Source organism: Mugil cephalus, chromosome 1 (genome assembly GCF_022458985.1).
Source record: "Mugil cephalus isolate CIBA_MC_2020 chromosome 1, CIBA_Mcephalus_1.1, whole genome shotgun sequence".
NCBI lineage: Eukaryota > Metazoa > Chordata > Actinopteri > Mugiliformes > Mugilidae > Mugil > Mugil cephalus.
In genome coordinates, this window is record NC_061770.1 from 40,047,652 (window position 1) to 40,475,933 (window position 428,282).

At 43.8% G+C, this 428,282-nt stretch overlaps 9 protein-coding genes and 8 non-coding genes across 26 annotated transcripts; 9 read left to right on the plus strand and 8 right to left on the minus strand.

Annotated features, from left to right (window-relative positions):
• Window positions 1–3,821: 3,821 nt before the first annotated feature.
• On the plus strand, window positions 3,822–27,566 carry ppp1r14bb (protein phosphatase 1, regulatory (inhibitor) subunit 14Bb). The gene is made up of 5 exons (XM_047601351.1): window positions 3,822–4,310; window positions 4,421–4,785; window positions 24,240–24,323; window positions 24,414–24,446; window positions 24,549–27,566. The coding sequence occupies exons 2-5, from the start codon at window positions 4,585–4,587 to the stop codon at window positions 24,615–24,617; spliced, it is 387 nt and encodes a 128-aa protein (XP_047457307.1). The 5' UTR covers window positions 3,822–4,310; window positions 4,421–4,584; the 3' UTR covers window positions 24,618–27,566.
• An 885-nt stretch (window positions 27,567–28,451) lies between these two features.
• brms1 (BRMS1 transcriptional repressor and anoikis regulator) lies at window positions 28,452–33,330 on the plus strand. Of its 2 annotated transcripts, none has more exons than XM_047572773.1 (10): window positions 28,452–28,603; window positions 29,746–30,038; window positions 30,175–30,265; window positions 30,359–30,486; window positions 31,582–31,661; window positions 31,961–32,057; window positions 32,635–32,724; window positions 32,807–32,871; window positions 32,960–32,999; window positions 33,069–33,330. In XM_047572773.1, exons 2-10 carry the CDS (start codon window positions 29,801–29,803, stop codon window positions 33,074–33,076), a joined length of 837 nt encoding a protein of 278 aa, XP_047428729.1. In that variant the 5' UTR covers window positions 28,452–28,603; window positions 29,746–29,800; the 3' UTR covers window positions 33,077–33,330. The 2 variants fall into 2 exon arrangements, with proteins under 2 accessions (XP_047428729.1, XP_047428814.1); XM_047572858.1 differs by having other exon boundaries at window positions 28,487–28,603; window positions 29,767–30,038.
• A 3,357-nt stretch (window positions 33,331–36,687) lies between these two features.
• On the minus strand, window positions 36,688–41,245 carry tmem179ba (transmembrane protein 179Ba). Of its 2 annotated transcripts, XR_007114503.1 has the most exons (6): window positions 41,085–41,245; window positions 40,116–40,312; window positions 38,772–38,909; window positions 38,112–38,190; window positions 37,583–37,824; window positions 36,688–37,510 (listed from the first exon to the last, which is right to left on the minus strand). XR_007114503.1 is itself a non-coding variant. In XM_047609902.1 (5 exons), the coding sequence occupies exons 1-5, from the start codon at window positions 41,181–41,183 to the stop codon at window positions 37,642–37,644; spliced, it is 696 nt and encodes a 231-aa protein (XP_047465858.1). In that variant the 5' UTR covers window positions 41,184–41,244; the 3' UTR covers window positions 36,688–37,641. The 2 variants fall into 2 exon arrangements, 1 of the variants encoding a protein (XP_047465858.1); XM_047609902.1 differs by having other exon boundaries at window positions 36,688–37,824; window positions 41,085–41,244.
• On the plus strand, window positions 37,392–37,473 carry trnas-gcu. Its single transcript has one exon. It is a non-coding gene; the product is annotated as a tRNA-Ser (tRNA).
• A 1,959-nt stretch (window positions 41,246–43,204) lies between the features above and the next one.
• prox3 (prospero homeobox 3) lies at window positions 43,205–58,163 on the minus strand. 2 transcript variants are annotated; one of them, XM_047612067.1, is made up of 7 exons: window positions 54,477–58,163; window positions 52,207–52,272; window positions 49,066–50,909; window positions 48,870–48,977; window positions 45,509–45,621; window positions 44,972–45,077; window positions 43,205–44,645 (listed from the first exon to the last, which is right to left on the minus strand). In XM_047612067.1, the coding sequence occupies exons 3-7, from the start codon at window positions 50,905–50,907 to the stop codon at window positions 44,472–44,474; spliced, it is 2,343 nt and encodes a 780-aa protein (XP_047468023.1). In that variant the 5' UTR covers window positions 50,908–50,909; window positions 52,207–52,272; window positions 54,477–58,163; the 3' UTR covers window positions 43,205–44,471. The 2 variants fall into 2 exon arrangements, with proteins under 2 accessions (XP_047468023.1, XP_047468022.1); XM_047612066.1 differs by having other exon boundaries at window positions 48,870–48,983.
• Window positions 45,872–45,945, plus strand: trnai-aau. The gene has a single exon. It is a non-coding gene; the product is annotated as a tRNA-Ile (tRNA).
• On the plus strand, window positions 47,201–47,274 carry trnai-aau. Its single transcript has one exon. It is a non-coding gene; the product is annotated as a tRNA-Ile (tRNA).
• trnai-aau lies at window positions 47,714–47,787 on the plus strand. Its single transcript has one exon. It is a non-coding gene; the product is annotated as a tRNA-Ile (tRNA).
• A 263-nt stretch (window positions 58,164–58,426) lies between the features above and the next one.
• On the minus strand, window positions 58,427–70,986 carry snx15 (sorting nexin 15). Of its 3 annotated transcripts, none has more exons than XM_047609344.1 (8): window positions 70,751–70,986; window positions 69,865–70,021; window positions 69,340–69,455; window positions 68,981–69,257; window positions 68,722–68,895; window positions 67,868–68,065; window positions 64,655–64,788; window positions 58,427–59,721 (listed from the first exon to the last, which is right to left on the minus strand). In XM_047609344.1, exons 1-7 carry the CDS (start codon window positions 70,847–70,849, stop codon window positions 64,655–64,657), a joined length of 1,155 nt encoding a protein of 384 aa, XP_047465300.1. In that variant the 5' UTR covers window positions 70,850–70,986; the 3' UTR covers window positions 58,427–59,721. The 3 variants fall into 3 exon arrangements, with proteins under 3 accessions (XP_047465300.1, XP_047465213.1, XP_047465131.1); XM_047609257.1 differs by having other exon boundaries at window positions 58,428–59,703; XM_047609175.1 differs by lacking the exon at window positions 58,427–59,721 and having other exon boundaries at window positions 64,201–64,788.
• On the minus strand, window positions 65,721–65,802 carry trnal-aag. The gene has a single exon. It is a non-coding gene; the product is annotated as a tRNA-Leu (tRNA).
• On the minus strand, window positions 66,354–66,435 carry trnal-uag. The gene has a single exon. It is a non-coding gene; the product is annotated as a tRNA-Leu (tRNA).
• Window positions 67,346–67,427, minus strand: trnal-aag. Its single transcript has one exon. It is a non-coding gene; the product is annotated as a tRNA-Leu (tRNA).
• On the minus strand, window positions 68,383–68,464 carry trnal-aag. Its single transcript has one exon. It is a non-coding gene; the product is annotated as a tRNA-Leu (tRNA).
• A 4,820-nt stretch (window positions 70,987–75,806) lies between the features above and the next one.
• Window positions 75,807–81,027, plus strand: slc3a2a (solute carrier family 3 member 2a). The gene is made up of 11 exons (XM_047608836.1): window positions 75,807–75,967; window positions 77,017–77,218; window positions 77,333–77,517; window positions 78,225–78,401; window positions 78,552–78,643; window positions 78,768–78,904; window positions 79,315–79,424; window positions 79,527–79,729; window positions 79,809–79,883; window positions 79,987–80,206; window positions 80,312–81,027. Exons 2-11 carry the CDS (start codon window positions 77,025–77,027, stop codon window positions 80,449–80,451), a joined length of 1,533 nt encoding a protein of 510 aa, XP_047464792.1. The 5' UTR covers window positions 75,807–75,967; window positions 77,017–77,024; the 3' UTR covers window positions 80,452–81,027.
• Window positions 81,028–87,672: 6,645 nt separating this feature from the next.
• LOC125019861 lies at window positions 87,673–107,327 on the plus strand. Of its 3 annotated transcripts, none has more exons than XM_047605090.1 (11): window positions 87,673–87,764; window positions 98,404–99,851; window positions 100,390–100,637; window positions 101,740–101,936; window positions 102,064–102,224; window positions 102,421–102,524; window positions 102,793–102,853; window positions 103,833–103,921; window positions 104,265–104,387; window positions 105,446–105,546; window positions 105,648–107,327. In XM_047605090.1, the coding sequence occupies exons 2-11, from the start codon at window positions 98,432–98,434 to the stop codon at window positions 106,177–106,179; spliced, it is 3,036 nt and encodes a 1,011-aa protein (XP_047461046.1). In that variant the 5' UTR covers window positions 87,673–87,764; window positions 98,404–98,431; the 3' UTR covers window positions 106,180–107,327. The 3 variants fall into 3 exon arrangements, with proteins under 3 accessions (XP_047461046.1, XP_047460947.1, XP_047460858.1); XM_047604991.1 differs by lacking the exon at window positions 87,673–87,764 and adding an exon at window positions 94,596–96,527; XM_047604902.1 differs by lacking the exon at window positions 87,673–87,764 and adding an exon at window positions 94,596–96,157.
• A 4,956-nt stretch (window positions 107,328–112,283) lies between these two features.
• Window positions 112,284–389,424, plus strand: LOC125005809 (pyruvate carboxylase, mitochondrial-like). Of its 3 annotated transcripts, none has more exons than XM_047581417.1 (27): window positions 112,284–112,819; window positions 127,744–127,880; window positions 130,990–131,083; window positions 132,252–132,342; window positions 134,742–134,907; window positions 136,897–137,042; window positions 141,503–141,620; window positions 143,502–143,569; window positions 146,142–146,225; window positions 178,687–178,805; window positions 206,250–206,412; window positions 249,295–249,477; window positions 328,981–329,125; window positions 329,618–329,707; window positions 335,225–335,446; window positions 343,452–343,608; window positions 347,503–347,743; window positions 349,363–349,530; window positions 350,009–350,090; window positions 356,737–356,894; window positions 357,563–357,649; window positions 366,961–367,140; window positions 372,276–372,450; window positions 373,251–373,324; window positions 384,633–384,773; window positions 385,083–385,184; window positions 386,363–389,424. In XM_047581417.1, coding segments are annotated over exons 1-27 (3,543 nt in total). In that variant the 5' UTR covers window positions 112,284–112,817; the 3' UTR covers window positions 386,513–389,424. The 3 variants fall into 3 exon arrangements, with proteins under 3 accessions (XP_047437373.1, XP_047437381.1, XP_047437362.1); XM_047581425.1 differs by lacking the exon at window positions 112,284–112,819 and adding an exon at window positions 125,677–125,813; XM_047581406.1 differs by lacking the exon at window positions 112,284–112,819 and adding an exon at window positions 126,040–126,098.
• Window positions 275,317–313,766, minus strand: LOC125005821 (leucine-rich repeat and fibronectin type-III domain-containing protein 4). The gene is made up of 8 exons (XM_047581439.1): window positions 312,116–313,766; window positions 310,328–311,153; window positions 293,846–294,457; window positions 293,588–293,750; window positions 291,710–291,880; window positions 290,663–290,824; window positions 289,223–289,954; window positions 275,317–278,761 (listed from the first exon to the last, which is right to left on the minus strand). Exons 3-8 carry the CDS (start codon window positions 294,429–294,431, stop codon window positions 277,426–277,428), a joined length of 3,150 nt encoding a protein of 1,049 aa, XP_047437395.1. The 5' UTR covers window positions 294,432–294,457; window positions 310,328–311,153; window positions 312,116–313,766; the 3' UTR covers window positions 275,317–277,425.
• Window positions 389,425–428,282: the final 38,858 nt, after the last annotated feature.

Sequence of the window (428,282 nt, forward strand, 5' to 3'; positions counted from 1 at the left end):
CCCGCCAGCCGTGCCTTCACACTGCGGTCCTACGGTAACATCTAGCGGCTGCGCGGCGGCACTGCTCCGCGCGTCGCTCGATTGTGCAACGGCGAGGAATGCAGACGAGCCAGTTTCAGCTCCGCTTCAGCTCTGCTGTGCAGGGTGTAGCCTAAAGTGTGTGCGGGCACACCTATCAATCACGAGTGTGTTTGCACAAGTGAATCACGGCTGAACTGACTGTGTTGACTTTTACAAACCTGCCACCGAAAAAGCATTTTAAGCACAACTGATGAGGCAGAGAGTTGAAATCCCTGGAATCCCAGCTCATTATATTGAATGTTTCCTCAGTTCAGTACATCACCCCTAACTGTTGAATCTCCAGAGTGACACATATGATACAAATATACTGAAACAAGCTGATATTCGTCTCCCCTTCCCCTGTGAACTACTGCTGAAAAGATGGGAGTTGAAAGTACAAAGAGGGAACTGGTCAACGGCGCCCCCGTGTGGATGGAAATCTACTTGTAGCCAACGAAGCAGAGAGATTCCAGTTGTGCAAATAAAGCCCCATCTGTTCTTGGATGTAAGCAACTAAATTCAGAAATAAACCGGCTAAGACAACATTTATTATGTCAGGTCGGGGTCTGCAGTGGTAACATGTGCTCGCGGTGCAGGGTGAAGTGCAGGTGTGCATGAGAAAAACTAATGATTAAGGAAAACGTTTATCTGCTAAATGTGTGACTCAAATAAATATGTGCAGCACCACTGAATGGTTTTCACGTCAGTCAATGTGTACGAATGAACGAGTGAAGTTATACGAGGGAACTTCCATTTACAGTATTTATACCTGGATGTGTGTGTCTTCCAGAGAGAGACACCAGGTGGAGCTTAAGTTCAACTGACTGACGGCGTCACACAAACGTCCATTAATCTGTTTACATCCTCGATATTTCTTCAACTTGACTGAAATCCATAATTATTTACAATTATTTGATGAGAGCTTTTTTTTCTTTACGTATGCAAAGGGACTGGGCCCTATGTGGAGCATGGGATGTACCAGAGATGCAACAAAAGGAGAAGAAGATCAGCAACAAGTCACTTCACTGCTTTATTGACGGCAAGTCACTGAGATGAATCAGCATTTTAAACGTTTCTTTGAATAAGTTGTGGTTTCGCTACCGCAATGATTCGGTCAGCTGACAGAAACCGATGCTTATCCCATGTGAAGAGGAACAGTCGGATCGAGCGTTTACATGATTATACACTAGATTATCCCACAGAGAAAGAAACAGAGATCGGTATTTTGCTGCTTTAAGCTACAGTCTACCAAACAACCAGAGCCTGTGTTGTTGTTGTTGTTGTTGTTTTCATGATCTTACAAACCCAGAGTTGTGCGATCCACTGGTTTGATTATTCAACAATGTGCCAAGCGTGTCGGTAAATTTTGGTGACATGTATAGAGTCATAGGCTTCAATAGTGTCTAAATTGTGAAATTGGTTAAAAAAAAAAAATAAATAAATAAATAAAAAAATTGCGATTGACTGTAGCAACAGATTTGAAAAGCAGTCACCGATACCTTTTTACAGATATCACCGACTCCCAATGAAAATAGAAGTGAATGGATCACTGCATCATGAAGAAACAACTGGAATCCAGGCACAGAAACCTGGTGTTGTGGTTCACATTTAGTGTCAGGTAATATTAATTTAGGCTGTATTTTTTGATGAAGTCATACCTTTAGCTACTTCTGAAGTTATTTTTGTGTAGTTACGGCCGGCGGTAACTATTTCAGTCCCAACAATTAATAACAATAACACAATAAACGGAATATTTGTGATCAATCCTCGTCATCCTTTTAACATCCGGTCAGACGCTACAGTATTATATGGCTAACGTTACTTCTCAGTAAAGATCTTAGCATTAGCATCCTTTATTTAGCTACATTTATCATAAATGAAATGACTGAAAACTAACTTAAACTAACTGAAACTGAGGCTAATTCACTTTTCCAAATCCATACTGTTACATTTTTCCCGGTCTCTCTGTATTTACTGCTACATTTCAGCATGATTTTGACATCCGACAGGGGGAGGGCGTCAGTGAACATGCATTACTGCTAGATATCAAACACAACAAACTCAGAACAGGGATGAAACTGATTTCTGCAAAAAAAAATCCAAGGAAAAGTGTATCTTTAAACTTAAAATCAGACGTGATATTATCAAAGGAAAACCCATGAATTGGAAAAGTCTACTGTACACAACACCGGTAAATAACAGGAGGCAGGTCCCCTACATGTCACGATGTCCGCTCCCTGTAGAATAATCCCAGTTTACGACGATTCGTAAGACTGAGATTCTTCGTGAGATTATTTTGAGCTTTCCCACGCACTAAACTGCACACACTGACCTTTTCACTCTGACACCAAGGGCAACAAAGTTTTAACATTACATGCTAACATCATACTAGCCGTCCAGATGTGTTTCCTTTACCACCATATGAAGCTAAAAAGCCCCAAATATGTAGGTCTGACCTGGTGACACACCAGGTCAGACACAGTAGGTTTATATCCAGTGTTGTTTTTGTATTAACCGCTGCATGATGAAGTGTGCTTTTATACACACGCAGACATGAATGTTTAAGTTACCTTGTGTATGTGTGTGTATTTGTGTGTTGGCCTGTCTGTGCTTACTCGAGTGTAAGTTTCAGACGCACCCACTGAATAATTCATATTTTTATGTCTTGTTGCCATGGTTGTCTGTGAAATGGCTGCTTGTGGGCCTGGATGTGAGCATGTTGGCAGATGTGAACACCCCCGTCCTCACACCAAAAAAGGAGGGAGCAATAGATAGACATTATATTCTTCTTCGGCCTCCGCCTTCGCTTCACGCGCCTATTATTATTAAAACGCTTGTTATTAAGCCGCCTGGCCGGGGTGCGGGGGGTTCCCTGCTGTTACGGCAACAATGGGCAGACTGTGAAGAAATGTGACTGGTTTCCCATTAAACACCTAATAACTGCTACCGCCTGGAGATAAAAAATATATATATATATATATAAAAAGAAGTTGTATTTCGCAAGCAGAACTTGAAAATCCAGCTGCCTTCCACCTGTGGCACATGTTGTAATCTCAGTAGAGACTTCTCACAAACATGGGACACGTAACTCATGTTTTATTGTGAAAGACAAGGTTTATATTTCATAACGTGTGAGATCTAGGTGCGAAACTTTGCCAGTATACGTTTCACACATTTCCGAGGAGACATGTTGACTGTTGTGGAAATACTCACACTGCACACCCACTCGCCAGTTCATTAGGTACACCCGGTGAAAATCAGTGCACTCTCATTTGAAATTGCTGGATTAGGGACTCGTTTAAAAGCTGATGCTCCTGAGTGAGTTTTGATTTTGGAGGATGTGTGTTGCGGTGCTACTGAAATGAAGTTCTGTTTTTATTTTTATAAACCCAGTTTAACAGCACCTACGAAAAAAAAATACATCCTGCAAAATGATGGAACAGTTGACCGGTCACCTTTCTCACCAGAAACTGAACATTATAACAGCTGTGAAGGAGGAGTGTTAGAATATTGTTTTCACTGGTGTACCTAATGTTTTTGCAAACACATTTGAATCAGTTAGGCCACAGGGGAAATTCGCAGTTTGTGTCAATATAGGAAAGAACTGTTTAGTATAATGTGTTGCCTCTGGCACCGTGACACATAATAGGCTATTTAGAAAGTCGCTTTGTCAAAGGTTAGACCTTTGAATGGGTCTTAATGGGTCTTTGTTAATAGCGATGCTTGACGGTGGGTGGAAAAATTAAAAAATCTTTTATGTTCGCGAGCCGGGCAAAGTGCGTGGAACCGTGTTAATGGGGTAAAACAGGGTCTATAGTAGGGGTCAAGTCTTACAATCAAGAGAATGTGGGTGGGGACGTAGGATGTGGAATCAACGGAGGTCACAGTCGGGGTTTGAACGCGGGGAAAAACCAACATTAGCGTCTTTTCTCTTTTTTTTTTTTTTTTTTCCTGTCGCGTTACGTCGGATGCGCTCGAGTCCAGTCGGAGAGCGCGCACGCACGCACGAGAGAAAGAGAGAGAGAGAGCTAGAGAGCGAGCTAGAGAGACGTGTGATTTCTCTTTGTACTGAAAGAAGAGTTGAGGCCGGCTCTGCTCTCGCCGCCGTCTCTTTTTTTATATAAGCAGAGTTTGCATGCTGTAAATAGCCCATTAAGCCGGTTACACTTCAACGTTTCGTTCTACTCGTCGGTCACCCCCCCTTTTTTTTGTGTCAGTGTGGATACGAGCCAGCCACCGCCAATGTCCCCGTGAGTCGTTTTTTTTTTTTTTCTTCCCCGGACAACAAAAGCATCAGGTCCGGCGTCGTTTCTTCCAATTCACGCCTTCATCAGCGGGTGTTCTTTTTATTTCCACTCAGATAAAAAAAAGCCAACGAGCCTCTTTTCGCCTTCTTCCTCTGCCGTCAACCCCTTTCACACTTCCACACCTCCGGGAGGGAGCTTTATTCTCTCCCCCTTCCTCCTCCTCGTCCTCCTCCTCCTCCTCCTCCACCACCACCTTCTCCTCCAAACCGAAGCGACAATGGCAGCTGTAACGAGCCCGGAGACGAGCCCTCAACCCCGGGTATATTTCCAGACGCCGGCCGGCACCACGGAGGAGCCGGAGACACCCGTGAGGAAGCAGGGGCGCGTTACCGTCAAATACGACCGCAAGGAGCTGAGGAAGAGACTGAACCTGGAGGAGTGGATTATCGACCAGCTAACGGACCTCTACGACTGTGAGGTAAAGAGCCCAAACAATGACCGGCCTCGAAGCCGATCGAACCTATCGATTATGCAGCTAAGTAATAGGGCTCCGCTGTACGGCCTGATAAGTGAGTGTGCGAGCTCCGGAGATTGTCTGTGCGTCCAAACCTATAGCAAACTGTTGATATAGAGACATTTACGAGTCATTTGTCGGTGCTTTTGGCCTAGCTTCTTCTTCTTCTTCTTCTTTAGCCTTTAGTGTGAGGACCACGTGCAGCCAGGTAATGAAGACGATAAATTTACAAAACATTTTTTTTTTTTTTTTTAAATCCGTTGTGGTTAAAACTCTCGCTGCTGGACTCGGTGCGCGTTTTTCCAAACACACGGCTCCCCGTTCTTTGTTCTGATTGGCTGAACGGAGTTTAAAGCACACCTGGGAATTAATTTAATTAGTTATTAATGGCTGCCCGGAAGTTCCTGCTTTTTTTTTTTTTTCCATAGCTGTTGTTTGAGCACTAAAGGGGGAAAAACAAACCCAAACCACCAGTTTTTAATAGATAAATGAAGAAATTAAGTTAGTCCACCTTATCTAATTGAAAAATTTCAACTAAAGCGAGGTGAGGAAGATCCTTTCATCAGGGAGGGGAGTGGCGTTGGCCAACATGAGGAACCTGATGACACTGACGGGCCCGGATGACGGTGCATAACCATCACCCGTGGCTAACTTTAGAGCCCTGGGAGCGCACCTCGGACCCTCGGTCACGGTGACACACAAAGGAGTTACAAAGCGCCTGACAATGTTAACCTGGCGGCAGCTGCTGGTGTAGCTGCTGGCGTCAGTAGGTGGTAAGCTCATGTCCGCTGAGCTGGCATTGACCCACATTCTATTCCTAGCCAGAGGAATACGGCGACTTAACAGGTTTGGAGAATTCCTAGTAGGCTAACGCGGAGCTAATGACGGGGCGCAGCGGGCTGGCGGCTGGAAGCTCGAGCGTAGCATGATTGTGCCAAGTTAGCAGCAACTTCTCCAGACTTTTTAACTACCATCCCCCAACCTCAAACGCTGAATAAACATCCTCCCGTATGATGATAAGCTGAGAGTTGCTGTCAAAGTTCGAGACCATTAACACTAGAGGCTATTTTTGGGAGTTTGTTTATTTTTGGGAGATGCAATCCACAGAAAAAAAGTTCTGCAACCAGAAATTATACAAAGCCACGGTTAACCGTGAGTGTATATTCAGTGAGGACACGCCGTACGTGGGTAATGTGAAGACAGACGTGCAGACTGCAGCCCTGTCACGCGTGATTGCGCTCGTCCCGTCGGCAGAGATTCTCTGCTGATGGACGACGTGACGGGGGAAATCCTGCGAAACGACACCGCGGGGCAGCGCCGGCCAGCGGAGGTGATTAAAGGACCCGGAGGGGATTTTAAAATCAATGCGCTTTGATCGTACGCCAATAATGGATTAATATGCTACGTGTGGACGCTGCAGAGTGCGGAAAGTCTGAGCAAATGAGCTCAGGAGAAGCACTTGGCAGCGCTGTGGGCTGTGTGTAATCAGAAAAAAGGGAGTTTTGCTAAAGCGCAGATTGTGTTTGGGATAAGGCTGATCTCATTTTTTTTTTTTAATCCGTTGTGTGGCCCTATGATCACAGCTATTGATATCAGATCAGCTGCTCGGTCGCAGGCAAAGATATTCCTCTTTTATACTTTAAATTCATCCCGTTGTTCATTTTTCTTCCACTGATCTTCTCATTCTTTCACGCATGCTTTAATTCGCTAATGATTTTATTTAGTCTTTGTTACATCTGCGCAAATGAGGTCACAAAGAGCACAAAAGCCCCACAAATGGACGAACAATGAGAATATCTGTTGTTTCTAGGTGAGGGGGACCTGAATTTTGAAAAGATTGATTACGCTCACATCAGCTTATGGTAATTAAAATGAGATATTACTGATTTATTTCCCATTTTTGGACGCGCATACCTCGTTCTCCCCTAATGACGGTGCCCGTTTTTGGCTTTCGTCCGCGGTAGTCCCCTCTTTTCATTGTCCCGGTCCAGTCCCGGCCTCGTCTGTTAGACAACAAAGAGATTAATTTACAGTCGGTTCACTGATGGAGACACATTGGGCTCATTTAGACGGGGAGATGTGGAGCACGTGCTGCTAAACAGTGTAACTGGAGAGGCAGCCTGAGCCGGCCAGAGAGCGGAGCAGAGCGGGTACCGGGAGAATCCAGTTCACTGACAAAGACCGCATGCACAGGATTTACCACCACGTTTTTTTCTTTTTTCTTTTACTCCTATGCTTCACCTTTTCCAGCTTTTTCTGTTCTTATTAATCCACATTTTCCTTCCTCCCTCCTCATCATTTCCCGTGCATCAACCTTCCGTCTTCCTTTTTGACGGTGCACGTTTCAACTATTAATAAAACCCACGTGGAGTTTGTTCAGCGGGGAATTCATTATGAGCTGTTTGCCCATTCATATAATCCCTTTAAACATGCTACGAGCAGTCAGCCAGTCGTTTCTCGCCAGCCAGCCTGTCAGATATTCACCCAGCCACTTAGTCGGCCGATCAGTCTGAGTTGCTATGGGTAATGGTGAAGAGCCGAGCCGTAGTAAGATTCCATGGCAACAGGGCCCGTTAAATGTTTATGTTGGCTTAGCCGTGCGCTTGAAGAAAAGGTTGCATCCCTTTCGGTGAAATCTTTTTCATCGTTGTTTATTATTGGCACCGTTCGGTTATAACATTAGCAGCTTGGGTGAACGCAGTTGATGTTAATGTGGCATTTGCTTTGTTAAAGAAACAATCCCTGCTTTTGTTAGCCAGCGCGGAGCCGCTGTGGCCCGACCAGGGTTACTTCTGCATTCGCCTGAGGACACTTGTGGAAAGACTGTGGAGTCTAGACTATGTTGTTTTTATAGAAATTACGATTTAAGTACACCAGCTGACTCAGTGCATGAAAAAAATCTTAAGAATTCCGCTACATTAAAGCAGAAATGTTTGAAAAACGATTAAGTCGGTTAAAATTAACATATTTTCATGAAGTGGTGAAAAAAAAAACGGCTGCAACATCCTCCAGATGCCACAATCCCCGTCTCACAGTTTATATTTTAAAACCCTCTGTGGTAGGTTAAAAACACAAACCCTACACTGGAAGTAAATGTTAGGATTTAAACGTGTACATTAGGGACCGTTTCTTCAAATTGAGGTGCTGTTTAAACACTGGCTACTCTTTTTTCTTTTTTCTTTTTCTATACACTCTTGTATATAGGGGGCTAAGTGAGTTTGAGGTCTCTCTGGGGAAAAGAAGGCACGGCTCCAGTTTTACTAAAATAATCAGATTTCACTCCAGTCATGGTATCATTTCCATGGTAACTGGCCTGTTATTTATTTATTTATTGTATTTGTCTGCAAAGACTAATTTTCCCTCGGTTTTCGGGGTTTTTTTTTCCTCATGTGTGCTGACCAGTAGCTACACAGTTAACAGAGGAGCGAGGGGGCGGACCAATCCCTAAACTCCACGGTCCTACGTGGCCACACACACACACACACACACACACACACACTATCACACACACAAAAACAGATGGGAATACGAGTGAGAACAGAGGCAGGATTGGTGACCAGGAATGCAATAAACGGGGGAAGAGAGAGGAGGAAGGGGAAAAAAAAAAAAAGGATGGCACGAGGAGAAGGAAAAAGTAGGAGAGGGAGAAAGTGTTATTGTAATGCTCTCTGCTATCACGTGCTATATAAACTAACAAAAGCCAATTGTTGTTACCAGAGGCTTTCTGGTATTTGTAGTTTTAGGAGTTTATCGGGCACTGGAGACTGTTCGGAGACTCCTGACAGCTCGATAAATAAAAATGTTCCATCTGTTTAAAACAGGCAGGTACCTCTTCTCGTCTAAACAAAAGAGGAAACGGTGCTAGCTGAGGAGTATTCACATCACACCTGGCAAAATAAAATGGTTTTGACGCTTCCCCTTAACATGCATAACGTTCCCTTTACAGGGAAATGGTGCAAAATCAAGAGTAACAAAAACAAAAAAGAAAAATAACCTCATCACACGTGCCCTTCAAAATAAAAGTGTGTAAAACCTAAACAGGACATCTGGTCATCTGGTTGTGTTTTGTGCTCATGAGGAAGTTTGTAAGAGGATTATTCCTTAATTATGTCACTTCATTTTCACTTTGAGCCCACAAACGTCTGACAATTAGAGAAGTGATGCACAGGGGCCGGGTCACTACAACACACAACACATCCTGGTGTTGTGTTTCTGTGCAAGAGGGAAAAAAAAATATGTTACAGGAAGCCTAGCTGTGGGAACAGCTGTAATTTCATAGCTCCCTCAGTCTTGGATTAAGTCGGCCTCCTTTTACTGACTTCACACCGTAATGGAACACACACATATGCACCAAAACACACAGCGAGCGAGCGAGTCCTTAAAGTGCACTCTTTAAAGTCTGAATACCAATCAGTGTTACCCTGTTTCTGTGTGTGTGTGTGTGTGTGTAAGAGTGACTACAAAGAGTGGTTGTTACTCAGCATGAGTGAAAGACTCCACTGTGTCTTTGTAAACACCCCACACATCGGTGCGCACACACACACACACACACATTTGAACAAAGATGGACACACACACACATGTTGTTAATAGGTTACATGTGTTCCTACATGTCGAACACACAATCCTCTTCCCGGTTTATTGAGGGTGAGTCAGCAAAGCACCGTGGCTTGACCCACTCACTGCCTCTAGGTTTTTATGTCCCCACGTCGGAGAGGAGGAGGAAGACTGGATAGATTATCCAGAGGCGTGTGTTTTGGTTCGTGTGTGTCTGTGTGAGTAAGATCGGAAGGAAGTTAAGAACGCCAGGCGAAGGGGAGGCATGGATGGAGAAAGAGAGGGACGAAGAGTGAGAACAAGGGATGTGAGTCACGGAGGGGAATGCTTATGTATGTTGTCACAGGAAGTTCGTCGAGAGAAGACTCGAGACAAACGCAAAAAAAATGAACAATATCAACACACCACTTTCACTCAGCGGCACACTGCGGGACGCCCACTGAGTCACGCACAAAAAGTAGCTCCGAGTGAATTAGTGGATGCTTCTGTGTTCGATGGAGATTGTTGATCAGTTGCTTTTATTGCGGTGTGTCCAGTATTGCTTATATTCATGCAAGACATAAATCCCTGATAATTTATTCTAAAATGGAAGAAAGTAATGACCAGATAATCAGCCAGGTACATGGTAATAATATCTTTGGGTTCATATTACTTAAAGAGCTGTTTTGTTAGTATCTCGTGCATGGGGACATGTGTACGTACATGATTTCACATGACTTTCTGGGGGTGTTTTCATGCTACTCTGCTCTTAATGGTGCATTGCTACATTTCTTGTTATCACCACAAACAAGAAACATAGCGATGCTCTTGCGAAAGATATGAGAGCAGACCACTAGTAAATTCCTTCGCGCTTCCAAAAAATAGCAAAACGATTGGTTTTTTTACGACTGTAATGCATTTACACTTGTTTTTCTATTATTTTAGCAGCTTCGTTGAACATTGTTTCCCATTAACCCCTAAACATGTACAGGTTGAACGTCGCCGCTCCGCTGAGCTTCATGAGCCAAGTCGAGTGGTTGATTATAACTGGGAAGGCGAGTGTTTGGTAATTCAGACACGTCTGTAACGAGAGGAGGACAGAAGGCACTAGAATCTGAGACACGGGAGATTATAACTAGGAAGTTGTAAATGACTTCAGAAGAGGGCATTGTTGAGTTTTATGGATGGGAACCAAACAAAGTAAGAATGACGTATTGACTGCATTCCCGTGCTCCTCAGAGAGCGTCACTTCCGGACGTCAGCTTTGTGACTTTGGCGAGTTCATGTGATTTTAAGGCTGAATGTGGAAACGGCATAAACACTACAAACAAGATGAGTGGAATAGAGATCTGGGGTGCATCCACTGCTACAGCCCTGTGCTGTAGGAGACGCTGTGGACCCGTGCAGCCCATACATTGCCCCTCCCCACTAACAGAGTACGTGCTGCTTGTGTTCCAGCTCATTTTACCTATTTATTTTGTAGCATAAGAGCGTTAAATATTATTCGAGTTCAGTAAATGTTTATGTTTTTGGTGGAATTGAGAGTCATTTTTATTTTGTATCATCCTCTAAATGGAGGGAGAAAAAGCAGCGTCGACTCCAAATATACGCTCAGAAAAATTGGCAGCAGGTATCGGCCATCGGCCAAGGCTGGCATTGGCCCTGAAAAATCCATATTGGTCAATCTCTGTTGTGGAAGACAAACAATTTAACGTCTTGTACCGTCAAACAAACATTTACTTTTGTTTGACATTTTTCTGAGCACATCACATCACATTTTCCTGACGTCACCTGATCTCAGAATCTGTTCCTGTTCTTTCTCACACTTGTAGCTTTTATCTGAGACCTGTAGCTTTTTTCTTTTTTTTTCTAGGCTCATAAATCGTCATGTGTCACCCGGGGCCCCTCGTACATACAGGCTGCCTAACAACATTGCACCGCGTAAGCTCTCAAGAGTTATGTTTCAGCGCCGGCTAAGCTCGATAGGTCATTGTCATTCCACACTCCGTCGCACAGTTAAGGTCGTCGGTCGGTGAGCGAGTGTTGAGGAACGCGTCTGTCAGGGGACGGTTTAAAGAATAAAAGGTTTTAGCGAAACCATTTTAACTGAAAAGCTCAAAAGTCTGATTGCGCGTATAAACCCCAGGACGAATAGCGGGCGGCTGGTTGTTCATTGTTATGAGAGAGTCTGTTATTCGTTCATATCTTCCTGCTAAACAATCGCTCGCATTGTGTGCATTTTATCGCCATCCAGTAAATAAACTAACTGTTAATGTTTTTGATCCCTAAACATAATTAACGTTGACATCCCTACTCCTTATTCTGAATGCGCTACAATGTATAGTGTCACACATTTACAACAAGTTCTCCTGTCGGTCCTCACCTAATTGTTATTTGTAATAATTGAGGTGGGTTTAAAACTACACTCTTGAGCAGTGAGCATGGGTATAGCAGCGGTGGAGCAGTTTGCTACACAGCGTTGTTATTACTACATATATCTCCAGGGCGTTTTTATAATATGGCTGTGAAGTGAGAGATTATTGGCCTCCGCGTCGACAACATATTAAAACGACGAAACAACCAGGCCTCTGTCCTAACGTTTAACCGTTGGGACGCGAGCCGGCGTCAGGTGGCGCGGAGTCATTATCATCATAAACTAAAGCCAACCGTCTACAGGTGGAACGAGGTGACACGGATCCACTCAGGAGGATATTTTAGTCTCAGGAGGTGCATTAGAGGAGACGCCGGTTGAGCCGTTGGTTGGCAGCGGGGAGGAATCCGTCTGTTTATGGCTTTGTTTGCGGTCCCCGGTCGCGTTGTGTTTATTGTGCACGGGCGCACATCCCCATATATGAATGTGACACATCACGCAGTTGCAGAAACGCATCTGTCGCCGCCGGTGGTTTTTCCTGAGCTGATGTCAGTCTCAGACACACACACACAGTCAGCTGCCGGTTTAGAGGTCGGAGCACCGGTGCCATTTTGGCTCCTCTGTGATGTCACTGCTGTACCACTAAGCTGAAGCTTTCATGGAGTCACAACACAGAAATCGCTAGATGAAAGGTGTGTGTGGACAAACAGACCTTTAATAGAGTCAAGTTACCATAACGACAGAGGAATCGGTTTCCTCACCTGTTGCGTTTGTCAAGCAAGTGCGGTTAACGGAATAATAACGGTTTTAAACTGTTTTTTTGTTTTTTTTTTTTACCGTAAACAATGACTGATGCACTGAACAGAGGTCCTGGCTGTTTTTTTTTTCTTTCACATATCTCTTACCTGCTCAGCCAAAACCAAAACATTGGCCGCTGCCAACACAGAGTTTTCACAGGAAAGCTGATGCGTTCCCACTTACTGAATAATCAATACAGGCAGCGACTCGATCAAAATGAAAGTTTAGTTGGTTTCTCTACGTTTGCTACGAAAGAAATCCGCCAAGAGAACTGTAAACCTCCTGCTGTGTGACTACTGATTAATAAAATGAGCTGATAGAGCGTGAAAACACCAGCAGATGAGGAAAAAGTTTCACATCAGGCCTCCTGTTTCAGACAAAGCCCTCTCTGTCCGCCTTTGATTCTCCCGTGATAATGTCCGGCAATCTCTCGCTAAGAGCTTTTGTTTTGTTTTTTTGGTTTTGTTTTTTTTTGCTGTATCTGATCGACTGAATATGGAAATAAACCAAAGCATTAACTGATTAGAAAAGTGATGGCGGCGGCTGAGAGGCCAGAGGAGTGTTGATGCTGGATTTGCGGAAAAGGAATTACAATAACGTTCTCTAATTCCATTTGAAATCCATATGGATTACATCTCGACAACGCGGGATGAATTAAAAGGCCGCGCAAACACGCACGTGGACGTTCTTTTGTGAAAGTGAACAGAAACCGGTGGATGAAGAGGTTTAATTGGTCTGTCACAACCTGCCAGAATAAAGGAGTAAACCGGTCAGTGAATGAGTGAAGGAGTAAATGTTAAGCCCTCTCGTCGTGTTAGTAGTAGGTGCCAAGAGTGACATAATCATAATCTGGTGTAATCCCTGTTTGTATGCATTCTTATTTTAATCTGCACGTAATCTCTTCTTTCACTCCAATTGTAGTGTTAATGACTCTACTGGCGTGTGTGTGTGTTGTCTTTATTTTGCTTCGTGCACAAGCGAATGTTGTGAACCAACATAGTTAGCGAGAGAAAACATTTAACACCTGCAAATAAACAGAACGTACACAACGTCTAGATATATATGTGTGTTTGTGGAGCACCGTGCTCTGTCTCTGCTGCAGATGTGATGTACTCAGGAGGAGATGCGAGGCGAAAGTGGGCCCTTGAGAGACAGTTCTTATGAAACTAGAGTTGGCTGAAAAGAGAGAAATGCATAATCGTCGCGTGTCGTGACAAAGAGGAAGACGAGGTTAAAAGTTAACGGCCGGAGGTTATTCGTGCACTTTCTGTTGTCCTCAGACCGGCCGCTGTGGCCTTCTTATGTAATCTTATATTTACTTTATTTACCTTCATGCAGCCGAAAGAAAATCTAATTGCATGCAGCCTTTCTTTCTTTTGGGGTCATGGACATTTCGTTGGATGCAAAAATGAATGTGCGCCTCCGAGTCCAGGGTGAGTCATTCAAAACACTTTAATATGTATGTTCTTCCTGAAAATGTCAAACTCTTAATACATACCGAGGGAATAATTAACATATAGAGCAAGACATCACATTTTTGTCTAACGTTTTCTAATATCAAATTAGATTTTATGTGGTACCATTGGATTAAAATGCTTGGGTTTATTATCAGAATAACATTAGCTTTAGCTATGTGTTGTGTTCAGTGCCGGTACTATTGCTATGCTCGTACAATTTAGCCTAAATCTTCATTGTATTTAAGTGTAGCATTAGCACAGTCCCAGTCTTGTTACAGCATTTAAAAAGAAAAATCTCCACTTTTCTTTCATCAGTTCTGTTCCCGCCATTCGTTATCGGTGCTATTGCTGCACTTCACTTCACCTCAGATAACGTGCTATCAGACCGTGGCCCCTCGTTGTCTTTACGAGTTTATTTTGGCAAAGCCTTTCTGCGTGTGACCGAATACAAACTCTAAGCATTGTTTCATTACGTTTTTGATGTTTTCTTTTGAGGGTCGGTATAAATATCCCAGTTCCCCTGCTGGTAGTGCTTAGAAAAGCCGCGGAGCTCCAGCCTTGGCATCGCCTCACAGTTGCCAGCGCAAGTCTACCCGGGGCCGGTACCGAACCCGGAGGGAACCGGCGGGATTGAGTGTTTCCCCCCCCGGGAGGCTGGAGCACAGACATGTCCAGTCAACACAAGAGAAACCACCGAACCGTTGAGTCAGGCCAAACAAGCCGATGTGTGAGTCATTCAACCGAACAGCGGGCGGTCGTGACTGTGGGCAGATTTTTGGGGAGGTCAAGGTTGGGTGACACTCTACATTTTAACTCTGCAAATATATTTGAGAGTGACTGTGTGTTTGTGTGTGTGTCACCACAGTAGTTTTGACAGACAACTACATTAGTCACGGACTATGCCTTGAATTGCGATAACTGCTTATGTGTGAACAGATGTTTGAAAGGCTACACCACAGTGACAATCAGTCATTTCCTTACTTAAGATATCACTTTACTCCGTATTATAGCGTCAGTCCGTCTTTCTACCGCTGCCATATCTACTCTATTGTCGCTTAATTGCAGTGCAAGTACACTCAAAAGTACTGTGCCTGCGTCCTAATTATAGCGCCGGTTTCCTGGCTTCGTACGAAGATCTGTTCAGTGTACTTGGAACCCGTTCGGTTCGTCTTTCTCCAGCCCACACAGCGCTGGGACCCGCATTAGCATGCCCACATCACAATCACCAGGCTCCGGAGGCTCTTCTGTTTTTTTTTTTTTTTTTACTTTGCATGATGGGGCCGTTTGCATTTTATCTGTAGCGATGGCAGGAAGGCCGACAAGGCTGCGGAGTCAAAACAGATGGAGGCACCAGTAGGATCTGCTAAATGAGGGGTGTATGTTGTTTTAAGAGCGTTTTTTCTCCCTTTGAGGAGCTAAATATGTCCTTGAAGAATTTAAAAGTTAGCTTTTATTAAGACATTTGCATCGTTTGTTTAGGAGCAGGAGGAACGAAGCAGCGAAGTCATGTTTTGTGGTCTCAGTCCAGGCCACACGGAAGCTGCTTCGGCTCTTCTGTTTTTTCGCCTGCAGCTCTTTCTGTCTGTGCTTCATATGATTCAAAACAGGACATCATTCTCTTCCTGGGAGGAAGTACATCCAACTGATTAGACGCGCAATAGAGATGAAAATCAACCGCGCGCGCGCAAACAAAAGGTGCACGGTAACACACACGCGCGCGCACGTGCAAGATGTTTGAGTGGATTGAAGTACGCTGCATTGATTCCGGCTCTCTGCGGTTTACGCTCCTCGGTCGTGATATTTATTACGGCCGCCACTTAGATTAATTGCGCGGCACTAGTACCGTTAAAGCCGCTCGGTCAACTCTGCCCTTCTTGGAGCGTCTCCGTTCGCTGGTGGCGCACACACACGGTCACACTTCCCACAGATATCTTGTGATGTGTCCCCCTCCCCCCGTTATCTACAGAGGTCACGTGTCCAGGCAGGAAGTAGCCGGCTGCTCTGGTCTCTTAACCCCTTCAAGCTGTTAAAAGCTCTTCAGAGTTTGTGCGTCCAAAAGCTGGAATAAGAGAAGTGATCCTGGAGGGGAAGTTGACAATAACAGCGCGCTTGTTATTGTCAGACCTGCAGATTTCTGATAAGCACGTTTGTGTGAGTGTGTGTGTGTGTGTGCAAGGCAGGAGGAAGCGACGGACACGGTGCATCCCTAATCCCCACACCCACCGTGACCTCTCTGTGACTTTCCCTTCATGCCCACAGCAAGGTGGCTCGAATGCCCTATTATGAAAGGGGACCAGGCTCTAGTCTAGTGATGCCAACTAGAGACGAAGGGCATCAAAGAGCTGAAGATGAAGGGAGACGGGGAGAGAGGCAGGAAGCAGGTTCAAGCCCAGTGTTTTTCCACTACGGCGTTTCCGCGCCGGCCTCGTCCACGTCCTCCTGTTTGCCTCTGTTTGTCTGCGCTAATCAGATGACCGCAGACCGAATTACCAGATCAGTCACAAGGGTGTCATGAATTACCACCTCCGCATTGGCTTCCAGGCCACTTTCTCCTAGCTCCCAGGTTGTTTTAGCGGAGCAGAATGGGCCTTTTGTGAGGTTACGTGTTCCAAACACATATTTCCGCCCCTATCTGCCAGCCTGCAGTGACTCCTTCCAGTTTGTGTAACGTGGAATTTACGGATCCACTGCCGGGAAACGGTGCTTTTGTCTTTCGGCCTTCGTTCCGTCCTGTCTTCTCTTGCTCAATCAGTAATTTTCATATTATTGATACGCAGGCTTGCACATGCATGAGATGTTTGAGTTATTGGCTTATCACACGGGGCTGTGGCAGCTTGTCTAATCTCTCCTCTAGATACTGAATCAAACAACTTTGCGTCAACATATTTTAGATTTAATATGCCGAACATAAACAGCATGTACCGGTTGATCGTAACTAGCTGAACGTGCTCTGGAGCTGTTAAACTTGGCGCGCGGACACTGTTCTCTCGGCTGTGAGAACCAAAACACACATGGTAACAGTCAAACTATTTCAACAATGCCTGAGCTCACGCTGCCTGCAGAGTGTTTGTACTTGTGTCTGTCACTTGTCATTGTCAGCGTTCACATGTATATTCTGTACCTGGCTGATCATCAAACTGGCTTTTGTGATGCTTTTAATGGAGTCCACTCTCTGCTGCACACACACACACATACAGTATAAACACTCTCCTGCTTGGACTGACCTCAATACAGAGGATGTAATTGAAAAGGAAAGGCACCCAGTGGTGTAACATGCAGATCACATGTCGACCTCTTTTTTTCATCTCTTCATCTCTTTTCATGTCCGTGCAATTAAAGTAACCACGAGTGTAAAGAAGAGGCTGCGGAGGAGTCTTGTTTTAAAGGAATGCATGAAGTATAAATGCTCCAGACAGACGCACACAAGGAAATTGGAGCCGGTGTTATTGTTTAGTGCCACGCGGCCCACTTTTCCTACTTCTTCCTCTTCCTTCTTCCCCCCATCCAGTCAGTCCCAGCCATCGCTTCACTGTTTCCAACTTCTCTCTCCTTCGTCGCAAACCGTCCCCGGCCATTGTGTTCACCCTTCATAGTGGAACAGGTTATTTTTATCCTAGTTTGTTACTGAGGCGGCAGAAAAGACGGAGTGGCTCTTCATCATTCACTGCGTTTACATTCGACTTTATGAATGCGGTCCTTGTCCCAGTTTACATGCAACAGAGAAAATCGAATAACTGACAGCAACATGTCCTCCTCCTCCACACTAGGTGGCGATATGTATCTTTTCAGCCCCCTTTCCGGTTGACCTGTTGTGTCTTATAATAAACAAGAATCAGAATAGATTATTGCCAAGTATGTTTGTATATACAAGAAATTTGCCTTGTTGTTTTGTTGCATGGAAGACTAGACTAGGAAATAAAATAAAATAAAATCGTCCAGTTAAAGTCGGACTAAGGCAGTAATTCATTTTTTTCCCACGTGCATGTAAACGTACTGACTGATCATCCAACTTTTTGTAAACCTTTCCTCTCTACATTTTGAATACTGCACCATCTCTCCTTCGCCTTTTTTCTCACACTCACATTCTTGCACACAGTTTCCACTGTGTGTGCATCAAAGGAGTCGGTGTGTTATCACATGGTAGGGATGCTGTGTAATCCTTGTAGGTGGCCACTTATACAATTACTCTCGTACACGAAGCTTCCCGCATCGAAATGTGTCGATTTGTCTTTAGCTACGTGTCCCCAAAATTTCACAGTCACAGGTTCAACATTTACAATAAGATGCGCCTCCACTGACCACGTCAGTTTACACCTTTGTGTTGTTTCTCTGTGGTTGGGATAATAGCCTTTAATGCCTGTTTTTCATAAGTGGGGTAAACATCATATGAGGGTCAATAAAGATAGAAAACAACCTTCTTTAGTTATATTTCCTGGCACATTCAGCGCTTGAAAAACCGTTTTACACATGCCAGAAGAGTTACATCCCGGTTAATATTTTGTGGCAAGTGAAGGCATGTATCTTTTAATCCGATCTGAGGTCGGTTAGAGCAGCGTGAAATCTGGACAGACAAAAATAAAGGGCGACTTTGCTCCTCTATCGAGTCGCTACTTCCCTTTTCTGAGATATTTACAGTAGGCTTTTTTTTTTTGTTGAAATACAAGGTCACTGACCCACGTCTGTGTGTGTGTGTGACTTATGTTTTTTTCTGCGAGGGAGCTGTATCTGGCATTTGATCTGTCCCAGCCTGCAGCCGCTGCACAGCCCCCCCGTGAGAGAAATAGTACTACGACCTACACGCACGCACGCACATATTCATGCGCTGCGCTCTCATACTGTCACATCTCATTCTGCTCTGCTCTGCACGAAGCCCCCAGACGAACCCCGTGTCCGTCTCTCGCTTTCTCTCTCTTAGCGTGGAGACGGCTTTTGTCAGAAAGGTTGTAATTAAATTCAAAGAGCGCTTTCATGCATTAGAGCTGTATGTCAGTGTGCAGGTGATTAACAGCAGCAGTTGTTGTGTAACAGCAATGAGTGGTTACCTTCTGCAGAAAGAGAGGGAATTGTTGTCCCGTGTGTGGCTGTGAAATTAAATTATTAACATCCATTTTAATATGAGCAAATGTATGCTTCCTGAAGAACGGCTGCTGTAATCTGTAGAAGACGAGGTTAGACATGCACATCGTTTATGACATTCATGGGTACGACCCTCACAGTCACCACGTCTCAGCCCTGGTACCACACAGCAGCACATTTCAGACACAGACCAAGCTTGTGTCCTAAAGCGGTACTGCTCCTTTGTTAGTACACTTCCATGTAGTTCAATGCTCGTTGTGTGATCAGGTATTAGTATAACATCATTAGAATAACGTAACGTAGTAACATTAGTTATAACTGCAACAGCTGCAGTTTGCTCAGTTTGAAAATTTGAAAATCGATTGCTGGTCTTGCAGTGAAAAGTGTCCATGGTATTAAATTATTGACTATTTTGAGGACATTACAGTGTCTTTCATGATTTTATACAATCTCATCGTACAGAGTAACTTTGTTGTAGAGCTGCACAATTAATGGAGTTTTAATCATGATCAGGATTTTGGCTGCCACGATCAAATTAATCTGATCGTCAGCGAAGTTTACACATAACCTCCTGAGACCTGAGCTTTTGTTTGATACGCATTTTTAATTTCTCCATGGTATTTTGGATCTAAGAGGTATAAAACTAAGGTATAAAAACTAATCTTCATTTTCCAACAGGAAGTAGTAGTTTTTGAAAAAACAAAACAAAAACAACGTGTGACAGAATATAAAACTGTTTGTTTTAATACCTGATCATGGCTGAGCAAAAGCAGAAGTCCCAACGTCCTCAAACGAGTTTGAACGAGGTTGTAGCTCGTTGCTATTTCTAAAATCTGTTAAATTTGCGCATCATATCAAACTAGAAATGTTAATAAGCATAAATAAATAAGTTCTAACTGTAGAATCTGATGGTGTTTTGTTCCTCATCCACTTTTGTCCTGTGATCGTCTGTAAAATGATGATCTGATGAAATGACAGTTTTTTACCGACTAGTGTATTGACCCTTTCCTACCACTAGATGGCAGACTAAAGTGTCCACTAATGAGGACAATGGGTTTTAAATGAAGCAGAATAAGCTGCAATGAAACCTAAAACTTCATGTCCCCATATGAGGACGCGGGGTCTCAGGAGGTTGAAATACGGGCTCTGCCACATATCTAATCAAGTAGTTTCTCAACCAGTAGTCAGCCGACCACCAGGGGGCGAACACACGGGTCAGGCTTCATTAAGCTGCCTAAATAACAAGTGAGTGCACGTTGGAGTGGCGACCTCAAGTTCCACGGTGTCATCATGGACTTGTTTTGGATTTAGGGCGAGTGATGTGTCTGCCCCACAGGGTAACACAACGGATCTGTTCAGTCATCAAAAAAATACAAACAAACATCACAAACCAAAGTACGAGGAATGCACGTAGGCCAAAGCCAACGCTGCTTCACTAATTCCATGTGCATCGATGCACACGGTGCATGTGTAAATTTTCATTTTCCTTACTAAACATTTGTTCTAGTTTAAAGTTTGTTTTCTGTATCAAACACGCGGACGCTGGTCTGAATGCTACTTGGACTCCGGCGTAAAGCCGATCATCTCCCGTCCTTTACCTCTCGACCTCTTTCATTCGTTCCACAACACATTGCTTTGTTTACAAGTCTGCGGCGCTTGCCAGTATCTTGTAGCCACCTTTTATTCCAGACCACATCTGCAAGCCAACAGCAAAGCCCCTCCAGCACGACTCCAGCAAGTCAGTCTGCTGGATTGTTTTGGAAATCCTCCCTCGTGATTCCCTGCTTTCTTTGTGTCTCCTCTCTGAAGCCTGTCTTCCGGCCTTTTTCTTTTTTCAAAATCCCCCCCGTCAAAACTCTCCCTCCCTCCCTCCCTCCCTCCCTCCCTCCTCATCGTCTCTCGTTCTGCTCCCTCTTCTCGATATGCTCCTTAACCTCTTACCTTCCTTCCTCTGGGCGGTGATCCTCCTCCTCCTCCCTTCATACTCCCTCACACATTTAACAGTGTCTGTTAAATCATTTTCAAACGAGCCACATTAAACGAGAACAGTTTGCGCTTCCCAGAGGTTCACGCGTTTAACTTTTGATTACGAGGTTTAAAAGACGCAGATCCAGATGAAAAAGCTGCGGTTTGCTTCGCCAAGTTACAGTAGATTATTTTTTAAATTTAGATCCATTTGGTTCCTCTTTCTTTCTTTCTTTCTTTCTTTCTTGGGTGTAGTAGCACATGGAGCCCACATGTTGTGTTCGCCTGTCTTTGTGTCAGACTTCACAGCCTGCGCGCGTGTTCATAAATCTCAGACAGCTTCTTCAATGTGTGTGTTGTTTTTAGTGTGTGTGTGTGTGTGTGTGTGTGTGTGTGTGTATTCTTCTGTCAGACCTTTAATTTTCAAATTGCAGGTTTGTAGTCAGAGCTTCATGCTCTCGCATCTATTGTCTCCTTGCACATTTTTGTCTGCGCCGCTGCTGACAGCATGTCTGCGTGTGCGATTGTGCGCCCGTGTGCGCGTCTTGCTGACAGCGAGTCCGTCTGCCACTTCCAGCCTCTATCTCGCACACACAGGCCGTCCTGCTCCGAATTAAATCCTCACAACCCCGCCCTTTTTCACTCATACGCACACACACACTCACACTTCTTCCCGCTCAGACTTATTAATGCCAGAGTTATAATTCTTTAATCCGCGTGTGTGTGTGTGTGAGGTGAGCGTGAGTTTTCGCCGAACCTGGTGAACGTGACACACAAATGTGCACACGCAGCATGCTGCGCCTGTCTGTCTCCGCGTTTGAGTCTATGTTAGTTGTGTGTGTGTGGTGTGTGTGTGTGTGTGTGTGTGTGTGTGTGTGTGTGTGTGTGTGTGTGTGTGTGTGTGTGTGTGTTGGACAGGGGGCAGTTGGGCAGGTGCAGAGACAGCTGGTGTGGGCAACTCCAGCCGAGGGGGAGGACAAGAGCGAAGGAGGGAAGGATTCCTAGAGAACCATGTGAATATAGGGTAGCAACCGAGCCGCAGAAGAAGAGGGAGGAAATGGGCGTCGAGCGCGAGTGTGTCGCCAGTGGCGGGGCTCTTTGATGGGAGACATTAAGCCTCCGTGTGAGACTGTTTTATACGTTCGCTTTTCTAGAGCTACGATTAGTCTGACTCCATCGGATGAGGAGAGGATGAAGATTAACTCAGTAAACTCCCTTTTTTTTATTTTTTATAGCCAGTTTTCCTTGATGCAACGATGTCACTGCCAATCAATAATAAAGAAGTGAGTTAGTTTGATGTCACTGCCGCCTGTGGCCACGCCCCCATGAGTGGCCACGCCCCCCTGAGTGGCTAAAACACAGTGAAATGCAGCAGTAAATGCAGAGAGACCGGGAAAAATGTGGATTATCAGATCAAATTTATGACAGATGGACTCGACATTGATCCATACGAACTGGGATGGATTTGGAAAAGTGGATTAGCCTCAGTTTCAGTTAGTTTAAGTTAGTTTTAGGTCATTTCATTATGAAAAATGTAGCTTAATATACTGTAGCATCCGACCGGACGTAACAAGTAGGACGAGGAGTGATCACAAATATTCCGTGTATTGTTATTTATTGTTACTGTCGGCTGTAACTACGCCAAAATAACTTACTTAACTTAAGGTATGACTTCATTAAAAAAATACAGCAAACACAGCAAATTAATATTACTTAATGAATGACACTTAATGAGAACCACAACAAAAGGTTTCTGTGCCTGGATTCCAGTTGTTCTAGTTTGCTTCTCTTTTCTTTGGCAGATATCTGTCGATCGCACAACAGTTCTCCCCCATTTTTAAATAAATTTTACAGTTTAGACGCTATTAAAGCCAATGATACAAACCAATGCTGCTAATCTCCATGATCCACTGTCACTTTTTACTCGCTGCATGTGATGTCATGTTCATACCCTCCATAGGCTCATCTTGAAAACATACTTTTAGACGTAGTGTTTCTCTGCTCCGTGTGGCTTTGCAGATATAATCTTGCAAAGCAGCTGGATTCTCATGAGATTTGTTGGGGCTCATTAGATCACATGTCAGTCCGTCTTGTCACCTCTGATCCACGGAGATGTGAACCCATCCCTCTTGTTAAGGACCAGGAACCAGTGTAGACGTCTAACAGTGACTTATCGGTGCTGACTTAGCTTAGAGACACGGTGAGGATCGTCCACCAGCTACACTGAGCACATACAAGCTTCCACTGCTGCTGCTTGTTGTGTTTCCTTTCCTCCACTTTCCTACCACGTCACGCGGTTCATTGATCTGGTCGGACGAAGTTAACTCGTGATAGGCGGATGGTTTGTGCAATCGCATGCCAAGGTTTTTGTTCGTTTGTGTGTTTGTTTTTTTTCATAAAAGTGTCTGTCCTTTCCAAATGCTTCGCAAGGACGACTTCCCACGCAGCTTAAAGTTACCAGCCACCTGGTGTCGGGTGAAGCCGCAGATATCACCTGGTGTTGAAACGACGTTTCCTCATGAGCACAGACATTCCCATTCTTGTAGAGGGGTAGATCAGATGATTGATAACCAGCGGCGAGACATTGCCAAGACATTGTGTGCTTAGCGTAGCATGGATACGGGAAAGCTGGCTACTTTGAATCAGTGTGAAGACAGTGTGTGTGTTTTATGATGTAGATGAGAGATTGTAGGTTATGTCTCAGTGATTAAGTCAATAAATGTAGATACATGCTCTGCTCTTCTATCTCTTTGGTTTTCGTCTTAGTAATATCTTGTGATGTATCTTGAATGGTGGTGGGTGAAAAGATGAAGATTTGCATATCAGACACTAACTGTGCACAAACAGATGAAGCTTCCAAACAGGAGTTTTCTTTGTCAGCTTTCAATCTTTAAAATGTAAACGTCCTTGCTTCAAAATATCTTCACAAAAACGTGTCTCCACGCCAGATTCTCTTTGTCTCTTTTTTTTCTTTGCCATGTACAACATGTGGCACGGTGGATGTGCGGCTCCCTCTAGTGCCCAGAGCCGGGAACTGCCACAGGACCACGTCACAGCAGAGAGGGGAAACTCGCCGGTCTATTTGCAGACGACCGCACAATATAAACACAGGCTCTAAGAATAAAACGGCTGAGGACTTTTTTTCCATGACATTTCCAAGTTACGCTGGACGTTTTTTGTCTCCGACCGACTGTTTTCTCCTCGTCTTGCGACAGGAGGAGGCCATCCCAGAGCTGGAGATAGACGTGGACGAGCTGCTGGACATGCCCAGCGACGTCGAGCGGGCAGCCAGGGTCAAGGTAGGACACGTGTGCACTTGTGTGAAGATCTGAGACACGCACGGAAAACCAAGCTGATTTAATTCTGTGTATAATTTCTTTTTTTTTCAGGACTTACTGGTTGACTGTTTTAAACCTACTGAGGTAAAGCAACTTTCTCCCTCATTTCATCCCCTGGTTCTACCATTGTCTCCGCTCTTAAAGTCCACATTCATAGAAATGTTTGTCCCTCTTCTCCCTCCGTAGGACTTCATCTCAGAACTGCTCGACAAGATCCGAGGGATGCAGAAGCTCTCCACGCCTCAGAAGAAATGATGGGGTCCCTGCTTCTCCTCCTCCTCCACCTCCTCCTCCTCTTCCCGCTACATCTTCCCTCCACCTCAGCCCTCACCGCTCGTCTTCCTACCGCACCCCGCTCTTTTTTTAATTTTAATGTCCGTCGAACATGATTAAATGTTTTAACGCAACGGTGTTTCTGCTTCTGTGTTCTCCTCCCGGCTGCCTGGACCCAGCCCCGTGTGTCGCTTTCCCTTTTTCTTTTCTTTTTCATCAACGACGACAAAAAATTTAAAAAAAAAAAAAAAAAAAAAGGAAAAGTGGCAAATGAATAATTCGAGAAGCGATTCGTCCGCCTTAATCCAGGCACTGCCCTCCTTCCCTCCTCCTCTCCTTTCTGTTTCTGCCCTCTCTTTTTGGCCATTGTTCGGCTCTGCGCCTCTTCGTCGTCCAGCTCCTCTTCCTCCTCCCGCCCCCCCCCACCCCCCTCCCTCCATCTGTCTGAGGAGGAAGAGGAGAGGAGACGAGTCCCGTAATTACTGGGCGCAGGGCGGCCGAGAGTGGGAAGAAGAAGAAGAAGAAGAACGAGCCAAAAGAGAGAGGGGGGAAAAAAAATAAAGAGTGGAAGGGTGAACGATGAGGGAGGAAGCAGCCAATCGGTTCGAAGCAGAGCCTGATCATCACAGTGACGGCCCTTATAATGTTATTTTTAAACCCATCATAATTCAGTTCCTGCTTCAGTTTGAGGGCATGGGGACATTCACCTCACTTTTTATTTTATTTTTTTAGTTTTTTGGGTTAATTAACTTTTCGAGGAGGAGGGAGGGAGGAGGGAGGGGTCAGTACAGTCTTTGCTAATTACCCCTCCTCTTAATCAGAGGCATTGCTGCAGTGGTGCTTTTAAAGACTGTCCTTTTTTTGTGTGTGCGCGTGCGTGCGTGTGTGTGTGTGTGCGTGTCGAAAAAAAAAAAACTGTACCATGTCATTTTGGGAAGAAAAGCCGAACCTCTTACTGCACGATGTGTCTCCTTAGTACGTCAGTGAAGAGCCTGGAAATAGTGGTTGAACCTTTAAAAAAAAAAAAAAGAAGAAGAAGTCACTGGTTGGCTGTAGTGGTCGTGTGGCCGGAGCGACTTTAGACTAAAAGGCCGACCTCCTCTTGAAGCTAGAGCAGACGTAGGTTCTCTTAGAACGGAAGTTTTTCTTTCCACAAATGCGTAGTACGGCGATGAGAGGCTCGTCCGGAGCCACTGCTGTCCAGACTGCACACACGTCTGTACGTCTGTGTCGCTAAATGCTACGTGTGTGTATGTTGCTACATAATGTACAGCAACATGTGTTATAGGAGTGTGTTTTTTTTTTTTGGGCCTGTATATTCTGCTGTTCTGTGCGACAGGTTAGGTTTTTGGTAGAGGACTGGTTCCTTTTTTTAGTTTTTTGTTTTTTTTCTGGTTGCATTTTGTCACACTCACACTGACAGTCCGACGGGGAGGGGCGGGGTGGACCCTAAACAAAGATGCCTTTTTTTTTTTTTAATCACAGTCCCTCCATCCTCTCCCTGCTTTTTCTTTTTCTTTTTCCTAGGAAACGATTTAGACCGCCGCATTCTTTTCTTTACAGCAGACGCCAGCTCAGAGCTGCGCCTGTCACGCCCGCCTCAACGGGAGGGGAGGCCATTGTTGCAAATTGAAGCTCTTTAATTGCATTCATCCATCTCTTTTTTTTATTCTGCCACTCGCACACACACACACACACGCGGGCCCACCCTCAGGGCGGCGGCGGAGGAAACGGAAACGCGCCGGGCAAACACAGCTGCCTCTCGCACAGATGTGCACGTGCGAGCGCCGACAACTGCGCGATGCGAGGCACACGGGGGGAAGCTGCCAATCACCTCTGAGAATAAGCCATCTGTTTCTGATCCTGGGCCAATCAGATCTGAGACCGGAGCCCATTGGCCGCCGGGAGCAGCAGCAGCAGCAGCAGCAGCAACGCTCGCTGCGATTCCTGCCTGTGACTGACTGCTTAACACCTGCGGTGACGGCAGACCTTCACTGTCTGCCTCACACACACACACACACACACACACACACACTAATCTCCCATTTCCATCTCACTGCTCGGTCATCCTCCCCTTCTCTCCTCCTCTTCCTCCCATTCATCCTTCTGCCCATCCTCTCCTCTCTATCCTCCCTTTCATTTTTTTTTTTTCTTTCTTAAAAACAGATGTTGCCTTAGGTATTATTTATGTCACACAAACCAAATAAACGGGAGACATTCATTTTTAAAACTGCTTAAAAAAAAAAAAACCTGTGTTACTGAGCAGAGCTGCGGCACGTGGAGAATCTTCTTTCTGTCGCTCCTTGTTTTTTTTTTTTTTTTTTTTTTTTAAAAAAGAAACAACAAAATCTGTTTTTTGTTTGTTTTTTAGAAGTGAGTGTTTAATACTTAGGCCTTGATACAGTGATTTTGTTTAGATGAATAATGTTCTTTACATCTACCATTTGAATACTCGGTCTGTTTTTATTGTGTGATCATGACACTTCTTGAGGCCAGGCCTTGGATTAACACGTAGTTGAACTAAAATCCACTCAGATGCTTTCTGGTGCGATTGCTTTTGCCTTCTGCCCGCCTGCTGGTGGTGTTTTACCAGGCAAGTTCAATCAGTAGCTGAATTTGAGTGGATTTTTTTTCTTTTCTGAATCCAGGTGTGGATTATACCTTCTTAGACTGTTATTGAGAAGTCATTTTTTTTACTGTTGGGGAAAATTGCAAAAAAGAAAAGAAAAAAAAAGAAGTATATATATACTGATTATTACCACTGAGGCTAAACACAAGAGCTAAACCGTGCAGACTGGAGGAGTGGTGGTGTGTTTTCTTTGGACATCGATTTGGATCAACAAACAAATGTAGCAATATCAACAACAGGTCTTGTTTTTGCCCAATTTTGTTACACTTTTATGCAACTTTAATAAAAACATGTAAAATTGACATTTTCTGTGTGTGTTTTGTCATTTCTCTGCTTTATCCTCAGGCTTATTTTGGTTAAATAACATTATTATTATCAGATTCCTTTTGAAGTGTATTATTACTATCTAATTTGTTTCTTTTTATAGGCCATTCTTACAATAAGACATATTTTTTCCATGTCAGCAGGTGGTAACTAACGCCCAGCACTTTCTTTTCTACAATGTCAAAATGTCTGCTGTGAAAAAGCTCCATTGTCCAAATATACTAGTATAATTTTCTTCCTTGTCATTTGCATGGTTTTGCAGGCATCCTGCATTACTTTGCTGCCATCTTGCGTTTGTTTACAGGATGGCAGCTTCATTTCACACCCCCAGTGAGAAGTGAATTCTGTTGTACGCTATTGGCACGGACTGTTATAGGACAGGACAGTCAGTCAAGGTTAGTTAAAGTTTATCACAACACTGTCTACATAGCATCACGCTGATAACAAGGTCTCATTAAGGAGATAAAGGGAAACTTTTACCCTTCAACTGACTGACACTGTGATAATAAAGCACCATATACTACCATATAAATACCAAATACTACATCAACATATCTTTTAGCTTTTTGGATGGACCTGGATGAATTAGAACCGTCACAGACAGTATACATAATGAAAATATATAATAAAAATATATAATAATAAATAATAAAATAAATAATAAAAATAAAACCAGTATGTGTCAATATGTAAACAATAATAGTAATAAAAAAAAGTAATAAGTAAAGGTAATAAAAATACTATATATTATATTACGTTTGTTACAGTGATCTGGCTTCTGATTGGCTCATTGAAGCTGACTTAGCGTCCTGATTGGACAGACGACTTCCGGGATGGGCGCTCCAATAGGACGTCCCAGGAGCAGGTCTGCGCGCTGATTGGCTGAATTTACGGCTTGTGGAGTCCGGCAAAGTGTCTAACTGAAGAAGACTGTGGCGAAGAGGAAGTACTTCTTTAAAACATGGAAATCTAAGACGTTACACTCCAACTTTGTGCAGCGGAACCGAGGGACACGGTGAGAGGTGTTTTCGGCTTAATGACGGCTTGTTTGTTCACTCGGCCGCCTCCGTTTGGACCCGAGGACGTAGTTAATCCGGGAGCAGTGGAGCTGTGTGGTCAGTGTGTGGAAGCTACTACAGGCGATGCTCCAGTTGTGTTTGACGACATTTAAACTCGGACTCCGTCCGCTCGATGATTCGCCTCAAGCGTTTAGATGAAGTAACTTGAGTTGTGTGGTCTGACGAGGTGATGAGCAGAGAGTCATTCCCTCCCTCTCCTTGTCTTCTTCAGTGTGTGTCTCTGTGTGTGTGTGCGTGCGCGCTCTCAATTGTTAGCTAGTGTTGCACTTGACTTGGGTCTGTTTGCCGCTATTTTTTTTAATAGAAAAGGGCAACAGCAACAGTCAACTGGCTTTTGGAGGGTTTATGAGTGAGTGGACGTGCGATTTAACGCGCTTCGGCCGAAGTTGGGCTCCGTATTTGTGCCTAAATGCCGCCGTCATTCCCACAAGGTTTGTAGTTTTACCGTGTGACGTCACGGAGCCCACCAAGGTGAGACGTCAAAATAAAAGCTCCGGTAGTGCACGTCTCTATGTTTAGGAGATTATTAAAATTAATATTTATATTAATAGTTGTTTTATTATAGGTATGGCGATTACAAGGTGTATGATTTTATTTTGTAGTTTTGCCTTTTATTTTATTTTTTTATTTGTTTTCTGTGAAGCTAAATGTGGAGATTTCCGGCCAGGAGTTGTGTTTTTTTGTCGCGCACTTGACACGCGATTGAAGCCATAAGATTTCTAATTCTTGCTCTATGTGCATAATAATATAGTTAGTATTATTGTATTTATTTACACATAAATAATTCACCGCTTTGCACTTGAATATAGTATCAAGAAACGATTGTTTTTTATTTTATTTAAAATGAAAAAGTTTACAACCTCGCCTGAAACATTTATTTTAAATTTAGTTAAACTTGTTAAAGAATGATTTATAGATAAAATAAACACAGAAAAATAAATGAATGTATTTAATCTACCTTTTCACATTGATTCTAAGCATTGTTTATTTGCCTGACCTCATAGGCCTGACGTTTCCATACCTGACAGGTGAAGTTATTATTTATTTATTTACTTATTCGTGTATCTACCTCTAACAGACCCAGGTCTCAGCAGGGCAGCACGGAGTCTCGTGACCTTTGACCTCAGCCTGCCATGCCCACCCAACCCCCTGTGAGGGAGCCGGAGGAGGAGATGGAGGCAGAAGGAGAGTCGCAACTCCCCGAGGCCAACGGAGAGGTGGAGGAGCCGAGGGAGAGCGAAGGAAAAGCGGGCGGGGGAGGCGGGGGAGGCGAGGAGACCATGGAGGAAAGCACGGAGGAGAGGGAGAGTGACTTGGAAGAGAGTGAAGAGGAAGAAGAGGAGGAGGAGGAAGAGGAGGAGGAGAGTTCAGGTACAAAACCCAACTGCTAGTTTGTACAAACTGTTAACTTGTTTGCTAATCGTGTAAAAGAAAGAGAGGAGAGATGAACCCTTATCTTTATCAGCTGTCTTATCATGTTTGTTGTTTTCCCTCCCTACGTGTGAAGAGATGGACGATGAGGACTGTGAGCGGAGGAGAGGAGAATGTCTGGATGAGATGCTGGATCTGGAGAAACAGTTCCAAGAGCTAAAGGAGAAGTAACTGACACCAGTTTCCCCGTCTCTCTCTTCCTGTGTCTTGAAGTCACCTCAGTCACATCAGCGTTTAACTTCACCTCCTTGTGGTTGCAGGTTGTTTCGGGAGCGGCTGAACCAAGTGAAAGTGAAGCTGGACGAGGTGCTGACGGGGAAGGCCGGAGAGTACAGGGAACCGCTGGCAGCGCTGCAGAACAGCATGCAGATACGAACACAAGTGGCCGGTAAAGCATGCGCACACTTTGGTGATCAGAGAGGAGGGCAGCTGCTGCTTTTGTTTGAATTTTAATGTTTCACGTTAAATGAAAATTGTGAGGTAGATGGAAGCCTCAAAGCAACGTAATATACGGTGCGTCTTTGCATCTTTGGCGCACAAGTCCTGACGGTAAACAAAGAGATCAAGCAAGTGAAACGGAAATATTATGCTTTTGTTGATTCATGTGACTCTCATCACACTGATTGGAATCACGTCTGACTAGATAATCCAACTTGTAATCTTATAGGTGCTAGATTAATCGCGATTAATTAATTTTAATCGCCGGCTTTTTTTAATCTTTTTTCTTCTTTTTATTCTAAACAAATACTTCAGTTTCATTTGTTCACTTGGGTTCTTGTTTATGCAGAAATGTCAAATACTCTGAAGGGCGCAAATACCTTGAAGCTTCACTCTATATACTGTCTATCTATATATCCCGGGTCACTGCAGGAACGTGAGGAGAACCTGCTGACTTTATCATAATATTTAAACACCAAATACAGTATTTGCTGTTCTTTAAAACAGGGCCTATTGATTCATTCCCCAGACGTTTACATACATTTCCAGAATCTTTTGCTCAGTTTCCTCAAACTCTGAACCCCACACATGCCAACTGAAACCACGCTCTCTAATGTGCTCAGAGATTTGCACATTTGCGGTTTGCAATGATATTGTGTGTGAGAGACGTAACTGAATGACGCTTAGAGCTGATACATGAGCTTCAGATTTGTGTGCACAGCTCCAGTTTTTTTGTGTGTATAAAATGGAGGGGGAAACCGTAATAACTGTGACACGCTCGAGGAAATGACACGTGAAATTGAACTTAATTACATTACAGCTATAAAAACAGTAAGAACATTAAGTGCACCTTTTATCTAGTATTGGAACCGGGTTTACAGATTAGTTTTGGTGCTGCAAAGAAGAAGAAGTCCATGCAAGAAAACCTTAAAAAAAAAAAAAACTTGCAGCTGCAGAAGTTTTTAGTATGTGTTTTTAAACTCGTAGTAGTAGTAGTAGTACTATGAGACCATTAGTCTGTCTGAAACCTGTCTTGTCTTTGCAGGAGTGTACAAGGAGTTGTGTCTGCAGGTGATCAAACACAAGCACGAATGTGAAATACAAGGTGCAAGGCAGCACCTGGAGGTAATAAACACACACACGCTGTTGATCCTTTTACCAACCAGACTGATTATAGAACAAATAATAACTACATTAAAAATAACAAACCTATAACTTCTGCTATGAATGTAGAAGATCTTCCATAATGTCCATACATATTAGACATTAATAGACGTTTTCCAAAACTAAAACACTTAGGGAGGATAGAAGTTATGACAGAGGGGTGAAGATAGTCTGACAGATTGTGTATTCTACTGTTTTATTAAAAGTCCCTACTTATGATGCTGTCCCAGTGTCTTCATTCATCCACATGTGTCTTTCAGAGTGAGCGGACGTTGCTGTTCGATGCCATGAAGACAGAGCTGCTGGAAAAGATAAGGAGACTGGAGGAGGACAGGCAGAACATAGACCTCACCTCAGGTAGAAGACAGTCAAAGATGTTACCGGCATCGTCGTTAACATCATTCGCTTCGTTGTTTTAGGGAGTAAAATTCAATTAACTCGTCTTTCCTCTGAGAAATCATCTATTTATTTATAGTGAAAAGGAAAAGTGGGCAACTTTATTTGTCCTCCCTACTGTTGTTTTTGTTATTTGACTGTGCATGCGAATCTAAATTTAATGTTTCCTTTGGGTAATTATGACTTGGTGGCAATGCAATACCATGAGTCTGCATGACAACGTCCAAAACCTTAATAAGATACTTAGCAGAGGTAAAAAAAAATATGTAGCGAGAAGGACGTGGCATTGTGTTCAGATGTTTGACTGATATAAGCTAGTTCTTCCCTAGCCCCAACCCAATGTCACAATCTTGTATTAAACTACACACAAGGATCATTGCATTTTTTCACACTCAACTCGAATGTACTTGTTTTGTCGGTGGCTCAAAGTGCACGACATGGAATCATCTGAATGCTTTTAATGGAGGCTGCCAAGGTTGCCTGGTACCAGTATGGATCAGAGGAGATTAGAAGTTAACGCTTTGCTTTCTCTTTCCAGAGTGGAGCGATGAGTTGAAGGGCAAGAAGTGTAAAAGAAAGAACCTTCTGGGACGGTCGGAGAGAAAAAAGAAAGTAGCTCTGGTCTCAGGTAAAGCTATATGTGATGTATTTTAACTCGCTGATAAATCGATACGTTGAAATGATCTGTAAAGGCTGCTTCTGCGTCGCAGGGCCTTTCATCGTCTACATGCTGAGGGACATCGACATCCTTGAAGACTGGACTGCCATCAAGAAGGTAAAATTTGTGAATGCCACAATGCTCCTTATTGTTTAGTTTCTCGTCATCTGCTGCCAGATATGAATGTTTTCTGTTTGTTTTTCAGGCGAAAGCAGCACTGTCGCCTCTAAAAAAGAAAGTTGAAAGTAAGTCTACCTCTAGCAGACAGCCACGCTATTTATTTCCCTTCTAACTTGTCTGTCTTTGTCTTTCAGAGCGGTGATAGTAGGACCTATGACACCAGGGTCACTCACATTCCCTCACAGCTTTACGCCACTAACAGTCCGGTTCTGTCTCCTGGACTGAAACCCAGCATACCGTTGTTGTTGTTTTCCTGCACCCTGTACCTCTTTCAAGACCACCCCACTGCTTGTTTGTACCTATTGCTATTTAAAACATGTTCTTAATGATATGACAACCATGTATTTATAGAATGATTTATGATGCTGATTAAATTTTTAAAGTTTTATGACTCAAGCTCCAGGTTTTCATTTAATGCCTCTTGCTCTATGCATCCTCTTTAGATTCATTTCCTGGAAAGGTGCCTGGATTATTTAAAATTAATTTACAACAAAACGACTTTAAGCGTTATTTTGGACTTAACTACCCATCAAAGCCCAGTGAGTCATTTATAACAAACTAAACAGGAATTAACCTGTTCAAGAAAGACCAAAACAAGACAAAAAGAGCAGACAAGGACTACTAAAGGAAGCAAAGACCTTTCAGGACAAACGAAAATACAAAAGAAATAAATATCGACTTATTTTTATGCCCAATATTTGGAAAATATGGACAGGAGACGTCTTGTGTGTTCTCTAAACCTAAAACTGCCAAAGTGCACTGACTCATTTCTTCAGACGAAATGGTTGAAAGATCAGTGGAGGTCAGAATATCCAACAAGTGACTGTGTTTACCAAATAACACACATCGCACATCTGAGTTTGTGACGAGTAACACCGGGGTTCCCCAAGGAACTGTCCTGGTACCATTCTTCTTCACTCGTCCAAGTACCTTGGGGTCCACATCAACAATAAACACATCAACAATAAACTGGACTGGACTCGTAATACAGACGCCCTCCACAGGAGATATGATATGATAAACAATCAGACATTCATATGTGTTTAGTTTCAAAACTCTCTGCGTTTCCACTTTCCACCGGGGCCAAATCCTCCTGAGTGGCAAAAACATGGTGTAGTGTTATCAGTAAATACAGGGAGGCTGTGAAAAACGTGGATTATCAGATCATTTAAGGACAAATGGACTTGACGATGATCCATACGAACAAATGGTCCACAAACATTGACATGAAATCAGTTATCCTGGTATTTATATATATATTATTGTATTTTTATATATTCTCAACATTTGCACATTTTTGTTTAGTTTTGTTTGCGGCACCGTGGACCTTTGAGGAAGGTAATTTCAGTCCTGTATTGTGTTGCACATTGACTTGACTTATAGGCCTGATTTCAATACCTGCAAATACTATATACTAATGAATGACGTTTTGGTACTTTATACAACACAGCTCCAAAGGCTTTGTACTACAGTAAGTTACCCCCTTATTTAGAAAAGTGGATTAGCTTCAGTTTCAGTTAGTTTAAATTAGTTTTAGGTCATTTCCGTTATGCTAAATGTAGCTAAATAAAAGATGCTAACGCTAAGAGCTTTACCGAGAAGTAACGTTAGCCACACAATACATAACTTAAGGTATGACTTAATAAAAACAAATACAGCATAAATGAATATTACCTGACACAGAATGTGAACCACAACACCGGCTTTCTGCGGATGGATTCCAGTTGTTTCTTCTAATGCAGCGACCCATTTACTTGTCTTTTCTTTGGCAGTCGGAGATATCTGTAAAGATAAATCTTTTCTTTTTTTTTCGTACAACAGCTCTTCACCTTTATTATTATTATTTTTTTTTATTTAGTTTTACAATTTAGACGCCATTAAAGCCGATGATTTACTCTAACGCTGCTAATCTCCACGATCAACTGTCACTTTTTGCCACTCAGTGGCCGTAACCATGGAGACGTCGGCCTGCTGTGACGTCACGTCCATGCGCCCTATAGTAGAAAAGCAACAGAACAGAGACAAAGGTCTGTTTGGAAAGTGTTTATTCGACATGAAGTAAGAGGAAAGGTTTGAATATTTACATGTGATTTATTTATTTTTTCACATAGCAGCAGGGATCAATTAATAAAGTGCTTTTTTTTTCTCTTCCTAGTTTTTCTTTCCTCTCAACTCCTGGATTTCTTTTCTTAGGCCACTCAATTACTTTGATCATAAACAATATTTATGCTGGACTTTAAATGACTCAAATAACATTTCATCCTTCTGTTTTGCTCCGTGCAATCTAGTCTCCTCATCATCCCCTTCTCCTCTCTTCTTTTGTTCGCCAATCGGTTTTGAGCTCGAGGCCACGTCGCCGTCATTCCTCTCCCTCACAGGTGCTTGCTGAGCTTGCGCGCCTGCCTCTCCCTGGCCTCGAAGGCCGCCTTGGTGTCCAGGAGCTCGTCCAGCTGCCGGCGGATGCGGGCCATGTCGAGCTGGGTGGCCTCGCACTGCTCGCGCAGGGCCGCCGACTCCTCCCGGAGCTGCGTGGCGGCGGCGGAGAGCTGCTCGCTGCGCTCCCTGCACTGCAGCTGCATCCTCCTGGCGTCGCTCAGGAGCGACTCCACGCTCAGCACCACCGACTCACACTGGTCTTTGGACACGTCCTGGACACAGACGGGAGGTCAGGGGTCAAAACCAGACTCTACGACAGACTCTGCTTTGTCCTTTTTTTTTTTTTTTTTTTTTACATATTTGGCAGACAACTCGAACTCTCCGGCCAAAACCAAAGCAGATAGAGTGAATCAGTGGCTGCAGATGAACAGGTTTAAAACAGAACATTTGATCTGTGGAGAGTGAAGTGGCTTAAAGAGGCTTATCGGGGCTCAGCTCAGCCCGTGGTGTCCGCTGCTCTTCTCTATGTGTTTTATCTGATCCTACCACCGCTACGCTCCGTCTCTGATGCTCTGTGCGAGCACACGCAAAAAGCAGCAGTCAAACAGCAAGAAAAAACGTCTCACCATGGACTCCAGGGTCAGGTTAATCTCGAGCCTTCGCGTGGTCTTCTTCTGAGATTCGAGTTTGGAGATGTGAGCGCTGTTCTCCAGAGCTCCGTCTCAGGAAATGAAAGGAGACAGTAAATCGAAGGATGACACCACCTGTAGAGGATGGAAGTTTTTGTGTTTTGTTTTTTTCAATGTAAACCTCCCAGCTATGTGTCCTGTCCTGTCCTGTCCTGTGTTTCCTCTTCTTCTTTCTCTACCTTCTTCCAGGGCTCCGGTGAAGTCATGTAATCCACAGAGATTAGATTAGTTAACTAAAGGGAAAAGGAGTCGTGCTGTAACAGCGGCAGTAAGCTCCTTCGATCTATTTTGATCTGTCAGGTAACTCATTCGGAAACAAACACCAATTTTAAATCAAGCTCGGAAATCATTAACAAAGGGAGAGATTTTAGATAATAAATCTTCATTTTTGCAGCAATGTCTAAAAGATGAGTTCATGGGGAGTGATGAAACAGTGCGAAACCCACACATTATTCCTGTTGTATCTGTTTAGGATCAAAATCACTACGATTTACTACTCGAATTAGACAACGCTCAGTTTAAACGATGGAGAATAAAGACAGACACAACGGTTATTTGTAATGAAAAACGTAAAAAATAATCCAGTGGATCTCAGCTTTTATTTAACTTCATCGCTGCAGCATTACGGAGCATCGCACTGAGCAAAAACACTCATGAAGCTGAACACATAAATAATCACTAAAATGTCTGTGGTACAACAGAAGTGTCTTTATTTGTTGTCTGCCAGCAGAGGGAGACATAGTTCAGCCCCGACCACCCCACAAACACATGAGGCTGGAACATGTGTGATCATCTTCCCTCCCCTACTGGTTCCCACAGTGGAACACAAACAGTGTCTTATGCCATCGGTACGAACTAAATATTTGAAATCTTCACTTTTTTTTTTTTAATAGGCACAATATCCCAGAATCAAATATATGTTTAAGACTCAATTAAATTAGCTTCAACGTCAAATTAAATAATTAATCATCATCATCATCACAAAGACGTCTCAATTAATTCATCTGAATGACACAAAAGGTTTAATATAAGATGAAAAAAAAAAGGGACTTTGAACTATTGGACAATCAAACTGTTTTACAGTGAATGTGTTAATATAAAATACCTTTTCATGTAAGAAACATCTGCCAGTCGTATAAAAAGTACAACACGCGAGGGAAATACAAAACGAATGCCTCCGATAAACACTCTTAATATTTGCTGTCTGTGTAAATAAAGTTAATGAACGAACAAACGCACATTCCTGTTCCTACAGACATACACCTGAAATAGCTTTGGTAAGAGGGTGGATGCGGCGGGAGGGTAAATATGAACAGCGCTCCAGCCTCAGGGTTGTGTTTCATGTCGCGGAGGCTCTGCGGGGTTTTGGATTTCCGTGGCGACTCCGCACCAGACGAGGTGGCCGAGTGGTTAAGGCGATGGACTGCTAATCCATTGTGCTCTGCACGCGTGGGTTCGAATCCCATCCTCGTCGGGGTGGCCGTTCAACTTTTCTACACGCATTTTAAGCCCTTAACAAAAACAGACTGAGTTAATACATAACCTGAAAACGTGCTGGCATTCGGCTGAACGCGCGTATTTACCCTCCGCCACATCCACTCTCGTGTTATCGTTTTTCTGCGTAACTCGCGACGGCCGTTCCTCACTGCGGCCTCGCGGGGTTGTTGAAGAACGGCTCGGTCTCTTCCGGCGTCACCCCCGAGTCGCCCCCGAAAAGCCCCGCGCCCGGTCCTCCTCCCGCGATCACCTTGGAGCTCTGACGCCTCTGGACGAACACCAGGACCCCGATGATGATCCAGAAGAAGAAGTTGACCCACACGGCCGTCTGAGACACAGGGACAGGGGAGGTTCTTTCAAATCCTGGTTAAGTGAAGCTGGCGCTATCGGAGAAATCTCTGTAAAATGCTTTTTATTTAATTTTATATGGATAAAAAACTACAAGGAGAGTTGTGGGTTTCTCCTTGATCTTTTTTTTAGTCTCTAATAGGAGTAAATTTCATCAAATAACTTGTTACAAATTCAATCAAATGAAATCAGGCAGAAATGTACATAGCTGCAACGTGTTGAATGTGATTCTAGACATCAAATAAATTTCATGATTTCACTTCTGACCTCTGCTTTTTGTAGGCCGCTGAAGAACGGTCCTCCGCTGCGCGGAATGGCCCATTTTAAAGTCTGAGCTTGTTCACAGCTTGAGAGACAGAAACGTGACACGAGACGTTAGACACGAGACAGACAACAGATGCGACGGGTTCCTCAAAAACTCACCGTGAAACATTACATATGTGAGGTGGCAGATGTTGCACTGGTGATGGGTTAATGATTTAACATTCATTTAAAAGCAGCCCTCCGGTTTTATACAGACTGAGCATCCATTACATTATGAACACCTTCCTAATACTGTTGTTTCCCAGTTTGAGAGCTAGTGAATTTGGATGTTTTTTTTGTTTTTTTTTGCTGTGTGTTGGGGTTGTCTGGTCTGGTCTGGTCTAGGTGGGTGAATGAATTGTCACAAGATGGTCAAAGTTATTGACTTCTCCCATCAGTGGTCATAATGTTACGGCTGACCGTGCAGTCATTTTAATATATTTTTCTGCTAACCCAGCGTAATGAATGTCACAGCTGTCATGAGATCAGTGTTGCATGACTAGAGTCAGAAAACGACGCAAACAGAAAGTAGATTGCGTCGCTTCTGTGCGGGCGCGTTCGTGCGATCGCATTGCCAAAAGAGTGTGTGTGTGTGTGTGTGTGTGTGTGTGTGCGCGCCCACACCTGGTGATGTTGGTAACGGTTTTGGTGATGGAGGAGCAGAGCGAGTCCCGGCCGATCTTCAGCATGCAGCCCGTGATGAGCAGGAAGAACAGGAAGACGCCGCACAGGACCACGACCACGTTCATCGACATGCGCTCCCTGCGAAGGAAAGGAAAAGCACACGACAATGTTATCACACACGTGACTCTGTCCGAAAGAGGCCGTGTCCTCGTTGCACGTTGAACTTTTTTATTATTTCGGGTGGGGTGTCTGGCATTTTGCCATGTATCACACAATTGTGCCCTGACTGTGGAATGCACCGAATTGTTCCAGTGCATCCCACAGGGCATAGGTCTTCAACAGGAGGTACTGCAGGGGGGGTCGCAAAATCTTTGGTTGATTAGCATTTTTTTTTAAATTTTCCCCCATAAAATTAAATTTCTTTAAATACTCATTAACATGAATCCTTCATATTTTAGTAAAGGGATCAATTCAGGCAGAAGACGTTAGCTTTCATTCAGCCATACAGGAGTTATCTCAACATCGCACTGTTTCACACCAGCCCAGGAAGTGTCAATCTAAGCTTCCTGTGCACAGTAGGCCCCGCCCCTGTCGGTGCCGAACCAATCACGAGGCCGCATATTACACGCCGACTCAGTTCGGGTTCCCACGCAACTGTCCGAGAGCCTATTCAGTCCCCAGGTGAAATCCCAGAAGAGCGTAGCAAAATCAGTAGATGAGAAGCTAACAGCGCAGCTCACTCCCATCAGCCAACTATTGAAACTGCTTTGTTTTCTTTAAATTTGTCTTTGAAATCTTTTAATATGTATGTCTATGACAGGTATGTTAATGTTTACAGCAGCTGCACGTTTGAAATAAAGAAATTATTATTTTTACCTATGTGTCATTTGAATAGCTTAATATTGAATGCAAAATGATGATAATGTATATTTCTAAACAGCACTTAGGCCGAGTTTAAATAGATATATAGCTACATATTACAGGTAGGGGGTCCCTTTTTAATCTCTTATCAGTTTTGGGGTCCTTGGCCTAAAAATTGTTGAAGACCCTTAACACAGAGGCTTTATTCAGTTTGGGATTTTGTGAATTTCTTGCTATTCTTCTCGTTTTTTGGTGGCTTCCATCAAGGAGTGTCATTGTTAAAGGGTGGGGGGAGACTAGTCTGGTCTAGGTGGATGCTACATGTCTAAATAACATCCAGGTGAATGAATGCCAGGTCCAGACATTTCGCAGCAGAACGCTAAATCTTCACATGGTCAATGTTAATTACTTTTCCTGTGAGTGGTTTTAATGTTGTGGCTGATTGGTGTATACAACACACACACACACACAACAGTTGTGTACCTTCTTTGGTCCGTGTCGAAGCAGAGGGTGTATCCCCAGTACAGGGACAGGGAGAAGCACATCACTGCCACCAGGATGGATATGGCGGAGGCAAAGTAGCACAGAGAAGGGGAGCTGGAGCTCTGGACTCCGATGAGTTTAGCTGTGGCATTGTAGTTGACTATTCCGTACAGCATACACCGACCCCCAAAGTCACCCTGAAAGAAGAAGACAAATGCGTGAATTGTGTTCCACTCGGAGGTTGTGTTTAACTGAGAGGAAGAAGAAGAAGAAGAGGAGCAGCCTATGGACACTTAAACCGAGGCGCCTGACTCCTATCAAGAAGCAGCACGCACGAGAAACGGGCACGAGGAGCCTCCGCGTCACATGATGAGACGCTTTTATTAAGTCGCGCGCCTTCAAATGTCCTCTTTTTTTGTCACACACACACACACACACACACACACACACACACAATCACGCACGCGCGCTTTCTGATTGGTTACGAAGGGGAAAGAGTCACAATATACATGGAGTGTTTATGGCGTCAACAGAAAACAGCCTGAAGTGAAAGTGGCTTGTTTGTAACTGGAAAAGTACCATTTACTTTTAAAAAAGTTTTAAAAAAAGAAAGACTTATTTGCTATTTCACGCTTAGCAGGAAACCAGAAGTGAAAGCGCGTGTCCCTTTTCTGCAAAATCTTCCGACTGTACAAATTCAATCATATTTGATCCAGAAAAGAAGGCGGCCATTTCTAAAGCAAATGTTGCGAAACATTAGGCAAATAATCAAATTAAATAAACACAAAAAAAGTAGTTTCGTAGCAACTAAATAAACTCCACGCATAAAAAAAACAACAACTCTCGTTTTCGCTTCACTTTACACAACTTTGTGGTCAAGACGCACGCACTTGGAAAGTCTACCCGGAAGAGGACTGATTAACATTATCAGGACCGATAACGGCGGAGTAATTAACAGGTTAAAGTCACCTGGACGATGGTGATGGACGCGGCGGTGACTATCCCGCAGACGAAGCAGCTGACGTACAGAACCAGCTCCAGCAGCAGCAGCACCGGCGGCGCCATCATCCAGCGGCCCGGTTCCCGTCTGGAAGCAGAGAGCGGCGGCGTGAAGGCAGCCGCAACAACACCGACCACTTCCCGTCACATGTTTCAAAAAATAAAACGGCAGCTGGTGCGATATCAGCTGATGATGTAAAAAAATAAAAAACAAAATAAAATAAAAATAACGTTTGCTGTATAGTTTCATTTATGATTATGCTAAATATTAATTTAAAGCGTCAATGCGTTATGCGTAAAGACTTTCTTTTACCATTAGAAATATCTCGAATAAGCTGTTGGAGGGGAAAGTAGGAGACAAGCAATGTACAATCATTTTTTAAATAAAATAAAGTAATTAAAAACAATTTAAGACACGCCTTGCCTTATTTTAAATAAACACACTGTCTAAATTTCTTCTCAACTTACCTGATTGTTCTTTGCCGATTTCACAGAGAGGCTTATATTTTGAAGGTTAATTTTATTTCCGGTGATAGTTTTAAAAAAAAAAATTGCAGTTTTTTTGCAGTTTTTTATTTTTATAAATTAATATTATTATCAGTCACTGTCAAACTGAAATGTCCGAAACTACAACCCTGCATCCAAATAAGCTGCAATCTTCTTCAGAGGTTCACCACTTTTACGCGTCCACCTGTTAAATGCGTTTTAAATCGTTTTTTTTTTTTTGGTCACACTGCGGGATTTGACACACTTTCACGCTGCTTGTCGTAATTGACGATTTTCTTCGCATTAACAGCTGGAGGTTTCGGCTGGGAGACGAACTAAAAAGGGCCGTGGGAAGCAAAGTGGAAGAAGAGAGGGTGGAAATGTGATGAATCAGGTTTACAATTATGTAATTCTTCCAAATTTAACTGGAATCTGCGCACTCATTGGACGCTGCAGTGTGAGGTGGTGGTCAAAAGTTGAGCTACTGAGGCATGTCGTCCTGGAACTGGACTTAGCTACTGTGTGTGTGTGTGTGTGTGTGTGTGTGTGTGTGTGTGTGTGTGTGTGTGTGTGTGCGTGCGTGGGGTGGTGGGTGCTACTTCTTTCCCAGAATGCTTAATCAAACCTTGTGACTTGTATCATATGACCATTTATATACAGTTGCTAAATTCACCTCTACACTAGTAAATGCTCTTACTCATAGCTGACCCGTGTCCACTCTGTGGGTTTCACCACTCTAGAAAAACACCAGCAAAACACCATTTGACTGGACTGCACTAAATAAAACAGGAGTTTTAATTTTCTTTACCTGCAATGTGGTAAATACTATTTCCTAAGGGATGTGGCTCAGTTTAGCAGTTTCCTCTATTCAACAGCAAGTGTGATTTACACAGTTTAGTTGTCGGGCTTTGAGCTGCAATTAACATTTTCCTTTAGATAAATCTGGCAGAAGGAGATAATAAATGGATTAATGGCTTTAGTGAACTAAATGTAGCTTTAATTAGCATCTGGACGGACACAAGCTAAGAACCGAATACTGTCCTCATCTAACTGTGCTGTTTTCGAGCGCCCTGAATGCAATGAATAATATATCCATATATCACCAATATAGACAAAGGCCTGGTTATTTTAAAGAAATGTGTATTACCTTAGCCTGGATGGAGATTAACTCAGGACTATATGTGCATTCAGTTGTGCCCGTGTGCAACTTCCACTTCTTATTTCCTCAAAATGCCAAACCGAAGCTGCTACGTGGAGCATGTATCCTCACTTAACCAGGTTCCATGTGACCAGACGCGTTGTCCAAAACATGGACATCGTGGTGTCACCAGAGAGAAATGGTGTGAGAGTGTGTGTTTTCATGTGTGTGTGCCGTCTCAGGTGGTTAGACTTAGTCCCGGGCAGAGCCTCTTACGAAGCCATCATCCACGTATTAGTGTCACTGAGAATGCGCGCTTATGTGCCTGTGCGTTACTGTGCTGGTGTTGTTAGATTAAAAGATTAAAATATGATGGCATTAGTGTTGCTGGCTACACCACCAAGCTCGTGTGTGTGTGTGTGTGTGTGTGTGTGTGAGTCTGAGCTGGCATTCAGATGTCATGACACAAGCTTGGAATCACTTTAATGCGATAAGTTTAAACACCAAAATTCACCAAAGTTGGAATGAGGCACAGACCTACAGTAAAGAAAGATGCGGTGTTATGTACAATATAAAAGAGAGAAACGTAACAGAATACGATACAAAATGCAAATATAGGAAACATGCACTTGAACACACCACCAACATGAACTGAAACTTCCTTCCAGATAAAAGAGTCATGATATACAATGAAGTTCCCTCAATATATATTTGCCAATTTGTGCGAGTGCCCTATTTAGTTAAGTGTAACACTGAAAGAAATCATAAGTAAATATTTCAACAATAAGAGCACATCAAGGAAGCAACAAAACATTAATTTTTACTACTTTAAATTCAATATATTGTCCCTCTGGACAGAGCTGTAAATTACACTTTGATTGTGCCGTCATGTACAAAAGCTCCATAATAAGTTAACATTGAATGTTGGTGGATATACAAGCAGCTGACTGGAAACACTGACCCGATTGTGCCATGAAACCGAGGGTGACCTCACATTTAAAGTCTTATATTTAAAACGACGTGTGACAAAAGTTTTCCTCAAACGTTTTCTAGCAAAGAGCGACGTCAGATGAAAACGATCATATTTACTGATTAATGACCGACATCCCTAATTGTGGTGAAATGCTCGGCTGTGATTGTGTGTCGTTACACTGCAGATTTTTTTGTTTATCGGGAAAGGGGAATTTTCTTTATGTGAAAGTATTCGCAGCACTACTGGAATCACTCGTTTAAAAGTGATTCCCAGGGAACGCAAATAAGATCTTAATCTGAATAAAGTTTGAGTGGCTCAGAGCCACATCTGACCATCCCACGGCGACAAACAGCTGTCCACGTTTCCACGGCAGCATTGTTTAAAAACAGCTAAAAATAAACTGCTCCGTGTCTCTAATTTTCGCTGCGTTTTTCACAGGTCAGCTGACCGGCTGAAGAATGCTCGGACAGGGAATTCCTGCCCTGTCCACTTTAATTCAATGGTGAGGTCGCGTTCCTCGATAAGTGCAGTCACAAGATTGCATCGCTGAGTGCGTCGGCCTATTGAGCCTGGCTGAATGACACTATATGTGTAGATAAATACTTGAATTGTCGTGAATAATCTTTTTTTTGTTGTTGTTGTTTGTTTTTTTACTTCCTCAAAGTGAGTGAGCTGAATGTAGGAACTCAACGACCTCATACCAGCTTCATAAACGTCCTCTCTTTTTAGGGAAACTGTCTGACAGATGAAGAAGCCGCCTTCAGCCGACGGGACAGCCCGGCAGCCTGAACGCATCCGGCAGAGGACTGTCGAGTTTACAGATGATTTTATATATTCCCTTCTTCCAGCAGGGGTCGCTGTCTCTCCCCGTCCAGATGGCGGAGTAAAACTCTCTCAGAGCCACCTCGGCCACCTCGATGAACCTCTCTGGAACCTGCAGAGTGAGAAAGACGACAGGTTTGTAGGTGTACAGGACTCCAGATGCTGCAGGGGTTCACTAAGCGCAACTCAGGTAAGAGATCAGGGCTCCGGCGCTAAAGCAGCAGACACATCTGGTGATTTATTTAGAATTCAAAACAGCACTCTGCATTGTGCCATTAGTGAAAACTTGGAGCGAATCAGATTCCAGGTCCTCAGCCAACCCATTAGAATTATTTGCATTATGATTTCACCGTATTAAACCACTCACCCCGGGGGGACCGCGTACAGGTTTTCTACAATTAGCAGACGGAGAGATAGAGTGAACGCGCTCAACCTCACCTGGTAGATGTTGCTTTTGTTGTAGTGCATGTTCAGGATGCGGTACAGCTCGGTGTCGCGACCCACTCGCAGCTGACTCTCGCGGCCCAGACGAGGCGCGCCGTCCCTGGGTTAAACAGACCGACAAATACACACATTTAAATGCAGTTGTGCTTATTAATGATCGTTATAATCACGGAATCAAACCACTACCTGCTAAATCTTATATATTAGTAGAGGAAGTAATGATGAGATGTAAACAGGGCAGTGATTGCCAGAAAATATTATTTACACAAATTACAATAAAATTTCTAAAACTACAAACACTGTTTAAATTATTACATGTAGTTTAAATATAGCAAAACTGGGTGGAGAAAAAAAATCATGCTGCTTTATCCTTTTCCAAATGTGCAGAGTTATCTGATGCATAAATCAATGTGAGGGTAAAGACTGCCTGCCAACGTGCTGCTGCCCCATAAAACTATATAAAACAATTAAAGTCTGATGAAATAAAAACTGAATATATGAAACGTGAACCGGTGCCAGCCCAAAACCAACCGTGTGAGAGCCTCGCGGACAGCCTGCCGTGCAAAGCGCTCCATCTGGATGTAGAAGAACTCCCTGAAGTTACTGAACCATTTAATCATCTGGGAGGTCACGCAGCGGTTAAACTAGACAGTGGACAGCAGGTGAGGACAACGAGAGGGAAGGAGAGAGAGAGAGAGTGGTGATTATTATTACATGATTTCATTTAGCATGTACAGTGATAAAGAGATTGTTTCTGAAAACCAAAGTTTATCACTGGCTAATTAGACTCACTGCAAGTAATTCAACTGCACCACATTTTAGAAGGATACATGTCATATAAACTGTGTAGAGTGCAATTTCCGGTTCACACGTGCTTTTGAGAAGTGGTCACATGGCCGGTTAGCTCAGTTGGTTAGAGCGTGGTGCTAATAACGCCAAGGTCGCGGGTTCGATCCCCGTACGGGCCATGAAAATTTTTCATTTTTAAAAATTTTTTTTTTTTACTAATCTTTTCAAAGTGTACCAGTGTTGAGAACAAAGATCAACGTAGGCAATCATTTCCATTTCTAACTATCGTGCATGTTTGATGTCTAGTTCACTATATTAAAAAATCCGTAATAATGAACTGATACGATAAGGGCGGCCTTAACTTTTTAGAGTTTTACACTTTGAATAATACACTGAAAATAAATTGGCTAAAACAATTAATCAACAACCCATATTCAATTTGGAACTTCATACCGAACATTATTTTCTCTAAACTAGGACGCCTAAACTTCCATTTATCTTGTAATTAAAATGTTGGAAAAAGTCCCTTCAAAACTATCCAACTATTTAATAAACAGATGCTTTTTTCTTAATTAATAGTCAGTAATCTATAAGCATAATTTTTCTCTGCACAAATATTATATATTGAATAATAAAGACATCGTATACATTGAAACAAATCCTTATTTTACTCTTACTGGTTCATTCACAACATGCTTTTTTATGACATATTTATCCTAAAATATAGTATCATAATTCCTATTAATGAATTTGATACTGTCATAAATGTAACCCCTGCTGGAGTAATCATGTTATTTGTGTATGTACACCAGGACAGAATCCAACATTATTACCCACTGATCCAACCAAACTTGAAATTTGCCAAATTTATTTCTCCTCAAGCCACAATCGTAACCATCATATGTGCTCATTATTTCAGAAAGAAGTCGTCTATACGTGGTAGAATAATGGAACAACCTTATTAATAACCTTTAATAACCTTGAGTGTAAAAAGATTTGAAACTTGCCCACTAGATATATGATAAATAATAAGGTAAAACAAGTATCTTGATTAGTTTTGGCAATGAATCACATTTTTCCTTTTGCTTTTAACATATTTAATTTGGCTTCATTAACTATTCATCTGCAAAAAATAAACAATTCTATATTATGAATCATATTACAAATTTAGCCAAATGTCATATCCATAAATGTCAGTACACTAAACAAAAAAAGCACTCCTCTCCATCTTTGAAAATTAGGTCAAGCAATATATAGGTGTAATTCTGAAATATTGTCTCCGAAATGTTTGTAGCCCCCTGGCGATTCTGATTGCACTGGTTTGTATTGTAATTCTTCATAAAAATGATCGGTACATAATTGTAATGACGGCCATCTTTTAAATACATAATTGACACAGTTTCCTGAATGGCCACGCCCACTTCCAATATTCGTGGCCGGTTAGCTCAGTTGGTTAGAGCGTGGTGCTAATAACGCCAAGGTCGCGGGTTCGATCCCCGTACGGGCCATCTACTTTTTACACATAAAAAAAGTTTTTTATGACACTAAAAAGTTTCTACAACGCGTTTTCGCAGAGCCTACATAATAACCTGCTGCGCCAGTCTTATCATTAATGCTAGTGAGCTTGTTTAGTCTGCAACGCTCTGTAGTTAGGGTTTTATTGCCATTTAGTGCGGCCTTCGGTGCACCTGACACAAGGATTCACTTGTCTCCGCTTGATACCATGGTGAGTAGGATGCATATTGTACATATATAATCAGATGTGTGACTGGAGATATGCTTAGATAGTTTCTTAACCTCCGAATTTTAGACAAAAAATTCCAAATACTGAGGTAGCAACAACAGCTCTCAAGTTGTAGCTAGATCAAGCAATCGTACAAAAGCAGCACATATGGGTATTTTCGGTATTTCCTCGCTCGATGTTCACGTGCACGCGGTGCGTGACGTGGCCGGTTAGCTCAGTTGGTTAGAGCGTGGTGCTAATAACGCCAAGGTCGCGGGTTCGATCCCCGTACGGGCCATGAAGTTTTGTTGTTGTTTTTTTTTTTTGGTCGACACACTGTTTATTGCTAGGGAACACACGCATCCAACCCTTCCCCAAAAAGCAGAAACAGGATGTAGGCATTAACTTTTTTTTTATTATTATTATTGTTGGCTTTTTTCAGCCATTTCAGAGCCAGTTTGCTTGTTTCTATTATTTATTTCATTCTTTTTATCTCAAGACATTTTGATTTGTCTTATTTCTTCTAAGTCAAATAGCCCTTATCAAGCATGGAGGAGTGTTGCGCGGACACTATCATGTCGCCCGTCGCTTTGAATGTTGAACAAATCTCCAGTGTGACTAGAAAAGCATGGCACGGCTTGCTACACATCGCGCGTATCACATATGCAAATATCATCTCGTCAGGGCGTATTGGCCCCATTCCGGTTCTCAGCCCTGTCTCGCGTCCAGATCAAACAAGGTCTGATTCACACAGTGACGGTTTGAACTCTGTGAAACATTAATGTGGACTCCAATCTGAGGTGCCGTTATCTGGTCATTTTGCGAGGTTAATGATCTCTTGGTCTTTCTTTTTCCCAGGGACTTCAAACTGTAGCCAAAGAGGCTAATCCCGGACATGTCCCAGTCTCTACTCATTTTGGTCCTCTATATTTGATTTTTACTCAAACGCATTTAATAGACAATGGGAACCCTGTCCCCTGGTGGCCACTATGGGGTCTGCTGGGGACACCCCAATAGCTCAGCACCCCAATAGCGTAAAATTGCCCGTAAATCTGTGTGATAATTTGGCAAAAAGACGTATCTTACGACATTAGACATTAGTCTGATACTGTACCTACATTTGAGTGAGACAATGGAGAAACTTAGATACAAAAATACAGGCAGAATAAAGGATTTTGTTAGAATATGGGAGCCGACGTCATGAGTTTTGTTCCCGAGAGTCGAAAAAAAACTACAAATCTCTAAACGCAAATGTAGATTTTGAGTGCGACTATATTTTCATTTCCATAAAGAAAAATTCATTCCTGTTTCGTTTTAACGTGTGCACAACTCAAACCCCCCTTTTTAAAACGGCCGCCAACTGCGATGCAGTCCACACACCTTGACGTCAGGGAAGTAGGTCTTGAGCGTGTTGGAGCTGGGGTAGCGGGTGTAGAAGAACATGAGCTTGGCTTTCTTCAGGTGGCAAGGAGACAGGCCCTCCTGGGTGTACACATGAGGACAGTTAAGGAGACAAACACACGCGTCCGGCCGAACACACACACATTGACACACTCCTTCACCAACAAAAGGATATTCCTCCAGCTGTCAGGTAGAGGTCTCCTCCGTCCATCCCTCCCCCTCCTCTCATGCCGCCGTCCCCCCTCATCCCTCTCTCCCTCTCCCTGCCTCCGTGCGGGTGGCGCCCCAGCGACGGGTCCAGGTGGCCGAGCAGGGGGAGCGGGGGGAAGGAGGGGTGGTGGTGGGACGCTGGGTGATGGGACGAGAACTCCAGGAACGGGTCGGAGTTCAAATAGTCCTTGCGGGACGGGGGCAGGTGGGGGAGCTGGGGGTGGTGGAGCGAGCGGGAGAAGAGCTGCTGCATGGAGTAGTGGAGCAACGGGAGGGGGAGAGGCGGCGGGGGAGGGGGCGGCGGAGGGGGAGGGGGAGGGTGGGGTGCGGGGAAGGAGGACGAGGAGGAAGAAGAGGAGGAGGACGACGGATGGAAAGAGGAAGAGGAGGGATCTTTGGGTTGTGAAGTTGGGGGCAGGATGGGAGGGTGTGAAAGAGGAGGGGGGCGGGGTAAGGAGGGGTGATGGAGGGAGAGGTTCGGGTGAGTGGAGAGAGGAGGCGGGCCGAGGAGCGGGTAGGCCTTCCGCGTGTCAGGTGACCTCCGGGCGGCCAGCGGCACGGCGAGATCCGCCGGCGGCCCGGGAGGCAGCGCCTTCTGCTTCTCCCTGTCTCCGTCCTGCCCCCCCGCCTTCTCCTCCCTCCCCCTCGCCGCGTCCCGCCTCCCGCTCGTCAAGAGCCCCATCCACACCCCCCGCTCCTTCCCGCCGTCGGCCCCCCCCGTCTCGGACGGGAGGAAGGAGATGGCGGCGGGCGGGGAGGACGGCGCGAAGTCCGTCATCTCGGTGTAGAGGCGGAGGACTCGGTCGATGACCCGGGCCACGGCGCTGCCCAGCTCCAGCTTCAGCGCCTGGGCGAACTTCTGCCCGCCCTCCTCCCCCTCGTCCTCCATCCCCCCGTCCCAGTCTCCCCTCACCAGTCCCCCGCAGTCCAACCACAACCCGGCTCCCTCCATCACGCCCTCCAGGTGCAGCCCCCTCGCCTTCTCCGCCCGCCCATCTCTGCCCTTTTCCTCTTTGCGCTTGTGAAAACTGTTAAAAGGAGACGCGGAGAGGAGGGAGAACGACTCCTTCTCCATCACCCCACCGTCAATGTCCTCTTCGTCGTACATCCCCTCGGCAATGTCCTCCTCTTCCTCCATTATGCCCTCATCTACGTCTCCTCCTCCGCCGGCCCCGCCGCCGTTTCCACACCTTCTTTTCTTCTCCTCGTCCACCAGGTGCTTTTCCCCAAAAGCCCTCCAAACTTTCTCCTGCAGCGCCTGCAGCCTCTCCCTCGCCTCTTCCAGCTGCTCCTTCAGCTCCTCCCTCTCTCTCCTCCGTCCCTCCTTCCCTCCCTCGCGCCTCTTCCCCCCGTCCTCCGCCTCCCCGTCTCTGTGACGGCCCTCCAGCTTCATCCGCTTCACCTTCAGTATGTCCTGGCTCCACTCGGCCATGAGGGCGGCGTCGTTGTGCCTCTTCTTCACCCCCAGCAAGCTCTCCTCTCCGTCCATCACCCCCTCCTCGCCGGCCTCCACCTCCAGCTCGCTCCGCCCGTCTCTCTCTGCTTCTTCTTCCAGGTTTCGGTCTTCCAGGTGCCTGCTCAGGCTTGTGTTGAGCAGCCCCCCGATCCTCCTGGATCCTCCTCCGCCCGGCTGGAGGAGGTGGTGGATGAGGGGGAAGCCAGGAGGTCTGAATGCGGCAGCAGCAGCAGCGGGGCGACCGGCGCCGCCCTGAGGGTGAACTCCAGAGAGGTCCGTCGAGTTGAGTGTGGGAGTAAAGTTATGTATCTGAGGAGCAGAATCGTCAAAGACATCTGGGGGTGAATCCATCACTGCAGAGAGACAGAAGCAGACGATAGCAGAGAGATTTAACGGTCCCTTTGGTGCGATTCTCAAATCATCAAACAGTGTGTGCATTTCTCAAAACAGTTCGCACACACAGAGAAACACTGTGGGTTACCTGCAAAAGCCTTAGTACATCTCTCAAAAGGTAATACTTGCCACTTTATTAGGTACACCTGTTCAATTGCTTGTTAACACAAATATCTAACCAGACAATCACATGGCTGCAATTCAGTGCATTTATTCATGTAGAGGTGATCAAGACAACTTGCTGAAGTTCAAACCGAGCATCAGAATGAGGAAGAAAGGGGATTTAAGTGACTTTGAACGTGGTTTGGTTGTTGGGGTCAGACGGGCTGATGGTCTGAGTATTTCACAAACTGATGATCTACTGGGATTTTCACTCAAAACCATCTCTAGTGTTTACAGAGAATGGTCTGAAGAAGAGAAAATATCCAGCGAGCTGCATCATAGATGTTCAGCCGACAAATCTGCAGCAACTGTGTGATGCTGTCACGTCAATATGGACCCAAACCTCTGAGGAATGTTTCCAACACCTTGTTGAAAGTATGACATGAAGAATTAAGGCAGTTCTGAAGGAAAAAGAGAGTCCAACCTCTTACTAGTAAGGTGCACCTAATAAAATGGCCAGTGAGTGTACCAGGGGTAAGGGCAGTCAAATTGCTTAGTCATGTTGTCAGTATAACCGTGTACTCTGGAGGGATGTTGTGATGCGAACTTAAGTTTTGATGACAGTTATTGCAAGATTCACATTTACGCTTTTACTGTTTGTGCCATAATTTGTTGATGGACCATGTCAACACATGTCAGCACAAAGAAAATAAAAACAAAAGTATCTAGAGTTCGCATCTATTTTGTGTCGTAAACTACGGGTATGTTCACACAAATTACAAAACAACCATAATAGAGATGAATGTGTTTTATTGGTGTAGTATTTAAGGCTATGAACATTTTACTGGAACCACCCGACGGTGAAGGAGCAGGTCTGGTTAAGTGTTTTGTGTGTATTACTCAGACGTCGCTTTCAAATATTATTTTTTCCCAATGTCGTTTTAAATTGAATCTCCCTCACTGCGCTGAGTTACAATAAAGGCATAACTCGTCTCACTATGCGCTATCACTTCTAAAATACAGCACGTCTCTCTGTGTAATCTGAGGGAAATGACCGCTCGTGCTGCTCATACTGTTTCTTTACGGCCTCTGTGATTGTACTGGGTTGACAATTAACAGACGCGCGCACCACAACGGAACACGACTTCTGCTTACCTGCACAGCGAAACACGTCAAAGCTCTGTCACTTCCACTTTGATGAGAAAGAGTCCGCGCATCAGGCTGCAAAACAGTTCAAGGGATTAAGTTTAGCAAAAGCGCAGAAAATATGAACTCTCAAAACGATCCTTGAGTTGATTCTCTCTGCTGACCTAACCGCAGCCCGATGGAGGACAGGGACAGAAAAGGGGTCAGCACATGAGCTGCTGGTGCACTGGGGTTAACATCTGGCTCACGATCTTGGTCACATGTTGCCCCCGCTCCCTTCGCTTTGCCTTTCCTGTTGCTGTCGAACGTGCGCCTCTACGAGGTTAGCGAACACGTCACAGAGACAGCCGACAAAATGGAGGATGACGGTCGCGTTTGGGGCCGTGGAGCCGGGCCAAGAGCGCAATAACAAAAGTGGGAAAAACTTTCGGCGCTTTGAACGCGTCGTCGTGTAACTCGACGCGGCCTCCCTGGAAAACTTCAAAAGTAAAACGCGTAGTTCTGGGCTGATTTGATCGAGATGAAATCCCCTTTTGTTTTTTTATACGTAACCTCTCTCCCTCCCGACACCCCTTTTTCCTTCCTCTCTATTTCCTCTCTCATCCTCTCTTCCTCCTCTCCCTCTGTTATCAGTTCAGGCAGCTTGTTAAGCAGTGTTTGATCAGAGTGTTTACCATCAAACACACACACGCACACACACATGCGCACACACAAAAGCGAAAGAGGCTTGAGAGAGGGCTAACAATGGTCAATGGTCCTTGTGGAGTGCAATAGAGTGAGAGCAGCATGTAAGCTCTGTGTGTGTGTGTGTGTGTGTGTGTGTGTGTGTGTGTGTGTGTGCATATGCGAGAGTGTGTGTGAACAGTAGTCCTACTTAGCTTTGATAACACCCCTAATCCACTTCAGATGGATACACTACAGCCCACTGAACGGAAAGATAGACAGATGATAAACGGACAGATGTAAGGACAGACCGATGGACATGAATACAAATGGTACATGTCAGACCAACCGAGCCACTAGATAGATAGATGGATAGATAGATAGATAGATAGATAGATAGATAGATAGATAGATAGATAGATAGATAGATAGATAGATAGATAGATAGATAGATCTCGTTAGTCGGCGATCCCCTGGTGAGACATGAAGAGAATAATCCTCCTATAAATAGCTAAATATCAATTATTCAAATGCCCTCTCCTCTCTCCTATAATACAGCCCAGATGGCGAGCCAGCCAATGCGCTTATATCAGGGACAGATTAGCTTTTCAAAGCCAGCGGAAAGCTGCACAAAATATGAGCACCGAGCAATGAAAATGAAAAGCTATTAACCACTAGATTAGGCTTAGGAACGGTGGCTCGCCAGGACTGCCAGGGCGGACTGACCCACGCCCAAATAAAGCACCCGCAACTCTTTGGTATCATGTCATTAAGTTATATTTGGAAATTTACATCCGAAGATCAAGGTGGAAAAAAAAAAACAGACATCACATGGGCCAACGGTAGTTAAATATTTGGCAGGCCTAATAGCATGCGGGCAGTAGATTTTTATTTTTTTTATTTTTTCAAACAAAACTATTTTCGTGACCAAACTGTATTACATAAGCGTGGATAAATATAAACTCTTAGTGCAGATTTACAGCTACTGTCAGCAATGAGTGTGTTTCAGGTGTGTCTAAAACAGGAAGTATTGATGAATTAAAATAACTGCACTAGCTTCACAAAGCAAGGATCATAAAATAATGCCATTGAAGGTAATTATTTGTCTGGGATCATTATTCAAATAGACTATATAATAATTTAAGTATGTAAAAGCAAACGTTAACTTTTATCTATCTATCTATCTATCTATCTATCTATCTATCTATCTATCTATCTATCTATCTATCTATCTATCTATCCGTGGTGTAAATAGTCTTTGAATAATTTATATAACGTTTGAAGCTTTTTTTGTTTGAAGTCTCCGCGTGGCAACATCTGCCGGTTCTGCCACGCGAGAGGAATCCGCTTTGGCCGATCTGACGCGCTAGGCGAGCTGTCAGTTTTTTAGTGTCCGCGTGCGTGCCCTGTGTTTGCGTGCGTGCGTGCGTGCCCGCGCGCGGCCGCCTCGCGTCCTGTGACTAATTGGCAGCGGTGGACTAATGTCGCAGTACGAAAGGAGAGATGAACGCAGAGCGAGACGAGCGCTGACCTTATTAGAAGAGTGCGCTTGAAGTTTTTTTTTTTTTTTTTTTTAAATATATATATATGTATATATATAAAAAAAGCGAACTCACTCTCAGTCACACAGAAGAGCTCCAGCGGTTCCACCGGAAAGAAGCGGCTTTCCACTCCAGCGGCCGTTCGTGTGCGCTCCGTCTCGGTCTTGCCTTGGCACCGGACGGGCCTCGGACATCGGTGCGGGCAGAGAGGAACCAGTAAGCAGAGGGATTCCGGCTTTTTCCAGTTGCTCTCCTCTCCTCTCCTCTCCTCTATATTTCTCCCCCCCGCGCGTTCCGTAACTCTCGCAGTTTTCACTCTCACACTCGTCGAACGCCTCCTCTTTTCCTGTAGTTGTGTCACTGTGCAGGTTTCCATCCATCCATCTCTGGCTGGCATCAACCTCACCCGCTGCTCCCGGTGTGGAGTGGCGCGCGGTGGGCGGGCAGGCGGGCTCGAGAGCTGTCCACTTGACGGTCCGGTCCCTCCCATGTTGGCATGACCCCCAGTATGTGCGCACACATGCGAACGCACACACACACACACACAACCTCTGCCGCAATGAATAGTCACCCATAATGCAGCCTGTGACTTTTAATTCATTCCAAATGATTTTTATTTATTTATTTATTTATTTTTTTTTTTTTTTTTGATAGCCCATTTTACGAGAGCAACAGTTTAAGACACATTTGGCCGCCATTAATATTTAAATTAGATTGGATACAACTTTATTGCCGCGTGCAGGTACAGAGCGGCGAAATGCAGTTTAGCGCCTAACCAGAAAGTGTGCACAATGATTGACTGAGGTACTATGAACATATTATACAAATGGACTTGTGTGTTCAGTGTAAGTAGACTATAAAGAGGAACTACAGCATCATTTACACAAGAGGAAGTGGGCACATGAAAAATTAGGCGATACAAAACAGAAAAAGCAATTAAACAATGCCTAAATAATAACTACCTAATGCTTCTAATCTGGTGCAATATTTGGTGCATGGTACTGGGCAAACATTATTTAAAGTGTGCATGTGTAAATATGAAGCCTACATTTTTTATTTTTTTTTGGTCTGTGACTGCATCTGCTTGCACTACTGCAAGTAGCAGAGTCACAGACGTTTAGCGGGATGTTCTTATCCCACTGTAAATGATACATTCATCGCTGAAAGTCACCCGGTCATTCATTAACAGCTTTATCACACCGCAGGAATCCGGCGCTGAAACTGGTCGCAAAGACAAACAAAGAACTGACAGTTACGCGCGAATCTTCAACTGGGCCGTTGAAAAAAGACTCCAGTGTGCAAAACAAGGCTCGCCCGCCACTTCATTAGGCACACCGGTGGGCGCGAAAGCATCCTGACTGTGACAGTCCTTTCCCACGAGCCTCGTGGAGGTTGTGTGGTATTCAGCATCACGGTCAAGCGACGGACGTGTTATTCAGGTGTGTTTTTATTTTGGAAGCCGAAGCAGTGCTGATGAATCGAACTGTTTTGAGCCAGCGGAAGCATAAAAATGTTGCAACAGAGCCAACGCTGTTTAAGTTGCGCGGGCGTTCGTTCGTTTGACCGGAGTTGTTAGCATGAGCCAAACTTTTTCATAAACTGTATCCGATTACCATTGTTTCTATTATTTTTGACAACCACATTGTAGTGTAGTTTGGGTCACATGCGACCTCCAAAATGGTGATTTTTTTTTTTTCAGCATTAACTAAACATTACAACAGTCATGAAGAGGGGGGTTTAGTGCACGATTGTTATACTTTAAAATGCATTTGTTTTCACCAGTTAATGTTTTGGCGAGTGAGTGTACGGTATCAATTCACACGCACTGGATGTCAAATTTTGAGCTTTGACGTGTTAGCGAGACTCAATACTTTTATAAATGTATCCACATTTCTAGGAACAGAAGCTAACCGATGGGGAAATGATTGTAAAATGGATTATGGAGCCAGTTGCGTGTCGCATTTGCTTCCACTTTGTCGCTAGCAGATGCTGGAACTTGAGCAGCACTTCGTTACCTGTTGCTTCCCGTCTAAACTTGATCCGATCCCGACGGTTCATCCCGCTGCTTCCATCTCTCGCCTCTTTTTCCTTTCTGAGTGGGAGCTGCTTTGTTGTCAGTGCTGTGTCATCACCTGAGCAACATTCCCAATTCACTCCCCGTCCCCCTTTTTTTCTCTGTCTCATCTCATCTCCGTCTTTCTCTACTTCTGATTAAAACTGGTTATGCGCCGAGCGAAAGGTCACAGTTGTTATGGAAACAAGGCTGTTAACAGAAAAGCTGGACACATGGGTGCAGAGGGAGAGAAACGGTGGCGGGGTGGAGGGGGGGGGGAGAGATGTGTCTGAATAAACATAAAAATGCGGAGAGGAGGAGGAGGAGGAGGAGGACAAGGCAGGAAAGAGAGAAAGAGGGCTGAATAAATAAAAACACACGCGGGGAGAAAAGGAGGAGGACGAGAGAGGGACGGCGAGGTCATGAAATGACGGCTCCATCCGCGATAATAAATAACAAAAGATAATGGCGTGTTTTCGCCGTTCTGGGAAGGCGGTCAAGGAACAAAGGTGTGTGTTTTTGGACGGAGCGAAAGAGTGAGAGGATGCAATTGGTGGATAATACGCGGATCTGCCGCACGAGCCGGAGAATACTAAAAAGCCCACCAAAAAGCCTAAAATTGTGTGTCTGTGTGAGTGGCTGGACATCATCTCTCGGAGGGCTCATATTATGTTAACCACTTAGGCTAACATCAAACACTCTCTCTCTCTCACACACACACACACACACACACTTCAGTAGAAGCTCCAAGGTGTCAGCCATATAAATAGGATATCCCCGAGCGAGAGATATAAAGAGAAAGGGACTGAGAGACAGAAAGAGGGAGAAAAAGGGAGGGAAGGGAGGGGAGAGGGGGGGATTATAAATTCAGAGGAGAAATAGGATGAGAGAGAGAGTATGAAAGTGAGAGAGGAAGAACAGGAGGGGAGAGGACACACAGATATGAAAGGATCAATAAATGGCATAAAGTGTATGTCCATTGATTTACTTACAGTGGGGGAGTAATGGGGGGAGCGGACAGAAAAAGCAGGGAGCAAAGCGGTGCAGTGAGAGGGAGTGGCAGGGGAGAACAGTTATAAAAACCTAATTAAAGTTGCTCAAATCAATGTTTTTTATTTTAAGAGTGGGTCAAAAAAGTGGGTACTTTTTCAGAGGTCAGTCAGAGTGTCAGCTGCTGTGTTTCCATCACCCCTAGAAATGCGCAAAACCCAAATATTGCAATAAAAAACTGGTAATGGACTGGTAATATCTAGCTAAAACACTTTTACACTCTTTTTCAGACGTATTGATGTAACAGTTTATCGCAGCGCAACGGAAACATTTTTTTTACGCAGTTCCCCGTCACCAGTGTGTGCACCACATCTGCTCGGGGAGCATCCGACGCTTCCAGATGACGTCACGTTCTTGTTATGTAGCAGTAAATACGGAGAGACCGGCAAATATGTGGATTGTCAGATCAAATTAAGGACAACTGGACTCGACGATGACCCATACGAGCTGGTATGGATTTGGAAAAGTGGACGAGCCTCAGTTTCAGTTAGTTTAAGTAGCTACTGTCGGCCGTAGCTACGCCAATAACATCCACAAACGTATCGGACAGTCCTCCAGAACGCAAGTTAAGAAGTAACTACAGGTATGACTTCATTAAAAAATACAGCATAAATTAATATTACCTGATGCTAAATGTGAACCACGACACCAGGTTTCTGTGTCTGGATTCCAGTTGTTTCTTCATAATGCAGTGATCCATTTATTAATCTGTTCTTTGGCTGATATCTGTAAAAATATATCTCTGACTGTCTTTCAGATCTGTTGGTTCAGTCAATCGCACAACAGCTTTTCACATTTTTTTTTTAATTCATTTTACAATTTAGACGGTATTAAAGCCTATGATTCAAACTAATGCTGCTAATCTCCAGGCTCAACTGTCACTGTTTGCCACTCAGTGGCCGTAACCATGGAGACTTCACCAGCTGTGATGTCACATTCATTCCCTCTATTGGTTGGACAACAGGAAGAAGAGGAAGCAGTTAGCAGTTTTAGCGGTTAGCGGTTGTTGTGGAAACAGAGCAACTTAGCGGTTTTGTCCATATTTAGTTTTTGGATAAATTGATAAAAGCTGCATTATCATTTAATCTTTTCCTTTTTTTCGCACCTGCTATACGTATTAATAGTATAAACTCGAATTATTTTGTCATTTTATTACTTTATGTTTGTGGAAAATTTAAAATTATACATAAAAACATTTATTGAGCTACTTCTTCCAAACATATTGTGAAAAATAAATCAAACTGGTGTTGTCTAATCACAAACCTATCTCACAGTCGGACCCAAATGGAGCCAAACATACAGGATGAACCTATAGTTGACATCATTGAAGCGCCGGATACTCCCCAAACAGATCTAGTAGCCTGAGTAGACAGCGTCACCGAAGATGACACAGGGGGTCATGTGACTTTATCAAAATTTTGCTTTTAAAATCTAATGCAAAAAGTGTAATGTGTAAACGTTTTGGTATACGAACATGCTAACAAAAATAATCAAAAATATTTTCTCATAAAAGCTCAGGAATTTCCTGTGAATCATCTGTAATAAACTCATGTTTAACTTCTTGGACAAGCACCAAATGCCTGAAAGACAAAGTTACCAGCTAGCTTGTGAACGCACAGAAGGTTTTAGCTATTTATTTTCCTTCGTATGTGGTGGAGACCAAATGCGAGCTAAAAAAAAAATATTGGATCTGCATTTATAACATGGTCAGATTTAGAAGTGCTAACGTATCCGAATGATGTTTTCTGACTACAAAGTGTTGGTTTAGTCGCCATAAATCCTTTGTAATAACTTAAACAAACGTCATATTATATATTATGGTACCTTTTGTAGACAATATTTTTCTCTTTGGACACATCCATACCCAGTCAAATAATACTGGACACACTGGAATTATTATTAATTACTTTACACATGTATGAAACCACGCTGTCAGCACAAAACATGTTAAATGATATAATCTTAAAAGAAGCCATCTACTGCTTTCATAACAGCTTTGCTCACTCGTTACCTGAAATAGTTTTTTAAGGAGCTCTCACATATACTGAGCACTTGTTGGCTGCTTTTGCTCCACTCTGTAGTCCCACTCCTCGCAAACAGGTCCGCATGAGTTTTAGGTCCGGTGAATCTGAGTCCAGGTCATCTGATGCAGCACCCCCATCCCTCTTCGTCTTGGTCGAATATTCCGTCTGTACAGCTCTGTTTAAGGACATTTTCCTGTTTAGAGACAAACGATGGTGCTAATAAACCCAAACCAGGTGCTAGTTAATCTTGACTTTAGGTGTCAGCCCCAAGTTGCAACTTTTGTGAAGTGAAAAATGCCAATAATTATAGTTCTGTCCACTTGAGGCTGGCTGCAAAAACGAGCCAATCCCCACAGACCATCAGCTTCCCAGCAGAGATATGGATATTCACAGCCTTCTAACTCACTCATCATTGCATAAAGTGAAAAAGCATAATTAGGGGCGTGAGACACAGATGAATGACATCTGCCTCGGTCTGGTGATTTTTGAATCATATGGAAGTAAGGTGGAGTTAGAAACTGGTAAGATGGTGCAGCACGACCATGCTAAGCTTCAAACTCTGTTGGTGATGTAATAATTGGTCCAAACTATCTTGATATAGAGCTCACGGTTTGCTCCCATTGACTATATACTATGGACAAACCCATCGTGTCGTCACCCACTGGATTCTGAACCTCGGAAATGAAGCCCGAAGGTCGCCATGTTGAATGAGCCTACTCCGCCCACACTCATATATGGACATCCAGATATGGACATGGGGGTTGTGTCAGACGTTGAGACCCGCCCACCCAACTCTCCGCTACCTGTTAGCTCAGAATTTCAAATAAAATAAACAAATGAGTTGGGAAAAAAAACCCTGTTGTCATGAAATAAACCATTGAGGCCAAAACCGTTTCTTTTTTTATACCAGGCTGTAAACATGTTTAATAATGCTGTAAAGTTGGGCTTTTTAACATGGGGGTCTACGTGGATTTTGCAGCCAGCCTCAAGTGGCCACTGGATAAACTGCAGTTTTTCTTTGCACTTCACACGAGCTTCATCGCTTAGATCTGAAGGTTGCCGCTTTCTTGCTTCTAATCTGGGCTGGTAGTAGTTGGCGGTTTCTGAGGCTGCTAGCTCAGGGCGTTTATCAATACTAAGTGTGCAACTGGTTAGTTTAGACTTGCTAAGCATGACTGTGAAGTATGAACTCTGGAGGACCCAATAGGGTCATTCTGTAAATTGGAAAAGCACAGCACCTGTCCCAAGTCCTCACAAGTCAAGAACACACACATGGTGATGGTTGTGATTGGGTGACAGTGACGGCAGCAGATATGAGTTTATAATGACATGACATGGCTTCTGTGCATTGTACCAGTTTTGACCCGTTCTCCCAAATGACAAGCGGACCCAAGGAAACTCTGCGTCCTACATTTCCCACAATGCACCTCATTGCCCTTTCCAGCACCACATTTCCAGCGTGCATGCTGTTTTAAAAAACGCTCTCGTCACGACAGGACAACTCAATTCGCGGAATCGGTGGAGTGGCCCTTTAATTTTTCACCGGGCCGAGCTCGGAGGGACGGAGACAATACTGAGAGACGGCGGACATATGTAGAAACAGAAAAAGGGGGAGAGAGAGAGAGACGGGCTGAGAAGAGGCAGACAGACAGAAAGAGAACGAGAGTGTTTGTGCGTTTGAGGGAGATAGTGGGGAGGGAGGCAGAAGTGTACTCAAATAGCTGAGGGCAAGGTGACAGAGAGAAACGAACGGACAGAGAGAGCTAACAAGCTCATAGAGACGAGGGGGAGGGGTGTGTGTGTGGGTGTGTGTGTGTGTGGGGTGTGTGTGTGTGTGTGTGTGTGTGTGGGGGGGGGGGGTAGTGTGTTTGAGTGTGTTTGGGAGCGAGAGAAAAAGGGAAGACAGAGGGCGGAAGGGAAGAGGAATAGAGGAAGTTGAGAGAGTGAAAACAAAAACAGTGAGAGCAGCCAGAGTGTGTGTGTGTGTGTGTGTGTGTGTGTGTGTTTGTGTGTGTGTTTAGACAGCCAAAGGTGTCACAGTGTGCGGTTTGGTTTAATGATGACCCACTGGGCATGTAGGTCATAACGGTTTGTGTCTCCGAGCCACGACTGTACGCCCGCGTGCATCCATTAGCGCGAGCCAACACGTGTGCGGACGGACCGGGCGTTCGCGCGCGCACACACGCATGTAAAGTGGGTCTCTCGGAGTGCGTCGAAAGAGCGCCGTTCGGTCAGAGGTTGGAGAAGCAGTTTTCGTAGCCGGCAGGACTCGCGGAGACACTTCACGGCGCGCGCAAAACACACTCTTCGTGTGCAACCCACACATGCTGCAAAAAAAAAACAAAAAACCCTGTTTTGGCACACGCACACCAACAGCTGCCCTTCATGTCATACATGCGCACGTAATGCACCATGTATGGCACTAAATTATGCGCAAACACACACACACACACACATCTCTTTCTTTTGATCTCTCACGATAACACACACACACACACACACACACACACAGGGGGAAGCTATTATGCTCTCAGGCTGGAGTGTTTTGATGGTATAATTGCAGTGACCAGTGAGGAGAAAGAGACAGAGGGAGGGAAAGGAAAGAGGGATGGGGATGGAGGGAGAGAAAAAAGAGAGGAGTGCTGACACTCTCAGCATGCTAATGTTGCCCCCCCTCCCTCCTCCCCTCCTCTCTGGTTTCAAACCTCCCTCCATCTCTTTGTCTCTCCATCTCACATCCTCTGCATTACACAGGTGGAGAGACGGATGAAAAAGGTAGAGATGAGAGAGGGAGAGAGAGAGAGGGATGCATAACAGGATGGAGCAATGTTATCGCTTTCTTTCTCCGCCATCCCTCCATCCACTTCAAGCTCCCCACAATGGTCAAAACAAAGCGTGCAAAAAAAGAAAAAGAGGTATTGTGGTGGGGGTGAAAATAGAGGAAGAGGGAGGGTCCCTTTTTCCAACCCTCTAACAATGGAGGGATGATCTCTGCTTATCCTCTAATCTCATCCCTTCTTTTTTTCCCCTCAGTTTTTTTTCTCCTCGTCTGAAGAGAGAAAGCTCGCCCTTTTTTTTTTTTTTTTTTTCCTCTGGCCGGCCTCCCCTTTTTTTTTGTCGCCTCTCCGTCTGTTTATCCTTCCATCCCTCGCTCCTCTCCAGAGAAGGGATTCTGCTGGATGCTGGCGACTCTCCCTTTCTCCCCGTCGCTTCTTTTATCTCGGCCCCGCCAACCCGTCCGCAAAAAAAAAAAACAACTCAAACTTCATCACTTAAACAGATGCATTAACTGCGGGCTTATACGGAGCGTGTGCACCGATCGGCCGTAACATTATGACCGGCCGCTGGTTATCTGGTTTGTCGCGGCACCTGCCAGCGAGTAAACAGTCTCTCCTCAAAGCCGAGGTTAGTAGGAGGATAAATGGGCGGCTGGAAGCATTTCAGACACTTTGAAAAAGGGGAAAATCTGGTCCAAATATCACGTTAAGGGGAAAAATGAAAGCTGGTTCTGATAAAAACATCAACGTGATTTTTTATGGACGCAGACAGACACTCTGACTCCTGTCCACAATGGTCCACAATGGTCCACAATGGCCATGTGTGCATCAAAACTGGACAATGGGGCAAGGGAAAAAGGTGCCCTGGTTACCCAGTTACGTTTTCTTATCATATTGTCAGCCTAAAAGCGTAAGTGCCTAAGTCGGTAGCTTCTCAACCTGTGGGGGGCGGCGCTCCAAATCATTTCATGTGATGTTTGGGTTCTGGTTACGTTCGGCAACGTTGTTTGTCGAACACCAACCAACGTTTTAATTCTGTTTCTTTGATGTTGTTGCTTAAATTGAAGTTTCATGTGGTTAGACCCGAGCAGCATTTACATCATCTTTGCATCAGGTTTGTGTTTATTTGCAAACCTGTATCGATTTAATGGGCTTCTTCTTCTGATATTTGGATTTTGTCAGATTGTTACGTATGAGAATGCATTTCTCTCAAAGTGGGACCTGAGTTGGAAAAGGTTGGGAACTACTGGCCTAAGTCATATTTGAACGATTTTGGAAAATAAGAAAAACACAATTTTTATTGCTATTGTAATAGCACGGCAGTTATGCTATTAGGCTAACGATATGGAGGTTGCTTATCTGGGGGGACACATGGCGCAGGAATATAAATCAACACAAATAAAAGCAAGGAACATTACACAGTAGTAAGAAAATCAGTGTTGATGGTTTTAATGTTGCGGCTGATTGGTGTAAATCTATCTAGTCACTTTTTTTTTATTTCTTATGACTATTCTTTAAGCCTGTCAAGTCAAATAAAAGTAATGACAGGCAGCAGAAGCTAATGAGCCTTAAAATGAACCAGTTTATTGGTACATGCTACAAAATTGTTCAGTTCAGGAAAACATAAATTAAGTTTCCTGGTTTTAACACCAAAAATGAGGAGTTTCTGTAGTAGAGGATGTTTAATAGCTATTATCTAATAGCCAACAGCGCCTCTCAGAGGAGCTGTTTGGTTACTGCAAACCTAAATAACCCCTCTATGTCCATGAGCAGCCATCGTGGACTTCTATACAGTAATGATCATTCACCTCCAGCTGGAAACTTCACTGCATTTTTTTTCTCGCTGAAGCTATAGATGTTGCTCGTATCTTGAAATTTAACCAATAAAACCGATATCCAGTTAAATTAAAATCATATTTATTAACAAAACATTGTGCAAAATGCAAATCACTGATATACATACGCATAACTGTGTTCAAGGGAACACTTTGAAATAAGATTAACTACACATGAGTCAGTTTATGTATATTCTGATTTCGTACGTCACATTTCTTTTCAAACAAACGGGGCTAAAGGAGCAGTCTGCACTGTAGTGTGTACCTCAGGAGTGTGTGTCTATATATGTGTGTGTGTGTGTGTGTGTGTGTCTGTACTGTGGGTCTTATCCACCTGAATGAGCTTTCATTTGGGAATGTGCTCGAGTGTGTTGTCATAATTAATTGTGCATCTCTGTGTGCGCGCGCATGTATGTTAATGCGACAACCCTGAGCTTCTGTCTCTTCAGCCTTTGTGAGTTTGTGCGTGTGTGTGTGTGTGTGTGTGTGTGTGTGTGTGTGTGTGTGTGTGTACCTACGGGTCCTGTGCGTGTGTAGGTGTGTGAGTGTGAGAGGGTGAGGAGTGCCTTTCAACCAACATCTCGGCGTGCTTCAGGTACTGGGCCGTTCTCCTCATCACCGACTCCCTGCGTACGGGATCCGGGTCTCCTGGATAGACACACAAAGACAAAAAATGTTTCATTTAATCTGTACGTGTGTGGCTGTTACAGAAAAAAACTAAATAATGAGATTAAATTGGAGTGTGTTTGTGAAAGGTTTGTTTTTAACATCACAACAAAATTCAATATATTCGATTCGATATGACAGGACATAAACTTTGACATTACAATAAATTTAAGGATACTATTAATTTATCTCATTCAGCTATAACACAGGTTTCAAACGTACGGCCCGTGAGCGAAAAGCGGCCCAGAGGGTCAAATCTGGTGAAAATGACACATCTAATCTCATCTCATCTTCCATACTGCTTAAACCTCTTGTGGGGGTTGCTGGAGACTATCCCAGCTGTCATCGGGCGAGATACAGGGTAAACCCTGGACAGGTCTCCAGCCTATCGCAGGGACAAACAACCATTCACACTCACACTCACACCCAGGGTCAATTTAGAGTCGCCAATTAGCCTAACGAGCATGTCTTTGGAGATGGGAGCACCCGGAGAAAGAAAACCCCACGCAGACACAGGGAGAACATGCAAACTCCACCCAGAAAGGCCTCAGCTGGACTCGAACCCGGACGAAAGCGACACAGAAGATGGCAATTTTTTTTATGAAAATAACTGCTATACATAATTTATCCACTATTTTAGAAAAAGAAGTTGGCAGAACACAAATGGCGCTTATTTTTCTGAAGAATTTTTCATTTTTTTTTTAAAGTATAGTTTATTAAAGGCAACAATTCTCCTAATATTTTTGTTCTTCTTAAGACTAAAACAAAAAGTCTGTAGTTGCCGTTACCTACAGCACTTATTCTACTGTTACGTTCATTTTAAATTGATCTGAACTAAAATGAGTTTGACACTTCTGATATATGACACAGTAATATTTATAATAAACTTTGCATTTGAGGTGGAAAATTTTCCTTGGCAGCGGTGGGATTCGAACCCACGCCCCCGAAGAGACTGGAGCCTTAATCCAGCGCCTTAGACCGCTCGGCCACGCTACCACATGAAAACAAACAACTCCCTGTTTGCCAGGTCATAGGAGACGTTAGTCCACCTCTACCGGTCTATTTATAGAAAAGCACAACCATGGATAACACATTAGAGGGCTGTGACATGTTTGAACAGTGGCAGATGTGTTTGCACTTGTGTTGGCTGGTGATGCTCCGTCTTTATTTGTGTCTGGCTGACTGTTTTGTTTCATTCATGCACCTTAAATGGTGTTACGTTATGATAATATTCGTTTACTCTAAAGCAGCATGGTGTATCTGTTCTACTCTAAAATAACAGCTCCAAAATCCTGTAGATGGTTCATCAATGTCAACCCTCCTGCTCCAGCACCGTGTAACTTGAGCAGACTGGACATGTGAGAGTTGTGTAAACACTTTATAGCATTACTGTACATCACAAAGAACAACCCGTTGGTCCTCAGCTAGCTAAAAGGAAGGTACCGGGGTATTGTGTGTGCAAATGTCATTGTAGAGTCAAAAGGGACTATGAGAAGGAGTTTCAGGTGAGAAAAACATATTAAAAATTATTTTCAGAAAAAAATAATTGGCAGCGGTGGGATTTGAACCCACGCCTCCAGAGAGACTGGAGCCTAAATCCAGCGCCTTAGACCACTCGGCCACGCTACCCAGTGACAAAACTGCCACCGACTGTAGCAGGATAAGATTTGATTAAGACTGTAGATTATGGTGACTCATAACCGGCCTTGCATCTAGTTTGACAGCTTCTGAGATTAGATTTACAGCTTCTGACAACACAGGAATAGAGTGGATTTTTCATTACCCCTTGTTAAAGGACAATGAAACTGCATGTGGCTTTACAGGAACAGAAACATGTGTTTTGCGAGGCCCAAGTGACCTTAAGAATGACTACATCCTTAAATGAAAGTGTACACTTATAAAAAACTTTAAAAAAGGGATTTCTGAGGAGTTACTATTTTAACTAATTAAATGTCACTAACGTAGAGGACACACTGGCAGACTATTCCACAAAGGATTAACTACTGAGCCAATAAAAAAAACTAACCCCCAGAACAAAAAGTATTTAACATTATAGCGTATGATTCATTCATTCATTCATTTTCTGTAAGGTCTCTTGTGTATTGCAGGGACATTCTCAGTCTATTAGTGTCCTGAAAGACATGAAGAGCTTTAGCAAATCTGGCTGAATATCCTGAGATCGCTATAAAACCACTGAATATTATGCTTCTGTCTTCAACTTGCTCAGTGTAGTTTATTTGTAATATCAGGGGAAGAATGACTGTGGTCTAAATCTTAAGTCAAACTAAACCTGTGAGGATGGACAGGGGCATATTTGACATTAGCTGAGATTCTGTTATTATCCAATCTGTTACAAAATCATCTGGTTTCATCGTCAAATTCAGATTTTTCCAGAGAAATGCAAATGTATGGATTCGTAGCTAATTTGAAATCCATGTCAACCACATGGAGACAAGAGTACATCAGCAGAAATAGCTTCCCTGCTTGAAATCAGATGCTTTTTCCTAAAACGCCACTGAACAGAAAGTGAAATCATTGTTGGCAGCAGTGGGATTCGAACCCACGCCCCCGAAGAGACTGGAGCCTTAATCCAGCGCCTTGGACCGCTCGGCCATGCTACCGCATACTAAGGTCAAGACGAGGAGACAGAAATCCGAGACGCCTGGTGTGTACATACAGTTATATCAGCTGCTTTCGTCTGATTTCTTTTTTTTTTTTTACACATGCTGAAACATGATGCAATCTGCAGTTATTGCAGTTGAATAAGTGAGTGCATTGTCTGTTGCTATGGCAACAACCCTGGTCCACATTTCATGCAGAAATTAACATGACATGCATCATTGTGTTTGTAAAACTCACACTGCACAGATTGTATGGTAATATTATGACCCTGAATTAGACGCATAAAGTGCACAGACAGCAGTGCACCTTCACTGTGTTGTGTCCCTCATTTTTGTTAAAAAAAAAAGGGCAACTAGATGCCCTGGATGACAGAGGACCTTCACAGAAATGAGTGTGTTTTGTTATTTCTGAGACTTAATTGCTGAATTAAATATTTCACCTTGTACTCCGGTGATCAGCAGATCCACCGCCGTTCTGTATCCGCGAATAGCAGAACTAAATTCTCCTTCCTTCTCTCTGTCCATGGCGGCGGTGAGCTCCTTGGCTGCTTGGTTCAAGTATCCCGCATCCCCCTCATTGAGACCAGCCGTGGGCAGGGAGAACAGTTCTGAATGGTCAGTTGAGGAATTTGATCTTTCTGAAATAGAAAGGAATAGTCAAGAAATTAGGACATTTCCAGCAAGTTGTTCAAGAGGTCAATTGTGTGATTGGATTATATTTGATTATCAGTGTAAAACAGTAGAACAACCACAGCTTTAATAAAAATATTATGGCCTTTTCTCAGCCCATCACCTCACAATCATGAAGCTGCAATGCAGGAAAACAAGGCCACTTAATGTAGGGAGTTGCATTTATTTTTAGGTTCTAATAATCAACCACAACACACCACTTTTTAGGAAACACACAATTCTCCTGTTTAGAGATTTCACTGTACACAACATATTGAAAAATCTTTGGCAGCGGTGGGATTCGAACCCACGCCCCCGAAGAGACTGGAGCCTTAATCCAGCGCCTTAGACCGCTCGGCCACGCTACCACATAAAAGACACTTCGGACAAAAACTTTTTGCGACACTGTACGAACGTTTGCCACATTATTTCATTGAAGCAAGTCTCTTATTTAAACTCTAGACTGATCAAAACAAGTAAACGGACTCCACTCGGGAATCCTCTACATATATATATGTGTATATATATATATATATATAAATATAGGACTATAGGATATTACATTTTACAGAGGTTTTGTCTGAAGCAGTTTGTATAATTACATTTGCATACATCTTCACATCACCTTGTTTGTAGCAGGGGTCAAAGACAGCCAGGTCGTTGTCAGTCAGCGGAGGAGGACCTTCCTCCTTTGGAGATGGAACTTGTTCTTCTGCCACAGAGTCAAACAGTGAATCAAATTCTTCCTGGTTCTCGCTTGACTGGTGGTTTCTGGCAGGAGACGGGTCGGGAGATGGAACTGAATGGAGACATGGACAAAAAGGTCATTTTAAGAGTTAAAACGTAAGTGAAGATTAATTAGTTAATACTGGTGGTGTTTATACTTCGGTCGTCCAGGTCTATGTCGCTGAGGTCCTCTCGTTCTTCTTCTCTCGGAGACCCTCCCACCTCGGTGTAGGCCTCGGCCGCCACCTCCGGTTCTCCCACTTCTAAGCTCAGGTTGGTGCCCAGATCCTGGGGCAGGGTAGGAGCCTCCCGTCCCTCCTCCTCCTCAGCAGGCTCGCAGTCCGAAGCTCTCCGCTTGGGGAGGGGGATGAGAGGGGGAGGCAGGGGCCCCGCGGAGGACAGAGAGGGATCCAGAGGTCTTATGACCTCGCCACCCTGAGGGAGGGAAGGAAGGGTGAGAAGAGACCGACTGATGTTTTTTTGTTTTTTTTCCTGTGTGTGGATGTTTGTGTCTTACTCTGAAGAAGTCCTTGAGCTGTGGGCTGTTGTACAGTGCAGGTATGGTTGTAGTAAAAAGAAACATGGCTTCCGCTGCTTTCCTCCTCTCCTCAATCACAGCTTCATCAAACCTTCCTGAAACAGATGCACACAAATAACAACACATTTTTATTTATGTTTAAAAATATATATATAGATGTCAGACAGGTAAATACTCTTTTTGTGCCAGATGTTAAGAAAAATCATCTAATCACCAGTGAAGAGTTTGAGATGCTGATCTGATTATGCTACCGTCAACTAAAAACATGACCGTTGTTTGCCTTTGCAGTTGTGTATTGGTAAAGGCAGGAAAAATTCAGCCGTAGGCTGAAGGGATATGTCACAAGAATTATGAGGAAACACTACAAACGGACAAGCTGGAGGAACTAGAAGTGACTGAAAGACTCTTGACTAGCTAACATGAAATCCAAGTTCTTTCTGTTATTTAACTAGCAGCAAACCAAACGACCCGGTCAGTTTGTAATCCGTCTTTAGCGCATTATACCAAAAACTTGTGCGCGGGGAAAAGGCGGAAACTCCTCCTGTCTCCTGAACAGATTCCTGTGCGTGTAGGCCAACTCTCCGTGGAGCTTCTTCAGCTCTGAAAACCTCCTCCACACGACCACCTCCTTCACATCTTCCGGATGACGCTTGGACACAAACTGCACACCAGAAAAGAGAGGAGAAAAATAAAACAGAACATTAAACCTCACCCCACATTTTTAATTTCCAGTACGTCAGACACACATTCAGATTGTGAATGCATGCTTGTCTAACCCGCGGGGCATTAGCGCGGTCATGGGGGTGCTGGAGCTCTCGAACTGAATCACAAGTTCTCTCTGTTCCGCCTCAGCACTCGCTGTGCACCAGTGCCTCAAATAAAAGGCCTATTGTGTAGTTATGTATCTATCCACCTGAGACAGCGGCAGGGCCTTTGAGAACGGACCGTGTCACAAATGAGTAACAATAGAATAGAAGTAGAATAGAAAAATACTTTATTCGTAACCTGGGGGGAAATTCGAGCCCCCAGTAGCTTGTACACAAACATACACTGACATCAACAAAAGTGCAAAGGGAGAAGGAAGACTGGTCATATTTATAAGACTGTATTAACATGTATTAACATGTAAAACTATTTCAACATTGGCGTGTCTGATGGCTGTGGGGACACAGGACCTCCCGAATCCTGTGTATACAAAGTGTATACAATACAAAGTTACTTTTTAATTGAATTTTTTAACCAATGAGTGAAATTGTAAACACTTAAACTACAAATTAATTTTGCAAGTCACTGGTAAATGATCTTACTAGACAGTAATCATAATTATAAGATGAACTAGCTTTATATTAATGGAAGTGTAGCTAATGAGAGATGAAGAGTGAAAACTAACCCTCGCTGTCACTTTGTACTCGGTGTGTCCCTTCTCATGTGTTCGCGGCTCGGTAACGGTGAAGAACCGATGATATTCTTCTTTGGCTTTTCGCGACATGTCCCCTCTCGACAATGAGAGAAGAAAAACAACAGCGTGTTTCAGCTTCTCCAAACTAACAAGCTAAAGCCGCGCTGAGTGTCTCTCTTCTGTTGTGATTCTTCGGTCCGTCCCCTCAATGGACGCACTCACTTCCTGGTTGGTGACGTATGCGACTGCGTGATTACGTACAGAAGAGGCGACGTCGAAGTATTCACCGGAAGTGTATTTACTTCGTTTTTTAAGCATAATATCTCCTCATTATTATTGATTAAACTTGAAGTATTTTGTGTTTATACTGTTTATTAGTTTTTAAAAATATTTTTTAATATTGGCAATACGATATTCTTTACTTTTAATTACATTATTATCCATTTTATTTGTATTTTAAAATATAAAAAAATCTAGCTCAATATCATACATTTAATAATGCCACCAACTTGTAACATAGCACAAAAGTATGGTTATAAGATAAACACAAACAGATGGTTTAGACATGTAGAGTCTGTACAGTCTAAATACTCCAGGGGGTGCTATAGGGTCATGTATAATAATGTGCAAATGACACTCATTCATTTATTTAGTGTCTGTCCTCTGTAGGGTCACAGGGACAAATAAAAATTTTATATTTTTGTGGCCTGATCCTTTTAATAAATTATCGTACTAGATAGCTATTGTGCATAATTATAACATGAAATGTGCATTTTTAAAGCACATAAAAGCCTTGAATAAACACTGTTTACACTGATAACTGCAATTGTGAGGATTATTCCTTTCCAAGCTCATATCTAGTCTCCAGTTCACCTTCATGACATGATGAATTCAAACCCATGGCATCAACTGGATCTGACTAACTCAATCACATAATGGCACAGAGACTATCAAACTAAATCCTCATATCAGTGTTTTAATCAATGCTGTCTCAAGGCCTTGTCGAGGACTGTGAGTTTATGTACAACAGGCTGCAGCTCAAAGGTCAGTGTTCATCGCCCTTGCTGATGCTTTCACCCTCTAGTAATTGCCTGTTAAATGAGAGGGAAAACATGCAGCAGACACAAATAAGGTAAATATTTAATTTAGGGCCTGGTAGTCTGGTTTGCATTTCTGACGAAAAACTAACACGATGAGCGTGGGAAGGGGGGCAGGTTGCGTTCAAGCTACTGTATTTAGGTCATTTCGGAGGTCTTCCTGTAGTTAAATACGGAGAGGTGCATATTAGATGCAGCGTGAACTATGCATGAGTGAGAGAAGATGTCAAAAATAGCAGAGGATGGTTTCGATCCATCGACCTCTGGGTTATGGGCCCAGCACGCTTCCGCTGCGCCACTCTGCTCCGGCTTAAGGCGACAGGCAAAGCAGCTGTGCTCGCTCGCAGAACTGCTTTACAGTCTCCTCACGAGAGACAGCGTTCTTACATAAGGTACGGTCATTGTTTCTCGCTGAAAGAGGCGGCTACAGAGAGAAAGAGGCTCCCGGGGAGGAAGGAAAGGGAGGGTTAGAGCGTGGAAGGGAGAGAAAAAAATGCTTTAACAGTAAAGAGCGAGGCCAAATACAGTAACTTAAAGGCGAGTTATAAAAGAAATGCTCGGGACGTGCTAAGTTTACATTCACATGACCAGTGTTGTGCAAATGTGGCATGTTTTGAAGGAGGGGTGTCCTGATGGCACGGACTAATTAGCATCCATTTTAGCTCCATTCATGCCAAACGGTTTCCACACTGAACAAGCTTGTCTTTGTGAGAGAGAACTAGGCCAGGCATTGACAGGGAAACGAGTGAATAAAGAATGGGAAAGGGAACAGGGAGATGTAGTTCACAGACAAAGAGACAAAGGGAAGGGAAAGGAAGAAATGTAATATCATGTCATAGGTTCATTTACAACAGTGAGTGTTAGAGCACATGATAAATCATTGAAAATACACGAGTCCAAGTCCATGTACAGTTAATATCATCGGCTGCATTGTATGACGTTATGAAATGTTCCTTTTAATAATTTATCTGTTAATCTAATGTAAAAGCGCAACACGTGTGAACTTTATGTTCCCACACTATATCCAGGTCTAGTTGACTGGACGTCTGAAGCACAAGCACAAAGTTCTGAAGCTGAATCTTTGCGTCTCTGCCTTTTTTTTTTTTTTTTTTTAGATCAAACGAAAGCAGCGTTTCCTCAAACTTCACCCGTTCACGCCGAGCCGTACATGAGAGAGCGGATCGCAGGGACCCTGAAACAATGAGATGAAAGCGCGAGGCTTCAGCCAGACTGGTCTGAACCGGTCCAGGTCTGCTGCTGCTGTTTTTTTTTTTTTTCCCTTCAGACTCACGCTGTCGGGGCAAAAACAAACTCTCTCTCAGGGATCAGAGGAGACCGCGTGGGTCCGCATTCATGTGAGAGGCGCCCCAGCTGACTCGCTGATACCAATGTATGCTTTTAAAACGGTTATGTCACCTCAGGTTTGTCTCATTTATCTTGGCCCAACTTATGATCGCACGACGACAACGGCTGTCATCGCTCCTCCGTTAAAATATTGTGCTTGACTCTGAAATGCAGTGTAATATACAGTAATCCCTGCTCGTTCCCGTTCTGGCTTAGAGAAAACAAACCACATAATGCGTGAACTTTGCCCTCATTTCCTCTCGCTGCTTTTTTCAGTCTCAGTGCTGACTGCGCTTTGGCTTATTGTCTCCACCTCGACTGCAAAAGGCAAAAAACAAGCGTTTCTGGAGCTTAATTTACGCCCAATCTTGCTTTACACATTTCCAGAAATGTGGTGGACGCACATGAACCAAATTGAGGACAGGTCAACCGAGGAGGCCCCTCGTACATTTGTACAACTCATCATGGCCTCCAGCTTTATTCAGCAGTTATTAGCTCCAACTCCTCAGGTGCTGAATAGGGCGACCGCGGCGTAATTTTATATCACAGAGCACGCAGCGTAGTCGTGGCCCATTTTCACGGGTTTAATTAAAGCTTCACCAGCGCGGACTCACTATCTGTGTCACAAAGTTTCAAGTGTTGGCTCTTGGACGCTGGTCAGCTCGACCTTGTGGGCTCGGCAGGGCCCGAGACGACGTGCAGGAGACACCAGGCGTGACTCGGCGCTCTCCTTTAACGCACACGGCCGTGTTCAACATTTGCTTCACCCTCAGCGCATAAACATGTTTGCCTGTCCCCAGCCCCCTCCTCAGCCGGCGGTCTGCTCTATCTCCTCGTTCCTCTGGCTCCTCCTTCGTCCTCACTCACGTTCCTCGTGAGCCAGCCGCCCCTCTCCCTTCCTCTGTTTTTCACCTTACAATAACACCTCTCGAAATAAGAAGACTTAGAAAGTCTTTCCCCCTGTCCTGTCTTCCATCCTCAAATTGGCAGCGTCGTGCATTCGCATCCAGCAGCAGCTCCTGCCGGACTCACGTGTGATCAACAAGCCGAGATAAAAAAAGAAAGAAAGAAAGACGAAAAACAGATGGTGTGCGTTTGTCCCGAGGAAACTGACGGAGAGCAGGAGCCTGAATGTTTCTGTTTGCGCAGAGAGATGATGGGCCATGCGCTCGGCCCGTGTTTTTAATACCCATGATTTATTCTCGGAAATATATGAATGATGATCAGGTGACAGTTTACAGGTTTCAGAGGCGCTGCCAGTGCATCGCGTTCCAAAGCCTGGCACGGCGACTGAAGTCAAATAAAACAGCTGTTCTACAAAGAGGTCGCAATGAAACACATCTGAAAAATAGGCCACCTCTAAATAAGGTGCAGCCACAAATACAGAAACACATTGTTACAAATGCGAAAAACAAAGGTGTGAATACTGTGACACAAACAGGGGGATTAATTTTCCTCTGGTTACATAGCAAAGCGCACCGAGGAACTTCATGACCCCGTGCGCCGAAGCTCAACCAAAACATACATGACACATGCACAGAACAAGCGCTCACATGCAGAGGCAGAGGGAAAGCAGAGGAGCGAGTTTCCTGTCGTTACTTTACACCGTGTAAACATGTTTACCGTGAGGAAAGAAAACAGGCAAAGAGGAAGTGGGAGGAAAAAAGGAACGCTATCATCCACATCACTCTGCCGTTACTCAGTCATGATAAGCTTTTGTCTTTTTTTCATGACTCAATCAGACAGCAAATCTAATTAGTCCTTTCTATATAGATGTATATTAGCACATAACAACAGACTCACAAGAATGTGATCAGCGTAGGCAATAATTATTTAGATGTACAGATGTAGGCATTTAGTTGCAGCAGCTTCACTCTACACCTAAATATACTTTAAATAAGTTACGCAAATAGGGCCATAAATATACTACAGTACATAGTGTATTTTATGTGTATGTATGTGAGTACTTTTCCTGGAAGTGTGCCGCAACTATAGTTCTATGAAGTCCAAAAACAGCTGGAGAAGGCTCGGAGCCAAAACAGGGAGTTTAGATTAGCTGCTCACTAACATTCTCTTCAATTCAATACAGGCGAGAACAATACGATTTAAGGTAATCTATCATCAGCGCAAACGTGTTCGACAACGTGACGCTTAAAAAAGAGAAAAGAATCAACAAGCTAATTTACATTGTCCTTTGGTTTAAAACGTGTGCCTGTCTTTACTGTATATTATGGTAGTGGTTCAGCTTCTCAGCTGTTCATAGGAAACTAAAAACAATTACAAGTTCAATGACTTTATCTTTGCTTATAGCGTCACGTGACACAATTTAGTCAGCCTTTGTTGGAGAAAATGTGCTCTGTGTGGAAAAAACAAGAGAATGGGGGGAAGATGGGACTTTAGATCAGCAAATCACAATTGATCAAATGATGTAGGTCTTCAAAGGGAGCTTCAGTGTAACAATGAAACTGATTGTATTATCTAGTCTAAAAAGTGAATAAAACAGAACATGCATGGTTAGAGTTTATCCAAACGTGCTTGTTTGGAGTATGTGTTGCTGCCTGATGTTTGTTAGTTTGTTTGTTCTGGGAAAAGACGGAGCCTGCGCGGCAGTCGTCACTTGTAGGCGGAGAAACAGGGCGGCCGCAAATATATTCTGAGCCTCTTTGTCAGATTAAGGACACGAGGATAAGCGATTGAGGGTGATTTTTACAAGCCCCGGACGGACTACACCGGGATTTTTGTTTTTTCTTTTTTATCGTTTCCACAGGTAATCATGAATTTATTTAAAATTACTTTTCAGCCGCGTGTTAAGTTGTCTGCAACAGTTTGTTAGTTAGTGAATTAAAGTAGAGTACACGACCACGAGAGCGAAGCACGCCGCGGTCTCGTGCCGGAGCTCATTTTATGGTTTTTGGAAAAGACAAATCTTACTATATAAAACGGGGTTTCTTTTGGAATGTTTTTCCTTTTACGCCGATTTCAAACTGGGCCCACTTCGATGAAAGTTGTGCAGTACTTACAGTTGTTTTGGATGTTAATTCTTTTTTTTGGTTACAATTTATAACAAACTAGAGTAAACCGGTCAGTTTATGTACTTCCGGCATAGTAAATAACAAATGGTTATAATATTACTAAAACGTCAGAAAGAGAGTGGATATAAAGCGAATCGTTTTGGGAATAGTAATAATATATAATAGTAACAGTGGATAGTAATATATATTTATTTGATGTAACGCCCTCTTATTGTCTCCACCCACACAGCTGATCACACGCCGGCAAGTTATTTCATCAGACAACTGTTGAACTCCACCCTTTTCCATAGTTGCTGGTCCATATTTAATGTTTAATTTCGCCACACGTGTCATAAATACTTACGGAAATGTTGCTGATTTATGTTGGTTATTATTTCCCCCCTCTAACCTTTTTCGACAATTAGCGCAAAGCTAAGCTAACCGAAGCTAACTTTTAAGTTCACCTTTTTACCCTCTCGGCTTTGTCTATTGCTAACGAGATAAGCATTGGTTTTGATGAATGTCGTGACATCTAAACCTGAAAATCTGAAACATATTATCCTATTTTCTGTTAAAACTACGTTTCTGCCACTCTTGGTCAAGTCTCCCTTTCCAATAGATGTTTGATTTCAATGGGACAACCCTTATTTAACAAACACTAAATAATAATGATAAAAAATAACAATAAATAGTGATAGCCCAAACTTTTTTTTTCCTCCTCACACATTATCCATTGAAACCATATTAATTTTTGGCGAGTACACACTGGAGACATATATTTTATATTTCTTCCTGCCCTCCACAGACACAAACATGACTACGGAGATCGACATGAAGGAGGTGGACCTCACGAACGAGGTGGACGCTGAGAAGCAGCCCATGACGGGCGACGGCCAGGCTGCCGGCGGGGAGAAAAACGGCAGCGTCAAGCTGAAGGTCCCCGACGACGAGGTCACATTCACGGGCCTGTCCAAAGAGGAGCTGATGAAGGTGGCGGGCACTCCAGGGTAAGATACCTACAGATACCTTCGCTGTAAACGACATTAAAACTACTGACCATCTTGTGACAATAAAATGTGTGGTAGTTAACAGTTTTCCCTTTTTTTTTTTTTTGCGTCTAGGTGGGTGCGAACCCGTTGGGTGCTGCTCGTTCTCTTCTGGCTGGGCTGGTTGGGCATGCTGGCCGGAGCCATAGTGATCATAGTCCAGGCCCCTCGCTGTAAACCCATCCCCGAGATGAACTGGTGGAACGAAGGACCTCTGTATCAGATCTCGGACCTTGAGGCCTTCTCCGAGGGATTGGAAGGTAGAGCATTTGGAGTACAGAAAGTGCTTAGGTCACCGTTTTGGCAATTCCCACTGTCTCTTCACATGTCAAGTCTTGTGACGGCGTCTTAGGTTTCCTTAGCTGTACACGGTCCATATCTGCTGGCTAGATACCACAGTTGCTGACTGTGCAGACAGAGCGTGACTAAAGGTCTGAAGGACATAAAAAAAAAACGATTGAGTCATTTATTTCATATCACTCCTATTCAGAGGTTAAGTTGTGCAACCCTGTACAGACGTCCTCAAAACGCATTCAGGCCTCATTTTAAACCATAAAAGCAATGCATTTCACTTTTCATTATGTTGCGCTCAAAGAGCCCCGACTTTAGAGACGGCGCTGTTTTTAGGAGACGGCTGTTCTAAAAGTGAATTAATGGGGGAGTCTCGGGTTTCCTGCAGGCTCGGTGTGGCATTCCAAAAAACCACACGTGACCCGGCATTGTTCTCGCATGAACGACCTCTTTGTGCTCAGACTTGACATGGGCAGCCCCGAGTCAATGCTGAGCTGAAGTAACAGCAGTGTTAGCCCTTCTGCTTCCTCATTTTGCGCTTTGCCGTCTCCCACGCAACCGAAATGTCTTTCCAGACTTCTGCCCTGCCCCCCCCGTAGCCCCTTGACCCCGCTACTTTTCTCACCCCGCTGTGACGCTTCATTCATTTCCCTTGTCCGTCTGTTTTCTTTCCCAGGTGTTGAGGCAAAGTTGGACGACTTAAACCAGCTGAAGGTGAAAGGCCTGATCCTCGGACCTCTTCACAGTGTCCAGGCCGACCAGTCGGAAACTCTGGACCTTAAAGCCTTCGACCCCAAGCAGGGGAAATCGAAGGAAAGCCTGAAATCCATGATGGAGAAGGCCCAAAAGAAGGGTAGGCCATTTTTTACGCCCCAGTTATTTGAGTTTAAAGGCTCAGATTCGGCGAATTACGAATATCATTCACAGTCAACGGTGCCAGACTTTACGATTTTTTGAATCTCTTCATAAACCAGATTTGGTTTTGCTTCCTGTTTCTTTTTAGGCATTTCTGTGGTGCTTGACCTGACTCCCAACTACAAGGGAGCTGCCCCCTGGTTCACTGAAAAAATCGATGACATGGTAGAAAAAGTCAAGGTAGGAAATGAGACAATTCTGGTCAAAGGACAACATTTCCAACTGTTGTCACTCGGTCAGACGTCAAATCTCAATGTAGCGGTTTTACTGCTGACGTAGCTTAAGTGTCCTCGTCCTCTTCCAGGCTGCAGCCGAGTACTGGCTGAATGAGGGTGTTGATGGCATCAAGGTGTCTGATCTCCCTGTTGCCTCGGTCGGAGCTCCGTGGTTGAAACTTCATCAGACCTTCCAGAGCAACAGCACCGAGGAGATCAAGAAGAAGTAAGTTGCCATTTTCTGGCTTCCTGTATAGTGAATAAGCTCCCAGTACAGGAACAAAGAAGGATTAATGCAACATGAAGAATGCATTTACCTGTTAGATATAGGGGTGATTATCTAACCTCTCACATGAAGAATTTTAAATGTTAGAAACTCAGTTGGGTATATGTTCACAAACTTAATTAAAAAAAATAAATAGATGGTGTAGTTGTAATAAAATGGGGTCAACAATTCAACCAATTGTTTCTGAGAGCTGGAGGTCAGAAGCTTTCAAAAAGGTGTCCCCTAGTGGTGGTTTTGGGGAATGACACACAATCAACTACTTAAACCAGATTTCAACAGTCAGCGATTTTTTTTTTTGTCTATTCTGTAGCTGTGACATGACTAACATGACCCCATTTTTTTTCTCCCAGGTTGCTAATGGGTGCGGTTCAAGGTATTTCTGCTAACGAGGTGTCTCAGCTCCTCAACACGTCCGGGGTGGGCCTCGTCCTGTCCGACCTGCTCAGTAGCAACGAGGAAGGTAGGCTGGAGGTTCCTGTTTGTCTGGACATACTTGTGACGAGTCCTCAGCATCGCACACAAATGAATCATTGGTCATTTTTTTTCCCCTGAACACCTGCAGGAGGAGAGCGCATCAAGGCCATGGACGCCCTCCACAGTCAGCAGAGGAGCGTGGGCTGGGGTCTGGGCGCGGCCCAGCAGGACCAACTGTCCAAACGGGCAAAAACTTCGGGCCTGATCCGACTCTACCAGCTCCTGCTGTTCACCATGCCTGGGACGCCAGTGTTCAACTACGGAGACGAAATCGGCCTTCAGGCGACACAGGCAAGCTATAACATTGGCCGGCTGTTGGGATGTTTCAGCAGCTGTTTCAGAGCGTAACATTTGTCGTCGTCCCCTTTAGGGTGAAAAATATCCTAAGATGGTTTGGGATGTTGAAAAGGAGCCTAAAGACGATGTCACTGAGGAGACGGCTGAGGTAAGAGTGTGTTCACGCTGAACGTCACTCGGCTAAAAAAAAAAAAAAAGCTCACAAGTCGTCAGTGTCATTAATAAATAATAAAAAAAATGTGCATTTACAGGCGAATCGCACAGAACGCGCTGACATAAGGAAGTGGTTTAAATCCCTGAGCGACCTGCGAGGGAAAGAGCGCTCTCTCCTCCACGGCGACTACTTCCCCCTCCACTCCTCCAACACCTCCCTCGCTTTCCTCCGCCTGTGGGACCAGAGCGAGAGATACGTAACTGCTGTGAACTGGGGAGCGAAAGAGGAGACTCTGAAACTCAAATTCCCGCCCACAGGCAAGTCGCAAGAAAGATCCAGCCGAGAACAAAGCAAAAAAAATAAAAATGCGCCCGGCGTTGTGCACTTTTCACTTTTAACCGAATCGTCTTTTGTTCCTGCAGAGGGAGCAGAGTGGCCAAAGACGGCCAAGGTGAAGCTGGCGACCGACAAAGACCTGGAGGTGGACTCCGCCGTCAGCCTGGCCGAAGTCAAACTAGGACCTGAGCAAGCCGTTCTTCTGCAGTTCCCTTTCACAGGCTAAAGATGGCGCCAAAATATAGGAGGCCGCCTAGATTAGACCCTGTTTTTTTTTTAAAAAAAGAAAAAAGACACTAATTCTTAGGGTAAAATCATGTATTCAAAAAAAAAGGCTTTTTACCAGAATAAACTGAACTTTGTATTAGTTTAACCAGAATTTAAAGGAAAAACCCCACAGATAGAAAACATTGGCCAGTACAAGTTCATTTGAAATATGGGGTTTTCTTCATAAACACTTTTCTTTTAAGTTTTCCGTGTTGGGAAAACACGCAGAGACCTCAGAAATGCACTCTTTATCATGATCAATGTAATTATCATTGTTCACGTATGTGAAAGACATTCCATGTTTGATCTTGAGGGCATTCCCGCACCAGTCCTGCTGTATTTTAGTTTTTTTTTTCTTTTTTTTATTTAATACGTTTTATTGAATTTCCGTTTTAGAGATAGTTGTACTGACTGTTATGGTTTCCAAATAGGAAATGGGGGGGGAAACAAGTTAACTTTGGACCTATGTGGCAACGTGAGTAAACGAGTCAAACGAAGCGACCTGAAATGAGAATAAAAAGAAAGTTCTGCTCAGGCTGCTGTGTACTTTTTTGTGTTTTTGTGGCGACACTTCTGTGAGCGGTGGGTCCGTGTGAAAGCTGAAGATGCTATCAGCCGAGGTCTTCACTGTCTTTATACCGAAGATGATATCGGATGACACGCCTTTGTGTCGAAGATGCTATCGTGAGACGTTCACTGTTTTTTTCAGTGCGTACAGGTGTGTGAAAGTGTGTCACAGATGTTAACGGGGGAAGCGTGTCTCTTATTTTATCGCCATCCTGAGATAAGTTTCATGGGCGCGTCGCGATAAACTCCAAAATGTACATTGTGCGCACACACACCTAAGAGGGAAACTACACAAGACCTATTAAATGAAATATTCCAATTACAAATTTATAAGGAAAAAGCTTAATTTCCATGTTAGTTTGTTTGTTTTTTGTTGTTTATTTTACAGTTCTTACAGGCAACACGTTTACCGGAACATAAATGCATGTAACAGGAATACAATGGTTGCAGAGATTTGTCACGGTGGTCTTTCAACCCGTTTGTTATCGTTTTTACGATTGTCACGTATATTCCTGATGCCTCGTATGAATCAGCAGCGACTGAACCTACTAGATGAATGAGCTTTTAGAGAAATACACAATTCTCCCTTTCCTAGCAGACTGCATTTCCAGCTTTTAACACACACACACTTGTGATTGAGAACCTGATGTGGCCTCGGTTATTTATCTAAGAGGATGAGGTAATGGAAGACGGCTGTGTACGTTGTGCTATTTCGGTTGAGACGTTAAAGACGAACAGAGTCAAAACAATAAAAAAGGAGCAGTATTTTCCACAGAACTGATAAGTGTTCAGTTTGAACAGTAAAGGAAAAGAGGAAGGCAGGGGACCAAGAACACTTCTGTATCTTTGTTTATGCCATCTGTGGTTTTTCTGTTTACACTGACTCACGTCAAAGGCACCGTCTGACTTTATTTCAACGGGACTAAAGAACTCTGGATCTACTCATTCAACACAGTAATGTGTGGGCCAAGCCATCGCGCTCATGTAGGCTTAAACAAAGCCTACAGAAGTTTTTCCTCACTAGCGGGAAGAACATTTCCTGGAGCTGTGCTTGTAAAATCTGAATGAAACAATTACAGAGCGCGTAAAGTAATCAACTGCGATTACGTCTGTGTTTATGGGCGCTAATAAAGAATGATGAAGGGAGTAAATACTGTTCACTCAAGCTTTTATGTAATAAAAGTACAAGTATATTACCTAAGTTAAAACGTAGCAACAGAGGCATAAAAACTTAAAGGTATAGTAGTTATATAGCCGGTCTTCAACGGAGGCATTGCAGTGGGGTGACAAAATCTTTGGTTAATTAAGCATTTTTTTATACACATTTTTGTTTTTTTTCCCCCTACAAATTAAAATTTCTTTCAATACACATGAATCCAACATATTTTAGTAAAGGGATTAGGGATGGCTTAATACTGAATGCAAAATGATAACACTAATGTATATTTATAAATAGCAATAGGCCAAGTTTAATATAGAACATTTATTGTAGGTAGAGGGTCCCTTTTTAATCTCTCCATCGGTTTGGGGGTCCTTGGCCTGAAAAACGTTTAAGACCGTTGATCTATAGCATTATATACTAGATTAGTATATTATATTAATACGAATGCATTTATGTGTAAGCATATGTTAGGCTCATATAGTAATAGATGACTATAACACATAATTAGCTATGTTCCACCATTGGTTATTATATATCAGCACTTTTTATTAGCCAAAATGTAAACTTTTAACCATTTTTAAGTATTTTTCAGTCAAACTATTTGGCAGCTTCGGCTTCTTCCTATGTTCATAACCTCAGCAGTGAGCAGCCCTACGGAGCGTGATTTGTAAACTAGAGTTTAGTTTAGAGCGGTTCTCATAAAATAAAACATGTCGTTTCAAGGTAGTAAATTACACGTCTGAGATCTGTTTACAATTTGTGTTAAGTTACACCTCCCACTGAGCTGAGCCTTATCTACTGAGGTTACGTTTCTACGTAGGTTCTAGGCAGGCTTCTGTTTACTATAATAGTTCCAAATTATAATACGTTTTTTTTTTTATAATACGTTTTTTTTTTTAAACTCTTTTTAGTCTCCTAGTTGTAACTTATTTTCTGTCATTTTACGCCTGTGGTATGATACATTAACCATTCCTATCTGGCGAGACTGACTTGCTAGACAGGCTACTATTTACTATAATAGATCCATTAGTACTTTTTTTATATGCATATTTTTTTAAAGTCATTTTAGTTTCCTAGTTATGACTTATTTTCCATCATTTTATGCCTCTGGTACGATACTTTAACCTGATCTGATCAGGTGTTCTGTTGTATTTACGTGTTATCACTGGCACGTAAAGCTATTCTACAAACTGTAGAGAATTTCCACTTTTTTACAACTTACCCAAGACACAAAAATTTTTACTATTGCGTCTCGCTTATTTTTATTTATTCGTGCAATTTTCAGCCTCATCTGCGTTCAGTCTTCAGTGTTTATGGTAAACGTGTAATGTTAAACAGCAGAGCTGTTCTGGATTCCGCTGCTTCGTTGCTGCTCTGTTAAAGGTGTCTTGTGTTTCCACACAGGATCGACTAAATGCTCAAAATACACCAGAAAGTAAACTGAAGAATTCTTGTGTGTAATCTACTGTCATCACACCGTCCCCGTTTGTCATTCAGAAACAGGTTCAATCCCACTCATTTGATAAAAAAAAAATGTCAAACAGTTCCTCCAACAGGTGTAACTGAGCATAACTTAACTCAGCGCAGTTTCGGGGTCTTGACACAATACAGTGCCGTCGTGGTGCTGTGGTATCACAGGGGAGGTTTGAAGTCGGCGATACCGGGAATCAGAGCCTGTCTCGGCAGGTCTGTGAGCGCCCCACGCCAGTGCGAAACCAAACCGCCGCCATGCACACTCATGACTGACTCTCAGTCTGAGTCTGACAAGTACTCACGTACCTTTTACATCTCGATGACATGAATGTGTGTGACCTTTCATCAGCTTTTAGGCAGAGACGGCGCTCACGAAATACAAGGCTGTAATTCGCTCTAATTTATTACTGAAAACCCTTTTTTCGATCTGAAAACTGAGTGAAAACAATAGACTGTACAATCAGAAATCAATCATAAAGGAAGTCGCTCTGCTAAATATATAAACACTGGGTATTTAATAAGCCATTAGGAGTGAGTACATACAGTATGTATGAAAAGACACGTCACGTTTCATTAATGCTGATGAGCGTCATTATCAGATTTATTTAAACCTCTGTGATGATGAATGACGTCTCCCTCGAGCCAAAGTCGGCGTTCAAAGAAAACCTTCTCCATGCAGTTTTGCACGTCGACAAACAAGCTTCAAACAGACATCACAAGCGTGAGCAGCTCTTCTTGAACATTTTGAGGTCCCGTGTCTTGCTCGAGGGTGCTGCAAACCTAGAAGGGAAAGAGATACTCAGCTGCTCCGCTTCTGAATTCCCCCCCAGAATAAAACATCGCCGTTGCTCCTGGTTAGTCTGAGGAAGGCCAGATTAACCTGCCAAGGGTGTGTTGAGTTGGTAAAAGGGGGGCTGTTTGTCACGTATTATAGCACCTACCGACAGCAAAGTTACCGCGTTCTTTCATGAAAGAAACAGGATCAGCCTACTAGTATTTGTGTGATACGTTTTTCTTCTGTGTGATCAACGATCAGCACTCACACAAAATCCCATGATGCGTCGTAGTTTGATAATATTATGCCACTGTATAGTTGTATAGTCAGTCTATTTGGCAGCTACTACTTCTTCCTTTGTTCATAACCTCAGCAGTGAGCAGCCCTGATTTCTAACCTAGAGTTTAGACGGGAATGGTTCTCATAAAATAAAACATGTTTTTTTAGTGTAGTAAAATATCTGTTTACAATTTGCAAATGTTGTGAACATCTCACTGAGCCGATGAGGTTGATGTGCTAAACTTTACGTTTCTACGTAGCTGCTAGGCAGGCTACTGTTTACTATAATAGATCCATTAGTACTTTATTTATAATGCATATTTTTTTAAAGTCATTTTAGTCTCCTAGTTACGACTCATTTTGCATCATTTTATGCCTCTGGTACGATACTTTAACCTGTCTGGCAAGACTGATCAGGTGTTCTGTTTTATTTGTGTGTTATCACTGACATATAAAGCTATTCTGTACAAACTGTACGGACAATGTAAAAATAAAAATAAAAAAATTAATATTATAGAATGTGCATTTGCAGAAATACATTTAGATTGCTAAATAAAATTTAGTTATATTTAAGTATATTTAAAGCTATCTATAGCACACAGTTAGCTTAGCTTAGCATATTGACTGAAAATAGGAAGAAACTGTCTCTATCCAAAAGCTCACTTTGTTTAATTTCCACACATAGCCACCTTCTGTCATTCTTTACTTATTTGAAGCTTTTTTTTCGCCCCCTCCATCATACAGATTGTGTTCAAGGATCAGCCTCTCCTGCTAACACCTTCTCCACCCTGTGGCCACGAGACTAATCGTAATGCTTTCTCTCGCTTCCTTCTGGTAATAAGAGCAATTAATACTGTCAATGTGTGCGTATGTGAAAACATCCACATCAGTCGTAACCGTCAAATGGTTCTTATAACACAGAATACATTTATTTTTTTTTTTGTTCTAGATCATCTGAAACTTTTCTTGGGCACGTCCTATATTCAGTTCGAGCCAGAAGCCGTCCCAGCTTATTCAGCCTGCGTAACATCACAGTTTTGTCATAAATACACATGCAACCAGAAATAACTTTAAATGGAGGCGGTGGACGGCTCCTTCTGAAGCAACGTCACATTTTTTGTCCACATATGTCTATATATATATATGTTGACTATATATCCAAGAGTTTTAGCACAAGGTAGAATTTGTCTGGGTACAAGTACAGTATATAAATACTTCTAATAATTATTATTTGGAATAGGACTAATACAATCTTCTCTGACAGTGGCTGATATTAGGCATTAAAGACCCCCAGAATTAAAAACAAAACAAAACCAAAAAAACGTCTATATTGTACACATCTTCTGAGTTAGCTTAATGAACATTCATGATGGTGCTCTTGAAGCAGAAGTGCATAAGCTAAAAAATAAATCACGTGTTGGGCTGTGACACAATTATTAGAAAAGAGGTGAAATTATGTCTTGTTTTATCTGCTACTTGGCCTATTGTCAGAGCGTAGCGAGTAAGCGACATAGCAACAGGCTAACATAGTTATACTATCCATCCTATTTCACTATTACATGGTGATATCGTCACCATCATACTTATAAACACATGACATTAGCATATTTTAATCTCTTGCAGGTTTTTACTTCCTCTTCTTTTCTATTTTTTCTGAACCGGGTACGCGATGACCTCTTCTCCTCCATGGTGTTAATTTGGTAAGAGAATTGGAGAACAACTACATTACCCATGAGTCACGTATCAGATCGTGGAAGGTGGCATAAAACCGATCACACAAATATTTGTGGTTGGTTGCCCATGTCGCCCGTACCTAAACCCGCCTCCGAGCAGAGCAGATGAATTCGTAGAACCTTGGTTACATTCGTAACTTTGTAACTCGTTGACTTTACCATAAACACAGTTTTCTGTAGGCCAGCAGTCGCATGTCTCATACTGAAACCTCAAGGTGTGTATAGTTCAGAAGTTAAAACTACATACTCATGTATTTATTTATTTCTCATTGAGAAGGAAGATGAGAAACTCACATTTTTAGCTTCCACAAATGGGCCCAAAGGCAACAAGGTCAACTTGCTTATTTAAAATGCTACATCTTGTTGGTTTAAATTACAGTTTCATAGGAACCTGTTAGAAATACTTTTTTGTAGTTTAAGGACTTAGCCAGACTAGCTGATTCCCCCTGCCTCCAGCCTCGGTGCGAAGCTAAGCTAACCAGCTGCTATCCGTAGCTACATCTGCAGCGCACAGCTATGAGGATGGTATTAATCTTCTTATCTTGCAATCTAACTCATGGCAAGAGAGCAAATAAGTGGATTTCCCCGGTTGTCAGGTATCTTCCCCTACCCTTTCACTCCAGCTATGATAGAACTTTATAAGAGATAACCTCCCTAATAAAAATAGTGACAGATTCACTGGACGTAATTTGGCGACGGTGACTTCGAGATCTACAAGCTGCTTGTTTCAAAGTGACACGCTGGTTATAAGCACTGGGCTTCTACGTGCATGGGTGTAAGTCATTAGTGTGTGTGTGTGTGTGTGTGCGTGTGTGTGTGTGTGCGTGGCCCTTTAACTACCAAGACCATAGACCATAGAGAGAAAATGAGGGATGAGAGGGGAGAAAAAAACACCCACTCAGACTGAAAGTGTACTTGTGTGCACGCATGTATGTATGTGTGAGGTTTGAACCACACACCGGGGTGTTTTTCTTTTCTTTCCAGCATCACTATGACACAGCTTGTAACACACACACACACACACACACACACACACACACACACACACAAACACACACACACAGTGGTGTTATGACAAGGTGGATGAAAGAGCACAAGATCAACTGAAAGAGCGTCAGGGCCGATCGTCTTGGGTGAAACTACATCTCCCTCGCTCGTTCACCGTCCCACACTCCTCCCCTTTTCTCACACACATGTCTACCTACTAGCAGACCACACACACACACACACACATGCACCTCACCGCTGCTGGCACATCTGACCGCGTAATGACAACTTAACCGGTAAGAATACTCTTTTTAAGTCTTTCTTTATGATGTTTACCTACGTAGGATCCAGGTTTTGTTAAGCGGGAGTGCTCTGAATACCTTTAGAGGAACTTGAACCAAACACATGGCCCCAACGTTAGCATTATTAGCATAGTGTAACTAAAACACACCTGTCTCCCGCTTATGTGGCATCATCTGCTGTAGCATTCATCCTAGGGAGCCATTTTTGTTTAACTAACTTAGTCAATAAAATGTACAACAAGGTGCCACATTTTTAGAAATGTTATGTTACATGATTTGGAGATACATCCCTTCAAAAATCAGTATGATGCCACATTTAGTTTGTCAGACTTTTGCAGTGAGGCCGCTGAGATTAGAACTGTACACAAAGATGGAGCTTCGAATTCATATCGCATGATTTCTTATACATTTATTGCATTTAAACTGAACATAACACAGCATGACGGCCTAAGTCACAATTGAACGTTTTCAAGAAAGAACAAATACAGTTTTTTAGCGAGCACATTGGTATTTTTATTGATATTGTAACAGTAAGCCAAGAAATTACTTAAGCAATTATGCTATTAAGCTAACGCCGTATCAAATATGTATGTGAAATGTGTGTTGGTATCATTCTATATCTTAAAAGTGTCTGATTCGTGAGTATATGCAAAATCCGAAAAGGATGCTACTTTTATTCATCCCTGTGGTGGCAAACAAACATTACTTAGCATTTCGACCCGTTGCTGTTTACACCAAACATGGTCATACACAGAGAGGCTCAAAACCACAAGCTTGTCTTTGTACATTGTCAATGCTTTAAAGATTACATGGCGTGATAAACCAAGGCCTCAGCGCACCCTCGATCCTGGCACAGGCGGACACGGCTGCCAGAGAAAGGCCCACATGTAATTTTTTGAAGTGATGTGCATATTAGATAACAGTGTGAAGCCATTTCTGCACCTAGAATTTTATGTTTCCGAGGAGTCGATTTGAGTTCACACCATTTCTTGCCGCAGGTGTGTTGTCTTGGAGAGCTGTTTCACATTTGAAGTCTCTCCCAGGTCAGGTGGACCAGACATTAGGTTCAGTGTTTTTGCATTGTTGCTATTTTTGACTTCCTTCGATTTTGTGACCTTCTTTGACATCTGCAGACGTAACGGGGTCAACAACTGCTTTTGTGTTGTTGGGTGTTTTTGTTTTTTTTTTCTTCTTTTTTTCACATTAAGAAGTAAAATTTCAGTGTCTGTACCAACGAGGGCCCAGAGTGAAAACGTCTACGCTGAACATCCAGGACAGAACTCATATTTAGATTGTATGAATGTAGATCTGGCTTTGGCCCTTAATACAATGAATTAAACTCCAGTTTAGTTTTATAGTTATTGTAATTACGGAGAATTCAAAAGCAATATTCCATCATTTATTGAAGTTCATTGACGCCGTTGCGTTACAGTGGGGAAAAAAATGCTCGGCGCTGAAATTATTGCACACGATTTACCCTCATTAAGTTTACGTGCAGACGAGTTTCACTTCCTACTGGTTTCTGACTTTAAATGTAAAAGTGTCTCAGCATAAAACATATTTACGCAGCAGTTTTCCCGTCGCGTCTTTTTAAAAGTGCTCGAGGCTTGTTAGCTTGCGTAGCTGCAAGTCTCACTGCACATCGTCGATGCTGGAAGTCTGGACTCTGGGCCTCGTCCCGGCCTCTAACGCGCCACTAACTACTGACTTGTACGATTAATGATGATTATTGCAGTCTTGGTTTTACGTTTGAGATCATGTCGATGCTGCAGAGTAAGATCTTCTCTGAAGTCGTCTCTCTTGCAAACAGCCACAGGTTTCTGCTACATAGTGTTTCATTTCTTTTCCCGTGCAACTTCAAAAGTTCTTCGAGGGCCTTTGCAGAGACGCGTCCCCACCAGATGATGCAGGATGGGACCAGAGTCTTTTGGCTGCGCATGCTCTAGCTTTTACTTGCCAAAAAGCTGATAAAAGACTGATTTTGGTTCAGTCGGGTCATGGAACATTTGTATCGTAGTTTTCCCTGCGTGTATTCTTACAAACCTCGCGTCATGTGACTGTTTTTTTTTTTCTCTTCTTGACAGCGGTTTTCTGCTTTGCCAGTCGCTTGCTTCGCCATGAAGCTGTGGCTGGTGAAGCATCCGGAAAACAGTTGTTGTGTGCGCAGTGTCTCCCTTGTCAACGGTGGAAACCTGTAGCTCCCTTTCAGTTGCTGCGGTTGTGACTTTTCCCTACATGCGTGCTCTGTCTAGGTATCTTTGCGCTATCGTGTGTCACTTTGGATGACCTCAAGGACTCTCCATTTAAAACGCTCCATTATCTTGATATTGTACTTCCTCAGCGCGTGTGCATGCAGCATGAGTTCACCGATAACACTTTGTTTATCGCAATTCAACTTTTGAGCGACCAAAATCGTTGAAGCGAGTGATGGTACAGCTGAGATGGTTATCTTTAGGTCATGTAAAATCTTGGTAATCCTGAAGTTGAAGTTTTAAAAATAACACGAAGCGTTCTAGGCCTTTGTTATTGCCGTTTTGTGATGTTGTAGCCATGAGAACGTCAGAGTCACGGTCAGGTGTGAAATGGTTGGATACTGGAGGTTACGTACACGACACTAGTTCAGAGGGAGAACATGTAGTGATGAAATACGTCCATGTAATCAAGAGCAGACACAACTATGGGAACATGCGATGGCAAGATCCTGGGCATCATCGCACTTGATTCTTTTTGATGTGGATGCACCACATATTACACAATTGATCATCGTCAACCACTGAAATTGGATATTGCTTCAAGCAAACTTTCCAAAAGTGATTTGTCAGTCAGTTAAAGAGTATTATGGTCAGCTACGGGAAAATATAAAAAATGATCTGTTTTCACAGATTTTAAATGTCCATAAGCTGTGTGTGTTTGTGTTTTTGTTTCCACTTTTTGTCATGCAGACGACGCGGCAGTGAAGAACGCGAAAAGACGATATTTACTTATTACTTATTAATTTAGTAGGTCATTTTAGTTTACTTATATTTAATTTACAGTTTACTTATATTCACTTTTCGTAATATTCAGCAGTCCGTCGGTGGTGAATGTAATATTTAATATAATATATATTTTAAAGTGAGTGCGGTTTTCCAAAGTAGAAAAATGCTGAATCTAAGTGTATTTTATTACATGTTCGCATGTTCAATAGCTAAGCGCTATCACCATTGTGCATTTCACTGTATTTGGCCGTTACCTGCCAACTTTTTCAGAAGATTGCAATATAAGAAGCGTTCAGCGAGGAAGCCGTCTGGTTCTGTTGAGATTTAAATTGATGTTCATCTTCATTTTCCTCTTTTGGTAGCAGCATTTAACAATTTTTGAGAGCGGGACTTGGACGCTCCTAAATCCCTATTATCCATTAGCCCGTGTGTTTTGGCCTCGCAGTCACGGAGCTACTACGGACTGAATTTGCGGAAATTAGAAGTCGAACCATCCGTGAGTGGACGGTGGACAGTGGAATCCAATTGTAAATCTAATCTCTTAAAACCGGCGTCCAGATTGTTTTACCTCACGTTCAGTCGACCCCTTTGACCATTATTTAAGTGGAAGAAAATTGAGGCCGGTAAGTTGAATGACTTGGGTCTCTTCTCCCCCGGATCATCCCTGGATGGTGGACGAGAGATTAAATGACGCGTGCATATGTATTTTGCAGTTATGTGTATTACCAGACTTTAAGCGGACATATCTGTAAAGTTGGCATCTGTAAAGCCCATGCTACACACATGCACATCACACATCATGCAGCAGTTAAAAATCACAAGTTTGAATTGCACCAACTTCATACATCGTGTGTGTATGTACGTACGCCAAGGTGTAATGAAGGTGTTGTAGCTCTCCGCTGAAGCTTGATGAGGTCTGTACCTCTTAAAAAGTTGACTTATTGTAATGGCAGATGGCAGTTTCGGTTGATCCGTAGATTGGACAGGGTTTAATACCCACTGTTGTCTAGTGCTTCAAGACGAAACAGGCGACATTCGAATGTGACAACGCACGTCGGAGCGAAAGCAAACGAGGCAAAGTGCTGAAATTGTCGCATCCAGTCTGTTAATTTTAGTTGCAGACATAAAATACTATTTTACGTCGACATGAAAGTTGTCTTTGGCAGTCTTCAGAAGTCACAGAGCAGCGCTGCATGCGCGCCCGTATGTGGCGGAGTCCCCGTCACCTTGCTTGCTGTTGTGAGTTTGTCGTGTTCTTTAAAAAACGTTAATGGGGCGCCCATAAAGAAATTGGACCGTATTCGGGCCCATTGTATTTTTTGACGGCTTGAAAATAACATGAAATGCTGCAGGTTTTGAACTTCGTAGCTACTTTGTCTGCATATCGTCTGAGGCCGTGTGTGTGTGTTTGCATGTGGAATAAATACTAATGTAAAATTCACATCAGTAAAAACGCATAGATCAGACTCGACTGTAAATCATTGCAAAAACCACGATTTTACATGAATGTGCAAGTGAATTAAAAGGAACGCATTATTTTCTTTCTTTGGCGTTTATCATGTTAAATTGTCCCGCTGTGCTAATTCGAGTGCATTTGTGTACTAGTCGATAAACAAATGATGTTAAGTGAAGAGGAGCTTTTTGAGAAGTGATTTGGCACACTAACGTCTTTTGTGATGAGCAACAGTTTCACATCTCCGTGTTCAGTATACTGTATTATATACACACTCATGCTCTTTGGCATGACTGTGTCATAACGCGTGAAGTTATAATATTGTGGAGCACTGGACTTGGTAACAAGGTTATCAAGGGAGAGTAAGTCACTATAATCGTTAAACTGCTGCTCATCCAAACAGATAAACAGTCTCTGTTTAAGTTTAAGTTCACTCATCCATTCAGGTTTCTCAGTTCCTGCCACTCGTCGCTCGTTTTACCCAGAGGCAGACAGAGACGACTCGGAGAAGGGACAAAAAAAAAAAACAAATTAAAAAGAAAAAGTCCAGAAGTGCTCGTCTGTTTCCCCCTCCTCTGCTCCCACTGGTTTTTATGCCGAATTTGAGAGAAAACCAGAGAAACGTCTCCCCCGTACACACTCCTCCGCACTCCCCTTCCATCCTCTCACGTCGTTTTCATTCACACATTTTTCACTTTTTTTTCGTTCTTTTTTTTTTTTTTTTTTTTCAGTGCTCCCACAAACATGAATGTATGCAAATGTGCGCTCCCCGGAGACATGAGCAGGCTTTGCAGGTTGTGTCAGTACGTGGTGATTTTCAGACCTAAAAAAGGATTTGTTTAAGAGGCCTCATTAAGACAAACCGAAAAATTTTCGGCCATGATGCTCGTTTTTTTGCAGCACGTTTTTTTTTGCCTCGCCTGAGACGTACGACAACGTTGTAATGAGGAGGGTTTTTGAAGTTGGCACTTCAGCTGAATTCAACAAGGTAGAAACCGTGTTACATAAGCATGGATGAAAAGAGAGCGTCAGAAGAAAGCTTTAGGCTTGATTCTTAGGCTGCATGTTTCAGATGTCTAAAGAATCTTGTAAAACCTGTAGCTGCAGAAAACAATTTGTTGTAAAGGCAACTTAGACATAGATATTGACAATAAGAGCACTTAACCGCATCTGAAGCTCTTCCCGCTGACCAGAGCCTCCAAAGAGAGGACAGTGTCTAACAAATCACCGTTATATCGCTGAGGCTACGAAATATGCTAATGTTGAGGTTGTCTGGTCAGACTCAGTTTGTCTAGTCACCACACTATTATCTGCTTTATATGTTAATGCTGAGGTTTCCAGCTATGAGATGCAACACTGAAACTAATGACTTGAGTAATTAACACGATCACCTACACAAACGGCAACACGCCTCAGGTTTGGCTGGATGATGAACCGACTTTAAGCCGGTGCACGGATTTGGTTTGAAATATTCAAAATGGATGCTTGCACACACGCAGAGCTGCTGCTTTTTTCTGACTTGGCTCAGGAAAAGGGATCGAGAAGGACGAGATCAGGCGATCGTCAGCCACAAATGGCGCGTCTGTCTGTCCTCGTTCACGCGTCGTGAGTGTGGACTACGTCGCGACCAGGGAAAGGTGTCAAAAGGTTATGATCCAAGTCACAGGTTGCAGATCTGATCTCGTCAGCTCGGTAAAGGAAAGCACTTTGAGAGCGGGCTCCTTCTGCTCTGATAATTACCACATAACAGCTCGCGATTTGTTAGTTTGTCAGAGGCGCACTTGTGTCACTGATTTCAATCGTAACGCAGCTGTTTGCACCGTTTTTTTTTTTTTTTTTTTATTGTTGTTTTTGTTTTTTTCTTCATACAACTCTTTTTCTAGACGCGCAGCATAATGCAGCATATTGACTTGACACAGTCGAACGTGGAGCGGGGAGGCGCTGACACTTGCAGCAATGTGAATGTGCTTTGCCACATTTCACACCTTTATGTTGTCAATCATTTTCATTTGATTTTTAAGTTCATTGTGTAAAAGACATCAAGTTTTTTAGCCAAGTAACGGCAGCGTGTAACGCGGTTAGACCGAGCGGACGTACAACCTGACAGTATTCTAACCAGCACCCAAGCTTTGTTTTTTAGTTGCTCAAGCTTAATGCAGATTCGTTTTAAATTGTACTACCGCCAGATAAATGTGTGTGTGTGTGTACGTTCTTGTTTTTATTAAGTTGTGGGGGCCACACTCCTGCGCATCACCTGTGCTGTGGGGACATATCGTACCTCACCATTTTTTTTTTTTTCTGGGAGCATTAAAACCTATTAAGACTCGTTTCGGGGTAAAGCTTTACATTAAGGTGTCTTGTGACGGCTGGGGTTAGTGAATGCGTTACGTCAGCGTGAAGACCTTCTAGAGATAGCAACACAAGTTTGCGCGTGATTGCGTGCATGTGATTGCATTGCAAAGGTAATAAAAAAATGTGCACGGTCTTGTGGACCCGTCAGCGTGGTCACGTCTGAGGTTTGCGAGTAGACGTCTCAGGGCCACTGCGTTACATAACAAAGGCAGAGAGCAACACGGTGCCATGCTAAAGGTGTTCGACACCTGGGCGCCCGTCTAGCCTGTGTCGACTGCATGTGTGATGGCTCAGTGGGTGGGTGTGTAGGTGGGGCGGCAGGGTGCTTAGAGGGTTCCCTGAACCTCATCGTTTGTCGCCATCTTCCTTCCTGTTTTATTCTCTCTCATTTCCTGTCAGCTGACTCAGTCGGAGAATCTTAATCTGGTAAACATCTATGCAGCCGCCTCTGCACACGCTCTCTCTCTCTCACACACACACACGCGCACACACTTACAAAATGTACTGTAGCCGCACTCAGAGAGACGAACCACACATGTACAGGAAAGGCACAGCCAAACACTTTTAACATATGTCTCATGGTCAAATCACTTTAGTGAGGTCAAAGAAAGTAGGGCTTTGTCAATAAGCTATATGTATACGTTAGTAACACTTTTAAATGGCATGTGAAAATATGCTAATGTTTCAGGAACTGAACATACTTTTTACACATCTCTGTTTCTCATAATACTCAAGCGATACTTGCATTAAAAAAAGAAGGTAATTTCAGGAGAGTTAAGAAAAAAAAAAGTGGATGGGACATTAGACCCCAAAAAAACAAACAACAAATGAAAGGGCAGAAAGAAAGACAGAAAGAAAGAAAGACAGGCAGAGAGATTAAAAAAAAAAAAAAAAAAAAAGAAGCAAGCAAAAGAAGAAAGGACTAGAGACAACAAAGTTGGGCACTCGGTGAGAAAAAGAGACGCAGAGTGAGATAAGGACGGGCAAGGAGACGGAAAGAGAAACAGAGAGATGGAGGAGGGGGGCAGAGAGATAAAGATAGCTGAAAGGAGGGAGATCCGTCAGCGTTTGTTTCCTCAGGATGTGGTTACCACGACGACGAAAAGGCAGAGAGGCAACATCACTACCCGCTGGTCCTCTTTGACACCTGCAAGTGTGTGTGTGAAAGTTGGTGTGTGTGTGTGTGTGTGTCAGTGAGTAACTAAATGAGTAGACGTGCGTGAGTGTGTGTGTGTGTGTGTGTCTGTGTGTGTGTGTGTGTGTGTGTGTGTGTGTGTGAAAAAGTATGTGGTCTGAGTACGGGTGGTTGTCATGTGTGTCCATTTTGCTTTAGGTGCTCTGTGCGTGTGTGTGTGCGTTTGTGCGCTGGAAAGGATGCACAGTGAAAAGAAAGAGAGCGAAAGAAAGAAAGAAAGAAAAAGGAAGGACTGAGAGGTCGAAAATCTGAAGGGGAAACAATCAAACGCGACGAGACAGTGCGCCGGAGAGCAGAACGAGAAAGAGTCAGAAGAACGATGAGGAGAATCAGGAGAGCTGTAAGAGCCCGAAAGCATGAACAACACGGGACGAACATACGCGAAAAGGAAATTAAGCGTCAAGAACTGGTAAAAAAAAAAAAGAGAAAAAAAGAACCCGACAACCTTTATACGTGTTAAGTCTATTTGCCTGTACATTTCATCTTACTTCATTTCTCTCTCTGACTCACTCAGTGTCCTATTTAGAGCAGAATGTGGTTTCAAGAAGAAAGATAGAAGATAGAAGAAAAAATGACGAAGAATTTAAGATTCAATGCAAATATCTGCAGCTGGAGTGAGATTTAACGTTTGAAATGTTGTTTTTATGAAGGAAGTATTGTGCGTCACGGTTAAAATGGATTTTTATTTTTTAACTGTAATTGAAGTAGGGTTGTGTTTGCTAGAAAAATCGCCGTCTCTTCATGGCTTCACCCGAATCATAACTTCATGCAGGTGTGAGGTGCGTATTTTCTTCACGAATGTGTTTCACACGCTTACAAACGCATCTGTTAATCTGACGCTCGGTTTGCACCAGTCGGCGTGCTGTGTTAGCATGGCTGCTCAACAGGAATGTCAGTGGCAAGAAAGAAAGTGGCGCTTAATTTGGAGTTTTAAGAACGCGCCAATTCTTTAGGAATTTGTGCTCAAGACTAAAGGGTTACGAGATAGTTCACGAGGGAGTAATTTCAGGGTACCATTTTGTAATTTACAGTACACAATTTTACAGATGCCAGTGTGAGAAATATGTGAGTATGCGTGAAAACATGGGGTTTTCAGCAAGCCTATTTTAGCCTGCAATTAATAAGTACGCTTTAGACAATGGTTTTGTAGAGTTAAGGTGCTCAGTTTAAGAAACATGCCCGTGTTAAACCAAATCATGGGACTTATTTTATTATTTTTTATTATTCTGTGGGCCTTTTCCAGTAACACTGCTATGTGAATGCTGCAAATATTTTGTAGCACTTTGCCTCACAGATACAAGTTTACCTCACAGACTTATGTGTTGAGAGGAGAGAGGAGTTAAGTTCACTTGCCATTATCTGTGGCTACATTTGCTAGATCTACTGTATGCACGTCGACGACCATCTAGTATTTTAAGCTGATGACGGATCGGACAGTCAGCTATTTTTGGACCAGGTTTTGAGTTTGCTTTGTTTCACCAGTCGCTGATCCTTTACCACGGAAGTGTCTTGGTCGACAGTCCACAAAGTAGTCTGTTCACAGCGGTGAGAGATGGGCAATTTTTTCTTACCTGCGAGCACTGACTGAAAATGAAACACAGCAGCAGATAGGCTAGCAATTGTTGAGTGGACGTGCTTGGCCTGCTGAAACCAGCAAATTTTAAATCAGCAGAGAGGTAGGTTTGTATAATGAATGTGCCGAACTGATTTGAAGGCTGACATCGGCCGTCTCTGGGTGGGCACTGATTGGACAGGACTTGGTTGTGGAACTGGGGACCTCGCAAATAAACTGAATCATAGTTGCCGTGGCTAATGGCTTTGTAGTCAAGTGGTCTCATGTCAAATGATAATGCTGCAGGTTTAAAACAGTATGCCGATACCCTATGGACAAACAAGGTGCACTGTGTTTTTCAGTCGTGTTGGAAATAAAATATCCATACTTTATTCTCTTGTATGCTGCTCAGTGTAATCTCAGTCAGCGGCTCATCTGACAGCAGCACAGCATCTCTCTTCCTCTTGCACTGAAACTCTCTCACAGTTGTCTACTACTAATTTTGGCTACGTAATATTTTTGTAAATATCTTCCAAGTTCCTATTAACCTATTTATATGCAGGTATGTCCTTTGTTTTCAGAGCATCCTCGATTAGACTAATCTAGACTAGCGCAAGTGGCTGTTTCGTGGTTTAATCCGAGGAATTAGATTGTGTGAAAATGCATTGAAATTCGTTTTAGATTACAAATTGGGGGTTTAATTTCCACATTTACTAACAAGCTGGTTTTGGAAAGAACTGTGCCGTCAGTCCTCAAGCAAAGCAGAATCAAATGGGGCGCATGCTTTACCTTCAGAACAGTTAAAATTTATTAGCCTATACACGGCGGTAAGGCCTAAGGGAGGTGGGAGTTGCGTGGTCTAGTCTAGACGGGTTGTACACGTAACATCCACATGAATGCCATGTCTGACAGTTTTCCAGCAGAACACTGTATTGTCACAAGATGCTGAATGTCTTGTACTCCTCCTGTCGGTGCTTTTAATGCTGTGCCTGATCGGTGTACAAATTATGCAGTTGGAAAATGCTAGAAACCCAACTAGGTCACACCGTCAAGTGTAGTACAGATACTCAACGCCGCTCTCTGTTTCTGTCTGTCTCCTCCAGGCACTCTAGCAAAACCCAGCGAGCCACTATGGAGGATCGCCCGTCAGCACAATCCTTCTCCAACCACCACCAGCCTCGCCACCGCCCGTCCTTTCCCGTCACCGTGCCAAGCTTTCACAACTCCCAAGTGGAATACCCGTCCACTCAGCCCGCCCAGGGTTCCCTGGAGGCGTACGGGAGTAGAGGGGAAGAATCTGCAACGTCGTTCCTGATATCAAACGCCTCGCCGGGGTCTAAAAGAGGGAGCATTGGGGCTGACAGAGTCTTCCTGAACGCCGGCCTTAGCAGTCTGGATGGAGATACTAGTTTAGGGGGCCATCTTGATGGTGATAACGGGTTAGGCAGCCATTTTGATGACTCTTGGTATGGCACTGTCAAAAAAGAAGTTTGGGATGATGGAGAGAGTTGTGAGAGTCCTGCGGATGAATTTCCTGCTAAAAGTGACTGCTACGTAAACACGAATGATGTCTTTTACACAATGAACTGTGCCAGTGAGGAAGGAGTCAGGCATAGAGCCAGATCAAACTATAATAACTATGCTCATGTTAGCTGTGAGGCTAAAAGTGAAGCAGCTTACAGCAGGGAGGCTAACATTAGCCACTTTACTAAACAGACTACGTCCTGCAACAGAAATGGTTCAGGGAGCTTTAATGACAGCGGTGTAGAGTACTGTAGGACGGATTCAAGAGTAAGCGAAGGCTATTTGGGAAGAGAAGAAGATTATGGGTCCAGCTGTGGCTCAGGTGAGGATCAGATTCAACCGGCAGAGGTTGACGGACACTGGCTCAGTATCTCTCCCTCGAGTCAAGAAGGCAGATGGCGAGGAGCTGCAGACGGCCACAATTTGGCATCTGGATGCCTACCGCAGAGATCGCTCATCAGCATCAACAGCAGGACGTACACTCAGAAACTGGACTCCTTCTCCGAGGCTTTCCTCTCCCAGCGAAAGAGACGATACCCCGGGATGCCCGGCGGAGATTCCTCCGGACCAATTTGGGAATACGGAATCGCGAGAGGAGAGAATCCCACACTGGCGAGGCAAAGTTGCGCCTTTGACACAGACTCTTACATCCCTCCCTCCTCCTCCTCGTCTTCCCCCGGTCACCCCTCTCTCCCGTCTTTCCCCTCTCCCCCCACGTCGTCTCACCTCATGTCTTCGGTCCTCAGTCCTCCCCCCACACCTTTACCCCCTCCATCCCACTCGCCCTCCAAAATGGACTCTCCCAGTGGGTTTGCAGGCACCGGACATTCGGTTCAGCAGGGAGGAGAGCCGCTCGGCACCGTCCAGTTTTTCACGTCTCGCCTCCCACCCGTGCCCTCTGTACACCCCCCTGGGATGCTATGGAAGTTTCCACTGCTGTCACACTGCTTCCCGCAGTCGTCAGGGGACCCCGGCAATACTGAATGCAGCCTAAGATCCTCCCATGGCGACGACTATGGTAACACAGGTAACGCCTTGAACGTTTACTTTTATGAATGAGAGTATGGGGAAGAATATGAACTAGTAAATTATAAAATCCAGAGTCTGTTAGTAATGTTAAGAAAGAAGAACAAATGGCCGGCAAAAATGATAAGGTGCTTAAATCTGAGATTATTTAAATGAACTTAAATGCACATAAACCGCAGGTTAATACCCACATGTAAATTTACGGGACATGTGGGTTTTCGTGGGTGTGTTCGTGAAATTTCCAGTTTCCCACATGCAAATGTCAGTTTCACTTTTCATGCTTTCGCAGGTAAAATTCGTAACATACATCATTTGTGCAATTTATGGCACAAACACCAGTGCAGAGCTACTGTCTGCGCACTGCGACCCTATGGGGTTTTTCAGAAGAAATAATGTTTCCAAACGACAAACTGATTATGTCTCTCCCTGATGTAACGCTTTCCTGTTTACACAGATAACGCTGACGTTTACTGACTTTTGGAGCATTTATATATTCACTTTTCTTTTGCAACTTTCTCTCTTTCCCATATTCCCACCAGCCGCGCACAAACACCTCCAGTCTCCCGAGTCGCTGTTCCCCTCCTCCTCGTCCCATCATCCGTCCGTTCACCCGTCCAGAGCCCTCTGTGCCTCCACTGGTCCACCCCTCCAAACCCCTTTCCATTTCCAGCCTCGCCAGACTCACGTCTCCGGCCAGCGTCACGAGGCGGTGGAGAGGATAGCTCCTTGCATAGTGACCCAGAAAGTGAAGAACGGACCAGCAAGTGTGAACCAAGCACAACTACGGGTACGGTGTCACAGATGGGGACTCTGGGATAAAAATTTAAAGCCAAAGCAAAAGCAAGCTCATCTATAGTTCATGCTAAAGCCAGAATCATCGAATCATCAAATCATCATCAAATGAATCCGGTTGTGTTGTTATGAGAAGATAATGCATAGCTTTAACTTGCTTAAGATAATTGTATCTTTTGCAGAATTATGTCTTATACTAATTTATGACCTAATTGTTTGGTGCGGTAAGCAAAAGCTGCATTTCAGCCACAGCAATCATGGACCAGGGGCCAGCATCTAAAATTAAGTTCAAAGAAAATCATTTAAACCCCCCAGAAAACCCCTTGGAACTTTTTCCATAACAGGTTAACTCACACAACCAACAATCAGACTGAATCTTATCTTTGGAACGTAAGCTTAAGTTCCTAGGACTAAAATTTCCAGGAACTTACATACGTGATTAATTTTTTCTTTGCCTCTAGTTAATCTCTAGTTGATGTTTTGGTGAAAGGCTGTAGGAAACCCGTCCGCCAAAAATATCAATTCATCTCGCGCAAAAGCCGCAGAAGTACGTTTTTATGCCTCTATGTGTACTCGAGACGCAATAGTAGCAACGATAGCTGGAATGTGAAAACGTGACATTGTGCTTTCGGGTGCTCTTCTCCGTAAACAGTTAGAAAAATCACATTCTCATGTGTTGAGAATGCGGCACTGCCAGCTTTGCCTTGACGTCAATCTTCCATCGGCGGAGCTCAGGAGCCCGAGTTAAGCGAGGCGGCAGGCGGCACTTGCTTTTAGCTGTGGAGGCTGAGCAGATGTGGTGGGCGGACGCCTGAATTTAGTCGTTTATCAAGAAATTACGTGAGCTCTGACTGCATTACTGCCTCTAAAACCACAGTCTTCGCCAGAGTTTTTATTTTTAGACATGTCATCGTGCAGACGTGTAAATAAGAGAGACCTGAATTTTGTTCAGCTTTGACTTTTTGAGTTTCACACATGGAGATCTTGGAGATACAAGTAACGTAAACGATCCAGCTGTATTTCCGTCTTTCGTTTTTTGACTGTGTGTTTATCCAAAAAGCAGACTCTAAAAAAAATCATTGCGTATGTTCTCGCAGGGACAAGCCACTCCAATCTACACCGGAAAGCCGTTCCCCAGTGTCCTTCAATCCGGCAGGGGCCAGAAGAGGAGCCGTTACACACCACGGCCGCTCCTCAATCCAGTCCGCACAGGGATGGGGCTCTACTCCTCCGTCTCGTCTCTCCATCACAGAGACGAAGAATCAAGACAGGAAGAGGACTGCGGCGTCTCGCCGTGAGTAAAACTCTAGAAGACTCAAGAATAAAGAGGGCCAGGGAGCCCTAGAGACATGTTGGTACTTTCGTCTTTACACTGTGGCCTTTCATGTCTGTATTATATGTATCACTTCCCTCCTTTTCAGATGCATCAACGTGGGTCCTGATTTCCAGGCCGATCTCCCTCCTTTCTTTGCGGACCGTGAATGGTCCGGGGTGTGGCTGCCCGAGGAAGAGTCCCCACGGGAACAGTTACTCTGGAAACCGTGGCACGAGCTGGAGGACAGCGCCAACTCACAAGACCAAGGTAAATGTCAGAATGTCATACGGTTTGACTCCCCGAAACCTGTGGCTGAGAGCGTGTGCACGCGGCTGAAGGCGAACGTTTTCTTCAGCCTTCAAATGTCACCAATAAAACTTTATGCAAATACACCCACTGTTTTATTGTCCCCACAAACACCGACCGCTAATGCTGCTTCGTGTTCTGTGCTTTCTACACACAGTGGAGAAGCTGCTGTCCATGTGCAGTTCCAGCTGCCTACCAGGAGGAGGCAGCAACACGGAGCTGGCTCTGTACTGTCTCAACTACTGTCAGGGGAACACAATGGTAAGAAGTGAAACTTAATGCTCCATTGATTATTTTACTCTCCATGCCCACTCATTCCCTCAGGTTCATCATTCATCCACACATCGTGCCTCACCCCCATGCATCTTTACTCACCCATGCATTCTATTGTCACTCTTTCTCTCTTTATTCCCTCACTATTTTTTCTGTCTGTCGTACTCGTTCATTCATATCCAATCGATTGTCTCCAGCACCACTGCATGCCTCATCTATTTCTTCTTTCTGTCCTCCATCCCTCCCTCCTGCACAGGCCACACTGGAGATGCTGTTGTTCTCACAGCCCTCACCCACAGGAGACTACCACTACTCTGGTAACCACTGACTTCACTATAACTCTTGGGTTCCCTGTGACCGTTAAAGGAAAAATTTTATCACATAGCGAAGAGTCCCTCGCTTAATAAATGGCATATGATGTGGAGAACGACAGGTGGAATAAGTCAGAAGCTCGCAGGCGAGCTTGTCACCTTCTGAAACAGCGATTTAAGTTTCTTGAAAAGCGTTCTTGGGAATAGAAGTTTTGGGTAGTCACGGTGGAAGTGTGGTAAACACCAAACAGACTCGTTGGCTCAGGTAATGTGAGTCAGTGTCAGTGGCAATGTCACACGGGCCGTACTGTTTTGGATGAAGTGACGACACTTGCAGTTACCACTTACATCCACAGGTGTCGCCAAAGAGAACACAAGAGAGATCTCTGTGTTTCTATATTTATTTATTTTTTGTACCTGTAACTTTTGTCCGATTTAAACAGAGGGCAGTTACAATCTGCAGTTGTATGCATGTGAAAAATTGTGAATCGGCAAATAGTAACTATCCCCACTGTCTGTATAAAAGAAGGCATTGTGGAAACCTAAACTGCCTTCTACCAAGAACCACGCAAAGTACAGAGAACACATTGTTCTTCAGAGTATTGTCCACTCAGGTGAGTGTATTCCTTGTAGAGAGGGGTGATTCGACACAGTTCGGGCCCCTTGACAACAGCTTAACAATGTTCACTTGTCTCGCATTCCTGGCATGTTCCAGGACCCCCCACTCCTCCCCTCCAGCTCTGATGCTCTGGATCACTTCAGGTTTCCACTGACAACAAACACCCCCTTTTCTGAGTCTTGCTGGACTGAAAACTGTGTCATTTAACTCTCTTGCTGCATGACTTCCACCTCTGACTGCAGTGACTGAGTTATTGGCATCGAAGCACGTCATGTCAATCACGTGTTTTATTTTTGTTTGTTTTTTAGGTCATTGTTAGTCATGACCTCTTACTCCCTCCCCTCCTTTCTCTCTCCCTCTCCATAGGCTGTGATGCTTGGACAGACACTGAAAAGAGTCTCTTCAATGCAGCTCTCGGGACTTGTGGAAAAGACTTTACACTCATAGAGAAAATGGTAAAACAACTATTAATGCAGCGATGGTTATTGAGTTTAGGCTGCTGCAGCTGTAAATATACTGTGTGTATATATATAGATAGATAGAGATAAATATATATAGATATAGATATCACAACATCATAGTGCACTGAAAAAAAATACAGTCTGAGTGATGCAGAGATGAAGAAGAAGAATTTTCACCAGTCACAATTTGATAAAACCTGGACATAATGTCACTGTTTAATTAAAACAGTATTTTAAGTTACAAGTCTTTTCTTCCCGTAGAGACAAACACAGCGAACACTGACTGACACTGGTAGATGCCAGTTAACCCAGAGTGGTGTGTGTTTTTTTGTTGCAGGTGAGGACTAAGACAGTGCGCCAGTGTGTGGAGTTTTACTACCTGAGCAAGAAGCTGCTGGACAAGCAAAAGAAACAGAAAGAGGAGGAGAGCAGAGAAGGAGAGGTGGAGCAACAGAAAAGTGTAAGAAGGCTCTCTCTGCATATATCATTTTCACCCCTTGTCAAGATCTGATATCTAGACTGTTGACATTTCTTTTAGTTACCTTTTTTTTTTAACACATGCCGTTTGTCATGTAGCCTCATAGGTCTTCAATGGGGGGGTTTGCGACCCCTGGGGGTTCCGCAGAGGTACTGCAGGAGGGGGGGTTAATCAATCTTTGATTGATTAGCCATTTTTTAAACATGTTTTTTTTTTTTTAATTTTCTCTCGCAAACTTACACATTAACATGAGTCCATCATATTTTAGTAAAGGGATAAATGGAGGCAGAAGACGTTATCTTTCAGTCAGCACCGTTTGTCACAGAGCGCCACACTAGCTCAGACCTGTCAATCTAAACCTCCTGTACACGTTAGGCCCCGCCCCTATCGCTGCTGAGCCATATTATACACTGACAATGTCAGGTTCCCCGCAATTGGCTGAGAGCCTTTTGAGTCCTCCAGGTGAAATCCAGAAGTATGCAGCAGTATTAGCAGAAGAGAAGCTAACAGTGCAGCTAGCTCCCGTCAGCCAACTACTGAGGCCACAATGGATCGCTTTGTTTTACTTTCTTTATTTTTAAGTTTCATATATATATATATATAATGTATGTTTATGTCAGGTATGTTACGTTTACGACAGTTGCACGGCCACCCTACTGCTGCAAGTTTGACATAAAATAATGAATATTGGAGCCTTTGTATTATTTGAATAATGTATATTTATAAATAGCACTAGGCCAAATTTAATGTAGAACACATGTATATAAGGTAGAGGGTCCCTACTTAATCTCTTATCAGTTTTGGGGTCCTTGGTCTGAAAACGTCGAAGACTCCTGTTGTAGTGTTTAGATCCCTGATGTTACAAATAGACTAGCAGAACAGACTACTGTGCTTTCTGATGGAAACACTGTGATGAACCTGAAGCTTTTGTGTAGTCTTTTATAATGAGGTAAAAGCAGATGATTATCCATCGTGGAATGCAGCTCAACATGTCACAGAATCACAGAATGCTGCTCGTCTAAGTGGTCTTCTTTTCATAGGTGACGCCCATCTGTCAGCCAGTGGACAGACAGTATTCGGTGGAGGAGGCGGTTCCCGTGCCCTCATTGGCCAGCTTCTTCCCCTGCAAGCTGTGTGGCAAGTGAGTGGGACCAGTCACAGTGTGTTTAGCTTCAGGGCCGAGCCAACAGATGGTTTAGATTTTCAAACCTCCTTTTTCACTTCTGTTTCCCCTCGCTGCAGAATGTTTTACAAAATCAAGTCCCGTAATGCTCACATGAAGATCCACCGGCAGCCCCAGGAGGACTGGAGCGAGAGGCGGCTCCAGCACCAGCTCCTCACCCAGCGTCTGGCCCTCACTCGTCCCGCCAACCTCATCCCCGCTCCCAGCAGCAACCTGCTCCCGTCTCAGCCTCCAGCTCTGACATTTCCCTCCTCAGGCCACGCTGGAACGCCGAGCAGCACCAACGGCAATGCGAACGACGTCCACAACTCTGTAAGCAGTAGCAACCCCATCGTTCCCAGCAATGTCCTAGATCCCAGCACGGCTGTAACGTACAGCAGTAGCATCGCGCCACCAAACTGTCATTTAATCGCCAACGTTGACACCAGCGACTCGCACCAAAGAGAACCGGCCTCCGTGTTACCCTTCCACCCGTCATGGGGCTCTTTTGGACAGCCTCCAGATCCGGCCGCCTTCTACTGCAACCTGGACGGGAAGGAGGAAGTAGGAGCTGGGACAGTGCCGGGAAAAGAGACAATCAACTGGCAGTAAAGCTCCAACGGCAAAATGCATTACGACCACAATCAAGGCTGTGTGTTTTAATTCAGACTCCTTATCTTTTACTATTATTCAAACTTGAGTGCTTGTTTCAAACGTTTTCTTATGTTATAAATTTTGCACTTAAATGTCTTACGTATTTAAATGTTTCTCACGCATTTGACATTTGAATAAAACCTGTAACCATACAATTGTTTGTTACAATTGAGCTTAGCTTTTTGAGCTTAGCTTCCAGGTTGTGGGTCCGTATTTTTATTTTTTTTTACAAATAAACGTATGAACGTTCTGTTCTGAATTAACGTTAATGCATTTAACCTCAGGAAATATATTTCCAGAGGGGCCCCTTTAAGGGAGACAAACTAAACTGTGCCCTGTTTCCAAAAGGTCTACATTTCAACCGAGGCCTTACAAAGATACACAAAAACAGGCATGCACGCATAGACACGCACAGCTTGTTGAAAGGTTTTGATTTAACACCATAATGGGCTAATATTGACCTTGGGAAACCATCTCCTCTCTTATAACTGTCTGAGTGCCCAGAATTGTTGATGGTTAACTACAGTGACCATGTGTTTGTGTAGTGCAAGTGTGTTCTGGGAGATGCCAACAACTGAGGGTGCTGAGTGGTAGCGTTCAGCAGGTCAACCGTAATTTATGTAAAAACGGGGCACCACGGACAAATGTCCAGTCCAAAACAATATTTCCTTTTTGCACTGGCAGAATGCACCTTTTAGAGTATAGTGCAGAGCAGATGTTTGTTCTGTAGTGATTGGGTCAGTTGTGTACCTCATGCTCCCAGCTGAAGTGCGTTTGTCAAGGCCGGGAGTGCTCTTTGATCCCCACGACCACTCTGATAATGATAATGGTGTTTGTAGTTTCCAGGTGTATAATGTGTGCGTTAAAGTGCCTGTGCGTATGTATGTGGTGGGTACATTGTGTGTTTACCCCCGTTCGCCTCTGATAAACGTTAACAATGGCCTTTAGAGTGGTTGCTCGTCTGAAACACTCCCTCCCCCCGATGAAAGTCTATGTCCGACACGGTTTGCCTGCCTTTTTTTTTTTTTTCAGATTCTAACACTGACTGAACTTCCTATCTCTGTAATGTATAGTGCAAGCTGTAAATAAATAAGCCTAGCATTTTTTTTTCTCTTCTTGATCCACTTATTCTTCTGCACTCTTGATCTAGGGACAAAGCAATTGATACAGAACAACTTCTTATCTAAAAAAAGTAGAGGTTTTGGATGGTGTGTTTAAGGGACTCACCCTTAAATGCAAATCTTTAATAAGGTATAGGTATATGTATATGTTTGTTGTGAGCAGTTGTATATAGATAACAGCAAGAGGCCTGACGTAAAGGTGACGTTCAGACCAACCCGGTGTTTACTCAGCAACAATGAACATAGCGTGAAAACTTAATTGAAAACAAATAAGTAGACCATGACATCTGAGCACTGGTGATCCTAGGTTTTTGTGGGCCCCAGGCAAACCCTACCAACCCTTTTAGCTATTACAGTTTCAACTCATCTGGGAAGGCTTTCAACAGGGCTTAGTGGTGGATTTATGGCAAGTTTTTACCATTATTCCAGATTCGTGAGGTCAGACACTGTTGATGGATGAGAAGGCCTAGCTCACGATCTCCATCTAATTCATCCCAAAGATGTTCTATTGGGTTGAGGTCAGGACAGTCAAGTTCCTCGCTCATCCGTGTCTTTATGGATCTTGACAAAATGTCTTGGCATGCTAAGGCATTCAGAGCTCCTTACACTGGAACTAAGGCGCCAAGCCCATCTCCTGAAAAGCAACCCTGCACCATAATCCGCCCTCCACCAGACTTCACACTGGCACAATGCAGTCAGGCAAGTAACGTTCACCTGGCAACCGCCAAACCCAGATTAGTCCATCAGATTACCAGATGGAGAAGCATAATTCATCACTCCAGAGAATGCATTTCCACTGCTCTAGAAGCCAGTGGTGGCGTGCGTTTGGTGATGTATGGCTTGGATGCAGCTGCAACCCATTGCACGAAGATACGCTGTCCTAATGTCTATACGCTGTTCTTGAGCGAATCCGAAGGCCACATGAAGTTTGGAGGTCTGTACTGACGTATTGAAGTTGGTGACCTCTGTGCACTTTGCACCTCGGCATCCACTGACCTCACTCTACCATTTTATGTATCACTTCCTCTTTGTTATAATACCACTGGCAGTTGACAGTAGAATATTTAGTGGGGTTCTCACAACTAGACTTGTTGCACAGTTGCCATCCTATCACAGTAGCACCACGCTGACTAGGACTAGGTGCTTGATTTTATACACCTGTGGCCATGGACATAATGGAACACCTGAATTCAGTCAGTTGAATGGGTGAGCAAATACTTTTGGCAATACAATGTACTTTAAGGGGTTCTCACATTTTTCACGGGGCCACAAAGAATTACTTGTTTGTCCTGATGCTCCACTGGGAACTACTTTTGTTCTGGCAAAGACATGCCGGGCCAGTCGAATCCTAGGGCTTCACAGACATAAGAGGAACACCGGCTTATAGTCATACTGATAATCAAACTCAGAATTAATAAATTGCTTAATGTCAGATACTTTGTAGCTCTGAATTGGTTGAAATATGCCATGATTGTAGAGAAGAGTTAAAGAGTAGTAGTTAAAGGGGCAGAGGGACACCAGACCAATGGGGAGAGAACAAGCAGAGACGTTACTAGGCAGTGGTCATTCACCTATTCATAGCTATCAGCTCTGTGCCAGTTGACGGAGCCGGTGACCCTTCTGCAGCCCGTTCCCACTTCCTCTCGTGTGCTGCTCACCCATTTTTCCCAGGCTAGAGCTCTGACGTTAAACAGAAACACCTTCAAGGCCACGGTTGGAACATGCATGGAAACGCCCTCCTAATCCACACACAGTACAGGTGTAATTACCACAAAAGGAATGCGTCAATCAGAAATGAGGGACAAACTCGTGGCGAAGTTCCAAACAAGCAACAAGATACGTAGGGAGGTAATGGCTGCGACGAGTGGCACTTTTGCCGAGAGCACGGAGAGGTGAGAGGCGACTCTGCCCTCCTTGGAAAAATGGGTGAATCCATTTTTACAGTTCAATCATGCACAAGATAATGCACACTGGGGCGTGCCCTGTCTTTGAGACAGTTAGATCATGGCCTCTGTTATGTAATAGTTGCCAGAACTGTCACATATGGGCAGGCACAACATTATGACCACCTTCCTAATATTGTGTCTGGGTGGGATTTAGGTCCTATGGGTTGAGGGGAGGGGCCTCAGTGGATCATCTCACAGATACCTGATCAGTTTGGGATCTAGTGAATTTGGAGGCCAGGTCAACAAATGTATTTTTGAGTTGTTGCTAAACCGATCGGTGCACATTTTGGGGTCAAATTTGCCTAAAGGAATGGAAACGACAACGCTGCTTCAAGTGTCTTCTGGGTCTCTTGTTAGGAACATGAAGCTGAGAAGTGGGGGACCTAATGGGCATGAATTTACTAGTAATTAGGTGAATCTATGTCGATGCACGGTGAAATCACCTCTGCTAAAAAGCGAACCATTGTAGAGTTTTTAATATGCAATAGAACTAATAGAACCTTGTGCTGTTCTTCATGTTTTTGTGCGTGTGTCAGGCTGCATCCTGCCGGGGATGTCTGCTGCCACCAAGGAGTGTCATTGATATGAAGTGGGGGTGTCTGGTCTGGTCTAGGTGGGAGCTACATGTCTAAGTAACAACCACATGAATGAATGCCAGGTCCAAAAGTTTCCCAGCAGAACACTGAATTGTCACAAGATGATCAAAGTTATTTACTTCTCCTGTCAGTGGTCATAATGATATGCCTGATCGGTGTCCAAGGCCTGTTAATTTTGCATTTACAAACAGGTAGCAGTGTGCTAGGGGTCCACGAGGTTCAAAAGGTCACTGGAATGATAAATATTGACACTCTTTAACTGCTCTCTGACATTAGGACAAGTTTTTAAGCGTACGACAGGACAATACAAGGGATTATCAATAGAGAATATCTTTGGGCCTAGCTACATGTGACCTAGCACTCTGGCCTTCTTGGCATGACTGAGGGGACTCTGTCTGCCTTTAAAAGAATTGTGTGAGTGACTGAAAGAGCATGACATTAATCATGACCTTTAGGAGGTGGCACATGAGGGAAGACGAGCCAAACCAGTGTGATTAACATTCAACGAGAGAAGGCGCATAAAGACGGATCATTGGACCCGATGAGGAGTTTCTGCAGCTGCGATTATGTTTGTTGACACCATGTCCGATTCACTAACCAAACCCTTTGAGCGTATCATTGATTTGTATATTATTTATTGCCTCCCCACCCCTCGTAATTCTGCTCAAGCTGAACGCGTCCTCTCAGGAATGACATTGACACAGACTCTGTTATCTGGAACTGATAGAGAACAAACAAAGAGTTGAGAAACAATCACGCATGTGCCGACGTTGAGGCGATGTCATTTGTGTGTGTGTGTGTGTGTGTTACTGAACTTCTGTTCACATGTCACCGGGTTTAAAATCTGGCAGCCACACAAAATCATACAAACTGTAGAGGTTTGGTTGGAAGACCCCTCTTCAGCTTTGGACAGTTTCATTTCTTTATGAATGAACTGGGTAACAACAATATAAAGGATTTATTGTGTCTCTCCTCTTTCCTCTGTAGGATAAAGTGATAGGTTTTTGTAGGTTTGGATCACATGTAGGTTTGTCTGTGTGTGTGTGCTGCGTGATTCTTGAGATGAAAGCATAGTGGTCTATTGTCCACTTTACAAAGACGGACTACAAAGAGCCATTTAAAGAGCTGGAATCAAATATCGTTCTTTTCAGCTGCTTCCTGAACTAAAAACTCTCTCACGTTGGATAAACTCCTCTTCACAGCTCGTATTTAGAAAAGAAATTAAGATCTAAAAGCACTTCTGTTGCCCATAATGATGTTAATGATTTCCGGTTCTTTAATTTGTAAATAATTTCAAGGGAAGCATCTTGAAGAAAAGTGTAATTTAGTATTAATTTCAGGAGCAGATTTTTAGTCCCAAAGTAATTAAGTGTAAACATTTGTAGTTCATTTATTGGGGGAAATTGGAAATGTTTGCATTAGAGTAAACAGTGACTTGTTTACTTTGTCCAACTGCCACGACAAAACACACAGTGTCATACACAAATGCTCTGGAGACTTTTTGGAGACTTTTCAACAAACTTTTGTGTTGGGATGAGTCACCACTGCTACTACTTTTCCACCTACAGTATGAATGGTGACTAACTATGGAGTTCCTTTTAGGTTCTGTGGTGGTAGTTATGAGAAGGAAGAAGGAAGTAGGAAGCACTGTGTTCATATGGAGCTGTGTTTCTAGCAACGTGACTAAACTAGGTCCAACAGCAACACCGTTATTGACTCTACACCAACAGCAACTAAAAAAATGATTTACGATGAATAGTTTTAGGGCTTACCTTCGTTATTTCGGGGCATCCATTTTATTACGACATTGTTATTGTTATTTTCAATTTTTATTGATCATATAGGAACGTAGAAGCATCAGGTAGTTAAACAGAGACTGTGAATAAAGAAAACATGAGATACATTTTATGAACGTTCCAAACATAAATAGATCTCATAATAAAATTGTTAGAGTAAAAACAGAAAAAAGATATGATAAAGATATGATATATATATGTTGGTATGCAGTTCTGTTTCTGTTTCTTCCAGACAGTGGAACCATTGGCGAACACGTCTATGTTAGACGCTGAACATTGTGAAAGTGAAATTTGCATCTTTCTTTAATGTATTTTTTTTCACTCTATCAATAAAGAATTATGATAACTATTATTTTTTTTTATCATTTAATCTCTGAATTGGCGGACTCTAGGTTTTCTAGACTGTCATACACCTTAATGTTGTGACGCGTATCCTGCGCGTCTTTATTGCGTAATCTTACGTACGGGGGGGGGGGTGAGCCGCGGTGTCGAGCTCTTTAAATGGTGCCGCTCGCTGCCGGCTGTCACGTCCTCCTCTGCGATTGGCTGAGGGCCGAGGGGAGGGGGGAGTGTCTGGGTGCGTCATGTGAAAAAGAGGGATGAAAGCTTATGGAGAGAGAGAGAGAAGGATTAACAGTGGAAGGCAGGCGCAGTAGCAGACTCCTCGCATATCCGCTAGAAGGGGACGGACGGTGCCAGCTGCTAGCCGAGTTAGCCGCAGTAGACAGTTAGCAACTAGCTTCAGAGTCCCAGCGCTCCATACATGAGGGAGTGAGCAGGAGAGGACAGCAGAGGGGAGAGTGTGTGCGTGTGACAACGTGTGCGTCGACGCTTCCTCTAGAGTCTCCGCGTACTTGCGTGTACCTGCGTGAGCGTGCGGGTGTTCTGTGTGTGTGTCAGTGTGCGCGCGCGCGTGTATATACATATACACATATATATATATATATGTAAACTCACCTCTTCCTCTTCCGACCAGCAGCTTGTCGGATAAGTGTGTGTGTGTGTGTGTGTGTTTGGGGTTAGCAAGCCAAGAAGCACACCTATAAACACTCACCGATAAAGGGGACTGTTTACATTCGGTGTCAGGTTTCTCTGCCGAGGATTCACACCATTTACCGACACCGGCCAAGCACCAGCATGTGAGTACTGATGTCTGAACGAGTATGAATGAGTAGCCTGCTGTATTCGTTGTTGTGTGTGTGTGTGTGTGTTTCACTTGTAGATAAACCCATTTCCGCCCCCTGTGCCAGGCTGACCAGATGAGAGAAGTGGCATGTGCTGCTGCTGTTGCTGTTGCCAGCGTGGTGACACATGTGTTGTGTTGTTTCACAGCTGCGCATTTTTTTTTTGGCGACTTTCGTCTCTCCTAGCCACGCAAAACTTGCCCACTTTGTTCAGTCTGTTGGAACTTTTCGCAGCTCGCGTCCGTCCGTTCGTTACTTGGCAAAATATGTCGCAATCGTGTCACAGCCCGAGTCTAATGTGCACGCAAGAACTTTTGAGATTCTTGGAGATTAACTATGGCCCTGCTCAACCAGACGGAGGTATTTATAAAAGAGGGAGGAACTCCGTCTTCCCCTGGTGCCCGTGAAAGGGTGGGAATAATTGTCTGTTTACGTGCTGAAACCTGCAGATCACACAAGGTGTTCCCTCCTAAGCCACGCATAAAAAGGCGTTTGTAACGGTGCCATGCAGAAATTTAGTCTCTGCTCTTTCACCTTTGAACCCGTGCATGTGTATCAGGATCATTTGAATGTTTGCTCATCCTCGCAGCAACCTTTACTCTGCACCAGGCTGTGGTACATGCCCGACATGCCGCCCCATCCCCGGAGCCCAGGGAGGCCCAGTGGGAGCCGCGCGGTGATCAAGCGGAGGACATTTACTTTGATTCAAGTCATCAGCAGAAAGGAGTCGGCGTGTCTTCTCGTGGAGAAACATGCAGGCAGTTTTATGAGGCCTTTAGCGGATTCATTATTGTGACAGTCAGCAATCACAGCTGTGCCACACACAACAAGTGTGTGTACAGTACAAGCAGGTTTCCCAAATGGTGCCCAAGAACTTCCCCATGATGGGTAACAACTTCTGATTGGTGTCGAAATCAGTGCCCGTATGGCTGCAGTGTTTAATCTCACCACGCGGAGGCGCTGTGAAGGGGATCGACACCTCGAAAGCGACAAATTGTAGATGGCTTCTAGTGTCTGTGTAATTATTTTTTGATCTTCTGACAGCTGCTTCCAGCGCCTACCTTATGGAGGAGCCAAAAAGGCTTAAGCTTAATTTATAGCGGCGCGCCACTTCTACGGCGCTCCGACGCTCAGTCACCGTAGCCTGCTGCATAGCCTGGCTCGAGCCTTCCAAGGAATGTTACTATGCTCGGCGTAGTAACCTGATGACAGCTGCGATTCGTCCAAAATGCATTTCTTTGTTCACATGTCTCAGCGGCCGGACAGGCACGGACATTTCTCCCGTGTATAGCCTCCCACTCACCGTCTACTCAGATGTCCTCTCTATGTCGTGCGCCAAAGCGATCCCAGTGAACTTAACTGTCCATTCACATTTATTAACTCGCTATTCCCGCTATGGCGCAAAGTACAGAGTGAACCTTTAAAAAAGCTGACCAGTCCCAGCCCTAGCGCTGTGGCGGTGTAATTACAGAACAGCGCCAACACGCCAGCGCACAGGTGATGCTCCACGTAGACGGGCTGCAGGAGTATAAACTGAGCTTTTAAGATTTTGTTCGTATTTCCTGCAGTATGGGTTCACTTAAAACTGGGTACGACTCACAAAGGTTTTAGGAACTAAATAATAAAAGGAACGGAAGGAATATGTTTTGTGAACATGACGCACTGACACTAAGTTTAGGCTGAATCGCGCAGGATGCCAGGAGATGAGGGGCGGTCAGAGGATGCTGTATTTTCAGAAGCAAGGCTTTACTGATGCATGTTCATGATGCCCACGCAACATTCGACAAAGTAGATAATGGATATTTTTTTTTTTACAAGAGAATAAGACGGTGACAGTCCTTCAGGGATGTCAGCTAACTGAGGTCCTGACATGTTGCTAATTTTTTCCCTTTTTTAAACTAGAGCATCATGCAGATATTTGCAAGAGTCAAGTCAGCAAGTACTAAACAAAGACGATGGTTGGACTTAGTCCAACCTTTGCTGAGGTTTTTTGTAGTTTTTTAAGCCTTTAGAACCGAAGCTTGCTGTTTTTAAATTAACGTAACTCACAGTGGTTTGAGATGAACAGTGGGAAGTTGTGCTTTTGCCTGGAAGAACTTCATGACATCTGTAACTAACTTTTACCAGCAAATTCCTCCAAACAACTCTCTCTTCCTGGGGCTCCCCGGTCTTACGTCACTCCCCAACCTGCAGCCAACAGGTGCGTCATCATTACCGTAATGGCAGCTTTTTTTTTCTCCAGAAAGCGCAGCTTTCCAGTGTTCAGCCACACTTTGAATTTTGTCCATTGGTGCGTTACAGTAACTTAAATACTGCATTTTTTTTTGTTTTTATGCTTGGCCTGCATGTTTGGGTCTTAAAGGGTCAAATGTTAAAAGCCCCTTCCTGACAACCGTAGGTTTTGAAGGGAGCAAATGGTTCCACAAATAATTCCTCAGGCAGACAGGTACATTTTAACATTCAGCATAAAAACAGGCTTTAAACAAATCTCTTTTTTCAGAGAGTCATTTTTAGTGGATTGCAGTCAATTTATGCAAACCACTGCTCTATCCAACTCAACTCAACATTATTTATATAGCACTTTAAAAAAACAGCTGCAGCCGAGACAAAGTGCTGTACATGGGTAAAATAAGAGCACAAGACACAGAACAAACAATTAAAAAGCAATAAAACAACAAAAACAATAGAAAATTCTCCTACACAATTTTAAGAACTTTGTCCCATGCCAGTCTCTATCGCTGCTCTTACACCACAAAATATGAATTCAAATGACAATTTCTTAAAAATGAAATGAAAAAAGTGCAAGTCCTTGATAGATAATCAAAATTTAAATAAATTCCAGACGTCTGCTGCTGCTCAGTTTAAAAAAACAAAACAAACAAACAAACAAAAAAACATGCTCTTGCATGCACATTCATGGGAAATGTGTAAGTATTATGTGGATAAACGTCCCAGCGTATTGCATGTCTTAAAGGGGAGGTGTGGGGCAGCAGGAGGCTGGAGCATCTTGTTGACACAGCTGGTGAAGTGGCTGACGCAGAGTGATAGTGAAAGTTGAAAGCAAAATGCAGCTCTCACGATCTTCTCAACGCACCACATAGGATACTTGGCTCCGTTAATGTCCGATTGAGTAACAGCACACAATTTATGAAGTCGTACAGTCGGTGACATAAACGTTTTATCAGGAGCCGCCTTTGAGACGCTCTTTTTATTGCCTCTTTGGAGAATTTGCCATAAAAGATGTAGAGTATTTCTAGTTTCCCACAGTTAAACATTGTGCATTCAAGCCCACGCTCTACCCTTCCACAAGCTCAATATTTTAACCTTTTTGGCCACTTTTTAGTCCAGTCACAAGCCCTTGTTTTGTCTAAGAAATCAGCTCTGGTAACCTCATTCCTGCTGTTTGAGCTTGTGTTGCTCAGGATAAATGAGCTCATTTTAAACCCCATCTCTTTTGTTCCTCACCACTCTGGCGCAGGCCATCCTAACCTAATACTTTCTTGCAACCTAAATTCCTCCTTCGCACAAGGCTGTCTTGAAGTATTGCAGTTTTTAAGTAAGTAACAATCTGACTTGCTCTACTTTGCTCTGCCTGCTCGGTCTTGGTGAGGCTTTGACTGAAGTTATTTTGAAGTATTAGAGAATGAGGACACAAACTGAGCCTTAGCTGTCTTTATAGTTTGGTTGTGTTTATAGCAAAGAGCAAACTTTTAGTTTTGCTAAAATATGATCTGCTTTTCATGCTTCAGGACGTGTGTTTTGTCCCAGTTTAGACGCTACTTTCTGCCTATCGGGTCAGAGACGGGTAGGACGGAGGAGGAGGTTTACTGAGATGGACGAAAGGAGGGAGGAAGGAAGGGAGTGTGGATGAGCGCACATTCATTTTCCATTAGTTGTCTTTGTTGTCGATTCTTTCTCAGTGTCTCGACGGCTTCGTAAGCCTTAAGGTGAACCGTCTTATCTCCAGTTTAGCACGGGAAATGTTTGTCTGAATGTTTGTTGTAACTTGTCTAGGACAGACACGCATTAACACAGCTGCCCACAGTTCATTGTTTACATTAGAAGTACAGCAGACCCTGCTCAGCCCTTTACTTGGCTCATCACAACCAGTGTTTAAAACATCAGGATACGATTAAGATTTTTAAATGTACCCAAAGCTTCGAAATTACCAGCTGAACTATTGAGTCCAGATTACATAACATCTTACGTTTTACTAGAGATATATTGGGCCGATATTTGCATTTTTACTGGTATCGGTATCGGCTGACACGCTGATGTTTTTGGCTGATACAAATATACATATTTACAGACAGGTGCATCCACAGGCGGCCCTTTGCTGCTGCATGGGCTGTGGACCGTGCAGCCCATACATCCCCCCCGGCCCCATTAACAGAGTGTGTGCATGCAGAAGAGAGTTAAACATTCTTTGGGTTCAATAAATGTTTATGTTTTTGGTTAATGTAAATGGAGGGAGAAAAAGCAATATTGGTCAATGCTGAAGTAAAAAAAGAGTATCGGCCCTAAAAAAAAATCCATATCGGTCTACCAGATACCATCTACATATCAGCAGTGAAGAGACAACGTGTGCTTTTCAAGCTTTTAGATAGGATCTGTGTTTACTATGATACATCCTGCACATTTTTATTAAAGACCCGCACAAAGGAATTTCAAGTGAGTTCAAAACAGTCAAAGAAGGTCTAGACACTAGGGCTGGGTAAAAAGAAAGAGCCAATATTGATTCATAACTTCCTTGGTCTAGATTTTTTGGTAATAAACACCATTTCCTACATCGTCCTCATCCAGAACACGACAGAAACTATAAATCTATGAGCACCATCGGGCCTGATAGTTAATGTTTGCGTTGTGGATCATCTCTGAAACCAATGGCAACATTAGTTTTGTGCGGACCCATTTCATAACCGAGCAAAATAGTTTTAAAGCTGAAGTATCTCTTTTATGAATCGATACTGAATTGATTTGATTCGGGGAAGCAGCTGCGAGACCCGGCCCTAGTAGATACAATATCCAGGGTGTTTCCAAGCCCCTTGTGATAAATAGTCCTACAGAAATGAAGGGACTACTTTTATAAAAAATCCTGAATTGTTAAATGTGTGTTGTCTTGTGTGTCGTCTGCCCACAACAACCAGTTAACGTCACAGAGGAGAGGAGATAATATCATTTATGCTTCTCTACTATGATAATATCAAATGCAGAACATTGTTTTCCTGTTGTGCTAACTCTGAATGGTTAGGCGTGTGCTGTAAAGCATGAAAAGGTAAACTCTCATATCGCAAAGGCAGGCAAGTAGCGAGCTGCATGTACCCATCCCATGATTAGCCAAATAGGGCGAAGGTGAAGCTGCAAAAAAGCGGGTTTTGTGGGTTTGTGTGTCACAACATCACAGACAAAACAGATGAGAACCTTGATCTCTGAGAAGTTAATGTATGAACCAGATTGCCACCGTTGTTCTTTTAAGTCGCAGCAAACAGAGGTCGCTCTCAGTAGTCTTCAACCTTTAACCTTAAACTGACAAGCGTTTGACGTTACGTTTTTTCTTTTTGCTAAGCTGTGACATTTACACTGAAGTCTGAGGGCAGGTTGAGTTTTTTGAGGTTTTGAGTGTTTGGATTTCGAAGCCGACAAAAGGAAGAAAAAAGGTCACAGAGTACGTTTGGCATGAAGCATTCCTTCTTTGCCTTCCAGCAATAATTTCATTCAGTGCTTGTGTTGTGCTGTAGCAGTAGTACTGAAAGTGATGTTCACGGTCAGAGTGCGGAAGAGTTACAGTAACATTTTAACATGTTTGTAATGCTGTGGTGCCTCAGCGTGTACCGTGAGGAAAACCTAACGTCAACGCAGGTAAACTGCCAATATTAATGTCTTCGTGAAACAGCTGAAGGAGTGTCCATTTACATTCTTGTTAAAACAGTGTGAGGTCGCTTCTCTCCCCCTGAGGAGAGACTCAGGGGGAGGGAAGAAAGTATTTAATTTAAGCAAAATTAGTATATGCCCCCGAGTACAGGAGGAGTCCGAGTACTTCCCAATTCCTCTAAAAAGTCACTAAAAATACAGACAAAACTTCTTTTGTGTAATTTATTTCTACATAGGTGTATAGTGCAAGACATACACCGATCAGGCATAATATTATGACCACCTTCCTAATAATGTGTAGGTCTCCCTCGTTCCTCCAAAGCAGCTGCGACTCATGAGGATGGACATGTGTCTTCTGAGGGTGTCCCGTGGTGTCTGGTAACGGGATGTTGTTAGTGGGGGGCCTTTGAGTCCTATGGGTTGAGGGGAGGGGCCTCTGTGGATCATCCCACAGACACTTGATTAGTTTGGGATCAGTTCAGGTCAACACTTTGTGCTGTTTTTCTTGTTTTTTTTAGTTGTTCCTAACTGTTTTGTGCGTACGCCTGTGTTGGACTGCATCCTGCTGGGGAGCAAGGAGTGTTACTGCTATGGGGGTGGGGGGCGCCTGGTCTGGTCTAGGTGGGTGGTACATGTCTAAGTAACATCCACATGAATGAATACCAGGTCCAGAAGTTTCCCAGCAGAACATTAAATTATCACAAGATGATCGATATAATTTACTTCTCCTCTCAGTGGTTTTAATGTTATGGCTGATATAAATGCCCGCGCGAGTTGTTTACATCTTTTCACTGAATTGTGATTTTCACTAAAGATTTGTAATAACGAGCAGCTTGGAGCTGGTTTTGTGCTTCCAGATTCAACCTTGTGTAACAAAAAAATAAATAAATAATAAAAAAAATTCGCTTCAGACAGATTTTCTGGGCAAGGCCCGAGTTTCACCCGACTCAGATAATTTAGTGGTCTCTTATGTAAATTACTGATGAAATATTTGAAGTAAAACTGGTTCAATATTGAAACAAGGACACAACTGTGTTAGTCCTCGTATTTTCCTGGACTTAGCCAAAGGCAAAGGTCACATTCCTGTGGGGACCTTTAAAGGACTGTTAAAAAGACCAGAGGGGCTTTTGCTTCAGGGTTCTGCAGACTTTCACCCATCAGATAAGTGGTAATCGAAACACCGTTAATTAAATAAAACTTTGCAACCAATCATTATGTAAGTTTGGGACATTTGGACGATGGAGAATTCTTCTTCTAGCTGGATAATTGTGGACATCATAGTTTAGGGCCTGGGCAGTTAGTGTGTAAGTCACATCTGGCAGACACTAGCTCATGGGTGTCTGGTGTCTGGGCCACTAATGTGTAATCAATACAGGGCGATTACGTGCATTGTGATGCATGGGATCACATGACTCTTCCGATCTCTGACCTAGTTTGTGGTGATTAGACAAAAAACTGATCCAGGACCCTCTGAGAAAGTGGGGAAGTATGGAAAAAGTGATTCGAGTGCCGTGGATTTTCTCCCCCTGTTAAAAGAAGTAACATACAGGATGTCTCTGTCCTATTTACGTCCTCTGCAGTCCAGTAACACAGTGACAGCAGGACAGTTAAACTCAGTGTATTCCTGTTTACTTTAACGGCAAACAGCTCCAACAGTTTTGTGTGGATTGTTTCAGTGTGGGATGTGTGTTATCTTGTCTGCCCTTTGGGCCAGTGTGTTTTGGCGGCTGTGAGTTTGTGTGTGTGAGGCGGCCTGTTTGAGTTATCAGATGGAGTTTGAACAGGGAAATTATGAAACGATGTCAAACAGGTCAGATCTGTGAACCGATCAATCAGCCTCTCGTGATTAAAAGACACCGATCATCAGCTCATCACTGCATCCGATTAGCACGACTACGCGATAAAGCTGAGACACTAAATATTGATGGCAGTAATCTAGCTTTTGTTTGCTCTCTGACGGACACCAACCCGAGGGCTCCTACCCGTGTGGTTCCATTTGTACTTTAGAAGTTCGAATTTCCCACTTCCGAGTTGGAATTTCCAACTGGAACTTTCCCCAAAGTCGGATTTTCTACTCAAAAGTCAAATCCTCACTACTCCCGAGTCGAGTTACCAAGATGGCCGTTGCCTCACGTATAAACAGTAACTGGAAGCTCTTGTAATATTTTGTTTATTAGCACTTCTGATTAGTTTTGTTGCATTAAATCGGTTTATTGCACAGACAGTTTTTTTCCACATACATGTGTTGAAATGCTGTTACAGTGTCATTTAAGTTTTTCATGTGTTACATGGGAGCTACAAGCCCTATACAACGGCTAAAAGCAACAGCCTAGTAAAAGCAAAACAGTGCACAGCAAGCACCATCCTGGCAAACTGTAATTAATAGTGTATTTTTTTCTACATTTAAATTAAACTTTTGAAAAACTTGTAAATTTCATCACTGTAAATAATTCTGGTACAAAAAAACTCATGAGTTGGTTCAGACAATTTGTGTGTCTTAAATAGCCTAAATTTGGTTTGATATCATATCACTCTCAAAAAATGTAAATGTAATTACTGAACACACCAAATTATATTCGGACAAGTTAAAGTCGAGAGCTTTCATGGACGCGGCCGTCTAGTTTTCAGACTTCTGGAGCTGGAACGCCGATAACTCGCCGAATTTCGCCGTCCGAGGTAAATGGAGCGCCCCATTAGTCAAGTCCCAACTTCCTGTGTTACTGTTACGAGGCTAAACAAAGAATTGTAGTAGAAAGTTAAAGTTAAAGGGTCTTTTTATAAGTTTTTAATTTTTATGTGTGGTGGTTATTTCCTGTGCCGTACCCACTAGGGCTGGACATCGTTTAAAAATGTCGATACGAGTGCTGATACCAGTACCCTTAAAACGATACCAACTAAGTACTTCATTCAATTCTTTTTTTCTTTTTTTTTTTTTTTTGCTTCATTCAATATTAATCATGTGAATAGAAAGCAGCCAGTTTTAAATGTCACCACTGCTAGTGAACAGGAACCTGCTAATTTTACACAATGACGTTGTTGTACCTGCCTGTCACATTCAGATTTTGGCACTGGACGACCTGTCAGGCTGTCATTGAATGGAAGAACGCTCTCAGTGATTGGCACACCTCTTAAAACCTGGGCGTTTTGAATGTTTTTCTAGGAAGACAACTGCAAGTTTAACTGGAAACTATGACAATGGTCTGCAGCATTGTTTGAGGAGCGATAGGAGCCTCTGGTTGGTCGGTTACTTGTCATTTTCACTCACTACTTGATTCCGCTCTGAGCTGATCAGGTGTCGTGGTGGAGTGATGTAATACTGTATCAGTATAAAGCGCTGAGGGTGGACTTTGGCTTTGTTTTATCCTAAGGGGGATAATCGTTTGTTAATGTTTGTTTAAAGGCAACAAAATGAGTCTTTTTTGCTGTTCCTATTGATTCTCTGCGGTTTATAGTCGACCTGAGCGCAATATTTGAGTCAATGACTGTCTGAATCATCTCAAATGTCGCATTCTTTATTTGACTCTGACACGTCCGTGAGCCTTTGTCCTGCTCTTCTTTCGCGTGGTTAACGTTTCTGATATATACAGTAGCTGGATTGACTGTTCTGTAAATAATAGATAATCTCGTTCTTTTCGCACAGAGCTTTCTAAACAGCATGTCTAAAGTGCATTACGAGTCTTTGCTTCCTCTCTGTTTTATGAGTCCAGGCCCTCACAATGATCCAACATGTCTGAAACAGTGCAGCATATTTGTGTAACCAGTCTACTCAGACACACAGGTTTTACTTTCACCAGTTATTTGTGTTTGTGTCAGGAGCAATAGGGCTTTGCTCCTGAAACGAGGACCTAAGGACTCCCCCCCTAATAAAGATGAGTCATATTTATATAGCACTTACCAGAATCAGATGTGGAGCCTTTGTCACCGCTGCGATACTCAAGCTTCAAAACCGAAATTACTGTCAAATTGTACCGCTACAGCTGTAACGTCTCATCAGCCGGCATTCCTTTCATGCCACAGTTCATCCTTGACTCTGCCTCGTTGCATTTCTGGCAACGCAGGTCGCACATTTTATTGTTGGACGCAGGGAAACGGGAAGGAAGAGGCAGCGAGCAACGCGGCAAAGCTTGGGAAACAGTGGCAGCAAAGAGGAAAAGACGTGTTCGAATGGAGCGGGTTGAAGAGACAAAAGGTCACAAATGAAGTGAAACCGTGACTTTTGGTTTCTGTGGTTTGTCCAAGTCCAACCGTCAATAATGCCGCTCTATCCTTCAGTCAGAAAAATGAGCTACGGCTGTAACTCGGAGATAATCGCTGCGGTGGATAAGAATTAACAGCATTAGAGTAGTAGCTGAGCTCGGAGCCCGTCTCTGTAATTCTGATTCGGATGGATTTTCATTCATTCGCATGCAGTGTGCATGCGAAAGCCACCGCTGCGAGCTCGGTTTCAGGTCAGGATGTTTCATTCCTCCGCATGTGACCGCCGTCGTCTCCCAGAAGATTTGAGGAGTTTCTGGAGATCAAAAAGAATTTTGCATAACGGATCACATCCCTAATGAACCATTAGGCCGCGAGCTGCTGATGTTTTCACGTCTTTCTCTGCTCCCGAGTCAGTGAGAGAAAAACCCTCCATGATTTACACTGATGCACATGTTAATTTGCATTTTACATGCAAACAGAAGTGTGGGCTCATTATAGTAAAGACTGAACAACATGAAACAGCAGTTGTTGACTGTGCAAATGTTGTCTTAGTATTTCGTACTCGGTGGATGTTACAAACTCTTGGTATTGCAGCTCTCTCTGTTCTTGATTTATCATCTTTAAACTTTTGGGTTATTTTTAGTCTTTAGACACACACACACACACACACACACACACACACACACACACACACACACACACACACACACACACACACACACACACACACACACACACTGTATTGAAGATCTCCACACAGACTTTCAGTGATGATGCACTGTGATATAAGGGGAGATTTTTTAGATTTTCTCGGAATTATTGTCTCATTTTACGAGAAAATTTGTCCGGTTTCGCCTTCTTTGCGAACTTCAGGACTTTTGCACGTTTGCAGATTTTTAGTGAAATCCACTCTTGGTGCCACAAAACCCCACAGACCCAATATTACCACCCCATCCTTAGTAAGTGTTTATATTGTGCCGCAAGACCCCTATTATAATTGGGGCACTAACTTTAGTGATGAGATATCATCCAAGTCTTTCGTCTGTTCGAGCTACGTTGCCGTCATACACTCTAAAAAATGATGTGCTGGCTCAACGTAAAAAAAGTTATTTGAGCTTAGCTAGTATTGAGTACATGCCACAAGACTTTTGTAGTTAGGTCAACTCGGTTACAATTTGCTTTGTCTTCCACAAGCTTATTTAAGTGAAACAAGCTTAACTTTAGTTGTGTTAAAGTAATAATGTGTAGCTCTTTATCGTAGCCCTGACGGATACATGGCTGCCAACGCATCAACCACCAGACACGACATGTTCTCTGTCAGAGAAACCAGCAAATTGCTTATTTCTTTTCCTTTCGTTCTCCTCAAAAATGTTTACGAAAGTCAGAATAAATTTTACGTTGTGCTAACTGAATGCACCTCTCTTGATTTTGAGCTCTCCTTACTAACACCGTGAATCACTTTCTGGAGTGCGTGGGCCTTTTTTTTTTTTATTTGCCTGTTCCTCTCGTAGACTTGCGGCTTTATCTGAAAGCCTCCTGGTCCTTCTCTTTGAAGACCACGTCCTAACGACGAGACGGTTCCACCTGGAAGCGCTTTGAAGTCTTTTTTAACAGCCATCCACTGCACGGTAGACATGACTAGGGCCAGAGCTTTACCCCCTTAAAGGTTTAAAGATGTAAAGGTCAATAAAGTTGGGCAAAGCTCCCTAAGAGAGAACGTCATTCTGTCTCTCGTTTTGGACTGAACAGATGCTGCAGACTCCAATGTTTGAACCACAAGAAAACAACCAACATGCTTATTGCAGATTCCTGAGTTTGTCTCTGATGATTGTTAATTTGTTTTCTAATTTAGTGGCGGTCGCTTATGTCGCATCCATGAGTAGTTCTCACTGAAATACTTCTAATCTCAGTGTATCATCAGCCTGTCCCCCGTATTCACCCCCCTGCACTGAGATCTCTTGTGCCATAGTAGACAAACTTCATACAGTTGGTGATAAAAGAGAACCTCTTTATGGCTTTGGGTAACTGGATTAGCACGGTGCGCTTTATTTGTTTGTGCGAACACGTCTGTGAATGTGCGAGACACCTTTCGCTGCATGAGGCTGAAGATCAGAGGCGCAGCTTGTCAACAGGCTGAGCAGGCAACTGCTGGGGTCCCCCCCCCTCCCCGACCCCCCCCAGGTCGGTAGGGGGCCACCTGGGGACCGACGCACTTTAAAGCACATGAGCGGCGGCAGTGCGTTCCCAATGACAGTAGGAGACCTCGGTGAGGGGTCCCTCCTGACTCAGCTCTGCTTAAAGTGGTTAAGTACTAATGTGACACGGCTGACACTTCAAAATGCAAAAGGGTTATCCCTCTGGGAGTGGAGCAGGAAATAAGAAGAAAGAGGAACAGAGAATAACTTCCACGAGCGTTCGTGCTTCTCTTTGACAGTTTTCTAATTTTCCTTGGGCCCCTTTAGACTCTGTAATCACCTCTATTGGACACTAGGAAATAAGGAAATAATACTCTCCTCTTTAGAGGTAGACACATGATGCATCTTTAAGCAGCAACTAATAAACAGGAAACGATAATGATGACATAGGGAATGATTTATTTCACACCCTCCTGAAGTCTATTATAAACCACATGTTTTGTAAAACACAGGTTTTCTTTTTTTTTCTCACTCGATAATCAGGGTTTCCCAAATAATTCATCCGCTCTGTTGCCCGCAATGTCTGTATCTGACCAGAGTGTGGCAGCAAAGCACTGTGAGTGAGGCGCGAGCGTGCGGTCAAACCAGAAGAAGAAGCAGCAGCAGCAGCCTCAGTTTCAGTGTCAGTGTGAGAGCTGCCAGCTTCCACACACACAGTGAACGAGCCACACTCGCGTCTAGTTAAGGTACCTGTGAAACCGTTTGTCGCTCCGGGTTCACCTGAGACACTCACACACAGGTTGGGCTCGTAAACAGTGTGTGTTCAGTAGTTGTGTGTGTAATCGTGGAGCTGCAGATGGTAAATGCTGTCATCAAGCCGTAACTTAGTGTTAGGTGTGATGACTAGTGTGTCTGTTAAATGGCTTTTATTGCTTTAAAACAAGCGCCGTCTCCGAGGAGAGAGGTGGTGTCTCTTGTTCTGTGTTAATGTGTATCTCTGCTTGTAGTTGCTACACATACGGAGCTGTAAGGTAATTTTTTTTCTTCTCCTGCTGCAGCTTAGTTGCATTTAAATCAACATTTAATCAGTCATAGTTTGTATGATTAAATGTGCAACTTTCTTGGATAATTATTGCCTTCACGTTGTTGCTGTAATTTTGGAGTTTAAGGGGGGGGGACACACCACAAACACACCAGACACTGATTGCCTTTAATTAGACGCATGTGATTGGCTGCTGGTAGGCAGGGCAGCAGCTGATTGGCTCTTTCATGAAAATTATACCTTTTTTGAATCAAATGTATGATTTTTATAATCATCCACAAGCAGCTCTTCTAGACGTATGTATGTATGTATCCTCTTTTATTAAAAAAGACTCAAAGTGTAGTAGATATCGGAAACATCGGGACGTTCCAGGTGTTTATCGTGATGGTGATTTATTGTGTTAATGAGCAGCTTTGGTCTCTTTTCTTTGATTGGTTTTTCTCATAATTAACCGAATACTAATTAAAACTATGTAGACACTTCATTAGGTACACTAGAGGAAACAAATTTATTCTAATAGAGCAGTAAATCTAAGGCACAACGTTGACAGTCTTTACAGTTTTTGAAAAGACTTGGAGTAAACAGGTCAATTTCTGCACCTCTGCTCGCGCTCCTGCTGCGCCTCCATTAATCCATTAATTCTGGGGTCCTGGTTTGTTTTGCCGCCACTCTCCGTCATCTTCTTGCACTGTTTCCCATCCTCTCCTTTTCATTGGCTGTTGGTAAACGCGTGTTTGAAGTTCCGTGACCACTTCACGCTGCCCAGATTTTGTCCAGATTCGACCCAAGGAAAGTTCAGGCGCGTTTAATTGACTGCGGCTGAGGTCGGGTCGGGGCTGTTCCCCTCACACACTAACAGAGTTGGCCGAGGCACCAACCACAAAAAATAAATAAGTCTTGTAGCGTGTGCTCAGCTTTAGCTTCGTGACTGATCTGATGAAACATTGTAAGAAAGCCGTTGATTCAACCGTATGATCGTTTTGCAGGGTGTAGTTTTTGGTGCTGTTAAACTGTATTGAAATGAACATAAAATTCTTTTGTCTATTTAGCCATAATAATGGAAAAATAATGGAAACACAATACAGTTCAGTAATACTACAAACCACACAGTTGATACCAGGATGTGTTTACTGGAGTTCCTAATAATCTGGCAAGTATAGACTGAGGTGGCTGCTGTAAAGCCGCAGCATGTTTTCTCCTCACTACGCCCCTCGTTTTCCTTTGCTGTCCTGTCAGCAGGTCGCTCATTTAAAACAGCATCCGAAGGTAAAAAGCCCGTCCGCAAATTTTCACATCGACGAAAGTCTCAAGGCTCCAACTGTTTGTTCGCTGTGCGGGTTTTTTTTTCTCGGCGAATGCTAATCCACAATTCCTCGTGACTATCAGCACGAGGCCAATTAGAAGTGTTCAGAGGAGACGCCACGCCGCTCAAAGGCGCCACACACGAGCCTCAGCGGCTTAAGACCTGGGGCCGGCGCTTTAGTGCGTTTAATCTCTCTGTGCAGATCTCACACCTCTTGGGTGTTTTTATTTTTTATTATACGCATGTTTGTTCAGAAGCTGAAATTGTGGGGAAAGCATAAACCTTTTTTTGCTTGTGCGCGTCTAACGTTTCTTCTTCCTCTTCCTCCCAGGATGCTGAAGTACGCTGTGGTCCAAGGCGGCCTGGGCCTGCTGGCCGTCAGGAGGGCCTGCGTCCTCTCCCGATACGCCCACTCTTCCACGAAGAGCGAGTACCGACCGATAAAGAAGGTCATGGTGGCCAACAGAGGTAAAGAAAGGGGGAAAAGGGGATAAGTAATAATTCACCACAGAAGAAGAAGCAATCCGGACAGTTCCATTAAATTAAACACACTTAAACTCGGTTTCATTTATAATGCACGAAAAAAAAAAAAGTTGTGACATTTGCGGTCTTCCTCAGGAAAAGGAGGGAGTTTTAATTTTTAATGGCCAGCATTTAGCCTGCTTGGTACATGCTAATATTAGAGCAGCCATTGTATGTGGGCGGTAGCTTTGTTTAGCTTCAACGTTTTTCAGGCCAAGGACCTAAAAACTAATGGAGAGACTAAGTAGGGACCCCCAACCTACTATATGTGTTCTATATTTAATCGTTTTACATTCAATATTAAGCTATTCAAATAACACACAGGCCCAAATATTCTTTTTTTTTTATTTTTATTTTTTTATTTCACATGTAGGGGAAAATTTAAAAAAAAAATGTATAAAAAGTGTCTAATCAACCAAACCAGGGGTCTTCAAAGCTTTTCAGGCCAACGACCTTCTATATTAAACTCGCCTAGTGCCGTTTACAAATATAGGTATTAATGTTAACGTGTATTTAAAGACATTTAAAGTTGTGGGGGGAAAATATAAAAAAAATATATCTACCTCCATGGACGCCCTAGGGGTCGCGGGCTCAAACAGATCCTCATTAAACATCAGGAAATCGTGTGTTAACATCTATTCACTGTCACACAGATACTCACTCACAGGTTTAAACCCAAATTAGCCTAAAAAAAAAAATAAAACTATTTATTTATTCCTCTCAGAGATTTTGAGGTCTGAATGCAAATATAATTACAGAGTTTTCCAAACACAAAGCAGTGAGCAGTACGGTAGTTACTCGCAACATCAACATCGCTGACATCCTCTGATAATACTTATAATCACTGGACCCCCTCCTGTTCATGCTAATACCGTCTGGAGAGGCTGTCAGGGAGCTATTAGTGACTCGGCTCAGGTGACGTGGAGTATCTGACTGACAAATAAACGCGTTCATGCGTTTCATCCTAATTGCCTGTTAGAGCCTCCCTGTATATTCACTCCCGTGGACACATTGGAAATGCTCGGTTTGGTTCAGCGCTCCATTCTTCCAGCGCGATCGGTGTGTGGGACGCGTATGGTTGTCTGTGGCCGCACGTGTGCGCGCACATACGTCCACCCTCCACCACAAAGGCTCCGTTTAACCACTTTAATCCATCAGTCTGATTCAAATGGGCTCAGACTCGACCACATAAAGGCCCCTCCGTCAATCTCTCCGCTTCACATTGGCGGCGACGCCGATATCAACGGCGCATTAGGGCCGCATTCATCACGACCGGAGAGGGCGCCGGACCGTGCCCGGCCGCGGTCTGTGTGATGAGGAGGCCAGATTATCGTATCATATCGGACCAGATTCCACTTCAGCAGGCACATCTCCTCTCCGCCGCTGCTCTTTCACTCATACTCTCCTTATTTTTCATCGCTGCTCTCCTCTTCCTGTTCCACCTTTCCTCCCCACACACCCGCCCCCCCACCTCCCCGTCTTTTCGGCGCTTGTCAGATGTGATTTTCCTCTAAGCCACTTGCTGTCTTTGCCCCTCTGTGACTTTCCCCATTCTTAGCTCGTTTCCCCTCCTTTCCCCTCCGCTGCTGTTGTTGTGTCCTCTCGCTCTCCGTCTATTTGTCGCTTTGTTAAACTTGCCAAACTCTGTTTCTTTAAGTTCATTGATTTTTTTTTTTTTTTTCAAGCTTTCAGTCTTGTATTAGGTTCCTTTTGCATTTTCATTTTAACCAATTAAAACCTGAATATCCGCCTGTGCATAAAAAAAAGAGAAGCTGAAGATATTTGAATTACCGTAACCCACCGGTGAACAAAATTCAAAGTTGCTGCCTCACGGTAACGATGATGCACCGTTGCTGTCGGCTGCAGGTTGGGGAGCGACACAAAACCAGGAAGACCCAGGAAGAGAAGGTTGTTTGGATGAATTTGTTGGTGAAAACGAAGTTAGTTATACCCTCGAGATGTCCAGACAAAAGCACAACTTCCTAGTGTTCAGCCACACTTTGAATATTGTCAATAGCCCAAACTACTGTGCGTTACGGTAATTCAAATACACCGTGCTTTAAAAGATCGCTGGTGATCTGTTCAGGCTTTAAAGTGTTAAATAAACTACATTAAATCTGTAATTTTTTAATATTTTTTCATCCCCTCTGTGTTCATATGTTGTCCCTCTGAACCTCCTCCTCCATGAAGATGTATGAACCTCAACTTTCAACCTCCTGAGACCCAAGCAGAAGCATCATGATTTCTTTAAAATCAGATTAAGATCTATAGGTATTTGGGATTAGGAGGACCTAAAAATAAGCGTCATCTTTGAACAGGAAGTGGGGATTATTTCACTCAATATCACAGTTAAAGTCATCAGTGTGTACCAAAATATAAAACTGTTAAGTTTAATGCAAAAGCAGAATTGGAAACAATGAAATCCCAATGTCCTCAAACGTGTACTTCTGAATTTTTTTAAATTTGTCTAAGTGTATTGACCCTTGCCAGACAAAAGTGTCTCCTCATGAGAACGACGGGTCTAAATGAAGCAGGAAGATGCATTGTCCCCATATGAGGACGCCGGGTCTCAGGGGGTAAAGCCAGAACAGCACACATTTCTAGTTTTCAGTGACTACATTTATTTATTTATTTATTTTCACCTCCTTCCAAAAATGGTGTCTTGCTTGGGAAAAACAAGTATCCGACTCTTGTGACAGCGAGATAAAAATCAGGGAGTGTTTTGCTTGTCTAAAGCTCAGATTCCTTTTACACTGTGTTCTCAAGCTTTGGAAATAAGAGTCGACTTGTTGCGATGCACTGCGCGACGTGAAGTACACCAGATGGATCTGCCTTGTTATCACATCTCACGTACACACGCGCGCGTGTGTGTGCGTGTGGCATGAAAAATTCAGAGTTTACTTTATTCCCACAGCCGAGGTATTACTTGGAAAACAGGACCGATGCCTAAAAGATCGATCATAAAAAAATAAATAAAAAAAATGCAGCTGCCTTCTAAACAAACACTGAACAGAAATAAAGACGTGTTTGGATAATGCTCACGTTTGTCTTCCAGGTGAGATCGCTATCCGTGTCTTCAGAGCCTGCACTGAGCTGGGGATTCGAACCGTGGCCGTTTACTCCGAGCAAGACACTGGACAGATGCACAGGTAACCTTGGTTACAGTGAGAGTCGGGTGGTCATTTAAAGGGATAGTTTGGTTGTTGAGAGTAGATGATGGTAGGCAAACGAGGACAACCTTAAAAATAAAATACCAGATCCATACAGCGGTAGAGCATTATATTATGTACTCTGAGGTAAAATTAGAGTTTTTGTCAATGGAGTCTGGTTGCTTACAAGAGAGTGCCCCTGCTAGATACACACATTATCTTTTACAACTTTTTATACATTAAAAACATTGACATCTTAAGTTTAGTATTTCTCACAACACATATCAAAAGGAAAAACAGAACAACAAAAGAAAGGAAGAAAGATAAATTAATGAATGAATAAAAACAGGGAGTCAGGCAAAAGTCAGGCTCGATGGGTCTTGTTTTACTTGGCGTTCACTCCCTCCACAGTAGCACATTGTGTGGCTTTGCTTTACTAAGAAAAAGCTAAAACAAACGCGAGTGTTACTTCAGTTCAGAGGCATCCCGCGTGGATGAGTGGTGAATGAAACGTCTTCCAGGAACCTCAGTCAAATTGAGCTGCCTTTCTTTTAGACGACAGAGAATCCTCAGACATCGCTTTGCTTCCAGTAATCTGCTTCTCTCTAAAACTGGGGCGCCATCCACGTACATCCTCACTTCTAACAGGTCGACCTACCCCCCTTTTTAAGTTAAAGGACTGAAAGATTGAAACGCTGACAACTGAGTAGCAGCAATTTGAAGGAAAATATTTTGTATTCTCCGCTGTGCTTCGGGCCAGTTCTTTGTTTAGCCGTCTGTGGGGACGTGACAATCATTGAGGTAATCACACCGCTTAGTTTACCTGCATTACAAATCTGCCTCCCTGTGAGCGCTTTTATTCCACTCATTCATGTCTTCATGGCTTTAAAGACGCCTTGTTTGACTAGCAAATCGTATTATAGGCCTCATTCTTTAATATTCATTTTCCTTTAGCTCTCTATATGTGACATAGAACCTGGAAGGAAAAAAAAAAGCTGATTGAAGTATGATTTAGGTAATTGTGCTGCGCTTTATTTGAGGTGATTTATAAGAGCGTGGAAATGCTCGTGAAGCCGTAAACAGTGTGCGCCGCGCGTCTGTGTGTTTTGTCTAATTTCGCTGGCTGCTTGCTGCTGCTAATGTTAATCCTTTACACTCATCTCTGCAGGCAGAAGGCAGATGAGGCTTACCTGATTGGCAAAGGCCTGCCACCTGTCGCGGCGTACCTGCATATTCCAGACATCATCAAAGTTGCCAAGGTAAAAAAACAAACAAACAAACAAAAACATCATTTATAATAATTATAATAAAATAAATAAATAATAAAAATGCAGGTTAATTATTTTCTTGACAGTTTTAATTTGGCTACATAGATGAATGTTCACTCTTTAGAGCAGAGGTGTCAAACATAAGGCCCGGGGGCCAAAACTGGCCCGCCAGAGGGTCCAATCTGGCCCGTGGGATAAATTTGCAAAAATTACACTGAAGATATCAGCTGAAAATATTTGATAAAATAAGAAATTGCACTTGCACCTTGCACTTCTTAAGAAATTCACAGTTGTTCATCACATGTAGCTGTACTTTTCTGCACTAAAGCAAAGGGAAACATTTGGAGTTGTCGTTATTTACCAGTTAATAAGCTATTGTGTTACTGGTCCGGCCCCATTGAGATCAAATTTGGCTAAATGTGGCCCTTGAACTAAAATGAGTTTGACACGCCTGCTTTAGAGGAAACTGAGGAATATGAGGCCTTGTGATTGGCTCAGCAGGGATGGGGGCGGGGCCTAATGTGTAGGAGGAGGCTTTGATTGACAGGTCTCAGCTAGTGCGGCACTCAATATTGAGGCAACTCCTTTACTGAAATATGTTGGATTCATGTTAATGTTTATTAAAATAAATTTAAATACGTCGGGGAAAATTAAAAAAAAATATATATATATAAAATGTGTAATCAACCAAAGATTTTACCACCCGCCTGCAGTACATTCGTGCACCCCCTGTTGAAGACCTGCGTTCTAGGGGGTGAAAACACAGTATATTTATTTTTAACTCAGTGTTTTGGATGTGCCTGAACCAAACAGTGTGTGTTTAAATGTCTCTGCTGCTCTGCAGTAGGAAGCTTGTTAAATGTTTTCTGGCCATTGCCTATACACCAGTGTAATAGTACAGCTCTGAAATAAGCCTTTTACTATGAGCTACTTGCAGAGGCAGCTGAGCATTTTGTCTATATGCTTGGAGTGAAACAATTTAGGCAATTAGCTCAGAATAAAGACCTCCTAATGGTCCTTATAAACCTGACCAAACACTTTGTATGTCTCATTTATTATTGGACCTGCGGAGGATGGAATAAAGGGAGAGGGAGTGTGTCTGCACGGTGGTGGTTTGTCAAATCATTCCTCTCAGCTCACTCTAAGCCTGTGTTTATCCAGAATGGAGAGATGGAAAAAGGAAAAAGGCACACCTGCCCCTCTGTTCATCTTCCCCTCGTTACTTTCTTCCCTTCTCTCCGCCGTCTTATTCTTCTTTTCCTTCTGCGTCGTTCACCCTCCTCACCGTGCAGCTCGGATCGACCTCTCGTCTGCGCCGCCCTCCCTCCGTCCCTCCAGGATGCGCCCGCAGTTGTTCATTATCATTTTTTTTTTTTTTTTTTTTTTTTTTCCCCCTTCTCCCCCTGATCAAACTCTCACGGTTTCTAATTTGTCTGCGTGGGCCCGCGGTCACCGAGCCAAGTCACGGAGCCTTCGCCGTCCAACTCGTTTCTCAGAATCCGTCTGCCTATGTGGGAGCCCAGCCACCCGACGCCAGCAAGAAGCGTGTGTGCTCTCCTGTTCTTTCAGGATACGTTTACCTCTCACTCCCAGTGTGTCACTCTTTACTGTGTGACCAAAATAACCATCCATTTCTATTTTTTAAAACGGCGTGATGTTAAAATGTGCGCGCGCTTGCTACTTAGAAGCACCATCTTGTGTGCAGATCCTCTTTTTCTCTCTGTGTCTTTTTACCTAGCCAGTGTGCATTACATTTACGTTTATTTGTGTGTGTGTGGGGCTTCATGCCTCCTCAGGACTTACTCGTGCCGGCTCCCTTAACAACGGGACAGCCCATAATTATAGTCCGCCTTGTATCCAAGAGCAGATGGCCCATTCTGATCCAGAGATGGCTCTATCTGTCAGCCTCTGCAGCTACTGTATCTGTCTGCTATCCCACGAGTGTGTGTGTGTGTGTGTGTGTGCGCTCAGTACCTTCCCCATGACCCTCAAATTATGCGTGTCTGTCTGTTCACTCGGTCTCCTACTGGGGTCCATTGAGTAGATGATGATTAGGGTGATGGTAACTAAGATAGAATGGGAGTAATATGCGCCATTAGCGCATAATCCTTTTGCCTATTAGTGCTGCATAAATCCTTCGCGCTGACCGCAAGACGGCGTGTGTGTGTGTGTGGTAAAGCCAGCAGGTTAGTGTGTGTGTGTGTGTGTGTGTGTGTGTGTGTGTGTGTGTGTGTGTGTGTGTGTGTGTGTGTCGACTCTCTCCGTCTTAACTCTTGTAGCTTAGCCAGGCTACATTTACTTCCTTTTCACTAGAGAGTGTTTAAGCATGAATGGGAGTAAGAAATGGTGGATAATTTTCTCTCTTTCCCTTTTCACGTCCCTCTTCTTAGGATAACAATGTGGATGCCATTCACCCCGGCTACGGTTTCCTCTCCGAGCGTTCAGACTTCGCCCAGGCCTGTGCAGACGCGGGGGTGAGGTTCGTCGGGCCGAGCCCCGATACGGTCCGCAAGATGGGGGACAAGGTGGAGGCTCGCACCCTGGCCATCAGCGCAGGTACGGAGGAGGATGACGTGCAGAAACTGGTCAAGAATGAGGATTTAAAGTGGCTGCCTCGAACGTTTGAGGCTGGCAGAGCCATATATTAGAGAAAGTCTGGCCAACTCAAACCATGGGCGTCATGTTAGATACAACTGAAGGAAGATTCTCCCTATGGACCGGATGTGCCATGTTGAAATAAATTGCTTATTTTTACCATTAACCGGCCTATAAATGTTATTGCCAACGTCTGTCATTATGTAAAAGGCCCTCACTTCTACTTACTTTAAACATCTTAAATGAGCCTGTAAAATGCTTTGTAGCCCAATCACCTCATCAGTCATGGAGCTGTGTTTACCTTCTTCTCATCCATCACAGTTAAAAGTTTGAAATTACTCAAATACTCAGAAATAGTGAAAATTAAACTAGTCTTACTGTTATTTAGTATTATCATTAGTATTATTGTATTATTGAGGCAGTAGTATTGTAACATTAGCACACTAGCTATATTAACTTAGAGAAATTTAAAATAACACGTAACTATGCCTCATTTACTACTATCTACATGGACATAAATTACATGCACATATGGGTTTCACAGTATATATGATGGTAGCTGCTATTTTTCTAGCTAGCATAAAACTAGCATAAGGCTTGGTTAACTTCAAACTTTATTCATTTGTAAAGCAGTGTTTTTGAGATCAATTAATGATCATTAATGAGGGTATGACTTTGTTTACCCTATATAAAGTCTTAATAACGAGAGACATTGACATTTACTGCACATAATGGGTAGAAATACTTTGGCATCCAGTTCTTCCTTTTAATCTTCTGCTCCTATAACCCATATATCAACTTTTAATCCAACTTTATTCACTGTATTGCCACTTCTCTAAGGGTGAATATTGGTTGGATGTATCTGACCAGCTCAGAACCAATCAGCATAGCAGCTGACGGTCCATTCGCTAGTTGGTCAGACTCTCTCTAATATACGGCTCTGGAGCCTGGTTGATTTGGCGACACCTGTGGTTACTTGTGGTAAAAACACTCATTTTAACTATATAATACTATACTGAATATAACTATATAATTTCTACTTGATGTTATTTGATCTGATTTTATTCAACAACCAGCAGTGATTTGCAAACCGTGAAAGGAGTTTGTTACCTCACTAAGAATCTGTGTCGACTGTTGCGTACATCTCTTCATTTATCAGCTCACTTTGGCTGCAGCCGTCTTGTTCCATTTCTAGCCGCAACATTTCAAAGATATCCACTGTTAAAAATGTCACAACTTTTGCAAAGTCCACTGACAAAGCAGGCCAAACATGCTTTTAATGAGGAGCTGCAGCCGTAGGAAATGTTCACTTTGCATTAGCAGAAATCCCTGAACCACCTCCTATAGTCCTGTGATGATTTAGCATTCCACATGCAGTACTGATTCGTAGATAAATACTGCAGTAATTTCATCTGTGGGTCACTGGCTCGGTCACTGTTACTGACACGACGGCTATTTATTTAAATGAAAACCTTTGAGGATACATTTCATGCCTAAAATATGTGCGGTAATTCTCATAACTGTTTAATAATTGTCCGTTGTGTTTGAACTGTGACCAGCGACTGAGATCAAAGACGAGAAAATTCATATCATTGTGCCCCAAAAAAAAAAAAGGTGCTTGTTGTCACGGTGATGACTCATTCCCACCCCTCCTCCCTCCACCTTTCACCTTGGCAGTGCTCAGCTAGCATTAATTTTGGCTTTACTCAGAGGTGGGGTGGGGGGCATTTACTTATTATTATTATTATTATTGTCTTCCTCTGCAAGAAACTGAGAAATTAAGGTATAACGGCTTAAAGGTGCCCTCGTTTTATTTTGTGCAACAAAGGTGTATGTTTGCAGCTTTGATCCTTCATTTCATCACTATGTTGCTTTTATTTTCTTGTTTTTTATTTCATTCATCGTCTTTTTAAAAACATATTCTTCACACTTAACCCTCCCCCTGTTCAGGTGTGCCCGTGGTCCCAGGAACAGATGCCCCCATCTCCTCCCTGCAGGAGGCGCAGGTGTTCGCCCAGACATACGGCTTCCCCATCATCTTCAAAGCCGCCTACGGAGGAGGCGGTCGCGGCATGAGGGTGGTCAGAGAGTACGAGGTGAGTGTCTCCGTCGGAGTTCGCTCCGGCAACACACAGTACGTCCTCCCTGACGGAGGGAAAAACAAAGCGGCCCGGCCTCATGGCGGCATTTTAGCGTTCAGACTCATTAATTCTCTGTTTGCGTTAAGTCAAGGTGAAATCGCTTGCGAGTTTCCATCCTGGTTATTTATCTCTCTGGACGCCAGTCGCTCGTCCTCACTCGGAGTCCGTTTCCCCCTGTTTCCATCAGTTCAGGACGGCTTTAAAATGTCTTTCCACAATGTAGCTTTCCCAGGGCCACTATCAGCCTCTATGTAAAGATCATAATAAAACAAATCCTACCCCTATTACATGCAGATTATGTTTCCATTAGGCGCGACCTTCGAGTGATAAAATACAAAATATATACCTTTTACGATCATGAATATGATCAGGAGATGGGGAACCTTCTTAAAGGGCTGCCATGAATAATGTATGTGTTCTGTAGCTGGTAGCATGTATTGTGCTGTCACCATCCTCTTCATCCTCCACCTCTCAGCCATCACCCAGACAGGAGTGACGGGCTGTCACAATGCCTATCACAGTGATGGCCACACAGCAAATTGATGGAAGGGAGTGTAGTTGGAAGTGAGCACTTATTTTTTGGGGGGGTAGTTATATCTTTGCAGACTCAGGAACACAGTGGACAAACGAGGATTCCTCTTAAATGGTGCAGCCAGAAGCCGCTTCAAACTAAAAACCCTCGGGTGCTTTCACACCTGGCTGGGGAGTGTTTCCTCACCCCGGTGGGTTTGTTTTATCTGGTGTGAACGCAGCAGGACGATACTGAGGCCAGTTACAAATGGTGCGAATGCACGTTACCAACAGATAACTGATACGACCGGCCGTCTATAAGTTTTTGAAACCAGAGTGGCAGCGTGCCTTCTCGGTGCTTAGGCAAAAATGTTGTTTTCTGCTCGTAGCCTAGATGCTGCAGAACATTGGTACATGAAAGACGAAACAAATGTCGGTGCCCAAACTTGATGCTTTTGCTCCATTTTCGATTGGATTATTCTCTGAAATCCATTTATTTCATTCAGAGAAACAGGAAATACATTTTGCATTATTGTATTGTTATTGTTTTGCATATTCATGTAAAAATACTAGTTTAACAGACAGTTAAACGCTCAGTGGGGTCACAACAGATGCTCACTCGGTCTAAGTGGTCTTTTGGGGAATGCTTGTGAAAAAGTTCAGCAAAAAAAACAAAACAAAAGAAATGGACTGATTCTGGAAACTAGGCCATGTCTGTGGTTCAATAAGAGTGTTATTATATATATATATATATATATATATATATATATATATAATTAAATGTGGGATAAATGTGGTAATGGTAAAACAAACCCAGTGATGAGACCTTTAGTGGATGATTCTTTCTAAAATATGTGTCTCATGGGGGGAAAACGAGTTCCTTCAGGCTTGTAGACACCAGGAGCAGCGAGTTGTCACCCCAATTTATTTCAGTACGGACCTGGCGGCAGCTTTGCAACCTGCAGTATCGTGACGCTGGAGGGAGTGTGTGTCTGTGTGTGTGTGTTTTTTTGTGGCTACTGCCCCTGAGAATGAGCTCAGCTTTCACCCGCTCCTGCCTCTAATGTCAGACTTCTTTAGCAGGCAGCTGGTGGTTGTCTGATCACACAGAAGAGGCCAGAGATCAGTTATGAATCAGAGCCACAGAGAACAAACCCACCTCCTCATTTTCATGGCTGTTTGCATTTACTGTTATTTGTTGGAGAAGAATGTGTGTGTCATAAGGCTAAAGGTCACACTAGTCAGTGCTGTAGCTGTTCCTCTGCATGCCTACATTCATTTGAAATAGTTCATCATATGTGGAACTGTATGCACCAAATGATTTGTTATATGAAACCATGCAGAAACTGGAAACGGTTTGAAAGAGCAAGGACTTTTTTAAAGAAAAAATACTTGTCGGGTGATTTGATAAACCATCAGTCTATCACGGGCTAACTTCAATCACTCAGATCACTGAACCGTTTAATGTAGTAGAAGGGAGAGCGACACAGAGGAAACGAAAGCAGTCTGAGGAGCTTTGCAAGTTAGCCGTGTAGCTAGGTATGTAGTCGATCATGGTACCAGATGATTCTGTCTAGCCTATGTCATAGACTGTATAAATATGGACAATTTGTCACCACTTCCATCTGTGGTCCCATTTTTTTATTTTTTATTTTTATTTTTTTTCTAGAATATTTGCAATGTATTTTAGTGTTTTGGTTCAGCCCAAATCCCATCCACTAACATGGAGGGGGCGGAGCTTATAATCTATGGTGCAGCCAGTCACCAGGGGGAGCTCTACTTGCTTCTGCTTCTCTTTTGGAGAGCCATCTTTATACTGTCTGTGGTCTCTGGGAAGAAAATGGGTGCATGATCGATACAGTCCTAAACATCCTACACACGGCTGTAACTACCAATTAATCTCTTGGTTATTTTCCTGATTGATTGATTGTCTTCTGTTGCAACAAATGGTTATTTCAGTTACTGCTGCCCTTCTGCAGTGTGTGCGCTCAGGCAAGTCTGGCCGTTGTTCTTAAACCTTAGAAGTAGTTTGGAAGTTTCTAAAATTGCCAGTCCAGTCCGTCTGACACCGATATTAGAGCCACCTTCAGAGTACCTACAACCAACCTCATTCTCTCGACCATCTCTACAAACACGCCTAAATGCAGTGTGTTTCTGCTGGTGGTTGGTGGTATGTACTTTGACAAGGAGGAGCTGAACGGGGGGAACCTCGGGAGGTATTTGGCGAATGTTCTGTTTTATTCTGCAAACAGTCCATAAACTAAATTTTAGTCTGCAAAGTGTAACCTCCTGGTGGTTGGAGCTAAATGCTTTATGAATAACTAAAACAACTGGGTAACGTACGAGATCTCCGGCTGCTGCGTTCACGAAACCCTTGACAGGAACAATACATCACATTTAAAATGAGTCTGGTCAACGTTAGCCACAGCGGTACCACTCTTTTGCTCACTGATCTGTACAGGCGGCGACATTGTTCTGTTGTACGTCGTCACCGAGCCTCACAAGTCGGCAATCTATCGGAAAGTGTGACCTTTTTAGAGTTGTACCCCGGTCTAATTAATTAGTAGTTGACATTTCTTGTTATTCTGTTGAGTCACAGGGGCCCCGGCAGCTTTAGCAGATATGATGTGAGGAAACTGTAAAGAGGTTCGTCTGTGCTGCCGGGACCCCAGGCAACAATGCATAGGTCGACTTTTTATTCAGCCGAGTCCATCCTGCGGTTCATTCGCATGCTGAATTAACAGCCTAAATATTCTCAGCATGTTGTGAAGCCGACGTGCACATGTTTACTGGTGGCCCCAGTTTTTTTTTTTTCCTTCTCTTAGAGTTGGATGTGCTTTCTGAAAGAGTAGAAAGAGAAAGGAACGACACGTATCAAAGCTCCAGTGACTACAGCAGACAGACGGACTGAGCCGACGTGGAAGGAGTACAAATGAGACATTTCTTTTTTTTCCAACTTCTAGTCTTTCAGAAGTCTTTTGTCATTTACAAAACTACCGTTACAAAAGTGAATTGACAACTTTGCGAGGTCTCTGACTTTGAATTCCCTTTCGCCGACGATGTGAGAGGAGTTGCGCCTCTTACTTAGAGCCACTCATTATATGTTCAAGCTAATTTGCGAAAGAAGTTTTTCACTTTCGCCCTTGGCAATAACAATTATTCTCAAAGGCCCCGCGTTTTATTCTCTAGTGGTTTATTCACTTCTGAGAAGTGAAAGATGATGTGGCAATAGGAATAATATTTGACAGTTAGTCTCCCACATTGTACCACAGGGTCAAGGTCTCGTAATGGACTAATGGTCTCCAGCTAATGGAGGCCATTATTTAATTTCATTACATTCTTGCGCTGTTTCTGAAGTACGCTTTGGCCAATGCTTGGGATGTCTGGAGCCGCCCTGAGAACTGTTAGTTTTGCCTCTGTGATCATCTTTTCTACAACACGACAGCTGAGGATGCGCTCCGGTTTCCTCTCCTGAGGCTCAGGGTTAGTGTTCCTGGGGCATGGTGGTTACTCAGTCTTCTCCCAGTGGAGAAGACTGGACGGGCTGGCGGGATGTCGGCGACTGACAAACACGGATTGAGTCATGACCTGCAAGCTAGTGGGGGCGCGACCTCCCGCCAATCTTAGCCTCTCGCTGTTCCCTTAGGACGTGTGAACGTTTTTATCCAAAGAAATGCAAAAATGGGAGAGGCAAAGCGGAAAAAAAAAAGATCGATAACGGGAGCGAATAACAGCTTGCTTAATGAAACCTTTTGACCCAGTACATATATTAAATGACTTTGAGAAACGCTCTGCACTGAGCCCTAATTCCTTAAAACTTGTAGTCGGCAGCCTTCGCCGCGACTCTCGCGTCTCACATGGTTGCGCTAACTCAGACACGTATGGATTTCTCGTCTGTTTGTCAGGAACTGGAGGAGAATTACCAGCGGGCCTACTCCGAAGCCCTGACCGCTTTTGGGAACGGAGCCCTGTTTGTGGAGAAGTTTATTGAAAAGCCAAGGCACATCGAAGTGCAGATCCTCGGTAAGTACGCTCTGGGTCACCTTTAACCGTTTGTCTGTTTTATGTTGACTGTGACTGACTTTCATTAAGAAACGCAACCTGCGCAGAAGCCCTTGAACTCTGCGGCGTTGCTGAGGGAGAGGGATAAAAATTGAGCGTGAATGAGATTTATTGGCCGGCGGAGAATTGTGCAGCCATCGTTTCTTCTCATTATTGTAAATGTAACTCGGCGAACACTCTATTACGGGGCTGAAATTCAACACCGACATTTACAAGAAGTGTGTCTGTGCTTGAGCATATACTTTGCTGCACAGACTGGTGTGGGTTTTACAATTTACCATTGTGTAGTCCTGCCTGTGTGTGTGTGTGTGTGTGTGTGTGTGTGGTCACTGTGATTAAATACTGTCTCCAGGGTACGCAAAGGATTTTTTAAATTACCTGTTAACAGCCATGTCTTTGCCAGCCCTCGGATTTCAGGCGTTGCCTCAGTCCCTACTCACACCTCTCACTCTCCCTTAAATGTTTGTCCTTATTTTTTCCACTTCCCGTCCTTTGGGACGTCCATATGTACTTCACTGTATCTTCCAAATATCCATCAATCTAATTTGCTTTAAGTGCTTTCATATGTGGTGACAGGGGACAGTGAGACATGGGCCTAGTTAGACCCTGGTTGCCATATGTGATCGCCTGTAGGATATCAGTGTAGAGGAATGCCAGACTGTGCTATTATCATGTGGTGAGTCATAGTCCTGGCACTGCTTTTAAATGTATTCACAAAACACTGTTGAAGATCCAGTGGGAACAGTTTAGAGGGTCTGTTGGCAAAAGTAGGAGTGTAATATTCCTAATTAGGATTTTATTAGTGTGTAATCGCCTGAAAATAGACTCCTTGCGTTTTTGTCGTGTTAGAATCGGCCCTTTGTATCTACAGAGGGAGCGGGGTCGTGTTTCTACGAACCAGACACCAACTCTAGAGAAGAGCTTTAATGTTTAACATTAGAAGTCAACGTCCTGGGAGGCCTGGAAGAGTATATGTGTGTATATATCATAGACTGCGTAATGTGTTACCACTTCCTTGCATTGGCCGGTGCAATGCGATTTTCCCGCTGATGCCGGTGGCGCCATCTTGTGAGTTTGGAGCCCGAGTTTGACATCGATGTCCTCCAGACTATGTTGGATTATACACTGTACTTGTTTTTATTTTTTATGTGTGTTTTAATAACTCACAGTCCTACGGGGCTGTTATACTGAACAGTTGGCATGGCAACTGGTGGTCACCATTATGTCACTTCCTGTTTCTATATCGAATAAGTAAAACAAAACATACCCAAAAATTTGACACTTGAATATGTATCAACTTTATATTAACTTAAAATTACAGAGACAGAGAAAATAAAGTGTTTTTGAGTGTTTTAATTTGGCCCAAGTCCCATCGACCAACATGGAGGAGGCGGAGCTTATGACCTATACTGCAGCCAGACACCAGGGGGAGCTGTACTTGCTTTGGCTTCACTTTTGCTTAGCTGTACCTCTTTATACTGTCCAAACCCCTACGGTGGCATCAGCCTTTTGTTAGTCGACCGACAGAGAATCATTATTTTCAGTCCTCATCGGCATTATTTCAGTTTTATTTTAGTAAAATCTGTTGCAGATTCTTCAGTGAACTTGATTTTATGCGAAACATTCGACACAGTCACATTCTTTTGCCAGACATCTACAGTTTGAAGGAGAAATATGAATGTTTGTTCGTTCAAAATACGAGTCATTAGGTCGTAAAGTTCAGAATTAAGTAAATCTGAACTCTCGTTGCTCGAGTGCTTGAAAGCCACCCTTCCTTTCCCCCCCGTTCTCCACTCATAATTTTCTTTGTCGCTTCCTCACCTACTTCTTTCTTCTCCGCAGGCGATAAGTATGGTAATGTCATCCACCTCTACGAGAGAGACTGCTCCATTCAGCGGAGGCACCAAAAGGTGAAGTCGCCGTTTTAAAATTCATCAAACCCAACTTAATGTTCGAATGTATTCAGTATTATCGTCATGGCATTTCTTGTGTAGATTAGCGTGAAGTGGATGGTGATGGTGGGCTGGCACGAAACAAAGGTCGTAAGCAGGAATCACACCCACAGGTGCTGCTGTCTGCTGAATATAAAGTGTCCTTTTTTATTTTCCTCCTTTATTTGGGCTGACGGGCCACTTTAGCGACACATTAATAAATAAGGGGATTATGGTGTTGAGTGTAACAATGGTTATTATAGCGCAGGTGGGCCCAAGTATCGCAGAACGCTCCGAGCAGCAGCAGGAGGTAGGAGGATTGTGTTCCAGTGAAGATTAGCCGGTGAATGGAGGTCCTAGCCACAATAGCTACACAATCCTCAATCAAATCAGTCACAACTGCTTGTCTGTGAGGCTTTGAATTCATGAGTAGCCAGGGCTTTTATTTCGTCCAGGTTCTCTGGGCTGCTGACTGTAACGACGAGAGCTTTTCTCACTGTCAAAGCAACCACATGAAAGTGGGAGATGCCACGGAAACAGTCGTCTAATCGTCTCTCGACAGAACAATGCTTTCATCAGAGGAGGCTGTGTAATATTCCATTACACATTGTCACCTCAGAGCAGTTTTAATCATGTGTTTTCATCACTTTCTTCCTTTGCTTTTAATCAAATTATAGATGATAATCATATTAGCGGCTGTGTTGGCGCCGGAGCTGCCGCTCTTTGATTTTTGTTCGACTTAAGCTGCCTTTGCCCTCAATCTAAGATCTCTTTGAGTCTCAGAAACAAGAATAGTTGCTTGTTCGAATAGATTCGGCACGGTAGAACGCTGATGCGATATTTTTAGTTTTGTCTTCGTTGTCGATGTGCGCTTGTACTTGGAGAGCGCTCGGAACGAGATTTGACTTGAAAAAATTAGTTCTTGGTGTTGTTAATTTTTTTGGATATATATGACATAGTGGAATAAACATAGATCAACTTTCCCACAGTGAACCCAGGCAGCATCAAGAGCAGACCTAATAGAAGACCTGTTATAGCTACACATGCTTCTTTCCATCTGTTTTCACCAAAGCCTTAATGATAGAAAATGGGAACTAAAGATATTTGTACTAAATTTAACAGGTAACGCTTTTTACTTAATATTTCAGTTTTGAATTAGTTGTAAACTAAGGGGAAGTGTTGCTTTTTATTTCTTTGAGGTAGCGTAAACTGTGCAATACAATGCATATGTCCTATTCTTAAAAGTGCAACCGAATTTATATTTTATAATAAAATAACAAAGTAAAAAAACGGGCTCGTCGAAACAAATCCCACATCAAAATATGAATAATACAAATTAACACAATCTCTTCAAATAAACATGCTCAGGCTTGCATGTGTTCCTAGTTTGGGATTTACATGTTTTTTTTTCTTTCTTTAATGAGGATCAGCAGATCTCATCCCGTCTGACAGTGACGTACCACAAACACGTAGCGACGTCGATTACGCCCTCTGCTGTTTACAAAGTGCATCGCAATCCATTCTTCATCAGCCGATTTGAATAGTCACACTTTTGTATCGATTTTTAACTTAAGGCACCATTGCATCCCTGTGTGTGAGGTGAATTTTGATGTGAACCAGTGGATTTTAAAGCCGCTTCTCATGTCATTACCAAACCTTAGCTGCAGAAGTAGGAACCTTTCACTAATGCTTTGGGGCTAAACAATGCACGACGACTCATGGTGTGATGCTTTGGTCCTAAATCTTTCAATTACTTTATTTTTTGACCAAAACATCTTCAAAAACCTCATGCGGCATGGGCGCCAAACTTTGATGCACCTTAAAAAGCAAACTCACAGTTTAGCATATTCTGTTTGACCCAACTGTTTAGCTCATTGTAGCTAGGTACTAAAGATTGATCCATTTTGTCTCATGCATTGTCAAAACTAGCTAGCTGCACTTCCACATTTATGCTTTTTATGCTTCCTTTGGGCCCCACACACTCTGAAAACCAATGTTATGAACACATTTCTGCATTATGTGCAGTAGTATGACCCTGTAGACGGTGGTCTACCTGCTCTAAAGCCTCACGTAGCATTTTAGCATCCTGGAGCACCTCGCTGTCTTTCAGCTCTTTTATTTAATCCCGCACCTTTAATGCTTTCCCTCACAGACACACACACACTCTGCTCTCATCAGCACTGTTTTCACCATAAAAATAACCTTTACGCTGGTTACCCAGCAACAGCTTAATGATCTAGTCCTGTCCATTATAGACACTATTAATGTGGTTTAAATTACAGATTTATTTCAGCGGTACACTGATGCAATCTCTCGATATCTGTACGTCAGATGCAGCACTAAAGGCAGAGTGAGTTTGGTACATTTCAGGGTCACGATAAATTAATCAGAACAGAGTTTACCTGAACATTTTCATCCCACCAGAAATAAAAATGAATCAGTAGCGACGTCTAGATCTTGCTAAACTAATCAACTGTTGTTTTTCTGTCACTGTTTGTGTGTTTGTATTGAGTGTGCCCATTTTTTTACTAAAGTCTTGTCATCTTCAAAGGTTGTGGAGATCGCGCCCGCCTTCCAGCTGGACCCTCACCTGAGAGACCGACTTCACGCCGACGCCGTCACCCTCGCCAGACAGGTACAGGCCCGCTTGCGTCGAATCCGGTCATTGGAGCTCACGTGACGTCAGCCGCCTCTCGGTCTCTGTCTTTTCACTCCAGCCTGTCATTTAAGCCTCCGCCTCGGGGTTCGCCTTAACGAGACCATTTCATCACGTTGGGGGAAACGAGTGTAAATGGAATGAAAAAGTTTTGACAGGATCCGTGCATTTTTAAATCGCCCAACGTACAGAATTAATGGGTACGCCTTGAAACGCCGTGAAATATTCATGTGGCCTTTGCCTGATGTTGAGGCAGCTCGGGAAGTAATAGTTTCTCCACCAGCACAGCGAGAGTTTTGACCACTTGTTAAGGAAAGTTGGAAGCGTGTTGGAGAAAAGCCTTCCTGTTAACTCATGCTTCTTGAGTGCGAGCAAATTCCCAGTGCCAATGTTTTTTTTTCCTGTCTATAGCTGTTCTGCAAAACAACCAGATTCGCCCCAGAAACGTTAATGCGGCACCTACCTGCGATTCAAACAACGCCGGACATTACTGCTCTTCCAGACCGTGAAAATGAAAATGCAATATTAAAACGCGTGGGAGCCGCCGTCGTCGGCGCCGCGGTCATTGAATGCAGCTGTGAAAGTGGAGCGCGGAGTTCTGCGAGCGGGTTTTTTCATTGGGCTCCTCGAGGAGAGTTTTTACGGCCGTTGTTACCAGTCGTGCGCTCGGCGGAAATGGAAGCTCATCTTGTATCTCGCCCTTTAAAATCGTTAGTCTGGCTTTAGCGTCGGCCGACACGTTGCCTCGGCTATGACAGCGTCGCTTAAAAGTCAAGCCTCATCTCTCGGAGGAGATTTGGCGAAATGGCCTTTTCAGGTAATGGCCCAGCTGAGGGATGGAGAGAAAAGGAGGAGGAGGAGGAGGGTAGAGACAAGGGTGGTGATTTGCTAAAGAAATGACCTTGATGGTTATGTAACAGACAGAGAGAAACTTTAGTTGAGGCTTGTGTTTTGACCTAGTCGTGACTTTTCTGCTGCGGCAATCAAATCACAGCATCACTCAGCTCGTCTGCGTAAAGTGACGAACAGTGTTTCCCTCTGTGGGTGTTTAAGAGCTGCAGGGACTAACTCTGGTCTGTGACTTTTCTCTGAATGTTATCATTTGAACTGAGACTGATGTTGCGCCGATCACATGATGGTGCGTGGATGATGGGTACCAACAAGAGAGCGCTATGCACTCATTCCCGTGCACATAACCAACGACTGTTCTTGAAGATTGAACTCCCCCGTTACAGCTAGCAGGAAGCAGGAAAGAAGGCTGACCCATGGTCAAAAGTCAGGTCTGCTTGGGTTGGTCTTCTCCAATGTACTGAGCAGGTGCTGGCCATGCGTGTTGGGTGATTGGATGCAGAATTAGGCTTTTAGCACCTGTGTTAAAATATGTTTCCATATGCGTCCCCAACCAGCACTTGAGAGCTGATCTCAGTAAATTAACACCCAACATCATTTATTCCAGCTGCTGTCTTTTTTAAGGAATATTTTTTCCATTATGATATGAATTTTTAATACCAGCTGCACGTGAGACGCTGTTTCAGATTGGACCATTTCCAATGTAACGCTTCTAAACACGCATGGTGCGACTACGTCACTCTGAGTGTGGTGAAGATGGACAAGTCTGAAAAATGGAGCGTCAGAACTAGAAGAAAAAAAAAAAAGGTGGACCAGACGTCCCTGATTTCTGGGGACAGTCCCCACTTTGGATGAACTGTCCCCCGGCTAAAGCTGTCCCTTGAAGTCTCATGATTTTAGCTTTTAATGAATGAGAAAAAAAGTTGCACGCAGACTACAGTTATTACGGTAGCCGGTCGCGCTGCTATTGACATTATAGTCATAGCAGTTTAAATATGAATAAATACGTCATAGTAAATATAAACTTGAATTGTCCCCGTTTGTTAATTTCATCTTGATAACATTTATTTATTTTTTTAATCTCAGAGCAGTAAATGTCCCCAGATTTCCACATCAGCAGTCAGCGCTAACACGGGGCCATGCAAACTTGTTTTACTTCTAATGTGGGATTATTCTACAATATTTACTCATCACCACAGTAAAACAGTCCATCCTTGGTCAATCAACTGCATTAATTATTCTCTCAACCAGTAGAAAATGTTGTGAACACGTAACTCTACATTTAAAAAAAATAAATAAATAAATAAAAAAAATGCTGTGATATATATTTTTGGTCATACTGCCCTACTGTCTTTAGACAATCATCATCTACTTTAAAATCTGAACCACAAAAAAATATCCAAATGGGAAATTAATTTTTGTGAGACTTGGATAAAACTCAGATCATGATTTTAACATCTACCGCAATTATTCCCAACCTGTGGGTGGCGGCCCCCTGGTGGGCCACGAATGTATTGCAAGTTGCCCGCCAAAACATGTCATTTGATATTTGGGTTGTGGTCGTGTTCTGCAACATTGTTTACAAGAACTGACTCTAAAATACCAATAAGAAGACGTATAAAACTATCGTTTGGCACTGTTGGATGGATACTGGTGTGTGGGTGATGAATAGTGCAAGACATATCCCACCAGAAAAACAACTAATGTGGTTTCAAACTCGACTTAAAGTCAGAATAAACCAACTATTTCAATCTCTGTTACATTGAAATAACAGAAAATAACTGCTCGATAAAGATACAAGGAAGATCCTTGTTTGAAAAAAACATCCTGATTACATGTTTCTATGCAGACATGTGGACTAAAGACTCCTCACTCCACTGTAGCAGTACTCTGGATGTAGCTCTGTGCTAACAGTAAAGGCAGCCAGTAATACGCCCTCACAAGTACAGTACATCTAGTAGTACGAATGTGTGAACGATGTCTCACACACACACACAGCTCTGGGATCAAACCTGCAGCATTTTCAGATTATCACCAGGGGTCTCACTTTCTCTTGGCCTCATCTTCCATTTTCCTCCTCCCTCCCTCCCTCCCTCCCTCCCCCGTCACTGCATTTCCTCGCTATGTGTTGTGACTGCATTTCACTGAGTCAGTCCCCACAGTGAAGGCTTTCACTCCAGAGCTGAGCCCAGCTTTCTCCGCAGGTATTGAATCATGCTCCCTAAGCAGTGCTCAGGAGAAACTTTATTTCGTAGTTTGCGTTTATCAGCGCGCCTGCGTCGCGTCCTATACACGCGTCTGTAAAAGGAGGAGGATGCAAGCCGGCGATTAACGGGGCTGTGTGATCCCTATAAAGTAGAAGACGATGGCATGCGTAACTATACTACATCCCTTGCGCTGTCCTCAAACGACCGCTTTCCATATACGGCGGTTGTTGCGTTAATTTTCTTTCAATCCTGCGCTGAAAGGTGGCTGCTCAGTCACCTTAATGCGTTCAATTTGCAGCGTGATTAAAGAATTTTCTTTTTAATCAGCGGCTCCCTGGAATCTGATGGCGCAGTTGACAAGACGTGAAGCTGCTGCTCGTCTCCATGTGCACACACACACACACACACACACACACACACACACACACACACACACACACACACACACACACACACACAGTACAATGTAAAACACACTTGGTGCACCCTCGCGCATATTTCATATAAAAACTGAATCATGCAACACTTGGTCCAGAGCGTTCGGTCGTAGCGTGATTCTGTTTTCGTATATCCAGCTGCCTTCACATCTGGTAATGACTAGACCAGACCCACTTTAAGCTAACTCAGTTTAGCCACTTCAGTAGACCGGTTTGAAAAACAAAGACTAGACTAAAACTTAGGACCAGAATCGCGGTGTTAATTTCAATATTAAAAGAAGTTCTGAAATGTATGAGGATGTATGGGATTCAGGCTCTTTGATTAGAATCAGTCGGACGAGGATTGTGAAGTTATTTCTAAGCTTCTGAGTCACGGATCCTCAAATAGAGAAGATGGATGGAAACAAAACCATCCGTCACCATGTGTCAAATCCTGTGACACTTTTGAGTGTTGGACAACTTACATTATAAAAATACAATTATATCATTTAAACCACAGTCACATTGACCGACTGCTACAAAATATGATCATTTTGTTTTTATGTGGCCTTTGTTTCCTAACATTTTTATTTTTGTTTTGAAGATATGACACGGTGCAGTTCATCAGATCCAAAAGAAGTCCTCATAGTTTGCGCATTAACCATCGTTTTCCCCCGCTCCTTCTCGCACCTCGCCATTTCTCGACTATTATCTGATCTTAATGGCGGCTCCGCTGCCGGTCCCCCTTCATCTTGCCATTTGTCCGTATAACCCATCATCCATTATCAGCAGCCTCCATCAGAGTCTTTCAGAGAAACAGTGCTGTCTTTGAACTCGCTGCAGGCCGCGGCGTCTCCTCACAGAATGTCCTAGAGAACAAAGTTGCCTGGCAACAGTGACGGCTGCAGGAAGTAGGTTCGGCTCGCGGGGGGAAAAAGGGTTTGAGCGCCGAGTGGTTTTCGAGCCAGACCTCACAGAGAAGAGAAAACCCTCAAATGGCTCAGTGTGCTGCCGTGTGTTATCTGGTGATTTCTGTATACAGGCTTGGGATTTTTTTTTTTTTTTTTTTTTGTCTCTTCATCTGTTTGATCGTCTACCTTTGTTGTCTTTCCGCCGTGTCGAGAGGCCGACTCTGGCTGAAATGTCTTTTTAAACCAGCGTCCCCAGCCGGCCCTGAGTGGGTTTATGAATGATGCATCTCAACAGGGCAGTGTGAGAATCACATTGATTGGCAGCATGATCTACATTACCTTTACGAGAGGAAGTGAGGTTGAATACCTGCAGTTTCCTTGCCATCAGAAACTTACGTTGTTTGCAAGCATATGATATTACCCTTCACTGGGGAATAACTCATTGACAAGTGAAGACGGAGGGCTGTATTTGTTGTTGACAGGCTGCGAATAGGTTTTCTGTAGGATGCCTTTACTAGCGTTTGACAGCGTATTAGCTGCAGAGATGTGAGCGGACGCCGAGTGTCCTCGCTCCAATTCTGCAAGTTCACAGGTGCAACAACGCGATCAAAGCTCGTCCGGTCTCGTCTCCATTCAGTTTGCTCCGTTGCCCCTTTGCTTCGCTGCCGCCTTCCTGCATCTCTTTCTGCGTTGATGCAAACACGGGCGGCTTCAAATCGTGAAAGTTCTGCGCTACGAAAGAAGGAAAGAAAGACGTCCGTGTTGTCAGCCTTTCCCAGTGTCGCACACGGAGGCCTTCACAGGTTCATGATGTTTCAGGCTCCCGGTGTGCTATCTGTCAGGGATGTACTGGAGCCTGGAGCAGTTGTCGGTGGGACCTAGCCTGCTGCTGTTGTGGGCTGCTTTTTAACACCTACCTTCTTTCCTTTGGCAGTTTTATTTTAATACCGGAGCTTTTTTATATATTTTTTTATTTTCCTGTTTTCAGCATTTTAATGATCCTTTTTGTTTGCTTCGATTTGAAGGAGCAGGTTATAGCCCGGCGTGTAGTGGCAACGGTTCAGCGCTCCCCCAGCGACGTCCTCTAGCAAACAGCCGCCCCTGCTTCTTCTTTTTTTTTTTTTTTGTTGTCATTTTTATATACCTTTAATTCGCTTTTCCCTGTATTGTGCACCAGCGTCTCGCAGACACTCTGGGCCTCATCCAGTGGCTTTTTGGACCCGTCTTTATGTTGCCGTTTGGCAGCCAGATCTGGCGCCCGCCTCAGACCTCCGCATCACGATCGGGGCTTGGCAGACCTCGCTGTTGTGAAGGATCGCTAGCAAATGAGAACGTACACGTCTCTGATCCGCAGTGATTGAGCCGTAATGATTCCACACCGCGGCTTGAAGTTTTAACTCGGAGCGCACCGGTGTGTTATGGCTTTAAGCGTGAAGGACAAAAGAAAAACCGCGACGTACGGCGTCGCTGTGAGCGGTGAACAATCCTCGGAATGGCTGTTAGCTAAATAATAGGCGCACCTCGCATCAGCATTTAATGCCAGCGAGACCTCGCCATCTGCTGTTTTCGTTTCATGGTATATTTATCGGTTTAACCCGAAAAACCGGGGAGGAGGCAGAGCTACTGTCAGCTATTTTGTGCAGCTGTAATTAGGAATTCAGTTCTGGTGCTTGTGTGGGTGAGGAGAGATGACAATTGAGACTTAGCTGCATTTTACACTGTATGATGCTCCATCACCCACTTTAGTTTTAGTATTGTGTGTTTCTTTGTGGTGGCAGTGTGGGAGGCGATTTTTTTTTTTTATTTTATTTTTTTTTTAAATTTCAGGCAATGTTGACTTTATTTGTGCCCTCAAAGAGCAACAGGAGAGGAAGCGGGCTGCAGCAGATGAAGACAGAAAAACAGAAGATATAAAATCTGGTTGAGATGCGAGAGGAACATGATTTGGGCTTAAGTGTGCCGGACAGCGGGGAAGAAATAATTGCGGACATATTTTTTGCTCCTGAGTAGCAGTTGTCACTAGGCAGAGGATGCAAACGAGCTCAAGTCCCCAGGCGCAGAGAAAGTGCACATTTCTGTGTGTTATTTCTCGAATAAGCACAGTCTCGTACAGTGTGTGCTTGTACAGTCCAACCTTAACCGGCTGAAATGAAAGCTCTGTTGTCTTGAAAATCACCATATTTTCTTCAGCTGGTGAGAGAGGGCCCGTGGAGACGGAGCACAATTAAGTCCCGCAAACCCGGAAGGGAATATAAATCTCAATTGACTTTGAATTGCATTGCGGGCGCCTCCTTGTTAGTTTTGTCTGCTGGCAAAAACTGAAAATGACCAAAAGCTGCTGTGCTGTGGAACCCTCCAGTAATACAGTAAAGTTCCCAATTGAGTTTTTTTTTTTAATAGTTGGATAAACAAAAAGCTGAACCTTTTTAAGGAGACAAAAATTAGTGCAAATACCAAACTAAGGTTCAGTGTGTATATGTGTGCATTAAGTCACTGTTAACCTCAAATATCTAAATGTAAGTTTAGTAAGTTTTTACTTCTGTAAATTAAGCACAAAGCACTTTATTCTGTGCAGCGATAAATCTGTGCAGTATAGCTGCAAGTACCTTAAGCTACAGTAGCTTGTTAACACATAACTAGTATTAGTGAGCAGACATAAGGGGCTAAATTAATCCGCAGAGACGGTGAAATCTAATGTTTGTCGCTGGTTAAAGGCTGTAGTTGGTTCCAGTCCAGGCTTTTCATATTGTTTTCCTTCGCTCCACTATGTGTGTTTTTAAGAAGTATGAGGGGTTGCCTTGTTTTTGGTTTTTTGTTTTTTTTAAATGAAATGAAGATAAAACGCTCAAAAAGTATAAAAACTCAGATATTTGTGCAGACATAATGTGTTCATGGGCATATTTGTGCATCTTACAAAATGAATAACTAGCAATGGTTAGAAAATGGGTACGAAGTGAGACATTAAGACATTAAATGTTCACTCTAAAGTGCTAATCGTCTTTTTTTTTTATTGGCGAACAGATATTCTCAAAGTGTTTTGTCTAGAAGCTGTTAGGTCGTATACGCTTTTTTTATTGAAGGCAAGTTACCACATATTTGAATGCTGTACAGTGAAGTATATTAAACGCTTTAATTATAAATAAACAAATCAGATTTCGTTTCATTGTGGCAGAGGTTAAACATCTGCTGAAGTCAAGCACGTGAACATTGTGCCAGTTGGGTTAAATTTTTGTTTCCACTTCCTGCTTCACTTTCAACAGTGCCGACTGAAACTGTTGTTGAAATTTTTGGCCGGATTTTACTGAATATCTGTATCTCCAAACCTCCACAGTTAACCTCACACATTCTTTATTGATCCCAAACGATTGATTTGAAAATTGCATAGCGTGAAGAAGTGGCCAGAAACACAAAAGTGGAAACGCGATTCTACCAAGAAGTCTGCGTTGCCACGGTGCGTAGTTACACCGAAGTCTGCGTATGTATCTGAAAGCAGCATGTGAGGTGTATTTGCACAAACATAACAATGGGATATTTCACTATGTCTGGGTCTAGAATGTGTTGAATTTCCATGGCAATAGTATGAAAGTATCTGCAGCCTGACATTTTACTTATATAATGGTCCCCTCGGTGTGTCTGAAGTCGACCTTGTGCGTCTCCGACATCCAGCGCTTCTTTTCAGCGTTTATCCGTCTTCGCTGGCGTCATGTGCGGAGTCGCAGGTCTCTTGTTCCGTGTCCTTCTCCGAAGCTCCGTCTGCGTGTGCGCGCACACACACGTCTGTCAATCCACCGAGGGTGTTAAACGTAGAATTAGCTCCGCTGTCAATCACCATGGCGACGTCGAGTGAAGAGATGACACGCTCCTGCTAAGACGAATCATGTCTCCTGTTGACAGACGCACAAACAGACAGACGCACACAGGAGGGGATCACAAATGGAGATTGACACTTTGTCTCTGGAGGTGGTCAGCGCACTGTAAACATTATCACCGCTCAGAGAACCCGCAAACACTCGAACGCTCTTGCCTGTCTGTCCGCGCCTTTGTTTGTGTGCAGGCCTATTTTTGACTTCCAAACCCTCGGCACGTTTTGCCCTGAAAGAATATGTAAATATTTGATTAGGAAAACACGCATGTGGAAATGGGGTGGATGGAAAATATTCCGCTCTTTTTCCCTCCTGAGCTTGCAGTATGCTCCAGTCAGTTTCTCGGCTTATTTCCACTAATTTACTTATGTTCTCTTTTGTGTTTCCATCTCTCTCCGTTTGTCTTGACTTTGTTAGTGTTCATCTATGTTTTACTGCAGGCGTTCTTTCCTCTCCTGGTTGTTTGCTCTCGTTTAACCTTTATTTCCTCTGCACTCTTGGCTGCTGTTAATATAGAAAGGTCAGCGATGCCAAAGTAGAAACATCTTACATATGGCGAAGACCGAAATTCTGCACTCGGCTAGCGTGAGCCGCTATGTAGGATGCTTTCTGAAAATCCCAGGATTAAATTTAAATCGGAAACCTTTTCTCAATGAATACGTTTCACTTGCACGCGGTTTAACCAGACCGGTGTTTCTGGAAGTTTCTAGAAGCCTGACGAGTTTAAAGTTAAAAGTTTTTTTTCTTCCAAAACTCTGTTTTGTTAAACCAAAACAATAAATGGTTTGTAAAACTGAAGCATGTTTTTCATCTCACATTAGAAGAAAATTTGAGTTGAATGATTATCATTTCAGGTCTAGGTTATTTGCACCTTTTCTACTCTGTAATTTTAAACTATTCAAACATAACGGCACAACACTCTCAACATTTTATCATTTAGATCAGGGGTCTTCAACGTTTTCCAGGCCAAAGACCCCAAACTGATGGACAGATTAAGTAGGGAGCCCCTACCTACTATATGTGTTCTGTATTAAACTCGGCCTATTTATAAATATAGATCATTATTATCCGTTTGCATTCAATATTAAGCTACACCTTATCATTTTACTAAAATGTGTTAATGTGTATTTAAAGAAGTGTAAATTTGTGGGGAGAAATAAAAAATATATAAAAAATGTCTAATCAACCAAAGATTTTGCGACCTTCCCCTGCAGTACACCTGCGGTCCCCCTAGGGGTCGCCAACTCCCTGTTGAAGACCTGTGATTTAGATTATTGTACCAGGAGCATCAGGGAATATTATTGGCACCACTTCAAGTTAATGCAAACAAAACAGAGGCTGTGGTGCTACAACTTGCAGTAAACCTACTGCTCCACACCCCTCTCCAGTAGGGGGCTGTTGTTTACCTGCAAGCCACTTAGCCAACGTACTAAATTAAGAGGCAGGAGAAGAACAAACGAAAAATAGCAAAGCAGCAGGCCAAATGAGTGGAAGATATGGTTAACACAGTTAGCATAATAGCTATTGTTAAGGGCTAATAAGTTCACCTGTAATTGACCACATGTCCCTGGTTATCATGAAAGCAAATACTCTAATTCCTTCCTTACCTTAGCATGTGGAAAAAAAAGCTTTTACACTAGCTTGAGGTGTTTTTTGCCCTTTTCAAAAAAGAATTAATTTGGTTAAGATTGAAAAACCCTTTTCTGGAGTTCTGACTTGTGAATAGTTACGTGACTGACTAGCTGACAAAATATAATTACAACTACTCCTACAATAAAACCCCTGAAACTTTCTCTTCACTTTATTTATTTATTCTTATGCCCAAGGCAACTGATTTTGTCTCTTCTTCCTCGAGGCTTTGTTTTCTTTTCAGTACTAGTCATTCACGCGTGACCCTTCACACTAAAAATATATCAAATCATAATCACGCTTTATTTATTTATTTTTGGGGTGAAATATTTAGCTCATTTTATTCACACATGGCTCCAGTCGTCCTTCGTGCCCCCCCCGATAGCTCCTTCATTAGCAGTGAAAGTTGCAAATGTTTGTGTCAGCCCTGGTGACTTGTTAAAATGTGAGAATTAGGTCGCCACAGTATGTTAAAATCGCAGCCCTTACACTTAGAAAATAAGATTATCTACAAAGACATATAGTTATTATTAAGAGATGAAAGCTTTCTGTGAGTGGGATCAAAAGATGTTTAAGCTTCCGAGATAAATTTCTGTGCTTCATATTTATGTAATATTGTCTCTCTACTACAATCAGACTGAATTCAGATGAACTGATGCTCAGTGCCAGTATTTGGAAATATAATTTACATATGAATCGACCTATTTTTCTGCTTTGTGTTGTTGTAAGCCAGACATGCGGTCTATAAGAAGCAGCTGTAAACGCCCAGTGTCTCGGAGCTATTTTCGGGTTGATAGAAAAAGCGTTTCAGAAAAAAAAAAAAAAAAGTTAAGTAAAATGCCACCGCCCACTCTATTTGACTGACAAGCGATTTTAAAAAGAAGCGCAGTGAAGATGCACAATGGCGTCGATGCAACGAAAATAAGTTGCGTGTGTAAGATGGCAGCTGTAATCACAAGCTAAGAGTTTTTTTTTTTATTACTGAAAGCAAAATTGAAATTGTTCCTTTCTGTCATCCTCGCTTCTCATCTGGCTCCATTGTTCCCTTCTCTCTTCCTTTCACGTCGGTCGATATGTGCGCGTGGTGTGCATTGTGTGCAGAAAGGCAGATACTGCTGTGGTCTGTGTAATGTAGGATGCGTAAAGTAGCGCAGGAGTCTTGTATGTCAGGGTGACATTGGCACTTGTGATTGGATGGGTGCTATTTTCAGCATCCCCGGCTAGTATCTGCACGCCAACAGGCTCTTCATGTCTGTGTGCTCTGCATGCATTTGCAAATTTAAGATCCAGTGTAAGTGTCATGTTGAAATGTACAATAACAGAATCATCCAGGTAGGAAAGTCAGCGATTGGAAGGTGTCTGGAAAGAGGTTAAAGAAGGTGGGATGGAGGCATCGAAGGAAACATATAGTGAAGACTTTAAACAGAAAACAAGTGAGTGGTATTCCGACGACGCAGGGGCCGAGACGAGAAAGGAGGTATTGATTGTTTCCCCCAGTTGGATGATACTTTTGCTTTTTGAAATTAGAGCCAAGGGAAAGACGGGAGTAAAGGATGCAAGGGAATGGTGTGAGGGAAAGGAAAGAAGGCTTGGACTGTCACCAAAAATGGGTGGTTATGTCTGTAATAAATTGTCGCAATAGGTGTCGGAACAGAAGCTCAATAATTGTCACAGGGATGTTGGCAGAACTACCAATCAAAACATCTTTTCTGTGAAACCATCTGAACAATCGGAACAAAGCCCGACATGCAGCACAGTTTAAATCAGCTATGAAATAAGACTGAAGATGGGAAGCTTAAAGGTCTCTAAAAGCAATCATGGCTCAAATGTGGTTGTGGAAAGTTGGTTTCAGGACCTCATATGTTTGCTTATAAAGCAACATCAGGCACTGACATTAATAATGAAATGAGCCAAATCCATGTTACAGACATTAAGACACTTGGTTTATGCTGTTCCTTTTTTCCCCCCCTTACATTTCAAGTTGCTCTCCAGTGTTTAGAAAGTCTAAGAGTTTAAGAGAGTGAAATTGACTCCCTTTTCCTGCAGATAATTTTGCTCTACACTCTTTATAATTCACCACCAAAGCGGAGGAGGGCAGCTACTGTGTGTGGCTGCAGTGAGTTCAAGGACGGTAACAGAGGAAAGTCTTTAATAAGAGGCCGTATAAGTTGTATTTCACAGCTTGTTAAATGGAGCCGTTAGCTCGGTGTCCACGGTATCTCCTTCAGTTTACGTTTACAACCGAGTACGTTGTGGCAATTTCCATTCCGACCTCACCTTTTAAGATGTGCCGAGACTACAGGAACTTTAAAATCCTGACGCACTTTTGGATTTAGGTTGCATCGCGCTCTTCAGTGGAAACTTTAGAGGTGTCACATCTCAAACATGAAAATACTGGCACTGGGTATTACTTCACTTATCATTGGTGCCACATCAAGGAGCATTGGTGTCATTGGTGAAGTCACTAGAAATGTTGTGATGGACATTTTCGTAATCGACCTGTAAGCTAGTTTGTAAAATGGCAGTCAAAACAAAAGAAGCTGAAAAGAGGTTCCTCCATGTGGTGGCTTGGCCAGTTGAGGTAGTTTTGGTGTGTTGGAGGTTTGGGAGGAGGCCCTGAGGTAGACTCATGATTCACCAGAGGAATTTTATATCTTGAATGGACTGGGATTCCCTGTTGTCACTGAGACCTGACCTTGGGTAAGTGGACAGAAATGAATGATTGAGCAGAATGTTAAACGAATGTGGATCACAAAATGTTTTGGGACACATGGTCAAAACAGACTGTCAACATGAGAGATGCAGTGTATCAGACTTACTATCTGTCTCCTGTAATATGCTGGCAAACGTTGGCCTGGGCGGCTTGTGTGCTTACTGGTGCGTAACAACACAGTCGCTCCGTGTCCTTGGAGACTTGTTTCTCTCATTGCTTATTGAGAAAGTACGGATGTAATCATCCAGATTTAAAGACCTTATTGTTAGACTTTTGAAATGAGTCAGGATGACCCAGGTGGTTCATCAGGCCCGAACCCCGACAACAAGCATGGTCCAGATTATTTATTTCCGTCTTTTCTTTGGAGGGGTGAATTCAAGGATAAACTCCTCGAGTGAACCGAGCTTTATGCCGTCACAAACTTTTAAGATGAAACATTGTATTTGAGTTGTAAAGGGAGAAAGTTTGACACAAAAACACATTGGCAACAAAACACCACACAACACCCAGTGAAGCATGGAGGTGACAGCATCATGCTTTGCGGCTATTTTTCTTCAGCAGGAACTAGAACTGTATTAAATCATTATTACTTCCAAGTATCAGTCAGTTTTTGCACAGAACCTTAAGACTTTTAAATTGAATGTGTAAATCTTGGTTTCTTTCGTTTACATCACAAAAACCTACTATGGTCCTTTTATATCCACCTTACGGGTACCTTGTATACTAAGGTATATTTGCACATTACCTAGGGGCACCCATAGCTTCTTTTTCATATTAGGGGAGAACAGCGTTTTGTATTGCTGGTGGGGTCAGTTTCTATTTGCACTGCTCAGCTTCTGCACTTAAGCCACGGATGCTAGCCGTAAACGTTACTTTGTGTGGGTCGCCATCGAGATGAACTTGTTTTTCTTGCATGAAAGACTGAACAGCTGGCCCTTTTGCTACATTGCTTTACTGAACATGCTTGGAGGCTGTTATTTGGGTGCACTGATCCACAGTTTGACATTAAACTCTGCAGCCAGGAAATCCGTCCGTTGGGTTAATTTGTAATTGAATTCACGAGGGACGGCTTCTGCCTGAGAGACATTAGTCCTCTGACTTCTGTCAGCCGCGCTGGGCAAGTTGTTGGCGAAAGCTTGTAAATTACACTTAAGCTTGTAATGAAATCATCAGTGTTGGGGTGTTTCGCTGTCAGGCCTCATTTTTGCAGTCCTGACAAGCGTTGCACTGCGTTATTCCTCCCTGATGCACACTATATCTAAATATATCCACTGTTTTGCACGACTGTCCTGCTTCGTGCCAGCTTCGCCTTCCGAGGTCTGAAAAAAGAAATGCAACAACTTTTTCCTACAAAGCGTCCTGATGTGGGCAGAAGAATTGCAGCCGTAATGCAGAATAAAGTGGAATTTTTGTGATTAGGAGCGAGAGAAGACTTTGCCTATGGGGAGCTTAACATGGAAAGGGAAGAAAATTTGACTAAACAAACAGTAGGCAGGCAATTTCTATTTGTCCTCTCATACGCAAAGTGTAAGTGAATATTCCGTCAACTACATTAGCTTTTTTGGTTCAGCTCCAGATGCAAGTGGAAGTATTCAGCCCTTATTTTCCATCGTAGAGAGTGGACACACACGCAGCCCTGGCATCAGCAGATTGCCTGTTTAATGTTGTTCCCTGATTATATTAAAGGATAATGTTCACGCAAAGCCAGTGAATTTATTTCACTTCCTTCTACTTTTCTTTGTTTGTCCTTTACTTCTCGTCTGTTTACCTGCACTTCTGTACATTCTCATTATTTCTCTTCCCCTTAAAATGTCTGTGTTTATCCTCTGTTATGTCTCTTTTTTGTGCCTTTTCTTTCCGCTTCCATTTCTTCCATTGGACCATGGCTCTGTTTGTGACAGGTGTCTGTGTACAAACTACGCCTGTCAGTGTCCCGGTCTTTCCTCTGTAAACACCCACCATTCTTCTTCTTCTTCTTCTTCTTCTTCTTTTTGTGTTCGTTAAAATGCGTTTTCTCAGCACAGAGCCAAAAAACTTGGGATCCGTTTTCTGCCACCAGCTGTATGAATAATAAGTTCAGCATCGATAAGCAATTAAAACATTGCAGTGCACCTGCACACCTTAAAATAGCCTGCTAAGCTCGATAACGCAAGCGGAAAAACGAATGAAATGAACATTTTATGGATAGGCCCTGTAACAGGGGAAGTGGCTGATCTTAGTCTTGAACATAAAAAATGACAAATGTGACCATTGTTCTCATATATGAAACCCTAACATTACAGAATGGATGATTTTATTTTGTCATGGCTGAGAGATTAAAAAACATCGTTATAATGGAAGTCAATGGGACTTTTTTGTCGGCAAAATTTTACAAATGCAGTCAAGTCAATATTTTAGATAATCTTGGTCATACCCAGGACTGATCTGAAAAAATGTCCCAGCCTCCCTACGTTAGTTTTATGGAAATTCAGCAAAGGGCTGAAGTAGTTTAAGAGATTTATGCAAAAAAAAAAATTGGAAAATAAAAAGTTTTTATAGCAGTTTTTGGAGCTTACAAGAGGGTGGTTATTTTATTTTATTTTTTTTTCATAGTGCTCTCTTGACCTGTTAGAATAAAATACATATTGGAACAAATCAGATTCAAATATAAACATGTATTCAGACAATAATCCGTACTAAAGTATGGGTTGGGGAGGTTGCACTTACGTGGTGCGCCTATAGGCACACGCTGAGTGTAGGATGCAGATGTACACAGGCAAGATACATTACACAAATGTAAAGTGACGCGTAACATACACACATATTGCTCAGCATGGTAATGACCCGACATGAGGCGCACGCATCTACGCGTATACACTGAACACACATGCATAATTGGAGACGAACACAAAATCGTCCTTCCTCGCTGTTTTTTTTTTCCAGCTCTTGTCATCTTTCCTCCCTCCTTTCTCCCCCTCCGGCGGTGTCGAATGCCGTAGTGTGGGTGTTGTAGTCGCGCAGTCTACAGCCAAATCTCAGCCTGACACACGCGGGCACTCGGAGGAATGTGCACATCTTTTTCCCAACCGAAGTAAAAGTAAATAAATGCATTTCTGCCCTGACGACTTTGGGAAAGAGGGAGAAAGAGGAAGGAACGCTTTGGGGTGAGGTGGAGGTGAAGAAGAAGAGGAACGGCATTCTGGCCCGATTTAAGGTCTGCGCCACTAAAAGTATGATCTCTGCAGAGAATAGACGTGTTTGTGTTTGGGTGAAAACACCTCTCTGCATGGAGAGCCATTAATCTTGGTTTACGCCTGCGTGTCATCGTCTCCTCCTCTTTGCGTGGTGTGCGCCCTCTTTTGCCCCTCTGTGCCGTGCCGTGCCGCTCGATCATTAACCATTCCTTCGTCTCATCATTTTATAGACAACAAGCTCATTACGCTTCCATTAACTGCTGACAGAGCGAGGATGGTGATTGAGGGCAGAGTGAGGGACAGAAGGGACAGGGCTGGAGGAATAAAAGCAAAGCGGCGCGACTAGCTGACCTATAAAAAAAACAAAACAAAAACAGGACTAGTGCAGATATTCAGAAACATTTTGGATGAGAGGAGCGGCTGGACAGATTGAAAAGACACATCAGCTTGGCGGGGAAGGGGGGGGGGGGGAGCAGGGACGCAAGTGAGTAAGTAAGATGTGAAAGGAGGGATTTGAGGAAAGTGGGTACATTCAGAAGGAGGAGTAATGGCAGAATTTGAGAATAAGACGGTTACCTCTTTGACCCGCAGAGTGTGCGATTTACTTGACTGCGCCAACACACTCATCACTTTGTGGGCTTTAAAGTTTCATCTTTTCAGCAAGTCTCGAGGCCCTCCCACTTGGAACGCGCAGATGTATTATGAAGTGCTTTAAATGCTCATACCCGCCGCGGTTCTGTAAATCAGGAAGTGATCAAAGCCGCTTAAACAGTGTGGAAACCAAGCAGAATCTGAAGAGCGGCCGTAATGTGCGATTTCATCCTGCAGAGGGCGGTAGTACAAAACTCCCAAAGGCAAAAAAAAGCCTGGCCAGATTTTTCTTTTCTTTCTTTCTTTTTTTTTTATTAAAATGTATGCAAAATCTTTTGATTAGACATCTTTTTTTTTTTTTTCCCCCCACAAATTAAATTAACACGGATCCAACACATTGAATTATGACCTGAGAGCAGGGAGTTTTCTGAGGAGCTCAGACATCGGTACACAGCTAAAAATTTCCACTCCAGATACATTCTGAACATGACCCAAGTACAGTGGGGGAAATAAGTATTTGATCCCCTGCTGAATTTGTAAGTTTGCCCACTTCCATAGAAATGATCAGACTCTGGTTTTTATGGTTGTTTACTGGTTATGGGTATAGACAGAATATCAGTCGAAAATGCATAAAAAACACACAATCTAAAAGTTATAAATTGTTATGTATTTTATTAAGGGAAATAAGTATTTGATCCCCAACAATTCACTTAGAATTCAGGCTCCTACAGATTGGCTGGTGCGCATGTGGCACACAGCTGTGCTCAGTCAACTAATTACCAATACTCCTGATCTTAACTCGTCATGTATATAAAGCACACCTGCTCTAAGAATCAGTTTCTTACATTCCAACTTCTACAGCACCATGGGCAAGACCAAAGAGCTGTCAAAAGATGTCAGGGACAAGATTGTAGACCTGCACAAGGCTGGTATAGGTTACAAAACCATCAGCAAAAGGCTTGGTGAGAAGGTGACAACTATTGGTGCCATTATTCGCAAGTGGAAGACCCATAAAAGGACCATCAACTGTCCTCGGTCTGGAGCTCCCCGCAAAATCTCGCCTCATGGAGTGAGGATGATGATGAGAAAGGTGAGGGAGCAGCCTAAAACAACACGGCAGGAGCTTGTTAATGATCTGGAAGCAGTTGGGACCTCCGTCACCAAGAAAACAGTTGGCAACACACTGCGCCGTTATGGATTGAACTCTTGCAGTGTCCGCAAGGTCCCCCTGCTCAAGAAGGCACATGTACAGGCCCGCCTTAAGTTTGCCAGTGAACATGTAAATGAATCAGAGAAGGCTTGGGAGAAAGTGCTGTGGTCTGACGAAACCAAAGTTGAGCTATTTGGCATTAACTCGACCCGCCGTGTTTGGAGGATGAAAAAACGTGAGTATGACCCAAAGAACGCCATACCCACGGTTAAGCATGGAGGTGGAAACATCATGTTTTGGGGCTGTTTTTCAGCAAAGGGTACAGGGCAACTTCACCGCATTATGGGGCCAATGAATGCAGCCATGTACTGTAACATCTTGGACAAAAACCTTCTTTCCTCAGCAAGAACACTGAAGATGCCTCGTGGGTGGGTTTTCCAACATGACAATGACCCAAAACATACTGCCAGGACAACAAAGGAGTGGCTCAAGAAGAAGCATATTAAGGTCATGGAGTGGCCTAGTCAGTCTCCAGACCTTAACCCAATCGAAAACCTGTGGAGGGAGCTGAAGCTCCGAGTTTCCAAGAGGCAGCCAAGAAACTTGAAGGATTTAGAGACTGTCTGTAAAGATGAATGGGCCAAAATCCCTCCTGCGCTGTGTGCAAACCTGGTGACCAACTACAAGAAACGTCTCATCGCTGTGCTTGCCAACAAAGGTTTCTCTACAAAGTACTGACTTGTGTTGTGCTTGGGGATCAAATACTTATTTCCCTTAATAAAATACATAACAATTTATAACTTTTAGATTGTGTGTTTTTTATGCATTTTCGACTGATATTCTGTCTATACCCATAACCAGTAAACAACCATAAAAACCAGAGTCTGATCATTTCTATGGAAGTGGGCAAACTTACAAATTCAGCAGGGGATCAAATACTTATTTCCCCCACTGTATCTATTGACGTCCTCAACACGAAGACACAATGAAATGGAATCTATCTTCACTTAAAAGGACGTAATTTCAGGGTGATTCTCAACATAAACTCGACTTATCAACCAGCAGACTTGTTTTTACCCGAATGCACCTGTGACATTTTGTCATGTCACAGGTGTCACTGATTAATAATAGCTCGGTACATTCAGCAGTGGGTTTTCACACGGGGAGCGACACAGTGTCCGGCTGTTGCACAACTGTCACGGCAGCCGCTCTAGATGAGGTTTGTGATTCCATGATGATGCGCCACAACACGTTGAAGAAGCCGCTGTCCACTTGACTAAAAATACATGCCCGGTTAGTTTTTTTTTTTTGTTTTTTGTTTTTTTTTTTTTTTTTCAGGCAGAACTTGCCACATAGAGCAGACTGAGTGGGCAGGCAGTCTCACACAGGAACGGCACAACATCTGGTCAGTTTTCACACCTCGTGCAGACTTACCAGTTGTGTGTGTATATAACACCAAGCAAAGTTTTGATCAGCCTGTAAACAGTTTTATCTATACCCCGGGGAAAAGTACTTAAGCTCTGGATTCCTTTTCATGTTTACTCGTGCGGCTTGGCTGCACCTTTTTTTTTTTTTTTTTTTTTTTTTTTTAAATTCCAGGAAGTTGAAGAGTTCATTTGGTTATCTCCTCAAATACGCCTGGTGCAGTTATTTGCAGTTCATTTCAATTTTGACGGCGAGCAGATGTTGTTTGGAGAGCAGAGAAAGGAGAAAATGGCATCTTATATCTTTTGATGGAGTGCGCCGCTGCAATGAGCGTTAAATTACGCCGCGTTTTCTGTTTACTCTGTATGTTTTCAGAGATTCCTCCTAAACATGCGCCGATCGGGCGTAACAATTTAATGTTCTTCTGGGAAGTTTTTGGACCTGGCATTCATGTGGATGTTACTCTGCCCACCTAGACCAGACCAGGCCCCCCCACCCCTTAGCAGTGAAGCACCTTGATGGACACAAGGTGTTGACCTGGCCTCCAAATTCACTAGATCCCAAACTGATCAAGTATCTGTGCGATGCCCTGGAACAATCCTGATCCCCTCAACCCAGAGGACCCTCAGAAGACCCATGTCCATTCTCTGATGACCTACATTAGGAAGGTGGTCATAATGTTTATGTGTTCTCGGTGTTGGGTGGCCTAAGGTTTTGCAGTCCTGTCGCCGTAATAAACGTACACACCACTTTACACCGAGGATATACTCCAGGAACATTGGTGATATTCAGCTTGGGAGCAGCCCTCATTTAGAAAGTGGAGAGTTGGCAGGTTGAGCAGTGGGAAGAGGAGTAGATTGAGGCTGAGGGGAGCAGACAGATGGAGAGAAGACCTGTGTAGTAATGGGACCACAGAATGAAACCGTTACATCACAGGAGGAATGCTGGGACAAGGGAAGATGTTTGGTGTTTTTTTTTTTTTTTTTTTATCTTAACTGGGTTAATTATAAGAAACATAAAACATTATGTAATAGCCCCTAATTTTTCATTTCAAGCAAGAGATGCACTTTTTTTTTTTTTAATACCCAGTGGAGTTAATAAGAAGAAAAATGTGGATGTCAGCTGTCAGTGACATTTCCTAAAAGGCCAGAGTTTAGATTTCTGCAGAAAACTTTAAGATAAAAAAAAAGAAAAAGATGCAGCAGGAAATACAGGTAGACGGGTAAAGGTCACAGAGTATGGCCGGGGAGGTAAAGCAGGGAAAATGAAACAATATGTGGCATAAGATGTGGAAACTAACCTCACACACACACACAAACACTCTGAACGTATAGCAGTTTATTTTCTGGTGTCATACAGTGTGACAGTCTGAGTTGCCTTGCTGACAGCGAATCAGCCCGTAGAAGCATTGTCTGAACCACGCACTGTTATTTTCGGTCTCCCTTTCTGTCTCGGCCCCTTCACTGCACCTGAAGTTATCGCTGCACTTTGCACTTTGATGTCTCTCCCTTTTTTTTCTTTTTTTAATTAATTGATGGTAAACATCAGACTTTACGAGCCCTCGAAGCCCCTTTTGTCCACACGCTGAGTGTAAATATCCGTTCCGTGTCTTCTGTGGCTGTATTGATTTAAAACCCGTCTGTACTTCTTTTCCTTTCTCTGCCTCTCCATTCTCCATAGAGTGTGTGTGTGTGTGGTGTGCACTTTACAATTGCATTGCTTTCAGTCCATGCACAACTCCCATTACACTGCTGGAGGATGATGGCCTTTCAGCTTTCATTCGCGTTCACAGGAGCTCTCGGTAATGTGAGGAAAAATCGACAGATCGATGCGTACGTATTTTGTATCCGCATCACTCTTGACGTGTCACGGCTGCACACCGACCAACTTCTAAGTGATTTCAGACGAGCGGGTAGTTTGCTCTGCCGATGCCGTCGCGCTTGAAAAGGTAGAAATAATGCAGGTGCGTCCTACAGCCGTTGTTGGGTTGTTCTTAAACGGGTTTTATCTCTTTGAAACTTTGCGCTGTGAACTTTTCACGTGTTTTTCCACATCCCTCGACGGACGCCTTTATTTGAGCTTTTTACATGATATTAGCTGTGTTTCTATTAGTTTTTTTCGCAAAAAAAGAGGTGATGCTTCTGAAATTTCGAAGTTAACGAATGAGCTGCGACTTTTGTTAAGTTTCGTCTTGTGATTTCCCATAATTGGGATAATTGCGATTGACTTCAAATGAAGTGGTCACATGACATGCGATACATTTGTATCGATAAGTCTGAAAAACCAACTCATGAGAGCGTAAACGTGCTTTAGCTTTAGTTTTACGAAATGTAGACGTTTACGTTTTTTTTTCTTTTTTTATTGCTGCCTGACCTGCAGCACTTCTGCTTCTTCCACACTCGTGTTTTTACAAACATAAATATTCCTTTTGTGTTTGGCACACACGTACGTTGCATGTAAAAGACGCCTCGCTATGAATGACAAACAGCTGTAAACTTACCAGAGAGATGAGGTGTGACTCGGCCCATGTAATCAGTATGCTTTCCTATGTGCATTATATTATGTGCACCATACGTACAGCTCGACACTGCTTCTTCCGCCGACCTTTTCTTCCGTCGCACCTTTCAGTCATTATTCATGGCCGGACCTCTTACTAAGAGCCTCTTAGGTTCTCTTCCCGTAAGTCTGCAGCTGCTTCCACGTTGCTCGTAGCCCTTCTTTCTTCCTCTAATGTTCTCCCTTTGTTGCCCATACGCTCTGTTCACCGCCTGCTTTCCCTCTTTACTCCCACGCTTTGTTGTCATTCTGCCCTGTCCGTGACTCTGATTGGGACTTTTCAGCCTTTTATGTCACTACTGACACTTTTTCATTACGTTTTCTGAACTTTTTGGGACTCACGTTCTCAAGGCCTGATAACTGTAAAGACAGAAGGAAATGGAGGAAGGGAAAAAAGGTGAAGGGAGACGAGCAGAGGGAAGGGTTGGAGGCCAGTGGCTAGAGGGACGCTGTTTTGTATAGAACATATACATGTATTTTTAAGCTCTTTTGGGCACACTATAGGTTGCCACTTCTGAATGACACTGGATATCGCGGTCTGCTGCTGAATGCATGTGCTGGTTCGCCAAAGGTGAGGCTGTGGGCATTAGAGTTGTCTAATAAGTGAGGATGCATCCCTCCGAGCGGGGGACCCGTGACTGACCTCCCGCGTTGGTATTCAGCTCGGCTGCCGGAGCATCCTTGAGAATATCATTACGTCTCCGCCAGGTTTAGTTGCGAAGCCTAACCTCTAATCTTTCAGCTGACGTGTCAATTGGAATTCAGCCAGTGCACCAGAATCTCGTGGAGACCTGATACATATAGATTTAGTACTTCTTCTTTTTATTGTTATTATTTTGATTGCTAGTTACAGATATCGACATGGCAAATTACCTTTAATATATTAACATTTATCAGCAGTTGCCATTTCTGCTAATCATTCCTAACAGCTGTTGTGCGTTTTCTTTGCATGCATGATGGCAAAAACCTCTCCACTGCAAGAAGTGTCAATTGACAAACAAAAAAAAAAAGTTGTCGAACTCTGGATAAATTGACCAGTACTTAAAGTCAACGATTAAACCTTCAAAACGGATGGTATTCCTCGCCAACCTTAGCTGCGCTCTGCTTATTCTTAATCGGTAAAGTGTTGGCTCTAAACTAAGAGGCGTAAACCCTCCGGAGTTTTAAATGTCACTTTAGGCCTCGTTTTTCTGCGGAGCTTTGCCAACCTGGTCCCAAATTGAAACCCTCCTATCACGCCACGCTAATGGCCACCCTCAGCGCTTCAGAGGCGTCGGAGGCTTATCCCGTCTCAATGCTCCCACCAGAAATCAAAGACGTCGTTAGTTACGGGGACGTTTCCTACGAGAGCGGCCTATTGTTCCGTTGCTCGCTCGCAGATCTTTGAGAGCGTTTGCGTATCGCTTCCTGAAGGTTTTCCTGTCGATAACCGAGCGCGCTGACGATTTATCTCGAAAGCGAAGCCGCGAGTATCGAACCTTAACTACAGAACCGCTGTAGACCGAAGGGAAGAAGTGAGAGTCGAGGAGCGACGCGAATGAAGGGACAAATAAACGACTTGGGGGGGGAAAAAAACGGATGAAGGGATTCCGGTCAAGCTTCTTACCGTCCCCCCATAAGATGAATGTGACCGAGTGGGCGCGTGTAGGACTGTGTCTGCGCCCGCGTTGGCGTCCAGATGCTCGCGTTCGTTGTGATCGTGAGCTCCGTGCGCTCCCGCGGGGCATGCGTGTGATGTGCGTGCGTCGCCCGCATGTGTCTGCGGCCCAGCGCGTTGTGTGTTTCCGGTGGGTGAGCTCTGACGCTTTGGCAGCAGCCTGCAGCTGTGGGATTAGAAGAGGTGGCACAGCTGAAATGGAGCTGATCTATTTGAGTGCGTGTGTGTGTGCGCTTTAGTTGTTCTGCGGTTGTATCGGCTGTGAATCGGATGAGACTTGTGTGTGTGTGTTGGGAGTCTGAAAGGGAATTGGATCAGATTGCCAACAAAAATCTTGGCACCAGATTAACTCCAATCTTCACAAGAGAGGACAGAATAGAAGTAAGAGAGCTGCAGTCGGAGCCAAACAAGCAGCGGGGATATTTAGATGAGAGGAGGCTTGACTGAGAGATATTGTGGGATTTGCTTATGTAATATGACTCTCAAGTTGCGGCGTGCAGCACCTTTGAACAGCTTTTCCCTTTCAGATAGTGATTCCCTTGTGCGCGGCACAAATGGGAAGCCCGCGTAAGAGTTGATCTGTGCAGTCTGTGTCATTGCGTCGACTGCTGGCGTGCCGTTTGCCCGGGTGAAGACAACAACTGGTTAAAACTCTCTCGCTGCCGTCGTCTCTTTTGTTTTTGACGGCTCCTTTGGGATTTAGCGAAAATTAAGATGCAGTGACATTTTATTCACCCGTGTTTTCCGCCTCCCGGGCAGCGCCAGGAGCTCTGCCTTTAACATATGCAGATCTGAGAGCGGAGCGGTTTGGAGCTGTAATCGAGCAAGTGCTCGGCTGAATCTGGGCCGGATGTTTAAATGCAGTAGACCGTCCTGGTTAGGGACAATATAAGGTTCTATTCCCACCCAGACCAAACCAGACGCCCCCACCAACACGCTGTTTTGAAGTCGCAAGAGGGACTTTTTAACATGGGGGTCTATGGGGATTTGCTCCCTCTTGGAGGCAGCCTCAAGTGGCCACTCGACGAACTGCAGTTTTTTTTTGGCCTCCATCACTCAGACCTGGACGTTGCCCCTTGGTCATAATGTTACGCCTGATCGGCGTAAGTTGTGTACAGACCAGTCATGGTCTTTAGTGACTTTCTGTTAGCCTTGAACTTAACTGTGATCAGACTTTTCCGGACTCCCACCGCATTCATCAAAAACACAAAGTTTAACAAATCAACCGTTCATCTTAAAATTAAAAAAATAAAGGTCACTTATTTTTCAGACGTCTTGTTCATCGTCTAACTTGAACACAAGATGAAAGGTGTTCTTGGCCCCGAAAACTATTTGAGTAATTTCTCCATTCTTGTTTTTAAATTAATTTTCCTTTCCTTTTTTATATTAATATATAAGAGCCACTCTCCGCTTCAAAAAAACCCCTTTTAAAAATCTCTGTTTGCAGTTGATGCCGCTCGGTTCACGACAACAGTCGCATTGATCATGTGTTCAAAACAATTAAGCGTCTGAATGTCGCCCCGCGGTGAACGGATGCTGCAGCGCGCACACACACACACGCACGCTAATGTAACCAGACATAGCCATTTAACAGGTCAGCGCCATCGATTGTGCGATTGATTTGTTTTGTTCCCCTTGCTACGTGATGCACATCGCACATAAAGCTCAGAGGCTTTGTCGCACATTACTCTGACTGCCCCCCCCCCTCCCCCCCCCGGACCCTTCGTGACCCAGCATGCGTCGCTTTCTGTCTGGAGGAGGAGGTGGGGCACGGGGACGGGCTGGGTCGTCGGGAGGGGGGGGAGGAGGTGGATGGGATGGCAGCGCTTTGTGTGTAGTGTGCGTTGAATTTAGTATAGCTGCTCCTCGCTGGACTCGCGTGTTGTGACAGCAGTCTGGCAGTAACAAGTGTTTTTGGACAGTTTGTGCGTAGCGAGGGTGCAGACCAACGTCTGTGTTTGTGTAGTGAAACTTTAAAGCGAATTTAACCTGCGTTTTTTTTCTAAATTGAATTGTTCCGTTGAGTACTTGTTACACTTTCTTAGAGGTCAAGGACGAAAACTATTGTTATGCTCCGCACCGACTTCAATCTGCCGGGAGTTCGTGTGTACTTCTGTGTGAAGAAAATGCAGAAGAGGTTTCGTCTAATGAAGAGCGGGCTCCGCGCATTTCAGCAGCCTCATTTTCATCACGGCAGACACCATCAAATATTTGCCAGGGGGAAAAATAAAAAAATAAAATGAAAACGTTGGCGGTGGATGCAGCACACCTTTTGGGGAATGGCAGACGTGTGACACGTTTGATGAAATCAGTTGAATATTCAGTGTTTTTTTTTTTTTTTGTGGCATGATTCGACCTTACTGTGCTAATCACAACTTGTTACATCAAAGGTACCGTGGTTTTCAAAAGCCGAAGAATTACATTGATGGTTGGTACCGTTTGAATCCTAAACACAACTGTAAGACACGAACAAGTAAACAACGTGCAGAACAAGGCAGATATTCAAAAAAAATAAGACTTAACCCACATATGTGATTTTAAAATTGTTACATTGTTGCCATTAAGGGACAAAAGTGTCTTCTTCAAAAATGCCCTAAAAATAGCACATGTTTATGTTTTTCAACTTTTTTTTTTCATAGATCTTTTACTCCACGTCAGTACTAATCACAAATACCAAAAAGTTTGATTAATTTCTGACTTTTAACCCTTTATTTGCCAGTGTTTGTGATGGCATCACAATTTTTTTTGAGAAAAAAAAACACAAAATATTGGAATATTTCTAAATTGAAAGTGGATTTTTCTTGGAAGGATTATTAGAGCTTTGGACATGTCAGTGATTAGTAGCACTAGCGCTGATTTTGATGTTTTTTTTTGTTTTTTTTTTTGTAGTTCCCAATTTTCAAAAATTATGTTGTTACCATAAAGGGACATAAATGCCCTCTTCAAAAACGCCCTAAAAATAGCACGTTATGTATATTGTTTTTACTTGCACTTGCATAAAAAAGGTTCAGGAAAACACTAACATGGTATTTTTATGGCATTTTTGAAGAAGACACTTTTGTCCCTTAATGGTAACAACTTTAGGTTTAGGTTATACAGTGTGAAAATGGAGAAATATTAAATCTCAAAAGTTCAAATAATGGCAAAAAGCATAACTACCACTAAGTTATCAACATAAAATAAAATGGGAAAGGAGACTTTTGTCCCTATCAGGGCATGAGGGTTAAAGAAGATGCAAACTACTGTACAACAAATGGAAACTGAAATACTAGCGAGCCAAAGCTGACATTGGTTCTGGGAGAACGCAGAGGGAGGGGTGGACATGGAAAAATACAAGTATGTGACCTTGAGTGCACTACGAGTCATTTTTAAATGGCTTTCCATGAAATCGAATTCTCTGAACTCTAAAATGCCATTAAAAACGCCTACACAATAACACTGTTGGGCCTGATACTGAGGTATAGGAGGTGTACACTGCAAAACATATCATACAAAATATGTATCAAACACCAAATTTGATTTTAATTAATGTGAATATAAGTCAATGGCTGTTTTCATTAAAAAAAAAAGGCTAAAATTATTACAAACCTGGCCTGAGATTCAACTAAAATATACACTCACCAGCCACTTTATTAGGTACACCTTGCTAGTAAAAGGTTCAGAACTGCCTTAATTCTTGGTGTCATACTTTCAACAAGGTGTTGGAAACATTCCTCAGCGGTTTTGGTCCATATTGACATGACAGCATCACACAGTTGCTGCAGATTTGTCGGCTGAACATCTATGATGAGAATCTCCCGTTCCACCACGTCCCAAAGGTGATGGTCTGTTGGACTGAGATCTGGTGACTGTGGAGGCCATTGGAGCACAGTGAACTCATTGTCATGTTCAAGGAACCAGTTTGAGATCCCCCGCACCATTACATGGATCCATGCTTTACTGTTGTTTACACCATGTTCATATTAAGAGGGTAGAAGGAAAGTGTTTTTGCTCAGAAACCTTTTCAGGAGATGTGGTTATCAAAGTCTACGGCCACAAAGGATTAGACAGAATTTCAGGTAAATAATAGATTCAAAGAAAACATTTGCTGCATCATCACCGCCGCCGACTATCTGACCTTGCCATCAGCTACAGGAGGAGCTACAATAGAGTTGTTCTGATCAAGCAGGAATCTGTCGAGAGTCTTGTTGAATTTGAATTTTGGCTCCTCGTAACCAGCTGAAGTGCTTGGAGGGAGAAAAGAGGAACCCGAAGGGTGACAGTCACTCCATCTTTGAAGCTCCCTCTGATTACTCCATCTAATCCACTCTTTCACTATGTATATCTTTGTCCTCTCTCTCCCTCTCTCTCCACACTCCCACTCAACACTTTGATTCCTTGTCTCTGTCCTCATTTGATCCATCCATCAATCCTCCTTTAGCCCCCACCGTCCTTCTCCCCTTCCACCATCCATTTACTCTCCTAAACCCCCCCCCCCCCCCCTTGTACTCATGGATCGTTCTTAATGCATTTTGTTTCACACTCAGGCTGTCTCTGCTTTACAGTACCGGCTATCCATCTCTGTCACTTTCCATCCAGAGCAGTCCACCAGTGCGCAATCATCAGGGCTGGGATCATTAAAGCACAGTCATGTACACACTGTGGCCAACAGCAGGGATCTAAATACTTAAATGCACCTTTTTGTTTTTTCTTTTTTCACCCTTAAAAGTGACTGTTAGCCTGCACACATCCAGCGTCCCTGTGACCTCTCCTTGTGCTAGCACAGCCCATTGACTCGGCTGCCAGACCTTATAAAACAGTGACCACTCAATCTGTTACACTGGCTGCTACTTCGCTCAGTGACTCAGTGTGCAAGAGCAAGGGGGGGGGGGAATTAGTGCAATATGGAGCGACACACATTGGTGCAGTGTGTGTGTGTCTGTGTGTGAATGTGGAGGCGTCTGTGCAGTGTGGAGGCTGGAGCGTGACTCCTCCTGTGCTACTGTCCTTCACCGTTTGTCAATGAAGCTTTGGGTGCAAATATTGGGTTGAGAGGAGCGTGACTCCGGCTGGATATCGGCATTTTAAAGGTTCATCTGTACAGTGTGGAAACTGAAATATTGGGGAAAGCCCGCCACGTTTCGTCTTCGGCAGATTCTTAACTATTTATTCACACTTTCATTTTCTCCCATCGACATTTTTTCTTTTTTTTTTCTTCCTTTTTTAATTCCCTCTACAGCTGGTTTAACATGCTGGTCAAACTAGCTGTCTGGGGCCCTGGTCTTGTGTCTCGCTTCCTAAAATAATTTAGACTACACTTTAAAATCTTGTTATGTCTGTGCACGAACCGGCTCTATCCCGTCATTCCCGTCTTAAACTAAATGTCAGGCATTCATTAATCCCCCTGCTCCGGCTGCGAGACTAAACGTGATCCCGTCTTAACCAATGTATCAGTTCTGCTGAATCTTAGGAAGGTTTGTAGGTTTGAAAACTCACCTTTGCGAGGAAGACTTTGTACAGAACTCCCTCCTGTTTTGTGGAAGGGAAGACTGTAGTTCCACAAATGGCCACTTGAGGCTTCCCCCAATAGTGAGTCACTCACCTTTTAGCTGTATGTTATAATACGTTATATGTTAACAGCCTTATAAGAAAAGCGCTTATGGGCTCTAAAGCTGGCCACTAACCGTTTAAATCATAGGTCTTCATCAGAGACTCCGGGACCCCTAGGGGTCTGCAGAGGTACTGCAGGGGGGGGTTGCAAAATTTTAGCTAGCCAAGACCTGTCAATCTAAGCCACCTATACCCAGTAGGCCACGCCCCTATTGCTTCAAAAATTATAATAATTATGTGTATATATATATGAATAGCACTAGCCGAGTTAAATATAGAACACATATAGTAGGTAGAGGGTCCCTACTTAATCAGCTTGGGTTCATTGGCCTGAAAAACGTTGAAGACTCCTGGTTTAAATTGTATCATTGTTTAAATTTATGGATAATTAAGGGGTGATTTGAGTGACAGGTGGGTGCAATAGCTTCACTCGTGCTTCACCCTCGTCAGGTGGAGTCTGAGCTTCACAAACACCCTTTAAGAAGCTTGGGGGGGACGACTTAAATGGAGGGTTTGTCAGTTGTTCCTTACACAGTCTGAGCTGTGTCTATTTAAATTCGTTCTGCCTTGTTGTGTCATATTGTCGCGTACTCTTCTTTTATGTAGCAGCCGCACACGTGCTTCCACATATAGACGCGCATGTAGTAGACATATTTATGGATTTGCCGCGTCTCTGGAGACACTTTAATTGTTCAGTTTCTGTCGTATCGGCTCGGAGAACGCGACTGCATAGTTGCCTCATTATCAGGTGTGTAGGTGCCACGTGCTTTTAATCTGACACAGGTTTTTATTTGTGGGGATTGATGCGCGCGGCGAGGTTTGTGCGCGCTGAGCTGTGCGCGTGATCCCTTTAACGAGCCTCCGTGGTGGAAAAACCTGCGAGGAGCTCCAGATGCCATGAATGAAACTAATTTCTCCTCCCTCCGCCGGTTAAGCATGTCTGAATATTTTCATACAGACACTTTACAAGTTTACTCTCTGTGTAAATACACGCGTGTGCCATATGTGGGGTGCGTACACTGTGCTCCAAACCTGAGTCTAATATCCTCCAGAGACGCATTTCCTTAAATAGCTCTACTGGAAGGAGAAGCTCGAAGCAGGTGTCGCTTTATTCAAGTGAAACCATTTGTTTATCTGGGTCTTTTTTTTTGCGTGCTAGATTTTTGGCTACATCTCCAAATCGGTGATTATTTATGTATTTTTTTTTTGTGCTTGTTTAGTTGCCAGAGTCTAATTGCCGCAGTTTTAGCTCGGGGGCCATTGTCATTGTCTTTGCAATCCGTCCCTGTCGTCTTCCTCTGCCCAATTGATCGTGTTAACGTCCACCAGATGGAAATCAAAACAGCTTTCACCACTAACTGAACGCGCATTTTTGCTTATTTGGAAATTAGCCGTGAAGAATTTGGTTTGGATCCTTGACATCCTCGCAATTTGCGCCCGCTCCTAATATCCACAAAAGGCTCGACACCGTGGAGAGGGAAAGGGGAAACCGAAAAAACGCGAAATGGTTTGTTTATTGGATCATTTTAGTCTTTTCATGGGTTTTCTCACTCCTGTGCCCTCTGTGAAAATTAGATTTGCTGTTTTGCCACCCGTGTTTTGGACATTTGATTGCACACAGGCCTGCAATTTCATCCGGAGGTTTGATGTTGTTTTCTTCCGATGTTTTATTTTCGCCCGAAATGGGCGAGATTTCATACTATGGCCAAGCTCTGATTGTAGAAATAATCGGTGACACGGCTGAATATGAAATGAGAAGCTGCTCTGACTGGTTAAACGTGTCCAGATGGTCTGAACACCAATCGGATTGCTACGCTCGGATCGTGAGCGTAATTCGTCTAAACGCGCCTAGTCTTGAAATTATGGTGATAATAATAAAGTTTATTTATATAGCGTTCATGCAGCAATTACACTCTGCATGGAGCTCCCATTGGGTGAAATGAAAGTGGAGCTGAGTGTTTAAAAGAAAAGAAATTGGGAGAAAAGCTGATGTTGGCTTACTAACGTGCTAATTTCCCTCACAGTTATCGTGTTTTACCCTGAATGCAGCAGTGTTCGGCTTCAGATAGAAGAAAAAAAACAAAACCTTTCCCATCCGGGGTGCTGCAGATCTTTGCTAAGCACACTAATTACACAAGGCATGAAGTCGGTCCTAATCAGGTGCTGCATCACACATTCACTTGATTCAGATTCCATGAAAACTGTGCAGACATAACCAGAGATAAATGATGGAGAATAATAATAATATTAATGATGATAATGATAAAAAAGAAAAAAGCTGAGCACTCTAAGTGTTATAATTAAAACTTGAAAGGGACATCGAAATCAAAATGGAAATCTTCGGTCATTCTTACACGAACATGTGCTGTATAATTAAAACTGAAAGGACTGCGAGTTGAAAGGAAACCATGTTTTGAAGAAGGTTACCAGATACCGGATTATTCTCTGGTAAATGAATCGTGAGCAATTTAACCAACTATCAAATTGTTTTAAAACGCACAAAGCATACTTATAAATAGTACATTTAAGCACCGCATGAATAAAATAAGGACAAAAAAAGGGACGACACCGTTTAGATGACTAAATGGAAGCATGTTAGAAGCATTTTTGTGTTTTTACAAACGGAACATACTCGCGCTACGGTAATGATCCGTGTTCCACGATGCTGCAGCAACAATATGGTACGGCACAAATACTGGTCTGCTTTTAACATCATCTTTCAGTCCATATTATCTCCTTGTTGATCATCGCCATGGAGACATGTAGCACCCACAAAAACAGTTTAGGAACAACTAAAAAAAACACAAAAAAAAAAAACGTGAAGAACATCACAAGGTTTGACCTGGCCTCCAAATTCACTAGATCAGTCCAAGGACCCCAAAATGTTGGAGAGGTGTTAATGTGTATTTAAAGAAATTTAAATTTGTGGTGGAAAATAAAAAAAAATAAAAAAAATTATATATAAAATGTCGAATCAACCAAAGATTTTGCGACCCGCCTGCAGTACCTCTGCTGACCAGCTAGGGTTTGTTGTTTCCCTAGATCTACATCTAGATTTAAACAGTTTAATGTTGATGTGGGTCATTTCTTTCAGGATGACGATGAATAATGGTTTGATGAGTTTGAAAATGATACCAGCGATACTATATTCTAAGGCCTCGACAGCCACCAAATCTTATAACCACACGCCTCTGAGATAAACTGGGCCAGGCGGCTCCCTCACTGAATCTGTGGTTGCACTACTGACGACAAAAAAGGGACTAACACAAGTAAATATAGTCCCACAACATCAACGAGCGCTGTGACACACAGTATTTTTTTTTTTGTACCTGGCACTGATTGTGAGTCTAATTGCGGCGCCGTAGCGAAAAGGCAGTGGAGAAAACGCACGTTTACGATGATGAGATTTCAATAAATCCCCCCTTGATTAATGATCTAATTTTTGCATTACAGGGAGATGATGACAAACCGCTCTCACCTCTCCGCACAAATAAAACACAAAGCCCTATTCTCCTCCCGTTTTTATGTAGTCCCGTTTGCTCGCGGAGCGCGGACAGCAGTTTGTTTTCTTTTTTGGTTTTCACGGTTCATTAACTTGAGTGAGCGCTCCTTCTTGATTGTTTACACCAGTAAGACTAACGGGATAATTCAGAGGTGTAAAACTGCCTTTTTTTTTTTCTTTTTTCTCTTTTCTCTTTTCCCCTGCCTCAGGTCGGATACGAGAACGCGGGGACGGTGGAGTTCTTGGTGGACAAACACGGCAAACACTACTTCATCGAAGTCAACTCCCGGCTCCAGGTCGAGCACACGGTCACGGAGGAAATCACAGAGTGAGTAGCAGATGTTTACTCGTACGGGTGGATTTGGGCTGGCGGGGGATGGCGGCGTGATTGCGGCGGTTGTCGCTCTGCATGCGCGCGTTCGGGGAGCGCCCGGCCTGACAGGTGCACGGCTTAGGCGTTCGGGGTCTGAAGAGTCGAGAGCGCGGCGAAGGTGATGTTAAATACATGAGACAGAAGCAAAAACCTGAGAAGCGGAGAGGCTCGGGGGGGGGAGGAGGGGAGGGATGGAGGCGTTGATGGAAGGCTGACAAGAAGAAAAAAGACTCGGGGAAAGAGCAGAAAAGCAGATCAGGTGGAGGATCAGTGAAGAGAGAAGCGGAGAGATGAGGTCAGAGAGGGGGTGAGAGGGAGAGAGGGGGGAGACGGAGGATAATGAAAGATATAAATAGCGCTCCGCTCCGCTGATGACCTGTGAGATTTGCTCGGATGAAACAACACAGATGGGTCTCGGGGATAATGCACGAGGCAGAGGCGCACAGGTACGGGGCGTGGCAGGGACGCTACGTCACGCCCCGGACCCCGCGAGTCTCAGCTCGGGCGTCCCCGCGCGTGCACGCGCAGAAATATCACAATTATTCTAACTCTTATCAGATTTCCTGCACAATTTGCTGCGTTATCGAATTAACTTGACACGCTAACAAACTGCTGCAACTAATAGGGCGAGTTTAATTGGCGGTGGGGAGGGAGGGGTGGAGGGGTGGGTTGTTTTTTTTTTTTTTTTTTTTTTGCTGCGCGTGGAAGCAAAACAGCCTGTTTCCATGGCAACAGAACATGACTGACAGCTTCATCTGTATTCTCCCGCTATCTCGATCGGTCTCCGCTCTCTTGTTCGGCTTCTTTCATCTCGGCCTCTCGGTCTTTGTGTGTGTGTGCGAGTGTGTAGGAGTTCCTCTCTCCGTTTTACTCGCAGGAGGTCTTTGATCACAGAGAGATATATTCGGATCGCGGTGAACTGAGGCGGCTCTGGATGACTGATAAAAATCTGCATAGTGAAGCATCCATTCCGGTGGTCATTAAGTTAAACAGCTGCCGGCCTCCATTCAAGAGATTTGATTGATTTATTTTTTTTTTTCTTATTTGCAAACCAGTAATTAGCTGTTTTGAGTAAAAACTCCAACTGTTTGCTTTTAAGTATAACCTGTCAGCTGAGCTCTGAAATATTTCATGTTAGAAAAATGCAGATAATGAGACCTAATGATGATCTGGAAGACATTTGTATTTTGCATAATTCAGGTAAAGACCTTTATTTATCATTTTTCTTGCTCAGGCTGTATTTTTCCGTGGTCTCAGTTGCTTTCTTCTACATTGTTTCTTTCCTATTAAAACTGCTGATCGACTTGATTGCATAAAGTCATTGCCCGTACTCCATCTCAAATGTTTTTTAGTTTTTTTTGCAAACAAAGTAAACCTAGGAAACTGGGATATTTGTCCATCCAAGAATATGTGTTTTACGTGCACAGAGCAGACACTGCTATAAAGTTTGCAGAGGAGCCTCTCCTTTCTGTTACTGCTATTGAATGCACAGTCATGTCTGATATGTTTATATTAAAAGATGGGGAAAAAAAAAAGGCTGGAATTGAAGACGACAAACAACTCTGGCAATATCATACTAATGTTTTCATCTAGATGCAACTCACCGAGGAGGCCAGGCAGCATTATTTGTGCGAACACATATTATTATATACACCGATCAGGCATAACATTATGACCACCTAAAACATTTCTGTCTTATCAGAGAGTGGACATGTGTCATTTCTGGTCTGGTCTGGGTGGGTGGTACATGTCCTAATCTCCTGTCAGTGGTTTTAATGTTGTGGCAGAACGGCGTACTTACAGCCGTCTTTCAGCTCCTCCTTAGTGTTGTCGCTGCACCTCTACCAGCCAGACAATAAACTGACATTCTTATTTATTACAGCATGACTCCCGCCACCACCGTGCACGGTGTTGTCATATCCTGTCCGTCCCGCAGGAACGACCTCATATCGCCGAGGAAATTTGACATTCTGTGGAATTGGGGTCATTTGAATTGGCAGCAGACTGGTAATTACTCGAGTCGGGGGCAGAGTGCCGCGCGAAAGCGGCCGCGTTGAAAGTTTCAGCTGCCAGAAGCGCAGCTTTCATTTCGTGGCGGAGGTTTTAGCTCCAGGCGGCGGGTCTCTGGAATGAGAACCCAACGCGCATCCGTCAGAACCGGAGAGGAAATGTTGTTTCTTCCAACGAGACGAGTGTTACATTTGAGTGGAAATTACAAAAGCGGGAAAAAAAAAACGTGCTTTGATTTTCCATGAAAGTTGGAGCTGCGCTCTCAGTCCGAGTGTGGGCATTTCTTCATGTTTTTGAAACGGACATCGTTAGTAATGGAGTGGTCAGCGAGCTATTTATTGAGAAATGTGAAACTCACCCCCCCGCTCAGTCTTTCATCTGTACTGCTTAGTTCCTCTTTTTATTCTCCTCATTCAGCTTTCTCACTTTCTTTTTCCTGCCTTCAATTGAGCCTCAGCTTGATAATCTTTTACCTTTTAATTCTGCGTGTGTGACAGGTACCCACTCAGTATTAAAAAAAAAGCTTTTTTTGTGTGTAGCTCCAGCGACCACACGCTTTCCGAGCAACCGAATTCTGTACTTTAAGCTCGGCGTTCAGTTTGAAGTCCTCTTCGTTTTTTGTGCCATGCTTCCTTTCAGGTGCGGCCGGTTGATTTTTACTTTCTCCCTGCTTTTTCTATGTAAAAGTAATTTAAGTGGACGCTAGCATGCTGCTGACGATCGGCATAATCGCCCGATCTCATCTGTATCTTAGCAGTCATTTCATTTAGCGCGCATGTAATCTTTTTTGTCTCGCATGGATCTCTTTTTCTTTTCAAATGTCAGATGATTTGAATAGATGTCAAGTAGGTGGCTCCCAAATATTGCGTGTGACTGATTGTTTTGGCCACCCCCCGGGTCTCTTCCTCTATCACCACCTGCAGGTTGACATTTTTGGTGCAAAGGAAAATGTCTCAAAATTGGACTGTTGTGGAATTGGATTTTTTTTTATTTTGGCCTTTCCACAAGCTTCAGACCGACCACATGCGGAGGTGGCCTGGCTCACACAGTGATCCGCTCCTGGCTAAGGGGGGAAAGTTCAGTCTCCGCAGGTTTGGTCACGATCCTAAATGCCTAAACGAGTTGAAAGATCACCTCCCGCGTGAACCGTCGCTCGCCTCCACCCGGGGACGCGTTGAGCTGCGACGACCGCCGGCTTCGCCTCGCTAATTATCGCATTAATAACCAATCAGCGCAGGAAGAAGTGGATAAGTGGAGCACGGGCGCCGGCCCTAAACGGGAAAAAAAGGCGAGATACAGATCACATGTTACCACCGGCTGTGAGTGGCCTCTTATCCTTGTTTACTCCCCAATTAGCTGCTGAGCTGTCGCTAATTGGATGTTATGTGCTGTGAGGGTCAATGTAATGCACACATTCAGATATCAAAGTAACCCCCCCCCCCCTCCCCTCCCGTCCACCGGCGTTTCTCATTCGTCATTTCCCCCCCTCAAGCGCTTCCCTTCATCTCTGGATCCATCGCTCCACCTCCGTCCATTTCTTTCCCCTTCCTCCTTCCCTCCTTCCTCCCCGCTCCGTCGCCTCCCACTCTTTCTCGGTGCTTCCTTCCTTCCTTCCACCATCCTTTCAGCTCTGTCAGTTTCTCCCTCCGCGTGTCAGTCCCATCACTCCTCTCCTGCCCTCTCCTCCTCCGGTTTCACCCTCTCTCCTTCCTCTCATCCATCTCACCCCTGTCATCCTCACCCCTCTTTCGCGCTCACCCTCTCACATCTGTGTATTCATTCATCCCTCCGCCCTCCCTGTCCTTTACCTCACCTCTGCCTCATACGTTTGGACTCGAGGCTCATCTTCTTCTGTCCTGTCCACCTCTACCTCTCTTTGTTTTCATCTATTAATATGTTGGTACAGATGCGAGAATGACTTCAAAGCATGTGCGAGTAATGCCGACTGAAATGTTAGATGAATCGTGCTTTAAGGGCATTTATTTCATCGACTAACTATACGTTCATAGCCGGCGGCTGCCATCAAATTAATTGGTGTGACTTTGGTTTAAACATGTGCATACGAGTCCCATCATATGCTAAAGGGCTAATAAAGAGTCTTATTAGCTTTGGTTTGAAGCGCCGTCAAATGCAACGGGAGCATTTACCGTCATGACAGAACATCATCTTAAACAGAGTCTCGGAGACTCATTTAATCTGGTTGTTCTGACCGAGACGTACGCGCAGCTGCACGGTTTTCACCGAACGCATTTGTCAGCACTCTCGGTGTAGTAGGCGGCGATCGTGTTCGGTTCAGTTTTAAAGGGCAAATTATTATTAAATTCTGCGAAAAAATACAAAATAATTTGTAACGGTTTGAAAAGTCCGCAGGCGTCATTAATTAGATTTGGAATGCGTAGCGCTGTCGGCGGCGGGACCACTGGCTCAGTCTGCGTGGAGCGGATAGCGTCAAGAATAGATTCTTTGAAATATCCGTTAATCCCAAATGCACATGTTGATTAAGACACAGATGGAGGGGGAGGGGGACGTGAAGTCTGACCAAGCTTTTAACTGGGCTCAAATTGGTAAACGCCCCCTAGTGCAGGATGAGTCAACAACATTTTCAGACGTTTTTCAGGTGGTCACAAACTCTAGCATGCTGTACCTTTCATAACACCTGTCGCACCACATACTGATGTATGTGTGATGTGTAGTGCAAATCATAAACTGATCCGCCACAACATTATGATCACTGACAGGAGAAGTAAATATCATTGACCATTTTGTGACATTCAATGGGAAACTTTTAGACCTGGCATTTGTATGGATGTAACTTAGTCATGAACCTCCCACCTAGTCCAGACCAGGCACCCCCACCCCCACGGCGATGACACTCCTTGATGTTCAGCATCCATCCCCAGCACGACACAGGCACACACACACAAAAACGCTTTAGGAACAAGTCGAAAAACATGAAAAACGGCCCAAGATGTTGACCTGGACTCCAAGTTCACTACACCCCAAACTGAATATTAGAAAGGTGGTCATAATGTTATGCCTGATCAGCATATATAACAAAACTTGAACATTTAATTAGGCTACATGAGGATTTCAAACCGTTAAACCGACGTGTCCCTGCTCTTTCCCACATGTCCTCCTACCTTTCCTCCTCTCCCTCTGCCTCTGCCGCCGTGGCACTTGCTCGCACTCCACCCTTCACAGATCCTGTTTTGACTGCGCCTCTTCCTCCACATTCGCCCCACGCTGCTTTGATTATCGTCGCATGTCTCGCTTTCCCACTGCTCCGGCTTGACAAGGTGGTGCGCTTCTGACGGGGGGGAAGGCACCCTCTAACTTTTCGGGGGTTCTTTCGCTGCTCTCTCTTTCTCGGCGGTGGTAATGGGTGCGTGCGCGAGTGTCAGTGTGGAGGCGGAATACCACAATCTGTAATCAGAGTCAGTGCACCCCCCCCCCCCCCCCACACACACACACATACAGACACACTCACTCATAGATGCATACAAAAATACACCCCTGTATTCCAAGATTTTGATGTCCAAAGGCACCGGCGAAGTCTCTTACACACAAAGCGAAAACATCGCGTCGGAGCATTACGCGAATGCCTTTTCATCCGACTTCCTGCTTTGCTGAATCCCAACAATAGAGGCAAAACTGTCTGATGCGTCTGACTGCGACAGACAAAATGTGAGATACATGCGAGATAGTTTCTGTCTGGGAGGCATACCCTGTGTGTGTGTGTCTGCTTGTGTATTTGTAAGGCACGGGTGTGTTTGCGAGAGGCTGGTAGGCCGCCTCTGCATTCAGCCCCAGCCCTGCCTTTGAACTTCTCCTCTCTCAAGGTTCAATTTGTCTATAATTTAGCTGTAAATGATCTTTCCTCTGTGCGTCGCCAGTGTGTTTGCGAGTGGCGCTGTGCGCCGGGGCTGGTGTGTGTGCGACTGTGCTGCTGTGGCTGCTGTCAAGGGACATTGCACATTTGGTAGACTGTTGGACAGGAGTTCTTTAGATCTTAAAGTGATATAATTATACCCCACAGGCTCGCACTGGGCCTTGTGTGCGTGTGTTTGTGTGTGTGTGTGTGTGTGTGTAAGAGTGTGAGGGCTTGCTGAAGGGACAGAGAAGGACTGTGTGCTTGTTTGGATGAAACGCTGCAAAGACAAAGAAGATTACCTTTAATGTGAGGGGGCAAACGGCAGGAAGCTCCTGAACTACTGTTTCTGTACTTCTGTTCACAACAACAAATTATAACCGGTCCTCAATTATTTGTTGTCTTGGTGCAGACAAATAAATAAATAAATAAACCATGATAGCATCCAACCAAAACATATCCATCCCTGGATTTGCCTTGTTCCAGTTCAGCTCGTTTGAAACCTCGGACAACAATTAAAACTCGCACCTAAACTAAAACATGTCTAATGGCTAGCGCCAAACATTTAATTAAAGATGGAGCTCATTAGCAGTTGACTACCGTAGCTGCAGAGACGTGTAGCTAATGATAGATGTGTTCGCGCCCTCTCACTCCTAGGTCTTCGTCAGCTGCTGTTTCAAAGGAACAATAATGAGCCGTGACCTCGTTCAGACCTTGCATTAACATGCGTCCTTGGCAATTTGATCTCGAGCGACCGGCTTAAAGTACCGTGGTGAACGCACCCAGGACGCTGGTGAGAGATCTGATCCCTGACCACATTTGGAGGTGTCCTGGGTCACACTGCAAGTTCTGTATGTCCTATAGTAACGAGAACCCTTTTAAAATTCATGTAGGTGCTAAATATGTAAATAATAAATAAATCTAATGAAGTATCGGCATGTGGTGAATTACTGACCTCGATGCGATCGTGCTGACGTGTAGGGAGCCATTTGTGGTTAAGATGTGCATTCCATCAGCCACCGGTGTCTTTCATTTACATTTATAGCTGGATGTTATGATGCGGTCGGAGGCATCCAGGGTTTTAACGTCAGGCTGCTGATCAATAAATAATAATGATTAATAATGTGTGTCCAAGTCATGATGCGCACACCAAAGAAAAAACAAAACGGCGGCGCTGTCCAAGGTGCTGAAACGAGATCCATGACAGACGGCTGCTGTTCTAATATTCTGCTGCGCCTCAAATGGTGTTTATTTAAATATGCAAAGCTGGACACACATGTGGAGATGCATTTTAATGCCAGGTGCTACACAGGCTCTACAAGCCGGCCACCTGCTATCCCATCGCCCAGGGCGGATGCTAATGCAGCGTCTGAGCAGATCCTGCGAGACTCACAAAAAAAAAGAGCTTCGAGTGATTCGAGCAAAAAATTTACATTTCCTGAGTAACGTGGGCAAAGTCATGACATGCGGATACCAAAGTTATTCCAATTTACGATTTCAGGTTGCAGCATTTCAGCATGTTCCATCACATTTGAACAAACGGCGGCGTGAGAACGATGAAAGCTGCTTCTGTCTTTCCTGGCCTCATCTCTTGGGGACATTTCCTTCTCGTTTCTCATATTTCCAGAGTTCAGACATCCAGGTATGTTAAGTTCGATTATAGTTTGCGTTGAAAACCAACAGAGCACCAGTTCATCTTTTCATAGGGGCAATAACACGACCAAGAAGAACACACCCTGAGAATAATCATTTTAAATCATCTACGTGTTTTTTTTTTTTCTTCTCTCTGGTAAACCTTTTAGCTTTTAGATAGACGCCGGCTAAACGTTAGATCCACTGAGTAGTTGTTTGATTGTTTTAAAGAGCTATTGATTCAACATAATTCTCCTTTGCTGTCAAATACTGAAATAAAAATGAGCGTTTGCTCGTGGGCATGTTTTGAAGCTCCGATTATGTTTTGGTGCTAAACACGCTTTAAAATAAAGGCTGAGATGTTTGTGCTTTGATGCTTGATTTAAACCTAAAGAGCAGCATCTCTAAAAAGAGACTTTGGATGAAACTATTAAAACCTGAACGCGTGTTGAAAATTAATCTCCGCTTAAGGGCAGCCGTGAATTTAATGGTTTTTATCAGTGTGCACGTGGAAAAACGCAGCAAATCTGCTGTTTTACACCAGTTCTGTGTCATTTTTCTCCACGAACCTGTTGGACTGAAGGCTTACCCGGTCGACGCGCCATTCCAACCGAATGCATTTCGACATCAAAATCCATGAACTCAGTTAATCCAAACCAGTGCGCCTGCATCACTGCGCTTCCCACCGCTAATGCTGGTGTGTTTAGGGTGCAGCGTCTGCACAGTATTCTGCTCATAAACGATATGAGCCCACTTCGAGCTGTATAAAAGTTTATTGTGCTTCGTGTGAGAGTGGCACGTCATGATTCACGAACACAATACCGGATATTTACAGCAGAATCTGACTGACAACCTCGCTAACAAACCGGTGAATTGAAGTCATTATAGACTGTGCAGCATCCGTATTTCATTTTCCTTCCCGTTCTCTTTCCCCACTCGTGGCAGGAAAAGAGCTCCTTCTGCAGCGGCTTTTACCGCAACAAGACAATAAAACCCTGCAACAGAAGAAGAGAGCAATAATAATAAAAAAAAAAACTCTTGTCTCCGCAGACAATCGGTAGAATATTGAAAACAAAATCTCCAAGGTCGTTAAACAAAGTGCGTCAGATCCGTCGTGGAGGCGCGTTGAGGGACTGATGCTTGTGTGTGATCTACAGGTGATGCAGATGATAATAAACCTGCCTCCTCTGTTGATTGCTTTCATAGTATAATATCAATCACTTAATTGATATCGTCATTAACCACAGTGTAGGTTGATACTTGATGCTTCATGATGATTTTTGCTTGTTTGTATCTACTGCACAGTTTAAACGAGGAATAAAATCAACACATTATCTCATACTTCACATTAAATACTGTAATTTGTGCTTGTTAAGGAAAAAATAAATAATAATAGTAATGGCCACGACTGCACAAACGTCCTTGTGCGCAGTATGGAATAAGCAGCAGCGCTCAGAGAGACGCCTTCATTGCATTCAGCCGTAAATACGGCAACACAATGAGCAGATGAAGAGGCTGCCACACAGTTTACCGCATTTAGCGGCGCTCAGGCGAGAGTGTGGCTGCATGTAAAACGGAAAATGAGAGCGTCATCTTCCTTTTATTGCTCCCGTTTTGACACTTCTCTCTGCAGACAAAGATGGAGAATTAGAATCAGAGAAAACCCGGTTAGCATTTTTCACCGCTTTCATTGCCTCGGGTTGCGCGCATCCATGCGCCGCCCGTATTGTCGCCTCTTTGGCCCGGGAGCAGGCATTAATAAATTGGTATTGAGAGAAAATGTACGTGCTGCATCTGTTTTTTTTTTTGTCCGTTTAGGCGAGCTAATTACTCTTAAATGGCCGCGCTCCATCTTCATCACCCTGAGAGAGTGACAGCGAGGGAGAGAGAAAGAGAGAAAGAAACGGTGCCTGGCGTTAATTGACAGAGGGGCCTGACAAATAAAAGGGTGGTGGAAACGGAGCGAGGGGAGGGAATTGAAGCCGCTGGCCCGCTGGACCAAAGTTTGAGGTCTGGATCGGTTAGATACGTTTGAGAGCGTGGAGAATCCCCACATTAATACGTTTTCCAGCGACACATTCGCTGTGACGCATAGTAATGGACTCTCGCTGTTCTTTATTACGTCGTCAAGCCTCCTTTGTTTTCCTCTCTCTGCTTGGCTTGCGATTTTCTCCTCTTTTTTTCCCCCCCGTCATACAGTCTTTAATTTCAATTCATTTCTTTCTTTTGTTCCTCCTTTTGTCTGTTCCTCCCCTTTTCATTCGCTCTTTGCCGAACGCTCGATGCGGCAGCCAGCGTCTGCGGCTCCGGCTTTGATATCCTCTCTCGACACGGGAGCTGGAGAAGTTGCTGCAACATCAGCAATCACTCACCCCTTCCCTCCCTCCCTCCCTCCCTCATCAGTTTCTACACTTTTTTCTTGGCACATTAATTATACGAGACGTTGAAGAAAAGGTCAACTCGGGTTCACAAGACATTTGTTTGCAATTAAACTGACTAGCGTGCTTTGATGATGAATTGATTCTGTACCCTACTGTCCTCATCTTTTTCTTCTCCACCTTCTACAGCAGCTCTCTCCTCCTTATTGTTCCCGCATTTGTTCCTGTCATCACTTTACTCTCCTCCTTATCCCCTCTTAGCCGCTTTCCTCGTGCACGCTGCCGCCGTGGACCGTTTTATTTATTTTGTTCGCGGCTTTCCGACTCCGTTATCCCCTGTCCGGCTCTGTCTTCCTCAACACCAGGAGGAAATGTGCAGCAGCAGAGACTCCACAGCTCCTTGGGCCACGCAGGATTTGTTTGTTTGTTTTGTTTGTGTGTGTCCACGAAATAACCATTAGCAAAGTCGTAGCCGCTGAGCCGCACAGGCCGCACACCAGGACCGCGTGTGTCGCGCTAGATAATACGTCTCGTAATTGTGTAAATTCCATGTACAATAGTGATTAACCGCGTCAGCGTTTATAGCGCAGTGCGCTTTGATGTTTGTGCGACCAAATCCGGCTGTTTGGTGCGGTTAGACCGCGAGCGCGCATGTGTGTCGAGTGTGTCCGTGCGGTCCGAGGATTTTTTTTTGTCTGCTTTTGTGGGCACGTCATGAAATAATTTTAAGGTGATTATAATTGTGCAGCAGAGCGTACAGTGAGTGATTGAGAAGTAAGCAGATGAATAAGAATGAGGGGGTGTAGCTGTTGTACGTGTGTGTGTGTGTGTTCTGACACCAGGGCAGGATCGAGTGTGTGTGTGTGTGTGTGTGTGTGTAACTTAGAGAGGAAGTGGGGGCTATTTATGATAATGGGAAGGATGCTCATCATGATTATAATCATAGACGTCTTTGTTTTTTAGTTTTGTGGAAAAAAAAAAAAAGACACGGTCGAACTGGAGTTTCTTGTCTAATGTGATTTTGATATGTTTCTTATATTTACTGCGATTATACAGTAAACAGGTCAAGTTCTCATGATTTATGAAAGTAGGTATCTGTTGTGGAGCAGCGCTAGCAGAATGGGAAAAAGGCTTCGGGGTAAAGACTGGATCGCACCACGCTGATGGTCAGCTGTTGGCCTTTGGTGAGAGTGTTTGACCCCAGGTTTGGTCGTTCCTTCCTCTCTCTGCTGCCACTAATTGGATTATGGGAATTGAGCCAATGCAGAGGCTGTGGATGGACACCAGCAGGAGGGAGGTCCTGCAGTAGAGGGTGTGCACGTGACGTCACAGCAAGCTGAATTCTCCACAGTTACGGTCACTGAGTGGCAAAAAGTGACAGTTGAGGATGGAGATTAGCAGCATTAGTTTGAATCACAGGCTTTAATAGAGTCTAAATTGTAAAACTAAATTATAAAAAAATGGAGAAGAGCTGATTAATTTGATTTTATAATCCACATTTTTCTCAGTCTCTCTGTATTTACTGCTACGTTCCACCACGTTTTTGCCACTCAGGAGGACGAAGTGACGTCAGTGCAGAGCCTCTATAAACCAACAGCGTGTCGCCCCTGTGTCCTCACTCTTAATGTTTGTCGGCTGCTGATGGTTTTGAACCAGAAAAGGAGCTACTTCTAGGTGCACTACATGCACAAAAACAACTATAGCCCAGCCTTTGTTTTCTTGCTATCTCTTAAAGCCAGTTTAGGTTCCCATTGAAGTCCTTTTGCGTAGTTTAGCGTCTGTGCAGTGTGAAAGATTACGTGCTTCCATGTTACCCAGTAGTAACAGCAAGTCAGTCTTGGGTCATGACCGTGCTTAGTTCTAAATCTAAAAGAACCACAGCAAAGGAATAACTATCACCAGAAACATAAATGGAGATGGCAAAAAATAAATGAATAAATCTGTTTCTACAAAGAAGTGCTTTTTTGTTGCCTTGGAACAGCTTAAAGACCGTCATATAGAAGAACATCTGTTGCTAATAGAGGATAATAATGCTCTGAAGTATTGTTTTTTGGAATTGTGTCATCTCCAGTTTGTTTTTCTTCTAATTTTTAAATAAGCATTGTACGAGTTTTTGAGCCTCATTTCAGAACGCTTACTACGTTCATGTCTCAGCCATGTTTGGGGGCTGCACCTTGAGCCTAAATCCCATACATACAGTTTTGTCAACCCAAGGCTGGAATTAATGGGATCATAATTTGCGTGAATTAGCATAGCATAAATGATGAGTTAAACCGCAATTTCCATACATTTCGTCCAGTAATCCCCCCCAGATTTCTACAAGCTTTGGGACTCCTGAGCCAAGTCATATCAAAGACTTGATGAAAACCCCAGGATTCAGGATCAAAAAGGGGGGAAAAGGGGGGCGTATTATGGCTGAATCCTTGGGACAGATATGCACGGGGCACATCAATCTGCTCCCAAGCTGGAAATGCAAGAGCTTCTGATTCTGATTCAAATGTCGAGCCTGCCACCGAAGAGGAGCAGCGCAAAGCTACTTAGATGGAGCTGAAGACTCCCTAATGAAGACGTCGGCTTCGTTTCAGACTTCATTGTGCAGTCATAAACCACCGGGGATTTGTCAAGCGCTGATTCACTTTGTGCGACACGCTGTGCATTCGACCCACTGGGGCCGGCGACGAGAAGGTGCTGGAGCGTTTTCCTGAGCGAACCGACCAATCACAGGTCAGGTTTGTCAATATGTTGGGTTGTCACTCCCACACGTCGACTACGCGACCGGATGCCGAGCCCTGCCGCTCGCGTTCGAGTGATTCACCAGCCTGTTAGTCAGAGGACTCTGAGTGGAATATAATGAGGTGAAATGACAGATGGAATCCCTTCCAGCGAGACGTAAAGGAAGCTTTGCGGGGCTGTCTCTTACGCGGCGGGCCTACGTGCCGATGTGTTGCAGTGGACTTATGGGATCATTAAAAAGGCTTGCACATACACTGCCGGTCAAAAGTTTGGACACGCCTTCTCACTGAGTTGAATCAGAAGGTGTGTCCAAACTTCTGACTGACATTTTTCTCATGCGCCTACATGCTAACACGAGTAAACGTATGTGCCCATGAATGAAGTGCACATTTACAGCCTGCTCTGAGTGTTGGGTTTAATTAGGATGATTTTCTGCTGGGCTTTGGTCTGTGTAGAGGAACCCAATTGATTCAATTGTCATATAGTAGATAATGAGAACTCTAGCAGTGGATTTAGACATGATTCTTTACGTCTATAAGTAAAGTGTTTTCACAGGTCCCTGAATGCAGCGCTATGTTTCCATGTCCCTTCCCCTGCAGAGTTACAGAAGGAGTAGAAATCACGACACCAGCGATAAATATATATTAAAAGAATCTCACATTATTACAAAAGAAGAACAAAAGTAACAATTATCTGAGCTGCCCGATCTTGCCTTTTCTAGACCAGGCTTGATTTTTATTTGTCTGCGCTGTAGAGATCGATTTGTCCCAACAGGATTATCAACGGGCCGCGGTGTTGTTGCACCGGGTGACATGTTCCTCCATTATGATGAATGCGAGCGGAGTTTATTCTGAGTGAGTCGCACACGCACGGCTCCGCTGCAGTAAACCCTCGCTGCGTAATGAAATTTATATTAATCTGCGGCTGAAAATAGCCGCCACCAGAACCAACGCAAACCATCTCGGGTTCTTTCTCCGCATCCCGGATGCGCCATCGCGTCTTTTACAGTGACGTAATGCGTAAGTTACGGGCTTTGCAAAGAAAGTTTCACAAATAAATAAAAAAGTTCGACCCTGGGACTTAAAGAGATGCAGACTCATCATTTTTTTTTTTTTTTTTGGTCACCTACAAAATGTGCGTGAAGATGTTTTGGAGAGCGGTGGGGTGGAAATGTTTGACTCCCGGTCGGGTCCGGAGGAAAGAGACAGATTGCATCATTAGAAGGTGGTGTCACTCCTCGGTTCTGGTTGGAGCCGTCCTCCTCCCCACAGAAAGCGGACAACCGCTGCCGGCTTCAGTCCGGAGATGTGGGAGACGGAGTTTGTCCGTTTGACGTGGACGTGGACGTGGAGATGATTGAGGACCACAGCGGGGACCCGTCCAGGCTCTATAGTGGCCGGGGCTGACTGGTCACCAGTGATTGAACCTTCAAATACTTTTTTAAACTTCTGGTCGGATCCGATGCCTGTTTAGCCTCGAGCTGAAATCATCCGGGCGACCTCGTGCACAACTAGTCATGTAATCACATTAATTCTGGTGACCCGTGGGGATAATGACTCAGGCCGTGCGTCATTTGCATCCCTCGCCCATGACTTGTGGCAGGTTTATGTTCTCCGCGCAGTAGTCGCACCGTTAGTTCTACCCCTTACTTGTATGCATCCCTGAAGCCAACCTCTGATCCCTTCCCTGTGATATCTTTCTTTGTTTCGTGATGCCTTTGTTTCCCTCTCTCACTGTTTTCCTTTATGTTAACCCACATATACATGATTCAGTTTCCGCTTTCTCTGAGCCGCGTTACTGCCTCCCTTTCATGTCTTATTTATTGCATACTTTTATTTTTTTTTTTCCCTCTGTTATTTGGTTGTTTTTGTTATTGCCTCATCGTTGCCTCCATTTTATTCCACCGGAGCTCCCGTGTTATACCCATGATGTTGTCTGACTCATTGCCTTTTGTCTTTGTGTGTATATCCACCTCGTGTTTGTGTGATCTCCACCTCTGTGCTTCATAACAAACATGCATGTGTAGTGTGCGGCATATTCATTGATGCATTTTAAGCACATGTATATTTAGTGTGTTGAGGTGTGTGTGTATGTGTGTGTGTGTGTTTGGGTGGGGTGGGGGGGTTGTTGTTTATCTGCCCTGCCTCTCTCTCTTTCTCTTTCTATTTGTGACTTCCACTGTGCAATTTTCCGAGTGAGAGAACTTGGATTGCATTTTATCGGGCCTGTATGGGCTATTGCATTTTTTTTTTTTTTTCCCGGCTTGTGTGTTTCTCCTCGTGTACATTTTGATTAGCGCGCGCGTGTGTGTGTGTGTGTAGGGACGCTTCTTGCAGACTTCTGTCATATTTTAAATTAAAACCTTGATTTAAACGGTACATGGGAACGTCTCAAAGCCAGCTGTGGCGTTACTGGTTTCTCGAGGGCGGTGAATAATAACTTATTTTTTAAACGGCTTTCCGCCCCGTTACAGTTACTTCTGTTGTCGAGCAGCTTAAAACTATTTGTTGCTCCTCAAAATATTATGTAATATATAAAGAATAGAAATTATACTTTAAACTGAAAGGATTCCTGCACCAAAATGATCAGGTTAACGTTGCAGCTGATTAATTTGCTAATTATAGTAAGAAGCAGTGAATCAGTATTAATGAATGAATTGTAGAAAAGAACCTTTCTTACTCTAAAATGGTTGAAAGCAGATGAGAGCTCCAAGGAGAGGGGTGATTTATTAAAAATACGTGTAGATTTTATTTTCCAAGGTCATGAGAATAACATGTGAACGCTGGTATGTGGTTGTGTTTCGCTCTTAGATGCAGGATCTGGAATACGCAGATAAGAAGAGGGGAGCGTTGCGAATACGCAATCGAGTGGTTTCTCAGGGTTCACCGAGGCTTCTGGGACTTCTCCGAAACCTTCTGCATGTGTTTTTTTTTTTTTTTTGGGCTCGATTCGAGCTGAGTTTTTGGGCCCGTTTGCTGTGTTTTAACTCACTGGAGACTTAGGTGAGGTTTTAACTTCTACTGCCTAAAAATAAAAGCTTCGATCCCGACCAGATGCGCGAGCATGCAGATTTCAGTTCAGGAGCTCGCGTTCGCCTCGAGACGGTTTCTGAATCAGGCGCGGCCGCGTCGATATTTAGCTGAGGCCACTGACATCAGGCCGGCCGAGGAGTGCAATCAGCCGGCGCCGCGTCTTCACCTCTGCGCATCGATTTCGCACATCAATCCGGACCTTATGCGGAGCGCTCGCTCACGCCGGGCGCCGAGGAGGCCTTGAGATATAGCGGAGGTGTAAGTCAAATGTAAATAAAGAGCAACTCTCACGAGGCATAAATATGTCAAGAGGCTGAAGCTTTAATGGGCAGTGATGTCAAATCAGAAGCCTCTGACAGGTGATGGTCCAGACGTGTGCCGTGACCCCGCTGAGCTCCGGTTATCTTTGGAAGCGTTTCAAGGCGGCGGCTAACACATGGACGCTGCTTGTAATAAATTAGAGAGGCAAAAGAAGCCTCTGAGTCAATCTGAGTCAGCAAAGTTGATTTTTATATTTATTTATATATACACATAGAGATATATATATGTACGGTATAGTGAGGTTTGGCTGTGGAGCTAATGCTGTTTTATCAGATGCAATAAAAATGAGCAACGATGCATCCAGGAGGCAGGTGAGATGGGTTCAGATCTGCATCAGTACCTCCGTGTCTTTACACCTCTCATGTGTTACTACGTCCACGATCTGCAGAGAGGCCTCTGCCGGGTTTGTGAAAACGGTGGCGGGTGAAATGACACCGAAGCCGGGCGTCGTTCTGCCTTTGACCCTTACGGCCGCGGGAGAAAACGCGTTTCCAGCGGCTTTAACACGTCCAGTCGCCTGGAAGGAACGTGAAGTAGCACGATCTCATTCTTCATCAGCACAATCCGAGCAGCAAGAGCCTAGTTTTTATCTGAGCAATGAGGAAAATTTCTAATGAGTGAAAGACTTTGGACGTTTGTTCTTTTGTTTCGAAAATATTAGTCCTAGAAAAAAAACTTTCAAATTATTGCTTTATTAGAAGTGAAATAAAAATGTAGTTTGCCCCATTTTATGTCCATAATTCCTATAAACGCACTCATTAATTGCTGCGAAAACCTTGCCAAAAACCATCAAACACGTTTCCGTGAGCTGGATGTTGGTTTCAGAGACGAGAAAAATGAGCAGAGTTTGCGTATGAAATATAAAGCAGCAGCACGACTGATAACAGGGAAGAGATGATGTGAAACCAGAGCTGCCAAAATGCTTTCAGCGCCAGGTGAAGCTCATTTTAATGGCACTGAAAGGGCTGCAGCCCTTCCATTCAGCCATTGTGTCTTTGGCCAGCAGTGGAGGCCAGTGGGCTTCCTGCTTCATCGCAAGTGAGACGTCTCTCTTCGTACGTCTTCCCACCAGAAATAATGTGCATTGGTCATTATGATAAAATGTAGGAAAACAAACTGATCCAACCAAAAGACAATAGCTGTTTAAAAGGAGAGGAGTGACTGAAAGCATGAACTTTCCATCAGTGTTTATTTACCATTTAAATAATATGGCGGGAAGCCAATGTAATGTAAATGTGTATGAATGTATAATTGGTGAATGACATAATTACACCGATCAGCCACAACATTAAAACCACTGACAGGAGAAGTAAATGACCATCACCGTCTTATGAAAATGCAACGTTCTGCTGGGAAAGTTTGAACCTGGCGTTCATGAGGATGTTACTCAGACATGTAGCACCCACCCAGACCAGACCAGACCAGACACCCCCACCCCATAGCAATGACACTCACACACAAAAACACTTCAGAAACAACTCAAAAAACATCAATCAAACAGCACGAGGTGTTGACGTGGCCTCCAAATTCAAACTGATCCAGTATCTGCGGGATGATCCACAGAGGCCCCTCCCCTCAACCCATAGGACTCAAAGACCCCCACTAACAATATCCTGTTGCCAGGCAGCACAGGACACACTCAGAAGACCCATGTTCATTCTCTGATGAGTCACAACTTTTTTGGAGGCACGAAGGAGACCTACACAATATTAGGAAGGTGGTTATAATGTTATGCCTGATCGGTGTGTAGTATGGAAATGTTTAGCACGTTTTTTTATAACTTTCTAAGTCACTGATAAGCTGTAAAATAATCAGTTATTTCATTTAGTTTAATTGTAGTAATTAACAGTCAGCAATGACTTATCAACAATGGCAACACTCATCAATCATGAAGAACAACGTGTCTCCATAACAAAACGAAGGACTTTCCTCTCGACCTTGACCTGCGCTGACTTTAACACTTCAATGCACTAGAAACCCAAGGTATCATCTCTCTGTGAGATGCCCCAAAACGTGGCACATACTGTAAACGGCACAGTGAGAGACAACGAAGGTAAAGCCAGACCTCTGAGAAACACTGTAATACTGTGTAAATTATTAATCACGTGTGTCTAGTTCCCGTCATACACAAACGGGTAGAGTGCTTTAATGGGAGCTAATTAGAGGATCATGTTTATACCTCGTGGTATGATAATGTTTATGTGTCTATGTAATTGACGCATGTAGTGTCACGAGTATGAAGTGCGTGTTATCAATTCATAATAGCTGAAGTCTGAAACAGTATCAGTGAATGAACCGCCATTAAATCGAAATCCGTAGCTGATGCAGACGCCGGCGTTGTCGAAAATGCTGCATCTCTCCTCCTGTGTTTGTAGTTTCTCTCCGTATTTGCCTCCTCTGTCTCGTCTGCTGCCCCTCCCCTTATCTGCATGCGCTGTCTGCCTCTTTCTCTCCTGGCCTCTCTCGTCTTCCTCCTCGCCGCCGTCTGGACGCCCGACTTGTTTTGCATTCCTCCCCTCTCTCCTCCATCTGCTTCATAACAAGGGAAGCAGGAATTAATTAATAGGCCGATAGTGAGGCCGTGGAAAACGGGGGGAGAAAGAGAGCTGAGAATCTAATCAGATGGGATCCTCCTCTTCCTGCGTGAATGTCGGCCCGTATTTTCAACCCCCCGCCGCCTCCTCTCGTCCTCCCCTGGGTTTCGTCCTCCAACTTTCCCGTTCCGCGCATATATTTAACTCAAATCTTCGACACTCTCCTCCCCTCGCTGATAAACTCTGATGACTCTCCCCCCCCCCTCCTCCATCTCCAACCGTCTTCCATTTGCGTATCAACCAGACAGTAGTTTTTTTTTTTGGCTGCCGGTTAAATTGATGTCAGAGTGGCGTGCTCATGACTCAGATTTCTTATTTCCTCAGCCCTCCAATCTGTTTCTCCATCCCTCACCTCTCCTTTCGCGGACTCCCTTCTTTTCCTTCCGTTTGCTCTCTTAAACCGTCTAATGAAATTCATGCGAAACGAGTCGGGACGCCTTCCCTCCTCCGTTCGTATCCTCTCACGCTCCAGTTAGCTTTTTTTTATTGTCCTTTCCGTCTGTGTTTCTTTGTCGTCGTTCCCTCCGTGGGTCTTTTCCTTTTCATCCAGGTCCTATTCTGCCATTTCTCCCTCTTGGTTCCTTCCGTCGCCTTTGTTTGTGTTTATCTCCTTCCCTACTCCCTCGGCCGACCGTCGCCACCTCTTCCTTCATTATACTTCCCTCCACATCTTCGTTCCTGGAGGCCCCTGCTCTGAAGAATGCTGCTTATTTCGCCGGTCATTCATTTAGACAAGAGCGCGTGCGCGTGTATGTACACACATTTGGCAAACGAGAGTCGGCGTAAGTCGTACTGAAATGAGAAATATATTTCTGCTTTCCTTTTCTGTTTTTTTTTTTGGTACCACTTGCCCCGGAGCGTCTTGAAAAATGTATTTACCGGAGACGTGACTCGCGCGAACGCCGACGAACGCAGATGCCGATGCAAAACGCGCTCGCACTGTACTAATGAAGTTGTACAATCAAGCGTTCACTGCAAGGGGGGATGTTGTGCATTACGAGGGTGAATGGGGAAGACAGTAGATGGAGAACGAGAGGGGAGGGAGGATAGAGCGTCACGAAAGTGCAGAGTGAGAGAAAGGGAAGGAAGGGGTTAAAATTCATAAGAGGGTGAAATTAAACGGCAAGAAAGGTCAGCGGGGTTTAATCGGGCTCTCGCTTCGCTCACTGTCCTCTCTGCCTAAAGTCCTCCCCACGTCTTATGTCTACTATATCTGTATATTATTAATTACAGTGATCAGCCACAATATTATAACCACTTTCCCAGCAGAACGTTGTGTCGTCAAAAGGTGGTTGATGCCATTAACTTCTCCTGTCAGTGGTTTTAATGTTGTGGCTGATCGGTGCAAATATGAAAATGCAGCCAAGGGGCAGTTAGCTTATATTAGCATGAAGACTTTGAATCCAAAGGTAACAAAATCTCAGCCAGTCACTTCCACTTCCAGCCAGTCAGTGGGCGCTGAAGGATCCTCAGGAGTTTGGAAGTCTTCCACAGGCTTCCATTTATTTATTTATTTTTTGAGAGCATTGAGACAACATGATGGGAAACGCTACCCCAATTCAAGAAGTGTCTCTCTCAGCAGAGCGTTAGTCCTACACATGTCCACGTCTGGTAGCCCAAAATATTTACAGTTTGGGTTTATCTCCTGAGACTGATGCTCCGTCTTGCTCGGCCACCTGCGTTGTCACATATGTTTTGTAGCACTGCGGCCTGAGTGAACTTGATATCTGGACTGGATTTCTGGTGACAAATCCTGTCTGAACCGTTTACGGGACAGGCTAGGGGGACAGGTCCTTTCCGGTCTCGTCACCGCGGCAACCAAGAAGAAACACTTGTTGCGGGTTAGAGACGGCGGCGAAAGTGTCGCCTCCATTAAACCAAACCACAAAGCAACCCGACCCAAAACAGAGAAAGAAAACTAAAGGAATGTCAATAAAAAGGGAGTAATCAGTTAAATACTTGCAAAAAAAATAATAATAATGAGGGACCGAACATGGGATCCAAACCTCATCCTGAAGAGGACATTGTTAACCTGGAAGAACAATGTCCAGTTCAAACAAGATCATTTGAATGGGACAAACAATTTAATGACTGGTTGTAGTACTGTTGACTTGCATGCAGAGGATTTTTTTTTTTTAAACATGCCCCATAATGAAAACTAAACAAAGTGTTATCAGATGGATGGATGGTATCTCTGTTATAGACATACCATGACCTGCTTGACTGAGAATCTTCACGGACAATCTTTTTGGGACCGATCTGTCGTGTTGCAAATGTCACCATTCAGCTCATGACGTAGTTGAATTCCACTACGTTACATGTGGCTGTACAGATAGGAAGCTCTTTTCTCTTACTCCGTAACTTTCTCCTACTTCCATTCTGCAACATGATGTTCTATTAAAGGCTACCTGCTTTCTCTCTCCTCTCCTCCTTTCCCCTCGTTATCTCGCTTCCCTATTTATCTCCCACCCTCCTCACCCTGACTCATGCCTTTTGTCTCACTCCCGCGCTTGTTCTCGATTTGCCGTGGACGCACCCCCCTCCCCCCCCACTCCCCCCGTCTCAATCCCTCCATCCCTCCTTCCCACTCCAGTCCTGACTGCTCTCCCTCTCCCTTCCACCTCCTCTCCTCCTTTGCCTACATTCCCTGTCCTTTTGAGCGAGGCCAAATCCAATCTCTTCCACACTCCCACTTTTCCCATTCTGTCTTTCGGTTTTAGCATCTTTTTCATCCTTTAGCCGCACTCCCACTCCCTCTGCTTCCCCTCACTCGCTCTTTCTCTCTCTTGCCTCAAATGAGGAAAGCATGGTTGATTTAGTCGTTTTTTTAATCTCTCCATTTCCTCCATCTGGATCATGAAGGTGGGATGTAGAATATCTTCTATACCTCCCTGCCTGTTTGTCATATTTCCTTGCATTGTTCTTATTTTCTCAACCTCCCGTGGCCGCAACAAGCTGCTTCCTCCCCTCCCCTTTCTTTCCTTCTTTCTTTCTTTCCTTCCTTCTTTCTTTCCTTCTCTCCATCTCCTGCTTTAGTTCTGGGCGCGCAGCCACCTCCTCTCTCCCTCGCTAACGAGCTCTGAGTGAAACGACTGAAAATGATATGCAATTAGTACTCAGCCTTCATGGTTTTTTCGGTGTGTGCGCGTGTGCACATGTGACGGATCGGAGAGAAATTTCCGCGCGCTCGCTGCTGGATGTGGATGTGAATGCGCGTGGAAGCTGGACTTTTTGAGATGGTGTGTGTGTTCTCGGGTTTTAGTTCCAGTGTTGGACTAATGTACTTTGCATGTACTGCGATAACGCGGGGATGAGTCTTGCGAGGATAAGTCGTGCCAGCGCTTCCTCAGCTCCGCGCCCGCATGCTAGCAGAGATTTTTTTTTATTTTTTAGTGCCGTGTGTCACAGGTCGGCGCGTTGTATCTCCACTCTGATCTCCTCAACCCTGACAATCTAAGCCAACGATGGCGACCGTTCATTTTAATAGAATTACGCTTTAATGAAACCTTCATTGCACTCTCGACTCTGGAGATGACCTGCAGTAATTCTACCAGCAACGTCCTTTAGAGGGGAATGTAAATTTTTTCCCTTGAAATGCATATCAATCCTTGTGTCGCACCAAAGTACCCGGCCTCTTCAGTTTTTACCTGTTCTGATTTAACACCAGGACTCATTTCTGATTTAATTAAACCATAATGTAGCTTTAAGCCAGGCAGGCTGTAAATCAAACTGTGAAATCAAAGAACGTAATTTAAAAAATGACCGGTGCTATGCAAGCATCACTAAATCACGTTGTTTGTGCAGGTTGTGTATGGTTTTTATATTTGAGTTGATGTATATACTTGGCAAAACCAAAATTAAATTGCAACTATGGCCTAGCATGGAAGCCAGCTGAACTCATCTGAGGGCCTACAACTCATTGGTTGGGTAGGTGTATCTAATCGCATGCATAATGAAATCCTACAGGCTCATTACCGGACATGAACAACAGTTTTGTTGTGCTGCGAGAGGCTAAGTACGACCCCCAGTTTTGCTTATTTAATCATCTAAACAATAGATCTTCAACAGGGGGATCCATGACCCCTGGGGGATCCACAAAATCTTTGGTTGATTAGCCTTTTTTTATATATTTTTTCATATATTACACGCTGAATCTGTCAGGCTCCCTGCAACTGGCCAAGAGCCCATTCAGTCCCCAGGTGAAATCCAGAAGCACTCGGCAAAAATGGCAGAGAAGCTAACGGTGCAGTCAACCACTGAGTCCAACATGGATCGCTTTGTTTTATTTTCTTTATCATTTAATTTTATATTGCGTTTTGCATGAAGAACCTTGACATGGAGAACGTTGAAGACCCCTGATCTAAACACATGCGAGCTCTTTGGTTTAATAACACAGCGTGAACAAAGTAAATCCACACTCAGTGGTGTCTTTTAACAAGCGCATCGTCTTTGATGGGAAAGGTCTGCATCATCTCATGCATTGCGTGGATACGTTGACCCACTTTCGTTGAAGTTGCTGAAATCTCCCCCGTCAGGCCGAGTATGTTCAACAGTTGGGATTCGCCTTAACTCGGATAAAACATTTACAGTGGTGGCTAAACGATATGAGCGTGTCCTTGACCTGGACTTCAGATGAAAGTGTTTTCTTCAGCTTTGAAGCCGCCGGGAAAGGAGGCGCGCTAAGTTCAATTGCAGTTTAGACTTTCGCCAAGACCATGAGAGCTGATTTGTCTTGGCGTCCTGAAAGTGGAGCTTTAGCTCTAATGTGTAGAATGTGATTTTTCCTTTTTTATTTCCGCCGGTGCTTCAAAACATGAGGCCAACTTAAATAAGGAGTTGAAAGATTCAATTTTAAGGTGACGCGGCAACAAAAAAATAAACGTATTCAGCCGGAGACGGGGCATGAGAAGAGACGCAGAGGTGTGTGCGCACTGTGAAGGTCTAAAAGGAAATGTGGGGGTATATATTTCTCTTTTAGATTGTCAGAGATCACGTATAAGCTTGGCAGTTATTCTGAAGCCCTAAGAAAGGCAAAGGAGCAACTTGCCAAAAAGTCAGAAATGCCAGGGAGTGAAACAGACGTGCAATATTGGGCTTGGCATCTTAAAGGAAGAATATATTCCTTAGCATTGTCAGAAATGAACAAAACGTTCATACCTCTGACACATGAAAGCCTCAAAGGAATGCCCTGGTTGGAGACACTGGAGAAAGTTGACAGCGAATAATAAAAAAAACTCTATTTGGTTTGACATTGTTTTCTTTCAGTTTTTTTTTAAGAAAACATAAAACGAAGGTTGCAATAAATCCTTAGATATATAGGTACTGCAAGTATACCAGTACACAAACCGTGCCGTTGTTCAGAAGAAAGGGGAAAGGTTAGAAAGGTTTCATAAATAACGCATTCGGTTAATGTCTTATTGAAAAGGTGTATTTTCATGCATTTATTTGGCTCCTTGCTTTACAAAAAAAATGACACGGCTTTTTGGAATTTGTTCAAATACGAACAGCGGTAAATGCCAGCAGTAATAACGACAACCCCAAGGCAGGTCGTGCTTTATTAACTAATGTGATCTTTAGGGCTTTTTCCATCGCTGGTGGAGCTCAGGTCTAAATCTAGTTGTGAGACCTTCATTATTTCGGCTCGGATTGTGCTTACGTGCTGCATATTCCAAACTAGATGTCTTTTTTTTTAATCATATTCCCGCCCCCTAAATGAAACGGAGCAAGCGCTGCGCTGAAGGTTGTTGCAGCTCAGGAGGACTAATACTATGGTATGTGGGGCTGTGGGCAAATGAGGAAGTGGATACTTAATGATAATCAGAAAACTCCTGATTCGTGCGCTTAATTGTTTTAGAAATCTAATCAAAATCATATTGGACTGTATTAGTGTCTGATAATAACAACTGCAGTGTGAATCTAAGGAAACTCCAACATCTCTAGTACTTGGATAATTAACTCTATGCGGTAAAGTAATGTACGCTGGGGTGATTTCTCCTCATCTTTGATCGCCTTTGCTCAGGAGGTATATATTCAACCTTACTTATTTATGTAAGAAGCTTGTTAGTAAATCTCTTTCATGCCATTTGAGTTGAAATAACATAAAGTATAGAGTTACTAATGTTTATTGCAAATGGTCTAATACAGAGGACATTTTTCAGGCCAAGGACCCCAAAAATGATTGTGAGATTAAGTAGGGACCCCCTACCTGCTATATGTGTGTTTTTATAAATACACATTATTATTATTATCTTTTTGCATTCAATATTAAGCTATTCAAATTATACACACGTTCCATATAGAGTTGTTTTTATTTCAAACGTGTGAAACAGTAGCGTGACTGAGCAACAGTCGTAAACATACACACACCTAACTGGTATATAACTGATAGATACAGAAATTTTGACCTCAGTAGCGAGCTAAACTGTTAGCTTCCCTTCTGCTAAAATTGCAGCGCGCATTGTTGAATGAGGGAAGATAGATTGATAGAAAGATAACGTCTTCTGCTTCCATTTATCCTTGTACTAAAATATGTTGGACTCACGTTAATTTGTATTTAAAGAAATTTAAATTGGTGGAAAAATCGTGGTCGAAAAATAAAAGTCTAATCAACCAAGGATTTTGCGACCCCACCCCTGCAGTACCTCCACAGACCCCCTAGGGGTCGCGGACCCCCTATTGAAGACCTATTATCTAATGACACATGTATATCTATTTGTGTGTGTGTGGGTACCAGCGGATGGTAATTGGAGTAAAGCACACTCCAGTTACAGTACGTACAGTAGCCCATGTTCCAGCCTGATCAGAAGGAATTAATTACAGGGCGTAAACACACCATCCAGTCATGGAGCTCCGGGCTGAATAGATACAGCGGGACGCACTCTTCCTTCACCGAAGGCAAGTCGCCATCCTCCTCTTCCTTTGTTTTGGCCTCGTTATAGAACTTGCTAATGATACAGGGCACTTTTATTCTGTAACGGGCTGCACTGAGGGACAGATGTAGCTGCAGGCCCTTTAATTTGTCGGAGTCAAATTAGTATACAATGAATTTCATAAACCCTCGAGGGCCCTCGTTCAATCAGTGTTGCCTTATGTTTTCAAAGTAGAAGAATTATGCAAAAGGGGGGAAAAAACTAGGCCAAACTGGATTTTATATGTTGTATTTTTAAAAAAAGTCTCCATTGAAGCCAAATATTTGAAACCAAAAATGTTTCATTGTCTTGAATGTATTTATTTGTATAACATTACAGTACCTCCATTAGAACACACTAATTTGCCACCTCATAGGGTGGTATTTTTGCCACGCGATACTCGTCTTTGAACTATTTTCTGTTTTCTGCGTTCACGGATATGCAAATAACTTTGCAGGAGCGAGTGGGTGGTATTATTGAACTACTGAGCGAACATTAATTAGCAAACAAATACTTTGTGTTCCTTATCACTGTCTCTGCATTTGTGAGAGCGGATGAGAAAATGGTTAAATCAAAACACAACATTATTTTACACCAGGTTCCATTATTTAATCCTGGCGTATTGAGCGTTTCGCGGAACAGACGCGAGCGGAGACGTCTCGTTTGGGGAAAGGAAGGAAAATAAAAAAACAAAAAAAATCGACATATTCATGAAAACAAAAACGCAACGTGTGCGTCCGTCCAAGTTACCAACAGAGAATCTGCGTTTTCCTCCAACACGTTTCACACCAGACTGGTGCATAATTGTCCTTCTGTTTGACCAGAATGTGGTTACACGATAATTGAGACATTAAGGCGATGGAAGCCAAGGCGGTGTCCAAAATCTGAGCTGGCTCGCGAATGTCTGCTCCTTGTGTCTCTCATTCACCCTTCAAGGCAGACAGGTTTTCCCAGTTGTGTGTGTTTGTTTGGCAGCGGGTGGGTTTCCCTGGACCATTTAAGAATTATGTATTCCTACCAGCTCTGCATGTCCACTGCTGCATTTAAAATGTGCCCAAAAGGACCAAAAAAAAAAGAAAAAAAAAAGACTTTTATACATTTCAGCTATGCATTAGACTGCACGAGGTCATGAAGCTTAACCCAGCATGTCCACTTTAAACTTCACATTTAAATAAATGCATACAGATGAGCCGACGCTGATATTAAGGGGTGCAGCTCACGGTAATGGCAGAAGTCTCTCTGTCCCGCTCATGTTTAAATTCCTTCTTAGATGGGGGGTAATTATGGAATACAAATTAACATAATGCACTGCTGCTGCTGCTGCTGCTGGTGTCTGTGTGCATGAATTTGGTCCTGGGTGAAAATGCTGAGTTGAAAGTTCTGGACGCGTGTGACTAAAATGTTTTCATGCGTGTGGTAGAACTGATTGAGCAATACAAAGTATATAGGATGTAAACATGACGGTATGAGTAAAGTGACTGAAGTGCGAGTGTAAACATATTTTTTTTCATATATATGGAAAAACAGGAATAAAAATAAGGTGCTGGTTGCAACATTTTGGTTAGAAAATTTAAAATTGCATTCTCTAAGAGCCATCGCTATATCACATCAAATTATTCCTGAAGTACTCCTCTATAAGAGGACTGTTTTCTCCCAGAGACCACAAATCACATCCACCTCTACTCCTCTACACACCTCGTCCATCTGATTTTAGGCCGAGGATAGATTAAAATCTTTCTATTGAATAAAATGTTGAGCTGGTCTTCTTAAGCTTTCGAGAAGGTGAAGGAAAAGAAAGAAAAAAAAAAAAAACCTCCTCTGCTGCGTTATCAAGGGAAATTAAGGGCTATTCATGTTATTTTCAGGCTGTCAGTCAATTTATTCACCTCGTCGCCCCTCTCTCCCTCTCTGCCTCTGCTACAGTGTGGATCTGGTGCATGCCCAGCTCCATGTGTGCGAGGGCCGCAGCCTGCCAGATCTTGGCCTCAAACAAGACAAGATCAGAGTGAACGGCTGTGCCATCCAGTGTAGAGTGACGACCGAAGACCCAGCCAGAGGCTTCCAGCCAGACACAGGAAGGATTGAGGTAGGCTTCATTTTAAAATGATTCTAAGGTTTTTTGCCGTACGGTGGTTATACTGTCTACAATTCACCATCCCACACACGAAACGTCACAACTCTGAAGAATGTGGGTTGAGATAATGATTATTTGCTCTAGATATATTCTTTTTTATGTGGCCCATTCAAGTTTGAGAGTTAAATATCAGGTCTCAGATGGACAGTGAATAAATATCTTTGATTCTAAGTATAATCGTGTAAATGTTTGCGCTTTGGGTTTAGTCCGTGTGACATTTACACTTTGACAAGCTACACCTACAAAGCCCTAGATTTCATTGATATGGTTATTTCATGTGGTGGTAGAAGTTGTACATTAGGGGTGAGTATTGGTAAGGACTTCACGATACGTATCACGATACTTGAGTCACGATACGATACTTTATTGCAATATTATGATTTTGCAATGTTCTACATAGTTCACTGATAAATTTTAAATGCAGCTTTGAATATATGTTGTATATATGTACATTAGATGACAGTGACAATTCATTGGATAAAATGAGTTAAAAAAAAAAAACGAGATTAATCGCAATGATCCATTTCAAATTTATTGCACTTATACAAAAAAAGTTGGGGGTGGAGGTGTGGAAATCGTTCACGATCGGCCTAAAACATGCCATATCGATATTTGTTTCCCACCCCTGTTGTACATATGAGCTGCTTAGACTTGCAGATTAATGTGTTGATTCTAAATTAGCTCTGTAGTGCTAGCATCGTTTTCACACAAGTCCATTAAGACATCAGTCATCTGATTCCATGTATTTGTGTTCCATGTGCACTCACAGCTGTAGAGCTCAGCTGGTTTAGGTAGAAACCTAAATTTCTACCTTAGCTAAGAGACATTGCACAACCACAAACAAGTCTGGTTTTAAATGTGGTCAAATTAAATGATTGTAAATGGACTTCAAGATGAACAGCCATTTTATTTTATTTTATTTTTTAATTGCCAGTAATAAGATTAAGGATATGATCCAAACCATAACTGTATATTCATGTCCATTAGACCCACTCACTGCCACATATGGTCTAGGAATTGTATCAGTTTTGTTTGTCTTTATATGTGTATATAGTTCTACTGGATTCAGAAATGTTTCTTGTGCGAGTATTTTGTGTAAACGCCTGGTGTGGGGATGAGTACGGAGACTGTCTGTTTGCCTTGGCGTGAGGGTAGCAGTGATTTCTTTTGACCGTGTTCACACTTGAGTAGCCATAAAGGTCACGATATGAGTTCTCAGCCTGTCCATCCAAACACACTTTGTGTGTTACACATCCTATGTGCCATTGCTTATTCCGTCCTTACAAATCTCTCTCTGGCTGATGAGGTCTGTTCCCCGGACGCTTTAGCTGTCAGGTCCTTTTGCCCTTCACCCTTGACTCAACACCCACCCCCCCCTCATGTCTTGTCCTTTTCTACGCTTTATCTTTCTCTTTTTTTGATTGTGTTTCTTTGCTGAGTCTCTATTAGCTTTTATAGGCTCCAACATTTCTCAGAAAGCACTTCACAGATAATTAAATGGTAATGGAAAACAATTTGAATCGATAAAAATGCATGTTAGAGTTAAACCAAGGTTTAATGAGAGCTGCTCCAAATAAATTGAAGCTGTGATTCGTCTTTAGCTAATAGATGATATTATAGAAACGGGTGACGCAGCACAAACGTGTTGAGGTGAGGTTTCAGTCTCTCAATTGACCATGGGTGGGTTATGTTTTTTTCCGTCTGCAGCCTAGACTCGAGTAGATTCTGGGGAATAAAAAATGATTTAATACTTTAACAATGCAGAGGAGCAAAAAAGAAAAAGGGAAAAAAAGAGTAATAAAATATGACGGACAGTCATTCCTTGAATATTCTGTCAGAGAGCCACAGCTGAGCAGCGTACAAAAACACAAGGGAAACAGATCAATGCTACATTATCATCTGCATGTCAAATCCACTGCAGCTGGAAGCTCTTGGAGACCCACTGTTTTCCTTCCATCCCTCCTCTCCATCCGCGGGTGCTGAGAATAAGATTCTGCCACTGCCGTCTGAAGACTGAACACAGTGATTTTTTTTATTTTATTTTTTATTTTTTATTATTTTTCTTCTTTCTTTACTCCCAGAATGCCGTTGAATTCGACTTGCACCGCTGGCTTTCCAATCAAACGAATCATCTGTCTCTTGGTTTGGATCGAGGGGGGAAATGAAGGATTGTGTTGAGCACGCAGATTTATTTAAATTGAATTTAAATCCATTATTTTATTTTTTTTCCTTCTCCTGGGGGCAGTCGTTTTAGTTTATTAACAGCTTCTGTGGCCCAGTGATCAGACGAAATCCAACCTGGTTATTGAAATACAGATGAGGTATTATTATTGTTATTACAGTTTAGCTTTTCTGAGCTGTATCTAAATAAAGCATTTTTCAGATAAACATCACGTATGGCCTTGTTGGATAAAACATATAAGCCATTGAAACAACAATCCCATCATGTGCCTTCCTCTCTCTCAGGGTGCATTACTTCACACCGTGAAAATTGTAGCGTGCGACCTTTCTGCTTCAAGGACTTTGTATCTTGTCCTGCTTTCAGAAAAACTTCCAAAATGACATAACATATTTCACACATCCTTATCTCTTCTACTTTTTCCCCCCCTGCCTTCCTCCACCGTTTATCTGCGCCGCCGAGCGCGGCGTACGTAGGTCAGCGTGGCGACAACCCCTTCGCCGTCGACATGCAATATGAATGAGCCAAACAGCGCGTCGGAGTTTGAATGGAGGAACGTTCACATTTGAGGGACGCGTGAAAGGAGGAGGGCGGGAAGGCCACAGGTTTGAGTCACCAGAAGCACCCGATGCAGGTTGGATAATTGACTTTGAGAAAGGAGTGGAATTGTTGTCGCCCGAAAACGGCCGATGGAAGAAAATGGACTTTGGGCGTCAAACTCACACAGTTGTCACGATCTCACTTTGTTAAGTTCTGTCAAAAAAAATCGTTGTGGTTCAGCAGGAGAGGGCATAAGTCACAGCCGATTCTCTGGAAGGGCTATTTCTCCCTTATAGCAACAAAATCGTCGGCCTTGCGTTATTCAATACGTTTTCCATCTTAGAAAAGCAGGACGAAGTGACAGCAGAATAGGTGGGGGAGCGGGGTTATTGGATGTCGAGGTGATGAAATGGAAGAGCATCACGCGGAGAGGCAGGTATTTTCTTTCTTTACGCGGAGAGAGCGGAGCGATGGATGGGTGTGCAAAACGGAGGCGAAGTCGGGTAACAGGTTGTCTCATTAATTTGAACGACCTCGTTTTGCATCTCTTTGACTTCATTTTCTCTTCTGAGGAGAGAAAACAAATGTGGGAGACAGTCGCGTTGGGTTTTCGGTGCTTGTTTTCTCGTCTCTTTTTAATGGAGCCTTCAGAAAAGGTGAAAGGCTGGGGGCATGGGGGGGCTAGGAGAGAGCTGGGAGGAAATGTGGATGTGAATCATATGTGCAGAGTTGGGTAGAAATTTGGCCCAATCAGGGCTGCAGACGTCCACTGGCCATCGACGATGGATATGTTAGATGTGTTTTCCTGTTGATAATGGAGATATTGATATTGATCTGTAAATGAATAACGAGAACAATCACAAATGTTTTTTTTGTTTGTTTTTTTATATCAAAAAGTTAAATATACTTTTGTATAGTTAAATTGGCAGTTGTTTTTAAATCAGTCCAGGCATTGTCCTAATCTGGCAGCATGGCTGTTAGCTTTAGCTTAGCATAGCCGCTGTAATGTAGCATTGCCAATTAGCCAGTTGTTCGCATGGGTGATAAATAAACGTGATAAAGAATTTTCCTAATTACCTCACGAAGCACCTGAAAACCAGTCGTGCTGACGGAAGTTGGGGGTTTTCAGGTGCTGTGTGGCGTCTTTGTGTCTGGCAATGGTGCCAGAATATAGTCCCAAGTCTATAACTGCCCTGGGCAATCCCTTTCTGTTAACTGCATTGGCATTTCTACTGGATGTGAATGTGCAGGTCACAAAAAGTAATTGGGGAAAATTCTTGAGTTTATGTATCACTCTTGAGAACGACTGTCGCTAACTGGAAATGCTGCATTACAGCGACTGTGCTAAGCTAAAGCTAACAGCTGTGCTTCCAGATTAGGACAATGCCTTGACTGATTTAAAAACTGATTTTCTTACTTATCCAACTCTGGGGAATACGTCGAGTGACTAAATTTCACATTGAGGTGGCGTATCCCTTTAAGCTTCACGCGACACCGAGACTGAAGAAGGAAGACTCGTATTTAATTGGCTGTGTGAGTATGGGAGTTTGCAGCCTGTTAAAAGACGATTCTTATGCCTTATATTTGCTCTAATCCATCCAGGTGCTACAGGCATGAAAAAAGATGCCAGCGTTAAGCCGTGAGGCAGTCTAGCGCCGATTAAAACGAAACCCAGTGTTAGGACAAAGAAGCAGTCACGGGGGGGATATGAAGTAAGGTGTGAGCGAGGGATATGGTTTGAGGGGAAGGCGACGACGAGGAGTGATGGATGTCACAGTACGAGGGCAGTGGCAGCCCCGTCGACAGAATGACAAGGAGGAATGGACTCCGTGCTCGGAGCAGGGAGAGAAGGCGAGAGAAGGGGAGCGTATTAAAGTAGCACCTTGACATTTTGTATTTTAATCTATTTTTCTCCGGCAGCCACTCGTCACATTGAGCGTATCCGCCAGCCTTTTGGCACATAAGCCCTGTGATCGTTTGAGCTCTGAGAGATGCGAAGGTGATTCTAAGAAGCACAAGTGGAAAAGCCTCTACTTCCACAGTGTGATAAGTGGATGATGAAGATGATTTACCCGAGCCTGAAATCGTGTTGCTCCTGTAAAATAAAGATGGAGGGAAATATAACTTTGTTGTTCATGGCGTGGGAAAACAGTTGGGGTGAATCTTGATATGTGTCCGTGCTACGTGGTGGTAATGGTGAGTGAGAGAGCTGTTTCTGTCTAAAAGTGATAGCATTAACAAGGGATCCATCAATCTCTCTTCATAGATATCTCAGTTTATATGTAATGGATCGCTCCATCATGGTCAGCGGTGTCTTTTTCTCTCTTCTTCACCATTGCCCTTTTCCTCCTCCCCTCCTCCCTCGACCAGTTCACTCGTCCATAAATCAATCTTGCCTCTGATCCGTCTCTCATCCCTTTATCCCTCGATCCCTTAACATTCCCAACGATCTCCTTCCACGGCTCCACCTTCTTCTCTCAACGAAAAGACGACGTGTAATGAGGCCAAATCCTGCTGTTCCTCTCTCCTCCCCATGTTCCTATTATTCCACCTCCTCCTGTTACTCAGCACCTCATTTCACTTCTTCCTTTTCCGTTCACCTAGTTTGCTGCCGTCTCTTTGCCTCCTTCCTGTCATGTGCCGTTCAATGGACTTTTTGTTTTTTTTGTTTAAATCCAATTCTTTTAGCTCCAGAGGAATGGAAATCCGAGCAGTATTCTTAGCCTGGAGGGAGCTACGAGCCCTCACTTCTTCATCCTCTCATCCCTCTTTCGCTCCCTCATCAGTCCAAATTTGAATATCAGAAAAGGATTTAGCTGTCATCCCGTAATTCATTCCATAAATCAGCCATTCCTCCCCTCAATGTGTCAGCCGTTGTTAGACACATCGGCTTCTCTCAGTTTCCTCCACCCCGCCACAACCTGCATCCTTCTCTTGTTAGCTCAATGTATTAGTAATAGGGCTTACTCTTTCTGCTGTGTGTGTCTGGATGTGTGTTTCACTGTGCCTCAACTCTCCAAAGAATCATTTTTAAGTCTGAAAATAGGTTGAGTCCTAATTAGAGGAAGTGTGTACGTCTCAACGATTATCATAAAAACACCTTCGGTTGCACACCAAAACATCCTGCAACCCAGATCGGTGACGTTATCGTCGTTACATTTGATATCTTTCAAAAATGAATATAGTGAAAAGCAGGATTGAATGCATTGTTTTGAATGTACTTAATTAAATATGATCCCAACTTGAATCTATTTATAGTTTGTTGGTTGGTACGAACTAAACAACCTGAATGAAACCTAAAAACCAAAGACTGTTATTGCTGTTTGTGTGGTGAAAGAAAAGACGATCACGACACCGTGCAAGTAGTTTGAGGTCTTCTGCAGCTCTTCATCCAACAGCGCACTGTGGCTGCTCCTATTTGTTTCAATAGACCCCTTCACTGTTTGTGTGACGTTTTTTGAGGGGCGGGGCTTAGCTGGATGCAAAACATCTCAAACACTATAGCCCTATGAACACAGGTTAGCATATTTCAGTGGACTGTTTTGGCCAGAATGGACGAGAAAAACACATATTTTAGAGAATATAATAATACACTCACTCTCCGAGACCGTCAGTGTTATTTTAAAGTCAAACTCTGACTGATGGGACTATATTCACCAGCCCCAACACTCTCACTCACTGGGTGGACGAATTGACAGGACACAAAGGGGACGAAGTCTTGTCTGTCTTTATCAAGTGAAGCCTCTCCAACAAAGATACATGATTACAAGAAGTAAGGTGGAGGGTAACATAGCAAATGCAGCTTCTGCTTGGACACTCCTGAAACATACAACTAACATTGCATTAGCTAGCATTAGCATTAACTTGTAAAAAGAATCCCCTAAATAAAGATTAGGGTGACCAGTCGTCCTCTTTTTCCCTCTATATGTCCTGTTTTTGAGACCTAAAAATGTAGGGTCTGTAGACCCCTTCATAGCCTACGTCACTGTGACGTCATGGCATTAGCTGGAGGCAAAACGGGAAGCTTGATGTCAACTTGCTGTATTTTTGGGTGTCAAAATCTAAAAAGCAAAAATATTGACGTTTTATCACCAGCCACTGCCAGTCAGAACTCGATTAAAAGAAAGGAGTGGAGTGAGATAATCATCGACAACGCTCGCATTTACAGTGCACAATTCATATCAGGTCAGATTAATATGTGATCTGTCATCAGTTTCAGCCTGGATAACGTCATGGGTTAGAATAAACTGTGACTGAAATTACATTAAATTATATACGCCCTGCAAGATCGACAAAAAAAAAAAAAAAAATTGCTTTCGTTATAAATGCTAAATTCACTTAGAATACACACTGGAGTTGTTATGGCAACGACAAGTTACAGTATTTTCGTCTGTGTTAACTCATCCAGTAATAGATGCACATACATTACCAGCAACATAACAACATAATAAGTAAACACAACTCCAGATTGTTTCCATTTGTGCGAAAAAGAACAAGCAAATTAGGAGAATGTCTAAACTATTCTTAAAAAACAAAACAAAAACCTTAAGATAAATTAGTGCAATTTGTGCACGTTGTTTTCTGCTGTTTAGTCCTAGGTCTCAGTGTTGTGTCCACGTCTCTTAGTAAAACAGCGGACAAATCATCAAATTAGGAACACCTGTGATATAGGTGAATGGATTTTCCCTCATTAAAAAAAAAGAATATATATTTAACTGTGGTGTTGGTCACAACTCGAGATGTGTGCAGTCCGGCGGTATCCCCGTCAAAGAGGACATCACTGCAGTGTTCATTTAGTGAGTTAATGAGTCCATATGGCTCCTTTTTCTCTTTGGTGCACAATAAAAGAACAGAGACAAGAGGAGTAAACCACAAAAAAAAAGAAAAAAGTGTTGTTTGGAGTTACAACACAGGAACAACACACAGAAAACACAATTGCGGGGGGAGTAAGGCGCTTGTTAACGTTGGCTTCCAGGACCGCTGACCTGTTAGAACACCTGAAACACCCGCCTGCAGGAGGGCAAAGCGCCAGCGCAGCGGGTGCAGACCGACACGCGGCCGAACACGGTGTAATTTCCAAAGGGGCGACCTTTGACCTTGAGCAGATCATGCGTGGGCTCCCTCCACCGTGAGCCGACTTACACATTCAGTGTGTCTCTGCAGAGCGAGTGTGCCTTTCGCCTTTTGTGCGTGACGAACGCTGCCACTCATCGCCGTGGTAATCAGGGTTATATTACGGAGTGACATTCCTCACGTTTCTCTATTAGTTCTAGCCTCCAGTCAGTCCTCTGCAATGGCGGCTTTGCCCATCATCGGTTGAAATTCCACGTCGGACATCACCGCTAATACACAGAAATGAGCAATCTAGTCTCAGACCGTTTTAATCAGAAATGTTGAGCGGCCGACTGTGCAGGCGAGGGGTCGGCGTGTGAGGATTTAATAGCTTTGCACACGGGCGTCGATACACCGAGACACTTCGCTCCTGCAGCTCATCCAGGAGGAAATCCATTGTCATTCAAACACCAGAGCTTATTGAAGGTTGAGGAAACGTGCATGAGCGCACACTCTGAGACCGAGCCCGCGCGCCGCAGAGGAAAACCCCAGCTATTACCAGCGATCGACGGGGAGGGTCCTTCGAAGTGTCTGCTCGGCCTTCTCCCTTCAGTGACCCGGAAATCCTTTCCTGCGATGAGCGCGTTAATGATTCCCCCCTCATTTATTTATTTATTTATTTATTTATTTTGGATTGACAGAGACGCGTTAAGTAATTCCTCGAGGCGGATCGCTCCGTTTCCAAGAGGAACGGTGAGCGAGCGTGTCTCGAACGGACATAATGGGAAACAAAATAAAACAAATTAGCTGCACGGCGGCGTCCTCCAGCAGAAACTCTACCACTTAGTCATCATTAGGAGCAATGATAAGTCGGCAAAACTCACCGGCAGGACGACGCGTAGCTGCAGGCCCTGCTTGCCGTTTTCTTTTTTTGCTCGCTCTATTGTGTGGAAGATTTAACTTTTAATTGATAAGATGAGCGTTTCTTGCATCCAAGCCAGAGAGATAAAGGAAGCCTCCTCTTCCCCGTGATAAAGAAATCCTTACAGGAGCTACACCACCGCTCATATTTTATCTATCTGTATAAGTCATGTACAGTAATGGCCACCCTGTTCCCCTCTCTACTGTATCTCCCCCCTCCCACACTCTATTTTTTCCTCCTATTATCTCTATCATCCTTTCCTCTGGTATTTCCACCCGCCCTTCCCACCTCCCGCTGTCACCATCAATTTCCCTGCGTTGATGTTTATGTGTGTGGACTTTGTGTACAGGTGCACAGCTCCCGCATGTAGATGCCTAGTTTAGGTGTGTGTCTTTCTGTAATTGAATGTCCCCGCTGTTGACAGGCTTCCTCGCCGTCACGCGTTCCCGTCGTTTATGTTGTTCTCCCCATCTGATCCCCCCCCTCCTTCCCCCTCCACTGAACTCTTCTCATTCATCATTCCTCCTCCTCTCATTCGCTGCCTGCTACCTGCCTGCCGACGTCCCCCCCCCTCTCCCGTTTTGTGTTTGTGTTTTGTGGTGTTCTCTCCAGTTATTATTCGCTCTTTTTTTTCCCCGCTCTGTCATTTCTCATCCTTCCCCCCGTGTTTTTCGCGGTTTCACATTCCTGCCCCGTGTTTTCTTTAACCCCGTTTTCGTCGTCTATTTTTTGCCTCCCTCCCCATCCCCGATTTCTTCTCCCCTTTTTTCTTGTTACTGGTTTGTTTTCCTTCCCTTTCCCCCTCCCCTTTCGTCCAATTTTTACTCTCTTTGTCTTGTCTCCCCTCCCCTTATTCATTTGTTTGTACATCATCTATAGACTCGCCTCCTCTCATCCTCCCTCCTTTCACCGCCTCTATGGAAATCTTCTCCGTATTTATCCGCTCCTTATCCCTCAATCCTCCATCCAGCTCGCCCCTCCCCTGCTTGTTTATTTCCAAATCGGATTCTCCACCACCACCACCTCCTCCTCCTCCTCCTTGTGTACACCTGGTCCCCCATTTCCTCTTTCTGCCGTCTACCTCCCTCTTTTCCCCACCCTGTTTATCTTCCCCTCTTTCTGTTTTCTCTCTTTTCTCTGCGTTCACCGTCGTCAAACATCTGCTGTTCGTGTCTGTTGTTTTCTTTCCATTTGTTTAGTCCTAATATACATTAAATCCCTTGAAGTTTGCCGTCTGTGTCCGTTTAATCAGTCCTCGTACATTAAGGGAAGCCTCTTTGCAACTCGGCAGTATTCGCGCTCGGTGCTCAGAATGACTTTGTTTAATTTAGGAAACAATCCTGGGCTGTGTGCGTGGCCCATTCCTTGTGTTTGTTCTTCTTCTGCAGGAGTCGTATGAGGCTGCTGGCTGGGGTTGGGGGTTAATGACCGTTCCTCAGTAGAAACGAAGGCAACAAAATTGGGTATTTTAAGGAGGAGATTTAGAAAAATCCTCCCTGAAGCGTCTTTGTTTTGTGTTTTTGGAGTGCCTCTTAGGTCAGCGCCTGACAAAACTGCTTCAGGGTGTGATTCAGTATTTTATTTTATTTTTAAATTAGTCGACAGCACGTATGGTTCAAAGTGAGGAAAAGAAACATAAAAAAAAACCTCTTCTTGAATCCATAACAGAAACAAGGCAATGCCACCACAAGGGGCGTTCAGTTCAAAATAAGCGTATTCAAGCAAATCACGGGCAAAGGAATCAATAACAGGAAAAAAAATGAGAAATCAAATGTCAGTTCCCTCCAAAAAAACCAAAAAAACCAAAACAAAAACAACTGTATGTTTGTCAATACAAACTCACTTCCTGTCAAACTGTTCAGTTCAACAAAAGTAAAGTTAAACTCAAAAGCTCAAGATCAGTTTGTCTTTTAGGAAATTCACAGCTTTCTAAGTATATACTACAACGATATGATTAACTGCATAGATGTAGGAGATGGGCCTTTAACTGACTGATACTACTCAGAGTGTACTTGTTTGGTCAGTTTTTAGGTGGTTCAGGTAAAAGATATTTCTTCCTGCTCTCTCCTCATTAGTGTGTGAGTGATGGTTTAATTTATGGATTCAAGGAGACTGGCCTCTGATCTAATTTGGGCCAAAACCACTGGAAAAACCGCTGGTGCCGCAGATCAAAGGAAGCAACACAAGGTTTTCTTTTGTCTCAATGAATCTTCGCTTGATCCTTTCACACGAAGCCGCCTTGAAGCGGCGCGGCGGTGAGTGCACATAAAGAGTCATCAAGATGGAAATTAACTGCTCACATTTATGAGTGAGATTAAAAGCCCTCTTCAGAGCTCGTGTTGACATAACACCCCGGGTGATCCGGTCGAGCTTTAAGTACACACGTTTAAAGATCTCACCGCTTTCTTTCAGTCACGTGAAAACGCTGACGGTTTTAGATGGCCGTTCTACTGATGGTGTTTGTTTGCATACGGAGCACAGAGCTGTGATCTGATCAGATGTAGACGCGACCAGGTCTTATGTCCGTGCTTTATCGTCTGTTCACGTCTGGTATTTACATGTGTGAGAACACTGTGCAAACGAGAGGACATTACTTAGTTATTACGTAGGTAGTCCGTCAGCGTGCGGAAAGAATGCGATCAGCGCACTTGCAAATGTGGTCTAGAATCTCAAATGCCTCGTCAGTGCGTGTTCATAAATGCACTCTGGGCTGGTCAGATCTACCAGCACATAACGCCGATACTTGGTTGTAATCAACCAAGTTGTCGCTGCACGGGTCTGCCCTCGTTTTCTTAGCCGAAGAAATCACAACTTTTAATTGGCGTTGGTAACAACAGCGGTGCGTTTCCTCCGAGAGCCACCGACTTGGACCGGCAGGCAAGTGACGCTCTGCATGCTAATGGAGAGGCAGAATGACTGAAGAAGGCCTTCTGAATATTTTTTTTTTAGCCATTGTAAAAGTCTCCCTCTCTGTTGTCCAGTGGCCTTATATTGCCGCGATAGCAGCCAGAGCACGTCCGTGCTCCTCAAGCATTAACAAGGAGGCACATTATAAAGCGGAGTCTGTCGGCGGCGTCAGTCGGTGTCTTTGCCGCGGCTTAACGGAACAATTGCAGTGAATTGTTTGAGTGTGTGTCCTCAGAACGCGTTAGGCTTAATGTTGGACGAAGGATATATAATTAATGGGTGCATAGAGCATACTTACAGTGTATAGTGTGCTAATGAGCAGAGCTGTTTGTTTTCCTCCCCTCTCGTCTCATATGTTTGCGTTCGCTCGGCTCGGGAACTTTTTCCCCAAGTACTTCAGCGTTCTCCCCAATCACTCTCCGATGCGCTGACCAGCCCTTCAACTTTCCCTTCACTTCATCTCTTTCTCATCCCTCCCTTTGCATAATGTCTCCTCCGGGCTATTCACGTCCACCCCTCGTTTTCATCCCACCTCTCATTCTCGCCGCGTCTCCCTCGCCCGCTCTGCTCTTTTGCCCTCCCTCCCTCCCCACCCCGACAATTCCTCAACTCTTTCCCTGCTCATCTTTATTCCAGCTCTCATCTAGGAAATTTTGCACTTTTTCTTTTCTTTTTTTTTTTGTTTTGTGTCTCCTTTCATCTCTCCCTCTTTTTCCTTCCCTTTCTTTCCCTCTTGACGTGCAGGATGCGTCTAAGAGGTTCCAGGGAACGCGTCCCACATAACATGAAGATGGGCCGCGTGTCTCGTGTTTACACGTCTTTTTTTTTCTTTCTTTCTTTCTCTAGCATGTGTTCGCTGGAGTGTGTCTGTGTTGAGGTTTAGTGATGCATCTGCATCTCGCTCTGAGTTTCCCTCCTTGTTTCCGCATCTGTATGTATGTCAGTATCCGTGTGTGTGTGTGTGTGTGTGTGTGTGTAAGGTGGGGGTTTTATCAGTGCTTGCAGATGGCCCCAGCCTCTCATCCATCGTTCCAGTGAAATGAGGAGCCCTCTGAAGAGTGAAGGCCCAGAAGAAAGGAATGGACAGAGATAGAGGGAGAGGTTGGGGTGGGGGGGGGGGGGGGGGGCGATGATGGACAGATCAAGCGCTGGGGAGTGAGTGGAAGATGGGCCACGTAGTTTTCCTCTGCTGATGTACAGCTGCCTGTAAAGGTTTGGTAGCCACAGGTGTGTGTGTGCGCGGGCCGCGATCGTGCGTTGCGACGGTTGGCTTGCATTAAAACGAGACTCCTCAAATCGCCGTGGGATAAGGAGTGTTTACGATGCAGCACCCGCAGGAGGGCAAAACAAACAGAAAAGAGAGACGAGGGGGGGGGAGGAACGAGAGACGAGGCGAGGGAAGCGCGGCAAGAAGCAGAGCGGTTGGAAAAAGGTGAACGAGGCACAGAGCGTTACTCTGAATGCAGACTTTAAACAGAGAGAAAGGCAAACAGGCTCCAGGGTGGAGGTGGTGGTGGTGGTGGTGGTGACGGGGGGAAGTGGGGGATTGTTGACAGATGGAGCAAAGAGGAAGAAGGAGGAAAGAAGTGTGACCTGGGGACTGCTGTGTGTGTTTTTTTTTTTTTTTTTTTTGTAAATCGCTTAAGAAGGTAACAAAAAAGAGGAAAAGAGGAGGAGGTCTGTGTTCACATTTTGTCCTTTTTGATTATTTCTCCCTGTTGGGTTGTGAAATGTCACTTCCCACAGACCTTCCCTTTTATTTGAGGATGGGCGGGGGGCACTTGTACTGGCAGAATGCAGAGATGGAAGAAAGGGATACAACAAAGCAGAAATAGCTGTAAAGTACGTCTCAAACACAGCCTGCCACTGTTATTTTTATTTATTTATTTTTTAAGACGGCTGTATCTAGAAGGCCTCCCATCAGCAGCCTCTAGTCTAGGTTATCCACGAATAAAAGCTTTTTTATACACAGCACTGTGTTAATGATGGATGATTGATTGTGCGCTTTTAAACAAATCCCATCCTTCTGCAAAATAGTTCAAATAAAATGCCCCAAAAACTGTAAAAAATGTGCATTATGTCCATTGCGTGATGCGACTTTTACTGATTTAAAGCATAAAAGTAAAAGAAAATATGTTAAGAAAGGACTGACCGTGGCCAAAACCAAATCGCGCCAGAACTTCCTTATTGGCGTTATTATTATTATGTTGGTTAAAACCATTTACCTAAAGATTTACCGAGTGTGGCCACGTTAATGCACGATGCCGATCTTTATTAAAAACCCCCTCCGTGCTCAGAGACTGTTGTCGTCTCTGTGGGGAAGGGGATTTTGAAAGCGGCAACACACAGAGTGTGCGTGCGAGGAGAATGCCCCCTGGCTTTATCCCATCTACATGTGGTGAACCAGGCTAGTTTTAGGATTGATTGAGGAAAAAAATGAAGTGGTATTAAAGCTAAACAAGATTAATTTAAAAGTCATTTAGTTTGGGGACAAAAAGCTAAATTGAAGGCTTAAAAAGGAAGCTGTTTATAATTAAAAGTTTACTACACTGGTGTATAAGTGTCCAGTGTGTTACTCTGAAGGGACATTAAAATAACACAATGCATGAAACGTAGTGTTTTATAAAAAGACGCACAAAGGGGGATTTACACATGTTAAGGATTCATTAAATTTAATAACCAGACTGCAAGCCTCCCTTACGTTCCTTTTGAGCGAAATCTAGAGGTGCGGTACAAAGACGCCGCCTTTGTGAGTGCTGCTTTCTTTTGTTTGGTCGGCGGCCTTGACGACGACAACGGCGCCACCACCGGTGTTCCTTCATGGAGGTGCTTTAAAGGCAGTTTTTCAAGACTTTAAAAACGATCATCAGTGTAATATGTTAACATTTGTGAGAACCGAAAGCCGACTGGGGCCTTTCTGCCTGTTCTCCCTATGTCTGCGAGGGTTCTCCAGCGTCCCCCCAAGACCTCAGGTCTAGGTGGGTGGTACTATGTCTAAGTAACATCCACAGAAACGCCAGGTCCAAACGTTTCCCATCAGTTTGACGTTGGTTTGACTTGTAAAATGCACTGTGGCCAGAAATAACATGGAGATCACTTCTGTCTGAGGCGGTGGATCATTTGAAGAGTAGTTTAGTCCAGTTCGGACCAGCTCCAGCTCGGTGTTCGAGTACCGGAAGAGTTGAGAAATGCGGCAGAAGTGGCAATCCAGTCTAATTATTGCAGCATTACGGGAGTATAATAAAGAGCACACTGCCCTTATGTGTGACAGGGAAGGTAATGAGAAGGGCAAACGGAGGAGACGCTGAAATGAAGAACGAGCGAGATGGCAAACACGGCAGAGAAAGAGGGGGGAAGAATAATAAGCTGGGGGAAAGCCACCCAATCTAATTCATATTCGAATCCCATTTAGCTGATCCGTAGACATCACCAGTGGCCCGGCGAAATCAGTCAGACCAGCGTGAGCGGCGCTGTGGGGGGAACACAGCTCACTTGTTTCATGGCTGTGGATTAAAGCGGCTCTCACTGGTTAAACAGATTTGTCAGTGAACATCGCTGGGATAAAGGCAATTAAGCTAAAATTACGGCGAACATTAGCAATTGAGCAAGAATTGGATTTGGACTGACGCTCCTATCTAGTCCATATGTTGTATGGGAAACCAACCATATTAATGTAATGTGTAATATAATGAGAAATACAGCAGATAAAGCTGTAGCAAAAGTTATTCATTTGATTCACCGCCTAGTAGACCATGTAAACGTGCACTCCATGATCCTGTGACGCCCGTGATGCGAAAGCCGCCTTCTGTTCTTCGTTTATTTGCTGCATTTGCTGTGAAATCCCTCCCACACATGTAGAATTAGGTCCTGTCCCCCCTGGGCTCCGGTAAAACCAATTGATCAAGCGTTTTTTAAATGTCAGACCAATAATGAAGTTTACCTTTGATGCCCGGATTGGTCGCGGCTGGAAATCAGTTGGCTGTGGTTTAAGAATGAAGCCTTTCAACACGGGCGTCTACAGCCGCCTCGCATATACGTCGCTTTCTTTATTCAGGCGGATAATGGTCGGATTCTTTCTGCTCGTAATCTGCCAGGACTGAAAGTTCACCAGACAGTCTGTGAACTAGACCGGAATTCAGCAGCAAAATATGCGTCTTGAATAGATGACTGGGGGTTTCATCTCTGGCTTCTGCAGCGGCGCCATTTGTTTTCATCTCCATATTATCCCCATTAGCGCCCATTCGCATTCATGTCTCCGCTCTCGCTGCCAGCTTTGTCTGTGTAATGTTCTAGCTTCAGGCTCACAGGTTCTTAAAGTGTCTATTCGCTCGAATGCGTTTTCGCTTCAGAGCTTTGCCGCCGTGTCATGAAGACGTCCTCCCTCTGGTTTGGGTGTTTTCTCTAAGAATGTGACGATACCTTGGGTCAAGCATGAGCAGAGGGAACCCCCTCCACGCCAAATTCATGAAAACGGTTTTTGGAGTTCTTTTCCTGGAGCTGTAATTTGAGGCAGAATGAGTCTGCTTCCCTGGCGTTAGGTCATGCCGTGAGCAGCTGATGCGTTTTTTTTTTTTTTTTTTTTTTTATGACCGATGTACGATAATGGCTTAGCTGAATGGTGACGTGCGTAATGTGGCTGACACCGCCTGGGATGAAGTCACTAAACTGTCAACATCCTGCCACTCAACTCATGATGGCTTATCGACTGCTGAGCCAAGAAACGTCCCCACTAAGTGCTGCGTCAGCATGAAATAAGCACTTTTGACAACCACGAGAAAAAACCAGGGCGCGCCGCAGCAGAATAAATGTCGCTATCTAGTTATATGGCGGTTGTTAACAGGGCGCCGCAAAATTAGGTCCCTAAAAAATAATGCTCACTGCTTTATATCTGGAGGCTGCCGCCAACTTAGAGCTTGAAATATTTTTCAAATATTATCCCCTTGTTCACCGACGCCGGAGAGAAAGAAATGGAGAATGGGATGGATTGTTTCAGTTCAGCCATCAAAACGTTACACCTTACACAAAATTAAACTGCACCCGTTACTCCTCCGACACTTTCTTGGCTGCCGCCGTGACGAGTCCCAAGATTTTACGTGCACTTTCACGTGGCCATAAGAGGTTGAATGCCAAGAGATTATCTCATCTTATCCTATGCATAAATGCTTGCTTTTTAATTGTGAGTTCAATGATGTTAGTGGCTGAGGAGGAAACATGCTAGCTGGGGAGCGTGCTAACGGTAAGGCTAGCTGAGTAGTTTTGGTAGTCGCTACGTGGTTTGGTCCGAGCCACGGATACGAGGTTGTGTCTGTGTGTGTTTTAAACTTAGCTTGATTTTGTGTTTGGGTGTGCAGGTCGCGGTTTAGTCCTATTTCCTCAATCCCCACCCTCCTCCCCTACCCGAACCAGGGCCTGTGGTCTTCGTGTTGGTTGCTAGTTGATAGCTAACTGCTAGCTTGCTGCCTGGGATCCTTGCACAAGGCGTTGTCACATCTTATCCTGTGTATTAATGACTGATCCTATACGTAAATGCTGGCTCTTAATTGTGAGTTTAATGGGGAAAAAATAAAAATTGTAGTTTTTCTACTGAGATTTGGCTCTAAAAAAATCCAATTTGAACAGAGTATTGAAATTAGCATATAAATGATAGATTTCCCCACTTAATAATTCTATTGCCTAATTTTTCTTTCCATTACCTTCATAGTTTCACCTTTAATTGGCCTTTTGGATATTTAATTTAGATGGTTATACCTGTAATAGATATAACTATTAATTAACTATTAAGAAATATCCAAAGGTTTATCCAAAAAAAAAACACCTCAATGGTGGCGTGACGGGACCGATCCCAGAGCACAGCCTCAATTTTAAAAAACCTCTCTCAAAGACGAACCGCGAGTCTCCACCTCAATATGTTTGGTCCCTGTGTGACAGACACTCATGTTCCCGGCTTTTATAGCATCTTTGAAAGCGGTTCGGCGGGGAGAGGGGACCTCGGCGGTGGCATTATTCTCCAATAAAATTTTCTTTGACCTTTCATTTTTTCACAATGAAGCAAAAATCTGGAGGCACCTGAGTTTCCTCCGCGCCGTGTGAGCCTAAAGCCGAAGCGAAGCCTGCTGGATGTCCCTGCGGTGCGCCGGGAGACACACAATGGCGTTAGCGGGGTTGGGGGCATTCACGGGTCTGTGGAGAAAAGGAGTTTTTCCTCCTTCTTTTTTAAAAAGCCAAGTTCCCACATAGTATCATGTTGGCTTGCAGTGGAGGCCGGTGGTTCAAAGCCTTCACTCTCAGTTTTAACTAAAGGATCCTCCACTCGAGAGAATATTGAGACCTGACGTGCACCTTTTTGTCTTTTTTTTTTTTACTGCTAAATGACAGAGTAGATGGAGGTGACTCGGCATTAACGCGATGCATTGCTCCCTGCGGTACCGTCGCCATCATTACGTTGCCCAGATGGGCTCCTATGGCTTAATGAGTATTGGGAGAGCAGCGTGGAGAAGAGAGGAGCCACACGCCGTCCACTCCACATTTCTAGGTTTTTACTGCAACGTGCGCCACTGTTTGTTACGTGCATGTTTAATCACGTCATAAAAGACCTTTGGAGGAAGTCGGACGTGGTGCCGTTAACGCCGGCCGCGTCGACACCTTCCCAAGGCGTCGGGTCTGCGAAAGCCACTCATAAATCTCCCGTACTGCAGAGAGGGAGGGTCAGCGGAGACCGAAAGAACGAGGGAGGGCAACGGAGGAAAGTAGAGGGGAAAAAATGTGAGATGGATGCTGAGCAGACAGAGAGGACAGCTCCCCTCTTCTCCCCAGTGTGGCCATCTGTACAGAGTGTGATTAATCATCCCGTGTCCCCCGACATGGCGAGTCGATGCTGTGACACTCGAAGCCTCTCCATCTTTTTTTTTTTTTTTTTGTGTGTGCCGTTTAATTGTTCAACCTGCCTGCCTGCGTGTGCATGCCTGTTCCGTTCTCTACCGACACGTGTGCATGCGTGCTGGCATTTATGACACTCCCTATTTGTTTACCGTTGTGCCGCCACCGGTTACGGCCGGTCCCCGTGGCAACAAGGCGTCACTGAGGGTGTTAATTAGCGACGTGTCCCGAACGGTCTGCCTGACTGGAGGGTGAGGAGGCAGAGAGACGGGTGGGGGGGGTGGGGGGGGGGCGAAATCTTACATTCACGCGCGTGTGCAACTGATCTGCAGGAGCAAACGGCTGCAGCCACAACATTATGACCACCTGATTAATATTCTCCAGGTCTCCCTTTTGCATCCAAAATGGGAATTCTGAGGGCGTCCTGTGGTGTCTGGTAACAGGATGTTGTTGGGGAGGGGGGGGGGCTTTGGTCCTGTAGGTTGAGGGGAGGGGCCTTTGTGGATCACTTCACAGATACTTGATCAGTTTAAATCACTTGAATTTGGAGGCCATTTGGTTAACGCCTTGTGCTGTTCATGTTTCTTTTGTTAGTTGTTCCTAAACCATTTTTCTACATGTGACTGGGTGCATCCTCCCATCAAGGAGTCTCATTGCTATGGGGTGGGGGGTTCCTAGTCTGGTCTAGCAGGGTGATACATGTCTAAATAACATCCACATGAATGAATGCCAGGTCCAAAAGCTTCCCAGCAGAACACTGTCGTCACAAGATATTTACTTCTTCCGTCAGTGGTTTTAATGTTGTGGCTGATATTTCATCCTAAATCTCTGTCAAGTAATATTCGCGTGTTTTAGGGACCCAGCAGCATGTTATAATCCTCTGAGCCTCTATACTGTACAATATAACTGTCCAATGATGTCACACTCCCTGGATTGGAAATAAATAAATAAATGAATGAATGAAACGCCAGCTTCCAATTACTTTCCTGTGGAATGTATTTTTCAAAGCACATTAGAAATATGTAAAATTTTATTGAGGTCGGTGCTTGTAAGTGGGTAGGAATGAGAGAAGTGAGTTTTTTTTTCTCTCTTTTTAGTGGAACAACCGGAGGCTTAGCAAAGGGGTTAAGTTTGCCGTGATTAACTATCAGGAGCTGGAATGAAATGGAAATGAGGGACGGTAGAAGTGACAGAAAGGAGAGGAGAGGATTGGCGTGAGGATTGGCGTGAGGATGGCGGACAGCCTGATGGTACATATCTCAGTTTGACATGCCAGAGCAGGAGAGAGGAGCTGAGGATCACGCCTCAGACTCTGGGGTGGAAAGAAAATGAAGCCTCGGTGACGTAACTGAAGTTCTTCAAGGTTCTGCAAATCTAATCCCTGAAGACATCTGTGTTTATTCACATACAGCAGAAATTACAGCCTGGACAAAAATAGTTTTAGTCCATGCAACACATGACTCCATAACTAAAAGCTACCTCCACTTACATTTTAATATCTGAATGATCAGAAAATAGTGAAGCTGACAAACTGTTGAAAAATGGTGCAATCATTTCTTCACATATGACAGATTCACATATCTTTAAAGAAATGGGAACAGAAAGACACCAAGTCCAGTGCACAGTTTTAAGCTTTGAAGCTTAGTTGATAACGCGACTACAACTCAACAGTTAAAGTGCGCAGGTTTATAAAAGTGTTAGGATTGGAGTCTCTGGACAGCAACGATTTCCTCCATCGTGTCCCTATGAAACGTACCAGTGATTTGAGAGGCGTTTTAAGCTAAACATGCTAAATATGTTTACCATTTAAAATAAGTCAAAAATGACCAAAAGCTGTTGAAAAGGCCCCGTTTCCATTACGGCTGATTCGCTTTAATTAGCAGAGGAGATAAGGCTCCGTGAGGCTTCCTCATTAACCGAAACTCAGAAAGAGCCAAATCAAGTGAAAATGAACTATGATGGGAATTAAAGGGAGGAGGTGAGACGGGGACGGGGAATATTGAGTTGCAGCATGAAGTAAAAAAAAAAAAATGTAGATCACAGCGGCAAGGAAATGAATATTAAGAGGAGAAGGAGACGACTGAGTGAAACGGGCCTGAGTTAAAGGGAAGAACAAAATATTTCCCCGAATGCTTTGCATGTGTGAAGCTGATGGCCCGACAGGTATTTCAGCGGCGGGTGGAGAGTAGAAGATAGATGGGCAGAGTCATTTGTGAATGGTTCGTTCAGATGTCCCAAAGAACACCATCGGGAGCAGGGACGAGGACGGGAGGACGGACGTGGGGCAAACTCACGTGGGTCATCGGGTGGTTTTCGAGCAGCGAAGCGGAGCAGGTGGTTCCGAATAATTGCAGGGGGAACAAGGAGGGGAGGGGTCGGTGTCAGAAAGGGAGGAGACGGAGAGTGAAAGCTGGTGGGAGAAGTAGAAAATGCGAGCGATCTTGGAGAGGACGGTGGAGTGGTACCCAGAGTATTATCAGGGCAGAGGCTTTTCTGGCCGAATGCAGCGCTCGAGACCCTCTTTGAGAAGGTTAAAGGCCGCCAGCCGCGCCAACGATTGCAGTCACACAAACACGGCTGCTGATGTATTAACGGGGCGGCGTGTGGCCGGGGTAGATGGAAGGGGATGACGGGCATGAAGGGAGAAATTGGTTGACGGGCACATTAGGAGGAGGAGGATGGAGTTATATCGTGATGAGAGATAGGAACGGTGTCAGAGCAGACACGTGGCAGCACTGTGACACGATCTGCAGCCGCTGGCAGGGAGACGCAAGGAAGAGAGCGGTGTGTGTGGAGGGGGAATGGTAATGAGGATGATTTGGAGCTTTTGGGAGGAACAGGAAGCCAAGGAGCGTGTTTGTGGTAATGTGAAGCCGGTGCACGTGTCAACGAGTCGGAGACGTGCAGGTCTGGGCGTGAGATTGGGGAGGAGTGTGGGGTGGGAGGGTGCTGAGGGCAGACATTTTTGCAGGGACCCACGGCGGTGTTTATGGTGGTGCCCCACATATTAGTGCTAATATGTTTTAATCAGTCTGAGCCCCGGGGTGCCAGAACACATCCCGGTACAAAATGAAGAAGACTAATATGTTTTAAAGATCCTGTGCCCCCGGGGGCTTCCACACTTTCAGACCGGATTGACTCGGTTTTTGCGTCCTAACTTAATACCCACATATTTTACGAGGCTCCAGACGTTTATATTTGATCAGAGGGCACAGAACGCTTTGTGGTTTCTTAAGCAGCAGCAGCAGCAGCATCATAACATCCACTATTGCCCTCTGTTAAGTGGTGAAGCGTTCTTCTGTTGCGTTGCGTGCTGCTATAAATGTCATATTTCCAGAAAAATAAAATGATATTTTTGCATACTACGTTTTTTTTTTTTCTTTTTTTAATAAAAAATACAGTATGTATCTTCTCATAAGATGTTTACCAAGCCTGTGTTGTTGTAGCGCGACACTCCTGGATGAGATAACGGATAAAATGGTTAAAATGGCTCATTTAAGTTCTTCGAAAAACAGTTGGGCTCATCAGAGAGTGCGCGTGGATCTTCTGAGGGTGTCTTGTGGTGTCTGGTGACAGAATATTTGGGCGTATTGGTTGAGAGGAGGAGCCTCGAGATACTTGATCAGTTTGGGATCTAGTGAGTCCAGAGGTCAGCTCAACACCTTGTGCTGTTTTTCGTATTTCTAAACCGTTTTCATGTGTGTTTCTGTGTCAGGCTGCATCCCATGTTATGGAGTGGGAAGGGTCTGTCAGTGATTTTAATGTTGTGGCTGATCCGTGAATATATTTAAAAACAAAACAACAGCTGTATAACCTGGTTTCCATGTAATCTGATACTATCTGCCACAACAGAAACAATATCATTCATTACGATCACATTCTCCTTCTTCTATGTAAACCTTTTATTCAACTTAACCTGCATTTGTGATCATATTTGTCGTTTCCGTGTTTCCCTTGTTCACATTTAACCTATTGAGCCTTCTGAGTGATCTATCAGTTTAGAGCTGCACCTCCATTGTTATTTTTTTCCTGTTTTATCTAAAACATTAATAGAAAAAGGGCCCACATGCGTTTTCTTTTCAATTTCCCTAACTTGCTCGCTCGCTCCGGTCAAGTATTTGACATGAATGGGATCATTTCACTGCTGTTAACTGGGGCCGTGTCGAGCATCTGGTGCGTCACACTCTCCCTCCTCCGTGGCGCTCTGGTTTTCTCCGACCGTGTCAGTTTGACCTGTGCCGGGAGCTGCCACAGACTAACGCGACTCAATATGAACCTTAATTACACCAGAGCACCAGTGTGTTTAGCTTAGGCCGAGGTGTCCAGTGTACGTACTTTAGATCCCCGAGGAAAACGAGAGCCTGTGTAAGAGATGTCAGTGTGAGCATTGCATCAATACCAACATGGGCTATAAGAACTACAGCGTGTTTTAAAGAAGCTTGCTCTCAGGCTGTCAGAGGCTGACTGTGTTTAGTTTGGATCCCAGTGTATCATGAGTATTATGCTGTAATTAGTCTGGGCTCTAGGGCAACAGAGGCTCTGTTTACTCTGTATGGCCAGTCTGCTGATATAAAACATCCTTTAAAAAAAAAAAAAAAAAAAAGTACTGGCTAAGAAAGAGATGCACAATTTAAAAGCGGTACCCAAAGGAACAACAGCAACTACTGGTGTCACTGCTGCAGATCTGCGCAGAAAGGATGAATAATGGATGGCGTAGAATAACTGTGGCATAAGAGTGACGTTAATACCCTCGGCGGCACCGTAAGGAAGTGTAGGGAGAAAAGGACGGGAGAATATGCGGAGGGCGAGCGAGGAACGAAAGCCTTGACGAAGTCGAGGGGAGCGTTAATGGTGTCAGAACTCCGCGTGAGGTACATAACATCCACCGGTTACGACGCAGACACTAAAAGGCGGCGGTGGGTTGTGGAGAAATAACGAGGACGCTGAAGGAACTAAACCTGAATTGTAAAGAACAGCGAGTCGCATTTTAAAGACGGCCACGAACAGTTTCCGTGATTCCCCCTGCGTCGTAACTGTAGTTGAATGAAAAGAAAAGTTGGCTTTGTTGGGAACTTCATCCAGAGCTCACACGGGGAGCAGATTTTATATAAAAACTGTTTGATTTATATTCTAATCATTCTGAAGTGCTTGTAGTGCAGAGCTCAGACCTCTGACTATCCAGAGTAAACCTCCTTTTTTCATATAACGCTGTGGTTGCTCTTTGATGTTGAAGGGCTCAGAGCACCTGGAGGCTGTACAATAGAAACACCGCTCTTATTTTATTTATTTCTTTCCTCAATCTTAGCTGCTGACGACCTTTACATATTGAGTCAGGACCTCTACGTCTCTATCAAGGCGGCTTTACCTGGACCTGATCTGCGGCTCCTACTCTCTTGGACTTTGCACGATTTATTTTGACGTGTTACTTGTGCAGGTTCCCCTCCCCATTATAAAAGGCCTGTATATTGATTGGAGGTGTTATATATCATTTAAGCAGCGAAGGATTTAAAAAAAGAAATATTCAAGAAAGAAACTGAGGAACCTCACGGTTCACTTCAACTTTTATATAATCCACTGACTATGATCACCACTCAAATTTATTTCAATTATTCATGAAATGAATTAAGTGTGGGGGGGGAAAAAAAAAAAAGTTGCCAAGTAATGAAGTGTGTCGAAAGCTGTTTAGAAATTTAAGATGCTGCAGAAAAGGTCTGATAGTGGTCGTCTCATGGTGGTTGTTTAGTCATAAGGAAAAAAAAAGAAAATGAGAGGAGGAGGAGGAAAATACCAAAATAGAGATGAGAAGAAATGGAAATCTGTTCGTCCACATTTGAATTTGTGAATGGATCTGGCTGCAGTTTTGATTAGAGGCGGTAAAGTAAGAGGGCAAAGATGAGAAGAACATGTTCGATGCATGAGACATTACTGCTGGTACTGGTGGATCAAGGTTTCAGCTTAATGATCAAAGTGTTTTTTGTCCTTGTTGGGAATAATAATAATAAAATAAAAAAAGACAAGAACATAGAGACACAGGCAGAAGGACATGCCAAAGACATGACACTTTCACACCGCCTCACAAATATCCAAGTCTTCTTTAGACGCACACAAACACATCATCAAATCGTCCATATCCACTTTCCTATTATCCATCACTGGCTAATTCATTAGTTTCACTGATAAAAATGTAGCTCATTAATTCAGAGTTCCTTGTAGAGAATGTGTGAGGAGGAGAGAAAGAGGGAAAAACAGGGGAGATTGGCAGAGTAGGTCATAAGTGGAATTAGACAGATTAAAATTAATTTTGGAGCGGACGAATGCATGCATATTAAACGTGTGTGTCCTGTCGTTCTGTGCCTGGTGGATATTCTGCTGCTTTGATGAAGTGGATGGAGTAGACGGAGGAAGAGAGTTTTTCAAAAGAGATTCATGTGTGAGGACGAATTGTGTCCGTGTCAAAGTAAAGAAAATAAACAAAACAACAACAGTCAAGCGGTTTAAGTGAGAGTTTAAGCTGGAAAGGATGTTGGAGACACAGAAAAGGGTGAGTTGTCTGTAAACCGGAGGCAAATGGCAAGAAGATGGCCTCGCCAAAAGGTGCCCGATGAGAGAGACATGGTGGAGAAAGGAGTTACATGATAGAGGATTAAGAGGGATAAAGCAGCGCCTGAGGAGATGGACGCAGTGCAGAGGAAAATGCCAGATAAAGACGAGATTGAAAGCGGAGTATGTGAATAAAAATTTTCTCAATCAGACTTTCATCCCAGTTAAAATGTGTATCTGAATCTGCTCAGAGATTAAGGATGTGCTATTTATAATTTATAAATTCTTATGTATAGTGAAGTCTGCCCAGTGTATTATATAGACCCCTTCATGTCACTGTGACGCCATGATGGAAACTGGAGGCAAAACAGCTAAGCTTGAGACAAACACTGTCACTTTCAACCTTGAAAATGTTGCCTCGCTATATATTTTTTATTTTTTTTGGTGACAAGACCGAAAAATCAAAAATACTAACTTTAAGTTTCATCACATCCCAGCCACTGCCAGTCATAGACAACTTTGGTTTGACTTTGGTGATTAAAAGAAAGGATTGGAGTGAGACAATCAACAACATGCACACTTATTAGATTAATATGTGATGCATCATCACTTTCAGTCCGGACAACACTGTGGGTTAGACAAAATCATGACTAAAATTAATGCTAACCGCTAGATAACGCAACATTAGTAGACGCTGGGTTTCCAAAATAGGTACATTGTAATAGGAATTTTAGTATTGATCCGATACCGAGTAAGGACGGGGTCAGTATCACAGATACTAATACATTTTCTTGAAAAGTAAATTACCATTGAATAACAGAGAAGCTGCTGATCCACACAGACTTGAAGAGAAGCTGTACTCGCATGAACTTTGTGACGAGTAATTTACTGCACGTATAGAAGAGAAACTGTAACAAAAGTATCGATCTCATGACGCTAGTATCGACCCAATGCAGATATCGACCTTGTTATTGATACCATCGATATTTAGATCGGTGGGCAGTCCTGTCAAATCGGCCGTCCAGTGAGTGATGGACAATTTCATTAAGTTGATCATTATTTAGGGGATTCTTGTTTCACGTTAATGCTAATGCTAACGTGAACTAACGCTACATTGCTTGCATTTTTCAGGGGTGTTCCAGCAGAAGTTGCTTTACTATGTTACCCTCCACTGTGGTTCTACATAGTTAATCTGTGTTTGTTGGAAAGACTTCACTTAATAAAGACAGACCAGACTTCGTCCCCTTTGTGTCCTCCTCTGGACAAATCCAGAGAGTGAGAGTGTAGGGGTCGGTGAATACAGTCCCATCAGTCAGAGTCAACTTTTTAAAATAACACTCGGTCTCAGAGAGTGAGTGTGTAAGTATATTCTCCAAAATACGCGTTTTCCTTGTCCATTCGTGCCAAAACAGTCCATTGAAATATGCTAACTGGAGTTTACAGGCTATAGTGTTTCAAATGTTTTGCCTCCAGTTAAGCCCCACCCCTCAAAAAACGTCACATTGTTTCCAAACTCTGAATGGGGTCTATAGTATATCATACTTTATTTCTAGAGAGAGACTAATTGGTGGATGCAAAAAACTTTGGTACGTTCATTCTAGTTGAATCTGATCCATTAGTCAACCTTGTGTTCTTAAAAGTTGTTCAATCATACATTAAATGTGTTCTTTTTATTCTATTATAAGATGTTGCCAAGAAATCTATCTCCCTGGAAATGTGCCCTCACTGTTGAATAACACAGGCAATCCATGGAGCAACTAGAAATAATGTATTTTTTATGCAGATCAAGTATTGGATCTACTTGATTTCTGTTTTTAAAAAGACAAAACAAAAAAAACAGCCTACTTTTGTATTTCTCCATCATTTCATTCATCACGCGAGTTTGGAAGCACTCGCCCAGGTTTGTAGCTGTCTGTTCAACACATGTGGGCTGAACGAAAGCGAGGTCCTGTCATGTGTTTGCTTTATTTATTTATTTATTTGTGTATTTATGTGGCAGCTGTCACCGTGCGCCTGTTTATCTCCCACCCACGTTTCTTTACAGTTTCCTCGACATGCTACTCTACGATGCAGTTTGAGAAGTAGTGTTTTTTAAAAATAGGACTGGAGGAGGATGATACGAGCCCCAGATAATTCTTCTTTGAGGCAGGATGGGAACTTTGCTCTATTTCTCCCCGTTGCTCCATTCCGCTGGGTGCGCGGATTTAATGAAGGGGATGGCGAGCAGTTTAACAGCCTGTAAGAACTTTTCCACCTAATATCAGATACATGTGTGCGGCTCTGCACCAGCCCTGCTCTCGTCTCTCCCCCCCTTTTTTTCCAATGTAGCTCATGTTTAGTTAAGTATTTAACATCTTAACTTTGCTTTTACTTGACCTTGCTTGCCATATCTGCAGTACTCTCAACTTTGCTTCTTGCACAAAATTTGCATTCCCTCCTCGCACATTCTGTCCTTGTTCCACTCGGATTTTACCCCACGCCTCCGACTTTTTGCTTCCATTTGTTTGTGTTTGACTAGGCCACATTACACTCCGCCTATGTGTTCTTTGTCAATTCCCCTTACACATCTCCCGTCCTCCTTCAACTTTGGTCTGTTTTCTGTCTGCCTGCCATGTATTTTTAATGCCTCTGAGACCTGGAGAGCTTTGCCGGTTCGGCTCTGGTGTGACAGTGAAGCAGTTGAACTCTGTTTGTCTTGGGTGGATGGGAGGGCGGCGGAGGAGGAAAGGTTGAACGGGAGCGGGTGAAAGTGATGAGGTGACAGATAAAGGACCGTCAGAGGGAGTCAGAATTCTCTCTCTTTTTTTATTTTTATCTTGGTAGAAAACGTTAGTCCAAGAATTAAAATTAAACTCAGACCATAATCAAAGTTAAACTGGCGTGAGTCAGTTGGCTTTTAACTACATGTTGTGGTTGTGTTGCTGGTAATCCAGATTACTTTGTACATCAACCTTTAACTGGCAAACGTCTGATGAGTCAAGTAACGCTCAGAATAGACAACCATGAAAAATGCATTTTTAAAGACAACTGAATAAGTATTTTATTTATTTATTTTTTAAATGATTTTCCTTTTGATCTTAATGGATGAAGTGATGGTTTTTAATCTTAGTGTTGATTTGTATTTGAACATTATAAAACCAAACTGGCGCTAATTCACCATATCCACATTCCTTATCCAAAAAAAAGGGGCCGTATCTTTATCTTTTTCTTTCTTTTAGGCAACGGTATACCACCCGTCACTGTAAATTATCCTCCTTTATTATTATGAGCTGTAACGTTTAGTGCAGCCAGAACTTGTGTTGTCATGGGATCATGTTTTACTGCATCTTAAGCAGAAAACCCACGAGTCACATGTTTTTGGAGCATATATTTGACACTGGTTGAGTGTACGCTACCATTATTGTCGAATAGCCTCTGACAACATGCAAAACTCCCTCCTTTGGATCTGCAGATATGCCAAACAAACTGATTTGGGCCCATAATTAAAACCCAAAATCTGCATGTAGGAGGGGCCGTTTGAGGTTTTGAAATGTTCAGACGAACATAACAACAGAATGCGATTGGGACAAATAGCAGCTGCATTTAAAGTTTAAACAACATTTGGAATTCGTAATAGGTGACGGCAAATAGGCTGAGAATGCAGTCGTGAGGACGGGGCTGAGGATGGTGCAGCGGAGGAAGGGAGGAGGGAGGGAAGGAGCGGTGGATGGCAGTGACCTACTTAGGAGGAATCTGATGCTGTGTGTGGTGTATTGTACAGGGAGCGATGGAAGGAAAAAGATGCGCGGAGAGGAAAGGGGAGAAAAATTACTCCCAGCGAGTTGCGTTGTTGCACTTCCCTGTACAGTTGGACTCCTATGCAAATAGATGCACTGGAGTGCTTTCTGATCAAATGTTCCCCTTCCATTTAATTTCGTTTTCCCGTTCCCATCAGAATTCTTCTCGTCCACATTGTCATTCTGTGTGCTTGTCAGGTTGCTCCATGTCTTCCCTTCTTCATAATTGTATCATACTATTACTACTCGTGCTCGCTCGGGCTACTGACGGCAGGAATCTACCCGCGCACGTCACAGACGACTGGCAGGTGTACGTTCCGGCGCCCGTTTTTATTTCCCGCGTCCAACGTCGGCGAGAGGGAGACGGAGGCCGGGGTCGCGTCTCGGGAAGGTTCATGATTAAATGATTAAGTGTTCACTTTGCTCCAGAATGCATCAGCGCCCTCCAGCAGTCTTCAATCTCCACCTCGACTCCGTCGCTGATTGGGCTGATATTTAGTGCGACCTCCGGGTCTCGGCGCTGGAAGGAATAGTACATTTACATGATGACAAGATGGGAAAGAGAGAGAGAGAGAGAGAGAAGGGTTTCATTTCTGTCTTTAGCTTCTGCCGGACCCTCTTTGTTGGCGGCGTGTAATTTTAAAAGCACTCCGTCTTGAGATTGATTTGCAATCAAGCACACTTATCAGGAAACTGACAAGCTGCCTCTGTCTCCAGCTGCTGCTTATTTTTATTTATTTTTCTTTTACGTATCAAGTAAATACAAATCCATTGTCGGCGACACCTATGAAGCGACGAGCGTTCCACAGAAGCTGTTTTGAAATGTAAATGCTCAATTACACCCAGAAAGTTTCACGTTTTACCCTAATGCCCGCGGCAAATCGGTTGGCTAAAAGTTTGCTAATCGCGCGGCGTGTAAACAGAATCATTTTCCCGCCGCGAGAACTTCATTTGCGTTAATAAAGCCGCTGAGGTGAAATGTGAACTTTAATAGTGTTGTGAAAGTCGGCTGCTGGGGTCAAACCATTAGGCGCTCTTGAGTTACAATTACGGAGAGAGGTCGAAAAGAAGAAAAAAAGAAAAAGGCGCTGATTCTGGTGACCTTTAGCCCTGCTTTTTGCATCATTGGAAACAAAACGCCGCTGATGAGAATAACGTGATCACGCTTTTCTGATTGCTGCATATTAGTGACTTGGGAAGCTTCTAATCCTCTAAGTCTGAATAATTCCTTTTCATACTCGGTGTTGATATTCACAGCAAGGGCTTCGAGCTTCATTTAAAAAACTTTTTATATGTAAAGGTGATTTCTATGAATGTCAGATGAGACCCTTTACATGCTAGAATCTTTTACTCGTATAGCTCGGTCATTATCTGCTCCCCTCAGTGTTTCATGCATGAACATTGATCACGGAGGTCTCGCTCAAGTGCAGGTTCTTAACCCAGGAATTATTTTACATTATATTAAGGCGACATCTCGTTTATAAAAAATATAAATTTAAAAAAAAGATGAAAATTTGGTGGAATTAAAGAGGAGGCCTTTTTATTTCACCCCTGGGGGAACAGGCGTAGCCCCGGGAAGTGTTCGTCACGCTGAGAAAGACGTGGAGCGGCTTGGCAGCACTGACGAAATTTGAAAGAGGGGTTGAACTTCGGGGTGTGCCAGCAGACCGGCGGCATGGCAATGGCTTCGGGCTTCCGGCACCACATGCTGAGAAAAGTTTTATTTTGTAAAAAAAAAAAAAAAAAAAAAAGGCATCCCTTTAATATTTCACCAGCAGTGAGAGGGAAAGCGCTCTGGCGGAGACGCCGTGCAATTCCGCCTCTGACGTGTGAGTGTTGAGGCGCGCGGGGAATCCAGTGGATTAATGTCACACGGAGGAGGAGACGTCGGTGGTTAATAACACGCCCGTTCTCTGACATTTTAGCTTCGAGTAATCCATTTCATCTGAAGGAAGTCAACTTGTGGGGACCGGGGATCAGACACACGCTGTCTATTCTTGTCGGACCAAGATCTTGTGTGGAACTTCTCATTGTCCTTCGTTAAAATATGGCGGAGAAGCTCGTCTGCATTCTGTTGTTGGAGTGGAGTAGAACGAGTACCGTGTGTCTTGTCGGCATGGATACAGCACAGTGCGACTGAGACAGTCTTTCACACGTCTGTATTGTTTTATTAACATATTTTTATCATATGTTGTCCCCGAACGTAACCAAAGTGTTCTGGGAGCCATTAGTCATAAAGGAGTTTGGGAGCCTAATAAACCTCTGTTATAATAATAATAATATAATGTATGAGTGGAGACAGTTGGCACGTAACCGAGCAGCACATATCCAGAACTTTGAGGACCCTCAACAAGCTTTTCATATTTGAACATTAAGGCCTAAAATTCAACAATTTCCCCCAAGGTGATGAAACTAATATGAGACTTCTCTCTGCTGCGTCATGTTCGCTCTCTCCTGACTCCTCTCAGACATCACGAGTCACCTTCCAAACAGCACATAGACCCAGACATCTGGAACATGACTGTACAGTATTGCCCTGTGAGGAGTTTCTTTTTTTAAAGAGAGAAGTGAAGTAGATAAGGTAGGAGGAGATTAGAGGGGAGTGTGTAATGAGAGAATGCGCAGGGGGGAGGATGTGAAAAGTAAAACAGGATTCGAGTGAAGGCGGCGGCAGGTGAAGAGCGTCGGGAGAGGAGAGGAGTAATGAGGGGAAAAAGAAAAGGGTGGATGGGAAATAAAAAAGACATGGGGGGAGAGGGGGTGGGGAGAGGAGGAAATTAGAGAGGGGTTGCGAGCGGGAGTGGAGGCAAGTCAGAGTACGCGATAATTGATAGAAAATCCAGAGAGCACGAAAGAGGGTGGAAAAGAAGAAAAACCGGGAAGCTGCAGAGATCCTCTATTGCTCATTAGGGTCATTATACCTCTGTCTGGAACACACACACACACACACAAACTCTGAGAGGATTGAAAGGAGAAGCCAATTTAGTCTGGTATCAAAAAATGAGCCTTTTTGATGAAAGGCAATGAAGAACGGCGAGGAGGAAGGGCCTGTGTGCGCTGCCGTGTACGTGCACGCACCCTCACTGTCAAAGCAGTTAGAGCTCGGTTATAAATACGGCTTTATCACGAAGGGATGCAAACATCCAAAACATATTTCGGGGGCTCGGCCTGGATGTGCAAGGCTGGTGATCGAAGTTCAACAACAACAACAACAACAGCAGCAACAAAAAAGATTACGAGACAAAGGTAAACATGGAAAATCTGTGCACGCGAGGGAGGACGTCAAGGATTTAAAGGAAGTAAGAAAGAATGGATAAATAAAGGCAGGTGTACCCCAGGGACGCAGACACGGGGCGGGAGGGAGAGGGATGGCAAGGAAGATAATGGTTTTGTGATGGGAAAAAATAGAGCCTCTATAGAGACGGGAAATTAAGGTGAAATTGAAAGGATAGGAGGAAAATTGAAATGGAAGAAGAGGGGTGGAGTGGATGTGTTGGGGGGCTCTGCTGCTTGTGTGGCAGTTTTTGGATCGTCAGGCAAGATGTGGACAAGCATATGTCGAGCACAGCTATGTATGTATATGTGTGTATATATAGAAAGAAAGCAAGAAAGAAAGAAAGATATTTGGATTTGTCATATCTCCCTCATCTCAGTAAACGGGGAAGCACTCCTCATCACGAGTCTACCTCAAGACCTTTGTCGGCAGCCCAACGAAGCCGCTAAATCACCGACTAGTTCTTGGTAACGATTTCAAACGAGGAAGGTTGGTGAAGTATGAAGAGGTCCCGGTAATTATCCACGACCAGCGTCAGTTCCCCAGTCAGCGGTATCGGCGTTCAATAACATGAGCAGGTCGATGAAAGTCTCCCCCGTCACCTTTAAAGCGCCCTCAATAATCGGTAGCGGAGGACCGATATGCAACAGGGAGGGCTTTGGTTGCGGAGGGGAAGATTTTGCCGTGGAGAAATCACACACATTAGCACAAAATCCTCTGATTTTACAGCTTCATTAACACCCTCCCGACAGCTGGAGGAGAAACGGCGTCCGGATCTCGCTCGGCGCCGTCTCAAGCCTCCGCGAGCGCGTGCGAAAGCGCCACAGTTGCCGCGATCAATGTGCGTGATATTTAGGATTTACAATCTGTTGAGTCGTCGGGCGATCGTAAACATTACAGCCCTCTGGGCTCACGTCTGCACACTTCTGGAGACAGATGTTAAAAGTGACAGAGTCTTACTTCCAGTTCTCGCCAAGGAATAGACATGCCCCGTACTTGTCCATGTAAAGTACTGCCAGGTTATTCTCCTTGCGTCCAATTTTCCCCCCTGATCTGCCTTGATAATCTAAATCACATTCTATAGCGGGTGGTTTTTTCACAAATTGATATGTGCATATTTGATCTGAACTTTAAGACTGTGATGCAACCTGATTTCAAGATGCGGTAATATTTAAAAACTCCAGCAGCCTGAGCCCAGACTGAGAGACCCAAATTATTTCTTTTGGCACAAGCTGAATCACCACAGCCAGGTGAGATTCTGGATAATGATCATTTACAGAGGTAGAAAAGCAGTGAGCACAGCTGTTGAATCTGTGCGTGCCTCCTGCACTTTATGCATATTTCGATCACGTTCACAAAGATGTCTCCAGGTACTGACGGTGAGCGTCAAGGTCTCTCCTCCCATACGTTCAGGGAAACTCGGTTAATGTCGCGGCGGTCCGTCAAAGCGCCTCCGCTCTGTCGTGAACGAGCGAGCTTGAAAAGCTGAGGTGAGAGACTTCCTTCCGAGACATAAGCCTGTTACTCATTCCCATGACTGCCTCCATTTATCTTTCCTCCCCCCGTGCTGCATACAAATGTGTCACTTTGATATTCTCGCGCTGTAACCGCGTTTTGTAATATTTCCTCTTAGACAGATGTGAAACCGAACGCCTTTTGTGGACGGGGATATCGGTCCAGATCAGCCTCCCGTAGGAGCTGTGAAGCCCCTTTTAATCTGAGCAGCAACGAAACAAAAGATCAATATCTTAATTGAAAGTTGTGGTAAATAAAGTGGCTCGGGGCGGGGGGGGGGACACAGAGACGCACGGGCGGATTTTTATAATGCGTGATGCAGTCACGTGTGCAATAGCCAGTTTTGGTTGACGTGGTAGGTAGACAAGATTTTATCTAATAGACCAGTTTCTGTATCAAATGATTCAAAGTATCATTATTTTTTATTTCCCTTTGTTTTGTCCTTTGCTGAATTTGTTCCTAGAATGAAAACCAAAAGAAAAAAACCCATACACTGACATCTAAATACCACCAGCCACCAAGGCCGACTGTGACGTCTGATAGCATTTGCACAAAGAGTGACGACAATGGCCGCTAGCATGTACCGTCTGCACTTCCAGGGTGGTGGTCGTCTGTTAGTTCTGGTAGAGCTAGGACTAGCAAGGATGCTAGGCAGAGCTACAAACTGTCCTGAATCATCATGGTGATCAGTTGGTCTATGGTTTCATTTCATTCATTACACATTGAAATCTCTCTCTTCACATGAGCCTCCTACTTGCCCCGGATGTTCACCGACGGCCCTGCCAGTGCACGCACTCCACGCGAAAGCACAACTTCTTTCCCAGCCTTGCTTTCTTCTAGCCGCGTTACACTTTGCTCCGTCCTTTCTCTCCTCTTCCGCTTTGCTTCTCCTCTCTCACCTCTCTTCCTGCCCACGGCCGCTCTCCTCTCTCCCCGCCTCGGTTCATCCAGCACGGCTCGACTTCAAACATTAACATGACACTTTGCCTCCGCTGCTCCCGTTACCTCTCCGTGCCGCTGCCTCTCCATCTGCTCCTCTCGCTCTCTAATTGGCGCGCCATCAGTCGGAGCTCGGATATCGCCGTCACTGTTGCTCGCAGAGCTGACGGCCGTTACACGTTGCCTTCCTATTTACTCGCCATACGTTGACTTCGAGTGTACGTGTTTGGGTGTGGGGTTAGTGTTGAGGTGAAGGCTTTGTGGGGTGAAGGGAGCGATAAATGAGGCCTGGTGGAGGAGTCTGTGAGGAGGGGATTTGAAGCGAAGTGTATGAGAGAAGAAATTACTTTTAATGGTAAATGCCTTGGAGAACGTTCTGGAGAGTTTTCAGTGTTATTACCAAAGCAAGCTAACTGTGAAATCTGGCCGAGGGTCCACTTAAGGAGCCTAAGGATTCGGACCATTACTGCCTCACGTTCCCTAAATGACTTTAGAAAAGTAACGAGGAATCATGTTTAGTCGCTGAGGACCCTAACAGAAGCCATTTTTGCGCATCTCTTAAGAATGCCGCGGCCGTAATAAGTAAACAAGCTGCACTGCACCAGCAGACCTTTTTTAAAAAAGCACATTTTATATCTCCGGCATGCAGCTGAGTCATTCCTCGTCTAAACATTCGCCGATTGGTTCGGCCTGAATCAATTTTCAATTGAATGCTTCCGGAATTAAATCCCCCCGCGGAAAGTGTGTGATATGGGTCCAGGCTGCGCGAGCCCAACAGTAGATTAGACTGAGCCCGTCTGCACAGGCCAATACGGGCTGTTACGCAATACTAGTGTCACAAATTAAGCAAGTGAAAGGTGGTTGAGTCTAACTAAAGTGTATACTGTGTGTGTGTACACTGATCAGGCATAATATTACGACCACTGAGAGGAGAGGTAAATAACGCTGACCATCTTGTGATAATTCAGTTTTCTGATGGGGAACGGAGACCTACACAATAGTAGGAAGGTGGTCATAATGATATGCCTGATCTGTGTATATTTTGCTTTTATTTAGATGGCAAAGCGCCAAACTGTCATAAATGTTGTGTTTTGTGTTGAAAAATCTGAAAAATATTATATTATATTATATTATATTATATTACATTATGTTATATTATATTATGTTATATTATATTATGCAAAACTAGAAACTAAAATAAAAATCTTTGAGGAAATAAAAATAAGGGGATCTAAAATAAATGTGCATATAGAAACGAGTTTTATATTCATATTGTCAGTCCATTGGTTTCATCCCATTTTTTTTTTTTTTAGTTTGACTTTATGAGTTGGAGTATCCTGTTGTGTATTATATAACACATTATAAAACATCAAGAAGAGATTAAAAATTGAATGGTTTTACCACTAAAAGGAAAACCTAAATAATGCAGTGTCAGGAATTCTTGCCTTTGTATTCTGCAGAGGAGAAAAATCTCTTTTTGATATATAATCCAGCATGGAGTCATATCTCCAAAATGATAAAGTGGCACACTGTTTTTAGTAGTTCTCAGGACTATCTCCCAAGAGGTGGGCGTACCGTGAAGCCACCGATAGCGCTTGCGTCCGACATACGTGGACATCAGAATAACCTTGTTTTCTGAAATAAATGTCTGCCCGGGCACTAAAAGTTTTGTTCCCTTGACTTATTGCACTTCTGCGGCAACATATCTGCTTGATCAAGTGAAGCAGCGTAGGGCCACTTTTCATTCTGTTGGCTTATTTGTTTCTGTTTCGATTTTTCACTTCCCAACACACGCTTAGTGATTTTTATGACTCGGGCCTCTGAAACCCATCCAGAAGGCATTGTTGTGTGGTTAGACGTTTAGTTATTTATTTATTTGACTGCTTCGGGAGGCCTGGCAGTGAGGATTTGTAATACACCCGTGGCAGACCAACACTAGTCCATACAATGTAAAAGAGGTGCGTGTCTGACTTATGGTCCTACGGGAAGAGTGGGAGAATTTGAGTGATGCATTTCAGTCTGAATTTTTTGTAGCGGTAGGAGAAAGACTTGCAACGTGCGGTACGAAATAAACACTTTCACTCATAGTCACAACTGGGATACTGTAGAAAGGATGATAGTAATGAGCAGATGTGTCGGTGTAAGCTTGTGAACGCACCTTTGCTTTTGCTGAAAAATGGGAATCCCCAGAAAAACAGGCAGGGAGACTCTGGATTACCGTACACAAGGAGAACGACGGCAGGAAAAAATCAAATCGGTGCGTGTCGGTGAAACATTCCTGTCCCTAAATTATTTGTATCTGCGACTCTCCAGAGCACACGAAGGGAGGGAAGGTAGGACGGAGAGAGAGGCAACGACATGGCCAAAGTGTGAGAGAAGAAAGTGGGGTTTTCTTGTTAGACAGTGCCCTGGGCAGAAAAAAAAGATGACACCTTGACTTCAATTATTTACACGGTACTTGGCTTTTCATTCTCTTCTGTCTGTACAGTGGTTCTTTCTGTTCTCTCTGTTTTGTTTCTAGCTATGGGATCTTCTGTGCTTGGGATTGAGTCTCCCCTTGAGGGAATGGAATAAAGGAGGCACCGTCTAGTCTTTGTGTTGTGTTGCTATGGCCCTGTTTTTCACACATATATATATATATGCGCCAATATTAAAACCTAAAACCATCTCAGCAAATATTCACATCTGTTGTCCCTCATTAGCACATTAGACTAAAGTACATTGGAAAATGCTGCTACGCTCGCTTTAATAAGCAAAACATATTTTGTAATCGGTGCTAATTGTTCAGTTAAGATTGTGGCTCAGCCATGAACATGCCCAGACCAATACAGATTGTGACAGCCCACTGGAATTACATTTTCAGCGTTATTTTTTTTATTATTGTTTGTATTTCCCTGTAAAACAGCATCCATCTGAGTGGTTCCAATAACCGAGGCTCCACTCCCGAGGCTTCCAGTCCGACCACATATCCCACATATATATATATGTTCAGTAAAGTGTAACGGTGAGCATCTGTCTTCATGCCTGTTTGATTAGTCTCCCGACACCAGGAGGACAGGCTTGATTTGAAAACAATATCGGTCTATATTTAAGGATTCAACATGTTTTAGACTTAAATGATCTGCGAGGATCATCGCCTCATTACTGTCCAATGTGTGTGAAAGCACCTGTGTGAATGCTAATTTATTCTGTATATTGACGTTTCCTCGTGCGGATCCAGACTTTGCAGTCATTCTTCAGTATAAAAGAAAACGGTGGGTGTACTTTCAGAAGCTCCTATTAGAGGTGGGTGGCAGATTAGGTTACACATTATTACGCACATGACACTTTTGAAGTTTTTTTCAAACAAAAGATGGTTAAAAAGGAAGCATCATAACACATTATCTTATGATAATCAAGTTCATTGGCATCAGTTAACCCTGCACTATCCCAAATTAGTTTCTGTTTAATTCAAACCCAACCTCACACCTAAGCATTAGATGGTTCTTTCCATTTCTGCTAACTCCTTAAATTCCTTAATCACTGCTCCTTTAAAGTGTTTAATTAGATCATACTTCTGGTGTTCAGTTCCATTTGGAGTTTTACCTTTAAAGCCGTACAGTGCAGGACATTTGCATATAAATCAACATCCGCTCCATGTTCACTCAGTGTTGATTAAGCTAATGGGCAGCTGCTAAGTCTTTCTGCATGCGGCTCTGACGCATCTGTAACAGGGCTTTTTATGTTAACAAGCAATGATTGGCTTGCCAGGGGTGAAGAGTGTAGCGAGAAGAATGTAGAAAAACCTTGCCAAGAGAAATTTAATAAAATGTAGGAAATGTCTAACAAAAAGTTTCTGATTCTCCATGTCAAAAAAAAAAAGGAAGAATTTCTGCTGGAAAGCATTTACAGAAGAGAAGGGGCCATAGACGGTGCCTGAATGTGCAAAACCAAAGTCCATTTAAATTCCTCTTTTGTACTTGTCTTGTAGTCAAAATTAATACTCTCAAGTAGCGATGGACCGCTGTATTGGCCGATACTTCCACATTTATTTATTTTTACAATCGATATCGGTATTGGCTGATACTCAGGTGCCAATACACACACACACACACACACACACATATATATGCACTTTCTCCGGCAACATTTATAGACAGGCTCATCCACAGGCAGCCTTGTGCTGCCTGAGACACTGTGGACCCGTGCAGCCCATATATTACCCCTCCCCCACTAGCAGAGTTTGCGCAGCTGGAAGTTGGAAGGAATGGGGACGTTTTGGGGGAGATTCTTTGAGTTCAATAAACGTTTATGGTTTTGGATAAATTGAGACTTTTAACATTTGTAGCAAATTGGCAGCATGTATCGGCCAATGCTGATGTGGTTTAAAAAAAAAAAAAAAAATGGTATTGGTATTGGCCCAAAAGAATCCATATCGGTCGATCTCTACTCTCAAGCATTCTGATTTTATCCAAACCATCTCAATTCCGGTGCATGTAGGCATCTAGACACATCTAGCTGTTGTGGACAGCTCCTAGATATGAAATGATGCATTAATAATGTTGAAAACTTAACAGCAAGCCAACAACAAAGCCAGAATATCAGGGCACCAAAGTGTCTCTGAACTTAATATGCTTTGTCACCTTCCTCTTGTTCTTTTGTGCACCAGTATTAGCCAGATGCTTCTCTGACTCTGCGTCAGAGAATGCCCTCGATGCTCAGTTAACTTGTGTGAACACTGTGGGCTCAATAAGTAAAAGAGCAGCATCGGTCCGAGCATAAACAATCTCTAGAGTTTTACTCCCAGAGGACAGAGCAGTTTGATATTAAACAAATGCTGCGCGCACACTGGACAGATGTCAAGAGAGCCGACCAGTCACTTGGACACAGCAGCCGGCGCTAACTGCTGCACTGCTCTTGTATGTATGCTCGGCCTGCAGTGTTAATGGGGTGACAGGGAGCAATTTTTAAAATATAGCCTGTTCACAGTAAGGAAAGATTTAATGAGTGGAGAGGGAAAAGCGAACACGGTGTCAATTTCCCCAGGGGTATTTGCTCAGAGAGAGAGAATTGGCAACTGCTTCAAGACTAGTTTGGAAGCATCACGCCCTTGAGCCCCACTGGAGGGACACTTGCCAAAATATGGCAGATCAATGATGGGTGTATTTTTCCTTTGTGGGCAACAGTCTGAAAATCTAAAATCGGACCTATTTATGAAACGTTATTAACAAAATACATGCTTTACTGGTTCTTTATCGGAAAAATAAAGAAAAAATCAATGTTCTGTTGCCTGCTACTTTTTTTTTCGTGGCAATTCATCTTTTTCGTGGAAGTCGTTACAATGGTCCAAACAAAATGTCTTTGTTGGAGAAGTGGTGGTTAAATCCCTCCTGCTGAGACTCAAGTCTATGTTAAACAAGGGTCACCATCTAAAATGAATGAGTCACCTTTTGCTAAGGAAGGAGTCTGTCCTTGGACTACCTTTTTCTTTTCTTTTTTGTAAAAAAAAAAAAATAAAAAAATAAAGAGCTGCTGCAGTTCAGCCAAATAAATAATATTCAGAAGGTGTTCTACTGTTTTTTCCCCCCAAATATAAAGTTTGAATTGATAAGAATTTATTCTTTGCAGAGCTGCAACAAACTTATTCACATGCACGACAGAAAGTCTTGAATTTTGAAATCTACCTTGGTAGCGCTGACGTGCGTATGACCAGCTGCAGGCCTTTAAAATCACAAAGGAGTGTCTGGCTTTATGAATATCGCAACCTGGAAATTGGGGCTTTGAGCCTTGAAGCGGCATATTGCTCAGCTGCGGGGACAGCGGCGCTCGTGACAAATTCCTCTGCCTCGGCTCCTCGTATAATTCCAGGTTTGCGTAGGCAGCCTCTTTTCACTTGGTCTCCAGTTTATTTTCAGAAAGATCAAAACTTTTTCTTGGTGACGGGTGGGTTTCCCTGTCAATAAGCCACCCTTTAAAGTGTTAAATTCAATTTTAAAATCTACGTTCATGCACTTCAAGCTAATAATGGTAGGCTTGGCATTTAATTTGCACATTTACTCCTTTTTTTTATTTTACTGCTGGCTTTATTTTTAGTGTGTTTACCATTAATAACCACTGAATATTATAAAGATGGCCAACCTGTTGTTACTTGGCGAGGTTCACTCCTAACTCTCGACTGATTTGAATACTGGCTCGAGGCGGATCGTCACTCAAATGGGCCAAACCTTAAATTATGGATAATTTAAAAGATTATTAATATTAAACAGGTGAGTTATACGAAAATCTGCCTTGCGCACAGTTGTCATGAGTGGGGAAGTTGACTAAATGAATGTTCTGGACCAGGTTGTAAACATGGCACTTGGCGCTGGCTTCATTTTTCAGCTCTTTGACACTTGGTAATAAAACTGGTATTGGATCAGCAGAGCATATAGGATAGGTTGCATAGAGGCATGCTTTTAAATAACCGTTAATATAGAGTGTATATATATATTTTTTTTTTTGGAAATTATACTGAATCATATTTGAACATTGTGAGCCCTTGTACAGGGATGGAAGCATTTAAAATGAGAGCAGAATCATTCCACATCAAATGGTGAGCTGTGAAAAGCAAAAAGGATGATGAAAAAATAGCGTTAGTCGTGAACTCTGGCAGCGCCACTCTGTCTGAAAATATTACCAGCATAGCATCAGTGTGGCGCAGCATTGTTATAATTGTAATTTCTATTCATCCTTCCCCTGCAGCCCCCGAGGGGCTCCATATGTTGTAGTGTTGGACACTCCTCACTCTCCTCTCCTCTTCACGTCTCCTCTCCTCCCTCTCTGCTCTCTTGCCAAGTGGTTTGGAACGGTTTCTCATCATCTCATGCTTGTTTTCTTCTCTCTCATCTCTTATTTCGCTCTTCTTGTATATCTGGCTGCCACTTCCTTCCTAGTACAGGTTAAGTTCTGGTTATGTTTTAAGGACCTAACGGATGTTTTACATCCTTGTGAACGTTACAATTTTATTTATTTTTTTTTACCTTGAAGTCAACCAGAAATTACCCCTCCCACAAATTTTAGTTCCCCTCGCTCTGTGGTTGCACTGTTTTGAAATCATTGTCCACTTTGAAGATTGTTGGCTTTTTTGTGGTTGTGAAGAAATGACTAACATCAAATAGTCAAACATATCATTTGAGATTGGGTTAGAGGTTTGGATTCTGCTTTAGTGTCTGTTTTAAAAGACATTGACAGTGAAATAACATTAAGGGACGAACAGTTGGTTTGTTGCGATGCATAAGTCACATTGTGTAGTGATAGCCAGAACAAAAGTTTGAACAGATTGACCTTTTTGCAGTGAATTGGAATTGGTATAACTAATAAGTCATTTAAGGAAATATCTAATAACCATTACCTAGCTAACTAGACTAGTTGACTAGGCTAGTTGACTAGGCTAGTTAGCTGGTCTGTTCTTGTTGGTTGCTAGCTGGTAGTTGACGTTAGCCTGCTGGCTGGGTTTTGTTTTTAGTTGGACTCGGCTTCCAAATGTGTCTTTACCCGAATCTTGGCACAAGGGAGAAGTGTTGGTTGACATGTAGTCGCATATCCCATCACTTCATACCTACTGCTGTTGACTAGGCTAGTTAGCTGGTGTCTTCTTGTTGGTTGCTAGTTGGTAGCTGACTGGTCTTTTTTTCAGTTGGACCGAACTTCTAAATGTGTTTTGCTTCGGATCTTGAACAAGGCATTGTAACATCTCATCCTGTGTAATAATGAATGCCACAACTTCATGGGAGTTGGTCAGCACTGTTGAAAACATGGTTCCATTTTGGCTCATCTTCATTATTAAGAAAAACAAACATTGTTTTGATCTGTAGATTTGACCCTTTTGGGACAGCGGACCCCCTTTGTGCATGTCAAACGCTTTATTTAGTCATTCATACTATGGGCCATGCAATCAGATGTATCCTATGAGGTAATTTTATTAAGTGTCTATATCAACTTTGACATACACTCAGCTCAAACGCTGGATTGCAAGCCTCATCATTTCCTGAGCACTGTAATTAAAATGGTTTAATCAAAAATGACAAATGTCGGTATTCTCTATAGATACAGAACAAAAATGCCTGCAAAACATGCATTGTGTAATTTTCTCCAGTGTCATAACATCCACATAGTACTGTATGTGTTTTTGGTTCACCTTACACAAATATGCTTTCAAATAGCAATCACTTATATGAATTAATGGGCAGTTACTGATCACAAATTGCAGACTTTCTTTTCAGAATGTGAAGCAGATCACTACTGTAGGATACTACTGCGAATATATAAATTTAAAGTTTATTGTCACCTGTTCCAGGTCTTCAGAAGCGGCGAGGGCATGGGTATCCGCCTGGACAGCGCCTCTGCCTTCCAGGGCGCTGTCATTTCACCACACTACGACTCCCTGCTGGTGAAAGTCATCGCCAGTGGGAAGGACCTGCACACGGCATCCTCCAAGATGAGCCGAGCCCTGGCCGAGTTCAGGGTGCGCGGGGTCAAGGTAGGACATTCATTCATTAAGCTGTGCTGGCGTGAAAGCTCGTGTTGCTTTGGCCAAACGCACCTGTGAGCAATTGTTGTTTCTTGAGCGCGTTAAGATGAGGAGGGATTCTTCGACAGCGGAGGCATACATCTCTAAGATGGCGTGCTGGTAATGGCCCCGATAAGAGCCCATCTAAAGCTTTCCCAGCCGGGTCTAGACTTTGAATTTGATGCCGTTAAAAGCGAAAGAGAAACACTCTCTGCAGTGAATCAGCTGCAGTTTTACTGTGAAGTGGTGCTCCAGCAGACTCAGACACTTGGCCTTACATCCCTTTGTGACCTGCCGGGTTTATTACATGCTCTATATTACTTTTTATTCCTTCGTTTTTGCACTGCAAGCTTGGTCTGCCTCAAGATAAATAAAAAAATAAATATATAAATAAAATAAAAAAGAAAAGACACAGTGGTCTTTGGTTTTAGGGCGGATGCGCCAAACATTAACATCAGGTTGTTGGCAGAAAAGCTGTGCTGACAGCGAGAGCCGACGTCAACACACTGAGATAATTGGGGCGATTAAAAATGTGTAGCTGAATGGGTTTGTGTCGTATAAATCTTTTCATGTGAAGTACATCTCTCATCCCTTTAGGCCTTTTGAGAAGCTTCACATAGCGTTTCTTTTTATAAAGTGTTAAATAACCTTTTTTTGCAGTGCATTTACTTATAAAACACTTTGTAAACTTTATAAGAAATTGCACACAATGTTAAATCGTACCAAAAGTACTGTTGCCATTTTTCACACATGCTATTGCACTTTTACATCCTCAATTTTCACCTTTCGTCACAGCGTACAATTAGCTATCTGTGTTAGTAGTCAGTGTAACACACTTTTTTTTTTTTTTCTTTTTCACAGCACAGTAAGGTGAAAGATGTGTTGAGTTTTTATCATGAAACTACAACTGGATGAGGTGGTTGTTATGGAGATCTGTGGGAAAAGGCGACTCAAATGTGGCCGAATATTAACATGAACAGTTTAGAGCTGCAGCTACTTTTTTCAAAAACAACAAACAAAACAAGCACATAGATTATTTCATAGCCAAATAAAAGCCATTTTCTATGAGTAGCTAAGTGAAAAGGCACAGTACAGTTCTCTGAAGGGGATGTTCAAAGCTCAACATTCTTTTGAAAGTTTGATTTAAAAGGTTTCCGGTGTGTATGTAAATCACTGAGCATGTACGCAAACACAATGAATTCAACACAATCCACCTTTTCTACAGTGGCTGTAACTGAAGTAATGACAAACAAAAAAAAGCTTAAAGAACTCTTTTTTTTTATCATCATTATCTGTAATGATCAGTGAAGACAGCGTGCGCCACACACAAGCTACTGCAAGCAACCTCGCTGAGTGCTGTTTGGATGTGAAGAGGAGTGCTTTCTATTCTGCGCAGAGGAGCTAAATTTTTAAAAGGGAACATTATTCAAAGAACGAGGTCTTAAACTAAAATAGTTTCCGTTTAAGCTGCTGATGACGGTCGGAAAACATGACTTGGAAACTGTTTTCCGGTCTCAAATCTCAACCTTTAGCTTTGTAATAATTCATCGCCTGCTTGGAACGCACCACGTTGTCCCTTCTGTCACCCCGTCAAACTGCACCCACGTGGCGAGGATCACGCACAGTGCAACACCGTGTTTAAATAGAACGTTTGGTTGCGAGACAACTCAGCAGGGTTTCAGTGAAAGCTTCAAATATGATGTTAGTTGGATGTGTGCGCTGTGCGTCGTCTGGTGTGTAATCAGTTTGTCCTGTGTTATCTGTCCCACGGGATAATTAATTGGGTTTGGCACACGTCTAGCACGTAAATTAAAACTAAATAGAGTCGTCCAGATTCAGTGCACTTTATTTCTCTGGACTGTTGATAATGTGTCTGTTGTGATGGTCGCGGAGAGTAGCCCAGAGTTTTGACTTAAGACTATAATGAACCCGTAAAGGTTCGAGTTACATCCAGCTGTGCTCCTCTTTTGCGTTGAACTATTTCAAGTCTGTTTATCTTTAGCATCTGTGTGTGTGTGTGTTTGCTCAAAGAATGAACGGCAGCAAAATGTCACGCATCCAACAGCAGAAAAAACAAAAAAGAGATAGAGGGTGGGGAGTGATGGATGGAGATGCGACAGGACGTGAGGCAGGAGGGTAAAGATAGCTGGATAGAGGAGCGTGGAGGGGGAACCAGCGAAAGGGCAATCAGGATGGCAAGAGTGTAACGCAAAACGACAAGGAAGGTGGGGAGGCCCGTGAAGGCTCGTGCACCTGAGGCACCCGGGTGAGAGCAGACGATATTAATGTTTGTGACAACATGAACAAATTAGATCAGGGGTTTTTCAGGCCAAGAACCCCAAACTGATGGAGAGATTAAGTAGGGACCCCCTACCTACTATACGTGATCTATATTAAACTAGTGCTATTTATAAATATACATTATTATTATCATTTTGCATTCAGTATTAAGCTATTCAAATAATACACAGGTTCAAATATATATATTTTTATTTCAAACATGAGCAATAGTAGGCTGCTTGTGGGGGAAAATGAAAAATGCATAGACTATACAAAAAATGTCTAATCAACCAAAGATTCTGTGGTCCCCCTGTAATACCTCTGCGTCCCCCCTATGTATTTACATAGAGAACACAGGAAGCAATTTACAACTGTCATTAATTAGTGGTTTAAGGAAGAGGGGTGGGATTTAATTAGTTTTACTTCCACCCACTCCGTTTCGACTATGCAAATTACAAATTGTCAGAACATTTATTTTGCATTTTCCTTATTGCTTGTTCCTCATTTAAACTTTCTTTATATTTGCATTTTCTATTATTTATTTATTTATCTTATATACATATTTGAATAAAGTCTCATTCATTCAAACCACTGTGTCTAACAGAACAACATAACGTATAAGAGGCATTATTCCCATCATTCCCGACATAACAAGAAAATGACCGACCATGACGCACATTTTCAACCTCGCTGCCCACGTAGAATTCATTACACCATCACTTAACATTACCTTTGCAGTCACAAACCGCTGGCTCAAGGCCAGCCTGTTCTGATGGAGGTGGGTTACGTGAGGCTTTATTGTTCTGAATGGGCTGATATTCCAGTAATAACGACCCCGCATGGGGTCTTGCAGCTTCAGTTCCCTTTTAACGTCAGTTGCAAACGGACTCCTAAAGTACCTGACGGATCACTCCCATGAGACTTGAACATGGCTGCAGCATTTGACGCAGTGTGTGTGTGTGTGTGTGTGTGTGTGTTAGCCTGCCTCAGTTACCCTGAATATTGGCTGTAACAAGGTATGGAACGTCACTTCACGTTTAAATTTCTTTTTTTTCACCTTTCACCACAGGCTGCAGGAGCAAAAAAGTACAAAGTGCGTCAAAATCTAACAAAAGCTCCGGCTAATGAGCTCAGGAATGAACACATGCCCCCTTAATGCAGACTGTCATGATTTCTGGCCACGTCTCTGAAGCCAGAGAGAGCGGGAGAGGGAGAGCCATGCGTTATGTATGACGGACGGACGAGTGGAAGGCGGCTGCATGAGAACCTGTCAGAGGAAGAGTGAAGGCTGAAGCTTCTAACTACGTGATTTACCTCCTGGCACTAACAGGCTCTATGTTTCTGCAGTGTGGTTTATACCTCAGCACACTTTGCGGACGTGTGTCTGTATTTGTTATTGTGTGTCTGAGCGGGGCTGCTCAGTTTGTTGCTTTCAGAGTAAATTTTGCGTCAACGCCTCGTACCGCCGCCGTCTCTTCCTGCTAAACAGATAAAATCGGATAAAATCTCCTCCTTATTGTTTACTCTTTTTCCACGCTTCTCTCTTTTCTTTTTTTTGTATGAATTCAGTTCATGCGTCACAACTGTTTTGCATAAAGATAACGAAATGTGCACACACAGCAAGAATTTATCGTTTAGAAGAACTCTGACTGGTAAGAAGCGGGACTGCAGTGTGCATCTGTCGGACTCTCCTGCACAGAGAGAGACAGCTGAGCTCCGGTGGATCTGATACAAATGAAACAACCTGTCAAACCTCATGTCATATCCGTTAAAGGCGACACTCGGCAAATTCCGCATTCCCTCATTTCGTGCCCGTTAGTGTCTGCTGCACACCTAGTGTTGGGATGTTCTTGTTTCCGGCCCCGGAGAAGCATCTCCCAGCGCTCGCGCTGTCACGTCCAGGTTTCATCACGCTGCAGATCTGTTCATTTCTCTGTCTACCTGTAAACAATTCCTTCACCACCCCTTTTTTTTTTTTTATGGTTATTATTATTATTTTCCTCGTCTGTCATGCCCTTCCATCGTTTCAACCGTTCGCCCTGGGTTCTGCCTTCACGAGCGGAGTTGTCTCACGGCGTATCTCTTGTTTTCGCATCCCTCGGCCTCCCGTTCACGGTTCACTGGCTGGGTTACGTGGGTTTTCCCCGGGTTCGCGTTTTAGAAATCTCTATTTTCAGTCCGCCTCTGCCTCATGCTTCTTCACGGCTCTTATTTATATCGACAGACTGTGTTGATATTTCAGTCTGACCTGTGAAGACAGTTGATCCGTAATAGTTGGAATACAAATAAATTTATGTTTTATTTTACTGTGATAAATGTAATGGACCCAAAGCTGTGTGAATTAGGTCCAGTGTCAGTGGTCCACTCGGTTTATTTCTGGGCATGCGGTCATTTAAAACTTAGCAATGATGTTGAGCCATGTCCAAGTAACATCTACATGAATGCCGGGTCCAAACGTTTCCCACTGAATTGAAACAAGATTGTTGATGATGTTTATTTCTCCTGTCAGCGGTTTTAATGTGGCTGATCGGTGTATAATTAGTTTTCTTAGTTTGTCTCTCCCTTGCCTTTATTTAAGTCACATCAATCCTAAAACATTTGAACCTTCCTGCCTTCTGATCTGGACTTTCCCTCCAATGATTCTCGCGTCACATCCCAGGGCAGGACTCATCGATCTAAGATCGTTCACGCAGCATTTACACAAAGAACGTGAAATCCATCTCATCTGTTACTTATTAGTATCAGGACTGAGCGGTTTAGACACTTAAGAGTACACTCTCCGCCCACACACCCAGAGTTATTTTGTCACACGTTGTCAATTCCTCTCTCTTTCTCCCTCTCGCGCTCTCGCACATGCAATGACACACTAATGTGCGTCTCCGGGGACTGGGTTATCTGTCCATCACCTCTTCATTTCACACTTCTAAACAACCACTTGCACGGTACTTAATCACATGAGCGGTTGTCTAATTGTCTGCGTGTGTGTGTGTGTGAAAGCGCTTGTTTGTGTGAATCTCCGTGTACGTTCGCGTGTTCACGGTTTAAGTCCTGGAAAAGACTCACTTTTGGGAAATTGAAAATCCAAGAACAGTAAAACACAATTAGTGACGGGATGCATAAATAAACGTGTAGAGAATGGAAGGTGGCGGCGGTGACACGAGGGCTGGAGGCAATAAAAATGAGCATCTGCGACTGTAGTATTTGTGAAGTGTGTAACGGGAGGAGGGTGCTGAAATGAGACGTCCTGGCAGTTTGGCAGGTATAAAGGTGACGCAGGAGAAAACCGAGGAGGACAGGAAGGACGGCGGCATAAAGAGCGGCTCCTAACAGCTCTAACGACGTCGGCTAACGCTGATGGATATTCTTAAAAACGAAGCCCGTAAAGACGTTCAAGTTCCAAGCACACACCGGGGACGGGTTTTCATTTTGTACTGACAACTTTATGTGCTGCATGACTACACGTAGATTAACAGAAAATGCCTGAAAGTGTCTTCCACTGTCAGTTTTAATAAGCAGTTTGCGCTCCCTTAACAATAAGTGGCTTGTTGTTTTTTGGCCTCCTGCTCACTGCACCACCTTTGTTAATGCTGTAGGAAATGGGTAGATTTTAATTTGAGGTCCCTGTTATTTCAGTATGGTCTATACCTTTCAATATATCACAGTACAGAATCCATTCCTATACATTTAGACCATAGGTCTTCAACGGGTGGTCGCAAAATCTTTGGTTGATTAGACATTTTTCATATATATATATGTGTGTGTATATATGTATATATATGTATATTTATTTATTTTTCTTTAATTTTCCTTCATGAATTAAAATTTCTCTAAATACACATTAACATAAGTTCAACATATTATATCGTATAAGGATAAATGGAGGCTAAAGACGTTCTTTGAGTCAGCTGTCTCAACAACGCAACGTTTCATACAGAGCGCCACACTAAACCTGTCAATCAAAGCCTCCTGTACACAGTTGGCCCCGCCCCATCGCTCCTCAGCCAATCACAAGGCCGCATATTACACGGACTCTATCAGGTTAATCTCTTTGAGGGTCCTTGGTCTCAAACAGGTTGACGACCCCTGATTTAGATGGTCAACGGTGTTTACATCACCTGGCGGTGGTCGCAATGTTGTGGCTGATCGGTGTATATTTAAATTATATACCTTTTTGTAATTCTAAATTGTCATCATATTAGGAAGTGGATATTTCCGTTTCCCAAACCTGGAGAACATATTTGCTGAAATAGTGTCTCAGGATCACATCCTCTGTATTCTCCCCACGGCTGCTGTTAACTGATATTTGAGGGACAGCATTGCCAGGAGACGTACTTGCAACTGCCATGGTGCAGTATTGATTAGAGCGCCCTGCAGGATACAAGTGTTGATACAAGGCGTTTTTCCCCTCGTTGTCGGAGCGGCTCGTGGCGCGGCATATTAAAAAGTCTGACCCGCACACCGAAAACTTGGAGGATTTTTGCCGGACGCCGGAGGAGCATACAGTCTGAGCTAAGTGGTTTACACTCCAAGATGAAACCTCTTCATCTGGCCCGCTAAATTAAGTGCTGCTTCTCATTATTGTTGTTATTGCAACACCTGAGTCATCGGCGGCTCCCGCTTTGATTCGTGTTCGTCCTGCATGACAATTGGGTCGGCCAGTTGGCGTCAGCTGTGTCTCTTTTACTGGAAAGCACAAAATACAGAGTCCTAAGGGAACATACAATAGCGCATTAATCAATCAAACTGAATAGATAATAGAAAATTAATCGCTACCTATAGATGCTAAAAAACTGTCTTGTATGACGTCAGGAAAGGTTGAAAGAGGACAAAAGCAGAAGCCCAGAAGTAATCTGATGACAGGTGGATAAGACTTGACCTTCAAATGGCAGCGTTCAGCTCGACTGTTCACTCAAACACGTACACGATGCTCAAATCATAACAGAAAAAGATGTCTCCCCTTGACAAATGAAGCTTGTGTACACTCAACAAAACTATCTGAAGTGACTCCTCTGGGTCCCCTGTCCATCAGCACATGGACACTCGGTCCGTTTGTCCCATCCTTGTGAAAATCATGTTTTCTACTCAAAGATCAGCTTCGCTATGAAGCAACACTGTTCTGCATTACTTATTTAAGTTATTACGTACACTATGGACAGACTGTGATGTCACAACGGGGGTACTTCCACAATCGCGTTTTGACAAATCGCAACTGCACTGACTGGATGCATTTACAGCCCCAGTCAGTATCTTCCCGGCGTATGCAAATGTACAAAACACGGCAAGTTTGAGCTGGATGCCGTCGACCGGGACTTTGAAGCCATAATCAGGATTAAACAGCTGGAAATTGGCTGTGACGAAGCGCGAGCGCAGGGAGAAAGGGAGAGGGAAACTAGAGGAAGCCGAGGCCTTTTCTTTCGCCCGACCTTTTTCCTCTTCGCCTGATTGTTTCCGCCGTATTCACTCGGTGCCCTCTCTCGTTTCACCCCCTCTTTCTGGTCCTCGTCTTTACTTCCGGCCTCGCCCGCTTCCCGCTCGGCCGCAACGTCACACGGCTTGAGCTGGAGTAAAAAAAAAAAAAGACAACAACAATAACGCATCCGTGCTCCCGCAGCGGCGTGGACGACTGCGCGAATGTTAATTCGCGATCAGAGCGAGTGTCGGAAACTCAAAAAGATGGGAAGGGGACGGGTGGGGAAAGGCGGCGACCTCACAGAAGTGGTGAAATTTGATTAGTTGGGTGAATGATACTTTTCCCAGGAGGCGCGCTACCTGTCATGGCGTCCGAGATACGGGTCAACCGAAGTTCACGCGCTTTCAATTCACCGCCGCGTGTGTGCGCGCTCGGTTTATTTGACTGAAACAACAATAAATACTCCAAACTCGTGTGTTTTAGCCGCCGCTGGCGTGGGCGGAGAGTGAGCGATGAGCTCCGAGCCGTAGCTGCCGAACCGCTTCCCGACATCCCCCCCCGAACGGCACGAGAACGTAGCCGCGGCCGAGGAAGAATGAAGTCCAGCGCGTAGGCGCAGGCACAGGCACAATGTGCAAACGAACACAAAGAGAGCAATTAAAGGCCTCGGATCGAAAGTAGGCAGAGGAGCGTGGAATCTGCAGCACCTGTGGAAACAAAAGATAAATACGGTGGACGTGCGGACGGGACGTGTAATTGTTGTCGGCAGTCTTCCCGGCCGCATTGGCTTGAAGCGAAATTTGATTAAACGGCAACGCGCTCCTAAATTGATTCTCATTGGTGCCGTTATCCTCGAGCGTCGTCAGGACAACAAGTACATTCCAATTACTAAAAATAAAAAATAAAAAAATTCTGATACCAAAGGCAGGATTTATGTTAATGCTACTTTTTGACATATGCTGTCAGTGCCTTGTGAGTTAAAAAAACCCGCAGTGGTGCGTCGAGCATCCAGCGTGTTTGTCTTCGAGTGTGAAAAAGCCTCAAGTGGTTTTCCGCCGCCGCCTCCCCGTGTCATTAATACTGAGATTCAGAGGCGGCGGTGCGCATACAAATGCAGCCACGCGCTCAGGAGTGGGGTCCAAGAGGAAGTGGGAGTCTTTAATTAAGGGTCGGCGCGCGCGCTGATTAATTGACGTTTTCTGATACTTACGCACAAACACGCGCTCTCGGGGTGGTTTTAGGGCTCTGCCGTGTTATCGCAAACAAACATTAACACGGTCTACCTGCGGCTCAATTAGCGCGCGCTTGTACTCGTACGCTGGTTATAACAGCAGAACAAGGTGAGTTATACATTTATGCGCGTGGCCGTAACAAACAGTGACAGGTGTGTTCTTTCAGGCGTCGTTGCTAAAGGTCACTCCGGTAATTGAGAGTAAAGAAAAGGACCTCGTCAGTCCTTGTAATTGATGCAGTTGTTCTCTAAAACATAGGGGGTCTGTGGAGGTACTGCAGGGGGATCACAAAATCTTTGGTTGACCATACATTTTATATATATATTTGTGTGTTTATGTTTATGTCAGGCGTGTTTATCTTAATATGTTGATGCAAAATGATAATAATGTATATTTAATATAAGAATTCCCTCTACTAGTGTATTAATTTATTCAAGAGGCTTTAGAAGACATTTTGATTTTAACTGAGATGGGAAGCAGCTTCGAACAGTTTCCTCTGCCGCTTCCAGCGGCTCGTTAATGGCGTCCCTCGCAGTGTCGAACGCAAACTCCAATTCCTTAATTGTTGTCAAACAATTTGAGCCGCGGCGTCCGTGCATCTGTCTTGTGGCCCCTTTTCCCAGCGGCGCCTCGTCCCCCCCCCCCCTCTCAGACGTCGTCGCCTAATTGAACGGGCGTAATGGAACAGGGAACTCGATTTCGCTCGGCCAGCTGGGCGCCTGATTATTCCGGCCACGCTCGCAAAAAAAAAAAAAAAGGGGGGAATGAAATGCTTTCCAAACAGTTCATCTTGAGGGCAGCATTAAGTGCAGCGGTGGTTTATTGTTATTCGCTCTGAGATGCGACGGCTACACCTGCCGAATGCGTCTGTTTGGCCCGGACGTCTTAAAAATGCATGGGGACCTTGGAGGCAAATCAGAGGGGATCCGTCAGAGCTGCCAGTTTCACTCATTAAAACCAGAACCCTTTTCCTAAAATAAAAACTAGAAGAAATACTATAGTTGGGAGCTCTTTTTACGGGAAATATGCCATCACACCTTTTTTATGAGCTCTGCTCGGTTATATGACAGCTGGCTTTGCTTGTTTCCGTTTAACATCTGGCAGCCCGGTAGCTCTGACTGTTTTTTTTTTTTTCCCTGGCAGCATGAGGCTGAGGTGTACCTGCTCTCACTCTTCTCTCACTAATATAAAATTCCATTACAAGCCAGCACTCTCTCAGCGTCAGGTTGAAAGTGTCTGTTTTGCTGCCCGAGCTAAATGATGTATGCCTTGCTAACTGCCCAGCACGGTTTATCGATACATTCTATAAATTATCTCATTTACCTCTCCGACCACATCGCTCTGCCTTTTTAGTGGTCACTCAGTTGTTCCGTTAATGCTCCCGACAGCCCTAAGCGGAGCTGAAGCCCACCGTACAATTACCCTTCCTCCAAACATGTGCGCCTAAATGGGGAACTGAATGCATGCGTGCACACACTCCGGTAAAATGATAGGGCATTTCTTCTTTCCCCTACAATTGTAATGTTCTCGTCGGCTGTAAAAACTACTTGTTGCCTTCAACATTTACTACGGGCCTTGTCCTGACTCTGCAGAGCCTGAAGGCTAGCAGAAGTGACATGTTTACAGCCGTCTTCGACAAAGCCTTTCGGAGTGGCATTTTATCACAAAGTCTATACTTCTAGTAGATCAATATGGAGGGAGAAGGAGAAAGCTGGAATAAAAAAATAAAAAAAAATCTAAGGCCCGGGTAGCAAGTCCCTCAGGCTGCATTATTCATCGAGCTTGCAATCTGAAAAAATGATGGACAGAACATATTCTTTGTATGAACGATGTGTTTCCACTTCCTTGCGTTGGCTGAACCGATGGTATTTTCCCTGGGATAAGGGCGTTGGCGTCTTACGTCCTTGCAGCCGGCGTCTGAGCAGTACGGCACGGGAGTGGAGTCACGCGGAGCTGCGACATCGACCACGCTTCCTCCAGACTCACCTGTGTTTTCTATTAATTGATACTACGCTCTGCTCTACCTCCAACTGTTACAAGTAAATTGTGGATTACACAATGTAAGTCCTATTTTCCAAGGCTTTGCGGAGTGGTTGGCATGGCAACTGGTAGTCGCAGTTATGTCACATCCTGTTTCAAAAGCTGTACGAAAAATTGACACTTGAAGATGCATCAACGTTATATTAACTTCCTAAAATGACCAAAAAACGTCCTTGAAAAAAAAACGATTTGATGTATATGTTAGCGTTTTAGTTTGAGCCAAATCCCATCCACTTACATGAAGGAGGTGGAGCTCATGACTTTTGAGGAGCAGCGCCTTTTCATACATATATATATATATCGGTATGTAAAGTTTGATTTCACTGTGACTCTACAAAAAAATGGCCATCAATTTCTAAAGGAAAGGTTTTCCCTCCTGGGTGTATGATTATTCTCAGCAAATGTCATGAAACTTCTGCCATTAAACCTACTTCTGCATTTTGACAGGTTAATTTCAGCCTTTTTTATTGTGCCAAGGTTTGTCCCAGTGCTCGGGCGACGGGAAAGATGTCGATAAAAAAAACAAAAAAAACGTCAGGAATCCTGTCCCGGTGAAAGTACTCTCATGTACGGTATGCCATGCATTTGCAGCAGATGTTGCCTGCTGCGCAAATGGGCTGTTTTGAGGAGAGGAAACGAGTCTCAGCTTGTATTTTCACACAGCAGCCTCTTGATCAAAGAACGTATTTGCTGAATAAGTGAGCCTCTGAGGCTCCAGTCAAGCCATGTTGTGGTAAAGTGATTGTGACACTCTAACACGGAGTTGGGCATAGGATTATTTACAATTAGAAATGTAGGGAATGTAGACTTCCGCCACAAGTCAGGAAGGCAGAGTCCATTATAGGCTGAAAAACTAAGAATGATCTCAAATGACCTTCTGTGTGCTGAATCATATTCCCTCTGCACATCTTCTGCCTCAGCTAACTCTAATTTGCTCTTTAAAGAAGCTTTATTCCAGTAACGTTGGCGATCCAGGAACTGAGGCTTATTCTACCAGTGCCATTTACTGTCAGTGGCTCTGGATAAGAGCATCAAGTAAAAACCTAAAACATGAAATTGAAAATGTTCCCTAAAAAAAAAATTGTCTGAGATATCACTTTTTCCAGAGACGCTTTCAAGTAGCTGTCCGTCTAAGAACTGAAATCTTTCTCACAGATGTAATTGAATATGTTCTTTGCTCTCCTTTCAACCGGCTGGGAAATTTCTTTATTGGACTGATATGATCCAATTAAGTCAAAGACTGTCTGGAAGCAGTGCTGTACTTAAATTTTTGGATTTTTTTTTGAATTTTTTGAACAAATACCCTGATATGATCATCACGAATCAACTGTTCTGCCTGAACAGCCACAGATTAGTTTGTCAGACGTTTTAAAAACACTGCAACAAAGGAAAAGAAAAAGTAATTTCCTCGTCAATATCGTGGTCACGGTGGAGCACCTCCTTGTTTTACTATACAAAAATAAAAAAAAAATGATGGTAGTGTTTGTTGCAGGTGGCAGAAGTTTGCCTCAAAACATGTTTAACAATGAGGAAGTATGCATTTTAACCTGGCCCACAATCTTCAACAGGGGGTTCGTGCCCCCTATGGTTTCTGCGGAGGTACTGTAGGTGGTCGCAAAATTTTTGGTTGATTAGATTTTTTTTATACATATATATTTTTTTTAAAAAATCTTCCCCCACAAATTAAAATTCTTTTAAAGGGGATAAATGGAGGCACTCATTGAGTGACGAAAGAGCGCTACAATACACCTGTCAGTCTGAGCCTCCTGTACACAGTAGGCCCCGCCCCTATTCCTGCTGAGCCAATGACGAGGCCGCATATTACACACCGACTCTGCCAGGTTCCTCGCAATTGGCTAGGAACATATTCAGTCCCCAATATTAGCAGAAGAGAAGCTAATGGTGCAGCTAGCTCCGTTTGGGGTCCTTGGCCTGAAACATGTTGAAAGTAAACACATCTGTCACACATTCCCGCCAATGTCGTCCATCCGATGAATGCGGCCTATAATTTAGTGTGGGCATGACGACTGGTTGTAAGTAATGCGAGGATATTTTGGACACAACCTTTGTTGAGAGAGTCAAAGGAGTTACTTGTTCTCTTGAAAACAGGCCAGTGGTTTAAATGACTTGGAAGACGTTTCCAAAACCACTCAGTAATCAGTGGGAAACGCAAAGTCGAATCAGTGAGGAAGTTGATGGAAATGCAAAGAACTGGATGTGAAAAGCAACACTGTGAGAAAAAAAAAGTAAGTGTTAATGACAGGAGGAAAACAAGGGAAAGAGTCCTTCGAGAGAGAGGGAGGGTGATGAAAGAGAGAGGTTAGTTTGGGAGTGAGCCTTGTGTTTTGGCCGCCCTAATGACTGACTGAGAACAAAAGTCTCCTCTCTAATTCTAATGACTTTAATTAGGGCTCGCCCTTAACCAGGTGTTTGGATCGGCTAATGTCTGGATTCATTAATTGTCAATTAAAAGAGAATCAGGCTCCCGCTCCCACTCCCAGCCCCCTCCGCCGCAAACATTACAAAGTAGAATAACTTGGTTTGTTGTGTTCGGTAGTTTAATGACGATCCGGGGCAATGACATAAGCCTGAGCGCTGGGGTTTAGCTAGATGGATTCAGGATACGCAACTTTATAGGGAAAATGGCATTTTCTTATCCGTGTTTTTTTTCTGTGATGAGATGAACGGGCAGTTTGCATTTCAATCTGCGATTGTGCCGCGTGAGGGAGGGGCCGAGTGAACGCAACAATGCATAAAAAGTGCTCATATCCGCAGAAAAGAAGGGGTAGGGAAGATTGCTGAGAGGAAGTGTCTTTCCACGTCTTTGTGTCCGCATGTGTGCAGGAGTGCGTGTTCCCGCAAAGAATAAAGAGATTGGTTTCATTTTGTGTAGAGGATGAATTTGAGCTTAATTCGCTGTGCCGCTGCTGAGAAAACAAAAGCTTTCAGCTCAGGAGAGGAAGCGCGAGGACGGGTGGGGGTGGTAACAATTGGGACTGGAGATGAGTGTTGTCTGCGGCCTGCGCCTCTTCTTCTTCGTTTCATTTACTTTAATTTCCTTTCGCTCTTCTCCTTCCATCCCCGATTGTTTTTATCTGACTTTTCCTGAGATGCTAAAATCTTCATGAGTGAATTAAATTATGGCAGGGCATTAAGTTTTAACTTGGCGTGGCTGCCGGTCTGACAGCCGAGGGTCATTTTTGGCGTGAATACGACAACAAACAATGATCCGCAGCTCAGCTGTCTGATCTGCAATTCATTAAAAGCTCAGGGCGCCGCTGCTCTGCGGTGTCAGAGATGAAGAAGGTGAAATATTCAAGATATTAATCAATTTTACAATAACAACATCCATCGTCAGACAGTATTAAAGATTAATAAAAGTCCCAGCAGCCATTAGTCACCCATTCTCCTCTAGTAATAATTCCATCTTATGTAACTTTACTGGCAAATTATCTTGTTGAAAAGCTCAGAGCTGCCAGACGACCTGATTCGGAGACGGAATAGCTTATATACCGATTAAGCATAACATTACGACCACCTGATTGGGGATGGCTGCTGGCATCATGCTACATGTCCAAGTAACATCCACATGAATGGCAGGTCCAAACGTTTCCCAGCAGAACATTGTGTTGTCACAGCACTGAATGGTCATTATGCCTCATTGTCGTATACTACTATAATAGTGACTGTGTTCATGCAGATAAAGCAGCTACGCAGTTAAACTGTCACCTTTCTGTCTTGTTCTTTTCCTAATGACTCATTGTTCCGTCAGTCGCTGCTTTATTTAAGCCTCATGTTACTATTCCCTTATTATTTGCTTGTTTTGATTTGTTTGCCCTCCCTCTCAATTATGATTAACAGTCTCTGCATTAACCTCCTTCTCCTTGATTGCTATGTATTTTTGTTACATATATATATATCAAAAAAGAAACATTTAACCTCTGTCCAAAAGCCTGCTTGTGTGTGGGAGTTTAGGAGTTCACCTCTGACGACCTTTGCGCATCGCACCTCTGTTTGAATAGCCACCTGTGCGTACGTGGCGTTTCCAGGGCCATGTCTTCCGAATGGCTCTACATTGTTTGACACATCCGCCTCTCAAGCATCTGTCCGTTCGTAAGGTTTCCGGCTTGTTCAGTAATGGTGGCGTCGAAAAGCAGCAGGCGCAAACCCCAAGTGGCCGGAAGGGACGGGTCTGTGGGCGTAAAACGGCGCTTGCGAGGTTCTAAAGGTGAAGCGTTTGTGTGTGTGTGTGGAACTTGTTGCAGGCTCTTTTCGGAATGAAACACCCTGCAGATGTTTGGTGACCCACGGTTCATGGCCGGTTGTACGCTGCTCTGTTAATTATGGAATTACTCGCAGTGCACCAGCAGGCGAGCAGGAATCTGGCTGTTTTACTTTAAAATACTCCTGCTGTACTGACAGTTGCACCACTGAAGAGAAAACAGGTTGGGATTAATCTCAAAGTTCATTTTGTTGTTTTTCCTGCTCTAGATCAGGATTAGGGTTTCTCCTTAGGGGCCACCCATTTAGAAATCTACCAGGCCTTTATTCTTTAAAATGCTGTAGGTAAATACGCGCCAACTGTCAACCAGAGAAGGCTTCCCTCTCCTAGAAAGCGCGAGCGTCCTTTACGGGATGTGACGCGTTATGTGTCTGAATAGAGGGGTTATCCATTGAACAGTCTGCAGAAAGCTGTGACATCTACTTTCTGTTACTCGATAAATATCTAATCGTATCTTGTACAAGCGATTGCGCACAATAGGACACTGATTAAACATCACCTTTTTCTGACCTTTACATGGATTTTAAACACTAATCAGCGGCTGCTCATGTAGGTGACTGACCTTGACCCTGACTGCTGTAAACGATGTTGCCCTCCTCATCGCATGCAATCCAGGCAGAACATAATATCCGAAACGGCTTCATTCATCTTTGATAAACCATAAAGCGAAGCCACCGATGTGAACAAAGTCTGTATTTGCAAACCTCAAACCAGTATTTGGCGTACTTCGCGGGCATTTCTTTCTCATATGAAGGACAAACTACATGCTTCAAATTTTTTCCCTCACAAAGATGTGCTTTGAAAATGTGCTGTGAGCAATGTGCCATTGTTTGAGATCTCCGCACGCAGCCGAACTATGAATTTTTCATGGAAATAATACATTTTCCGCAGCGTCTTTGCGCTGGTGGTGGGAAGCGATGGGACATTGTTAAAGCTTTACTGTTCCCCTTGTAGTCTCAATGCCGCGGATGTTTGACAGCACTTTGATCCTGAACAACCACGAGCTAAGCCGTGGCTTAAGATGCGGCAAGTGACAAAAATGCAACCCACATAGCTGCAGCTATAGTAAATACAGCCCTCACCTCCGGAGACATGTATGACAGTCTATTTTGTCAGAGGACAAGATTCAATTTCTGCGCTGCAGGAATAACAAAAATGCATTTGCTCCTTTGACAAGTCTTCGCCCCATGCATACACAAAGTTTCTTCGTTGAATAGTGTCTGTTGAAAAAGTTTTCTTGCACTGTACAATACAGAGGTCTTACATTTGTTCCGCACCGGGTATTCAGAGCTCACAGGTTTTGTTTTATTTACAACATTTTAACCTAACAGTTTTTCCTTGAGCAAAAAGATGATGCAACAAAATGTATTTTGCCTCAGGAAGTCTGTGCTGCAGGTGATTTTCTTTTTCCGGAAGATACACATCCACCTGCATGCCTAATAAACTGACGTACTGTTTCCCCTCTACGCCTTTGAAGCCTCAGAATCTCCATCTGCTCTATTTTTGTCCAACTTAATCTAAGGGGTTTACTAAACAATGCGCCAGTCTCTTAAACACCACCACAAGCAAAAACACTCTGAAAGTTTCAAAATAATAATCTTCCGCAGTGTTCAGCCTCTTGCCACGGTCAGATAAGGAGCAAGGTTAAGTTGCTTACTGGTGCTGTCAACTGAACAGCTAAAGAACCCTCTCTCAGCAGTTAGCCTCAGTTACGGCTCGGCTGGGATTCCCAGTGGCCGTTAAGCTGCGTTTCTTGAAGCCGGACTCTGGGACTTTCAAATATACATGAACGTTAATTTAAAGCATTTGCCAAACAAGTCCACACAATGCAGAATAAACATACGGGTGTCGGGTAGGTTTTAAATCTGCGGCCCATGGCAACATGACAGTAACATTCTGTGAATTCGTAGTTTATGTTGGTCGGGAAGAATTAAATATAATTTATCAAAGCATCTGAATAAATTTCCGTTGCTCCAAATGAATTGGTCACTAAGGGCCATGACACACCAAGCCACTGTTGGTCCATTAAATCCCCTCCCAGCTAACAGTAGTTTCCCCTTTTGAATTAGACATAGACAACACAGCCATCAAGTTATTTGAAGTCATGTCCATGTCCACATATACATACTCCACGTGCCTGGTGGTCGTTGGCTGTCCTCCTTTCAGTGGATTTCATTTGTTAAAGGGTGTTGACGGAGAACATGAACTGCAGATATACTTAGGCCAAATGCATAGAAATTGTTTGTGTAATTTCTTTCACTGCCAACAGGGGGAGATAAAAGTTCCACACTGTACCTTTAAACTGAACGGACGGCTAATTCCCCTTATCGTGCCTGAGGTAACAACAAATGGTTTGGTTAAAACAAATGCCATAAAAACAACATCCAATTTACTCTGAATCTAAAATTTGAATATTATAATAATAATAATAATAGGTGCTTGTCTTGGTTCTGAGTTGAGCATGCATGTTTGACAGTAATTTAGTCAGTTAAGCTTGTTCATGAAAATGTGATAAACACAGAGGTTATAAAAATACCACAGATTCGTCGCCCTTGTCCAAATAAGCAAATATTTAATAATCTTTATCTTTTTGTATTCTGTATTTCTCGTTCCAATGCAGCTTGGTCCCTAGAAAAAGAAAAAAAAAATAGGAGACAGAAAGCCTGAAAGATAACACCCCGCTGTATCTGTCTCTCTTAATCTGCCAGTCTCCTACACACATGTTCATACGCGAGGATCCCCTGCTGTCAGTGCCTCCAAAAAGAAGCCGTCGAATGTCTAGATAAGAAGAGTTACAAGACTTTGCTGCCTCCTTCTGATCATGAGTCTGAAGGGAGCCTGTGGGGATGATGAGTTGGAGGAGTAGGTGGTACCATCGCCGCATGGAGGACCAAAGAAGAGAGGACGAGGGAGTGCAAAATGATGAAAAGAGTGCAGGAAGTGCCTATTTTATTCCTGGGAAAAGTGTAGAAGTTATGGGCAGTGGGTAGGATATTGAAAGGGGGTAATGATGAGCAGCAGGCGTCCTGTGGTGAAGTAAGAGCAGGAGGAGGGGGAGGTAAAATCACGCCCGGGACCACAGGAGGAAAAAGAGAGAAGTCAGGTTGAGAATAGAAAACGCTGAGAAGATAGGCAACGTGAGTGATGGAAGGGGGGTAGGGGTTAAAAGGTAAGACGTTGTGGAGGAGACGGAAAGTTACTTGCTCGTGTTTTTAGAGAGAAGATGTCAAGTGCTCTGGCTTCATTGCGCTGAAGACACAAGTTAAACGAGGAAAGCTGGCACAGGTGAAAGAAATCCAAGAAGGAAACAGCTGCAGAAAGTGAGCGCTGAAGAAAATGGAGAAAGGCTCAGAAATCAGATAAAAGGCAAGATTTAGGCAGGATGACACTAGTAAGTGATGGAAAAAGGCGTAGTCTCTGTCTGCTGCACTAAAGTGATCTTGAAACTGCACCCTAAGAATGTTACAAAGCAGGCATCAAGTTCATATGCAAGCAACATCTAAATTGTCGCTTGCACTTATAATCTGAATTACAGGTTTAATTCAGGTGTGCAGCCCCTTTTAGGCTCTTTCAGTTCATTGTTTTGGTAGGGTCTCCCGGCTCACACTGTATTCAGTTATTTCCCTGTTGGAACTCTCAAACATTTTCAACAAAAAAAAACCCTGAATAATCCACTGCACTACCTGCTCATCATCAAACTGCAGACTTATTGGTGGATAGAAGGTTTTAAGCTACGTAGCTACCCTTGTGTCACTAGCTATCCTAGCTTTCCCACTCATGCTCTAATTCTTTTCCTCCTCAGAGTTAATGGCTTGGGGACAGGGTTACATGCCTTAATGAAACATTGGTGAAGGGAAGGGAGGCGCCCACTTGGAAATCCCACGCTGTTGGCTAGGCTAGTTAGCTGGTGTCTTCTTGTTGGTTGCTAGCTGGTAGCTGACTGCTAGCTAGCTAGGTGTTTCAGTTAGACTGGGCTTCTAAATGTGTAATAATTTATGCTAAGTGAATGCTACCCATTTGCTCAAACAAGCACACACACATTCATAGGAGCAATGTCTTGCTCAAGGACACTTTGACATGTGCTCCAAAACGCAGCCTTAAATTGTATGGTGTGTGCAAAGTCCAAGTGGTAACAATGATTAAAGAATGAAGTGCCTGTATTTCCGGGAAATATTCTTTCACCGCTTCCACCAGCCATGCAGCTGTGTGAACGACAAATCACACCATGTAGCTGAACTCGTAAAGCATTTACTGACACCACCTTGGTCGGGGGTCCCATTCCCTGTGTAGCTCAATAGCCAGGTTAGAAGGGTACGGTGACACCGATACTGCTGGAGGGCTCCTGCTCCGACTGGGCTCAAAAAACACACACTCCTAATGGTGCACGGCGCAGTGGATAAAACATCCAGGGGAAGTATGTTCTTTTCTTGAATGTCATTTTTTATTTTTTATTTTTTTCTCAGTTAACGCCAAGAAATGTGCAGCTTTGATCTGAGCTGGTCTGAATGAACAGGAGTATTTCTGCAGGAGCCCCAAAATGAACTCACTTGAGGTTTATATTGCCTTTTTTTTTATTGGGATGCAAATATCTTTTCAGAATAAGGTCTGATGCTTGAGTCTCCCATGTGTGTCTCACATCTCATGGTCGTATTCATTCAAATCTGTGTACTGTGTCCAATACTAATTACTATAAAACAATAATTAGACCTTGCCCCATGGGAATAAAATGTTTCATTGGTAGCCATTGGTAGTCCCATTAGTAAATGGCTTTTAGTTTTCAGCATGCGTTGGTGCTCAGCGAACAATTGGTTTGGGTCCTAACTGCTTCTGTTTAGTCATTATTTCTCACTACCTCTACACAGCTGGTGTTTGAGCCAAAGCAGCTGACGATTACATGGAGTCATGGCCGGTGTCTCTTAATAGCATGTTTTCTTAGTGGATGGGATAGTGCAGAGCTACTGTGTGACTAACAGTAATATAGAGTGTGAGTGGGGAAACAAGCTGCTAAATGCAACATGGAGTCAATTATCTGCATTTGTTGAACAAAATATCTCATTATCAAAATGGGATTAAAGGATTAAAAATGGAAATTTTCCATGCACTGTGAGTGTTTTGGGTCTAACAAATAATTCATGACATGTCCGTGTCACTTTGATTCATGACCGGCTTTTTATGGCTTTTCGGTGTCCTACAGTCAAAGCAAATAACAGCGGCGGTGAAGGACAAAACCTTAGAAATGGAGAGAATTCAAAAAGTGGAGGTGAAATGGGCTGGATATATTTGGGCGAAATAACAACGGAACAGAGATGATTTTTAATATTAATGCGCGGCTCGGTGGGTAGTTGGTCTGGTACTGTTATGATTTCCGAAATTATAAGACTCAAAGACTGAATGAGAAGGCCGGGCTGCCGGCAGAGAGTCGGGGAATATTTCGCCAAAGTTTAGAGAACAAGAAAAGAAATGAGTGAAAGACTGCTAAGGCGAACCGGCAAAACAATAAGAGATCAGAGCGGAGGAGCTCCGGAGAGCGGGGAGGTCAGAGAGAAGTGGAGATTAGCAGCGAATGTAGTGAACAAAGGACTGAATGAGAAGTCAGTGGAGGTGAAGGATAGCAAATTAGATAGAGAGCCAAATTAAAGATTGCGGAGAGACGGGGCAAGAGCACGGCACGAGGGGGGGGGAAGACAGGAAACCATGCATGAAGGTAACTGCTGGAGGAGGCTCAGTCTTATATTGGCTTAGAGCCTCTTGACTTTGAATGTGGCTTCCCGTATTTTGTCTTTCCTTGGATCTTATTTTATCTACCGTTCTTTTAAATTGGCTCTATGTATATATATATGTCTTGCTCTGTACGGTATGACAGCATCTGTCCCAACAATGACTAGGCAAATCATTACGCAAGTAATATCGTTGGTGTTTTACTTTTTCATTTCTTGGGTAAATGAAACATTGGAAAATGCCGATGACTCATCCTGCGCTTGGGGCCAGATCCCATTTCCCTCTGCGTCTCTCATTTACCAGCATGGGCTGTGCCTGTTCAGGTCTGACCAGTCAGAGCGCACCGGGCTCCCTGGCTCTTATTTTTTTTTTAGAGGAAAACATATAAATATACGCAGAACCAAATGGGACTTTGCTTGTTTCACGGGTGCTTTAAAGACCCTCTGTGAAGCACATCTAGTTAATTCTGCTTCCTCCCTGTAACTGGCGGTGTTGGTTTTTCCAGGTACCACATTCGCACCATCTCGCCCGCTTCCTCTCCAGTATCGAGGAAGGGATCAGATTCTTTGTAGAAACTATTTAGACAAGGCAAATTACTATTTTCCCCCTCTCCCGCGGCCAATCTATTCTCCTCTCCACTCCACCACATCTCTCATCTTTTCTTTGCTCTTTTATCCTGAATCAATCTTTTCATCGACTTCATCAGCCACGATCCTCCACCTCCCCAATTGCTCGGCGCTGTTTACCAGCTCTTACTCTGTCATTATCAATGCTGTGCTTAGTTTGTAGACAGTAATGCAGTAAAATACTGACACGCGGGAGAAGTTCGGCGTTAATCTTTTGCTTCCACTGATCCATGAAGATAAGACGTGTGTGCATAATTTGAGTCTTCTGAAATGATGGTAAAGGTGGTATTTATGTGAGAACGGTAACATAAAAGCAGTGCTTTGCTTTAGTATGCGTATTGCTGTAAATGAACCAACTTCGCATTCACTCCATCTCGCCGACAATTACTCCAAAAGTCATCACCTAGGGGAGCGGCCGTCACGTGACTTCTGCGGCTACTCCATCCTTGGAGGAATTATTTATTTCTTCTTGTCTTGAATGCATAAGTGGACGACCGCAGCCAGTAAATCCCTCCCTTGCTCCTCAGCTGCCACGGCAGCACTAGTTGAAGCCTGGAAACAATTAAAAGCAAATTAATTGGATGGCTAATCACGCCGGTCAGCCTGCTCCGCTTTGTCCTTTGTGTTTCCTTATGTTTGCGGGTAAACAGTTGTGCTAATATCTCCGGTCCAGACTGACTTCTTTGAAGGACGAACATGTTCCAGTATTCATCTGGATACAAGGATCACAGTGAAGCAAAGAGTTTTGGGAATGAACATGAGCGTAGCCGGTATTTACTAGCGGATGTGTGCAGCGCGTCACCCTCAGCAACTGAGCTAATTCACAGCGTTCCTCGCTAGCTGAGCCTTCGACATGTTTGCCGACAACGTATTTGAAGAGGAGGTATCTGAGAAGAACAGTGAAGTGAACATTTTTGCAGGCTGAGACAAGTAAAATAAATTCTGCTTCCTCCATGCCCTTTACATAACATTGCATTTCATCAGTGCATCCTTTTATCCAAACTAATGTGTGGCAGTAGCCATCAGAACGGCCGTTTTACTGATGTGTGACATGCGCAGATCGATGAAAACGTCACATGACCGATCAAAGATGGCGTCTCTCGTCTAATTAGCAGTAGTTGCTAATGTTTTTACAGTTGTATTATTAAGATTCGGAAAGTTTGTGTGTGTGTGTGGGAGGTATATCCATTTTTCTATTGCCGATCTTCAAGGTTCACCAGCTGTTTACGAGTTTGTTCCACGCTTCAGTCCATCCCGGCTTCAAATCATTTCTGATGGACCTTTTTAAACCTTTTTTTTCCTGCCGTCTTAGCGTGCGATAATGTCTAGTTCTTTCCGAGTTGTTATTAAAAACAAGCTCTTGGCGGCACGGCAGATCAGCAGAGGAAACGTCACTCAAATTTTCATTCGCTTTGGGTTCTAAACCGAGTGTGATCCGAATATTTGGCTCCACATAAACCCAGCTACTGTTTATTTCACGACTGCAGTCATTAATTGTTAGTGTATCTGCTCAACGTTCACCTGAATCTATATTTAGCGTCTAGTCAGAACATTAAATGTGACCAATTAAATCCTCTTTATTGTTCTGTGTATACCCACTAATGTATTAATCCCTACAAATTGGTCTTAATATTGTCTGATTATTTCGTTCACAATCCTAACGCAGTCCGTCTTCTGCTTGACTCGTCTCCCTGTGAGACCGCAGTTATTAAGTGTGTTTGATCCTCGGGCCAAGTTATGGATGTTTGAATCATCTTCTAAAGGAACCCAGGGATTATCTCTTGAACCTGAGGTCTGTTCGGCTGTTTTCCGCCTTGCATTTATAATGCCGCATCAAGGAATTTATTTAATAGGGGTTTAATTAATAATGTCAGGCTGCGCAGTGGTGACACACGCGCGTAGCAGCTGCACATGGAAACGTCACGGGCTTCCGGTCTTAATCGTGATGAGCTCAGCGTCGTCCGAAGATTTCTTCTCGTTTTCTTCCGAGGCTCAGCTCCGCTCGGGATGTCGGACAAGTAGCCCGACCAGAGTGTAACACAGGAGGCGCCGACTCCAGATGCGTCCTGAGTCAGCAGTTACTCGGCACGCTGCAGGGAGATGCATCATACCTTGATAATAACTGCAAATGTCAGAAGAAGTTTAGCTACGGGCAGACGCAGCCACTCAACACACACTCGCGCAAATATACGCACGCGTGCGTTAGAAGTCGATCTTGTGTGTGTTTGTTACTCAGCATTTTTTTTTTTTTTTTCTTAATTAGTCAAATTGGGCCAGGGCTTTGCCTTGGGTGAAGAAAGCGGAGGGAGTGCCGGTGTTCTGCACTGCGTTGTTCCTGGCCGTCACACATAGGCGCACCCATACGCATGCACACACACACACCGACTTGGCTCTTTGTCAGAGGTGGCATAGACTCAGCCTTGCTTTTAATGACCACTTATGAGTCTCCTATCCAATTCCTGTCTAAGCCTAACACGTGCACATACAGTCATATACCCCCACACATTGTCTCTCGTGACCTCAAATTAAAGCGCCGTGCACCACTCAGGCAGCGCCTGGCGTCTAAGGGTCTAGACCGAAGAGAAATGATTTGATCCCTTTGTGGTTTTTTAAAAAAATAAATAAAAAAAATTAAAATCTGTTGTGTGCTATGATGGTAAAAATAACACCAATCACACACGGTCTGATGACACTGTTAGGAAACAGGCACATGCAGCCATGGATATCCACAGGGGTGCACACAGACACACACAATACACACCGGCCTCCCCCTTCCTTCTCTTCTCTCCCTGTTTCCCTTGCTCATCATTGTCTATTTGTCTAAATCTAGGTACGTCAGCATTCTCGCATTCTTCTTTCTCTCTCTCTTTCTCTCTCTCTCTGCATCTTTCATTCTCTCCATCCCGGGCGTTTAGCAGCGTCTGCAGAGGGCTTAATAGGACGTGGAAACGTGACAGCGATGATGAAACGCAGAGGGAGTGAGGACCGAAGGGGAAATTTAAAAAAAAAAAAAAAACATAACAAAAATAACTAATTCAACGCTTTCTGACGTTTCACAGATACGAGGCTTAATTTTATTCATGTGCGAATTACTTTGATGTTCCGTGTGTGCGTAACCGGGCCGTTTGCAGCTCCGTGGCGGCCCCGCGTTTCCGGGTCCCACGCACCTCGCCGTCGACTTGTTCTCGGCGCATCCCAACTGGGACGGGAGCGGGAGGCGAACCCCGAGCGAGCGAGCGGGTGGGATTGCGTGTCCTAATCTAGCCTCGGAAACCATCAGGAGCCCCCCAGGAGCGACCTGATGAGTCAGTCAGGGAGTGGAGGTGTGGAGGGCTGCCGTCCCTTCACCTCCTGCCGCTCTGACCTGGATACTGTAAATGAACCGGTTTTAGTTGTAACCGTCCCAGTGCGCTGTTAACGTTTCTCGCTTATATGTGTAGAAGTTTAATTGGCGGTGCTCGGTTGCAGAAAGCTGCCAGCTCATATCATGTTCTGCTGCCAGATCGGCGTTAAACTCGGCTGCAGTCGGCAGTGGCAGGGTCGCGTAATGTGTTGCGTTAGAGCGCTTGAAACCGGCGGATGCGGCCGATACCAACAAAGCATCAGAATCAGGATCTGTTAGCCCGACAGCTTTTAGTTCCCGTTCTCTCCCTGTTTGTTGTCACTTCAGCTCTCCCTCCTGTTCTGTGTGTCATATCAAATCTGTTCTTTTGAATCTCGCGTTTATTACTGACTCTGCTGCCAGAGCTATTGATCTCCTCCCTCCCCTCAGTTTTGCGTCTCTTTTGTGCTCCGTTTGTTCACCTCCTGTTTTCGCTCTTGTCTCGAATGCCGTTTTAATTACCCCGTGAAGCGTTCCTTCACCCTCACCTCCTAATCAACTCCGCTGACTGACAAGTAAACAACTTAATTTTCCGCCGCACACTCGCACTAAAGCTTCTTTTACTCTGAAGTTTGCCTTGAGCTCTAAACATTTTCATCAAGACTGAATCATCACATTTCTCTCTGAATTCAAATTAAAGCAAAGCGCTGGCATTTTTTATTCATCTGGAGTTACTAAAAGATTTAAATATAGCACTTAGCGGACTTAAAACGTGGTCTTGCTGAGGCGCTAAGCTTTGTAAATTGTTTCCACGCATACACGATGTGTCCGCAGCGATAAATGCACGTAACTTACACTAATAAAGACACACACGTAAACATGACACTTGATCCCTCGTGTTAATGAGTCAGTCTCTGTTCCATACATGTAATTTTTATTATTTATATCAAGTCCAGAGAACAATATTGACTTTGGCAAAATGAAATAAAAACAGAAAGGAAACAACATTAATGGTTAAAAGTCATCATCATTATTATTATTATTATTAATGTAGTTGGCTCTGTTTTATAGGCATCTGTTAGCGCACGTGTGTGTGTGTTTTTTTGGGATGTATGTGCTTGGCAGTTAGTGTGTGTTTTGTGCCGTGTGCTTATTCTGTGTCTTTATTTTTCTGCCTAGTTATAATAAACATTGTTCTGTTCTAATCAGGAGGATTTTTTTTATTATTTTTTTTGTCTAAAACAAAATATCACACACTTTTTGCATTGGATCCTAACATTCCCCAGAAAACTTTGAAAAACAGAAACACGCGGTGCGACAAATAACATTATTTTTATATATATATATGTACTATATATATATATATATGTACTTTCAAGTTTTTTTCTTTTAATTTTTATCTCTCTTTGATAGAAGATTTAAGAGTCTCTCTGGTCTGTGCCGTTGGAGTCTTCCAAGATAGTGGATTCCATAGTGGTTCTGTTATTGTGAGTTTTTTTTTTTTTTTTTTTTTTTTTCCCAGCTTCTTTTCTGAAAACATTCACAGTTTGGATTTAATGAACTCATGTGGCACATAGAAGTCTGAAGTCACACAAAAGGAATCTGAAATGTCTGAGATTCCCCTCTCGACGCTTTCTGACCATGCTACATTGCTGAAAATAGTGATTCACTGGTCGTGGTGTAAAAAGGGGCCTTTTCACGCGCGCTTCGCTTTGAGACCACCTCCAATCTTAACATCTTTAGGTTTATTCTTTTTTACGGCATGTCCAGAAAGCACAAAACTATTTTTTAAACATGGATGGAGTCGGGTTCGCTGGATCGCCCCTCACAGACATTCATATACATGTGCGCGCACAAATACACACGGAGGCACACCTACACGCTCCTGACCCTGATCCATCGGTGCATGCACACTTATGCATCCATTAGCATTATTCATTTGTTCGGTCCATTATCCTCTGACGTTTGCATGTTCGCCACCCCTGTCTCCTCCATTTTGTAATCCATATTGACTCCGTTGTAATCCCAGTGTCTTTCTTTTAATAATGTCTGTGCTCCACTCGCTCTTTCCAGCCCGTATCGATTGATCATGTCAAATGCGCCCGGCTCTGTATTTATACTCCCATAATCCGCGAGCACAGCGAGCCAAAATCATTGTCCAGACGTAGAGGACACATAAAAGTCACATTCGTTGCTATTTGGAAAAAAAAAAAAAAAGAGTTTCAAGATGGCCGTCGGTGTCGGAGTCGAAATAACAAAGCAGGGCAACGCCATCCGGGCCCATTTCACTGTTGTATTGTTGGCAGGGAAGTGTTTTTTTTCTTCCCCCGCTATTACCAGTTGTGTTCCTGTTTTTGATCCTGTGTAAATCCTTATGGTAATACTTGGGCCGGGGTGTTAGCAAAAATGTGGCTCTATCAATGCAAAGGCTTTACTAAGATCCACGCTGAGCTCACACCATCTCCGTCTCTGCCTCACAACCTGACGCTCTACTGTTGTTGCCCCATCTTTGATTATGTTGCTCCCTCTTTCTCTAACTATATACCACTCGGATCATCTGTTCTCACAGTTGTCGCCTTCTTCGTCTTAGATTTTTGTTTTTGTCCTACTGCTTTCATTTGTATTAAGCATCGGTTATTTACTGAAAGACCTCAGCCTCAGAGTATTTAAAGACCACTGTTTTCTTCCCCCCTGCTCTCCATATTTTCTTGTCACAGCTCTTTCCTCGCTTATCTTACTGCCCATCTCTCTTCAGACCCGTAAGAGAGCCTCTTAAAAATCTTCACCTCAGTTCCAGGTGTGCTTTCCCCTCTTCTCTGCATTTTTCCGCGCGACCCTAACCCATGTGCAAATCAAGGAGCTGCAAAAGTGAGACCCTTCTTTATCTACAATCCCTTCATCTCCCCTTACTTTCTCCCTCATTTTCTCCAGACTCCACCTCTTTGGCCTTCTCAAATCAACATCCACTCACAGAACCCTTAATCCTTTTGCACTCTGCTCCACAACCCCTATACCACGCTTTCCTCCAGTTCTTCAGCGCTCCTTCCGTCCTTCCCTTTCTCCCTGGCCCTGTCTTTTACATTGCCAGCCTTCCCGGCAGTGAAGCCAGTGTTAGAGTTGGAGTTAGTAGTGTTATAAGCGTGGATGTATCCCCGTTGGAAATCGCAGGGACCGGCAAAGCTCCCGCCGCCCTCGCCGTCATCGCTGTTTGTTGAAGAAGTTGTGCTTGTCGTCGAGGCGCACTGCACCAGCATTCCGTGAAGCGACTGGCTCCGCCTTGTCCAGATCACGCTTAGCCGCTTGGCGTAACTGACTGCTCCATATCGCCTGGCAACTGTAGCTGCGGCATCAGTAGCTAGGGCAACAGAGGAGCCCATATCCAGCGAGTGCCGCCGTTTGCTAACAGTCCCACAGGCAGGACTTAGAGGGGATACTGGGCTCTGATAGGCCTGTGAGGAGTTCCATTTGTCCCTTCCTCTGGGTGTTATTCTCCAGTCCAACAGCTCCGAGTCTCTCAAGGGAGCAGCCAGGGAGAAACTGGCACGATTGGTCAGTTCTCGCTCCAGTCTAGGTTTTGGGCGCTCCCTGGAACGTGACTGGCGGGGCAGGGTGGATGGAGGAGAGGGGGAGTAGTAGAGCGGAGTTCTGTCGCTTTCCGGGGTGTACGGCGGCGCCTTCTCCAGCTTCCGCTGCCTCACCACCAAAGCCATCTCACTCCCTCCCCCTGTTGTTGTGGAAACAACCCCCCCGGCCGAAAGAAACTGCTCCAGGTTGACTTTAGGCTTTGGCCTTGGCTTTGGAGGCAGTTTTGGAGGCAGAGAAGAAGCAGAATCGGACGCTTCTTTCTCCTTGTCCTTGTCCTTCTCTTTCTCCTTCTCCCCCCCTCTCTTAGAAGGCATGCCATTTGGCAGGACCACCATCATCACGTCTCCGGAGCCATTTGATTGGTAGCACCCGCTGCCGTTTCCCCCTTTGTCCCTGCCCCCTACGCCTCCACCCTGACAACAGGCCCCTCCTCCCGCCTCAGTGTTGCCACTGTGGCAGATCATGTGGTCGCCGTGATTGCAAACGCGGTGGCGAACCATCAGCGCCACGGTGAACACGAGGAGGGTGACCACCACCACGCCACCAACCAGTATGGTGAGTGTGCCGCCCAGAAAGTGGGCCTGGAGGGAGCGGCATGCCGGGTAAACATCTTTGGTGGAGAACGTGGTGCAGCCCAGGACCTTCGTTGCGGCCAACGATGTGATTGTGTCGTCAAAAATGGCCAGCACGCACAGGTTATAGTCCACACCGGAAACCAGGTTCTTCAACAGGAAGCGGTCACTGGTCGATGGTAGTATTCTATAGAAACAAACAGAGAAAGGAATAGATTAGCTAAACAAGCGCAAGTGCCTCGTGAAATGTTCGATATCTGCGGTTACTTGAAGCCTCACCAGACACTGATTCTAGTGAAACCGAGGCTGAATATTGGAGAAGAAGGGGGAATGAAATGAGGGCTGGAAACAGCACAGGGGTGGATGCTTCAGTAGGAGGAGAGAGGGGAAAATGAGGCTATTGATGGAGAGCGCGCCCAGGAAACATAAAAAGAGAACCCTGTCTGCTCATTTGAGAAAGCAGTGGTGTGTACGAGTGCACGTGTACCCTTCCAGTCCCTGCGAGAAGCAAACGTCGAGCCATTTTGTGGTATCTGAAGACAGTGGCCATTTTAGGATTAACGCCCAAGGGCTAAACTTACAGTAAAGCCCAAACCATTTCCACATTTGATTGGAAGAATAATTAGGAAGCACTTTAAATGACTGCAAGCAAAAAAAACAAAACAAGTGTTGTCTGTTTGATTGCGAATGTGTTGTGTGTGTCTGTAGCGAGTGTTTGCGTGGGATAATAAAGAGAGAAGTGCTTTGAACGTGTCCTCATTTTAAGTGCAGCCGTTCGAGCTAACAAATGGGCGAGAGGTGAACAATAGAGAAAGAGGGCGAGGGGGAAACAATGGAGGAAAGGTTGCGGTGAGAACGGGAGCTTTGCATAAGTTTTAGGTGCTTGTCTCAGTGCGGCGTCCATGTCCGTGCATAGTCATGTGTTTGTATTTATGCCGTCGTGGAGTACGTATCAGCGTATTTTCACGCCGGCGGGTTTGTGTGTGTGTGACACGCGAGGATAGAAGTGTGTGTGTGGGAGACTGGAGCACGCCTCAAGTGTCTGTCGCTGACGGTTACGACTTTGCCCTCTGCTGCTCCAACCCCTTTTGTGTGGGCGCGTTCGCTAACACGAATATTTTGTCAGTGATTCCTTTTTTTTTTTTTTTTCCAATCCTGTAACGTCCAATCCCCTCCCTCTCTCTGCCTTTTCAAGCTACATCAAAGGGACTATTTGTATAGTATGTTACTAACTATTCCGACTCCCCTCAGACTTGAGCTACATCCTATAAATGCCATCTAGGATGACTCAGACAGCCAGCGAGCTCCTGCAGAATCCCTCTGACCTTAATGTGTTTTTCTTCACTTTCAAATTGGGTGTAATTAGCTGCTAAAACCACTCAAGCTGTCAATTCTCATATATATGTATGCCCTTCTACTGTTGTTGGGATAAGTTGTATTGAAGAATGCAGATTTAGCCTACCAGGAGCCAGCTGCGGGGCATGCCCATCGATTCGGGTTATGGTATTACTAAAAAGGCATATTGATCAGACGTCTCCACTGTTCTCAAGGTTTAAAAGTTAACAAAACTTGATATTTCTGACGAACGCCTAGCCCCTAATCAGCTGTAGCGCAGGTGTATTTTTTTTTTTTTTGCAAGAACCGAGTGTTGCAAACTCAGTTACACCACTTCAGCAAATCGCCAGGAGGGGATTTGAAATGCGAGGACCGGCACAGCGATACCTTCAAACTCCTAATTTCCAGCAGAAGCTCGGTATGATTTTAATGAAGAATTACAGTGTGCTGTCTGGAGCTCCAGGTTCCAGCATAATCTGAGCGGACACGCGGGGCATTCTCATTAAAATCATCCCCACCCTTTGGTCATTAGGTCGCTATAGATTTCCTTCTAACACGGTCAAAAATTTTGCCAGTTAACGCTTCTCCTCTGCGTCGGAGCATCTCGGCGGCCAGGTGTATGTTACCATGGCGAAAGCTCATTATATGCCTCGACGGGGCAGTGGTTCCAGTGAAAGCATTTCTCGTTCCAATATCCACCCGTTGGCATTTGTATCTGTTCAGCATTTCATTCATTTCCCAGAATGTTAGTCAACTCGTTCCTTCGGAGAGGTTTGTTTTGTCGGAACTGTTTAATACCAAAACTGCAAAGAGGCAGCACATGTTAACCCAAAAGACCCACTAGTCCCTTAGAATTAAAGTAGCTACAAGTTCAGTTGCCTTTTTTAAACGGCTCCTTCACAGACAACACATGTTAAGTTACATGATCTAAGAATATAAAGCCAATTTAACATGAAGCCACTGGGAATACTCCAATTCAGTGAAGACGCTTTAAAAGGGATTATTTAGATCAAATGTCTCTCCTTAAAGACGAAGTCTCCTCCTCGAGTGTTTGCCACTCTATGAAATAGAAAGTAGCACGCTTGCTTTTTGTAGTGTTGCTTCCTACAGCTGAGTAAGGCGTCTTCAGAGCCGGAGTCAATCCGAAGCCTTACAGCCAAATATCTCACGGATGAAAAGTCGAAATGAAAGACCCTTTGGCAATCAGTCACGCCAGACGACTGCGAATCTCCCCCCCGTAAAGTCCAGCAGTAAAGACAGTGGATCAGGTTTTCCAACATGAAATATACAAGAGGCATCACTCACAATGCTGCTGCTGCTGACTGTTTCTGAATAAAACCCTGGCTGCTGTTATGGGCCTATAAAAAGGCATTGAGAAATATTACGGCGGTGCCGCTTCGTCCGGAGCCTTTGTGCGCCTGTGCGTAATTGATGGATCCTCCCGTGCGGAGTTTCGGCCGTCGCTGTCCGGGAGTCGCGCATTCAAACGAGGGCGCTGTTCTCCGTAACAAAAGGTTACGTTGAAATAATTTTCCCCCACTGCTTTGATTCACGGGCGATACATGCTGGCTATTCATCTTCCTTTCCGTTCCCTTCATTTCCCTCGCCGCTCAACGTCCCAGATTAATATATCCAATATACTGTTGCATACATTATTGGATGCGTGAAAACAAAGCTGTGTTGCTCAGCTCTTATTCAACCAATGTATGTCCTCCTGCCTCCCAGTCTTAACTCCTGTTGTGGGGTTACATAATGAATTACCGGTATTAACAACCTAATTCCTGTTGCGGTCTTTATTAGAGTATGTTTGATAAACTGGGACATCAGACTATTCAATTGGTGCTCGGCTGCGTGGCCGTGAGTCACACCTTCAGTGGATCCTTGAGTTTCTCTTTCTAATCTTGCCATTGAATCCCTTAGTGACTCTATCCCTCACGGTTGCCTCCATCCTTCTCCTCAGCCCTTTCTCGATATGAGCAGTTTGGCCCATCATTCGCTCCGTCTTATCTGTCCGTCTCCTCTGCCCTTTTCATTGCTTTGTAACCGCCCCCCCTCCCTCCTCCCCTCCTTTCCTTTTTCCCTTTTTAACAAAAACTGCAGTGGCGCGCTCCTTTGTTCCACCTCTTTCTTCGCTCCTTCTTGCTGTTATTTTTATGTGTACCTTTGGCTCTGCTCTCTGCAAAACCCCTCCGTCAATCCTCGCCGGGCTCTAACCCGACCACCCAGCCTCTTCGCTTCCTGCCGCCGCCGCCGTGCTGCATCTCTATTAGGCACAGCAATAACCATGTAACATCCAAGGTCATCCCACCGCTCCTCTCTATCATTTCCCCTCTTTCGGGCGTCCCTGCTCCTCCCTTATCCATCTCCTGCCACCTCTCCGTTATTTCTCAAGCTATTTCTCCCCCGTCCTCCTCATCTCCCCTCTCTCTCTCATCCTCTCCTCCACGCCAGGCCGCAGCCGCTCCCTGCCTCGTGAGAAATGCGAATCGCCTCTTGAGTTGGGTTTATGCTGCCGGCCGGCGACGGAAATAGGAAGGCACTGAAATATACATGGAATACCCGGACACGTTGAGAAAAAGGCATGCATCTTTGGTATGCTGATTTGCTACCACTCGCCGCATTATGCATTTTTAACCATATTTAGCTCCGTGTTGCGGGCACACAAGAGATGATATCCACCTGGAACCCGAGTGCTCTTGAGCGAGTTCATGAATACAAAGTGCGGCTCGTAACTTGTGAGGACTAACTGCTGGCCTGAAATCAAATTAATTGATTATTCTGGTTTGGTTTAAAGTGGCGGGCATTGTGCGCCGTCCGTCTCCAAACGTGTGATGAGAGCGTCTGCCTTTGTGCTTCTAATTACGCAAAGGCGCGCGCTCGCACACACGCATGAAGAAAGCGAAAGAGACAAGGGAGTGCTTTGTTCAAGCTGGTGACACAGAAACGAGTAATTATTAGTGCCCGAGAGAGCACGGAGGAGAGAGGAAAAGAGTGGTGGAAGAGGGGATAGAGGAGTGGCAGAATCCTGCCTTTCGCCTCCTTGTGCCCCCCCCTTCTCTTCTTGTTATTCCCACTGCCTCATGTCTTCCTCTTCTCTATCTGCGTTACCAAGTCTGGTGGTCTGACACCAGACAAGATTGGGCACAGAGAGCAAGAGCCAGAAGAGGCAGAAGAGAGAGAAATAAAAGACGAGGGGGAACAACAAAGCAATTATCTCCTCGTCTGGCTGACATCTATCCCGCTCTCGTTTCCCTCTCCTCCGCGTCACGTCTTTTGTTCGCCTTCCCTTCCCTCCATTTTTTTTTTTTTTTTTTTTTTTTGGGGGGTCCTGACTCGTCGGACTGTTTACTTCGGCGTCGGCTGTCTCCCTCAATCGTGTCTGCCCTCATCTTCTGCTTTCCTTAATCTGTCTTTCTGTCAATCCGTTTTCCCGTCCCTTGCAGCTTTCGTGTCGTCCCCTCCTCCCCTCCTTTTTTTTCTTTTCTTAATTTGGCCTCCTCGCTCCAATCTTCGCCGTTTGAGCGAATCCAGTCGTGTCCTCCACTCCAGTCCTCCGTAGCTTTCGCCTTCTCCGTCATTTTTGCTCAGGAAAGATAACGTGAATGTCACCATCTATACCTCCCTGCCTCCTTTACTCAGGCTCACCCTTCCTCCGGCCCGGCGGTATAATATAAGATGGCGTATGTATCGAGCGCTGACCTGTCCCTTCTTCCTTACGCCTCTGATCTGAGCTGACACATGTATTGACACAGAAGTTTTACACTTAATTACATCTCCCCATGGGGTAGAACTCTCACCCCCTCTCCATCCTTCCTCCCCTCCCCTCTTTCTTGTGCCACTCCCGCTTTCTCCATCTTTGTCTCTGCACGCCTTCGCCCCGCGCAACAGACGCATCGCTCCCTCCGTCCTTATCTGCCCCCGCCTCAGCAGATGCACTTATCTTGTTCCGTGGATGAGTTCTTCCATTGGTTACCCATAAGGCTAAAAATGGGAAGCTGATATCAATTTCCCCAGCAATATCGTCGCGTCCCCGCACAAAGAGCCTCGTGCAACACGACGGAGAGCGAACGCGCGTCAGGATGTTTGACTGGAGAAAAATAGTTTACCCGGCGTAGTTTGGCGCTGCCAAGCAAATACCCGGTGCGTATATCTCCACGTATAAGGATATCTCACTTCAGTACTCTGCGTCAAATATTAGTCCAATTTGGTGTATAATTAGCAGCGGCAAATGAGCGGTTTTGTCACAGACCTAACTTTTAGGTTCAGTTTCTTCCCTCAGCTCCCCCTCCTTCTGTGACTCATTAGTCTTGTTCTCGACTGTCTACCTCCCAGCATGCTCCTTTTCCTATGCCTGTCAAAGCCTCACCTTGTCCTTTTTTAATTGTGCGCCTCTGTTCTTACACTTTCTCCTTCAATTATTCTCATTATTTCTTAAACCCGGCGTGACTCTCGCTCCAACTCCCCCCTTCCTGGTCTCTGCGCGATCGTTTCTACGCCGACTCTGACACTTTGAGTGCGCAGCTGGAGGGTTGATTGTATTGTGACCGGCGCGCACTTGTGAAAATTGCCGAAGGCCCTTACGCCCCCCCCTCCGCCCCCCCTCCCCTGCCCTGCACACTTGGAAGATTTTCGAGCCGGATAATAAACTTTTGGCTCTGACGCGTGCAAAGTGTCGCACGGAGGCATCAGTCATTCATTGCTTGTCTATATTTGCACATCAAAAAACATCAACGGGCTGCATCTTCACAGCTGTTGAATATTGTATTATACGCACAGGGATTGGACTCGGTCACACCTATACAGTAAAATGAAGTGAGTCTTCCATAACATAGCCCCGCATCAGATAACACTGCTGCGAGTCTCTTTAGAGACTTGGAAAGGAAGCGAAAGCTGTATGACACCCCAGGCGATTCTAAGTCTGCTTTGTGCTTCCATTTCACATTTCTGACACGGCATCAACAAAAACCCTCTCCCGGATTCACAAAGACGGCATGTTTTATTCTGATTAAGCTTCCTGATTGTCTCGCCCTGCTTTCATGCATCGCGATACAGATAAAAAAAAAAAAAATAGTTCACTACAAAACTAGACATCTTGCAGAGGAGACGACACACTTTCTAACAGATGGTACCCCAGGGTTGCAGCCTTATTAGCATGGAGAGACATTCTTACTGCTGCTCTTCGTCCTTCAGGTAGGCCAATCGCAGCAAAGACACGCCAGTTTGGTAAATGCCCACAATGCGAAGGCGACCGGGAAATCCTTGGTCGTTCCGTTGCCGAGCCCCATCTCGCATTATGCGATCGAGGACCAAAGAGATGGAATCCTAACGCTGTGGCAAAGCTCCAGGAAAGGCGCTCGGCTGGTGTTGTCAGGGGAGCCAGGGGTGACGGTGGGGAGCGGTGCCCAGCGGAGGCGCCGTGGAAGAGATCCCACCTGGCCCTGTCACAGATGCCTTCAGAATTAGACAGGCCACGCTAAAATGGAGGCCGGTGTTGTCAAGCACGCGGCTGACCTTTAAAGATGATTTAATATGGCAGCCGCACAATGTGCTGCGCTGTTCTGTAATCTATATGCCTCTGCCAGAACACACACACACTCGCTATTTTCACTTTTTGTCATTTATCGGAGACTAGATGTATCCGTGCTCCTCCTTGCTCTTAAATCCTCTCTACCCTGTTTTCCGCCTGGCTTTCGCTCATCCCTGGCCCGGTTCATCTGTGCTGGTGTTTTCTCCACTCGCCAATTCAGACGTGCAACAACAGCAACACAAATCCTTGATACGAAGCCCCTGAAATCTCAATCTTCTGTCCTCCTGAATTCATAAACCCGACTCCTTTTGGTCGACTCCTGTTTTGTCTGAACTGCTAGCTGTTCGGCTCTTCTACATTGATAGCTACGATACGAATCTGTACTGGAAATCCCTGGCAGCATTGTCGCGCGCTTCCTTTCAAAAGCTCCCCCTTCAGTTCCCGCTTTATCTGTCCTCTGAGACTGATTTCCCTGTTTCCTTTCTGCTTTTCCGTCAAAGCCCTAAGACTTCCCGTCTCCTCTATCAACCCCGCGCCTCTGCTTTGCAATAGAGTTGCAGTTTATACCTTAATTTCACCTTTACAAAAGGCACCGTATCTCTCTCCCCTCTCTCTGAGACAGTTGTTCCCTCCCTCTGGTTTGTTGGTGCTGTGATTTGTTGGAGTTTTGTCAAACTTTAGATCGCTTAGTCCCCCTTGGCTGAGCTCCGCCATCTCCCCCGTGATGCCGGGCTGCATCGACTCGGCCTGTCTTTCTTATCTCTCCTCTGTTTCCCTTTGGTTTCACGTGTCTCAGCATTTCCTTGTCTCGAACTGCACCGGCTGAGCCTTCAGCTCTGCTGGTGCAGCCGCTACATTAAAGTAAGGTCCTTAAGAGATGGGTGTTTTAGCGGCATCACTCTTTGCCTGGAGCTAAATTCAGCTTGGGGGTCTAAAGGAGCATTATGTACAACAACACTGTGAAAATACTGCCTCTGTCAAGCTCAGGTTATTGATTAACGACAGTCCTCTTATTCTTATCTAGTCCCTCTAAATTTATTTGACCATTATTTTATCTAAAGGCTGGTTTCTGGTTATCAGCGCATCTCTGATAGCATTAAACTGAAAGCCAGTTCCCTTATCATAAGAGTGTTGTCTATAGAGGAATTAACAAAGCTGAGCAGCGAGGGAGCCCAGATCTCATTCGGTTCATTTGGTTCAATCATTTAATTAGTTTTATACGTGTAATTGCCACAAATGTGTCATGGGACTGTTTGATGTGGCATTTCAATAGGACACCTCTTTACCTCCATGGTGTCAACACCCAACGCTCTCCACTCACAACACGATGTCGCCTCAGTTTCTTCATTTTCCTGATCCCTCGCCACCGTACTCCTTTTTGTTTGTTTCGTTTGAGGACTGCTTTCGAATCTTCGTCCGCGATGTCACATTTCCGTGGCCCCCCCGTTCTTTCCTCTCTCTTGCATCAGCCCTCCCCACTTGGTGGGTATATATCTGGTGCGTGCTCACATTTTCACTCACTGTTTATTTCGGTGATGGATTTAATATTTTCTCCCCCTCCCTCTCCGGCCTCACTTTCTCTGCTCCTCGAGGACCATGCGGGGCCCACCCCTTATCTTTTCCCCCCTCTCCTCTGTCAGTCTGCCTCCTTTCACCCATCCTTCTTTCACTGCAATATCTCCCAAGGTAATTTGGGTAGGGCTCATCTCTCAACATCCCCTTTCTTCCTCGGTCCCTCTCCTCCACCTCCAGAAATCTCAGAGGAGTCGTGCCCATGCTAAAATTTACTTGCGACTCTAAACTTCAATTATTGGTTTTTCCTCCTCGCCCGTCTTCTTTTTCTCAATCCTCGTGATTATAGCCAGGCACAGTTTTTCATATTTCCAATCATCGCCGTCTGTCTTCCCTGCCCTTTTCCTGTCATATGGTAAGCTCCCTTCACCCCCTCCTCGATGCAGCTTGCAGCTAAATGCTTTCTTTATAATGCCTCTGGGAAACCACATTCAACTCTTACACTCCTGCCAAAAGAAAATCAAAAACAAACACACAAATAATACCCTCACGGCATTGCCTGTTCAGCCTGCTCCTGTCTTCCCCTCACCATTTCGCTCTAGCAATAACCCAGCACATAAATGTTTCATCAGCTTGTTCTTGTAAATTCAGAGGCAGTAAACTCCAAATGTGTTGAGACATATGAACGGCATATAGTACATGTAAGTACACCAAGCAGCTAAAAGTCACACCACATCCAACACAGTAAACCCAGTGACAGGTAAAGTCAATATTATTGACCTTCTTGCAGCACTGGGAAAACCTGGGTCCAAGGATGTTACTTTGACACATTCACCCAATTAAGCATTGGTGCAGACCGAGCACGCCCCAATGGCAACGCTGCTCCCGAACAACCATTCCACCCCCTGTGGCCGCACAGGTTTGTCTCAGAAAACGAGAGCCTGAGACGTGGACCAGTGTCCAGATTTACCAATCTGATTAAGCATTCACAGGATGCATTACAAGCCTGATCCACTGAAGCCCCACCCTTAGCCCATTGAAGTGAAAGGATCTGCTGCCAAAGCACCAGTGCCAGACACCACAAGACACCACAATGGTCCTGCGTCCATGCCCTGACAGGTCAGAGCTGTTTTGGTGGCAGCTCTTGGTGTGATGAGCTGCAACCAAGTGACTCATATCACACATCCACCCATCTCGGTGATATTGAACCTTTGCTTCCATTCAGCCTTTCTAACAATGGTTCTCTTAGTTTGGGTGTCACAGATTCACAGAGTGAGTGTAAAAGTAGTTCAGATCAGTCATTATTTTCTTTCAAAAAGGCAACGCTTTAGCTAGTTTGAGACTATGTCTTTGGCTGCAATGAGATACTACCGTAGTGGAATACGTTGTTTTCCCCATAACACAAATTTGCCTGCACTGATGTATTAAAATTGGGATTGTGGGCAGAATTTCTCAGCTTTGCAAACGCCTTCTTAGGTGTGCAGATCAATTTTCACTGCATATATATATAATATATATATATTTCCCAACCTGGGAACTTACAAGGCGGGCTGTACAGATGGACTCCTAAATCATCTGTGGTAACTAGAATTCCTTTGCAGCCTTTAACCTCAGTTCCAATCTTTCTAAATGTTAATCTACCTCTGAGAGTGTGGTGAACACGAACGGTGAAGTCTGAGGGAATCTCATTTAAAATTGACAAGGACAGGACTGACTAAAAAATCTAAATGTTACTTCAGAATATACGGCATGCCCCCATCCAAATTCTGCACAGTTGTATCAAAGACATATGTTCAGAGTCAGACACTATTTACTTGCCTCTAGATCTTTTCATCTCCAGCACATGCTGTCATAAACTTTGAGTAAAAGCTCCCCTCCCTAAAAATCTTCTTTATTCCCTGGTTGTTCTTCCACTTGTTCTGCACTGATCCGTTTGTACTACCTGTTGGGTTTTTAGTGTCACATTGTGATGGAGATAAATTATTAACTGCATTCGCCCCTCTATCCCTTCATCCATCTCACCATCCATCTTTCCCCTTGTGCTTTCTGCCTTTCCATATTTAAGATGAACAGTTTCCCTCCTAAAGTGTCACGCTGTAATGGATAAATATTTAAGGGGTTTTTGCATGGAAACAGATTCACCGCTTCAGGGTGAATTGCACTGAGAAAAATGACACCACGTCCTGAAGTTGCACAAGGAACACAAGCTGAAAACAGACGACCTACTGGGTTGCGTGGCGCGTTGAGGCAAATGTGTAATAAAGATGAACTGACCTGTAGACCAGGGTGTCGTCTGCGGTGCAGTTGTACTGTATCTGATACATCCAGACAACGTAAGCTGTAGACAGTCGCCCTAAATCCCATCGGACCTGAGCCGAGGTCGACGTCACTCCCTGTACTCCAACCATCCTCCCTTCCTCCTCGTCCTCCTCGTCCTCCTCCATGCTCCCTCCGTCAACCCTCTCCCCTTCCGAGCCCCTGCTGCCGTCATCGTCGGCGTCGACGTCTACTCCACCTCTTCTCCCGTCTTCTGTCTCTCCTCCGCGGCCATTGTTAATCCCTCCGTTTTTCCCTGTGCTGATGTCCGACGAGCCCGGATCTGTCCGTAAAATCCCATTGGTCACATTCCTATTGTTCTTGGTGTTGACGTTGTTGCTGCCCGTGTTTCCGCCTACTCCCCCCCGGTGAGGCAGCGGGATTATTTTAAGGTCCACGGTGGCGGTGGCTTCACCCGCTGCGTTTATTGCAATGCACGTGTACGCCCCGTCATCCCGGGCGACTGTCACTAAGATATCCAGGGTCCCGTTGCTGAAGGAGCTGGTCCGAGATGAGTTTGCAATGATGCGATCATCTGGTGAAACCCAGTGGATTATGGGCTCCGGGTCGCCGATGGCCCGGCATTTTAGTGTGGCCCGCTGGCCCTCCAGGACCCACAGCTTGTGTGTGTGACGGGTGATAAGAGGCGGTTCACACGTAAACTCCTCTTCAGGAATTGACCAGAAATACCTTAAGAAACAAAGGGGTGGGAAGATGGATGATGCCAAGGGGAAAAAAAAGAGAAGGAGAGTATGTGAAAGTGCGGTAGAGCAAAGTTCCCTCTGTGCTTGCTCAGTGCAGGAATTTGTCTTGTTCTATTCTTTCAATGTGGATTTAGCCGATAAACAATGTGTATTAACCTAAAGATCAATATGCCCTTGTCTATCGGTTTGAAATGAAATATCGATGACAGTCGTTATAATTTCCCCTGGTACCTTGTAGCTAAAACAATAATTGTAAAGTAATTAATGATGATGGCAACAGTAGGTGACAACAACAGATGCTCAGCCCCACTTAGTTTTGACCGCATACTACAGAATTAGAAACTTCGGGGATAGATGCAGGTAGAAGGAGATATTAGAAAAAAAAAAGATGAAATATCACACCACTGTTTCACTGCATGGCCCTCATGGCCCACCTGTCCTCCGAGTTTTTACTCCAGTTCTATTCTTGTATGCACCATGATCCCATTAAGGCGACGCAAAATGTGAGGCCCATAATTGGATGTCTACTAAAGCAGGTCTGGAGTAACCACTTGTAGAACAGATTAGCCTTGAAACTAGGTTGTTAAACACTGATGTAGGATATTCAACAAATTTGTCGGCGGCGTGAATCTGTATTCCACCGTTTCAAAAGGTTGAGGAAAAAATAATACACCAAGCTCTTCATGACATTTACCTTCCGGCCAGGTGAGGAGGCGTGGCACACGTCTCCATGTCGTCTCCGCGGATAAGGCGCCTTAACCATAGCAGTTCGCAGTTGCAGTGCAGCGGGTTCCCTCCGAAATTTAGGCTTATGACGGCATTGTAGGGGGTTGGGCTTATTGCACCTGTCTGGGACCTGAAAATCATAGCAGAAAAGGAATCTTTTACACAAAAGGCACGCTAATTAAACAGTCGAAATTGAACAAAACCGCCTCGGTAACATTTGTTTTTACATCTTGTCAAGATTTCTGTGTAATTTATTTTGCCACCCACATTGCATAGGAACATTTTAGATGGAAGAATTCAAGGCACTGTGTTAGAAACTAGGCACGATAACAGATGAACAAGTAGCTGTTTCTAGTTCATCGAAGTACTGCAGTCGAGCAACGTAATCCCAAGGCGATTTCCAAGCAAGAAATCATGCGACACCTCAGCTGTTAGTCAAATTCTCACTTGCACTGGGCGCAAGTTCACCAAGGCCATGCTGCCGCGTTTGTTTGCAACTCCGCAGTGAGTCTGGTCCTTTTTCCTTTTTTTCTTTTCCCATTTACCTTATTTGCCATCACCCTCTCCAAAGCTGAACATGTGTGACGTCCTAATAAGTGAGCACTATGGCTCTGTGAGGGACCTATTATTCACCCTGCAGCCACTTGCTTCGGTGACTTTAGTTGCCAAGCGTAACGTGGAACAAGTGACTGACTCATTTCTATATAACACAACACACACACACAAAAAGAACCTCACACCAGCTGCCTCACATGTTGTAGCCAGTGGACAATGTGGAACAGTTAATAGTAGTGCACGCATTCTGCTCATTAAATAGATGAAACGGTAAAAGAAACCGTGAAGCTATTTGAAGAACGTCTGCACAAATACACAGCCTCCCTTCGTTTCTGTCCCCCTGTGTGCAACCTGTTAAAACCCACATTGGTGCTTTCGGCGGCGGCGCAGCCGGCCCCAGAATATATTTTCCACAAAGCCACTTCTAAGAGGAACATGAAAGACGGAGCTTAAGAGCTACCTTGCAAAGAGTGGATCAGGAGGCAGGGTTCGGAGCCTGTTGGAGGTCATATCCAGCCTTGCGAGCTTGTACAGCTCTCCAAAGACTCCTTCTGCTATGTAATCTATCAGATTATGGTCCAGATTCAGAGTGTGCAGACTGGCCATGTTCTGGATGGACTCCCATGGCACCCTGTAAAAAAAAAAAGACAATAGAAGAACCTTTAGAATGATTAATGCAAGATTCGTCGAATTGGGAATGCCTGTGCTGAGGTTTTTGCCTTTTTGGAGAAGGGAGAGTTGAAGTAATATCTCTTTAAAGTAATGGCGGCTGTGAAGACAGACTCTTCCCCCTCAGGTGGTGGGTGTCCCTTGTGGGTACACTGGCACACTATAAGATATTAACCTGATTAAAGGATGAGACTGTCGCTATCATATCAGTCAAAGTTCACTCTTCACGTTCTGAGTACTCTCTCAAGACACTCTGCACAAAGCAGGAAGAAAACAGGACTAAATAAATACTAATTAATGGCGACGGCAATGACAGACAACAACAACAGATGCTCGTTTCCCTCCTCAATCCTTTGCTTTTTCTGGGTTTCACGAGTCCCATCTGTGACCCATTGCTGTAGTCATTTAATATTCCTTTAGTGCAGTCATTCACTGTTTGTACCAATTAGTGAGTCAAAACTCAAATATGAGGACTGGCAAAATAGGGGAAAACGGGGAGCGTTTATTTTTGGGAGCCTCTCATGTATGCACAGTTTCCACCTTTTGTTCTATATTTGAGTTCACTTCGTACGCCTTTTTTTTTTTGTTTAACGCGCTGTACGTTTGACAAAGTGTAAATCTGCTTTACGTCACAGGGACAATGCAGCGCTCTAAGTGCCGAACACAAATAGAGCTCGCTGCCACTTGATATCACACGATCGTGATTTAATTTCAAAGCTCGTTTGTCGTGAAGAATGAATTCCTTTATGTAATGGATTTAGCTGTTGCCGTATCTCTCATGACCTTAATTATTACCTCTCATCTTTTTTGTTTTGCTGTATTTGCTGCATTAAAATGGAAACAGATTTTTCTTTTGCAGAAGGGGAAACATTTTCGCTGTGTTGTTCGGCGCCGGTGTCCCAGAAAACAGATGCAGCTCAGGTTGCAGAGTTGCTCCTAAAAGTCATTATTCGAACAAATCAAACATCGAACAAGTTCTCATATGGCATGACCCGTTTTCACCGTTGGCTATTTTTAACTTTGATTATGATCTATGGTGTATATTCTGTTTGAAGCTAAGTTGCCGCAAACGCTAGTTTCCTTTCGGTTTAGTGGAGGCTGGAGACATGCCAGAGCGCTCTTGTATGAAAAATGTCTTAATCAGAACTGCAGACAAATGCTGCTGAATTCATCAGCATAGTGGGACACAATGGAGAGGAGAAGAGTGGACTGATGTAGACTATCATCATTGTTCTCACTTGAATTAGCCCAGAGAAATCGACTGCTATTTTGCAAGAATCTCTTTTTGTCCTAGATGAGTGGAACACTACACAGTATGAACAGCGTAGTGTGGCTTTAGCAGTGCGCTCGGCTCTTATCAAATCTTAACCAAATCAAAGTCAAAGAAAGTTAGAACCTCATCAAAATTGATTCCCCTTTCAATTTTCCGAGCTTTAAGCACTCTTCTTCTTGCCTCAGCAGTTTGAGCCAATATCTCCTCATTGTCTCTGCTGACTCTCGCGCTATCGTGCAAGCTGCTTCCACTGCACCCTGACATTTTGGGAGCTGAGTTGTGTGCATCTGCAGCGCACGCTTGAGACCTGGGCCTGTGCAAAGAGTAGTAACAGGGTGTTTCTACTTAACAAAGCAGGACAAAGCGGGTGGCGTTCGCAACAGGGCGAAAGCTTACTTCCTGAGGTTGTTGTAGGACAGATCGAGGTCCTCCAGTGTGAGCAAGAAGTCGTCAAAGGCCTGGACCGAGACCTTGACGAGCTGGTTGTTGTTGACGATCAGGTGTTGCAGATTCACCAAACCTGCGAGGTCCCTGGGTCCAAGTGTTGTCAAGCGATTACCTGTGCAAAAAAAAGAAATAATGAAGTAATACCACTTAGTTTCACCATTATAGATAGTCATCGACATAGAGAATGACATGACTGTTACTCCTCACCATCCAGATGCAGAGAGCGCAAGCTCTCCAGGTCAGCGAAGGCCATCGGTCGAATAAGGTGGATGGTGTTTCTCGACAGGGTCAGATCGACCAAACCGGTCATGTTGACGAAGTCCGTTCCGCCCACTTCCGTTATGAAGTTGTCGGCCAGTCGCAGCTCCACCGTGCGCCGGTCAACGTGCGGCGGCACGAACAGGAGGCCCTTGTCGGCGCAGAGCGTGCTCAGCGACTCCGAGAGGTTTCGGCACACGCAGTGGAAGGGGCAGGCCGAGACCACGCCCCAGGTCTCCCCCGCTCCGATCAGGGACGGCAGCAGGCAGCATGTGACCAGAGTCAGCCAGTGAAACGCGGGGAAAGGGGCGGGGTCCGGGAGGGTTCTCTTCGTCGCCCTTGGGCAGGTGTGGTGGATGAGGTGGGGGGGCGGAGGCAAAGGTGAGAAAAGAAGAGTGGGGGAAATAGACAGGGAGAGGACGGATGGAGGGAGGGAGGAGGGGAAGGCAGAGCCGTCGGCTCTTTGTCTGGGGTGGAGGTGTGTGTGGGGCGGGTGCTTTTGTCTGCTGGGGTTGAGGGGTGGGGGGACAGGCATGGTAGACCGCCTGGCTGTCCACAGACCTAGAGGGACAGAAACAGAAGGAGGTTTTAGATGGAAGGAATCTACCAAGATGAGACAATTAAAGAGTTCTTATGTAGTTTTTGTTGCCTACATTACCACATCATTACCATTCAGACATGTTTCTGATCAGTTACAAATAATCCTGCGAATCATATGTTCAAAAAAATACTTGAGAGACAAATCAGATCTGAACATAACCTATGAGATGAACCCCTGAAGTGTGTTTTGTCAAAAGGCAAAGGTAAAGACTTCCACCTCCTCTGACTAGACACTAGGCCCGCATGGATGCTCGTGTGGGCCAAGACCCTCTTAACCAAGTACCACTCTGCATTAATGCCCACTTGTTTTGTTTTTTTTTAGCACAAAAATCAATTTTGAGAAACGGTTGAAGCCCCTGCAGCACATACATTTTCACCTCTCGCATACACGGGCACCCACAGAGTCCTGCACACCGGTTCACCACCACAGCCCATCGCCTAGCAACAGCATCCCCACAGACCGAACACAGCCAGTCCCCATAGTAACAGTTACCTAGAAACCTGTGAGAGCGGATTAGGCGGGTGTTATATCACAGGACCCTTCCTTAAGACTGTGGGTCAGGGAATCAAATTGGGTCGGCTTTGATTCCTGCCGCGGGATACAAAACAAGCGCAGTGTCGGCCTCCTTAAGCTCGGCGCAGTCAACACTCGCGCGAGGGGTCCCGTTGGGAGCCTCAGACGTGCGGGAAATCCACCAAGTAACAACGCGTGCGTACGCGGGCGTGCGATGATAAGGTACGGCAGTGAGTCACAGCCACTGATTGGCACGCACAATAGTCGTTATAGCAACTGTAGCCTAGATACAGTGAGAGTGACAGGGATTGTTGATAACAGTCGTAGACGCAGCGAGAAGAGAGACGATGAGTCAGAGACAGACACAGAGGAAACTAACCAAATCACCGAGGAAGATGGGGATATTTTTATGTGGAGCAATCTGGAAACTTGTGAAGATCAACCTACTGTATCGCGATATATACATGTATAAATGTATGCAGAGTAACAACCAGGCGCAACCACATATCAAGCTGACTTTACGGGTCGACAAAAAGTGCTGCTCTCCACTAGATTGAGAAACTCTAAGGTTTATGAGATAATTTGCATATTGCGGTATTTTAAATCCTCCTCCCCGTGACGTGCTTCACTTCGGTTCTACCTCCGAAACACGAGCTCTACATTACACCACTCCCATGTCTGAACCCTTCGCTCTGCATCGAAGAGATAAGGAACTTGGCTCCTGAAATGATTATACGTTTTTATCTCAGACTCCTAAATGTCCTCGCTCAGAAGCAAAGAAAACGAGCAGTATCCCCTCTTAGATGCTAGAATAGATTAGGCTCCAATGAATGCTATCATGACTCCCTTAATGTCATGCATTTCCTTTTTGACGCTGCATGTTTGGCCCGGAACATTAAACCATATTGGTTATCGGGGGGAAAAAAAATAAAGTTTGCCACGATCGCGCCGGGGGGGGGAGGGTGCGAATTCGCTTCCGTTCGGCGGCACGTTAACAGACTTTAGGGAAATTGCTGCTTTTTGTTGTCAACATTTGCTCTTAACTACTTAACTAAATGCTTGAGTGCCTCTTCTAGGAAATGACTACCGAGGAGCGCTCTACCTTTTTCAGCCCCGGATCTAAAAATACAGCTCCGGCGCGCACACTCCGCCCTAGCAGCGGTAGCGTACACATAGTTATTTCCTTATGTCTGGTGTCATCAGTTTCAAAAAAAAAAATAAAAATTGCTTGCAGCCGGGGGGAGGGTGGGGTGGGGACAAAGTCACGAATGCCTGCAGTGACAGCTTGTCCCCAGGGCGGTCGATGTTGGAAGTCGACTACTCCTGAGCTCCTGTGGAGGCATGCATACTAAAATGTGAAAATACTCGGGCAAAGTGAAATGCCCCTGAAAAAACGAAAAGGAAAAAAAAAAAGTGCCTAGTGTGCCGTAGTCCCTGAGAAGTGGTACCATCAGGAGGCGGTGGTGGGTGCGACGATTCGACCAGTCTTTAGTGACATTTCCCCGCGCATCCTTTCCCTCTCCACTCCTTCATTTGACCTTGGTCTTTACATCTTCTCACTCTCGCTCCGACTACGCCGAGAGGACCGGCTCTCGTGTTCCCCTGCTTCCTCCTTCCGATCCTCTCATCTAGAAGTGCTCCTCTTCTCTTTCCCTCACCCCCCCCCATTGCTCACACTCTGTCTTATAACCGTCTCCGCCTCTAGCTCCCCTGTAAATTTCCACATTTTCCTCCTTCATGTCTGATTCCTTCTCTCTTCCCTTCCCTCCGTCTTGTCTGCCCTTGAGGCAACCTGAGTACGACAATGTTATCAGTCACAGCCCTACGTCGCCTCCTTCTCTCCCCCCCCTTCCTCCCCCGCCTCCTGCCTCTGTCTTTTTTGTCTTGCGTCCCTATCGCTTGCTGACTCTGCTGCCCTCCACGTCTCCTTGCGCTCTTGCGGCTTTCGGTGGCGAGCGTGCACACACGTGTGTGCAGATCCTTCACTTTTCCTCCTCACGTTTCACTTAGCGAACTTTCTCCCCGACAATCATTTTTACCCCCTGACCTCTCCCTCTCTCGTTCGCCTTTCACTGCTGCGTCTTTCTCTCCCTCTGTTAGGGAGAGCAGCTCATTTGCAACTGGAGCAGTGCAGCATTGAAGCCTTCCAACACACACGCACACACACACACACACACACACACAAGTTGGATGTAACTGATCCGTTCACTTGCTGATCGATCTGAGCCAGAGAGATGGATGGCAGTCTGTCCCATTCATTTACACTCTCTCTCTCCCTCATCCTCTTCCTCCATGCACTCCTTCCATCTCATTTCTTGTTGTTTTTTTTGTTGTATTTTTTACAGTAAGTACTCGAGTAATTGATTTTTACAGGCGCGTACGCGGTTGTTAGGAGGGGTCGCTTTGAAGAGCGGGGCTTGTTTGGTCACAGTATTTAATGGACGTGCTACAATAAAATAGAGATAAACCGGCATCTCCGATTCAGGATGGCACTTCATTACTCCTTCCACACTAAGGTGCCATTTTTTTTTTTTTCTGATTTCCATGTGCCCTGTGAAATTGTATTCACCTATGTAGGTGTAGAGGGATGTTGAATTAGTGGCAGCAGGAAGTCTACAGTACAACTATTTTGTTTTATTCGTTTATTTTTTGAATCGTGATCTTCATTTTGAACTAGAATAGAATTGCAAGTCGTGGTGTATTAGGGTCTATATGTATATAAAAGGATTGCGCTCCTGTAATATTCAGTTTTAAGCCTATTCTTTTGGGCAGATTGCGGATGACGGTCTTAGGTTTAGATTGTCCTCAGTGGTCTAATGTGTGATCTCTGGGGATCAATAAATTCTTATCTTCTGCTTTGTACTGATGCGGCGTAACGCTGCATCAGTGCTGTATGTGCGAGTAACCCTGTGTGTAACTGAAATCAGCTGCTCTTAATGTATATGGTTGTAGACGTTGGCCCGCAGCGTGCTCGCCGGGGCTGTGCGTTCCCGTTTGTGAATTAATGTGACATTTTTTTGCACTTAGAAAGCTTTCACTTGCTCTTAAGAGTTTCCTGCTGAATTTGCAGAAATGACGGAAAACACAGACGTGAGCGCTCGCGCACACACACACACACACACACAAGCACACACACACACACACAGACACCTCCACCCTCCAGCTCACACGCGCACGAAGCAGCGGGCATCACGGTATTTCAATACGGCCCGCAGCCCTTTAGCAACGAGCCTGCTTGACGCTTTTGAGAGGAAAAGAGGAACGGGAGGCGGTCGATAAATGATTGATGAACGAGAATCGAAGAAGAGCCGAGTACAGGAGGTCAGCGCAGGGGATCGGACGAGCGCGGAGTGTGTGCGTTTTTCCGTGTTTCTTTGTGTTTCGAGCTCCAGGCGCGTGTCCACGTCCACTTTGTTTCTTTGTTTTTCCTCCTTCCTTCCACCCCCTCTATTTTGGGAAAGCTCTCGCCGCGCTACCCTGCGTGAACCCTTAACCCTCCCGAGAGCAAGAAAGCGACGGGTGGAGCAAAAGCGAAAAAGAAAAAAAAAAAGGCAGCGGCGAGAAGTGAGAGTTGGAACATGAGCTAAAAGCGTCAGTGGAAGGAGCTGCTCGGTAGCTCCGGTGCTGAGGCACGACTCAACCTCACCCTGACTTCCAGAAGTTTCCTCTTTTAATGCCAACCCCCAACCCCCAGGAGGGCGCTGCCTCTTCGTGTGACACCAGACCTGCCAAAATATGTGGCTGCTAATAGCGTGTTTAGTGTTTTTTCTGGCGATACTTGAACTCAACCCGAGCCCACGCAATTAAGAGAAGCTTCAGACGCGACTGAGCTGCGTCTGTTTGGGGGTTTCTTTGTAGTTCACATGGAAGACCTGTGGCACTTGAAGGTCTAAATTTTCTTTTTCCGTCCCAGCTTTTAATTCTCTGTGGATCTTCGTAAATGTCAGGCCCTCTTAAATGCCAGCCACAATTAATAATGCTAATAAACTGAGCGTGTGTGTGCGTGTGTGTGCGTGTGTGTGCGTGCGTGTGTGCGCTTTCCAAATCTGCCTATTGTCATGTGAGTTTGCGCATCCTATCTGGCTCCGGCAAATGCCATTAGCCCATAATCGACTTAAATCGACTTAGGGAATGTCGCAGTGTTTATAAACAAGGGGATTTGTATTAGCTCTCAAAAGCCACTTATCGCGAGCACAGTAATCCACGGATCTGATTGGGCTGCGAAGAGGCAGCGTCCTCGAACGTCGCAGACGCCGGGAAGGAGCCGGGGCGAAGGTTTGGGGACGTTCGAGAGCGGGCTGCGGGAAATTAAAAGGGGGGGAAACGAGTGGACGTCAGAAGGCGCTGCTGACGTGGACCGTGCTGCATTGTTTGAGCCTGAAAATACGCCCAAGCTCCAGTGGCACAAATGTAGAGGCAGACTCTCTGTCTCACACACACAAACACACAGTCAGAAATTCTTTCAACCAAACTGAGGCTTTCTAGCTTGCACCCTTACTCACAATCCAGGCTCTTGATATTAGGTGAGCACTTGCATACAGAAGCAACGGCAAGCTTACCAAAACAGTCTTCCCACACAGTTGTAATTATAGGGAGGCCGGCATATAGACACACACACTCTATCTCTCGACGAGGAACAAAAGAACGCCCACGCAGCCTCTTCTCGCGGCGATCGTGTGTATCGTAAGCGCCCTCGTCCTTTTGATGCTACCTCTCCTCTGTCATCCCTCTGTCATATTCTGTCCTCTTTAGTCAGCCAGCACCTACAGAGCAACAATGCTGGCAGTGGACGCCCAACTGGAGGCTAAGAAAATGGGAGAAGAGCGCATAAAATGGAGGAGGGAAAGGGCCTTAGACTGGAGGGAAATGAGACCAGCGGTGTGAGGAGCTGTGAAACGGGAGGAAGAGGAGTCAGGGTGAAGAGTTGGTGGGGGGGTGAAGAGTCGGCGTGTATGAATGCGCGCCGTTAAGCGGACGGGCAGAGAAATATGTAAAGGCGATAAACGGCCGAAGGCCGCCATCCATCACTGTCGGAGAGAGGGACGAGGGAGGGGACGGCTGGATTTGATTAGGGAAAGGGAGAGCCGAGTTAGGAATTAGTTTGCGAGGCGTCACTGTCACGATGGTGGGAGACGCGGGAAGAAGAGCAAGAGACGGGTGATGAGGTGGGAGTGGGAGGAGGAGGAGGAGGAGGTGGTTACTGGTCAAAAACAATGACAGGAGTAGCTGGGACGTTTAAGGGGGCGTTTATGAATTCATTGTCGTGATTTGGACGTGGTCTATATTTTTTTAGGGTCTTTTTTAGGCCAAGTACCCAAAACTGATGAGAGATTAAGTAGGAATCCCCTACCTACTATATGTGTTCAATTTTAACTCTGCATTATCAATATACATTATCATTTTACATTCAATATTGAAAAGAAATTTAAATTTATGGGGGAAAATTAAAAAAAATAATAATAAAAAAAATGCCTAATCAACCAAAGATTTTACTGTAACTCAAGTGTGGCTGCACACTGGGAAGTTGCACTTTCTGGTGGGGGAAAAAAAATGCCATTACGGTAATGGCAGCACAAGGCCAGGGATCCCCAGGAAGAGAGGGTCGTTTGAAGGAATTTGTTGGTAAAAACAAAATTAGTCATCCCCTTAAGATGTCTCGAAGGTCTTCCAGACCTCCCAGTGTTCAAAAGCCCTTTGAATTCTGCCAGTGGCGCAAACCACTGTGAGTTACGGTAATTCAGAAGGTCACGTGCGGGGTTAAGAGGGTACCGATAGTCAGATGTTGACATCGGTGTCAGTGTGTACAGTGTGTAGAAGAATTTCCGTGCGGCGGAACAAGTCGGGAAAGTAAATTTACACGGGATGTTGTCTCGAAGTCCGGCACTGACACAGAAATGTGATAATAAACAGTCTGTGTTCTGTTTGTTGTGCTCTGTGGCAGTTATGCTCTGTTGTGAACTCTGAAAATCCGCCGCTTTTTTCGCACACACAGGTCGAGTGTAATCCCGGTCTTTTCTGTCGAGTGCGGGCCTCTCGAAGAAGAACAAAACCCGAGAAAGTCGATCATTAAGTGCTTTACGTGTAGTTCTCTTTCACTGTGTGCAGTCGTCTGCCCTCCCTTCCTCCTCCTCCTTCTCCTCCTCCCCGCCCACAGATAGGTGCTACTGACAGCAAAAAGCTCACAGGAACCCTGAGGTAAATAATCGAAGTGAAAGCTGCAAAATGGGAAATCAGAGAAAAGAAGTGTAGTGTCTTTTCTTTAAAATAAAAAAAAGAATGCAGTCTACTCATAAAATAATACAGTTCTCCTGAAATACTCCACTCAACTAATTCCTCGCGAACCTTTTTGTGTTGTGTATGCAACACCCCGCCTCACTAAATATTGTTGGAATCCATCCGATCTGGAAGGGTTTTGAAAAATAGTTTCGATTCCTGGCGCATCGGGAGTCGTCCGACTTTTAAAATGTTTGTTTTTTTAATTTACTATTTAACACCCATGATGCGCTTCTCTGTTTCGGATTAGAAAATTAAAAAAAAAGCCTACACGGGGACAGTGTTTTTTTTGTTTTTTTTTTTGTCTCGCTGATGCACATTTCACAGCAGACCATGAAAACTCCTCAGAAGTCTGAAAGCCAAGCTCCGTCCGTGTAGAAAATTCTCAACCGGCGAGCCTTTCATCAGCGAGACTGAAGCGTCGTGGAGTGCTTTTGGCTACGGCGCCTTATCTAAAGTAAGACGCTCTTAAAAGTATCTGTAATCTTTAAACATGGCAACACTTGAGAGGAAGCAAGCCACTCTGCTTGTTCTCCGTCTGTGTGGAGTAAAAAAAAAAATGTTGGCTTTGAAGTTTGCCTTATTTTAAAAGGCTGCCACACTTCACATCAGCGTTGGACAGATAAGCAGCCCAGACTTTAATGAAGTCAGAATGCCTTGTTAAAAACCGAAGTTGGTTAAGTCTTGAAAGTTAAAAACAATATTACCTGGGAGACACGAGTCCGGACCTCCCCCCCATTTCTTTAAAGGCCTCGGCTGAAGACGTGCCAGATATTGTGGGAAGCAGGTGGCGGGAGTTAACCCACTGCTCTGATTTACCACAGGCTGTGAGCTGGTGAGCCATGAACACACCGGACAAGGAAAGCCCAAGCAGCGAGCCGTGGCGGTGGGCTAGCTTTGCTCTGGTTTCGCCTTGAGTTGAGGAGAATTTTGTGCTTTGGTGTCACGGCTCATATCTGGACACCTTCCAGCTGGCTACCTCCACCCGGCGCACTTGTGTCCAATCATTCGGAGGCCTCCAGTGCAAATGTCAAGCAGCTGATCATTGGTTTTCTTGTCAATGCTACCCCTAGCAATGGCGACAAACTGAGAGCGGCAAAAAATTTCTGATATCATTTGGCGTTCTGCGTCCAAATCAATTAACCAAGTAGCTCTGATCGTTTTTCTTTCCAGCTCCCTAACAGTGTTATTAACACTGTTATTACTGTGGCAGCCAATATCCCACTCCTGGCTGATGTTTTGTAATTTAGTTTCCTCCCCTTTGGAAAGCCCACACAACTGCACAGCTTGGGGATTCCATTTTCTGGGAGGTAAATTGATTTGGCAAACAACAGAGGTGACAGTAATTTTCTTTGGCACTGCGGAGGCACAGAGGGACAGGGAGAGGCTTTTCCATAATCAGTTTTGAAACTCTTATTTGAACAGCATCCATCTGAACTTTGTCTACTTTTAGAACCTGTATCCGTGTCCACATTTAATAAATAAATAAAAATCTAAAAGGGACTGGAGAGTAGCATTACAGCATTATCTCTTTTGGACATCCTTTGAAAAGGTATCGGTAGTTTCGTCCTGTGCATCCGAGGCGAGATGGATAGAGTTGAGCAGCTGAAACCCCTCTGTGACACTGCTGTGTGGTTCCTTTTTTTAGTTAGAGAGGTATCATTTTTCATTGGCGGATCGCTGTCGTCTTGCTGCCGCTGCGGGGGCTCAGTGATGTTCCATTTTGATGCGTCCCCGTCCCAGATGGCAGTGGCGTCGTTGCAGCTGATTAAGTTTAACACGGTTCAAGATGGAGGCCAATAAAAGCCTGTAATTAATGGTCTTTGTTCTTGCCACGTCCTCGACGTTTAATGCAGATTCCATATTGAGACGAGTGCGGAGGGGGAAATAAACTTAGCCTGTACCATAACGTTAGCCCCTCTTTGGAAGATTTAGCTTTTTATTCAGTTCCGGCAACGAGGACGATTCAGTGGACTCCGCTGTCTCCTCTAAGTGAAAGCGATGGATAAAGGGGTGATTTACCATTCCCCTTCCATGAAGTGCCGGATCTACATTGTAGATGCACCTCACTAGAAAGGTAAGTACACGTTGCAGCCCTGCAGACCACAATAGCTGTAATTGGCCCAAAATGGGTTTCCTCATTCAAGTCTCCCAGCAGCTGGACGAGCACAGAAGATTCATTCTCCTTCTGCCTCCTACACACCATCTACTCAAAGATCTTCTCTCGTTTCAGTGCGTGCCGTTTATTAACTCCCTCCCAACATGTGGGCTCCGTGTAGATTTCTTTCAGGAGTGTTACTCAAGATTTACAAGACTGAACGCTCGTTTAAAAGTGAGAGATGAGATATCTCGACATGACTGCCATATCCAATCCTACTGTACATTTGCATCTAACATGTTTTTATTCTTTGGAAGACATTCCCCCAGACCGACTTTGTAGAACAGTTTTCAGTCAGTGTACTGCTTCCTTTAACCAACAAATCAACTCTATATTAGAGCTTAAATTAGAGATCGGGCTGATATATTCGTTTTTTTTGGTGGTATTGGCCGATACCTGGGTGCGTTCACCGATACATATGTATGTTTGTTTTTCCACGCAAGATTTCCAGACAGGCACATCCACAGGCAGCCCTGTGTAACATTTGTTATTACTGTGTAATTTTTATCATCAAAAACTGGCAGCACGTATCGGACATATCGGTATCGACCCTAAAAAATCCATATCCGTCGATCTCTAGCTTGAATGTCAATATTTTAACCTTCATTCCAGTGTATTGAGCTTTCAGAGGACACGTGTCATGCATTACTTTGAAATCTGCAGATAAATATTAACTGTTCTGGTTTGTGATGACGGTCCTGCTGGTAAATGTCTGATGGAAAATGAACACCGCTTATTTAATGTAACGTTGCACCGTTGCTTTACCCTGATTACACATTTGATAGCATGAATCTTCTAATGTATCTGAGTCCAGCATCGCTACATAATCTGCACTTGATGCCTTTCTTTTGTTGATTGAATATATCTGCGTTTGCGGTTATTAAGAGGTCACCCAAGGAGATATTCTTCAACTATTTCACTTTCTAGTCCTCATTTTCTTCTTCACACACAAACACTAAAATATCCTTGTGCTTGCATCCACAAATTTACCTCTGCGTGAAACACATTATCACAAGTGTTGCAGAATAACTGCCCTGCCACTCACCCTCAACGTAATGCGCTTGCAGTTTTCCCTTTCTTCTTTCATCCCTCCCATTCCTCCCTCCGTGTCTTCCAAGCTCAACATTTGCCCCATCCTCGTCCTTAATTCCGCCTCGTCCTTCATTCTCTCAGCCTCTCCTGCAACCAGCAGTATTTTTCGGCGGGCTGATTGTGTTCCCGTGTTTGTGTGCACCTGTGCGTGTTTACATAGCCGAGGCTAATCAACCGAAAATTGCAAATCCACCACAAACGCCGGTCGAGAGGCAGCACGCAAAACGCGCCGCTCCCGAGCTCCGCTCCGCTCCCCTCCCCTCCCGCCCCAGCCGGAAGCCCTGCGGCGGCAATTATGTGGACGCTGATTGGCTGACGCGACAGGATGCAGCTCGACAGAAAAGCGCTTCTGCGGGTTACGTGCGCGTTGTGCAATCGGCGGTTTGATGATTCAGCAGGGTTCCCGGCCTTCTAAGGGGAAATCCTGAGCAAGAGAACAATTTACCAATCAGCGCAGTAGGTCAACGACAAGCAGGCCTCTGAATTACAGTGATGGATGTATTGATTGATGCTACAATCATACGTGCGCACTTGTGAAAAACAAAAACAAAACAGGAAATGAAGCCTCTTTCCTTATTTCTTGTGGCCATCTGTGTAATCGCCCTCTCTTAAAGCTAGGGACAGAAGTCCAGAGGTGGCGGTAACGTTCTCAGTGCTGGTTTCAAAGAACTACTAGTAAGAAAAGCAGACTTGCATCTGAACACTCCACAAAGAATAAATCCACCTCCTGCAGGTGGCAGTAGTCTGTATGCGCCACTCAAAACCACCGAAACTACCTTCACACTTGCCCGACACCGACAAATGGCCAACATCAGCTCAGGCCCTTACTATGAGGCACATTAACGCATCACAAGCAGCTGTTTTCCCCCAGAAGTGTGCCACTAATTCAGGCACAACAATGCTTCGCTGCAATGAGCCTGCAGGGGAAAACTGGTTTCCCCTTGAGTTTGTTGATTACAGCGTCTTCCATCCTAATGCTTAGCAGTGCTGACACAGGCAGAAACGCTCGGTGCTTTTCGCTGTGAGGCCTGTTCTCCGCTAAGTGCACGCCGTGAGTGCGTGTTTCTTCTGGCAGGCGTCACCCACACTGTATCTGTGGAAGACGGGAGTGTAGACAAGCGCACGAGGGTGTTGCCGACGCGCTCAGCAGAATTGCGTGTACCGTTCCTGTCTTTTCACCGTTGCGAAACAAATACGTCGTCCGCCTAAAGGAAGCTCTCGCCGTCGTCTAAAGTCCATTTTCTTTGCTCGCTTGTTGTTTTTTTTTTTTTCTTGTTTCCACCTCAGTTATCGCCTAAAATGAATCGATCTCGGAAGAATTGCGCCAGCAAAATATCTGAGCGGGCCAGACTGTCTGAAGGCCACGTTTGATTCGTGGTGTACCGGAGCAACAATCAACAGTCATTTATCAAGCAACAATGCCCAACTGCTCACTCTCTGGGAACGTCTCAGGGTATTTTTCTCCATTACAAGATTTTTTATTTTTTTTTATTATCATTATTATTTTGGATTTTTTTCTTTCTGACTGAACAACCGTTAAAGCAGTTTTAAACGGGGCCATTACAACTTATATTTGAAGCTGGTTGGAGAAAAGTTTTGATGGAATTGAACACATCAAAGTTCAGTGTGTGTGTGTGTGTGTATAAATCCATCCCCTCCTTTCTACTTTCCAATCTCCAGAAGGGCTTTTTATAAAGTGGGATTAGCAAGTTGGACAGATAAGTTTTAAAGTACTTTGGGGGAAAAAAACGTATATATATATATATTTTTTTTTTTTTTTTTTCTGAACAGCTAAATCATACAATTCCAACTTAGTGTCATAGATTGACATCAGTATTACTTAGAGAATGGAATAATCTTTCACAGATATGTGGGGAACTTGCTAACCAGTTGCATGGTATAAGGTCTAGATATCATCTTTTTTTTCCTCTCCATGTTGTTTTAGAGTCTTTTTTTTGTTTTAATCCCCCTACCCAGCCTCCTCACCCACTCACATTCTCCTCCCCCCCCCCCACCCACCCTGTAGGCTTATATCTCTTTCCCCCAAAAACCATCCCTCCGTCTGTCTCGGGTGGTTGCCGTGGTTACGGTTTGCTCTGCTCATCAGGCGCCCGCTGTGCCTAAACAGACTGTCAACAGTTTAATTACTCATCCTTTCATCCCTCTGTCTTTCCTTACCTCTGTACTACACAGTTGCTTCCACCTCTTGCTAGGGAGCCTCTTAGTCACTCCTCCTCCCCTCGGTGACACCTCCTTTTGACTCCTTTCATCCTTTTGCACTTTTTATTTTCTCCTTCTACGCTTCCTCCCGTCTTTTTGCTCCTTTCTTTTTTTCCCCCGTGCCTTTCCTTCCGACTATTACATGTTTGAATCCCACCCTTTTTACGTTTAGTCACATCACAGATTTATTCGATTCATTCCTCCCTCCATCACCACCCAGCTCCCTCCTCCTCCTCCTCCTTCTCTACGTGCCAGCCCTTTATTAGTGTAGTTTTTCTTTCCAGACATTGTTATTCTTCTATTCCCTTTTTCCCCGCTCTCTCTTATCATCTACCTCTCAAGTGTCATCACTTGCCTTTTCAGTCTTCATTACTCAGTCTCTCTACATCCTCCGAGTGTTCCTCCCCACCTTAAACAGTCGGTCTTGTAATTACTCCTCTTCATCACTCTCTGACCATCATCTACCACTCAGTTGCTTAGCGGCCGACGGTGTCTTGGCGTCTCACCCTTCGATCCGCCCGCCGTTCATCAACAACCCCGTTTTTTTTTTTTCTTTTTTCGCACCATTTGTCAACTCGCCCGTTCATCCATCAAGTGCCACTCTCCCGTCGGCGCCCATGTCTCCATTTGTTTCCAAATCTTTCCGCTTCTCGCCTCGATTGAAGGCCGGTTAAATCGGGGAAGGTGTGTGACACCCTTGCATCCATCATTCATCGTGCTCCTTTGATGCCTAGCCACGTGTCTGTCTTCATCTGCTTCGTGCGGCGATTGAGTCGAGGTCTTTCCGTCCCTCTCATCTCCGTCATTTTGCCTTTGAGTGTTCAATAAACCCTTGAACTAAAAAAGCTATTGCCCAGTTACAGCTTAGCAACCTCTCCTCTTTGTTTCATTTAAGTGGAAGCAATGAGCATGATTCTCTAATAATGGAGGCATGCCACTGGTAAACGACTGCAGGGGTGTCGTTGTTGTTGTTGTCGTTGTGGTTATTTTGCCGTTTCCAGAAATAGAATCGCAAGGAATTATTTTATTAGACGTCTTAATCTGCCGTCATGAGCATATCAGGCTGATTATATTATATCACTATAACATAATCCGGAATTACTCACAGGCCTATAGCTTTACATGTCGTGTGTAAACATGCCTCAGTAATTACCAGAGCATCAACTGTGTAGCCTTCTTCTTCTCCTGTGTGTGTGTGTGCACCAGAGTCTGTAAAACCTTATAATATGAGGGCTAATCTCTATAAGCGGATATCTGAGTTGGAATATTCAGAGCCCGTAGATAAGGGACGGGATTTTGTTACTGGACACTTTCCCGACGTATCACGTTTGAGTTGCGATCGGGTTGCATTTAGGCAAGAGGCCCGCGCGGAGAACACAAGAGGCTAACACGAGCTAACACGCTGCGTTTGTAAGACAAATGCTTTTCAACGCCAGCGTAAGCTGCCCGGTCGTGGATGTTGGCTCTCCGTTGCGTTCTGCGTTCTTTTAAGTTTACTTAGCTGAACAATGATCGGTGCAAGATTTAGTTTTAACCCAGATATGTGATGCAGAAGCTCTTAGCAGTTACCAGATGGTCCTAGCACCAGATGGTACTAGTACCAGCTAACCAGCTTTACGCTACTAACCCCCTGCCAACAGTTTTTGATGCTTCGACACAACTCCCCAGTTCCCTCTCCCAACTTTCAACTCTTTCTCGCTCTTTAATAAACTAAATTAGCTCACGTGCCTTCCATTTTATTCTCCATTCACTTGCCAGTCTGTTCGCACTGGCAAGGCTCCTACTTTGAGCAGCGAGCCTCCCATCTGCTCATCTCCCTTACTGTAGGCCACCAAATGACAGACGCCCCCGGTATCGGCGAGCCACGCGGAGCATTAACAAGATAATTGCGAAAAAACGTTCCTTTTCATCCTGCCTTTATTTCGCCGTTTGAACCCGTTGACACGGACCTGCTCTGTATTTTGATGGCGCTCAATAGCAGGAGGGAGCAGAACCAATTAAAGAATTATGACTCGGTTAATGGGAATCAAAAGGCCTCTTTATTGCATTTGCAAAAGACTCGGGCGCCATCTCTTCAGAATTCGCTGAATTTAAAAGGCTCACAAGTAGCCTCGCCACGTGGTGTATTGTTTTCGAGCGTAATCTTTTTGTTTCCAGGGTGATTAATGGCCCTCCAAGTTAGAAAGCCGTAGCTTCATTATTAGAACGTCTGCTACGCGGTAAAGCCCCATGATGCACCATGTTCCCCTCACAGGTATATGTGTAAGTAGCTCATCGCTGGTGTCGGGGATCGTTAGCAGACCTTTCGGGGTCACGTACGACTTAATTGCAGCCAATGGTCTAATTGCAGAAAGCAGCGTAACGATGGCCATCTGTCATTTCTAATTATTCCTTCCCCATTCATCATTCTATTGTTATTTCCCTGCAGTGAACCGCCATCAATCCATCACTCCGTGCCACGTTTTATGATCTCGTCACTCATCGCAAATCTCCTTGTTGATCTCGAACCTTCTGTTTTTTCCCTCTATGTCATTTCTTGCCCCTTCTAATCTGTTATGTCTGAGTCTTTCCTATTATATCACCCCTTCTTGATCCCTCCGTCTTCTTTTCTTCGCCCCCCACCCCCTCCCTCCACCACCACCACCACCTCTCCTGTCATTGCTCTCTGCTGCGACGAGCCCTTCATCATTTTTCTCCTAATCTGTTTTCCCTGTTTCGTTCCTCGCGTCGTCCTTGTCGCCTCGCCTCACTCCTCGCCTCCTGCAGTCCGCTTCACGTGACCCACCTTCGCCTTCAGTACACCCCCCCCCCCCGCATTTCTCTTTCTCCTTTCTCATCGCCCTCTTATCCTCCATATATCCACTCAGTCGGTCTGATCTCCCGTGTCAGTGTGCCAAATCTGTGTGTGTCCGTGTTAGTGTGCTCACATAGACGCAGCTTATGTAAAAAGCCTTCAAACGAAGGGAGGTTAGAACGGTGCTGCTGCTGCCTCTGCCTCACAAACCCCATCAGCCCTGAATCCACATCCACACACACACACACACACTCAACATGCCACACACAAACACACACAACATGCCAGGTGAGATTACATAAAGGCGAGGTGATGAAAGCCAGGCTGAGACGCACCTAGTGGGGAGTAATCTGATACAGGACAGCTGGCTGACACTCGCACGCGGAAACGCGGGAGTGCGAGAGGAAGGTGGAAGGATTCTCAGTGTGCATGTGAAGTTGGAGTGGTCTGACCATTAGAATAATAATAAAGAAAAGCATACAATCATCTGAGCTGTGTGTGTGTGTGTGTGTACCCTGACATTTGCCTCCTATGTTTTTGTTGTTATGAATGCACATCTGTTCATTATTCATAGTCCTGAGAGTGTGTGTGTGTCTGTGTGCATGAGAGACACGGTGCACGAGTTCCCGGTCCAGTGAGTGCTGGTGCTCACCGCATTGATGTACTCAATGATTCAGCACAAGAGAGCTAACCATGCAGATATGGATTTGCCTTTACATGTGTGTGTGTGTGTGTGTGTGTGAGTGTGTGTGTGTCCGTTTGAAACTGCATGGACATTACCTTTTCCGTCTGTGCGGCTCTATAATCCGAATCAGCTCCACATGTTATCCAGGTTTGTGTGTAGGTTTGTGTGCGTGTAGGTGCGTGTGTGTGTGGCACAGATTTTTCGACCCAGGTGTTTCTACTTGTGTCGGGCCAGACTGGGGATGTGGAGGGCCGGGGGTGGGGAGGAGGAGGAGGGGGGATGAGTGGGATGCGTGTCGAAACCTGTCCTACTCCCCTCCACGATCACGAGCCCCCCGCACACATCAAAAGGAGGCGGATGTAGGTCAGTGTCGGACAACCCGGAGAGTCGAAAGGAATTTCCAATCCGGCGATATCCTCTTAGGCCTCTGTAGATGAAGAAAAACCTGGAAAATCCTGAATTACTCGCCCGGTCCCGGCGTGGTATTCCGAAATAGAGACCTCAGTTTGAAAGGAAATCCAAGAATCCACTTTGCTTAAAATCCTATTTATGCCGTCTTGATGTGATTTCCTCATGGCCGCATTCAATTCTCCTCTGCGTTATCGAGCACTCCGGTTAAGAGTAAGACTCCAGGCTGCGATCTTCACCTCCCCTCCTCACCTCCTCACGTCCCCCTTCTTCATCAGACTCTTATTACTTTGCTCTTCACTTTTTTTTTCGTTTCTCTCTTTCCGTCCCCCCTCCCTTCCAGCTCCTTCCTCACTTCCAGGAGTGATTTCCAGGTTGCCTCGGGGCCTCTGTGTTCTCTGCTCGGTGTGATCCGGCGCTCGTTCCCCCGCGCTGAGTTAGTTGTTCATTGATGACCTTGGAGGGAGGTGCAGAGGGAGTGGGTTTGGGAGAGATGGAGGGATGTGTGGAGACCTGAAAGAAAGAGACACACAGGAAGTGTGACTACTCCTTCACTCTCTCTGTGTGTGTTTCTTTAAATCGCATCTTCTTTTCTTTCCCCCCCTTCATTGTTCATTTTCTCCTCCACCAAGCCGACTTCCCTCTCCCTCGGATATTTACACCCTCCCCTCCTTCCTCCCCAGCGTGCACCCCCCTCATTTTTTCTCCCCCCCTCCTCCCTCGCTCCTTCCCGCCCTCCACCGCTCTCACCTGTCTGTCAAAACGAATCAATAGCTCTGAGACCCTCTTAACGCCTCGCAGTGGGCTGCATGGGCCCATTCTTGCATGCACGCACACACACAAACACACACACACACACACTCTCTCAGGGGCACATGTGCACACCCATGCAACACATACTTGCACACACCACCACACTCAGCCACCAGTAAGTAGTCATGCAATGCAAACACGCACAGCCTAATGAAACAACCGGGCTATTGATCAGCCCAGTGAATGTCAGATAGTTGAAAAGTCTCCCCCCCTCCTCCACCACCACTGTCCCCTCCCCTCACACACACACACACACACACATCCACTCACTGACCTGTCAATCAAACTCCAAAAGCCGACACCTTCAAGACAACAATCTCATTATCTTGCTGTAAGACCGTGCACCCACTGTTGTGCGTTCCTTTGAGTGTGTGTGTGTACGTTAGTGCAGCAGCTACATATATGTAGCTCCTGTCCTGGATTTTCTCCCCCCTCCTCTCCTGAATTAAATTGTAAATCCCGATTCATTTCTCCTCCATTCTTGTTCAGCTTCTCCTCCTCCTCCTTCTCCGACGTTCACTTTGCTACTTCAGAAAGCACTATAGAGCCATTTACCCATCAGTGTGTATTATTTCTCATTTCTTCAAGTCTTCTCGCCGTCCTTCCACCCTCACCCTCCTCTCTTTCCTTCCTCCGTTAGATTTAAAGGTGGGATTACTAACCTCGTTTCCCGGCTCATTCCGCCACGACTCCTGGAACCGTCACATCTCCCTGTCTCCGCGGCTCTCGCTCGATCTCAGCTCCGTGGAAAAACACCCATCTCCCTCTCTCTCTCTCTCTCTCTCTCTCTCTCTCTCTCTGTCTCTCTCTCTCCCCCCCTCCCGTCGGCCGTCCCCTCACTCGTTCTCGACAGCTGCAGCAGCGCTCTGTCTGCCTCCTCCACCGCTCTTCCGTCAGGCTGTAGGCTGATTGAATTTTAAGTCATGTTAATCCCACAGAACAGGTACTGAATGAAGGAGGGGACAAAGAAGGGAATAACAGAATGCAGGGTTGTATTTTTAGAAATCTCTCCTCTCCTTCAGGGAGCTTTTTTTTTTTCTCTTCTTTCCCTCCTTGTCCTGCCTCCGCTGGCTCACTTTTCATTCATCCATTTATCTGCCTCTTTATCCTCTTGCTTTTTTTTTCTTCTTCTTCTTCTTTTCCTTTTTTCGTAATTTTGTTTGGTTTTCTTCGTCCTTATCTGGCGGAGAAGAGTGCGGTTCCCGGCGAGGGGCAGAAGAGAGCACTGTGATCTGTCTCCGGCAGCGCCGAGCATCCGACTGAAAGAGGGGGAGAGAGAGAAAAAGAGAGAGAGGCATGGAGATGAGGAGGCACGCAGGAGTGAAGTGATGAGGGGTGATGGGGTAAGAAAGGAGGAAGAAGAAAAGGGGGGAATAATGTGCTGTGTAGGGAGGGTAAGGGGGAAATAAAGAGGCTGAGTAACAATTATACGTTATTACTACATTTATAGAGATATAACACAGATGCTCTTTATTAAGCAACCAGTAGTTTTGGGACGTTCTTCAAAAATAAAACAACAAAATTTAACATTTTCTTTTAAAGATTTGAATCTTTGGTGGAAACCAATGAGATCGAGGCACCTGTGTGCAAGTCTCAAGTAAGTCCCAAGTAAAAAAAAAAAAGAAAAAAAATGGTCAAGTCCCGCAATAGATCAAGTCAAGTCACAGGTTATGTCAAGTGTAAGTCCTTTAATGGATCAAGTCCAAGTCAAGTCACAAGATATCAAAACAATGACTCGAGTCCAAGTCGCCCCATCTCTGTATTTCGTCATTATAGCCATAGGGGGGAGTTCCTCTTAGCGTGCATACGTAGTTAGCGCTTCATTCTGCACGTAAAGAGTGCACTTTTTGAATTACACAACTACAATTCCTGTGTGTCCAGACTGTGAAAACACCCTAAATCAAGCGTAACACGCCGGTTTGAATCACGTGCCGATCCGAACGCCGCGCGTTTCAAAGTATTACCATCCAGTTCTATACAGATGCGTGTAATGACACGCGAGCGCCGATAAAGTACGTTTCAAGCCTCTTGAGTCGAATCTCAAACGAGGGATTTCTTCTTGAAAGGGGGGCTTGTGCGTGAAAGTTGGGCGGCGAGCAGCAGGAGGAGGAGGAGGAGGGATGAAGGGAGAGGAGGGGTGGAGGAGAAAAAAGTCGGCTGGCACGACAAGTAGATGTGAAGCTGTCGGCGCCTCAAGCAACTCTGGGTCAGGCCGGGATGAGAGGGGTAGCGGCAGAGGAGGATGATTAAGAGGGAGCCAGCGCACGAGGGGCCGACTTGTGAGGAGAAAGAGGAGGCCCGAGATCTCTGGGGGCGAGAGGGAGATGAGTGGGGAAGAGGGGGTTGGGGGGAGTGGATGGGGCGATAGGAAGGCGATAGGAACAAGTGTAGCCGATACCACTTCAAACGGGGGTCTGGCGCTTGATTTCCCTGCCACGCCGATAGCAGCTGGAAATAGCCCTTTAATGGAAGCCGCCTGCCAGCAGCGTGCGTGTCCCATTACCGAGCCACAACCTGTAACGTCAGAGCTATCGGACGCTGGAATTAAGTCATCTCCAGCGTCCGCGTATGTGCAGCCGTGTTTTATCAGCGGGGTAGCAACGCTGGAGATGAGACATCGCAAAGATGTTAAAAAGGAGGTCAGGGTAAGAGATTTGCTTGTGTCACGGCCGAATTGGTTTTTCGCGTGTCAATTTTCAGTCGGTTGCCGGTTTACGTCCTCAATCTCCCGTCCGCACCTCTTCATTCACCCTCCGTGCAGCCGCCACGCATTGTTTTAACGTCGTGAGTTTATTTTTTACCCCCTCAGCGTCTCTTTTTTCCTACCGCGGCCGGCGTATTTTTAACCTGGTGAGGCAAACCTCCCTCAAAGCAAGGTCCGGCAAGGAGAAGCCCGATATATAATTTCACCCAGTCGTATCCCGTTTACGGGCGCTCGGTTTAATGGCTCGTTGATTCACAATTAATCAAACCTCTAGTGGTGTGGCGCTCGGTTCTCTTTCGCGGGGAGAGTGACCTTGCTGAATGAAAATAAACTAACGTGACCTACTGCTGGGGGATGAATGAGCCGAGTTCTCCACTCGGGAGGATTCTCATTACTGGCTGAGTTGTTGGTTTACGTGCAAGTGACGAGGATTCAGGGAAATATGACAATAAAACGGGCCCGTGAATGAGTTTGAATTGCACGTAACTAATGAGAGCAAAAGTCAGGATCGGTGTGTGTTTAGAGCCCTTTCAGATCAATCTGATTAAAGTAAAGCTTTTTTTTTTTCTGCCTAGGACTGAGAACTAAGCTGAGAGATTGGCAGGATCTTTACTTCATTCTGATTAATGCTGCACTTAATCAGAACGAGGGGCAGACCTGCTCTGGTTTGGTCAGGCCAAATTAGCCCTCAAAGTGAGAACAGTTACAGGGGAGTCGCCCTACTGACCTAGGGCCGCACAAATCTATCGACTTTATTTATTTATTTTTTTTCATTGCAAATCGGTTCAGTGGTCAATTCGCGGGTGGCGCCAACGAACTGGAAACATCTCGGTGTCAGGTGCTTATGCGGCTCACTTGGGTGCACGCTAACACTTCAGCAGATGGTATTTGTTTGTGAAAGCTGAATACTAAATGAGTTTACACCATGGTTTGTATTACATGGTGTCATTAATGCAAACCAGTTTTTTTTTTTTTTTTTTTTTTTGGTAATTGAAGTGGAACGCTGACGGCAATTGTGCGCGCAGATCCTGAAAAGAGAAATGTGCAGAAAATATGTGAATTTTGCAACTTTCCGTGTGGACATCCTGAAACAGCCTTAACCCTCGGGCGTCCTTTTAATTCGCTGCGCCCACGCAACCTTAATGGACAAAGACGTCTAAAATACTGCTGTAGGAACTTAACAGACTAATATTTCTTCTCATCTTTGTCTTAGCAAATGTCTTGAACCACTTCAGCACTTTACAAAACCACCAAAAAATCAGTCATTTTGAGGAATTTTAACCCTTTAAATGCCAGTGTGATTACTTGAAGTCACTGTTGTTTTCATGATAAAATAAAAAATAAATAAATAAATAAAAAATGGGCTATTTTCCATAAAACTAATGTTGGGTGGGTAGGGAATTTATTTTATTTTATTTTTATTTTTTTCTCAGATCAATCTTGGGTATGACCAAGATTATCTTTTTTTTTTTTTTTGGTAGCATCAGGTGTAAAATTTACCACCCCCTTGTAACTTTAGCGGACAAACATGTGTCATTGACTTCCATTAAAATAAAATTTTATTTTTTTTTATTTCTCAGCAATGACACATTAAAATCATTCATTCTGAAATATTAGGGTTTCATTTGTGGGAAAAATGGTCACATTTGTCATTTTTAGTGTTCATGACTAAAATCATTAGTTTTGCACATTTATTTCACTCGTTTTTGTGCTCATATTATTGAGCTTAGCACTGTGTGTGTATTCATAGCCATATATGCACTTTTTTTTTCCCAAGAAAAAAAAACGGGCCCCTTCTTGCCGTCTAAAGCAAACAGCTCAAGCAGTATTTCACTAAATGCCTCACAGTGATGTTTGCCAAAAAATAAACGACGTGGGGGAAAAAAAGGATAGGTACAGCAAAAGGTGTCAAAGTGTAAATCAAAATTTGAAACTGAACAGCTGCTGTTGAACATGTCCTTGCCAGGAAGAGCAAGAATTTATATTGTGACAAACATTTTTTTTTTTTTTTTTTTTTTTTTTACGAGGTGGCACTTAAGTGTAGAAAGTTTCGGATACTGTAGGTGGTTGGACTCTCGTCTATGAAGGAGACATTAATCCCGGTGTCATTCTTTTCGTATGACAGTGACCCCCGACTTTCAGTCGCACTTATAAAGATCTTCAGCAGCAACAAGAACAGAGAGTCCCACAACAGATGGCGCCTCGCCCCAACAGAGCCCTGGTACCCGCTGAGTCAGGACGTGATCGCGCTAAGAGACAAACAGATCCTCTCTAAGAGACATGGAATGACCTACCACAGTCCCTGGGAGTACTGGTTTTGTTTTAAGGGTTAAATTTACCAAATAATTAAATAATTAATCCACTTTTTTTTCTGTTTACATGATTCCTGATTAATAATTATTTTTGGAAATGGCCAAAACTTGGTGTCCACCAAACAAGGACAACATATAAATGGACTGTGGCTAAATGGAGTGTGGCTAAATATAGGCAACACCGGAGCACAAAAGTGCACACCAATGCACACAAACATGTCACACGTAATCACCAGTGTGCTGAACGATTCCACACACACACACACACTTCACACAGATGCATCGAACACACATCTGACGTAGTCCATTTGCAGCCCAGCAGACGTGCAACATGCACAAACACACACAGAGCGCGGTTGGACATGCACACACGGAGATTGGAATGACTGCATGGCTGCACACACAAACACACTACGGCGTCGCACAAATGAGGACACAACAAAAACCACAAACCACACAAACCCCGGCTCGCTCGGTTGTAATGTCGGGGGGTAAATGGCGTGGAGGTTTAGATCGAAGGGCAGATCCCCCCTCTATTTGTCTCAATCCGGGGATAATGAGAGACAAGGACAGGCGCGCAGTCGCACACGTGCACAGCAGACACGCCAAGCGACCACCTCCTAACTCTGCCCCGGCAGTCTTTCTGCATGTCAGTGCACTTTTATTTATTCCCCCCCCCGCATTAGTAATGGTGTCTCCAAATGATTTCCCCGTTACTGCTGGCAGACCGTTGCCACAGCCATAGGCTGCACAAAAATGAGGTGCGGGGAATAACATGCTGGGCCTCATTTGTCTGTATTGCTCAATGTGTAAAACCTTGACAAATACACTCCGACATCCAGACACGGGGCAGAGGAGACTTCAGGGACTTGTTTGTTAGAGAGAGAAAAAAGGAAAAATCAAACACGCGAGCCAAATATTACCAAGAGTAAGTTGCTTTAATGTGTTTTCTGCTGTTGGAATTAACAAGTGGAAACAGCAACAGTGGGTAAGAGGCAACTATTAAAAACGTGTGTGTGTTTGGGGGGCGCTACGCAGAAACACAACAAGCTATTATAAAAGGCTGGTGAATGTCAAGATGCAGAGCTGGGAGGTGCAACGGAAAAGACTGCAAATTAGATTTTGCTTGTTGATCGTTTCCCCTGAAATAAGCTGCCGGTTCCTGGCACCAGTTCTGTTGGAGGAAGGAAAAAAAAAAAAAAAAAAAAAGTGGCGCTGTGTGTCTGTGCAGAGAGAGCGCAGTGATACATGTACATGTGCAAAATTAACAGGTAATGGAGGATAATCAGTGAGGAGTCAGTCCCATGAAGATTATTTTTCTGCATCGAGCTGCTCTGTTAGAGTCGTCATCGATTTCATCCTGGTGTATTTCCCATTCACCTGGCTGCTGTGGCTCATGCTAACCTCCGTTGTCGAGAGTCAAGGAAACCAATTCCAATGATAAATAACATTTACGGGGGGAAATTAGCATGATCTCCCTGCAGCGGTGTGACCGGAGGCGAACACGCAGCTCGGCCATGTCAGTGGTCGTTTTGCTAACAGCGTTAACCGTCCAGGATGATGTTGTTCAGGCTGCAGACGGCTTCCTGCTGGACAAGCTAGATTAAATGGTTTGTGTCTGCAAAGTTACCCAAGTGTCGCGGTTAATGTCCACGTTCACCCTTTGTCAGGCTCGAAAAGCAAGCGTTCAACGTTTATTAATGAATTATTCAGTCGCCTTTCTTCGGAAAACAGTGAATCCCTACAGTAGAGGCCCAGAGTGCAGAATTAGCATGACCCACAGAGAGATGCCGCCTCGCTAATTCGCCGTGCTGAATAAAACGTCTCCTTTAATGTTCCTGTTCCTGCCGTATCGTGCGCCGTTCATCTTTCTGTCGTGATAACGGTGCGGTTTAACCCTCGTCTCCGCTGAACATCGCAGCGAAACCCTCCTGAGAGACGCACGGCCGAACCCAAAGATGGATGGTCAGCTCTGCGAACTGCAAAAAGAAGAAGGGGAAGTTTGTTTGCAGGAGGGCACCTCGTCAACACCCGGGCCACCGAGTGTTGAACAGGCTGAACTGAAGTGTCTCGGCAGCTGCTGTGTCATCAGCCTGTCGGAACGCCACGCTTGGCGAAATGCTCTTAAGACCTCGTCGCAGAGTCGCAGCTTGATTTGGGTGTTTACACGAGTGGGGCTCCCTTTAAATAGTCCGACTAAAATTACAAATAAGCTTGTTCTGACAACAAGAATAATTGCATTAGCAGAATCGGAGCATGTTGTTTACATGGGCTCCTCCTTAGTCACATTACCGCCGTAATCGCATTACGGTTTGATAATTGGCTGTGCGGGGAAGCTAATAGACGTTCCTCGCAGCGGGAGCTTTTGACTTGTTAAATGCAACTAATAAGAGCAACGAATGTCTGCGGTCAGCAACCGGCCTGCCGCTGCCAGAGCGCCCCGTCGTTGCCCACGCTGGCCCGTTGGCGAGGCCGAGGGCCGCGCTTCATTTCAAACTCGGCCTGCTGTCAAAGCTCGCCGCTGCCAGGCAGCCATCGTAAGGACGTGGCCGCATGCACAGCGAGAGAGAGGAGGAGGAACAGGAGCCTTGATCAAAGAACATTAAAAACCCAAATGTGAAAATCTATAAATACGGACTGGAAAATCACAGGCATCCGCCACGAGCCCGTAAAAGTGTTTCGGATAAATAATGCATGATGTTCTACGCTGAGAAAGACGCGGTAACAGTGGAGTCGGTAAATAAGAGGCGGCTGTTAGTCATTTGGTGTCCCTGAAAATAGAGACTATGGATGTTTCAGCATTAAAGGCTTCATGCTGAGCCATAGATGGAGGCCGAGGACTAAACATGGACTTGGCTGGTTGACTCAACATTTCCCTTTTGTTTAGTTTTTTTTGTTTAGTTTTTTTGTAAGTCTGCCCGTCTTTGCTCAATATTTATTTGTACGGGAAGCGGGATGAATCACCTTCTCACTACTGACGGGTAGTCATCAATGCAGAGAGGCCATTAGATGAGATGCATTACTTTGACAGAACAGCGCTGAGACTGAAGCTATCGTCGCGATGATGAATGGACACGGGCTGAATTGAATTTTTCCGATGGCGTTGAATATGGAGAAGAATGCTGCTTCACTCGGATCTCTAGAAAACAGTGTTTCCTGCTCGTACGCTCTGCTGTTTGTGGTCTCCTTTAAGTGAAGCCGCACTGGAGGCGGTTATTTTCCTGCAGTTTGAAAGTTGATCGGACGGAGAGATATCAAGACCTTGTTAGGGAAATAAAACACGGCCGCCTGCGCGGTGTCGTTTCCATTAAGCTGACAGTAAACAGCACAAACATAATAACAGGAAAAGCAAGTTTAATTAAATACGGCGCGTTGGCATTCTCTAAGTTTTAATTGAACTGTAATAGATGACTTTAAATGTTATACAAGTGCGCACAGTATTAGGTTCACTCTAACCTTCTCTGACGCTATTTATTTTCTACACTCGTCGGCCCAAACCTGCAAATGAAAATGTTTTTAAATTGGCGTCATTTTGAGTGTTCGGCAGTCGCTAATTAGAACTGGTAAAGGTTGTCCGGTGTTCAGCACCAGCGGATTTAAAATTGAAGGTCACAATTTGAGATTTCGTCTGTAGCACTAGAAATGCTGTTTATTTCATTTTATTTGTTTATTTATTTTTTTTTTTTTTTTACTCTGCAGTGCTCTTTGCAAAAAAACTACCGTAGCCCCAGGATCTTTTTAAACTGTGACTCAGGTATTGTTGGGAGGATAATGGGCTGAAGTAATTTAATGTCAAAGGTAAACGGTCTGATAATACGCGGTAATTGTAAGCCTGTGATCACAGTGATGTTAGAGGCTGTCTGGAGGTTTTGCGTCTCTCCTCTCTCTCAAATAATAACAAAAAAAAAATCACCCTGGTTTTTTTGCAGTTTAAGTGGACAATTATTTTGATTCAGCGTGGGAAATGCATTATGCTAGAGGTACTCGGTAATGAGACACATTTAGGTGTTGGGTAAGTCTCACGCTTGTTGCGGGGTGTCGCAGGAAAGACAGCTGCCCCGGCCTGTTGGGACCCCGCTGAACCCTGCCGATGGGTTGGCGGAGGAGATTAAATTACTCTTAAACAAAAATTAGACCTCAGTTTTCTCGGGTCAGCTAGGTCCAAGGATGTGGGTAAAAGTCCACCCGCTGAGCTACCATCATAAGTTTCTGTAATCAAATCCCCGCTGCCTTTGGCGTACCTCGCTGACTGGAATAAGGACAAACATGACTCGGCTTACACGTCCACGTTAAACGCATTAGATCGTGCTGCCATTAGTTTGGAGCCTGTGCAGTCAATGCAGCTGGTAACCCACTAATTCACAGGTCTTCACCGGGGAGGGTCGAAACTATTCAGTTGAAATCTCAAACTAACAGTGCAGCTCGCTCCCATCAACTACTGAATAAAAAAAAAGAATATTTGAACCTGTGTATTATTTGAATAGTTTAATATTGAATGCATACGTTTAATATAGAACACATATATCTCTTCATCAGTTTGGGGGATCCTTGGCCTGAAAAAAACGTCTAATTGCTACAAAACGAGATTAAAGGCAGTACTTTTATAGTATTATTCTGACTTATTCTGACTCCAATCTACCATCTGCAACTGTCTTTTAAAACTGGAAGGTCTCTGCAAATCCCCCTTTCTACCATCTAGTGGAGGTTTATGATCCTTTGATGTCTCTCAAAAAGAAAAAACGCAAGTAAAAGAGACATTTGTGCTATACCTCTGGTCCAAACAGGCTCTAAATCTGTTGTTGTGATCGAGGAAGTGATTGAGCTTTATTGAGCTGGGATCTCAGACAGAAACTATGAGTGTTTGCTACAGGCGCTAAAATGTTGAAGATCCCCTGCTGCTTTAAGCTCCGTCAAAACTCAGAAGGCACCAGATCAGGGGTTTGGATTTTTACGAGCAGAGTTGTATGTAAAACAACTAGCGTGTCCCCGCATTAGGAAAAAATACGAGACACAGAACCCAGGCTTGCAGAATGCACAGTAGGATCTCTGTTCTCACACTATCGCCGTCCGCGCCCGGCTGAATGTCTTCCTCTTTTTTGTAACGTGATCGTTCGCAAGTTCAAATATAATTAACGCGAGGCCAGACACCTGCTGGCAGAGTCGGAGACAAACGCACGCTCGGCGGAGTGCGTGCGAGTCGTTAAATGCGTCACAGGCTTATAAGGATTCCCAAAATACCACTAAGTAGCAGTCTGCTTTAATAGGCTTTCGTCTCTCGGAGAACATAGGAAGGCGTCCTTTAAGCCGGTTTGCCGATACCAGATGAGTCTCACCGCCGAAAGAAAACATGCCTGGTAGTAGTTACTGGTAAATGCTCCTTCCCCTGCTGGTCTTGAAACTGTAATCTGCCTTTGTTATGTCCACTCTCTCCTTCCCACCCTCATCTCATCTCGGCGGGAGCCCACAATTACATGTAACTGGGCCGACTTTCGCAGCCCCCTCAGCTGGGGCCGACTTGTGCTTGAATCTAGTTAAACAGTCATATATATGTCACTTTTGAGCCTCTGAAAATAGGGCACCGTGAAGTGTAAAAAAAAATATTGTAATCTCGACACGTTTTCCCCGATGTGGATGTGAATGCCCTCAAATTACAGGGTCGGAGCGTCTGATTGGATAATTCAAATTGCGTCCGAGCACATCAGCTCAATAGAGCAACTGCAAATCTGTCCCTCTTCATATAGTGAAGACAAATCATCTCATGCTCCTGCAACAAATGCATTAACTGGAAGAGTTTGAAGACCGCAGTACCTGTATATCCTCTCTCCTTCGGGGGCAGCCGACCCCGACGAAGACCTTGTTTTGCTGCTCATGGTTTAGATTTTTAAATTGTGATCTTCTATTGAACGCCGTAGTTATGCCAGAGACCACCGGCATACTTAAAAACTAAGGCGTCTGGCCAGTTCAGCACCACGGCCAGCTCCAGCTCCAGCTCACAGAGCAGCAGCAGCAGTCGTCCACAGCAGAGTGCGTCCGGCATATCTTAAACCTTTAAATAAACTGTCCTTCCTCTTCCTGTTTTCCGTGCTTGGGCGTACGCAGCCTTTCATAAATCAGGGATCAAAGCCGGATCGTGAAACCGCAGATGCAAGCACAGGCACGGAAAACTGGGAAGAAAGAGTCTCTGTCAATTACATTTATCCATATTTTATCAGTGTTTTTTTTTCCCCTTTCTCTCTTTCTCTGAGTCTTATTAGCTTATTTACAATGGAAATGTCTCTGCCCACAGCCTCCCTGATGAACTGCGAGGTAAAGACTGCTCTGCCGTAGAGTGGCGATAAGAGTTATTACTGGAAAGATCACTATCTGATTTATTTTATTTCACTGAGGGGAGAAAAAGGAAAAAAAAAAAAAAAACGCTCGTGGCAAATGTCAAACACTGATTCCAGATTTAATTTGTGGAGGCAGCCATGAAATAGTCTTGTACGGCGCACGTTTGTTATCTTTTGTTACGGGGCTGGTTGTAAAACAGGGGTGAAGAGTGTGTGTGTGAGGAAGAGAGAGAAAGTATGTGGAGCACAGTTACTTTTCCTTTATACGTTAAAACACGGCTTATTTTGTGACTGGACGTGAATGATTGTGGTTAACGTTGCCTTTTCTTTTTTTTAAGCAAGACAACATACGGTAAGAAATAAAGAGTTAGAGAGAAGAGAATTAAGATGTGACCTTTTAGTTAAAGCAGAGAAAGAAATGCGGTGGGAGTTGTCTGAGCAGCGCGGGATGGGATCATCGGTGCTGACGTGTCCTTCTCCTGGACTCACAAACAACAAGCAGTCACACGCAGAGAAGGACTCAGAAAGTGCAAATAAACACGGCGTCACAGTGACTGGCCTGTTGACCATCGGACCAATCAGTAGACTGTAGCCAGCTCGAGTCCAAAACACACCAGCAGCATTTCTTCTCCATCTACACACACGCGTCACTGTGTGTTTGTGTATTTGTCTGTGTGCGTTAGATTTTGTGCCCGCGAGTCTTCGATTATCGAGTATTTGCTTTGAAATTGTGTGCGGTTTCCTCGTCGCTGCCTTCGGGTCGCTTTAAAACCCAGACGTTTGTGTGTGTGTGTGTGTGTGTGTGTGTCTGTTCAGTCCCGGGGCAACGTGTGTGTGTGTGTGTTGAACTTGTTTATGTGTCCAGGCCAGTGGTTAAGGCATGACGGATGGAGGTGGGAGAGACGGAGCAGGAGAGGAGAGAGAAGACGAACGACCTGACAGCTCCCCTATTCAACTCCTAATCACTGAGGGAGGCTGTGTGTGACAGAGGGAGGCGGTATAAGCGTCGGGAGAAGACCGAGATCACGTGCCTCCGTTGTGTCGCGCGTTCGCTTCTAAAGCCGAGCGAGTTTTTAAATATAACTCACTTAAAAAAAAAAAAAAAGAACAAATGTTGATCACAAGGGAGAAATTCCACGCTGCATGATGCGTTAACGTAGAGGTGGAAGCCGTCCAGATGCTTTTTGAAGTGGAGGGTCTGTATTTGGAGATAGTAAAAGCGGCGCTGGGTGCCTGATCTGTACCGGGAGCGAGAACAGAACAGCCTACACAGGATTTCGCCGAGCACATTCTTGGCTTTATAGTTGAAGCATTAGGATTTGAAAACTAATGCTTCAATGTGACTCTAGAGCGAGGGACATTTTGAGGTGGTGGAGAATAATACAGGTTACAGATGCATCCTTAAATAGTCAACTCTCTGCGGTTTGTTGCTACAGCGTGAATTTATGTTTTCTCTATGATCTACACTGATCAGGCATAAGATTATGACCACCCTGCTAATGGAATGCCCAGTCTGAAAGTTTCCCAGCAGAACTTTGAATTGTCACAAGATGGTCAACGTCATTTACTCCTCCTGTTGATGGTTTTATTGTTGTGGCTGATTGGTGTATGTGACTGAGTACAAACATGAACACACTAAAATATGCAGACTGTTATGGTCAGTGCCGTTATCCTCTTAGCCGCCTCGATGACGTTTAGCTTCTCAGGTCTCCCCGCTGTCACCGGTCATATAGAGTTCTCTCCGTTGCCTTTCATGTTAACTTCACTTCACGTTGGCCTTGCTCCCCCTGAAGCCAAGTGTGCTCTGTTTGATCACATTTTATCAGTTAATGTAGGTGGATAAGAAATGTGTCCTTTAAGGTGCTAAGACGCACCAAATTGACATGAAAGAAGAACTGCTAGCAAAAAAATAAACGGTGCAAAGCCAATGGCCTTCCAGGTAATACGCTTCCTTCCACTGGAAGGACGTTAAATGGCAAAGTGGAAGCAAGAAGAAACGGCCGACTTCCACATCATGCTCATCAGTCAGTCCACATTTTCTTCTTTCCTTATGATGAGAAGCGTCTTCTGTGCACTCCATGAACTTTGTTTGCTTTCATTCCTTCCGTGCACTGGCTCAATAAGCTCAAACATCCAATCAGAGTGATCTCCCCCCACCGGCCGGTTCCAAACTGCTGAATGGGCTGAAAAGCAGCCGTCAGAGGTGAGACCAGTGCCAGCGCACAGACACCCGGCGACAGCTCGACGGACGGCCCGTCAGCTGACCGCGCCGCAGCCTCGAGTGTCTGCCGCTATTAGAGGAGACGCGGCCAACGGGACGACTTAATGCGGCCGACAGCTCCCTGGAAACTTGCTGATGGGACGCTGCCGAGAATTTCTTGTTTCTCTTCGCAACTTCCCCCCGTCTCTGCCCTTTTACTCTGCAGCGGCGGAGGGACGCGGCCCCCCCCCCCGTTCAACTTTGACATTACGTAAGTTGGAGGTCGCCCCAAGCCTTAACCCCGCGCTCAACACCAGCCCTAATGTTTCTGGCCGGCGTGTGGGGAATGTTAACGATGACCTGCCTCCTCAGCGTCCTCCCACTCCTCCCGGTGTCGTCCTTGCAGGGATTCGGTCGTAGGAGTAAAGGAGGCTTAAAACTTATTTACTGGTATGTGGACTCTCTCAGAGCCACTAACAGAAGAGGAACGCTCAAAGAAGGGACACTGGACTTGTAGAGTTTCTTGAAGACGTTTCATCTTCTCTTCGTGTGACTTCTTTCAGTTATTTTTGAGCTGAGAAGCTTCACAGACACCGTGTATCTTGATTAAAAAGAAAGGAAAAAAAAACTGTCAGGTGTAACCTTTACTCCAGATGTTATCGTCGTTTTCCTCTGGGTTCAAACATGATCCGTTCTCTTGTCTGCTTCCCGCTCCTGCTATTTTAAAGTTGTAACATATCAGTAGTATCTTAATAAGGAGCCGTCTGCTCAGGGAACACATCGACACCCCGCCCGCTCCCCCCGCTCTGCGTAGTGAAAAATGACATCCAGCCCCCGTGCAGACAGATTGCAGACGACGAGAGCACATAAAGAAGCCGGTGATGTGTTTTATTTTCTTCCCCCCGAGATAACCAGGCCGCGTTTTATTATCGGATCTAAATTACGTCCGCATTAACGGCGCTCGGATGTTGGACGGCGACTTTGGCTCCGCCTTTCAAGCAGGCAGCTCCTGATGAGTTTTTACATCAAAGCCCGACTTAAAATCGGAAGCAACGACGCAAATTACGATAAACCTCCTCGAAACCAGGCCCGCCACCAGGACGTTGCGAGGCGGCGGCACATTGAACTGTTTCGCGGCCGTGCCAACCCGCCTGGGATATCAATACTCAGCACTCAATGCTGCTTTGGCAGTTACCAGTAAAGCTGATTGCAACAAGAGTGATAACGACCGTCTGTGAGCGGAGCAGCAATAAAGCAGACTTTTCTGGTGATAAACAGGGCGCTGGGAGAGGAAAAGTGGAGATGCACGCAACCAGATGTTACATATATATTTTTTTTGTACTAAAACGAGGCAGTGATTTCACATGTGTGCTCGAGTTTAATTGTTCCAGATTGGGGTTAGGAAACTCTGCAGGAATCAATTCACATATCGATGCGGTGGCTGTTGCACTAAAAAAAAAAAACGAATACAGCATGGGTTTATATATGCTTGGCTAAATTAAAAAAGAAAAAAAAGAGGTATAGGAGCATGAGATGCAGTGATCTCTGGCGAGTAAGTTTTACAAGCGGCGCACATATCTCTGCAAGATGTAGCCGAATGGCATCAGAATCGGGGAAGAGCCTCCGTGAGGTGCATTTGTGTCGTTGCTGGGAAGACGGGTGGAAGGACGAGGAGATGTGCCCGGTGTGTGTGTGGGGGTCTTTTTAGAGCGTGGAGGAAGAGAGTGTGTCGGTGGTGGCGTGTGTGTTTATGTGACAGCCACAGGCGCAGAGAGCAGCCTGGTAATGAACACATTGATCTGGTACAGCAGAGGAGAATAGGACAAACCTTCCACGTATTAATGGTTTCTCTTTCCCCTCCGTTATGTGTGTCACTGATGACTGTTTGTGTTATCCGCGTCCCTGCCTCTCCGCGCCGTGGTTTATTTATGCCCTGTGATTGCTCCGCCACGTAAGCTCGCCTATTAAGTTTGTTTACACCTATAAATTATAGATTACGGCGACACCTAAAAGACGGGAATTATGGAAAACTGTTAAAAAGTCCCGTGAAAAGACCTTTCCTTCAAAAGCAAGTGACAAACGCACCATATGTTTTCATTTTTTAAATATCTGACCTCTAAATGTTTGCCGTCGAGAAAAAAAAAACCTTATTACTTTATTTCCAACCATTTCATAATCTCAGGTGGCAGTTCCAAAACACTAATTGTTTTGGGACCAGAGGCTTGGATGGAAATGCGGAGCTCCAGCCAGTAGCCACTTAGCTTAGCATATAATTATTTCAGATTCTATCACAGTCTGCCTTTGTTCTTAGATGTCGGCTTGTTGTGTCCGCGCCGTTGGACACTGAACTAAAAGTCGAGCTAGTTGCTCTCTCGTTTCCACTTTTGTGCTAAGCTAACTGGCTAGTTGATGGGTTTGCAGCGCTGAGGAACAACTTGTTATTGCGATCCAGCAAAACGTCTTGTACATTCAGCATCCAGCTTCCACGCGGCTGCCTGGTGTACGAGCGCATCGTTTGGCTGACACTGTGAATGGAAGGGGAGGAAGATGTCTGCAGCTTTTTTTATTTATTTATTTTTTTTTGAAGCCTTATTGCAGTTCTAACATTGGGCGGAGTTCCCCTTTGTTTTGGACCACAGCGTGTTGCCCAGGGCTTGGCAGTGCGGCTCGGCCCTTTTCGAATCCCCCCGCTCTCTCCTCTTTCTCCTCTCCAGCTCTGCTGCAGGCGGCGGGCAGCCGAGAATACAAAGTCGTTCCGTGTTTGTGTCTGTGCGCCTCAGACAAAATGAAAACCCTCTGCCTCTTGCTGTCATTATCAGGAAAGCCATACAGAGTGCCTCTCGATATCATCCTGTTGGTAATATATATATATGTGTATGAAAAATGAATTTTATACACTTAGTATAAAGTTTTCTCCTCGCCCCGCTTCAGTTCTGACCGTATTCTGTCTTTATTGGCATGGCCAGCATGTACTTCATTCACCCAAGCGCATTGATCTCCCTCCTCCATCTCTGTGTGTCTCTCGGTGCTGTAATGAGGTGTGTGTCCGTGTTGGTTTGTTTACTGCCCGACTCTTTTCTCCCAATTATGAGATTGCTGAGTGATTGTGCTGCGGCAATTATTTCAAGTCAGTCTGGGCTCGACTGTCGACTAAATGCCCAAATTGTGCTTATGAATCCCGTCCGTCTGCGTGGGTTTTATTTTGTGTGTGCGCGCGTAGAGAATTTGTATCCTTACCACCCTGCTGGTATGTGTGTACCGCGGAGACGTCCATCCGCAGACTATCTGGAGAGACAGTCCTCATGTCCTCTGGGACTCCTAGTGTTTTTAAACGTCGCGTATCGGATCATATGGAAAGACACTTAAAGCAAACTTGGAGACTTCTCCATTGAGGATATTAAAGGACGGCAAACGCTTTTAAAGCCGCTCCACAAACACATCAACGTATCCTTCCACTCTGCCCCTCAAAATTCCCTCTCTCGCGCTTTATTCCCCACTAATCTCCGTCCCTCTCTTTCCTCTCTTTACCCGCATTGTCAAGACGAGCTCGCAAGAGCGAGGAAAGAAATCTGTAACAAATCAAGTAATGAAATTAACTCCCAACAATTAAATATCTCTCCTCTCTCTCTCCTATCACGTTCGCTCTCTCTTCCTTTGTTAATTGAGAGAGCCTAATTGCCGTGATAATACTTTGGAGGCAAACAAACAACAACACAACAGAAATGGATTGTAATTACTTTCAACAGTCGACTGTCTCCCAGTTTCCCCGCGCTTGTTTGTCTGCTCAAGCTGAGCGTGAGCCGTGTTCGAGGCGCTCACACGTTAGACTGCGGTTTCTGCTTGTTTACCCGTGCGTAGGTATGCATGTGTGCGTCATGCGCCGAGTGTTTAAATTAAAACACCGTGAACTGTGGAGTGATTGCAAGCACGAGGATGAATTTTCACAGTGTCCTCCTCTCTGTCCTTCTCTCTCCACGTCTAGACCAACATCCCCTTCCTCCAGAACGTCCTGTCCAACCACCAGTTCCTGCACTCCACCGTGGACACCCAGTTCATCGACGAGAACCAGGAGCTGTTCAACCTCAAGCCCACTCAGAACAGGGCGCAGAAACTGCTGCACTACCTGGGTCAGTGGAAGTGTGATGACGACGCTGTATGATTTCTGTGTGAAAGCACGGTTTGGGGATGCAGGCATAAGAAGTATCATTAAAGTGGCAATCTGGGTGATCTTGGTTCCAGTCTTTCTGGTGGCACCGTTTATGGCAATGAACGATAATAGGTGTATTATTTTTTTTCCCCCCGGCGCTGAGGGTTTCCGTGGTGGTCTGATGTGTCTACCCACTCCTGGCAGATAGATAAGTGCAGGGTGATGGAGCGTGCATCTCTAACTGTGCATGGCTTGTGATTTTAGGCGATAATGTGTCCACAGACGCCCAGTTGGGGGTAATTCCAGCAGTGTGGTAGACTCATCTTCCAGAAAGCCTTGGTTACAAGAAAAGTGGGGCGGTGTACACGGTTTATGTTTACACTCAGTTGCATCCATTGTCTTTTATAATATGTTAGACATGTAATAGGAATGTGTCTGACTTCTCTTCTGTGTGTGATTTCCTCGTGTCCAGGTCATGTGATGGTGAATGGACCAACCACACCCATCCCGGTGAAGGCCAAGCCCTCCTCCACGGACCCCGTCGTTCCTCTTGTCTCCATGGGTACGTCAGTCACATGCACCTTCTGCCGCACATTACTCATCCACTGCTATGGTCACTTTCTTTTTTCTTTTTTTTTATACACTGAACGAGCCTTGAATAAACAAAACACAATTAATTGCTTGAGCAACGAGTAATTAAACCTAGTTGTGCCAGCGTAGTTCAGGGTCTAGAGCAAGGAGACTAGCCTGTAATCATTCAAAAGGAAGAAAAAAAAGTCATCGAACGGTTAACCGTAATAATCTCACGATGCATCATCCATATTTAGTGTATTACATTTGGGCTAATTTAGCAAGGCGCCGCCACAACACGAGCCAGCGGGGTGGGGCTACGCTTCGTTGCTAAAAATGTAAACACTTGTGTGTCCATAAGGCACTTTGGATAAAAGCAGCCCCGGCAAATGACAAATGGGCTGTCGAACACTCCGAAAGCTGTAGGCGGAAAAAAGGCCTCCTTAAATGGCTCAGTTTAGCACTCGCCAAGGAAAAGGGTTTTAGCCCGGAGTGCTCTGCTGAGCTGTGAGCACAGCAGTGAGAGGGCGGGCAGCTCATTGTTCGCGCGGGCAGAAGTTCTCCGCGCCTCGCCCTGCTCTGCACCGACGCCCCTGCAGTCTCACGGGAAAAGGCCGACGGCCAAGCCGGGCTCTTTGATGAGCTCGTTGAGCTACTTAGAGTCTCTGGAGTGGTGCTCCGTGGGTTTGTGTTTTCGCACAGCCGGAGAGCAGCACGTTCAAACCGATATTTGTGAATTTTGGGCAATTAAATGCATTTTTAATATTAAATTATTTTTAAAAAGCGTCCAAAAAAAACTGAGGGAAGCACACTTATTCTAATTGATGTCTGTGGTCATTTGAAAGCCGTGCACTTTGTATCCTTTCCCGCTGCTCTTTTGGGGTTTATTTGACTGGGGGGGTGCAGAGTGGCATGAGTTTACACAGCCGCTCCTTCTGACAGCAAACGAAACAGCCGTCTCTTGTCAGTCTTGACGTGTTCATCGGGCGCCCTGCTCCGCTCTGCCTCGGCTCCTGCGCCAGCGTTCCCCCGGTAAACACGAATTTGTAACAAAATAATGTGAATAATATGAATCATAATCAGGCAGAACTAATCAAATCTGACATCTAAAAGCCGTGCGTGGCGGGGAAAAAAAAAAAAAAAAAATGAGCGCGCAATGGGACGGATTATCGGCGGCGTTTAGTGTTTGTGTCCGTGCTTACCCACAACTTGTCATGCTTATGCAAATCTCGTGTCTTGTGCGATCAGTCCCCGCAAGAAAACAACCCACTCGCACATGTGCGTGCACAATCGCCCGGACGTATACTGTAATGACGAGGCGCTCTGCAGACGGACGCCCTTTGTGCGCACACCTACGTCTACCTACTGTAAGCAGCTGACGAGGTAGTTGCATGAGGCACAGGCGCAGGCACCGAGGCATACCTAAAGCCCAGTAATGAGATTTGTAATGTGCTTATATCCTTTCTTTCATCCGAGGGAGGGATTGAGAGAAGAGAGGGATTAGTCCTGTATTATCACACTCTGTGGAGGGAGGGACAGGGCCACGGAAGGAGAAAGGGGTTATGAAAGGAGAACACGGAAGGGGCCTGGACAGTGTATAATCCTCACATATTGATAAAATGCTCAGGTGGACACCGCGGGAGTTCCTGAGAAATGGACGGATAAATTGACTGGGATGGAACTGGAGGGAAGGATGGATGGATGGCTAGAGGGAGGTAATGCGGGCAAGATATTCCTGAAGGATGACGAATTAACAGTAAATTTAATCGCAAAAAAATGAATTCCCGAAAGACGGGGCGAGGGTGTCCTGACGGGGCCTGTTAACTACTCAGAGGCCATTATTTTGTAATTAGGATTTGTAGTGTGAAACGTCCCCTTTCCGAAGGCTGATTGCTGCTGGTTCATCGATGGTGTAGAAGTACACCTTGTTCCAATTATTGTCTGGATTTATTTAATGGAGGACATCTAGAGGTTAATCACCAGATGCCTCTGAGCTAGCTCTAGGAAGAACGACTAATAAAAATGACAGACTGCTCTCCACACACTCGGTGGTGCGCTGTGTTTGTACTGCGACAGTATTTTGTCGTACAACTTTTGCAGTTTGGGATTGGAGGCCTCATCAACACCTTGTGCTGTTCTTCATGTTTTTTGAGATGTTTGTAAACCATTGATGTGTGCGTCTGTGTCAAGCTACATGTCACTGAAAGTGAATGTCACTGCTCTGGTGTAGCTTCTACATGTCTAAGTAACATCCACACGAATGAATGCCGGGTCCAAAAGTTTCCTAGAAAAACATCGAATTGGCACAAGATGATCAATGTTATTAACTTCACCTGTCAGCGGTTTTAATGTTGTGGCTGATCGGTGCACCTCCATGTTGGTTTGCTAAAATTAGTCATATAGTCTGTCGGTCAAAGCCTCCTCTACACGGTAGGCCAATCGTGCTGAGCCAATCGTGAGGCACCCAGGTGAAAGAGGAGCTAGCAGTGCAGCTCACCCCCGTCAACCAACTACTGAGGCCAGAAAAGGATCACTTTGTTTCATTTTCTTTACCTTTTAATTCCATATGTATATTTTTATGTCAGGTGTGTTTACCTGCACTGCCACCCTACCATTGCACATTTAAAATAGCTTTGAAAAGCTTAATATTGAATGCAAAATGATGATAATAGTGTATATTTATAAAGGGCACTAGAACTACATATAAAGACCCTGCCTTATTGAAACCTTTTTTTTTCATGTAATTTCCTCTTCCCATAGAGGAAAAATAATGCACTAAAACTCTCCTCTCCTGGCTTTGTTTTAGCACATCCGCTAAATATTTTAACCTTTGAGTTGAACTGATTGACTGTTCCAGCACACCTGACTTTAATAAAGCCCTTATTAGCAACTCCCGCCGGCATCTGCCAGTGAAAGTGGCTCCGAACACAGAGACACAACGCACAGAGCAAGCTTTTTGTTGCAAGTGCCCGGCTCTTTTTTTTTTTTTTAACCCTGATATTAATAAAAAAAAAAAAAAAAAAAAAAAAAAAGCAGCCCAGAGCGCTGGGGCCCGTTCTATCTGTTCACATTAGCTGCTCTAGCGGAGGTGCAGAGGAGGGAGGGGCAGGTGAACGATGAGAGCAGAGGCTTGAAAAGACGTCGGCCTGGGAGACTGCGAGGGGAGCCGGGTAGAGAAGAGGGGCGTGTCTGTCAATGCAAATGAGTGGGTGTGTTTGCGCGTAAGTGGGTCAGTTGTCAAGCACGGCGGCCGCCTGGGACCCGTATCTCTTTACGACTTTTTGTTTTTGCCGCCGCTCCGCTCAAGCGCCGACTGATGTTTTCTCGAGGAAACATGCATAGGCCATTGTATCTATAGTCTCTGCAGTCCCAGTGCACGCAGCATCATTTCTCACTTGTGTTGAGTGTCAAACAGAGAAGTGGTAAAAACACAGAGAGCACGTTCATGAGGCTGCAGGAGAAATGTAAGCGCTGAATCATTTTTATCCTGTGTGTGTGTGTGTGTCCTTGCACAAAATATTAAACGTGGATCTTGATGCGTCCAAATGTCTGTTTCTGTCCGACTTCACAGAGCTCATCTCGCTTCCCCGCATTGTGAGCTCGTTTTGTACGTCTGCGCCGGCGCGCGTGAACAAACGTGTCTTTATCTGTGTGTGTGTGTGTGTGTGTGCGCGTCTGTGTGTGTGTAGTTCATTTTGCCTCTGCTGGCCTTCGAGACAATTACAGCGGAGATCATTTGTTTTCAAGGATGAGGAACAACACTGAAAGGTCAAGAGAAAATATTCAACTACACAGAGAGAGAGAGTGGGTTGGTGGGGGTGGGGGCACCTAAGCAGGCAGATAGTACCTCATTAACTAGTCTAATTGATTGATGATTGCATACACCACGGCAAAAAATAGATCCAGATCCCGCTTCCAATATTATAATGCCTCAGGTTGTGCTTGTGCTTAATTGCGAGGCAGAGAAGGACGGGCGCAGAGATTAAGATAGAGGGCCGGTTATAGTGGCCCACACTGAGCAAAGCTTCTGCAGTGTTTGTTTTGAAGAGCGCGCTCGTCTGTAACAAACTAGAATTGTCAGTATCTGTCTTGGGGATTGAGCAGCACGTTGTGAATGCTTTTAACGCTTATATTACACTGTTAAGTTACTTAGGAGGACTCAACTTGCGTCACCAGGCTGTTCTCACCATGAAACATGTTATGCACTGATCATGCATAAAGTTATGACCTCCTTCATCCTATGGGTTGAGGGGAGGAGCCTCTGGTGATCATCCCACAGATACTTGATCAGTTTGAGGCGGAATAAAATGGAGATCTAGTAAATTTGGAGGTCAGATCAACACCTCCTGCTGTTTTTTGAGTTGTTCCGTGTTTTTGTGTGTTTATCCTATTCTATCTATTGGGTGGGGGTGTCTGGTCTGGTCTGGTCTAGGTGGGTGCTACATGTCTAAGTAACATCCACATAAATCCCAGGTCCAAAGGTTTTCCAGCAGGACACTGAATTGTGACAAGATAGTCAATGTTATTTACTTCTCCTGTCAGTGGTCATAATGTTGTGGCTGATTGGCGTATATTTACATACATGCGTTTTGTTAGAAGCACATCAGAGGTGGTGGTATAGACTCTCTTCTTCTTTTGATTTTTTTTTCTTCTTGTCTGCTGGATATGCATCACATTCATCTGGTTTCAAGACTAATAGTTTACATGGAGAAATTAAATACGTGCACAAGCGCATCATTTAAATGTTACCCATCGACTACTGCCTCCACGCCTTTTTCACATTCAAGCGTGCTCAGCTCTCTTTTTGCTGGTGCGGAGAGAATTTTTGGATCTGAAAAACGGGGTCAAAGGCCCCGATATCTCTGGATTCATACGTGTGTGAAAAGTGAAAATAGCAGCCGTCCTGGAACCGGTTCGCCTTTAGCTGGCAACCGAGCTCAGTCAGTTGGATCTCTTGTTTCGCTAAACGGCGGCTGGCTTGCTTTATATAGAAAAGCAAGGCCGCGTGAGTCATTGTCAGCGGGAGCAATCCATTTTCACGAATCGGTGGGTGGTGTGTCTAATAAGCCGGCTGCTGAGCTTATATTCTTGTATTCTTTTATAGCTGATCTCCTGAGCTGAGGGTGATAGGAGCAGCAGTCAGAGGAGATAGCAGCCACCTCATTAGCACAAGTTATGACAAGCGGCAGACTTGTTAACAGCAGCAACTAGAGAGAGGAGTTTACGCGGTACCTTGTTAAAGTGATCTAAATCATTTATCCGGCAACATACCTGTATCTAAACTCAATAGGCTGTTTAAAATTGGATAAAAACAAGAAATAGTCTGTTAACAACCATTAAACCCCCTTTATGGAGCAGAGTTGTGGGTAATTGCTGGTCATGTTTTTTTTATTATTATTTTAATTATATCAACAGGTTTCTATTCAATAAATGGACTAATATTCCTCCTAAGAGCTGATATAATTTTCTCTAACCCATTTTATTTCTCCTCTCTCATCTTTCACTATAGCCGACCCCCCGGTGGGTTTCCGTGACATTCTGCTGCGCGACGGCCCTGAGGGATTCGCCAAAGCCGTCCGCGCTCACAAAGGTCTGTTGCTAATGGATACCACATTCAGAGATGCTCACCAGTCACTCCTGGCAACCAGGGTTCGGACCCACGACCTGAAGATGATCTCGCCGTTCGTCAGCCACAACTTCAGCAACCTTTTCAGCCTGGAGAACTGGGGAGGTGAGCGTCGTCTTGTTGAACCTTTGTTGCGCAAAGCAAACAGAGCGAGGCTAGTGGTGCTTGAAGCTAATGCTAAATTAACTGGTTTCCTTTTTGTTTTTAGTGCGAAACATTGCCTTATTGTTTTTATCTCTTTCAGTTTTGAAAGACGAACATAAGGCAACATTTAGAGCAGGACATATGGACAAAAAAATTACTCTGATAATGACCCATTCATGGGTCTATATACATCACTGTGACATCATGACGTTAGCTGGAGACAATGTCACTTTCAACCAAGAAAATGTTATTTTTCTGTATTTTTTGGTGCCAAAATGGAAAGATCAAAAACACTAACTTGAAGTTTTATCACATATCAGCCACTGCCAGTCATAAAAAAATTTGGTTTGGCTTTTAAAAGTAAGGATTAGAGTGGGAACGTCAACACCGGGCACACTTCATAAGATTAATTAATAAGATTAATATGTAATTCATGATCAGTTTCAGCCTGGATAACGTTATGGTTTAGAATAAATTGTGTCTTACATTAAGTTAATGCTTATTTAGGGAATTTTTGTTACACGCTAATGCTAATGCTAATGCTATCCACCGAGGCAACGTTAGCCGTGCGTGTCAGAGGTGTCCAAGCAGAAGGTGCATTTGCTACGTTACCCTCCACAGTGGTTCCACTTCCTTCTTGTAATATCTTTGTTGGAGAGGCTTCACTTGATAAAGACAGACCAGACTTCATCCCCTCTGTATCCTCCTTTGGTCAAATCGTCCATCCTGTGAGTGAGAGTGTAGGGGACGGTGAATATAGTCCCATCAGACAGAGTCAGCTTTTTAAAATAACACTTTCTTGGGTAGTGAGTGTATTAGTATATTATCTAAAATATGTCACAACAGTCCATTGCTATATGCTAACCGGCGTTTACAGGCTTTGGCGTTTGCCACCAGTTAAGCCCCGCCCCTCAGAACACGTCACATTTTTCGCAAGCCTTGAAGGGGTCTATATGCTCTCCCACTGGCACTCGCATACAGACTACCACAAATCTCTCTTGTCTGATGGCTATCGTATTAATTAAATCCCTTTATGCCATTTCAATGAGTGGGAACGACTGAGACTGTACCTGAAATCCTCTGTTCCACGTGCCATTAATCACAGTGACTGTACCGTTTAGTTTATCATTGAAAACCTCTGTTGTTCTTTCATCTTCCACTTCATGTCAGTCTTCAGTAAATTCCCCTCAATAGCAAATCATTGAACCCTTTGCCTGCTCTTCAGCCAATAGAGAAAATCACCTCATTTAAACTTCTCGAGACACGAGCAGTTCAATTGTGTCTCTGTATAATATGTAATTACTCTGAAATTGGACAGAGGACGACAATGCCTGCATCGTGTTTGAACAGCTGGCGACAAACCCAATTATCAACACTCCTTGATAGTGGTCCCGCGTGAAGTGCAATTGCCATGAACTGGTTTCAAAGTGTAAATTCATTTTTCTCCCCCTTGTTTGAACAGATAGGACGCGTGCGTTTGTAGAAGCGCCGCGGCCAGTGAACCTCTTGAGGCTAAAACATTTCATTTGATGCTCAATTATAGTAAACTACAGCGTGATTGTGCTTACATTGTGAAGGGCGCTTTGAGTGAGAACAGACGTGAGAACCAAACGGCAAAAGCCCCGCTCCGTTTCAGGTTTCCGATTCAGAGACTCACCGCTCGCCGTTAGAGGCTGTTTGAACCAAGTAAGAAGAAGAAATGAAAAAAAAGAAGAAACACGGGAGAGATTCTCCAGTGAAACCTCTTCAGTGCTTTGTGAGATTAAATTCCTCCTGGTGGCAGATCGTGTGCACCAGTTAAAGGGAAAGCAATATATTTCATTACTCTGGGAGAGCACTTTGAGCGGATCTCACATTAAACAACTGTCTACTTATTTCATGTTTGAACAGATAAAAAGGTTATAGCAAAAGTAAATTATTGAGTAGATATTTCGATAAAAAGGCCTTAAACGCTTCCTTCTCGCGGAATATTGTGGTATTATTACGAGACTGACCCGAGAAATATGGTGGTGTTTCAGTTTAGCAGTGTCTAAGCGGTTACATAAAAAGACGATATATGTAAAGAGACGATGAAAACTCGTGATGAACTCGGTTTTTCACGCTAACGGGTGATGGCGGATCAGGTGCCAGGGGGTCCCCCTGTCAGTGTAGGTCATTATACAACAGGGACTCTTAAAGGAGTTCATTTACTCATACTTACAAAAATGTATTACCAAGTTTCCAGCTAAGATCATATTAAAATGTTTACAATCATGCATAACACCTCCGCCCTGATAGCTCTACCTCCGAGGATCCTACATAACGCAGCGTCTCGCTGGGTTTATTCACAGTCCAATGAGGCAGATGTCTTGGCTTTTGAAAGCAGCAGTAAATCTCCTTTTGGGAACATCGCAGCACTGCATGTCTTAGTGCTTAATTTCGAGTTTTTGCTCAGATAAAATCTTCTTTCTTTGACTGCTGCTTGTTTTTGTTGATGTGAACAATGCCTGTTCTAACTCAAGGCGGCTTTAACACATTCATTTATCGGTACATATGAGCAGGTAATATCTAAACGTGGGAGTCGGCGCCACAGAGAGTTTTTTTACCGATTTCAAACAGCACTTAATGCTGGGTGGCTCCTGCCAGCAAAGAAATGTGACGAACGTCAATACTGAGTGACGTAAAAGTCAAATTAAGTGTAATGGGTATGTGGAAGTATCTGATTTATGACCACGTAAGGTAGGGGCCCAAATTAGGAGCAACAAAAAACACAATTTGTTTCAGAAACAGAATTTTTTTTTATTCTTGACAAGTTAATTTACTAGAGTGAATTATCATTTTTTTGAAGCCTAGACCAAAGGTCTTCAACAGGGGGTCCACGACCCCTAGGGGCTCCACAGAGGTACTGCAGGGGAGTGGCAAAATCTTTGGTTGATTAGACATCTTTTATATATATATATTTTAATTTTCCCCCACAAAATCAAATTTCTTTAAAAACGTATTAACATGAATCAAACATATTTTAGTAAAGGGATAAATGGAGGCAGAAGACATTATCTTTCAGTCAACACTTCACTCATTCAGCGATGCAGGAGCTGTCAGGAGCTGTCCGCACTGTTTCGCACAGAGCGTCACCCTAGCCAAGACCTGCCAATCAAAGCCTCCTGTACACAGTAGGCCCCGCCCCTATTGCTGCTGAACCAATCATGAGGCTGCATATCACACGCCGACTATATCAGGTGCCGCTCAATTGGCCGAGAGCCTATTCAGTCCCCAGGTGAAATCCCAGACACATGCTGCAACATTAGCAGAAGAGAAGCTAATAGCTAACAACTACGGAGGCCAAAATGACTTTAGCTGATTCACTGTCATTACTACATTTAACTATGTTTATGTCACCCTATGTTGCACCTGTTTGAAATAAAAACCTAAATATTTGAACCTGTGCATTGTTTGAATAGCTTAATATTGAATGCAAAATGATAATGATGATGTATATTTATAAATGGCACTAGGTTGAGTTTAATGTATAACACATATAGTAGGTAGGTGGTCTCTACTTGATCTCTCCATCAGTCTGGGATCTTTGGTCAGAAAAACATTGAAGACCTCTGCTCTAGACCATGACTGCATCTTTAAAGTGAGTAGAAATGGCAAAAATGTTCAGTATGTCCTTAGACAGTTATTATGGTAAATATACACTTAAAGAAAGTCTTCACTAAAACACAGAACATATAATTTCACACAAAATTATATCAAATAATTTCACCCTGATAGCCAGTCTGCAACAACTGACTAATTTTTGCAGTACAACATATAATTATTCTTAAATAAGCAGACAGTGTGGTTAGCGCTGTGATTTTTGGAGTAAAATCTAATCTAAGTAAACGCAGGGGATTAATCTGGGTGTCTGAACTGAATCGCGCCGAGAGAAAACTCCCAGAGAATAGCGAGCACATCTCACTTTGTGTCTCCATTCGCGCTGATGTTTGAGTTTCTGTGGGAGTCGGGTTTTAAAACCGTCTGTCAATGGGAGCTTTTGAAGTTTAAACAGTGTTTCATCTTCATAGAGGAGTTGGAGAGAGTTAATATATGCTCTTTTTTTATGTACCAGTGCACATCACCGAAATCAGATGTAAAACATGAGTTGGAGAAAGTGAAGCGGCTCCTGACCTTATGATTGTGTAACCGCCTGATATTATGAGCTGAGGAGGAAAGTTGTGGTGGTATTGTGTGACAGTGAAGTGTTTTATAAACTAGTTTACTCTCTTGAGGCTCCAGTGCATTATATGATTATGAGAAAGCAGAATAGTAATTATTTGAACACTTAAAGGCAGAATAAAGCCTAGAAAGAGAAATATCCCCTGAAACCAGTCCTTGACTGGACTGTTTTGTTGCATAATAATGTATATGAATGAGAGGCCTCCTCTACAGATTAATAACTCTGGTCTGATGAAGAAAAACCAAGAAAGAGATACAATGGAGATTAAACATTTAGCAACTTGATGAGCAACCACTAAATACTGAACCAAATTCCTAGTTTAATACGTTCAAGCGGTCGTCTGACAGGTGATGGGTTAAATGCAGAAAAAGAAACTTCCCCAAGCGACAGATTAGTACTTATAGGTAATAATTTTATTAGTGGTTCACCCCCTTATAGTTGTTTATTGAGTATGAACTAGGGGCGGAGCTGGACCTGAATAAGGTGCTTGGAAAGGCACAAATAACATGTCGTTCTTTACAAATACTTATTTTATATACAACTAGTTTTACTTGTATTACTTGTATATATTCCTCATGTAACTGCAGTGAATATTTGTTTTTGAGTGGCGTTCAGGAGTCAGGGGGAAAAGTCCGTAACAGAGGAGGCTCTGACTGGACCAAACACGACTTTTGTTTTTTCCGTTATGTTACGTTACTACTGAGACGTCTGCAGTCAGGTTCTCTCATGTTAGCATTCGTCTGTTAGCTCACTAATTCAGACTATTGTCTACTGGTGGTAAATAGTAAATGGTTTCGCCTTTATATAGCACTTTTATACCTATTGGTACTCAAAGAGCTTTACAGTCATAGACACATTTACCCATGGGCTCACACAAGCACATATTCACACATCAGTACTGTGCACTGGGACAAATTATTATATTGGCTAATAAAAGAACACTTATTTTTATGCTAACACTTCTATTTAAGGATATGTTACTAAAAAAATAGATTTTTACATTTATTTTGAATTTTATTCAAATACATTTTTTTCCCTCAACAAACACTAGATGCTTTGCACAGACCTATTATGAAGCCAGTCCCAGTCTAATCCTGTGGTGAAGGCCTTTCTTATCTAAATCATGTGTGCAATGCGCTTCTCTATTAACTCCAGTAAACTTCTATACCAGTGTAATGTCGGCCGATGTGACTGACGGTTGAATAGCTCTGCAATGCGTTGAGAAAAGAAAAGCCTGTCTCCAGCGTACTACTGAAAGATTTTCATTTTATAGGTGAGAGTAAAGTCCTTGTTGTGCATTTGAATAACATAAAAAAAACTAGAAGTGTACGTGACACTACAAAAAAACGCTCTGAGCTGAGAAAAACTCTTTATTTTTTATATTGAACGTACACAGTGTCACCACCCAAAGTTCTCGGACTCACCAGTTGCTCGCCGTGCTCTCACCACACATCGATTCAGGTTGTGAAACATGAATTAGCCCGCCGTGCTGCAGAAAGTCCTACCCAGCACACGCGGTACTGTCCCACTCTGACATCTTGTTACAGTACCTTTAAACTCTTCCCCATAAATCACTTGATAACCACAAGAGCATTAGCAGCCGTGGCTCTCTTGATAGGACACCCTTTTACGCAACGCACTATTACTACAGAGCGATCGCAGATACAGATTGTCGCACTCGTCTGAGGCCCAGAATAAATTTCCAAAGAGAGATGACCACGTGAGCGTTGGAGACTGGTACCCAGACGCAGTGTGTCTATGCAGGAAGGTTTTTTTTCTACAGAGTGGTCTTAGATAGGGAATATTGCTTTCACATGTTTCAGCTGCTTAGAGGCAGAATGAATCAGAGATTAAGCCTGTGAAGGCCCTTTGAGGATTAAGTCCCTTCCTGATATAGCATCCCTCTGTGCGCCACAGAAGGTACAGTAGAATGAACTGGGTCACATAATGTGTCTATACCGTTCCCCATATCTGCTCCACAAAGTTAATCAGATGGAGAGGCGGTAGGTGGTGAATTGCTGCCTTTGTGTGTTGACGTTGTGCTATAGGAGCGTCTGGTTTGTCCGTGCAGTTGCGTAATTGGTACATTTTGCGACCCCCGCCCTGCAGTACCACCTGTTGAAGAACTATGCAATGTTTTTCAGGCCAAGGACCTCCAAACTGATGGAGAGCTGAAGTAGGGACCCCCTACCTACTAGATTAAACTCGGCCTAATTATAAATATGCATTGTTATTATCTTTCTGCATTCAATATTAAGCTATTCAGATAATACAGGTTCAAATATTCATTTTTTTTTATTTCTATTTTGTAATATTTGGCCTTGTGATTGGCTCAGCAGCGTTAGGGGCGTGTCCTACTGTGCGCAGGAAGCTTAGATTGACAGGTCTAGCGTTGTCCTCTGCCTCTATTTATCCCTTTACCAAAATATATTGGATCCGTGCTAATGTGCATTTAAAGAAATTTAAATTTTGTGGAAAATTAAATACATGTATAAAAAATTTTTCATCAATCAAAAATTTTGCGCGCCCCTGTTGAAGACCTACGCTTTAGTGCGAGTCGTTTCCTGCTATAAAGATAAATAAATCCAATGCAGCAAAGTCCGAGTTGACATTGAGAACTTGCTCTGAAAACCTGACAGTTACTATTCATATTGTAGATATGAGTCATTTTTATCCATTATGGCCATTTCATTATCCCCCGAAGTTTCGCGCGTAGAACCTCGCATGAGCCGATACGTGCGCGAACGAGCGCTTTAACTGTGTAAAATGAACCCTCAACATGTGCACTTACATTTCCACGGCATCTATTCCACGAGACAATTTGTCCCGAAAATCATTCTCCATCCTTGAACACATGGCTGGCGGTTGCGGGCATTGCATAAAGGGCTCATTTCCATCCCTCCATCTGATTTATTTCAGATTTATTCACAGCAGATTGCGGGCGGCCCGTGCCTCCAAAAGGCCGGCCCCGGCTGCAGCAGTGACCGTGCCTTAATGTCCCGCATTTGGCACCGGCTGTCAGTCTTCATTTACCCTCAGAGCAGGATCCCTCCGTCCCACGCGGAACCTCTTCTCGCTCGGCTCCGTGTTTTTAATACCTCACGTGCGATGAAACATTAATGCTAATACGTTTAACATCAGATAGGATTGCTCGAGTCATTTCCGCTCCGAACCGGCGGTTTAAGAGGCGCTGACGTGGGCTAAAAAATCCAAACCGAGTGGGAGAAATTACCACAAAGAAAAGAGGATGCTTACAGGGTTGGGAACAAGCAGTTGTGCTTAGTATTCTCTCCGTGTCCAAATGTATGAGTGCTTCAGAAAAATGAAATTTAATGATGACAGTGTAGGATCAGCAGAATACCACTGGAGGCTTCAATATTTCTGGCTGATATGATAAACGGGTATGAGAATCGCTAATCTATTCCCCCCAGAAAGGGAAATGAGAGATCGCTATCTCCTCTCCTCTGCTTATCCGCCTCTTTCCACTGGAACATTTCTAAGATCCAGAAGTGACTTTAAAAAGAAATGATGAAAGTGTCACGGCGAACAAAGAGCGCGCCGCCGCCGTCATCACAGATTTTATTTCAGCATCCGTTATTGTGTCGCGTTGTGTGTGTGTGTGTGTTTGCGCCATCTTCCCTTGTTTGAGGGATGAGTTTAGAGTGTTGTTTTCTTTATTTTTTTTTTTTCAAATGGAGATCAAAGTCGGGTTGAGGCCGGAGGTGAAATAAACTGCAACCTTTGTCCGTGTGTGTTTGTGTGTAGGTGCCACCTTTGACGTGGCCATGCGCTTCCTGTCAGAGTGTCCGTGGAAGAGGCTCCAGGAGCTCAGGGCTTTGATCCCGAACGTCCCCTTCCAGATGCTGCTGAGAGGGGCCAACGCCGTGGGCTACACCAACTACCCCGACAACGCCGTCTTCAAGTGAGTCACGCGCAAACACGCAAACCGTGCAGGGTCTTAGTATGAATGTGTACATTATTTTCACCTCTGAATCCACATTATCTCCTATAATGAATGCAGACTTGGCCTCAACTGCATTATCTGATGTATGCATGGAAATAATCTTGTACAGGGAAGAGTCAAGGTGCAGCTTTCGCTTTTCTTTTCTTTTTTTTAATCTGTTGACACGTTCTATAACTGCTTTCATTCAGTCGCCGTAAAACATCCGTTTCAATTAGGTTTTCATGAGGCCAACTGCTGCTCCTTCTGCCCCATTTTCCGTCGCATTATTTTGAAAATGTACTCTGACTGGGTCGTCTCCACGGCAACGGCACGAGTGACCGTCAAATTTATCCTTGTTTTTTTTTTTTTTTTGTTTAGTTTTTTTTGTTGTCTTTGTGCTATAGTTGGGTACTTTTTTAAAATATATATATTTCTTGAATAATTACAGAAACAGTTTAGTGAAATAGAAAACGGTAAAGCAAAAGCAGCGACACAACACAAAACGCATCCTTTTCCACAGGTGATGCTGGTGCCAGATATCACCTTGTTACTATCGCTCATTTTAAATGAATGAATGCTTCTCACAGTCTCTACTATTAGCTACCGTAGTAATGTTTAGGTGGCGTTAATTTACTTGTAGATTCACAGAAAAGTACTGTCCTTTATAACAGATTTCTGGGTGCTCTGTTTGAATTGTTGGATCTTTACATCTTAAACGCAATTCGCACAGGACCAGTTTTACCTGGAGACCTCTGGTAATTTATAATAACAGTGACCATGCCTGTCATTTGTAAAGTAAACATTACGCTGCTAATTACCGACCCTGTGTCTCACAACACAAGAGTCCTGTTCTAATACAAATCCAATGCAAATGTCTGTGCTTTGGTTTGTGTGCTTTCACTTTTCCAAGACTTTTGTTTGATTTGTGGCCTTTTTTTCTCATGAGGGATATGAGGTGATATAAATCAGTTTGGACAGATGCCAGGGTGCAAACTGGCGGTGTCGTCAACCCATTCACGCATCTAAATGGATGAAATCCTTAAATAAACCATTAATTTGTTCATCGGCAAAGGCAGATCAATCGTCTACCAATTCAAAATTTGAGTTTTCTCATCTTGTGTGAATGTACCAGGTGAAACCCATTAGTAAGGTGGTTACTTCTGAATCACATGACGTCCCCAGGCAAAGCTAATCCCGTGCGAATAGGATGAAAACCTTAGTATTTGTTGTCTGTTGTATTAGATTCATTCAAACCGAGCACAATCGGAGTCTGATTCCCCTAAAACGTGCACCTTTCTCATAAGGCAAATTCACTATTTGTCATTTTAAACAACACCTACGCCATAATACGCCATTTCTTCGCATATCTAAATAAATACTCAGTATTTCTCGTTGCCTTTCTCTGCGTTGTAAATCGCCCAAAGTGTTCAGCGTTCTCAGTCTAGAAACACTGGGATCAGAGTTTCCGCCGCTGTTATTTATAACACGTTCCCATCAGCGCTGCACCTTCCTAATGAACGCTGGACATGCAGCGCGGAGCCTCCTGTCGCCTCCTCTCTAATCTATATGCATGTACTATGTATACATACTGTAGCTACCCTCAAACCGCGCCACGCGACTCCCACACAGTTAATCGGGTCAATTTGGTTGATGTGTTCCTGTTGCCTCTCACCATGCTCAGCCGGTTACGCATCATTGATACGGATGTGTACTAGCGATGCACCGCGAGGGCCGTAAATACTCACGCGCCTGCATACGTGCACGCACACAGCCCCAGCTCGTTTCCAAATGGGTTCACAAGCTACCCTGTTGACGCGCATGACTCATGCGCATCTATACAAACGTGCACACCTGCAGTCAGCTGCACACGTGAGCACCCACTCGCTTAAAATAAATGCAGCTGTTCCCTCCTCCCCTCTTCCACACAGACCTCCACTTTCCTCTGTGTTTTTAGTCCCCCACCCCTCCTATCAAATAGTCATTACTTATCCACGCTCGCACCATTCATCTCCCTGCGTTATAATCTTCCTTCCCTCTGTTTTAACTCCCTCTTTGTTTCTCTCCAGCTTTCATCGCCCCCTTCGCTCATCCCTCTCGCCGTCCCATAGGGGGAGTGCCATTGAAAATTTGCACATCATTGTGATTAATGGCTTTGATCTGTTTGCGTCCCTCTCCCCCCTCCATCCCTACACGGTGTCACTCCCTCACCCGTTTTCGGTGCGACAGCCAAGTGACCCAAGCGTCTTCATTAACCAAATCAAATCAAAGTGTAATTCCATTGCATTTAATTGATTTAAAGTGCATTTATGGGGTCACTGTACAGCACTTAGTAGCAATTTTTAATGGGCCTAATCTGCCCTGAGGATTACATGTGGTTACTAACTAGATTTTCTTCACTCCGACTTTTTTGTTAACAAAAAAAAACTTTCTGCGTCTACAGTGTTTACACGGACCCAAGTATTGCAATTACAATCGGTTTAGAAGCCCAGACCGAATGAAAATGCTCCATATAAACACCTCAGTCAGAATAAACAGGCCCAAACCGAATGGAATTTTGTTGGGTTTCACAGGGGTAGAATCATTTTTTTCCTAAACCGATTGAAAGTCAGGCCCCGTTCTGTCTGAGCGTCTCTGTCTTGACGTTCAAGTGACGTGTCCTCAACTGGTCTTTGGTATGGGTGGGCGACACTGGAATTTTGGTATCAATCCAAGCAGATACAGGGCTAGTATCGCTAATGCCGATACTTTTTCTTGAAACATCATGATCATTGAATAACTTTCCAATTTTGCCTTTAGTTAGTTGACAAAAATTTAGGCAAATAACACCGTTTTCTTAACTAATTTAACAGTATACATTTTAAATAATTCCTCTCTCACTTCACACAATTGTTTTAGGGAAAATGTCATTAGCGCAAAATAAGAAAAAGCAACAATGTAACAAAAATATGAATGGAACAATGCAAACGACACAAGAATAGAAAATAAAGTCAGTTGGACAAAATAAAGAAAGCAACAATGTGATAATAAATATAATAATGTTGGCTCATTCATTTTCCACCACAGAAGTGGGTCTGCATCCCATGTAGACGGCTACTATAAGGCTAACACGATACCGGAAGTGGATATGACCCCACAAACTTTCCGAATCAAGCTGTTGCTTTAATAATAAGACGATGTAAAACGATGGCAAATACCGCTGATTAGACGAGAGACGTCCGTCTTTGATCAGTCACATGATGTTAAAAGTCGAGGTGCACGTAGACATATCGGAATAGACCACCTCACATGTAAACAGCCGACCTGAAACCTCCGATCGCAATGAGGAAAGAAAAGCCCCCGTGTGAACCTGGCGCCAGACTCTAAACGCCACTTGTATGCATTACACTGTATTGCTCGATAAATAACAGACACAAATGTCGGACTGGCAATCCTCTCATGGCACAAATAAACAGACACAAAACGAAAGCTCTCAGCGCGTGTGTAAATATTGCATTACACAGCCGCGGCAAACACTCACCCCCAGTTATGAAAAACCAGGGCCGTGGCAATAATGGGAAGGATTTAGCACGAGCGGCTCGGATAATGAGACAGGTATACATTTCTCTCCAGTTATTGTGGCCGGTGTAAGCTGTGTGTAAGCTCACTTTTCATCACAACGGCGCGAATGCTGTATTTACGCAGGTGCGGTAACGTTTATGAGTGGCGATATGGAGATGGATATAAACAGCTTATCCCGGCTCGGATGCGCGCTATTATCTGGAGTTCTCTGCGCGTGAAGGCAAACTCATTACATGCGAGTGAGAACGTGCGATAATCTCGCCTCGTGCAGGAAGTGATCTGAATGTTGATTTTTTTAAAACGTGACACGTACAGGTTCTGCGAGGTGGCCAAGGAGAACGGCATGGACATCTTCCGCGTGTTCGACTCCCTGAACTACGTGCCCAACATGCTGCTGGGCATGGAGGCGGCGGGGGCAGCAGGCGGCGTGGTCGAGGCCGCCATCTCCTACACCGGAGACGTCTCCGACCCCATGAGGCAGAAGTACTCCCTGGAGTACTACGTGAAGCTGGCGGACGAGCTCGTCAAGGCCGGAACCCACATCCTGTGCATTAAGGTGAGCTGGATGAAGTTTCTGGTGTGGTTCTAAAACCGGTTCCCTCCCCGTGACGGTCTCAGCGTTCAGACACCAACTTGTTTGACTCTCCGTGCAAATCCTCCGCCGCTCTGCCACCAGAATAGCACGAAGCCTTCTGAAGAGAATCTTTGATTTTTTATTTATTTTTTTTTTTTTTTGTCTCTGAGCCTTTGCACCAAATAGGAGCGATTCTGTTTTATCTCTGTTCAGATGTAAAAAAAAATCTTGTAGAATTTCAATGCGAGTGTATTTGCGTATTCGCTCGTTTGAAGCTATGATGAAATACCTTTTTGGCTTGACTAATTCCCCATCATGTAACCGCTGGAACGGCAGAATTGCAGAAGTTGAGCAGGAGCTGAAGGTGTTCAACTTGCTCCAATTAAAATTACTGTACACTTGAGCCTCTTATCTAAGTGAACAGACTGATAATGCTCGCATTGAATTCATTTCTTTAGTCAGACATGACAGTGTATTTTCACACCGGAAATGATTACCTTCCGCCCACCCACCCCCCCACCGCCGCACACAGCAGCGACAATCTCATAACAGACGCTAATGAGGTTAACTTTTAAAGGAGGAAATAGGCATGTTTAATAACTTCCTGGAGTGCAGTGATCATCAGAACGAGTGCAACTGCACATCTGAGCTCCGCTTTCAGTTTCTCTTACTATCATTTAAGACGTGTGCTTGATAATTATCTCCTCACGAGTGGGAAAACCCTCAACTGTGACCTTTTGTATTCTTGAGCTAATGAATACTATTTCTTGCTTGTGAGCAACCTATGTGCAGTTTCAAGCCAGTAAAAGAACAGCCACGCTCGTGACATGACTATTTGAAGCTAGCTTTCCAGTAGTTCTTGACGAATCAATTTCCAAAAGATAGAAAAAAAAGTGTTAAATTAAACTTGAGATTTACAATATTGAGAAGTACAAGTGTAGAGTTTAAATGTGCACCATGAATAGAAAAGGAAGCCTCCCCTGCATCAGGTAGCTATAACATCTTTTCCCGTGGACCCGAGAGTTCTTGCTGATTTGTATCCAGTTAGGTCTTTAACAGGGGGTCTGCGACCCCTAGGGGGCCTGCGGAGGTACTGCAGCATGGTCGCAAAATCCTTGGTTGATTAGACATTTTTTGTATATTTTATTTAAAATTTCCCCCACAAATTTAAATCATTCTTTGAATAGATATTAACATGAATCCAACACAAATCTTAATAAAGGGATAAGGGATAGCTTCACATTGAATGCAAACTTATGTATATTTATAAATAGCACTAGGCCGAATGCAAAATCTTTGGTTGATTAGACATTTTTTATATATATATGTGATTTTATTTTATGGGGGTTTTTTATTTGTTTATTGGGGTTTTTTTGAAGTTTTTCTTTAGATCACTGTCTGTGATTACAGCCCGACTTGAAGCTTCGCTTTTACTCTCCAGGGAGCCGAGATGGGTTGCAATTACTTGTCCCCCCCCCGAGCCTTTCCACCCAATATGTGCATTCCTCTTTTGTCTTCGTTCGGTTGTTAAAATCCTCCGCAGAGTGATACCATCAGGAATCTAGGTCATCACAACCCTCTTTCCCCACGTCTCTCACCAGGACATGGCCGGACTGTTGAAGCCAGAGTCCAGCAGGCTCCTGATCGGCGCTTTGAGAGACCGTTTCCCAGATGTGCCCATCCACGTGCACACGCACGACACAGCTGGAGCCGGCGTGGCCGCCATGCTGGCCTGCGCCGAAGCCGGAGCCGACGTGGTCGACGTGGCCGTGAGTATTTGTCGCGTTTTTTTTTTTTTTTTTACAAAGGACGAGGAAAACGCTCACGGCAAATCGATGCCACTGTCCTTTAAAGGGATCTCGCAGCGTGAATCTAATTTTAAGTCTGCAGCGCAGTGATTCTGACAACATGAACAAACATTCAATTGCTAGCGGTAGCTGCAGTTTGCAGTATGTAAATGTTGTGATTGTTGTTGCCAGGGACATTTTTGCTTAGTGTGTTCACTGACGCATGCAGCCAGCATGTGGCTGTTTCATTAAAACAGTTGGCCTCTATTTGCAGTTGGTGTTGTTCACTTTCTTGTAACAATGTATGAATCAAACCGATCACTGTCCACCATTGATCACACATTAAAACTGCTGTATTTTATATTCATGCGCCATATTTAGCCGCTAAAAATCCATGTACCTGTGATCAATCCAGTGAGGTGCCTTTGGTGCGATTAGAGATTTGATTGCCTCTCATTAGGTCGACTCTATGGCCGGGATGACCTCTCAGCCCAGCATGGGAGCCATAGTCGCCTGCGCCAAGGGGACCAAGCTCGACACTGGTAAGTCAAACTGTTTGGCTATAGGACAGTTAGTGTACGTTTGCAGCTTTTATCGCTGCACATTATTATCTTTGAGACAGAGAGAACGAGCCTGCATCTGAAATCTTGCCCAGAAACTATTTTGAGAGAAAACTGTTACTTTACATGAGGGAAGAAAATCCATCAACAGATCAATAAATGACAGAATGCATCAGTAATTATAGCCCGATGTCAGATGTTCTCCTGAGCGATAATGTACGCAACCAATTATGAGAGGAAGCTGGAAAAGAAAGGGAGACGGGCTAAAAGAAAGAAAGCACAGTTGTCAATAATAAAAAAAAGTGTTGCTCTGATAAACAAGACGAATGGATGTGATTTGGAGGGAGTGTAGGTGCATTTATTAAATGATTAAAGGGGCTGTCCGCCTGTGTGTCTGTATCAGCCATGAATGAGGTAATCTAATTTTCATCATACTGCAATAAATAGGCACAGCTGCCTCTGCTTCGACCAGTGAAGAGCTTCCCCTGAAGAGTTTAGGGGTGAACAGTTGTCCAAGACAACCTTGACATCTTTTTTTTTTTTTTACCCATTTGCTTCCCAAACCACATTCCCACAGGTTCTACCCGAGCCCCTCTCCACCACCACTGCTTTGTTCTATCTTCTCAAAGTCATGTGTCCTGCACAATGTCATTTCCGTGGGCTGGAGCCCCGCCCCCTTTCTGACGGCCCGCTGAGCTCAGTGACCTCTGCCTCCCACAGTGAGAGGGCCGTAGAGTCGACGGACGGCTTTTAAATCGCTGAAAAAAAAATGGAAGCGGCATCAAATAGGCTAAAAGAATCAGAGGCGATGTGGAGTTTTCTGCTTAGCTGTGTGGCGTAATGCTGCTGGGAAAAACCGTCTCGGCTCGGTTAACTAGATCTGATGGCTCATTTCCATTCCTCCGAACCGCAAACCGGCCCTGCTAATTTTGTTCATGCCAAATTCGCGCTGCGCCGCCGCTCATCTCCTGCGTGACGCCGCAGCGTGACACGTGACTTGCTGATGCGCGGTAGTTAAATCAGATCGTGTTCTTAATGGACAACTCTGCTGCTCGCCAGGTCCTCCATGAATGCTCCGATGATGCAGAAGTTCCTGCGTTTGCGCTACAGAGAGTGGCATTATTTCTAGTTGGATCATGGTCATGTGGTCTGTGGAGACAGCCTGGTTAAATCAAACCTGATTAGAGGGTCCAACTTAATAGACATTAAACAGAATATAGCTTTGACGTGCAGGTAGTGGAGCTGCCCACTATGTAGAATAAACCCATGACCGACTCATATTTTCCACAGTGCTATCCACATCTCCTCCACATTCATTCACCTTCTCAAACACAAACACTAAATGACTTTAACTCACAATTCGAATTCGTATACAGTGCATTGTATTTCACATTGTATGACATTATGACCGCCTTCCCTTCCCGGTATTGTATAGGTCTTCTTGTGCCTTCAAAAGAGGCCTGTGTCATCAGAGGGTGCTACATGTCTGAGTAACATCCACGTGAATGAATGTCAGGTCCTAACGTCCCCCAGCAGAATGCAGAGTCGTCACATGACGGTCATATTGTTTTTGCCTGACTGGTGCGCATCCGTGCGCCCTCATTCATCTTCTCACTCGTTTGAGCGGCCGCTCGTTTTCCTGCGTGTCTAACTGGGCCAGAGACGGCCCCACGAGGGGCAATCACACGATTAATGAGTTCAAATTACAATTCAATTCCGAATGCAATCAATGCGTTCTCCGCGGGGGGGGACGACCTGAACGAGCGGCGCACGGCGCCGATATTCCTATTCCTATTGAACGGATAATCAAAGGTTGACACCACCACCACCACCACCACCCCCCGAGTTCCCTCTGATTGCACCGGGGTCGATTCTGATTGTGGTGGTTAGATGATGCGTTTTGAGCTATTATTGGGATTATTAGTGTAATCTCTCATCTCTCATCAATCCTCTCTTGATGTCACTTTAGCGAATGATTAGCCTCGATGCTAACGTCGTAAAACACAGACTAATCATTCCATAATGAAACACATGCCTGCCTCCTTGTTGCGTGCTTTGCAGGCGTATGGACACATGGTCTGATTGATTTCTATTGTTCCGCTCATTAATGCAACAATCATTATCACTGGATGTTTTTTGTTTTTTTGTTTTTTTTTAAAGCAGCGCTCTTTGCACAGCCTCATGGCCTACATGCTTTATTATCATAACTCTATCTTAGAGGACAATTCCACCTCAAATTATATTCCAACTTCAGCTTCTGAAGTCTCTCGCAGTCCTGCTGAGCGCGGTATATTCTGTTAAACCTATAACCAACGGGGGATGTGACGGCCTACTGCTGTGCACTGCTACATCTACACTTCAACATGAAAAATTTAAGCGTTTGTCAGCGCAGGAGCGATTTTCGTGCAGGATAAAAGAGGCAACGGTTCTTAGCGTCTCTGGGTCCGGATTACTTTTGGTTGCTGCGCCCAATTCCCACAGATGAACACGCAGACAGCGTGATGCATGTCCTGCCACAGCTGAAGTTTTTTTTTTTTTTGTCATGCAGAAGATAGCACCGGGCCTCGGCGGCGTTAGTCCCTGAGCGCGTCCTTCAGAGGGAAAAAGCTTCTCGCAGAAATATTTAACAGTCATGCGTTGAAGTGTCTGCCACGGAAAAGGAAGCAATTTCTGCAGCGGCCCATAAAGCACGGTGACACAGCAACGGGGCCATTAAGACGTGCTGGGCTGAGAGCGTGATGTGTGACTTGTGCTTCGAGAGGAACCCCCCTCCACCCACCTTGCGTCAGCGCTGCTCTCTCCGTCGACATTTAACCCACAGCCGAACGCAACAGGTTCCGCACCCGTTCTCTGGAGCTCACAAATATTGTTTCTGGGCAGCGTGGGAAACATGATGTATCGCAAGCATAAAAATATCACAGGGGGAGAAACCCTGCCATCATTTAGACACAGTCCAGTTTTAGTGACAGAATATCAATTTGTGAGCATACAGTCGCCAGGAAAAAAAAAAAAAAAAGCAGGGAGACGGAGAAAGACAAGGTCATTACTCAGCAGCCGGGTTCTCAGGGCTGTCACTTTATTCATGGGATTTCAATTTGCCTCACCTGAGACCAGAGATTGGGATGCAGGATGTGTCACGAACACGCGCGCGCCGCCCCCCCCCCCCTCGCCCGCTCGTACCCTGTTGTCCCGGCGTGACCCTGGCCTATGCATTATGCATGCAGACAAAACTCTTCCTGCCATCCACATTCTTTTACACTTGTCGCCTCCTGCTCCTCTCCTCTTTTCATCCCGCCCGCAGATAATGCTGCTCCTGCTCCCGTCTTCCGTTTCGCCTGTCTCAGTGCTGTTGTAATCAAGCAGAGCACTGCCTGGGATACTTCCATACCTTCCTGACCTTACTCTGTTTACTGCTTTCTTCCCCCCCCTCCTTTCTCCCATCTCTGTTTCAAAGCAGTAATCAGCGCTGTGCAGCGTTCTCTGCCTCCCCTTCCTCCCACCCTCGCTCCTGCTCTCATGCTCTTTTTTTGTTTCTTCTTCAAATCACCCCCGCTCCTCTCTCATTGTCTCTCCATCCTCCTCCCTCCCTCTCGCTCGGTGACAAAGCAATTAACTGTACTTTCTATGCCCGGCTCGCTCCCTCACAGACTCCCCCCCTCTCCTCGCTCTTCTCCTTTCCACTCCCTCGGCATCCTCCCACGGCCTCCCTCTCGTCCCGTAGAAACGGCGAAAAGCGGCGCTCCTCTGCCTAATTCATTCGTCTTTAAGCTGTCGGTTTATTTATTCAGCAGGCCACAATGTGCACACGCGCACCCACTCGTTCCCGAGCCGCACGCATTCAGGCGCGTTCCGCTGAGCGATGACACGTATCAAAGTGGCGCTTGTGTTCACTTGACACTGCATTTGCAGCCTTTTCTCGTGCATCACGCGTGGATTTCATTGACGAGGAGTTTTCGGCTGCCGCGGCGATGGAGCTGTTTAAGACGCAGCAGCCATCGAACATCAAACACGCTGAGCTGCACGGATTCAGACTGTATGTGCTCAGTCAAAACACGCGCACACACACAACAACTGAAGCCGGGCCTCCGTTCTCTTTTCTACCTCCGTCACCCCGCGCCCCATCCGTCTTCTTCATCCACCACGAACGTCTCGGTTAGTCCTCACCGCCTCATCAACCGCAGGCTTCAGGATCACATGCATCCGCGCTGGCAACAGTTTTGTGTGTCTGTTTTGCGTGCTGCATTAGTGAGTTTGTGCTGCTAATGACTTGAATATTGACGGTAGTTTGTCACTGCCGAGCATGTGTCTGCGTGTCTCTGCTATACGTGCACACGTAGAGGTGAAGTGATGGATGGTTCTGGGGTCGGAGCCAGCAAAAAAAAAAAAAAAAAAAAAACAATGCTGCATTACCTTCAGTGTGATTTATCAAACACGAGTCCACATCATTTGAAGATATTCTCCGTCTTTATAGATCGAGGGTAAGATCAACGTTTTAATCTCTCGTGATGCCGTGGCTGTCACACGCAGTCGGATTTCCACTTGGTTCACGTAGACGCTCCTGCCACAGCGCTTTCACATGATTGAAGATTATTAATCATTAACACTTTGCGGCTCACACAGGTGCAGCGTTTGGCTAATTGGAGAGGAGGCGTTAGGAATTACCGGCCTATGAAGGGAACTTGTTCTAGCTCAGCTGTTGGAACAGCTGGTTCCCAACCGCGCAGCCTGGGGTTTACGTGCCCCGCTGTTAAAAAACGCTACGGGCTAAATGATCGGGCTCAACTGAGGACGTAGTTCTTGAAATGATCAGTTTGATAAAACCATAAGGTGGATTGTTTTAAAAATGGGACGTTTTCACCATCTATCACCTTTTATGTCAACTTTCCTCATTTCCTATAAATGTGGATTCTATGATTTGTGCTAATTTAGCGCGTCATTGAGATTGAGTGAATTAGAGGGTTGAGTATCATGATCACTCTGCATGACACTACTCCAACCATGGGGTTAATTTCCCAAATGTGATCTCGTGTTTCATGTGTAATTTAGCCTCATGTATAAATACAACCATTAGCGTAGCCTGTAGCTTTGCACAGTTTAAGAAGCAGTTTACTTCGTTGCTACTTTTGCTTTGTCGTCTTCCAATTCTTCCAAACAGGAGTTAACGTCCTCTTAGTGATTCAATTTAAGCACAATTATCTTAGTAAAAGTTTCGCAATATATCATTTTTGTTAGCTGCACATTTGCATACAGGAATCGTACAAAATGCGAACATTGTGATTTGCTTTTTTTATACGCACATTTTACAACCAACGGATTGTGGAGGAAAGCAGCGGGTTAAGAGTGTAGTCAATTATCTTTAATTATCTCGCAAATATCTTATTTACATGTTCTCTGAAAGTCATGAATGAAACTGAAGGCAGGTTAACAACTGCTGCTGTGTGAGGGATGAATTTGACCCGAATTGCCACTTGAACCGACGGATGCTTCTGTCTTCGGTTGCACCAAACATGACATCTCTTCCCCCCCATAAACTGAGTCTATAATTTCCACAATGGAGGCCGTAAATGGTAGTTGCAAAAAACGGTGTCACAAACAGAGAAGGAAATGCACCTAATTAGAGAGTGACTTGGCAGACAGCTGAATTTGAAGAGCAACAACATGCACATTAATTTCACATTAATTTCACAGTAGCTCCATTTCCCCGCCAAGATTACAGCGGAAGCACACGCACGCACGCACACAAACGCACACGTGCTTTGGAGTACGCTCTTTCTTTGAATGACGGAGCACAAGCTTGTCACTCACTTGTTTGAGAAGCAATAAGCTAAGTTTGTGTCTCATTAACACGGCTGATTTTTGTCATCATTAGCCAAAAGCTCAGGGTAGGGCAGAGCCATTCCTGTCACGACATTAGAGGAGATATTCCCTTTCAAGGTAATCTGCTTTAGTAGCGCCGTTTAACTGGCAGCAGCAGAACGTTGTGAATATGAGCAACAGATGTTTAAAAAAAAAAAACGAGAGAGAGATGAGAGAATATCAGTGGGATTTAATGAGCACCTTCGATGTGGAAAAGATGAAAATTCAGAATGATTTTTCAAGCGAGCCAACGTTACGCTTGGACAACGGATAAAGCAGGTAAAATGTTCTACCGGGTAATCTCACCATCATGGCAAAACATTTATTGTGGCCTCTGCTGCTCAGTAGAATGACAATGCTTCCATAAAAGCCGCCGCCGCCGCCTAGCTGGACTCGCCCCCCCTTGTGTGCTTACTGAAACCTGTCAAAACTGTGGCACAAGTTTCACAACCTGTTTATATTTTCATGCATAAAAATCAGCCACATAAAACCCACAACTGGCTACTTGGCACCAGGTCTCAGAGATGACTAATTCAGATGGATGGCAGGCTGCCACACAAGCTTCTGCAACAACTCCACCATGTTTTGCGGTGAATAACGCACAATTTCCCTCTTTTTACCGGAGGAGGGGAAAAAAACAGGAAACGCGTTTCAGGTTTTGAGCTGCTGTTCCTCCCCGCCGCCGCCGCTGATTTAGATTAGCACCATGTGACGGGAACGAATGTGCGTGGTCGCCCTCGGTGTGATGTCGCCGTGTTGTCTCCTGTTGCAGGCATTGCCCTGGAGAAGGTGTTTGACTACAGTGAGTATTGGGAGGTGGCCAGAGGCCTGTACGCTCCGTTTGACTGCACCGCCACCATGAAGTCTGGCAACGCCGACGTCTACGAGAACGAGATACCCGGAGGCCAGTACACCAACCTCCACTTCCAGGTACTCGGTGCTATTCCTGTAGCTTTTATTGTGTTTTGTCAGATTGTCGGTGATTGATTTTCAGAGCTAAACTAAACCTATTTTTAGCTGCTTGGGGTAAAGGGAAGAGGACCGTACCATCACACATGCAGCATTTCGCGCATCCCTTTTACTTGAATGGACAGCAGCAGGGGTGCGCAGTATACCTTCTCAATCTGTTTCATTATTTAAAATGTTTGGGCGCTCGAAGCTAGCGAAGATGCACGTGAAACGTGACTGAAATGAAGCGGAGGGAGCGCAGCCGCTTCAGAAACGCTGACTGAACAGGCTGCTCGAACGACTTATTATGGTGTTTGTTAATGCTCTGAGGCAGATTAAACTCAGTCTGCAGCTTCTACCCAGTCGCACTGGAAAGTGTCACAGATAATTTAAAAGTAAATGAAACCACCCACTGGAAAAACCTTGTGGGTGCGCGTCCTGGGGCTCGCCCGTGACCCATTTACATCAGCCAGTGTTAAACAAATTCGCAATTTAGCAGATTACAGTGCTGCACTGTACTGGACTGCACGGACAGAGTTTGAATTTACGCTTTTACTCACAGGACGAGACTGGCTTTTTGAGCTTTCCTTGAATAATGAACAAGTTGCCTTCACTCTTCTTATTCGTGTTTTCATTGTGGTCCGTTGCAGGCTCACAGCATGGGGCTGGGGAACAAGTTCAAAGAGGTGAAGAAGGCCTACACCGAAGCCAACAAACTACTAGGAGACCTCATCAAGGTGAGACATGCTTCTCCAGCTACAAGCTAATTTGACTTTGGAGAGAGGAATATATCACAAACTGACCCCGATATATTCATATAATTAATTTCTTTAACGTAAGAACACAATGTTGTTGGTAGTTTTCACCTCCTTTGGCTTGGCCGAGTCAAACAATCGCACACTGAGCTGTGAGTATCCACTGTTCTGTGTCTAAATTCAATTTCAGCCTCACAGTCCATCTCTCCTCCCCTGGCTTCCTCGGCGTCTCGTTGCACCCCCTCTCTGTTTATAGCTTTCCTCAACTAAACTTGTTTACTCAAACTTTTTATATTAGGCTGATTTATCCCCGTTACTTAACCGTATTTTTGTTTACCCCTTTTTTTAACATCAGCTGGGTAGTTTTATTCAGAGCCGACACCGAGTCTGAGTTGTTCTCTGCGGTAATTCGGGGGAGAGTCTCCAGTGAACTATTCCTGGGTTGATTTTCTGAAGGGCGTATTAATCGTCGTCATGGAGAGGGAGCTCTATTTCCAAATCTGCAGTCAACAATTTAATTCTCAGCCTAAATTCACCTCCTGCCTGCCTGTGTTTTTCCATTATCTTTCATTAATTCCCCCTTTTTTTTCCTCCCCCCTTCCCTTCATTATTTACCATCACACCTCGGTAATAGATTCATCCCTCTTTCTACTGTGTTCGCACTCAATCCAATTACTCTGCTCGGTTATTTGCATTCTCTTTCTTTATCAAGCCACGTCTTCTCCCTCTTCTCTCTCTTCACCTTTCCGCTCTGCGTTCCTCCGCACGTTTATTCCTCAGCCGTCGTCCTCATGCTGCTCTCTCATGGATTCCCCGTTACCCTGCCGCCTCTTTTCTTTCCCGCTCTGTTTTCCTTTTAGCCCCATCCCTCCTGACTAATTTTCTTTCCCCCCCTCTCAGTTTTCCTCGTCAATTCTCTTCCCCCGTCCTCCCTCCTCCTTCCCCCCAACCCTCTCCCCGTGCTCTCAATTCAATTAAGACTCTGTGGGCTTCACTGCACAAGCCAATGTTGGCTTAATGTGCCGATGGGTCCTGCTACGCTCTCTGTTGTATCCTGTTAGCTCGACAATGGTCATGTCTCTCACGCTGTCGCCTTGTCGATAAGAGAGAAGGAGTGTGCTTGTCAGATATATGCGCGGAGTAGACGAGCCACCTACTGCCCTGGAAGTAAGCAGATAAACCAGCGTGTTCGCTTTTTACGCCGTCATCTCACGCACACATGACTGCAGACGAGCCGTCCTCGAGGCTCGGAGCTGATTGTGAGGTGCTTGTCGCAGGTCTTCATTTCCTCAAATATAACAGGTTGTTCTTAGCCTCTTATTTCACGGAGAACACTTTCCCTCTCACATTAAAAAAAAAAGACAAGTAACTAATTACCGCAATCACTCTTAAAAAGGTTTAACAATTAATCATCATCAAAGCGTTTTGCATTTGCACGCGATTTGCATTAAAGTTGGTGTTTACTTTGCCGAATTTATTAATTCATGTTTTGTGCAAGAGGGTGTTGTGTCCTGAATTAAACAATCCAAATTTATGTGCAGAGTGCGTTCAATCTGATAAAAATGCCAGGTTAAAAAAAAAAAGCAAGACCTGTGCTCACCGGGTCCCGCTTAAAACCGAGGCCGAGCACGCAGTACAAATTTACTTGATGTGTAGTGATAACAGCGTATATGACATTATAAATGTCCCCGGGCTGGTGAGTTTACCTCAGGAGTAATACTAATTTGATCTGTATGTCTAGAAAGTTTGAGGTCTCATTAAATCTCTTGTTAATTATGCAGCAGTCGATCCTCTGGCTTCATCTTGAACCGCGATGACTTTATCTCAATAATTTAATTAAAGCGAACCCTCAGTTGTACCTTGCATTTAGTCGTTTTGTTATTATTTGCGACTCTGTTTGCTACGCTGAATTGGCATTCTCCACCTACATTGTGGTAATTCAGGAAAAATTACAAGTCAGACAGAGCAAGGCTTTTCGTCTAATAATAAACGGCCCGAATTCAAGTGGCAACCGCTCTTCGACTCTCGTATAAACGTATAAATGGCTCGCACCGGCGCAGGTTACATGCATAGGTTACGGCTTCTGTGTCCCACTTTCAAAGATAAATTTAGTTGCTCTTTATTTTTCCATTTTACATTGTGCTACTCCAGTCTTAGACTTACTTTTAATCACAGACTTTAATCCTGAGTCCATTTGAAAAATCATGGGCTGCACAGGAACTGAGATGAGAGCAGTGGCTCTGTCAGATGTGGTGGTTGGACGGATCAGACCAGACAGAGGTGTGGCTGATGGCATCTTTAGTTGGTGATTTTAGTACTAATTCACTCGTGCTCATCGAGGTGTCAAGCGTGTCGCTGTTCTTTTTTCTTTTTGAAGAAGAATGAAAGACTTAGGTTATTGTGGCATCGTGGTATTTATCAACTGACTGTTTAATTGATCCATTCATCAGTCACTCGTGGTACAATTTAAAAACAATTGAAGCATGAATCTGCCACAGCTGCATGTGCTTTGTTTACATGTGAACATCACTGCTGCCCCTGATGATAAAGTGGAAAAAAGCATTGGAAAAAAGAAATAAATGGAAAAGGATTAAGTTCAAAATCCAAAACAACACAATGATGGTGGGAAACACACACACACATACGCAGACAAAGATTCTTTAAGGAATAAGATTCATTGTAGTTCTAGGAAGCGTTCTCATTTTTCCTTCCTTTCAGAAGTGAACATGAATCCTATCTACTACTGGGCAGACTGAATTATCACAGTTCTTCTGTGTTATATATTCCAATATTTTAGTGCTGTTCACTTGATTAAAATACTAAACTCACAATAGGGTTTTACTATCAGGAAACCTTTTCTCTCCGCTTTCTTTTCATAAAAAAAAACATTATGTAACATGCCGTCACTTATGCTGCACCATTTTTGTTGATGCCAGGCTGTTCCTCGTATCATCACGTTGTTGTTGTTGTAGTATCATCTGAGCAGCGTGAAGCCACATCTGAAAACTATCATCGCTAGAGAATTACAGTAATGGCATCTCTTCTAGTTCTGTTTTCGCATATTTGTTGGAGCAAAGGCAAAATCATGCAGAACTTGTATGAACACGCACACATGTGCTCTTTGTAGTGTATCTGTTTAATTATCAATAAATAGCTAAGGCGATTAATTCATCATCATGATTGATCTGATTAAAGTTTCAACACAACTAACCCACCTGCAGTGCAGAATGACTCTAAACGTCTCTGGCAACAGATTTCGGGCAGTTTATCCAAGTGGAGTTACCGTCACGCATGCGTAAATGTGCAGTTGATCCAGTAGTTACAGGCCCCTTAACCAACCTGGAAGACGCTAAACAGCACGTTGGCCCCATAAGAGTTTGAGTACACAAAAGAAAAGCAGGACAGAACAGTTGACTGGCATAAAGTAACAAACACACTCTGCAGGAAGTAGTTTTCCGTTCACAGAAGCACTTCCAGCTTAAAATATCACATCAACGTGAAGCATAGGTTAGTTGGGGATTCTGCTAGCACTTTGGCTAACGCAGCACCCAGCTTGGGACAAACCAAGACAAAGACAAGCTGTCAAATATCTGGCCACTCCTGCAACCACTGTTCCGTGTGAGAGGCTGTTCTCAGTTGCAGGCAACACTGTAAATAGGAAACAGTCACCTGTCTTCTCTCGAGCAACGCCACCAAATTAGTTTCTTCTTAGCAGCTGCTAAAAGCGGAGCAACGGGGCCTTGTTAATGTGGATAAATGCAATCAAGTTGTTCTGTTGAAACCCGTGTTTAATAAACCTGTCATATATATATTTATATATCCCCTTCTCTCTTGAGTCTGTTTGCTCATGCAAAATGAAACGCGATTAATGTAGATTAAAAGTTAATGATATTTAATCGTGATTTAATCAGAATTAATCAACAACAGCCCTGTGATTAATCTGATTAAAACTTTTAATCGTTTGTCAGCACTATAAATAACACGTTATGATGAAGAATTAAACTGGCATTAACTTTCCTCCCTCCGTCCCTTTTTTCTTCCCCACTCAGCTGCATCTGTTGTCAATATAAGTGGGACAAGTTGTTATGTGTGTGATATGTATTTGTGTGTTGTGTCCTTTACCTCCCCAGCTCTGTCACTTTTTCCTTTTTGCAATTACAGGCACGTATTCACTCACCTCCACACTCTCAAAACTCACACGGAGTCTCTTATACTTTCGAGGTGCAGCACCTCCTTGTTTTGCCTGTGGGGCTGCAGATGTCTACCGCAGTTTGCCTCCATCTCTCCTCCCCTTGGTTAATCTGTCCATCCCTTTTTTTTTTCTCCCCCCTCCCTCTTACTCTTTCTGTCGCTCTCTTCATCATCTCGTGTGGCGCACCTCCCCACTCTTCCCCTCCCGTTTCGTCTCTTCCTTCATCATTCCCTCCCACCATCCCTCATTTGGAGTAGGCTTCTTTCATGTATCCCTAATCTTTCTATCATTTCTCTCCTCCCCCTCTCTGAGCCTCTCGTTATCGCTCTTCTCTCCTGTCTCCTCCTCTCCTGACAGGTACCATTCTTCACTCTTGCCCCTGGCTTGGCTGGCTAAAATTATAGTGTGCGTGTGCGTTTGTTGTATTTGCTTCCTCCGTCTCACACACACACACTCGCACAGATGCGCACACGCTGTCCTGGATGATATAATCCTTCGCCCATTAGGGGAGTCCGGGTATGGATAGAGTTACATTTCAAAACAGATTTGAGCAAAATACGCCGACACAGGACACAGAGGGATACGACAAACACACAATGCTTTCACGGATATACACACACTTCCACTCATGCCTTGGTATCAGATCTATGCTTTTAGGAGCGTGGAGTCATGTAGGACCACTTAGTGACAGCTGTACATTACTGAAAGTGAGAAAGATGGAGCGAAGGCAGAGAAAGATAAAGGAACGTGGAGGTGGTGCGAACAGAAAGAGCCAGTGGAGGTGGGATGGGTCATGTGTGACAATGGCAGACACGATGCATTAATTACTTTGGAGCAGATAGGTGGCTTCACATATTTTATAACTCACAGACTGTGAGATGCCTACTGCGGGTAAGTACCCATTAAGAGCATGTGTTTTATGTTTAGCCTGAATGGTTCACCGTGAAAACTTGTTGAAAAGTTGAAATGCATCGTTCCCAGGAGATGAAACCTGACGTATGATGTGCCTGCTGCCGTTGGCTAGGCTAATTAGCTGGTGCCTTCTTGTTGGTTGCTAGTTAGTTGCTTACTGCTAGCCTGCTGGTCGGTTTTCAGTCGGACTGAGCTTCTAAATGTGTTTTGCCTCAGATCTTGGCACAAAGGATTGTAACATCTTATCCTGTGTAATAATGAATTTAGGGTACTGCAGAACATAGATGCCATAACCAATCATATTCAGCCTACGCTGGTGCGAGGCGTTTATACTTGTGCGCTCGTCAGTCTCGCTCTGTAACAGCACCACCCAAACACTAGTCAGCACTGTGCCTTTTTTTTCCCAGTGGGGTTCATTTTTGTTTCTACGTCCTGCTTCATTTTCAACACTTTTGCACTGGTGTTTTGCACTGTTAAACATTTTTAAGCATTTTCTTGCACTATGCATCTACATCGCTTCGCTGAGATTTTGCTGAAGACGAGTCATACAAGTGTTTGTATCTCCAAATCCAGTCAACCTTTCCTCCATGTGTTCCATCCTGATTGATCCAAAACAATCAGTTTTAAAATTGTGGACATGGACAATCACTGCTGCTGTGGTTTGCGTCATCGTCGCGTTACATTTCTAGGGATTTGTACGTCAGCTTTGTTATGCTAGGGTCTGTGCTAGCGCTGTAGCTACGGTGTCAAATTAGTGCAGAAGCCTAAACCGCCTTAAATGAACCCTAAGCAGGTGTCATTTCTATGCATATATATGTACCCCCACATATTTTTTTTCTGCAAAAATATCTTAAAGTTTTACCTTTATTACTAGTAAGTGTCAAAATGTTTGACAATTACTTACATCAGCCCACTGACAAGCCAAAGGACAAGACGTGACCTACTGACAAAATGCCACAATCAATAAGAATCAGGGCTTAACTTCAAAGCAGAGGAAATCAGATTTTTCTAACTTGACCATGATGCGATTTACCTAATACCTCATCTGACAATATAGAAAAGCTCCCACATCAAATATGTAGTGCATATGGAACTGAAAATATGATTTCCTGTGTGTGGAGCACCCAGAGAGAGTCAGAGGTGGATGATTCATCAACAGAGATTGATAATAAGAGTATAGCTCTTGATGCTACTTGAGATCAAGGAATAGAAAATATCTGGCAGACAGACCAGAGGAAAAATAAAAAAACATCAGGATGAAGTTGATTCATGACAGAGTAAAAAGCTAACATCCTGAGTTTTAGTGTGAAGACAGAAGGTAGTAGTTAAGATTGTGAGAGAGGGATGGAGTAAGACTGATGGTTCATGAAGAAGGATCATAAAGGGGAAGGTAACGATCTGACTTTTTCTTCATAACTCTGAAAAATACGAGAGAAATGGACTCGGGGACCGAAAGACAAAGGGAACAATAGACAAAGGAGGCAGAGTGAAGGTAAACTCGGAAAGCAGAGTCATAATTCTTTCAAACTTTTGAGACTTTTAAGTAAATCATCAGCGGGCTTTTGTTCCAAAGCTATACTAAGTTAATGGCCTGTCCAGCGTTTTCAACGGCCCATTCAGACCTCTTGAATTCTTCGGCCCGCAGTCATTCTGTAAATGTAATGTATCATTATCTGCTCTATTCACAAACCAAATCGCGCGCAGCAGGAACCGTTTTCCTTCTTGCATCTTGCGGGGAAAATGCAGTTATTCACTCGCACGTCTCATCTGAATGTCCAAACGGTCGAGACCTTGCACAGGCATTGCTAGCTGATACAGAAGCTTCTCAGTGGGGTCGCAGGGTTTCAAATAACTAGTGCGTCTTTTTTTTTTTCTTCCTCCGGTGTGTGTGGGTGTACTTTCCCAAAGTATTCTCGTAAACACACAGCAGGACTGTTAAAACCACTTATATATTGTGATTATATTTGCGACGCAGGTGACCGTAAATGCAAAATGTAGTTTTTCATTGTTTCCTCTGGCGGCTCCAGTATATCTAGAAACAACTCCCTCCATTATTTCATCAAAGAGACTGTATCTAAATGTGCATACCATAGGAAGTCATGAGGAAGCCAAACCCGACTATCTCAGATGTGTACGGCTGCGTTGGTAGACTTGTTTTTCCGGTGCTTGTTTATAATAGAGGAGACCAGGAGTGACCTGGACCTCCTCCAAACGTGGTCAGAGATCGAATCTCGCAAACGGGTCGTGTCCACACCGAGTCACTTTTGATTGGATTTCCCAGTGAGGTCATTTCAGATGTATTTTGAACTGGAAAAAAAAAAGACACTTTCCGGGGACACCTGAGACAGTAGCTGTATAATAAACTCATTAAAGTTTGGAGCCTTTTAAAGTGCAGCCCTTCATCCTCTATGCTGTTGTTTTCCTGCCATGTACAGTTGGTTGGGATGAGGTGGCAGGTAGCCTTGTCATCTCTAAAGACCAAAGGAGCTTACACAAACACACAAACACACGAGTTAGACGGTGGTTGTTGAAAGAAAACAAGAGATTGCGGGAGCACAGATATCCTAACATTTACCCGAACCCCAGAAGATTTAAGTAGTCCCAGGAGGATGTGTGCGCTTCATGTCTCTCTGTAATTTGGTATCACATCTCTAAGAAATAGGTGTCTTGCTCGTTGTTGGGGAATTCTTTGTAAAATATCAACTTGATCTATATGTGCTCCTTCTATTTTCTCTCTCTCTCTATATATATATATCTCCCTACAAGAGTGGAGTGTAGAAACTGCCACAATAATAATAGTCATCTTGTTGAGTGCGGATGGTTTCTCTGGTCTCTAAGCTGTAGCTTGTAATTTTTGAACCATGTGAGCCTCCGTTTGCAAGCACCAAAATACAATAACGGTTTTGAATTTTGAAAATTAGGGGTCATGTCTTTGACTTGGAATATGCACCCATGTCATGCTAGACACATCAAGGGTGGATTTTTTTTTTCAGTCCTATATAAATGAGTACATGGATAGATTTATCATTTATACGCTGTATTTTTGAGACTATATTCGTTATCGTTGTTGTTGGATTACACTCAGAGTGACTTCACTTATTTGTCGAATTATGTTTTAATCTGTTATGTGTTTGTTATAAAGTTATAAAATTTCAATTTTTATTTGGTTTCATTACTGAATTGTTGTGTGGACCCCAGGAAGAACTAGCGATCACTTGGTGAAAGCTAATGTGGATCCTAATTAAGAAGAAAGAAGAACATTTTAACCCCGCTCTATTTATCCTGTGATTGTTTTTCTCTACTCTACAAACATTTTACCACCGAGTCCAAACAGAAAGTTGGTGGGTCACGTTTATTAACCCCCCTCTCCCTTTAATGGACCGTTCGCTCGGTAGCAATCAGCCTTAAATCTGAGTCTCAAGTCATTACCATAGAAGAGTAATGTGTGCAATTGATCCTTTGCATCTTTGTCCCGTTTGCAGTCAAAAAAAAAAAGTCTCCACTTATCACCATTATGTTAATGAGGATCTCTATTACCATAATGATATGCCATTATAAATAATGAAACAATGAATACATGTGATTTTAATGACTGTTTTTTCTGCGCTCTTTCCTCTGCCCCTTCATTTTCAGGTACGCTTCCGTTTCCACAGGGAAGGCCTGTGTCGTTTGGTTCACGCCTGCTAAATCAAATGATTAAAGAGACTCTATAGATGTAAACATCTTCCCTTTCTCTGGGTCACTCGGTACTTAATCCCTGTAGGCAACATCTTCATTAAACCAGACTCTTGTCACCACTCTCTGGAGGAATCGTCATGGATGCCAAAAGAAAAAAAAAAAAAACACGGCAGGAATTCACTTAGAAAAATAGCGCGGACAGACAGCTGCTCAATTACACTTATTATACTGAATATATTCTGGGTCAGTTCTTGTTCTTCTCTGTTTTGCCGGAGTGCAAGGGCAGTGATCACGTACCATTGAGAAATAATAGCACCTCTCCATGTCCGAAGCAAATTGAGATAACACCTATGTGCAGAGGCTGCACTCCATCGTGTGCTCCGCCGGCGGTGAAATAAAATAGAATCACTGACGGCCGAAGTATTTGCTCACCTCTTCCTCCTCCGAGGACCCGTTTAATACTGCCGTCAACAGACATTACTGGCGCTCACAGGTCTGATCTCGTTCTCAGGTGACTCCCTCTTCAAAGATCGTGGGCGACCTGGCCCAGTTCATGGTGCAGAACAACCTGACCAGGGCCGAGGTGGAGGAGAGGGCGGATGAGCTGTCGTTCCCCCTGTCCGTGGTGGAGTTCCTGCAGGGATACATCGGGATCCCGCACGGAGGATTCCCCGAGCCCCTCAGATCTAAGGTAAGGTGTAACCACGGTAACATTTAAAACCGCCTTAAACCCGCCCGTATGGCTACAGCCGCCAAAATAACACCGCAGTCACGCCTCCCTGCCCCTCGCTTTCACTGTTTACGCACCTCGTACCACAAACCACGTACAGGAGTCTGTTCAAAGGCGCCTGTATAAGCAAGGTCCAGGTTCTGTCACATGGTCGGTTACGTCTGACAGTTCTGCGTCCCTGAGAGGAGCGTGGAGGCAGAAACTGTGGCGCTGCTCTGTTCTCTTTTGTTTCTTCACTTCCATCCACTGCTCTCGTCTTCTCTCCTCCACAACGGCGAAGCAGCGGGGCGCAGACTCTCATGCGAATCGCGGGGAGTCTCCTTGAAAGAGCCGCGTGAAGACACTCGCGCGCACGAGGAAAAAAAAGCCAAACGTGTCACATTCGCCCAAACACCGGCTGACACGTCGGCGCACTAGACATTCCCCAAAAAAAAACACAAAGAATTGACAGCATTTTTAAGGGTATTTTTAAGGAAGGAGAAGAAAGGGGATGTATTTTTACCCTTCATGCTAACATTCACACATGTTGAGCTTTTCATGAAGCCTCCAGAGTAAAATGTGAAATGTTGGGTGTGAGTTTATGCCTCCGCTTCTGGAAAGGTCACCCATTATTTCACCATGTTCAGTCCAGTTCATATCGATCTAAATATCGATAGTATGGATACCAAGGCCAGTATCGGTATCAAATCCATACTCATGTGATGACATTGATACTTTTTGTTGCAGTTTCTCAAATTACTCCTCACAGAGTTAAAATGAGGGCACTTTCCCTTCGATCTGTGCACAGCAGGAGCTTCTCCATCCTCACCTGTAGCAAAAAGTGGATATGCACAGAGTCTGATACTTAAATCCTAGCATCACAGCAGCATCACACAGCTGCACTGATGCCGTTATTGAAATGTGTCAGAGAAGACAATAACACAGGATGCAGACCTAGTTCTTTGGTGGAAAATGAACGAGTTAACATTTCCCTCTCTGAGCAATTTATATATGTATTATTACATATTTGTGTTTGTTTACTTTATATTAATATTTAGTTATATTGTTCCTTTTTCTTATTTTGCACTAATTACTTTTTTTTCTGAAATAATTGTGTGTAGTAAAAGGGGGAATTATTCAATTTCTATACAGTTAAATTGTTTTATATTGTAACTAGTTAAGAAAAATTGCCTAAAATATTTGTCCTGCATTTTATTCTAATCACAATCAACTAACTTAAGGGAAAGTTATGAAGTTATTCAATTATGACGACATTTCAAGAAAAAGTATCGGTGATACCATCCCTGTATTTACTTGGTATCGAATTGATACCAGAACTCCCAGTATCGCCCTCAGTCCTTCTTCCTCTTTGCACTCAGTTCGTTGCTTAGCTGCAGCAACAAGAAGCATCAGCTTATCTGTGTAGTCATCAGACCCTCCAGTTACTGTTGATTTGTTTGCCTCTGTGAAACTAACTCCTGTCGTCCCGTATCTCTTTGCTCTGGGAGATAGCATCATCAAATGTTTGTCATTTAACCTCACAAGCAGTCCCTCCCTTGCCAGTTACTGATAAATTTAAAAAAATCCTGCAGCATTTTGAAATCAGGTTGCATCACTGCACACTTGAGGAGAAACTTCACAGATATCCTTCTCTCTAATCTCTCGCACAAAACAATAGCACAACGTGATTCTTTTTGTATTATAATAGTTATGATAGATTAGGGGTCCTAAAATCGTTTTAACTGAACCCTGGTCGGGGCAAGAACCAGACAGGACAAGTAGTGAATGTGGGGATAAATTTGAATATAGCACAGGAGTCATTTCTATTGAATAAATAGAGAAGAAAAGAGGCTGAGCAGCTTTTATACTCACTCATATCCTTTATTTTCTTAATTATTGAAATACTTCGTGCTGTGAGGGGACACATGAATGGAAAAGTTCACATTTTAGCTGCTGAACTTTTCCCTCCCCTCTCCGATGTGTGTTGTAGAGGAGGATATTTGTATTCCAACTCTTTGGCGGCCACCATTCATTATTAAACAATGTGTCAGAGTCGCAGATTGCATTATTGTTGGTATGCTGACTAAATCCTCAACACATTATAAACTGCTGCCAGCTTCTCATCTTTGCCAGAGAGGCCAGACTATTCCTCTAAATCTCTGCTGCAGATATTCATACCCCGACAATCCACCCTCGATATTTAATGCACAAACACCGAGGGCTTGTCTGGCTCACAGCTTACCGAAGAAGTCATTCTCTCCCCGCCCCGTGATTCAGTTACACAATAACCTTCAATCAGCAGAATCAATATGTAATGTTTTGCATGTGTGTTTGCGTGTGCTGCAGACGTGAGATAAATCACCTAAATGTCCCATTGTCTCATCAGAAACTAGAGTATAAATCACGTTTTATGTGTTTACATGTCCCGCAGAATGTAGCGTGTTTGACTTTTTTTTAATAACGTGTCAAGAAGGCTGTTTTTTTTATTTTTTTCCTCCCTCAACTGCATCGACAACGCTTAAATTAAAAACCCAAATGGATAGAGGAAAACCAAGACAGACTGGAAACTTCATGATAACACCCAGTGTTTACCCCTGAAGGGCAAAAATGCACTCAAACCTGAGGGAAACATTCAGATTAAGTGGTAATTAGGAGCTACTATTTTCCTATTTAACAGATTATTCACACCACCCTTATGAATGTGATTGAAAATCCCTTCTGGTCTGGCCAATTTGTTCTGATTGAGGTGGTTACGTGATGCATTTTTATTGCGATTGGGCTATTATTCTGATTATTAGTGGAACACAATGTGGCCATGTAGACGTAGCCAATTACTGCTATTTATTGCTGCCTCCTGAATATGTTTATCGTCCTCCTGTCAGCGTGCGTGTATGTGTGTGTGTAGCTATTACTGCCAGGTCTAACCTGATTAGTTCACGCATATGTGGAATAAATAAATGCGCCCATCACACTGTTGCATGCACCACAGTGCTATAGGCTGTAGCTGAAGGTTATATTTGCATGCTAGCTGCGTAAAAATAAGTAATGTCTCATTCTCTCGTTCCAGTAATTATGTCACGTTTGTTCGAATGTTTGCATACATTCATTTTCTGTAACTGCTTATCCTCTAGAGGGTCACGGAGGGCTTTACGGTATCCCAGCTGTCGGAGGGCTAACACAGACATACAATACAATTTAGAACATAGGTCTTTAACAGGTAGTTGAAGGGAGGTACTGCAGGTGGGTCGCAAAATCTTTGGTTGATTAGACAATTGGTATATATATTTTTCTTAATTTTCCCCCACAAATTTCAATTTCTTTAAATGTACATTAACATGAATCCAACATATTTTAGTAAAAGGAAAAATGGAGGCAGAAGACGTTATCTTTCAGCTGTCTCAACAACGCAACGTTTCATAAAGAGCGCCGCACTAGACCTGTCAATCTAAGCGTCCTGTACACACAGTAGGTCCCGCCCCTATCGCTGCTGAGCCAATCACGGGACTGCATATTACACGCTGACTCTGTCAGGGTTCCCACAATTGGCCGAGAGCCTGTTCATTCTCCAGGTGAAATCCAGAAGCACTCTGCAATATGAGCAGAAGAGAAGCTAACAGTGCTAATTAATTGATCAATACTGAATGAAAAAGAAAATGATAATAATAAGGTACAGATATAAAAATAGCCGACTTTAATATAGAACACATACAGTAGGTATTGGGGGTCCTTGTTTTGAAAAACGTTAAAGACCCCTGATTTAGGCTCACCAGTTAACCTAGTGAGCACGTCTTTGGGTGGTGGGAGGAATGTTTGCACATTTTTTATGTTTTAAAGTTCAAGGTAGCGACTGAGTTCTGTCACACTGTTCTGTTCATTTGGGTCGTGGGTTGTCCAAAGATGGGGCTGAGGGAACAAAAGTCCATTAAAGAAATAATTCAGCACTACCCTTGGAGCGGAATGCCCGAAAGAAAGGAAAGAGGAAAACCCAGTGACCATAAAAAAAAAAAGATGGAGAGAGTGCAATTGTGTTGTTGTGGGGTTTCAGCAGAAGTGGGGAGAACGAGTAAATAACCTTAGAGGAAGAGTTCCCTCTATTTGTTACCACCCGGCCTCTCGCTGTCAATGTCTTCACAATCAGTTTAGGTGTAAGACATCCTCAGAGGAGACAATGTTAATGAGCAGGGTCTCCAGTGAGGCTGCCATCTTTGAAGTGTCTTCCTGTCGCACACAAACGAGTCGGCTATCTCTGAACTGTTAGCTCTGTGACTAATGGCATTGCACTGGGCCTTTTGTCTGGAGATTTCCTCAAGGCGCACACACATGCACTCATGCATATGACAATACTGTGAAGATGTGAAAGTGCAGGCTAGGAAATGGTAGCGCTAACAACCAATGACAGACCCAACGTTTATTAGTATTATGCAGAGTATGTGTCCACGCAGGGGGCAAGGGATCAATTGAAGGTTTAATTTGATGCGCGCGGTGCTGCTTAAAGTGTAAATGAGTGAAAATGCACGGTGGTTACCAGCAGCATGTGAGCTTAGATTAACTTAAACAAAACTTGTTCTCTTCTCTTCGCCTTCATTTGGCCTGTCGTCAAAACCCAAAGACATCGGTGAAAGTAAAATAACAGGTTGCTCCTTATTAAAGCGGCCTTCAGGTGGTGGCCTCCCCGCGTCTACAATAATCTCTTCACCAGACATTGTCATTAGCATCAGATCAATTGTCTTTACAAGTCGTGTCAGATACGAGCAACTGTGTGGGCAGATAAAGCGTCCTATCATTAGTCTCATGGCAGCATCCACTCTCTGCACCATTCTTTCTCCAAGTCCTCCTCTTTACTTTTTCTAATGGAACTCATGGATGTTGTGTCACATATAACACTGCACTCAAGTGAGATGGGCTGATGGAAATCGCTGCACAGCTTATGTTTCCATCTCACTCCAAATGTCAATGCAGTGCTTTGACGGGTTCCAGCTTGTATGCACATGTGTAGCCATGTGAAGGTTTAACCGTCCATTTATTCACTTCATTCTTCTCTGCTTCTCATGAGGAAGGAGAGTTTGTTGGTTTGTTGTTTGCTCCTCGTCCTGACTTCCTTTCCTGTTCCCTTCCAGGTGCTGAAGTCCCTTCCCCGTATTGAAGGCCGTCCCGGTGCCTCTCTGCCGCCTATGGACTTCAAGGCCCTGGAGGAAGGACTCCGGGCTGCACACGGAGACGACATCACCCCCGAGGATGTGATGTCAGCAGCCATGTACCCAAAGGTGTTCCAGGAGTTCAAGGAATTTACTTGTGAGTGATCGGACTGAGTTCAAATTCTGGGTTTTGGTATTTGATACTGTAACACGACGTCTCTTTGGGTTATTACTGGGATTTAAAATAGGCACTGGTGATGAATTTAAAGCATGTGGTGGAAGTGTTTTGTCTTGTTGAATGGTCCAGTTAAAATGTAGAGAACTACTGACTGCAGGTTGAAGAAGGTAGCAGGAGGAAGAGACTGAGTTTGGAAAGAGGAATCAAACTTTGTTAGAAGTTGTTGGGAGTCAGCTGCCTGGATTAACCCGAGCTCTGCTGCTGCTTTGAATCTCCACTCTTTAAAACAATGTCCACATCTACACTGGGCTGAATTTACTCAAATTTAAGAAGAAGGTTACTTGTGTGTCTGTGTATCACTGTGTATCTCGGTCTGCCAGTGCCAGGGTTGAAAGAACTCACCGAGGCCACGTCTGTGTCTCAGTCCCAGGACACTGAGCTCCAATCTTACAATAAATCATTTCTCTGTAAATATTTTGGGCAACGAGCCATCCTCACTTTGTGGAAAGTTACAGACAAGGGCATATATAGAACTAGAGCCGCGCATATAAAAGCGCCCAGCCAAGACGGACACTCCAGGAATTGGAGTGCAGTACCAATCATTTTAGCTCCACTCAATCGAGCTGTTCAACGAATGTTTCTGCATAAATGAATGTTTGAGCCTCTGAGACTTCATCTCGTCACAACGCTTTCATTACCGACAAATGAGGCTGACATATTTAGACTCTACGTTGTTAACAAGAAGTGACCTCCTGCTTTAATTTCTGGCTTTTCTCCAGCTAATTTCGGCCCAGTGGACTGTCTCAACACCAGGCTGTTCCTGGATGGACCCAAGATTGCAGAGGAGTTTGAGGTAAGCAACTCAACACAGAGCACGTGTCCCACAAATTAACATTATGTCAAATATTTTTACTGAAGATTTAACATCAAAATCTGGTATCTTTAATTTGCTATTCATGAATCATATTGGAAAAGTAGAACAAAAATGGTTACAACTTATAATTTGATCAAAAATCTCAGTGAAAACAACACTGCACCAACACTGACAGTCACTATTTAACACTATACATTATTTTTTTCATTCATAATCTGAGTAGCTAATGAATCCTTACCCTGATTAATTTACTGATAAAGAAAACCTGTAAGCTCTTAGTTGTTTATTCACACGATTCAATTCACGATGCTTAAGTCGCGATACAATACATATCACGATATGATAGGTATCATGATACAATACATATCACGATATTTGAGTCACGATATGACAAGTATCACGATAGAATCATGACAGAAAAGTGTTGCAGAAGTTCACAATCGGCCCAAAACATGATTTTTTTTCTTAATTTAATAAACCAATATTAAGACATTCAAAAAATCGTTATTGTATCAGAAGGAAAAGTATCACGATATATTGCCATATCGGTATTTTTTCCCACCCCAAGAAGAAACTATTTTAAACTCTTGCATAATGATACTTTTACTGTACTATGCTATGATACCACTGTGTGCTACGTTCTGCCATTAATTAATTGTGTTATCTGGACTTACACGAATGGAAATGGACGCTGTTTATTTGCATGAACAGTTTCAACTTTTACTTTAGTAAAAAGTAGTTTTGTTGTTTGAGGTTGAAAAGCTGGCTGTTTTCTCTGGTACTAGTTGTTTACAGTTGTTTTGCTGCTGTGCTGCTTAAATTTTACAAACCGTACATCAGGTTCCTGGTTGTTTCTGGTAAACATCTTTTTTTCAGCTGGAGGAGCTGCAATAATTTAAATGAATGTAAGCATATTCCACGCAACGTATTTATGTAATCCATGCATTGTGCATTGTTTCGGCCCTAATTCCATTCAAAGTTTCTCTTTGTCAGGAATGAGAGGCGGTTAAATAGGTCTGGCACATTCACCGCTAAGTGAATTTGTTATTGTTACTGTCACCAATTCAGTGGTAATGCGTTAAACCCTAATATTAATTCATTTCACAATCCACTTTGCTCTTGAATTAATTCTGGCGCAGTAATAGAGAAAGGCCAGCAGTGTGAGATGGAAATGATTTTTCCATCACTGCAGATGGCTGAGGGTTCATGCGGTTTGGTGCAGAGTCACAGTGAAGTGCTGATAACACAGTAGGGAGGGAAAAGATATTAACACTTTATCAAGCGAACAACAAATGGCATCTCTGATCCCTCAGGCCATCAGATTGGTTTTCCAGAACAGAAATAACAGATTAATTTTGTGGTGTGATGTTCTTTCTTGGTGAAAACACCAAGGGCCAATATCTTAGACCAAAACATAACTGTTACTGACGTATAAAGATTAGGTTGTTTGTTTATTCTCCAGCAGGGAGGCAGCTGGATATGCGGTCCATGCAAGGAATTAAATGAGTTGAGGTTCTATGCATGCAAATAGTTTAGTGAAGTACCGGAATAAAACAGTCTCTTAGTGAGAGGATGACATTTAAAAGTCTCAAACCAAAACTTTCTCCAGGAATATTGACACATGTATGTTATAAAGCAATTTCTTCCAATTCTAATTCCAGTCAAATATCTGACTTGCACAATCTGCAAGTCAGATGTTTCAACATATACAGTCAGCACAAAATATTTCAAGATGTCTAAATGTTTCTCCTGGAGTTTGGAGATGGGTGTTTTTATCCAGAAAGTGCGGTTCAAACCGGGGGGGGAATGACAGCAGTTTGATGAGCAAGACTCAGACTAAAGTGATTTTTGAAATCCAGATTGAAAAGTGAGGGACGGTTGAAACCACTGACGGTATCCTTTGTGACGGATTGTCAGGATCCGACGTCCGATCAGAGAGAACCGCTGCTTTTCAGATGAAGGAGACGTTGGAGGAGGCTGTCACTCGGTATGACATCACGTAATGAAATGATTTGGTGCAATATTAAAAACGCCAAGTTTCATTTTCTGGAAACCTGTAGATATATGCTAACTTTTGCATTAGGGTTATGCGACGTTCGTATATAGCTGTCTGACACTGTGGTATGAACAAAGATCAATGGCTCGGCTGCCGCCACATTTACCCAGAGACGGAGAGACTGTATCTGTAATGAGATGACAGCAATACAAACAGGAGGTGAGCCAGGTCGGAGAGGATTGCTGTGACACTTTTGACTCCAGGTCTGCAGTGACCTTGTTCAGATTATTCACCAGTATGTTTCTGAAAATAGGTGATAGTAGGATGAGGCCTGATAAGAGACGATCATGACTTTGAATGAGTGTAGTACAGAGGAGTTTGTTTTTTAGTTTTTGTGGGTTTTTTTTGTTTTATTTTTTTTGCCTGTTTTAAACAAGAGCACGCTCATAATTTGAACACACCTTCAGCTATAAGATAATGACGTGCAAAATAAAGAAACTGGACTGAAGAAGTGAGGTCTCTGCACTGTTGGCTTTGATGTGAGCTCAGGATAAAAAAAGGAAAGTATATATATTTTCAAACTGTGCCTTAAGAGTAAACACCAGCGCTGCTGTCGGAGACACTTAAATTACACATGAAGGGTTTCAAAAACTCGGCCTAACTCCATGTAAACACTGAAACAAGCCCCCTGGATTATATATTGCTTCAGAGCATACTTTCATGGCAACGAGTCAAACTACCCTGCAGCAAACAATGGAAAATGATCAGCAGTAAATAACCGTACTTCTCTGTAAATTACTGTCTTTTAGTTTTACTACCTAACCCTAAACCCTAGAATTTATTTCCTAGCACTGATAAATATCGTTGAACATGTACATCAACTTCCAAAAACAAATGCAAGAGCTTTTCAACCACAAGGGCTTGTTGTTCGTTATTATTTTACTCGGGTGCCTTGAAATGCCCCCTTTTTTTTCTTTTTTTTTGTTTTAAATAGATTTTTATCTCTGCATTGAATGAATGGGAGTTTGTTCGGCGGCTACAGGGTCAGTTGAGTCATCACTGCGCTATCCTTTCAACTTTTAATAGTTTATTTTCATACGTTACACTCAGTATGTCTTGTCAAGAGCACTTTGCGCACTGGTGGAATTAAAATACGCGCGACACAAATTAAAGAGTGTCTATAATATTCACCACTTTGAACACACATTGTTGGACTCTTGTGGTTCAGTTCTAATCCTGGTAAAACATGAACACACTCCATTCATTATAAATCCACTGTTCCCCATACATTGATTCCCTCTTTATGAGCAACACACAGATTTAACTGGCAGTGATTCAGAGTGGCCAAAGGCAACCATGTTTAATTACTGCTTCATTTCAGTGCAGCAATAATGTTTCAGGCTGCTGTTAATTGATTTTTATATTATGAAGAACAGAGGGAGCGCTGGTTCTCTGCTGCTGTATCCTTATGAAAGATTCTTCTGTATTTATGGTGCTGGTTCAGTATTCACCCTAAAGACTCTAAAGAGACACACAGTCTAACCACAAACCACTGAGTTAATCTTTAAAATGTCGTCGTCGTCATCGTTGTCATCCACTTTTCCGGGTTGCGTGGGCTGCAGCTTCAATAGGGAGGTTCGGACAGCCCTCTTCCCGGCCACTTCCACCAGCTCCTCCGGAGGAATCCCTAGGTGCTCCCAGGCCAGACGGGAGATGTAATCCCTCCTCCGTGTCCTGGGGAAACCCAAGTCCTCCTTCCAGTGGGACATGCCCTAACGTGAGGTGCCTGGGAGCCATCCTTACCAGAAGCCCGAACCACCTCAACTGACTCCTCTTGACGTTGATGAGCAGCGGTTCTACCCCGAGCTCCTCCCATGTGACCGAGCTCCTGACCCGATCTCTAAGGCTGAGCCCGGCCACCCTGCGAAAGAAACTCATTTCGGCTGCTTGTATCCGCGATCTTGTTCTTTCAGTCATTACCCAAAGTTCATGACCATAGGTGAGGGTTTGAACGTAGATCGACCGCTAAATTGAGAGCTTTGCTTTTTGACTTAGCTCTCTCTTCACCACGACGGACCAGTTAAGTGCCCGCATCACTGCAGACGCCACTCCAATCTGTGAACAAGATCCCGAGATACTTGAATTCCTCCACTTGAGGCAGGACCTCCTCCCTGACCCGGAGTGGGTCTCGGCTGCAAAAATGCCCCAGTAAGAGCTGGAGGTCATAGTTCGATGAAGCTAAGAGGACCACATCATCCGCAAAAAGCAGAGTCGAGATGCTGATCACTGAAATCGACACCCTTCACCACCCGGCTGCGCCTAGATATTCTGTCCATAAAAGTTATGGGCTGGGAACAAGTCCGACTTACAACCGGCTACGCAGACCAAACTCTCACTCCTTTGGCACAGGGACTGAATGATCCTTAACCCTATCCACCCTATACTCTTGGTCATAGACATTCTTCAAATCCACAAAACACATGTGGACTGGTTGGGCAAACTCCATTTTGCCTCCAGCACACTAGCAAGGGTAAAGAGCTGGTCTGTGGTTCCACTCCCAAGATGAAAACTGCATTGTTCCTCCTCGGTCTAAGGTTCAACTATCGATCGGACCCTTTTTTCCAACACGTTGGCGTAGACTTTCCCAGGGAGCCTGAGGAGTGTGACCCCCTTATAAATAAGAATATATATATTGTTTGTTTTGTTTTGTTTTTTACGGATGAGGGAGTGGTGCATAGTATGGGACTCCGTCCAAATTCCAGCGACATATAAAATGTCTGGTTTCAATAACAATAGCAGTATTCTTCAGTAGTAATCAATTAAAGCTGCAGTTCCTGAGCAAGAAACACATTAATATACATCTTCCATTTTGCCCCTGGCAGTATTGACTTTGCTTGCACTGAAATTGATTTTTTTTAAACTGCCTCCTCTTTAACATGAGAAAACTTCATATTTAACCTGCCTCATCTTTCAGTGATTCATTTTGCTGTTTTTTTGTCCCAGTGGGAAAACCTGTCAAAGACTTTCACTTAAGAAAAAAAAAAAAAAAAAAAAAAAACTTTCAGCCACTGCATTTCGTGCTAAACGTCCGTCATCACCGCAGAAACAAACCTACCCCCGTTGTCATGACGATGGGTACTCCCATCACATCACATCAGGTCCGGTTAGCAGTACCCGGTGAGACGGGGAATGAAAAACATGTCAAAAAACAAAAAGTAGTGACTTGTGACAAGCCGCATGAGTTTCTGTTAGTTTTCTTTCTTTTGCTGTGAAGAATTCCTCCAGGGCTGAAAGAGAAAAGACTGATATCAATTTTTTGTCACTTTAAATCCATTCTCTTGACAGTGGTGAGATGTGAAGGTAGGCTCAGGTCTTGTGTACCTTTGGATTATTTGACTGATACAGAAGATTTATTTGGTTCGGATTATAATTGAAAACACGTTCTATTTGAACTATGATTAAAGGAGAATAATATTTCTTTAACCTGCAGGTACTGACACTTCATATATTGCGTCAGTGTTCACATATCTAACATTTCCTTAGTATTTGATAGCTGGGGTTATCTCGTGTGAAATATTAATGACCTGACAATCTAGCAGCTATAAAAGAGACTCTGAGAATGTTAGAAATGTCAGAGTGGAGATGAGTCGTCTCAGCTCCTGACTCTTCCCTGGTATGAGGTTTTCATGTGATGATGAACAAAATGACGCAGGTTATGTGTTGGTCAGATGAAGAATTTGTTGTCATAGACACGGTGTGGTGTGAACGTTTTCTCTCAGTAATTATTAGGTTCATGTTTATTTTGGTGCTCCAGCATGGCGGCCTTTTGCAAAGCTGACTGATTAGAGAATTAAAGGAGGTTCTGCTTTAACAGAGAAGAACCAAATAACACTCAGCTGAGGATTTGTTGATGCTGATCTCTTTGGTAAATCTGAAATGCCGGCTTTGCATTACAGATGACTCCCACAGCGCAGCCACGCTATTAATTGTATATTTCCAACAAAGGCTGTTTGTGAGCTTTTGGCAGCGACTGTGCGAAGCACCGGGTGGAAGTCTTGATCAAAACAGATTAAAGCACCGAATCGTTTTCGAGCACTAGAACTAAAGCTTGGAGTTGTTGATGTTGTTGTGGGAGTAGATAGAAAGGCTTTGACAGTAATCACTCTGTATTGTTCGGCACTTCGTTTCAAGCCCGTTGCAAATCCAGCACGAGAGCCTTATCAGCCAAGAATGAACAGCATGAAGAGATCCTTCATCTGTGTGTGTGAATGTGCAACCACTGCAATGATATGACCTTATTTTCAATGCAGTATTTTTTTTTTAATGTCCTGCACATATAAACCCATTTGCCCATTCACCACTGCTTTGTAGCTGACAGTCGACCACCTGTGGACGTTTTGGTCTCTGGTTGCCTGGTTACCTACTAGCTGCTCTCTATTTGAACGTACTCTCATTGGCCACATTATTAGATACACCTGTTCAATTGCTTGTTAACACAAATAGCTAATCAGCCAATCACATGGCTGCACTTCACTGCATTTAGACACTTGGGGGTGATCAAGACAACTTGCTGAAGTTCAAACCGAGCATCAGAATGAGGAAGAAAGGGGATTTAAGTGACTTTGAATGTGGTATGGTTGTTGGTGCCAGACTGGCTGGTCTGAGTATTTCAGAAACTGCTGATCTACTGGGATTTTCACACACAACCATCTCTAGTGTTTACAGAGAATGGTCCAAAAAGAGAAAAGAGAAAATATAAAGTGAGTTGTGTGGACGAAAATGTCTTGTTGATGTGAGAGGTCAGAGGAGAATGGGCAGACTGGTTGGAGATGATAGAAAGACAACAGTGACTCAAATAACCACTGGTTACAACCAAGGAATGTAGAATACCATCTCTGAACACACAACACGTCCAACCTTGAAGAAGATGGGCTACAGCAGCAGAAGACCAGACCTGGTGTCACTCCTGTCAGCTAGGAACAGGAAACTGAGACTACAGTTCACACAGACTCATCAACACTGGACAATAGAAGATTGGAAAAACGTTACCTGGTCTGATGAGTCTCGATTTCAGCTGTGACATTCAGATGTCCGGGTCAGAATTAATAAAAAACAACATGAAAGCATGGATCCATCCTGCCTTGTATCAATGGTTCAGGCTGGTGGTGGTGGTGTGATGGTGTGGGGGATATTTTCTTGACACACTTTGGCCCGTTAGTACAAACTGAGCATGGTTTAAATGCCACAGTCTACCTGAGTATTGTTGCTGACCATGTCCATCCCTTTATGACCACAGTGAACCATCTTCTGACGGCTTCTTCCAGCAGGATAATGCACCATGTCACAAAGCTCATATCATCTCAAACTGGTTTCTGGAACATGACGATGAGTTCACTGTACTTCAATGGCCTCCACAGTCACCAGATCTCAGTCCAACAGACCATCACCTTTGGGATGTGGTGGAACGGGAGATTCTCATCATAGATGTTCAGCCGACAAATCTGCAGCAACTGTGTGATGCTGTCATGTCAATATGGACCAAAACCTCTGAGGAATGTTTCCAACACCTTGTTGAAAGTATGACACCAAGAATTAAGGCAGTTCTGAAGGAAAAAGAGAGTCCAACCTTTTACTAGTAAGGTGTACCCAAGGCTGTAAGCACACCATCAGTTTGGTGACTCTGGAGGTGGTAACTGAAGTTATGGTTTGTCTTTCCCTGCAGTTAATGTTTGGGGAAGCGTGTGTTTGCATCATATAATGCATATAATCAACTAAAATTAGTTGGTCCTCAATGTGTAATGTGGTAGTAGCGCACGTTGTTTCATTGCCAAATGTTTTTCACTCATCATCTCTACAACTCTCTGATTTCTATTAACGTTACAAGGTCTCTTTTCGCCACAGTACTGAAAGTGAGAGTCTCTTCCTGTGTGTGTGTGTCCCCTAAGTGGTAAATCATTGTTGCTACTTGCAGTCAATTTCTGACCTGAGTGCAGTCAAGCTGGACAAAACCCATTTGGACACATGTCCCTGAAGCTGCTCTTCAAAGAGCACTGAATGTCCAGAGAGGAGAAGCGTCTGACGGCGTTTTAAAGTGGGCTCATACGCGAGCGTACACCTACGCACCGCTGACCGCTTTGTCCACTGCTGTCATTCACCCACACAGGAGAGAAGAGAGAGAAGCCGCTGATCTGACTCGGTGCAGTGTTAATCATGTCTGTCAGAAATATACACACACACACCCAGACTTTCACATGAGACATCTACATGGAGACGTCGCCACTAATGTGCAGGGATGCCAACACACGGAGCGCTGTAGTAAACACATTACACAGTAAAGTCGTATCATATATAAGACATGATGCGAGGCATAATGTGAGGCGCGTTTCAGCCGGTGGTGTCGGAGCTCTGAATGGATAAACAGCCGAATCTGACAGATGGAAAGTAAATCAATGCAGGATGAAAGGGCTGTATATGCAGGAATGCCACAGATGTGTCATGGAGATATGGAACATACATAACACACAAGGGATGCTATCACACATATAGTAATAAGAAGGCGAAGCAGAAGAAGGCTGGGTGGCCATCATGATTGATGGAATTTGTGGCTTTTAATATATTTAGATTGTTTATTTGATGCATTAAGGGATAAAGCGTGATTATTTTGAATGTCTCGCCCAGTGACGGATGCACTGACATGATGTTTCCAGGGATAAATGTCTTTTTAGCCTACGTTTGGCAAATAAAAAGTGAACGCAGCATCTTCTCTTAGTAGAGAGAAGGTTTTTATACATTAAAAAAAATGAAATCAGGTTCAAAATTCGACCTGATTTTGAAATCAAGTAGAATTTAATGAGAAACACATTAAACACAAGGTATTTAGATCATCGCGACCAGTTGTGAAGCATTGAACGCACCATCTGATGGGATCTTCTGGCGGAGCGGACGTGAACAGCACACGTTTCCCAAAGGCTAAGAGAGTGTGGATGAGAGAATGTTTGGGAAGACTCGGGCTGCGTGCAGTGTCCTTCTGCTCTTGAGGGAGATGAGAGTCTGATTTAATATCGGTCAACATCAGCACGCTCGCTAGCGTTAGCCTCAAAAGCTAGAACGCCTGACAATGCTCGCAGTGCACTAGGCTCTATTGTGAAAGTAGTTGGATAATCATGCAGATTTTAAATCCTAAATACCAAACCCTCCTGATATTAATGCAACGTGACATTAGTCGGGGCGGCCCAATGAGTCTTTTTATGCATTCGTACAAATAAAGTCTAAAAGCAAGTCTGTTTGAGTTGGTTGTCTTGTTTTTAGTTTTGTACACACGCACGCAGCTGCGTCTTAAACAAAACCGTCTTCAAGCGGCTCATTAATCTTGCAGAACTCTTCAAAGTGGCAGACGCTGTATTTTTCATGGGAACATTCTCCATGCAGATAGAAGCCACACACACACAAAAATAAATAAAATAAAAATGAGAGGTGGTTTTTGTTTTACGCAAAGCGCCGCCAATGACCTGACAAAACGGCACGAGCTGGAGAGAAGTTTGGTGTAAAGGAAGCCACAGAAATGAAGATTGAGGGTTTGAAGGGTTTCTTAAAGAACCGAGAGAGAGGAAAGTAGATGAAGAGTCAAAGCGCCAACGGAGAGGGAGACGGGAGTAAAATTGAGATCAATACGTTTCTGCATCGGTGTGTATTTCCGTCTTTGCGCCGAGGCTCGGTTTCGGAATATCAATGGAGGCGCTGAGATAGCGGTGTGGGGGGGAAACAAAGAAAGAACGAGAGGGGAAGGGCGCGGGAGGGAAAAGAGGGGCTGGATAAACACAGGAGAGAAGAGCGGAGCCGATAGAGGCAGCAGAGGGAAATTAATAATAGCATGAGAGAGTCGGAGTGGACCAGAAATAGGCGAGGAAATAACAATACGAAAAACAGAGCGCTGTGACACGCGGGAGGAGCGACAAAGACCGAAAGCCACGGAGTGAAAGTTGGACAAATATGAAAGACGAGAGGGGGAAAAAAAAAATGAGTTTCTGACGATTGACACCAGAGATTTGAGAAGAGGCAGGAGATAAATGAAGAAGTACGGTGGCCAGTGTCGGGGCGTGGGGGGAGAACACAGCAGTGACCAGAAATGAAAAGGCTACAGAGAGACGCACTGATGTCTTCATCATCAGAGACACACGCAGCAAGTAGAAGTTGTACTGGAGACAGAGAAGATGCTTTTATATCCTCCAGTCTGCCTCTGAATTGACACACATGCTGAAAGGATGCAACAATGCCTGTTAATCACACGACATCACATGAAGCATGCATGCATTCACAAAACGGGAGCATCTGGGTATATTTTTGTATTGAGGATAATATAAAAATATAACAAAAAGCTGCAGACACCTGCTTTTTTTCAGTCATACAGTGACCTCTCAGCGTAACTGGCAGCTTTATTTTATTTATTTATTTAGTTTTTGAGTTGCAGTTCACTGAACAAAGGGCAGGAGTCAATAGCTCATCACAAACAGAGCTGCAGTGGGAGCTAGAGGATAATTCTGCTTGTTGCATTTCTCCGGGAATCAGTTCTAAAATTAAATTGCGCGTCAAGTCTTAAAAGATCATGATTGATATTTTAAAACATGGTTTTTAAAACGCTGCTTTCATGCCTGTGGTTCTTGGTGCTGCGTGTGTGTGTGTCTGCACAGTTGGTTCAGTTGGCTTGTGGGGACTCCGGCGTGAATGTGGACTTTGGTGCAGTGCGTTTGTGGTCTGAAAGCAAAGTGAACGGCAGGATTCTGTGATCATGAATGAATCGAGTCCAGCATGAAAACCTGCACTGACGCAGAAAAATCAACCATCCAACGCATACGATTAGTAAATGTGCATAAACGCTGCTTAATTGCTGTTATATCAGACAGTAAAACAATGTAAAACAGAAGCCTCTATTAAAAAGTATGTCAATTACCACGCGGCGAGATAAACTGGAGACATATATAAAGTATTTAGTCTCTGAAACTATAAAATACAAGATGCTGACACATATAGGTGAGCTCCTTTTATACTTGAAAACCCTTCCTGCTGTGAGAGTGAAAAGAACAAAGGACGGGGAGGAAACATTGCGCTTGCCTCACTCTGCTCTAACTTTGACTCTTTATTCCCGACAGACTGCGCCGTTAGTTTTTATTGCTTCAGCCGAGGCTTGTGAACAGAGAGCCCTCGTATTAATCTGAAGCGTCCATCGTGATCTAATTTGTTTTCCTCCGATCCCCCCCCCCCCTCCCCCTCTTTGGTTGTTGTGTTTTATCTCAGGTGGAGCTGGAGAGAGGGAAGACCCTCCACATCAAGGCGCTGGCACTTGGAGACCTGAACAAGGCTGGCCAGAGAGAGGTGTTCTTCGAGCTGAACGGGCAGCTCAGATCTGTGCTGGTTAAAGACACGGTCGCCATGAAGGTACACACACACACACACACAAAAAAAATAAATAAATAAAACACGGAGGCAGAGGAATGACTGATGCACGGGACGTCTGGCGTCCGTGGGCGCATCACGAATGGACGGATAATGGGGAAGGCTATTTTGAACACGAAGTCAGGTGTCAGGGACGGGTTTCATGACGGAGCATCAGTGGTGATTTTATTCATAGAAACCCAGCAGGAAGGAATGTTTCAGTGGGATGACTGGATGAGTGGATAAACAGTGTGGACGACTGACGCGCAGATGGATGTGTGAACTGCTTCTTCTGTGTCACCTCGTACTCAGGAAATGAAGTTCCACCCGAAGGCTCAGAAGTCCATCAAGGGGCAGGTGGGAGCTCCGATGCCTGGGAAAGTCCTGGAGGTCAAAGTGGAGGTCGGATCTAAGGTCAGTGGATTTTTAAAGATGTCATTCCACTCAGAGTTTACGCTTCTAATCACTCGGTAGATTTCAGAATCCAGCACACTTTAGTGAAGGGATGAGGGATAAGCTGAATATTGAATGCAAAATGATAATAATGAAGCCTATTTATAAACAGCACTAGCTAATCTCTCCATCAGTTTGGGTCCTTGGCCTGAAAAACGCTGAAGACCTCTGATCTAATGGGATCAAAACCATTTTTTAAACTGCGCTCTTCATACTTTAAAAGGCTGGCGACCAAGCTAATTCAAAAGGAGTTTATTTAAAAAGCTTTATAATTATGAAAGCCACTAAAGAAAATAACCCTGCCACGTGCAGCCCACTCACATTTCTGCCTATAAGCCGCTGCTTATAGGGTCTGGGTATTGCTTGTTATTGCTGGTAAATTGCACTGTCTGTTTTTATTTTTTTTATTTTTTTTTTTTTTTTAGCTACAAAGAAAATTTGATTCATTTTTTATTCTACAAAAAAATATTAAATGTGTACACAAGAGTCCCTTTCTCAAGGGTGGTTAAAACCAAAAAAAAAATAAAGTGTAGTTTCGCTCTAATTGGACGGCAGACGCCTGCCAGTCTCCCAGACGTGCACCATCTTCCCTCTAAAGGTCTTGCAGAGCTCCATTAATCTTGGCAGGATGACACCGCGCGCTTTTATATAACAAAGAGACGCACTGAGGTTTCAGACATAAAGCGTCCACCTGTCACTTCCTTAAAAGGCTTTAATCACCAGAGGGCTAATTTGGAACGTTTGTCCGAAGGTGCGTAGTTAACGCTCCGCGCGCGGTGTTATTTTTTTATGCACGCGCTCGTGCGCACACGTCCGGGCTCGACTGAGGCAGATGCTGGGCCAGAAAAGAGCCCGACAACGAACAAACAGCTCGCGCCGCCGCGGGGCTCCAATTTTCCCTCATTTTTCTGCACAAAAATAATAATGACGTTTCAGATGGAGAGGAGTGGAGTGGCCGCTCCAAGCGCGGCACTGTTCCACACAGCTTCAAGTGTTTGTTTGTCCAAACCTGTTTCCTCATGACTTCAGTTAGAGTTATTTTTATTATTTTTTTTACCCAGAAAACAGCCGTCACGTTGTTATGTTTGCTCGGCAATCTGCACATGTGACTCACGTTCTCTTAACTCTTCTTAAAAAAGGTGGAGAAGGGTCAACCGCTGTGCGTCCTCTCGGCCATGAAGATGGAGACGGTGGTCAACTCCCCCGTGGCCGGCACCGTCAAGGCCATCTACGTCACCCCCGACTCCTCCCTGGAGGGAGACGACCTGATACTGGAAATCGAGGACTAGAGCGAGTGGCGTGGAGGGGAGGGCTGGCACACGTACTCGCGGTAGTAATGGTAGACGGGGGGTTAGACAATCTGATTCTGGAAATGGTGAGAAGTTAAAATAACGAGGTAGAGGGAAAAAAAAAAAAGGAACCTTTCTCTTGTGGGGCCCCCACTTTGTACAGATTATGTTTTAGTTACACTGGGGGGCACGTAACGGAGCTCTATGCATATCTAGACGCCTGGCGGCTGTTAAAAAAAAATATATATCACTGTCCAAACTAATATATGAGAAAGTTAATATTCCTCCATTTAATCCTTCTAAAAGTGAATGTGTAATAATTAAAAAAAGAAAACCTTTAATAATGTCCTGTCAGCTTGTGGGAACTAACATATTATGAAATATTTTAGGATGACATGATATATTTGAATTGTGATACATTCCACTGCTGAAGCACTAGTCTTAAATGTGATTTAATGAAGCGAGCTAACCATATGTAACGCTAACAGGGTTCTAACGGCCACAAATTAAATGTCACGGTTTCCATTTCAGCGCTGTTGATGTTGCCTAAATGAATGAAAGTGAGTCTGCTTTTTTATCTTGGACCACTGCTAAACAAAGATAGACCTGAGGATGTAAAAACCAAGTAATGTTTTTTTTATTATTATTATTATGTGGGAACAATACTGACACGAGTGAATAGTGGGATTGTATGATCACGGTTAGACAGCGATTGAAGAAAATACACGACTGAGCCATTTTAGATGGTGTCAACAAATATTTTTTATAATTAGAGAAGCACATCAACACAAGGAAGCAAAAAATTTTTTCTTTTTTGTTTTGTTAAAGGCTGGAGTTGAAAGCAAAAAAAATGTATCCTGTTATTGTATCAGTAACAGAAAAAAAGGAATGTTTAACATTCACGTCTGTCTTTGAAAACCCCCCGAGCAGAAGCAAATTGGCTGAAGTCGATCTGAAAATAAAAAGTGTGACCTGAGCTTGATTTATTCTTCTGCGTCGTAGCCGTTAGCGCCCCACACCGCACTCCCCCAGAAATGTGACACGTCGTGCAAACGGCAACAGATTGGTCCACGTGTCTCGGTAGCTGGACACAAAATAACTACACTAAACTCTTGTCAGTGATTTCAATGAGGGTAACTGAACATTTATTAACTCCCCACGGTGAAACTGGACACAGCTGACTAGCCCCAGCAATTACAGAAGGATACAGGACGCACCAGTTTAAATGAAATCTGTGGCAGAAGTATAAACCAATCTTAAATGTGTCTCTTAATTCAAACCCGGCAGTAGTGACCTTCTAAAAAAATAAATAAAAAGAAGAAAGAAAGAATTCTCTTCTAGCTTATCCTAAAAGTGGCTTTAGAGTCCCTATCCCGTGCTTCTGGTTTCGTGGGACATGGGAGGAGTTGTGAGCGGAGCACTTCCACCCCTCCCTCTTCAGAACCAGCAGAGATTATGGTGAATGGCCTGTCTGCATGGGGGTTTTTAATGGTAGGTGTAAATGGGATTACATGGTGTTGTAATGGAGGCATGTGGTGTTATTTTCCGAGGCTCCGCTGATTAATTTATGAATTAATTCTCTGTCAAATGATGTGAAATTAGCCGGACTAATAAGAGACTCTGGAGACTCCCAGTAGCAGCACTCAGCTTTATATTTCTAACGCGAGCACGCGTGCACGTGTGTGTGTGTGTTTGCATAAATGAGCCGAAACGTTTGTGTGTGTGTGTGTGTGTTTTAAGACAAACAGTCCTCGATGACACACCTCCCGAGATAAAACGCGTCCTAGCAGAAATGAAATATTCATACTCACACATGCACCGGTGAAAATATTCATGTTAAACCTTGAGTGCCGCCTGGATTAAAAACAGACAAAAAATAAATAATAAAAAATATATATATGTACAATGCAACTGTGGTGTGGCTAGGTCTCTATGGTAACCACACCCCAAACATTTAACACACTGAATAAACGAAGCACAAAAAGCCACACATCATTCACAATTTGGACGAATAAAGACTCACAATTTCCTCGTAACACGGCGAAACCTCCTTCCACAGAACACACACACACTGACTGGGTCGCACATTTGAAGTATCTGTTTGTGCTCGACTGGACTGTTTCCAGCAATTTTTGCTCCATTACCTCCGAGAATGAGTAACCTTTTGAACTGCACATCAATACCGAGCAGCAGCGCCGTGGTTAATTAGAGCGCTGACGTCTGCTCGCTCTGCCGGCCCACTGCACCCTCCCACTTTATCAGTCTGTACTGGAATCCGCTGGAAAAAAATAAATGAATAAATAAAATAATTTAAAAAAATGGTACAAATGTGTGTTCTTGACGAGCCGTTGCACATTAAATGCAAAGTTCCCCCCTCTCCTTGTTAGCTCTCCTCACTGGCCTCATCTGTCCAACCGCCTCACACCGTAGTGTTTCCCTCCCGCTTCCCTCGGTGTATTTGCACATGTAAGATGAAAGCACCAATTCATGCAATAAAATCGTATCGCCGTATTTGTCTGTGTCGTAGCCAGCAGTGAATCTTACAACAATGCTCATGGCTGTGTGGTACCAATAAATTGGAGGAAAAAAGTAGACACAGCTGGAAATGTTTGTTTTAGAAAGTAGGGGAGTAGTAGAGCTCGCCCGATGAAGAGAGTGTTGCTTTTCCTTTCTTTGTTTTCATGAAACCAAACTGTTGACTGACTAATGTCTCTGAGGAATTTCTATCCAATAACCATTCATGTTATCGGGGGTTTTCTTACTTTCTAAATTTTTGTTCATTCGTTTGAGTTTAGCGGAGTATTTGTCTTAAACGTGAGCACGGGCTGGAGAAGGGAAAAGAAGTAGTGTCTTAAAAGCGATACATGTCCTAATTGTACTTATTAAAAATAAAGTTGATCATGACTAAACCAGCGCTGTGTTGGCGTGTACTACTTTACGTTCAGTGCTGCAGGCGGGCGGGAAGAAGGGCACAGATCGAGAAGTGGATGTGTTCTTGAGAGCTAATAACCAAAAGTTGGCCTTCAAACCGAAATGTTCCCGTCTGCCTGTCAAGGTCTCGCTGCAAACCTGGCGAATCAGCCCATCACTGGCCTCAGAAACATTTAGATTTCATCTTCTCCTCTTGCATCATTTCACATGAAGCCGTCAGATCACAGCTCTTTCAGAACAATGTGTCCAACTAGTAATTAGAAAATACTGAGTCTCTGGGTCCTCCATACTTTTTTCTTTTTTACTTTGTGTTTTTTAATCCAGTCTCCTTGGTCATTAGAATTCACTCTGAGGTTTCTTTGCTCGGTGCTTTCCCAAACAAGTTAATTCCTGTGTGGCCAGGATGTGGATCCACGCTGACGCCCTGCTGTCTTTAAACAGGTTCCACCGATCTGATTTATTAACCGCAACTAAATCAATCTTAAGTTTAGTTTTTTTTTTTTGTTCAGCTGGCATAATTGATCGCTCGCGGCGCGCAGATTGATCACGGCGGCAGCAGGCGTCTCGCTGACACTCGTGGGCTCATGTATGGATTTAGTGAGGCTCAGCGTCGCTAATAAGAATAATAAGAACGTAGCTTTACTGCACAGTTGGCAATGCCACCACTCTGTAAAGTGGGTTAACCGAGGGTGTCCTGAGAGGAAACGTTGCCATGGCGCCGGGATGGAAGAAAAGCTCGGTGCTTAATTGTCATCAGATTGAATCACGGGGGTAATTTAGTAATACGACGGATGTTGTGACCCACTTGTCAGCTGGTTTGAGTGACAGTTTTGATTCATAACAACATAATCAAATTTGCATATATGAATAGAGATGTGGCGGATAACAATCTACCCACTATGGCTTTGATTGATTTGCTGATATCGTAAACAAAAGATTTATCAGAATCAAGTAAATCTGATAAAGCAGCGCCTCCTTTTTTTTTTTAACCAGTTTTATTCGTGTTCAAAATCAAAGACAAGAGAATAAGTGTCTCCACTCAACTCTTTCGTACATAATATAACCTGTCGACATGGTACCATTGTAGAGGTTTTATTTTATTTTGAATAACAATGCATCAGTAAATGACGTCCCGTAGCTTCTTCGCTTCTTTCTGTCACACTGCGTGCAGCAAGATGCAGACTGGCGATGATTGGTGTGCGTTAAATATTGAAACGCATTTACAGCAACAAAAGAATCCTAAGTTGTCTCGTAATGAGGCCTCTGGTGGTCTCCCGCGGTCAGAGCAATAATTTGTGTTCCAGCTGAATATCTGTGCGGTAATGAAAGGCCTACTAATCTAAAATAGCACATTAGTCTGTTCCCATGGCGATGGGAATGTAATGTAAGTCGTATCGATGTAAACATTTTCTTTGTTTCACATGGGACAAAACATTTATTTCACTCATTTATTCTAAACTGTCTTGTAGCGGTGTTCCCTGTCCGGTCCGCTCCATAGCCATTAGTCATTTCCCTTTGTTGTACATGAGCTTGAGGCAGCCGGGTTGTTAATTTACAGGACTCTTGCAGCATCCTTTGCACCATACAGCAAAAAAAGACATGTAGTGAGCGGCTAGCTGATGAATTTAGTTGAATAATTTAAAAAATATGAACTTGTGGAGACTGCTTTATACTGGATTCACCAGGTGGGCAGAAGTGCAGTGGATGAAATGATTGTTAATGCGTCTCGACAAATAAATGAGCAGCTGAGAAGTTTCCCGTATCTGACGTACTGATGTGAGTGTTGTGAATACAACTAGTTTCTGCCGCCCCAGAGCGGCGCTCATTGAAGCCGCCAGCTCTATTTTTATGAAAAGTCTATCTTGAACGTATTCGTCATATTTTATTGACCAAAGGTTGTTTCAGTCTTTATAAATCTTTTCCTCGCTGCCCAGAGTCTTTGCTGTCCTTCAGCAGGTCATTTAATAAAATACTCTGAAATTATGACCCACTGACTAAAATATTCAATAATATAAATAATAATGGCTTTAGCAGAAAGTGGTAGGTGGTATTCAGAGGGGTCGCAAAATCTTCGGTTGATTACACATTTTTGATATATTTTTTTTAAAATTATCCCTCACAAATTTAGATTTCTTTAAATACACATTAACATGAATCCAACATATTTTAGTAAAGGGATAAATGGAGGCGGAAGACGTTATCTTTCAGTCAACACTCGCTCTATTTCACACAGAGCTCCAATAGACCTGTCAATCTAAGCCTCCTGTACACCGTAGGCCCCGCCCCTATCGCTGCTGAGCCAATCATGAGGCCACAGATTATAGAATTTATTTTCTTAAATCTTCTTTCTATGGAAGAGTATGAGGGGAAAAAAATTAGAGGAGTTGGATTTTTTTTCCCATCATGCACTTTGAGAAAAAAGTTGAAATTTTGAGGGAAAAAAAAGTTGCAATTTCAAGAACGAAGTCTAAATACATTGACATAAAGTAGACCTTCAAACTGGAAGTACCGTATGCATATGGTACCGCCGATACTCCGCGGAGGAGTATTGGGACTTAATTCAATTATGATCAGCTACATTGCTGATATATTTTATTGGACTGTTGCATGAGTGTTGATGTTACCATATGCACATTACTGCCAGTTTGAAAGTCTACTTTCTGACAATGTATTTCGACTTTTTTCTCAAAACTTGGACTTTTTTCTCAAAGTGCATGAGAAAACAAAGTCTATCTAAAGTCAAAATTTCATATTTTTTCTTGAAATTTTGACTTTTTTAGATAGATTTCTTTTTTCTCTCAAAATGAAAAAATCTACCTCCTCAATTTTTTTTTTTTTTTTTTCTCATGGCTGGCCCTAATAATCTTCCATACCTTTCTAATGGCCTTGGAAGGGAACTTATTTCCTTTTAAATGAATTGTATAAAAACCATTAACAAAATATCTGTAGCAGACTTCCAATGTCCTGCTTTACCCATCTCAACCGCAGACTCTAAACACGTAAATGATATAAGTGCAGTGCTGGGTGGAGGCTTATGCTAAGCTTCCCAACATTTGATACATACCACATCCTAGCTGTTCCCTCACACGGCATAAATCAAGACTTATCCCCACCACATGTGGAGAAATGCTCTCTGGTAACGCACTGAATGTGTAAATATAGTGACAGTAATTATGCATGTTATATTAAAAGTAAAAGAAAGTAAGTTTACCGAGATCATTTCACCAAGATACGTTTTAATTTAAAGTCCAAAGTGAAGCTGTAGTTGAGAGCCGTCTATGCTAGCCGTGTTGACCCACACCACATGGTTTGACACTCGGCCTCTTTCGCTCTCAACTTTAAGCTGCATGTAACCAAAGCTCATTAAAACATGAGTGGCCTGTGCTGCTCCGACTGGTACCGGAATCTGCCTGGTTTCAAAATGCCTGTAGATTCTACGTATTCATATGCAGATATCCGTTTATAGAGATTAGCTAGTCGCGGACAAGCCGCAATATTTTTGTGTCAATATTTGAGCACTGCTCGATAAAACCAGACTTTTCTTCCTTCAGCTGACACTGGGCCCGAAAATAAGTCACAGACCTGCTTTGATGAGGTCTTAACATCACGAGAAATGGCGAACATATTCATTTCCGAGGGTCTCGAGGTCGCGGAGTGGATTTCCTATTGGGATTCCGCGCTAAAACTGTTTAATAACTCCTGGCTCTAATCTATAAATGAGAGCCAGGGTTCAAATCCCCTTTGTGGCTTTATTTTCGCTCTTCTCTTTGTCCGCTTTGCCGCTTGTCCAAGTGAGCAGCAAAGACTCACGGGGCAGAGCCGTGAAGCCTTGGCAACTCCGCATGTCAAACACCTACTGAAGAAGCTCGGTGAAATTTTGGCAAAGTCGTGCAGGCGGCAGCAGCTGGCTGAGGAGCCAACTTTCCAAGCCCGTGCATGAGTCTCTTATATGGGCCACGGGGGTCCAATGCTCTGTTGAGGTGCAACTTTCCCCTCTAATCCCTTTGCTGCTGTTTGATAATCCCTTCACTGCTTGCTTTGCTGCTTTCTTTGCAGTAATCCTTCTGCTTGAATAAAGAGAGAATAGACAGAGGAGGATGGGGAACGCAGTGTCTCAGACATACTGGATGGATGGCTCTGTCAGTCAATGAGCCTCCTGTCAATCAGCGCAACCGGGATCTGATCCAACTGGTCACTAATACCGCCCAAATTGATCTTTTTTTCTTTCTTTTTTCGTGGTCTCTCCACAAAGAGCTGCTTTGGATGTCAAACTGGATGACAGAAATAGATGTTAAGACACAGAGAGGCAGATGTTTGGAGAGAACAGGCAATAACTGATAATAATAGTGTAAAAGAGAATGAAAGGAAGTGCTACACTGTCAGCAGCACCCAAAGAAACATGGCAGCCGCTCAGCATCCGACGATTAAATGAGTGATATCAAGCAGTGGCATGACAGGTGCGGTCCACCGCCGTCTCCGGTCCTTTTCCATTACTCACCCGTCCAAAGATCGTTTGCGGGGGACAATTTTCCACCTGTCTGAGAAATCAGCAGCCTAAAGACTGTTGGGCGGTAAAACATGGAACGGGCATGTGCGCACGGAATCGTTCCTGACGGCACGCCACGTGTCGCCCCAACGTCCGTCTCCGCTCGGCGCCTGGATGTAACGATCACGTAACGTGTAGGCTGCGCGCCAGCAAACATTTGGGACGTGAAGAGCGTTCCAGAAAAGACTTAATTAGACGACAAAAAGTAAAAGCAGAGGGCGTCATCATTAGCAGCAAGCGTGCGCGCGACGGGTTGACGACGCACGCGTCAGTTAGGCGGCCAGATCGATTGCTGTGTGCTAACCGCGCTGACAAACTCAATTACTAATGAATGCATCAAACGGTGGCCAGTAGCCGTCCACAGCAGGGACCGCCCGCCCCCTCCGGAGACCGTCTCTGACAGCCCCCCCTTTTGAAGCTACAGCTGATGCCACGCCGTGCACATCCAGGTGGAGACGTGCGTCTGAGGGAAGTACTACGAGGAAGGAGGGAATTAAAAAAAAATAAAAAGTGTTTATACAGCGTGTACGTGTGTGATGAGACGCCTCGTTAAGTGTTAAAACTGCTTCCACAGATCTGTTTTAGCCTCAGGTGTCACAGAGGATGCACCTAAACACACTCCTGGCTCCAACACTTTCAAGTGTGTGTGTGTGTGTGTGTGTGTTTGTGCGTGTTTGTGCGTGCCCGCCCGAGAGTGCGACTTCTCTGTGCCACTGTGGCTTTTGAAGCATTTCCAGCTTGAATCAAAGCACTGCAGCAAATACGAGAGAGGAAGCCGACACGCACACACACACCGTCAGACGCTCAATGCGACAGAGTCGGAGAGCTCTAGCAGAGAGGAGGAGGAGGAGGAGGAGGAGGAGAGCGGCTCAGACTGCGACACCGAACCGAGACAGGAATTAAGGAATTAAAACAGAATGAGAGAGAAAGAGAGCGGATCAAAGGAACAGAGACAAATGTTTTTTTTTTTTTTTGTTCCACATGCATTTAATACAGATGCATCATCCTCTACCTTGGTGTCAGAATATCACGCCGTTACCGTGGCAACGGGTGCGTTCAGGGTATTAGTGCAAGTTGCTCCGAGGTGGCAAACGGTCCGGCTGTAGCTGCTCTTTATCACTGTCATGTTATCTCACGTTTAAAAGCATAAGAAGCAGGAGTCTAGGGCTGAAAAAAAATCTCTTGCGTACGTTTTTTTTTTCATCTGCGTTAAAACATGTGATGCACAATAGGTTCGTGTCGCACAGCTGGTGATCTGGGCTGTGAGAAGTAGCACTTGAGCTGGCAGCCTGAGAGCTCCACCTGTGGCAAATATCAGCTTCTACAAGATATCAGATTCCACCTGGGATCACTGTTCAGCTGTCACCACCAAGTTGCCACTCTTTACTCTTTACACACACAAAACCGGTGCCTGGTGGGAGCACGGGAACTCAGGCATGCACAAATATTTTAGTATTGTCTTCAGTGTATGTCTCTTGTATGTCTGTACGAGCTTTGCATGGTTGGATGTGGGCAGTTTATCCCTTTCTTCCTGGCTGATTGTGTCAAGCTACATCAGAGTGGCTGTATTCATCCTCCTTTTAACCGGTTCTCATGTTTCCTGTCTCTGAAAAGCTCCTCCATGGCACAATGCTCCAATCACTATGTCTGAACATGTTTCACTTTTGTTAGCCAGAGGATGAGCGATGCCTGGTGTTCAGCACACATGTGGCTGTGAAAGTGTGTGTGTAGACCTTTCAGTTTTTTTTTTTTTTTTTTTTCCGTCTCGGCTTCAGAATATTTTTCCTCATGTTCTCACAAACTCCAGGAACTCCGGTGTGGCTGTCACGTGCCTCCTATGCAGCTGCTCCACCATAAAGGCCTGATTGACAGGGCGCTCGCAGCAGGTCATTCCATCTCTGCAGAGGACTTTTGAAACACAGCACTCTGACCTACCTGCTGGGTTACTCAGACAGGCCAACTCTACAAAGAGCCCTGCTGGTGTCTATGACATTACAGTGCTAAGCTGAAAATGTTTTTTTTTTTTGTTATTGTTGTGGAGAGAAAATAGCAGTTAAGGCCAAATATTGATCTGTTATAAAACATCAGGACTAGGCTTAAAACCATCAGCAACAACAATCTGATCTCTATCATATATATACATATATACATATATATATATACATATATATATGTATATATATTTGACACACAGAACATATGTGGCAGCTGGATGATTGGTCCCTGTGGTATGTTCAAGTGAAAGCCTTTCAACCGGACAAAGGGCAACTTGACATCATAATCTGAATTTGTTGTCGGTAGTTGACGTTAATTTGGTTGCTTTTTAAAAGGAGGGAAATCCTGCATCAATGATTGTCCTCCTATTTATGCTTACAATTAATATGTTTTCCCCATTTATTTATTCATCAGCATTAGTCGTCCTCTAGATACGGAAGAAGATTAGTGCCACTGAAAATCAATGTAGTAGGAGCAATTTTTTTTTCCGACTTTACTTTAGAAAAAAAGTCAGAATTCTGACTTTTCTCCTCAGAAGAATTCTGACTTTAATCTCAGAATTCTGACTTTTTTTCCTCAGATGAATTCTGACTTTAATCTCAGAATTCTGACTTTTTTCCTCGGAAAGAATTCTGACTTTTTTCCTCGGAAGAATTCTGACTTTAATCTCAGAATTCCAACTATAATCTTAGAATTCTGACTTGTATCCTCAGAATTCTTTTGTTCTCAGAATTCTGACTTTTTTCTCAGAACTATGACTTTAATCTCAGAGAAAAAAGATTAACCATTTAATCCCATTGGTAAAAATAGTTGCCGCACCTTTTTGAAGCTCTTGAAGTGTTAGTTTGACTCTGGGTAGCTAATTAAAGTTTTAATTAAAGAATACGGTGTCTCCTATAACGTATATCAATATCATGTAACTAGTGTTAATGGTCACATCACTAGGCCTCTTATCCATGCACTTATTTTGCATGGAAAAAATTTGGGATTAAATGGGTTAACCCATTTTTCCCTGCAAAATAAGAAAATAAAAAAAATAAAAAAACAGTTACTCCCAACTACAATTTTTTTTCAGTGGCCCTTCTGCATCTAGACATCATGACATGTCTAAGCATTCTAGTATTACTCTTCACAGTCAATCACACCCGGAGCACAAGGACTTCAAATACTTACATTCAGTAGTGATTAGCTCCAATGTACAGCCATGATACAGGCTGCAACATTTTATATTTGACTGGTAAAAAAAAAAACTCTTAAGCCATCACTGCACTATTCATCCACAGCTGGAGACTGAAGAGAAGACATTAAACAGAAACTGCTCTTTGAAAGCGATCAGCAGTCACCGTAGGAAATCAGCAACTTAAGGAGGATCAGGTGAGGCTGAAGTGGAGAGGGAAAAAAAAATAAAAAATCACTGTAAATTACAACACTTCAAAAACACCTCCAAGGAGGCGTCTCGTCACAGACAGATGACGTCGAATACTTCAGTGAAGAAAGTCTCCATGAAGATAGACACAAGGAGGAAAAGGTCACTGCACCACTTTATGAGCCACTATATTAAGAACTGTAGACAATCTTAATTTCTAGTGTCCACCACTGTCAAACTACTTTTCTAATATGAGACATTAAAGTGATACATTTAAAATAAGCCGGTTACTTTAGTTGGTCTCGCACTGAACCGGTTTTAATTTAGTGGCATAATAAATGCTCCTGCTGCAGTGGCGGTTTATTTTAATGTGTTCATACTGACATTATGACACAAATTTTCCAAGTCTCTTTAAAACCTGCAGCAGGTTTGAACATCTACTACACTGTATATGTACTTTTATATACAGCCAGGATGAAACCGCCAGCATTTGCAATGGTTTCCAGTTTAGTTCTTCCTTCCATGTTGAGGGTTTCTTGGGATTTCAGTAAAGCTTGAACTTCTGGTCGTCAAGTGCCTGATACATATTCCACTGGGTGGAAGTAATGTGAGTAACGAGGAATATCTAAGACCGTCAGCACTCCTTGGTCTTCTTTGGTCTTGGTGCAGGTTCAGTTAATTATCCTACTGCAGCTCACATTCTTCTCCACAATGATGAAACTAGAGGGTGAGGTCTCTGAAGAGCACAACAGCTTCTTTCGTCAGTATGGAGTCAATTCAGGAGATCAAGTCCAGAGCAACAACTGCTGTAAATCTGTACCTTCAGTAAATAAGTCCTCAGAGATACTACTAGACTGTTTTAACAAATCCTGTATCTGTAAGTCAGTACGTTTGATGTGCACGTGAAAAAAAACAAATTATTGCCTTAATCCGACTTCAACTGGACAACTAGCATGTAAACACGTTACTCCGACTAAAATCAGAGTTGTTCTTAACCGATTAAGACACCCAGATAATGCGATTGGAAATCGATTTTACCCAGAATGTATATGCTTTAGTCAGACTTTAACTGGACAACACTGGTGCGCATGCTCCACAACTGCTGCGCTGGTGTATGACCCCCGAACAAAAACATCCAAGAAAGCAGGTCATAGAAGAAGAAGGTAAACAGGGCTAGTAGAAGAACCACCCAAGGGATAGTGCCATCTTATCTGCACCATAAGTAGCGCACACATTACATACATGATTAAAAAGCTGAACTATTATCCATTCGGTTGTTGTTTGAAATGCTGGTCTGCCACACGAACGACTCTTGTTTATTATAAGACGTAACAGGTCAACTAGAAAGAGGACTGTATTAACCAGCTAAAGAGACACATATCGCCACCTAGTGTGGGGGAGGAGGACATGTTCCCATTAGTTATTCAGTTTTCTCGGTTGAATGTAAACTGGGACAAGGACTGTATTCAAAAAGTAGAGTTTCAAGCATAAGCTGTGCATGTAAACGTGCTGAGTGATCAAGTCTTGATGTTTACTGTGGTCAGTTTATTTATTGTCCTTATTTAAGCTACAACTGATCACATTTTTTATGAAGCTTTGACTCTACCCACGCGGTGCTTAAAATAATTTGCTATCCCACTATTCCGACATCGGTACTTCATAAAAAATGTTCTGCTGAACACTTTGGGTGCTGACCCAGGAACTTTTTAGCATCTGACTTATTTCTTTTTGTCGCAGCTTCTTGTCTCTTTCCTGGATTTTTAAATGTTTGTAAATGCTCAAAGTTTATGATTTTCAGCGTGTTCTCAGACTCTTGGATCCGACTCTGTGTGAGAAAATGTGTAGCAGGGAATTCAACGGGACTCATCTAACACATCTTAGTCGGAGGGGAGGGGGGAGGCTAAGATCCACATTTTAATCCTATTTCAGCAAAGCAGTGTGAAACCCTGCCTTAACTGGTGGAGTAGTATCTTATCTCTCTATACACACCACGATAGCACCAGTAAATAATGTTCTAATCTGCATACAACTATGCCTGCTATCTGTAGTTAGAACACTTGAATAGATAATAAGAGGAAATGCTTAGAAAGAAATAAGAGAGTTCAGAGATTTATTTGTTAACGATAATGGCGGCGCTTCGATGCCTGGTGGGAAGACGTTGCAGCTAAAATTAGAAAAATAAATAAGTGCCTAATTTTCTCCCCACACTGGTTTCAATTAGCAGATACAAACTTGCTCATGCTTACAGTGCAAGCACAGAAACTAAAAATAAATATGTTTTTAACGCAGCTGACTACGAATACACTAAAGCAGTGGCCTACAGTACCAGCATTAATTAGAGTGAACCAATTCCTCTTACAGGCCGAAAGAAGCCGAAAAGAAGTCTGCATAAATTACAACAAACCATTTATACTTGGAGTGAGTGGATTACGATTCACACAAAATGATGAAGAAAATGTGAAGTTTTTTTTTTTTTTTTATGAAGACTGAAGAGAAAAAAAAAAAAAAGATGCCACAAAAACAGACTTTAAAGAGAACTACAACAAAGTGAATTGATGCCTCTGGCCCCAGCTGCTTCTACGCAGAGAGCCTACTGACTCACAAGGGTCTCCTTTGGTGTTAGGTTCACACTTTGAATCAGTCAGAAGGGCTCTGCTCAAAGACTTAAGGGTGAAGACTGGCTTGAATTGAGTTAAAAGGTTAGAAGTGCAGCGAGGGATCAAGAACAACAGCACCTTCACGGCAATATGGGAAAAAATGTGTAACCCGACACCAGATGGGACGAGTGTAACAGAACGATGGACAAGAACAGGTTTTGAGTAGGACTAGAGCGCACATGGCAAACGGTTGTATTCGCTCTCGTCTTTAGATGTAGCACGACTGCACAGTCCTTGAAAGCTGAGAAAAACAGATTAAATGCCAACAAACTCAGGAATTTACCTCATTTTCAGGTCAGCAGATGACGACCAGATTATGTTGCCACGTCCAAGATCGAATGCTGTAAAGAGGTTTATCGCGCCATCATTTATTGGAATAACTGCCCTTTGAACATGCGTAAATTGAACAGGAAAGTGTCTTTCAGGTAACGCCTAAGAGTGGACGACTGTTATATGTGAGCAAACTATGAAAGTAATAACTTTTTCTGAAAATCTTTTGATGTTTATAATATGATAATGTTTTACTGCTTTCAGATTGTCATTGTTAAATGAATTGTAATTGTCGATAAGATTTTATTGATACCGATGCCATTATCGATTCTGCTTATCGATACGATGTTTTTTTATAGATTCCCTTATCAATTCCCCCTGTGAATGTTTGGTCTAGAAAAAGCAGGCATTTCACTGAATCTGACTGATGTAAGAAAACTAATAGTAAACTGGTGAGTGGATCCTCACTAGCTCTGCTCTGCTGAGACTCAGCAGCAGCTGCACTGGTTGATCGGGGAACACACTCTCTGTATTCAATGCCGTGCATCGTCCACAAATGCTACATCGCGTCGGTGGTGCTGCCGCCCTTGCTCGAAATTACGATGCTGCATAAGTTGCACGTTGCGCTGTTGCAGTCCCTTCAGGAGAACTGAAGCCACTTTGGATCGTTTCAGTCTCCGCCATCGCATTGTCCTTGTTGTCATGTGATGCGGATGACGTGCCTCCAGTAGAGAATCTTCTTCTTCTTCTTCTTTTGTTTTCTGGCGGTTGGCAAACAACTTTTTGGTGCAAAAAGGATCGATGAGGGGAATCGATAACCATGAAGGCTAATGATATCGATAAACTGAACCAGTTGGAACTGGTTATCGATGCCCATCCCTAGTCACATGCATTTCATGCATTGTTGTTTTGTGTTGTGTTTTTCTGTGGACCCCAGGAAGACTAGGGGATCCTTTTAAACAATAGGCAATACCTCACAGCATCTATACATCTAACCAATGTAGTTCTATAATTTTTTGTTTTGCTGAAACATTAAAGTACAGTGGCGTGGTGGTTAGTACTGACACCTCACCGGCCTCTCTGTGTGGAGTTTGCACGTTCCGCCCCGAGTCTTTCCAGCCTCCTCCATCTTTCTCCCACGGTGCTTTTAATTAATTTAAACAGGTGTGTTGCAAGCTCACACATTCAATTACCGGCAACCGTGCATCTAGGCACAGATGAAAGCTGGTAATGACTGTGGTAGACAAGACGCTCTCGCTGAGATCATCTCATGATCCAGCAAACAACACTGTCAGGTGCTGGTTGGGGTGTGAATGTGTGTTAGTGTGCGGCACGACTGAATAAATCCCCAAGGCAGGATGACTTTGACAGTCTGGTATGTCAAAGCTAAAATATTTTCCAGTTTATCCCACTTGAGATGAAAGATTTCATTCTAACAAAGCGTCAGATGAGTAGCTCACTACACTATAACTCTCACTACACTATAACTATTTTGTTTTTGACTCTGACAATGAATAAAAGTATTTTTTTGAAGCTATAAAAAATAGAACGTCACCAAAAGGCAACAGCAAAGACACTGTCTGAACTAATGGCTGGTGAAGGAAGACAAACCACATCCTTTATGCAGGTAGGGAAAAGAGCAGGCTTGCAGTAAGTAAATGACAAAACTGTTACCTTTTGTGGCATCTGCTGAATTCAATTATTAATTTGATGACTAATTCAGAAGCAGCAGTGTTTCACGATAACAGAGGAGCCATTTAGATACAAAGTAAAACCAGCTGCTGCTGTTGTTGCTGTCAGGCTTCTGTTCTGATATATGGAGGATCGGCTGCTATGCTCAAGATTTCTCTCAACTGTTTGGAGTCTCTTTTACCAAAGTCCTAGAACTTCATTAGCGAGTTAGCTCATTAGCGAGTTTACTTATTCACAATTATGGTTTAGAAAGGCCTGGTGATGCAAATTTCGAGGCTTTATAAATTCTCTAAATTCTCTAAAAACTAAAATAACCAGCGCCCACTGAGCAGGAGGAAATGTGGACACTGGAGTTCTCTGAGAGACTTGGATTTGCTTAAAGGTTTGAATACAAAAACTCTTCAGGTGCATTGTTGTGTTCTCCAGCAACATCTGCACAATCATGTTCACAAGACAAAAAAAAAAAAAGTCACATTTTCTAATAACAAAATTCAGCCTCAGACCTCTGCAAACACACACAGAGACGGATGAATTTTGGCAAGAAGTCCTGATCTGATCAGTTCTGAAATAGACCTTGGGTTTGTCTCGTAGCCAAATGCACCAGGAACTTGTCACTGGTGGAGGGAAGAAAATATTCAATTAAATAGCAGCTAATCTTGAAAGCAAGCAAACAGTGTGCATAAAAGCTGAAGGATCAGGGTTAAAAAGAGCAAAAGCATGTAAGACGGGCCAAGAATCTCACAGAGCTAGAGGCACTTTGAGAGAAGACTTGCTTTGAGGCCTTTTCCGCTTTGTCGTTTCTGTCATAAATGATGGAGATAAAAAAAAAAAGATTAATAGTTAAATCGTGTCATCTTTAACGTCATGCCTTTTGGAAATCATCTTTTAATCAAACATATTCATGTCATTGTTTGATTTTCTTGTCTATCAGAACAGAAGAATGCATGAAATACAGTCAAAGGAAATTAAACAGAATGATCAAAATCTATTCAAAAGAGCCCAAAATACCCATATTTAAATTTTTAAGCTTCAAAAATTGAGGATCCTGCAAACTACATGTCCCAAGTATAGAAAACAGAATTCCCAAGTCTATAATACTAAAATACTACTAAAGTCACTGTAACGTTTCCATAACGTAAACTATGAGATAGCAGACATAAGCATGTTGTTGGTGGTAAATGTGTTGTAGCTATATATATATATACACTCACCAGCCACTTTATTAGGTACACCTTACTAGTAAAAGGTTGGACTCTCTTTTTCCTTCAGAACTGCCTTAATTCTTGGTGTCATACTTTCAACAAGGTGTTGGAAACATTCCTCAGAGGTTTTGGTCCATATTGACATGACAGCATCACACAGTTGCTGCAGATTTGTCGGTTGCACATCTATGATGTGAATCTCCTGTTCCACCACATCCCAAAGGTTCCTCTATTGGACTGAGATCTGGTGACTGTGGAGGCCATTGGAGTACAGTGAACTCATTGTCATGTTCCAGAAACCAGTTTGAGATGATATGAACTTTGTGACATGGTGCATTATCCTGCTGGAAGTAGCCGTCAGAAGATGGTCCACTGTGGTCATGAAGGGATGGACATGGTCAGCAACAATACTCAGGTAGGCTGTGGCATTTAAACCATGCTCAGTTTGTACTAAGGGGCCCAAAGTGTGCCAAGAAAATATCCCCCACACCATTACACCACCACCACCAGCCTGAACCATTGATACAAGGCAGGATGGATCCATGCTTTCATGTTGTTTACACCAAATTCTGACCCTGACATCTGAATGTTGCAGCTGAAACCGAGACTCATCAGACCAGGCAACGTTTTTCCAATCTTCTATTGTTCAATTTTAATGAGTCTGTTTGAACTGTAGTCTCAGTTTCCTGTTCTTAGCTGACAGGAGTGACACCCGGTGTGGTCTTCTGCTGCTGTAGCCCATCTTCTTCTTCTTCTTCAATTGAACATGTGTGCCTAATAAAGTGGCAAGTGAGTATAAGTCGATACAGGACGTACAAGACTTAAAATGAAAGGTGCAATAGATGCAGACATCTAGGAGCTTCACACAGCCAACAAAAGCTTCATATGTCAACAGCCAACATGACAGCAGGATATTATGGAAAGGCCGCCAAGCAGCTTTTCTCCAGTGACAATGGAGCGATATCACACGTGTTTACAGACAACATCAGCATCTACCGGAGTACACACACACAAGCAATTTTTGCAGCTCACCCCATTTCCTCCGGATTAAAATAATCATCTCAGCGCTTCAAGCCGAGAGTCTCGCATCTGAAAATGATGGCCTGCAACCAGCCGACCCATTTTTTTTTTTTTACAAAAACCCTTTAAAGCCATACAATGTATTTAACGCAGTATTCAAAGCATGAAAGGAGCTATTCAGCTGTCGAGCCTCCACCGGCTGGAGAAGTGACAGGTATTGTTTATTAGAAACGACAGCCAATCAAAGCATTAATTCGGCATGTCTCTCCAGGTTCACGCACGCACAGAGGATCCACGTGACAAATGTGCGGACTGTCAAAATAACAGCAGCGTTAAAGGAAACAAACCTTAAAGTACGGAGATATTAAAATGTATTAGCTTTAAAGACACGGCTAGGTAAAGGAAAAGGCTCACTTCAAAAGCTTTGACACAGCAGCACTCGAGTCAGCCACTGTAGTCTGTACCTTCTGGGAAATAACTGCTTTTTCAACTGAGGAGAAAGTTTCCTCAAAAGCAAGACAACAGCGCGAGACAGTAAGACGCCGGCATTTTCATGGTGCCGGCTTTTTTTTTTTTTTTTTTTTGGCTGAGAAGTAAAAGCTTCCACAGTGGCCCGAAATGTCACGTCGTCTCAAGTTCCATTTTTAGGGGGATTACATTTGAATTCTGAACTTCTTCTGCAGCCGAATCAAGAAGGCCTGCAGCTAACGACATGAATATTGAAGCGGCATCGCGGTGCCGTGTTCATACTTGATTGCAAGTGTACCTCGGGGAGCCTGCCACTTACGGAAACAAAACATGCCACGCTGATGTCTAACAAATTATTGAAGGGTTCTTCCCGTCTCAAAACACACTCGCATTTTCAGTTTCTCTAGGGAAGTGACGGAAGTCTGCTACAAAAAAAAAACAATCTCTCCGGTGGGTGGAGACACATATAAACCGATCAGGCACAACATTATTGTGCAGGTGTCCAAAACAGAGGATGGACATGGACTTTCTGAGGGTGTCCTGTGGTGTATGGGTCGAGTCCCAGTGAATCCCACAGATACTTGATCAGTTTGGGATGTGGTGAGTTTGGAGGCCAGGTCAACAGGCTCTAAGTAACATCCACATGAATGACACTGTATTGTCACAAGATGGTCAGTGTTTCTCCTGTCAGTGGTCATAATGTTGTGGCTGATTGGAGTTACGTTTGACACGGAAAAGCAAACTTATCTATACATCCTTTAACTTGACTCTGGTCGTCTTTAGCCATGTCTTGAGTTGCCCTCCATTCTGTGGCTTACAGTGCTCTCCTGAAGGTAACACAAAAGCCTTCATGAAAGTGGGGATGAGAACTGAGCCCGGATGAAAGACGCACGGGAGGGAGAAAGAATGGAAAGGGACTATAACATGAGGAGAGCGATGGGCTGGAGTGCATGAATGATGAGCGACGGGAAGTGGCCCTATTGTGTGCACACATTATGTGAATAGAGGCAGGAGAGGCCAGGACACTTAATAATGCACACACAAACGCACACAGACTTCTCTCACGCCACCACCTACACGCACACTCTCTGTTTCTCTCACTCTGATATCGATCTAAATATCGATAATATCGACACCACGGCCTGTATCGGGTGGATACTGGCGTGATGAGCTTGATACCTGTGTTAGAGTTTCTCTTCTATACGTCCTGCAAATTACTCCTCACAGACTTCATGTGAGGGCAGCTTCTCTCCAGGTCTGTGTGCAGCGCAGCAGGAGCTTCTACATCATCACCTGTAGTAAAAGGTGCATATGGACAGAGTTTGATACTCAAATCCTAGTTTCACAGCAGCATCACACAGCTGGCACTGATGCATTTGCTCAGAGAGGATCAGTTTTTATATTTATTGTTACATTGTTGCTACTTATTTTGCTCAGCTGGCTTCTGTTACTGACTTTATTTTTCATTGTTGTTGTGTTGTTAACGTTGTTATATTTGCATTTTTGTTACATTGTTCCTTTTTCTTATTTTACACTTATTACTTTTTTTTCTAAAACAATTGCATATAGTAAAAGCTGTTAACTTGTTTTATATTGTAATTAGTTGAGAAAAAAAAACATGATTCTTTGCCTAAACATCTGTCCTGTATTTTATCACAATCAACCAACTAAAGGGAAAAGTTATTGAATGATCATGACGTTTCAAGACAACGTATCAGTATCGGCGATACTAGCCCTGTATTTACTTGGTATCGGATCCATACCGAATTCCTAGTATCGTCCAGCCCTAGTTTCTAGTGTCCTTATTGCTGGATGTCCACTGTCCATATGAGAAAATAATAACAATAATAAAATACTACAGGGAACAGGAAAAAAATTAACTGCTACAGGAAAATAAACATTATTCATAAATCCCATAGAACTTGTAGCTCTACCCTGAATGTCTGACATAGAATTCTACTATAGCAATACTTTATTACTTTATTTTTAATTTGTAGCTAACATGTAAAAAAAAAAATTTTAAAAAGTCCAAAAAAGTTCAAAAGTCACACCTGCCTTATAATAAAAACCACAAGAGGCATAAAACAGAGCAGCTGTAAATGTCGGCTCCTCAGCAGAAAACTTTAATTTGACTGCAACTACAAATAAAAACGCACTGTACTGTGGATTTTGTTGTTTTCCCAATATTTAGCGCCGCGACTCAATTTTCTCTCCTGGCAGAAGTGATTTCTCAGGTAATTTATGCTTCTCCAACAAAAATCTCATCTTTTAAGTCCTCTAACCCACAATCTTGCAGTCTGCCCTCCGTTACATTACCATGGGACTATTAAGAACCGCAACACAGCTAAAAACTTTTCTTCGTTTTCACCGGATTTACTTTGGGACTGGGACTGGGACCACCCCCCCCCCCACCAGCACCACTTATTTTTGGTTTGCATGCAGAAATTCTTGAAAACAACCCCCTGACGTCAGCTCCTGCAGCGCGCCAGGAGCGCCACGCGAGAGAGGTTAGCGCATCACCCCGACTCAACGCCAGGGAAGATCAGCAGAGCACAGATAAGTGCTATCGATGTTGAATCACGTCCAGCTGGAAAACAAACATAACGCGAGTCTCTTGTCAACCACGGAGCGAGGAGGAGGAGGAGGAGGAGGAATAACAGAGGACGGGAGTTTAAAGCGCCTCTGAAATCTAGGCTGGAGCCGTGCAACAGACATATTAGATGAATCTCAATGAAGCAGAGCCGCTGATGCAGAATACATCCAGTTAGAAAGGAAGCAGGCACGAAGCTCCAGTCGGCCGCTCGGGTACAAGTGATCCTAAAGCTATTAAAGTCTCAGCGTACAGTTTTTCCTTGGCTTGGGCGCTTGGATGTTTTAAGCCACTGACACGGATTCTTGCTGACCTGGAACTTGATGCCGTTAGTCAGTCAGCTTTGTTTTTTCTTTCCTCGTATGTAAACTAACTCACCTTGACGGTTCCAGGTGTCACACTGCGTGGCTCAAGGTTGGCCTCTGGATCAGGTTACTGATGCTGCCATGGCAACATTTATTTCCTGCCTCTCACTACTTGTGAAAAATCAACGAGAGCACCTTTTGTTTTGAACGCCACGCTCGTATCTACTGGCAGAGAGAAAGGAGAGGATGCACAAAAGGAAACATCAGCGTAACGGCTGAAAATACATGTTTACTCTCCACGTGAGAGAAAGAGACTGATTCACCTGTCGCTGAGTTACCTCGTTCACTCGTTAGATCAGAGCAGGGACACGCAGACAAAGAAAAGACAGAGGCATCCAGGGTTTTCAGCACAGACTATATAGAGGGGCAAGATTAACTGTGTTAATGTGAATAAATATATAAGATTGGATTGAGTGTACATAAATTATTCATAAACTATCACTGGTCGAGTACACGAATATTTAGCTGCTGTAATCTGCTCCAACAGATTTAAATTAATCTTCAAACTGAACTCCCCGTTGCATTGAGAACTCTGTTTTATTGTTAATGATGCAATAAAAGTCTGCAGGAGAATCACGACAAAGTTTGTTGACGAATCATCTGATTAACTATGAATTATTTTTTCATAATCTTTAGATAAATCTCTATTTTCTGGAGTTAATCCTTTGATTAACCCACCTCTAAATAATAAGTGGTACATCTATACCTTAAGGAAGAGTATTGCATTCACTTGAAAATGAAAAAAAATTATTTATTTGGGGCTAATTATTTCTGTTTTTGTAAGTAATTATTTTTTTGTTTGTTTTTTATTTACTCTTGACTCACCACGTAGATCAGCCTGGATGCCGTACATGCATCCATCAATAAATAACTACATAAATAGCATGGCATATACATTTATTTATTTATTTATGGTATATATATTTAGGTATCAAGTCATTTATTTATGTATGGTATATATCTGTAGCTACTTTTTTTTTTTAATTTATTCATTCATTTATTTTTAATTATGGCAGAGCTGGTCTTCCATAATGTACATGCATGCTGTAAGATGACCCACTGCGTTCAGGCTGCATGGTGAGTCAACAGACTTAGGGACTTTGAAGTATCTCAATAATTCAGGAAAACAATTACCCCAAAATACAGGGGGTTAGAAAAAAAATCTAATCAGAAAAATTGAGAAAAAAAATTGGAAAAAGTTGCTCAGAAAAACTGGGAAAAAATGACTGTGAATAAAACACCTAAAAAACAACAATTACTCAGAAAAACAGAAGAAAAAAAAATTACTCGGAAAAACAAACCAAAGAAATATTTTACTTAGAAAAACAGAAATAATTACACAAAAAAATAAATAAATAAATACATAAATTACTTAGGAAAAAAATATTTTTTATTTCTTTTTTTTTTCAAGTGATTCCAACACACACTGGTCAGAACTCAAGACTCAGGGTTGAGTGTCGGCTGTATGAATAACGAAGCCTCCGTGAGCCCGAAGAACAAAAGCGCAGACTGAGGAGGTTTACGTCCTTTAGAGAAAGACTCTGCTGGTGAGTGCGACATTGTCAAACGCACACACACAGCTGCAAAATCTGTTAAAATCTCAATTCAGGCTTTTTGCTCAAAGCTGTTCTTTTCCTGTTTGCTACAGATTTACTAAACCACCCTCGTGGGCGTCCTTCAGCTGGCATTTTTCACTCTGAACCCTGAGGAGAGTCACTCCAAGCTCTCAGATATGAGGTGCAGCGAGGGGGGTGGGGGTGAGGAGAGGGTGAGGTGAGGGTGGGGGCTTAAACCTTCTGACAGCACGCTTGTTACAGTTGTCAGCCGGTTGAGGTAGTTTGACACCTGTAATCTCGGTTGCTAAGGTTTTTCAGCCAATTTCTGTTGGCAGGGCTCACGCTGCCCAGCCGAGCAGAAAAAGGAGGAAAAGCGACAACCGACTTCGCCGCTGAATTGTGTAAAAGTGGTATCATCACCTTAATACACAGCCCCGATTGAAGGAGTGCCACCTCAAGAGGAGCTCATCTGTCTGTTGCGTCAAGATAACACGGTTATTAGTGATGAGTTTTTTTTTTTTTTTTGTTAGTTAGTTTGTTTTTGCTGATTCATCTGCAGTTCAAAAAAAAAAAAAAAAAGTCTACTTTCTTTTCTGAGTTATTTCAAACAGAAAGCGATGCACTAAAGTGTTTTTCAGCGCTCGTCCTTGATTGAGTAATGACGCCTTTACCTGTTGCGTCCGGACAAAAGGTTTCCAAAAAACGTTTTGCAGCAGACGGTGCCTTTAGTTCAGACTCAGCAGCGCGTGCAGCGCGCATCGTTTGTCAAGGCCCCGGCCGAGCGCCGGAGTGCACTTAATGTTGTTAAGTTGGACCCAGCAGCGCGTGTCCTGCACTATGTTACGTGTCGACCATAGGAGGAGGTTGGAGGAGCTCCGGGTTTAATATGGCCGAGCTCTTTAATACACTAGTTAACATACTCCACGTCTAAGCATCAGTGTGTGTGTTTCCATTTCTCTGTCTACTCATATTCAACTGTGTGTGTGTGTGTGTGTCTAAACATATGACAAGTCCGTCCCCGCCGTATGAGCTCAGTGCACGCGGCATCAATAAGCACTGCAATGGAAGGGGACAGTTTTCTGTTGCCGTGGTAATGAAGCAGTGGAGCGTTGCCATGCACGACGACGACGACGGAGATGAAACTGTGTTATTGCGTCGAGTGGACAACACAAACAGAAGTGGTTGAGGCAGTGGGACGGAAAGAGACAGGGACACGGGACAGACAGGCAAGCAAGGTAAGTGATCCAAAAGGTGGACACAAGAGACAAAAGTGGGACACGTTTGTCTGTCAAAACAGACGTCTGTGTTTATAGACAAAGACTGATGGATGGTGTTGTCTGCACAGCCAGAGGTGTACAAAGGGATGTCCATGTAGCAGGGGGACACACGTTGGGGGGGACGTGATCGATCTGACTGGGCACACGTCCCCGGAAGAGAGACACAGACAGCCGGAGAGATTTAGATGGATGGATAGAAGCAGAGATAGAAGCAGAGAGGAAGGGTCGCCAGATAGAGTGAGGCGATAAGGAGGGAAGATTAATGCGGCGGTGGACGGTGAAATAGTTTGAGGGTCGGGGGTCGGGGGCCCGGCTCGACGAAGACGGAGATCCCTGGTTCAACGTTTGCGCTTTTCGCGAAGCGGTTTTTCTAAAGACCTCGAAGCCCTCGGCTTTAAATGCAGGTGAGAGCGAGTGCTTCTCACGAAGTCAGAAACAATCTCCGTCTCTTCCCACCCGTGAGGTGGTGCGGAGCCGTCGGCCCCGTGAAAGCCTAAGACGCTGGGTCACGTTTCACGGGTCAGGAGCGTTTGCACCACGGAGGAGAGGTCATTTTAGAGCAAACGCTCTAAAGGAAAAAGGGGACGGAGGCGAACGGTTTCAGTGATATCATGAGATTTCTCTTTCATACATGAACTGTCACACTTCCAGTCTTTTTTTCTCCAATCTCGAGAAAACGAAGGGAAAATAAAAGAAAAACAGGACTATTGGTTTTAAATATAGAAAATAGGTTTATTTATAAATTTAAATAGGTTTTTTATATGAGTCGTATTATCGGTAAAGATGTAGCCTTTAACCCTAAAAACAAGCATTCTCAATATTTACCCAGATGGTTTTGTCGTTTCTAACAACGTAAGGTCCCCGCTGAATATTTCTTTACTTGGAGCTAAGAGGTGTGTAGCCCACTCATGGAAGAATCACTCAATCAAAGTTATTTCACTAAAAATAAACCGGATAAGTTTTTAATTTATTTGGAACAGAATGAGACACAACTTGGAAAGACAAACCGAACTGGCCGTGTGCCTGTATTTCTTAAATCATTTATTATTTCTTTATTTATTTTCTTTTCCATTATTTGCCTTCTTGAAAACACGCGTTGAAGACGCCTGTGGTAAACATTAACCTGCCACCTGCTTGGCACCGTGACGTTACTTCTGTGATTGTGAGCATATTGCCAGTGTACGGCTGAATTAATAATGAAAGGATGCATGTAGGAGTGCAGACTGCACCCTTATAATTTGAAGAAAGGAAATGACCCGTATTCTCATTTTGTATTTTAGCATCCGGTGTCGAAGAAGAATGCAGCTTTAACTACCCGACCAGTCGAGCTGAAGGTTCAAGTAGCAGCTCAGAGGAAAGAAAAAATATATTTTATTTCTGGGGGTGAAAAAAAGAAGAAATAAAATTTAAAAAAAAACAACTACCAGTTGCTTTTCTTCCTCCCATGTGGCTATTTAATCTACTGAAGAGTGTTTCTGTGGAGGAATTGAAACAGATGCAGCTAATTTTATTAAATATGCATCGTTTATATTCACAAGCTGTGCAGCGATACGTATGGAACGCAGCAGGGAGAAGAAGAAGAAGCTGCTGGGAAAAAAAAAACTAAAGCAGATTTATAGGAGTGGAAGGAGCTGCAGGAAGAGCACAGGTCACGTCATTAAGACACGAGTCCTGACACTGCTCAAATTAAACAATGTAAAATACACTCTAAATGGTGAACTGGTGCTTCAGCACTATGAACACTTCACACACACACACACACACACACACACACACACTTATATATGTATATATAAAGAGAGAGGGAGACACTTATCAGGTACCAGGCTTCTCCCACTCTGTCCTGACCTACATCTCCTCACACTCAGGAAGAGACGAGATGAATCACCAGTAAAACTGAATTATTACTGGATTCATCAGTCGCCCAGTCAGTCAACTAAACAGAGAATAAAGACAAACTAACTGAAGAAGGACATACGTTACTCTGCATGGACTGATTATACTCCCGAGGCCTGAAGCTAGTTGGAAATCAAGAAAAAATAAGTCGTAGCAAAACACTCATCATCTCGATGATCACGTAAAAAAAAAATGAACTGAATTCTGAATTGTGCTTTTGACACAAAGTCCCCGGCTCCGACAGCTTAATTAGGTTACATGTGACGTAAGAGAGATTTATATATATATAATATGAAAGGGGGTGATGTGCCGTGAAAGCTCGCCTCAGCTCATCGGCCCAATTTATTTTACATCAAGCGAAGCTGTCAGGTTACTACGATTTTATCAGAAACATGGTTACACGAAGCGCCTCTGGGTTAGAAGTTACTGCAAAGGAGAGTGTGTTAATTACACATTTAGTTTCTTTAATTGTTAGCGTCTGTCAATAGTTTATACATTTGAAAGCTGTCACCTGTCAATCAAAGCCTCCTGTAGACAGTAAGCCCCGCCCCTATCGCTGTTGAGCCAATCACAAGGCTGCATATTATACCGACTGCTACTGAGGGCAAAATGGACACTTGAACACAAAATAGGAAAAAATAAAAGATGAATATTTTTATTTGAATCGCTTAATAATGAATGCAGAATGATAACAATAATGTATTTGACCTGGGCCGAGCTTAATATAGGACACATATAATATAACCTCTCCATCAGTTTGAGGGTCCTTGGCCTGAAAAATGTTGAAGACACCTGGTAGAAAGCAATAAAATTAGTTGGAATCAGGATCGTATCTCCTACATGTATAAGGAATTTGGTTTGGTGGTTGGTACAATGAACATAAATCAGGAAGAAATCAAAGAATAGACAAAAATATATACAAAATATATATAAACAGGAGGAACTGAACAGTGTGAGAGCTGGAACAGGCTTCAATTAACGTTTCCTCATATTGGAAATATTCTGGTTAAACTATGACACACAACCACTACTTATAATAATAACAAATAATAATTAGTTGTACAAGTTATATCTGACAGCAGCCTAAACAGACGATGCAACCACACACACACACACACACACAAACACACACACATAAACAGACAAGTGGGAGAGCTGCGTACTCTCTGCAGACAGAACAGATTGATCCGATTGTCTGCATCGTTAACCCGCGCCCCACATTAACTCGCCGAGCATTATAGAAACATTAGCAACCTCTGTTTCCTTCGCTGACAGTAAACGTCCGCAACAATTTACATCCTTCCACACCGCAGGACACCGGCCGCGTCCACCTACGGACCTGAAGCGGATCAGCTCCTGACGCACACAAACGCACACAACTGCTTCAGCAACGGACGATAAAATGAGGAGTTATTACACTACCATCTGGCCACGCTTTGCTTGTTTCGCTTCAATAATTCAGAAGGGGCCATGTTGGAAAGTTAGAATTAAAACACGTAAGGTGGCATGAGTGGGAGATTTTTATTTATTTGTTTGTTTTTTTGTTTTTGAATAATGAGCACAATTATAGCTTCTGCCTCCTCTTTGCTTCCACCGAGCGTAAACAGCGGCGTTCCTGGAATGTGCCGGCATTATTCATGCTTTCCTGGTAATCTGCTTCATTAGCCCTCGCTGAGTCTATAAAAGGTTAAACATGTGGGATTTAAAAGAGGGAGAAGCCACAGGGACGTGTGTCAATATTCATCTTTAATTTAGTCGAAAATCAATGCTCCGAATCCCGAATGATCGCGCCGATTCCTATTTCCTACAGCATTTTAATCTTGTCGGGGGTAGAGGACAGACTTACTGGCGCATTACGATTTGTGAGTTTACAGAAAACACGCAATAAAACACAGCACTGGGGCTAAGTGGTATTGGCTGAACCGGTTGCTTTTTCCTCCTCCTCCCTTGTTATACTACGTTGCACCTTCGTGATTGAACACTGCTGAAAGGTCAGTTATTCATTAAAGGTCTTTTCCTCTATTGCCGCGCCGCAATTTCACAAGAAAACAACAAAAGATTATGTGGTTTGTTATTCTAACAAGTTGCTTCAGTTTGTTACACTGAACCAGAAGTTATATTTTTTGGTCTTGTCCGCATTTCTTATATTTCCTGAAAATGTGCTGCAAACAGATGCTGGGACGTAGCTTTCGATTTCGCATTCACTTTCCTGTACCTTGTAAAAATTCCCGAAAGCTTCATCCAAAGGGACATCTTGAAGATGTTCATGGCAGCTACTAAAAAAATAGCAATAATTAAATGTTGGCTCCAGATAAACCCTCCTGCAGTGATGTGCGGATCGATACCGAAATATCGATACTTCCGATACCAGGTTTTTAGGCTCTAATATCGATTCTCAAATCAAAATATTGATACTTTTGGTACTTTGACAGTATTAACCTGGGAACACAGTGGAAAGTAACTAAATTATTGAGCTGTGGAAACACAACAAATCTTGTGAAACACCTCGGGTTAAACCACAACACAGAATATGAGGCACAGTGTCACAATTAAGATGTTTTCTTTTTAGTGAAACAGTTATTTTAATGGTTTACTTACTTTACTTATTTCTTTTTTGTGTGAGTTTGAAACAACATTTTCACATATGTTGTATGATTGTGTCCTCTGGTTTTTCCTTTGTTGTATTAGCTTGGCTATATAGTAAATGATGCAGCTACTTCAATATACTGAGAGTTTAAAATAAATAAATTACTCTGATGTCTTTTACTCTTTATGAAGCTGTGATTTCAAATACACTACTTTTTATTAGGTTTACCAGACACATTAAGGTGCATTTACACAAACGTATCGGTATCAGATTGGTATCGCTGATACCAGCCTCGGTATCGGATCGGAAAGGAAATCGGTGTCATCGAGCATCACTGCCCTCCCACCACGAGGCTTTTTATGAACATAGTGAACTCTGTCCGTGTTATTGAGAAAATGATATTTACCCTGCGGCTCCTAAAGGGAGAAAGGAGATGAATACTGGGGGAAATGGGATTGTCATGTGCCACACATTGACTCTTAATATGTTTTCCAAGCCAGAGCGCATACTGATAATGTCCTAGCCCCTAGCTTCGTGTTTGTTCAAAAAAAACAAACAAAAAAGGTTGCTTCATTTTCAATAAATAAAAAAGGTTTTAACCCTTTAAAAGCTTAACATATCGCTGGTGATACGTTAAAGCACGCACAGTGGTTTGCTCTATTGACAAAATTCATCTCAAGGATATAACTAATTACCAGCAAATTCCTCCAAACGACGACTCTCTCTTCCTGAGTCTCTCCGGTCTTGCGTCGCTCCCCAACCTGGATCCGAAAGCAGCGGTGCATCATCATCATCATTACCGTAATAGCCCCAGAAAGCGCAACTTTGCCGGTGTTCAACCACACTTTGAATTTTGTCCTTCGGTGAATTACGGTAATTCAAATACCGCAAGTTATTATTATTATTTATTTTATTTTTTTAAGCGATGGCGGATGTTCGGGTCTTACAGGGTTAAAATAAATAAATAAATAAAAACCTAATTATTGTGTGTGTATGATAAGGGGGTTAATCAGCAGTTGAGCTCATCTAATGGAGAGAAGCAGCTGAAACCATGAGCTCTGGCCTTTGAATCATCCGCCTGATGTAACCTAAAGCACACAAGGTATGATATAAATATATAAACGCACATTACATTCCAGCATGGTTATCTCTAAGTGTAGGCTGAAATGTCAGGAAACATTAAAAAAAAATGCAGAACTATTCAAGGAACTATTTCCATTTGACGAGTTCTTTAGTTCTAGGTCACATAGAGCTGTATGATATGTAAAGCTTTTCTGAATCAGCCCGGAGGTCTGGAGTTTGGACACGAGGCTCCAGCAACTCAAGGAGGAGGCCTTTGGGTCAAGGGGCCCGCAGCAAATCCTTTCCCTCGTCTGCTGTTTGACAAAACAAAGAAGGAACGTGGGGATTAGTGTGTTCTGCTTGATGAACTTGGTTTCTCTCCAGAGCGTTTTTATGTCTCTTCCCCTGCATCCCTCTCACAGTCTTCCCCATAAAAACCATCCTACTCGCACTCCTCTTCTCGTGCACCTTTTCACTTCCCTTTCATTCTCTCTCTTACGGAGGCAGCTTCATACTCTCTCTCTCCTTCTATCTCGCGATCCTTCTCCCCCCTCAGGTGCAGATGTAGCTCATTTAGTTAATTACTGTCATTTCCGCTTGGTTAGTGTTCGCAAAGCTCATGCAAATATGCCGTAGCGCGCACACACGCAAAAACACACAAACTTGTCTACCTTAAAGTAATCGCGCCACCTACACATGTACTGTAATCACGTACAAAAAGCTCACATTTATACTTGGAAACGCGTCGCCTCGCGCTCTCAAATAATCTAAAGTGCATCTCACGCTGCGACGACCTGTAATGCTGCAGATAAATGCTGCATGGGCCCAGTTGGAAGCGCGCGCATGCACTTTAAATACGCACACGTTAAAAAATTAATCTTACGCTCGCTCCTAAAGCTCGGGTTTTCTACCAGAGACCTGTGAATCTGAGGGTTTCTGCACAGCATCCTAGTCCAAAGTCCAAGAATATATTGTGTGAGGTGTGATAAAAATACCTTATTTGCCGTTTTCATCTCATGGCGGAAGAAGAATGGGTGAAACTTACTCCTGCACTAACAGGAGTATCTGAGATCGGATAGAAGATGATTTCTGCAAGCCGTGATGAAATTAAAAGTAGAAAAGAAAACGCAATTACTCCCAATAGCACGGGAGAAGAGTGGAGAGGGATGAGATGTGACAATGAAATTGTGTCTCATACAATCAAAATCTCAACGGTTGAATATTGTAGATGGAAATAGAGTGCTGTCTATACTGTATTATTATATTCTTGGCAGGCAAGGCAAGAGAATTAAATTATTGTTATTGTTCCAATAATGGAATTTCAGCTGTGGACGTGGAACATCGCTGCAGACTCCAAGTGGCCTTTCAGAGCGAGCTCTGTGTGATTTTTACCCCGACGCCACTCGCTTGCTGCTGCTGCTGCTGCTGCTGTCAGATTCCTCTCACCCACACAGGACCGATGGCCAAGAGGCTGGCACAGATTTGACGTTAAGTGAAAGAATGAAAGAGTGAAACTATTTGGACAACACAAGCCATCAGTTAGAGACCATTTATCACACGGGCCGACTGATCGGGCAGAACACAAAGCTGCAGAAGTGCCGTCTTCCGTCGCTCCTCCCCGCAGTCAACCCACAACTGCCTCTACATCAAAAGCCAGTATTTACTACGCAGACATGTGGAGCTTGTTGTGTTGCTCTTACTCTCGTGAACAAGCTGCAAACGAATGGATGCATGGTCAGTTTAGCTCTTCATACCAGCAACTGTACAAACTGTGACATTTGACAGCTTTATATGTAGATAAATTAAGATAATTAAGATAAAGATAAGCTGTAAATGATCTATTCTTGACCTAAAGGGGATGTTAAAACCTCTCTAAATGTGTCCTGTCAGATTTTTCCTCTTCATATTTTTGCACTTAAGATAATATCAACTTTCATCCAGCCTCCTCCTAATAAGCTTAGAAATGGCATATGAGTGCATCTTTAGCTTGTCGCTTTACCTCCCATCTACATCCATCTCTCCCCGGCACTTTCAAACGTACAAATAAAAACCCACGAAGGAATCGACGAAGCACATTTTCAGTGCTCTTTTTATCAGTATATTCGATACCAGCGATTTCCTTTCTGATCCGATACCGAGTTAAATTCAAGCTGGTATCGGGTACACCGATTCGATACCGATACTTTGTGCAAATACACCCAAAAGTATAGGTCTTCAACAGGGGTTTGGGGCCCCCCCGGGGAGCCACGGAGCCACTTCATTGGGGGTCGCTTCATCTTTGGTTGATTAGACATTTTTATTCATTTATTTATTTTTCATTTCCTCCCACAAATTTAAATTTCTTTAAATACACACTAATATGAATCCAGTATACTTTGGTAAAGGGATAAGGGATAGCTTAATATTAGGGATGTCCGATAATATCGGCCAACCAATAATATCGGCCGATATTAGCCTGTTTTTTTAATATCAGTTCATATCGTTATTGGCTTTACCACCGATAATAAAAACAGATAACATAATGCCTGGGTTGTGCTAATGCGCACTTCTGCTGCTGCAGAATTTGGGGTCCTGAGACATTTACCGCCGCGCAATTGATGACCTTATCAAACTGCACCTGGAGTGTAGCTAGTGTGGTGAACAGGTTGCTTGCTACCTAAAATTAGTCTGGGTGAAAAAAAAAATGGCTGCATATAACGGTATACCATATCGGTTGATATCGGAATCGGACAATAAGAATTTGGACAATATTGGCTATATTGGACAATATCAGATATCGGCAAAAAGTCAATATCGGACATCCCTACTTTATATTGAATGGAAAATGCTAATAATAATAATGTATATTTATAAATAGCACTAGTCCGAGTTTAACACATATAGTAGGTAGGGGGTCCCTACTTATTCTCTCCATCAGGTTGGGGGTCCTTTGCTTATTGTATTTTTTATTTATTTTATGTCCATCTGTGTCATGTTCCACTTCTGTCCACGTCATGTTGTGTTTCCTGTTTTATTTTGTTAAGTTGCTGGGTTTCCTGTTTTGTTTCGCCTTGTCTCTTGATTGGTTATTGGCCTCACCTGTGTTGATTGTCCTCATGTGTCTCACCTGTGTCTTGTCAATTCTGAGCCTTTCCCTTTGTTCCTTGTCGCGTCGTTAATGTTACCCCAGGTCCTCATGCCATGTTCCATGTTTTTCCTCGTCCTTGTTCCACGTTACCTTGCCGTGTCTGACGGTTCTTTTGTTTTTTTGTTTTTTGGTTTTCCTGCCATGGGCAGCGCTTTTCGTTAATTGTTAAATACCTTTTGTTTTGGAGGTCCTGCCTCATCAGTAGTCCTGCATCTGGGTCCTCACCTACAACCTCCTCCAACTCCTCCCGACTCGACACTCAGAAGTATATTGAGGACCCAATAATATAAAATATGTAAAAATGTTGTTTCAAACACTAAAAAAGAAATACAAGTAAAATAATCGTTAAAATAAATTATTGTTTAACTATTAACTACTATAATGAAAACATCTTAATTCTGACGCTGTTCTCTCCTCATCATAAAAGCATCATATCCCGTGTTGTGGTTTAACCTGAGGTGTTACACAATGTTTGTTGTGTTGCCACAAATCAATAGTTTATTTTTTTCCAATGTGTTCCTACATTACCTCAAAAGCACCGAAAGCATCAATATTTTCATTTGAGAATCAATTTTAAAGCATAAAGACCTGATATCGGAAGTTCAGCAATGATCCACACATCACTACTTTTTATTCGTCTCTGGCTTCAGATAACAAACATTAAAAAAAAGACATGTAATATGAGCATGAACAGCATTAGATCAGCCACATTACAAAACATTTCTGCGCTTTCAGACTGCAAAAGTCGCATCCAAACCAGCTTCAAAAAACCTAGAATATTGTTTCAGGCATTTCTGAGAAAGACGTAACCGTGCAGCATCATTCATCTGCCTTGAAAAAAGGAACCTCACATGAAATACTCCAGACTCTTGACTCCGGGGCTGCCCTCACGCTTACCTCTGTTACCGTGTTTGTGCTGCTTTTCTTTTCTTTTTTTTCCCAAGGATCAAAGATTTATATTCATCTCCTGCTTACAAATGACTTAACCGAACCTTCCGCAAACATCTCCGAAATGTTTTGAGTCACACATTGAAACCGACTGGATCAAATACTCTCTGATTATGCCTTAAAAGTTTGCACCAGCCACCTGAACGTGCATCAATTACCACAGCAGGCGTAGCTGTTGGTCTGTAGCAGCTGTCGGACCATATGCTGGAAGTGACACCTTGATGAAGCTGTTTTTCCGCCGTCTGATTATTTAGATGCTCGCGTATCGCTTCTGGTTTTTTAGCAGGGTACAGTACAGGGTCTGATTTTTAATGGTCTGATTGATTTAAAGTGGCAATAATAAATCAATAGCGCGAGGATTTCCTCCTGTCCACGTCGCACGGCCGTTAATTAAACACTCTGACGCTGGTGACGGATGGAAGACAATTTTAAGACATTGTTAATAGCTCTGTTAAAGTGTGATAGGCCGTCACCGCGTTTGACGTTTTATTAAGAAGTCAGCTGATAAACGAATCAATTTGGTTATAATTATGAGGCTAGAAGTTGGGCCAGACTAGAAACGTGCCATGACAAAAGTTAAAATTAGAAGCTGTATATGCCAATTAACATTTATTTGACTTAGTACATGAAAATGATCTTATAAAACTCTAATAGTACATAGTAGTAATCTGTTGCATTGTGAGTGCAGTACGAAGCAACAACACAAGTCTTCTCCAGTTCCAGTCCATCAGTCTTGTTATTGTGTATGTTTGCGCAAAAATCCTGAGCTGAATATGATTTGACAGCTGCACGAATTAAACAAAGAACAGATCTAATCTGCTATAATCAAATAGGGATCTCGGAAAGATTAACAACACGAAGGAGCCTCGCGCGCTCGCAGAGCTCCGAAGATGACGGCGATTACATTTCACTGAGTCATTTTTAGCCGCGTCTCCGAACGCGCCGCATTCAGTCCTGGTGAAATGTCACCGAGCAGACGGCGGCCGCGCGTCTCTTATTCCTCCTTCTCATTATCGCAATTTAAGCGGCGAAGATTTGGTGCCTTTCACTGAGATGACTGTGCGTATTTTTCGTGTCTTTTTTAAAGAGGAAAACAAATGGGGCTCTTCGGTCTCTTCTTCCATCACTCGATGAGCGTCTCGTATTAGTTAAACACAAACAACTGTTGGATTCAGTGTGAACTCCAGAAATGTCAAAGCCGTCGGGGAAACAGCGTATAGTGTGCAAACATGGTAATTACAAAGAGACTGTGCATCATTGCCATTCAAAACTCTTATTATCGACTGTGTTTACAGTAATTATTCAACCTGATTAAAATTATTCTGATCAGATTCCAACGTAATTGTTCGTTGTTTTAATAGAATTTCTCTTTTTCAACAGGCTTGTTTCTTGTACCTGCTGAGAACTTGTCATGTCTCCAGATGTTTAGCATCTGTGAGGCAAACACGCAGAGAAAGAACTTACTTATTCCAGCCACATTTATTCCAGAAAAAAAGCACTGGAATAGGATTATTAACATGGTTACTAGGTACAGGTTATATGGTTACTAACGTTTGCCATCTGAATGGACTGTCAGTGGGTTGCACCACCCTCCTTAAGTCGATCAATCTACTCCACATTCTGATTATTAATAGAAAACTAGTTTCCATTCAAACATTAAGACATTCCTTTGTTGTTGTTATTATCACAAAGGCACAATTGTGCTTTTCTTCTGTTAATGCCTGCAACGTTATTTTGTTGCCACCCCCACCTTTTTCGATTTAACCATCAAATTATGTCAACAACAAAGCTGCTGAAATCTGACACGTAACTCCCATCGACACTCGCATTAAATGACACGCTCATGCTTTTAGCTGGCCTCGCAGCAGAAAGTGAACTGACATAACACATGCAGATAAAGAGCAACACGAACGCTGAAGGATGGTTTCCACGTCACTTCAGGACGATGCCACGGAAGGAAAAACACAGCTGACTCCAGTCAGACGACTTTAGCCGGAGAACCTGGAAAAACCACCGTTAGAATCTGAACGGATCCATTTCAGCCTTGATTTTTTTTTTTTTTTTCTAATCCCACATCTGTGTCTGATCCCGGTTTGTAGCATAGTGAGTTTCTGAAGCACAGCGTTACCTTGGCATATTTTTTTTTTCCATTAGGAAGATGATAAAATCTCTCTTTCTCTCCCTGAGAAAAAAAAGAAGTCTTCCAGAAAGGAACAACAACTCAGCTTTCTCGATCAAAGACAAACCAATTTCTGCAAAAGTGGCTACTATTATATGTTCTAGCAGTGTCTGCAAATGTCTATAAGAAAATGAATGAACCCAAACATGATGGAATATCAAACAGAAGAGCAAACACTGAAAGACAGATGTCCTACTAGACGATTATTCTTAATAAAATCAATACTTTGCACTTTACATTCCCCATCTTAAATATATTTGACTTAACAAAAGGGACACACTCATCAAACCTGGGCTAGGCTGCTGCACGCAAACTACGAGCATTTATCCCTGAGCTTGATTCATTTGTGCTGGTGTGAACACAGCCATCGCCAAACAAATGAACAAATGTGAGCTCGGTCAGAGAGGGTGGTCTTAGCCCAGCTGTTCTCTGGAGCGGCTCATGTGCAGCGAGAACACGTGTTACCCACGGACTGACGTGACTATCTTAGTGCAATTACATAATCCAGCAGTTTACCTGATGCGCTAAACATCAGAAACCCAAACAATGGCGTGTCACGTGTAGTCTAGATGCTTTATCAAACTGCCTGCAAGAATGTAGGGTTGAAGTCATGTCAAATCAAATCAGAATAAAATATATGCATGAAAGCGCTCTAAGGTTTCTATATAATATCTTTATATGGTTGGAGAGAAGCTATTCAAAGTGTTCTGCAAGAACAAACTGGAAACGTTCATAAATGATCCACCTTAGAAGTGCAGAGGAACATTTTAGGACTGTGATTCCAGACTAATAACAGAACCAAATCGCACACAGTCACTCACTGCAGACCCAACAAGACCTTGACAGTTCAATGGTCTGTCCACCAACCTGGAAAGGCCTCTTGAAGAAAGCAACAAACTGTACTCGAAGGAATAAGAGGCAGTTCAGCCGGTTCATTTATAACACTACATGCAGCAAATGTCTTGGAGCTGCTTTTAAATGGGTTTATTTGTAAGTGGTTTGCTGTGGCCTTTTCAACTGCTAAAATATTGATACTCGCTAAATGGACGTGCACGACAAATGGTCCTGACAAGGTAATGATAAGCAGTAGTGGAAAGACCAATAGTGAAGTATCGACTTCAGATCCAAACATTTCAGTTTTATATTAATCAGTATGAAAATTAAGGAATTAGACGAGGAGTCTTTAGTGTTTTTCAGGCCAAGGACCCAAAATGATGAGATTAAGTAGATATCCCCCACCTACTATATGTGTTCTATACTAAACTCTAGTGCTGTTTATAAATACACATTATTATTATCATTTTGCATTCAATATTAACCGTCTGGAGTTGAGGAACGCGCCATTGCGTCCAAATCACATGACCTATTTAAGATGACGTAGCAACATCTAAAATGAAGATAACACTGCATATATCGTTTTCACCTCTATGTTAGGCCCATAGTGTGTTGCATTTATGAAATGAAACAACTGCTGCAGAGAAAACGAAATTGCATTTATGTAACATAACAGGGATTTATCCGTGGTTGTCTTACCTGGGGTCGAAAAGTCCAATAAATAGCGGGCTGGGCCTGCCGGCGGGTGTCGCACTTCGGCAGTTGTGACGTATATTTTGAGCGACAAAAAAATTAAATACTTTTAATTTTATTTTAATGTTAAAACATCACCATCAATTCAAATCTATAATTATATTAAAAAAACTAACGCACCAAAATAAAAATACATTTGAATTAAATACTTGATAGCAACTAGAAAATGTGCTGCAATGCACTGTGGGAGTTCAGTGTTTTTTGGTTGTTTGACGTTACAACCGTGAGTGTGGTGTGGCGTTCAGTGTCATTCAGTGTCATTCAGTTGTTGCGTAACTCTCGCTCGTTCACTGATGAGTGAGTAGTTGCCGCTATTCTGAGGCAGTTAGCGTAAAAAACGTGAACGGCTAAATACGGCTCTCCCTAGCCGCATGCGGCACCGGAGCCCTAGGTTGCCGACCCCTGAGCTAACTATATACATATATAGTTTTTAAATTGTTTTGATTGGCCAAGTAAAACTAGACTTATTAGAACTAATTTACGCGAGATCGCTAGCTAGCTAGCTTCAAATGCTCGAAAGTAAAAAAAAAAAAAAAAAAAAAAAAAACTTGACAGCCCCTTTCCTATTGGTGGAAAAATGTATCCCATCAACCAATCAGGAAATGATGTGTCAATGGTTGCTAAGGGAGAGGAAAAAGAGAAAGAAGCTTTGGGAGATTTGGGTATTATTACTTAATGTTGCACCTGATGTAATGTATGTGTATGTTAATGTACATAGTTATAAATAGCTTTGTTGTTTGCCAAATTTGTACATAGCCTTTTGAAATTTACACTTTAGATTTGCTTATTAAGTTATAAAAATGGTTCGTTAAAACATGTTTGTGGTGTACACTGTGAAAAAATTTTCCCACTTGGATTTTATGGTTTCGGTGTGGTTTTAGGTCCAATGACTTAATATAGTTTGTCAAAATGAAAAAAAAAAACTGTAAAATGACAGGTGACGTTGTGCTGAAAAGAGTGATACAAAAAAAGGAAATGTAAATCGTTTTTAAGATGAAATAAAAAGGTAAAACCGAAAGTAGTCAAAAACAGCCAATTATATTCTGGACTCCAGAGGATTTAAATATTTAAATAACGCACACGTTCAAATATTCATATTTCAAACGTGCAACATTTAGGTGTCAACATAAAATATATATATATAAAAAAATGTCTGATCAACCAAAAATTTTGCGACCCCCCCTGCAGACCCCTCGGGGGTCCACGGACCTCCTGTTGAATACCAATGAATCAAACATACCAAAGTCCACGCTAAAAAATAAGCAGGCTAAGTAGTACAACTTCTCTCTCCGCCTGTCTTTGTCAGTCCCAGCATTTTTAAAAGTAGACAGAACGTGGTTTTATGCCGATTGGTAGAAACATGCCAGCGGAATAAATAAATACATTTATGAAGTAATGAGCTAAATAAGTGCCTCGTTAAATACCTATATAAAGATCAAGGCTGAGTTCAGCTTGGAGGGAGATTTGCCTCCCTTGGATCGCTCCCTCACAGCTATTCAATAAAACATTCCTCAATAATGTTACTATTTAAAGCAGGGATGGGGACGGATGGCGGTTTTACTGCCAATACTCTGTAAACTTTAATAGCCCTTATGTATCTTTTTAGAATTATTTACCTGGTAAGCAACAAACCTTATTAAATGTATTCCTACGAGCCGCTGATGTTAACAGCCCCGGTTCCATTGGTTCTGACTGACAGCTGACAGATTATCGACTCATTTTATTCATTATGCATTTCACTGGCATTTTATGTGAATAACAGCCTGTGTAACCTATTGACTCTACTCCTCTTCTACAGTTGCTGGTGTATTTTGAGAGGCTTCGTATTTACTTGATCAAAAGGAAGGAACATTATGTAGATACACTGAAGCAACATCTCGAGACATCTGCTGGGAAGTAAACAGGAAGTGACCACAGCACACGTCCAAAATGGTGTCAAAGGACAATAAAAGCTGAGGAAGTGGAGAGACTATCACAAAGCCCCGACCTCAGTCACGTAGAAAATATAGGTTGCAGGACTGAAAAGGCAAGTGAGGACTCCTGACTCTGTTAAACCAGCTTCCAACATCAATTCTTGCAACTTGCTACTCAAAACTTTTGCCCCGAGTTAAATTATTTAAAGACTACCAAATACTCCAGCGAGCGTACGTAAACTTTTGACCCACCGGCAGCGGGATGAAAGAAATAAAAGCTGAAATAAATCTTTCTCCCTCCTACTACTCTGACATTTCACTTTCTTAAAATAAAGTAGTGGCCACAGACAGGGAATGCTTCTAATCATTAAAGGTCAGGAATTAAAAAAAAAAAAAGAAAGAAAGAAAGAAAGAAAAAGAGAGTTTTGGCAAAGATGTATGTGCAACTGTAGTCAAAGCTCAACAAGATTTAGGATAAGATTTAAGCTGTCGAACATGGCAGGAGTGGATTTGCTTTGGTTCAGAATGGAAGTGTGTCATTACCAAGCCAAATCTACTCTGACATACTCTGAAATAAATAAATAAATAAATGAGTATTTCAAAGTGGCTTAAGGCCATATTTATTTTGGCAGCCATGTCACCAGTTATGGAACAACCGAACATTATTAAAGTCATTAAGGATTTAGAGCAGGACTGTGATATTATAATTAACTTGCTTTTACCACTGCACCTACTGTTTAGAGGAGTGCATATAGTGATAAAGAGGCATGCGCTCCCTTTAATGCACGGACATATTGAGAGTCATGAGTAAAAGATACTTGAAATCAACCGATATATCAGGCCGATATTTAATTTTTTTTTACTGATAATGGTATTGGCCAATACGTGAGTCCGTTTGCTGATATGTATACATACAGGCGCATCCACAGGCAGCCCTGTGCTGCAGGAGGTGCTGCAGACCCGTGCAGCCCATACATTGCCCTCCCCCACCGGCAAAGTGCTTGTAAGACAGTTAAATATTCTTTGAGTTCAATAAATGTTTATGTTTTTGGTTAAAGTAAGTCTTTGTTATCATTGTGTCATTCTTATCATGTAAATGGATGGAGAAAAAACAGTATCAGCTCCAAATATTGGCTCAGAAAAATCGGTATCGGCCCTACCAAATCCATATCGGTCGATCTCTAAAAGTTTCAATAAGAAAAGCCAAGCCTCTTCCTCTACCACCGCTGATATTAAGAACATACATCATGCGGGGCACCCTGGCAGACACACACATCCTTTCTGATGTACGAGGGCACAACCCTGGAATGGATAAAACTTATTGTATGCACATTTGTAGAACATTTACCAGCTCGCAGGCACAGCAGAGAGCAATCACTACGTACTAACGTGACCAGAATACCAAACACAAACACTGGCTCCTTGCGCAGCACGCTGCACTAATTACCAGCAACCAATTAACAACAAAATAGTCATGCAGAAAAAGAGTCAACATTACCGTCATGCATGGCGGCAGAGTTCATTGCTTATGTCACGTCAACAACTTAAACAAGGGAAACACACTTGTTGGACACTGACGGTAATGAACCCACCAACCAGGAAACATTAGTATTATTTCATCCTGCTGGCAAATGTCAAAGAGGCCATGAAACAACCATGACCATGGCCATGACACAAGCAAGCAGACGACGTAGTTTGGGAGAAAATATGTCAGAGGACGAGACAGAAAGGGTGAGTTTTTTTCTTTCATCCTTCCATTTTTGCAGAGGACGAAGCGGGAGGGTCAGCGGCTTAAGACCGCAGCTCAAAAAACCCGAAAAACCGCCTCAAAACAGAAATTAAAGTGTCAAGAAAAGGACTCAGTAATGAGCAGCTCCACCGTTCTTTAACCTTGACCGTAACTGTTCTTAAACTCCAGCTGATGAATGAACCGACCATTTCAGTCGTTTCCAATAAATTACCTGCTCTAAATTTTCGGTTCTCTTGCTCCAATTTCTTCTTTTGGCATTTTGAAGCTCTACTTAGAAAATACTTAAGATCCAACTGTGCAAAAATGCAAATTCAAATTCAAGACTCTCCCTTTCGAGTGCAGCTGGAACAGGTGGTGGTGTCAGCGGTGAATGATGGAAAGGAACAGGTTTCTCTTCCCAGTCTTTAACTTCATAAAAGTCATGCGAACGTCCAGGAGCGTTAAAGAAGGCGTTCTTTAATGTTGAAACTTAAATAATCTTTTTTTAGTATGAGAATCCTTCTTTAAATTATCATAACTACATGTAGTGTTTCATGCCCCCTTTAAAGCGGTGAAGGTTAGAAAATTTGCAAAGAGCTAAGGTGAGCGTAGCGGCAGCGTCCATGGTAGCGCACACACACACAAACACACACACACACAGTGTGCAGCAGAGTCTATGTTATTACAGCACATCATAAATGTAGCAGCGTGCACAAGCTGCGAATGAGGTCAGCACTTCTGTTCCATTTCAGATAGAGATGGAATCATAAAACGAATGCGGAAAATATTTGGAACTCGTAAGTAATT

Excerpts from the sequence above, each read along its gene's own strand:
- ppp1r14bb (XM_047601351.1), top strand. The coding sequence starts at position 4,585 with ATGGCAGCTGTAACGAGCCCGGAGACGAGCCCTCAACCCCGGGTATAT. Across the intron at positions 4,786-24,239 it reads CGGACCTCTACGACTGTGAG|GAGGAGGCCATCCCAGAGCT; the intron begins GTAAAGAGCCCA and ends GTCTTGCGACAG. Across the intron at positions 24,447-24,548 it reads ACTGTTTTAAACCTACTGAG|GACTTCATCTCAGAACTGCT; the intron begins GTAAAGCAACTT and ends CTCCCTCCGTAG.
- brms1 (XM_047572773.1), top strand. The coding sequence starts at position 29,801 with ATGCCCACCCAACCCCCTGTGAGGGAGCCGGAGGAGGAGATGGAGGCA. Across the intron at positions 30,266-30,358 it reads TTCCAAGAGCTAAAGGAGAA|GTTGTTTCGGGAGCGGCTGA; the intron begins GTAACTGACACC and ends TTGTGGTTGCAG. Across the intron at positions 32,058-32,634 it reads GAACATAGACCTCACCTCAG|AGTGGAGCGATGAGTTGAAG; the intron begins GTAGAAGACAGT and ends TTCTCTTTCCAG.
- tmem179ba (XM_047609902.1), bottom strand. The coding sequence starts at position 41,183 with ATGATGGCGCCGCCGGTGCTGCTGCTGCTGGAGCTGGTTCTGTACGTC. Across the intron at positions 40,313-41,084 it reads CGTCCATCACCATCGTCCAG|GGTGACTTTGGGGGTCGGTG; the intron begins GTGACTTTAACC and ends TTCTTCTTTCAG. Across the intron at positions 38,910-40,115 it reads TTCGACACGGACCAAAGAAG|GGAGCGCATGTCGATGAACG; the intron begins GTACACAACTGT and ends TTTCCTTCGCAG.
- prox3 (XM_047612066.1), bottom strand. The coding sequence starts at position 50,907 with ATGGATTCACCCCCAGATGTCTTTGACGATTCTGCTCCTCAGATACAT. Across the intron at positions 48,984-49,065 it reads TCTACCTGACAGCTGGAGGA|GTGTACACCCAGGAGGGCCT; the intron begins ATATCCTTTTGT and ends AACTGTCCTCAT. Across the intron at positions 45,622-48,869 it reads CCTACTTCCCTGACGTCAAG|TTTAACCGCTGCGTGACCTC; the intron begins GTGTGTGGACTG and ends TCCACTGTCTAG.
- snx15 (XM_047609344.1), bottom strand. The coding sequence starts at position 70,849 with ATGTCGCGAAAAGCCAAAGAAGAATATCATCGGTTCTTCACCGTTACC. Across the intron at positions 69,258-69,339 it reads AGCTCAAGGACTTCTTCAGA|GGTGGCGAGGTCATAAGACC; the intron begins GTAAGACACAAA and ends TCCCTCCCTCAG. Across the intron at positions 64,789-67,867 it reads GCTGATCACCGGAGTACAAG|GAGACCCGGATCCCGTACGC; the intron begins GTGAAATATTTA and ends GTGTCTATCCAG.
- slc3a2a (XM_047608836.1), top strand. The coding sequence starts at position 77,025 with ATGACTACGGAGATCGACATGAAGGAGGTGGACCTCACGAACGAGGTG. Across the intron at positions 77,219-77,332 it reads AAGGTGGCGGGCACTCCAGG|GTGGGTGCGAACCCGTTGGG; the intron begins GTAAGATACCTA and ends TTTTGCGTCTAG. Across the intron at positions 77,518-78,224 it reads CTTCTCCGAGGGATTGGAAG|GTGTTGAGGCAAAGTTGGAC; the intron begins GTAGAGCATTTG and ends TTTCTTTCCCAG.
- LOC125019861 (XM_047604902.1), top strand. The coding sequence starts at position 96,105 with ATGAACAACACGGGACGAACATACGCGAAAAGGAAATTAAGCGTCAAG. Across the intron at positions 102,525-102,792 it reads ACTGTCAGGGGAACACAATG|GCCACACTGGAGATGCTGTT; the intron begins GTAAGAAGTGAA and ends CCTCCTGCACAG. Across the intron at positions 102,854-103,832 it reads AGGAGACTACCACTACTCTG|GCTGTGATGCTTGGACAGAC; the intron begins GTAACCACTGAC and ends CCCTCTCCATAG.
- LOC125005809 (XM_047581406.1), top strand. The coding sequence starts at position 126,055 with ATGTGTATCTCTGCTTGTAGTTGCTACACATACGGAGCTGTAAG. Across the intron at positions 350,091-356,736 it reads GGGGACCAAGCTCGACACTG|GCATTGCCCTGGAGAAGGTG; the intron begins GTAAGTCAAACT and ends CTCCTGTTGCAG. Across the intron at positions 372,451-373,250 it reads GGAGTTCAAGGAATTTACTT|CTAATTTCGGCCCAGTGGAC; the intron begins GTGAGTGATCGG and ends GCTTTTCTCCAG.
- LOC125005821 (XM_047581439.1), bottom strand. The coding sequence starts at position 294,431 with ATGCCTGTCCCCCCACCCCTCAACCCCAGCAGACAAAAGCACCCGCCC. Across the intron at positions 290,825-291,709 it reads CCTGATCCACTCTTTGCAAG|GTCCCAGACAGGTGCAATAA; the intron begins GTAGCTCTTAAG and ends TATGATTTTCAG. Across the intron at positions 278,762-289,222 it reads GACGACACCCTGGTCTACAG|AATACTACCATCGACCAGTG; the intron begins GTCAGTTCATCT and ends TTGTTTCTATAG.